At 47.0% G+C, this 476,037-nt stretch overlaps 2 protein-coding genes and 1 long non-coding RNA gene across 10 annotated transcripts in view; 2 read left to right on the top strand and 1 right to left on the bottom strand.

Moving 5' to 3' along the window:
• The window catches only part of SLC25A10 (solute carrier family 25 member 10), a 54,599-nt gene extending 21,710 nt beyond the window's left edge, over nt 1–32,889 (top strand). For both annotated transcript variants that reach the window (XM_068264231.1, XM_068264230.1), the window contains exons 2-11: nt 4,166–4,285; nt 10,291–10,405; nt 16,095–16,143; nt 18,215–18,256; nt 20,762–20,805; nt 20,893–20,963; nt 24,595–24,687; nt 29,638–29,715; nt 29,801–29,857; nt 32,298–32,889. In XM_068264231.1, coding sequence (XP_068120332.1) covers nt 4,166–4,285; nt 10,291–10,405; nt 16,095–16,143; nt 18,215–18,256; nt 20,762–20,805; nt 20,893–20,963; nt 24,595–24,687; nt 29,638–29,715; nt 29,801–29,857; nt 32,298–32,399 — 771 coding nt within the window. In that variant the 3' untranslated portion in view covers nt 32,400–32,889. The remainder of the gene's footprint in view (nt 1–4,165; nt 4,286–10,290; nt 10,406–16,094; nt 16,144–18,214; nt 18,257–20,761; nt 20,806–20,892; nt 20,964–24,594; nt 24,688–29,637; nt 29,716–29,800; nt 29,858–32,297) is intronic.
• Nucleotides 32,890–65,316: 32,427 nt separating this feature from the next.
• Nucleotides 65,317–262,376, top strand: GCGR (glucagon receptor). Of its 6 annotated transcripts, XM_068263210.1 has the most exons (15): nt 65,363–65,404; nt 144,666–144,778; nt 193,158–193,297; nt 198,097–198,193; nt 200,804–200,911; nt 209,121–209,254; nt 216,513–216,619; nt 219,290–219,443; nt 222,043–222,196; nt 224,414–224,474; nt 231,025–231,094; nt 233,259–233,347; nt 240,772–240,910; nt 248,483–248,524; nt 261,151–262,376. In XM_068263210.1, the coding sequence occupies exons 3-15, from the start codon at nt 193,241–193,243 to the stop codon at nt 261,430–261,432; spliced, it is 1,494 nt and encodes a 497-aa protein (XP_068119311.1). In that variant the 5' UTR covers nt 65,363–65,404; nt 144,666–144,778; nt 193,158–193,240; the 3' UTR covers nt 261,433–262,376. The 6 variants fall into 6 exon arrangements, with proteins under 6 accessions (XP_068119312.1, XP_068119311.1, XP_068119314.1 ...); XM_068263211.1 differs by lacking the exon at nt 144,666–144,778 and having other exon boundaries at nt 65,317–65,404; XM_068263213.1 differs by lacking the exons at nt 65,363–65,404; nt 144,666–144,778 and adding an exon at nt 105,690–105,884 and having other exon boundaries at nt 209,121–209,242.
• On the bottom strand, nt 235,668–367,191 carry LOC137541745 (uncharacterized). 2 transcript variants are annotated; one of them, XR_011025260.1, is made up of 5 exons: nt 367,097–367,191; nt 362,870–363,016; nt 249,761–249,849; nt 240,718–240,993; nt 235,668–235,690 (listed from the first exon to the last, which is right to left on the bottom strand). It is a non-coding gene; the product is annotated as an uncharacterized lncRNA (long non-coding RNA). The 2 variants fall into 2 exon arrangements; XR_011025259.1 differs by lacking the exon at nt 235,668–235,690 and having other exon boundaries at nt 239,909–240,993.
• Nucleotides 367,192–476,037: the final 108,846 nt, after the last annotated feature.

Raw genomic sequence — 476,037 nt, 5'->3', positions numbered from 1 at the left:
GGTGTGTGTGTGTGTGTGTGTGTGTGTGTGTAGCCCTAGTAGTGTGTGTGTGTGTGTGTGTGTGTGTGTAGCCCTAGTAGTGTGTGTGTGTGTGTGTGTAGCCCTAGTAGTGTGTGTGTGTGTGGCCCTAGTAGTGTGTGTGTGTGTGTGTGTGTGTGTGTGTGTGTGTGTGTGCGCGCAGCCCTCGTAGTGTGTGTGTGCAGCCCTAGTAGTGTGTGTGTGTGTGTGTGTGTGTGTGTGTGTGTGTGTGTGTGTAGCCCTAGTAGTGTGTGTGTGTGTGTGTGTGTGTGTGTGTGTGTGTGTAGCCCTAGTAGTGTGTGTGTGTGTGTGTGCAGCCCTAGTAGTGTGTGTGTGTGTGTGTGTGTGTGTGTGTGTGCAGCCCTTGTAGTGTGTGTGTGTGTGTGTGTGTGTGTGTAGCCCTAGTAGTGTGTGTGTGTGCAGCCCTGGTAGTGTGTGTGTGTGTGTGTGTGTAGCCCTAGTAGTGTGTGTGTGTGTGTGTGTGTGTAGCCCTAGTAGTGTGTGTGTGTGTGTGTGTAGCCCTAGTAGTGTGTGTGTGTGTGTGTGTGTGTGTGTGTGTGTGTGCAGCCCCAGTAGTGTGTGTTGGTGTGTGTGTGCGCAGCCCTAGGTGTGTGTGTGTGTGTGCAGCCCTAGTAGTGTGTGTGTGTGTGTGTGTGTGTGCGCAGCCCTAGTAGTGTGTGTGTGTGTGTGTGCGCAGCCCTAGTAGTGTGTGTGTGTGTGTGTGTGCGCAGCCCTAGTAGTGTGTGTGTGTGTGCAGCCCTAGTAGTGTGTGTGTGCTCAGCCCTGTGTGTGTCTGCTGCTGTTCTGAGCTTCTCTGTGTACTTTTCCTGCTCAGGGTCAAAAAGCACCTGACGTGACTGTTCCCCTGGGGGAGGAGCTGATGTTTATATTCCCGGCCTATAATTGGTGCAGATTTTAGCTTTGTAGTGAAAAGCTGTGTAATCGGAGCTAACAGGTGGCACGTGGTGGGCACTGGGGCAAATGGCTGTCCTGAGATTGTCATGACATGTGAATGGACCTGTCAGGCGGACTGATGGGAGAGAACAGTACGTACAGTATTTCTGGGACAAGACCGCGTGCTATAGTAGTTTAGGCCGTTCCGCTGTCATAAGGCTGAAGACAAATACATTTTATACAGGTCTGTGGGGCCTGTTTGGAAAGGGGGCTGAATGGTTGAATGATGGCTATAAAATTCATTATGCAAGCAGGTTACGTTGATTGTCAAAGCGCCGTTTCAACCAATTTTAGAGACTTGAGGTGCGTACACACATCCAATTTTGAATGTCCAATTTAGCACCTGCATGTATTATGGGAGCTCAGCTACACATTCTGTTCATAAGCTGAATACTTGACTAACAACGCAGGAAGACGGATTACAGCGATGTTCCCCGATCCATCTTCCTGCCGGTGGGTATAAGGGACAGCACGTGACTGGCGCAAACGAGAGTTTAAACGACCGCGGTACCTCTGCACGGGAGTCATCTGAGATCTTAAAGATCCAATCCACCATGATGGTCATTGTTGCCAAAAAGTTTGTGCAATCGTGTGCCTTTACCCATGTCACAAGATTGTGCAAACAATTGCTTGTTGCTTGAAAAAAATAACTCAGTGGGTACGTATTCAAAATCTGTTAGCCCTCTTTAGTCAATCAAGATTGGATGTGTATACTAGGCATTCCATTTTCCACAATCGATGCATCCTTGAATCCTGTGTGAAAGGACCTCCTGTCGTGAAAATCTTAAAATGTAAAACACATGTAAACCTACACAAATAAGTATGTTTCTTCCAGAGTAAAATGAGCCATAAATTACTTTTCTCCTATGTTGCTGTCACTTACAGTGGGTAGTAGAAATCTGACATTACCGACATATTTTGGACTAGCCCATCTTTTCTTGGGGGTTCTCAGGGTTTTCTTTATTTTTAAAAGCCCTTAGTGAATGGCAGTTGCTCCGTTCAACCACCATAAAAGTGTACAATGAGCAGGGAGACTGGCCAGCATCTTTATGTAAATCTTTTTCAGGGAATGTCTTTATAAAAAATTTAAGGCCATGCTGAGAATCTCCCATGGAGAGATGGACTAACCCAAAACCTGTCGGTTATGTCATATTTGTACTACTTACTGTAAGTGACAGCGACATAGGAGAAAAGTCATTTATAGCTCATTTTACTCTGGGAGAAATGTACTTCTTATTTGTATGTATTTTAAGATTTTCGTGACAGTTCCTCTTGAACATGTCCAAAGCGGTGACGCAATGCAAACCTATAACAGTGGACAACTTTTGCAGAGGCGCACGCAGGCGGGACAGTTCATCATAGTAATGCTGTTATGACCTGTCTGATGCAGCGGATATGTGTGAACGTTCCGTGGACAGCTTGTTTCTTCTCCCCTCTGGATTCAGCAGATAAGCAGGTCGGTTGTGAGTGACCATGTGACTCCCGAAATGGGAAGGACAAAGTATGCCAGCCTGCATTTCTCAGCATCCCTGCACTATAGAAGAAACAAACAATGTTCCTGTGTCCGGAGGTGGAGCTTGTAGTTCACAGGAAGCAGATGGGGAGCAAATGTAAAGGTTGCGCACACTCATCCAGAGAGGAGAACTTACCAACACAATCTGTACATAGCATGCAAAATCTGTCGGCTCTCCTACAACATGGAGGTCAAATTGGCCAATCCATATTGGGTGTGTGTATGCACTCTAAGATCTTAGAGTAAGCGAGGTTCGAAATGCAGTATGCTATTGGCCATATAGCTCTCCGCCTCCCCACCCAACCATCTGTGTGAAGTACATCGTTGTCCGCAGCAGCCACAGTTCATAGAATCTGACCGTGTAGCGCCCTCCCAGACACAATGCATTCTGGGAGCTATAGTACGTACGTCTCCTTGGCAGTAGTGCTCGCATGTACTACAGCTCCCGGCATGCATTGCGGTTGGGAGCGCTACACAGGCCTCTGGATAGACCTGCTGGAGCCCACTGTTCTAGCACTGGGCACCTCTGAACATTTTCAACAAGAGCTTGTCAGATATGTTCTTGCAGCCATATGGTGACTATTTTAAGGATACCCAAGGTGGCATGTAACATGAGATGGACATGGGTATGCCATTGCCAAACATACACATAACTATGCTGTCTTTTCTTTCTTTTTTTTCTCCCCCCCCCCCCCCCTTCCTCTGCCTGAAAGAGTTAAACATCAGGTATGCAAGTGGCAGTTCCTGTCTGAGTCAGGACTGGGTCAGACTACAGTGTGACCCTCACTGATGATAAATTACATTTATAAAACCCTTTCCTAGCAGAAAATGGCTTCTGAGAGCAGGAAAGAGATAAAAAGGGTCAATAGTTCATAGATTTTTAGCTCTGGCATACTTCAATGAATGTCATTGAGCAAAAACAATAAAACAGTATAAACTTAAAGTACAGTAGATTTAAATATAGAATAAAACTGTGGAATATCTTAAGTCATTTTTAGGAGGAGGCTAGAGACAATTGTTTGTTTCTTTAGTTTATTTTCTCCCCAGGGGTCCTTTAAGTATGTTCTACACATGGCCAGTAGAAGGAAACGGCTTGCGCACGCTTTTTCCCTTCCTAGTTCTGAGCATGTGCGGCCTGCGCTCGCACGTGTGCACTGCGGCCGCACACAGACGAGCGCAGCTACTAAAAATAAGAGGGTCAGCAACGGTGTGTTCAGGGTGGATCTGTGAAGACTCTGGAGAAGATGGAGGCGGGCTTCCTGTTGCTTAGGTAAGAATCTAACTTGTATCTACAGCAATCCTGTATCCCGGAGAAAAATGTTATAAGTTCAGTGGCAGAGTTGTAGCCGTGCCTGTGTGAATGGGGTGATATGCTGCATTGCAGACATTCCTCAGTACAGGGGCTGTGTGGCTGAACACTTGCTGTGTCATGCTGAGCAGACAATGAATGATGATGTAAATTTAGCAGTGTGAGATTGGGAAGAGTGGAGATTAAGCTGGCAGGAAAGCTGCTTTGCTCGGGGGTGATGGGAGGTTGCAGCGTGAAGGAGCAGCCTGAGATTAAACTCCGGAAGACTATACAGGTGACCTTTGCTATGTGCCTTGCTGAGAGCTTGTAAAGTAAACTCTCTCACTAGATATAGTGTGGAGTCACATGACTGCCTTTGTCCCTCTCTCCAGGTACATCTGCAGACTCAGCAGGAGGTGCAGAAGAGGATGACTGGAATGGCCCTGACTGTTATAAAGAACGACGGCTTCTTTGCGCTCTACAATGGCCTCAGTGCCTCCCTCTTCAGGCAGGTGAGATCCGTGTACGCAAGAATGAAAATGCACAAAGTCCTAAAGCAATTGTGGAAAAAACAAAAAGTAAATACACCTGAATGAACCTGAACCGAGTAAAAACATTTCAAATAAACACATGATGAACCTGCAAATGAATACGACATACTTACCTTGCCACCAGTTCCTCTCAGAAGCTCACCATTTTCTTCTTACCTCCAGTTCTGACAAGACTTTGTCAGAACTTAAATATGTCAGTTGCTGTCAGTTGTAACTGAATTGCAAAGTAATGTCAATGTTTCCCTATAGCTCCAGTGAGCGATATTACAGTTTCAGTGTGCTGTCCAGGAAGCTGTTATGGGGTAACGGCCATTTTTAAAATTGAAGACCGAGAAATCCATTGATCAGAGTGGACAAATGGGACGCAGGAGAGGAGAATGAGGTTGAGGAGTAGACTGCACGGGAGGTAAGTATGATCTGTGTATGTTTTTCTTTGACTTTTTTTTTATTTTCAGTTCAGATTTGCTTTAAAGGGGAACTGAAGGGAGAGGTATATGGAGGCTGTCATGTTTATTTCCTTTTAGACAATACCAGTTGCCTGGCAGCCCTGCTGATCCTCTGCCTCTAATACTATTAGCCATAGCCCCTGAACAAGCATGCAGCAGATCAGGTGTTTCAGTGGTTCAGACTTATAAGTCTGATCTGACAAGACTAGCTGCATGCTTGTTTCTGGTTTTAATCAGATACTACTGCAGAGAAATAGACCAGCAGGGCTGCCAGGCAACTGGTATTGATTAAAAGGAAATAAACATGACAGCCTCCATATACCTCTCTCTTCAGTTCCCCTTTAAGCTTTTTACCTACTTCAATAACCAGGAGATAGTTTGAAGTTTATACTTTAAGAAAACCTGTGAGATTTGCTTCATCTGCAGATTTATTTACTTTGAAAATTGCGCAAAAGGTGGATCAGCGCAACACCAGGCCGCCTCCGAATGGCCTCCAATCAGAGGTGCGCTGAGCCCCCCCAGAAACTACAAACGCACCTTGAACCCAAACAGAAGCTCTGCATATACACCAAAAGCATGGCTGTTAAGTGGGAGCAGCTGACCAAAAGCTTCTCCACTTAACAGCCATGCTTTTGGTGTATATGCAGAGCTTCTGTTTGGGTTCAAGGTGCGTTTGTAGTTTCTGGGGGGGCTCAGCGCACCTCTGATTGGAGGCCATTCGGAGGCGGCCTGGTGTTGCGCTGATCCACCTTTTGCGCAATTTTCGATTTTATTTGATTAGCCGCACCCAGGCTATGCATATACATAGGTTAGGATTTAGTTAGTGTTAGGCCCCGCCCATGGAGGATCGACTTCTTCGCAGTGGGAGGGACGAGTACTTAATAGGTTGCATGCAAGCTGTTACAGGAAACTAACATCCTCCTCTAGTGGTAGACAGGTCATGTGTATGCTCGGTGTGTATTCGACTCCACAAGTGGGGCTTGCACTCTTTTGCAGGTAGGCACTTGCCTGTTTTTAAGTAGCGCTGTTCATTTCCTTGCTATGTACAGATTTATTTACTTGTAATATGGGGAAAAGGACAGTACATGGCACCAAATGCAGCAGGGCAGACCAACCGGAGCCGGGAACAGGCGTGTGCTGATCCAATAGACTTGCACTGTAGAACGAAAAGAAAAGCAGCGCTACGCCTCCTTAACATACCCTTTATTTCCAGTTGAATGTACAGCAGGTACAGAGCAGTGGGGGGTATCAAGTGCATGACAGCTGTTTCGCTGGTTAAACCAGCTTCTTCAGAGGCAGAATATACAAGATTTAGATGTCTACATTGGGAGGGGTGTGCCTCGATCCTAAGGAGCTATTCATGACCTCATATGTCAGGCTGTGCACTTGCACGGTCCCAATTGGGCTCCAGCAAAAGTAGCTGAGCCCGATGGGGTCCATGCTACGGCGCAGGCACAGATGGAAAGCTCCCCTGCAGTAGCCCAGACACACTTGAGCCTGGCTTTTCTTGAAGAAAGCCAAGCAGAACTAGATGTTTTTCAAGGGTCCCATCGCTGGAGCAGGCTTGCGGAGGATGACTGGGGATGATTATTAGGATCCTGAGGCTTACCCTTTCCAAGGTACGTACCTCGCTATGGGCACTACGCTCAGGTTAGCGATGCAGAGCGATGGAGCACAGCAGGCGTTTTTACTCACCTCCCGTGGGATCCCGTTACTGGAGGGGTATGGGCCGGTTCACACGGACGCTTGGCGGCGTCTACCGCCAAGCGTTCGGGACCCTTTGGCTAAACTCTCCCATTCAAGTGAATGGGAGCGTTTAGCATTGCATGGTTACCGTCGATTGCATAAACGCGGCGTTCCGATCCCGATTTAACGCGTCGTTTCGGCCGTCCCTAGACGCCGCATGCGACGTCCAGGGACGGTTAGCCGTCGCGGCTTCATGTCCCCTGCGGGGACGACAAACGCCGTTCGCAACGATCTCCGTACTGCCGCCACCGAACGGGATGTCACAGGGCGACGCGACTTCATGGCCGCCCAACGCAGCCTGCCGTCTGTGTGAACCGGCCCTATAGCAAGCAGGACGGGGGTCGCAGCGGTCAGCGGGGAGGGTGGAAGTCGTTCCCCGCCCCCCACCACCACCACCACCTGTGTCCGTCGTTCCGTGCTACCCCCACCCCCTCAAGCTAGTTTCCGCAAAAGTAACTAAAATGCTTGTGTTTGCCATCTTTCTACTTTCGCTTGCCGTGTCACTGCCTGCAATGCCGCCCTCTATACTTCGGAGGGCGGCATTGCAGGCAGTGATGCGGCGAGCGGAAGTAGGGAGAAGGTAAGCTCGCCGCCGCACACAAGCCTCTTAATTCCTTTTGCCCAAACTAGCTGGAGAGAGGGGGACACACACGTCCCCGCTGACAGCTGCCACCCCGTCCTGCCTGCTATACCCCTCCACCATGGCCGCCCCCTCTCCCCCCACAGGCTGTGACACAGAAACGGATCCGTTTCTGTTTCCAAATTTGCCTGTGTAGAGGGGGATCAGTTTTCCCATTGCCTGCCACTACCCCTGCCTGTATCAGGGCCCAGATACGTTGCGTGAAAACGCCGCAGATCCGGACCTTCCGTTCAGGTTTTAAAAAACGGGTCCACGCAAACGCAGAAGGATCCTTTGTTTTTCTTTTTTTTTTTTTTTGTGAAGATTGCTGCTATTTTTAACATTGCTATCCGTGGCTCCGGTTTTGATCAGGTTTTAAAAATGGAGCCACGAATACGTTTCTGGACCTAGTGTGGACCAGGCTTTACAGTTCTTCTTGATTACTCTGGAATTGCACTTTAAAGCACCCCTGTTACCTGCGGCAGAGCTGCTTGTGGTAAGCATGGAGGTACACTCATGCTGGATCGTGCTGTGTGTATTTCCCGGCTGGGTCTCCTTGAACCCCTTTTGCCATTCCCGGTTTTGATTGCCACAATCCACTCTTGTTGCCAGTAAATGTTTATAGGTGAATAATACCCCCGTTCTTCCTCATTGTTTGTTATTTCTGTCAGCGCACATGGTGTGAATGCAGTTAGGACACACAGGTTAAGTAAGTCTCATTATTTGTCATTGTGTAAGAGCTAATGGACAGGTTTCCCCCACGTGCTCCGCTGAGCCGGTACAGCGACTCTCTCTGTTCCCGTGGCTGGGAAGACCTGTGTTCTGGTAAATGTGCAGGAAGTGAAAGTATCAATAGTGATTATAGCGGGTGATGTGACTGCAGCCATTGTCCTGGAGCCAGCAGCGTGCAGCCCGGGGCAAACTGAGCTCTTTACAAAAGTGTTTGATGATAAAACAGGGAGTGTTTAATGATTATGAGTATGATTTTAGTAAACATTGAGAGTTCGCTTTGAAGAGGGAAACCTCTAGATCCTGCAGAGGCTTCAACTGTCCCCCTCCGGACCACCGCTACTGCCTGGGACCCTCTAAATCAGGGTGTCAGACTCAAATACACAGTGGGCCAAAATTGAAAACTAGGGCCTAGTTGTGGGCCTAGCCTGTAGAGTTCCCTGTAGTCTAGTTGCTCCCCTATACAGTTCCCTGGTGTCTAATGTCCCTCCCTCCTTGATAGTTTCCTGGTGTCTAGTGGTCTCCCTTCCTCTCCCATACAGTTACCTGGACTGTAGTGGCCGCCCTTCCTCTCCCATACAGTTTCCTGGTGTCTAGCGAGCTTTACCATGTGGCTTCATAGTTTGTATGCTTAGCGATGTGGGCTTAGGCTACATACACACTTGAGATAAAAGTCTTTGGAAAAGGCAAGATCACAGACCAAATTTACCCCATTCCATGTAGTTTAACAGACTTTCATCTGCATATCTGACAATCTGCAGATCTGAAGATCCATCCTGGTGAATCTGATCTGCAGATGAATGTCTGTTAAACAAGGTGTGTATGAGGATCTGCAGATATAATAGACGATGAATGCATTTTGCAGGAACAGATCTTTTGCAGATACTGATCTGTTGAATGTGTACAGCATCTGTGTGTGCAGCACCTTGCAAAGATTTCTGTCTGATGTGGAGTTCAGCTCCATAGAATAGACTGTGTAGGTATGGCTCTCATACTACATGGAAGGGGGTAAAATTGGTCTGTGATCTTGCCTTTTCCAAAGACTTTTTTTTTTTTTTTTTTTTTAATCTCAAGTGTGTATGTAGCCTTAGTGTTCAGGTGCTCGCGAGCCTAATATAGACATGTTGTCATCAAGCAGGCAGACAAATGACAGCGCTCAAGGCTGCACCTGAAATGAAAACCAACAGAGGCAAGCAGAGAGCCCCTCTGGGGCTAAATCCATGCATTGAATGCAAAACAGATGCAATTATGTACTAATTCTAATCTAATCTAAAAGATTTTTACTACATATTGAAGCAATGAATGCAGCTAGCCACAGGTATACTTGCGTTCGATTTGTACAGTGGGAGACATGGCGGTGCTTTCATACAGAGGCTGTACCCAAATGATTTATCTCCATGAATGTGCAGAGCTCCAGAAACTGGACAACTTTACACAACTAGCACTCAAACTGGTATAACAAAGGAGGATGTTAGCTTCAGTAAATAATTTGTGCACAGATTATTCCCTGTTGGACTTCCCCACGCGATGACGGACTTAATATAGACATGTATGCTCTAGAAGTTTGTGTCTGGGGAAAAACAAACACAGAGACAGCCAGAGCCCTCATGGTGCAGTGAGTCACAATAGGAAAAAGAAAGCAAAAAATGAAATGTGTACTCACAAAGGAAGGTTGCAGAAGGGCAACCAACCGCTGTAGGCAGGTGGAGAACTTTAAACCCGACTCCACTTGGGTGTCAAAGCAAGCTGTTGGTGTCAAGGCAAGCTGGGTGTGGTCGGGCTCTTGATGGAAAAAGGAACTGGATAGGCTTAGAGGTGGCTAGGCCACATAAGACCCAGGCAGTGTACCCCTCCAAGGGAGGGTGAACGGCACAAGGGGAGAAGTGGCACCCAGGGATTGATAAAACAGTTAAAATCCGTTAAAAAGAGAAATAATTGAGGTAATTTCCCTGAAATGAAGACAAATAATACGATTAATGGCTTTTAATGTGCACTGGCGATGCGTTTCGTGGGACTGCGCTTACTTCCTCAGGCCAAATAAGTGCCCTGGCAGTGCTTAACTGCATCTAAACTTTTTAACTGGTTTTAACTTGGTGTTATTATACCCTGGGCACCTCTTTTCCCCTTGTGTAGACTAAATGGATCGCTTTTCAGTTTTGATTTAAACTCCTCCAGCGTTGGGTGTCTTGGGTGTGGCGAGGTGTTCCAAAGGGTAGGGGCAGCATGACAGAAGGCTCTGATGCTACATGCAGCTAATCCTGGTCAATGGCAGCAGACAGCTCCCTGCACATTGCTTTGATTGCTAAATAAATAAACTTGGAATCAGCACTTTTGTAGTGGGAATAGATGTGATAAGATGATTATTCATATTTTTGCACACCTTGGACTTCTCTAGCAGGCTGAATAGTGTGTTTGAATCTCCATAGATCACATACTCCATGACACGCTTCGCCATCTATGAGACTGTACGAGACAAACTGGCCCAGGACAGCAAGGCCCCGCTCCCGTTCTACCAGAAGGTTCTACTTGGCGCATTTGGCGGTGAGTACAAACCAGAGGAGTCCTCATTGTAAGGATGTAAAAGAAGACCTGTAGTGCAAATACCGTAATGAAATTGTTTTTTTTTTTTAATTATACAGTATTCATTCATAAATTATTTAGTCAGTATTTCCCCGTTGTAAAATCTTTCCTCAACCTGACTTACATTCTGAAAAGGTGGTGACCTCTTTAGTCCTGTCAGGTGCAGCTCAGCAGAATGTTTTTGTTTTTTTCTGAGAATTACAAAGCCAGTAGAAAATATAGTTGGGTTTCCCAGAATCCTCTGGTTTCTTAGAATTTGCATGCCACCCAAAATCATTTGCATCCCATTTAACATCTCTACTTAAAGGGGGCCGTCAGCCTAAACCTACTGTTCAGTTACATTTATGTTAATTAAAATACAGTAGGTAATATAATCTCTTACCCACCCTGTTTTAAAAGAACAGGCAAATGTTTGTGATTTCATGGGGGCAGCCATCTTTTTGGTTGAAAGGAGGTGACAGGGAGCATGATACACAGTTCCAACTGTCCTGTGTCCTGAGCACCCCTCCCAGCTCCGTGCACTAGGCTTCAAATCTCAAATTAAAAAAAAAAAAAAAAAGTTTGCTGTCAGTATAGGGTCAGAGTAAATTGTTGTTTTCATTCATTTTCCTGATCCTCGTTGACAGTTGAGTTGCGAGATATTAAGTACTGTTTCTGATCATTTCTTTGACCTAAAGTGTATTGAGGATTTTATTCTGCTGCTATTACCTGTACGGTACAGACAGTATTACTATAGTAGACCTATAATGGTTCTTTTTAGGAATAGATCTTCGGAGAATCTCATTAGCTTGGCTCACATGTGATCTGTGCTCCTCTGATGTCTGCGTGTTTCTCGCCAGTGCTGTGAGCTTGCATCTTCCTTACAGCCGGGATAAGGATTTGGCAATCGGCCTCTTAAGTCTTTCCAGCCAGATTAGATGACTGCAGATTAAGTACATGACTAATGCACAGGACAAGTGATAGGATTACAGACTAGATCCTCTCTGCTAATCCGTCTCTCTGCAGATCTCGGGCTGCCCAGACGCCGGGGAGAGACTCTGCTGGTTTGATGTCACGCCTGAGACGCTGAGCTGTAATGAAAGTGTGACAGTAAGCGGAACAGAGACTGCAGGGAGTCAGTGTGAACCTGATGCGCAACATTCAACACAGAACACTAAATACAGGGGGAATCAACGGTGATGAGCACCGTGCAACCTCAATTCTGGCACCCCTGAGGGTCTGCCACACTTTTTTTTTTTTTTAAAAGGTTTTCACTTGGGGCTCGTTTCCACTAAGAGATTAATTTATACCATTTCCACTATTGTGGTCCTGCTGAGTGTATGGGCGCAATTATTGTGGTGCGTTTGTATCGGGAAGGGGGGGGGGGATTGTGGGAAAAATCGCATCATGGCATGATTGCTCTGTGATCTTCTTTTGAGCCTATACTCTGTGTAGGAGGCCAATCGAATGACAATGCAGCAGGCTCTGCGATTTGTGCCCGGGGGAAATCATTTTGCCAACACAGCGCACAAAGTGTACCTAGCGTCTTGCTATCCCATCGTGATTGGATCGCAAAATGCACTCGGTGGTAGGGTGGGTAAATAAGATGCAAATAATTTCGAGTTGATGCAGAGTTATGCAAATTTATGCACCTTAACTACTTGAGGGCCACAGTGTTAACCTCCCTAGCGTTCTGATTATGCGCATGGTTTTTTAAACTTTTTTTTTTTTTTTAATCATGTAGCTAGCCTAGTGCTAGCTACATGATCCCCCCCCCTCCCCTCCCCCCAGCCAAATCTCACCCACCCTTCCGATCGCCGCCGGCGATCATGGCCGTCAGGAAATCCCCGTTCTGAACGGGATTTTCTGCAGGGCTTCCCCCGTCGCCATGGCGACGAACGGAATGACCTCATCGATGTCATAGGGAGTCCCGATCCACCCCTCAGCGCTGCCTGGCACTGATTGGCTACTACGCGGCGGCGAGTGGCGGCGACCGGAGCAAACACGCAGCTAGCAAAGTGCTAGCTGCGTGTTTGAAAAAAAATAATTATCAAAATCGGCCCAGTAGGGCCTGAGCGGTGCCCTCTAGATTCTCTCATCCAGAACGCTAGGGAGGTTAACCCCCCCCCCCCCCCCCCCCCCCTAAAGACCAGGTTCTTTTTTTACTTCATTGGCCACTGCAGCTTTAAAGAGACACTGAAGCGAAAAAAAAATTGTGATATTATGATTTGTATGTGTAGTACAGCTAAGAAATAAAACATTAAGATCAGATACATCAGTCTAATTGTTTCCAGTACAGGAAGAGTTAAACTCCAGTTGTTATCTCTATGCAGAAAAGCCATTAGGCTCTACAACTTTCAAAGTCCTGGAGAGGGCTGTTATCTGACTTTTATTATCTCAGCTGTAAGTAAACAAATGTCTTTTTCTCTGCCAGAGGAGAGGTCATTAGTTCATAGACTGCTCTGAAAGACTCATTTTGAATGCAGAGTGTTGTGTAATCTGCACATATTATAGAATGATGCAATGTTATAAAACACACTATATACCTGAAAATAAAAATATGAGAATATTTTCTTTGCTGCTAATCTTCTAGTAATTATTCATAGTACACAACCAATTCATTATATTATTATTTTTTTTCGCTTCAGTGTCTCTTTAAGGCCAAGCTGCAGGGCTGCACAACACAGCACACGAGTTATACCCCCCAGATCGCGCCACAGTTTTTTGTTTTTTTTTTAAATGCCTTTTTTACTTTCTATTCCCTGATCTCTCCCCCTCCCTCCCCCCGCCCAGCCAATCAGGGTGATCAGCTGTCATAGGCTTCAGCCTATGACAGCCGATCACTGCCTAGCCTATGGAGGGGACAGCCGTGTCACACAGCTGTCCCTAGTACAGCGCTGCTGCAGATCGCAGTGCTGTACATGTAATGATCGCAGTGCTGTACATGTAAATAGACGGCGATCACGCCGTCTAACAGTCTCCCGAGCTGAAGGCGGACTCCAATTGGCGTGGAGCGGTCGTAGAGTAGTTAAAATGGACCAATCAAATTTTTACCTCATTTTTGAGCTGCATACATGTTGGAGTTGAAAGTTATTTCAGATGTGCCTACATGGATTGAACTTTGTATGCTATACACAGTGAATCTAGTTGATCAGCTGGGGCCTTGTGCAAAGCCTGTTTTTCATAAATGACTTTTTACAACCACACACATCTGCATATGAGTAAATAACACAGCAAAGACAATGGCCTCAGACTCTGACCCCAGCCCCCGCAAATGGCCATTGAGGAGAAAGCTGAGAGGAAACTGAGTTATCTGGTTTGTCAACACAAGAGTTTCTGGGAAGGACCTGGCCTCTTTCAACTGAAACCAAATCATCTCTACAACCAGGTTTGAGGAGCTGCTTAATCTGGAATGGCGAAGGGCTGTGCTAACTGCAAGTGGACAACTGCTACAACAACCCCAACAGGTTCCTATCCTCCCCCAGCTGCTAAGGGCAGGAACTATTGAGGTATAACACAGAGGAGGGGTCTCTATACCTGGGGTAGCCAGATATAAGACAATGCTTGGGAAGCTCTGACTCTCTTGGAAGGCGGACATGGACTGTGGGACAGAAAGGGGCTCAGCTAATGAAAGTGTGTGACTGTGCATAGGGTATATAGAGCCATTATGTGAGGCACATACTTTGTATGATCTAACTTGTACATATGTATATTTGTAAATAAACCCATTTTATTTAACCCCTTTGAAACGTCCTCAAGTGTCTGGTCATTAACATAGAAATAAGTTAACATAAGCTAGAGCACATTCTACAATACATTTGCATAATGCTGCATCAGCTCAAAATTATTTGCATCTCACTGACCATCTCTATTCAGTAGAAAATAGCCCTATGGGCTGCTTTGCAATTTGAAATGCATCCACGCTGTGATTAGATCACAAAACTTCGAACAATTCATTCCACGACCTTCCCCACAAAAGGGGTCTAGCGCGCGCGTGGGTGGTGGTGGTGGGGGGGGGGGAGGGGGTGTTAGGGATGTAAGTGGAAACCTACACAATACAAAGTTTCACCACACAGACATCACTCCTTCTTGTCTGCCTCAGCACCATTTCAGAAGAATGCCTCAGGCGATCACGCCAAACCTGTTGAATCTCGCAAAGGGGCGGGGTCACTCCCTGTGACGTTGGGGAAGTCATTTCTCTGGCATCTGGTTCATTTATCAGCAGCTAGAGGCTTTGATAAGTTAAACGACGGAGAGGGATATGGAGGCTGCCATATTTATTTCCTTTTAAACAATACTAGTTGCCTGGCTGTCCTGCTGATCGCTCTGGCATACAGTAATGTTTAAATCACCCGCCTTAAACAAGCATGCTGCTACTCCATACAGACTTCAGTCAAGAGCACCCCATCTGCAGGCTTGTTCAGGGTCTATTGGGGAACGTATTAGACAGGATCAGCAGGGCTGCCAGGCAATCTGTATTTTATAAAAGGAAATAAATATGGCAGCCTCCATGTGTCTCTCACCTCAGCTGCCCTACCCGGGTGAGCTGAGATTTGCTTGTCAGCAGGAGGTGAAGCAGCCGGGGAGATTCTCAGACCTTGGGGCAGGTAAAACCAGTAATGCCGTGTAATTGTATTGCCTGTAATTAGAATGGAGCGGTTTGTCTCCTTTCTCATTGAATGATCTACAGAAGTGCTGTTATGACAGGCGTGTCAGTGTCTTGTCCAGTGATTGGCTGCAGGGTGTTAGTCCAGCTGGTCACGGCTGTTGGTCAGACGTCACACATGGTCGCTCTCTAAAGTCAGCCCGGCATTAAAGGGAACCAGAGACTAAGCACCCTCATGTATTTTACCATATATATCAGTGGGAACATTAGAGAAAACACCTACCTTGCTTTCTGTTTCATTCTGCACTGCACAGCTTGCTTCTAATCAGCCCTGATAAATTTCCCGACTGAGCATTCAGTCTGGCTTGCTCAGGAATATTTATAGCTCAGTCCATGTTCTCTCATGTCTTTTCAAGTCCAAGCCTGCCCCCTGCTGGCTCTGCTCAGGAATCATTATAGCCGAGTTATTATAGCAAAGCCAGACTGAATGCTCAGTCCAGGATTTTATCAGGTGTGATAAACAAGCTGTGCAGTGCAGAATGAAACAGAAAGCAGGGTAGGTGTTTTCTCTGTTTACCACTGATCTATATGGTAAAATACATGAGGGTGCTTCGTCTCTGGTTGACTTTAAAGAGGAACTCCAGTGACCATGTAATAATAAAAAAAAGTGCTTAATTATTACAAGAATTATTATACCATAAATGATTTAGTCAGTGTTTGCCCATTGTAAAAGCTTTTCTCTCCCTGATTTACATTCTGACATTTATCACATGGTGACATTTTTACTGCTGGCAGGTTATGTCACTGGCAGGAGATGCTGCTTGCTTTTTTTGGCAGTTGGAACCAGCTGCAAACTGCTGTTATTTCCCACGATGCAATGAGGTTCCCAGACTGGAAACTGCCAGGACCATGGTCCTGACATCACACTGTGGGAGGGGTTTCACCACAATATCAGCAATACAGCGCCCCCTGATGATCCGTTTGTGAAAAGTAAAATATTTCTCATGTGAAAGGGGGTATCGGCTACTGATTGGGATGAAGTGCAGTTCTTTTTTTGTCTTTCAGGGTTTACAGGGGGCTTTGTGGGGACCCCGGCAGACATGGTTAATGTCAGGTGAGTGATATTTTCTGCTTTCAGCAGTATTACAGGATAGCTTACAGCTACATACACATGTGACCATCTTTATTGGCCAACCTAATCTCAGGTGGTTCGGTCATAATTGACTGGCAGAGATCGATGCTGCAATATGTGACCGGCTGAAACGATCAATTCGGCGTGCTGGAAATATCTGTCGGTTGGGTGCACGATGATGGCATTCAAAATTGACGATCAACCAACCCTGGCCAGTCTTCCTCCCCAATGGCGCCATAGCCCACCCACCCATCTGACACACTACTCTGGCTGCTTTCAATTGGAGCAGAGGCAGTGTTTCCAGCATGCCAAGCTTTTCTCACATCTCCCCCCCCCCAAAATACAGATGACTGGATTGCCCCTAAAAATGGTCTGAGACTTTGATGGACATATGACTATGGTGGGATTAGATTGAGTTCCTTTGAAGACCGTCATTGACATGACTATGTACTCTGTACAGTGCTGCAGAAGATGTCACTGCTATATAAATACATAATAATAGTATGGTAGGACGTGAAGGTGGCCACTAAGGATCCAAATTCTAGTGAAAAATCGTTTAAACAATCAAAATTCTAATCAGAATCTTTTATTTCGCCAAGCACGACTGGGCCATGCCCGGAATTGGGTTTGGCAAGTACATGGCTAGTGTGAGAACGAGCAGGACATACGATACATACATGTAAGCAGACAGGCAATATAAAGGATACAGTTACAGCATTGGACACATTTGAACACGTATATATGAAGTGTGCACCCGTGCGGTCAGGCTGGGTGCTACCAGACACCACTTGTCGTGGTTGGATGAGGAGGGATCTAAGAGTTCAGATAGTTTGCAAATGAAGGGGAAGAAACTGGTCCTGGAGCTCTGGAGCACAGTCTAGATTTGAAGATTTGGTCAAGAGGGGGAGAGGTTTCCCGATGATTCTCTTCGCTGATGACCCTCTGCAGTTTGTGTCTGTCGCTGGCGGAGGAGCCAGCATACCAGACCAGGATGGAGGAGCAGAGGACAGATTCAATTGTGGCAGTGTAGAAGCTTGTCAGAATCTCGCGGGCCATACCGAATTTTAGTTGGCGTAGGATAAATAGCCTCTGCTGGGCTTTTTTCTGGGTTGAGGTAGTGTTGGCTTTCCAAGTCAGGTCCTTAGAGATTGTCGTGCCAAGGAGGCGTGCACAGGGGCCGTTCTCCACTACCGTGCCGTCAATGCTGATCGGGGGTGGAGTGGTAGCGCATTTCCTAAAATCGACAATCCTCTCAACTGTTTATGTAGTGTTGAGGACCAGCCTGTTCTCCCTACACCAGTGGCAAATTCTGTCAATCTGGTGGCGATACTCCTGCTCATCATTCCCAGAGATGAGGCCAACGATGGAGGTGTCGTCAGCGAACTTGAGGACTTTGACGGAGTCCGCAGTGGACCTGCAATTGTTAGTGTATAGGGAGAATAGGAACAGCGACAGTGCGTTTGGAAGTGAAATTGTTCACTACACCATCAACGAACCAATCTTTGCTTCCTATCTATCACAACCAATAAGAAAATCCAAATTTCGGTTTGACAAAAAAAATCGAATTTTAGTAATTGTGCCCATCTACGGAGATTTTCAACCAATCTGATCAGATTTCTGATCACTCAAACGATTTTGCTAGAAATTGAATCGGTATTGGCCACCTCTAGACTATGGCTATGGTAGGGATTAGATTGTGAGCTCCTCTGAGGACAGTCAGTGACATGACTATGTACTCTGTAAAGTGCTGCAGAAGATGTCAGTGCTATATAAATACATAAGGGGTCTTTATCACGGTCTCTGTGGACTCTAGAAGTAAAGAGGAGGATCCATATCCCCATCCTGGCAGAGGAGGTACTGTTAGATATTTAAAAATTGCTTTTGCTACGACCTATTTTATGGATCGTATTGTTCAGCATTTGATAACTTTTATATTTTATGTAAATGGTTTAAATTACAAATGTTGTTCCTGCTGGATGCCCAATCCAGTTCAGGATTACTGTGATACTTTTACGTTATATCTCTGTTCTGATGCTTGTTTTTTTTCTTCCAGGATGCAAAATGACGTGAAGCTCCCTCCGCAAATGAGGCGCAAGTAAGTGCGCGACTTTCCTTCTAAAGGACAGAAGTGTTGTGTTTGTGCGCATCTTACACCGGATGAGAGCTGGTTGGCCAGTAAGATGCAGATAATTACTACTTTTGAATGTAAATGGGCCAATGCCAAGCTGTGTGAGATTTGCATGCAAGCCGGAATTCTTTGCACGTTATTGAGCATCTCTACAGGAAACTGCTCCTGTGTGCAAAAGAGGTGAAGCCGGAAAGTGAGATGTGATGAGTGCATGTCCATGTTACAGGTCCAGCACTCTTATTCTACATTACAAATGTCTGAGCAGTGGCGTACCTAGGGCATTTGTCACCCGGCGCTCGGTATGAAGACCAGAAAAAGCAAAGGAGCAAGTGTGGCATGCTAAGCGCTCCACGGCGGGTAATGCCAGGTATTGCCCACAGTGTAGGTAGTATAGTTACCCTAGTATAGGTAGCATAGTTTCCTCCCCTGTAAAGTTGGCCCCCTGTATAGGTAGCTAGTATACTGTAGTTTCCCCCAGTATAGGTAGTAAAGTTTCCCCAGTATAGCTAGCATAGTTGCCCACAGTGCAGGTAGTATAGTTGCTCACAGATGTCTATAGGAGTTGATGGGGAATAATTGTGTAAATAGATACAAAAAAGAGGTCGCATGCCGTTAATCAACATTTTTAGAACTTTTTCATTTTTATTTTTACTTTCTAAAAATGAGATGCAGACAACATATAATGAATAAAAAGGAACCGTATACCAGGTTCCAACAATCTAATACGTATAATGACCATAGATTAGTAGTACATTTCTTTGTTACCAGCCAATGTTGGTTGGATGATCATAATATAGCATATATCTGGATGAATTACAGGCAATACACAATACACCATATATCCTCACCAGATCATATGTATAACAATAGACATAAACAGGATCTCACGGCCAAGCACTTGGCTCGACACGTTTCGTGAAGGTAGCTTCACTTCCTCCGGAGCTGTTCAGCTCTTGATACTTGAATTATCATTTTTCTTCTTCTACGTACTGTTCTTTTCTGTTATCACATGATTGCTGTCAGAACTTGCCTCGTTCAATTTGGCAACTAGTTTGTCCTTCAGAGAGAGGTGGAGGTAGGGGGTCAGCAGATTAAGGGAAACATATGATGGTTTGAAAGTGTGTCTGTGTTGGGGGAAGGGGTGTGTGATATCTGGAAGAGGGTTTATTTTAAAGTATGTTTTAGAAGTCGGGAAGGGGGGTTAATTTTAATTGGGAAGGTAAAAGTGGGTCTAAACTCTTGCACAGCAGATAAGAAAACATTTGTTCTTTACAGCTTTACCGTGCAGTGTTTAATGCCTGGAATTCCAGGGAGCAGAGAAAGTGTTAACCTCCAGTGTTTTAGCATAGAACCTTGGCACAGTTAAGATGCAGCTGACAGCCCTGATTTACACTTCCTGATTACTTGCAGATAAAGGGGAATAAGCCAGGCTTTTCTCCGTAAGCACACAGTGTCAATTTCTCAGCAACTACATGTTTTTTTTTTAACTTAAAAGGTAGCTATGCTTTTTAAAGCAGAGAGGAAGTTCTGAGTTTAGGTCCACATTAAGGTTTGACGATGGGAGGGAATTGATTCTAACTCCTGGTACATATTAGATTAAACTTGGCCAAGGCGGCAAATAACCACCGCTTCTGCCAGGTATCCAGCTTGCGTACAGCAGCCCCCAACACCCTCTTTGGCGGCTCGGCCAGTGATCAGCCTAGTTGATTGATTTGGCAGAGAGCAATGTTCTGCCCACTCAGCTCCCTTGTGTACCGCATAGCAACAGAATGCGTTGCTTGCCTGCAGGCTAGCAATGCATCTGTACAAGCTTGGCCCTGCAGTGTAACCTGAGGGATAGAGTCCTGATCCCTGCCGGGCGACATGCGGGAAGGTTAAGGTTTGACGTCGGGAAGGAATTAATTTTAAAGCAGACCTCAGAACTTCCTCTCTGCTCTGATAAGCGACACCAACATAAACTCTAAAGAAAAACATTTGTTACTGCTTACAGAACTCCTGCAATAAATCTGCAGTGTCTACTTCCTGCTTTTGTGGAAGCAGACAAAGCTTTAACTTCCTGGGTTTACATATTAGCTGCGTCTGACAAGGACTGCTGAATTCCTTAGCTGACACAGCTGAAAGATCAAATTGCAACCTGTGATTAGTCACAGATGAGGGGGAATTGCACTACACTCTCTAAATACATACAGGGTGCATTTCTCTGTTCTTCTGTCCTGTGCAAGAGTTCAGGTCCACTTGGTGGGGTGGGAATTATTGGTGTCAGTAAGAGTAGTTTTGTATGAATGATTGGCTAGTACTAGCTGAATGGAGGTGAAATAATTAAAACCAATAAAAATGAGCAGCGGAGATCCCCCAGTGGATTTCAACTTTAGAATATTCCTATGTGTGTTATGGTGTAAGTAGCTCCAGGATTTGCCATGATGCTAACTCCGCCTCTAATGCCCATTCTCCTCCCTCTGTGTCGCCCTCCAGCTATGCCCACGCGTTGGACGGCATGGTCAGGGTCATGAGAGAAGGTAAGATCGTTGTGACTACGGTGAGACTTGGATGATCGCCCCCCTGTGGATGTGAAAGGAACTAAATCCTTTGTTCATTCCTTGTAGAGGGCTTTCGAAAGCTTTTCGCTGGGGGAACCATGGCGTCCAGCAGGGGCGCGCTGGTGACCGTGGGCCAGGTGAGACCATTACATTACGTGGGCCGGGCACAGGGTGGGAGGAGGCAGAGAGAAGGTGAAGGAGGAGATAGAATGGTAGAAGGAAGAGGAGGAAGTAAAGAAAGCTGGGCGGGCACAATGGGGGGGGGGGGGGGGAAAGGGAACCGGAAGATGGGGCTAGAACATATGATGAGGGCCTAGAGCATGGTAAAGGATGGGGGACGTTTAAAGGGAACCTAAGCTGAGAAGGATATGGATTTTTCCTTTTAAAATAATACCAGTTGCCTGACTCTCCTGCTGATCCTGTGTCTCTAATACTTTCAGCCACAGCCCCTCAACAAGCATGCAGATCATGTGATCTGACTGAAGTCAGACTGGATTAGCTGCATGCTTGTTTCAGGTGTGTGATTCAACCACTACAGCAGCCAAAGAGATCAGCAGGACTGCCAGGCAACTGGTATTGTTTAAAAGGAAACATCCATATCCCTCTCAGTTTAGGTTCCCTTTAAGAGGAGGGAACATAGTGGTAGGACATTTGTAGCCTAGAGAGGAGGGAGGACAGGTCGGGGCCAGGCAGTAAACAGCGGGAGATGAGACAAAGAAGGTGGGGAGCAGAATGAAGGGGGTCCACAGTGGAAAAATGGGCCAGGAAGATAAAGCCTTAGAGTAGCTGAAAGTGAAACGGCGCCAGGAAATCTGGCGCACCATGTGCCGCCATAGGCTGAAATGTAAATTACGGCTATAGCGGCGCTCAGACGGTAAGTCGGGCGCTATCAAAAGACTGACCCCAAATTACTTTTAAAACTCTGTCATTCAGCCGCCAGAAGTAGCTGGCAGCTGAATTACATCTTCCCCGAGTTTTTCAGCTTCTCCCTGTGCTCAAATGTCCCGGCGGCGGTTTTGCATGTTCAAGTGCTGAGAAGGGGCATGGAGGATAAAGCCATAGAGCAGCAGGAAGTGCTGAGAAGGGGCATGGAGGATAAAGCCATAGAGCAGCAGGAAGTGCTGAGAAGGGGCATGGAGGATAGAGCCATAGAGCAGCAGGAAGTGCTGAGAAGGGGCATGGAGGATAAAGCCATAGAGCAGCAGGAAGTGCTGAGAAGGGGCATGGAAGATAAAGCCATAGAGCAGCAGGAAGTGCTGAGAAGGGGCATGGAGGATAGAGCCATAGAGCAGCAGGAAGTGCTGAGAAGGGGCATGGAGGATAAAGCCATAGAGCTGCAGGAAGTGCTGAGAAGGGGCATGGAGGATAAAGCCATAGAGCAGCAGGAAGTGCTGAGAAGGGGCATGGAGGATAAAGGCATAGAGCAGCAGGAAGTGATGAGAAGGAGCATGGAGGATAAAGGCATAGAGCAGCAGGAAGTGCTGAGAAGGGGCATGGAGGATAAAGCCATAGAGCAGCAGGAAGTGCCGAGAAGGGGCATGGAGGATAAAGCCACAGAGCAGCAGGAAGTGCCGAGAAGGAGCATGGAGGATAAAGCCATAGAGCAGCAGGAAGTGCCGAGAAGGGGCATGGAGGATAAAGGCATAGAGCAGCAGGAAGTGCTGAGAAGGGGCATGGAGGATAAAGGCATAGAGCAGCAGGAAGTGCTGAGAAGGGGCATGGAGGATAGAGCCATAGAGCAGCAGGAAGTGCGGAGAAGGGGCATGGAGGATAAAGCCATAGAGCAGCAGGAAGTGCCGAGAAGGGGCATGGAGGATAAAGCCACAGAGCAGCAGGAAGTGCCGAGAAGGAGCATGGAGGATAAAGCCATAGAGCAGCAGGAAGTGCCGAGAAGGGGCATGGAGGATCAAGCCATAGAGCAGCAGGAAGTGCCGAGAAGGGGCATGGAGGATCAAGCCATAGAGCAGCAGGAAGTGCTGAGAAGGGGCATGGAGGATAAAGGCATAGAGCAGCAGGAAGTGCTGAGAAGGGGCATGGAGGATAAAGCCATAGAGCAGCAGGAAGTGCTGAGAAGGGGCATGGAGGATAAAGCCATAGAGCAGCAGGAAGTGCGGAGAAGGGGCATGGAGGATAAAGCCATAGAGCAGCAGGAAGTGCCGAGAAGGGGCATGGAGGATAAAGCCACAGAGCAGCAGGAAGTGCCGAGAAGGAGCATGGAGGATAAAGCCATAGAGCAGCAGGAAGTGCCGAGAAGGGGCATGGAGGATCAAGCCATAGAGCAGCAGGAAGTGCTGAGAAGGGGCATGGAGGATAAAGCCATAGAGCAGCAGGAAGTGCTGAGAAGGGGCATGGAGGATAAAGCCATAGAGCAGCAGGAAGTGCTGAGAAGGGTCATGGAGGATAAAGGCATAGAGCAGCAGGAAGTGCGGAGAAGGGTCATGGAGGATAAAGGCATAGAGCAGCAGGAAGTGCTGAGAAGGGGCATAGAGGATAAAGCCATAGAGCAGCAGGAAGTGCTGAGAAGGGGCATGGAGGATAAAGCCATAGAGCAGCAGGAAGTGCTGAGAAGGGTCATGGAGGATAAAGGCATAGAGCAGCAGGAAGTGCGGAGAAGGGTCATGGAGGATAAAGGCATAGAGCAGCAGGAAGTGCTGAGAAGGGGCATAGAGGATAAAGCCATAGAGCAGCAGGAAGTGCTGAGAAGGGGCATGGAGGATAAAGCCATAGAGCAGCAGGAAGTGCTGAGAAGGGGCATGGAGGATAAAGGCATAGAGCAGCAGGAAGTGCCGAGAAGGGGCATGGAGGATAAAGCCATAGAGCAGCAGGAAGTGCTGAGAAGGGGCATGGAGGATAAAGCCATAGAGCAGCAGGAAGTGCTGAGAAGGGGCATGGAGGATAAAGGCATAGAGCAGCAGGAAGTGCCGAGAAGGGGCATGGAGGATAAAGCCATAGAGCAGCAGGAAGTGCCGAGAAGGGGCATGGAGGATAAAGCCATAGAGCAGCAGGAAGTGCTGAGAAGGAGCATGGAGGATAAAGCCATAGAGCAGCAGGAAGTGCTGAGAAGGGGCATGGAGGATAAAGCCATAGAGCAGCAGGAAGTGCTGAGAAGGGGCATGGAGGATAAAGGCATAGAGCAGCAGGAAGTGCCGAGAAGGGGCATGGAGGATAAAGGCATAGAGCAGCAGGAAGTGCCGAGAAGGGGCATGGAGGATAAAGCCATAGAGCAGCAGGAAGTGCCGAGAAGGGGCATGGAGGATAAAGGCATAGAGCAGCAGGAAGTGCTGAGAAGGGGCATGGAGGATAAAGCCATAGAGCAGCAGGAAGTGCTGAGAAGGGGCATGGAGGATAAAGCCATAGAGCAGCAGGAAGTGCCGAGAAGGGGCATGGAGGATAAAGCCATAGAGCAGCAGGAAGTGCTGAGAAGGGTCATGGAGGATAAAGCCATAGAGCAGCAGGAAGTGCCGAGAAGGGGCATGGAGGATAAAGGCATAGAGCAGCAGGAAGTGCCGAGAAGGGGCATGGGAGGCCAATAAACAGTAGGGAACTGTGTAAGAGAGGGAGGTAACCACTAGACATTGAAGTTGGCCCATGACTTGGTCCCAGTTTTCAATGTCAGCCCACTGTAGCTCACCGCTTACTTAGATGTTTGAGGGTTTCATAAGGCTATCGATGACAGAAATAAGCCATGATATTGTACAAGCGTGTACCGTGTAAAACACTCTGATTAACCTGTGGCATGTGGTGATTGTTCCGTGTTCTCTCCTGCAGCTGGCATGCTACGATCAGGCCAAACAGCTGGTGCTGGGCACCGGTATCCTGTCCGATAACATTTTCACCCATTTCCTGGCCAGCTCCATTGCGGTAAGTTTGATGGTAATATCGGTTTTATATGTGGGTAACAGATCCGTCCCAATCTAAAGGGCGACTCTGCCTTCCTCACTTACCCAGTGTGACTAATCAGTGACAAATCACTAGTTGTAATTTGATCTTTCCCCTGTCACCTGACTGTCATGGCAGATAAGCTCATTTGAAAGCACAGGCTGTCTGCTTCCATGAGGGGAGGAAGTAGACACATTTCAGATTTATTGTAGGATTAGTATCCGCTGTAACAAATGTTTTTTCTTTAAAGGTTATGCTGTTGCGTTTTTTTTTTTTTTTTAGAGCAGAGAGGAAGTTCTGAGTTTAGGTCCACTCTAATAAAGTTTTCTGCTATACAGCTGCAGTTCTTCACCTTGTGGGATTAGTGATTGGTGTTCTGCAGGGATTGGGGGGGGGGGGGGGGGGATCTCTAAATGACTTCTTGGGGCAGCTGTACACACTCCAGATACTTGGCTTAGATGGCCCAAGATTGTTTCCAAAAATGTATCCAATTGTCCCCAAAAGCCTGGCCGAGACGCACTTCGTAGCACATGCCAGACACGCCCCTCCCGTTCCTTGGGACCGCTCTAAGTAGTACTACTGTGCAGATTGCTCCCAGGGATGGGAGAGCGGCAGGGGAGTGCGCCGGACCGTGCATGCGCGACTCTGCCAGGCTTTCAGGGACAATTGCCACCCAGGGAGACGGCAAGGAATGAGCAGCCGAAACGCGACTTAAAGCAGTAGGATCAGCCATACTATGCCAGCGAAAAAAACACCTATATAAGTAGATAAATACTTGATCTACTTACATAACACGTATTATACTGTTCACGTTTTGATTTCAGTGAATGTTATATAGTAAATTACGAGAATTCTGTTCCCGGTGGGGGCCATGTTTTTTGCCCACAGTTAAGGCTAACTCGTGATGTCATTTCTGCCCTTTACTTTTTTTCTTGTCTCCTCCAATCGCTGAGTTGCCTCAGCCTTGCTTGTAAACACAAGTGAGTAGGGGATTAGGTTTCAGATAAGCAGCAGGCAGGGAAATAAAGGAAAGAGGAGGAATACATTATAGATAAAAAGAACCCCCAGCAAGCAATTATTTGGCACCGACTACTAAAGGGCCAGTGCTCCTTAAGTATGTGATAACTCCAAATCATAACAGCAGAAAAAGTTTTTTGAATGCAGGATTATAATCTTTATCACTTAATACACTCAAACCAGTTGCTGTTGAAATTTGATTTTTATGGTGACGATACCGCTTTAAGGAAGTTCAGGTAAGTATGGAACCTGAAACACTTCTTGTCTCAGATTCACTTAAAGTGGGTCAGAGATAAACTTTTAATCATTGCATAATTGTATTCCTTTCATATAGTTTATAGGGCATTCCTCAAGCCAAAAACTTTTTTTGTTTTTAATAATTTCCCGTAAATGAAACAAGCCTCGCCCACAGCTTTTTCAGATTGCCTTGGCAGTGTAGCAAGGGTTTATGGGAGCTCAGTCTGGGCAGGAGGAGGAGGTTACCAGCCCGAGATTTCAGAGGCAGAGGGGAGGAGGAGAGGGGACTGAATTTGTCATAGGCTGAGGATTGGAGATGCTATCAGCTTGCCTGTGTGTAATGTGACAAACAAAACATGACTGCTGTCATTGTATCACAGGAATAAATAATCATAAACTGTTGAAGCTGTTTGCAGCTAGATTTGCTGTGTAAACTATCTAAACTTTAGATAGGATATATAGACAAGTTACTTGTTATAGTTTTTCATCTCGGATCCGCTTTAAAGGGAAGATCCGCACTACACATAAAAAAAAAACAAAAAAAAAAAACACCTGCACTCACCCGGGGCTTCTTCCAGCTCCTGGCAGTCGATCGGTGCCCTCGTAGCAGCTCCTCTCCCTCCCGGCGTCCAGCGGTGAAAAAGCCGACCTCGCCAGGTTGGCTTCCGGGTCTGCGTCATGTGCGGTCCACGGCGCGGGTCACGTGGTGTACGTGATGTCATCGGGTCTCTACTGCGCGTGACCCCCTGCTGTGGAGCGCACAGAAGCCGACCTGGAAGCCGGCTTCTTCACCGCTGGACGCCGGGAGGGAGAGGTGCTGCTACGAGGGCACCGATCGACTGCCAGGAGCTGGAAGAAGCCCCGGGTGAGTGCAGGTGGTTTTTTTTTTTTTTTTTTTTGGTTTTTTTGTGTTTTTATGTGCAGCGTGAACCTTCCCTTTAAAGGATACTGCACCCGAAAGGCTGCAGAGAGATAAAACCTGCATTGTGTAGGTAAAGAAAAGGACATACTCACCGCTCCCCGCCGTCAGGTCCCGCTCGTCAGCCACAGCTCCCGGTACTGGCCGACTCACCTGACCCCTGACCCGGCCATACTGCGCCGCACATGCGCAGTATGTCCTGTAATCTTCGCTTCTGGCGTCGCATCATGACGCCAGAATTACGGACACTCCCCCGCCTCCTGCGTGTGCACTCTCTAGCGGCTCCACTATGAAGCTAGCATGTAGCATGAAACAGGACAGCCTTGAAATACAGAGACTGTTTGCATTCTATTCCACAGTGCCACCCAGTGGATAAAAGGAATAATGTTGCTGGATGTAAAGAGAAGCTCTGACTTTAGTAACAAATACCATTTGTAAAGCGCTTTTCTCCTGTACGACTCAAAGCGCATAACCATGGCTCAGACCAGTAACTGGTACCAGCACTTTTCTTCATGCAGTGGAAGCCGACTTCTAAGTCTAGGTCCACTGCGCCCTGGCCTCGCGTATCCTCATAAGCGTTCTCGTAGCCAGGAGCGTCCTGCGCAGTACGAGAAAATCTCTACTGCGCAGTATATGAATGAGGACACGCGTTGCCAGGGCCGTGCAGTGCGCTCAAGTGCGTGAAGTGAGCCACGGCGGGGGGGAACGGAGGATAGTTTGGAAACTTCGTTGGCAGAGCTCGGCTGCAGGGAGCTGGCAGAAGCCCTAGGTAAGTGAAATTAATTTCTTTAGGTGATTCCAGTTCAAATGGCAAGCGAAACGGGTGGATTTTGAATCTGGATTTGAATACCTCCAGGGATTGGGCGGTCTTTACTGGGTAAGGTGGGGAATTCCAAAGGGTAGGGGCAGCATGACAGAAAGCTCCGACTCCCGGTTTTGAGGCGCACTCTAGGAGTGGCCAAGTTTATGAATCATGCTGAGGTTGTGAGAGGTGTGGTGCAGTTTCAGCAGGTCCTTGCTGAAAGATAGAAGTTCTGACTTCAGATTATACAACATCTGGTGCTTGTTTTGAAATGGTGGTACTCAGGAGGCTGAGGGGGACATTTTTTTTTTTTTCCGGGTTAGAGAGCTTTACGTGTCTGTAGACATCTGAATGCACCATAAAGGCTGCATACTTATGCATACTTATGTATTATTCTTCTCAGCACTGCTACTTTCTCTTCACACTGCTTTGTCCCCCCCCCCCCCCCCCCAAGCCCCTGTAATGTGCTCATGACCTATCCACTATACCAGGGGTGTGGCAATCTATTACGTAAGGGGCCGAAATCTAACACCTAGTCTAAGTAGTGTGTGTGTGTATGGTGTGTGTGTTTTTTTTGTTTTTTTTTTAATCAGGATTTAAAATTCATTGGACAGTCTCAAACTAAAGGTTCGTACACACGCTTGATAGGCTTTAACGCTATCAAGTGTGTGTACGAGCCTTTAGTGGTGTAACTTTAGTGACCGTGTGAGGGGCCAGCTCCTCCCCCTTCCACAAAGTAGAGCCGTTTATTATTTACCTGCCCCAGTGCTGCTTCAGGTCTCCTCTGACCTTCCCGACAGCCACACGCTCTGTGCTGCAGACCTCAGTCTCCTGAGCCATGTCACATGATCTGGAAAAGGAGGTATGCAGCATAGGGCATATGACAGAAGAGAGACAACACATCTCTGGAGCGGGTAAATATTCCACTGCTCTGCTGTGCTACTCTCTGTGCTGGAGATGGTGTTGGGTGGAAGGTGTGTGTGTCTTTTACAAGCCACATGGGGTGGTGAGGTCTGGAATCCAGATAGAGGCACCATGGAGGGGGTTCCATGGGTTATTGCTGCACCAGGCTCAGACTGAGTGTTTTAATCTAAAACACTGTCACCGGTGTGCTCCTCCTGATGGGAAGGCTGTGTGCTGTCTTTACTGCTTACACTGATGCACATTCGAAGCTCTGGAGGGACACACAAAATGACAAGGAGGGTCGCATTCAGCCCGCGGGCCTTGTGTTTGACACCTGTGGGCTATACTCTCTGCATGGCTATGCACAGAAGAGGGCGTGGCTAGTCACAGCGGGGTCGTTTTTGGGAGGAGGTGATCAGTGGCCTACTGCTTGTGCAGGCACAGAAGAGGGCAGGGCTGGTCACAGAGGGGGCGGTACTTGGAGGTGGTGTTCAGTGGGCTATTGCTTGTACAGGCACAGAAGAGGGCGGGCTGGTCACAGAGGGGGCTGTACTGGGAGGAGGTCATCAGTGGCCTACTGCTTGTGCAGGCACAGGGGGGCCATACTGGTAGAGGTGAGCAGTGGGCTACTGCTTGTGCAGGCACAGAAGAGGGTGGGCTGGTCAGAGGGGGCTGTACTGGGAGGAGGTGATCAGTGGATCACTGCTTGTGCAGGCACAGGAGAGGGTGGGGCTAGTCACAGGGGGGGTGTACTGGGAGGAGGTGATCAGTGGGCTACTGCTTGTGCACGCACAGGAGAAGGCGGGCTAGTCACAGAAGGCTGTAGGTGTTCAGTGGCGGCAGGAGCGAGGGTTATGCCCATTAGTGCCACTGCATTTCATCCATCCATCCCCCCCCAAAGAAATTGTTGTTTGGTTAAAAAAACCCTTTAATAGCTGGTCTAAAATAAAGGAGAAAGATAGTTTTAAGAAATTTTTTTTTTTTTTTGCTCATTATTGTGAAGCTTCCAGGAAGGTGAACAATGTGTTGTAACGGCGGTCTCCATATTCCACAGGGTGGGTGCGCTACATTCCTGTGTCAGCCGCTGGATGTCCTGAAGACACGCCTCATGAATTCCAAGGGGGAGTATCGGGTAGGTGCTGCACTGCTTCCTGCGCTCTGGCTGTATCTGTGCTGTTACTGCTTCCTAACCTGTCCTGCTTGTCTCCGCCCCACAGGGAGTCGCTCACTGCGCCATGGAAACGGCCAAACTGGGACCACTCGCCTTCTACAAGGTGAATGCGGGATGGGGGGGCTCGGGAGTACTTGTAGCTGGGGCATTAGACTGTAAGCTCTATAGAATAATATGTAATGTATTAGAAAGCATTATGCTTTATAGATAGATCCCGGCAGATGACCTGTAAGCTTTTGAATTCCTGTTTGAAGCGTATGATTTCTGAATGCTGGCCACAGGAAGTGTGTGCGGTCTCTATAGCTGCCTTCTTCCTTTCAGGCGATAAAGACCTGAACTTGAAAATTCAGGGTTTCTGTTTTCTTTTTGTACAAATTTTATGCAGCAGGCGACCATTCCAAATCACTACTGTCAAGGCAAAAGCAGGTCACATCAATTTTACACAGTTACAAACTTAAAGGACACCTGAAGTGAGAGGAATGTTGGGGATGACAATTGTATTTCCTCTAAACCAGCCTTTCTCAACCTTTTTTACCCAGGAGGAACCCTGCAAATATTTTTTTGGGATCTCAAGGAACCCCTGCAAGTAATTTTGCAGGTGGCATGGTCTTTAAAGGATACCCGATGTGACATGATGAGATAGACATGTATATGTACAGTGCCTAGCACACAAATAACTATGCTGTGTTCCTTTTTTTCTTTCTCTGCCTGAAAGAGTTAAATATCAGGTATGTTAGTGGCTGACTCAGTCCTGACTCAGACAGGAAGTGACTCCAGTGTGACCCTCACTGATAAGAAATTCCAACTATAAAACACTCTCCTAGCAGATAATGGCTTGTGCAAGCAAGAAAGAGATAAAAAGGGAAATTTCTGATCAGTGAGGGTCACACTGTAGTCACTTCCTGTCTGAGTCTGGACTGAGTCAGCCACTTACATACCTGATATTTAACTCTTTCAGGCAGATAAAGAAAAAATGAAACAGCATAGTTATTTGTGTGCTAGGCACTGTACATACACATGTCTATCTCATCATGTCACATACATGTCACTTCAGGTATCCTTTAAAAACTGGTGTGGCTGTTTGTTACTTCCCCCTATTACCCCCATTATAATGTCTCCTTATTCTTGTGATTTTTTTTTTTGATTTTTTTTTTTTATGTGCTTATTATTATGAATTTAATGTCTTTTACCCTTACCCCCTATTTCAGTGTGCTCTTTCCACTGACCCCCACAATGGGGGGGGGGGGGGACATACCAAGGAACCCTGGTTAAGAAAGCTTGCTCTAAACCATGCACATTGCCTGGCTATCCTGCTGATCCTCTGCCTCTAAGGCTGCATTTCCACTTGTGCGGTGGGAATCACTGCGGTAAAAATTTGCATGCGGATGCGAATTTCGCATGCGGTTCTATGTGAATTTTCATGCGGATTCACATGAATGACGATGTATACGAATTTAACCATGGCTGTGCCGGTGTGATTTTCCATTGTTTCTATGCGAATTCGCATGAACATTTGCATACCCAAACCGCATGCGAATTCTGATGGCTCTGCCATGCAAATTTTTTCTGCACAGAAAAACGCAAAGGAATCCTGACAAGTGGAAACAGTCCCATTCACTTGTATTGCTATGCGAAAAACGCATGCGAATTCACGATAGTGGAAATGGGCCCTCATACTTTTACCCATAGACAAGCATGCAGATCAGAGGTTTCTGATTGAAGTCTGGCTGGATTAGCTGCATGCTTGTTTCATGTCAGTGATTAAGACTCTACTGCAGCCAAATAGATCAGCAGGACAGACAGGCAACTTGTACTGTTTAAAAGAAAATAAATTTGGCAGCCTCCATATGTATCTCTCTTCAGGTGTGCTTTTTTTTTAAATAAGACCTCGATTGTCTTCAAATTTTGACACTCCTATCTGCAAGTTTCTGTTAGAAACGTGGAGGAATTGCTGTGCATGTGCTTTATAATGTATTTATGTAGGTCTGACCTCTTCTGCAGCACTTGACAGAGAACATAGTCATGTCACTGACTGTCCTCAGAGGAGCTCACAATCTAATCCTACCATAGTTTAATGTCCTACCATACTACTATTTATTTATAGATTGGGCAGCACGGTGGCGTAGTGGTTGGCACTCTCGCCTTGCAGCGCTGGGTCCCCGGTTTGAATCCCAGCCAGGTCAACATCTGCAAGGAGTTTGTATGTTCTCCCTGTGTCTGTGTGGGTTTCCTCCGGGCACTCCGGTTTCCTTCCACATCCCAAAAACATACAGATAAGTTAATTGGCTTCCCCCTAAATTGACCCTACACTATGATACATAGACATAAGACTATGGTAGGGATTAGATTGTGAGCCCCTCTGAGGGACAGTTAAGTGAGAAGACCATATACTCTGTACAGCGCTGTGGAAGATGTTGGCGCTATATAAATACAAAATAATTGATAGCACTGACCTCTTCATGTCACTGACTGTCCTCAGAGGAGCTTGCGGTCAGTGATGCTCAGATGATGTCTCCTCACTCTGTGCTTCTCTCTTATCTCAGGGTTTGGTTCCGGCTGGCATCAGGCTTGTTCCGCACACAGTACTGACCTTCGTGTTCCTGGAGCAGCTAAGGAAGTATTTTGGGATCCGGGTCCCGGCTTAATGCTGGCCTAGGGGAGGTGGGTGATGCCCTCTTCTCTGACGTGCGATTGGAGAAGACACGAGGACTGCCAGTCTATGAACTGTCACGGCTGATTTGTGGGAAGTCTGGGATGTCCATCTTGGGACGGATCTCCTCTGAAGCGGAGTGAACTGGTGGCATCCTATCAGTGCAAAGCAGAGACTTTATCCGGCCAATCAGATCTAAACTTACCCATGTGACCTTTTTAGACAACATTTCTTAGAACTGTATAGCTGTGACCTTCGGTGTGTAACTCCTAGGACAGGTCGCGTCTTCTAAAACAAATGTGGTCCTATTTAGATCTCTGCTGCGGATTGAACTACAAGTACCAGCATGCATCCCCGCTACAACAAGCAGTAGTCCGGAGCATTACTTGTTGCCTGAGCCCGTCCTTATAGATTAGTGCTTCAAAGTGACCTCTTAAAGAGAACCCGAGGTGGGTTTGAAGAATATTATCTGCATACAGAGGCTGGGTTTGCCTATACAGCCCAGCCTCTGTTGCTATCCCAAACCCCCCTAAGGTCCCCCTGCACTCTGCAATCCCTCATAAATCACAGCCATGCTGCTGACAAACAGCTTGTCAGAGCTGACTGTGTTTATCTCTATAGTGTCAGTCTGCTGCTCTCCCCGCCTCCTGCAGAACTCCAGTCCCCGCCTGCATCCCTTCCCTCCCTGCTGATTGGAGGGAAGGGACGGGGCAGGGACCGGAGCTATGCAGGAGGCGGGGGAGCAGCTGAGACTGACACTACAGATGTAAACACAGCCTCACAGCACGGCTGTGATTTATGAGGGATTGCAGAGTGCAAGGGGATCTTAGTGGGGTTTGGGATAGCAACAGAGGCTGGGCTGCATAGGCAGATCCAGCCTCTGTATTCAAATCATATTCTTTAAACACACCTCGGGTTCTCTTTAAAGGGTTAGTCCGCCCAGAACTGATATTTTGCACACAGGTGGATTTGCACACGAAATACACACTGGCTCTAGATCTATCTCGGTGCTGCACGTGATCAGATTTCACCCTCTTCCTGTCCAGATAAATAGATTTTAATAAATTATATATTTAAAAATGAAAAAATTAGGATAGACTGTGACCATTTCCCCCATAAGTAGGCGGAGTTCAGAACTCATGTCATGAATACAGATGGTCAGAGATACAAATCATTCTAAGTTGATGTAAATGTATGCAGCTCAGAAATGGAAAACTTTATTGGTCAGTTTCTAAGCTGCATAGAATTTGCATATTCACAAAATGGGAGGAGGCACCCCAATTTTTGTGTACAGTTCGCCCCCTATCCCCCCCCCCATGAGTGTCCCTTGAGCTAATTACCCAGTATTCCTTTTTCTGGAGTGCCCCTCAACCTATCCTGAAGAGTATACCCAATTCGTCTGGAGATGTAATTCTCCATCTGCCTAATACTGTGGTTGCCAAATAGAAACCCAGGTTTGTAAGTAGTATTTTTTTTCACACATTATTTCACTGCCTGGAAATACTACGTTATCTGACGCTACTGGGGTTTCCTCTTTCCTCTCCCGGTTCCTGATGTTTGTCAACTGGAGGACACGCCTCTTTAGAATGTGCATATTAGTACCTGATTGGCTCTTGTGCTGATCTCTCCCTCTTCTCCATTTGGGCATTTATTTTGCCAGTGTCTGTTCTCTGTATCCGCCCGTAATTGGAATATCTGCGTTCGTATGGACTGACCCCTCATAGACCTTCTTTGTCGAACAAAGTTTTATTCTATGTGCCATGAACTGTTAGCCCCGAACAATGTGTTTATTAATGTCTGTCTGTAGGGTGCGCCGAGTCCCCCCGGGCCTGCTGACCAGGACCCGAGCGCACGCGGCGTGCCAGTTTTTAATGGTCTGTAATTATTTTGTATTTTATTTTGTAATTAATTGGAATCACGGATGTTTTAATATATGTATCAGTTGTGATGAGCTTTCTAGTGATGATCGCCTCCACTGTAACAAATGAAAAAAATGATCGGAAATAACGACTTGGGAGAATTGCACCTGTGGACTTGTGAGATAATAAAATGATGTAATATTACCACTAGAGGGCCTGTGTGTGACTCTGTGAAGGTTGTCTGGGGTGAATCGAGCCCAGCTTATGTGTAGTAAAGTGGACCTGAACTCTCGCATAGGACAGAAGGAAGACCTAGAGAAATGCACCCTGTATGTATTTAGAGAGTTTAGCCTGACTAATTCCCCCTCATTGACTAATCACCAGTGTAATTTGATCTCTGTTGTAAGCTGGCTGCCTTGGCAGAGCACCTAATTTGTAAACACTGGATGTTAACACTATGGCTGCTTCCATGAAAGCAGGAAGTGGACACACTGCAGATTTATTGCAAGATTTGTATTAGCCGTAACAAAAGATGTTTTTTCTTTAAAGGTTATTATGCTGTTGCTTCTCTTTTAGCGCAGAGAGAAAGTTCTGAGTTCAGGTCCGCTCTAAATACTACCTCCAGAACGGGCTCTGTCTCAATGCTGCAGGATTTGGTGGGGTCGGTATGTAAGTCAGAGCAAGTAAGTAACTCTGAGGGGATGCTCCTCCCCCCTCGGCAACACAGTCAAGGCCATGTTTCGGAAGTCTGACAAAGCTGTTGGGAAGCTTCCACCTGAGTTGCTGTGCCCCGCCCCCAGCTGCGACAGCGCTGATTGGGGGTGGCCAGAGCCTAGGCGGCGCTTTGATAAAAACCTGATCAGGGTGCAATTCCGGGGAGGGTGGAACGATCACCTGTCTGTATGAATTTAAAGGATACCCGAAGTGACGTGACATGATGAGATAGACATGTGTATGTACAGTGCCTAGTGCACAAATGGCTGTGCTGTGTTCCTTTTTATCTTTCTCTGCCTGAAAGAGTTAAATATCAGGTATGTAAGTGGCTGACTCAGACAGGAAGTGACTACAGTGTGACCCTCACTGATAAGAAATTCCAACTATAAAACTCTTTCCTAGCAGAAAATGGCTTTTGAGAGCAAGAAAGAGATAAAAAGGGGAATTTCTTATCAGTGAGGATCACACTGTAGTCACTTCCTGTCTGAGTCAGGACTGAGTCAGCCACTTACATACCTGATATTTAACTCTTTCAGACAGAGAAAGGAAAAAAGGAACACAGCATAGTTATTTGTGTGCTAGGCACTGTACATACACCTGTCTATCTCATCATGTCACATGTCACCTCGGGTATCCTTTAAGCTGTAATGGTTCACAACCTGACCTGCGCGAGTGCAGTGCTCACAATCTCTCTCCTGTAGCCGAGAGAGGAACCCTGAATGGCTTGGCATATTAAAGGGAATCAGAGACGAAGCACCCTCATGTATTTTACCATATATATCAGTGGGAACATTAGCGAAAACACCTACCCTGCTCTTTCATTCTTTACTGCTCAGTCTGCTTGTTATGAGCTCTGATAAAATCCCTGACTGAGCATTCAGTCTGGCTTTGACCTGTAATGATTATAGCTAAGTCAGCCTTCTGTGATGTCTTTTCAAGCCCAAGCCTGCCTTTTTTTATTTGACTGCCTCATGTATCCTTATAGACAGGTCTACTCTGCAGCGCTGCTGTACTGCTCCGAAAGCTTACCCACTGAGCTAATCACGGGATACTGCGTATGCCTGACCCGAGCTGTGCACCTCATCGATCGTGCCCCAGCCACTGGAACGCAATCGAGGAGGCATGTGACCCAGGCCACGCATACGCTGCAGCCAGCAATCTTATGGAAGAGACACAGTGGAGCGGACTGGGAGTGATACGGAGGCTGCCATATTTGTTTCCTTTTAAACAATACCAGTTGCCTGGCAGCCCTGCTAATCTATTCGGTTGTATGCGGCTAATATTAACAGATCTGACAATATGGGAAACATCTGATCTGCTGCATGCTTGTTCAGGGTCTATGGCTAAACGTATTAGAGGCAGAGGATCAGCAGGTGTGCCAGGCAACTGGTATTGCTTAAAAGCAAATACCTTATACATTCGCATATAAGCCTAATTTTTCAGTACACAAAAAATGTGCTGAAAAGTTACCCCCTCGACTTATATGCGAGTCAGTGGAGCAGAACAGATGGTGGAACATTTTTTGTTACTGGCAGAGAAGTGTAAGGATTGTGCACTAGTGGTCTTGCTCTTGCCAGCCGGCTCCCTGCTATGTCAGTGGCCCTCCCATCCTCTGCAACCTGGTGTGCAGAGTGCGCTGCTAAAGACTACCTTTGTCCCTTGGATTTTGGAGCGGAGCGTGCAAGCAACGTGTGTGCGGAGACACAGCTGTATCATCCTTGGGGCACATCTGGCTATGGGGATTGGGGCTGATTTGTACTGGGGGCACATCTGACTACTGCGGAGAGGGCTTATATGTGAGTCAATCACTTTTTCTTGGTTTCTGAGGGAAAAGTGGGTACCTAGGCTTATATGCAGGTTGGTGAGTATGCGAGTATATACGGTAAATATGGCAGCCTCCATAGAACGCTCAGCTCGGGTTCACTTTTTAAGGTAAAAATAAAAAAAACCTTGTAACCTCTGTCTCAGGTTTAAACAAAAAAGCAAACACTGTTTTCTAAATACTTATGATTTCCCACTGGAGGTCCTCTGAGACCACGGAAAGATGCATTTGTGAGTCAGGGCCCGTTTCCACGTGTGCGGCGTTATTTCGACTGGAAAATCGCGGCAACGAATCCGCATGCGGTTTCGTTGCCGTTTCTATGCGGATTTTCACGCGGAATCGTTCGCGGTTTGCACAACGCTATTTTAACCATGTCAATGCCAGCAAGCATTGACATGGGTTTTTACGTGGAAACGCAGAGAAAACCACAAGACTAAAATGCTTGTGGTTTTCCCATTTAATTACATTACTGACGAATCGTGTGCGGCGTGTGAATTGTGATGGGTCTGCCGTGCAGATTTTTTTCTGCACGACAAACGGCACAGAATCCCGTACAAGTGGAAACTGGCCCATCCACTTGTGTTGTCTATGCGAATCTGCATGCAGGAAACGCATGCAGATTCGCTCTAGTGGAAATGGGCCCTCAGGTGTTTTGTGTGCCCTGTATTCTGGCCGCTGTTTGGTATACTCCCGCTGTGCAGGGTTAGCAGGCCAAGGACACAGCAGCAGACACACTGCAGGTGAAAGTGTGGAATGTCACATACGTCTGTCATGTGACAGCCAGACCAGCCTGTAGTGTGTGTGTGTGTTTGTTTTTACTACTGATTAACATTTTGCAAACTTTCTATTTTTGCTGTCAGTTGCAAGTATATTTTCACTCTTAAATGGGCAACCTGTATTATAACTGTATTCTTAAAGTGACACTAAAGTGGAAAAAAAACTCCTTCTAATAAATTAGGATAATGAATAGAACACTTAGTAGCAAAAAACTCATTTTTATTTTCGGCTATATAGCTTTTTTTTTTTTTTTTTTCTTCCCTTCCACATTTCAGCATTCTCTAATATTTGCAGTTTACAAACTACGAACTGCATTTTAAACTATGAAGCAGAGCTAATGACGTTTTGAACTTCCCTGGAGTAAAACCTTATCTGAAGTTGTCTTTTGTGTTTCTTTGCGTAAGTGCTTCAGAAAATAGCACTGCTCTCTGACGTTATTAGGCCTGGTGCACACCAGAGGAGTTTTTCTGAGCGTTTTGAGTTTTTTAAATCTGCTGCTAATGTTATCCTATGTGTCTGTGCACACTGGAGCAATGAGGTTTTGTAAAAAAAAAAAACCATAGCATTACATTGGGAAGAGGTTTTGAAACCTCTAAAAGCTCTTCCCAATGTAATGTTATGGGGTTTTTTTACCGCAAGAGGAAGGAAGGCAGCACCGGAAAGCCACAAAGAGAGTGTGCCCGTACCCAGACCTCAGTGCCCCCTGAGGTCCCACAGATCCATAAAACGAGAAGGGTCGGCACCACTCAAAAGTAATTATCGCTCTTTATTCAAAGTGCATACACGGCAGCAGGACAGACCGCTGTTTCGGGACAATGCCCTTCATCAACTGCATCAGCCATAAAATAAGTGACACTTACACACCCTTAAATAACCCAGGGGCGGACCTGATGGGAGACTCTTACATAATATGTAAATTCGATATCAAGCAAACAAATGAAAAATAAAGCAAAGCATCTGATTAGACTCACCACATGTTGAAAAGTAGCCTCACACGGAAGACGCCATGCATCCATAGATCGGGCACGCCCCGCGGGCATGTCTCTAAGCACCTCATCCAATTGCAAGCGAGCGGCGCACACTGCGTAAGCAAAAACAAGGTTAAGCGTAACAGGCTAAATATGGCGTCCCAATGTAGAATGGGCACAGCCAATCACCCGCTCGAGGGGCGGAGACCCAGCGCTATGCGCAGAAGGTAAACATATCCGCCTCCCTGTGCTGTCATCCTAAACTCCTAAGCCAATAGCGGGCCATGCCGGCCGCAATGACGTGCAACCACATAGTCAATCGCTCGTGGGGCGGAAGTTCGACGCTAAGCGCCGAAGGTAAACATATCCGCCCCCTAATGCTGTCATCTTCGGTCATTAAACCAATAGACAGCCACGCCGGCCACAGTGTCATGCAACAATCTGCAAACACCATGCACATATACGGAAAAGCTTGCGTGCCACCGTGTGAAGCGCAGCATCGCGCCCAGTAAACACTAGGAGCGAGGCTGCGATGAGGAACAATGCTTAATGAGAAAACATTATATGTAAATAAAATTACACAGAAGAATATATAAAATGGCTAAAGAATCTCTCTCAGATCAGCCCCCAGGGTACACCAAAAGCATATAAAATTAAATTAAAGAGACATTATGCAAAACATATATAAACCTAAAGTTTAAATTTTAAATATTAATAAAATGGATTTACTCCAAACCTCTATGGCAAAACATGATTAAATGCAAAATGTGAGATCATACTCCTTATTCAGCCCCCCTGCACCTAAAGTACCCAATCTTCTGATCCAATAAGCTTCTTTTCTGAGTAGTTCCCGATCCCTGCTACCCCCCCTCCAATTGTGGGGCACCCCATCTATTGCAGTAATTCTAAGCTGTGATATGGAGTGTCGGATCAAATGAAAATGCTCAGCCACAGAAAATGTGCACTCAGGATTACGGATGTTCGATTTATGTGAGGAAAAGCGGTCTTTCAACCGCTGTGTGGTCTTGCCAATATAGGCAAGTCCACAAGGACATTTCAGCATGTAGACCACATAAGTGGAATCACAGCTGAAACCATCACGAATCTTAAATGGAACACCTGATGAAGGATGATAAAAGGTGTCACCCCTAATCACATGATGACACGTGACAGGAAAGGCACGGAAACATACCATGCCGCCTGTCATTAGTGGGTTGACATCTCTTTTTGTTCACCTTATCACGTACTGTGGGTGCCCTCTTAAATGACATGATAGGGGGGTATCTCAATTCAGGCACCATTGGAAGTCCATCCCTCAGAATATGCCAATGTTTTCGAATAGAATGTGAGATCAGGTCACTACATGCATTATAGGTGGAAACAGGGGCGGACCTAAGAGTCTCCCATCAGGTCCGCCCCTGGGTTATTTAAGGGTGTGTAAGTGTCACTTATTTTATGGCTGATGCAGTTGATGAAGGGCATTGTCCCGAAACAGCGGTCTGTCCTGCTGCCGTGTATGCACTTTGAATAAAGAGCGATAATTACTTTTGAGTGGTGCCGACCCTTCTCGTTTTATGGATCTGTGGGACCTCAGGGGGCACTGAGGTCTGGGTACGGGCACACTCTCTTTGTGGCTTTCCGGTGCTGCCTTCCTTCCTCTTGCTACACAACTGGTGCCTCAGAGGGATAGCACGGGCCTAAATCTCTTTAATAAATATGGCTACTCCAGACGTTTTTGGCTACAATGAGCAACAAGCAACTGAAATTCTGTCATTGCTGAAGAAAGATGTCACGTTCCTACAGACTCCAGATATTAAGAACTTACAACGGGAACTTGAGACTATCAGAAAGAGGAGAATCAATCTGGACCTGCATGCCCACACGTTGGGTGAATATTGCAGAACACGTAAGATTCCAAGGGCGATGAGATCGCCAGTGGCTCCAGTCATGTTCCCACGAGATGTTGAGTTCACGGGGGTCTGGGAACGGATTTGGAACAAAGCATCCTTCGATGCAATGCTACATACCATAGTCAGGATTCACCAAGAATTGGTTACCTTGGATACCAGAATAGATTCCTTGACTACTTGCATACGAGAGGCTCTTACTGCTGACCAGTTCACACTGTATACTGATGCACTCAATACTAGGATCAATGCATTTACAAAAGCTGTGGAGGTTGAAAAGAAGACCAAATATATGCGGGACTGTTCTGATTATAATACAGGCTATGTCTATGCATGGCAGAGACATCCAGGACCTCGTAGGCCTAGCCCCAAGGGGAAACCACCACGGGGCAAGAAACCACGCAATCCCACTCCCACTCCTACCCCGAATTCTGAGTCAGAAGTAGTATCTGATGCTTCTGTTGTCACATCTAGAGAGGGGTCCCCAAACGTAGACGGAAGCCGTGGGAACGGCGCCGGAGAGGGGGGCGTCGGTATAGACGCAGGCAGCAGACGAGGTCGTGCTATGAGCCCGAGGGTCTTACGACCGAGACCTCAGTAGAATCATTAGTAGTGAACATCAGTTCTCAGGCACTCTCCCAAGAAGAGATCAGGGTACTGGAACTTGGACTCTCATTTTGTCCTACTAATCCTCCTAATTTTTTCAATGTGGACCAGGAACTGTTTCGTTTTTTTCGTCTCATCAAGTTGAAACAATTTTTTTCTGCTTTACCCCATTTTCCTTCCTCGACCACTGTGAGTGATGGATGTTTTAGACTGCGGGATTATGGTTTACGTAACCGCAGTCAATTTGTTCCTCCTAGCCACCCAGTTATAGATGCCTTTATTACTAAGGTTCAGGATGATGTTAAGAACTTTGAAAGGGACTTTACTCGGGGCAAAATAGGTGTTAATTGCAATCTTACACCAAAAGAGCGGACTGCCTTGAGATCACTACAGGACAATCCCTCCATTGTAATCCGTCCAGCGGATAAGGGGGGAGCAGTGGTGGTGATGGATGTCACCATGTATGAGGAGGAGATATTTAGACAGTTGGCTGATGGGGAGGTGTATGAGTGCATTGGTTATGATCCTGTCCTTGTGATACGGGACAAAATAGATGGTTTAATAAATTCAGCATTACAAAAAGGTATCATAGATGTTGCTTTATCTAAATATTTACGAGAAGACCATCCAACCACTCCCACACTATACATCCTTCCAAAGATTCACAAGAGGCTGGACAGGCCTCCAGGCAGACCTATTGTTTCGGGAGTCGGTTCCATTTTTGTGCCGATTGCCCGGTTCCTGGATGGTCTGTTACAGCCTCTTGTCCAATCTACACCCTCTTACATACGAGACACTACTATGTTCCTTGACAAGCTACGGTCACTGACATTGACTCAAGATAGTCTACTGTTGGTCACTTTGGATGTGGAGAGCCTCTACACCTCCATTCCTCATGATGGAGGTGTAGAGGCAGTTGATTGGTTTGTTATGACCAGACTTGATGTGTCTAACGAGCAGAGACGGTTCGTTGTACACTTATTGGAGATTGTTCTGCGATATAATTACTTTTCTTTTGCAGGGAAGTTTTATGTACAGAAACGTGGGACTGCTATGGGGTCGAATGTGGCCCCCTCCTATGCTAATCTATATATGGCTCTTTATGAGGAGGCATTTGTGTACAATCATACACTTTTCCACCAGCATGCTCTGTGTTGGTGGAGGTACATTGATGATGTCTTTTGCATTTGGAGGGGGTCGCACTCGGCCCTACTTGAGTTCGTGTCCCAGTTACAAGATTTGTGTCCCTATATTAGATTAACGGTACATAGTGATTGCAAGAGTGTCCCCTTTTTGGACACCTTGGTTATTCTGGAGGATGGCAGCATTAAAACTGATTTGTATGTTAAAGATACGGATCGTAATTCGGTCCTTCATTATAACAGCTTCCATCCCAGAAGTACCAAGGATGCTATACCTGTAGGCCAACTCTCTAGAGTGTGCTCGGTGGTTAGTGACAGTCAGATTAGGGAGGAGCGCTGCAGTCAGATGAGAAATAAATTCAGGGCACGTGGTTATCCAGAAGGATCTTTTGAGAGGAGGAGGGGAGCTAGAGTACGAAGAGGTTCACCTAGGATTCCTTTTGTTTCCACCTATAATGCATGTAGTGACCTGATCTCACATTCTATTCGAAAACATTGGCATATTCTGAGGGATGGACTTCCAATGGTGCCTGAATTGAGATACCCCCCTATCATGTCATTTAAGAGGGCACCCACAGTACGTGATAAGGTGAACAAAAAGAGATGTCAACCCACTAATGACAGGCGGCATGGTATGTTTCCGTGCCTTTCCTGTCACATGTGTCATCATGTGATTAGGGGTGACACCTTTTATCATCCTTCATCAGGTGTTCCATTTAAGATTCGTGATGGTTTCAGCTGTGATTCCACTTATGTGGTCTACATGCTGAAATGTCCTTGTGGACTTGCCTATATTGGCAAGACCACACAGCGGTTGAAAGACCGCTTTTCCTCACATAAATCGAACATCCGTAATCCTGAGTGCACATTTTCTGTGGCTGAGCATTTTCATTTGTTCCGACACTCCATATCACAGCTTAGAATTACTGCAATAGATGGGGTGCCCCACAATTGGAGGGGGGGTAGCAGGGATCGGGAACTACTCAGAAAAGAAGCTTATTGGATCAGAAGATTGGGTACTTTAGGTGCAGGGGGGCTGAATAAGGAGTATGATCTCACATTTTGCATTTAATCATGTTTTGCCATAGAGGTTTGGAGTAAATCCATTTTATTAATATTTAAAATTTAAACTTTAGGTTTATATATGTTTTGCATAATGTCTTTTTAATTTAATTTTATATGCTTTTGGTGTACCCTGGGGGCTGATCTGAGAGAGATTCTTTAGCCATTTTATATATTCTTCTGTGTAATTTTATTTACATATAATGTTTTCTCATTAAGCATTGTTCCTCATCACAGCCTCGCTCCTAGTGTTTACTGGGCGCGATGCTGCGCTTCACACGTTGGCACGCAAGCTTTTCCGTATATGTGCATGGTGTTTGCAGATTGTTGCATGACACTGTGGCCGGCGTGGCTGTCTATTGGTTTAATGACCGAAGATGACAGCATTAGGGGGCGGATATGTTTACCTTCGGCGCTTAGCGTCGAACTTCCGCCCCACGAGCGATTGACTATGTGGTTGCACGTCATTGCGGCCGGCATGGCCCGCTATTGGCTTAGGAGTTTAGGATGACAGCACAGGGAGGCGGATATGTTTACCTTCTGCGCATAGCGCTGGGTCTCCGCCCCTCGAGCGGGTGATTGGCTGTGCCCATTCTACATTGGGACGCCATATTTAGCCTGTTACGCTTAACCTTGTTTTTGCTTACGCAGTGTGCGCCGCTCGCTTGCAATTGGATGAGGTGCTTAGAGACATGCCCGCGGGGCGTGCCCGATCTATGGATGCATGGCGTCTTCCGTGTGAGGCTACTTTTCAACATGTGGTGAGTCTAATCAGATGCTTTGCTTTATTTTTCATTTGTTTGCTTGATATCGAATTTACATATTATGTAAGAGTCTCCCATCAGGTCCGCCCCTGGGTTATTTAAGGGTGTGTAAGTGTCACTTATTTTATGGCTGATGCAGTTGATGAAGGGCATTGTCCCGAAACAGCGGTCTGTCCTGCTGCCGTGTATGCACTTTGAATAAAGAGCGATAATTACTTTTGAGTGGTGCCGACCCTTCTCGTTTTATGGGTTTTTTTTACAAAACCTCATTGCTCCAGTGTGCACAGACACATAGGAGAACATTAGCAGCAGATTTAAAAACTCCTCTGGTGTGCACCAGGCCTTAGTCAGAGATTTTGCATAGATAACAAGTGAAGTTTCTTAGAGACAAACTGAAGCGAAAAAAAATATGATATAGTGAATTGGTTGTGTACTATGAATAATTACTAGAAGATTAGCAGCAAAGAAAATATTCTCATATTTTTATTTTCAGGTATAGGATATTCTCAAAAAATTAGCATATTGTGATAAAGTTCATTATTTTCTGTAATGTACTGATAAACATCAGACTTTCATATAGTTTAGATTCAAATACACACAACTGAAGTAGTTCAAGCCTTTTATTGTTTTAATATTGATGATTTTGGCATACAGCTCATGAAAACCCAAAATTCCGATCTCAAAAAATTAGCATATTTCATCCGACCAATAAAAGAAAAGTGTTTTTAAAACAAAAAAAAGTCATCCTTCAAATAATTATGTTCAGTTATGCACTCAATACTTGGTCGGGAATCCTTTTTCAGAAATGACTGCTTCAATGCGGCGTGGCATGGAGGCAATCAGCCTGTGGCACTGCTCAGGTGTTATGGAGGCCCAGGATGCTTCAATGGCGGCCTTAAGCTCATCCAGTGTTGGGTCTTGCGTCTCTCAACTTTCTCTTCACAATATCCCACAGATTCTCTATGGGGTTCAGGTCAGGAGAGTTGGCAGGCCAATTGAGCACAGTAATACCATGGTCAGTAAACCATTTACCAGTGGTTTTGGCACTGTGAGCAGGTGCCAGGTCATGCTGAAAAATGAAATCTTCATCTCCATAAAGCTTTTCAGCAGATAGAAGCATGAAGTGCTCCAAAATCTCCTGATAGCTAGCTGCATTGACCCTGCCCTAGATAAAACACAGTGGACCAACACCAGCAGCTGACATGGCACCCCAGACCATCACTGACTGTGGGTACTTGACACTGCACTTCAGGCAATTTGGCATTTCCTTCTCCCCAGTCTTCCTCCAGACTCTGGCACCTTGATTTCCGAATGACATGTAAAAGTTGCTTTCATCCGAAAAAAGTACTTTGGACCACTGAGCAACAGTCCAGTGCTGCTTCTCTGTAGCCCAGGTCAGGCGCTTCTGCCGCTGTTTCTGGTTCAAAAGTGGGTTCATGCTTCCATCTGCTGAAAAGCTTTATGGAGATGATTTAATTTTTCAGCACGACCTGGCACCTGCTCACAGTGCCAAAACCACTGGTAAATGGTTTACTGACCATGGTATTACTGTGCTCAATTGGCCTGCCAACTCTCCTGACCTGAACCCCATAGAGAATCTGTGGGATATTGTGAAGAGAAAGTTGAGAGACGCAAGACCCAACACTCTGGATGAGCTTAAGGCCGCTATCGAAGCATCCTGGGCCTCCATAACACCTGAGCAGTGCCACAGGCTGATTGCCTCCATGCCACGCCACATTGAAGCAGTCATTTCTGCAAAAGGATTCCCGACCAAGTATTGAGTGCATAACTGAACATAATTATTTGAAGGTTGACTCTTTTTGTTTTAAAAACACTTTTCTTTTATTAGTCAGATGAAATATGCTAACTTTTTAAGATAGGACATTTGGGTTTTCATGAGCTGTATGCCAAAATCATCAACATTAAAACAATAAAAGGCTTGAACTACTTCAGTTGTGTGTATTTGAATCTAAACTATATGAAAGTCTAATGTTTATCAGTACATTACAGAAAATAATGAACTTTATCACAATATGCAAATTTTTTGAGAAGATCCTGTATAGTGTTTTTTCTAACATTGCATCATTCTCTAATATGTGCAGATTACACAACACTCTGCATTCAAAATGATTCTTTCAGAGCAGTCTGTGAACTAATGACCTCTCCTCTGCCAGAGGAAAAGTAAATAGTTAACTAACAGTTGAGATAATAAAAGTCAGAAAACAGCCCTCTCCACGACTTTGAAAGTCGTAGAGATAATGGCTTTTTTGTAGAGATAACTGGAGTTTCTTAACTCTTCCTGTACTGGAAACAATTAGACTGATGTATCTGATCTTAATGTTTTATTTCTTAGCTGTACTACACATACAAATCATAATCTCATAGTTTTTTTTTTTCGCTTCAGTGTCTCTTTAACTCTTTCTGTATGGAAACAATGCGACTCATGTGCTACTAATGGTTTATTTCTTAGCTGTACCACAGATACAATTCATTATATTATAAGTTTATTTTCACTTCAGATTCCCTTTAACCAGTACATCGGAATCATATGTCTATCTCTTCATGGGACAACACTGAAGATATGACCGTTTTATTCTGATCTCACGTGCACACGCGCAGGACACGTGCACGAGTGGCAGCAGCGCTGTTTGACTTATAAAAACGTCCTGGAGCCGTTAAGAGGCTCTAGCTGGACGGTTTAATACGCTTGCTTGTCATTAAGTGGTTAAATACCTGTCCATAAACCTTCTGGTGGTCTGCGTCTAGCTGATGTAACTCAATGCTTTACCTCTACTTGTTTTACCTCATGACTCTGCTCTCCTTCTCGTTTATCCCATGTATTAGCTCTCCTTACAGTTAAAGAGGAACTCCAGCCTACACAAGCATACTGTTAAAGAGAATCTGTATTGTTAAAATTGCACAAAAGTAAACATACCAGTGCGTTAGGGGACATCTTCTATTACCCTCTGTCACAATTTCGCCGCTCCACGCCGCATTAAAAGTGGTTAAAAACAGTTTTTAAAAGTTTGTTTATAAACAAACAAAATGGCCACCAAAACAGGAAGTAGGTTGATGTACAGTATGTCCACACATAGAAAATACATACATACACAAGCAGGCTGTATACAGCCTTCCTTTTGAATCTCAAGAGATCATTTGTGTGTTTCTTTCCCCCTGCAGCTATCTTCCACTGAAGTGTCAGGCTGTTTCTTCCTGCAGAGTGCAGACAGCTCTGCCCGTATGTAATTCCTCAGTATGTGAAAGCCCAGCCAGCTCAGAGGAGGATTCATTCAGCTTGTAAAAGATAAGAGAGAAGAGAGAAGCTTCCCTAATCTAAAAAATACACAGGCAGTGTGCAGAGAGGGGCCTGGAGGGGGGATATGCATCACAGAACCACAACACTGAAGAACTTGGCAGCCTTCCAGACACAGGCTGACAAGTCTGACAAGAGAGAGAGAAGTTGATTTATTACAGACGCTTAGATAAAACACACAAAAAGAGATCGAGAGCCCGATATGGTGTAGTATGTCAGGAAATTAGGAGAAAAAGGTAATCGATAATGAATATACTCACAAAATTGGGTTACCGCACAGGCAACCACTGAAACGGCAGGTGGGGAGAATTATAACCTGGCCCCACTCAGGTATTAAAATGTCGCTCTCTGTAGACAGGGAAAAAAGATGGGGATACACCCCTCCACCCAGGGTGGACTCAATCAATGTAATCGTCAAACAGCAGAGGCGCCAAAAAGTGTAAAAGAATTCCTTTTAAAAGCGTTTAAAAGAAGGGAGGGATATGGGTGGATTCACCTCCCTTAAGTACAGACCAGCCAATGAGCCGTAAACAGACAACAGTATAATTTATTGGGGATTCTCCAGGCAATGCAACGTGTTTCACGGGCAAAGCTCCCGCTTCATCAGGCAATCAAAATGGAGAAAAACTGGGGAAAAGACAAGGGGACAAAACAAACAGTGGGACTAAACCAGAGGACACTCCACAGCATAGACATAATACATGTTATATAATTTAAATATTGGACATAATTAAATGCTTTTTGCTGTATCGATCATAAAAACAATAAATAGATAAATTGGTAAAGTGCAAATGCATCCATATATATACTAATAAAATAATGAGCAATAATAATAACCTTGATACAATCCAAATAGTATGCAGGGAAAGGAGAGGGGATCTGACATAATTGAAAGTTTTTGCTGCATGAAACATGAAAATGCAGTGCATTGATATGTCACTGTATACAATAATAACAATAGAGGAAAGCTGTGCAGTATACAAGAGGAAAGAGGAATTAGGAATTCTGACCTATAACCAATATTTATATGCCTGTATGCTAAAGTAAACTTGTGTGTCAATAAACAGCTTTACAAATGTCAGTATGACGTAAGAAATAGGAGCAGTGTAACTCACCATTAGCAGGTTATGTCCAGGTTTGAGCGCCTCTATGGAGGTCTGCTCTGAGCGGCGTCTAATTTAAATGCTATACTTGGCGCCAAGCGGGGGGGATAGGCGGATGTGCGTACCGGATACGTCATACTCAGATGACTTCCGGCAGCACTATATGTCAAATAGCCACTCGGAGCCGTGCAGTGTAGGCTCCTGTCAGATCTGGCTATCGCGGAAGCGGATGCGTCAATGACGTCGCATCCGCCCTGAAGATGCCCATAGTAGTCCTAGGAGTCCGGGCAGAAGCGGCCATGACGTCGCCTCCATTCAGTATGGGGATGCGCGCATGCGTAATGTACGGCTAAGTAGGAGGCGTCCTGTTATAGGAGACTGGGATGCGTTGTCAGTGTGACAAGCATCCACCTGGGAATATGTAAAAATATGAACTAGTGATTGATTATAATAAAGGGTAGAAAGACATTTATTACTAATAAAGATGGTAACTGTTTTGTATTGTAATGCTGCCACCCAGTGGTAATTTATTGAAAAGACGGGGAACTATTTCAAAGATAAACCAGATTATGTCTTTTGTCTTGTTATGATTTGTGAATTATATTACTTCACTGTGTATGAAGTCCTGCTAAATGGTAACGATATTGTGTCAACTATTGGAACATTATGTGCATATTACACTGAGGGCAATTATACTAATGAGATAGATCAGATAAAACATAAGTATAAGATAAATACGGTTATGTAAACTATTGGAATCTAATCCTAGGGATAGACACATAGGGATAGAAAAAATAATAAATAAGATAATTAAAATGATTAAAAGAGAGCGAAAACATGCAAGGTTAAAATAGTTTTTCCAATACTTCATTGAGGCCGTCAAGGACCAGGGTCCTCAAGATCTGAATCCAGAACATTTCTTTTTGCCTTAACACCTCAACAATATTTGGTGCTTGTGTGGATTCTATAAGAGTTATAGTGAGGAATTGTGGATCACCGCCATGGTGGGTACTGAAATGTCTCGAAACACTGTGCATGGGAAATAGTTTCAAAATGTTTCTCTTGTGTTGGCCTACTCGTTCTCGAACTAGTTGAGTGGTACGGCCCACATATTGAAGTTTACACGGACATGACATAAGGTATATCACATTTCTCGAAGTGCATGAGATGTTCTGTTTAATGATGTATTCCTGATTGGTGCTATTTGATCGGAATTTTTCGGTAGTATTAATAAATTGGCAAGCTGTACAGCGAGTGTGTTTACAGGGGGCCGAGCCCGGGTTTGTATGCTGATTAGTCCTAGTTGTAGGATTATAGTTGGTTCTAAATCTACTGGGTGCCAGTATGCTACGCAAATTAGGGGCTCTTCTGAAGGTGAGTAGAGGATTTTTGGGTAATGATGGTTTAAGAAACGGGTCTTGTGTCAGAATTTCCCACCTATTTTGTAAAATTGAACGTATCTGTTTATTTTGGTTACTGTAGTGGGTTCTATGTTCTATGTTCTATGTTCTCTATCCCTTTTTGTGTACTATTTCCTTGTGGGTAATTGGAGGCACACTGTTTCTTCAGTCATGATTTTTATGTATGGATTAACTTTTTAACTTGTATACTGATTTTTGATATATTGAACTACTTCTGTATGTATCTATGTATATGCATATTTGTACATGTCTCCTTTAAGGTGAAGGCTGGTTGAGGTATGGGGTGGAGCTTGATCTTCTCCCACCTACATAAGGCCTTCCCCTTGCAGGTTCACTTTTAACTATGACTAAGGGCAGATTGTAAGCCCGACACGCGTCAGTTGAACCCTGTGGCTTTTATTGCTTTGCAACATGGAATTTTTTTGAATAAAGAATACAGCAACTTTTCTACCAGCATTTGGTTTGCGGATCCTTTTGTGCATATTCACGGACTGGTCTGGCTCCTTCGATCCTGCACCTGCTGGTCAGTTTTCAGGGGGTAGAGCGTTCTGAACTTTCACACTGAGTATGAGACACAGTTCTAACTGTCCTGTGTCCTGAGCACCTCTCCCAGTTGCTAGGCAACGTGAACAACAACATAGGGAATCCTATCATGCTCTGCACAGCATCAGGGAAAAAAAGCCTGGGCTTTCTTTCTTTGATGGTTGGAGCTTAGCTAAAAATGCAGCTAAAAATGATGCTTTGGTAAGAAAAACAAAGTTCTGATGCTGTGAAACTGTTAAAGAGAAACTCCAACCTAGAATTGAACTTTATCCCAATCAGTAGCTGATATACCCCCTTTTACATGAGAAATATAATGCTTTTCACAAACAGACCATCAGGGGGCGCTGTATGACTGATTTTGTGCTGAAACCCCTCCCACAAGAAGCTCTGAGTACCGCGGTACTCTGGGCAAACTGCCACAATGTAACAATGTTCACAGACAGGTATTCGCTGTTTACAGCTGTCTCTAACAGCCAAAACAGCTAGGAGCAGCTACATAACCTGCCCACAGTAAAAATGTCACCATGTAATAAATGTCAGAATGTAAATCGGGGAGAGGAAAGATTTTATAATGAGCAAACACTGACTAAATCATTTATACATTATGGTAAAAAATGAAGCACTTTTTTTACTACATTATTTTCACTGGAGTTCCTCTTTAAAGAAACACCAAGCCTTTTCAGTTCTGCTGAGTAGATTTTTAGTCCAGAGGTTCACTTTAAGGTGGAAAGTAAGTAAGCTTTTTGTCTCAACCCCAATGTCTGAAAGTGTTTCAAAGATCAACATCTGCTTCCTCATGAGCACACCTGGGGACTCCAGCATAGTAAGTATAACGGCCTGTAATCAAATAAAGCCCCAAAACATAGGTAGGGTTTTTATAAACTCCAGTATCTGTAATACTAATAATGGGCACAGACGATCCACAGACCAGAAAGCAAAGTCCACTATAGGGATAGTGAAGTGTTTGTTCTCTATCAGATCTGAAGCAGCTGGAATTGCAGTCATGTTCCTATTAAATGAGGGCATTCTCTATAAGGGTGGGTACAGATATCCAATCTTGATTGGCCAATTTTACCACGTCTGTGTATTACCGCATGAGAGCTTACCTACACAATCTGTTCAAAGTGTTCAGAATCTGTTTGCCCTCATACTATGTTGAAGTGGTAAATTGGCCAATCAAAATTTGATCTGTGTATCAGGCTTAATGTGAACCCCACAGACTAAAAATCTACTCGGCAGCACTGAAAAGGCTTGGTGTTCTTTAACAGTTTCACAGCATCAGAGCTTTGTTTTTCTTACCCAAGTCTCATTTTTAGCTGCACAGAAGAAAACTGCCCGGCAGAGCAGGGACAAGGTCCTCCAGCACCCAAGGCTGAGACACCAAAGTGCGCCCCTCCATCCCTCCCACCCCAGCCATCACACACTGATTGCTATTAGACTTAAGAGGCGCCACAGGGCCCACAACCTCCCCAACACCTTAATATCTAGTTATCTGGCTTGCAGTCACTGCTATGTATCCCCTTTTTCTTATCTCTTTCTTCTTCAAACACAATTAGGAATGACAGCTGAATGAATTCTGCGCCCCCTCCTACACTGCGCCCTGAGGCTGGAGCCTCTCCAGCCTATGCCTCGGCCCGGCCCTGCTGCCCGGGCATTTTTCCCCTGATGCTGTGCAAAGCATGATGGGATTTCTGGTATTGTTCTGCTGTTTTGGTGCAATTTTTTTTTTTTTTTTTTTTTTTTAGATTTGAAGCCTAGCGCACGGAGCTGGGAGGAGTGATCAGGACACAGGACAGTTGGAACTGTCTCATGCTCCCTGTCACCTCCTTTCAACCAAAGAGATGGCTGTTCCCATGAAATCACAAACATCTGCCTGTTCTTGTAAAACAGGGTGGGGTAAGATTATATTACCTATCTATTCTAATTAACATAACTAATTTAACTTAATGGCAGTATGTTTGTTAAGGCTGAAGTGTTCCCCTTTAAGTAACAATACAAGGTACCCTGGTAGCTGGATAATACAGGTGCTTATAGAGACACACAGATGGATTATGAAATATACAAGTGACCAGAGGTTCACAATCCACAAGGGTGCATGGACTATTAAACCAGATCCTCTGCGCTGTAACCAGTTTTATAATCTGAGTTTCTCACACTCAGAACCAAGTTTCCTGCACCCAGCCAGTACTCAAGACAAACAGCAGTGGCCGCCACCACAGAAACCAAGATGGGATCAGATCATATAGCCCAAGCTTCATAACCTTTTTTTTAAAAAAAATGTTTAAAAACCGTTCAGGAATACAGCACAGTTACAGTGTGGGTCCCTACACGCAGGACCCTATTGCATAATTGTGTGTAAATGGCAGGCACATACAGTGCTCACTGCAATATATAGCAGTACTTACTGAGTCATAATCAGGGGTCTCCGCTGGCCCGGATTTGCCGCACAGGAGCCTATAGGCACAAATGTCCTGGAACCCTAGACTCCGCCCTCCATGAACTTCCACATCCCCACAGAACCGCACTGCAAGTGTGCTGGCTGTCGCTGTCACTTCTCCCTTACACCCTTGTAGCTACCTACATCAGGCAAGGGAAGTATCTATGAAATGGCCTCCGGGAGAATTGGGCGCAGGATACAGCCGGTATATGGCTTATCCTGCTGCTGCACAAGTCCCGACGGCGCTAATTACTATTCCCCCTCCAGGTCCCTGTGGATGGTGGGGAATGATGTCATTCAGCTTCCAGCTATTGCTGAAGGTCAAATTACAGTGTTTTAAAAGTAACTTCAGCTCTGTTTTTTCACTGCGTCAAAGTTACTCACTGAGCGCCGTTATAGCTGCAATGCCAATTACGGCCTATGGTGGCGCTGGCTGCGCCCAAATCTCTGTTTTAACATCGCTCGGCTAAAGGTGCCCCTTTATATTAGGTAGCCAGAGGTACCCTCAATGTTAAGTAGCTAGAGGTGCCACCAAGTATTTTTTTTGCAAAATGGTTTTGATATGGGCCCAAGTAAAAGTTCCTAAGTTAGAGGAACTTCAGCCTAAACAAACACTGTCATTAAGTTACATTAGTTATGTTAATTAAAATAGTTGAGTAATATAATCTTTTACCCACCCTGTTTTAAAAGAACCGGCAAATGTTTGTGATTTCATGGGGGCAGCCATCTTTTTGGTTGAAAGGAGGTGACAGGAACATGAAACAGTTCCAACTGTCCTGTGTCCTGATCACCCCTCCCAGCTGCGTGCGCTAGGCTTCAAATCCAAATTAAAAAAAAAAATTGCACCAAAACAGCAGACGGAGAAAAATAACATCAGAAATCCCATCATGCTTTGCACAGCATCGGGAAAAATGCCCAGGCAGTTTTCTTCTGTGCAGCTAAAAATGAGGCTTGGGTAAGAAAAACTAAGTTCTGATGCTGTGAAACTGTTAAAGAAACACCAAGCCTTTTCAGTGCTGCTGAGTCGATTTTTATTCTGGAGGTTCACTTTAGCTAGAGGAACCTCAGTATTAAGTAGCTAAAGGTGACCCTGACTGGGGGGAGATCTCATCAGTGGAATGCTGAGCCCTTTCGGGAGGAGCTTAGAATTTACACTCTCATCAGGACTCTGCGCAGGGAAGCAAGCACTCAGGGAGGGGGGGGGGGGGGGGGTAAGCCGCCTTTCCATCATCAGGCGGCTGTGGACACGAGCCTACAGTGCCTTATAGTAAATCTTGCCCTGGATCTCCGTCACTAGATGCTCCCCCCATTTTATCTTATGTATGGCTGAAATTGTATTCTATGTATTGCTGCAGGAAACATGGTTCTGTGTGTGGGAAACTCAGATTAGAAGACTGGTTACAGCTCTTTGGTTGAATAATACAAGGTACCCTGTTAGCAGGAAGTAACTATTGAGGGAGCAGTCCCTGCAGGTGCAGGAGGGCCCAGGACTGTGGGGGACCTCAGCTTCTTACCTTCCCTCCTCCTAGTACAGGAGCCGCCTCTCCAGAAAAGGTGTTGTGGTAACATGGGAGGAGTTATGGTGGCTGCATTTGTTACCTAAAGCTACGTAAATATGCTAGATTAAACTTTCCTGTCATTGCACAAACACTGAGTAAGCAGACATAATAATGCAAAAAGTATGCCTAATATAGACACTAATGTGTTAATGAAAGGGAGGGCAGGTCCTCGACCTGGTAAGTGACTCTCAAAAATCGGAAAGAAAAAAGGGGCACCTCCCTAAATACAATAATATATTAAGTATGAAGAAACTGGTGCATGAGGCCAGAAGTAAATACAAAAACTCACTTTATTGAAGCCAATGTGAAAACAATAAAATCAATTAAAACCAAGGCAATACCATGCACAGCCCAGAATCCCTAATATGATACAATAATTGCCATAAGCCCATCAATTAGACTAATATGTAGCACAATACAGTAAACGCAACTGACAAATGTAGATTGCGTATAACTACTGAGGAGCAATGATGTATATTATAACGGCATCCAAAATCAGTAATGAAGTAGTCAAAAGCTGATGTTGCAGCATCACAGCTCCTCAGCAGTAAAGGCTGTCTAACTAAACGTGCAGCAGTTCCAATATAAAGAAATCTCCTGGACTATGCATCCATGATAAGTGCAAAAGGTAACTAAATTGGAAAACAAAAATAAGACCTCATAGAGGATAAAAGTGGTTTGATACAAACAAGGTGAAACAATGTATATCTATATACATATACATATATGCATAAGTATAAACAGGTGCTGTGAGAATCAGCCAATGTGGTAAAGTGAGGTGATAAGCAGAGTTGGGCCGAACCTCCGATTTTAGGTTCGCGAACCGGGTTCGCGAACTTCCGCGGAAGGTTCGGTTCGCGTTAAAGTTCGCGAACCGCAATAGACTTCAATGGGGATGCGAACTTTGAAAAAAAAAATAATTATGCTGGCCACAAAAGTGATGGAAAAGATGTTTCAAGGGGTCTAACACCTGGAGGGGGGCATGACGGAGTGGGCTATACGCCAAAAGTCCCCAGGAAAAATCTGGATTTGACACAAAGCAGCGTTTTAAGGACAGAAATCATATTGAATGCTAAATGACAGGCCTGCTTTAAAACATCTTGCATGTGTATACATCAATCAGGTAGTGTAATTAAGGTACTGCTTCACACTGACACACCAAACTGTTCACTGAACAGAACAGGTATGCAGTGGCGGGTCCACTGAACAGAACAGGTATGCAGTGGTGGGTTCACAGAACAGGCATGCAGTGGTGGGTTCACAGAACAGGTATGCAGTGGCAGGATCACTGAACAGGTATGCAGTGGTGGGTGGGTTCACAGAACAGGTATGCAGTGGTGGGTTCACAGAACAGGTATGCAGTGGCAGGATCACTGAACAGGTATGCAGTGGTGGGTGGGTTCACAGAACAGGAATGCAGTGGCAGGATCACTGAACAGGTATGCAGTGGTGGGTGGGCTCACAGAACAGGTATGCAGTGGCAGGATCACTGAACAGGTATGCAGCCAGGAAAAGCTAAGCCTAACTAATCTTTCCCTATGAGAGACAGACAGCAGCTCGCCCTACTCTCTCTAATGCAGGCACACGAGTGGCCGTAATGGCCGCCGCTGCCTGCCTTATATAAGGGGGGTGGGGCTCCAGGGGCTAGTGTAGCCTAATTGGCTACACTGGGCCTGCTGACTGTGATGTAGAGGGTCAAAGTTGACCCTCATAGTGCATTGTGGGGCGAACCGAACTTCCGGAAACGTTCGCCTGCGGGAGGCGAACGCGAACCACCGAAGTTCGCCGGGAACCGTTCGCCGGCGAACCGTTCGGCCCAACTCTAGTGATGAGGAGAGGCATAGAGCGGGAGAAAAGTGATAGGGCTTACCTAATAGAGAGTGTATCAAGGGCTGGGGGAGGTTGCTAGGGCGCTCCTGCGCCCATCCGACTAGTTCCGCCGAAGCTGCTGGGGGACAGTGATCAGTGTACATTGGCGCTCTTTAAATAAGTCCGAGGACGTGGCCGCGTCATTGGCTTGACCTCGCGTGCCGTCTGATGTCGGCACGCCGGGGTCAGCCATGCGTATACGTAATTACGTACGTGTATATATGTATAAACTTTCCTGTGGCGGTCAATAAAGACCTACTGGGCTGGGAATGTGCATCCAACGTGTGTGCAGCGGCAAACCCAACGTCTCCTAAAGATCAAGCATGCCGCGGATCCTAAGCCATCCCTGATGACTGGAGATAATTGTCCCCACTCACCCCTCCTACAGGAAACTGCTCTGTCACTCATCCCTCCGCCCCCACTCTGTAGCAACAGATGCATCACTAGCCTGCAGGCTAGTGACATGTCTGTATAGTATTAGGCCCCTGAACCGTCACCCAAAGTATTGAGTCCAGATGACCACCGGGCAAAAAAATCCTTTGTGTGTATGTAGCTCAATTCCCAGTAGCGACTTACAAACACGCCTTGGAATTGAGATTTTGTAATGTGATTTTTCAGCGATTGCAATTTGCAATTTAATTCAGGGAGTGAGAATCCCATCATGGTCGATCCAAAAAGCTGCATGCAGCACGTTTGTGTTTTCATACAGATTGCAATGTTACAGAAAATGCTCCCACAGGGTTACACTGTGGAGAACAGATGAGCTGATGGCTGCACCTGTTACATGGTAGGATAGCAATGGCAGCACTTGTTATATGGGGGGAACTGATGACTGCACTTGTTATATGGGGGGGGGGGGGGGGGGGGGGGAAGAGAACTCATGGCTACACTTGTTATTTGGTGTGAATTGATGGTTTCACTAATTATAGGGGGTACTGATGGCTGCTCTTGTTATGTTGAGGGAACTGATGGCTGCACTTGTTATATGGGGGGATCTGATGGCTGTACTAGTTATTTGGGGTGAACTGATGGCTGCCCTTGTCATATGGTGGGAACTGATGGCTGTACTAGTTATTTGGAGTACTGATGCTTTCTTTGCTTCTGTCTTCACAAGGTAAACATCACTGTTGCAAATTAAAGATGCAGAAGAGTCTCAATCTTCCAATTGTAATATTAAATACTTAACGCAGGAAGAAGTGAAAGCAAGACTAAATAAATTAAAAATAGACAAGGCACCTGGCCCGGATGGCATGCATCCTCGCTGGGCGTACTGCACATGCACCAACTGAACCCAACTATGCAAATTTTACGGGGCTTTTACCAGGACCTGGAGAGGGCAGAGGAAGGTGTTGTGGGAGTGATCGATGCGGAGGGGGCTGGAGGAAGCCCCAGGTATGTATAAATCTTTTGTATTTATTCGTCTCTGGTACACTTCAAGGACTGGTTCAACATCTCTTCCCTAGACCATGATAGTATAAGGAACCTGCCTGTTGCTGACGGTGTTTCCGCCGAGACCCGGGCGGAATCCGTTGCTTCTGGGTCTCGGAGCTTGTTCCCCCGCTGATGACGCTGCTGCTGAAACGCAGGCCGCACATTCTGATAGGTGGAGGGCGCGTTCTCAGTACGCGTCCGCAGATGTAAACAATACTCAGCTGACGCTACAGCTGACACCTAGGTAGGTGTACCACTGTGTGATTGGATGTGCGGATTGTGGCCGGCCACTGATAGGATGAAAGTTGTATGTAAGCCTGCAGAGTGCTCCCAGTCATCGCCCGTGATAAGCATAGCTGTGGCTAGTTGCTGGATGCACACTCACATTGTTTATACCGGATCTCGACCCTTGGCTTATATTTGACCATTCTTGTCTTGCGGTTATTAACCTTTGCTTTTATTCCTGGATACTCTTGCCTGCTGCCTGGACTGACCTCTGCCTGTTAACTGGGTACCCTTGCCTGCTGCCTGGATTGACCTCTGCCTGTTAACTGGACACTCTTGTCTGCCATCTGGACTGACCTCTACCTGTTAACTGGATACTCTTGCATGCTACCTGGGCCGACCATTGCTTCTTACTGGATACTCTAGTATACTTGAACTAATCCTTGCCTGTTGCTTGAATAACCTTGCATGTGAACCTTGCATGAACTCTCTCATTACCTGGATCATTCACTGCCTGTTGAATAACCTTTGCATGTGGACCTTGGATGAACTCTCTCATTTATACCTGGATCCTTCACTGCCTGTTCCTGATACATCTGCCGTTACTGGCAATCGACGCTGAGGACCTCATCCTCCTGTATCAAGGTAATAGCCCTGTGTGATACTTATAACTATTGAACTGTGTTACTAGCCTCATTGGGGTTCTGGCGGGTTATTGTCCTCTCTACTTCAGTCTGTATGCCTTGCACGTTAAGACCTGGAGATAACCGTAGTCAGGAGACAAATAACGCATCTTGTGCACGCGGGGGCTTATAGGTGTAGACCGTGGGCTGGGCTCAGAGCCGTGGCAATAGATTGGGGCATAGAGACTGATTGGGGACATAACCTGTCAGGCCTTACAGACAGTGGTGTAGTTTAGGAGCTGTGGGCCCCGATGCAAGTTTTACATTGGGGCTCCCCAAGCACTCTATACATAACAATTAATATGGCGCACCAAAACCTGCCAATGGCAACTACAGTGTCAGAGATGCAAGAAGGGGATGGGGAACAGTTCATGATTACCACTAATCAAAGCATCTACAGAAGTGATTTTTATGAGCACAGGACCAATAGAGAGCTAATACTGAAGTTCAGGGAGGGCCCGACGGGGCCCCTTTGGCCCAAGGGCCCTGATGCGGTTGCAACCTCTGCAACCCCTATTGCTATGCCCCTGCTTACAGATAGTGACATTAGATGGCGAGCGACCTCCTTTAACCTCCTTAGCGGTAACCCCGTGTGTGACACGGGGTAAGCTGCCGGAGGGTGCCGCTCAGGCCCTGCTGGGCCGATTTAAATAATTTTTTTTTGCTGGACGCAGCTAGCACTTTGCTAGCTGCGCCAGCACCCCGATTGCTGCCGCCGCGCGCCCGATCGCCGCTATCCGGTGCGGCGCGCGGCCCCCCCCCCCCCCCAGACCCCGTGCGCTGCCTGGCCAATCAGTGCCAGGCAGCGCCGAGGGTTGGATCCGGAGTCCCAATGACGTCCCGACGTCGCTGACGTCATCCCGCCCCGTCGCCATGGCGACGGGGGAAGCCCTCCAGGAAATCCCGTTCTTTGAACGGGATTTCCTGATCGGAGATCGCCGAAGGCGATCGAAGCGGGCGGGGGGATGCCGCTGAGCAGCGGCTATCATGTAGCGAGCCCTGGGCTCGCTACATGATTTAAAAAAAAAAAAAAAAAAAAAAAACAAAACTGCTGCGCTGCCCCCTGGCGGTATTTTTCATACCGCCAAGGGGGTTAAGGGACAGTGACTGTTTTGACCTGTGCAATATATTCTCAATGAAGTGTGACGTGAGCACTATGAATGTTGGAGGAGTTCAGTGAAGTGCACCATATAGCCAGCAGAGGTCGCTGTGTACTCACCTTTGATTTTTCTGTCTGAGTTCCTATCACGTTTCCAGCAATTTGCAGAGACCTTTCTATAGGTGGGGGATTCCCTTTTCAGCAGAAAAGTGCCCTAATTTCCGTAGAAATCAAAGTTTCCAGATTGCTATATTAAAGTGTCAATCAGCTCACCTAATAAAGGTACAGTTAGTCCCCCTACTTAACAAATTACTCGAGTTATGAGTTTCAAGGATTCAGACACACACACTCTTCTAGGGATGGTCGCAAATGTCACTTTCCAATTCCGCAGAAATTCCGATTACCGCCATTGGCAAATACCGATTTCACGGATTTCCGAACAGTTTCCGAGTTCGAAATTTCCGATTTCCGACTTGTGTTTTTTGAGTCATTTTTGCATTCTCTGATTGGCCAAATACTTTCGAGTTGTTTCTGCATTCTGCGATTGGTCCATTGATTTTGAGTTCTGAGATTGGGCTAAAATGACCAAATTGCAGCAATGCAGTATTTCTGCAGAAATCCGATTTTCGAGTTCCAATCGCAAATTCGGATTCCCGATCGGAACTCGGAAATTTCAATTCCACGAAGTCTGAATGAGCATCGCTATCGGCTTCCCCCTCTGGCTCCGTCGGGAAATAGCTGCGCGAGATTGTGTCCGCTCTACTGTGCAGGTACAAGGCTGTGCCGGCGCACCCGAGCAAGCTCAGCTATTTTTGCCTGAGCATGAAGCGCCTTGTGCGCATGCCGACAATGAGATCTTTCGGGGTCCCAGCTCTGGATCCCCCTCTACTGCTTCCCCCTCCCCCAGGGTCACTATTTTTTCTTACAGGTACACTTTACATGTTACAGTATTGTATAAACTGTTATAAGTAGTTCAAAACACTTAAAAAGCTTCTTGCAAAAACAACCCAAAAACAAGAACAGTTTATACTACATGTCCAAATTGAAAGTTGTCTGAAAGTAATAATTCATCCACATTTCACCATGTTTAAAACAGGAATCAACTTAGGCCTGTTTCACATCTAACAACGCGCGCAGGAGCTGTTCTCCTGCACGCGTTTTACTAGCCTGCGGCTGTCGTCAGGAACCTGCGGTGCAACGCTGAGTAGCGGTCGATAGTATCAATTAACCCGACGGGGAAACGCCGATTCCCAACGATAAAATGCACCCGGGTGCGTCGTACCGCAACGCATCGAAACGCAGCGTCGGGTGTGAAAGGTAAAATGAAAGTCTATGGACTTTCCTTTTACCTTGGTTAACGCAAAGTATAGACTTTGCGTTAAAACGCTGAAAAAGGGCTCTGGTGTGAAAGAGTCCTTACAAACAAGTTCAACTTACAAGCAATCTCCCGGAATGAAACCTGTTAGGGGGCCGCAAGTATGAAGCTAAAGGTGCTTCAGAGACTAGTCAAATGTTTTTTTTTTTTTCTTTTATTACACTAAGGTAAAGATAATTTAACAGGTAGAGAGCTGTTGTCCTGTAAAGTCTAGGGAATGGAGGGACACCCTGGCAGCGATCTTGCTGCCGAGATTTAGTTGGACTTTAAAAAAAAAAAACTCAGTTTCGCTTTAAAGTAGATATTTAAAGGAAAGGTAGATAGGGAAGCCTCTAGTGAATCAGGAAAAAAGGGCTGCCATAGGTGCCTATTATGAAAGCCACGATTTGTGGCAAAGAAAGGAAATTTGGGCGGATACCTTCTTTTTATAATGGGGGCAGGTCTTAGGGTTAGGCAACGGTAGAAGGAGGTCTTAGGGATAGGCAGCGGTAGAGGGAAGTCTTAGGGTTAGGCATTGGCAGAGGGAGGTCTTGGGTTAGGCATCCATAGAGGGAGGTCTTGGGTTAGGCATTGGTAGAAGAAGGTCTTATGGATAGGCACTGGTAGAGGGAGGTCTTAGGGTTAGGCATTGGTAGAGGAGGGTCTTAGGGTAAGGCATCGGTAGAGGGCGGTCTTGGGTTAGGCATCGGTAGAGGGAGGTCTTAGGGTTAGGAATCGGTAGAGGGAGGTGTTAGGATTAGGCATCGATAGAGGGAGGTGTTAGGATTAGGCATCGATAGAGGGAGGTGTTAGGATTAGGCATCGATAGAGGGAGGTGTTAGGATTAGGCATCGGTAGAGGGAGGTCTTAGGGTTAGGCATCGATAGAGGGAGATCTTAGGGTTAGGCATCAATAGAGGGAGGTCTTAGGGTTAGGCATCGGTGGAAGGAAGGAGGTCTTAGGGTTAGGCATTGGTAGAGGGAGGTCTTAGGGTTAGTATAAATAGTGTCTTAACGAGCTCCACCCCTAGTATACCTTACTCACAGTACCGTGGGTATGCTGCAAATTCAAATGTCACACCAACATATAAATTATAAAAACCAAAAATTTGCGCTGCCTCACAGTCCACTAATAACAAGGGATAACCCAAAGGACAGTTCTTGGCCTCGTAGCCACCACCGGCGTAGTTGCTCGTCTTCAGTTAGCCTCAGACAGAAGAAAGACAAGAAATTTTTTTTATCGCATAGCCTATCAGTTCAGACTTGATCCCTCCACCAGCTAGGACCAGCTAGGACCAGACAGCAATCAGCGCATATAGGTAACCACCAAGTCCTGAAACGAGGAGAAGCCAGGACTTGGTGGTTACCTATATGCGCTGATTGCTGTCTGTGAGGTCTGGGCAGCTATAGCCAAAGGTGAGGGCAATCCCTACGGGTGGTGGAACACAGGAAGAAGGTGTTACCCTCTAAATATCACACGGGTCCTAGCTGGTGGAGGATCAAGTCTGAACTGATAGGCTATGCGATGAAATTTTTTTCTTGTCTTTCTTCTGTCTAAGGCTAACTGAAGACGAGCAACTACGCCGGTGGTGGCTACGAGGCCAAGAACTGTCCTTTGGGTTATCCCTTGTTATTAGTGGACTGTGAGGCAGCGCAAATTTTTGGTTTTTATAGGTCTTAGGGTTAGGCATTGGTAGAGAGAGGTCTTAGGGTTAGGCATCGGTGGAAGGAGGTCTTAGGGTTAGGCATTGGTAGAGGGAGGTCTTGGGGATAGGCATCGGTGGAAGGAGGTCTTGGGGTTAGGCATTGGTAGAGGGAGGTCTTGGGGTTAGGCATCAGTAGAGGCGGGTCTTAGGGTTAGGCATTGGTAGAGAGAGGTCTTAGGGTTAGGCATCGGTGGAAGGAGGTCTTAGGGTTAGGCATTGGTAGAGGGAGGTCTTGGGGTTAGGCATCGGTGGAAGGAGGTCTTGGGGTTAGGCATTGGTAGAGGGAGGTCTTGGGGTTAGGCATCAGTAGAGGGAGGACTTAGGGATAGGCATCTGTAGAGGGAGTGTACTGTGTGAGGGCTAGCTTATACGCAGTAAAATATCAGTAAATACTACAGATATTTTACTATTGGAATTCAGTACGGTAGTAGATTCTCTGTAATTTTACTGATATTATTCTAGCAGCAATCCCCCCCCCCCCCCCCCCCGGCCCTTTTTCCAGATGCCCTTTTTACATGTATACAGCTTCTAGATCCTCCAGAGGCTTCTTGAGCCCACCGTTGGTCGCAGGGACCCTCTACTTCTTTGCGCCTGCACTCCCGATCTATGAACGCAGTCACGCTGCGCAGATGCACTGACAGCCTGCACCTGAACAGTAGCATATAGGCCAATGTGTATAAGTAGCTCTGTGCTACTGCAGGCACAGGCTATCAATGCACCTGTGCAGTTAGGCCACACAAACCTATTTGAATAGGTTCAGAGGGTCCCAGTGCTGGAGGGGGATGGGGAAGGCTCTGGATTCATCTTTTTTGATTTTTTTTTTCCTTCAGGTACTACTGTTCCTGTGCTTCCACCTATGAACTTATTAACGTAATATTGGCACCATGATTCTTGTTTTCTTGGGCTGTGGGACAGCTGATTGTTGTGTGTGTAAACAGTATTTGATATGATGGTTGTGCTTTACATACACTGATCGGTGGTACCAGTGACAGGAGTCACCTTGCACGTACACTGGAAAGAATTTGCATGCAATGCTGAGTCAAGCTGGTGACAGGAACTAAGTGGAATACCAGCTAGGGGCAGATCAAAGTACAACGGGGTTCAGAGATAGTTTTAAAGAGAACATGAGCCAAAGCACGGGTTCAGAAACATACTTACCTAAGGAGAGGGAACCCTCTGGACCCTCCTGCTGATCGGAGCAGCGCTCCTGTTCTGCCACTTGCAGCCGCGCTGCAACCGCGCCTGCACAGCCTTAGCCGTAGTCACGCAGGCGCAGTGCAGCCACACTCGTGCTTGAAGAGGAGCGTGGCCCAGATAAGATTACCAACAAGCCCTTGTCAGTAATCTTTAGAGCAGTGGTCCTCAAATTAAGGCCCGTGGGCCGAATGTGGCCCCCTGAGGCTTTTTTACCGGCCCCCCACACACAAAATATATTACAGATGTGGTCAGCTACATCTTTAAATATTGGTGGTCTGCATATAGAATAAAGCCAGAAAGTAGTAATTCGCTGGTTTCCAATCAAATACCCCATCAGGTGACACTGCTGTCCACTGCAGGTTGTTACCTGGGTATGCTTCACTGTCTGGCCCGCAAAGACTTCTACATCATTTTATGTATACTCCGGCCCCCCAGCAGTCTGATGTATGTTGACCCGGCCCTCAACCCAAAACGTTTAGGGACCCCTGCTTTAGAGGGTCCATACTTGCTGAAAATACCTGAGGACAGAGAGGGAAGCTTCAATCGGATCCAAAGGCTAGGGATGGGCTTCCGAGTAGCTATGACTTCGTTCATTTTTTGCGCGTTTACATTTTTTCCCCTCCCGACGCTTTTGTAATCGCTTCCGTTTTTACACTTCCTGACATCAGTCAGTCAGGAAGTGAACTCTTTGACCCAGAAAAGAATAAATACAATGTATGTATTCTTAAAACCGCAAACGCCACATAAAGCGGTTAGCGCTCTTCCTATACCTTCCATTAGAGCAAAATCGCCCCAAAAATGGTACAAGCACCGCTTTGCGGAGAGCAAAGCAGACGAAATGCGCAGATATGAACCTTTTCATAGAGAATCATTGCACAAGAGTTTTGTAGGCGATTTTGAAAATCACATGCGCTTGAAAACAAGCCCAAAAACGCCCCTAGATGCGAATGAGCCCTCACACTGGATCTCATTTCTGTGACTTGAAGATCTAAACTTTGATGAAATTTTTGCCCCTCAAAGTGTATAAAAAATTTAGACTGGACCCCAATGTAGGATGAATGTATACAGAGCTCTGCCCACAGAGCCTAGTGCCCCTTCATTCAATCCACACAAGTAGTTGTACACAACAATGATGTCATCTCCTGTCCACCAGAAGGCAGCTACCGTAGTGGGTTGAGGGGGCGTGGCTTCTGAAAGCATGGGGTGTGATTTCTGAAAGCATGGGGTGTGATTTCTGAAAGCATGGGGTGTGTCATTCTCAGTCTACTGTATGTGGCTGTAATGCTGGAAGCCCTGCCCTGATGCCCCACCTTCTCTCTTCCTCTACATTGACATACCTCAGCTAAACCGGAAATGACATCACTGTTGCTGACAACTACCAGCGTGGCTTGGAGATGTGCTAGGCCGCAGTTGCATTTATCTCTGTACCTGGCTTCCTAGGTAGGGTTTCCATAGCTACACACTGTCCCTTTTTTTGGATTAACATCCTATTCTCCTGATTGGTACTACAGATGTCCCTCTTTTAGAATTTATGCAGAGATCTGGGAAACAAAATGTGCTGTTTAACTAATGTAAGCAGGAAAACCTCATGTCCAAAATCTGACCACCTTCATTTATTAAGTTTTAAAATGCTTTATGTCTATCTTGTATTGTTTTTTTTGCAGATGCAGATTGTCCTGTTATAACATTCCTAAAGCATACCTGAAATGAGAGGGGTACGGAGGCTGACATTTATTTCCTAAACAATGCACATTGCCTGGCTGTTCTGCTGAGCCTCTGCCTCTAATACGTGTAGCCATGCCCTGAACAAGCATGCAGCAGATCAGGTGTTTCTGACTGAAGTGTGACTGGATTATCTGCGTGTTTCTTTCAGGTGTGTGATTCAGACACCAAGATCAGCAGGACTGCTGGGCAACTGGTATTGTTTAAAAGGAAATAAATATGACAGCCTCTGTATCCCTCTTGCATCAGGTGTCTTTCAGGGCTGGAACCCACAGGAGCGCTTTTGGCAGCACTGCGATACGCTAGCAGTTTGCCAAAACGCTGGGCTAATGTTAATGGATGGGGCAACTTCCACAGGAGCGTTTGCGTTTCTCAGAAACGCAAACGCAGGACATGCAGCATTTTGGGAGCGTTAGCGCTTCAATGTAAAGTATTGAACCGCTAGCGGAAACGCTCAGCAAAACCTAAACTGAGCGGTTTTGCTAGCGTTTTGCGGTTCAGCACACTGTAACAAAATGAAAAATAATTCACAGGACCAATCAGGATAAAAACGCAAAACGCTAGGCACCCGCTGGGGAAAAAAATACAATGTTGCAAAACACGACCAAAAACGCGCATGAATCCGCTTGCAAACCGCTCAGACAAAACGCTAGCGGTTGCGTTTTGCGTTTGCGGTTTTCAGTGGGTTCCAGGCCTCAAAGTGCATACACACCTTTAACTGATGTCGTCCGTCAGGGATAATGGTGACATTAGTGGGCGGGGCTGTATGATGTGAAGTCAGCTGTACAGGGGCTGAGGGACCACAGAGCGGCACGTGTGTGATGTCATGTGGTGGGCGGGGGAACGATGTGCACAATGAAGTTAGAAGTCGCTCGGCCAAGCTGGGGCTACTGTACACATGCCTATCGGTCGTTCTAGTGCTTTCCTATGGGACACGCACATGCTTTACAAATTTTCGTTTGCGATTCCCGCAGGTGACCGCACATTGTGTGCGACTCCCGTAGACTCAGACCAGCTGTCTGCAGCTCATCTTGGGTGACGCACGCGTTGATACACACATTATTAGTGAAAAATAGTCCACGGAAAACTGGCCATTTTCCACGGACGCAAGTGTGGGGTCTTCCCAAACAAACACAATCTTAACTTCCTTTTATTTATTTATTGGTGTTAGTTCATTGTTATGGCCTAAAGTGAAATCGAGGTGAGAGGTATATGAAGGCTGCCATATTTATTTCCTTTTAACCTCCTTGCCGGTTATCCCGAACTCAGTTCGGGGTAACCTGTGCAGGAGGATTTCTCAGGCCCCGCTGGGCCGATTTGCATAATTTTTTTTTTTGTTACAAGCAGCTAGCACTTTGCTAGCTGCTTGTAACTTCCGATCGCCGCCGATCCGCTGCGCCGAGTCGCTCCCCCCCGCCCCAGACCCCTGCGCTGCCTGGCCAATCAGTGCCAGGCAGCGTTGAGGGGCGGATCGGGACTCCCTATGACGTCCCGACGTCATCCCGCCCCGTCGCTATGCCGACCGGGGAAGCCCTGCAGGAAATCCCGTTCTGAGCGGGATTTCCTGCTTACTCTGATCGCCGAAGGCGATCGGAGTGGGCGAGGGGATGCCGCCGCTCAGCGGTTATCATGTAGCGAGCCCTAGGCTCGCTACATGATTTAAAAAAAAAATAAAATAAAACTCCTGCGCTGCCTCCTTGCCGGAGGAATTGAACCGGCAAGGAGGTTAAGCAATACCAGTTACCTGGTTATCTTGCTTATCCTCTGCCTAACACTTTCAGCCATAGACCCTGAACAAGCATGCAGCAGATCAGGTGTCTCTGAAATTATTGTCAGATCTGACTAGATTAGCTACATGCTTGTTCCTGGTGTGATTCAGCCACTACTGCAGCCAAATAGATGAACAGGACAGCCAGGCAACTGGTATTGTTTAACAAGAAAATAAATATGGCAGCCTCCATATTCCTCTCACCTTGGGTTCACTTTAAGCTGACCATACGCTTAGACTGCCACCAAATTGATTCCTCTCTGACTGTAATCAATCTCTACCACACACAGCAAATCGATTTTTAATAGATTTCAGCAGGAAATCATTGAAATGCAGCATTGCATTGTTGCATGTAGTGTAATGCCTTTGGCTTATTGATCTATTGCTGCTCCTACTATTCCCCTCAATCGATGTAGATTTCAAAATTTCAATGAATCTGAGCTTTTTGTAGAATTGACACCCAACAGATGAATGGGTACTGTGTGTGTGTGTGTGTGTGTGTGTGTGTGTGTGTGTAGGTAGGTGTGTGGTGTGTGTGTAGGTAGGTGTGTGGTGTGTGTGTATGTGTCACCCAGAGCCGCAGGCTGGAATTTGCTGCGGGGGAGCCAAGTCTTGAGTGCCCTGGCATGGGTAGAAGGGAAAGAGATGCTGCCAGCCTAAATATTTACCCTTGTTTACATTAACAAACAATCACTCCTGGGCTGGATTTGACAGCAGCAAGAAGAATGTCTTAGGAAAGAGCAGCTAAATCATTGCAGCGATCTGTACTGTACATCCCGAGCCAAGGTGACTCGCGCCAACAGCCTCGCGTTCCAGCTCTGCCTGTATAGAACCAGCCCGGGACAGCAGGCCGTCTGCCCTACCTCCCCGCCTAGCATTCTATACAACATGACCGCTTAGCAGAGCTAGGATCAGATGTGTAGCGTCCATGTACAGCAGCCCCCTCTTCCATGTGTGACATCCATATACAGCAGCCCCTCCCATTCCATGTGCAGCCTCCTCTTCCATGTGTATCATCCATATACAGCAGCCCCTTCCATTCCATGTGCAGTCCCCTCTTCCATGTGTATCATCCATGTACAGCAGCCCCTCCCGTTCCATGTGCAGTCCCCTCTTCCATGTGTATCATCCATGTACAGCAGCCCCTCCCGTTCCATGTGCAGTCCCCTCTTCCATGTGTAACATCCATGTACAGCAGCCCCCTCTTCCATGTGTAACATCCTTGTACAGCAGCAGCCCCCTCCAATTCCATGTGCAGTCCCCTCTTCCATGTGTATCATCCATGTACAGCAGCCCCTCCCGTTCCATGTGCAGTCCCCTCTTCCATGTGTATCATCCATGTGCAGCAGCCCCCTCTTCCATGTGTAACATCCTTGTACAGCGGCCCCCTCCAATTCCATGTGCAGTCCCCTCTTCCATGCGTAACATCCATGTACAGCAGCCCCCTCTTCCATGTGTAACATCTTTGTACAGCAGCCCACTCCAATTCCATGTGCAGCCCCCTCTTCCATGTGTAACATCCATGTACAGCAGCAGCCCCCTCCAATTCCATGTGCAGCCCCCTCTTCCATGTGTAACATCCATGTACAGCAGCCCCCTCTTCCATGTGTAACATCCTTGTACAGCAGCCCCCTCCTATTCCATGTGCAGCCCCCTCTTCCATGTGTAACATCCATGTACAGCAGCCCCCTCTTCCATGTGTAACATCCTTGTACAGCGGCCCCCTCCAATTCCATGTGCAGCCCCCTCTTCCATGCGTAACATCCATGTACAGCAGCCCCCTCTTCCATGTGTAACATCTTTGTACAGCAGCCCACTCCAATTCCATGTGCAGCCCCCTCTTCCATGTGTAACATCCATGTACTGCAGCCCCTTCCATGTGCAGCCCCCTCTTCCATGTGTAACATCCATGTGCAGCCCCCTCTTCGATGTGTAACATCCATGGGAAGGTAGGAGTGCTGCCGGCATGCCGGGAAGGTAAGATGTACGATAGAAGAGGGGGCTGCACATGGAATGGGAGATTCCATGTGCAGCCCCCTCTTCCATGTGTAACATCCATGGGCAGGTAGGAGTGCTGCCGGCATGCCGGGAAGGTAAGATGTACGATGCTTCCCCCACATGGCACTGTGTTTAGCTGATGTACAACTCCCGGGATGACTCTCGCTCACCACAGTGTAAATATTTCTCGGACTTTCATTTCTTTCCTCTCGGTTTTGTTATGACTTTACATTTTGGACGACCGTTCATCTCCCGTGTGAGAGAAAAAACTGTCACAGTATAAACACAACCAAAGCCGACACAAAAATGTAAAGCGAATCTCGGCCGTCCCGACAGATTCTTTGTGAAATTATCTATTTTTCAGAGGGTCAGGGAGAAGCTAATGATTCTGGATTTATGCTAATGTAATGCAAATGTAGGCAGCTTGGATATAGACTATTAAAATACATTAGCATATTTCTGAACTTGTCCAGCCGGTTCTGTGTTGCAGACAAGACAGTCCAGGCACCCTGTCTCTGTGACCTCCCTTTCCTTCCCTCTGCAGCTGAGCGACACAGCTGGGGCAAGGCCCCTCCCCTAACCTGCTTATTGGACAGCACACTGGAGAGTTATTTGCATTCTGTCCTTTCTATAAAGAAGCTCACTAGGTTTGATCAATGAGATGCAAATATTTCTGAGTTCATGCAAATATATGCAGCTTGGAAACGAACCAATCCATTTAAACCTGGATGGGACTTGATTTGTCCATTTTCAAGCTGCATATATTTGCATACAAATTTGCATAAATCTGCACACACTCAGAAATATTTGCATCTTATTGATCATCCCTAAGGCCTCTTTTCCACGAACTGTTAGGCAGTGAAATGCCTCTCAAACTCTCACAACTGCTCACTGCTGCCTGGTAACTGCTTGTTCCTGCATGATAACTGCTCACTGCTGCCTGGTAACTGCTTGTTCCTGCATGATAACTGCTCACTGCTGCCTGGTAACTGCTTGTTCCTGCATGATAACTGCTCACTGCTGCCTGGTAACTGCTTGCTGAGCACACAGCTCAACAGTTCGTGGAAAAGAGGCCTAAAGCTTATAGTTTTAGCCTGACCACACTAAAGGCTGTTTTCAACTAAGAAGCATTTCTTCTATTTTCCACTACAGTGATTCTGCTGAGAAAAACAAAAATTTGCTTTCGTAAAACAGAAAGAATTTGCTATAATTCAGGTTGGAGTGAGCTCGAGATGTCTCCCAGAGCATCACTGCTGAATATATGCGAATTAACCATTGTACCCTTAGAAGCTAAACACACCTCCAGAACCGCTGGAATTGAGTGATTCTGCTGCAAACCGTCCGGTATACGACACGACTGCGGTGCACTTGCGATTTTCAATGAAATAAAAAAAACGGGAGGGAAAATATTTTGGACTGGCGAAAAAGAAACAAGTTGCATAGCCATGCCATGTTGTTTTCCTGGCCAATGGCACAAAACATCCAGCGGGCAGGACGAAAGGCTTTGCCTTTAATAAGTCGTATGGATGACAGAATCACAGATCCGGGCACCAGACCAAATCCAATTCAGTCAGCCACTTACATACCTGATATTTAACTCTTTCAGGTAGAGAAAGAAAAAAAGGAACACAGCCTAGTTATTTGTGTGCTAGGCACTGTACATACACATGTCTATCTCATCATGTCACATGTCACCTTGAAACTGGGCCCTTGCTATAACCAGAAAGTGCCGATGAAAATAATCGGCTCTTTACTTCTAAAGGAAACATGAATTAAAGTTCATCTGTACTGCTGGGTATTCAGTCTGCTGTCGGTGCACTCTTATAACCTCACACCGTTTGGTGTAAGATGTGTTTTCAGACAAAACAAGCATTTGTGTGATATGCTGGTAAAACAAATAATCCAAAGTGCACATAAACAACCCACTCCTCCGAGCGAAAGTGATAGAAGATGATTCTGTATCTCCTTTTATCTGACCGGTGCACACTTACAATTACGGTCGCCTGCAGGATCAGGACTTGATCTTTTGGGCGATATTTCTGGGCCACTTGCTGTGCATTCTGTTGCTATGGAGGGGTGAGGGGGGATGATGTGCAATGCTAGACAGAACAGTTTCGGGGGGGGGGAGAGAGAGGGAGAGGAGTACCGAGCACTTCAACATCAGTCAGACGCTGTCCAAAAAATCTTGGAGTGATTTGATGTAAACAACAGTAGAAGATTGAAATGCCAAACAATCGTTCACCGATTGGATCGTTCTGTGATGCAGCTTGTAGGGGGAATTGCCATAGACTTAGGTGACACATTATTTAAGATTTGTTCATAGCACTGTACACACTGCTGAAGATGAACAATTATCTGCCAAAGTGATCTGTCATGTTAACCGTTCAAAATGCCCCAGCATCGCCTCAAATCCATCGTTTGTTGTTCATTAAAGACAACGTTAGTGCTTTTCATTTTTCAAGGAGATGTGAATTATAAGTCATTCATTAGTTTCCACCGATATATCGCCTCCCCACAGGGGCGGCTCCAGGAAATTGTTTTAGTGGGTGCTATGCAGGTGCTGGATCTTTTCTAGGGGTAGCTGTCGGGGGCGTGGCCAACACGGGCGTGTCTATGCACTGGAAAGTGGGCGTGTGTAGGTAATAAAGTTGCTCCAGTGTAGGTAGTATCGTTACCCAGTATAGGTAGTATAGTTCCCCTGTATATGTAGTATAGTTGCCCCAGTATAGGTAGTATAGTTGCCCCAGTATAGGTAGTATAGTTCCCCAGTATAGGTAGTATAGTTCCCCAGTATAGGCAGTATAGTTCCTCAGTATAGGTAGTATAGTAAGTTCCTCAGTATAGGTAGTATAGCTGCCTCAGTATAGGTAGTATAGTTGCCCCAGTATAGGTAGTATAGTTGCCCCAGTATAGGTAGTATAGTTGCCCCAGTATAGGTAGTATAGTTGCCCCTGTATAGGTAGTATAGTTGCCCCTGTATAGGTAGTATAGTTGCCCCTGTATAGGTAGTATAGTTGCCCCAGTATAGGCATTGTAGTTGCCCCAGTATAGGCATTGTAGTTGCCCCAGTATAGGCATTGTAGTTGCCCCAGTATAGGCATTGTAGTTGCCCCAGTATAGGCATTGTAGTTGCCCCAGTATAGGCATTGTAGTTGCCCCAGTATAGGCATTGTAGTTGCCCCAGTATAGGCATTATAGTTGCCCCAGTATAGGCAGTATAGCTGCCCCAGTATAGGCAGTATAGTTGCCCCAGTATAGGCAGCATAGCTGCCCCAGTATAGGCAGCATAGCTGCCCCAGTATAGGCAGCATAGCTGCCCCAGTATAGGCAGCATAACTGCCCCAGTATAGGTAGCATAGCTGCCCCAGTATAGGTAGCATAGCTGCCCCAGTATAGGTAGCATAGCTGCCCCAGTATAGGTAGCATAGCTGCCCCAGTATAGGTAGTATAGCTGCCCCAGTATAGGTAGTATAGCTGCCCCAGTATAGGTAGTATAGCTGCCCCAGTATAGGTAGTATAGCTGCCCCAGTATAGGTAGTATAGCTGCCCCAGTATAGGTAGTATAGCTGCCCCAGTATAGGTAGTATAGTGCCCCAGTATAGGTAATATAGCTGCCCCAGTATAGGTAATATAGCTGCCCCAGTATAGGTAATATAGCTGCCCCAGTATAGGTAGTATAGCTGCCCCAGTATAGGTAGTATAGCTGCCCCAGTATAGGTAGTATAGCTGCCCCAGTATAGGTAGTATAGCTGCCCCAGTATAGGTAGTATAGCTGCCCCAGTATAGGTAGTATAGCTGCCCCAGTATAGGTAGTATAGCTGCCCCAGTATAGGTAGTATAGCTGCCCCAGTATAGGTAGTATAGCTGCCCCAGTATAGGTAGTATAGCTGCCCCAGTATAGGTAGTATAGCGCCCCAGTATAGGTAGTATAGCGCCCCAGTATAGGTAATATAGCTGCCCAGTATAGGTAATATAGCTGCCCCAGTATATGTAGTATAGTTGCCCCAGTATAGGTAGTATAGTTGCCCCAGTATAAGTAGTATAGTTGCCCCAGTATAGGTAAAATAGCTACCCCAGTATAGGTAGTATAGTTCCCCAGTATAGGTAGTATAGCTGCCCCAGTATAGGTAGTATAGTTCTCCAGTATAAGTAGTATAGTTGCCCCAGTATAGATAAAATAGCTACCCCAGTATAGGTTGTACAGCTGCCCCAGTATAGGTTGTACAGCTGCCCCAGTATAGGTAGTATAGTTGCCCCAGTATAGGTAGTATAGCTGCACCCGTAAAGGTAGTATAGCTGCCCCAGTATAGGCAGTATAGTTGCCCCAGTATAGGCAGTATAGTTGCCCCAGTATAGGTAGTATAGTTGCCCCAGTATAGGTAGTATAGTTCTCCAGTATAGGTAGTATAGTTGCCCCAGTATAGGTAGTATAGCTATATCTGATTGCCATCTGGAGTTGGGAAGGGATTTTTTTATTTTGGGGGCTTATTGGACCATGTCTTGTAGGGGCTTTTCACTTTCCTCTGGATGTGAGGGTGCAGGCATAGCTCCCAACTGTCCCTCTTTGGGAACCCAATACCTCTGTCGCACTTTCTCCCTCATTTGTCCCTCTTTCGGGGCTGATTTACAGATCTGTGTAAATATAGGTATTTTATCTACTGAAAAATGTGTTTGAGTCTAAACTTCATTCCCGTCCTTTTAATTGAAATATTATTTCCAAATGTTAATATAAAGGAAAATGAACCAGGATAGAAAGAACCAGTGTTGTTTGAATTATAAAACATATTGTTATTCTGAAATCTTTATGGTATGTGTGACTAGGGGGCATGGCAGGGCGTGACTAGGGGTGTGGCTTAAGTGTCCCTCTTTCTTATTTCAGAAAGTTGGGAGGTATGGTGCAGGCAAGTATTGTACTTTATTTTCTGGTTGAACTCGATGGACATACCGTATGACTTTTATGTAACTATATTATAAATAAACACATGTCACTATTTCCTAAATTTGCAATAGTCAGGTTGCTGTGCGAGTGTCCTCTCTCCTCTAGCCTTTGCTGCTTATTATTATTATTATTATTGATTTATATCGTGTCCACATCCTCCTTGGTGCGATACAATAAACTATCTTACAAACAAGCTACTCGGTACAAACAAGGACAGTGTTGATAAGACAGTTGCACAGCAGCACACCTTGTACTCAGTGTACACAGATAGGAGAATCAGCAAATACAGCAATACCAGGGTGATGTCAGAGGGGAGCCCTGCCAGCCAACTCTCACTGCCTCTTATTATTGGCTGTGCCTTTAATAAGTCATATGGATGACCGAATCACAGATCCAGGCACCAGTCCAAATCCAATTCAGAAATCACCTTTTTTTCATCATCGGCACACCACCTATGCGGACCAAGCGCAGATGGCCTGACAAGCCTTTTCATGGGTCTTCGCGCTTCATCAGAGGCCACAGATAAAGACGTCTGTGGCCTCTGAAGAAGGAGGACCTGTGAAACAGCTGTCAGGCCAGCCACGGATAAAGACTTTATCTGTAGCTTCTGAAGAAGCAGGAGGACCTGTGAAACAGCTGTCAGGCCAGCCACGGATAAAGACTTTATCTGTAGCCTCTGACGAAGTGGTGGGACCTGAAAAATGTCTATCAGATTGTCTACACTTTGTGAGTCTGTATCCGTGGTGTGCTGAGGATGAAATAAAAAGGGGATTTCTGAATTGGATTTGATCCGCTGCCCGGATCTGTGGTTTACCGGCAGGCACGGCCATTCACCTGGATTCCCTCAGCCTCTGACCATTCAAAGCATTTCGTGCCAACCAAGCTGTCACCTCTAACTACAATCAAGCCTTTAATAATAATAATTCCTGTATTTGTATAGTACTTTTTACACTCAGTAGTACTGTTAAGGAGTCTTGCCCAAGAACTCCTTGCGGAATAAGTGCTGGCTTACTGATTAGGAAGAGCCGAGATTTGAACCCTGGTCTCCTCTCCTGGTCAGACAACTACATAATGACAGCTTTGGAAACCTAACTCTCCTCCAACCTAACTTCCAAGAGCTGCCATGACAGCATGCACGTGCAAAGGAATGGGGAATAATTCTGCAGCACCAGGTGCCAAAAAAGAAACTCCATTGTTATTTTGCACACCCCGGAGTGCCTCCTTAACACTCACTTTACAAATGGCACTGAAAGCTATATAACTAATAAAACAAGGAGTACCAGTCTTCCCTACCCCCCAGAAAAAGGTGACATGGGGTCCAAAGCAAGTTCCTAGCTATAGTCTTTTTGGTAAGTTGCGGTGTGAGTGGTCAGAGACTGGGGCATCTGGGCCTCTTGATGCCCGTTAGGTCTCAGGCAGCTGCCTAGGTTGCCTTGTGGATCTCTGCTCCCGCCTGCCTTGCAGGATTATGTGATGTGCTATAATACAGGAGCTCTGTGACAGGAATCTGTCACTCTCCACAGAGCCAGCGGCAGGGCAGCCAGTAGATCCGGCCAAAGGGCAGCACGGGCGGACTTTGAAGCCACTGAAAAAAATACTTCACCCGGGTGAAAGTGTTGTCTGTAGCTGCCGGTGTCATTCCACAGCTGTTGTGATCACTGGGGTTAGAGGCTAGAAGAGAAACAAAATCCATTATTACAGCATGAGCTCACCTTATGTCTCCTTCACACCTACCCCACAACAAGCATTCGTAATTCTGACGTCACCTCTTAAAGTATATCTTGTAGGTGACATACTTGGACTTTGCAAAGGCCTTTGACACTGTTCCCAGCAAAAGTGGTGCAAAAGTTGAGGATGCAAGGACTGGGGAAGAGTCTGTGTGCATGGATAGGGAACTGGCTAATGGACAGAAAACAAAGAGTTGTGGTCAATGGATCATACTCAAAATGGGAGACTGTTAGCAGTGGGGTCCCACATAGGTCTGTTCTGGGTCCAGTGCTCTTCAATTTATTTATTAAAGACCTAGTAGATGCAGTAGTGAGCAATGTTGCTATTTTTGCAGAGGATAAAAAATTGTGCAGAATCATCAACTCTCAGGAAGATAGTGTCATATTGCAACAGGATCTGAATAGGATGGCTATATGGGCACATACATGGCAGATTAAATTCAATGTTGAAAAATGTAAAGTCATGCATTTTGGTCGTACCAATGGTCTAGCACCATACAAAATAAATGGGATACAGTTGGGGACATCAAACTTGGAGAAGGACTTAGGAGTACTTATCGACAACAAGCTAAATAATTGCACTCAATGCCAAGCTGTGCAGCTAAAGCGAACAAAATGTTGGGATGCATTAAAAAGGAAATAAAAACTCAAGATGCTAGCATAATATTGCCCCTGTTTAACTCTCTAGTAAGGCCACATCTGGAATATGGAATTCAGTTCTGGGCACCACATTACAGGAAAGATATTGCAGTTTTAGAGCAGGTGCAGAGACGAGCAACAAAATTGATACGTGGGATGGAAGGTCTCACTTACCAAGAAAGGTTAGATAAACTGGGTTTATTTAGTTTAGAGAAAAGACGCCTTAGGCCTGGTGCACACCGAGCGGTTTTTGTAGCGTTTTCCAAACCGCTTCCGCCTGTGAAAACGCTTTGCTAATGTATTTAAATGGGATGGTGCACACCAGCGGTTTGAGGTTTTTAGCAAACCGCAAAAGTGGGTCCTGCAGCATTTTTGCGGTTTGCAGAAGCGTTTCTGCCTCAATGTAAAGTATAGGAAAAGCTCAAACCGCTTAGGAAAACGCTACATTAGAGCCGTTTTCCAGGCGTTTTTGTTACAGAAGCTGTTCAGTAACAGCTTTCACTGTAACAATATGTGTAATCTGCTACACAAAAACGCTCCAAAAACGCTAGGCAAGTTTAGAAAACCTCTCATGCCTAGAATCGCTCTGAAATCTGCTCCAAAACCCTCTAGCGTTTTGAGCATCTGCTAGCGGTTTTGGTGTGCACTGGGCCTCAGAGGAGATCTAATTAACATGTATAAATAAATCAGAGGGCAATATAAAAGCTTGGCGGATGAGCTTTTTGTCCCTAGGCCTTCTCAAAGGACTAGAGGACATGATCTGCGCATGGAGGAAGTTTTAGCCATTTATTTAGGAAAGGGTTCTTTACAGTAAGAGTGATTAAGATGTAGAATGCATTGCCACAGGAAGTAGTTATGGCAAACTCTCTACCTGCATTTAAAGGGGGCTTAGATGCTTTCCTTGCGATGAAAGACATCCATGGCTACAATTACTAGGTAATGCCTAATGATGTTGATCCAGGGATTTTATCTGATTGCCATCTGGAGTCGGGAAGGAATTTTTTCCCTTTTGGGGCTAATTGGACTATGCCTTGTAAGAGTTTTTCGCCTTCCTCTGGATCAACAGGGATATGTGAAGGAGCAGGCTGGTGTTGTACTTTGTTCTCTGGATGAACTCGATGGACGTATGTCTTTTTTCAACCCAAATAACTATGTAACTATGTAAAGAGGCCCTGTGGTGACAGAGTGGAATGCAGGAAATGATTCAGGATACTAGGGCAGTGAAAGTCTATGGGACCAGAAGTCATATAAGTCTATTGCAAAGCAGCTCCTTTATAACGGTTTTCACGTTGGCGTTGCAGCACGCAGGCACGTAAGCGTATTTGTTCAATACACTTCTGCGCAATTCATATTGCCATCGGAAATGAGCGCTAGAGAGCCTCACTTCCTGTTTTGGCTTTCAGCCAGATGGGGGATTACCGCATATTAACATGGAAATCCCCGAAAGCTATTTTTAGCGTTGCGATGCGATCATTGCACCGCTACTACTGATTTTACAGTGTGAAACCAGCCTCAAAAACTCTTCCTATAGCTATACTGTATATTGGTGTGTAACCCCCCCCCCCCCCCCCCCCAGTAATGTCACAGCCTGGGCCACACATGTCAAACTCCGGACCACGGGCCAAATCTGTCCCTCAGAGCCATTAAATTTGGCCCTCAAGTGGTTTCCCCGCTGTTCAATATGTTTGGCCCACTCTAGATCACCAGGGAAGTTATATTGGAACAGGGGCGTAGCAATAGGGGCTGTGACCGCATCGGGACCCTTGGGCCAGAGGGGCCCCAAAGGGCCCTCCCTCAACTGCAGTATTAGCTCTCTATTGGTCCTGTGCTCATAATAATCACTTTTACAGATGCTTTGAATACTAGTAATCATTAACAAGCTGCTCCCCATCCCCTTCTTGTACCTCTGACACTGCAGTTGCCATTGGCAGGTTCTGGTGCACCGTATCAGTTGTTATGTACAGAGTGCTTGGGGGGCCCCAATGTGAAACTTGCAGCGGGGCCCACAGCTCCTTAGCTACACCACTGGATGTGAAGCCCTAGAACACCAGGGAAGCCATATGGGGGAGGTAGGGGGAAAGCACTAAACACTAGAGAACTGTGTAGGGGAGGGTGGGGGCCTCTAGACACCAGGGAACTGTGTAGGGGATGGAGGACTACAAGAAACCAGGGAACTGTATAGGGGTTGGAGGGGATTCCCCCCCCCCCTTTTTCTCTCTGTTGGTGTGGTCTGATCAGCATTTTTTATTTTTTTCTAAAAACCTCCTTCCCACCAGCCAGCCAGTCACAACCATCGGCTGTCATAGGGTTCAGCCTATGAGAGCCGATTGCTCTCCTATGTCCCGGGGGGACAGCCGTGTCACACAGCTGTCCCCAGTACAGCGCTGCCTTAAATCGTAGCGCTGTACAGCCTAATTACACGGCGGTTTCGCCGTCTAACAGTCTCCCAGCGGCGATGCGTGCGATCTTCTACTAGCCTCATAGAAGGCTGTTCATGCCAATTGGCGTGGAACGGTCGGCTAGAAGTGAAAGATGTTGCCACCAGTTATACATTTCAGAATGTAAATCAGATTGTGGAAAGATTTTACAGTGGGCAAACACTGACTAAATAATGTATTATTATTTGTTGTATTTATAAAGCGCCAACATATTACGCAGCGCTGGACATTAGGTTACAGACAATATTTAGGGGTGACAAACAGCAATATGACAATACAGGAATACAAGAAAACCAGATCACACAGCACAGTATGAATACAAGGTAATGCTTAGTCAGTCACTGGATGGGAGCATGGAGTTAGGCAAGTTAGGTTCACTCAAATGCATAGCATGGGTGCACAGTAATGGGGGAGCATGATCAGGTAGGACACAAAAGGAGTGAGGACCCTGCCCAAAGGCTTACAATCTAGAGGGAGAGGTAGGGACACGAGAGGTAGGGGACCAGAGTTCAGCTGTGGGTTTAGAGCAATTGTGAGGGGTGGTAGGCAAGAGTGAAAAGGTGAGTTTTGAGGGCCTTCTTGAAGGTGTTGAAGGAGGGGGCTGCCCTAATGGGTGGAGGTAGGGAGTTCCATAGTGTCGGAGCGGCTCTTGAGAAGTCTTGGAGGCGTGCATGGGACTGGGTGATGCGGGGGACGGTCAGGCGAAGTTCATTGGAGGAGCGGAGTGAGCGGCTTGGTGTGTATCTCTGAGTAAGATCAGAAATGTAGGTTGGACAGGTTTTGTGGATGGATTTGTAGGTCAGACACAATATCTTGAATCTGATTCTGGACTGGATAGGAAGCCAGTGGAGGGATTCACGGAGGGGAGCCGCCCTGGTGGAGCGATGGGAGGAGTGGATAATTCTGGCAGCCGCATTCATGATGGACTGCAGTGGGGCTATTCGGGTCTTAGGGAGTCCAGACAGAAGGGCATTGCAGTAGTCGAGGTGGGAAATTATGAGGGCATGGATGAGGAGTTTGGTGGTGGCAGGGGTCAGGAAAGGGCGAATCTTACAGATGTTACGAAGGTGGAAGTTGCAGGACTTTGTGAGGTTTTGGATGTGGGGAGTGAAGGAGAGTGCGGAGTCCAGGGTGACACCCAGACAGCGGGCTTGAGAGGTAGGGTGAATAGTAGTGTGGTTAACAGTGACCTGCACATCTGGGAGGTCCAGGGATGACCGGGGTGGGAAGATCATAAATTCCGTTTTGTCTAGATTTAGTTTTAGGAACCTAGCGGACATCCAGGAGGAGATGGCAGATAGGCAGGAGGAGACCTTGTCCATGGTAGTGGTGGATATGTCAGGGGTGTGGAGATAGATTTGGGTGTCATCTGCATACAGATGATAGTTAAAACCCATGGAGGAGATAACCTTGCCAATGGAGGATGTGTATAGGGAGAACAGTAGGGGGCCAAGGACCAAGCCTTGGGGGACTCCCACTGAGAGGTGGTTGGGGGTGGACGAGGACTCATTGAAGGAGGTCGTGAAGGAGCGGTTGGAGAGGTAGGATGAAAGCCAGGTCAGGGCGAGATCGTGAATGCCCATGGATTGGAGGGACTGGAGGAGTAGGGGATGATCTACTGTATCAAAAGCTGCTGAAAGGTCAAGGAGGAGGAGAATGGTGTATTTACCTTCAGCTTTAGCTAAGGCAAGGTCATTGACCACTTTGGTGAGAGCCGTTTCGGTTGAGTGGGCAGGCCGAAATCCAGATTGCAGTGGGTCTAGTAGTGAGTTGGCATTGAGGTACTGGGTCAGGCGTTTGTGAACCAGACGCTCAAGGAGTTTTGAGGCGAAGGGGAGGAGGGAGATCGGGCGGTAGTTGGAGGGTAGCGAAGGGTCGAGGGAGGGTTTCTTGATCAGAGGCAGTACAGTGGCCTGCTTGAAGTCTGAGGGGAAGGTGCCTGTGGATAGGGAGAGGTTAAACATGGTAGTGAAGACTGGGGCCAGATCCGTGAAGTGAGGCTGAAGTAGATCAGAAGGGATAGGGTCAAGGGGGGAGGTAGTGGTATGGAAAGTCTGCAGTAGGTGGTTGACCTCCTCAGTGGTAGTAGGAGTGAAGGAGGTGAGGGGAGGATAGGGTGGAGAAGGAGTAGGTTGTGAGCAGGTGGGAGGTGAAGATTGAAGATTGGATATTTCCTGACGGATGGAGACTATTTTGTTGGTGAAGTGGGTGGCTAAATCTGTGGCAGAGAGGGAGGAAACAGAAGGTGGGGGGGTGGGTTTAAGCAGGGAGTTGAAGGTGCTAAAAAGACGCCGGGGATTGGAAGCTTGTGCTCCGATGAGCTTGGTAAAGTATTCCTGCTTCGCATGAGCAAGGGCAGTGTGGAACTGCTGCAGGTTAGTCTTGTACTGTAGGAAATCCTGGTTTAGTCGAGTTTTCCGCCATTTTCTTTCAGTGGCGCGTGTTTCCCTCTGGAGGTTGCGAGTATGGGTAGTGCGCCAGGGCTGCGGGTTAGGGGGTCGGTTGCGGCGGAATATTGGTGGAGCAGCTTTCTCTAGGGCTGATGAGAGAATTGTATAAAGTAATATTGTAATAAAAATCATAATACAAAATATTCATTTGTTAATGAATAAAATTTGTATTCATTACATCATTTTCACTACAGCACCCCCCACTTCACATGTTTGGGGGGGGGATGTGGAAGGAAACTGTAGAGCCGGAGGAAACCCACGTAGACACAGGGAGAACATACAAACTCGTTGTAGATGTTGACCTGGCTGGGAATTGAACCGGGGACCCAGCGCTGGAAGAATAGAGTGCTACGCAATTCGCTTGACTTGCACCAGTTGATGGCAGCGTATCTGAATACCTATTTTTCCGCTCATCTCCCAGCTGTTACAGGCCGGCAGTTGATCGCGTAGATACAGCCAGATGCCAGCACTGTGTCTGAAAGCAGCAGCAGAAGTACACAACTCTTCCATGCGCAGAAAAATAAAGATCTTTTGTAGGGAAGAGGGTTTTTCCCATCCTTCCCATTGGCCGCTGCCACCTTCATTACCAGTCCATCCTTGTGTTGTCTAAATGTTTATGCATTTGTAGAAGCGTAACAGAGACGGTGGGATCTGAAATTCAGCTCACAGGAAGCACACTAAAGTGAGAAGAATATAAAGGCTGCCATATTTATTTCCTTTTAAGCAATACTAGTTGCCTGGCAGTGCTGCTGATCTATTTGGCTGCACTAGTGTCTGAATCACAGAAACAACAATGCAGATAATCTTGTCAGATCCTATCTAATAATATACAAGTGTCCTTGCGTCCTGTCCCTGTGTTTTTGTCCTACTGCACATGTCCTGCACTGGCACAGCCGTTCGGACATGACGCGGGACAGGCTGAGTGGGCGTGTGTGCGCGTGCCTGCGGCAGTCAGGTGCCCGGCCGGGTGGTGCGTGCGCGTGGTGGCGCCGACAGACCTAGAGCCCGTTTTTAAATGGGCTTAGGTCACTAGTCTGATAATGATTCAGAATCGCATTAGCAGCTTGGAAGATTCCGCTGTGACAGCCAGAGATCTCTCCCTGGGGAGCACTGCCAGCGGGCCGAACATCAGAGCACCAGCTTGCTGTATTTGCACAGGCGGCACAATGCGTTCATCTGTGGTTGCCTGGACATAGTAACGTCCGAGCCAGAGCCCCTCCCATACCACATACAGCTGCACGAGGCATCCCAAACTCCAGAGGCCTCCTGCAGTCCCAACCCTCCCATAATGCTCAGAATCCTGTGCAGCCAGTCTGTGAAAACACTGTACACCGTGCTGTCTTAAAGGGAAAGGTGAGAGGGGTATGGAGGCTGCCATGTTTATTTCCTTGGGAACGATGCCAGTTGCCTTGCAGCCCTGCTGATCTTCCTGCATACATGGGGCCTGATTCACAAAGCGGTGCTAACAGTTAGCACCCTGGTGAAAAGCCCTTTATCATGCCTAAACTCAGTTTAGGCATGATAAGTTTAGGTGTGATAAGTTTAGGTGTGATAACTTTAGGCATGATAAGTTTAGGTGTGATAAGTTTAGGCATGATAAGTTTAAGCGCCAACTGCGTTAGCACCGCAGTGCACAGCTGATCAAAAGTTTTGCGCTAGCAAAGACTGGTGCACTTCGTATAAAGTTTAATGGCGCTGCTTTGCGTGCGGGACTTTACAAGCGATCTAAACTTATCTAAACTTAGCATGCCTAAACTTATCACACCTAAACTTATCATGCCTAAACTTATCACGCCTAAACTGGCTTTTCACCAGCGTGGTGCAATGGTTATCATGCCTAAAGTCTCTAACTGGGTTAGCACCGCTTTGTGAATCGAGCCCATGGTGTCTGAGTCTAAACCCTGGAACAAACATATGGCTAATCCAGTAAAACTTGACTTAGCTGAGTCAGATTACCTGATGTGCTGCATGCTTGTTCAGGGTCTATGGCTAAAAGTATTAGACAAGGATGAGGGCAACTGCCAGGCAATAGAGATGGCCCGAACCTCCAATTTTTGGTTCGCGCATCGCGAACGCGAACTTCCGCGAAAGTTCGAATCGCGCAAACTTTCACGAACCGCAATAGACTTCAATGGGGAGGCGAACTTTGAAAACTAGAAACCCTTATGCTGGCCACAAAAGTGATGGAAAAGATGTTTCAAGGGGTCTAACATCCTGAGTTATTGCATGGATGAATGGGATAGATGCCAAAAGTCCTGGGGAAAAATCGGGATTTGACGCAAAGCAGCGATTTAAGGGCAGAAATCACATTGCACGCTAAATTGGAGGCCTAAAGTGCTTTAAAACATTTTGCATGTGTATACATCAATCAGGGAGTGTAATTAGAGTTCTGCTTCACACTGACACACCAAACTCACTGTGTAACGCACCGCAAACAGCTGTTTGTGTTGTGACGGCCGTGCTGGACTGGTGTGCACCATGGCGAGAGTGCAGGCGATAGCGGTTTTCAAGCCCATATGGTCGCCGGGTTGTGGTCAGGGCCAGAGCTACCATAGGAAAAAATGGGCAATTGCCCCAGAGCCTGTAGGGGCCCCCAAGGTGTCCCTCCCCATCTTAACTGTTGCTCCCCAGGGACTCTGCAGAGTCTGTTAAGTTGGGAGGTGATTGGGGGAGGGTCAGCAGCCAGCTCAGGGGCCCAGGAGGGAAATTTGGCTGCAACAAAGGGCCTCTAATGACGCTTTTTGGTCGGGGGTGTCTGTTGGGGGCCCCCCAGGCTAATTTTGCCCTAGGGCCCAATTGTTACTTGAACCGGCCCTGTCTGTGGTAGCTCAATGATAGAACAACAGTGACTGTCAGGTAGGTATATGCAGTAATGGGTATTATAATGTGCCCCTGTCACACACAGACAGGTACCGAACAGGCACAGTGACCGTGCGTGCGCTCACATAGGTAGGTGGGTGCACAGTGAACAACAGGTAGGTATATGCAGTGATGGGTATTACAATGTGCACCTGTCTCACACACAGGTAGTCACTGAATGTGCTGGGCCTGGCTGGCAGTGGCACACACAGTAGGAATTACCAAGGCTGTCTATGCAACACAAGTGTCTGTTTGTGGGACACACACAAAAAAAATTGGATCACAAGAACAAGATTAGCTCTCAAAAGAGCTGTTGAGGGGTGCTTTTTTTTAGCAATAAGACTCAGCAAGGAGCAAGCTAACAAGCCTACAAGAGCCTAAGTAAGCTTTCCCTATGAGAGTCTGCAGCAGCTTTCCCTTCTCTAATTACTGCAGGCACACGAGTGAGTCCAATGCCTGACGCTTCCTGCCTTTTATAAGGGGGGGGGGGGGCTCCAGGAGGGAGTGTAGCCTGATTGGCTACAATGTGCCTGCTGACTGTGATGTAGAGGGTCAAAGTTGACCCTAATGATGTAGTATAGGAGGCGAATCGAACCGCCATAAAGTTTGCGTTCGTGGGTGAACGTGAACCACCGAAATTCGTGAACCATTCGCCAGCGAACCGTTTGGGCCATCTCTACCAGGCAACTGGAGACTGGGCAATTGTACAAGAGATCGTGAGACGGTGTATTGGTATACACTACATGCTTATTACTACTAAGGGTCCCTGTCAAAAGGACCCCTAAAGTAAGATATTGTATATGTGTTACCGTTTGGAGTTTTATTAAAATATATTGCTTTTAAGGACAGTGATTGACCTGTTGATGGTTTTATCTTTGGTGATGGTCACTGTCTGAGATTATACACTGTGGTGTGACTACAGATATCAGTGTGATCGCCTAGCGCTGTGGATATACATTTGGAGCTTGTGATACCTATTGTGGATATGGTCATCCTGAGCAGCTGGTGAAAGACATATAGAGGAGTTTCGAGTTGGAGTGTATTTCATCATTAACGAGACTGAATGCTCAGTTGGGGATTTTATCAGGGCTGATAACAAGCAGGCTGAGCAGTGAAGAAGGAAACAGAGAGCAGGGTAGGTGTTTTCTCTAATGTTCCCACTGATATATATGGTAAAATACATGAGGGTGATTCATCTCTGGTCACTTTAATAGAGCCCAAGGTGGCTTACAATTCAAAATTTACATACTTGCCTAAGAAGAGGGAAGCCTTTGACTCCGCCTCCAGACCACCACCACTGCTGCTGCCCGAGACAGGCTTTCCTTTTCTTAGGTAAGTATCTCATTTTTTTTCTTTAAGCTTGCCTCGGGTACACTTTATTAAAGGGGAACTGAAGAGAGAGGTATATGGAGGCTGTCATGTTTGTTTCCTTTTAATCAATACCAGTTGCCTGGCAGCCCTGCTGGTCTATTTCTCTGCAGTAGTATCTGATTAAAACCAGAAACAAGCATGCAGCTAGTCTTGTCAGATCAGACTTATAAGTCTGAACCACTGAAACACCTGATCTGCTGCATGCTTGTTCAGGGGCTATGGCTAATAGTATTAGAGGCAGAGGATCAGCAGGGCTGCCAGGCAACTGGTATTGTCTAAAAGGAAATAAACATGATAGCCTCCATATACCTCTCTCTTCAGTTCCCCTTTAATGCACAGCGGGGATAAAAAGGCACCCAGAGGTATATGAAATGAGATTAAAAACAACTAAAAGTAGAAAAAAACTTCCTATAGAAATGACATTTATTATGCACTGGCAACGCATTTCGTGTGTCTGAGCCCACTTCCTCAGGCCAAATGATAGTGCCAAATACTAAAAATAGCCGAGCAGGGAGCTGATGCGGGTGTGTTATTTATAATGATCCCTGTGGTCAATGGCTCCAGAGACTACTGATCCAGACACTGACTTCCCAGCAGATGCAACTTCCTCCCCTGTACTGAATGCTACTCTGATCATACCAGACCCTCCGATCTCAGCAGCCACCCAGCACCAGTGAAAGAGGAGGAGAGTGGCTCCATCAAGCTCCGCCCACAGGAAGTCACTTCCTGAAAAGCAGGAGCCACTCACCAGTGTCGGCCAGTGTGGCTGCTGAGATCGGACAATCTGATATGGTCAGAGCAGCATTCAGTACAGGGGAGGAAGTTGCATCTGCTGGGTGGTCAGTGTCTGGTTCTGTAGTCTCTAGAGCTGGGGAATGTGGGGACCATTATGGAGGACAGTCAGAGACGGGGGTGTCACTTCATGCTGGAACAACACACACATGCATTAGTCTCTGCGCAGACCAAGGAGCAACTAAAGAGTTTGAAGCCCATTAGGAAGGCCACTCAGTGCAGCCACTCAGGGTTGACAGTGACTATAATCTTTCAGGTGCTGTGCAGGTGGTTCAGTGCCACCCCCTACATGTTGTCGCTTTAAATCACGTGATTCAGGCTGGTTCACGGTAGGGAAGGCCCTAGCGGCAGTAGTGTCTGAATCACACACCTGAAACAAGCATGTGGCTAATCCAGTCAGATGTGCTTGGCATGCTTGTTCAGGGTCTATGGATAAAAGTATTAAAGATCAGAGGGAAAGCCAGGCGACATGCATTGTTTAGAAGAAAATATATATGGCAGCCGCCATATCCCTCTTCCGTTGTGTTTTAAATGCCTCGGAAATATACCTGCTCATCTCTTACTTAAGGGAAGACAAGTTCTACGTACCTGGGGCTTCCTCCAGCCCCTGGCAGCTGATATGTCCATCGCCACAGCTCCTGTGTCCCAGGGTCCCCTCCGTTGCAGATGCTGACCTCTCCAGCCCATGGCCGCGCTGCTCTTGATCGCACTCACGTGGTCTGGAGCGTTCTGCGCAGGCACTCCAGACCGGGTGAGTGCGATCACGAGCGACGCGGCCGCAGAAGATGCCGGCCTGGCGAAGTCAGCATCTGCATCGTAGGGGACCCGGGGACACCGAAGCTGCGGCGAGGGACATATCGGCTGCCAGGGGCTGGAGTAAGTGCCCCTGACTGAAGGGAGATCTGGTCAGTGGAATGCCGAGACACCGGTGAGTAACCTCTCATTTACACTCTGCTTAGGAATCTGTATAGGAGGGAGGAAGGCACTAGGGGAGGAGAGTGAGCTGCCTTTCTATCATGAGGCGCCTGTAGGCACTTGCTTACAGTGCCTTATGGTAAATCCGCCACTGGTCACAGCAGATATGCAATATTTTTAATTTGCAAATATGAACGTTTTCCTACAAAGCTTTTCATACATAATTAACGTGACCTAATGTTTCTTTCGAAAGCAAGCATGTAAAATAAAAAACCCCAAACAATAAAGCCAGTCTGAACTGGGTTTATAGACAAATACGGTGATTAACGAGCGCACTCGCTCACCCTAGATCAGCCCCCATCGCCACAGCTGAAATATTACGATTACTTTCTACTACAACCTCTGACTTTATTTAGTTAAGGATAAAACACATTATTTTTCTTAAGGGACAGATCGGGGCTAACCACGGCGAATCGATCTCCGGAGTTCAACCTCATATATATCTATCCCGTTGTTTGTTTTGTGTGACTTTCCGACACGCCTCCTCATTATAGCTGTACTGATATTGTTTAATTGGGTTTTTATTTTCTATGTTTTATATCTGATAGACTTGTTAAAATCACACTTATCACTCCCCCATGCCCCCCCCCCCCCCCCCTCATATATATACATAAAATGCTGACAATTATTTCTTAGTTTTCTTATACATATACAAACAAAAGCTTTGGCAATAGTTTCCTAACAGGGTTACTGGTTGCCCAGGGCTACCACTACATTCACAAGCGCCAGCGGTGGACGCGGCTGTTACTAGACTGGTAGCCACAACTTTAAAGGACCACTATTGCGAAAAATGTAAAATACATAAATCTAACTGCATACAATTTGCATTAGGCCCCTTTCTTTGCGTTACTTTGTTTTACTGCAGGATAACGTAATGGCAATGCAAGGCTAAGGGGTCTAGCACACTTACCGCTTCGCTTTGCGCCGCAAGTGCCCAATTCGCCATCAGCCTCCGCAAAGGCCATAGCGTGTTACTGCCAGACTTTTGTGGCAGCGGAAGTAATGCAAGTCATTGGTAAAATGGTAGTAAAGATGATCGGTCAACACACCAGCTTCTCAGTGAGCGTAGTTTATTTCCAAATCACATGTCAAGATAAAGTTTTGTCTGCACTGTTCTGAAGAAGGGGACCCTGAGTGGCCCCAAAACAATTGTTAACCATAGTGTTGACATGTGATTTGGAAATAAACTACGCTCACTGAGAAGCTGGTGTGCTGACCGATCATCTTTACTACTTGGATTATGCTGGGGTGTTGCTTAGCACCCAAGGTCATGCACCTGGAGTACTACAAGGACAAGTGTGCCGCTCTGTACCTCTCTACTTAATTGGTAAAATGGTGGCGGCACTGTGGCATGCATGCGCGGCAATAGGACGGGAATCCCCGAGAATACCAGGGATGTACTTCCTGTCCAGCAGGAAGTAAATCAGTGGGCAAGGGGCGTGTGGGGGGCGGTGCTATGCGTATGGCCATGTTGCGCACTCTGCCACAGGGTCATATGCTTGTGATTGTGACGCTCTTTTTTTGATAAAATCATTTGGTTGCAAAGAAAAATGTTTGATTTTATTTTTTTGGATTGAAGAATGTTATATAATTTCTCTCACTTTTTTTTTTTTTTTTTTCAATCGGCTGTGGTGGAAAATTCTGATCAGTTTTTCAGACAATTCAATGGTGTAAGAATAAAAGTCTTGCTATAGACCCAAGTAGGGGTGCTCGGAATTGCAATTTCCCGTTCCGCGGTAATTCCGCATACCTCCTCCTCCTCCTCCATCCATCCATCCATCCACTTATATCATCCGGTAGGGAATTGCAGATTTTCAAAACAGCTTATATACCATAGCTGGGATTCAAACCCAGGACTCAGTGTGTAGTAGGTATCTGTCTTACCCTCTAGACCATGAAGCACACTACATGCTAAAGCTGGCCTAGCATAAGCCATACTACCATTATGATCAATTCGATAGAAAAAGTAGCATGATTAAGGATTTGTACTTTTTGAAAAGCATGCTTATACCATAGCTGGGATTTGAACCCAGGACTCAGTGTGTAGTAGGTATCTGTCTTACCCTCTAGACCATGAACCACACTACATGCTAAAGCTGGCTGGTGTGGTTCTGGAAAATTCGGCTGGAATTATAAAATTTCCGCGGAATTCCGTTTGAGAGGTATAGGAATTCCGTTCTGACTATCGGAATTAATGCAAAATTAATAATTCCGCGGAATTTTCCGAGCATCCCTAGACCCAAGCAATTTTTTCAGAGTTTTCAATCATTTCTGTCATAATTGGTGAAAAATGGAACACAGATGTGTGATACATTAGACAGATTTTTCTATAGTTGCAGTCAATCGGAAAAATGGATTGTAATTTTTGAATACAAAAAACAACAACTCTGTACTGTGTGTGGCCACCTTAAAGTGTAACTGTCGGGCATAAAATCAAAAAAACAATTCTTTGTTTATCTGGTAAAGGATTATATGGATGCTAATCGGGCAATCCAAAAGTTAAAATCACTATTAATTTTCTTGTTGATAAATGATCATTCCCCAGTTTACCTGACTCTTATTTGGTACACACAAAGGAAGTTGCAGGGCATGCTGGGTTATCCTTTCTTGCTTCTCTACTTCCCCTCAGACTTGCCTAATGCAGCCTGATTGGTTGAAGCCTCATTCCCTCCTGTTTTCCCCTCCCACACCTCTGTTCCTCTCTGATTGGCCAATATTTCTCATGCTGAGACTAAGAGAGTAAGGGAGGAAATGACACCAGGACTGGCTTCAAAATAACCACACTTAAAATGGGAAATGCTAAGAAGGATTTTCTCCTTTTTTTTTTTTCTGCAGAAACATCACTAAAATCAAAACGTGGCCAGTGCAATACATCTGTTATGTAAGTAGAGCAAGTATTCAGTTACTTATATATGTGTTTTTTTTCTCTGAGATTGTATTGTATGGCTGACAGCTCCTCTTTAAAGGCATTATCAAGCAATCTAACATACCCCCGATTTACTTACCCGGGGCTTCCTCCAGCCCTTTGCAGCTGACATGAGGAAGCCCCAGGCAAGTATATCATGGGGAGGCGATTTGCTTGATGCTTACTTTTAAAGGTGTACATACACCTGTCACCAGATCCACCATCAGATAGATGCCTCTCTGATTATATCTGACCATAGAGAGATCTATTGCCTGCCCACACACTGCAGACAGATTTTCAGCATGAAATCTATTGAAAATTGTCCTGGTGTTCTGGTGAGTGTGTGGCGGAAATCAATGTAAAACTAATTTATGGTCGATTGGAAAAGAAAATGTAAGTCGCTCCGAAAGAAAGTTGGATTTTACGATCGTATCTTAAAGAGAACCCGAGGTGGGTTTGAAGAATATTATCTGCATACAGAGGCTGGATCTGCCTACACAGCCCAGCCTCTGTTGCTATCCCAAACCCCCCTAAGGTCCCCCTGCACTCTGCAATCCCTCATAAATCACAGCCACGCTGCTGACAAACAGCTTGTCAGAGCTGGCTGTGTTTATCTCTATAGTGTCAGTCTGCTGCTCTCCCCGCCTCCTGCAGAACTCCAGTCCCCGCCTGCATCCCTTCCCTCCCTGCTGATTGGAGGGAAGGGACGCGGCAGGGACCGGAGCTATGCAGAAGGCGGGGGAGCAGCTGAGACTGACACTACAGATGTAAACACAGTCTCACAGCACGGCTGTGATTTATGAGGGATTGCAGAGTGCAGGGGGACCTTAGTGGGGTTTGGGATAGCAACAGAGGCTGGGCTGTATAGGCAGATCCAGCCTCTGTATGCAGATAACATTCTTTAAACACACCTCGGGTTCTCTTTAAGAGAGAAAATGCCCTAAACTACATGTTTATCTGAAACTCTGTAATTACCTTCTGATTACTTTAGATCGTAAAAATTGCAAGGAAAGATCACATCTGGTTAAAAAATTATACCGTTAATGGGCAGCTTTAGACAGACAAATAGGTAGGCAGGGCTAGGTGGTATACTAAAATATCTGTGGTCATGGACATGGTCATTGGGCTGATATTAATTCTGGGTCCAGGTGTTATGCAAATTGTTGCAGTATGGAAACAGACCAATCAAATGCAATCGTTCCTGTATTTGTTTGGACCATTTCCAAGCTCCTGCCTCTGATTGGTCTGATTCCAAACTGCATACATTTCTCAATGACCGTGGCAAGTGGACACCTCTTGTAATGTGACGTAGGCTTGGTGCGACCCTCCGACAGGTTCCCTTTAAATGAGCGTCACCCTAATCTCGGTGCTGCGCCATGTAAGATGTATTTAAGGGGAGCAGCCATTGTTTTGCAATTAGTCATGTCACATATCGGAATCTCGTGTGCGTCAGGAATGAGCCGGCCGTGTGGCAGATAATCTGTGAAGTTTGTTAAAGAACGAGTCAGCCCAACTTTTTTGGGTCACCTTTTTTCAAGTTTCAATTTTTGATTGAAATCCTGGTGAAAATCCAAGTACATTGCTAAAAATAGAAATATTGAGATCAAAGGCAGCTGGAGACCCCGGGGGAACTGCCGGGGGAGGGGGAGGATTATGTTGGGCTGGGAGAGGGAAAAGAGGGGGTAAGCTAGATTTTGGAGTGGCGAAGCGTGATTTCCTGGCAAAAGCTGACAATTAGGGATGGCAATGCGTAGGTGGCAACGTCCAATGCAAAACGACCATTTATTCTAGTCTCACTCCAGCAAAATCCAGCTTAGATGGTTGTACAGTTACCAACGGCGGCATGTGCTTATGTCACTGCGCCTTTAACATTTGACCCAGTGTGACCACGCGTCCGTAGAGACGCAAAACGGCCATCGCCGGTCATCCTAATGCTCCACCACCCAGCTTCGCAAACGTACACTGACACAAGCACATGCCGCTATTGGTAACTGTACAAATGTCTCGTTATTAAGCTGGATTTTGCTGGAGAAATTACAATAAATTGTTTTGCATGGATTGTGCCCACGTTCTGCTTCTGTGTATCCAAACCTCCCAACATTTTGAGATGAGAGAGAGGGACACTTAAGCCACGCCCCTGCCACACCCCTGATCACGCCCCCATCACACCCCTAGTCACGCATACCATAAAGATTTCATAAATATGTTGTTTTATAATTCAAACCACACTGGTCCTTTCTATCCTGGTTCATTTTCCTTCATAGTAACATTTTAAAATTAGTAATATATATATTTGAAGCATGGGAATAAAGTTTAGAGTCAATCAACCACATTATTTAGTAGATAAATATATATCTTTACATAGAAAGAGGGACAAAGTCCTGAAAGAGGGACAAATGAGGAGGAAAGAGGCACAGAGGGACAGGGCTCCCAAAGAGGGACTGTCCCTCCGAAAGAGGGACAGTTGGGAGCTACTGTATCGCATGTTATGCCTTCCTTCTGCCCACATGAGGGTGTTTAGGGTGTTGGGGAGGCACCCAAAGGATGTGGATGGAGTGGGATTGTTACTCCTTTAGTAGAGCTGTGTGGGGCAACATACAGGCGTCAACGCCCCACACAGCTCTACTAAAGGTGTTTTTGTTGCATTGACCTGAGGAAGCAGGATAGTAACCGTGAAACCCATTATCAACAACCGATTTTATGAACATTAAGGTTCCATGTTTTATATGTTTTTGTTGTAACAATCCCACTCCAACCGCATCCTTTAGGCGCCCCCCGAACAGCCTAAACACCCCCTTGTTTTGGAGATCTCTTCAGAAGTGGGAATCTGCACTGGCCGCTCCCTCACCTCGGGCTCTCCTCTCTGCGCTCCCCTCACACATTTATTATCAGTGGCAACAGGTGGGCAGCAGCAACACATATCTCCATCGCGGAGGACTCCGATCTCTCAGTGCTTCATGCTACTTCCTGTTTAAACAGGAAGTAGCGTCAGAGATCGGAGACCTCCGCGATGGAAGTATGTGTTGCTGCTGCCCGCCTGTTGCCACTGATAATAAATGTGTGAGGGGAGCGCAGAGAGGAGAGCCCGAGGTGAGATGGGGAGGGGGGGGGGACTGTCCCCCCTCCCCGCCGATGTGCGGCCATGCTTTCCTCTTGTGCTGCGACCCCTCCAGCCCCACAATACGCACCGGGGAATTTTTGCAGGGGGGCCTGATGATTTCTAGTTACACCCCTGTTTGGGTCCAATCACTTTAACTTTAAAGGACGTGATCCCCGCACTTTGATTGGCCCAATGGGCAGCCTGTAATTAGAGGGAGAGGATCATCAGGACTGCCAGGCAATTAATAATGCTTAAAAGGAAATAAAAATGGCAGCCTCCATATAACTTTCACTTTAGTTGTCATTTAACTCAAAAAGTTGGGAGGTATGTTTATAGTATTATGTGTGACAGATTGTGGAATAGGGCATGTGTAATTGGGAATGTGGTTTGGGTGTGTGTACCTGGAGGTGTGGCTAGGGAGTGTCTGGGGTTGTGGTTGAGGTAGGTAGAGGTGTGTGTGTGTGTGTACCTGAGGGAATGGTAAGGGGGTCTGAGGGTGTGGTTGGGGTGTGTGTGTGTTGTACCTGAGGGGGGTGGTTGCGGTTTGGTGTGTGTGTGTGTGTGTGTGTGTGTGTGTGTGTGTGTACCTGAGGGTATGGTAAGGGGGTCTGAGGGTGTGGTTGGGGTGTGTGTGTGTGTTGTACCTGAGGGGGGTGGTTGCGGTTTGGTGTGTGTGTGTGTACCTGAGGGAATGGTAAGGGGGTCTGAGGGTGTGGTTGGGGTGTGTGTGTTGTACCTGAGGGGGGTGGTTGCAGTTTGGTGTGTGTGTGTACCTGAGGGAATGGTAAGGGGGTCTGAGGGTGTGGTTGGGGTGTGTGTGTTGTACCTGAGGGGGGTGGTTGCGGTGTGTGTGTGTGTGTGTGTGTGTGTGTGTGTGTGTGTGTGTGTGTACCTGAGGGAATGGTAAGGGGGTGGTTGGAGATCATCTGAGGATGTGTGTAGCTGAGGGAGTGGTTGAGGATGTAGAAGGAGAGGGTAGCTGAGAGGTGTGGCTAGAAGAATGTCAGAGGCATCTTTTCCCCCAAAGTGTTTGCACTGCTAAGCTCCATACACACACTCTATCACCGTCATCATAAAACGAGTGATCCTGGATGGTTCTCAATGAGCAAATGAAGTTGGGGCACATTTGAATTTAATAATGGCACAAGGACAGCCTGTGAAAATGAGGACCCAGGAGTGAGCAGCTAGCCACAGGTAGTGTGGCACACAGTCTCGGACTGGGAGGTGGGAAAACTGAGGAAATCCACCTGCTGGCCAAGCAGCAGGAACCCTGTGTGATCACTACCAATAGAAACCTGCAGCAAGTCCTCACTGTGAGCAGCTACACCTGATTACTACTGGTTGGCCAGCAAGTGGGATTCCCTCAGCTTTCCCACCTCCCAGCCTAACACTGGTGGCACGCTACCTGTGGCTAGTTTGCGTGTCTTCGTGTACGGAGCGGTGGAAGATCCACAGTCACATAGCTTTGTTTACTGGCGAGCAATACGCTCAGGGTTAGTGGTATAATCGATTTCCAATCCAAGTGCAAGCAATCACTTGTCGGATTATTTTACTGTTGTCTTGTGTATCGCCAGCGGTCATGATTGACGCTCTGCAGACCTGTGGCGGCCAGAGAAGGATTTGCATTGGTCAGCATCCAATTAGATAATGATTGTTAGAAGAGGAACTTACTGTGGAGCGGGAAACGTGGCCATGCTATCTGGGCATGCTTAGCTGTTACATTAACATACACATGAAAGGTGTCATTATTCCACGGCCCCTCCTACACTTTGCATAAATTGTCATGTCAGAAAGTGGAGGCTCTGCCTTAAAGGGGAAATACTGTTTTTGGAGAGAAAAATGCATTCCAAGACTTCTCTAGAAGGCTTGTTTATAAAGAGGGTTTTTTTTTTTGCCAGAAAATGCTGCTATTTTCTCTGATAAAATGTCAGTTTGCAGATACCTTAATTTTTAAAAGTGAAAAATTGCATCTTTCTCTAAAAGTCAAATCCATCCCCCCAACTAACCTAATGCAGCACCCTTTTGGGGAAGCAGCAGATTTGGGCGCATGAGACAAGTGGACAAAAAGGGCGCCCCATTCACTCCCATTATAAATATTGTTTAATGGGCGCCGAACAGGGAAAAAAAGGCGCTGGAGATTATTAACGTTTTAACAAACGGCGCCCGGAGATTTTTAAGGATTTATAACTATGTTTGTGATGATTTAACTTTACAAAATGAGCCCGTGACGAATAACGTTTATAAAGATACTAAATCACTATTTCTAAAACATTATTATCCACCCCAAAAAATTATTTACATTTTTTTATTTACATTTTTTATTTATTAATGTCTGTAAAACATTATTATCCATAGGGGGTCTTAGGTTTAGGCACCACCAGGGGGGTCTTAGGTTTAGGCACCAACAGGGGGGTCTTAGGTTTAGGCACCAACAGGGGGGTTTTAGGTTTAGGCACCAACTAGGGGGTCTTAGGTTTAGGCACCAACTGGGGGGTCTTAGGTTTAGGCACCAACTGGGGGGTCTTAGGTTTAGGCACCAACTGGGGGGTCTTAGGTTTAGGCACCAACTGGGGGGTCTTAGGTTTAGGCACCAACAGGGGGGTCTTAGGTTTAGGCACCAACAGGGGGGTCTTAGGTTTAGGCACCAACTGGGGGGTCTTAGGTTTAGGCACCAACTGGGGGGTCTTAGGTTTAGGCACCAACAGGGGGGTCTTAGGTTTAGGCACCAACTGGGGGGTCTTAGGTTTAGGCACCAACAGGGGGGTTTTAGGTTTAGGCACCAACTGGGGGGTCTTAGGTTTAGGCACCAACTGGGGGGTCTTAGGTTTAGGCACCAACTGGGGGGGTCTTAGGTTTAGGCACCAACAGGGGGGTCTTAGGTTTAGGCACCAACAGGGGGGTCTTAGGTTTAGGCACCAACAGGGGGGTCTTAGGTTTAGGCACCAATAGGGGGGTCTTAGGTTTAGGCACCAATAGGGGGTCTTAGGTTTAGGCACCAATAGGGGATCTTAGGTTTAGGCACCAACAGGGGGTCTAGGGGTTAGGGATAGGTACAGGGAGGGTTTTTAACAAACGTAAATATAAGTTTCAGTTTACAAACAGGGAAGATTAACGTTTTAAGAATTGCCGATCTCATACACATTATTTAGTGATTTATAAATTCTTAAAACACTATTTGTAAACGAAATTCTACACAATATTTCTATAAACGATAATACTGTTTATCGTTTACACCACGCGCCCTTTTTTCCCGTCGCCCTTTTTTGATGTACGCCCCTTTTGGGCCCAACTAATGCAGAACCCTTTTGGGCCCAACCCTCTTCCATACTCAGCTTCAAGGCTTTACATCTTTGCAGTCACGTGACTCACCCAATGGTCCATAAAGTCAAAGCACCTCTTAGCTGTTGATCGACTGTCCCAACTCCACCCCACCACAAGCTCCCACCTAGCTCTCCATTGCGGGTCACATCCCCACAACCAAGCACCCTTGTCACTCAATATGCTGGGAGGAGGTTCTTGCAGCAGCCACACCTCCAACCAGTGATGAAGGGAGGGGGTGAGGGGTGGGAGTACTATGCTTTCCCCATCCCCCGCAGGATGTTACTGCAGGAGGCTGCTGCTGCCTGTGACACTATGGCCTACCTCCAGAAACTGATGGGGACCAGGCCAAAAAAAAAACCACTTCACTGTAACATCATTGCTAGAACTTAGGGGGTCCCAGGAAGTAGGGAGTATAAGAGGGGCTTTATGAGGTACCTTTACATTTGTTAAATCGTGGGAGGGAGGAGTCCAAATTTGGAGATATGCTTTAAAGGATCACTTTAAAAATCTAAACAACATAATTCTTAGATTTAAACTGTACTATAATTTACCTTTTTCCTATGTTGCTGTCACTTAAAGTGGACCCAAATTAAAAATACACAATTTCAGAAATAAAATCTATATTCTAACTTATAATAATAAATAGCAGCCTTTTTTCAGCTGCATGATGACAAATATAAAATATTTTACATTTATTGGAGGAACCCCTCCCTTCCTTTCAAATTGCCGGGACAGAATCCGGCAAACTAGTGGAGTAGGTGGTGTCTGGCAAGGGAGGAATTGCTAATGGCTGCCCCCTGTATAACCCTAGTTATGAAAAGAGAAGGGTGAAAAGCATGCACTGAAATGCTCATAGGCTTGAAGGAGTGTTTATTTACAGTATCTTTGTATGTGTCAGAGTGGTGCAACTAAATATTTTTAATTAAAAAAAATGTTTGGTTTAGGTCCGCTTTAAGGCTCGTACACACGCTTGATTCGCTGGAACGACGGGTCCGTCAGACCCTCCCGCTGGGCGGACGTTCCAGCGACAGTCCAGAGTGTGTACAGTCTCTCTGCAGACTGATAAGGCTGTTTCTGAGCTGGTCAGAAACAGCCTTGTCAGTCTGCAGACAGACTGTACACAAGCTCTACTATCGCTGGAACGCCCACCCAGCGGGTGGGCTGGGTGGGCATCCATGCCCGACTGAGCTAGAGAGCACAGCTCTCATTTATTGTTTTCTATATGATTGTTAATTTATAAGATATGCACCTTGCACCCTAGCACTTAGAACTTTATTCCCTGACGACGGCTCCAAATGGGGAGCTGAAACATGTCGGATTGGTGGTGGGTGGTTTCTTTATAGCACTTTAGCAATCTTAGTGAGGAATAGGTTGATCAGATGTATGTTTACAAATGATTAATATCTGATCATTGATTTTGTAACCTACCTCAGACAGGTCAATTAGGCATATGAATTCATTTTAATTATATTAATAAAAGTTATATTTTATAATGTACACACCCCAGATAGGAATTATTCTTGTGTTTTCTTGACACATTTTGGCAAGTTACAGGAAAAAAAAAAGTTTTAAAAATACATTTTATCACTTTTTGCACAGAAATCCTGGGAAAATTGACCGCCAGGGAGGTTTAAAGCTCTTGAGCAATGATTTTCAATGTGAGTGTTCTTTCTTTCCAATCGCAAACGCGGGTCCTGCATTTTCACAGCGTTTGCGTTTCAATGCAAGGTAGGGCCGGTTCACACTTGTTTTAAAAATGTATCTATGGCCCCATTTTGGGGCTCGGATCAAAACCAGAGCCACGGATAACAATGTTAAAAATAGAGGCCGTCTTCACTCTGTTCAAAAACAGATCCGCGGGCAATCCAGAGGATCCGTGCTGAAAAACTGAACGCAGGGTCTGGATTTGCAGGATTTTCACGGACTGTGATCGTTCCTGAATACACGGAGGGGTAGTGGAGGGCAGTGCAAGAACAGATCTCCCTCTACACAGGCTATTCTTGCACACAGAAACAGAGGGAGATCCGCATTGCCTACTGCCAGCTCTTCCCCTTCACATCACCCCAATAGGTGTCCCCAGGTAGCCTGAGGGGGTAGCAGCCAGGAAGGGGGGCAGTGGGTACAGCGGCGGGGAGGGGGGTCGCCCCCCCCCTCCCTCACCTGGGTCCCCCCATCCCCGCTTCCCCCTCCAGCTATGTGGGGCAAAAATAAAAAGCGAGCAGAGAAGTAATTACCTTTCTTCCTCTGCTCGCCGCATGACTTCTGGCCACTAGAGGGCGGCATTGCAGGAAGTTACGGTGAGCAGAGGAAGTAAGGTGCTTCCACACCCACTTGCTTATTCTTTTGCCGCATATAGCTAGAGGCCACTGTGCACGCTACCGCCTCAGCCATCTGTTTTTTTGGAGAAAAAGAAACGCAAACGGATCAAAAAGTTTGCTGCAAAAGGGCAACACGGATCTGTTTGCATTACGGTTTCTGAAAACGGGAGCCCGGTCCGCAGATTGCGTTCTGCAACCGGGTCTAGTGTGGACCTACCCGTATAGGAAGATCGCTAAGCACTTTAAAAAGTGCTTGGATAAGCAATTTTGTGAACGCTTTTCATCAAAAAGTACATAAAAGAGATTCAGTTCCAGGTCAAAGAGTTCACTTCCTGATTGTCTGATGAAAAAAAAGCGCTAATCGACAAACAAAAGCACTTTGTAATATCGCAAAGCACTCAAAAAACGCCAGCAAAAGCGCTCAGTACTTGCGATTTATAATGTAAACAAACCCTTAGAAAGTGATAAATATACCTGGTTGCCTTCCTATAGCCTCTTTCCCATGGTGGTCCTTGAGGCCACCAACAGTGCATGTTTTGTGGAAATCCACAGAGGTAGTTAATCAGCTCTGCTGAGACACTAATTACCTCACCTGTGCATGTTTGTGGTTTCCTACAAAACATGTACCATCCAGAGGCTCCTAGCTTAAAATTAATGAACCTTAAGGGCCCAGTCACACTTGAAAGAGCAAAACGCCAGCGATTTTTGCCAGCGTTTTGCGGTGTTGATTTTTCCGAGATTTCACTTGGAAAAATCACTGGACAGTGCAGCGATTTTTCTGCATTCGCGTTTAGCACTTCTATAGCACTGAACCGCGATCGCCAGGAAATCAACTGAAAAGGGTGTAGGCGACGCGTTTGCGTTTCACGATTTTAGGCAATTTGCGGCGATTAGCTCAAATTGCCCAAGTGAGAGCGGGCCCATAGGGTTTTATTACACTAGTGCTTTCAAAAGCGCTAGCGTTTGAGCGTTTTGCCAAAATGCTCAAGTGTGAATGGGCCCTAAGGCCTTGTTCGCATCTGGGAGCTGCAGTTTTTTTTAACCACTTGAAGGGGAACTGAAGAGAGAGGTATACAGAGGCTGCCATGTTTGTTTCCTTTTTAAGCAATACCAGTTGCCTGGCTGCCCTGCTAATCCTCTGCCTCTAATACTATTAGCCATAGCCCCTGAACAAGCATGCAGCAGATCAGGTGTTTCAGACTTTAAAGTCAGATCTGACAAGATTAGCTGCATGCTTGTTTCTCGTGTTATTCAGACACTACTGCAGAGAAATAGACCAGCAGGGCTGCCAGGCAACTGGTATTGATTAAAAGGAAATAAATATGGCAGCCTCCGTATACCTCTTACTTCAGTTCCCCTTTAAGCCCAAAGGGTTGTTTATTTTTTGCATCTGAGCAACTTTCACCTCCCATTCATTCCCCAATAACTTTATCACTACTTATCACAATGAATTGGTCTATAGCTTGTTTTTTCCGCCACCAATTAGGCTTTCTTTGGGTGATAAATTTTGCTGAGAATTAATTTATTCTCAGGCTACTTACACACCAGTACGTTGCGTTTAGGGGACGTTATAGGGCACATAACGTGCCCCTAACGCAACGCCTGGTGGTGTTGGAGCAGGACGCTACCAAGAGCCGTGTTACAAGCAGCTCTTGGTGCGCCTGCTCTGTCGGAGGCGCTGCGGAGACCACATGAGCGGAGCTCTCCGCATCACGTGGTCCCGCCAGCCAATCAGCGGCCACTCCAAAGGGTAAACACTGCAAGTGCAGTGAATGCCAAGTAGCCATGTGCCTGGCTACGTAGCGGCCTCTCCCCACCTCCTCTCCGACCCTAAAATAAAAAAAAACACCCGTACTGAGCATGTGCAAACAGTCTAACGCGGCTTAGCCGCGTATAAAGTACTGCATGCAGTACGTTGTCTTGACGTGAAGCGTTACTGTGTAACGCAACGTGGGCACTGTGAACAGCCCATTGATTTTTCATTGCTGTACGGTGGGGGTGCGTTACAGGCTGCTCTAACGTGCGCCTGTAACATCCCACTGTGAAAGCAGCCTAAATCCTTTTTTAACAGGAATATTAAGAAAGAAATGGAAAAAAATCATTATTTCTCGGCTTTTGGTCATTATAGTTTAAAATGAAAACATGCTACCATAATTAAAAGCCATGTAGTTTATTTGCCCATTTGTCCCGCTTATTACACCATTTAAATTATGTCCCAATGTATGGTGCCGATATTTTATTTGGAAATAAAGGTGCATTTTTTCAATTTGCATCCATCACTATTTACAAGCCCATAATAAAAAAAAATATATTAATATACTCCTTTGACATGCATATTTAAAAAGTTCAGACCCTTAGGTAACTATTTATGGTTCGTTTTTTTTTTTTTTTTTTTACTATAATTTTTTTTTTTTTTAATTAAAATTGATATTTGGGTATTTTTTGATGGGGAGGTAAACAGCTAATTTTAAATGTTAAAGATGTATTTATTTAATAAAAAGTGGATGTGGGTGTAGTTTTACTATTTGGCCACAAGATGGCCACAGTCAAAAAGTCCTGGGAGCGATCAATCTCGCTCCCAGGAAGAAGAATGAAGACGGGGAACTTTTTGAACTCAGAAACACCGCAGCGACTGATGAGAAGCTGTCGGCTGTTCTGCGGGGGGCTTCGATCAATTAAAGGGATTTATAATCACTTTCAGTGATCACTGGGCTAACGGCCGGTGGCGGGAGCACGCACGGGAGGCCCCGCGGGAATCGTCCAGTTGGGCTTAAGTGGTTAAAGCGCTTTTCTAATCGCTTTTTTTCACTACCTGACGCAAGTCAGGCAGTGAACTCTTTGATCCGGAAAAGAATAAATAAAATGTATTTATTCTTAAAAAACGCAAACGCTGCACAAAGCGATTTTGTGAGCATTTTGAGGTTTTCCTATACCTCCCATTGTAGCAAAATTTCCTCACAAGTGGTCCAGGCAGCGCTTTGCTGAGTGGATCGTAAACGAACCGCTCAGATGTGAACTCTCTCATAGGGAATCATTGCACAAGCGTTTTTAGAGCGATTTTTAAAATCCCCTGCGCTTGAAAAAAAGGCCGCTAGTGTGCCCTAAATGGGACCTGAAATTATAAAGAAAATATACATACCTGGGGCTTCCTCCAGCCCCCTCTGGCCTGATCGCTCTGATCTGCCTTTCCGTTTGCCCACTATTGTCCCCGGAAACTCCTCCGGACCGGGGCCAACTGCGCAGTAGTATTGTGCGGGTGCAGAATGCTCCCGGCGAGGGGAGCGCGCGTGGCCGGACTGCGCATGCGCCGACTGGAGGATTTTCCAAGGTCAGCATTAGCAAGAGCTTTTAAAATCACAAAGCACTTAGAAAAGCTCTTGTAGTGGGAACCAGCCCTAACCATAGTAAAAAGAATAGATTTCACTACCAGCCCCTGAAGCCCGCCCTGTGCCCGCGCCGCCACAGAGCGATCCTCAGGTCCCCTGCAGCGTCCCTCTGTCACTTGGAAGAATCTCCCGCCGCAGGAGGCTTCAGAAGTCGGCTCCTGAAGATGGTGGCTCTGTACTGCGCATGCATGAGTGCCAGAGAGAGAGAGTGAGAGTGTGCTCGCACGTGTGCAGTGAGAAGCTGCCCCTCTTCACAAGCACTCGGGCTCCTGAAGCCTCCTGCGGTGGCAGAGAGCAGTTTTCAACCAATCGGTCGACTACTGCTACCGGGGTGGCCAGTGCTGGAACGCAGGCACCGTGAGAGGAGCGGGAAGGCTCTATGGGAACCAGAGCCTCCCGCCTGCTTAGGTGAGTATCTGGCTTTATTTTAGTTGAGCTTAACGTTTGCATTGTGGACCAGTTTCCACTAGGAGCCGTGGCCTAGGAATTTCGGCTACAGGTCCAGATAGACACCGCAGTGTGATCTGGATGGCAAGTCAGTGTTTCCCAGCCCCACTGCATGCGGGGGAAACACTGCGAATCTGTATACAGTGAAAACGGGCCCACTACATAGCCAATGTCAAGTGCAAATAAAAAAAACCCAAAACCGATATTCACCTAAGGAGAGGCACTGGGCCTCCCTGCTCCTCTCACGGTCCCCTCGTTTCAGTGATGTCACCCCAATTTAATCCCGCACTGCAGGAGGCTTCGGAAGTTGTCCTGAAGACAGGAGGCTCTGTACTTGCATGAGAACGCGCTCGTGCAGGCGCAGTACGGAGCCACCCGTCTTCAGGAGCACGTCCAAAGCGATCAGTCGAATACTACTAACGGGGAGCCAGCGCTGAGAGAGCCTTCCCTATCCATAGGTAAGTATTTTTTTTTTTTTTTTTTTTTTTAATATTTGCACTTTATATTTGCACTTTAAAGGAAACCTGTAAACAGAATTTAAAAAAAAGGAGTTTAAAGGGAACCTAAACTGAGAGGGATATGGATGTTTCCTTTTAAACAATACCAGTTGCATGGCAGCCCTGCTGATCTCTTTGGCTGCATTAGTGGCTGAATCACACACCTGAAACAAGCATGCAGCTAATTAAGTCTGACTTCAGTCAGAGCACCTGATCTGCATGCTTGTTCAGGGGCTGTGGCTAAAAGTAAATAGAGGCACAGGATCAGTAGGACAGCCAGGCAACTGGTATTATTTTAAAAGGAAAAAGCCACATCCTTCTCAGTTTAGGTTTTCTTTAACATACCTGGGGCTTCTCCCAGCCCCTTGCAGCCATCCTGTCCTGCGCCGGTACTCAAAGATCTTCCGGTCCCTCGCCGCGGCTCAGTTGGCTGCCATTGTGCCTGCATACCCCTGGCTGGGCACGTCCTTGCTCACATCGCCAGGAGGGTCCTGCGCAGGGGGCTAGGAGAAGCCCCAGATAAGCTAAACTCTTTGTTTTGTTTTTTGTTTTGTTTTTCACCCAGATTACAGGTTTACTTGAAAAAAGTGAGTGGACCTGAACTCAGAACTTCCTCTCTGCTCTAAAAGATACACAACAGCATAATAACCAAACGAAAAACATTTCTTTGTTCCAGCTGATATAAATCAATTACCAAATTAAATCTGCACTGTTTCATGGAAACAGACATACTGTTAACATCCTGTGCTTTCAAATGGGCTTATCTGCCATCTCTGCCGTGGCAGTCATGTGACACAGGGGAGGATCAAATTACAACTAGTGGTTAGGGGACTTAAAGAGAAACTCCAACCAAGAATTTAACTTTATCCCAATCAGTAGCTGATACCCCCTTTTACATGAGAAATCTATTGCTTTTCACAAACAGACCATCAGGGGGCGCTGTATGACTGATATTGTGGTGAAACCCCTCCCACAAGAAGCTGAGGACCGCGGTACTTTTGACAGTTTGACACAATGGGCTCTATTCTCAAAGAGCCAAAAGTACCGCAAAATTTTAGCGCTAAATTCCCGCCAGCGGTAAACTCCGCATTTTTTCAGCATTCACTAACATTTTCCGCATGTTTTCCGCATGCGGGAAAAAAGATGCGGAAACAGGCATTATTCATGCGGGAATCATGCGGTAAAAAGGTCGCATGAAAAAGTGTTTAAAAAAAAAAAGTTAAAGTCCACCAAGCACAGCCCTTAAGCCTCCACACTTCATTAAAGTCAATGGGATGCGGAATATATCACCTACTACTTGTAGGTGATAAAAATTCGGTAATTAACGAAGAAATGATGCGCCTGAACATCTTTGAGAATTGATCTTTTATTGCGGAAAATACCGACTTTTGTGGAAATTTTACCGCATGAATCCCGCACTTTTATCACACTTTTTCCGCATGCGGAAAAAACATGCGGAACATTTTGAGAATCCCAACTTGCCGGTATTTTGGGTGCAAACTTCCCGCATGTACTTTACCGCATGCGGGAAGTCTTTGAGAATAGAGCCCAATGTAACAAGGTTCACAGACAGGAAATAGCTGTTTACAGCTGTCTCTAATAGCCAAAACAGCTAGGAGCAGCTACATAACCTGCCCACAGTAACAATGTCACCATGTAATACATGTGAGAATGTAAATCGGGGAGAGGAAAGATTTTACAATGAGCAAACACTGACTAAATCATTTATACATAATTATTGTAAAAATGAAGCACTTTCTTTATTACTCTATTTTCACTGGAGTTCCTCTTTAAACAGGCTAAACTATCTAAATACATACAGGTTGCATTTCTCTATGTTTTCCTTGTGTCCTGTGCAAGAGTTCAGGTCCACTTGAAAAGAATGAGTTGTCAGTACTGTTATACACCTGCAGCTGTGCCTCCCCTATTAGTAATACTGCTGTGATCAGTGCTGTTTAGGACCCAGCACAACAGTCCTCTGGGCACGCCCACAGGCTGATTGACAGGTGCTGGCCCCGCCCCCAGGGCTGCCTGCTTGCAGGAGCTGTCAAGTTGCAGAGTTGTGCAGAGCGCTGGCTGCTGGACACACTGCCTGACTGATCTGGCTGTACTCAGAGAGGGGGGACGCTACTGCTGCTCCCAGGACAAGCACATGGACTGCATCAGGGGGACAGGGCTTCTTGCAGCTGCTATGGATGCTGATGGGTGAAGGAAGACTTGTGTGTTTCTGCAACTTCTCCTAACTACTCCTAGTTCTCCTACAACTTGGTGAGTGATGATCAGTGTATCTGCTTGTGCTGGGAGTTCTGTATCTGCTGCTAGACTGCCTTTGCCTGCTGTGGGTGGGCATACTCTGTCAGATAAACGATTACTATCTCCCTGGTCAGGATTGTTCCTCTCGATTAAGGTGGCCATACTCTCGTTAAATTAGCAGCAGATAGATCAGCAGATAGATTTTTGATCCATCTGATGCGTTTAGGTACATTTTTTTACTAGGAACAGCTTTCCAATAGATTTCTGTATGAAATCTATTGAAAATCGATCTGATGGCTTTTTTTGCCATCAGATTTCCATTAGGTCCAATGGAAAATAGGCAATCTCAGCAGATCTTCCTAAATTTTCCAACATGTCAGATCGATTGAAATCGGCCGCAAATCGATCGATAGGTCAATCGATTTGCAATCGATCGGCCACTAATCTGCTGAGTGTATGGGCCCCTTTACTGGATGGCATCACTTGTTTTTGATTGATGGAGAAATCTGAATCCGTATCAGTGGGAGCATTGCCATTGCTTTGTACAAGACTATCCTAATTATCATTAGTATTTACATAGCACTGACATCTTCTGCAGCGCTGTACAGAGTACACAGTCATGTCACTAACTGCCCCTCAGAGGGGCTCACAATCTAATCCCTACCATAGTCCTATGTCTATGTATGTATCGTGTAGTGTATGTGTCATAATCTAGGACCAATTTAGGGGAGCCAATTAACTGTTTTTGGGATGTGAGAGGAAACCGCAGTGCCCGGAGGAAACCCACACAGACACGAAGAGACCATACAAACTGTATGCAGATAGTGGCTGGGACCCAAACCGGGAACCCAGCGCTGCAAGGCGAGAGTCCCAATCACTAAAACACCGTGCTGTCCACAGACTCTTGACCACCTGATTGGTGTTTGAACAATCATTATCGAAACTGATCAATCTGCCCTAGACTTTAATAGATTTTTTTTAATTCATTTTTTTTATTTTTGTTTTTTAATCAGATCAGAAGCCTCATCTATTCAAATATCTTAAGGCTAATACACACCATGCAATTATCCCATTCCCATCAGATTGACCGATTGGTAATTCTCAGCATTTCTGATCGAGAAAAGGATTGGTTTTGAGGGCAATACTGCATAAATCGATCTCCTTCTTGATCAAAAAGCAGATTGTCTTGAAATTGTCGATCAACCAGTTGATCTTATGGGAAAATAGCTTGGTATGTACCCACCTTAAAGGGAAGGTCCAAGCAAAAAAAAAAATGAGTTTCACTTACCTGGGGCTTCTACCAGCCCCAGGTAGCCATCCTGTGCCCTCGTAGTCACTCACTGCTGCTCCAGTCCCCCGCTGGCAGCTTTCTGACCTCGGAGGTCAGGGCCGAATTGCGTACATTTTTACACATTCCCGCTCGTGCAGGAACATTAACGCATACATTTTTACGCGTTAGTGGTGAAACGCGTAAATTTTTGTTCCTGCACTAGCTGGAATGCGTAAAAATGTACGCAATGTGGCCCTGACCTCCGAGGTCAGAAAGCTCCCAGCGGGGGACTGGAGCAGCAGTGAGTGACTAGGAGGGCACAGGATGGCTACATGGGGCTGGTAGAAGCCCCAGGTAAGTAAAACTCATTTTTTTTTTTTTGCTTGAACCTTCCCTTTAATAGTCTGTGGCCACCTTTTTAATCTTAAGGAGCCCACTATCGAGCCGCTCTTGATTGTACAATCTTGCCAAGTGCATGTAGTAGAAGAGTAAACTGAATGAATACTTCAGGCATCTGTCATATTATATAGGAGAGAATTGTACAATCAAGATTGTATCATTAGTGGACTCCTTTACTCAGCGTCTAGTTTTGACAGTCCCTGTATCCTTTTTCTTTTTTTTCTCCATGTCGAACTGTAAATCTGTCTCAGTCTATGGTCTGGTACACACGATGCAATTTTCCATCAGATTAACAGTCGAATCTGTTATTTTTGACTGGTCCTAATTGACTTCCGATCCATCTTCTAATCGCTTCTGTGCAAAATCGTTCATAAAATGATCGGAAATCAGATAGGACCAGTTGGAAATAATTGATTCGACTGCCAATTTGATGGAAAATTGCATTTTGTGTACCAGGCGTAAGTAGTCTACTATTGATACAATCTTGATTGTACAATCTTACCACTGCTATGTAAAGCACCCTCTACACCATTCAATTCCAGACGCGATCGATCAAATTCAATTGGATCAAATTCGATTAGATCGATTAAATCCGACATATCCGATCGGGATTCGATCGATCGTGTGATCGATTTTGGCTAGTTTTCAATGAAAACCGACTGAATCCCGATCGAACATGTCAGATTTAATCGATCTAATCGTATTCGATCCAATCAAATTTGATCGATCGCGCCTGGAATTGAATGGTGTAGAGGGGGCGTTATACAACTACCTAAAGTATCCATTTTATAGTATATACATTCAGTCTTCTTATCTACTACATAGATTTGTTAAGATTGAACAATCAAGATAGTATCATTAGTGGGCCCGCTTACAATACTATTGTAAAGGGGCCCATACACCTAACGATTTTCCCGCCAATATACGGCCGATTCGATCACAGTGATCGAATCGGCTGTGAAATCGCCGCGCACACCGCTGACAGAACGATCGATTTCCGTCCGAAATCCATCGTTCCCGTCGATTCCCGTCAATCCGACCGTGCGGAAGATTTTTCTCGATCGCTGGCGGGTCGGGAGTGCGTCGATAGCGGCGTTCAAATGACCGACGCAATACAGCGGGTATACATTACCTGTTCCGGCCGGCGCGAGTCCCCGCTGTCTTCTTTTCGCACTGGCTTCCGGACCGGCTGCTGCTACACAGAACTTCCTGTCCCGGCAGGAAGTTTAAACAGTAGAGTGCCCTCTACTGTTTAAACTTCCCCTGGACAGGAAGTTCAGTAGCTGCAGGAATGGTCTGGAGCCCGGAGCGGAGAAGAAGACAGCGGAGACCAGGGGACTCGCGCCGGCCGGAACAGGTAATGTATGCGGGGGGGGGCGAAAATCGATTCACAATCTGTTTGCAGTAAAGGCAGCCATACGATCCCTCTCTGATCAGATTCGATCAGGGAGGGATCTATCTGTTGGTCGAGTCTGATGGCAAATCGACCAGTGTATGGCCAAGTTTACTGTTGTTCATTTATATAGCACTGAAGCACTTTTATGTTATGTCCAGTTGCTGAGTCATATCACAGCTTGACCTGTTTTTTAAAGGGAATTTATCTACTTTAGGAAACCCAGCAGGAAACGTCATAGGCAAATTCAGCTAATGTGATTGGGTGGGCGGCACCCTCTGGAACTGCTTGGTTTCACATAGGTTGTAGTAAACCACGCCCTCACTATTCAGCCAATCACTGTAAGAGGGTGGTGTTGTGATTGGAGAACTGTTCCTATGATATTTCCTTCTAGGTCCCCTAATGCCGGGAAAACAGTTTGTTTCTGAGCCATTTACAAATAGATGGCTCAATAGATAATTTCCAACATGTCAGGTCTCCCGCTTGATTGTCTCGGCGCTCGATTTGTGATAGAAGTGAATGGAAAAAGATGAATTGACTGCAGAATCGAGCGGCAAAAACAAGCCGTGTATGCCCAGCATAAAGTAGACTAGCGCTGTAGAGTTTTTTTTTTTTTTTTTTTTTTTTTTTTCCCTCCCCATTATATTGGACGCCTCCTCTATTAAAACATCTAAAGGTTGGGCAGCACGGTGGCGTTAGTGGATAGCACTCTCGCCTTGCAGCGCTGGGTCCCCAGTTGGAATCCCAGCCAGGGCACTATCTGCATGGAGTTAGTATGTTCTTCCCGTGTAGGCATGGGCTTCCTCCGGGCACTCCAGATTCCTCCCACATCCCAAAAACAGAAAAGTTAATTGGCTTCCCCCAAAATTGGCCCTGGACTACGATGCACATATGACTATGGTAAGATTAGATTGTGAGCTCCTCTGAGGAACAGTCAGTGACCTGACTTTGTGCTCTGTACAGTGCTGCGGTAAATGTGCACGCTATATAAATAAATAATAATATATGGCAGCCTTTCTCAACCTTTTTACCCTGGAGGAACCCTGCAAATAACTTTTGGGTCTCAAGGAACCCCTGCAAACAGTTTTTTAATCTCGAGGATCCCCTGCATTTATGTTTCTGGAGGCATGGTCTTTGAAAGTAGGTGAGGCTGTAAATTTTACGAACTCCTATTACACTGCCGCTCATTCTACTGTGCTCATGATTATTCTGATCCCCAATTTAGTGCTTCTTTTTACAGTACCCCCTATTATAATGTGCTCTATTATACTTCCCCCACGATGGCGGAAAATGCCAGGGAACCCCTGCAGAGTCCTCAAGGAACCCTGGGGTTCCAGGGAACAGTGGTTGAGAAAGCCTGATATATGGAGTTTTCCATAGTTTGGAATAGCAGTTGGCCCAGAATTAACCACCCTGGCGTTCTGATTAAATCGCCAGGGTGGCTGCGGGAGGGTTTTTTTTAAATAAAAAAAAAACTATTTCATGCAGCCAACTGAAAGTTGGCTGCATGAAAGCCCACTAGAGGGCGCTCCGGAGGCGATCTTCCGATCGCCTCCGGCGCCCAGAATAAACAAGGAAGGCCGCAATGAGCGGCCTTCCTTGTTTTGCTTATATCGTCGCCATAGCGACGAGCGGAGTGACGTCATCGACGTCAGCCGACGTCCTGACGTCAGCCGCCTCCGATCCAGCCCTTAGCGCTGGCCGGAACTTTTTGTTCCGGCTACGCTGGGCTCAGGCGGCTGGGGGGACCCTCTTTCGCCGCTGCTCGCGGCGGATCGCCGCAGAGCGGCGGCAATCAGGCAGCACACGCGGCTGGCAAAGTGCCGGCTGCGTGTGCTGCTTTTTATTTGATGTAAATCGGCCCAGCAGGGCCTGAGCGGCAGCCTCCGGCGGTGTTGGACGAGCTGAGCTCGTCCAGACCGCTCAGGTGGTTAAAATAAGTTTGCTGGACTGATACTTAGGAGTTTGTTGGAAAAACGATTAAACAGTCGGATAGCTTGACCGACAGATCTGTGGCCCTTCAGGAACAATAGACTCTGCCTAAATTGCTTATCTCTGTACAGCACAGCAAGTGGTGCAGAATCACCTCCTAGAAGTAAACTGAAACTCTGGCCTCAACTGAAACCTTTTAAGGCACAAAAATAAAATAATTTCAATGATGTTTTAAAGCAGCTCTTGAATACTGTGGATAACTGTAGGGATACTTTATGCTTTGTGTATGGACTGTTTGGGCCGGTGCACAGAGTTGGGTTACATGGGTGTCTCACCATCTGTCAGTTGGGGAGTGACATCCATGTGGTGGCTGTGCACAGAAGACGGCCATGTTTGGTGGGTTCTGTGTCACAGAAAGTTGGATGGAACCTCTGGTGGATGATTACGGTTTGCACAGGTGTTGCTGTGCTGTAAATAAGCGACACATGAGAGACTCGCGTCTGCCACCAACAAACACCTCTAGTGGTCTGCGGACGCCAGGCCAACACACTGGAGCAGCTGACAGGCGGTAAATCCACTGCCGCAGGCCAGCTGTGAGCTAGCCCTTCCCTGACTTCTTGTGCACCACATAGATTCATACTACATTTTTGAGTAGTTAAAAACAGCAGGTCTTTGAACTACTGTATTTATTGATGCCCAAGATTACTATTAGGGATGTTCAGCCAAACTCATTCTGGAAGTGTCCTAAGCTCCATCTAGGTCTCCACATTCGTGTCTTTCCCCTACTCATTGTTTGTCTGGTCCTAGTCGTAGAATCACTGTACATGAAGATTTATCACTCTCAGGTGATGACTGGAAGGGAATTGTTGAGACCAGAGATTAGTCTGCGGTGAGCCTGGAGTTGCGTTGCTGGGAGAGAGGACTCCAGTATCAGAGTATGTGGTCATAATGACCACCATTCTTCATAACAGGCTCTTTATTTCTGGTCTGACCACATGGAAAACCATAGTTTGTGAATGAAAATGCACTTTATGAAATACTACTTGCCTAGTTGTGGTGATTCTCTGTCCCTTATATATTCTGAGTCACTGACAGAGAACCATTCTGTACATCAGGTGATCTGAATCCATGCTTGTTCCAGGTGGGGCTCTGCTGGCTGCCTGCTTGTTCCAGGTGGGGCTCTGCTGGCTGCCTGCTTGTTCCAGGTGGGGCTCTGCTGGCTGCCTGCTTGTTCCAGGTGGGGCTCTGCTGGCTGCCTGCTTGTTCCAGGTGTGGCTCTGCTGCCGGCCTGCTTGTTCCAGGTGGGGCTCTGCTGGCTGCCTGCTTGTTCCAGGTGTGGCTCTGCTGGCTGCCTGCTTGTTCCAGGTGGGGCTCTGCTGGCTGCCTGCTTGTTCCAGGTGTGGCTCTGCTGCCGGCCTGCTTGTTCCAGGTGGGGCTCTGCTGGCTGCCTGCTTGTTCCAGGTGTGGCTCTGCTGGCTGCCTGCTTGTTCCAGGTGGGGCTCTGCTGCCGGCCTGCTTGTTCCAGGTGGGGCTCTGCTGGCTGCCTGCTTGTTCCAGGTGTGGCTCTGCCGCCGGCCTGCTTGTTCCAGGTGGGGCTCTGCTGCCGGCCTGCTTGTTCCAGGTGGGGCTCTGCCGCCGGCCTGCTTGTTCCAGGTGGGGCTCTGCTGCCGGCCTGCTTGTTCCAGGTGGGGCTCTGCTGCCGGCCTGCTTGTTCCAGGTGGGGCTCTGCTGCCGGCCTGCTTGTTCCAGGTGGGGCTCTGCTGGCTGCCTGCTTGTTCCAGGTGTGGCTCTGCTGGCTGCCTGCTTGTTCCAGGTGGGGCTCTGCTGCCGGCCTGCTTGTTCCAGGTGGGGCTCTGCTGCCGGCCTGCTTGTTCCAGGTGAGGCTCTGCTGCCGGCCTGCTTGTTCCAGGTGGGGCTCTGCCGCCGGCCTGCTTGTTCCAGGTGGGGCTCTGCTGGCTGCCTGCTTGTTCCAGGTGGGGCTCTGCCGCCGGCCTGCTTGTTCCAGGTGGGGCTCTGCTGCCGGCCTGCTTGTTCCAGGTGGGGCTCTGCTGGCTGCCTGCTTGTTCCAGGTGGGGCTCTGCTGGCTGCCTGCTTGTTCCAGGTGTGGCTCTGCTGGCTGCCTGCTTGTTCCAGGTGGGGCTCTGCTGGCTGCCTGCTTGTTCCAGGTGTGGCTCTGCTGGCTGCCTGCTTGTTCCAGGTGGGGCTCTGCTGCCGGCCTGCTTGTTCCAGGTGGGGCTCTGCTGGCTGCCTGCTTGTTCCAGGTGTGGCTCTGCTGGCTGCCTGCTTGTTCCAGGTGTGGCTCTGCTGGCTGCCTGCTTGTTCCAGGTGGGGCTCTGCCGCCGGCCTGCTTGTTCCAGGTGGGGCTCTGCTGCCGGCCTGCTTGTTCCAGGTGGGGCTCTGCTGCCGGCCTGCTTGTTCCAGGTGGGGCTCTGCTGGCTGCCTGCTTGTTCCAGGTGGGGCTCTGCTGGCTGCCTGCTTGTTCCAGGTGGGGCTCTGCTGGCTGCCTGCTTGTTCCAGGTGGGGCTCTGCTGGCTGCCTGCTTGTTCCAGGTGGGGCTCTGCTGGCTGCCTGCTTGTTCCAGGTGTGGCTCTGCTGGCTGCCTGCTTGTTCCAGGTGGGGCTCTGCTGGCTGCCTGCTTGTTCCAGGTGGGGCTCTGCTGCCGGCCTGCTTGTTCCAGGTGGGGCTCTGCTGCCGGCCTGCTTGTTCCAGGTGGGGCTCTGCTGGCTGCCTGCTTGTTCCAGGTGTGGCTCTGCTGGCTGCCTGCTTGTTCCAGGTGGGGCTCTGCTGGCTGCCTGCTTGTTCCAGGTGTGGCTCTGCTGGCTGCCTGCTTGTTCCAGGTGTGGCTCTGCTGGCTGCCTGCTTGTTCCAGGTGGGGCTCTGCTGCCGGCCTGCTTGTTCCAGGTGGGGCTCTGCTGGCTGCCTGCTTGTTCCAGGTGTGGCTCTGCTGGCTGCCTGCTTGTTCCAGGTGGGGCTCTGCCGCCGGCCTGCTTGTTCCAGGTGGGGCTCTGCTGCCGGCCTGCTTGTTCCAGGTGGGGCTCTGCTGCCGGCCTGCTTGTTCCAGGTGGGGCTCTGCTGCCGGCCTGCTTGTTCCAGGTGGGGCTCTGCTGGCTGCCTGCTTGTTCCAGGTGGGGCTCTGCTGGCTGCCTGCTTGTTCCAGGTGGGGCTCTGCTGGCTGCCTGCTTGTTCCAGGTGGGGCTCTGCTGCCGGCCTGCTTGTTCCAGGTGGGGCTCTGCTGGCTGCCTGCTTGTTCCAGGTGGGGCTCTGCTGGCTGCCTGCTTGTTCCAGGTGTGGCTCTGCTGGCTGCCTGCTTGTTCCAGGTGGGGCTCTGCTGGCTGCCTGCTTGTTCCAGGTGGGGCTCTGCTGCCGGCCTGCTTGTTCCAGGTGGGGCTCTGCTGGCTGCCTGCTTGTTCCAGGTGGGGCTCTGCTGGCTGCCTGCTTGTTCCAGGTGTGGCTCTGCTGGCTGCCTGCTTGTTCCAGGTGGGGCTCTGCTGGCTGCCTGCTTGTTCCAGGTGTGGCTCTGCTGGCTGCCTGCTTGTTCCAGGTGGGGCTCTGCTGCCGGCCTGCTTGTTCCAGGTGGGGCTCTGCTGGCTGCCTGCTTGTTCCAGGTGTGGCTCTGCTGGCTGCCTGCTTGTTCCAGGTGGGGCTCTGCCGCCGGCCTGCTTGTTCCAGGTGGGGCTCTGCCGCCGGCCTGCTTGTTCCAGGTGGGGCTCTGCCGCCGGCCTGCTTGTTCCAGGTGGGGCTCTGCCGCCGGCCTGCTTGTTCCAGGTGGGGCTCTGCCGCCGGCCTGCTTGTTCCAGGTGGGGCTCTGCCGCCGGCCTGCTTGTTCCAGGTGGGGCTCTGCTGCCGGCCTGCTTGTTCCAGGTGGGGCTCTGCTGGCTGCCTGCTTGTTCCAGGTGGGGCTCTGCCGCCGGCCTGCTTGTTCCAGGTGGGGCTCTGCTGCCGGCCTGCTTGTTCCAGGTGGGGCTCTGCTGGCTGCCTGCTTGTTCCAGGTGGGGCTCTGCTGCCGGCCTGCTTGTTCCAGGTGGGGCTCTGCTGCCGGCCTGCTTGTTCCAGGTGGGGCTCTGCTGGCTGCCTGCTTGTTCCAGGTGGGGCTCTGCTGCCGGCCTGCTTGTTCCAGGTGGGGCTCTGCTGCCGGCCTGCTTGTTCCAGGTGGGGCTCTGCCGCCGGCCTGCTTGTTCCAGGTGGGGCTCTGCCGCCGGCCTGCTTGTTCCAGGTGGGGCTCTGCCGCCGGCCTGCTTGTTCCAGGTGGGGCTCTGCCGCCGGCCTGCTTGTTCCAGGTGGGGCTCTGCCGCCGGCCTGCTTGTTCCAGGTGGGGCTCTGCCGCCGGCCTGCTTGTTCCATGTTCATGAACTATTCTTTATCTTTATATTCACACTCATTGGCTTGTTTCCAGGCAAGACTGTCAGAAGGGAGAATGGAAGGCTGGGCCCAAATAGGAACAAGCCAGGTCTTCAAAATAAGTAACAAGGACTCCTGCCCTAGGCAGCTAATTGCTCATGCAAGAAGTTGGAGGTCCTGGGCAGTCTGTATACTCTGACATTTGACTTAAGTATTATTTCCTAGCTACTACAGCAGCAGTGTCCTGAGAAATGCCTGTATGGAATTATAGGAAGCGTTTGATTGCTGTAGTAGCTAATCAAGGCTTTTCTATTGATTATTGAGAAGGGTATGAAGAATTTTGGACTGGACACTGTTTGCTCAAATGTAAATAGAAGCTCAAATGTTTTTTCCACAATAATGCCTCTTGTACATCATTTTATTATCCTTTGGGAGACACCTATGTCATTTCCCATCAAAAAATTACTTGCTGGTTGAATAAAAGTAACTTTTTAGTTAGAATTTGCCAGGAGTATATGAAGAATTATGGGCAGCACTGTACGCTGGTGGACAATATGGAGTTACATAGCGATCCAGCCAGATGCTTTCTGTGATACACAGATGACAATGCCGATGCAGAACATTGAATCTGTTTTGAAGCTGTTTAGATCAGAGGGCTCAGCCTGTGTTTGAGGTTGCTCGAGATGTTGTGCTGAGTTAAAGGGGAACTTCAGCCTAAACAAACATACTATCATCAAGTTACATTAGTTATGTTAATTAGAATAGATAGGTAATATAATCTCTTACCCACCCCGTTTTAAAAGAACAGGCAAATGTTTGTGATTCATGGGGGCTGCCATCTTTGTCATGGGGGCAGCCATCTTTTTGGGTGAAAGGAGGTGACAAGGAGCAGGAGACACAGTTCCAACTGTCCTGTGTCCTGATTACCCCTCCCAGCTGCACACGCTAGGCTTCAAATGTCAAATTCAAAATGTAAAAAAAAAAATTGCACCAAAACAGCTGAACGAGAACAACAAAATCAGAAATCCCATCATGCTTTGCACAGCATCAGGGGAAAAAAGCCCGGGCAGTTTTCTTCTGTGCAGCTAAAAATGAGGCTTGTATAAGAGAAACAAAGTTCTGATGCTGTGAAACTGTTAAAGAAACACCAAGCCTTTTCAGTGCTGCTGAGTAGATTTTTAGTCCGGAGGTTCACTTTAACAGAGATCACAATCGGTGATCGCTATTTCTCAGCTGATTTCTGATCAGCCAGCTATTGATTGGTTGATGGATTTGGTGGCCATTGCTTGATTTTATTGTCACCGGCAGTTACTCCTATCAGGTGCTGCCTATTGTTCTTTTTAAAATAGGTTTTCAGCAGTAACCTTGTACATGGCTACAGTTTATTATTATTACTACTATTTTGTTTTTTTGTTTGTTTAGTACTGACATCTTCTGCAGCACTCTGCCGGCATCCATCTGAAAATGGCGCCTGTGAATAATTGCGCACAGTGTTGCCGCTAATCCGTTTGACGCTTATCGCTATTTAAGTTTAAAGCCTTATTATTGTTTAGCGTTAAAGCCTTATCGTTATTTAGCGTTAACACACAGTACCCTCTCTGCACCTATCCCTAACCCCTAAACCACCCCGGTGGTGCCTAGCCCTAACCACCCCCCTGGTGGTGTATATTGTACTGTAACTATACCTAACCCTACTCACACAGAAACCCTCCCTGTACCTAACCCTAACCACCCCCTTGGTGGTGCCTAACCCTATGACCCCCCCCTCCCCAGTGGTGCCTAACCCCAGGGCCGGGCCGGGGCATAGGCTGGAGAGGCTCCAGCCTCAGGGCGCAGTGTAGAAGGGGGCGCACAATTCATTCAGCTGTCATTCCTAATTGTGTTTGAAGCAGAAAGAAATAAGAAAAGGAGATACATGGAAGTGACTACAAGCCAGATAACTAGAGATCAAGGTGTTGGGGGCCCTGGGGCGCCTCCTAAAGGTTTGGTGTCTCAGCCTTGGGTGGTGGAGGACCTTGTCCCAGCTCTGCCTAACCTTGACAGTGTTACATTAAATCCATTCACCGTTTTGCAGTTAAATAACGTCTGCAGTTTGGCTTATGTAGGGCGCTATTGATAAATAACGTTAGTGTGTGCTACTATTGATAAATAACGTTAGTGTGTGCCACTATTGATAAATAACGTTAGTGTGTGCCGTTTTTCTTCTTTTTTCCCTGTGCGCCATTATTATGCAGTACTAACGATAAATGGCGATAAGCGTATCTTTTTAATGCGGCACCATTTTTATGCATAGGCACTGTGCGCCATTATTCACTGATCCCCTCTGCCGAGTTCATAGTCACAATCTAATCCCTACCATAGTCTTAAGCCCCATCTACACGATACGATTCTTTGTACGATTCGATTACGATTCTATTGACGATCTGATTAAATCCGACATGTCCGATCGGGATTCAATTCGACTTGCCATTGTTTTGCAATGGCAAATCGAATTGAATTGAATCCGGATCAGACATGTCGGATTTAATCAGATTGTAAATAGAATTGTAATCGAATCGTACAAAGAATTGTATCGTGTAGATTGGGCTTAAGTCTAATGTCCTACCATATAATTTTATTTTGTATGTATATAGCGATGACCTCTTCTGCAGCACTTTACAGAGTACATAGTATATGTTGGAGCTTTATAAATACAACAAATAAAAGTGATCCTTAACCACCTTACGACCGCCTAACGCCGATCGGTAGCCGCAAGGTGGCTCCCCTAGGACCGCGTAACGCCAATTAGCGTCAAGTCCTGGGGGAGGAGATTTCAGGGATTGCGTGCTGATGCGCGTAGGCAGTAGGCAACTTTATATAATGGCAAAGTCTGTGCCAACATAAGGTAACTAGCACCAAGCTACTTATATGATATATCCTGGAGCTGGCATCTCAGGGTCTGTAGAAGCCCACAAGTAAGTTGTCCTCTTCTTTGGTATTCTATCAGAGTTCTTCACTTTTTTTTTTTTTTAAAAGCTACTTCCACCTAAAAATGTAATGTCAGCTTTGTGTGGCTCCTGGCATATTGTCACACATTGGCGTCTTGTGTCTTCCCAAACAGCTATAGTGGTGTCATCTCCCCACCACAATTCCCAGTACTACTCCATTGTGGCGTCCATTATACAGACCAAACATGGTGTCACTCCTCCCCGACAGATTGTCTGCTCTATAGAAAACCTAAAAGCATAGAATTAGCAGCCCAACTCCTCAATTATTTATGAGAAATCCAGTGTGAGGGGATGCCAATACAAGGAAGCTGTGCATTATTATTCAATGGGTGATGCATTCTGCTGAGATTTTGGGTGGATACGACCCCAAATATTTTTGTGTGTGAAAAAGTGCATACATAGGTAATCCCCAGCTTACGAACCACCCGCCAATACGAACGTCAGGTGGTCCTGATGACGATGTTACTTTTGCAACACAAGCGTCAGGGATGCAAGCTGTGCCACAGGTCATCGCTGGATGTGAGTAAAGGACACTGGGGCACGGAAGGAGGCACAAGAGGGACTGGAAGGAGGGACAGCTGGAGGCACAGGAGAAGGGGGCGGCTGTGGGCACAAGAGAAGGGGGCGGCTGTGGGCACAAGAGAAGGGGGCGGCTGTGGGCACGGGAGAAGGGGGCGGCTGTGGGCACGGGAGAAGGGGGCGGCTGTGGGCACGGGAGAAGGGGGCGGCTGTGGGCACGGGAGAAGGGGGCGGCTGTGGGCACGGGAGAAGGGGGCGGCTGTGGGCACGGGAGAAGGGGGCGGCTGTGGGCACGGGAGAAGGGGGCGGCTGTGGGCACGGGAGAAGGGGGCGGCTGGGGGCACGGGAGAAGGGGGCGGCTGGGGGCAAGGGAGAAGGGGGCGGCTGGGGGCAAGGGAGAAGGGGATGGCTGAGGGCACAGGAGAGGTGGCGGCTTGAGGCACGGGAGGGGGGGCGGCTTGAGGCACAGGAGGGGGGCGGCTTGAGGCACGGGTGGGGGGGGGGCGGCTGGAGGGACAAGGGAGGTGACGGCTGGAGGCAGGCACAAGAGAGGGTGGGACGGCTGTAGGCACAGGGGAGGGGGTGGGACGGCTGTAGGCACAGGGGAGGGGGTGGGACGGCTGTAGGCACAGGGGAGGGGGTGGGACGGCTGTAGGCACAGGGGAGGGGGTGGGACGGCTGTAGGCACAGGAGAGGGGGTGGGACGGCTGTAGGCACAGGAGAGGGGGTGTGACGGCTGTAGGGGGTGGGACGGCTGTAGGCACAGGAGAGGGGGTGGGACGGCTGTAGGCACAGGAGAGGGGGTGGGACGGCTGTGGCACAGGTGGGTTATGCCTGGTTCACACTGACAGACAAAACGCTGCATTTAACGCACCGCAAAGAGCTTTAGTGATATCATCAGATGAATCAATCAATCATTGTATTTACTAGTTGATACCTCCAGGACATAAATGTTAGTCCTCTCGGCGGCATTCTTTGTGTAGTGGCTGCCATGCTTGTACTCATGTTCGTGGGAGTGCAGGCGATCGCGGTTCTCCAGCCTCTATGGTTGGGCTGAGATAGTTCAATGCCAATTAAGTGACCAAAAAACACTGATTTTGCACTGAGGCCTTATACAGGGCCTCGCCGCAGCTCCGGTGTCCCATCAGTTGCTGATGCCGACCTCGCCAGGACAGAATCTTCTGCGCGAGCGCGCCGCTCGTGCTTCAGGGGGGTTCCAGGACTCCAGAGCTGCGGCAAGGGACACATAGGCTGCCAGGGGCTGGAGGAAGCCCCAGGTGAGTAGATCTGTTTTTGGGGGGGGGGGGGGGGGGAGCTTGCACCTTCCCTTAAGGTATTATCTGTTTATGCATCAAGAGGCTAACACAAGGAATCCAGCCCAGGAGATATGAGTGCAGCCGGCGCCACTATAGGCCGTAACAGGAATTACAGCTATAGAAGAGCACAGTGAGTAACTTCGGCGCCGTCAGAAGACTGAGCTGAAGTTACTATTAATACATTGTAATTTGGCCGCCAGCAATAGCTGGAAGCCGAATTACATCCCCACTATCCATGTGGACCTGGAGGGGGAATAATAATGAACACCGCCGGGAACTTGTGCGGTAAGCTGTCTATCGGCTGTATCCTGCGCCCAATCCTCCTGTTGGCGATATCTCTGGTACGCTCGAGGAAGGGGCAAGTACAGGGAGAAATACTAAAATCACATTGAGAAACGCTGGCTTAGGTTATGTGAGATTATAAATAAAAACAGCCTTATATTTTTTTTATTGCTACCAACAATTTCTATGGCACTGTACGAGTAAATCTTTTACCAACCATTTCATGGACAGACTAGCTATGTGGATAAACCATTGTATAGCACAACATATGCACAGGCCTCCTACACACCCTGGGTGGTTTGTGATTGAGGGCCGCTTCTGCTGAGAATCTAGCATGTATTGGACGTCTCACGACACCCAAAGGCCAAGGGCATTGTTCCCCTCTCTACTGTCGTCCTTGCTCGGTGTAAGGCTAGTGATGCGTCTGTACAGCACTCGGCCCAATTACTGTCAGGCGACAGCCTTCGTGCCTGTGTGGGCATCTTATGTGCAGATGGAACAGTCAATAAACACAGCAATACAAATGCATAGTAGGAGAAAGATCCCTGCCCATATCAACTTATAATCTAAAGCCGTATACACGCACTAGATGAAACTCAACCAAGCAGGGCCAGATTTGTACATTTTACTGCCCAGGGCCTGTTGTCAACAACCCCACCGCTCATTCCTGTGCTTCCCTTGTCCTGTGCTTGGCTCCTCCTTTTCTCTCCATCCTGTGCTTGTCTCCCCCCCCCCCCCCCCCATTTTCCGCATCCTGTGCGGTTCTATTCCCCCCCCCCCCAATCCTGTAACGTCCTTCACTGCCTCAGACCGGGTCTGTGACCGCTGCTATTTACATGTCTGGCAGTTTAACTGCCTGAGTGTGTCAGTGACTGGCCGCCCCTTGCTTCTTGGTGCCCTAGGCCATGGCCTATGCGGCCGTGCCTCAAATCCGGCCATGCAACCAAGGCGTCAGCTAATGACTGCCTCTGCTGAGAGTCTAGCGTGAGTACAGCAGCCCCCTATTCCCTCCGTCCTCTGGGCTAGCGCTCAGCCTGGCAGATAGATTTGGCCAATTGATGCCTGTGAGCATTGTTCTTCCCACTCACCTGTTTCCCGCCTGATGTCACTCCCGCACTGCTCCTTAGGTTCTCCCCTCCCCCCCGCCCCCACATAGCGCCAGAATGTGCTGCTAGCCTGCAGGTTAATTGCGCCTGTGTCACGTCGCTTTATGGCAGTCCAACTTCATGGGCAGGAGATTTTTCAGCTGGAAGGGACAGATCATCAATGTCCTGGCTTTGGGGAGGGCGGAGCCAAGCGCAAACAAAAGGTGGGCCTGCCAGAGGAGGGAGCTTGACGCAAAAAATAGTCCGGGCTAGTGGGAGCGGCCCGGGGCCCATCTCTGGCCCGTGGGCCGCCAGTTGGACATCCCTGCTCTAGGGATTTGGTCCCCATACCATGCAGAGCTAATGGGCATTTTTGGATCTCTTGATTTGGATACTATTCTCCGCACCACACTGTTCTGCTACTGAACTGGAATGGCATTGGAACACGCTGTACTTGCTCTTACGACCTCTTCTTCATCGGTCATTAACTCGAAGGGAAAACCGCCACCCATCCTGTGAGAGCAACAGCGGCTTGTGCGACACACACCTGCTGACTGACTGTCCCATGCCTGCCCAGCACACAGCGGTTCATCCTGAGGCATTTGGGAAGCGGTCATGTCCCTGTTACCCATCGCCTGTACAGTAAGCTGGGCCTGAGAGGCGGGGCAGTGATAGAGCCCTGTCTGGACAGACATTGCTGTGTAGCTTTATTAGGTGCATTGTTACTGCGCTGCTGTGTACACAAGTAGCCGAGCTTCCCACAGACCTGTGTCCCCCTGGGAACCAAGGATTAGGAGTCATGCATGAGGGCAGCTACTGTGCACAGCCGGTCACTGAGTGACGAGCGAGAGGTGCCACAAGTTAAACTGTAATTTTTAGCTCTCGTTCCATGTTGGAGCCTGTGTTTTCGCTCTTGCTGGGATGCTGGCAGCGTGCATCAGTCAGTGTGACAAGAGTGCAATGTCCTAGCGTGGGAATTTAGTTAAAGGACCACTATCATGAAAATTGTAAAATTTAAAAGGCATGTAAACACATTCAAATAAGAAGTACAATTCTTCCAGAGTAAAATGAACCATACATTACTTTTCTCCTATGTTGCTGTCATTTACAGCAGGTAGTAGAAATCTGACAGAACCGACTGGTTTTGGAGTAGCCCATCATGGGGGGTTCTCAGGGTTTTCTTCATTTTCAAAAGCACTTAGTGAATGGCAGTTGCTCCGTCCAACTGCCAAAAAAGTGTGCAGGGAAGCTGGCCAGCATCTTTGTAAAAAATCATTTTCAGGGAGTGTCTTTATAAAGAAGAAAAGCCTTGCTGAGAATCCCCCATGAGGAGATGGGCTAGCCCAAGACCTGTCAGTAATGTCAAATTTCTACCTACTGTAAGTGACAGCAACATAGGAGAAAAGTCATATATGGCTCATTTTACTCTGAAAGAAAGGTACTTCTTATCTGTATGTGTTTACACGTTTTTTTAAATTTTATTATTTTCGTGATCATGGTCCTTTTAAAGCAGATTGGCACTTAGAACTTCCTCTCTGCTCTAAAAGAGAAGGAACAGCATAATGATCTTTTAAAGAAAAACATTTCTTTGTTACAGCTGAAATCATGCAATTAATCTGCAGTTTGTCTACTTCCTGCTTTCATGGAAGCAGATATAGGGTTAATATCCTGTGTTTAAAAATTAGCTGCTCTGCTGTGGCAGAAGAGATTCCTGAGCTGAGAGATCAAATTACAACTTGTGATTAGACACAGATGAGGGGGGATTAAACAGGCTAAACTTTATAAATACATACAGGGTGCATTTCTGCTTTCCTTCTGTCATATGCAAGAGTTCAGGTCCACGTTAAAAAGGAACTGTAGTGAAAATAATGTAATGAATCATATTTTTTTTTTTTTACTTTGTCCATTTTTTGGGGGGAAAATGTGTTCATGTTTGCCCATTGTAAAATCTTTACACACCATGATTTACTTCCTGATATTTATCACAGTTGGCGACATCTTTAGTACTGGCAGGTGATCTCTGCGGAATGTTCGTTTAGTGAGAGTTCTAAAGCCTGTAGAAGACATCTCTGGTCTCCCAGAATGCTCTGAGGTGCATAATAAACAGCCTAGGCTAAGCCTCACTGGGAGGATGGGTTTATATATCCATATACAGCAATAAATGGATATAGGAAGTTTTTTTGTTTAGTTTTTTAGTTTTTTCCTAAATCTTAAATCCATTGATCGCCCCCATAAATGAGATTAAAAACCATAACCAATCTCATTCTTCCATGTAGAATCCTCCGAGCGGATCCACAATCCATGATATGATCGATTGGTGTCGATCGGCAGCACCACCACCCTCTCGTTTCAACCATCAGATTAAGTCTATTGTGTATTGAAATCGTACAGTTAAGGTGCACCTTTAGTGCCACTTGACACTGAGTTGATATCTGCAAAAAAATCTGATGGTAACTTGATTGGAACAATACCACTGGTACCCTTTAATTTTTTTGTTGTTGTCACCTAATGGTATTTACTCAGCAATTATTGACCCAATTCTGAACTACATACAGCCAAGTAGTTCAGCGCCTGTCTGCTGAAAGCTAGTGCAATTTAAATGCAACTGTGCCTGTCAGTGCCATGACTGTGAGTGCTTGACGTACGGTGGCGTTACCAAACAGCACGCGGCTACGACATCTTCATGGGGGGGGGGCCACCAATACAGCGCTGGTACAGAGGGCTAGCAAGCACCCGGCCGGTGCAGGAAAGCAGCTGACGGGTGGTGAATTCACTGCCTGTCAGCTGCCCATTTAAAAGAGGCCTTGGGGCTGGTTCACACGGGTGATTGCAGGTTGTTCTCCGACGGCTGCGGCGCTCGTTGGTCAAGCGTTGCCCATTCAAGTAAATGGCAGCCCATGTTCCATACTTTTACTGACGTTTGCACAAATGGCACGTTCCAATCAAGATTTTTTTTTCCCCCCTGTCATTTCAGCCGACCTTGGAAGCACCATACAGCTTCTAGGGTCGCTAACTGGCGCGTCACCATGTTCCCCTGTGGGGGTGAAAATCGCTTATCGCCACAGAAAGCCGTCAAATTTTTCTTTACATGCTTGCAGAAAAGCATTTGACTGAGACGGCATGTGAGCCAGCCCTTAAAGAGGAACTCCAGTGAAAATGTAATAAAGTGCTTCATTTTTACAATAACTATGTATAAATGATTTAGTCAGTGTTTGCACATTGTAAAAGCTTTCCTTTCCCTGATTTACATTCTGACATTTACCACATGGTGACATTTTTACTGCTGGCAGGTGATGTCACTGGAAGTAGCTGCTGCTTGCATTTTTGGCAGTTGGAAACAGCTGTAAACTGCTATTTCCCACAATGATAACGAGGTTCACAGACAGGAAACTGCCAGGACCATAGTCCTCAGTTTCCTGTGGGAGGGGTTTCACCACAATACATACAGCGCCCCCTGATGGTCTGTTTGTGAAAAGGAATAGATTTCTCATGTAAAAGGGGGTATCAGCTACTGATTGGGATGAAGTTCAATTCTTGGTTATGCTTTCTCTTTAAAGGACAACTAAAATGAGAGGGATATGAAGGCTGCCATATTTTTTTCCCTTTTAAACAATACCAGTTGCCTGGCAGTCCTGCTGATCCTCTGCCTCTAACGCTTTTAGCCATAGACCCTGATCAGGTGCTCTGACTGGATTAGCTGCATGCTTGTTTCAGGTGTGTGATTCAGACACTACTGCAGCCAAAGAGATCAGCAGTGCTGCCAGGCAACTGGTATTGCATAAAAGGAAATAAATATGGAAGCCTTGTTTTGGGTTCCCTTTAGGATCAATCCAACATTAGATTTACATTCCTTTCAGTATTTTTTTGGAATTGAAGTCTCACCCATGAAAGCCTCCCCTGGATTGTAGTTTCCTTCCACAGAGGGTGACTCGTGTGATGCCAGCACTGCCAGCGATCGCGGTCATGCTTCCAGCTCTGAGTCTCCGGAAGTCAGGACGCCTGTTTTCGCCGCAGGCACTTGTTTGGACTTTGTTAATTTATAATGCGACTTGTTAGGAGCGTTTCCTGGGTTGTGCAATGAGTTGCAAGGTTACTAATCACCTAACAAGTGCAATAAGCAGTGCTGGGACATGCTGGGAGGCAGCAGGTGTGCAGCGGTACGGGACATGCTGTTATCCACACCTATGTATAGTAATCCTGAGAGATATGCAGCAAGTGTGTCATAGCACGAGTGTGGCAAAGCTTATTACACCAGAACTCCAGCAGCTGAACTGTAAAGTGTATGTGTACAGTATATCATTTATAAGAAAGTCTGATATAGTTAAACTTTGTGTATAGTAAACTGAATGTCCAGGTCCCGGCCAGGGGCATAACTAGAAATCCCTGGGACTCCCTGCAAAACTTTGGATGTTGCCCCCCCCTAACCCCTACCCCAGGTATAGGTGCCTGCCCCAATATAGCCAGGCATGGGTGCCCCCAGTAGAGCTAGGTATGGGTGCCCCCAGTAGAGCTAGGTATGGGTGCCCCCAGTAAAGCTAGGTATGGGTGCCCCCAGTAGAGCTAGGTATGGGTGCCCCCAGTAGAGCCAGGTATGGGTTCCCCCAGTAGAGCCAGGTATGGGTTCCCCCAGTAGAGCCAGGTATGGGTTCCCCCAGTAGAGCCAGGTATGGGTTCCCCCAGTAGAGCCAGGTATGGGTTCCCCCAGTAGAGCCAGGTATGGGTTCCCCCAGTAGAGCCAGGTATGGGTTCCCCCAGTAGAGCCAGGTATGGGTTCCCCCAGTAGAGCCAGGTATGGGTGCCCCCAGTAGAGCCAGGTATGGGTGCCCCCAGTAGAGCCAGGTATGGGTTCCCCCAGTAGAGCCAGGTATGGGTGCCCCCAGTAGAGCCAGGTATGGGTTCCCCCAGTAGAGCCAGGTATGGGTGCCCCCAGTAGAGCCATGTATGGGTGCCCCCAGTAGAGCCAGGTATTGGTGCCCCCAGTAGAGCCAGGTATTGGTGCCCCCAGTAGAGCCAGGTATGGGTGCCCCCAGTAGAGCCAGGTATGGGTGCCCCCAGTAGAGCCAGGTATGGGTGCCCCCAGTAGAGCCAGGTATGGGTGCCCCCAGTAGAGCCAGGTATGGGTGCCCCCAGTAGAGCCAGGTATGGGTGCCCCCAGTAGAGCCAGGTATGGGTGCCCCCAGTAGAGCCAGGTATGGGTGCCCCCAGTAGAGCCAGGTATGGGTGCCCCCAGTAGAGGCAGGTATGGGTTCCCCCAGTAGAGGCAGGTATGGGTTCCCCCAGTAGAGGCAGGTATGGGTTCCCCCAGTAGAGGCAGGTATGGGTTCCCCCAGTAGAGGCAGGTATGGGTTCCCCCAGTAGAGGCAGGTATGGGTTCCCCCAGTAGAGGCAGGTATGGGTTCCCCCAGTAGAGGCAGGTATGGGTTCCCCCAGTAGAGCCAGGTATGGGTGCCCCCAGTAGAGCCAGGTATGGGTTCCCCCAGTAGAGCCAGGTATGGGTGCCCGCAGTAGAGCCAGGTATGGGTTCCCCCAGTAGAGCCAGGTATGGTTTCCCCCAGTAGAGCCAGGTATGGGTTCCCCCAGTAGAGCCAGGTATGGGTTCCCCCAGTAGAGCCAGGTATGGGTTCCCCCAGTAGAGCCAGGTATGGGTGCCCCCAGTAGAGCCAGGTATGGGTTCCCCCAGTAGAGCCAGGTATGGGTTCCCCCAGTAGAGCCAGGTATGGGTTCCCCCAGTAGAGCCGGGTATGGGTGCCCCCAGTAGAGCCGGGTATGGGTGCCCCCAGTAGAGCCGGGTATGGGTTCCCCCAGTAGAGCCGGGTATGGGTTCCCCCAGTAGAGCCGGGTATGGGTTCCCCCAGTAGAGCCGGGTATGGGTTCCCCCAGTAGAGCCGGGTATGGGTTCCCCCAGTAGAGCCGGGTATGGGTGCCCCCAGTAGAGCCGGGTATGGGTGCCCCCAGTAGAGCCGGGTATGGGTGCCCCCAGTAGAGCCGGGTATGGGTGCCCCCAGTAGAGCCGGGTATGGGTGCCCCCAGTAGAGCCGGGTATGGGTGCCCCCAGTAGAGCCGGGTATGGGTTCCCCCAGTAGAGCCGGGTATGGGTTCCCCCAGTATAGCCGGGTATGGGTGCCCCCAGTAGAGCCAGGTATGGGTACCCCCAGTAGAGCCAGGTATGGGTTCCCCCAGTAGAGCCGGGTATGGGTTCCCCCAGTAGAGCCGGGTATGGGTGCCCCCAGTAGAGCCAGGTATGGGTTCCCCCAGTAGAGCCGGGTATGGGTTCCCCCAGTAGAGCCGGGTATGGGTGCCCCCAGTAGAGCCGGGTATGGGTGCCCCCAGTAGAGCCGGGTATGGGTTCCCCCAGTAGAGCCGGGTATGGGTTCCCCCAGTATAGCCGGGTATGGGTGCCCCCAGTAGAGCCAGGTATGGGTACCCCCAGTAGAGCCAGGTATGGGTTCCCCCAGTAGAGCCGGGTATGGGTTCCCCCAGTAGAGCCGGGTATGGGTGCCCCCAGTAGAGCCGGGTATGGGTTCCCCCAGTAGAGCCGGGTATGGGTGCCCCCAGTAGAGCCGGGTATGGGTGCCCCCAGTAGAGCCGGGTATGGGTGCCCCCAGTAGAGCCGGGTATGGGTTCCCCCAGTAGAGCCGGGTATGGGTTCCCCCAGTATAGCCGGGTATGGGTGCCCCCAGTAGAGCCAGGTATGGGTACCCCCAGTAGAGCCAGGTATGGGTTCCCCCAGTAGAGGCAGGTATGGGTTCCCCCAGTAGAGCCGGGTATGGGTTCCCCCAGTAGAGCCGGGTATGGGTTCCCCCAGTAGAGCCGGGTATGGGTTCCCCCAGTAGAGCCGGGTATGGGTGCCCCCAGTAGAGCCGGGTATGGGTGCCCCCAGTAGAGCCGGGTATGGGTGCCCCCAGTAGAGCCGGGTATGGGTGCCCCCAGTAGAGCCGGGTATGGGTTCCCCCAGTAGAGCCGGGTATGGGTTCCCCCAGTATAGCCGGGTATGGGTGCCCCCAGTAGAGCCAGGTATGGGTACCCCCAGTAGAGCCAGGTATGGGTTCCCCCAGTAGAGGCAGGTATGGGTTCCCCCAGTAGAGGCAGGTATGGGTTCCCCCAGTAGAGGCAGGTATGGGTTCCCCCAGTAGAGCCGGGTATGGGTGCCCCCAGTAGAGCCAGGTATGGGTGCCCCCAGTAGAGCCAGGTATGGGTGCCCCCAGTAGAGCCAGGTATGGGTTCCCCCAGTAGAGCCAGGTATGGGTACCCCCAGTAGAGCCAGGTATGGGTGCCCCCAGTAGAGCCAGGTATGGGTTCCCCCAGTAGAGCCAGGTATGGGTTCCCCCAGTAGAGCCAGGTATGGGTAACCCCAGTAGAGCTAGGTATGGGTTCCCCCAGTAGAGCCAGGTATGGGTTCCCCCAGTAGAGCCAGGTATGGGTTCCCCCAGAGTGGTGCCCGGTCGTTGCCCCCCCCCATCCCTTGCTCCCCACGGCCGCATCCCTTGCAGCCCCTATTGCTACACCACTCCTCCCGGCCAAGCCCCATGAAAAGTATATTGGAGCAACACCTGGTATAGTAAACGCTGATACATGAAGAGGGACCTTTTAAGACACGCCCTTGCCACACCTCTAGCCACGCCCCCCACCTCACCCCCCATCACGCATACCACAAAGCATTCATAAGCAGAAGATGATCCACACTGGTCCTTTTATCGCCATTAGTTTTTATTCTTATTACATTTTTAAAAAAGAACCATATCAAATTTACAGGATGAAGAAAAAGTTTAGAATCATTTAAAAGGAGCCCAGGGTGAGAGGGATATGGGGGCTGCCATATTTATTTCCTTCTAAACAATGCCAGTTGCCTGGCAGCCCTCCTGATCCTGTGTCTCTAATACTTTTAGCCATAGACCCTGAACAAGCATGCAGCAGATCAGGTACCGACTCAGCTGACCCAGGTTTTCCTGGATTAGCCATATGCTTGTTGCAGGGTTTTGAGTCACACATTTATTTATTAATGACCTAGTGGATGCAGTAGTGAGCAGAGCAATGTTGCTATTTTTGCAGATGATACAAAATTGTGCAGAATCATCAACTCTCAGGAAGATAGTGTCATATTGCAACAGGATCTGGATAGGATGGCTATATGGGCACATACATGGCAGATGAAATTCAATGTTGACAAATGTAAAGTCATGCATTTTGGACGTACTAATGGTCTAGCACCATACAAAATAAATGGGATACAGTTGGGGACATCAAACTTGGAGAAGGACTTAGGAGTACTCATTGACAACAAGTTAAATAATTGTACTCAATGCCAAGCCGCTGTAGCTAAAGCTAACAAAATTTTGGGATGCATTAAAAGGGAAATAAAAACTCGAGATGCTAGCATAATATTGCCCCTGTTCAACTCTCTAGTAAGGCCACATCTGGAATATGGAATTCAGTTCTGGGCACCACATTACAGGAAAGATATTGCAGTTTTAGAGCAGGTGCAGAGACGAGCAACAAAATTGATACGTGGGATGGAAGGTCTCACTTATCAAGAAAGGTTAGATAAACTGGGTTTATTTAGTCTAGAGAAAAGACGCCTTAGAGGGGATCTAATTAACATGTATAAATACATCAGAGGGCAATATAATACCTTGGCGGATGAGCTTTTTGTCCCTAGGCCTTCTCAAAGGACTAGAGGACATGATCTGCGCATGGAGGAAAAACGTTTTAGCCATTTATTTAGGAAAGGGTTCTTTACAGTTAGAGTGATTAAGATGTGGAATGCATTGCCACAGGAAGTCGTTATGGCAAACTCTATACCTGCATTTAAAGGGGGCTTAGATGCTTTCCTTGCGCTGAAAGACATCCATGGCTACATTTACTAGATAATGCCTAATGATGTTGATTCAGGGATTTTATCTGATTGCCATCTGGAGTCGGGAAGGAATTTTTCCCTTTTGGTGCTAATTGGACCATGCCTTGTAAGGGTTTTTTCTCCTTCCTCTGGATCAACAGGGGTATGTGAGGGAGCAGGCTGGTGTTGTACTTTATACTGGTTGAACTCGATGGACGTATGTCTTTTTTCAACCAAAATAACTATGTAACTATGTAACTAGTTATGCCAAAAGATTAACAGGGCTGCCAGGCAACTGGCATTGTTTACAAGGAAATAAATATGGCAGCCTCCATGTCCCTCTCACCTCGGGTTCCCTTTTTAAACCATTTTTTTTTTTTTGGTTCCCAAAGAGGGACTGTCCCTCCGAGAAAGCGACAGCTATGCTGGTGTAATAGAATTTCTGTTATAATGAACTTGTATTTTGGCACCTTTGGTATTCTGTATCCGGCTATAGTGGAAGTGTGGGCTGTTGCCTGCGTAATATGCCAGTTGGAGGCTCATCTGGGTGTGCAGGCAACCAATTGCAGCCATGGCCGGTTCTAGCCAAACTGGGGCCCTGGGGCAAAAATAATACGTAGTCCCCGACACCAATACCCACTACTACAACCCCCCCGCCCCCTGCAGCTGCCCCCACGTGCTGCCCCCCCATTGTAATAAAGGCAGATTGAGAGGGGGGGCAGGGCGAGGGGGGAGATTTGCTGGTGGCAGACATAGGGGAGTGCGCAGGGGTATCTGGCCAGCCCAGCAGCCATATGATTTGAGGCAAATGGGGACACTTGGGGGCCCCTATGGATGCGGGGCCCTGGGACAATTGTCCCCTTTGCCTCTAGCGAAGCGCCGGCCCTGATTGCAGTCTGTTTGCTATCTGCACCGTTACTCTAGGCACTGGCCGATGCATGGGCTAAAATCTGCAAGAAGACCTGTAGGCTTCCTCCTATAAGCTGCTGCTTGATTACTGAGGGAAGTGCCTGTCATCTGTGACGTGCTTGTGCATGGCTGCAATGCTACAGTATCATCCAGGCTGCACAGAATTGTGCACAAAGGAGCACACTATCAGTACTGTACCTGCATTCCTCCTCAGACAGGACAGCAGTGCCACCTCCTCCCTTCTGCTGTGCAAGTCAAATAACCCACTGCTGCTCTCCTGCCTCTCCCCTCCTCACCCGCCATCAGACTCCTCACACAGCACAAGCAGCTGCTTTTCCACAATAATGGCCTCTTCACCTCGCTCTCGTCACTTCCCCTCCTACTCTGACTGCATGCGGTTAGTGTAAACACTCAGTACAAAAATTCTGCCCCTGTAATCTCTGCACCTGATGCAAATGTTTCACCTTGCTTCATGAGAGAACCGGCCCTGGGCATGGTCCCTTTTAACTTTACTAGAAATACTACTGTCTTATAAAAAGCATATTGTAAACCTAACGCACGGCCATACGCCTTGCCAAATGTGTAACGATTGGTGTCAGCAACACAGATTTTCTGATTATTGGTGATTTGCAGTATCACCAACAATACAGATGCTATACCTGATTATGTGGTGATCTGCAGAATCACCAATAATACTAGTATAGCTAGACACAGGACACCCAATGTGATATTGTGTTTGGTGCAACAGTATTTAGAGAAGATATCTCCCGAGAAGCGGGCGATACAGACACTACTGCAGCCAAGGATTCCCTGAGGAGCAGGGAATCAGACTGCACTGCAGCCAGTAGTCCCCTGGGAGGCAGGTTCCCACTGACTGTGCTGCAAGATGATATCCTGAGGTGGAGGTAATAGACTGTACTGCAGCCAAGAATTCCCTGAGGAGCAGGGAATTCGGATAGTACTGCAGCCAGTGGACACCTGAGGAGCAGGAACCACTGGCTGAGCTGCAGGAGAGAGAACTGGTGGAATGAGTGATTATGATAGAACTGCAGCCGAGAATTCCCTGAGGAGCAGGAAATCAGATGGTACTGCAGCCAGTGGACACCTGAGGAGCAGGGACCACTGACTGGACTGCAAGAGTGATAACTGGTGTAATGATAGATATGATCGGACTGCAGCCAGGGACTCCCTGAGGAGCAGGGAATCAGACTGTACTGCAGCCAGTGGACTCCTAAGAGGTAGGAACCACTGGCTGAGCTGCAAGCTGATCTCCTGAGGAGCAGGTGACCATAAGCCTCTGCTTGCAGCTGAAGAACACCTGAAGAGCAAGTGTAACGGATAGTACAGTGAGGCTGATCACCCAAGGGTTGGGTGACAGCCAGAAAGGTCAGAGAAGCAAAGTCGGCAACACACGGACAGATAAAGTACAGAGACGGAAGACTGATTCGGTATCCGGGTACAGGCAATGTCGGCAACAGGTTATCAGATAGGCTGAGGTACCGAATCAGCAAGCAGGAGAGAGGTCAGGAAAGCCAGAGATCATAACAGGTAATAATAACCATAACAATCCTAATCTAGGTGTGAAGTCCTTGGTTTCAACACCTGGGAACTAGTCTAACACATAAACAGTAATTCTTTAAAGGCTATCAACGGAATCTGACTAAGTGTGAATTCCCAGCTCGGGCTGGTTCTAACACACTGTAAGATCTGACTGGGGTCTGAGCGCTCACACGTAAGCATTCGCAACAGCAGACAACCTGCAACTGACAGGCAAGTCCTATATATACCCAGAGCGCTCCACAGCGCCGCCCCAGTCACTCAGCCAATCTGGAGCATAGCTGGAGTCAGCTGATCGGCATGATCAGCTGACTCCCCTTCTGCTAGCATAAAAGGTCCTGTCGCCTGTCGCGTGCGCAGCTCTCAATCTGTGTGCACTAGAAGGACCAGGCGAACCAGCAGCATGTTGCTGCGCGGCAGAAGCCGCTGGCTGGAACGCGGTGATAGCCGCCATGCCGCTTGCCCACGCGGCGGCATCGCCGCTATTCATTACAAAATGTGAACGAGGCCTAAAACATCCTGGTGATGATCCAGGCCAGGTGACATGAGCCCCAGAGTGCTTTGCTCGGGTATCTAGAAGGGGAAATACTGGATGGGTCTCTGTAAATAGTTAATTTTGAAGTCATTAAATGCTTCCTTTTTGTAATGGGTGAAAAACATCCTCACAGAGTGCAGTTTCCTACCTCAGCATTGCACACTACCCGTTTCCACGCCTCAGTCTCTCTATAGAGGAAGCCAGCACTGTGCAGGCCTACAGCAGAAATAAAATACTTGTGCAGGAACATCAGTACAAATTATATCTGTGCAAATTATGGGCTCCCCTCCTTTTCATTCCCCCACCACTCCCAAGCCCATACACACTGCATCTGCCTACCCCTCTAACCCTGCACCTAACCTGTGCCCACCTACCCTATCACTACTGTCACTGGGCATCTGCCTACCCCTCTAACCCTGCACCTAACCTGTGCCCCCTACCCTATCACTACTGTCACTGGGCATCTGCCTAACCCTCTAACCCCTGCACCTAACCTGTGCCCCCTACCCTATCACTACTGTCACTGAGCATCTGCCTAACCCTCTAACCCCTGCACCTAACCTGTGCCCCCTACCCTATCACTACTGTCACTGGGCATCTGCCTAACCCTCTAACCCTGCACCTAACCTGTGCCCCCTACCCTATCTCTACTGTCACTGAGCATCTGCCTAACCCTGCACCTAACCTGTGCCCACCTACCCTATCACTACTGTCACTGAGCATCTGCCTAACCCTCTAACCCTGCACCTAACCTGTGCCCCCTACCCTATCACTACTGTCACTGGGCATCTGCCTAACCCTCTAACCCTGCACCTAACCTGTGCCCCCTACCCTATCTCTACTGTCACTGAGCATCTGCCTACCCCTCTAACCCTGCACCTAACCTGTGCCCCCTACCCTATCTCTACTGTCACTGAGCATCTGCCTAACCCTGCACCTAACCTGTGCCCACCTACCCTATCACTACTGTCACTGAGCATCTGCCTAACCCTCTAACCCTGCACCTAACCTGTGCCCCCTACCCTATCACTACTGTCACTGGGCATCTGCCTAACCCTCTAACCCTGCACCTAACCTGTGCCCCCTACCCTATCTCTACTGTCACTGAGCATCTGCCTACCCCTCTAACCCTGCACCTAACCTGTGCCCCCTACCCTATCTCTACTGTCACTGAGCATCTGCCTAACCCTGCACCTAACCTGTGCCCACCTACCCTATCACTACTGTCACTGGGCATCTGCCTAACCCTCTAACCCTGCACCTAACCTGTGCCCCCTACCCTATCACTACTGTCACTGAGCATCTGCCTACCCCTCTAACCCTGCACCTAACCTGTGCCCCCTACCCTATCTCTACTGTCACTGAGCATCTGCCTAACCCTGCACCTAACCTGTGCCCACCTACCCTATCACTACTGTCACTGAGCATCTGCCTAACCCTCTAACCCTGCACCTAACCTGTGCCCCCTACCCTATCACTACTGTCACTGGGCATCTGCCTAACCCTCTAACCCTGCACCTAACCTGTGCCCACCTACCCTATCACTACTGTTACTGAGCATCTGTCTAACCCTGCACCTAACCTGTGCCCACCTACCCTATCACTACTGTCACTGGGCATCTGCCTACCCCTCTAACCCTACACCTAACCTGTGCCCCCTACCCTATCTCTACTGTCACTGAGCATCTGCCTAACCCTGCACCTAACCTGTGCCCACCTACCCTATCACTACTGTCACTGAGCATCTGCCTAACCCTCTAACCCTGCACCTAACCTGTGCCCCCTACCCTATCACTACTGTCACTGGGCATCTGCCTAACCCTCTAACCCTGCACCTAACCTGTGCCCACCTACCCTATCACTACTGTTACTGAGCATCTGTCTAACCCTGCACCTAACCTGTGCCCACCTACCCTATCACTACTGTCACTGAGCATCTGCCTACCCCTCTAACCCTGCACCTAACCTGTGCCCCCCTACCCTATCACTACTGTCACTGGGCATCTGCCTACCCCTCTAACCCTGCACCTAACCTGTGCCCACCTACCCTATCACTACTGTCACTGAGCATCTGCCTAACCCTGCACCTAACCTGTGCCCACCTACCCTATCACTACTGTCACTGAGCATCTGCCTACCCCTCTAACCCTGCACCTAACCTGTGCCCCCTACCCTATCACTGTCACTGGGCATCTGCCTAACCCTCTAACCCTGCACCTAACCTGTGCCCCCCTACCCTATCACTACTGTCACTGAGCATCTGCCTAACCCTGCACCTAACCTGTGCCCACCTACCCTATCACTACTGTCACTGAGCATCTGCCTACCCCTCTAACCTTGCACCTAACCTGTGCCCCCTACCCTATCACTACTGTCACTGGGCATCTGCCTACCCCTCTAACCCTGCACCTAACCTGTGCCCACCTACCTTATCACTACTGTCACTGGGCATCTGCCTAACCCTCTAACCCTGCACCTAACCTGTGCCCCCCTACCCGATCACTACTGTCATTGAGCATCTGCCTAACCCTCTACCCCTGCACCTAACCTGTGCCCCCTACCCTATCACTACTGTCACTCGGCATCTGCCTAACCCTCTAACCCTGCACCTAACCTGTGCCCCCCTACCCTATCACTACTGTCACTGGGCATCTGCCTAACCCTCTAACCCTGCACCTAACCTGTGCCCCCCTACCCTATCACTACTGTCACTGGGCATCTGCCTAACCCTCTAACCCTGCACCTAACCTGTGCCCCCTACCCTATCACTACTGTCACTGGGCATCTGCCTAACCCTCTAACCCCTGCACCTAACCTGTGCCCCCTACCCTATCACTACTGTCACTGAGCATCTGCCTACCCCTCTAACCCTGCACCTAACCTGTGCCCCCCTACCCTATCACTACTGTCACTGGGCATCTGCCTAACCCTCTAACCCCTGCACCTAACCTGTGCCCCCTACCCTATCACTACTGTCACTGAGCATCTGCCTACCCCTCTAACCCTGCACCTAACCTGTGCCCCCCTACCCTATCACTACTGTCACTGGGCATCTGCCTAACCCTCTAACCCTGCACCTAACCTGTGCCCCCTACCCTATCACTACTGTCACTGGGCATCTGCCTAACCCTCTAACCCCTGCACCTAACCTGTGCCCCCTACCCTATCACTACTGTCACTGGGCATCTGCCTACCCCTCTAACCCTGCACCTAACCTGTGCCCCCCTACCCTATCACTACTGTTACTGGGCATTTGCCTAACCCTCTAACCTTGCACCTAACCTCTGCCCACCTACCCTATCACTACTGTCACTGAGCATCTGCCTAACCCTGCACCTAACCTGTGCCCACCTACCCTATCACTACTGTCACTGAGCATCTGCCTACCCCTCTAACCCTGCACCTAACCTGTGCCCCCTACCCTATCACTACTGTCACTGGGCATCTGCCTAACCCTCTAACCCTGCACCTAACCTGTGCCCCCCTACCCTATCACTACTGTCACTGAGCATCTGCCTAACCCTGCACCTAACCTGTGCCCACCTACCCTATCACTACTGTCACTGAGCATCTGCCTACCCCTCTAACCTTGCACCTAACCTGTGCCCCCTACCCTATCACTACTGTCACTGGGCATCTGCCTACCCCTCTAACCCTGCACCTAACCTGTGCCCACCTACCTTATCACTACTGTCACTGGGCATCTGCCTAACCCTCTAACCCTGCACCTAACCTGTGCCCCCCTACCCGATCACTACTGTCATTGAGCATCTGCCTAACCCTCTACCCCTGCACCTAACCTGTGCCCCCTACCCTATCACTACTGTCACTCGGCATCTGCCTAACCCTCTAACCCTGCACCTAACCTGTGCCCCCCTACCCTATCACTACTGTCACTGGGCATCTGCCTAACCCTCTAACCCTGCACCTAACCTGTGCCCCCCTACCCTATCACTACTGTCACTGGGCATCTGCCTAACCCTCTAACCCTGCACCTAACCTGTGCCCCCTACCCTATCACTACTGTCACTGGGCATCTGCCTAACCCTCTAACCCCTGCACCTAACCTGTGCCCCCTACCCTATCACTACTGTCACTGAGCATCTGCCTACCCCTCTAACCCTGCACCTAACCTGTGCCCCCCTACCCTATCACTACTGTCACTGGGCATCTGCCTAACCCTCTAACCCCTGCACCTAACCTGTGCCCCCTACCCTATCACTACTGTCACTGAGCATCTGCCTACCCCTCTAACCCTGCACCTAACCTGTGCCCCCCTACCCTATCACTACTGTCACTGGGCATCTGCCTAACCCTCTAACCCTGCACCTAACCTGTGCCCCCTACCCTATCACTACTGTCACTGGGCATCTGCCTAACCCTCTAACCCCTGCACCTAACCTGTGCCCCCTACCCTATCACTACTGTCACTGGGCATCTGCCTACCCCTCTAACCCTGCACCTAACCTGTGCCCCCCTACCCTATCACTACTGTTACTGGGCATTTGCCTAACCCTCTAACCTTGCACCTAACCTCTGCCCACCTACCCTATCACTACTGTCACTGAGCATCTGCCTAACCCTGCACCTAACCTGTGCCCACCTACCCTATCACTACTGTCACTGAGCATCTGCCTACCCCTCTAACCCTGCACCTAACCTGTGCCCCCTACCCTATCACTACTGTCACTGGGCATCTGCCTAACCCTCTAACCCTGCACCTAACCTGTGCCCCCCTACCCTATCACTACTGTCACTGAGCATCTGCCTAACCCTGCACCTAACCTGTGCCCACCTACCCTATCACTACTGTCACTGAGCATCTGCCTACCCCTCTAACCTTGCACCTAACCTGTGCCCCCTACCCTATCACTACTGTCACTGGGCATCTGCCTACCCCTCTAACCCTGCACCTAACCTGTGCCCACCTACCTTATCACTACTGTCACTGGGCATCTGCCTAACCCTCTAACCCTGCACCTAACCTGTGCCCCCCTACCCGATCACTACTGTCATTGAGCATCTGCCTAACCCTCTACCCCTGCACCTAACCTGTGCCCCCTACCCTATCACTACTGTCACTCGGCATCTGCCTAACCCTCTAACCCTGCACCTAACCTGTGCCCCCCTACCCTATCACTACTGTCACTGGGCATCTGCCTAACCCTCTAACCCTGCACCTAACCTGTGCCCCCCTACCCTATCACTACTGTCACTGGGCATCTGCCTAACCCTCTAACCCTGCACCTAACCTGTGCCCCCTACCCTATCACTACTGTCACTGGGCATCTCCCTAACCCTCTAACCCCTGCACCTAACCTGTGCCCCCTACCCTATCACTACTGTCACTGAGCATCTGCCTACCCCTCTAACCCTGCACCTAACCTGTGCCCCCCTACCCTATCACTACTGTCACTGGGCATCTGCCTAACCCTCTAACCCCTGCACCTAACCTGTGCCCCCTACCCTATCACTACTGTCACTGAGCATCTGCCTACCCCTCTAACCCTGCACCTAACCTGTGCCCCCCTACCCTATCACTACTGTCACTGGGCATCTGCCTAACCCTCTAACCCTGCACCTAACCTGTGCCCCCTACCCTATCACTACTGTCACTGGGCATCTGCCTAACCCTCTAACCCCTGCACCTAACCTGTGCCCCCTACCCTATCACTACTGTCACTGGGCATCTGCCTACCCCTCTAACCCTGCACCTAACCTGTGCCCCCCTACCCTATCACTACTGTTACTGGGCATTTGCCTAACCCTCTAACCTTGCACCTAACCTCTGCCCACCTACCCTATCACTACTGTCACTGAGCATCTGCCTAACCCTGCACCTAACCTGTGCCCACCTACCCTATCACTACTGTCACTGAGCATCTGCCTACCCCTCTAACCCTGCACCTAACCTGTGCCCCCTACCCTATCACTGTCACTGGGCATCTGCCTAACCCTCTAACCCTGCACCTAACCTGTGCCCCCCTACCCTATCACTACTGTCACTGAGCATCTGCCTAACCCTGCACCTAACCTGTGCCCACCTACCCTATCACTACTGTCACTGAGCATCTGCCTACCCCTCTAACCTTGCACCTAACCTGTGCCCCCTACCCTATCACTACTGTCACTGGGCATCTGCCTACCCCTCTAACCCTGCACCTAACCTGTGCCCACCTACCTTATCACTACTGTCACTGGGCATCTGCCTAACCCTCTAACCCTGCACCTAACCTGTGCCCCCCTACCCGATCACTACTGTCATTGAGCATCTGCCTAACCCTCTACCCCTGCACCTAACCTGTGCCCCCTACCCTATCACTACTGTCACTCGGCATCTGCCTAACCCTCTAACCCTGCACCTAACCTGTGCCCCCCTACCCTATCACTACTGTCACTGGGCATCTGCCTAACCCTCTAACCCTGCACCTAACCTGTGCCCCCCTACCCTATCACTACTGTCACTGGGCATCTGCCTAACCCTCTAACCCTGCACCTAACCTGTGCCCCCTACCCTATCACTACTGTCACTGGGCATCTGCCTAACCCTCTAACCCCTGCACCTAACCTGTGCCCCCTACCCTATCACTACTGTCACTGAGCATCTGCCTACCCCTCTAACCCTGCACCTAACCTGTGCCCCCCTACCCTATCACTACTGTCACTGGGCATCTGCCTAACCCTCTAACCCCTGCACCTAACCTGTGCCCCCTACCCTATCACTACTGTCACTGAGCATCTGCCTACCCCTCTAACCCTGCACCTAACCTGTGCCCCCCTACCCTATCACTACTGTCACTGGGCATCTGCCTAACCCTCTAACCCTGCACCTAACCTGTGCCCCCTACCCTATCACTACTGTCACTGGGCATCTGCCTAACCCTCTAACCCCTGCACCTAACCTGTGCCCCCTACCCTATCACTACTGTCACTGGGCATCTGCCTACCCCTCTAACCCTGCACCTAACCTGTGCCCCCCTACCCTATCACTACTGTTACTGGGCATTTGCCTAACCCTCTAACCTTGCACCTAACCTCTGCCCACCTACCCTATCACTACTGTCACTGAGCATCTGCCTACCCCTCTAACCCTGCACCTAACCTGTGCCCCCCTACCCTATCACTACTGTCACTGGGCATCTGCCTAACCCTCTAACCCTGCACCTAACCTGTGCCCCCTACCCTATCACTACTGTCACTGGGCATCTGCCTAACCCTCTAACCTTGAACCTAACCTGTGCCCCCTACCCTATCACTACTGTCACTGAGCGTCTGCCTACCCCTCTAACCCTACACCTAACCTGTGCCCCCTACCCTATCACTGTCACTGAGCGTCTGCCTATTTGCCTAACCCCCTCTAACCCTGCACCTAACCTGTGCCCCCTGCCCTATCACTACTGTCACTGAGCGTCTGCCTAACCCTCTAACCCTGCACCTAACCTGTGCCCCCCTACCCTATCACTACTGTCACTGAGCGTCTGCCTAACCCTCTAACCCTGCACCTAACCTGTGCCCCCTACCCTATCACTGTCACTAAGCGTCTGCCTAACCCTCTAACCCTACACCTAACCTGTGCCCCCCCCCTACCCTATCACTACTGTCACTGAGCATCTGCCTAACCCTCTACCCCTGCACCTAACCTCTGCCCCCTGCCCTATCACTACTGTCACTGAGCGTCTGCCTAACCCTACACCTAACCTGTGCCCCCTACCCTATCACTACTGTCACTGAGCATCTACCTAACCTGTGCCCCCCTACCCTATCACTACTGTCACTGAGCATCTGCCTAACCCTCTAACCCTGCACCTAACCTCTGCCCCCTACCCTATCACTGCTGTCACTGAGCGTCTGCCTAACCCTCTACCCCTGCACCTAACCTGTGTCTCCCTACCCTATCACTACTGTCTTGCGTGCATTTTTTTAAAAAGCTCTCAGAAAGCTCTGATGCCCCAAAAGCGCACAGAAAAGCACATAGTGTGTCTGAGCCCCAAAGGATTACTTTAAACCTTTTGTTTTATATAATCTATGGATTTTAATCTATACTCCAGGCAACCTATCTATTTATCCAATTTAAAGTCCCTACCCATATTTGTAGATACTTTGGAAAGCTTTCCAAATCATTATTCGACTATCTTGATCTCCTAATGGGATACTAACCAATAAACTGAAGGTGCGTACACATGCCTGATCTCTTCAAACGACTGGTCGACTCGTCAGACCCGCTCCGTGTGTACAGTCTGTCAGCAGGCTGAGAAGGCTGATTTTGACTGATCCGCTCGGCTTGCCAACAAACTGTATACACCGGCAAACTGTCGGCAGAACGGCTGCCCCGCGGGCGGGTCTGACGACCCGTCGTTTGAAGAAATCAGGCGTGTGTACGCACCTTAACAGACCACAGTGCTTGCTCTCAGAATGATACATTGCTTAAAGGGAACCAGAGAGGAAGCTGAATAAAAAATAGGAAACTGTTTTATTCATACCTGGGGCTTCCTCCAGCCCCATAAACCTGGATCGCTTCCACGGCGCCATCCACCGCTGTCTCTATCGCCGGTACCGGGTCCCGTCACTTCCGGCGGACGCGGCCAATTGTCCGCAAAACGGGCTCCCTCCATACCTTTACGCTTGCGGCTGCGCAGTATGCAGCCGCACGCGTAAGTATATGGAGGGAGCCCCTGTGATGCGGACACTTGGATACAGGCAGCGGAAGACGGCGGCGTGAGAACGATCCGTGCGTATGGGACTGGAGGAAGCCCCAGGTATGTATAAAAGCTTTCCCCCAACGTCTCTGGTTCCCTTTAAAAATATAAATAATTATGTTTGCTTGTTAGGAATATTTATTAGATAATTAGGCTTTGTTATTCAAGGTTATACACCGTACATGGCAGAACAATTACAGCTTTTATGGCCATGGATGTCTTTGGGACGGTTGCTTGTTACAACATGCAACACAGAACATGCCTTTTATGATGTTATTTTGCATTTCAAAACTGTCCCTGTTTTTTATTAATCGAGATGTGTGGTACTTGGCCCGCCAGCAACCATTTTAGTATCCTAAACCATTATTTTGCCTCGTATCCATCCGCTTGTGATTGGCCACTCCAGCAGGTGGTGAACTGTGCAGCAAACTATTTACATGCTCCGCCCTTGCCTTACCTCTGTCACCACCCTGTGCCACCACCTTCAGTCACATATAGCCTAGCCTTTTCTCCTTCCTACTTATGGAGTCACATGGTCACTCCTGACCAACCTGCCCACCCCAGGGGCGCCTAGTCCACCAGGCCGACGGACCAAGCAGTCACCTGTGGTGCCGTGCGGGAGGGGGCCGCTGCCATGGAGGGACCATGCCCACCCTCCAGACAGATTGTGGGACCCCCTTGGTGAACTGGCTTGCCATGTCTAATAGACGCTGCCTTAGTTCACTCCCCGTAGTCCACAGCTCACCTCAGCCTGCAGAGTCTTCCGGCAGGCAGAGCAGGGCTACGGGCAGGGCCGGCGCTGCCATAGAGGCAAAGGAGGCAGCTGCCCCAGGGCCCCAGAGCTTGTAGGGGCCCCCAGTGGCTACAAGAGGAAAAAAAAATTTCAAATCGACCTTATAGTTCCTGAGAAAATAGATTTTAAAGTTTCAAAGGAAAAAAAAAATACACAATTAAAAACCTACTTTAATGGTTAATAGCAAATCCACTTTAAATTCTAGAAACCCTAAATTTGCAGGATATGTTAAGGAGATCATTGGAAATAAGAGGAAAAAACAATTTTTCAAAAATACCTTATAGTTTTTGAGAATATCGATTATAAAGTTTTGAAGGAAAAAAGTATACTTTTAAATGCGGTAAATGTCACTTTTAGTACCTAACAATAGTGTAATTTTACATGCATCAAAAGAAAGAGCAATACATTTCCTGACGGGGTTTCCAGGGGTCCATACGCAGCCCCAGCGCTTTGGCCAGGGATCGCTATACAGCCGCAATATGGCTGTATGAAGATCCCTGGCATTTTTTTCCTATTTTCCCAATTTTTTTTTTTTTATGTTTAGAGTGTGGGAATTTTTTTTTTTTTTTTTTAATTATGTGGGGTCCTCCCTCCTGAAACTTTTTAACCCCTTGTCCCCCATGCAGGCTGGGGTAGCCAGAATGTGAAGCTCTGACCGATTGGGGCTTCAAACCCTGACTATACCAGCTGCGACAAAGGTCCCTTAATGCCAATTTTTGCTCCGGGGTATCTGTTGGGGGTGGAGGGGGGGCCCAGGTTTATTTTGCCCTGGGGCCCCATTGTTGCTTAAACCGGCCCTGGCTACGGGAAGATGGCATCCGAAGCCCTGCACTGGAGACTATTTGTCTCTCCAATACAAGGCTTTCAGGCACCATCTTCCCATAGCCCTCCTCTCTGCCTGTCAGCGCGAGACTTTTGCAGTGGGTGGCTGCAGGAGATCATCGTGGAGCTGCGTGACGGGAGAGGAGTACCTTTTTTGCACATTGACTTTACCCACGTTACGATTATTTTCTGGTGAAATGCTGCCCACGTTACGATTATTTTCTAGTGAAACATTGCCACGTTACCATTATTTTCTAGTGAAAACTTGCCGCGTTACCATTATTTTCTAGTGAAACCTTGCCGCGTTACCATTATTTTCTGGTGAAACATTGCCGCATTACGATTATTTTCTGATGAAACATTGCCGCATTACGATTGTTTTCTAGTGAAACCTTGCCGCATTACCATTATTTTCTAGTGAAACCTTGCCACATTACCGCGTTACGATTATTTTCTGGTGAAACATTGCCGCATTACGATTATTTTCTAGTGAAACATTGCCGCATTACGATTATTTTCTGGTGAAACATTGCCGCATTACGATTATTTTCTAGCAATCATTGCCGCATTACGATTATTTTCTGGTGAATCATTGCCCTATTACGATTATTTTCTGGTGAAACATTTCTGCATTATGATTTTTTTTTTTGGGGGGGGGGCAGGGGCGTAGGGTTGCAGAGGTAGCGACCGCATCGGGGCCCTTGGGCCAGAGGGGCCCCGAAGGGCCCTCCCTCAAACACAGCATTAGCTCTCTATTGGTCCTGTACTGATAATAATCACTTCTATAGATACTTTGAATAGTGGTAATCCTTAACAAGCTGTTCCCCATCCTCTTCTTGCACCTCTGACACTGTAGTTGCCATTGGCAGGTTTTGGTGCGCCGGATCAATTGTTAGGTATAGAGTGCTTGGGGGGCCCCATTGTAAAACTTGCATCGGGGCCCACTGCTCCTTAGCTACGCCACTGGGGGGGGTTAAACATTTCTGCATTAAGATTATTTTCTGGTGATACATTGGCACATTACGGTTATTTTCTAGTAAAACATTGCTGCATTACGGTTATTTTCTAGTGAAAGATTGCTGTGTTATGATTTTCTAATAAAACATTCCGGCATTACTGTTATTTTCTAGTGAAACATTGCCGCATTACGATTAGAGGCGCCCCTGTGCCCACCAAACAAATACAGGCTGGGCAGGAAGCGAGCTGAACCATAGTAGCAAGCGCATTTCCCCCACCAAAAAAGGTATTGTGTTCACCACTTTGCTTCTATACGCTGCTGATATTCACTTACCATTGTGGTTTGAAGTTCACATGTACATATTTTCTGCACATCAAGCACTTTGGAGGGAGGAATATAAACGACTTGTCATCAGTTTTTATTTTTTAGAAATAAGCAGTATTGCGCAGCAGAAGTGTTTCGATGGCATAAGCACAGCTCCCAACTGTGTGGTTGGGGTGTGGTTAGAGGTGTATCAGGGGCGTGTCTTACAATGTCCCTCTTTCTACTCTCAAAACGTTGGGAGGTATGCCTAAGTGCCGTCCTTTGTCATCGGTTGATGATTCGGTCCATGTATGTAGACTTGTCATCAAAAAAGTAGATGGTTTCAGGCAGGAAATAAAACTCTGAAATTGTTACCTACAGCATTTTTCTGTCAATTTCCGCAGCACAAATCAAGTTTTACAATGGATTGGTAAAAACATTAAACAGACTCTGTAATTAAAAAAAACCCTCTGCCGGATACTTACCTAGGGAGGGGGAACCCTGCCGGATACTTACCTAGGGAGGGGGGACCCTGCCGGACACTTACGGAGGGGGAAGCCTCAGGGTCCCCCAACAAGCTTGACAAGCCCCTGCGCAGTAGAGCGGATATGATCGGGTTCGGCTGTACTCCGATACTGCTAGTGCACCTGCGCGGGATCGCGGTAGGTAAATATTTACCTCTGTACATGGCGAGGAAAGGAACAGCGCTACTTTAAAAACAGATTGCATCCTTATGACTACCTGCTTGAGAGTGCAAGCACCACTAGTGTGATAAAATACACACCCAGCATTCAAATAAAATGCACCTGTCTACCATTGGAGGATGTTGGTTTCCATAATAGCTTGCATGCAACTTATTAAGTACCCGTCCCTCCCACTGCGAAGAAGTCGTCCCCCATGGGAGGGGCCCTAACACTAACTAATTCTAAATTATGCAAATGCATAGCCTGGGTGCGCTACCAAGTAAAAATTCAAAATTGCGCAAAGGTGGATCAGCGCATCACCAGGCCGCCCCAAGAAACTACAAACGCACCTTGAAACCAAACAGAGGCTCTGCATAAACATCAATAAGCAATGCTATTAAATGGGAGCAGTTGACCAAAGTTACTTACATTTGTACATGGCGAGGAAAGGAACAGCGCTACTTAAAAACAGATTGCATCCTTATAACTACCTGCTTGAGAGTACAAGCCCCACTAGGTGCGTTTGTAGTTTCTTGGGGGCTCAGCGCACCTCTGATTGGTGGCCATTCGGAGGCGGCCTGGTGATCCAGAGGCTTCCCCCTCCGGAGGTGAGGTTTTTTTTTTTAAATTACAGATATTCTTTAAAGAGGCCCCGTAGTGACCAATGGTACAATGCAGTAACTTATTCAGGATGCCCTCTTTTACTGCAATTCTCCTGGTTCAGCATCAGAAACACTGAAAGGGAGTCGTTCTCCCAAAATCTCCTATAGGAACTGTTTGCGTACATTTTACCAATCTCGCTATTGAAGGAAGAATGACTAGTGCTAGGTACACACGACAAGATTTTCTGGCAGGCTTCCTGCCAGATTGATTTTCCACCATGTCCAATCTGATTTCCGTTTGATTTCAGGAAAATCGGATCGGACATGCTGGAAATAATTGATCTGGCAGGAAATCTCATCATGTGTACCAGGCATAAAGTTTATAAAACTAAAGACGGCCAAACCATACAATCTTTTTCTTTTTTGGTTTTGTTTTCAATTCGTGAATAAGCCATTTTTTTTTAATTCTAACTTTGAATGCATGTTTCTAGTATGTTGATCACATCATCTAAAAGTTTACCCCTTTGTGAAAAAAATAAAAATAAAACGATCTGTAACATTGCTTGGGTCTATAAATAAAGAAATTTGCAATTTATCCCACTCTAGTAGTTTTTCTGAAAAACTGGCTGATTGAAAAATATAGAAAAATAATTCATCCACATTTCTCATTCTTCCAACCACAGTTCCTGATCGGAAAAAAAGGCTATTTTCTTTTTTTTATATAATACTGACTTGTTTTTCTTTGTTTGTTTTTTTATACCAAAAGGGAAAATCAAAAGGTTTTTTTTTTTTTTTTTTTCTGTAAGTGAAGTGTGTGTGTGTCTGTCTGTCTCTGTCTGTCTGTGTGTCTGTCTGTGTGTCTGTCTGTGTGTCTGTCTGTGTGTCTGTCTGTGTGTCTGTCTGTGTGTGTGTCTGTGTCTGTGTGTCTGTGTCTGTCTGTCTGTGTCTGTCTGTCTGTGTCTGTCTGTCTGTGTCTGTCTGTCTGTGTCTGTCTGTGTGTGTCTGTCTGTGTGTGTCTGTCTGTGTCTGTCTGTCTGTGTCTGTCTGTCTGTCTGTGTCTGTCTGTCTGTGTCTGTCTGTCTGTGTGTGTCTCTGTGTCTGTCTGTGTGTGTCTCTGTGTCTGTCTGTGTGTGTCTCTGTGTCTGTGTGTCTCTGTGTCTGTGTGTCTGTCTGTGTGTGTCTCTGTGTCTGTGTGTCTGTCTGTGTGTGTCTCTGTGTCTGTGTGTCTGTCTGTGTGTGTCTCTGTGTCTGTGTGTCTGTCTGTCTGTGTCTGTGTGTCTGTCTGTGTGTCTGTCTGTGTGTCTGTCTGTGTGTCTGTGTGTGTTGGCAGGGCCGGTTCTAGACCTTTTGCCGCCTGAGGCAAACTTAAAGGGGAACTGAAGTAAGAGGTATACGGAGGCTGCCATATTTATTTCCTTTTAATCAATACCAGTTGCCTGGCAGCCCTGCTGGTCTATTTCTCTGCAGTAGTATCTGAAAAACACCAGAAACAAGCATGCAGCTAGTCTTGTCAGATCTGACTTTAAAGTCTGAAACACCTGATATGCTGCATGCTTGTTCAGGGGCTATAGCTAATAGTATTAGAGGAAGAGGATCAGCAGGGCTGCCAGGCAACTGGTATTGCTTAAAAGGAAATAAACATGGCAGCCTCCATATACCTCTCTCTTCAGCTCCCCTTTAAAAAAAGATACCGCCTGCCTCGCTCCCCCCCTCCCCTATACGTAGTATAATTGCTCCCAGTATAGGTAGCCGGGGGGCAGTGGGCACAGCAGTGGGGCATCCTCCCTCACCTGGTTCCCCCGGTCTGCGCTCTCCCTCCAGCTATTAGCAGGGAGAAGCGATGACTCACCTCCTTGACGAACGTTGGTAAGTCAGCATTGCAGGAAGTGACGAGTGTTGGAACGTCAAGGAGGGGAGTCATCGCTTTCCCGCCCACTGCCGAGGGCAGACCCGGGAAACTGAGCTGGCTCAGGGTCCCTGGGGAGGGGGGGGGGGGTGTTGCTGGAAGGAGGGCCCCTAAGTTAATTTTGCCCCAGGACCCCGTTGTAGCTAGAACCAGCCCTGTTTCAGAGGGACAACCCCAAAGCTGGAGAAGGTATCATCTGTGCCGGTTCTGTTGGTGGCAGTGACTACCAGGGTCGGATTTGTACTCTTTACCGCCCAAGGCCACTGTCACCAGCCGCCCCTCTAGTTAGCCAGATGACTCCTCCCCCCTTCCCTCTAGTATCAGTAGCCTGACGACTCCCTTAATCCCTCCTTTTTCAGTTTCGGTAGCCAGCTCACCTTTACACTGCTGCAGCCATCAGTGTCACTCATTTCTCCGCTCGTCTCCAGTGCAGAAGCTTCCTCTTCCTTTCCGTCTCCAATGCTGTCCAAGTCCATAGCCCCCGGCCACAATGCAAACGTGCACAGAGAGCAAGGTGGCTGCTGCACAGACTGCTAGCAGCAGAGCAGCGCGGTCAGGCGCTGGACTGATCTCCCTGCATGGCAGCATTTGCAAGCTTGCAAATGCTGCACCAGTTTAGCCTGCTGCTTTGGTGCCCTTGCAGCTCCCTAGGCCATGGCCTAGGGGGCCTTGGCCTAAATCCGGCCCTGGTGACTACTGAAAATGATTTGAGTCCGGCATAACAGATTTGTAAATAAAACAATACCTCAAAGTGTTTGGATCATAAAGTGAACGTTTCAAAGTAACACATTGTCAAGCAAAATGGAACACCTGTATATTCACCAGCAGTGACCGAGCTATGGGCCCCAGTGCAAGCACTCTATATATTGAACAATCCATACGGCGCACCAAAACCTGCCAATGGCAACTACAGCGTAAGAGGTGCAAGAAGGGGATGGGGAGCAGTTTGTTAATAATTACCACTATTAACAGCATCTATAGAAGTGATTATTACTGCCACAGGACCAATAGAGAGCTAATGCTGTGGTTGATGTAGGCCCCTCTGCCCCAAGGGCCCCAGTGTGGTCGCAACCTCTGCATCCTCTATTGCTGTGCCGCTGCTTCAAAGTCAGTTTCTCCTGTACATTGTCTGCCATTGCAACAAGCTGCATGGTAAGGCAGGGAGGACACTTGTTTTGTATTGTGCACGTTTTGCCTCTGTGTACCAGAATCCACGCTCCTCCGCACTCATTAAAGTTAATAGCTCACAAGGCTGGATTTATACTGTTTCTGCCCGCAGGCCAGCTTTCTTGTTGCTCCATATCCATGTGCAACAGCCTCCTCCTCTTCCCCCTCCCCCCACTCCATGTGCAGCCCTCTCTGTGTCACATTCATGTACAGCAGCCCCTCACATTCCATGTGCAGCCCTCTCTTCCATATGCATCAACCATGTACAGCAGCCACTCCCATTCCATGTGCAGCCCCCTCTTCCATGTGTAACATCCATGTACAGCAGCCCCCTCCCATTCCATGTGCAGCCCCCTCTTCCATGTGTAACATCCATGTACAGCAGCCCCCTCCCATTCCATGTGCAGCCCCCTCTTCCATGTATAACATCCATGTACAGCAGCCACTCCCATTCCATGTGCAGCCCCCTCTTCCATGTGTAACATCCATGTACAGCAGCCCCCTCCCATTCCATGTGCAGTCCCCTCTTCCATGTGTATCATCCATGTACAGCAGCCCCTCTCTTTCATGTTCAGCTTTAGACGGGTGACAATATTTAGATACTATAATTTTTTGGGTGGGCATGATGATTTTTGCTGGTGGGGCCCATTTAGGTGATCAAAATCGATGCTTGTATGGCAAGCTTTAGATTTTTCTTGCCTAACTAATTAAGGCTAACTAGTTCAGTAGTGATCGGAACCAAACGTCACAAACAGAACTCAGAGGCTCTCGAGCAGATCAGATTGTCCAAATGATGGTGCTATGAAGGAGGCAAGCTGCTCCTGTATGGACAGATCAGACAAATCAATCCAGCCCTCAGCCTATGATTGACGACTTTACAAGCAAGAGGGGGAAGAGGCAGGAGGGAGAGACACGCCGTGTAATTCCTTCTTTTAGTAGCTAAGCATTCCTGCAGACTATAGCTTGTATTTTATACTGGGAATACACAGTTCATTTTTGAGCCAGATAGATGGCTCAATAGATAATTTCTGACATGTGCGGTCTCCCGCTCGATCGTTTCGGCGCTCGATTTGTGATAGAAGTGAATGAAAAAAGATAAGAAAAAGGAGCGGAAAATAAGAGAGTAGACTGCAGAATCGAGCGGCAGAAATGAACCGTGTATGCCCAGCATTAGACAGGAAGTTTTGAAAAAAATTGGGTAATTTAAAAGAAAAACTTTAAGCCTGTAAGCTGTAAGCCTGCAAATATAAATGTCATCCAGGTACATTTAATTAAAATGGATCTTGCAAGGATTGTGAGGTATTTATGGCAAATAGATAAGACTCTTGGTTTACTCAACGCTTACATAGAGATTACATGGAGATTTTTTTCACAAACCCTATCCTGTTCAGTGTATGCTCCTGGACCCTGGAAAGCAGGTTGGGGTACTCAGGGGCAAAGTGATTCCGGTGGGGGGTGGGATGGCAGTGCCCCAGTATAGTATCGCCACTGCTTGCCAGGCCCCTCAGCAAAATCCTGCCAGCAAGGTTCCCCCATCCCCAGCATAGGTATTATATTTATTTATTGTGTTTATAAAGCAGCAACATATTACGCAGCGCTGGACATTAGTTTAGGTTACAGACAATATTTAGGGGTTACATACAGCAATATGACAATACAGGAATACTTGCAAACCAGATCACACAGCACAATATGAGTACAAGGTAATGCTTAGTCACGGGATGGGAGCATGGTGATTAGGCAAGTAGAGTTCACCAAGATACTTAGGATGGGTATACGGGGATAAAGGTTCGTGAACAGGTAGGAGACATGAGGAGGACCCTGCCTGAAGGCTTACAATCTACAGGGAAAGGTAGGGGAGCAGAGTTCAGCTGCAGGTTTAGAGCACTAGTGAGGGGTTGTAGGCCAGAGTAAAAAAGTGAGTTTTGAGGGCCTTCTTGAAGACTTTGAAGGAGGGGGAAACCCTAATGGGGGGAGGTAGGGAGTTCCATAGTGTTGGAGCAGCTCTTGAGAAGTCCTGGAGGTGTGCATGGGACTGGGTCGGTCAGGCAAAGCTTATTGAAGGAGTGGAGTGAGCAGCTAGGTGTGTACCTCTGAGTAAGATTGGAAATGTAGGTATTGGGCAGCTTCCCCCATATCTGACAGAGCAGTTGCACTGTAGAGGGATACATTGCCTGCTACTGTTGGTGGGACAGGTCTTCCTCAACCCCTCTCCAGCGCAGCTCTGCAGCATGCAGCCTATAACCTTGTGGCTCCCGTCTCTGCATGTCATGTGATGGGCATGGGGAGCCGCAAGATGATGGGTAGTACAGTGGCTACACTGATTGGAGGAGTGAGAAGGACCTGTCCCCCTCCCTCCGGAAACAGGTAACGTATGACACTCCACCCCTTCATCACGTAAGCACTGATGTGGGGTCGCAGAGGTTATTGTTACAGCCCTGTTTAGCTCACTTGAGCAGCATATTTCCTCTTACATATGTTCCTCCTCATTTACAGCTTTCCTTTTCTATTTGCAGGCTTTTTCCCCCATAAGAAACAACCCCTTCACCATGTCCATGTAGTTTATTCTTTCTTTGCAATCTCTCCATATCGCGGACAAAGTACATGGGCACAAAGACCAAACTTCCACTTCACATACAAAGACTGCCTGACACGTGTTTCGTGATCAAAAGCCGCTTCCTCAGAGGCACATCGTTTACAAACTCAGCGGCGATGTCTGCACACACGTGAGTTGCAAGAGTCTCTTGCAACTCACATGTGTGTGCAGACATCGCCGCTGAGTGCAGTCTCCTTTTGAAACTCCAGATCATGGTGTTACCTTTCGCTAATCTACGGGAAAGATACATGTTTGTAAACAATGTACCTCTGAGGAAGCAGCTTTTGATCACGAAACATGTGTCGTGCAGTCTTTGTATGTGAAGTGGAAGTTTGGTCTTTGTGCCCATGTACTTTGTCCGTGATTTGGAGAGATTGCAAAGAAAGAATAAACTAAAAGAACTTTGGTTCAAAAAAACCTCCCACTGTTTTGTTTGTTTGATATTGTTACAGTTTGAGAGGGGTGAACTACACTACTAACTTTTTATCCTGTTTATGATAGATTTACAGTGGTCAGTAAATCGGTGATTAATAATGCTGCTAATGATACAGGTCACAGGTAGCCTGAGGAAATGTACACTGTCACATGACCGTACTGTATGAATACCAGCGCTGTTCCCCCGCACATACGAGGGGGGGGGGGGGGAGCTTGCCTTGTCATAGATTATACAAGCTTACAGCAATTAGTAAAATTTTGTCTTTTTTCCTTAAAAACATACTTTTAAAGTCCAGCTCTACGAAAAGAGCTAGCTTTACAATCTGATATATTTTTATTATTTTATTCAAGAAATGCCGGCATTATGTTGCACTGCACTAAAATCATGGACTGCAGATGACAAACTGCATACCTATCAAGTAAAAAATGAAGACGAAGAGGACCTATCCTGCTGTGTGGGTGGGAGGGATGGGCGCATGTAAAACTGATATGAGGAAGAAGGGGTGTTGCCTGAGGCCTGGTTTCCACTATCGTGCTGAATGCTTCCACAAGGCAATCCTAGGCAGTTTACATAGAGAAGAGAGTGTAGGCAGCGCTTCCAAATACAGAAGGCTGCACCTGAATTGATTTAGCTGCAAAGAAGTGCAGAGCTCCAATGGACTATATTACACAACATGCATTCAAACAGGTACAGCAATGGAGGGCGTTCGCTTCAGCAATAATGTGTGCACAAATCATTTCCTACTTCCCCACGGCGTTGACGTGCCCCCTCGGGGAAGACCTAACCACTAACCTAACATTAAAAGCATAATTTACCTGGTGTGGCTTATCATACAATGGTATACACATCTCTTCAAGACAGACAAACCAAAATGACAGCACTCACAGGCTGCAACTGGCTTATAAACAGGGCCGAATTTGTACTTTTTACCGCCCAAGGCCGCTATCACGAGCTGCCCCAGACAAACCGCAAACTCCCCCTCCACCCACATACACACACTTTGATTGGTCCCAGTAGTCAATGTATTTAAATATGCCTATTAATGATGCAATTTTACTAAATGATCAACCTTCTGATTGGATTGGACAGTGTTCATGGTGCCAATCAACTACAAACAACCAATTTGTCAATTGTTTTATGAATCTTTTTTGAGGATCGATTACATCTGAAATGATCAGAATGGTTATCATTTTTATTCCATTTATTGGCCAAATCTATGCTTTCCGCTCTGAAAGGTTGGAGATGGGTGGAGGGCGGAGTTGGACTTGAGCAGCGGCCGACAGTGATGATGAGTGGCAGGTTAGGTCACCGACAACAAGCGGCACTCGTTTGCTGATCCTGAGTCCCCTGTCTGACATTTGTCACACTGCTGCAGTTAACATGTTTGGCAGCTTGACTGCATAAGTGTCCTAGCTCGCTGACCACCCCTTGCTTCCTGGTGCCCTAGGCCATGGCCTATGTGGCCTTGCCTGAAATCCGGCCATGCTTATAAACCATCAGGGGCATGTACAGACCCCCAGGGGCTAAATACACGCCTTGAATCCAAATCAGATGCAAATAAGATGCAAAATTATGCAAATTAAGTGCAAATGTATGTGCTAGTCCCTAATCTAAAATTTGAATGCAGATTGGATGCAGGCTACCACCAATTGCATTCAAATTTTAGATTAGGGACTAGCGCATACATTTGCACTTAATTTGCATAATTTTGCATCTGATTTGGATTCAAGGCGTGTATTTAGCCCCTGGGGGTCTGTACACGCCCCTGATGGTTTATAAGCCAGTTGCAGCCTGTGAGCGCAATCCTAGGCAGTTGCCTAGGGCCTGGAGAGAGTCTAGGGGCCTGGTGGATACTGGCCCCCACCAAATCTTACTAAAAAGCCAGGTGACCATCAGTGCTGGGCAAGAACAGCCATCTTGTCTTGGGCCGTGCTTCATCGTAATCCTTTTCTGAGATTCTCTTTGATGCCGTTGCGATCAAGTTAATTTAATGAATGGCATTGCACCAGGAATGCACAGAAATGCACGCAGCCATGGAAACGCCGTCTCTGCAGATCGCGTGCGTTTCCGAAATTTGCGGAACTGTAGTGAATATAATGTAATAAAATTGCTTTTTTTATATTCACTTTCCTCACCCTGATTTACATTCTGGAATGTATCACTAGTGGTGACCTCTTTAGTCCTGTCAGGTGCAGCCCTGCGGAATTTCCTAAAAATTCTGAAGCCAGTGAAAATAATAATAATTATTATTATTATTTAGTATTTATATAGCGCCGACATCTTACGCAGCGCTGTACAATATATCTATATCTATATCTATATCTTGTCTTGTCACTAACTGTCCCTCAAAAGAGCTCACAATCTAATCCCTACTATTATCATATGTCTATGTATGTATTATGTAGTGTAAGTACTGTAGTCTAGGGCCAATTTAGGGGTGAGCCAATTAACTTATCTGTACGGTTTTGGGATGTGGGAGGAAACCGGAGTACCCGGAGGAAACCCACGCAGACACTGGGAGAACATACAAACTCCTTGCAGATGGTGCCCTGGCTGGGATTTGAACCGGGGACCCAGTGCTGCAAGGCGAGAGCGCTAACCACTACGCCACCGTAGTGGGAGGAGAATTCCGTGTAGCTAAGCAGCCTAGGCTGAGCATTACTGGAAGGGTGGGGCTACATACCAAAATACAGCAATCTATAGCTATAGGGAGTGTTTCTGATGCTGAAACCAGGAAAATGACCGTAAAAGTGGGTATCCTGAATAATTCACTGCATTTTACTATAGTCACTACAGGGCCTCTTTAAAGCAAACCTGAACTCTGACCTTCCTCTCTGCTCTAAAAGACAGCAGCATAATAACTTTTAAAGAAAAACATTTCTTTGTTACAGCCGATACACTGCAGATTTATTGCAGGATTTGTCTACTTCCTGCTTTAATGGAAGGAGGCATAGGGTTAACATCCTGTGTTTTCAAACTAGCTGCCCTGCCAGAGGAGATTCCTGAGCTGACACAGCTGAGAGATCAAATTACAGGTGCTGATTAGTCACAGATGAGGGGGAATTAGACAGGCTAAACTCTTTAAATACATACAGGGGACATTTCTCTATGCTTTCCTTCTGTTCTGTTGAAGAGTTCAGGCCCACTTTAATGTTTTCTTCAGTCCTTTGTGTGTGTGCATTATGTAGCGCTGTGTGTGGGTGTGCATGCGCTGTGCCTTTCCTGCAGTGCGCACCTCACGTAACCTACATGTGTGTCTGTGGCTTTGCAGACGATCTCTGGTGCGCTGACCTTTCATAAACTGCTGCACAGATGTGACGGGGCCTTGATAGGTCATCAGTTCTGTGCATCTGCGGAGTTTGTGGGCTTCCTGAGTGACTTTATCTGTGTCACACGCTGGAGACAGACTCTAATTCTCATTAAACGTAAAGAGGAACTCCAGTGAAAATAATGTAATAGACAAAGTGCTTCATTTTTACAATAATGATGTATAAATGATTTAGTTAGTGTTTGCCCATTGTAAAATCTTTCCTCTCCCTGATTTACATTCTGACATTTACCACATGGTGACATTTTTACTGCTGGCAGGTGATGTCCATGGAAGGAGATGCTGCTCTTTAGGCATTTGGAAACAGCAGTTATTTCCCACAATGCAACAGGGCTCCCACAGTATAATGTCAGTACCTAGGTGCTGACATCACACTGTGGGAGGGGTTTCACCACAATATCAGCCATACAGAGCCCCCTGAAGATCAGTTTGTGAAAAGGAATAGATTTCTCACAGGAAAGGGGGTATCAGCTACTGATTGGGATGAAGTTCAATACTTGGTCACGGTTACTCTTTCAAGGGTGACCGCGCTCCAGCGCAGACTTCTCTGTAACGCGGTGGCGTCGCCACAAGAATACATCCGAGGACTGAAGGAAGGTAAATATTTTCTTTTTCAGTCTTCAGTTTCTATGCTGGAGATCTTCTTGGAAGCCATGACAACACTATATGGCTGGCAGTAATAGACTAACCAGATTTTTCATCTCTGAGGGCCCATTTCCACTATCGCGAATTCGCATGCGTTTTTCGCATGCAAATTCGCATAGCAATACAAGTGAATGGGACTGTTTCCACCTGTCAGAATTCCTTTGCATTTTTCTGTGCAGGAAAAATTCGCATGGCAGAGCCATCAGAATTCGCATAATGCTATGCGAATCGCATACAATGTATTTAATAGGAAATTCGCATGCGGTTTGGGTATGTGAATTTTCATGCGAATTCGCATAAAAACAATGGAAAATCACACCAGCACTGCCATGGTTAAACTCACATACATCGTCATCCATGCGAATTCGCATGAAACTTCGCATAGACCCGCATGCGAAACTTGCATCCGCATGAAAATTTTTCCCGCGACGATACCCACCGCACAAGTGGAAATGCAGCCTAAAACTCTGCACAAAGCAGGAAGTAAAATTCCCTCTGCACCACACAGTCTCTAGGTTTACTGTAGGCAGCATATTTTGTGCATGCCCAAAATGCTTGTGAAACTAAAAGAAAGAAAAAAGAAAAGAAAAAAAAGTTGTGTGGAAAAACAGCTGGCTGTAGACTGAAATGTTAAGGTATTTTTTTTAACCACTTCAGCCTAAATGTACGAATATATTTGTCCAGTGTAGTTGAGGAGACTGCACCACCAGTTTGTTACTAAATGAGGCATATGTGGTATCCTTTTAACCGTGAAGAGTTGTAGAATAAATTTTGGTGTGTCTTAAAGCTTTGGCGCACTTCACATAAAAAAATGGGTAGGGCAAACGCAATCCAATTTTAATTAGTAATTTTCAAAACTATGATCAAACTTGGCAAAGTCTTAGCAAAACTACGAGACATGTGGTAACATTTTAACCCTGATAGGTTGTAGAATATAGTTTAGAAGGTTTTAGGGGTGAGGCCAATGTCTTGTGTATTCTTTTTAGTCACAAACTGAATCAAAAGCAATACAATTTTTGCATATTCTGTAATAAAATAAGACATGTAAAATGAAAACAAAGTGACAGAATATAAGCGAAAATACATCTATTGTTACCTTCGGATCTTTGCTTTTTAAATATGTATGTCATTATGGTATATTACTATTATTTTTGCAAATAAGGTCTCATAATCATCAATGAGAAAGCAGAAAACAGAAAAAAAAAGACACCTTTATGTCCAAGTACAATATTGTCACCATACATTGTGCTAGGAACATAATCTAAATGTTGTAATAACCAGGATGGATGAGCAAATACAATGTGTGGGTTTAACTTATACTTCGCACTGCTTATTGTAAAGCTATACCGGATGTAAATGGAGAAATAGTGTGGGTTTTTTTTCTATTTTTTTTACCTTCATTTCCCTTTAAAATGCATAGATGGTAAGGTAATTACTAAACAAAAAAAACAAAAACAAAAATATATATATATATATATATATATATATATATATATATATATATATATATTCTTTATGAAATTTTGGTGTGATTAGTAGTAATAAAATTGACGAATGAATGCGAGTGCTGATATGTGAAAATTGCTCTCGTCCTGAAGTAGTTAATCACCATGATTATAAAATGGTTTGTTTGCGTAGCATGGATGTAATTTATGCAGGCTTTATGCAAATGTATGTGGCTTTGAATCGCTAGTTTCTGTATTTGATTTGACTATTCCATAAAATTTGGATCAACTTGAATTTTGGATCAAATTGCATAAAATTTGGATCAACTTGAATTTTTTATTCTCTTATTGACCCTAGTTGTTGTTTCACATGATTTTTGTCGCTGTTGACGCTGGCTGCACTAACGTGAGGCTTGTTAACCAACCCTACTAGGAGTTTGTGCTTCTTTAAGGACCATAGACTTTTATCAAACCCGAGCTTTGATCACTGTGCTTGGCTCACGTTGATTACCTGGACACGGGGTAAGCCGCTGCGGAGGATTGCTCAGGCCCCGCTGGGCCGATTTGCATATTTTTTTTTTTTTATACACGGAGCTAGCACTGTGCCCCTCCCCGAGACCCCGTGCTCTGCCTGGCCAATCAGTGCCAGGCAGCGATGAAGGGTGGATCGGGACTCCCTCTGACGTCGATTACGTCATCGCGCCCGTCGCCATGGTGACGGTGGAAGCCCTCATGGAAATCCCGTTCAGAACGGGATTTCCTGATGGGCCTTGTCGCCGGGGGCGATCGGAGTGGGTGGGGGGGGATGTCGCTGGTCAGCGGTTATCATGTAGCTAGCGTTATGCTAGCTACATGATTTAAAAAAAAAAAGATGATTAAAAAACAGTGCTGCGCTGCCTCCCTGGCGAATTTAATTGACCACCAGGGAGGTTTAGGGGTCAGGAGCCAATAACAGCAGAACAAGTGAGCTGCAGTGTCACAGTATGCACACAAACGGCACATGTACAGATAAATTGAAATCTACTCGCCGCTTAAAGGATACCAGAGCCCAATGTTCTATGATTAAAAAATGTTGCGCAGGTGGGAGGGTGTCATACTATACTCACCGCTCCGTCTGTTCCAAGCTATGTGGCTTTATTCCCCCATGTCAACCCCCCCCCTAACAGCTCCCGACCAGAGCGTCCAGTATGGATGTGCATGTGCAGTATTTCCTTTCTTCTGCCCTGTGAACGCGCTCCTCCGTCTTCCCTACAGCAGAGGGCTGTGGAGCACACAAGCCAGGACGGGAGCGAGTGGGCGGGACTAGGAAAGACTGAGGAGTACATTCATAGGTCAGAAAAAAGTAAATACTGCGCATGTGTGGCGCAATATTTCCATACTGGACGCTCTGGTCGGGAGCCGCAAGGGGGGGGGGGGGGGTTGAAACGGGGAACGGAGCCACGCAGGATGAAACAGAGGGAGCGGTAAGTGAACTATGACACCGTCCCCACCTGCACAACATGTTTTTCAATCATAGAACGTTGGGCTCTAGTATCCTTTAAAGTGAACCTGGGGCTTCCTCCAGCCCCCTTCAGGCTCATCGCTCCTTCCCCGTCCCCCGCCGCTTCCTGGATCATCTGTAATCGGCCCTGAAAAGTCCTCCTGCCAGGGCCAGTCGGCGCAAGTGCAGCCTGGCCATGTTTGCTTCCCCTTCAGTAGTACTACGCAGGCGCAGAATGCTCCCAGCAACAGGAGCACAATGGGGGTGGAGCATAGTATGCCCCAGACAGGAGGACTTTCCGGAGCCAATTGCAGAAGAGCCAGGAATCGGAGGAGGTGGAGGAAGTCCCGGGTATGTGTCTTTTTTTTTTTTTTTTTTTTTTTTTTTTTTTTTTCCTGCCCCCCCCCCCCCCCCCCTTCCTCTCAGGTTTACTTTTAAGGACAACTGTGGTGAAAAGAATATAGAGACGGCCATATTTATTTCCTGTTAAACAATACCAGTTGCCTGGCAGCCATGCTGATCTATTTGGCTGCAGTAGGGTCTGAATGACACCAGTAACAAGCATGCAGCTAATCTTGTCAGATCTGACAAAGAGGTTACCTCCCATATTTCATATACTGTAATGATAGACCGATTGGTCAGTACTTTGGCGATTTTGTTTCAGAACTAACAATAATGTCAGAAACACCTGATCTGCCGCATGCTTGTTCAGGGTCTGTGGCTAAAAGTGTAATGCTGGGAATACACGGCTCGATTCTGAACCATCTAGATGGCTCGATAGATAATTTCCGACACGTCCGATCGCCCGCCTGATCGTTTCGCCGCTCCATTCTGCATTGGGGACAATAGAAAAAGATAAAAGGGCAGAAGATTAGAGAATCGCCTGCAGAATCGAGCGGTAAACACGATCGGGCGCAGAATCGACCTGTGTATTCTCAGCATTAGAGGCAGAGGATCAGCAGGGCTGCCAGGCAACCGGTATTCAATAAAAGGAAATAAATATGGCAGCCTCGATCTGTCTCTTGTTACAGTTGTCCTTTAAGAAGACATAAATCAATCGTAGATTTCACTGTAGCGGTCCGGCACAGGTTAAAGGGGCACTACAGCGAAAAACTGTAAAATGTTAAATATGTGCAAACATGTACAAATTAGTACGTTTTTTCCAGAGTAAAATGAGCCATAAATTACTTCTCTCCTATGTTGCTGTCACTTTCAGTAGGTAGTAGAAATCTGACAGAAGTGACAGGTTTTGGACTAGTCCATCTCTTCAGGGCCCATTTCCACTATCGCGAATTCGCATGCGTTTTTCGCATGCAAATTCGCATAGCAATACAAGTGGATGGGACTGTTTCCACTTGTCAGGATTCCTTTGCGTTTTTCTGTGCAGAAAAAATTCGCATTGCAGAGCCATCAGAATTCGCATACCGCATACCGCTATGCGAATCGCATACAATGTATTTAATAGGAAATTCGCATGAGGTTTGGGTATGCGAATTTTCATGCGAATTCGCATGGAAACAATGGAAAAGCACACCAGCATTGCCATGGTTAAATTCACATACATCGTCATCCATGCCAAGTCGCATGAAAATTCGCATGGATATGCATGCGAAATTCGCATCCGCATGCGAATTTTTACCGCGGCGATTCGCACCGCACAAGTGGAAATGCAGCCTCATAGGAGATTCTCAGCAAGGCTTTTATTCTTTATAAAGATATTCCCTAAAAAGGATAAAACAATGATGCTGGCCATCTCCCCAGCTTTCTACAGTTTTTTGGCAGTTGGACAGAGCAACTGCCATTCACTTAGGCCTAGTGCACACCAGAGCGGTTCTGCTGCGGTTTGCGATCCGCTTGCGGCTGCGGATCCGCTAGGGTAATGAATCTCAATGGGCTGGTGCACACCAGAGCGGGAGGCGTTTTGCAGAAACGCATACTCCCGGGCTGCTGCAGATTTTGGATTGCGGATGCATTTCTGCTTCAATGTTAAGTATAGGAAAACAGCAAACCGCTCTGAAAAACGCCAGTTCAGAGCGGTTTTGCAGGCGTTTTTTGTTACAGTAGCTGTTCAGTAACCGCTTTACTATAACAATACATGAAATCTACTACACCAAAAACGCTTCACAAAACCGCAAAATGCTAGCTGAAACGCTACAGAAAAAGAAGAAAATGCGTTTCAAAATCTGCTAGCGTTTTGCGGATCTGCTAGCGGTTTTTGGTGTGCACCGGGCCTACGTGCTTTTGAAAATAAATAAATCCCTGAGAATCCCCTATAAAGAGATGGACTAGTCCAAAACCTGTCGCTTCTGTCAGATTTCTACTACCTACTGTAAGTGACAGCAACATAGGAGAAAAGTAATCTTAGTGCTCATTTTACTCTGGAAAAAAATGTACTTATTTGTATATGTTTGCACATATGTAAAATGTTAGTTTTTCGCTGTAGTGCCCCTTTAAAGAAAACCTGAACTGAAAATTTAAAAGTCAAAATAAACATACACAAGTCATACTTACCTCCCGTGTAGTCTACTCCTCAATCTCTTTTTCCTCTCCTGCGTCCTGTTTGTCCGCTGTGATCAATGGAATTCTCCGTCCTCCATTTTGAAAATGGCCATTACCCCATAACAGCTTCCTGGAAAGCACACAGTTAAACTGTAACATCGCCCACTTGAGCCATAGGGAAACATGGACACATCAGTTCTCCTCTCAGCTGTAACTGACAGCAACTGACATATAACTGACAGCAACTGATATATTTCAGTTCTGACAAAATATTGTCAGAACTGGAAGGTATCATTGTCAGAGGAAAATGGTGAGCTTCTGAGAGGAACTGATGGCAAGGTGACTATGTAATGTTCATTTGAAGTTACCTCATGTGTTTATTTTAAATAATTGTACTCAGTACAGGTTCCCTTTAAGGTGCATGCACAACTTCAGTTTTGATTGGCTATTTATCACTTCTATGAGAGCTTACTGGCACAATCGGTTCATAGTATTAAAAATGTGGTGTCCCACATACTACATGGGAGGGGTAAAATTGTCCAGTCTTCTTACTTTCTGCGCCTGTTATGTTTTTCCTCTGAAGAAGTAGGTTGTTGTTGAGGAAACGCATTGATGTTTTTATGGTCTGGCTTTTATAATATGAAGCTACATTTTCTCGGTTTCCTCCTCCTATTCTGATGATTATAAATGATGCATGCTTGCTGTTGATGCATAGTGTACAGTTTTATGATATTTCTGACTATGATGTTGTGTGGTTATTCTAGTTCTTTGAACTTCCTTATCTGTTCATTGACATTGATCATAATCTGTGTTCATGCAACTTACACGGATGTGGCTTGCAAATGTTACTGAGATCTTATGTCCGCATTTGTAGGGTGCATCATGCGTCACTAATCCCCCTAAACTGGCCCTAGACTATGAGGGATTAGATTGTGAGCTCCTCTGAGGACAGTCAGTGACATGACTATATACTCTGTAAAGTGCTGCAGGAGATGTCGCTGCCATATAAATACATAATAATAATATGGTAAGGCCCCGTTCACACTTGCGGTTGTCTGCCAAACGGACCGGATGACCTAACCGGATCCGGACCGGATCCGAATCGGATCCGTACGGTTCTGATCCGGATCCGATCCGGATCCGGTCAGGTTGCATCAGGTGTTCATCAGGATGCGATCCGGATCCGTTTGGCAAAAGTTACGTAAAAAACAAAAAAAATGTTGGGGTCTGGGAGGTCAGCAGAAGGGGGACCTGTGGAATCAGGCCCTCCGCTGTTTAGCACTCACCTCCACCTCCAACATGCTGCCAACATCTCCAGCTCGTGCTGCTCCACTCCAAAATGCTTGCCCATGTGTCCCCGATCCAATATCGCCGCAACAATCCTCATAGGAAGTGGGGTAGAACATCCAGATTTTTAGCCAGTGTGTTGTGCGCTATCCGGTTCTCATTGATTTGTATTGGCCGGATGGTGCAGTCCGGCTCCGCCCCGGATACGGCTGCCGGAGGAGCCGGACCAAAAAATAGCGCATGTTGGAACGGACGCCGGAGTCCGGATCCGGTCCGGCTCCGGTCCGGACGAAACGGACGCATGTGAACGGTGGCATAGACTTACATTGCTATGCCGTGCGTCCGTTTCGTCCGTTCCGCATGCGGTGCGGCTCCGGCACGGCGATTCCGGATAGCCACCGCTAATGTGAACCGGGCCTAAGACCTTATACTATGACTATGGTAGGATTAGATTGTGAGCTCCTCTGAGGACAGTCAGTGACATGACTATGTACTTTGTAATGTGCTGCAGAAGAGGTCAGTGCTATATAAATACATAATAATATGGGAGGACATTAGGCTGACTATGGTAGGATTAGATTGTGAGCTCCTGAGTGAGTGACCTGACTATGTACTCTGTAAAGTGTTGCATAAAATGTCAGCGCTATATAAACCTTAACTAAAGATACTCTGATAAATTAAATATTTTGCTTATTTTCTACAACACTTGTTTTTTTTATATATTTAACCACCCTGACGTTTTGATATTTGCAATGCTTGGCCGCGGGTGGGGTTTTTTTAACCTTTTTTTTTTATTTTTTTTTTTAAATAATGTAGCTATCCTAGCGCTAGCTACATGATTCCCCCCTCCCTGCGGTGTCCCTCCCACCCCTCCGATCGCTGCCGGCGATCATACCCAACAGGAAATCCCTCTTTAAACGGGATTTCCTGTTAAGGCTTCCCTCGTCTCCATGACGACGATCGGGATGACGTCGGGGAGTCCTGATCGACCCCATAGCCTGGCGGTGATTGTCCAGGCTGCGCTGAGGGTCTGGGGGGGGCCTCTTTTGCGGTGGATCGGCGGCAAACGAATGAAACACGCAGCTAGTAAAGTGCTAGCTGCGTGTTTGTAAAAAAAATTATAAAAAAGACCCACCAGGGGCTGAGCAATCCACCGCGGCGGTCATGGACGAGCTGAGCTCGTCCAAACCGCTCAGGTGGTTAATGCAATTTGCTTTCTGCTATATTTTGGTCTCCGATCCACGTCTGTGTAATACCGGCCAGTCCGGTGGACGATTTGTGAAGCCTCACAAGGAGATGGCGTCCTGATCCAGCGGACCAAAGATTCACTCCTTGATCAGCAATTTATTTAAAAAGAAAATCTGATCAAGAATCAATCACATTGCGTCCTCTTTCCTCCTCATCCTTTCCCTTCTAATGAGTTCTACTGTCTGTCTTCAGTCCTCTGCTCTTCTCCGGCTCACTTCAGACAGAACTGAAAACATAGAGCAGGTGTCTTATCTCTGCAAGCATAGAGCGGACAGCATGACTCATCAGACTGGAGGGGGAGTTACCAGATAGGCTTGGCAGAGCTGCAGTCAATGCTATGGTCTAATTCCTACCTAGTTTTCAGCTAATTAGAACAGGAAGAGTGGAAACTCTTAGGCCTTGTCTCCATCTGTGCATTATTGATCGCACTTTTAGCAACGCACAATGACATGATGGACAAGGACCTTAGCATGGGCGTAGCAATCACCACTGCGACCCCCGCCATTCGCAGGGGGGGCCCCGGAGGCTTTGGGTGCCCCTCTTCCTCCCTCTCCCCAACCCCACCAGTGCAGCCAATTAGCTAAAAACTCCCGCTCACTCACAAAAACTGTTGCTGCCACCTTCGCTACCATGCAGAGTAGCCAGTAGCTTCCAGATGCTGCTTTACAGCAGAACACTCTCTACTGCCATTCGCTGGCTCCCAATCATGTGACCATCATTGGGTTCGAGGACCAAGGGGTCCAAACCCAGGAGCACACCAGGGGCAAACCCAGGATTTTCAAAGGGGGTGGGGGGGGGGGGGTCGGGGTACTCCTGAAAGGTCTCCCTCAGCCACGCACAATACAGTATAATAATATGGTAGGACATCATGTTTGGTACACACAATGCAATTTCCCATCAGACTGACAGGATCTGACAATTATTTCCTAAATGTCTGATCTGCTCCCGATCAACAACCGTATCGATCAGGAGCAGTTTTGATACAGATGAGGACAGCCGACATTGAAAATGAAGGGGAAAATGAAGCATTCACACAGCAGGGCACAGGACTGTGGCTCATACCTGACTCTAAGTTCCCCAGAGCTACTCCGTGCTCTGTACTCAGGCTGCTGCCCCAGGCTCTGTGCACACGCTGCTGCTCCATGCTCTGTACACACGCTGCTGCCCCGTGCTCTGTACACAGGCTGCTGCCCCGTGCTCTGTACACAGGCTGCTGCTCCGTGCTCTGTACACAGGCTGCTGCTCCGTGCTCTGTACACAGGCTGCTGCTCCGTGCTCTGTACACACACTACTGCTCCATGCTCTGTACACAGGCTGCTGCGCCGTGCTCTGTACACAGGCTGCTGCCCCGTGCTCTGTACACAGGCTGCTGCCCCGTGCTCTGTACACAGGCTGCTGCTCCGTGCTCTGTACACAGGCTGCTGCCCCGTGCTCTGTACACACGCTGCTGCTCCGTGCTCTGTACACACGCTGCTGCTCCGTGCTCTGTACACAGGCTGCTGCCCCGTGCTCTGTACACACACTGCTGCTCCTTGCTCTGTACACAGGCTGCTGCTCCGTGCTCTGTACACAGGCTGCTGCTCCGTGCTCTGTACACAGGCTGCTGCCCCGTGCTCTGTACACACACTGCTGCTCCTTGCTCTGTACACAGGCTGCTGCTCCGTGCTCTGTACACAGGCTGCTGCTCCATGCTCTGTACACAGGCTGCTGCTCCGTGCTCTGTACACAGGCTGCTGCTCCGTGCTCTGTACACAGGCTGCTGCTCCGCGCTCTGGGCACACGCTGCTGCCCCGTGCTCTGTACACAGGCTGCCGCTCCGTGCTCTGTACACAGGCTGCTGCTCCGTGCTCTGTACACAGGCTGCTGCTCTGTGCTCTGTACACAGGCTGCTGCTCCGCGCTCTTGGCACACGCTGCTGCTCCTTGCTCTGTACACAGGCTGCTGCTCCGTGCTCTGTACACACGCTGCTGCTCCGTGCTCTGTACACACGCTGCTGCTCCGTGCTCTGTACACACGCTGCTGCTCCGTGCTCTGTGCACAGGCTGCTGCTCCGTGCTCTGTGCACAGGCTGCTGCCCCGTGCTCTGTGCACAGGCTGCTGCCCCGTGCTCTGTGCACAGGCTGCTGCTCCGTGCTCTGTGCACAGGCTGCTGCCCCGTGCTCTGTGCACAGGCTGCTGCTCCGAGCTCTGTGCACAGGCTGCTGCTCCGCGCTCTGTGCACAGGCTGCTGCTCCGCGCTCTGTACACACGCTGCTGCTCCATGCTCTGTACACACGCTGCTGCTTCATCCAAAGGGGGCGGGGCTGTGAGCTGCAGGATGCCTGCAGATATTTTGGTGTCTCAGCTTGTGCCTGTCCCCAGACACTGCACCGGCCCTGGGCTGAGGGGGGATTCTGGGCAGCTATAATCTCCCCCCCCCCCCCCCCCCCTCCCTGTCAGTTTGCCTATGCATGCAGTTCCAAAGTGGGGATGAGGCCTTATGGAGTGAAAGCATCCATACACTGAGACATTCCTCGGCAAATTTGATCACACATATCAAATATGCTGAAGATTGTTGCCCCAACATGCTGCCCGATCGTAATTTTGATTGATCTCCAGCAGAAATTGTCCAACATTACTGATCGGAAAGGATAGTTCTTTGCTGGATGATCGAGGGTGTGGTGGATGTCGATCAGAGGGCTCTATCCTTAGGGGAGTCCGAAAATAGTCTGCTGGTGTATGTCAGGCTGTAGAAATAGATTTTTTTTTTGGGGGGGGGGGGGGGATCTAGCTGTGGATTCAGACACTTTAGGGTTCCCGGTCAGTATTTTAAGTTACAGATTGCCCAGCAAGCTCCTGGTGAACCAGAACTCCCAGCAAGCTCCTGGTGAACCAGAACTCCAAGGAGTGTGTAAGGGGCTACAAAGGACCAAGAAGCCCTCTTATTAAAATGTTAAGCAAAACAAAAGTTTGCCTTCTTAAAACAGAAGTTATTTGTGATTATTCAGATTGGTGTAAGCATATGATGTCTCCCACAATGCACCACTGCCGAATACGCAAATCATCCTTTGTTGTCCCTGAAAGCTAAACACCTCTCCAGAACCGCTGGAAAGCAATGATGTGTCAGCTTTTTAACCCCCTTGCCGTTCCAATTATTGCGGCAAGGGGGCAGCGCAGCACTTTTTTTTTATTTTTTAAAAATCGTGTAGCTAGCCTAGCGCTGAGCAGCGGCATCCCCCCACCCACTCCGATCGCCTCCGGCGATCTGCGCTAGCAGGAAGTCCTGTTCAGAACGGGATTTCCTGTATGGCTTCCCACCTCGCCATGGCGACAATCGCGATGACGTCACCGACGTCGGGACGTCAGAGGGAGTCCCGATCCACCCCTCAGCGCTGCATGGCACTGATTGGCCAGGCTGTGCAAGGGGTCTGGAGGAGAGGGAGGCGGCGCGACGGGTAGCGGCGAATCGGCGGTGAGCTGCGGCGATCGAGTTATGCACGTAGCAAAGTGCTAGCTGCGTGCAATAAAAAAAAATTGTGAACATCGGCCCAGCGGAGCCTGAGCAATACTCCTGCGCGGGTTACCCCGAGATCAGCTCGGGATAACCGGCAAGGAGGTTAATTGTACAGAGCCGTGCACTGATGAGGACCAACAAGTCTGAAACAGTCTGTATGCAAGCTGACACATCATTGCATTACAGAGATTGTGGAGGTGTGTTCATCTTTCAGGGACAAAAAAAGGGAGGATTTGTATATTCAGCAGTGAGGTATTGTGGGAAACCTCAGTCTTCACTCCAGCCTGAATAATCGCAAATACCTTCTGTTTAAAGATTGCACACTTTTGTTTGGTAAGTATTTTGTGTACTGCTAACGGCCTTAGTAAGCCAGGCCCATTGCCTTCTGTTTGCTAACCAGAAATAACAAGAACTCGTTCCTCCAGCTTATATCGGTTACCGGTTGTCAGTGGTGGCCGTCCGCCTGGTTCTGGCGAAAACCGTTTCTTTAGGAAATAAATTCCCAGATGTAACTTTTAGCCTGGCAGCCGAGCCTGTTGTTCTTCCCTGTCAATATGTTTTGCTTGGCATTACTTCTACCCTCAGAAGCTGGCACGGTGCGCCACTTTCCTTGCCAGCCAGTCTGGTCCCTTCCTTTATTCTTTCTGTGCCTCGGAAGTCGGTCCCCCATCCCAGCTTCCATATTAAAAGGCTTTCAGCTGCTTTTTTGCGGATGCCAGAATGCATTTAGTCAGCCATGTTTGAATTGCTAAGTTGACCTTAGTGGCTGTGCATGTTTATTGGCCGTTAAGAGTTCTGTGACCTCTGACCTTCTTGCCATTGTTACTGTTCTAGTGAGGATCCCGCGTTTCCTCCGGTCAGCCATACGAGGGGCAGGTAGGGGACAGGGGCTCTGCTTAGGGGGAAAGGCCTCTGTTGGCTGGATGGTAGGAAGCTGCTGTCACTTCCTTCCATAATCCCCTCACATCGTGCTCTGAACTCGGATCCAGGCTCGCACTGTTGCTCTACAGGTGTCCCGGCCTCATGTTTTGGTTTCGGGAACTCTAGTTGGGCCAAGGTCGGGGGGTCGCGACAAGCGCTGAAAACTCGCTAGCAATTATTTAGCAATTAGGAGCATTTCCTGAGCGCTCCCGGGTAGATGTCGGCTCACGCCTTGACCTTAATGTGAGCGCTAAAGGCTGGCAGTCTGGCGCACTCCCTCTGTGCTGTGAGCCTTGTATCTGGGGACAGTTGTGCCTGTGGTGAAATCTGGCTCGAGCCGGCCCAGGAATGCTACCCCCGAGGGCGCATTAGAATTTATATTACGTATGTCTGCATTCAGCCAACATGGCAAATCGTCTTTCTAGCCGGATTAGGTGGAGAAATGTGAAAGAGTTTAATCTGCCTAATGAAAAAGGCTTTTGTTGTGGTCAAAAACAAGGCTCGGAAGCTGGTACAGCCGTACTGCAGACAAATCTGATTATTGTGCGTGTTTTTTTTTTTTTTTTTTGTTTTGTTTTCACTCACGTACCTACGTTTTTTTATTACTCCTACCTACGGCTCTGGCTTCTGCCTTTGGCTCTGGCTTCTGCCTTTGGCTCTGGCTTCTGCCTTTGGCTCTGGCTATTGCCTGCGGCTCTGGCTCCTATCTACGGCTCTGGCACCTGCTTGCAGCTCTTGCTCCTGCCTACAGCTCTGGCTCCTACTTGCAGCTCTGGCTCCTGCCTACGGCTCTGGCTCCTACTTGCAGCTCTGGCTCCTACCTACGGCTCTGGCTCCTACTTGCAGCTCTGGCTCCTACCTACGGCTCTGGCTCCTACTTGCAGCTCTGGCTCCTGCCTACGGCTCTTGCTCCTACTTGCAGCTCTGGCTCCTGCCTGTGGCTCTGGCTCCTGCCTACAGCTCTGGCTCCTGCCTGTGGCTCTGGCTCCTGCCTACACCTCTCGCGCTTGCCTACAGCTTGCACCCACCTACAGGTTTCACACCTGCCTATGGCTTTCACACATACAGGACACACAAGGCTGGTGCAACCACAGCTGGTGATGAGCTAATTGTTCCACCAGAATCTGCATCACAGCTGCTGCTCTCGGTATTCTTGTTATCAATGCTTCTATCAGATGTCAGTCTTTAGCAATCGTCTTCCTTTCTTGTAATCAGATGTAATGTTAAACTTCCTGCGTTAAACTTTGCACATTTTGTTCACACCGGTGTGCGCCACAATCTTACCACTGTGTCCTGCAGAAGCCATTGGTTGGGATTTGGAGTCTGTTTCATCCTTCTATCATAATGTTTTTGTGTGAGGTGTGTGTGTGTGTGTGTGTGTGTAGCGGTGTGTGTATCTGGGTAGGGGTGTATCTGGGGGTGGGGTTGTGTGTGTATATGGGGGGGTGTATCTGGGTGTGTGTGTATCTATCCAGGTGTGTGTATCTGGGGGTGTGTGTCTCGTGTGAGGTGTGTGTGTATCTGGGGGTGTGTCTCATGTGAGGTGTGTGTGTTGTGTGTGTGTGTGTGTATCTGGGGGTGTGTGTCTCGTGTGAGGTGTGTGTGTTGTGTGTATCTGGGGGTGTGTGTGTATCTGGGTGTGTGTGTGTGTGTGTGTATCTGTGGGTGTGTGTTTGTGTATCTAGGGGTTTGTGTGTGTGTGTGTGTAGTGTAGTGGTGTGTGTGTGTGTGTGTGTGTGTGTGTGTGTGTGTGTGTGTGTGTGTATCTGGGTGTGTGTGGGTGTGTGTGTGTATCTGGGTGTGTGTGTGTGTGTATCTGTGTGTGTGTATCTGTGGGTGTGTGTGTGTATCTGTGGGTGTGTGTGTGTATCTGTGGGTGTGTGTGTGTATCTGTGGGTGTGTGTGTGTATCTGTGGGTGTGTGTGTGTATCTGTGGGTGTGTGTATTTGTGGGTGTGTGTGTGTATCTGTGGGTTTGTGTGTGTATCTGTGGGTTTGTGTGTGTATCTGTGGGTGTGTGTTTGTGTATCTAGGTGTGTGCATCTGGGGGTGTGTGTATCTAGGGGTGTGTGTCTATCCAGGTGTGTGTATCTGGGGGTGTGTGTGTCTATCCAGGTGTGTGTATCTGGGTGTGTGTGTGTCTATCCAGGTGTGTGTATCTGGGGGTGTGTGTGTCTATCCAGGTGTGTGTATCTGGGGGTGTGTGTGTGTCTATCCAGGTGTGTGTATCTATCCAGGTGTGTGTGTCTATCCAGGTGTGTGTATCTATCCAGGTGTGTGTATCTGGGGCCGTGTGTGTGTCTATCCAGGTGTGTGTATCTGGGGCCGTGTGTGTCTATCCAGGTGTGTGTATCTGGGTGTGTGGGTGTGTGTGTGTGTGTGTATCTGGGTCTGTGTGTGTGTGTGTATCTGGGTCTGTGTGTGTGTGTGTGTATCTGGGTGTGTGTGTGTATCTGGGTGTGTGTGTGTATCTGGGTGTTTGTGTGTGTGTCTCTGGGTGTGTGCGTCTGGGTGTGTGTTTGTGTATCTGGGGATGTGTGTATCTATGTGTAGGGGTGTGTGTGTGTGTGTATGGGGGGAGGGGGGGAGGTGTGAGTGTGAGAGAGTGCGTGTGTACTGTAAATATGTGCAGTCCAGGTCTGCACTATAATACTTGGAAGCAATAAAGTGAAGCAAGTAAAGGTGCTAAAGAAACAGGAAAGGGTTTTTTCGTTTGTTTTTATACTAGCTGGACCTGCGATGATCTGAATAGCCCAGAACAGGTAGATATTCTTATAACAGCCTGTAGGTAGTGCTGTATCCAAGTGGAAGACTGATATAACTTCTAATCAGCAGGATCATCCACAAGGCAACCTAGGCAGGTGCTTGGGGCCTAATTGGTGTCAAGAGGCCCGGCTGCCACCTTCTCTGACCCTCTTTCACCTCAAATTACCGAAAGGACCGCAATGGGAAAGTCCAAGCTTCCGCTGTTGGTGGAAAAAATCTGACTCTTGCCTCTTTAGATCAAGGTGTTGGCCCCATCCTCCGCTGCTGCATGAACATAAATATTTTATGGGCACATTAGGGCTATTGCTAGGGGGGGCATTGCCAGATGTAGTCCAGCACGACGTCGCCCTGTGTGGGTCAAAGTCCCTCCAGCACCGCGCAGTAGCGTGTAATAATGAAATTATGCTACCTTGTTCAGGGGATACAGTGATCAAGCTGGTACTGGCCCCATCACTCCCCCTGAAGCCAGGCAGCCCCCTAGCTCTAGAGCCTACATGTCAAATTCGGTCACGGGGGCCAAATCTGGCCCTCAGCCATTACATTTGGCCCTCAAGTGGTTTCCCACTTTGCATTATGTGTGGCCCACTTTAGACCACAAGGGAAGCTATATTGGAGGTGAAGCCCTAGATCACCAGGGAAGCCATATAGGGAGGTAGGGGGCAAGCGCTAAACACTACGGAACTGTATAGGGGAAGGAGGGGGCCACTAGACACCAGGGAATTGTATAGGGGAGGGAGGGGGCCTCTAGACTCCAGGGAACTGTATAGGGGAGGGAGGGGGCCCATTAGACACCTGGGAATTTAGGAACGACGGTGGCCAGTACACATTGAGGTTGGCCGGCGAGTGGCGACTAGGTCCCAGTGTACAATTCCGGGCCACTTTTGTATTTGAGTTTGACCTGCTCTACGGTCCTGGCCAAAAGTTTTGAGACTGTCAAAAATATTAGTTTTCACAAAGTTTGCTGCTAAACTGCTTTTAGATCTTTGTTTCAGTTGTTTGTGATGTACTGAAATCTAATTATAAGCACTTCATACGTTTCAAAGGCTTTTATTGACATGAGATTTATTAAGCGTCAGTATTTGCAGTGTTGGCCCTTCTTTTTCAGGACCTCGACTAGGCATGCTCTCGATCAACTTCTGGGTCAAATCTTGACTGATAGCAACCCATTCTTTCATAATCACTTCTTTGAGTTTCTCAGAATTAGTTGTTTTTTGTTTGTCCACCCGCCTCTTGAGGAATGACCACAAGTTCTCAATGGGATTAAGATCTGGGGAGTTTCCAGGACATGGACCCAAAATTTCAATGTTTTGGTCCCCGAGCCACTTAGATATCACTTTTGCCTTATGACACGGTGCTCCATCGTGCTGGAAAATGCATTGCTCTTCACCAAACTGTTGTTGGATTGTTGGAAAAAATTGCTGTTGGAGGGTGTTTTTTGGCAAAATTGTATTTGAATGAGAAGCAACCCCACACATGAATGGTGTCAGGATGCTTTATTGTTGGCATGACACAGGACTGATGGTAACGCTCACCTTTTTCTTCTCCTGACAAGCCTTTTTCCAGATGCCCCAAACAATCGGAAAGGGGCTTCATTGGAGAATATGACTTTGCACCAGTCCTCAGCAGTCCAGTCACCATACTTTCTGCAGAAGATGAATCTGTCTCTGTTTTTTTGGGAGAGAAGTGGCTTCTTTGCTGCCATTCTTGACACCAGGTCATCTTCCAAAAGTCTTTGCCTCGCTGTGCGTGCCGATGTGCTCACACCTGCCTACTGCCATTCCTGAGCAACCTCTGCACTGGTTGCACTCCTATCCTGCAGCTGAATCCTCTTTAGGAGACGATCAAAGCGCTTCCTGGACTTTCTTGGACGTCCTGAAGCCTTCTTAACAAGAACTGAACCTCTTTCCTTGAAGTTCTTGATGATCCTATAAATTGCTGATTTAGGTGCAATCCGAGTAGCCACAATATCCTTGCCTGTGAAGCCGTTTTTATGCAACGCAATGATGGCTGCATGCATTTCTTTGCTGGTCACCATGGTTAACAATGGAAGATCAATGATTTCAAGCATCATCCTCCTTTTAACATGTCAAGTCTGCCATTCTAACCCAATCAGCCTAAAGGCTCATACACACATCAGACCATAGTCTTTTGAAAATGAAAGATCACAGACCAAGTTTACCCCCTTCCATGTAGTATGAGAGCCATACTCTACACAGTCTATTCTATGGAGCTGCACTCCCCATCAGACAGAAATCTTTGCAAGATGCTGCACACACAGGTGCTGTACACATTCAAAAGATCAGTATCTGCAAAAGATCCGTTCCTGCAAAAGATCCGTTCCTGCAAAATGCATTCATAGTCTATGATATCTGCAGATCATCATACACACCTTCTTTAACAGACATTCATCTGCAGATCAGATTCACCAGGATGGATTTTCAGATCTGCAGATGATTGTCTGATCTGCAGATGAATGTCAGGTAAACAAGGTGTGTATGGGGATCTGCAGATCTCATAGACTATGAATGCATTTTGCAGGAACGGATCTTTGGCAGGAACAGATCTTTTGCAGATACTGATCTTTTGTGTCTGTACAGCATCTGTGTGTGCAGCATCTTGCAAAGATTTTTTTCTGATGGGGAGTTCAGCTCCATAGAAAAGACTGTGTAGGTATGGCTCTCATACTACATGGAAGGGGGTAAAATTGGTCTGTGATCTTTCATTTTCAAAAGACTATGGTCTGATGTGTGTATGTGGCCTAATGATCTCCAGCATTGTGCTCATCAACATTCTCACCTGAGTTAAGACGATTACTGAAATGATCTCAGCAGGTCCTTTAATGACAGCAATGAAATGCAGTGGAAAGGTTTTATTGGGATTCAATTAATTTTCATGGCAAAGAAGGACTATGCAATTCATCTGAACACTCTTCTTAACGTTCTGGAGTATATGCATATTGCTATTCTCAAAACTTAAGCACCAACTTTTCTAATTTCCAATATTTTTGACAGTCTCAAAACTTTTGGCCAGGACTGTAGAGTGAGGCAGTAGTGACCCTACGGATACCTGCAGTTGCTTCATTTTCATGGCCACCCTCGCAACTCTCCTCCACACCCGCACACAAGGAAAAGTGCGGGGAGGGGGGATGGGGATTCGTGGGTGATTGCAAAATGGACTGGAAATGGTTAACCTCCCAATAACTGCTCATTGCCTATACCTATCCTATCCGCCTTCTGCCTCATCTCCTGCACTCCAAGATAGAACAATCTTCACAGAGCTCTGTGCAGCCAAGGTCGGTGAGTAGCGAGGCTCTCAGGGTGAAATAAAAGTAAACCTGTTAACCCTCACAGGCCTTTTGCTTGTAGAAGTTATAGTGGTGTGGCTGATGTTAAAGGACAGCTGTAATTAGAGAGATATGGAGGGTTCCATATTTATTCCCTTTTAAGCAATATCCGTTGCCTGGCTGTCCTGCTGATCCTCTGCCATAGCCCCTGAACAAGCATGCAGCAGATCAGGTGTTTCTGACATTATTGTCCCATCTGACAAGATTAGCTGCATGCTTGTTTCTGGTGTGATTCAGACACTACAGCAGCTAAATAGATCAGCAGGGCTGCCAGGCAACTGGTATTGTTTAAAAAGAAATAAATATGGCAGCCTCCATATCCCTCTCACTTCAGTTGGGAGGTGAGGAGGTGATATGCAGTTCATCGGCTGACACCCAACACAGTTGTGCAGTGCATTATGGGAGTGGACTGCTTTTTCTACCAGGTTCTCAATTTTGTGGTTGTCCACAAAAAATCGCCCACTTAAAATCCTGCATACAAAGTCCATTTAAAATTTTTTTTTTTTTTACAAAAATTGTAAAAAGGTTCACTTGTTCCATGTTGACTGTTACAACCACGGGAACTGCGTAAACAGTACACACACTTTTTTTTTTTTCTCTGAATTTGGTTTAGTAGTTCTCAGAAAACACCCAGTCCTATTTCTAGTAACAGCTTTTGCTGCTGAGTCTCCAGAATTACACATTATTAAGGCCTTAGTTCACCCGCCTGGATGGTTCAGTGTGAGAAAGGTGAACCAGGGACTGAGTCGTTACGCAAACCCTTTTCATATCTGACTTCCAGAGTATCGCAAAATGTGGTGTTGCCAGGAAGAGTGGGAGGAGTTTCCTTCCTAGCACAGAGCACATGACCTGATCCCGCCCAATCGGTGAGCAGCATTGGGTTCTCTGGGTGGTGGTGTAGTAGCCTCTTTTCATAACTATTTAAAAAGTTAAGTCCCTAAGGTAACTATTTATGTATTTTTTTTAATTGTAAATTTTTTAATTATTTTTTTTTTAATTACAAAAAAAAAAATGGGGAGTGTGGGAGGTAAGGAGTTAATTTTTTGTGTACAAGTAATGTATTTGTATGTGAAAAATGCTTTAGGGTGTAGTTTTACTATTTGGCCAGAAGATGGCAACAGTAACTTTTTGTTTAACCTCCTTGGCGGTTAATTTTTTTTTGCAAATGAGCAAAAAAATTTTTTTTAATTTTTTTTTTGTTTCATGTAAAGCTACCAGAGTGGTAGCTACATGAAACACCACTAGAGGGCGCATGTGGCCCTCTAGTGCGATCGTCGCCGGCATCAATAGCAAACAGGGGAGCGCGTATATAACGCGTTCCCCTGTTTGGCTTCTCCTGTCGCCATGGCGACGATCGGCATGTCGTCATGGACGTCAGCCGACGTCCTGACGTCATGCGCACTCGATCCAGCCCATAGCGCTGCCCGGAACTCATTGGTCCGGGGAGGGCTCTGGCCGCTGCGTGCGGGCGATCGCCGTAGAGCGGCGGCGATCGAGCTGTGCGCGCGGCTAGCAAAGTGCTGGCTGCGCGCACAGCACTTTGAATGGGGCGAATCGCCCCAGCAGGCCCTGAGAAATCCTCCTGCGCGGCATAGCCCGAGCTCAGCTCGGGCTTACCGCCAGGGAGGTTAACCACCCTGGCGTTCTATTAAGATCGCCAGGGCGGCTGCGGGAGGGTTTTTTTTAAATTAAAAAAAACTATTTCATGCAGCCAACTGAAAGTTGGCTGCATGAAAGCCCACTAGATGGCGCTCCGGAGGCGTTCTTCTGATCGCCTCCGGCGGCCAAAAGTAACACGGAAGGCCGCAATGAGCGGCCTTCCGTGTTTTGCTTACTTCGTCGCCATGGCGACGAGCGGAGTGACGTCATGGACGTCAGCCGACGTGCTGACGTCAGCCGCCTCTGATCCAGCCCTTAGCACTGGCCGGAACTATTTGTTCCGGCTGCGCAGGGCTCAGGCGGCTGGGGGACTCTCTTTCGCCGCTGCTTGCGGCGGATCGCCGCAGAGCGGCGGCGATTAGGCAGCACACGCGGCTGGCAAAGTGCCGGCTGCGTGTGCTGCTCTTTATTTCATCCAAATCGGCCCAGCAGGGCCTGAGCGGCAGGCTCCGGCGGTAATGGACGAGCTGAGCTCGTCCATACCGCTAAGGTGGTTAATGCGACCTCCAAGCGTCCTTCCGGATCTATATTTTTTTTTCCACAATGATCGCGCTGCTCAGCGGAGAGCAGCGGATCATTGCGGGGCTTAGATCAACGAACGGGAATGGATTTTCCAGTTCATTGATCTCCGGGCGAGCGGCCGGCGGCATGTTTACGAGCGGGAGTGCGCGCTAGAGCGAGCGGGAGCGCGGGCAGCGGCGGGAGCGCGGAAAGTACGGATTTCTCCGTCCCTGGGGGTGATGGGATGGAAAAAGGGATGGAGAAATTCGTACGGGCGGGGGTAAAGTGGTTAATGTGTACATACGGCTGCTTCTACATTGGTAAAACATATCGTGAATTTAAGGAGCAGATAAAAGAACATACTGCAGACATCACGGGGTGCAACTTTAAATCCCCTATATCTCGGCATGTAAACTTAAAACATAAAGGTAATGAGGACTATGTCCGGTTTGTGGGTTTGGACAGAGTCCACGCCCACGTGAGAGGAGGCGATATTGATAGACAGTTGCTCCAGATGGAGCGAAGATGGATTTTTGAATTAAGCCTCTCAGGGAAAGGGTCTCAATGATGCAGTGCATTATGGAGCCTTTTTACCTCCGTATTGAACAAAAACACATTTTAGTGAAGCTTGTAAGAGCCTGAGTGTATGCTTCACTTCCCCTCGCCAAACCTCCTTTTCACCCTCCGCTTCGCTTGTTTGGAGCCTTGTCTCTTACTTACAATAAGCATGCCATAGGGAGGTCCTCTAGACTTCCTCCTTTTTTCATTGGATGTGCAGTGGATTTCATTTTGAAGTACCACTTTTATCATTATTTACTGCTGGTGATTTGCCCGCTGCCTGTGCGCATGCGCGTCTGCATTAGTGTATGTGTGGTGATTATACCCGCAGGTGTGGTTATATTTTGTTTTGTTTACATTTCATATCATGTTTTTTGTTTTCCTTTTTGTTCCTTTTTTCCTCCCCCTTTTTGTTTACTGTATGTTATGTTCCCCCCTCCTCTCCGTCACTTAGATGCCAGTGGGTGTGCCATTCCTTCTGGCAACCACAGGTGTCTAGCTTGCTTGTCAAGGACTCCGCCCTGTGGGCGGGTCTTACTGGGACGCGCAGAGATGGCTGGGTCTCCCAGTCAAATCGCCGTATGGAGCGCACTTCCTTGCGCTCCATGGTGATACGCATGGTGCTTCCTTTCCCCGTCCATCGCTTTGGCGGTGGGCGGGCTATGTGGACGTCGGGCTTTGTGATTGGTTGAGCTGGCGCTGGACGGGGAAGATAAGGGGGAAGCCTATATATGTGTTCATAATGGCGGCCCTAGTGTTTCTACATAGGGAACCTCCACATTGGCTATCATTCATGAACAGGCTGTCGGTAAACAGAATCAGTGCGGGAAAACACCGCTGGCGAATTTTTAGACTTCTGGGTGGGCATTCATGAAGATGTATCCATGTGCGGAAGCAGTGCGGAGATTCCCCGAACTAAGCTGGCGGTAGGCAGGCGGTAGGCTTGCGGAGACACGGAAGCTGCCGAGTTGATACATTTCTCCGTGTTCCGCTCTGCTGCAGCTGCCTGGGAGGTCTGTGTGTCTCCATTCACTTACATTGGTATCGCCACATCAGAGGGAGCGGTACTTCCCGACCTCACACCGCTTGCGGTGATCTTCATGAATTAACATTTTGCTACATTTGTACCGATAATCACCGCACAAGGCGGTGATTTATCACTCTGCTCGGTAGTGTCATTTTTCCATGCGGAAAGAGGCTTTATGAATGCTGACTTTGCCGAGTGGTCGGTAAAGTCAGCTGTTTTAAGCATTTCCGCATGCGGAAATGCTTTATGAATGATAGCCATTGTGCTTTCCATCTGAAGAGGCTGATATGGTGATTCAGCGAAACAGGTCATGGGAATAAGTGCTTGTGAATCACCCATTTCAACAAATCACCCCCTATCTGGATCAGGGCCGGTTCAAGTAACAATTGGGCCCTAGGGCAAGATTAGCCTGGGGGCCCCCAACACCCCTGACCAAAAAGAGTCATTAGAGGTCCTTTGTTACAGCCAAATCTCCCTCCTGGGCCCCTGAGCTGGCTGCTGACCCTCCTCCAATCACCTCCCAACTTAACAGACTCTGCAAAGTCCCTTGAGAGCAACAGTTAAGATGGGGGAGGGACACCTTTGGGCCCCTACAGGCTGTGGGACCCTGGGGCAATTGCCCATTTTTTCCTATGGTAGCTCCGGCCCTGATCTGGATTATCCTTCACACGAACGGGACTGGGAACTATGAATGGTCCACAGTAGTTTGTGAACTTCTGATGTGGAGCTATGAACTGTTATAAGCATTTAATGGTGGCTCAATTATGAGACTTCTGTCTGCTGGAAGACATTTACCTATAAAGCATGTTTTTGGACTGCGAGTGGGTCCTTTGGACATGGTATACTGCTTTGCTTCATCAATCATGGCAACTTGCATGCATGCTCTGTGATGCATAGGAGCTCTGGCTATCTGCATGCATACTCTTTTCTGATGTACATCTGCGATTGAGATTGTGATGCATACGAGTGGAGGATCTTTAACTCGCCTGCTAACCTGGAAGCTTCATATTCAGCATTAACCAGCTTGCTTTGCCTATATATGCATGCTTCCGTTGCTGTATGCTTACTCTGGAAACCATCCATCATTGCCTTGCCTGCACCAGTGATTTTTTTTTTTTTTTGCCTTATTTTCAGGACCTATTCAGTGCACTTTAATACCAGTAGGATAGCAGGAGAAAAAACAGAGAGATCCGGGAGCCCAATCTGGTGCAATATGGTTGGTTACTAGATCGGAGTGTAGCAATAAACTATAAATTGTACTCACAAAACTGGGTTGCAATAAAGACAACCACTCATGTCCACTTGTACCGTCCCCACTCGGCCTTTGGGTCCTTAGAAGGTCGCTGCTCCAAAAAAGTGATTTGTAGGTCAAGAGATGTTGGCCAAATCTCCCCTACTAGCAAGAGGGGTTTGGAAGAACAAAGAGAAATCGAGATCCCAATATGGTGTAGTATTGTTAAGTTGGTTGTGGTTTAAAGCAAAATATTTAGAAATACTCACAAATCTGGGTTACCCATAGGCAACCACTTCAAGTGCAGGTGGGGAGTATTAGAACCTGACCCCACTCAGGTTATTAAGATGTCGCTCTCGGTAGATAGGAAACGGGGTAGCACCCCTCCACCGAGGGTGGAATCAAGATTTCAGCAAAGCTTGGTGTACAGAAGCGCCAGAGTAGAATAAAAATGTTTAAAAGCCGTCTAAAAGAGGGGGATGTTCAGGTGGACTTACCTCCCTTGAAAATATAGAACTCAATTGAGTCACAATATATCAAAACAAAAAACATTTTATTTAACTCTACTTAGTGCAACGCGTTTCGCAGGTGTGGTCCCGCTTCATCAGGCAAACAGGAGTATAACTCAATGGGTCTAAATGCAGAAGTGAGCGCTCACTTCTGCATCTAGACCTGCGAAACGCGTTGCACTAAGTGGAGATAAATAAAATAACGTTTTTTGTATTGATATATTGTGACTCAATTGAGTTCTATATTTTCGAGGGAGGTAAGTCCACCTGAACATCCCCCTCTTTTAGACGGCTTTTAAACATTTTTATTCTACCATAGCAAGAGGGGGGTTGACTATTTAGGAACAAGTAGGAGGTGCCCGGGAAAGGATGTAAAAGTGTAATTTCAAAACTCTATATGGCAGTATCCAACTATATTATAGAAATAGGTTGTCCTACCTTATAGGGGTCCCCTTAGGGATAGAGACAAGTGGAAGTTCAAGTAACAATGATTTATTTAAATGGTGCACTAGACAACGCATTTCACGGTCACAGCCGCTTCCTCAGGTCAATAACAGTGCCTGTTTAACATGAGGTCCGAGCGAATTTACACTTGTACATCCTTTCCCGGGCGCCTCCTACTTGTTCCTAAATACTTTAATGCCAGGAATTTTGCCAGGACGGAGGACTGCAGCCTCCCTAGGGTGGAATAGATAGATGGGGCAATTCATTTTTAATTGAACCAGAATTAATTTTTGTATATATGGGTTTTTTGTGTGATGTTGTTTAGATTAATAAGTTTGATATAATAGTTTTTTTGCATGCACCCAAGAGCCAATTTCTCTTCTGTTTATGTTTATTTTTCAAAATCGTTGGCATGGTGCATGCATGAAACAGTATTTATATGTAGGAGTACATTTATTATGGAAATTTTATAATATTGGCTATTCTTACTGCGTGGTTTTCCTTTTTCTAGTCAGGGCCGGTTCAAGTAACAATTGGGCCCTAGGGCAAAATTAGCCTGGGGGCCCCCCAACAGACACGCCCCCGACCAAAAAGCACCATTAGGGCCCTTTTCCACTAGCAATCGCAATCACAAATCACAAACGCCAGTGATTGCGATTGCGATTTTTCATTAATTCTGTTATGCGATTGCGATTTGCGATTTTCATTTGCATGTATTATCATTGTAAAAATCGCTCCAGCAAGCGATTGCGATTTGCGATTAGCGATTTCCAAATCGAATCACTGTAGTGGAAAATACTTCTCATGCTTTCTATGATAAAGTAACAACCCTAGCGATTTAAAAATCACTAGCGATTTGCGATTTTGCGATTCAGCAATCACAATCGCTCTAGTGGAAAAGGGCCCTAAGAGGCCCTTTGTTGCAGCCAAATTTCCCTCCTGGGCCCCTGAGCTGGCTGCTGACCCTCCCCCAATCACCTCCCAACTTAACAGACTCTGCAGAGTCCCTGGGGAGCAACAGTTAAGATTGGGAGGGACACCTTGGGGGCCCCTACAGGCTCTGGGGCCCTTGCCTATTTTTTCCTATGGTAGCTCCGGCCCTGTTTCTAGTGGTAATATATAGAACCTTAACCACTTCAGCCTTCAGTCATTTTCACTTTATGCATCCGAGCAATGTTCACCTCCCATTCATTAGCCTATAACTTTATCACTACTTATCACAATGAACTGATCTATTTCTTGTTTTTTCCGCCACCAATTAGGCTTTCTTTGGGGGGTACATTTTGCTAAGAGCCACTTTACTGTAAATGCATTTTAACAGAAAGAATAAGAAAAAAACTGAAAAAATTCATTATTTGTCAGTTCTCGGCCATTATAGTTTTAAAATAATACATGCCTCCATAATTAAAACCCACGTATTGTATTTGCCGAATAGTCCCGGGTATTACACCTTTTAAATTATGTCCCTATCACAATGTATGGCGACAATATTTTATTTGGAAATAAAAGTGCATTTTTCAGCTTTGCATCCAACACTATTTACAAGCTTTTAATAATAAAAAAAATAGAAATATTTCATCTTTACATTGATATTTAAAAAGTTTAGAACCTTAGATAAATAGTTACCTTTTTTTTTTTTATTGTAATGTGTTTTTTTTTTTTTATTATTAAACATTTTATTTGGGTATTTTTGGGAGAGTGGGATGTAAATAGTAATTTTTTTAATGTGAATGTGTTTATTTATTTATTTATTTTTTTACATGTAGATGTAGTTTTCCTTTTTTGCCACAAGATGGCAACCTTGAGTTTGTTTACATGACGTCTCTCTAAGTACAACATGTATGCTTAGAGGGAAGTAGGGGGACGTAAGAGGCAGAAAAAGCAAGGCATAATTTCCCGATTAATTGATTCCTGGGCTAATGATCCCCGGCCGGGAGAGCGCACACGCTATTGAGAAAAAATAGATGGAATTTTCGTTATATATTCACCCTTTGGCTGTGGAGGAAAATCACGATGAAAAAAGAATGAATAGTGTATGGTGGTTTGTTTTGATTTTTAAAACCAATCGACAAAATTGATTGATTTAATAAAAAAAAAAAGTGTGGACCTTTACTTGGGGTTTGTAGTTACTGTATTTTTTGGATTATAAGGCTCACTTTTTCTCCCCTAGAAGTGGCGGGAAAAAGTCACTGCGTCTTATAATCCAAATGCAGGGAGTTCCTGACTGCGTTCTGCGTCTTATGGTCAGGAGCGTCTTATAGTCCGAAAAATACGATAGGTCTTTAGGGGTTCTGCAATGATGTTATCATGGATGGCTTTAGGTAAATGGGGAAAATGAATTTGGGTATCTTACATTTTCATACTGTACTGACTGTAAACTTGTGACCAGCCCCCGACTGGTGGGGGCCCCTAAGGATCTTGGGGGGCTTAGGCAATTGCCCAGTTTGACTCTATGGAAGCACCAGTCCTGAATGTTATGTCTACGTTATCACTTGGATCAATGAAATGCCAGGATTTTTAGATCAGGTTTCCTTTCATTTAGAAATGTATGTTTGAGAGTTTTTTTGGGGGTGTTTTTTTTTTTTTTTGTTTTTTTTTAAGTAAGGTTTGCTCCTCAGCATTGGTTTAAAGAGAAACTTCAGCCTAAACAAACATACTGTCATTTAAGTTACATTAACCACTTGAGGACCTCAGTGTTAAACCCTCCTATCCTAAAGACCAGGCCATTTTGCATTAAATTGGCCGCTGCAGCTTTAAGGCCAAGCTGCAGGGCCACTCGACACAGCACACAAGTGATCCCCCCCCCCCCTTTTCTCCCCACCAACAGCTCTCTGTTGGTGGGGTCTGATCGCCCCCCCAGTTTGTTTGTGTGTTTTTTAATAAACATAAGTGCTTTTTTTAACCCCTCTCCCTCTACCCCCCCCACCCCCCCCGCCAGCCAATCCCCGTGATCATCAACCGATCACCTCTGTGTCTGCAGATCGCAGCGCTGTACATGTATTTAGACGGCGGCAATTTCTGCTATTTATCCCAGAGTTCATGGACTTTATGCCATTGCATTAGCTCCAGTACCTTTAGGGTGAAAATTTCCCGTTATGATCATAGTACAGCCTTAGTGTCCGACAGTCTTGCATATGATGTCATACAAAAAGGGAGCCTCCCCTCCTTTGATGTTTTAAGGTTTTATTTGTGTGGGCGGGGGGTTATTTGCCATATTTATATCCGAGTGCCTATTTAAATATTATTGAATAAATAAAATTGATCCTTTTTGTACCAATTAATACTCGTTTACAAAGTTATTGGTTGGAATCTATTGTGCGCCCAACTTTTTATAAATCCCGAGCGGCAATAGCTGCTTGGAGACATCTCCGCCCACCAAGCAGGAGATGCGCGCGATTTCCTACAAAACAGAGCCCCAGGACTTTAGGCGTTAGGCGGTCCTGGGGCCGTGGCCACGCCCATCGGCGTGACGCGGTCGGCTAGGAGTTAAAATAGACAGGTAATATAATCTCTTACCCACCCTGTTTTAAAAGAACAGCCAAATGTTTGTGATTTCATTATTATTATTATTTAGTATTTATATAGTGCCGACATATTACGCAGCGCTGTGCAGTATATATATATATATATATATATATATATATATATATATATATATATATATATATATATATATATATATATATATATATATAGTTAGTCTTGTCACTAACTGTCCCTCAAAGGAGCTCACAATCTAATCCCTACCATTGCCATATGTCTATATTATATAGTGTAAGTACTGTAGTCTAGGGCCAATTTTTAGGGGAAAGCCAATTAACTTATCCGTATGTTTTTGGAATGTGGGAGGAAACCGGAGTGCCCGGAGGAAACCCACACAGACACTGAGAGAACATACAAACTCTTTGCAGATAGTGCCCTGGCTGGGATTTGAACCAGGGACCCAGCGCTGCAAGGCGAGAGCGCTAACCACTACGCCACCGTGCTGCCCATGCTCATGGGGGCAGCCATCTTTTTTGGTTGAAAGGAGGTGACAGGGAGCATGAGACACCGTTCCAACTGTCCTGTGTGCTGCTCACCCCTCCCATTTGCTAGGCAACGAAAACCACATCATCAGAAATCCCATCATGCTTTGCGTGGCATCAGGGGAAAAATGCCCGGGCAGTTTTCTTTGATGGAGCAGAGCTTAGCTTCTGTGCAGCTAAAAAATGATGCTTTGGTAAGAAAAACAAAGCTCTGATGCTGTGAAACTGTTAAAGCAGGGATGCCCAACTCCAGTCCTGGAGGGCCAGATCCATGCCAGTGTTTAGGATGGACAGACGGCACGTTTTTTAACCTGATGGACCCCACCTTTCCTGATTCAGTTCCATCAATAAAACTGAGCTGTGCCAAAAATGTGTGAGGCTCTCGGCCCTTGAGGACTGGAGCTGGGCATCCCTGTGTTAAAGAAACACCAAGCCTTTTCAGTGTTGCGGAGTACATTTTTAGTCTGGAGGTTCACTTTAAACAGAGTGAGTGGCAGTTCTGACAAATCCGTTCAATGCGTTTCACCAGGATTGTTATATCTGTATTGCATGGAGTTTCTATTATAGAATGAGACTACACAGAAATGTTTCGTCATTATCCCTTCTAAGGGCTGGTGCACACCAAAACCCGCTAGCAGATCCGCAAAACGCTAGCAGATTTTTAAACGCTTTTTTTAATTTTTATGAGGCGTTTTGCTAGCGTTTTGCGGATTGCTGCTGCGGTTTTCAGTATAGTAGATTTCATATATTGTTACAGTAAAGCTGTTACTGAACAGCTTCTGTAACAAAAACGCCTGCAAAACCGCTCTGAAGTGCCGTTTTTCAGAGCGGTTTGCGTTTTTCCTATACTTAACATTGAGGCAGAAACGCATCCGCAATCCAAAAAATGCCTCACCCAGGCATTTTTCGTTTCTGCAAAACGCCTGCCGCTCTGGTGTGCACCACCCCATTGAGATACATTGACCAAGCAGATCCGCAGCCGCAAGCGGATCTAAAAACGCCCAAAAAGCCGCTCGGTGTGCACCAGCCCTAAGGGCTCGTTTCCACTGTTGCGGTGCGGAATCGCCTGGATTCCACCCCATGCGTTTTTTGCGCAAATTCGCATAGGTGAGGGTATATGCGATTTTAACCATGTCACTGCCTGTGTTAATTTACATCGGTACCTATGCGAATTCGCGGCAAATAACGCATGGGGAAAACGCATGCGATTTCCCTATTAAATACATTGCATGCGATTCGCATGCATTCCACTCTCAGGCGAATTCGTTGGCTCTTTTGTGCGTTTTTTCACCGCTCAAAAAAACGCACATCACCAACGCAACAGTGGAAACAAGCCCATCCACTTGCATACCATGTGCGAATCCGCATGCGTTGGACGCATGCGGATTCGTGATAGTGGAAACGAGCCCTCATACCCAATTGGATTTAGGAGCATGGCTGAATTTGAGGCAGGGCCCCATAGGCCATGGCCTAGGGCACCAGGAAGTAAGGGGCGCCAAGTGTGCTGGCAGTTAAATTGCCAGGCATGCAAACCACAGCGGTCACAAACCCAGTCTATGGGGGTCCTGCTTCCACAGGGCAGAGCAATTGAGCACAGGAAGCATAGGATGGAAAGGGGGGGGGGGGGCTCAAAACCAGGGGAGACACAGTAGAAGAATTTAGAACTGAACAATCTGCGCGCAAACTGTGTTTGGAAGATAACATCCTCCATTTGGTGTATCTGTTTTGAATGCAAGTTGTGTAATCTGCCCATGCTTCGGGTTCTGCACATCTATGTAGCTCCTTATTGTACAAAAATGTAAGGCCTCTTTTCCACGGACAGTTGAACTGTGTGCTCAGCAAGCAGTTGCCAGGCAAGTGAGCAGTTGCCAGGCAGCAGCGAGCAGTTGTGAGAGTTTGAGAGGCAGGGCCGGGCCGAGGCAGAGGCTGGAGAGGCTCCAGCCTCAGGGCACAGTGTAGGAGGGGGCGCACAATTCATTCAGCTGTCATTCCTAATTGTGTATGAAGCAGAAAGAAATAAGAAAAGGGGATACATAGCAGTGACTGCAAGCCAGATAACTAGATATTAAGGTGTTGGGGAGGTTGTGGGCCCTGTGGCTCTTAGTCTAATAGCAATCAGCGTGTGACGGCTGGGGTGGGAGGGATGGAGGGGCGCACTTTGGTGTCTCAGCCTTGGGTGCTGGAGGACCTTGTCCCTGCTCTGTTGAGAGGCATTTCACTGCCTATCTACAGTCCATGGAAAGAGGCCTAAGTCTACTTGTGGCTAGCTGCATTCATGTGTATCAGTTTGCATTCCGTTTATTTAGATTAGGGTTTAGTACATAGTTTGCATCTGATTTGTATTAAAGGTGTGTATTTGTCCCTAGGGGGCGCTGCACACCTCTGTTGGTTTCATTTCAGTTACAGCCTGATTAGGAGCGCTGCCAATTTTTTGATGGTCATCAGTAATACTCGGCTGTCTGCGGCATTTGAAGTAAGCTCGGTCAGTACTAAGGGGCCCAAAGTGTGCCAAGAAATCGTCACCATTACTCTGCCAGCCATCTGTTGACACAAGGCAGGTTGGATCCACACTTTTATGTTTGTGCCAAATTCTAAACCTGGTCTCTAAATGTTGCAGCTGAAACAGTCCCGTCAGTCCAGACATTTTTCCAGTCTCCTGTTGTTCAGTTTGGGTAAGCCTGTGCAAACTGTATCCTCCGTTTCCTGATCTTAGCTGAAAGGAGTGGCACTCAGTATGGTCTTCTGCTGCTGTAGCCCATCTGCTCCCAGGCTCGCTGTGTTCAGAGATGGTATTCTGCATACCCTGGATGTAACGAGTGGTTATGTGACCTACTGTTGCTTTTCAATGTTCTCAAACTAGTCTGCTTATTCTCCTTTGTCCACACAGCTGCCACTCACTTGATGTTTCCTCTTTTTCGGTTCCTTCTCTAGAAACCTTAGAGATGGTTGTAAGTGAAAATATCAGTAGCAGTTTCTGAAATACTCAGACTAGCCTTTCTGGCACCATCAACTATGCCCAGTTCCAAGTTACCAGTAGCGTAGCTAAGGTGCTTTGGGTCCTAGTGTGAGTTTTACATTGGGGCCCTCAAGCGGTCTATACAGGACAATTGATCTGGAGCACCAAAACCTGCCAAGGACAGCTGCAGTGAGAGGTTTAGGCTGGGGAGGAGAATGGTCTATTAAAGGTTACAACTAATCAAAGCACATATAGAGGTGATCATTAGCACTAATAAAGAGCTAATAAAGCAGTTGAAGGCCCGTACTAGCTCCCTACAGCAAATCTTGCAGCATGGGGCACAATTTACACTAGGAGGGAAAGCGCCAGAGGCAACAAGGCGGCCTCATTAGGCCGATTCCCGGAAGATTTAATGCTGAAATTGATCAGGAATTGGCCTGTGCTGTATGAGCAGCCGACAGATCTCTCGAATTAGATTCTATCAGAAAGATCTGTCTCTTGGTCGATCTGCCCATACAACGTTTGATATATGGGCACCTTAAAGAGAATCTGTACTCTAAAATTCTTACAATAAAAAGCATACCATTCTTTTCCTTATGTTCTCCTGGGCCCCTCTGTGCTGTTTCTGCCACTCCCTGCTGCAATCCTGGTTTGTAATGAACAGTTTTAGGCAGTGTTTACAAACAAAAGACTGGCTTCTAACCAGAGTATCATAGGCTGAGAACTAGCTTACTGTGTGACTCATGCAGAGCTTGGAGGGGGTGTGTAAAGCTTCTGCCAATGACAAGCAGTGCTGCACATTCCACACATTCCAGCCTCAGGCTGACAGACACGACAGAGGAAAGGCGATAAGATTTATTACAGAGACAGTGCAAGTAGGAAAGGCTTCAGTAAGACAGATCACATTAGAACAGTAATAGGAACTTATAGGACAGAAGAAATAAGGCTCAACATTTTGTTACAAAGTCTCTTTAAGGCCTCTTTCACAGTGGGACGTTAAAGTCGCACGTTATAAAAAATTATAACGCAGACTAACGCACAGCAATACAAAGTCTGTGCGACATTCACAGTGCTCACGTTGCGTTGTGTGTAACGTGTAGCAATATTTAGAGAGTGCTGCATGCTGTGTGTTTAGCAATACATTTACTGCGTTATGTGTGTTGCACATGCTCAGTAATATTTTTTTTTAATGTAACGCATGCGCCGTTTTCGTTCCCTTCAGTATGCAACGAAAACGGCGCACCAAGAGACACATAAAACAGTGCAAAATAACGTCCAATTTCATGACCTACATGCACTGCATTAGGTGCACATTGTGCGACTTTAACGTCGCATCAAACGCAACGTCCCACTGTGAAAGAGGCCTAAATGTACTGAGTAGCTGCCATGCTATTGGCTGATTAGCTGTTTGTGTTGACAAGCCATTGAACAGTTGTTACCCGATAAATCAGAACATTTAATTGGGGAATGGCAGGCATAGGAGTGGAGAGCGATATAACACAGTATATAAAGGATGCTGCTTTGTGGAGGAGACTGCAGGTCGGCCACGTCATACTGCTGGCACGCACACCGGCTAACACTGTTTATTCTGCCTGGAATAAAATGAAAACCTTTGAACTGTGGTGCTTAAGCAAAACAAAACAAAAAGTGAATTTTATAGAAGAGACCCAAGAGGAGAGTGCAGCTGTATGGGGTAAGTTTCCACAACGACTCATCAGACTCTCCTGTAAATCAACAAGGATTATTTGCCATATTTATAGCTTATTGTTTCCAGAGCCCTTGTTACCTGTTTGCGCACCTGTCCATGTTTCAGTGGAACTTTTGTGCACTCTGGAGCACTTCTCCAGGACTGTATTGTCCGTGTGTGTTCTGCCATTCATCACGGACGTTTTATAATGGTTATGCATTGATAGAACACTGCAACATCTTCTACAGCACTTAAAGAGGAACTTTAGCTTAACGGGGGAAAAAATGAATCAATACATTGCAAAGTGAGAAGTTAAAGAGAAGAGCGATCAAGAAATGATTGATATTCGCCATGTAATTTGTTCATGTTGTTTGATCCACAATGAGCCTGCATGTTATCATCTTTACTGCTGGCAGACATGAAAAAACAAAACAAAAACCAGAACACACCAACTGCTATTATCTATAACCTCACTCCCCTAACCATGCTATAGGCTAAAAGGTGGTTGTTGTGGTTTTTTGTTTTGTTTTTATAGATATGCACAGAGGGAGATACTGGTTGCTTGACAGTTGGAAAAAGCCATTATTTCCCACAATGCAACGAGGTTTACAGATGGGAGACTATCAGGACCTAGGTCCTGACATCACACTGTGGGAGGGTTTCACCACAATATCAGCCATACAGACCCCACTGATGATCTACTAGAGAAAAGTTAAATATTTCTCATGAGAAAGGGGGTATCGGCTACTGAATGAGATGAAATTCAATCCTGGGTTACATATGAGTATGTTGAAAAAGGGCACTGTGGTAATTTGGGTGCTGGGTTCAGCCGCTAGTAGACTATTGTAAAATTACTGATACTGTATTCTACTATTGGGTAATGGTAGTAGAATATTAGAAATTTTAACTGATATTCTACTATCCTCTACCTTCCCCTCACACTAACCCATCCTCTACCTACTCCTACTCTTAATACTAACCTACTGACTGCCGATATCACCGCTAGTATCTACTCCGCCTTCTGCCACCTTTATTGGCCGAGACACAAGCGAAGGACTCTGTCCAATTAATATTGGAGCCTATGTGGTGCCTGTTTTACCAGACGGCTGTTGTATCTCAAATTACCAGCTACTGTACGTCACGTATTGCTTGTAGTCTGTTGCCTCTATCATTCTAGTCTAAAGACCACCAAACAACTTCACTACCCTGGTGATTTTTACAGTTTAGCTTAGCTGTAATTACTTTGGCAATAACTTTATCAATAATTATAACAACTAATTGATCTATATATTGTTGTTGTTTTTTTCAGGACAAATTAGGCTTTTTGTGGCTATTTATTAGTAATGACCTTATTCTCTATGCATTTAAAAGGGAAAAAAGTGAAAAAAATACACAATTTATCCACATTCATACTTTATAGCTTTAATGTAAACAGTTCTATTGTACATTAAACCCACACATTGTATTTGTCTATCCCTCCTGTTTATTTAAACAGTTCATTTGTTTTGATAATGTACTGTATTAGATGTAACAGTAATGTATACAATGTGCTACTGTCTGCTCCTGGAATGTGTATTTTACACTTGTTTACTAATTAACTCTGCCATTGAATTCCCGGGGAGGAGGAGAGGGGTTTTCTGTCAATACTTTACAACTCTGTTGTGATGTTATCAGGTCAGAGATTAATAAACAGTGTTATCTAAGCTTCTGTGGGAAGGAGAGTTCAGAAACTTATTTTCATGTCATAGGGACAGCAAGTGGTTAAGACCTGTACCCACTACGCAATTTTACAGACAACCGTTTTTTGTTTTTTTCTGAGCGATCATTTATGCAATCTTGCGATGTAGGTACAAGCCACGATCACGTGAATAACTACCATTGCGGCGGATCGGATCTTTAAGACATCCTGTTCATGCCCGTCGTGTAACATCGCGTACACCCACCGGCAGGAAGATGAATCGGACAACGCTCGTCAGGTGGGGTGGGGGGGGGGGAGGGGGGCGCGGTCGTCGCTGGATCCATCTTCCTGAGTTGCTAGGGTAAGTATTCAGATTTAGGGTAGCGATACGCTGTACGATTGTGTTTTTTTTTGCGCAATAAGACAAGAAGTCTCATCGATTGTAAACTGAAGGGAATTTTAAACGCTTGCAATTGATCATTTCTTTTGATTGATGTTGAGGGCTTAAATTGATCAAAAGATTGTTGGGTAATATTGATTATAAGAAAATAAATCAATGAGGTGGCGGTCCATACAGTTCTTACATTATCGATACAAGATGGTTCTCTTCACAATCGTTTACACTGAAATGATCAATTATGTATGTTTTCTTCCATTTCTATATCGATTGTGTCCACATTGAGCGTGCCAAACCCTTTCTGCAATTTTGATTAGACAGTTAAAGCAATGCTCTTCATCTAATCGATCGTATTATCTTTCAAAATGTGTTTGTACTTTGACATTACATAATTGATGCAAGGTCATAGGATCGATCATAATATCGATCTTATGATGATTCTTATTGTATAATTGTAGAATGGATGCCTAGCTTTAGGGTGCATACACATGAAAATTTGATGACAATCCCTGACCAATTTTACCACCTATCATGTAGTGTGAAGACTTTGAATACTACGAACAGATTGTGTCAGTAAGCTCTCATACTACATGGAAGTGGTAAAATTGGCCAATCAAAACTGGACTTGTGTACCAGGAAAAACGATATCTGACAACCATAGTTGACGTGGGTGGTGCCATGCACTGCTCTGTGTTTTTATCACGTCAGCAGACATCTGATGACTGATGCTAGCTCTGCGCTGCTCGATGCCCAGATCATCGGAACCCGTTCCAAGTGTAAGCCAAGCACAAGAGGAGCCAATACCTTCCAGTATGTTTATGGGATGTTGGAAGAAGCTCAGAGACCATCCCGGCCAACACAGGAAGAGCGTGCAGGCCCCGTGCACAGAACATTCTGGGCCTGAGACTCTGAAACTGCCAGGCCAGAGTGCTAACCAGTCTCCAAGGCCTGCCCTTCAACTTTCTATAACTGGCCCCTTCCTAGAGCCCTAGTCACAAAATTCCACTATGTCATATTGATGGTATCAGTGTAGTGTATTGGCCCTATCCATGGCAAGAAGTCTGCAGCTGTTCTGCTCCCTTTTTTACAAAGGACAGTAAGGCCTCCTGCTCAGCCCAATGTGCATGAATTGTTAGATGTCTTTTAACTGTTATCCCTACCATAGTCCTAGCTTAATGTCCTACCATATTATTACTATTATGCATTTTATTATGTATATAGCACTGACATCTTCTGCAGCACTTTACAGAGTACATAGTCATGTCACTGACTGTGCACAGAGGAGCTCACACTCTAATCCTACCATAGTCATAGTCTAATATCCTGCCATATTATTATTATGTATTTATATAGCACTGACATCTTCTGCAGCACTGTACAGAGTACATAGTCATGTCACTGACTGTCCTCAGAGAAACTAACAGTGTAATCCTACCATAGTCATTGTCTAATGTCCTACTTTATTAATATTATTTATGTATTTGTATAGCACTGACATCTTTCTAAAGCACATTACAGAGTACATAGTCATGTCACTGACTGTCCTCAGAGGAGCTCAGTCTATTCCCTACCATAGTCCTAGTCCTACCATGGCACTTTAGGCTTATGAACACAGAGTATTCAGAATTCTGGTGAATGTCACAGATTTGTCCAGCATTGTGGGGATTTTGCACAATGCTTCCATTTCCACCTGTGGACCTTTGCGCTGCTATTCTTCAGCACATGGCTGTTTCTAGCATACTCCTGTGTCAACATAAACTTGAGGAGAGGATGAGAAAGTGTTTTGTTGTTTGTACAGAAGTGTTCTGAATGTGCAGAGGTGACATTTGTGTCTTGTGTCTCCAGCTGCTGCGATCGGGTCCTGCAATCCAGAAACCGTCACAGAAGAGACCGCAGAGTCCTCCAGATGAGGTTGTCGGAGCTCAGCGATGCCCCAGCCTGCCCTCCTCCTCCGTGCCCTGCTTCTGCTCTTTCTACTGTGCCAGGTATCTGCAAAAAGGGTTTCATTTTGTTTAAACTCAGAACATTCTCTGTGTCCTAGAAGATGAGCAACAGCATAATAATTTTTTAAAGAAAAACATTTTTGTTACAGCTGATACAAATCCTGCAATAAATCTGCAGCGTGTCTACTTCCTGCTTTCATGGAAGCAGGCATAGGGTTAACATCCTGCATTTACAAATTAGCAGCTCTGCCATGGCAGCCAGCTGACACAGCTGAGAGATCATATTACAGTTGTGATTAGTCACAGATGAGGGGGTATTAGACAGGCTAAACACTCTAAATACATACAGGGTGCATTTCTCTGCTTTCCTTCTGTCTTGTGCAGGAGATCAGGTCCACTTTAAAACAAAAGGTATTTACAATAATTCAGCTGTAATGCCTGCTACACACCATGCAATTTCTCATCAGATGTATTTATTATTTATATAGCGCTGACATATTACGCAGCGCTGTACAGAGTATATTGTCTTGTCACTAACTGTCCCTCTGAGGAGCTCACAATCTAGTCCCTCCCATTGTCATATGTCTATGTATGTATCGTGTAGTGTATGTATCGTAGTCTAGGTCCAATTTTAGGGGGAAGCCAATTAACTTATCTGTATGTTTTTGGGATGTGCGAAGAAACCGGAGTGCCCGGAGGAAACCCACGCAGACACGGGGAGAACATACAAACTCCTTGCAGATAGTGCCCTGGCTGGGATTCAAACTGGGGACCCAGCGCTGCAAGGCAAGATCGCTAACCACTACACCACCGTGCTGCCCGCAGGTGGAATTAATAATTTCCATCAGGTCTGATCTGATTTCCAATCATTTTTTTCGAAATCGATCAGAAAAACTTTCGTAAATCAGATCGACCTGTCGGAAATTATCGATTTGATTTGGAATCTGACAGGAAATTGCATGGTGTGTACCAGCCGAAATCATTCTAAATCATTACAAGAGATGGGTGCATAAGACACGGGGAGTACAACAGAGGTGTGATATTTTATTACAAATGGTTCCGGAATGTTAGCAGGCCCCTGGCGCTGGGCCCGTTGATAACCTTTGCTCACTGACCCCCAGTCTCTCCCAGCCTTTCATTTATAAGACTAGAGGGAAGAATCTGCGCTCAGCAATGTGGACAGTCCATGCATGCTCACACGTCTGTCCCCCGGGTGTCCCCCGTTGATGGATTTGCCGGTTCTGTGTCCGGCGTAGTTTGGACGTCGTCCAGCCCTGCATAAGAGGGAATGACCACGAGAGCAGGTCACATCCTTTCACGCGGTCACATGTATTATCTAGAGAGGCAAATAAGCGTGACAGTTCACACACTGCAAGAATCGCTCGAACCAAGCAGGGATTACGTTACCATGGAAGCCTAGATTTATTATATCCTTCTGCTTTTCCTTGTTTGTTATCCGCTGTGTTTATTATTTGTGGACCGTCGTGTTCTTTGGTAGCTCTGTGCAGAGGGCAATACAGAGCGGGTAACATATATAGGAGAAACAAAGAGTTTACCGTCTAATAGACTTGTACACATACAGTCGTTTATGCATAGAAATGATTTATATCAAATGTTATGTTAGTAGTCTGTGGGATTTTCCTAGAATCCCATATTCTTATTTTTGTTTATTTAGTTAGCATTTAAAGGGAAGGTTCAAGCAAAATAAAAAAATGAGTTTCACTTACCTGGGGCTTCTACCAGCCCCCTGCAGCCATCCTGCGCCCTCGTAGCCACTCACTGCTGCTCCAGTCCCCCGCCGCCAGCTAGTTCTGCTTCTACCAGCCCCCTGCAGCCATCCTGCGCCTTCGTAGCCACTCACTGCTGCTCCAGTCCCCCGCCGCCAGCTAGTTCTGCTTCTACCAGCCCCCTGCAGCCATCCTGCGCCCTCGTAGCCACTCACTGCTGCTCCAGTCCCCCGCCGCCAGCTAGTTCTGCTTCTACCAGCCCCATGCAGCCATCCTGTGCCCTCGTAGTCACTCACTGCTGCTCCAGTCCCCCGCCGCCAGCTAGTTCTGCTTCTACCAGCCCCCTGCAGCCATCCTGCGCCTTCGTAGCCACTCACTGCTGCTCCAGTCCCCCGCCGCCAGCTAGTTCTGCTTCTACCAGCCCCCTGCAGCCATCCTGCGCCCTCGTAGCCACTCACTGCTGCTCCAGTCCCCCGCCGCCAGCTAGTTCTGCTTCTACCAGCCCCCTGCAGCCATCCTGCGCCCTCGTAGCCACTCACTGCTGCTCCAGTCCCCCGCCGCCAGCTAGTTCTGCTTCTACCAGCCCCATGCAGCCATCCTGTGCCCTCGTAGTCACTCACTGCTGCTCCAGTCCCCCGCCGCCAGCTAGTTCTGCTTCTACCAGCCCCCTGCAGCCATCCTGCGCCTTCGTAGCCACTCACTGCTGCTCCAGTCCACCGCTGGCAGCTTGCCGACCTCGGAGGTCAGGGTCGCATTGCGTACATTTTTACGCATTCCACTTTGTGCAGGAACATTAACACATACATTTTTACGCGTTACTGGTTCAATGCGTAAAAATGTACGCATTAACCACTAACGCGTAAAATGTATGTGTTAATGTTTCTGCACAAAGTGGAATGCGTAAAAATGTACGCAATGCAGCCCGCCGTCCTCCGAGGTCGACAAGCTGCCAGCGGGGGACTGGAGCAGTAGTGAGTGACTACGAGGGCGCAGGATGGCTGCAGGGGGCTGGTAGAAGCCCCAGGTAAGTGAAACCCATTTTTTTATTTTGCTTGAACCTTCCCTTTAAAGGGAACCTGAATAATATTTATTACCTTGAAAACAATACCAGTTGCCTGGCAGTCCTGCTGATCATTCTGGCATCAGTAGAGTCTGAATCGCACACGTAAAACAAGCATGCGGATAATCAGTCAGACTTCAGTCAGAAACCTCTGATCTGCATGCTTGTTCAGGGTTTATGGATGAAAGTATTAGAGACACAGGATCAGCAGGGCAGCCGGGGAATCTGCATTGTTTAAAGGGAAATAAATATGTAAGCTTCCATATCCCTCTGACTTAAAGTAAACCTACACTGGCCTCAATTCACGGAGCATTATCAAACGTTTATCAAACACTTTATCAAACGTTTGATAATTTACCTCATGGGTAAAATCTCATTTTGAATTCACTAAGGTGTTATAGATTTGTTGAACTTTTTATCGGTAAAACATTTGATAAATATATAACACCTTAGTGAATTTAAAATGAGATTTTACCCATGAGGTAAATTATCAAACGTTTGATAAAGTGTTTGATAAACGTTTGATAATGCTCCGTGAATTGAGGCCACTGTCGTAAATAAAGAGATTCACTTACTAGGGGCTTCTACCAGCCCCCCGCAGCCATCCTGGGCCCGCGCCGGTCCTCATCGATCCTCCATTCCCCCGCAGCCATCCTGAGCCCGCGCCGGTCCTCATCGATCCTCCATTCCCTCGCAGCCATCCTGCGCCCGCGCCGGTCCTCATCGATCCTCCATTCCCCCGCAGCCATCTTGCGCCCGCGCTGGTCCTCATCGATCCTCCATTCCCCTGCAGCCATCCTGCGCCCGCGCCGGTCCTCATCGATCCCCCTTTCCCCCGCCGCCCCCGCAGCCATCCTGCGCCCGCGCCGGTCCTCATCGATCCTCCGTTCCCCCACCGCCGCTTAGTTTTTATTTGCGCCTGCACGGCCCTGGTCAGATGCATCCCTCATATTTGTTCCCATCCGCAAGAGCGTTGTGCACATGCGGAGTAAGAGAAAAGTTCACTTTAAGGTTCCCTTTAAAATTAAAGTGTGCAGATTACTGTCATTGTGATCAGAGCGGAAGTGATGTATGGGAAGCATTGTGACGTAGTGGATATCGCTCACTCTTTGCATCGCTGTGTCTCATTTTTAACCCAGGCCAGGACACTGTAGGGTTAGATTGTGAGCTCCTCTGAGGACAGTCAGTGACATGACTGTATTCTGTAAAGTGCTGCAGAAGATGTCAGTGCTATATAAATACATAATAATATGGTAGGACATTACACTATGACTGTTAGTATCATATTGTGAGCTCCTCTGAGGACAGTCAGTGACATGACTATGTACTCTGTAAAGTGCTGCAGAAGATGTCGGAACTATAGAAATACATACTAATAATATGGTAGGACATTAGACTGTGACTATGGTAGGATTAGATTGTGAGCTCCTCTGAGGACAGTCAGTGACATTACTGTGTGCTCTGTAAAGTGCTGCAGAAGATGTCAGTGCTATATACATACATAGTAATAATATGGTAGGACATTAGACTATGGCTGTGGTAGGGATTGTGAGTGTGAGGATATTCAGAGACATGACTATGTACTCTGTAAAGAGTGTAAAGTGCTTTTAATACTTTTAAAACATTTTAGGAGCAATGGATAGAGCTGAATACTCGTTTTAAAAAGGTATAATTGTATTTTCTTTTTAAATAAGCTCCTGAGTTCTTTTACATTACTTAATTTGATAATAGGAATCTATTTATAAAGCACCAGCGTATTTGGCCGTGATGCAAGGATAGTTTGCACTGAACATATGCAGACTGATTATTATGTGCCCTCATCTCCCCCCAGTGCTGTACAGAGTCAGATCAGCCCTGAGCGGTGGAACTGGCATTTGACAGTTAATCTGTGACCTGTTTTGTTCAGTGAGAACATCTGGACCATCAGGCTGTTGCTCAGGAAGTAATGGTCATTACCTACAATGATTAGCCTCAGGTTAACATCACTTCTCTGTATGTCTGTGATCTGCTGCTCGGGTCTTTTTCTGTATTTTAATTTTTATCTCTGTGATCAGACCGCCTCTGCCCAGATCATGGACTACCTGATTGACAGATGGAGGAACTACGAGGTGGAATGCCTGGAGAAGATGAAGATTGCGCCCCCTCCTGCAGGTAATGACAGCTTTACATATGACCTTAAAGGGAATCATACCTGTTGGCAGTTTTAGGTTGATCAAAGGTGTGGGGGAATTGATTTGCAGTGGATTACCTGCTGGAATCTGTTGAAAATCTTAGTGCTGTGTGCAGTAGGAATCAATTCTGATCAGAGAGAGGAATCGATTGTTTTGTCATATTGAGTGGCAAAACAGTTGTTGTCATTTACTGCAGACAGTTAACGCTTTAAACCTATATACAGTATTCCATTATTAGATACAAAATAAGACTATGGGGTTCTAGGAAAATCTGATTTAGGATAAGGACGATACATGAAACTGTTTTACGTCATTAATTTTTCACTTCTGGTGTGCTTTAACATCTTACAAAGGTGAATGAGAGAATGTATGTCTCTGTTGTCACATATGTCAGTACAGGGAGAGCTCTGTTTAGACCAGGCAGGATGTTTAAAAATGGAATTCAAAGGAAACTAGACGAGGCCGGTATAAAAGATTTCTACACACCTGAGGCTTCCTCCAGCCCCCTCTGCACGGATCGCTCCCACTCCTCCGTCCTTAGCCTTCTCTATTGCTGGTATCAGGTCCCGTATCTTTGGCAAGTCTGCGCAAGTGCAGTGCGCTCTCTCCATCTCTATCCAGCGGAAAACAATACTACTCAGGCGCAGAACATCCAGCTGCCAGAAGGAGCGCACTGCACTTGCGCAGACTGGCTGAAGTTACGGGACCCGATACCAGCAATAGAGAAGGCTGAGGACGGCGGCGTGGGAGCGATCCGTGCGCATGGGGCTGGAGGAAGCCCCAGGTATGTATAAAACTTTTATACCGGCCTCGTCTCTGGTACACTTTAAATTGTATATGAAATGGTTTTAAAATATTAAAAATAAACATACCTCCAGGTAGTTATAGTAACAGGCTTCCAAAATGACTTTTTGTGTTTCTCATTTTCCACATTGGCCTCCATCCCATTTTGAAAGGAGAAAGTTAGGTCTTGCCCCGGAAACTGAACACTGCTCCTCCCATCCCTGCACACGTTCCTCAAGTGAGAGTGGGGGGGTGGAGCCACTGTCATTAACTGGGCGGGGACGGGAGGTCCTGCCTTGTCAGATTGGCAGTCTCAAATCATGCTATTATCCAATGAGAGAGTCCCCAGACTGCCTGTAGTGCTCCCTGCAGGACCTCAGAAGATGACTGGGCGCAGGAACACCTAGAGGGACGCTGGGCAGGAAGCAGGAAATTTGGGCGCTTGCTATCGGCAGAAGTTTGGGCGCCATCATAGTTGCCCAATGAAATAGTGATATTAAGGTTAAATTTGGGCGCCTGATTACAGTATCGTAACTAGAAATCACTAAGCCCCCCAGCGAAAGTTTGGATGGGGCCCCTCCCACCAAACTAAACCCCACTCTCTCTTGCTTTCTGCACAGGTAAACAGAGAACGAATGTTATTCAATTGGCTATTGCACACTTGAATGTGTTTTCCCCATGCAGATAAAAACAGCAGTGAAGCACTGGGAGTATTTTCTCTATCAATTACATTAGCTTCCGTAATAAAACATGCATGTTTTCACACATACAGACACATGTGATATACAGAAAACCTACAGACGAGTGTGCTCCCAGCCTCAGCTTATTACACTCAGTCTGTCCATCTATGATGGAGCAGAACTGGCTCTGCAGACTCCTCCAGCATCACCAAAGCACTTGGGGAGCGGTAGAAAGGCTGAGGGTGGAGCAGCGGTGTACACAAGAACCTGCTGCACACTGAACAGGGACTGTCTAGAAAACTTTGTATGATTCTTTATCAGTGGCTAAGCAGATGCATTCTTTAGAATAATTGTGTAGAGAGCAGAAAGCTTTTTCTCTCCGTGTCCTTAGTTGTCAGTCTCTCAGGACAGGGAAAAGAAACTTCTCCCCCCCCCATGGGGCCCCCTGTGGCTTCTGGGCCCCCCTGTGGCTGCATCCCTTGCAGGGTCTATTGTTACGCCCCTAGCCTGATAAACAGCTGGAGCTGGGCCAGCATCCAATGCTTAGCGGGTTTCACTGGCGCCCACATTATCACTCAATGCTGCGATTTCAGTGGTTAGGGCTAGGCATCAGGAAGGGTGATCAGGGGGGGGGGGGGTGATAAGGGTTAGGCGCCAGGAAGGGTATTTGAGGGGCGGGGTGGTGGTGGTTAGGCTTCATGAAGAGTGTTTGTGTGAAGCGGGGGTTGGGATTCGGGGTTTGGCGTCAGTGTGTTAGGGGGTTGGGTGGTTAGGGTTGGCCGTTGAGGGGAGGGTTCTGTGTGAGAGTAGTGTTAGATTTAGTTGTAGTAAAATGTTGGTATTTAATACTGATATTTTAATAGTAGAAGAGGATCGGTACATTTATTAATATTCTGTCTGCCTCCCTGGGTGCCCAAATTCCCAGGTGCCCTCTTATTACGTATGCCGCTGGGCATGCCTTCCGTCCTTAGCTGTAGAGCTGTACTCTGTTATGCCCTCAGTTTTTTGTTTTATATTTCACCTATCAGCTTTTAGAGTTTAGTCGTTTTAGGCTGGTGATGCCAACATCAGTCTTGTGCTGTTTGATGGACGTTCTCACACTTTTCTTCATTGCCTTCTGTTGGCAGGGCTGGTGTGTAACAGAACGTTTGATAAATTCTCCTGCTGGCCGGACGCTCAGCCCAATACGACAGTCAATGTCTCCTGCCCGTCATATCTGCCCTGGCACAATAAAGGTAAGCCATCTGTTCAGTGCTGAAGACACATTGTAATCAGGAGAGTATGGAATATTCTATGTACTCTCTGTTCATTGCTTGCGCCATCTTCAGCACCTGCTGCTGCCTGTGAGATCACATTTCTTCCCGCCACAGACCGATCCACAGAAGGTCATGACCCTCTTCTACCTCTTCCAACAAAGTAAGCGAGGCTGACCACATTCAGCTATGCACTGGAGGTTTCCAAGTGCTTTAGCAGTGAGGTGTTCCTGGTAGTCGGCAGTTGGTTCAAGGAACAACGGCTTGGGAAGTGGTGACAACAAGGTCATGGGCATGACATCTGAAAAAGGAGTTGGGTTATTTGGGTGCTGGGTAATGCCAATAGGACAGTATCGGTATTGTTATTGATATCCCATTGACTTTCCTAACATGTACAGTCCTGTCCAAAAGTTTTGAGACTGTCAAAAGTATTGGAAATTAGAAAAGTTGGTGCTTTAGTTTTTATAATCGCAATTTGCATATTTGATTGTTCCATGTGGAACGCAGCGTGACCAAGCGTCCTGTCGGCCGTCGCCGACCTTTTCACACCCTGGGCACCCACCAGATCACCGCCACCTCAATCAGTATGTATGACATATATCTACTTGTACACTGATGTTCACCCTATTGCATGGATTTGATCTGGATGATTAAAAGGCAAGATTTGTTTAGAGGACATTGGTGCACGCCTCTGCTTCTTTATGTATGTGATTGGGTTAGAATGGCAGACTTGACATGTAAAAAGGAGGGTGATGCTTGAAATCATTGATCTTTCATTGTTAACCATGGTGACCACCAAAGAAATGCATGCAGCCATCATTGTGTTGCATAAAACTGGCTTCACAGGCAAGGATATTGTGGCTACTAAGATTGCACCTAAATCAGCAATTTATAGGATCATCAAGAACTTCAAGGAAAGCGGTTCAATTGTTAAGAAGGCTTCAGGGCATCCAAGAAAGTCCAGCAAGCGCCAGGATCAAGGGGGCGTAGCAATGGGGATAGCAGCCATAGCGTTGCTATGGGGCCCTGCGGCAGCCCTACATCACAGGGGGCCCGCAGCTGAGAGAACTTTTTTTTCGTTTATTTATTTTTTTATGCTGCTGGCCGGGCCCCCCTCCCTCACCTCAATGGCCCACCCCCTTCCTCACCTGGGTTCCCCCCTCCTTTTATCAGCGGTGGGAGGTGCGGCATATACAGGAAGCTCCGGCGGGGTAATCAGCCTCTAGAGGTTCAGCTGCCTCCGGGCTACGCTGTCTCCTCTGTATTGCTGCTCGCACCGCTTCCTGGTTTATTGCGAGCAGCAATACAGAGGAGACACCATAGCCCGAGAGGCAGCTGAACCTCTAGCAGCTGATTACCCCGCCGGAGCTTCCTGTATATGCCGCCCTCTCGCCGCTGATGGAAGGAGGGGGGACCCCAGGTGAGGCAGGGGGGATAGGAGTCGGGCCCCTACCCTGCCACCCAACTACCTATCTGCCTACCCTACCACCCAGCTACCTATATGCCTACCCTGCCACCCAGCTGCCCACCTGGCTACCTATCTGCCTACCCTGCCACCCAGCTACCTACCTGCCCACCCAGCTACCTACCTTCCCACCCGGCTATCTAACTTCCCACCCGGCTACCTAACTGCCCACCCTTCTACCTAACTTCCCACCCAGCTACCTAACTGCCCACCTGCCTACCTATCTGCCTACCCTCCCACCCAGCTACCTAACTGCCTACCCAGTGCAGTGCCTGCACCGCAAATAGTGTGCCAGCCTGCCCAACCACCCTCCCTAAAGGTAATTAATGTTAGCCCACAATAGACCTAACTACATATACTGCTTTTTGTGGGGAAACAATCTGATTGCAATTTGTGGGGAAATTTGACGACAATCTGGTTGCATTTTGTTGGGAAATCTGCCACCAATCTGGTTGCATTTTGTTGGGAAATCTGCCGCCAATCTGGTTGCATATTGTGTGGAAATCTGCCGACAATCTGGTTGCATATTGTAGGGAAATTTGCCGACAATCTGGTTGCATTTTGTGGGGAAATTTGGCGACAATTTGCCTTAAGGAATACGGTTTGCAGCCTGTGAGTGATTTCTTTTCTTTTTTTCTTACCCCTGCTATTCTTTTAAGAGCTTTTTTTTCTCAGGCATCTTTTTGTGCTTAAATAGAATTCCCTTTTTGCACTGAAGCTGTCATGTGAATAATCTGCTTCTCCTGTTGTCTCATTCAGGTACCAGCTGACTAATGCCTGGTACATATCATGCAATTCCCCATCAGATAGACTGGTTGCATTGATTATTTCTGACAAGTCCGATCTGATTTCCGATCGCTTTTCTGATTGATTTTGTATAGAAGCGATCAGAAAAACGATCTGAAAAACAATTGAAAATCAGATTGGACCTGTTGGAATCAATCGATTCGATCTGTCTATCTGATAGGAAATTGTATGGTTGTGTACCTGGCATAAGAGATAATTGCCTCAATTCACTAAGATCATGCTGGAGATAAGGTAAGAGAAAACTTACCTCCACACAGTAAGAGAGTTATCTAATCTTTACATTCCATAAAGAGAACCCGAGGTGGGGATCTTAGAACGAAATCTATACACAGAGGCTGGGTCTGGCTATAGTGCCCAGCCTCTGTTGCTAGTTGAATCCCCCCTAAGTCCCCCCTGCGCTCTGCTCTCCCCCCATAAATTACAGCCGCGCTGGCGACACGCAGCGGGCTATGTTTATCTCCCTAGTGTCACTCACGCCGCTCCCCCCCCCCGCCTCCTGCAGAGCGCCGGTCCCCGCCCGCGTCCCTTCCCTCCAATCAGGGGGAGTGGCGTGAGGGACATTAGGGAGGTAAACATTGCCTGAGAGCGCGGCTGTAATTTATGGGGGAGAGCAGAGCGCAGGGGGCACTTAGGGGGGATTCAACTAGCAACAGAGGCTGGGCACTATAGCCAGACCCAGCCTCTGTGTATAGATTTCGTTCTAAGATCCCCACCTCGGGTTCTCTTTAAGTTACCTCCTCTGGAGTTATTTTAAGGATTGAAGAGTTAACTTTAGAGATCTTAACTTAAAGACAGGAGAGTTAACTTACGTTAGCCTGAGGTAAAATGTTTCCTGAATACTACATGCCTCGTCACCATGGTGACCACTCTAGAAACGTTATTAAAGACAGGAGATAAGCTTAGTGAATTGAGGCCATTGTTTGAACATTTTGAAAAGAAAGTAATTACAAATGTTAGTTGTATTTTGCCTAAAGCGCACCTGAAGTGAAAGGGATATAGAAACTGCCATATTTATTTCCTTTTAAACAATCCCAGTTGCCTGGCTGTCCTGCTGATCCTTTGCCTCTAAAGCTTTTAGCTGTAGCCCCTGAACAAGCATGTAGCAGATCAGATGTTTCTGACTGAAGTCTGACTGGATTAGCCGCATGCTTGTTTCAGGTGTGTGATCCAGACACTACTGCAGCCAATGAGATCAGCAGGACTGACAGACAACTGGTATCTCTTAAGAGGAAATACACGTGTCAGTCTTCATATCCCCTCACAGTTCAGGTGTCCTTTAACCACCCTGGCGTTCTATTAAATGCGCCAGGGTGGCTGCACAGCACTATTTAAATTTTTTTTTTTTTTTAAATCGTGTAGCTAGCCTAGCGCTAGCTACATGATGGCCGCTGTGCAGCGGCATCCCCCTACCCTCTTCGATCGCCTCCGGCAATCAGAGCAAGCAGGAACTCCTGTTCAGAATGGGATTTCCTGCTTGCCTTCCCCCATCACCATGGTGACAATCGGGATGATGTCATGGCGTCGGAGGGAGTCCTGATCCACCCCTTAGCGATGCCTGGCACTGATTGGCCAGGCTGCGCACGGGGTCTCGGGGGGTTAGGCCTGTTACGCGGTGGGTAGCGGCGTTCGGTACAAACACGCAGCTAGCAAAGTGCTAGCTGCGTGTTTGAAAAAAAAATTGTGCAAAGCCTGAGAAATCCAGCGCGGCGGTCATGGACGAGCTGAGCTCGTCCATACCGCTGAGCTGGTTAAACCAATGACGTGGTCGCTACCTTTTTTCACCTCTCTTAATGGTTCCTCGATTAAAAGGGACATCTTTGGGCTAGGAGCACCCTAGACAGAATCGCTAGCGTTGTGGAAAACTCATGTATTTTTGTCCATAATGAAAGTGTATGGGCCACAAAAACAAACAAACCAACAAACACATATCTGCATTTTACAATGTGCTTTTTCTAAACGCACAACTTGCTGTAAATGGGCTCTTTTCCACTGGCTGCAATCCGCTTTAAAGGGAACCTGAAGCGAGACATTTATGGAGGCTGCCATATTTTATTTCCTTTTAAATATTACAAGGTCCCCGGCAGCCCTGCAGGTCTATTTGGCTGCAGTAGTGTCTGAATCAGACACTGTGACACGGCTGTCCCCTCCATAGGCTGGGGAGTGACCGGCTGTCATAGGCTGAAGCGGATGACAGCTGATCATGCTGATTGGTTGGCGGGAGGAGGGAGGGAGCAGGGCAAAAAAAAAGCCACAAATTTATTTAAAAAATAAAGAGATAAATATTTATTTAAAAAAAACAACAAAGATCGGGGGGGGGGGCGCTATCAGACTCCACCTACAGAGAGAAAAGGGGGGGAATCACTTGTGTGCTGAGTTGTCTTGGCCTTAAAGCTGCAGTGGCCTATTCAGCAAAAAAAATGGCCTGGTCTTTAACAACAACAACAACAAATAACATTTGTAAAGCGCTTTTCTCCCGTGGGACTCAAAGCGCATAAGCATGGCTCCGACCATCGTGGTACAGGGGAAGAATTTTATAAATCTGGAAAAGCCAGGCTAAACAGGTGGCTTTTCAGTCTGGATTTGAATAGCTCCAGGGATGGTGCTGTCTTTACTGGGTGTGGTAGGGAGTTCCAAAGAGTAGGGGCAGCATGACAGAAGGCTCTGTCTCCAGATTTTTTGAGGTGCACTCTGGGAGTGACCAAGTTTATAGAACTTGCTGATCTGAGGTTGTGAGAGGTGTGGTGCAGCTTCAGCAAGTCCTTCATGTATCCAGGGCCCAGATTGTGCAGGGATTTGAATGTCAGCAGTCCAATCTTGAAGAGTATTCTCCATTCTACTGGTAGCCAGTGCAGTGAGCGAAGGATCGGTGTAATGTGACAGTGGCGAGGCTGGTTTGTTAGCAATCTGGCAGCAGCATTCTGCACTAATTGCAGGCGACGCAGGTCTTTTTTGGGGAGGCCAGCATAAAGGGCATTGCAGTAGTCCAGCCGTGATGTGATGAAGGCGTGGACTAGGGTTTGAAGATCCTCTGGGGGAATCAGATGTTTAATCTTTGCAATGTTCTTCAGATGAAAGAAGGAAGATTTAACTACAGATGAAATTTGGTTTCTGAAACTCAATTCCCCATCGATTAGTACGCCAAGGCTGCGCACAAGGTTGGAGCTGTTTATGTCTGAATTCCCAATCCTGATTGGTGTTGCTTTAGGATAGAGCTGTTTTGATGGCGAGCACTGGCTTTGGACAAACAGGACCTCAGTTTTGTCAGCATTCAGTTTTAACCAGTTATCATTCATCCATGCCTGAAGCTCAGCTAAGCAAGAGTTTATTTTTGGGGTAGGGTCTGTTCCACCAGGTTTGAAGGACAGGTATAGCTGTGTGTCATCGGCGTAGCAGTGGTACGTCAGGCCATGTCGTTGGATAAGTGTACCGAGTGGCAACATGTAGATTGCAAACAGCAGAGGGGATAGGATTGATCCTTGTGGCACTCCGAATTGTAGAGGTGCAGGTTTGGACATTATAGGTCCTAGGGATACTCTCTGTGTTCTGTCAGTCAGGAATGATCTGAACCACTGAAGGACTGATCCACTGATGCCACAGTACTCCTGCAGTCTGTTAAGCAGGATTTCATGGTCAACTGTATCAAAAGCAGCTGAGAGATCCAACAGGATTAGGATGGAGCATTCCCCTCTGTCCCTTGCCATGAGCAGATCGTTGCAGACTTGGATGAGGGCTGTTTCACAGCTGTGGTGTTTCTTAAAGCCAGATTGTAGAGGGTCCAGGATGTTGTTTACTGACAGCCTGGTTTCAAGTTGCAGATAGACAGCCTTTTCAATAACTTTACCTAAGAAGGGGAGGTTGGAGACAGGTCTGTAGCTGCTCATAGCATCTGGATCCATGGAAGGTTTTTTGAGAAGGGGCTTGATGATTCCTTCTTTTAGAGAGGTAGGAAACCTCCCTGCTTGCAGAGAGCAATTTACTATTTTGTGAAATGCTGGACCAAGCAGGTCAGGGCATTTCAGCATATGTTTAGTTGGCCCAGGGTCCAGGTCGCAGGTTGTCTGGCGGAGACGACAGAGGGTGTCTGAGATCTCTTCCTCGCTAATACTTTTGAAATCAGTCCAGGGTGTTAGGTTGTTTTTGCAGCTATTTCCATTAGTTGCATGAGTCTTGGGTGCTGTGGACTGAATGAGAGACCGAATAGAAGATACTTTGTCAGCAAAGTAGCAGGCAAATTTCTCACATAGCTCCTTTGAGGGAGTTATAGTGGGTTTTAGACAGGATGGATTACATAGTCTATCAACTGTGCGGAATAGTTGGGCTGGTCTGTTGGCGGCCTTTGCGATCTCCTGTGATAGGTAGGAGGATTTTTTCTTGGTGATCGCATTTTGGTAGCTTTCCCGGTGAGAGACAAGGGTGTGTTTATCTTTTGAATTCTGAGATTTTCGCCACTTCCTTTCTAGTCTGCGCACTTCTTTCTTTAGGTCCTTTAGTGAGCTGTCAAACCACCGTGCATGGTGAAGTGGTGTAGATCGTTTGATGCGAACTGGAGCGAGGGCGTCATAGGCAGATGACACTGCATGGTTGTAAATCAGGACCATGGAGTCTGGGTCTGCGCAATGATTGGTTAATGCGTCGAAGTTGAGGATATTCTGAACGTGCTGGGGTGAGACATCTTTCAGTGAACGGTATTTTATGAGTTCTTTCCCTCTGTGTTTTATCGCTGGTGCTGTCAGAGAGAAGTGGATGGTGTGGTGGTCTGACCATACCACTGGGTTTATATCCATGTGTGATATTAAAAGTCCGGAATGAAATATAAGATCCAGGGTGTGCCCTTTCGTATGGGTGGGGAGGTTGATAGCCTGAGAGAAACCCAGTTCATTCATTATGAGAAGTAGTTCACTTCCTAGCTGGGAGTCGTGATCATCCACCCATGCATTGAAGTCTCCCAGGATGATCCATCTAGGGTGTTCCACTGTTACGCAGGATAAGAGTTCAGATATTTCCTTAAGAAAGGCTGGACCATTTTTTGGGGGGCGGTATATGAGCAATATGTTGATGTTTACTTCTGCTGACAGTTGAGCTGCAATACATTCAAAGGTTTCAGTGGGGCCTATGGGCAGGGGCCTTATGTTCAAGGAGGATCTGAAGCATATGGCAACCCCCCCACCCTTGCCGACTTGTCTCTCACAGTGCAAGATTGAATAATTGGCCGGCACGGTTGCTTCAAGAGTTGGGCCTGCATGCTTCCCAAGCCAGGTCTCTGTCAAAAAGGTCAAATCAGAGAGCTCTATTAGGTCTTTAGGGAGGTTTAGCACTGTAGTAGTCCTCAAGTGGTTAAAAGGAAGTAAATATGGCAGCTTTCATATCCATCCCACTTCAGGTGTCCTTTAAACAGCGGATCACAGCCATTTTGCTGATCACAAGAATTTTCCACTAGCGTGCTCAATTTTTTTTTTTTTTTCCCCAAACGCAATCGCCAGCTTATGAGATTCTCGGCACGATCGCGTTTTGTTCGCGATGGTTGCACAGTGCAAACGCAGCAAGTGCATATTGAGGCTTGCATAGTCACAGTGCAGCATGATTGCACTAGCAATCTCGCTTAGTAGTGGAAAAGGGCCCTAATTCTTAAAAACGCATGTAATGTATTTCAATGGAGGCGCAAAGGACTGGATTTGTACATGCTTTTGATGTGGTGTTTTTTTTCCCCCCATAAAATATGATACTGTATTTTACTCCTGGAAACGACTGAAAGTGCAAAACACCAACCCACCAAAAATACATGAAAAAGGCAAAACGCATAGAAAAATGTACCCAGAAAAGTAGAAGCGCAAAATGCAGAGAATGCAGGCTGCCTAGCGAGCTCCCAGCCTGAGAAAGCGCTGTATCCTGGTGTGCAATAACAAGCTTGTCCCTTCTCAGTGCAGCATGGCCTCGTGTACAAGTACTGCGGCCCCGATGGGCAATGGGCGGTCACGGAGAACGGCCACCCCCTGCGAGACGCCCGGGAGTGCCAGCTGGACCCGGCAGAAATGGAAGATCAGGTAGCAAGAAATGTGTGTGTTTTTATAGAATTTATCTCGTTTTGTCTTATTTAATTGCACCATTTTTCGAGTCTTTAGCTGATGTCAGACTGAAAGGACCCCAGTAGAGCTGGCTGCTGCACTGCCTGAGCTCATTGCATTCTCACCCTGCTCATAGCCTTCCATATGTATCTGACAGGCGGGCACCAATGTGACAGTTATCAATGCAACAAGCTCAGGCAGCTGATTGGGACACCTCCCTACATGAGAGTGCCTCAACTTTCCACCTAGTTTCACTCTATTAAAGGGGAACTGAAGTAAGAGGTATATGGAGGCTGCCATATTTATTTCCTTTTAATCAATACCAGTTGCCTGGCAGCCCTGCTGGTCTATTTCTCTGCAGTAGTATCTGAATAACACCAGAAACAAGCATGCAGCTAGTCTAGTCAGATCTGCTGCATGCTTGTTCAGGGGCTATGGCTAATCGTATTAGAGGCAGAGGATCAGCAGGGCTGCCAGGCAACTGGTATTGATTAAAAGGAAATAAATATGGCAGCCTCCGTATACCTCTTACTTCAGTTCCCCTTTAAGAACAACCTGGGCAGTTGTGTAACTACAATGCATGGTCTGTAAAGTTTAAACTCTACCTTTTTGCAGGCCTGGAATCTGTGCTCTCTAGAGTTCAGATTGCCCAAAACTTCCCATCCTCGCCCAAGAGTCATTGGGTGCATAGAGCAGGAGCTCTTGTTGCTTATTTTTACCACCTTGTTTAATCTGATCGGCAGGAGGTTTTGACACGCCCAACTTAATCAACAGGAAGTGCATTTGCTTGGACCAGTTCTGAAACCGCATACAATTTGCATAAAATTTGCATGCAAAAGGATTAGCATCTCATCGACCATGTCTACTTTCTACTTCTCCCCAGCAGGCCATTTTGGTGCCCCAAGCCAAGCAATTTTTGTCCCTCTAAATGGATCACGGCTTAATTAGAAAATGAACAGCACCCGCCATATCATTATTATACTATTCAGGCCTGCTTTGTCGTGCCAATTAGTAGTGCCCATTTAGGCATTAACCCCTTGCGCTGCGGCGCTTTCTGATGAACTGCCGCACCCACCGGTCAGGCCGCTCTCTCATCGCCACAAGCCCCTCTCTCTGCTGTCGCTATGACAGCGGAGCTCTATACGCCAGTCAGGAGTAGATTTTATTGGCTCCTGAGCCTGTTCATCAATGTAAGCCAATGTGATTGGCTCACAGTGATCACAGGGTCAGAAGCCAATGAAAGCGGCTCCTGATCAGCTGACAGAGCTCTGCCGTCATAGCGACAGCAGGGCGAGTGAGCTGCAGCGAGAATCTACGTCCTGTCAGAGCCGCACAGCCACCAGCAGGACATAGATTTCAGCTAGTGCGGTCCGGAAAAGGTTAACCCCTTTCTAGACACAAACATAGGAGAGGGCAAAGCAACCTTCCCTTGACTTATTATCAAAAAATCGAATTATGGAGCTGAATAAATTCGCAACAAAATCTTTATTGACCAACAACCACTGGTTAAAAACAATTAAAACAAAGATGAGACTTGGCCTCTTAGGCTCCAACTATCCCTAATACCAATTATATAAATAAGCACTGTAAATATAATATGTGCCTCCTATTGGGCCAATCAATATGGTGTCACGCCATGAGTTTTTGCAGGCATGCAAACCAATGTGCACACGTGCAAGCTTGTAAGCTGTTGGTGTGGCACTGGTCCAATAGAGCAAATTAATTAAATCCATTAGTCAAATAGACCTGAATCTCAAACTGATAATGATTCTCATTGACTCAAATGAATCTGGTATTGCACCACAAGTATCGCAGACACACCTATCCATATGCATGTACGCCACATGGGAAATGGTGCAATACTTAGTCAATGGAACCAAAATGATATCAATTAGAGTTGAAATGCATCTACCCCTTGCATCATTCTAAATGTGTAAACAGCTCTGTGGTGCCCCTTCAGGCAGTAGTTACCCCAGGCATCTGCCTGGTATGCTTATGCCAAAAAACAGCCCCGGTCCACAGACGAGAGAAACCGCACAGATATGAAGCTGGCAGCGCCTCCCTCTGGCCTTGCCTAAACTGGTATCGGACCGGTGAAGAGAGGACCTTCCTGCCGCCATCTGGGCATCAAATCTTCAGAATACATAAGGGTTTCAGCTTGGCCATACTGAACGCCACATCCTATTCTATCTGTGACCGGAGGTGCGATTTACATGCCAGCCTCTAGGGCCTTTGTCCTATTGACTTTCAGGGCACTTGAGATAAGGCGACAGTTACTGTTTATATCCTCCATGTAATGCGGAAGAGATTTGTATAAGCATTACGTAGTCCTGGCGGGGCCAGTGACCTCATTCGCCCGTATGGGACTCTCGGAAGCAGTGATTCTGGTGCTGGACTGGCACGGCTCTGCCGCCATTGTATACTGATGAGGTGTCCGTCTCCTGCGAGTCATTGTTTTCCTGTCTGGCAGTTCCTGATGGGTGTTGGGGCCTCGTGCCAGTGACATTCCTCAGCCTTTTCCCACCCGCGGGTCACAGGTTGGGTCCTCGCTGTGCCAGAGATCTGCTTCCTGCTACTGTCGCTGCAGGAGAGTCTGTTATACACTGCGGAGTCCTGGGCGTCTGCTTCACTGATTACACATCACATACAGCTATCCCACTGCTGGCACATGTCACATTGTGACAGGTACTCTTATTTAATGACGAACTAAAGAGGAACTTTAAAGGGAACCTTAACTGGGAAGGATATGGATTTTACCTTTCAAAATAATACCAGTTGCCCGACTCCCCTGCTGATCCTGTGTCTCTAATACTTTTAGCCACAGCCCCTGAACAAGCATGCAGATCAGGTGCTCTGACTGAAGTCTGACTGGATTAGCTGCATGCTTGTTTCAGGTGTGTGATTCAGCCACTACTGCAGCCATATAGATCAGCAGGACTGCCAAGCAACTGGTATTGTTTAAAAGGAAACATCCATATCCCTCTCCATTTAGGTTCCCTTTAACCAAGGACTGAACTTCATTCCAATCAGTAGCTGATACCCCCTTTATCACGAGAAATCTTTACCTTTGATCAGGGGGTCTGTATGGCTGATCTTGTGGTGAAACCCCTCCCACAGTGTGATGTCATGACCATGGTCCTGACACTTTGCTTTCTGTAAACTATGGATAATCAAAGAAAAGCAAATACTTCTGAGTTTATGCAAATGTATGTACATTTTTATGGCAATATATGCAGCTGGAAATTGGACCAATTGAGTCCCACCCAGGTTTACATTGATTGGTCCAACTTCAAGCTGCATATATTTGCATAAACATTTACATAAATTTGCATTAACTCAGAAGTATTTGCATCTCTTAGATCATTCCTACTGTGAACCTTGTTGCATTGTGGGAAATAGCAGCTTTTTCCTGCTGCCAAGCAAGCAGTATCTCCCTCTGTGCATAGAACTCTCAGTAACCGAACATTCTGTACAGGTCACCTGGCAGAACTAAAGATGTCACCACCAATGATACATTTCAGAATGTAAATCAGGGAGAGGAAAGATTTTACAATGGGCAAACACTGACTAATCTATAAATCAATATTGTATACAGTAAGCAATTTTATTCAATGTTATTTTCACTACAGGTGTTCTTAAAGAGACACTGAAGCGAAAAAAAATATTATGATTTGCTATAGAAAAAAAAAAGTATCTTGGGATGTGTACGCCTTTCTAGTCACATCGGTTATTATAATTTATATCTGAATACGTTTTTTTTCCTTGCTTATAATGATCATTGGAGATTATAGAGCGGGCTATGATGCACTGTGAGGGCTGACACCGTTCTACCATAGCCAGCATTAAAGAGGAACTCTAGTGAAAACAATGTGGTAGTGTTTCATTTTACAATAATTATGTATAAATGATTTAGTCAGTGTTTGCCCATTGTAAAATCTTTCCTCTCCCTGATTTACATTCTGACATTCATGACATGGTGACATTTTTACTGCTGGCAGGTGATGTCACTGGAAGGAGATGCTTGTTTTTTTTTGGCATTTGGAAACAGCTGTTATTTCCCACAAAGCAACAAAACTCCCACAGTGATGTCAGTACCTCAGTGCTATGAGGCGCTGACATCACACTGTGGGAGGGCTTTCACTACAATATCAGCAAAACAGAGCCCCCTGGTGATCAGTTTGAGAAAAGGAATAGATTTCTCATGGGAAAGGGGGTATCAGCTACTGATTGGGATGAAGTTCAGTTCTTGGTTACGGTTTCTCTTTAACGTGAACCAGAGGTGACCATTGTGTACAAAAGTGCAGCCTTTCCCTAAGAAGAGGGAAGCCTCTGGAATCAGGGACATAATTACATGGAAGCAGCCGCTGCAACCTCTCTTCACTCCCTCAATATAGGGGTCCGTTCTTCACATCATATGTTTTGTGGCTACACTGGTTATAGGTTTGAAGGTTATGATTGTTTTATGTCCCTTGCAAGACGGGCCCCCAGGCTGTGAGGGTCACCACCAGGGGCAGACAAGGGAAAAGTGGGAAACCTTGTGGGGCCCTATTAAAGTTTGATGCACACACCCTTTTTGCAATACTATAAAAGTTTTTGCTGGGGGTCCCTGTGATTTGTAGTTATCCCCTGCTCTGGATTCTTTCAAGGTTTCCCACGCTATCTTTTGGTCCCCCAGGGCTGGATTTACAACTCAGAGGCCTGTAGGCACAGGCGTTCTGGTGCCCTAAACTCCACCCCTGAACATAGGCCACACCCCCAAGTAAAAATATTTTGAACTCTAATTCCTGCCTTATGTCACTAACTCGCCTTAGAATCTTACGCTCTAATCACTGTCTAATTTCATCCTTAGTGACATGAGACCAAGGATAAGGGTGTAAGTGCCTGAGCTCAGTTATATGAGGCACGGATTAGATTGTAAGCTCCTGAGGTCAGTGATCTGAGGAGGAGGGGCCGCCTCTCCCACATAAGGCGCCTGTAGGCCGTGCCTTATGAAAAATCCGGCCCTGGTCCCCCCATTGCCAAGCGTCGATCCCTGAAGATGACCAACAAGTGCTTGTCGGTAGGAAAATCAGACCGCACTCTTCTTCAGGTAAGAGAGAGTATGGCCGCATCTGCTCAGTAAGCCGGAGCCACTTGTGCAAGTGCGGCTCCATGCTACGGCACGGCTGTGCTCCTTCGGGTGCAGCATGGCCATGCTCATACCAGAAGAGGAGCGCAGGCCTGATGTTAAGGAGGGTCCCGGCAAGCGGCTGCAGGAGCGGGGAGGACTCGGGAAACCTCTATAGGATCCAGAGGCTTCATTCCTTTTAAGGTATGTATTGACTTTTTGACCTGAGCTTCGACTCTGGTTCACCAATTAGGGCTACAGTAGCTCTTATGTGAGCATGGGCCAGGCAGCCTAGGATTGCTCCCCATACATATCAGTCAGCATTGGGTGCCCATGACCATGTGACAGATTCACGGGTTAACGCATTGAGATGAATGCTGCCATTCATCTCTTCTCAGTGCAGGGCATCTTCAATCCCGGCGTTTAACAATGAGGATAAACGCCAGCAACCAGCCGTCTGAACCAGAACGTAAGCCTCGTACACCTGTACAAGAACTGTTGCCCATCAGGGTCATGACTTGATATCTCTTTTGCTATGGAGGAGGGAAGAGGTCAAGGCAAGTAGGCAAACAAATGCACTTGACCGAGATGATCCACCATGCAGATCGCTAAGACACACCGAAAGGTACACATGCTGTATACTCAGCATAGGTGGCCAAGAACCATCTAGCATGGTGTGGCTTTAAACCTCTTTTCATATGTACTAACCACTGCGTACACAGGGCCGGATTTGTACTCTTTACCACCCAAGGCCACTGTCACCAGCCGCCCCCCTTCAGTATACGCAGTGAGATGACCACTTCCTCCAGTATAGGTAGCCACATGACCCCTCCCCCTTCCCTCTGGTATAGGTAGCCTGATATCCCCTCCCACCAGTGTAGGTAGCCAGATGACCCCTCCTTCTGTTCAATCCAGTATAGGTAGCCAGATGACTCCCTTAATCCCTCCTTTTCCCACCAACACCCCCCTTTCAGTATAGGTATCCAGCATCCATCAGTGTCACTCATTTCTCCTCTCATCTCCAGTGCAGAAGCTTCCTCTTCCTTTCCGTCTCCAATGCTGCTCAAGTCCATAGCCATAGACAATGCAAACGTGCACAGAGAACAGTACTGCGGTCAGGCGCTCGCCTGATCTCCATGCATTGCAGCATTTACATGCTTGCAAATGCTGCACCAGTTTAGCCTGCTTTGGTGCCCTAGCTCCTGTGGTGCCCTAGGCCATGGCCTAGGTGGCCTTGCCCTAAATCCGGCCCTGTGCGTACTGGAACACCCCACCAGACCTGAAGTTTTGTAGATTTTGATAAGGGCCAAACCGTGGTGACTAGACACAGGATCAGAGTCCCCCCTACACTCATTTGTCCTGCCTCACTTTCCGTCTCCTCTTATTTCTTCTGTTAGCTGTCACTGTAAGAAGATAATTAAAGCGGTCTAGCTCACTTTTCGGTGGTTTTAATGTCGCCGCTGATCAGCGTATACCTGCCGACCAATATACAGCTAGGGAAGCGTATCCTTATCCATTAGTTGGAAATCAAGGATTGCTAATCCCAAATTTATTCTCAGACATCAATGGAAATCTAGGGAATGAAAAGGTTTAAAGAGGAACTCCAGTGAAAATAATGTAATGAAAAAAAGTGTGACATCTTTACTGCTGGCAACTGTTATTTCCCACAATGCAACAAGGCTTCCACAGTGTGATGTCAGCACCCTGGTCATGACATCACACTGTGGGAGGGGTTTTACCTCAATATCAGCCATACAGAGCCCCCGATGATCCGTTTGTGAAAAGGAAAAGATTTCTTATGGGAAAGGGGGTATCACCTACTGATTGGCATGAAGTTCAATCCTTGGTTACAGTTCCTCTTTAAAACAGCCTAAACATTGGTTGTAAAGTGTTGGCCTAATTACAACAAGATTACATTTGGCTTTTAAAAAAAAAATGTATTACATGCGACAAGGTGTTTCCTGAGCTTTCACCGACTTCCTTAAGTCAGTAAATAGTGAAGCTGAGTGAGAGCTCAACTATCTGCTTTCATGTTTTTTGACTGGTCACAGAACCATAAGCAACGATCTTAGAAGTTAATGATAAAAACTATAACGACGTGGATGAATTGCCCATACATGGTTATTCTTTTATGTTTTGTAGGAAAGATTTGCCAAGACCTATGAGAGCTTTAAGATCATGTACACCATTGGCTATTCCATGTCGGTCGGGACCCTGATATTGGCTCTCGCCATCCTAGTAGGATTCAGGTAGGAAAAGCCTGGTAAAACGGTCTTCATGTCCATATCCAATAGCCCGGGAGATCTTACTGGGTGTATCCATACTTTTTTCAGGGGATCGGAGGCAACGGATCTGGATCTCTGATTCAGTGGGGAAAAAATGGTTGGATTAGAATCCATGTCTGTTCTTTGTAATCTGATCACTGAATGGTTAGAGGTCTTGCCACCTCAAATATACCTATAACTACAATTATTAGGTTTACTAACAATATTAACAGAAAAGGAGGGACCTCTATTAAATATTATTGTGGTGAGCTGACATGGGAAGAAAAAACTGAAACGAATAATCCAAGAACAAAATAAATCCCACCCACAACAATTAAATTTCCAACACAACACGGGATGGTTGCAATCAAAGTTCTTTATTAAAAGTCATAATACATTCATGTAAATAATCCACATCAAACTCCATTAGTGTACAATGAAAGAAAAAAACATTTAAAACCAATTAAAAACCTTGTGCCCTTACTAGATCTCCTGCAAACTGGGTGGAGCCACCAAAGAATCTATCAGGCAGTGTATCTAAATAAATGTTTGCGTTGCAAAATGGATCATGTACCAAAAAGTGCACATTGTATGCAACTACAATTATAGATATTGTAAAGTGCCCAATGCTGAGGAATGCACAATCTTAATAAAAGAATACAGTATCTATGAAAAATGCACACTGGCAGGTGCTGGTGCAAAAAGCAACCACATAATTGCTGTGCAAATTGCAAGAGAGATGCTGCATGCAGACCTCGGTCAGAGTAAAGACCACTATGGTGAGGAGGGGAAGGGGACCTAATGCATGTTGCTGTCTACTGATGGCTTCATTGGAGGTATCTGTCTGCTGCTTCTGGCATTTAACCTGTTAACTCAATATGGAGGTATCAATGCATCCAGTTAGAGTTGTGCTATGGCAATCAGGATGTACAGGTGTGTCCTGTCAATCAGCAGCCCATGCCTGCCCGTGTACCCCAACTACTCGTTCACAGTTGGAATTGCTCTACAGGGATTGGTGAATAAGTACGTGTTCCTGAAGCCAATCCAAATGCCTGTGAATGAATGAACATGGCTCCAGTCAGGAGTCCTGTTCATTCATAAAACCTAAAAAAAAAACCCTTCCTGTGAAGGGTTAATTGTGTAGCGCGATCTAGTAGCCCCAAAAAATAAGATTGCATAAAAATGAAATCCCATGTAGTAAAAAAAATCCTTCTGTCCGATTAGCTACCAAGACTAAACACTTGTGTAAAGAAAAAAAAGTGACATAATTTAAAAATAAAAAAATACTTGGTTACTTTAGAAACTTTAATTTTTTTAATGTTTGTCATGAGGGTATAATACTGTTGTTTTTGCAAGTAGGGGCTTTTATATATTGATGGAGTACAAAAAACACAGACAACAACAGAAACCTCTTTAATTCCATATTATATATTTTCACCTTACATTGTACGAGAGACATACTGTAGTTTAAATGTTATGTTGTGTTATCCAGGACAAATGGACAAATACAATTGTGTGTAAAAAAAAAAAAAAAAAAAAAAAAAAAAAGCATAGAATATGAAGTAATTACTGCCTAATTTGTGTTTAAAAAAAGAAAAAGGTATAGTGAGAACACAAGGTTTTTATTTGGTTTTAATTATGTATTTTTCATTATTGTAAATTCATTGACTTTACTATGGCTTATATGAATTTATTATGACTTTTAATAAAGAGCATCGATTGGCTGTGCAACTATCTCCCTTTATTGTGGGGATTTATTTGGTCTTGAATTACTAAATTGGGTTGGCAATGGCATGAGTCCATGCAGGACACACACTCACTCACTTGTTTTAGCCAACTTTTTGTAAGAAGTAGAGTGACCACTTCCACTCCTAGCCTGGACATCCCGAGTGGGATCTGGTTCGTTGTCTCCACCTGCTTCAAGTGGTTGGTTGCCGCCGCAACCTACCTTTGTGAGAAACTGCTTTTCTTATTCAGTAATCAACATACTACGCAATCGGGGCTCCCGTTCTTGTTTCCAGGGCCGGAGCTACCATAGGAAAAAATAGGCAGTTGCCCCAGAGCCTGTAGGGGCCCCCAAGTTGTCCCTCCCCCATCTGAACTGTTGCTCCCCAGGGACACTGCAGAGTCTGTTAAGTTGGGGGATGATTGGGGGAGGGTCAGCAGCCAGCTCAGGGGCCCAGGAGGGAGATTTGGCTGCAACATATGGCCTCTGATGACGCTTTTTGGTCAGGGTGGTGTCTGTTGGGGGGCCCCCAGGCTATTCTTGCCCCTAGGGCCCCATTGTTACTTGAACCGGCGCTGCTCGTTTCCTGTGTCTTTTTTTCCTTTTTGTTTCGTGGCAATTAACCACTTCATCAGAGGCTATTTGCGGTGGGCAATTTACAAAGGAGATTTTGACCTCTGATGAAGCAGTTAATCACCACTGTTTGTACCTACCCCCCCCACTGCCTGCCTACCCATGTCTGTCGAGCGCCTTTTTAACCCGTGATGGTCAAATAAAGCTTGGACATTTATTTATTTTTAACCCTATGTGCCCGGCATCTCGCCCCCTTTCTGCTAACCATTTGGCAATTGGATCATACAAGCTGAAATTCGCATTTGTCTGTAAATCTCCCTCCCTGACTGTTGGTGCTATTCTGGTGTGTGTTACAGCAAACTTCATTGTATGCGGAATTACATCCACATTAACCTCTTCACGTCCTTCATCCTAAGAGGCGTGTCCGTGCTGGTGATCGACGCCATGCTGAAGACCCGCTACAACGAGAAGATCGATGAAGAATATCCGGATGTCTGGAACAGCAGCGTGGTGAGGAGGTCATGGCAGTGTTTCCAGTGATTCAACCTAAAAGTGGCCACACACCATACAATTTTTATTCAGGCGGTCCGATTGATTTTTTTTTTGTTTATTCTGATGGGTTAAAACTTTACAATCAGTCCTACGCCATTCAATTTTCTCAAATTGATCAGGATTTTCCACCACTCCCAATTGAACAGGAAATTTCGATGACATTTCTCGTTTCAAATACAAAACAAAAAACCTTTTATTTTTTTGTACAACTGATCGTTTTTATCCAGAACGGGAACATCAAATCTTCTTTTTTTTTTTTTTATTATTTATTTATTTATTGTATTGTGTGTGGCCACCTCAACAGAGATCCTGTTATATCTGATGTCTAGATTTTCTAAGGTACAGTGGGTAAATGTTACCACAGTAGGTTTACTGCTATTTGTGTCCCAAATGGGGGGGGGGGCGGGGGGCGCTAACAGATTTGCTGACAGCAAGATGAGAAAAACCTGATAAACTCTGCCAAAGATTGTTCCCCCGACATACTGCCTGATCATAATTTGGATCCATTTCTAGCAGAAATTGATTGACCTTACTGATAAGACAGGATAGGGTTTTTTGTTTGTTTTTTGCTGGTCCATCTGGAGCGTGGCAGGGGTGTGGCTAAGTCTATGCGGAGTAACTAGCGTCAGTGACTCCTCCCCTCTGCAAGCGTTGCCCTCGTCGAGGCACCATAACCATATTGAAGCGCTCCCATTCACTGATCACCAGTCAGTGCGCTCCCTCTTCCTCTCCCGGTGCCTGTAGTGACGCCCCGTGAACCGGCGGTGTATGTGAGTGCGTACATGCCACCGTCGGTTCACTACGCCCATTGGAAGATAATGGCAGCACATGCTAACTTTTTCCCCTGCAGCCTAATCTTAACCTAACTCTATAATTAAGGCCAACCTCCACCAAATGTCTGATCTCTATGTATGTGTGGCTCATGGTAAAGTGTACCTGTACGGAAAAAAGTGCCCATATGGGGATAGTCGCCTGGGGAGGGGTAAACCTTCTGAATCCTGGAGAGGCTTACCCTGTGCTCCTCCGCAGGCACATTCCAGCGCTTTCCTGAAAAGCTGCATGTGTACTAGCATGGACCCGCTCTGCTTTTTCTGCCAGAGCCTGAATGGGTCTTTGCTGCTACACAAGGGCTTCGGGGTTCTCATCCCTGGATCAGCCTGGCCGAGGAGAATGGGGGAAGCCTCTTCTGGATCCAGAGGCTTCCCCCTCCGGAGGTAAGTATCCAAAATACGTTGCAGAAGACTTCCCAGGCTTGCCTTGACCTTCCCTATCTAACAAACTTCATCTTACCCATAGCTCCCAACTTTACCTCTTTTGGACTGACTGTCCCTCTTTGGGAACCCAGTCCCTCTTTCCTTCTCATGTGTCTCTCTCTCAGGACTGATGTACTGATGACTGTGTAAATATAGGTATTTCTCTACTGAAAATGTGTTTAAATGTTTTTATTCCCATCCTTTTTAAATTGATCTATTTTTATTTTCAAGTACTAATCTGAAGGAAAATGAACCAGGATAGAAAGAATCAGTGTGGTTGAAATTATAAAACCTATTTTTCTTATGAAATCCTTATGGTATTCATGACTAGGGGATTGCTGGTTTTTTTATTAGGGGTGTGGCATGGGCGCATGGCTTAAAGAGACTGAAGTCTCTCAAAATACAGGTTTTTATTTTAAAAAATTTCTTTAATATCAATGCCCTAACTGATACGCTGCATCCCCGCGGCTGCACACTAAAACACCCTAAACTCCCCGGGACACATTGCGGGGAGCGCTTCCGTGAAGAGGCAGAGCTTTGGGCTGTAGCTGTGCCTCTACACGCGCCTATCAGAGCGTATCTCCGCCTCCGCCTGCCTCTCTGTCTTCTTTCACTGAGGGGGCGAGGTAGAGGCGGTGATCAGCGCAGATTGACGTGCATGGAGGCAGAGCTACAGCCCAAAGCTCTGCCTCCCCCGGGCAGCAAAATCTACTACCAAGAAAGTCATAGATTTTTGCTGAGGAGTTTGGAGTGATTTAGTTGGTGTTCAGCCGTGGGGATGCGGCGTTTCAGTTAGGGCACTGATGTTAGAGATTTTTTAAAATAAAAACCTGTATTTTGAGAGACATCAGAGTCTCTTTAAGTGTCCTAATTTCAAAAAGTTGGGAGGTATGTCTAACCAGAGTAGTAGCTAGAAAGCATTAAACCCCATACCAGTCCCTTGTCCTCCACGGTATAGGTAGTGAGATGGGGCAGTACATCTAAGCAGGAATAGAAGCTCACTGCCAGTGGCGTAGCTAGAGTTTATGGGGCCATAAGATGTAGGCACACTCGGGAAATGCCTCCTGCCCCTACCCTATGGATATGAGTTAATTAGGAAATGTAATTTCTCATGCTATCTACACTGCATATAGTGCATGGGCACTGAGACAAATTCATAGGGTGGAGGAGCACAAGATAGTTAATGAACACATCAAGTACCACCTGGTCCCCCTCTGCTCCAGGGCCCCATAGCTGCTGCTATGGCTATTGCTATGCTCTTTCTCACTGTCTTCTGATTGGTGTTTGGTATTGTCATCCCTCAGGCTGGATGCCGGGCGGCCTCAGTCCTCATGCAGTACGCCATCATCTCCAATTACTGCTGGCTGCTGGTGGAGGGGATCTACCTGCACAACCTGCTGGTGCTGGCCGTATTCTCCGAGCGGAGTTACTTTGCGCTCTACGTCTGCATCGGCTGGGGTGAGTATTAATCCTAACATTTGTATCAGGGCTGGTTTAAGCAACAATGGGGCCCCAGGGCAAAATAAACCTGGGGGCCCCCCAACCATCAGATACCCCGGAACAAAAATTGGCATTAAGGGAACTTTTTTGCAGCTGGTATAGTCAGGGTGTGAAGCCACAATCGGTCGGAGCTCCACATTCTGGCTATCCCAGCCTGCATGGGGGACAAGGGGTTAAAAAGTTTCAGGAGGGGGGACCCCACATTATTACCAAAAAAAAAAAAAAAATTCCAACACTCTTAACTAGATAAGGACTGCAGTGATTGAGATCTACGCCCTGTTTTGGTGGGCTCCTGGCTGGCAGGGCGTAGATCTCAATCACTGCCCGCAGCCGCTGTTTCCGTCGCTCCCTGCCGATCGCGCCGCTCAAACCCGATGATTCTCGCCGCATCTCACAGGCTCTGCCTGTCTCTATGACGGCAGAGTCATGTGAGCCGGTCAGGAGCCGATTTCATTGGCTCCTGGCCCTGTCTTTCAATGTAAGCAGTTCCCATTGGCTTACATTGAAAAACAGGTCAGAAGCCAATGAAAGCAGCTCCTGACCGGCTCACATGACTCTGCCGTCATAGAGACAGCAGAGTCTATGTCCTGGGGGTCTCGGCGAGCGGCGGTTGCGGCGGGTATGTGCTGCGATTCGTCTGGATTCTGTCGAGATTGGACCAGCGGTCTCTGGTCCTTAAGTGCCCAGAGACCGCTGGTCCTTAAATGGTTAAAATAAAAAATTGGGAAAATGGGAATCTTCATAAAGCCATATTGCGGCTGTATAACGATCCCTGGCCAAAGCGCTGCGGCTGCGTATAGACTCCCTGGAAACCCCGTCAGGAAATGTATTGCTCTTTCTTTTGATGCATGTAAAATTACACTACCGTTAGGTTTGCTACTAAAAGTGACATTTACCGCATTTTAAAGTATACTTTTTTCCTTCGAAACTTTAAAATCGATTTTTCTCAAAAACTATAAGGTCTTTTTGAAAAATTGTTTTTTCCTCTTATTCCCAATGATCTCCTTCCTGCAAATTTAGGATTTCTAGCATTTAAGGTGGATTTGCTATTAACTGTTAAAGTCGGCAGGTTTTTAAATGTGTATTTTTTTTTCCTTTGAAACTTTAAAATCAATTTTCTCAAAAGCTCTTTTTAAAAAGGTTTTTTTCCTCTTGTAGCCACTGGGGGCCCTACAGGCTCTGGGGCCCTGGGGCAATTGTCTCCTTTACAAATCAGGACCGGCGTTACCATAGAGGCATAGCGCTTTTCTCCCGTTGGACTCAGAGCTCAAGAGCTGCAGCCACTAGGGGCGCACTCAAGGGGCCACCCTGCAGTGTTAGGGAGTCTTGCCCAAGGACTCCTTACCAAATAGGTACTGACCCTAGCCAGGATGAGTAAAATCGGCACATCTATTTAAAGCCTCATCTACACGGTACAATTTTCCATCAAATCGACTGGGGATCTGAGAAGAAATTGCATCGTGTGTAGACGTCTAAATTGTTTCAAAACAATTTTGTGATATATTTTGCATTAAGTACCCAAAATCTAAAGCCACACGTTACTTTAGCTCTCCAGGGCCCCCTTGTTGCTTAAACAGGCCCTGATTATACCGAATGGAAATCGCATCCGTATTGGGGAGAATCTCATAGCAATGTAAGTGCCGTGCACTGCAACCGATAGCTGTGTTGCCTGCAGCACAAATGTGGGGAAGGGGCCTTAGAGCTTGTTCACATTATCAACGTTTGCTGATTTTTATTTTATTTTCTATGCGCTGGTGATTTTGCAAACCGCCCTGAAAGCGCTTGTGCAATGATCTCCTATCCGAGTGTTCACATGTAAGCGTTTCCATTTGTTACAAATCACAATCGTGCTGCATGTACCATTTTCTGAGCGTTGTTGCTCAGTGCAAGGTATAGGGAAATCACAAAGCGCTTGAAAAAACACTTTGTATAGAGATTTCCTGAGAGCTTTTGAAGAATACATACATTGTACTTATTATTTTCCGGTTCAAAGAGTTCACTTCCTGACTGACATCAGGAAGTGAAAATCACATTCGCTCAGCAAAAGCGCTTAGAAAAGCGCCTTGATAAAAGCTCATCAAAGTGCTCGGCGCTAGCGATTTGTAATGTGAACAAGGCCTTAGAGTACATGCAATGCAATATGTGATGATAGCTGTTTCTCGCTCTGTTTTTTAGGTGCCCCAGTTCTTTTCATCATCCCCTGGGTGGCCGTGAAATACACCTATGAAAATGTGCTGTAAGTATCTTTAAGGAGGTGAGATTGCTCAATGGCTTGTCCCTGTGGCTGGGGCAGCAGGGTGACATAGAGGATGGTACAGTCCAATCTGCATCACATTTACTGAGCCCTAGGGCTTGGGGATCCGAGAGGGGCCCGCTCCTGTGCTTGCATGCAGGGTAGTGGAGCGTCATACTTTACCTGCTTTCAGCAGCATGACAGGTCCTCCTCACTCCTCTCTTCAATGGTGCCACCTATCACCTTGCGGCTCCCAATGCACGTCACATGACCTGCAGAGACTGAAGCCACAAGGTGATGGGCAGCACGGTACAGAGCTGCACTGAATAGAGGAGTGAGGAGGACCTGTCATGCCACCGGAAGCTGGTACTCTGCTGCTGCTCTGCCTAAATGCGGAGCAGGGCCAGTTTAAGGGGACCCTAAGCTAACACCATCCAACCTTTGAACCCCCCCCCCCCCCCACGGTTCGTCCCCAGCCCAAACTCCCCACCCAGCAGCTCCATGAGGTGAGCGGTAGACAGAGAGGCGTACACTTTACCTGATTCCACACCGGCCCGGTTGCCGTGGTTTTCTCCGCCTCACCTTCCTTTCTTCCTGGTGGTCAAACGCATGCACCCTGGCAACAGCAGAGAGCCTCTTCCCTCCTCGCAGGCATGGACGTACTGACATGATGCCACATGCCTGCTATGATGGGGAGAACGCCACTGCAGCCGTCTGAAATTTGGCGTTTCACCACCAGGAAGAATGGAGGAAGGCAAGGTGGAGGAAACCATGGCAACCGGGCCGGTGTGGAATCAGGTAAAGTATATGCCTCCCTGCCACTTCAAGCCACGATACCTACAGCACCACAAATTTCAATTTTTAAAAAGGGGAACAGATGCTTGGGCGGTCCGTCTTTGCCTTAATGGAAGCGCCGACCCAGATGGGGAGGGGGGATTGTCACAGGCAGGGAAGCTACCTTATACTGTGGCTGGAGGGGGGGGGGGTTGCTGGGGGCCCCGACAAATTATAGTTATGCCTCTGCTAGCCATCTACTAATACCCCAGAGGCAGCGTTGCGTTTCCCCCTGTCCTCCAGGCGTGTGTGTCCTGCAATTCCACCATTAGCGGAGTGCCTCCAGCGGCCATACTGCTGACCTCGCTCTCCCTCTCCGTGCCTCGGCCTTTTATGGCTAAAAGTGGCCACACACCATACCATTTTTTTAAAAATCTGTTCAATTCAAGAATAGCAATCAATTTTTCTGATTGATTGTAACAATTTAAAAATCTGACTAATGTACCACACACCGATGTTCAATGTTTTCCCCAATCATGAATAAAAGAATTGAAAGCTCAGAAAAAAATTGATTGGAAATGTACCTCAAGTAATTGACAATCCATCACACACCATACAATTCTCGATAAAACTGGTCTGAAATTTCCAAGGTGTCCAATATCCAATAATCGGGGGAAAAAACGGGAAATTGGCTTGTAAAACAAAGAAAACCGATCGAAATTATTGAATTGGTGAAAAATTGGATCTTTTCCTTGTATGGTGTGTGGCCATCTTCAGACTTTAGCTGGTGTCAGCAGTAACCCAGCATAAGCTGAGCCCTGGTGAAGCTTGCGCAGCATAATTTGTGTGAAATGGCTGCTGTTTATCTAAGAGCTGTTATACATGATAAGACTCATTACCGCCTGTCACAGAGAGCGGCCAATTTCCTGGAACGCTGGGCCCGGGCCAGATGTCAGCAGAGCAGCTCTGAAATGTGCGGAAAGCCTGGTGGAGACGCGGATCTGCTGTTACCTGGCACTACCGCGCCACTCTGCGCCCAACGCCTTAAAGCTGCAGCTCTCTGGGAGTTTCATTAGGTTAACCTCTTGCCGACAACATCACGCTGATGGACGTGGCGGCAGCCCTAGGACCGATTGGCGTAAGGTCCTTGGGGCCTGTTTTGCAGGAGACCAAGCCCCCCCTCATCTGCGCTTGGTAGGCGGAGCTCAGCTCCTCAGCTCCTCCTTCAGCCGCTGGGAGACTGTTAGGCGGCGAAACCGCAAACCGCCGCCGTCTAATTAGCTTGTACGGCGCTACGATCCACGGCGTAGACACAACTGTCACCCTGGGAGACAATGCATTGATCGGCTGTCATAGGCTGAAGCCTATGACAGCTGATCACGCTGATTGGCTGGCTCTGGGACAGAGGGAGAGATGGGTGAAAAAAAAAAATTATTAAAAAATGACACATTTTATTCGAAAAATAAACATAAATATTGATATAAAAAAATAAACATTGGGGGAGCGATCAGACTCCACCAGCAGAAAGCTTTGTTGGTGGGGAGAAAAGGGGGAGGGGGCAAATCACTTGTGTGCCGTGTTGTACGGTCCTGCAGCTTGGCCTTAAAGCTGCAATGGCCCTTTTTAAGGAAAAAAGGCCTGGTCTTTAGGGGTTTAACACTGAGGTCCTCAAGTGGTTAAATTCATTCCACTTCAAAACGTCATGTGTTAAAAAAAAAAAAATGCAATATTTGCAAAAAGAGGAACTCTAACCTGGATTGACCTTCATCCCAATCAGTAGCCAATACCCCTTTCCCATGGGGGGGGGGGGGGGGGGTGTTTGGAGGGTTGATATTGTGGTGAAACCCCTCCCACAATGTGATGTCATGACCATTTCCTGACTGTGAACCTCATTGCATTGTGTGATAGGATGCTTGCGTGGCAGTTGGAAAAAGCTGTTATCTCACTTTGTGCATATGTATTTATTATACTACTGGGTACTTATCCGTTAGCCGGGCGCATCCTCTAGGTGGCGACAAAACTCCACCAGAGTTACATCTTTCCCTACTATCCATGTCGGCCTGGAGGGGGAATAGTAATTAGCGCCACCTGCCGGATGCGCCCGGCTAACGGATAAGTACCTACTACTGTATATATAGTGTATATATACAGCCCCAGGACCGCTCCATGCCAATTGGCGTGAAGTCCTGAGGCGGGGTTATGCAGTAGATCGCACGCGCCCATGCTCGCACATCTCCGATTGAATGACAGAGCTCCGCCATCAGTCTCCCAGCAGCGATCGCCACTAGGAGACTGTTATGCTGCATACACACTTGAGATAAAAGTCTTTGGAAAAGGCAAGATCACAGACCAATTATACCCCATTCCATGTAGTATGAGAGCCATACTCTACACAGTCTATTCTATGGAGCTGCACTCCCCATCAGATAAAATCTTTGCAGGATGCTGCACACAAAGATGCCTGTACACATTCAAAAGATCAGTATCTGCAAAAGATCTGTTCCTGCAATAGATCCATTCCTGCAAAATGCATTCATAGTCTATGAGATCTGCAGATCTCATACACACCTTGTTTAACAGGCAATCATCTGCAGATCAGATCCACCAGGATGCATTTTCAGATCTGCAGATGATTGCCAGATATGCAGATGAAGTCTGGTAAACAAGGTGTGTATGAGGGTCTGCAGATATCATAGACTATGAATGCATTTTGCAGGAATGGATCTATTGCAGGAAGAGATCTTTTGCAGATAATGATCTTTTGAATGTGTACAGCCAGAGCCAGGACAAGGTCCTCCAGCACCCAAGGCTAAGACACCAAAGTGCGCCCCTCCATCCCTGCCACCCCAGCCATCACACACTGATTGCTATTAGACTAAGGGGTGCCCCAGGGCCCCCAACCTCCCCAACACCTTAACCTGCTGAGCGGTCTGGACGAGCTCAGCTCGTCCAACACCGCCAGAGGCTGCCGCTCAGGCCCTGCTGGGCCGATTTTCGTGAAATAAAAAGCAGCACACGCAGCCGGCACTTTGCCAGCCGCGTGTGCTGCCTGAGCGAAAGAGGGTCCCCCCAGCCGCCTGAGCCCAGCGTAGCCGGAACAAAAAGTTCCGGCCAGCGCTAAGGGCTGGATCGGAGGCGGCTGACGTCAGGACGTCGGCTGACGTCGATGACGTCACTCCGCTCGTCGCTATGGCGACGATGTAAGCAAAACAAGGAAGGCCGCTCATTGCGGCCTTCCTTGTTTATTCTGGGCGCCGGAGGCGATCGGAAGAACGCCTCCGGAGTGCCCTCTAGTGGGCTTTCATGCAGCCAACTTTCAGTTGGCTGCATGAAATATTTTTTTTTTTATTTAAAAAAAACCCTCCCGCAGCCACCCTGGCGATTTAATCAGAACGCCAGGGTGGTTAATCTCTAGTTATCTGGCTTGCAGTCACTGTCATGTATCCCATTTTCTTATTTCTTTCTGCTTCAAACACAATTAGGAATGACAGCTCAATGAATTCTGCGCCCCCTCCTACACTGCGCCCTGAGGCTGGAGCCTCTCCAGCCTATGCCTCGGCCCGGCCCTGTGTACAGCATCTTTGTGTGCAGCATCTTGCAAAGATTTTGTCTGATGGGGAGTTCAGCTCCATAGAATAGACTGTGTAGGTATGGCTCTCATACTACATGGAAGGGGGTAAAATTGGTCTGTGATCTTGCCTTTTCCAAAGACTTTTATCACACAAGTGTATATGCAGCATTAGATGGCGAAACCAACATCTATTTACTCTGTACAGCACTGCGATCTACAGCAGCGCTTTACTGGGGACAGCCTTGTGACGTGGCTGTCCCCCTGGGCGGCAGAGAATTTATTGTAAAAATAAACAAATGTTTCTTAAAAATAAACATTGGGGGAGGGATCGCAGCCCACCAACAGAAATCTCTGGTGGTGTGGAGAAAAGGGTGGGGGTGGGGGCTGGGGGGAAATCACTTGCGTGCTGAGTTATGTGCCCTGCAGTGAGCCCTTAAAGCTGCAGTGGCCAAATTTGTAAAAAATGGCCTGGTCACTAGGTGGGTTTAAGCCCGTGGTCCTTAAGTGGTTAAGGCCTGATACACAACATGCAATTTTCACTTCATATCTCACTTCCACTCGAGAAGGGGGTATTGGCTACAGATTGGGATGAAGTTAAGTCTGGGTTTAAGTTCCTCTTTAGAATATTGGCAATATTCTATATACTAGCGGCGTCACCCCACACCCAAAAGACCTGACGCCCTTTTCTGACATGCGCATTTTTACCTGTATACAGCTATCCTATTCCGTGAAGGTATAAAACGCATCCAGCAATAGTTGAATGCTTATTTGAAATCACACATTTCACAGAGATTAAAAAACACGAGGGAAGGGGGATCCTTCTTTTGTGAGTTCAAAATTAGACATGGTTAATGACATGCAAATACGGCCGGCTTGCTTGCTAATTTTACTCAGCCAAACAAATCACTTCCTGCAATTTTTGACTGAGACAAATTGCAAGCTGCATACAAATTGCCTTTAAACCGGGATTGTCACCATAAAAATCTTATTTCAACAGCTGGTCTGAGTGTATTAAGTAAAAAAGATGCTAATCCTGCATTCAAAAATTTCAAAACTTTTTCTGCTGTTATGGTTTGGAGTTATCACTTACCTTAGGAGCACTGGCCCTTTAATTGCCATTGCCAAACGGTTGCATGCTGGGGGGGTCTTTTTATCTATAATATATTCCTCCTCTTCCCTTTATTTCCCCCTACTCCTAATGACATAAGAAGGTGTCTATACTTCCTAGTATAGACTTCAGTGGGAGTGTCTGAAGACTCTGGGAGGAGGGCAGGTAACAAATACACAATTAGCAAGAGGAGAAAAAAAGAGTGATTGAGGAAATGTCAGGATTAGCTTCATTCAAAGGTAACCAAGAATAGGATTCTCTGCTTTTCCTTTATAAAATTTACAGGAATCATAACGTGGACAGTGCAATATCTGTTATGCAAGTAGAAGTAGTATTTATCTACTTATGTGTGTTTTTTTATTTCTAGGTTAGCATGGGTGTCACTTGTTCTTTAAACTACCATGTGAGCTGGAGTAGTCAGCATCTCGCAGATCAGGGGCATAAGAAAAGCCCCTGCAACCCCCACCATCCCAGGAGGGCCTGGGTGCTATTGGGGCCCGCTCTTGTCTGCAAATGCAGAACAGTGGAGTGTTATACATTACTGGGGGAACAGATCTTTCTCACTCCACTTCTGCATAGCCGCGAGCCTGGCAGCCAATCATCACGTGACTCACAATGAGCCAGAGCCGCATGGTGATTGGCTGCACAGCGTGAAGCTACATACACTGAAGAGGGGAGTAAAGAGGACCTGTCCTGCTGCCGGAAGCAGGCAATGTATAACACTCTGCTGCTACCTTTGCTCTGCATTTGCTGATATAAGCGGGCCCCCTAAAAGGACGGAGTTGAAATGGGGCCCTAGGCAAGATAGCAGTTTTTGCCCCCCACTTATGGTCATCTGGCTTTTTTTGTAAGATTTGATGGGGCTAGCATCCACCAGGCAGGCCCCTAGACTCTCTCCAGGCCCTGGGCACCTGCCCAGGTTTGCCTTGTGGATGATGGGGGCTCGGCAGAGTGTAGAAACACCCCTGTCATAGAGCATCTGTAACCATGACATAAATGAGAAGATCCATGCACCTTTACTGGTAGAACAGGAGTTCCTCTGAGCTGTTACTGCCGCCTATATTACACATTTCTGACAGTGGTTTTGTCTCCACCCCCAGGTGCTGGACTATAAACAACAACATGGCCTTCTGGTGGATCCTGCGCTCGCCAGTGTTCCTCGCAATACTGGTAAGTATCACATTCACATTATAGCAGACTTCAAGTGAGAGGGATATGGGGGCTGCCATATGTTTTTCCTTTTAAACAATGCAGATTGCCTGGTTGTCCTGCTGATCCTCTGTCCCTTAGGCTACGTTTCCACTGTAGCGTGACATTTTCACCTGCAAAAAAATCCTATAAGAATTTGCATGTAAACTTTTACGCTTTTTTTTATGCGAATTTTCGCACTATAGAAAGAATTAGATTGCAAGCGCCTCCTACACAGGAGCCCCCCAGGTTAGTGACGGGAGCCCCGAGTTTAGGTAGTGACAAGGGCCCCCCAGTTTAGGTAGTGACAGGAGCCCCCCAGTGTATGTAGTGAGTTGCCTTCCGGTTCAGGTAGTGACAGGGACCCCCCAGTGTATGTAGTGACAAGGGCCCTCCAGTTTAGGTAGTGACAGGAGCCCCCCCCCCAGTTTAGGTAGTGACAGGAGCCCCCCCAGTTTATGTAGTGACAGGTGCCCCCCTCACCTTAGTGAGAACAGCAGCCAGAGCCTAGAGTCAGACCTCAGAATCAGCCGGCGACCAGTCAGCCAGTGTGAGCTGACGCATGGTACTCTGTGAACACCACTCTGCATATGCGGAAATGATGTCACTTCCCCATATCAGTGTGGTGTCCGCGAGGTCCTAGCGCCCGCACCCACTGGTTGGAGGTCTGACGCTGGGCTGCCTGCTGTCACTAGGCAGCGGGGGGCGTCTGGGGGGAGCTGGTAGCCAGGGGGGTCAGGTGCCCCAATTTGCCCAATGTGTGGACGCTAATGATGGGGGCCCCCTCAAGCTCTCTATACATAATTGATACGGGGCACCAAAAATTGCCAAGGACAACCACTGTGTCAGGGGTGCAAGAAGGGGACGGGGAACAGTTTATTAGTGATTACTAGTATTCAAAGCATCTATAGAAGTGATCATTACCAGCACAGGGCCAATCGAGAACTAATACTGGGGTTGAAGGAGGGCCCCTCTGGCCCAAGGGCCCCTCTGCATCCCCTATTGCTACCCCACTGCCTACAGGGAATGTTAGATGCTTACAGGGGAGGGGGTCTGCCATTCGGTGGTAGTGCTGGGTTAGGCCTTTATAGCAGAGAGTTCTAGTAAGAATGAGATACCGGCAATTCAAATGACTGCCGTGGTGGTGCTGCAATACGTACTTGCAAATACCCGGGACCAGGGATGGCCAATGAGAGGCAAAGAATTTCAAGTCGATGCAACATTATGCAAATTTTGCATGACCATTTATGCAGCTTGAAAATGAACCAATCAAATCTTGCAGAGGTAAAATTGGATTGGTCCATTTCCAAGCTGCAAAAATGTGCATACAAAATGTGCATAGTGAAATATAAATAATTTCGAGTTGATGGAGTACTGACCATCCCTACCCGGGACTAATCCGTTGGTCAGTAGTTGCTCTAACAATTTTTGCTAGGTCTGATGTAGCGAGGCTGTGTTTTATATTCACAAGAGGGCAAGCTGAAATTGTTTGCCATTAACCCTTTCATCGTACAGAGCAGTATTGAAGTTGTGGATATTTTTCCGCCAAAAAAAAATAGAATTTCTCTTTAAAGTAATCTAGAATAAGTTATTGCTGACTCCTCTTTCAGAATGTTATTTTCCTGCTCACTGAGCTGATCTACAGACCCATAACCAGTAGGCAGGAAAAACCTCAAATCCCTCTCACTAGAGGGTCACTTTAAAGGAAAACTGAAATGAGAGGGATATGGAGGCTGCCATATTTATTTCATTTTAAGCAATATCAGTTGCCTGGTAGCCCTGTAGATCTATTTGGCTGCTGGCTGCAGTAGTGTCTGAATCACACCAGGAACAAGCATGCAGATAATATCAGATCTGACAATGTTAGAAGCACCTGATCTGCGGCATGCTTGTTCAGGGTCTATGGCTAAAATTATTAGAGGCAGCGGATCAGCAGGGCTGCCAGGTAACTGGTATTGCTTTAAAGGAAATATGGCAGCCTCCATATCTCTCTCCCTTCAGATGCCCTTTAAGTACATGAATGCTGACATATGGCATACATTGGGAAAACTGTCTCTATTCTAAGTTTTAGTAAAATAGGTAACATATGAGATTCATTATGCTTTCCTTCAAAAAACAAAACAAAACTATTTTTTTTCTCTTTTAGATCAACTTTTTAATATTCATGAGGATTATTCAAATCCTGCTGTCGAAGATGCGAGCTCATCAGATGAGGTACACAGACTATAAACTCAGGTGAGAGATCTATAATGCCAACTAAGATGCCAGCATTGCTTTTCATTTTTTTTTGTTATGATGTGTACATATATCCTCTTGATTTGGCAATCACTGGCCAATTTACCAGTTCCATGTAGTGAGAGGGCCATCAGACTTTAAATGCTATGAATAGATTGCGTAGTTAAGCCAGGGGCGCCTCTAGGCATAGGCAGTACAGGCCATTGCCTGGAGTGCCATTGGTCCTGGGGGTGCCATGTTGCTGGATTAAGCCCTGCCCCCAAATTAAGCCCCACCCTGTGGGTGGTCTATTACGTACTTTTACTGCATCTACTTAGCGCAAGTTGCAGGCAGCTGCCACCTGTGCCTTATGCATCCTTCTTTCCCATTTGTGCTTTCTTCTGTCCCTTGTGCCATGTATGACCCTCCATTTGTCCTTCTGTCTCCATGTTCCTCCTTCTGTCCCCCTGTGCCTCCTTATGTCTCCCTGTGCCTCCTTATGTCCCCATGTACTACCTCTGCCCCCTGTTCCTCCTTCAGTCCCACTCTGCCTCCTTCTGTCCTCCTGTACCTCCTTCTGTCTCCCTTTGTGCCTCCTTCTGTCCCCATGTGCCACCTCTGTCCTATGCCCCCCTGTGCCTCCTTCAGTGCCCCTTTGTGCCTTCTTCTGTCTCCCTGTGGCTCTTTCTGTCCCCCTCTGCCTCTTTCTGTCCCCCTCTGCCTCCTTCTGTCTCCCTGTGCCTCCTTACATCCCCTTTGTGCCTCCTACTGTCTCCCTGTGCTTCTTTCTGCCCCCCCCCCCCTTGTGCTTTTTTTTCTGTCCCCCATTGTACCTCCTTCTGTCCCCTCTGTGCCTCCTCTCTTCCTGTGCCTCCTTTTGTCCCCATTGTGCCTCCTTTTGTCCCCATTGTGCCTCCTTTTGTCCCCATTGTGCCTCCTTTTGTCCCCATTGTGCCTCCTTTTGTCCCCATTGTGCCTCCTTTTGTCCCCATTGTGCCTCCTTTTGTCTCCATTGTGCCTCCTTCAGTCCTCTTTTATGCCTCCTTCTGGCCCGAATGCCTTCTTCTGTCCCCCTGTACCTCCCGCTGCCGCTCTGTGTACCTCCTTCTGTTTCTGGTGAAACGCTGCCGTATTACAATTATTTTCTGGTGAAACATTGATGCATTAAGGTTATTTCCTGGTGAAACGCCGCCATGTTATGATTTTCATGGGCGGGGCGGGTTGCCATAGGTTTTCTCACCTGGAGTGACAAAATAGCTAGAGGCGCCCCTGAGTTAAGCTCTCATACTGCAGCAGTAGATTACTCTCTTATCAGCCAGTGAGGGATTTATCTGATAGTAGAATCTGCTGACCATCTGCCAGTGTTTACCCTTGCTGTGCACCCGGCATGGAACTTGTCACTAACTGCGTCCTGTACTGACCTTTACCCCTGCTATGTGCCTGGCAGTAATCTTACCCCTACTTTATACCTACCTACTATCTTCACCCCTACTTTATGGCTAAGGGCAGGTTCACACTGGGCACTTTGGTAGCGCTTTGCTGATCGTCGGTGATCAGCAAAAAGCTGTTTTTTCACTGTACAGGGAAGCGATTTAGGAGTGATTGCGTTTTATGATTCTATAACATTGAAATGCAATCGCTCCAAAAATGCTGCATGCACCATCAGCAAATCGCTAAACACTGGCGATCGCTACAGTGTGAACACTACCACTGACTTGCATTAGCAGCAGTATTTTGCTGATCGCCAGTGATCAGCAAATCGCTGAAAAATCGCCCAGTGTGAACTAGCCCTAAGGTCGGTTCTACATGTATTTTTTTTTGCTAAAAATGACAATCCTATGAGCCTGGGTCACATGCATAGTGCCTCCCCCCGCAGTGACGTGCTCCCCCCCCCCCCCCCGCAGTGACGTGCTCCCTGCTCCCCCCCCCCCCCCGCAGTGACGTGCTCCCTGCTCCCCCCCCCGCAGTGACGTGCTCCCTGCTCCCCCCCCCCCCCACAGTGACGTGCTCCCTGCTTCCCCCCCCCCCCACAGTGACGTGCTCCCTGCTCCCCCCCCCCCCCCCGCAGTGACGTGCTCCCTCCCCCGCAGTGACGGGCCCTCCAGCTGTTAAGGAACTACAAGTCCCACAATGCATTGCAGGAGTCTGGCAGCCACAGTCATGATTCATAAAGGCAAATGCATTTGTGGGAATTGTAGTTCCTTAACAGCTGGAGAGCCAATTTTGCAGATTACTGTCCATACAAATACCACCTCCACAATGACTATACTATGGCAGGCTGGATGGCTGTACATAGAAGCCAAAGTCACCCCAGTAATGCACCACTCCACACACAAGCATATCTGTCAAATACTTTATTGTAATCTGTAAATACAAAAGGAAATAAAGGCATTTAAAACAAAATAAAACCTTCATTTACCCAACATTCCACATCAGTATATTGATAACAGAACAATACAGCAATAATATGAATTTAACAGACCATGAAAGATGTGGACTGTGCTTAATAAACGCCACTTAAGGTGCGTACACGCGCACTACGGCCGCCAACGACGGGTCAGTCAGACCCTCCCACTGGGCGGACTTTCAGGCGACAGTAGCGCGTGTGTACGCACTGTCGGCAGACTGATAAGGCTGTTCCTGAACGATCCGCTCAGCTGGATGGTCTGACGGACCAGTCATTGGCGGCCGTAGTGCACCTTTATAGGCTGACCACTGAGTCCAAGGAGGTACAACCTGGGCTCAATATACAACTACATAGATAAACTTGACTTAACCTGGCCACGGCAGCCGGATTTAAAACTGCTTCGGCTGAGAATCTAGTAATCGAGAATCTAGTAAGCTGCCCCTAAATGCATTGTTCCTCCTGCTCACAGCTGGCCCATTGTGCATCATCCTTCCACCCCCCCCCCCCAATTCCAGCAGACACATTGCTAGTCTGCAGACTGGTGACATGTCTATACAGCACCAGCTCCCAAACTGTCACCCAAGGGATCCATCCTGATCTGTGCGGTGTGATAGTCCTCCTACATATGTACAAGGCTTTAAAGGGACTCAGAGGAGTGCCCAACTTTTAAAGAATACACTTACCTGGGGCTTCTTTCAGCTCAGGGTAGGCGACGAGGTCCCGCGGCGTCTTCCTGGCTCGTCTCCTTCAGCCTCTGCCGACTAGTGATGGGTCGTTCACGAACGAGCCGGCTCTAAGAGCCGGCTCTTTGAAGTGAATCAGAGGAGCCGATGCTCACTCTGAGAAGAGCCGATGCCTCAGCTGCCCCTTTTAGCTCTGCTTTGCTCCGTAATAAAGGGCGCTGAGGGCCCTTTCACACCAGAGGGATTTTTCGACGTTTTAACGCCACGGCTGAAGTTGGCGTTTTGCTAGGTAAAAGAAAGTCCATAGACTTTCATTTTACCTTTCACATCTAACTCGGCGTTTTGGAGCGTTGCGTTTCAACGCTCCCAGGAGCTTTTTCAGGGCTGTTTACAGCCGAAGTTGGCTGTTGGCGTTTCAATGATAGTCAATGGAAAACGCCAACTTCAGCGTTTTCAAAGCCTTTTCAAAGCGTTTTGCAGCTATCTTGTTCACTTATTTTTATAGAAGAAAAAAAAAAAAGGACGTTTTCATATGGGCTGTAAAACTCTTTCAAAAGGCTTTGAAAACGCTATGTATTGGCGTTAAGCAAAAGGCTGACTTTCAGCTTTTTCTACCGCAGCCTCTAGTGTGAAAGAGCCCTTAGGCATTCTAGGAGACGTAGTCCTCCTCTTGCAGCTTGTAGGAGTGCATGGGGTGGAGCAGAGCAGTAGCAGGAGGGATTGCCTCAGTCAGAGTAGTCTGGAGTTGGCATGGAGACGGGGGCGGGGCTTTTAATCCGATGCTGAGTGGTGTCTAGTGATATTTAATTAAGAGCCGATTCAGAGCCGTAAGAGCCGGCTCTTTAATGGGAGCTGATTCAGAAGAGCCGATTCTCTGAGAAGAGCCGGAATTCCCATCACTACTGCCGACCCCCATTATCGGCGACACCCGGCTCTTCCTGATTAATGACGCAATGCGTCATCACGCCGGCCAGCGTGACAGGTCTGCGCATGCGTGGAAAACCCGCGCATGCGCAGACCTGTCACGCCGGCCGCCATGATGATGCATTGCGTCAATCAGGAAGAGCTGGCCGACACCAGGCCCGGATGTCGCCGGGTGACTTTTAAATTTGGGCACTCCTCAGAGTCCATTTAAAGAGGCCCTGTAGGGACATATAGTAGAATGCATTAACTGTTATGGTCATTTTCCTGGTTTCAGCTTTAGATACAGTTCATACATCTATTAATTGCTGTATATTGGTATGTAGCAACGCCCCACAGTAATGTTTAGCCTAGGCCAGTTAGCTATGCGGAATCCCGCCTTCCACCCCTACAAACGTACGTTCCGCAGAGATCACCTGACAGGACTAAAGATAGGAACACCTTTTGTTAAATTTCAGAATATCAATCCTGGAGAGGAAAGATTTTACAATGGGCAATCGCTAATTAAATTCTTTATAAATGAATACCGTAAAAAAAAGAAGCACATTCTGTTCATTAAAGGAAATCTGAACTGAAAATAAACTTATGAGATAATGATTTGTATGTGTAGTACTGCTAAGAAAAAACATTAGCAGCAGAGATTTTAATTGTTTCCAGTACAGGAAGAGTTCAGAAACTCCAGTTGTTATCTATGCAAAAGGTCTTCATTGAGCTCCAGGCAGGACTTTCAAAGTCGTGGAGAGCTCTGTCTTCTGAAGCTTATTATTATTTCAACTGTCTGCCACTGTATTTAGTTTTTTTTTTCTGCAGAGAGGGGTTCAAAAGGTCATTAGCCTGCTCTGTGAAATCATTTAGAATGCTGAGTAGTGTATAAACTGCAAATATTAGAGAATGATGCAATGTTATAAAAAAACACTATATAACTGAAAATAAAAATGAGACTAATTTCTTTGCTACTAATGTTCTATTTTCACTCCAGTTTCTCTTTCAGCCCTGTGAACAGTGAGGCTGGTTTGACACTGCGGATTGGCGGTAGCGGTGCGGCCCAGGCGCCACACCACACTGCCAAAAACAGGCCTACAGGGATTCCTATGTTAGTACGGGATAATCCCCATCTGGCAGCAGGCCAAGCAGGAAGTGACGCTCACTTCCTGTTGACGAATTGATGACGTGCATGCACGACACTTACAACTGCGTCGGTTTGTTTAAAAATATCTGCAATGCCATAGACTTGCATGACTATCGGTCCGCCACAGGAGCCGCACGCTAAAGTAGGCATGTACTCGAGTTGGGGTACTTACGGTGCAGCACACCACACCGCAGGCGATGTGAACCCCATAGACTTTGATTGCCTTAGCGGTAGGCTGTGGTAAAATGGCGTAGGGCACTGCGCCAGTGTGAAAGGGCCCTTAGGCATTGCGGTCACCCGAAACAAATCGGGACTCGGTCCCTCGTGTGACAGTGAATTAGCCAATGCTGTACAGATGTCACTAACCTCTAGGCTAGTGATGTGGGTGTTGCTGTAGACAACAAGACATAGGGACAACAAGAGGAGCACGATGAAGCAGCTTAAAGCAGGCGGGATGAGTGGGGAAAACATCATATTTGTTGATCACTCAGGCATCCGGTATTGCTAAATATCCAGAATGGCAGCTCTTTAGCAGATATTGGCCGCTGTATACTCTGGATTCACTCAAGATTATCCACCGAGGTGGTCTTTGTCAGTCAACATGGCCAAGTTCACTGCAGTGTGTGTATGTAGCTTTATCCTAGCGTCCAATGCTAAGTCAGACGTCCTGGGATTAAAGGGAACCTGAAGTGAGAGGGGATATGGAGGCTGCCATATTTATTTCCTTTTCAACAATACCAGTTGCCTGGCAGTCCTGCTGATCTCCTGCAGAAGTTTCTGAATCACAGACCTGAAATAACCATGCAGCACTTGATCTGCATGCTTGTTCCGGGTCTATGGCTAAGAGTTGGCTAGAGGCAGAGGAACAGCAGGTCAGCCAGGCAACTGGTATTGTTTAAAGTCAATTGGAAGCGGAAAAAAAAATTCTTTAAAGTGAACCAGAGATGAAGCACCTCATGTATATTACCATATATATCAGTGGGAACATTAGAGAAAACATCTACCCTGCTCTCTGTTTCATCCTTCACTACTGAGCATGCCTGTTATCAGCCCTGATAAAATCCCTGACTGAGCATTCAGCCTGGCTTTGCTCAGGAATCATTATAGCTGAGTCTGTCTTCTCTGATGTCTTTTCAAGCCCAAGCCTGCCCCCTTCTGGTTCTGCTATAATGACTCAGCTATAATGATTCCTGAGCAAAGCCAGACTGAATTATCAGTCATTATAGCAGAACCAGAAGGGGGCAGGCTTGGGCTTGAAAAGACATCAGAGAAGACAGACTCAGCTATAATGATTCCTGAGCAAAGCCAGGCTGAATGCTCAGTCAGGGATTTTATCAGGGCTGATAACAGGCATGCTAAGTAGTGAAGGATGAAACAGAGAGCAGGGTAGGTGTTTTCTCTAATGTTCCCACTGATATATGTGGTAAAATACATGAGGGTGCTTCATCTCTGGTTCACTTTCAGGAGAGGGAGGCTCTGGGCATGCGTGCCTCTTCCCCTCACTCCTATAGAGTCTTCCTGCTCCTCTCATGGTCCTGTGTTGCAGTGCTGTCACCCCCGATAACAGTATTCAACTGATTGGTAGAATACTATACTGCTCTGTCACCGCGGGAGGCTTCGGAAGTCTTCAGGAGCCCAAGTGCTCCCGGAGATGGCCGGGTCCGTATTACGCCTGCGCTAGTGCGCCCTCTTGCGCGGCCACGCATGCACAGTACAGAGCCGTCCGCGGCGGGGGATTCAGACAAGAGCCAGTGCTGGAAAGAGCGGACCGTGAGAGCAGAGGGAAGGCTCTATAGGACCTCAAGCCTTCCCTCTCCTTAGGTGAGTATCTGTGTTGTTGTTTTTCCCGCTTCCCATTAGCTTTAAAGAGAACCTAAACTGAGAGGGATATGGATGTTTCCTTTTGAACAATACCAGTTGCCCAACAGTCCTGATGATCTCTTGGCTGCTGTAGTGGCTGAATCACACACCTGAAACAAGCATGCAGCTAATCCAGTCTGACTTCAGTCAGAGCATCTGGTCTGTATGCTTGTTGAGGGGCTGTGACTAAAAGCATTAGAGACATTAGGATCAGCAGGGGAGTCAGGCAACTGGTATTATTTTAAAGGAAAAAATCCACATTCTTCTCAATTTAGGTTCCCTTTCAAATTAAATATAGTCAGCCTCCATATCCCTCTCACTTCAGGTTCTCTTTAAAAGCCAATTTGGGCATTTCATTTCTTTTTTAAAAATGCATGTCATCAGACCTGACCTCTCCTGGCTCCAGGCGGTTCAGCTTCACCTGTGCACTGTTGTCACCCTCCAGGCTGGCGAGATCCACGCTGACCCTCATCCCCCTGCTGGGAATACACGAAGTCGTGTTCGCGCTGATCACAGACGAGGCCGCGCAGGGAACGCTGCGATTGGTCAAACTCTTCTTTGATCTCTTCTTCAGCTCATTCCAGGTGAGTAGCGGTGTGACGGCGTCCCGGTGTTTCCGGCAAGATTGGTTTTCCTCTTCCCCTCAGCGTAAGCTAATAAGATCAAACTGCAAATGAAATAAAAAAACAAAAACAAATATAAATGCGGTCTTAGGTCACTCTGAATAGCAGTCACATGTTGTGAGGGGAATAATACAGTGAGATCATTGCTTTATCTATTATTTCTAAGCCTGTCCAGTGTGTATCTGTATGCACTTCCGCCTTCCTGCCCCACCCCGCTGTGATTGGCTGCGCCATCCAAACTTTTGTTTTGGACCATAGCAGTATAGGATGCACCGAAGACCCCACTTCAAATTTTCAAACTATTACCACTCGTCCAGCTCTCAAGCTAAAATTGCCAAACTTTAGTGACAGTCATGGGCTCATCCTGAAAAATTTGGTCATGTTTTGAGATTCAAAAAAAGTCGGTGGAGCCAAAAACAGCCAATCAGATTTTACCCATTGACTTCATTGGGAAAATGTTACCCATTGACTTCATTGGGAAAATGTTACCCATTGACTTCATTGGGAAAATGTTACCCATTGACTTCATTGGGAAAATGTAAAATGGTCTTTCTCACAGTATATTGGATTATTTTCAGAAAAAGTAGGTCACAGCCAATCCATATTTCAGCCATTAATTTAAAATGGAAAAATTTAAAGCGGACCTGAACTTAGAACTTCCTCTATGCTGTAAAAGATAAGGAACAGCATGCTAACTTGCAGTGTGTCTACTCCCTGCTTTCATGGAAGCAGACATAGAGTTAACATCCTGTGTTTGTTAGGATCTACACCATTCTGCCGTTCGATCGATTTGATTCATTTTTCCACTCAATTCTCATCTTTTCTTATCAATTTCCATTCACATCTATGAGCAATCGAGCAGTAAAACGATCAAAAGTAATATCGGACATGTCGGATTAGTCAGAGCGTTTAGCCTGTATTATTCCACCTCATTTCTAAGTATGTACAGGGTGCATTTATCTGTGTTATCCTTCTGTCCTGTGCAAGTTCAGGTCCATGAGATGCAAGTAACTCCCACACGCATACAAATTGTATGCAGCTTGCACGTAGGACAATCCGAATTGGGTAATCTGAGTTTAACCTGTCTAATTCCCCCTCTTCTGTGACTAATCACCACTGTAATTTGATCCTTTGGCTTTGTCAGCTCAGGAGTCTCCTCTGCCTCAGCAGAGCTGATCATTTATAAGCACAGGATGTTAATGCTGTCTACTTCCTGCTTTCATGGAAGCAGACATACACTGTAGATTTGTTGCAGGATTTGTATCAGCTGCAACAAAGAAATGTTTTTTTCTCTAAAAGTTATGCTGTTGCTTATCTTTTAGAGCAGAGAGGAAGTTCTGAGTTCAGGTCCGCTTTAAAAGGTAATAAATGTCAAGCTCCATATCCCGCTCAGTTCAGGTTCCCTTTAACTCCTCCCCCTTTCCCTAGTGAGCCTGTCCTCCTGACTTGTTCCATGAATGCATTCCACGGGCCATGCATATTACAGCAGATGTCATTGAAGAGATCTATGGAACCCAATATGGGCACATTCTGGGCAATTTAAAGAGAAACTCAGACCAAGAATTGAACTTTATCCCAGTCAGTAGCTGATACCCCCTTTTACATGAGAAATCTATTCCTTTTCACAAACAGACCATCAGGGGGCGCTGTATGGCTGATATTGTGGTGAAACCCCTCCCACAAGAAACTCTGAGGACCGGAGGACTCCTGGCAGTTTCCTGTCTGTGAACCCTGTTGCATTGTGGGAAATAGCTTTTTACAGCTGTTCCCAACTGTCAAAACAGCAAGCAGCAGCTACATCACCGGCCAGCAATAAAAATGTCACCATGTAATAAATGTCAGAATATAAATCAGGGATTTAAAAGATTTTACAATGAGCAAACACTGACTAAATCATTTATACATAATTATTGTAAAAATGGAGTACTTTTTTTTTATTACATTATTTTCCCCGGAGTTTCTCTTTAAGCCCCATCTACACCATACAATTTTTTATTCTATTCATTGATTCGATTAATCCGACATGTCCGATCAGGATTCGATTTAATTTGCTATTGCAGAACAATGGCAAATTGAGTCGAATCGAATCCCGATCGGACATGTCTGATTGAATCGAATTGGACAAAAAATGGTATGGTGTAGATGGGGCTTAAGATTCATAGGTCACATAATGCAGTTTGGGAAGAGTCCGCTTGTATTGCTGACATGCGGTGACTCATTGCCAATAGCTGGGACAGCGCATCTCATGGTGTCCGCTCTCCATAATGCGCTCGCAGTATCGTCCACGCTATTGTATGGTCTGCTGACCAGTGCTTAGCTGACAGTCCTACCCGCTCTGAGGAGCCATAGATATACATCATGCTGCCTGCGGAGATGGGCGGGGGAGGAATCTGCATTCAGTATCAGCAGATAATCAGTTTAGACTCATCCAGTCCCATCAGCTCTGCTTTATCTTATTTTCATATCTATTCCTGGTGACCTCATCCAATGACTCATGCTGTGATGTGATTGGCTGATGGAATGTATAGGGAGGGGGGTGGGTGATGGGCTCTGAATTCTGTCCTCACTCACTGAAATCTAAAACTTTTAGCAAACAATCTGGATCTCCGCAGTGGACCGAGCGTAGGCTGCCCCTGCGTTCACAGCAGTGTTCTCCCCAGAAATGTTTTCCAGCCCGGTGGCATGACATAGTAGCCGGGTGGGGCGAGATGAGAATGCAGGGCCAGTGCTTCTGTGAGCAACTCTGCTTACAGCATGAGCCGATGACAGCCGGGTGGTCACCAAAACTAGCCGGGTGGAGCACTCAGCTAAAAGAGCCTGGGGAGAACATTGCACAGGATCTGTTTAGGATCAACGAATGGGCGACAAATGTTTGCAACTTTCACCTGGATAATATCAAATCATAGTGAGGATTTCTGAAAAGTGAGGCATGTTCTTGCCAACTAAAGTTTGTCAGCCTCCATATTCCTCTCAGTTCAAATGTCCAAAACAAACAAACTGTATTCTTTTGAAACAATGCACATTGCCTGGCTGTCCTGCTGATTCTCTGCCTCTAATACCATTAGCCATAGCCCCTGAACAAGCATGCAGATCAGATGTTTCTGAATAAAGTCTGACTGAAGTAGCTATAGGTGTGATTCAGACACTACTGCAGCCAAAGATCAAAAGGACTGCCAGGGAACTGGTATTGTTTAAAAGCAAATAGGACAGCCTCCATCTCGCTCTCAGTTCAGGTGTGCTTTAAATCTAGGGCAGTCGGCATTTACTTAAAGAGTAACTCTAACCAAGAATATAACTTTATCCCAGTCAGTAGCGGATACCCGCTTTTACATTAGAAATCTATTCCTTTTTTACAAACAGACCATCAGGGGGCGCTGTATGACTGATATTGTGGTGAAACCCCCCGACAAGTAACCCCTCCCACAAGAAAAGTACGTACTCATGGCAGTTTCCTGTCTGTGAACCATGCTGCATTGTGGGAAATGGCTGTTTACAGCTGTTTCCAACTGCCAAAAACCATGCAGCGGCTACATCACTTGCCAGCAGTAAAATGTTCACTGGAGTTCCTCTTTAAAATTGAACGTGGGTCTATTCACAGCACAGCCACTCATTCACCAGGCTATCGGCAATCTACGCTGCGGTATCAGGTGAAGGTTGGGAAACTGACCACATGCCAAGCGGACAAAGTTCACAGATTGTCTCAATTCCCACCCCGGCTGCGGGAAAACAAATAGAATTTAGATTTTTTTTTTCTTTGTCTCCCCTTTACTCTATTTGTGACTGAAGATGCATGTTGGATTAATGTGGCTTTGTAAAATGTATACGTTATAGACTTATAGATATATAGTATAGATATACTGGTCACTGTATTTATTTTATTTGTTAAACAATGCAGATTGCCTGGCTGTCCTGCTGATCCTCGAACAAGCATGCAGCAGATCAGGTGTGTCTGACAAAAATGTGACAAGATTAGCTGTGCATGCATACTGACCAGAAACACCAGCAGCACAGCCAGGCAACTGGTATTGTTTAAAGGGAACCAGAGACGCCAGTGTGAAAAAAAGAAATAAGATTTCATACATACCTGGGGCTTCTTCCAGCCCCATAAGCCTGCATCGCTCCCACGCCGCCGCCGTCCTCCTCTGCCTGGATCGCCGGTACCGGGTCCCGTCACTTCCGGCAGACGCGGACAATTATCTGCATGCACAGGGGCTCCCTCCATACCCGTACGCTTGCGGCTGCGCACTATGCAGCCACACGCGTAAGGGTATGCGGGAGCCCCTGTGATGCGGACGATTGGCCGCGTGCTGCCGCCAACTGGCCGAAACTACGGGACCCGGGACCGCCGGATACAGGAAGCTGAAGACGGCGGCGTGGGAGTGATCTGTGTGTATGGAGCTGGAGGAAGCCCCAGGTATGTATAAATTCTTTTTTTCTGGGGCCTCTGGTTCCCTTTAAAAGACACCCGAGGCGAAAATAAACTAATGAAATAAACTATTGTATCCATTTTCCATCTCCTAAAAAAGACTTTTTATTTTTTAGATATTAGTTTTATTTTACATTTAAATCTACTTTACGTTTTAACTGTTTTATTGTTTTTGCTCAATGACACATTCATAAATTTTAGCTCTGACATACTGGTACTTTATTGAACTATTGATCCTTTTAATCTCTTTCCTGCTCTCAGAAGCCATTTTCTGCTAGGAAATTGTTTTATAGTTGGAATTTCTTATCAGTGAGGGTCACACTGTAGTCACTTCCTGTCTGAGTCAGGACTGAGTCAGCCACTTACATACCTGATATTTAACTCTTTCAGGCAGAGAAAGAAACAAAGCCTAGTTATTTGTGTGCTAGGCACTGTACATACACATGTCTATCTCATCAAGTCACATGTATTTTTTAAAAGCAAATAAATATGCCAGCCTAATATACCGGTATATCGCTTACCTTGGGCTGAAGACAGACCTACAAATGTTACTGTTTGTAATATTGGATGATTTTGTTTTTCACCGGATTCTGTTTCTATTTTTGTAAATCCAATAGACGGAGAGCACACCAGCCTTCTCATGAGCATAATAACGGTTTAATTCCTTCAAAGTATGTGTCAAAATGCCATCAGTTGACAATTGTTTCGGGGCCACAAATGGTCCCCTTCTTCAGAACGGTGCAAACATATCATCATATAGTCATAGGTCTGCACTGTTCTGAAGAAGGGGACCATGTGTGACCCCAAAACAGGAATGAAACAGTTATGCTCATGAGAAGCCTGGTGTGCTCTCCATCCATTGGATTTACTGATTGTGTATGTGGGGTGTCTGCTTTGCACCTAAGGTTATGCAGCCATAAAATACGGTAAGGTGTGCCACTGCAAATCTATTTCACTGTTTCTATTTTGAGCTGGTACTGCATTTATATTTAAAGTATGGTTCTTGAATGTAAATGTATACTGCATTCTAGATTTTAGCTTTTGTTTTAAAATACAGGCATGACAAGCCCATTGTCCGTATTACAAAAATGATTTGTCGTCCATCTGTACCAGTGATGGCTAACCTTGGCACTCCAGCTGTGGTGGAACTACAAGTCCCATGAGGCATTGCAATACTCTGACAGCTCTAAGCATAACTCGGGGATGCAGAGGCATGATGGGATTTGTAGTTTTGTCACAGCTGGAGTGCCAAGGTTAGCCATCACTGATTTATACTGTGTGTTTGCTTATGTGCCGATAGCATCTGTCCCCTTTTGACCACTTATCCCTGCTCAGCTTGCAGCCAGGGAGAAGTACTGACAAGAGCAGTGTGAATGTTTTGCAAGCATGCTTTTGAAACCGAGATCAGCACACACTGCAGCTAGTTTACTATCAGTACAGGCACAGAATGTGTTCTGATCTCTCTGCTGCCTCCAGTATGTACAGTATAAGCTGTCACTCTCTGCCTGTACTGATCGTAAACTGCTACGTCCAGTATAAGCTGTTACTGCAGCTAGACGTCAGTAAACTAGCTGCAATGTGTACTATCAGTACAGGAACAGAGTAACAGCTTATACTGTACATACTGTGGCTAACATGCCTGTACCTTAAAGTGGTTAATATCTATAATGCAACGAAACACCTTTCAGTTTGAAGGGGAAATCCACTTAAAAAAATGCAATGCACTCAGTTTGGCGCTCTGCATTACATGGCTGCAGGGGGCTGGTGGAAGCCCGGGGTAAGTGAAACTTTTTTTATTTTATTAAGTCCCTTCAAGTTTAAGTCCCTCACTCCTGCCGCCCATTAGAGGGGAGATGAATGAATGGGAACACAGTTACCATTCATTAATCTAAGTCCCCATGTGAATGATCACTGGCATCAATGAGATGCTGCAATCATTTCTAACTTTCGACAGATCACGGTCACATATTACTTCCTGTTTATGTACTTAAAGGGAACCAGAGACGAAGCACCCTCATGTATTTTACCATATACATCAGTGGGAACATTAGAGAACACACCTACCCTGCTCTGTTTCATCCTTCACTGCTCAGCCTGCTTGTTATCAGCCCTGATAAAGTCCCCAACTGAGCATTCAGTCTGGCTTTGTTCAGGAATATTTATAGCTCAGTCTGTTTTCTTTCATGTCTTTTCAAGTCCAAGCCTGCCCCCTGCTGGCTCTGCTCAGGAATCATTACAGCCGAATCATAGCAAAGCCAGACTGAATTATCAGTCGGGGATTTTATCAGGGCTGATAAGAAACAAGCTGTGCAGTGCAGAATGAAACAGAAAGCATGGTAGGTGTTTTCTCTAATGTTCCCACTAATCTACATGAGGGTGCTTCGTCTCTGGTTCACTTTAAAGTACGCTAATGGGAAATAATGCGCGTGGACATCTTGTGGCCAATTAGTAAAATGACACCTACTGTACATACAATAATTTGAATAAAGATGCACACCATTAAATGATGGCCTTGTAGTTAGTGATGGACGTCAAACTGAAAAAATGCACCTTTATTTACAAATAAAATATGGGCGCCATACATTGTACTAGGAATATCATTTGAATGTTGCAATAACCGGGACAAATGGGCAAATAAAATACGTGGGTATTTTATCCACAGTAGTACATTTTATTTTAAAACTATAATGGCCGAAAACAGAGAAATAATGCATTTTGTCAATTTGTTTTTCTTATTCATTGTTAAAAATGCATTCAGACTAAAATAATTGGCAGCAAAAAGTACCACCTAAAGAAAGCCTAATTGGTGGCGAAAAAAACAAGCTACAGATCATTTTGTTTTGATAAGTAGTGATAAAGTTATTGGGGAATGAAAGGGAGGAGAGCTGAAATGTGAAAATTCCTCTTGTCCAGAAGGTGAAAACAACCTGTGGGCTGAAAAGGGTAAAAAAAAAAAAAGTCCATTTCAAATTACAAAAAGGCTCCTTCAGCAGCGATTTTGCTAATAACAATTCTTGTTCATTGAAAGCAGAGTTGCACTTTGCATGTATTCCTTCCTCAATGCCTCTTTGTGTGCACTGATTGCTGACTCTGCCTGTTCTCTGCAGGGTATGCTGGTGGCCGTACTCTACTGTTTTGTCAACAAGGAGGTAAGTCACCGAGCCATCTTATTGTCCATTGTATAGAGACGTCACGCTAAACTGTTTAAATAGGCTAAAATAAGCATTGCCACAAAGCGCAGAGCAATACCCATATAGAAAGCACAGAGAAATTGTTTTGTCAACAATATTATGCTGCGGAGGAACAGTTGGCCCTTTTATAGGACTGTAACAATAACGAGGACAACACTGAGAGCCAGTAGACAAAGTAATGATGTATGAAATGATACCTCTAAGCAGGGCCAGCGCTTCCATAGGAGGCAAACTAGGCAATCGCCAAGGCAGTATGGGCCCCCAGGTATCCCTCCCATTTAAAGTGTACTTGAAGGCAAATTTGGAGAAAAAGTTAGATACTTCAGTAGAGTAAATTACGTTAGTCTGCTTTAGGACACACAGCAGGAAACCTCATAGGAGACAGTTCTCCAATCACAGATCCCTCTAACAGCACAAAGCGTTGTGATTGGCCAAATAGTGTGGGCGTAGTTTATTGTAACCTATCTGAAACCTAGCAGTTTAACAGGGTGACGCCCACCCAATCACATAGCTAAATGTCCCTATGGGGTTTCCTGCTGGGTCCCCGAAAGTAGACTAGTGCCAAGTGAAGGGGGTCCACCTCCCTAGAGCTCGTCATTCCAGTGCTGGGACCCTCTGAACCTATGAGATAAGGACTGTTTTACTAGGTTTGGGGAGGCGCCTGGACTTGTATACTAGTGGGACTAAGTGTAGTTACAATACAGTAATATAGGAAGAGGTATCTTACCTCCAATGAAGACTCGGTTGGAATTAAAGAGTCTTTATTATAAAACGGTTATACTGTAGACAACGCGTTTCACGGGTCTCAGCCCGCTTCCTCAGGTCAATACAAACATAACCTTATAAAAGAGTCATGTGGGGGCTGGGCCCTCACGAGTGAGTCTTCATTGGAGGTAAGATACCGCTTGCTATATTACTGTACAGTAACTACACTTAGTCCCATTAGTATATAAGACCGGGCGCCTCCCCAAACCTAGTAAACAATTGTTACCCACACCCCCAAAAGGGGTGCTAGCACTTTCCACTTAGTTCACCAGTGGAAAGGCCCACAGGAGGAGAGCGACCACCCTGTTCCAGAAGGTTCTGGGATACCGAGCAGGAACGGTTATTTTTCGCATGCCCATACCGTGGTTGCATGACTGCAACCCATGCTTGTGAGTATAAATTACCCACAATCCCCCACCGATTACCTACCTTACGTTACTGCACTATTGGGCTCCCGGTCTCCACCTCTTTACAGGCCTAAGGATCTCCACTCCCATTGTGAAGGGACCTCCAGAGATCTGTACCAAAACAATGAGATAAGGGATTGTTAAATAACTTTACGTGACCATGCTCCCGACAAGATGGCCTGTGCAGTAGCATGGCTCTGCTTATGCGTGGCTGTTTGCTCCGTGGCACTGCACAGCGCGGACGCACTTGTTCCGACGGGGGCTCAAGGAGGGTTTTTGTTTTTCAAGTCACAGGTGTCTTTAAAAAAAATATTATAAATAAATATGGATACTAGAAATCCAGTTTCCCATATTTATCATCATTTGAGTTTAGAAGATCTAAAGAAAAACTAACTGTATTAAGGTGACCCCTATACCATATAAATACTTGACTAGAGACGAATTTGAAATATCACTGTTAAAGTGCCCTTGCATACATTTTTTTTTTTTAAATCCTCTCTCCACTGCATTTCATCCACTCTATCATGCCCGGGCCTAGTCAGAGGCGGGACCTGTACCCTCCTCCCCCATCTGTGATCCTTTTTTTTTCTAGTCTAAATAGGACCACTTTTCTAGGATGCCTTGATACAGAGATCAGGGCCACTTGGGCCTAGCACCCATCCAATCCACACTAGTTGTTTTTGACAATAGTGATGTAATTTCTTGCCCATAGCCTATAGCCTATAACTGTCCCTCTCTTGGAACTAAATCTTTGTCTAATGCCAAATGTCTTTTTATTATTTAATATTTATATATCACTGGCACCTTCTGCAGCATATTACAGAGTACATAATCATGTCACTGACTGTCCTCAGAGGAGCTCACAATCTAATCCTACCATAGTCTAAATTTCCTACCATATTATAATATATTTATTATATAGCACTGACCTCTTCTGCAGCACTGTACAGAGTACATAGTCATGTCTGACTTGCCTCAGAGGAGCTCACAATCTAATCCTACCATAGTCTAATTTCCTACCATATTATAATATATTTATTATATAGCACTGACCTCTTCTGCAGCACTGTACAGAGTACATAGTCATGTCTGACTTGCCTCAGAGGAGCTCACAATCTAATCCTGTCTAATGTCCTACCATATTATAATTATGTATTTATATAGCACTGACATCTTCTGCAGCACTGTACAGAGTCATGTCACTGACTGTCATCAAAGGAGCTCACAATCTAATCCTACTATAGTCATCCTAGTCATAGTCCGTACCAAGCTACATACGATTTGCATTCAATTTGCACACAAGATTAAATTATTTGCGTCACCTCACTAGTTGCGGTTGCTATGGGCAATGAGGCCTGTATGAAGCTGTGTCTTCCTTCAGGCGATCACCTCACTAGTTACAGTTGCTATGGGCAATGAGGCCTGTATGAACAGTATCATCCCTCAGGCGATCACCTCACTAGTTGCAGTTGCTATGGGCAATGAGACCTGTATGAGACTGTGTCATCTCTCAGGCGATCACCTCATAGCTCCCCGCTGTCCTCCGTGCCTCGCCTCACGCACTCTGCTTGGTTCAGCGCCTTCTTCCCACCCTAATGCTCCTTCCATATCATCACATAGCTGCGCAGTCTCTGCCCTTCAACCTCCACAAAGCTTCCATTACCATTTGGCTGCGGATCCTTGTTTACAGATGGACGCTGATTAATATGGCTGGCTGTAAATATCAGGCGCAGATGTTCCGAGCAGGAAGTGGATTCAGAGGAACAAGTGGCGGATGGTGAATGTCGCCTGTGACAGTTTACATTAAAGGGCCACTGTCGCAAAAAACCTCATTTAAAATACATACATAGAAAATAGACATTTGTCTCAGGCAAAAAGTAATTTATAATACATTTTACTCTGTTGTCACTTGAGGTACCCCATACATGTAGTGGTTTTGGCAGCCGATCGACCGAGACTGATCTCTCCCTGATCTGTTGGTCGCCATAAACTGCAGGCCAATTCCCGATCGACTTTTAGCAATAAAGAGAGCCCGAGATGGGCTAAGAAAAAAAAAAAGTAGGCTACCTGATCCGCAGGGCTGAGCAGATCAGGTAGCTGCAAAAACTGCCGCTCCCCGTCACTCCTGTGGGCCGCAATGGCCCACTTTCACTTGCATGACCTCTGGGTCACGACGCTGCACTGAGAGGCTGTGTTGTCTCTCATAGCGTGCAGGGAGGCGGGGGAGCAGCAGGAGGCGTGGCCAGGGGAGAGCTGCCCAATGGCAGCTCAAGAAACCCTGCAGGAACGCCCCTGGCAGGAGTTTTGAACAGGGAATCCCTCTCCGCTGTGTTTACCTCCGAGTTAGCGACAAATATTGTTGCTAATCTCATGGGGGGGGGGGGGGAGAACGGGAGGCAGAGAGCGGCGGTTGGGGGACACAGAGACATGTCATTAGACAGCGAACATGTCTCTGTGTCCCATCTGCCCTCCGAAGATCCACCTTGGAGTCTCTTTGGCTTGTGGGAATCTGACTTGTCACGCCACCCCCGGCCGCTGTCCCCATGCTTGCAGTTCTCCTATACCTGTGTTGCTGCTGTCCTCATGTATGCCACATGCTATATGCCAGTAGTCACGTGGGGACAAATTGTGGAAAATACGGCAGGCAGTAGCGGAAGGCATGACGGGTAAAGTATAACTGCGCAGGAGGAATTGGCTGGGGGGGCAGCGGCCGTGAATTTGTCACATTAGTCCATGATCATCGCACGCCGTTACTACCACACACCCAATCGAGCATGTCGGCGCGAGATCTTCCAGCATGCCGTATTGATACACGTGTCAGCCCAAAATTGGTTGCATCCTCGATTGGGCATGCTCCTGGTGACACCAATTTTTATCTGATTTAATTATAATTATCGGATGGTCGGTCGGCCACCAAGCCAAGTTATCTATGGGCACCTTTACAGTAGGCAGTGAAAATCTGACAAGTTTTGGACTAGCCCATCTCCTTGTGGGAGATTCTCAGTATTTTCTTTCGTTAATAAAACAAAACAAAAAAAAAAAAGCAATTCCCGGAAAGGATGTATATAAACATGCTGGCCAGCCTTCCTACTTGTTTGCACTTTATATTGGTAGCTGGACTGAGCAACTGAAATTCAGTAAGCACTTTAGAAAACAATGAGAATCCCCCGTGAGGAGAAAAAAAATAGGCCAGTGATCTGCAAACGTGGCTCTCCAGCTGTTAAAGGCAAATGCATTGTGGGATTTGTAGTTGAGTCATGACTGTGGCCGTCAGACTCCTACAATGCATTGTGGGACTTGTAGTTCCTTAACGGCTGGAGAGCCAAGTTTGCAGTTCACTGAACTAGGCCAAAACCTGTCAGATTGCTAAAACCTACTTTAAAGAGACTGTAGAAAAAAAAACCTCTGTGGGATACTTGCCTCCAGAGGGCCTCTGTATCTTAATGAGGCTTCCCCCATCCAGGAATCCAGCGCTGGCAGGCCCCAAAATCACAGCCGGCAAAGGAAAGGTCAGCTGTGGCACAGGTGCAGTAACGCCTGCAATATTCACCTTCAGGGCCGGTTCAAGTAACAATCGGGCCCTACGGCAAAATTAGCCTGGGGGCCCCCCAGCAGACACCCCCGACCAAAAAGCATCATTAGAGGCCCTTTGTTGCTGCCAAATTTACCTCCTGGGCCCCTGAGCTGGCTACTGACCCTCCTCCAATCACCTCCCAACTTAACAGACTCTGCAGAGTCCCTGGGGAGCAACAGTTAAGATGGGGGAGGGACACCTTGGGGGCCCCTACAGGCTCTGGGGCCCTGGTGCAATTGCCTATTTTTTCCTATGGTAGCTCCGGCCCTGTTCACCTTCCCCCGCTTCGGCACAGTAGCGGCTCTCCGCTTTGGGCTCTGGCGGAAATAGCTGAGCCTGATCAGGCCTGTTCTCCCGCGCAGGCGCAAGACGCCTGCGCAGTAGAGCGAACCCGATTGGGCTTGGCTATTTCCAATTAAGCCTAAGAGGAGAAACGCTACTGCACCTGCGCTGGACCGCTGTAGGTAAATATTTTACCTTGCCGACGTTCAGGGGCTGCCAGCGCTCGATCGCCAAAGCCGAGGAGGATGGGGGAAGCCTTGTTAGGATCCAGAGGCTTTCTCCCCAAAAGTGAAGGGAGGGGGGGGGTGAAGAGTAACTGCATTTTATATTCTAAATGCAGGGAATTCCAGACTTGTGAGCGCTGCCAATACCAACCTCCAACCTGCCGCAATGTCAGGGACTCCCTGCACTGTGCCCATGCAGAGGAGGGACACAGGGGGACAAACGGACAACATAGGAACACAAAGGGGCATAGAGGAGAACACAAGGGAGACAGGAGAGGTACAAGGGGGCATAATCCACAAGATGCCCCCTTCACCATGGATGCACCAGGCTTAGTATATTTTTTTCCCCTGGTTTATGTCCTCTAAATCTAGGTGCGTCTTATGGTCCGGAGCGTCTTATAGTCCAGAAAATGCAGTACTCTGTACTGCACTGTGGATCATGTCTGCACTATAGAACTACTAAATAATAAAAATACGGCATTAGTCAAGGGGATTTAGTTCCAAGAGAGGGACAGTTCTAGGCTATGCGCAAGAAAATGGCATAACTATTGTCAAAAACAACCAGTATGTGGCTTGTATGTGCGTTTGGCCCCAGTTGGCAAATCTCTGTATCCAGGCATCCTAGTAAAGTGGTCTTATTTAGACTTTTGATGGCAAATTGATAACTATGCATACATACAAGTACAGTTATCCTATAAAACTACAGGCTCATTTCACATACAAGTACAGTTATCCTATAAAACTACAGGCTCATTTCACATACAAGTACAGTTATCCTATAAAACTACAGGCTCATTTCACAAAGAATGTAAGCTATTTTGAAATCCGTATTAGACAATGGCCAGATCATTTCAGCTCTGATAAGAATCCCCAACTGAGTATTTAGTCTGGCTTTGCCCCATAATGATTATAGCTGAGTCAGTCTTCTGTGATGTCTTTTCAAGCCCAAGCCTGCCCCCTTGTAGCTCTGCTTTCCTGCTACGAGGATACATAGCAGGAAAACAGAGCCACAGGGGGCAGACTTGGGCTTAAAGGGACATCACAGAAGACTGACTCAGCTATAATCATTATGGGGCAAAGCCAGACCGAATGCTCAGTTGTGGATTCTTAGCAGAGCTGATAAAAAGAAGACTTAGCAGTGAAGAATGAAGCAGAGAGCAGGGTAGGTGTTTACTGTCATGTTCCCATTGATATATATGATAAAATACATAAGGGTGCTTCATCTCTGGTTCTCTGGACCTGGAGAATGGGGGTTGGGAGGAGAGGAGGTGAACCACAAAAAGATAAACTGTCCACCTCCACCCCGTCGCCATTAATGCTACAATCTGTCAGTCTGAAGGCTGTGCCCTAGGGGTATGCCCGATTTGTCAGGACCCATGAAGCGTCCCTGCGGTCCCCGTCCCCCCCCCCCCCCCCCCCAGCAGAGGAGGGGGAGGACAGGCTGTAGGAGGCAGCAGACATGGAATAACATTTTGGGGGATAGGAAGCAGGACAGATGAGCTGGAAGAGGAAGGCACAGATTCAGCAGATGAGGGAAATAGTTGTTGGAATGCATTAAGCATGTCTAGCATGAGTAATTCATAATGAGATAAAAACATCCTGAGTCCAAATACTCCTCTTCCCAGCCGCCCGGAGTAACGGAGAGCTGAGGGTCAAACACTGAGAATTCCACCGAAACGGCATAAAAATGTCCTGGGGGATAAATACTTCATGATGATGCTAGCTAACTTTAAGGTGCCCATTAACGGTACAATTTTTTCTTCAGATTAGATCTTTGACGCGATTTAAACAATCCTAACTAATCAGAAGGCAATTATTGATTGTTCCCATTAACATAACAAATTTAAGAAGGTTTTGCATTCCAATTCGATCATAAAATCCAACTTTCAGATATTTACTATTACTTTTATAGTCCACTAAAGAATTTTCACATTGATTTAAGCCACACACTCAGGGCCGAGGCATAGGCTGGAGAGGCTCCAGCCTCAGGGCGCAGTGTAGGAGGGGGGTGCACAATTCATTCAGCTGTCATTCCTAATTGTGTATGAAGCAGAAATAAATAAGAAAAGGGGATACATGGCAGTGACTGCAAGCCAGATAACTAGATATTAAGGTGTTGGGGAGGTTGTGGGCCCTGTGGCCCTCTTAGCAGGGCCGGGCCGAGGCATAGGCTGGAGAGGCTCCAGCCTCAGGGCGCAGTGTAGGAGGGGGCGCAGAATTCATTCAGCTGTAATTCCTAATTGTGTTTGAAGCAGAAAGAAATAAGAAAAGGGGATACATGGCAGTGACTGCAAGCCATATAACTAGAGATTAAGGTGCTGGGGAGGTTGGGGGCCCTGGGGCACCTATTAGTCTAATAGCAATCAGTGTGTGTTGGCTGGGGTGGGAGAGATGGGGGGGCGCACTTTGGTGTCTCAGCCTTGGGTGCTGAAGGATCTTGTCCCGGCTCTGCCTCTTAGTCTAATAGCAATCAGTGTGTGACAGCTGGGGTGGGAGGGATGGAGGGGCGCACTTTGGTGTCTCAGCCTTGGGTGCTGAAGGACCTTGTCCCTGCTCTGCACACACTGCACAGTTTTCTATACAATTAGATCACAAACATTGAATCGAAAGAACAAATTTAAAGGAAAAATTGTACCGTTAATAAGCAGCTCCAAAGTGGACCAATCAAATGGTGTTGCCCATTATATTGTATAAATGGGCTTTGGATTAAAATTTCTACTCCAAAGGTTGATTTACGCAGCTGCCGGACAAATGTTTGTCTGCTACTGGGTCAGAAAAGCGTTTTCATTGTGTTTGAGCTCCCAGGGGGATAGATGGGCTGTAACTGCCAAAGCCACAGACTGCAGAAGCTACATGTAGCCACTCGACTGTAAATTGTGTGAGATGGACAATCCTATTCATCTCCATGATGTTGCATTTGTGATAAATTGGATCCTGATTGGCTGGGGACAGACCTGTCTAAACCAGCGCTAAATCATTTGCATCTCAATGACCTACCCTAGTTATCGCCTATAGAAGTTTTAAAACTCCCTCTCTGGCCACTCCCCTGCATGACTGAGTCATCCAATTTTATGCTAATTTATATATATAAAAAAAATAATCTACAGCTTGGAAATTGACCAATGAAATGCAGTAGTTGCTACAGCATTTGATTGGACCATTTCCAAGCTACACAAATTACAACTGCTTCGAATTCTTAGCCTTTCATTCACCATCCCATTTCCTCACTGTGGCTAAAGCTGAACACTCGCCCGACACAGGAAGACAGATCCCAGCGACGTCCCCCGACGACACACATTCCCCGGTCCATCACCCTGGTGGCAGGTACGCACAACGGCACACGGCAAGCGTGAACAGGAAGTCACGTGATCTACGTTGTAGAGTCATCTAATCTTACAGCAGTGACAATCGTTATCGCATCGCCAAACGTCATTCACGTAATCTCGTGACTGTACCGATGTTGCAAGATTGCAGAAACAATTGCTCATTGCTTAAAAAAACAAAAACAACCGCTGTGGTGGGTACGAGCCTTAATTCCCAACTATTAGCCTGGTGCACACATCCAACTTTGATTGGACGATGTACCATTTCCATGTAGTATGAGAGCTTACCTACACAATCTGCTCATAGCATTCACAAACTATTGGCCCTCATACTACATGGTAAAATTGTCCAATCAAAATTGGATGTGTGTACCAGGCTTTATAATGCTTAAAGAAAGACTGAAGCCCATTGAAATAATACTTTTTACCTGCTACTTATTTTTACCTAATGTTAGCAGTGCTGAAACGCCACATTCCCGCGGCAGAACAAGGGTTTTATACCCCCCAAATCCCCAGGGCAAAAATTGGGAAGCGCTTCCTGGTAGAGGCAGAGCTTTGAGCTGTAGCTTTGCCTCTATTGGAGTCAATCTCCATGCGGATCTCCGCCTGTCCCCACCCCTCTGTCTTCTTTCACTGAGAGGGACGGGGAGAGGCGGAGCTTGACTCCAGCAGAGGCAGAGCTACAGCGCAAAGCTCTGCCTCCCACGGGCAGCAAAATCCACAACCTGGAAAGTCATGGAATTTTGCCCTGAGGAGTTGGGGCAGTGTTGCCAACAGCCCGTAAATTTACTGGCATAAAGTAAATTGTTAGAAATTTAGCTGCCCGTGAATGCCGTAAGGAATTCAGCAGAGTCCGTAAAGGCAGCCAGTCGGCCGCCCTGTAAGCAGGAGGGGAGCAGAGAAGAGGGAGAGCTGTGGGCACAGTGAGGACGTCGCCCCCCCCCCCCTTCCCTCACCTTGGGGCTCTCCCTCCCTCGCTCTCTCCTCCAGAACTAAGACTTGTGTGGCGGCTGGCAGCGGGCGGAACTTACCTCCATCTCGTTCCAAACGCAGGAAGTTCTGGTGCCACTGCTCTGGACCACACTAGCGGCAAATCCATTAGACCATCCAGCGCCTGCAACGAGATGGAGGTAAGTTCTGCCAGCCACCGCACAACACTTAGTGCTGGAGGGGAGAGCCCCAACATGAGGGAAGGAGAGGGGAGATGGCCCCCTTCCCCACAGCTCTCCCTCTTCTCTGCGCTGCTCCCTTCCTGCTGGGGGCACACCTGGCTACCTATACCCCTGCCTACATATACTGGGGACCTATACCCCCGACTACATATACTGGGGACCTATACCCCCGACTACATATACTGGGGACCTATACCCCCGACTACATATACTGGGGACCTATACCCCCGACTACATATACTGGGGACCTATACCCCCGACTACATATACTGGGGACCTATACCCCTGGCTACTTGTTCTGGGGACATCTCTACCCCTGGCTACCTGTTCTGGGGAAACCTATAGACCTAGGAATACCTATTTTTGGGGAACTGCTGCTGTCTTAAGTGTATTTTGGGGAACTGCTGCCAGATTATGTGTATGTTGGGGGAATCTCTGCCAGATTATGTGTATGTTGGGGGAATCTCTGCCAGATTACGTGGATTTTTGGTGAAATGCTATAAGATTACATGTATTGTGGGGGAAGGGGGGAAACACTATGGCAGAGCTCAAACTTCCCCAGCAGACCTTTTACAGACTAAAATCATGTATATTTGGCCCCACCCATGACCACGCCCACATTCTGTTTCGTGACCACGCCCATTTTTGTCAGTAAAAACAATCTTTTGTCAGTAATTTTTTTGGCATTTGTCAGTAAAAAATAACGTGAAAGGTTGGCAACACTGGGAATCCGGCGTTTCAGCAACGTTAACATTGCTTAACATAAATAGCAGGTAAAAATAAGTCAGACAGACGACAGCGCTCAAGGTTGCACCTGGAATGTAGACCAACAGAGGCAAAGCAGAGCCCCTCTCGGACTAAATGCATGCCTTGAATACAAATCAGATGCAAATGATGTGCTAATTCTAATCTAAAAATTTGGAAGTGAATGTGAAGCAGTGAATGCAGCTAGCCATTAGTATACTTGCGTTCAATATGCACAGTGGGAGACATGGCAGCGCTTTCAAACAAAACTTATCCTCTATAATAAAACTCTGTCTCTGCGTCCCATGTCCCTGTGTGTCCCATGCACTCTACGCATGTGCAGGGATGCAGAGACACAGAGAGAGTGACGCACGACAAGCGATGACGAGCCGGCGGGGGTGGGCGGGCAGGCATGTCGTGCGCGCGGCAGGTGCGGGCGCATGTGCAGTGACAGACTTAGCACGTTTTTAAACAGGCTTAGGTCCACTAGTACCTGAATGATTTATATGCATTGATGTGCAGAGCTCCAATAACTGGACTAAATTACACAAATAGCACTCACTACAGGCAAAGGGGGGTGTTGGCTTCAGTGATAATGTGTGCACACATTATTACCTAATAGACTTCCCCACGGCGGTGACGTACCCCCATTTTATGAAATGTGTATACCATTTGATAAGCAGCATGAGGAATATTATGTTTTTATCGTTAGATTAGTGTTAGGAATTCCCCGCGGGGGTACTTCACGGCTGTGGGGAAGTCTATTAGGTAATAATTTGTGCACACATTATCACTGAAGCTAACACCCCCCCCCCCCCCCCTTTGCCTGTAGTGAGTGCTAGTTGTGTAATTTAGTCTAGTTATTGGAGCTCTGCACATCAATGCAAATAAATCATTCAGGTATAAGTTTTGTTTGAAAAGCGCTGCCATGTCTCCCACTGTGCAGGTAAAATAAGTAATCTGCCCTTCATCTTTAATGGATGAAGGGCAGATTTTTGAAGGCTTGTGAGAGGAAAACAGGAGCAGTTGTGCAAAGTAACAAATCAGAATCCTCGATCAGAGACTCTGTTTCAGTCTTGTCCCTCCCCTCCCGTTAGTTTTAAGAAAATTGTCCTAAAGACAAAACTGAGACACTGAAGCGAAAAACAATTTATGATGTATTGAATTGGTTGTGTAGTATGGATAATTACTAGAGTATTAGAAGCAAAAAAAAATTATCTTTTTCAGTTATATAGTTTTTTTTTATAACATTGCATCATTCTCTAATATTTGCAGTTTACACACTACTCTGCATTCTAAATGATTTTACAGAGCAGGCTAGTGAACTATTCACCTGTCCTCTGCAGAAGAAAAAAAACAAATACAATGACTGACAGTTGAGATAACAAGCTTCAGAAGACAGAGCTCTCTGCAAGCTCAATGGCTCTTTTGCATAGATAACAACTGGAGTTTATCAACTCTTCCTGTACTGGAAATAATATTAGACTTATGTCTCTGCTCCTAATGTTTTGTTTCTTAGCTGTACTACACATGCAAAGCATCATATAAAAAAAAAATTCCGCTTCAGTGTCTCTTAAAGCCTTGTAACTGACGGCTAGCGATGGTAAACTGAATGCAAATAATGCAGAGCCGATGCGCCTTATGAGATTTTATGCTAATTTCATGCAAATACATCTAGTCTGTAATTAGACTAATCAAAATCATCAGCTGCTGCATTTTGATTGGTTGAATTCCAAGCTGCATAAACCTTCACAAAATTAACTAAAAGTTTGCATCTTTCGCATAGGTCAATGAGATGCCATTAGGTGTAAATTACAACTGTTATATCCAACTTAATGTCCAGTCCAGTAACTTTGTGGAATTCTTTAAACCAGAGAGCATGCTTTAAATCTTCTCCACTTAGGGGTGAATTAAACCTCCCAGGTGTCTGTTGCTCATCCTCACTTCCTGTCCCGTGGACCCCCAAGGTTATGTGAAATTATATGGGAGTCCAAGGAACAGGAAGTGAGGGGTAAATGTACTCATTGCGTGTACAGACAGCAGAAGTTTTAACTCTTCCCCAATTTAACAGTATCTGTTCACCTTCACCCTAGGTCCAGTCCGAACTGCTGAAAAAATGGAAGCGATGGAAACTGGGGAAGGACATTGAAGAAGAGTACAAGCACACGTACAGCCAGCCCCCCCGGGCCGGGATCGGCAGCATCTGCGAGAAGCACAAACTGGTGGACAGTTGTAACAACGGGGCCAGCAAGTCCCTACATAGCGAGGGTCTCTGGTACCACGAGAAGACTGGCAGCACCACTGAACACATCACTCTGAGCGAGCGGCAACACAGCTTCGAGTTCCCAGACACCAGTTCCGAACATGTCTTCTAAGCCTCACCGGTAGCCTTATTGACCTGTAGACCAAGGCCTGGCAGTTCTGGGAATTTATCACTCTGTGGACAACAAATCTCACAGCAACAAAACTCATACCCCACAGTCACCTAACAGTGCCACGTCTGGATACAGAACATTCATGGGCCCGTAAGCTTGCCGGCGTTTCACGACGTATATAATTGTTTTATTAGTCCTGCTGGTCTCAACAAGACAGTAAAATAAGGCCCCTCGACACCCTACAAAATGTGATTTAAAGGGACCTTCCTAATCTAAGCTTGTGCTGAAACTTACAGTTTATAAAGCACAGGTCTACCCTGGGGACAAACATTACCTCTGCTCTTGGAGCTAACCTGCGGCATGCTGGGATACAGGTCTACCCTGGGGACAATGTTACTTCTGCTCTTGAAGCTAACCTGCGGGATGCTGGGATACAGGTCTACCCTGGGGACAATGTTACCGCTGCTCTTGGAGCTAACCTGTGGCATGCTGGGATCCCTGAAGAGAACTTTGGAACGTTCATACAGGAATATTGTATCAAGAGATTTGATGTTCCAGAATTGACTGATTGACAGTATTAAATGGATGAACCAATATTCAGGACAAAAAAAAACTTCTACAACTGTGATGCTAACGGCACACAGAGACGATGGAATGTACCTAAACTCATGTGGCTGTTAACGTTTTTAAGACTGAGGTGGCTTGTCACCATACACAGTGACTGGCTCACTGCTCGTGTTGGGTCACCAGACAGGAACAATTATAGCAGCCTGCAGATACTACCAAGCTGTTACCAGAAAGGATCTCCTGCCCCACCCACCTACTCTCTATTGTCTAAACACACAAAGATTTTTACTTGCAGTGCCAGCTACTGGCGAATTGTGGTAATGTGACATGACCAGAATATTATGCACATAAATAGCACTGACATTTCCACTGAATAACTTTTGTCACTAATTCACTTCTCAAAGGAGCTCACAATCAAATCTGAACCGAAGTCCTAGTTCTAAAGCCTCGTACTCCCATAGGAGGCATGTCATTTGGCAGGGATCTGGGCATTGTAAGGCTCCCTACCAGCGCTTGGCTGAATTGATCCACTGGGCTTATCTCTGCCTTCAAGGGTGGGCTGTAAACACGCTAGATAGTGATGGTCACGTCTAGGAGAACTCAGAGAAGAATGTGATCAGAGCTTTGATCAGCTGATAGGTTTGCAAATCACATGTTTTTGCACGAGTTCTCCTAGACGTCACCGACACTAGATTCTTGGCAGAGATAATCGTAATTTGCCACATTGGTTGAGTATCATTTAGTTTGTGTATACGCATCCAATTTTCCCACTTCCATGTAGTATGAGAGTTTGCCTACACAATCTGCTCATAGTATTTAAAGTCTGTTAGCCCAATTACCACATGGTAAAATTAGCCAATAAACGCACCCTAAGGCCATTTTTGTTTAAAGGGAAGGTTTAGGGACTAACAAAAAAAAAGAAATAAAAATCCATATCCACTTACCTGGTGCTTCCTCCACCCCGTGGAAGGCAGGAGGTGCCCTCAGCGCCGCTCCGCAGGCTCCCGGTGGTCTCCAGTGGCCGACCCGACCTGGCCAGGCTGGTCTTCTTCTGCGCTACAGAACTACTGAGCCTGCGCAGTACAGCCCGGAGGACGTCCGATGCGGCGTGAAACGCACAATGGAGCGCAGAAGAAGCCCGGCCTGGCCGCCGGCCAGGTCGGGTCGGCTACCGGGAGCCTGCGGAGCAGCGCCGAGGGCACCTCCTGCCTGCCATGGGCTGAAGGAAGCCCTAGGTAAGTGGATATGGATTCTTATTTTTTTTTTTTTTTTTTTTGTTAGTCCCTGAACATTCCCTTTAAGTGTGTGTTCTTGGGATGTGGGCGGAAACGAGAGTGCCTAAAAGTACCCTAAGGAAACCTGTACAAAAACCATGTAGATAGCGCCTTCCAAGACTTGAACCTTGGCACCCCCCTCCCAACCTTGAAACTGCAAGTTTTAAAGAGACACTGAAGCGGAAAAAAAAATATGATATAGTGAATTGGTTGTGTACTATGAATAATTACTAGAAGATTAGCAGCAAAGAAAATATTCTCATACTTTTATTTTCAGGTATATAGTGTTTTTTCTAACATTGCATCATTCTATATTATGTGCAGATTACACAACACTCAGCATTCAAAATTAGTCTTTCAGAGCAGTCTGAAGTAATGACCTCTCTTCTAGCAGAGGAAAAGTAAACAGTTCACTTACAGTTGAGATAATAAAAGTCAGATAACAGCCCTCTCCACGACTAACTTAGTCGGAGAGCTTAATGGCTTGTTTGCATAGAGATAACAACTGGAGTTTCTGAACTCTTCCTGTACTGGAAACAATTAGACTGATGTATCTGATCTTAATGTTTTATTTCTTAAGGTGGCCATACACTGGTCGATGTGCCATTAGATCGACCAGCTGACAGATCCCTATCTGATCGAATCTGATCAGAGAGGGATCGTATGGCTGCCTTTACTGCAAACAGATTGTGAATCGATTTCAGCCTGAAACCGATCACAATCTGTTCAGCTGCTCCTGCCGCCTGTCCCCCCCCCCCCCCGTATACATTACCTGAGGCTGGCTCCCGGGCGTCTTCTCCGCACTGCACCGCACCGCTGTTCTTGCTCCATCCCGGCGCTTCCTGTGTTACTCCGTGACCAGGAAGTTCAAATAGAGCGCCCTCTATTTCAACTTCCTGGTCACCGGAGTGACACAGGAAGTATAAGCGTACACTGGGACATGCGGAAATGCGGTGCAGCGAGGAGAAGAGGACCCCGGAGCCAGCTTCAGGTAATTTATACATGCTCGGATCGGGCCCGAATCGTACGCCGCAAGCGACGCGCTCCTACCGCCGGGCGATCGAGGGTAATTTCCCGCACGGCGCGATCGACGGTCCGATCCGATTTCGGGAGGGAATCGGATCGGCGGGTGCGTTTAGCGCAAGCGATTGGCAGCAGATCCGATCCCAGGATCGGATCTGCTGTCGAAACGGCCGTGAATCGAGCCAGTGTATGGCCTGCTTTAGCTGTGCTACACATACAAATCATAATATCATCATTTTTTTTTCGCTTCAGTGTCTCTTTAAAAGGAAGAACTGTAAATGTTTTGTCGATTAGGGATGGTCAATGAGATGCAAATAGTTTTGCGTTTATGCAGGATTATGCGAATGTTGCATGCAAATTCATGCAGCTTGAAAATAGACCAGTGGTCATTTACCTCAGCAGAATTTGATTGGTTTATATTTTCGAGCTGCATAAATGTGCATAATGCTGCATCACCTCAAAATTATTTGCATCTCACTGCCCATCCCTTGTGCCTATACTGACCGCAAACTAGTCAACCTCTTCTACTCACAGTATATAGGATTGCTCTGTGCCTTTACTGTTAAAGTGGATCCGAGAAAAAACTTTTACTCATTGCATAATTGTGTTTCTTACATATAGTTTATAGGGCATTCCTCATCCTCAAGCCAAATCCTTTTGTTTTAATACTCTAATTCCCTATAAACTAAACAAGCCTCGCCCACAGCTTCTCCAGTGCCTTGGCACTTTGAGTAGCAAGGGCTTATGGGAGCTCAGTCTGGGTAGGAGGAGGAGGAGGTTACTAGCTAGAGATTTCAGAGGCAGAGGGGAGGAGAGGGGAATTAAGTTTTCACAGGCTGAGGGCTGGAGATGCAGATGAGCTTGCCTGTGTTTAATGATTACAAACAGAATATGGCTGCTCTCCTTGTATCAAAGGAAGAAATAATCATATTCTGTTGAAGCTGTATGCAGCCAGATTTGCTGTGTAAACTATCTAAACTTTAGATACGATATATAGACAAGTTACTTGTTATCGTTAGTTTTTTCATCTCGGATCCGCTTTAATAAGCCAGCTGCAGCAAATGTGGATGAAGGTTTTTAAAATCGGCAAGCACATTTTTTTGAAACTTTTTCTAAAGCATTTCTCCCTGCTCCCTTTTTGTGGATTATCTTCCTGCACACCCGTTCCTCCCAGCTCATATTTACTAGCAATAGATGAGTACGGACTATTGATGAGTCATTTCTTACTGTAAACAGTGTGTGTGTGTGTGTGTGTGTGTGGGGGGGGGGGGGGGGGTGTAACAGTGGTATTGTTCCGATGGCTGATGCGGTACACTTGCATTGCTAGCGATACCTCTCCTATGTCGGGACAGACGCTGCTGCTGCACTGCATGTAACCTTATGTGCTGTGACTCAGAAGAGAATCTGTGTGCATTAGAGAGAAGTAACGGGATTAGATCTTATTAGGGTTTGGGAGTTCAGTAAACAGAGCAGCTGATGCGAGTCATTCATTAAACACAGAAGATGGTTAATGAACCTGAGAGCTCAGACCATCCATCTATAATATACAGTATATATCCTAGAGCCTCCCCAGGGAACCAGACGGAAAATACTCATGTTGCTGGAAACTGTATTAATCCAGCTATCTAGGTATATTTACCTTCAGTAGCCAATCAGAGATCAGCTTTTCCTGGCTGGGGTTTAGTAGCGTGTTATTGGATAAAGCACTGAGCAGTTAGAGGAACCCTAACCAAGGACTGAACGTCATCCCAATCAGTAGCTGATACCCCCTTTCCCATGAGAAATATTTTCCTTTTCTCGAATAGATCATCAGGGGAGTCTGTATGGCTGATAGTGGTGAAACCCCTCCCACAGTGTGATGTCATGACCATGGTCCTGCAGGGACGGATCTAAGGGGGGGGGGGGTTGGGGGCAAGCGGGTATCTTGCCCCAGGCGCAGTTTGTTGAATTCTTAAAAAGGCGGCAAAATGAATGGCAGTTTAGGCGCCAAAACCTGACCTTTAGGTGCCAAAACCTGACTTTTAGGTGCCAAAACCTGACCTTGCCCCAGGCGCAACTTGGTCTTGATCCATCCCTGTGGTCCTGACAGTTTCCATTCTGTGAACCTTGTTGCATTGTGAGAAATAACAGCAGTTTCCACCTGCCAAGCAACCAGTATCTCCCTCTTTGCATAGCACTCTCAGTAACAAACATTCCTTACAGATCACCTGGCAGAACTAAAGAGGTCACCACCTGTGATACATTTCAGAATGTAAATCGGGGAGAGGAAAGATTTTACAATGGGAAAACACTGACTAAATCATCTATAAATGTAAAAAATAAGCAATTATATTCATTCTATTATTTTCACTAGAGTTCTTCCTTAAAGGATACCCGAAGTGACATGATAGACATGTGTATGTACAGTGCCTAGCACACTAATAACTATGCAGTTTTCCTTTTTTCCTTTCTCTGCCTCAGAGTTAAATGACAGGTATGTAATTGGCTGACTCAGACAGGAAGTGACTACAGTGTGACCCTCACTGATAAGAAATTCCACTTTATCTCTTTCTTGCTCTCAGAAGCCATTTTCTGCTAGGAAAGTGCTTTATAGTTGGAGTTTCTTATCAGTGAGGGTCACACTGTAGTCACTTCCTGTCTGAGTCAGGACTGAGTCATCCACTTACATACCTGATATTTAACTCTTTCAGGCAGAGAAAGAAAAAAGGGAACAGAGCATAGTTATTTGTGTGCTAGGCACTGTACATACACATGTCTATCTCATCATGCCACATGTCACTTCGGGTATCCTTTAAATCACTCAGACGGGGAAGCACACTTATTTGAACAAATTAAGTCTATGGGCGGCACAAAAATCGCTTTAGGCCGGGAACCCACTACAAAACGCTATCGCTAATCGCAATCGCTAGCATTTTGTATGAACGGTTTGCAATCGATTTCATGAGTTTTCAGGAGCGATTTTAAAAAGTGTAAGCATTTTGCCAGCAGTTGTGTAGCGATTAGCGATTTATCGTTTTAAATTCTGATTGGTCCTTTCAATTAATTGTAATTTTCTTACAGTGTGCAGTAACTTTAAAACGCTAGCAAAATCACTCCGTGCAGGTTTTGATGAGCAATTACGCCAGCGTTTATATACTTTACATTGCAGAAACGCTAACCGCTAACACTAAATGTGAAAAACGCTGCATGTCCTGCGATTTGCCAAACTCAATCTTGCCGGTGGAATTTGGCCCATCCATTAACATTGGCTGTTTAGTGAAATCGCTAGCGGTTTGAATTGCTCCCTAAACGCTCAGTAAAATTGCTCTAGTGGGTTTGAGCCCTCCTTATGCGTTTTCAAACGCAACAAGTGCCGTCTTCCTGCATACTGCATGCAACTCCTATGCAATGCTTTCCAATGGGATTCACATGCGGTTTTGTAACCAAAAAAACAAAAAAACGCTATATTTTTACTACTGTTGAAAAGGGTGATTATTAAAAAGGCAAATACATGAAAAACGCAAACTAGAGAAAATCACGGAAACTGACATGGCAGGAAACACATGAGGCTTAATGCACAAAAGCGCGGTAATATTGCCTTGCACAGACATCGCACAGCAATATTACTGTTAGTACTGGCGAGACTGTTGCTATGGAAACACATTACTAATGAGTGATACCATTAGTAGCATGCATTATCTTAGCAACGGTCATGCTATACGAGTACCCCGGGTTGCGCTAATAGCGTAATTCGCGGTACACAGACCTGGTAGTAATGCCTGGTACACACAATGCAATTTTCCGTCCGACTGACTGTTGAATCTATTAATTCCGACAGGTCTGATCTACAATCGTTTTTATGATCAGTTTTGTGTAGAAGTGATCGGATAATCGATCAGAGAAATGATCGGAAATCTAATGGATGAATCGATTATTTCCGACAAGTCCGATCTATTTGACGGGAAATTGCACCGTTTGTACCAGGTATAATATTGCAGTGTGTTGTCTGTGCACAGTAATATTACCATGGTTACCTGCATCAGGCTCATTGGTTCCTACACTCACAAGTGTGCTCCCAGCCTCAGAGTTTCACAAGTCTATTGCTGATTCCCCTCCCTCACTTAAAGAGGAACTCCAGTGAAAATAATATAATTTTAAAAAAAATGCCCGTTGTAAAATCTTTCCTCTCCCTGATTTACATTCTGACATTTATTCACATGGCGACATTTTTACTGCTGGCAGGTGATGTCACTGGAAGGAGACGCGGCTTGCTTTTTGGCAGTTGGAAACAGCTGTAAACAGCTATTTCCCACAATGCATTGAGGTTCACAGACCGGAAACTGCCAGGACCATGGTCCTCACAGTTTCCTGTGGGAGGCGTTTCACCACAATATCAGCCATACAGCGCCCCCTGATGATCAGTTTGAGAAAAGGAAAAGATTTATCATGGGAAAGGGGGTATCCGCTACTGGATGAAGTTCAATTCTTGGTCACGGTTTCTCTTTAAAGGACAACCGAGATGACATGATGAGCTAGACATGTGTACAGTATGTACAGCGCCAAGCACACAACTAGGCTGGTTTCTTTTTTTCTTCTTTTTCTTCCTCTGCCTGAAAGAGTTAATCAGGTATGCAAGTGACAGTTTCTGTCCAGGTCGGACTACAGTATAGCGCAGGCATGGGCAAACTTGGCCCTCCAGGTGTTGAGGAACTACAAGTCCCACAATGCATTGCAGGAGTCTGACGGCCACAGTCATGACTCATAAAGGCAAATGCATTGTGGGACTTGTAGTTCCTTAACAGCTGGAGGGCCAAGTTTGCCCATTCCTGGTATAGCGTAACCCTCACTAATAAGGAATTACAGCCATAAAACACTTTCCTATCAGTAAATGGCTTCTGAGAGCAGAAAAGAGGTAAAAAGGGACACATTTGAGCTCCGGCATACGCATGCGTCATTGAGCAGAGACTATGAAACAGTAAAACAGAAAAACAAGATGTAAATTAAAAAATAAAACTGTGTGAAATCTAAAAAGATAATTTTTAGGGGAAGGCGGATAGATACAATTGTATATGCATCAGGTAATTTTCACCTCGGATGTCCTTTAAGCGCAACACATGGCACTTGCGTTTCCATGCGATTTTCTCTGTCAGCAACCCTGCTTTGCAATTTCGCTGTGAATCATAAAACATGGATGGGGCATCAGATTATGCAGTTGATGCACATCTGATGTCTCTGCAGATTGCGTCGCATCGCGTTCCCAACATACATTTCCACTAGAAACGTGAATTGCATGTGAATTTTCAGATGCAAAAATCGCATACATGTGATTTATACATGCAAACTCGCACATTTTTTAGGGTGTGATTTTTACAAAGAAGAAGGTAGTACACGTGATTTTCCTGCTTACAACATCCGAAAAATAGCAACATGATTGCCAGGTTTTTTCTGCATGTGATTTTCGCATCTAGTGGAAACCGACCCAGAGCAATTTATTGCTGTGCCAATTTGTCTGCTGAAAAAACGTGCAAATTTGCAACTAGTGCGGTCACATTGAATGGATGTGAAACGCAAATCACTCTGAACTACACTATGCAGAGAGTATGCACATGGGTAGGACCTCTGTAGCGGAAACATGTAAAAGAAAGAGGCATGGGGACATTTTGGCACCCAATTTCAGCAAGTAGAATATTGGTAAATTTACAGATAATCTACATTTTGAAAGTGTAAATGATGATAGTAATAACACAGATACTTTACTACATCTAAACTTAACTCTGTTCTCACACTGAACCCTCCCACTACTGATGCCCCCTCCCCCCCCCCCGATAGCTAACCTTAACCATGCCCCTAAGGCTACCCTTAACCACCCCCCCCCCCCCAACTTCATGGCATTGGCTAGCCTTAACCCCCACCCAATGGCATTGTCTAACCTTAATCCCCTACCCCATGGCTAACCCTAAAGGGACTCCGATCACCTCTCATGAGTATGCCTTTAAAGAGACTCCGACCAGTACTTAAAGATGCATACCTTTCTGTAGCCTGTGCTCTCCTCTTTCATTTGATGCCTGAATCACCGTTCTACACCAAATAGTTTTCGTGCAATTTGAATTTAAAAATTGCAGCTGCCATCTTTAGCTATGTTATAACTTCAGGTCACCCCTGTCTTCTCTGTTAGAGAAGTGCATCACTGACTGAAGCAGGAAGAGGAAGTGACACGCATGGCCATTGCAAGAGGCTCCTCCAGAGGGGTCATAGCACAACTTTGTTGGAAGTCGTCTGGCTTAAAGCATGACCATCAGAGGTGCTCGGAGTCCCTTTAACTACCACCTTCCCACAATTTCACTGCCGCAAAAAAAAAAAAAAAACCTGCAAATATGATAGTTATCACAACTGCACAAACCGCCACAAAATTGGCTTGAGGCCTTCGGAATAAGGTGTACCCAAGGGGAGACAAATAAAGGTTATTCAATGATGTCCCCAGACACTGCATGGCCCTTATTGTGCTCCGCAAGATGACAGCTACCCCTTATAAATTTTATGCAAGTGCATGCAGCTGCTTCATTAGATTGGTCCATTTTCAACTACATGAATTTTGCATTTACTTGGAATTATTAGCATCTTATTGACCATCCCTAGTCTTTTTTTTGTTTATTTTCTTTTTGTTTAACAGCTACACCCAGGGGAAGTATAATTGTTAGTGTCAGGAGGAAGTCCTCAAGTGCCAGGAGAAACTTCCTGCTCTACCCGTGATTAAGCCTCCCTATTGGTCAGTGATGCCACCTATCACACTAAAGGACCAACAGGGACGTTCAGATAACTTTACTGTAAGAGCCACTTAAAGAGGCTCTGCAGTGTGAAAAAATACCTGTTTTTCAGCAGTAACAGCAAACCTGATTCGCTGCATCCACGCGGCAGTACAAGGTCTTTATTGCCCCAAATCTCGGGGCAAAATTCTACAACTTTCAAAGATTTTGCTGCCCGGGGGAGGCAGAGCTTAGCTCTGTAGCTCTGCCTCCAGTCCATTCAATCTCCACTAATTGCCGCCTCTCCCCGCCCCTCTGTCTTCTTTCAAAGAGAGGGGCGGGGAGAGGCGGCAATCTGTGGGGATTGAATGGACTGGAGGCAGAGCTACAGCACAAAGCTCTGCCTCCTCTAGGAAGTAACAGAGGATTGTGCCTGGGGGATTTTGGGGGGGGGGGGGGACGGAGATAAAGACCTTGTACGGCCGCGGGGATGCCTCAAATCATCTTTGCTATTACTCCTGAACAGGATTCTGAAATAAAAACGGGTATTTTTTCCCACTTCAGACTCTCTTTAAATCTTCCCCAGTCTCTGGAAAATATTTATTATATAGCATTGCTGTTTGGGTTTAAAGAGAACCCGAGGTGGGTTTGAAGAATATTATCTGCATACAGAGGCTGGATCTGCCTATACAGCCCAGCCTCTGTTGCTATCCCAAACTCCCCTAAGGTCCCCCTGCACTCTGCAATCCCTCATAAATCACAGCCACGCTGCTGAGAAACAGCTTGTCAGAGCTGGCTGTGTTTATCTCTATAGTGTCAGTCTGCTGCTCTCCCCGCCTCCTGCAGAACTCCAGTCCCCGCCTCCATCCCTTCCCTCCCTGCTGATTGGAGGGAAGGGACGGGGGCAGGGACCGGAGCTATGCAGGAGGCGGGGGAGCAGCTGAGACTGACACTACAGATGTAAACACAGCCTCACAGCATGGCTGTGATTTATGAGGGATTGCAGAGTGCAGGGGGACCTTAGTGGGGTTTGGGATAGCAACAGAGGCTGGGCTGTATAGGCAGATCCAGCCTCTGTATGCAGATAACATTATTTAAACACACCTCGGGTTCTCTAAGTCTGGGAATTTTTTTTCCCTTTGCCCCTTATACTTTCCTAGTGGTCTGGGTAGTCTGTAGTAATGATGGCCAAGTAGATGCAAATAACTTTGAGTTGATGCAAATTTGTATGCAAATTTATGCAGCTTGAAAATTAACCAATTAATTTTACCTCAGCAGGATTTGATTTTCAAGCTGCATAGATTTGCATAAATTTGCATCAACAAGTTATTTGCATATACTTGACCATCACTATTTTGTAGTATTGGTCCAAGCCCCTACCCCATAGAGCCATATCAAGACATACCATGCACTGAAGAGGACCAACAGTCTGAGGCCTCATTCACACCTAAAATTGCAAATGCAAGAGCTTTGCGTTTTTGTGAGCTTTTTTTTCCCCCTCCTGGCGCTCCACTGCGTGCTGCTTTTCTAAGTGCTTTGCCAAAGCGGTTTTGTAATTCACTCCCTGACGCAAGTCAGGAAATTAACTCTTTGACCCGGAAAATAATAAAAACAAAGTACTTATTTTTAAAAAACGCAATTGCCGCATAAAGCAGTTTTGTGAGCGTTTACTATAATGAAAGGTATAGGAAGAGCGATAAACACGTCCCCAAAAATGGTACAGGCAGCGCTTTGCTGAACGCACAGCGCACGAACCGCGCTGCTATGAACCTTCTCATAGAGATTCCTTGCATAAGCGTTTTGTGGGCAATTTTAAAAAATCACCTGCGCTTGAGAAAAGGCTGAAACCGCCCATAGTGTGAACAAGCCCAGAAACAGGCTGTCTGCAGGTGGGGTTAATGTGGCTCTGTAAAATTTAAAAGCCATAGCCTCACCAAACAGCAGTTCTGGATGTGCAACCTTGTGTTCAGGGGCATAAAGAGATGCATCATGGGAACCACCACAGTTGCTCACTTTAACCACTTCAGCTTTCAGTCGTGTTTCACTTTATGCATCTGAGCAATTTTCACCTCCCATTCATTTGCCTATAACTTTATCACTACTTATCATAATGAACTGATCTATATCTTGTTTTTTCCGCCACCAATTAGGCTTTCTTTGAGGGGTACATTTTGCTAAGAGCTGTAAATGCATTTTAACAGGAAGAATAAGAAAAATGGAAAAAAAAAATCATTATTTCTCAGTTTTCGCCCATTATAGTTTTAAAATAATACATGCCTCCATAATTAAAACCCACGTATTGTATTTGCCTAATAGTCCCCCGAGTATTACACCGTTTAAATTATGTCCCTATCACAATGTATGGCGACAATATTTTATTTGGAAATAAAAGTGCATTTTTTTCTGTATTGCATCCATCACTATTTACAAGCTTCTAATTAAAAAAAAAATTGAAATATTTCATCTTTACATAGATATTTAAAAAGATTAGACCCTTAGGTAAAAATTCCTGAGAGAAGCTGTCGCTTTTTCTGCCGGGGAAAGGGATCAATGATCGGGTACCATGTCCCGATTCATTGATCCCCGTGCTAATGAACCGCGGTGCGGGAGCACGTGTGCAAGCGCGCAATCTGCTGTGGGAGCGCACATGGGGCCCTTTGGACGTATACGTCCAAAAGGCCTAACTGGTTAAGTGTGCCTGAGACCAGTGTTTTTGCATCATTTATACTTACCTGGCCTTCCTCCAGCCCTATGAGCACCATGGGCACCATCGCCGTCCTCCCCATCCCCTCCATTCTCCAGTTCTGAGCACTGTTAGTTGGGTCAGTCATGCTCTTCTGCACATGCCTGGCCACCCACAACCCCATAGCAGTATGTTCTTCACCTGCACAATATTACTGCGCAGGCGCAGAATGCTCTTGGCCACATGAGCGAAACGGGTGTGCGCATGGCCAGGCCACGCATGCGCAACTGGGCAATTCTGAAAAAGCTCAGAACGGGAGAACGAAGTGGCTGGGGAGTACAGCGGTGGAGGCCACAGTCCTCATAGGGCTGGAGGATGGCCCAGGTAAGTATAAACCATACAAGTACACTGGTGTCAGGTTTCCTTTGAAGCTGAATAATTGCAAATAACTTCTGTTTTAAGAAGGAAGAATATTCAGTGTTGCTTTTTAGTAGGAGGGCTTTTTGTTCTCCTTTAGGCTGGGTCAACACTACATGCGGTTGCAGAACGCAATCCGCGGTCTGGGATCCAGTTTTCAAAAACCGGAACGTACATGGCAAAAAGAAAAGTATCTGTGCTTCATTTTTGCAGCACGTTCCCAGTCAGTTTAAAACATTCAGTGGCCGCGCCGCCATGCTGGAGAGGGTAGCAGGTCAGACCCCCCCTCCCTCACCTGGGTGCCCTCTTCTGTGCTCCCCCTCCAGCTACTTTTGTTAAAATAATTGCATGCGGGGAACTCAGGGTGCGTTTCCACTAACGCGAATTCGCATGCGTTCCCCGCATGCAAATTCGCATAACCAATAAAAGTGAATGAGCCTGTGTCCACTTGTCAGGAAAACGGAGCGTTTTCTTGTGCAGGAAAAATCTGCACAGCAGAGCCATCCGAATTCGGACACCGCACACACGCATGCGATTCGCATACAATGTATTTAATAGGGAATTCGCATGGTGTTTTTTCATGCGAATTTTCATACGAATTCGCATACGATTTCGCTTGGAATCAATGAAAAAGCACACAGGCACTGACATGGTTAAATTCGCACACAGCGTCATCCATGCAAAATTGTATGCGAATTTGCGGTAAAATTTGCATACAACCGCATGCGATTTCGCTCCTGCATGCGAATTCGTCCGCGGAGAATCCGCAGCGATTTCCCACCGCACTAGTGGAAACGCACCCTCACTCACTTCCTTGAGCTCCACCGCTCGCCACGTCACTTCCTGCAATGCCGCCCTCTGTACTTCAGAGGGCAGCATTGCAAGAAGTGACACGGCGAGCGGTGAAACAAGAAGGTAAGTGAGTTCCACGCTCGCCGCAGGCAATTATTTTAACAAAAGTAGCTGGAGGGGGAGCACAGGAGAGGGCACCCAGGTGAGGGAGGGGGGGTCCGACCTGCTATCCTCCCCACCGCTGCGCCCGCAGGCCCTCTTCTGGCTGCTACCTCCTCCAGCATGGCAATCTGGATCTCCCTCCGTTTCTGGTATACAAAGTAGCCTGTGTAGAGGGAGATCTGTTTTCCTATTGCCTTGCCCAACCTCTCCATACATCCGGGGTCCGTGAAGTCCCGACAAATCCGGACCCTGCGTTCAGCTTTTCATAGCGGTTCCTGTGGATCGCCAGCGGATCCGTGTTTGAAGTGGGTGAAGAGGGCAGATATTTTTAACATTGATATCCGTGGCTCCGGTTTTGGGCCGGGCCCCAAAGCGGAGCCACGGATATGTTTTTCAAACAAATGTGAACCAAGGCCCGTATTTCCTAGTGGTTCTGGGTCACCCTGAGCTGTTTGGGCACCCTGAAAATGTGGCCATTCAGTTTTCCCTGTATGGGAACTTGCATTATGCTGTTTGTGGTCATCGCCTTTGTTTATAGCGTGCAGGTTTAGGTTCAGGGTCACGTTAATGTTCTGCCTGTGCACTGCGCACACCCCTGTCTGCTTTCTCTCCGCACAGCCCACTCACATGGTCGGAGATAGGCTCTGCTATTTCCATCAGTCCTCAGCTCCCAGCACTGGATTCACTCATAGATCAGCCAGCCTCCTCTCTCAGCCCCCCTTCTCTCCTGCTTCTGTGCTGCCTCCTGAGTCCAGTCCCCACCGCAGAACCTCCCCACACGACCTTCAACCCTTTTTGTTTTTTAGCTGGTAAGGTCCCAGACTGCCTGGTGCAGGATTAACCCTTTCCCTGGCCACAAGCTGAGCATTATTAAGCCCAAGTTCCCCTCCCCACACATTTCCCACCTGTAAAGGCCTGTACACACTACACGATTTCAAAAATGACTTTTTTGAGCGCTGAGTGATTGTTTCCACAGTCTCATAACTTGAAGACAGGTGCGAACGATGTTTGGTGTCCCGCGGTCATAACAATCATCGCGTCGGTTCTTTAGGCTCCGACGACTCTGCGCAAAGTACTGTGATCACTGTACTTCCCAGTTCGCTCCCGTCGTGTGCCGTCATGTGAACCCACCCAGGCCCGGATTCACCTCAGAGGAGCCTATAGGCACAGATGTCCTGGCACCTTAGGCTTTGCTCCTCTAGGAATCTACAAACCCCAGATGAAACTGCACCACAAGCTCCTTTACTTCCCTTGCCCATCCTAGGTAGCTACAAGTGCCCCTTAGTATCAGGCGTACCCTCAACGTTGAGTAGCTAGAGTTGCCCCCAAGTATTACGTAGATAAAGGAACCTCAGTATGCAGTAACTAGAGGTGCCCCTGACTGAAGGGAGATCTGCTCACCCTGCTCTTGGCATTCAACTGATGAATCTCTTAACCATCTCATCGGGCCTCTGCGTAGGGAAGGAGGGAGGCGCTCGGGGAAGGGAGTGGGTCGCCTTTCCATCCTCAGGCGCCTGTAGGCATGTGCCGACAGTGCCTTATGGTAAATCCAACCCTGAAAAAACGGCCCTCACATGGTTGACTGATTGTTTCGATTAGATGTAATACTGCACTGCGGTGTACTGTTTTCTTTGTATTTAAAGGGCACCCAAGGTGAAAATACACTAATGAAATAAACAATGGTATATATCCTCCTCCTAAAAAATGACTTTCTTATCAGACAGTGAGGGGCACACTGTATTCTGACCAGTCCTGACTCAGACAGGAACTGTCCCTTACATACCTGATGTTTAACTCTTTCAGGCAGAGAAAGAAAAAAAGGAACACCGCAGTTATTTGTATGCTTGGCACTGTACATACACGTCTATCTCATGTCACCTCTAGTGTCCTTTGAAGGTGTAGGTCCTTTGCAAGAAAGGTCATATGGTGCCCATACATGGTACAAGATTTTTCTTTTTTTTTTATTAGATAATGTCTTTCAATTATTCCGTTAGATCAAAAAAACGCATTGTTGTTTTCGAGGTACAATACACAAACTTTCCATTTATCAGAAGATCTGGAAAAAAATGATTGAATATAAAGATTTTTCCAACATGTTCCGTCAGATTTTTATAGGAAAAAAAAATTACGGAGAATGGTTTGTTGTTCTTGATCAAAGAAAAAAAAATGTTCAACTTTCATTCGATTCGATAGTTTTGTTCGAATAAATGGGAAAAATTGAACATTTTTATTATGGGCACCATTTGACAGAGAGCCCTTCAGGAACGAATGGACTATTGAGGACTACTACAAGGAAAGATTTAATTAGTAGGCTTTACAACTTTTTGCCCGATCCAATCTAGTTATTGATCGGAAATCTGATTTGAAGTGACCGTTGCATGGTGTGTAGATTTGCAGTGCCCCAGCTAATCCCCCCCCCCCTTCCTACTCTATAGGAATGAGCACTCATCTCAGCCTAGCATGCAATGTCTGTCATGTATGCAGCATAACACCTACTGCACGCTGTCATAAATTTGCTCAATACTGTAAAAAATTGCCGTCTCTTAGATATCGATTGTTTACCCCTGTGCACCACTAGATATTTCAGGAAAAACCTGGTCAAATTTTTGAAATCTATGAAATACACCTCCCAGTCAGTGTTCAATTGACAAAGCAACCAAAGGGCCTTCGCTTTTAATAAACTCACACAAACTTTAAAATGTCATGAAAACGTCTATTAAACAAAAAAAACGCAGTTTATGGCCTAGCATTGGCTAGAAGAGGTTTTCTTTAAGGGGGTGTAAGCTGCCAATAATGGCTACCTGTCTGGTTCACCCATTATTCAACCCACACGATATCTGTACATATGTAAATATTGCGCATAGAATGTGATGTTTTATATGTGTCAACATAACTCAGCACCACTTGGTCAATAAATATTTGTCCATGTACAACCAACGCTGTGTTGTGTGTCCTTTACTTATGTCTGAAGGTTTTACTGAGTACAGTCAGCAATCAAGTCTACTAATCACCAGCTGTCACTACTCGTCACCAGCTGTTACTACTCGTCACCACCTGTCACTACACATCACCACCTGTCACTGCACATCACTATGGTCACTGCTCATCACAACCTGTCACTGCTCATCACCACCTGTAACTACTCATCACCACCTGTAACTACACATCACCAACTGTCACTACTCATCACCAGCTGTCACTACACATCACCAGCTGTCACTACTCCTCACCAGCTTTCACTACTCATCACCAGCTGTCACTACTCATCACCAGCTGTCACTACTCATCACCAGCTGTCACTACTCATCACCAGCTGTCACTACTCATCACCACCTGTCACTACTCATCACCACCTGTCACTACTCATCACCACCTGTCACTACTCATCACCACCTGTCACTACTCATCACCACCTGTCACTACTCATCACCAGCTGTCACTACACATCACCAGTTGTCACTACTCATCACCAGCTTTCACTACACATCACCACCCGTCACTACACATCACCACCCGTCACTGCTCATCACCACCCGTCACTGCTCATCACCACCCGTCACTGCTCATCACCACCCGTCACTGCTCATCACCACCCGTCACTGCTCATCACCACCCGTCACTGCTCCTCACCACCCGTCACTGCTCCTCACCACCCGTCACTGCTCCTCAGCACCCGTCACTGCTCCTCACCACCCGTCACTGCTCCTCACCACCCGTCACTGCTCCTCACCACCCGTCACTGCTCCTCACCACCCGTCACTGCTCCTCACCACCCGTCACTACTCCTCACCACCCGTCACTACTCCTCACCACCCGTCACTACTCCTCACCACCCGTCACTACTCCTCACCACCCGTCACTACTCCTCACCACCCGTCACTACACATCACCAGTTTTCACTACTCATCTCCACTTGTCACTACTCATCACCACCTGTCACTACTCATCACCAGCTTTCACTACTCATCACCACCCATCACTACCCGTCACTACCTGTCACTGCTCATCACCCATTCACTACACATCACCACCTGTCACTGCTCATCCCCAGCTGTCACTGCTCATGACCACCTGTCACCACACATCACTATGGTCACTACACATCACCACCTGTCACTACACAAGCACCTGTCACTGCTCATCACCAGCTGTAACTACTCATTACCAGCTGTCACTACTCATCACCAGCTGTCACTACTCATCACCAGCTGTCACTACTCATCACCAGCTGTCACTACACATCACCACCTGTCACCACACATCACTATGGTCACTGCTCATCACCACCTGTCACTGAACATCACCACCTGTCACTGCACATCACCACCTGTCACTGCTCATCACCACCTGTCACTGCTCATCACCACCTGTAACTACTCATCACCACCTGTAACTACTCATCACCACCTGTCACTACACATCACCAGCTGTCACTGCACATCACCTGTCACTACACATCACCAGCTGTCACTACACATCACCACCTGTCACTACTCATCACCAGCTGTCACTACACATCACCAGCTGTCACTACACATCACCACCCGTCACTGCTCATCACCACCCGTCACTGCTCATCACCACCCGTCACTGCTCATCACCACCCGTCACTGCTCCTCACCACCCGTCACTGCTCCTCACCACCCGTCACTGCTCCTCACCACCCGTCACTACACATCACCAGTTTTCACTACTCATCTCCACTTGTCACTACTCATCACCAGCTTTCACTACTCATCACCACCCATCACTACCCGTCACTACCTGTCACTACACATCACCACCTGTCACTGCTCATCCCCAGCTGTCACTGCTCATGACCACCTGTCACCACACATCACTATGGTCACTACACATCACCACCTGTCACTACACAAGCACCTGTCACTGCTCATCACCAGCTGTCACTGCTCATCACCAGCTGTCACTACTCATCACCAGCTGTCACTACTCATCACCAGCTGTCACTACTCATCACCAGCTGTCACTACTCATCACCAGCTGTCACTACACATCACCACCTGTCACTACACATCACCACCTGTCACCACACATCACTATGGTCACTGCTCATCACCACCTGTCACTGAACATCACCACCTGTCACTGCACATCACCACCTGTCACTACACATCACTATGATCACTGGACATCACCACCTGTCACTGAACATCACCACCTGTCACTGAACATCACCACCTGTCACTGAACATCACCAGCTGTCACTGCTCGTCACCACCAGTCACTACTCATCACCACCCGTCACTGCTCGTCACCACCCGTCACTGCTCGTCACTACTCATCACCACCCGTAACTACTAGTCACCACCTGTCACTGCTCATCACCCGTCACTACCCATCACCACCTGTCACTGCTCATGACCACCTGTCACCACACATCACCACCTGTCACTACACATCACTAGTGGTCACTGCTCGTCACCACCTGTCACTGCTCGTCACCACCTGTCACTGCTCGTCACCACCTGTCACTGCTCGTCACCACCTGTCACTACGGTCACTGCTCGTCACCAGCTGTCACTGCTCGTCATCAGCTGTCACTGCACATCACCAACTGTCACTACACATCACTATGGTCACTGCTCATCACCTCCTGTCACTGCTCATCACCTGCTGTCACTGCTCATCACCAGCTGTCACTGCTCATCACCAGCTGTCACTACACATCACCAGCTGTCACTACACATCACCAGCTGTCACTACACATCACCAGCTGTCACTACACATCCAGGCGGGGTTTTTTATGAACCCAAAAGTTCTCTTTTATTCTTCAATTTTTCTCTTCAGAACGTAGGTGATACGTGCAGATACAACATCAGACCTTCACATACAATTGCCTGACACGTGTTTCGCAGCCATAAGCCGCTTCCTCAGAGGCACATTGCAAAAACACATCCAAAGTCTAGGATATCAAACACACCAGATCGATCTGAAGATGAGTGCAGAAAAATATCCTCCAAAGCGTCTCCCCAAATGAGCAGATCGTGGAGATCTCCACGATCTGCTCATTTGGGGAGACGCTTTGGAGGATATTTTTCTGCACTCATCTTCAGATCGATCTGGTGTGTTTGATATCCTAGACTTTGGATGTGTTTTTGCAATGTGCCTCTGAGGAAGCGGCTTATGGCTGCGAAACACGTGTCAGGCAATTGTATGTGAAGGTCTGATGTTGTATCTGCACGTATCACCTACATTCTGAAGAGAAAAATTGAAGAATAAAAGAGAACTTTTGGGTTCATAAAAAACCCCGCCTGCGTGTGTACATTGTACTGTTGAACATAATTAATAGGGGTGGAACCACATTACTTCTTTTTATTTGTCAGTGTCACTACACATCACCAGCTGTCACTACACATCACTAGCTGTCACTACTAGTCACCAGCTGTCACTACTCGTCACCAGCTTTCACTACACATCACCACCTGTCACTACTCCTCACCACCTGTCACTACACCTCACCACCTGTCACTACACATCACTATGATCACTGGACATCACCAGCTGTCACTGCTCATTAGAGATGTAGCGAACGGTGTCGCCGGCGAATGGTTCCAGGCGAACGTTGGGGGTTCGCGAACTTTTTCAGAAGTTCGATTGGCCCCATAATGCACTATGAGGGTCAACTTTGACCCTCTGCATCACAGTCAGCAGGCACATTGTAGCCATTCAGGCTAAACTAAGCCCTGGAGCCCCACCCCCCCCCCCCCCCCTTCTATAAGGCAGGCTCGCTGGCCATGACACTCACTCGTGTGCCTGCTGCAAATAGACAGACTAGGGAGAGCTGCTGCAAATTTTTTCTCCTAGGGAAAGATTAGTTAGGCTTTTGGCTTGCTCCTGGCTGATTGTTATTGCTAAAATAGCCCCCCTCAACAGCTCTTTTGAGAGCTAATGTTTTCCTGATGTGTTTGTTTTTTTGTGTGTTGCTCACTGACATTATACAGCCCTATCTGTTGCAGCTGGACCTTGGTAATTGTTATTACTGAGCCAGCCAGGCCCTGCCTAACTATCTATACTGGGACACCTACCTATGCCTACCTAACTACTGGGGCACCTACTTACCTGTACGGGGACACCTACCTACCGATACTAGGGGACCTACCTATGCCTACCTACCTATAGTGGGTCTCCTACCTATGCCTAGCTAACTACTGGGACACCTATCTATGCCTACCTACCTATAGTGGGTCTCCTACCTATGCCTAGCCAACTACTGAGGCACCTACCTATGCCTACCTACCTATACTGGGACTCCTACCTATGCCTACCTACCTATACTGGGTCTCCTACCTTTACCTAGCTAACTACTGAGGCACCTACCTATACTAGGTCTCCTACCTATGCCTAGCTAACTACTGAGGCACCTACCTACCTATACTGGGTCTCCTACCTTTGCCTAGCTAACTACTGAGGCACCTACTTACTTATACTGGGTCTCCTACCTTTACCTAGCTAACTACTGAGACACCTACCTACCTATAGTGGGTCTCCTACCTATGCCTAGCTAACTACTGAGGCACCTACCTATGCCTACCTACATACAAGAAGATAATAAGGTCGTTGCTTCATTGACAGACCAAATTTGATCAGCTGGACAGTCACTGTTATATCATTGAGCTACCACAGCCCGGCGACCATATGGGCTGGAAAACTGCCACGGCCTGCACTCTGGCCATGTTGCGCATCAGTCCAGCACGGCCGTCACTACGCAAACAGCTGTTTGCGGTGCGTTACACAGTGAGTTTGGTGTGTCAGTGTGAAGCAGAACTCTAATTACACTCCCTGATTGATGTATACACATGCAAGATGTTTTAAAGCACTTTAGGCCTGCAATTTAGCATTCAATGTGATTTCTGCCCTTAAAACGCTGCTTTGCGTCAAATCCAGATTTTTCCCCGGGACTTTGGGCATGTATCCCACTCCGCCATGCCCCCCTCCAGGTGTTAGACCCCTTGAAACATCTTTTCCTTCACTTTTGTGGCCAGCATAATTTTTTCTATTTTTCAAAGTTCGCGTCCCCATTGAAGTCTATTGCGGTTCGCAAACTTTTCCGCGAACCGAACCTTCCGCGAAGGTTCGCGAATCGGGTTCGCAAACCGAAAATCGAAGGTTCGCGACATCTCTACTGCTCATCACCACCCGTCACTGCTCATCACCACCAGTCACTAATCGTCACCACCCGTCATCACCTGTCACTGCTCATCACCACCCGTCACCCCACATCACCACCTGTCACTACTCATCACCAGTTTTTAGTACACATCACCAGCTGTCACTACACATCACCACCTGTCACTACTCATCACCACCTGTCACTGCTCATCACCAGCTGTCACTGCTCATCACCAGCTGTCACTGCTCATCACCAGCTGTCACTGCTACTGCTCATCACCAGCTGTCACTGCTCATCACCAGCTGTCACTACTCATCACCAGCTGTTACTACTCATGACCAGTTTTTAGTACACATCACCAGCTGTCACTACACATCACCACCTGTCACTACTCATCACCACCTGTCACTACTCATCACCACCTGTCACTACTCATCACCACCTGTCACTACTCATCACCACCTGTCACTACTCATCACCACCTGTCACTACTCATCACCACCTGTCACTACTCATCACCACCTGTCACTACTCATCACCACCTGTCACTACTCATCACCACCTGCCACTGCTCATCACCACCTGTCACTACTCATCACCACCTGCCACTGCTCATCACCACCTGTCACTGTTCATCACCACCTGTCACTGCTCATCACCACCTGCTACCGCTCATCACCAGCTGTCACTGCTCATCACCAGCTGTCACTACTCATCACCAGCTGTCACTACTCATCACCACCTGTCACTACAAATCACCACCTGTCACTACAAATCACCAGCTGTCACTACAAATCACCAGCTGTCACTGCTCGTCACCAGCTGTCACTGCTCGTCACCAGCTGTCACTACACATCACCAGCTGTCACTACACATCACCAGCTGTCACTACACATCACCACCTGTCACTACACATCACCACCTGTCACCACACATCACCACCTGTCACCGCACATCACCACCTGTCACCGCACATCACCACCTGTCACCGCACATCACCACCTGTCACCGCACATCACCACCTGTCACCGCACATCACCACCTGTCACTACTCATCACCACCTGCCACTACTCATCACCAGCTTTCACTACTCATCACCAGCTTTCACTACACATCACCACCTGTCACTACTCATCACCAGCTTTCACTACTCATCACCAGCTTTCACTACTCATCACCAGCTTTCACTACACATCACCACCTGTCACTACTCATCACCAGCTGTCACTGAGTCGTCACCAGCTGTCACTGCTCGTCACCAGCTGTCACTGCTCGTCACCACCCGTCACTACTCATCACCACCCGTCACTACTCATCACCACCCGTCACTGCTCATCACCAGCTGTCACTACACATCACCACCTGTCACTGCTCATCACCAGCTGTCATTACACATTACCACCTGTCACTACACATCACCACCTGTCACTACACATCACCACCTGTCACCACACATCACCACCTGTCACCGCACATCACCACCTGTCACCGCACATCACCACCTGTCACCGCACATCACCACCTGTCACCGCACATCACCACCTGTCACCGCACATCACCACCTGTCACTACTCATCACCACCTGCCACTACTCATCACCAGCTTTCACTACTCATCACCAGCTTTCACTACACATCACCACCTGTCACTACTCATCACCAGCTTTCACTACTCATCACCAGCTTTCACTACACATCACCACCTGTCACTACTCATCACCAGCTTTCACTACTCATCACCAGCTTTCACTACACATCACCACCTGTCACTACTCATCACCACCTGCCACTACTCATCACCAGCTTTCACTACTCATCACCAGCTTTCACTACACATCACCACCTGTCACTACTCATCACCAGCTTTCACTACTCATCACCAGCTTTCACTACACATCACCACCTGTCACTACTCATCACCAGCTGTCACTGAGTCGTCACCAGCTGTCACTGCTCGTCACCAGCTGTCACTGCTCGTCACCACCCGTCACTACTCATCACCACCCGTCACTACTCATCACCACCCGTCACTACTCATCACCACCCGTCACTGCTCATCACCAGCTGTCACTACACATCACCACCTGTCACTGCTCATCACCAGCTGTCATTACACATTACCACCTGTCACTACACATTACCACCTGTCACTACACATTACCACCTGTCACTACACATTACCACCTGTCACTACACATCACTATGGTCACTGCTCATCACCAGCTGTCACTACACATCACCAGCTGTCACTACACATCACCACCTGTCACTGCTCATCACCAGCTGTCATTACACATTACCACCTGTCACTACACATTACCACCTGTCACTACACATTACCACCTGTCACTACACATTACCACCTGTCACTACACATTACCACCTGTCACTACACATCACTATGGTCACTGATCATCACCAGCTGTCACTACACATCACCAGCTGTCACTGCTCATCACCAGCTGTCACTGCTCATCACCAGCTGTCACTGCTCATCACCAGCTGTCACTGCTCATCACCTCCTGTCACTGCACATCACCACCTGTCACTACACATCACTATGGTCACTGCTCATCACCAGCTGTCACTACACATCACCAGCTGTCACTGCACATCACCAGCTGTCACTGCACATCACCATCTGTCACTACACATCACCAGCTTTCACTACTCATCACCACCTGTCACTGCTCGCCACCACCTGTCACTACTCATCACCATCTGTCACTGCTCATCACCACCTGTCACTACACATCACTATGGTCACTGCTCATCACCAGCTGTCACTACACATCACCAGCTGTCACTACACATCACCACCTGTCACTACACATCACCAGTTTTTACTACACATCAGCAGCTTTCACTACTCATTGCCAGCTGTCACTACACATCACCAGCTGTCACTACACATCACCAGCTGTCACTACACATCACCAGCTGTCACTACACATCACCAGCTGTCACTACACATCACCAGCTGTCACTACACATCACCAGCTGTCACTACACATCACCACCAGTCACTACACATCACCACCAGTCACTACACATCACCACCAGTCACTACACATCACCACCAGTCACTGCACATCACCAGCTGTCACTGCACATCACCACCTGTCACTGCACATCACCACCTGTCACTGCACATCACCACCTGTCACTGCACATCACCACCTGTCACTGCACATCACCACCTGTCACTGCTCGCCACCAGCTGTCACTACACATCACCACCTGTCACTGCACATCACTAGCTGTCACCACCTGTCACTGCACATCACCACCTGTCACTACTCATCACCACCTGTCACTGCACATCACCACCTGTCACTGCACATCACCACCTGTCACTGCACATCACCACCTGTCACTACACATCACTATGGTCACTGCTCATCACCAGCTGTCACTACACATCACCAGCTGTCACTACACATCACCAGCTGTCACTACACATCACCACCTGTCACTACACATCACTATGGTCACTACACATCACTATGGTCACTACACATCACCAGTTTTTACTACACATCAGCAGCTTTCACTACTCATTGCCAGCTGTCACTACACATCACCAGCTGTCACTACACATCACCAGCTGTCACTACTCATCACCACCAGTCACTACACATCACCACCAGTCACTACACATCACCACCAGTCACTACACATCACCACCAGTCACTACACATCACCACCAGTCACTACACATCACCACCAGTCACTACACATCACCACCAGTCACTACACATCACCACCAGTCACTACACATCACCACCAGTCACTACACATCACCACCAGTCACTACACATCACCACCAGTCACTACACATCACCACCAGTCACTGCACATCACCACCAGTCACTGCACATCACCAGCTGTCACTGCACATCACCAGCTGTCACCGCACATCACCAGCTGTCACCGCACATCACTATGGTCACTGCTCATCACCACCTGTCACTGCACATCACCACCTGTCATTACACATCACCACCTGTCATTACACATCACCACCTGTCACTACTCATCACCACCTGTCACTACTCATCACCACCTGTCATTACACATCACCACCTGTCACTACTCATCACCAGCTGTCACTGCTCGTCACCAGCTGTCACTGCTCATCACCACCCGTCACTACTCATCACTAGAGATGTCGCGAACCTCCGATTTTCGGTTCGCGAACCGGGTTCGCGAACTTCCGCAGAAGGTTCGGTTCGCGGAAAAATTCGCGAACCGCAATAGACTTCAATGGGGAGGCGAACTTTGAAAAATAGACAAAATTATGCTGGCCACAAAAGTGATGGAAAAGATGTTTCAAGGGGTCTAACACCTGGAGGGGGGCATGGCGGAGTGGGATACATGACAAAAGTCCCGGTGAAAAATCTGGATGTGACGCAAAGCAGCGTTTTAAGGGCAGAAATCACATTGAATGCTAAATTGGAGGCATAAAGTGCTTTACAACATCTTGCATGTGTATACATCAAACAGGGAGTGTAATTAGAGTACTGCTTCACACTGACACACCAAACTCACTGTGTAACGCACCGCAAACAGCTGTTTGTGTAGTGACGACCATGCTGGACTACTGCGCAACATGGCGTGATTGCTCTTCCTCACTCAGTGATGTCAGGTAATGTGTGACTTCCTTCTCAACTTTCCATGGCATTGTTAAAAAGCTTACGTTTTGTTTTTAATTTACATTTTCTACTTGCTGTGTACTTGTTCAGTACCGCTACAATGAGAATCCTGTGGAGGCGGGCAAGTCTGCCATTGTGACCCCGGGTAATGGCAGGGGAATGAGAGGTTTGAATCCGGTGTGGAGCCTGAGCAACGGCTACCACTACACATCCAAGGAGGGCAGCGGGCAGGCATGCACGCCCGCCCGCCCCGAGGTAGTGACCAAAAATAACAATACAGGAGGAGGACTTTCGAGGCCCTGCTGTGTATTTGAAATGAATGTACTTTAAATCCTTTAACGAGAACCAGTTATGGCGGGCAAAGATGACACCACATTCCTTTCACGAGAATCATATGGAGGCGGGCAAGTCTGTCATTTGTGACCCCGGGTAATGGCCGGGGAATGAGGGATGGAATCCGGTGTGGAGCCTGAGAAACGGCTACCACCACACATCCAAGGAGGGCAGCAGGTAGGCATGCACGCCCGCCCCGAGGTAGTGACCAAAAATAACAATACAGGAGGCGGACTTTCGAGGCCCTGCTGTGTATTTGAAATGAATGTACTTTAAATCCTTTAACGAGAACCAGTTATGGCGGGCAAAGATGACACCACATTCCTTTCACGAGAATCATATGGAGGCGGGCAAGTCTGTCATTTGTGACCCCGGGTAATGGCCGGGAAATGAGAGATGGAATCCGGTGTGGAGCCTGAGAAACGGCTACCACTACACATCCAAGGAGGGCAGCAGGTAGGCATGCACGCCCGCCCCGAGGTAGTGATCAAAAATAACAATACAGGAGGCGGACTTTCGAGGCCCTGCTGTGTATTTGAAATGAATTAACTTTAAATCCTTTAACGGGAATCCGTTATGGAGGGCAAGTCTGCCATTGTCACCGCGGGGAATGAAGGTTGGATTGCGGCCCGAAGTGGGAGCCTGCTGAGACCCATGCTGTAGCTGCCCTGACCGTGCTTTGCAGACCAGGCATCTGTGGTCAGATGGACCCTTGAGCCAGCGGAAGACAAACCAAGTCGAAAGCATTTGCCAAGAATGTTTTACGGAGGGCAAGTTTTTTTGCCCTTTTTTTAAATTTTTTGAAAATGATAGATGGTTGTATTTTTAAATTGTTTGAAAGTTTAGATGGTTGTATTTTTAAATTGTTTGAAAGTTTAGATGGTTGTATTTTTAAATTGTTTAAAAGTGTATCCATTCTTCCTCCCCCCCAGCCACGAACAATACCATGGGAACGTGGAGCAGCAGAAGCCCCCTGTGACGGCTGCCACGGTTGTTCTCCGCTGCTTGTCTTTTGAGGGGTGCTTCTTTTCCTCAGGTGTTCTTGCCATAGCTGTTTGTGCCTTCTCTCCAGGTGCCTTCGTAAAGCACTTGTCCCTACGTGACAGTTGGCCTTTCCACGGCTCAATTTTTGCTGGCAGAGACAACAGATGGCTTTGCTCCGATCTGAGACACACACGTGAAAAAATTTCCAAACCGCTGAGCCCCCCTGGGCTGATGGCGCTACGGTGGCATCAGCAGCTGACGTTGAAGGGCATGTTGGCTGTCTGGCCATAGCTGGCGATACATGGCGCCGGACACTGCCCCCAGCTGATTCTGAGGACGAGCTCCCTCTTGTATTGCGTTCCGGAGTTGGAGCCTGATCAACGTCTACCACCACACATCCAGGCAAGGAGGGAAGCAGGCAGGCATGCACGCCCGCCCCGAGGTAGTGACCAAAAATAACAATACAGGACTCAGGAGGACCTTTTGCGGCCCTATTTGAAATGAACTAACTTTAAATCCTTTAACGGGAATCCGTTATGGAGGGCAAGTCTGCCATTGTCACTGCGGGGAATGAAGGTTGGATTCCGGCCAGAAGTGGGAGCCTGCTGAGACCCATGCTGTAGCTGCCCTGACCGTGCTTTGCCGACCAGGCATCTGTGGTAAGATGGACCCTTGAGCCAGCGGAAGACAAACCAAGTCGAAAGCATTTGCCAGGAATGTTTTACGGAGGGCAAGTTTTTTTGCCGTTTTTTTAAATTTTTTGAAAATGATAGATGGTTGTATTTTTAAATTGTTTGAAAGTGTATCCATTCAAGTGCAAGTTATGCACTGACTGCCAGGTATAATGTGCAGTCACAGATGCAGTGAAAGGTATGCAGTGACTGCAAACAGCCGTTTGTGTAGTGACGGCCGTGCTGGACTGGTGCGCACCGTGACGAGAGTGCAGGTGATGGTGGCTTTTCAGCCCATATGCTTGCCCGGCTGATGTAGCTGAATGACAGAACAGTGACTTTCCAGCTGATCAAATTTGGTCTGACCACAATGAAGCAACGACCTTAATATCTTTTGTGTGCCACCCCCACCCGAGACACTCAAATAGCCGGCGGTCATTGCTTCATTGTGATGCGCAAGCCCCTTCACCGCGGCAAGGTAATGATCACGAAGGGGGATGGGCACATGTACACGCACCAGAAAAATTAGTGTAGCGGCCGCTGCTAGCAGCGGCCTTAAAAATTCAGGAATCCGCCTAGAGTCCTGGACCCTGTTGGTAGTGGCGGAGAAGGCAGTCAAGCGGCCTGCAGGCAGAGATGCTGTGTGTGGGGAGTGGACTGACTTAGTCTTCGGTCGTGCAGTAGCCCTCCGTGATCCATTCCTCATTCATTTTGATAAAGGTCAGGTACTGAACACTGTCGTGACTTAGGCGACTTCTCTTCTCAGTAACTATGCCTCCAGCTGCACTGAAGGTCCTTTCTGACAGGACGCTTGCGGCAGGGCAAGAGAGGAGTTGTATGGCAAATTGGGAAAGCTCTGGCCACAGGTCAAGCCTGCGCAACCAGTAGTCCAAGGGTTCATCGTCGCTTTTCGCAGAGTCTACATCCACACTCAAGGCCAGGTAGTCGGCTACCTGCCGGTCCAGGCGTTGGTGGAGGGTGGATCCGGAAGGACTATGGCGAGGAGTTGGACTAAAGAACGTCCGCATGTCCGACATCACCCTGAGATCGCTGGAGCGTCCTGTTCTTGCCTGCGTGGACTTGGGAGGAGGAGGGTTACTGCCAGTGGTACCTTGATTGCGTTGTGCAGCCACATCACCCTTAAACGCATTGTAAAGCATCATCGACAGCTTGTTCTGCAAGTGCTGCATCCTTTCCGCCTTTTGTTGAGTTGGTAAGAGGTCCGCCACTTTGTGCCTGTACCGAGGGTCTAGTAGCGTGGCCACCCAGTACAGGTCATTCGTCTTGAGTTTTTTGATACGGGGGTCCCTCAACAGGCTGGACAACATGAAAGAGGACATCTGCACAAAGCTGGATGCAGAGGTACTCTCCATCTCCTCATGCTCTTCCTCAGTGACGGGACGCAACTCCTCTTCCTCCCCCCAGCCACGAACAATACCACGGGAACGTAGAGCAGCAGAAGCCCCCTGTGATGGCTGCCGCGGTTGTTCTCCTTCCGCCGCCTCTTCCTCCTCCACAGAAACACCTTCCTCATCATCACCATCAGAGTCTGACTCCTCTCCTTCCCCACACGACTCCTCTTCTTCCTCCTCCTCCCCCCTCTGTGCTGCCGCCGGTGTTGTGGAAACATCGGGTTCGTGTGTAAATGGCTCCAATGAATCCTGCTGCCCTAACTCTTCTTGTTCACGCTCCTCCACAGCTGTATCCACCACTCTACGCACGGCACGCTCCAGGAAGTAGGCGTAGGGGATCAAGTCGCTGATGGTGCCCTCATCGCGACTCACCAGTTTGGTCACCTCCTCAAAGGGCTCCATGACCCTGCATGCATTTCGCATCAGTGTCCAGTTGTTGGGCCACAACATCCCCATCCTCCCAGATTGTGTCCTTGTACTGTAATGATACAGGTAGTGGGTGACGGCTTTCTCCTGGTCTAGCAGGCGAGAGAACATCAGCAGGGTGGAATTCCAGCGAGTCGGGCTATCGCAAATCAGGCGTCTCACCGGCAAGTTGTTTCTACGCTGAATCTCTGCAAAGCGTGCCATGGCCTTGTAAGAGCGCCTGAAATGCCCACACAACTTCCTGGCCTGCTTCAGGACGTCCTCTAAGCCTGGGTACTTGGACACAAATCTTTGCACGACCAGATTAAGCACATGTGCCATGCAGGGTATGTGTGTCAGCTTTCCCAAATTCAACGCAGCAATGAGATTGCTGCTGTTGTCACACACCACGTTGCCGATCTCAAGCTTGTGCGGGGTCAGCCATTGCTCCACCTGTTTGTTAAGAGCAGCCAGGAGAGCTGCTCCAGTGTGACTCTCCGCTTTCAGGCAAGACATGTCTAACACTGCATGACACCGTTGCACCTGGCATGCAGCATAGGCCCTGGGGTGCTGGGGCTGTGTAGCTGGGGAGGAGATGGCGGCACCAGCCAAGGAGGAGGAGGATGACGACAGCGAAGCGGTATAGCAGGTGGAGAGGAGGTGGCTGGAGGCCTGCCTGCAAGCCGTGGAGGTGTGACAAGTCGGTCCTCTGCGCAGCCACGTACTCCCTGCTTGCTGCCATCGGTCACCAGGTTGACCCAATGGGCTGTGTATGTAATGTAGTGGCCCTGCCCGTGCTTGGCAGACCAGGCATCCGTGGTCAGGTGGACCCTTGACCCAACGCTGTGTGCCAGAGATGACACCACTTGCCTCTCAACTGCACGGTACAGTTTGGGTATGGCCTTTTGAGAAAAATAATTGCGGCCTGGTATCTTCCACTGCGGTGTACCAATGGCCACAAACTTACGGAAAGCCTCCGACTCCACCAGCTTGTATGGTAATAGCTGGCGAGCTAATAGTTCCGCCACGCCAGCTGTCAGACGCCAGGCAAGAGGGTGACTGGCAGACATTTGCTTCTTCCGCTCAAATACTTCCTTCACGGACAGCTGGGTACTGCTGTGGGCAGAGGAGAAGGAACCGCTCAAGAGAAGAGGCGGTGTGGAGGAGGGTGGCTGTGAAGGTGCAAGGGAGAAAGTGGATGAAGACGATGCACCTGAAGGAGGAAGAGGAGAAGGAGTTTGGCTTGTCTTTTGAGGAGTGCTGCTTTTACTCAGGTGTTCTTGCCATAGCTGTTTGTGCCTTCTCTCCAGGTGCCTTCGTAAGGCACTTGTCCCTACGTGAGAGTTGGCCTTTCCACGGCTCAATTTTTGCTGGCAGAGACAACAGATGGCTTTGCTCCGATCTGAGACACACACGTGAAAAAATTTCCAAACCGCTGAGCCCCCCTGGGGTGATGGCGCTACGGTGGCATCAGCAGCAGCTGACGTTGAAGGGCATGTGTGCTCCCTGGCCATAGCTGGCGATACATGGCACCGGACACTGCCCCCAGCTGTTTCTGAGGACGAGCTCCCTCTGCTTCTATCATGGAGTCGTCTCCTCCTACTCCTCTCTGACTCCTCCTCTGAATTGTCCCCCTGGTCATCTCCTCTACCGGGAACATATGTGCTATCCATATAATCGTCATCATAATCCTCCTGGCCAGCTGCGCTTTCCTCAGACACCTCCTCAAGTGCACCAACTTCAGGTGGTCCACCATCATCCCCATCCACACACGTTACGTCCATACTATCGCCACCTAACAGACGTATGAGGTGGTGTACCTGCGCCTTCTTGTTGTTGTTGCAGTAGTGGCTGGGAATCAGTGATTTCACCACCACCACCAAATAACTCCTGCGAAGTGTCAAATGCAGCGGATGTGGTGCTTGTTGTAGCGCTGGTGGCTGCGGGAGATGAGGTGTTCTGTGTTAAATACTCAATCACCTCCTCACGATTTTGGGAAGTGATGGCACGTGCCTTCTTCTGAGCACTGTATTTTGGGGCAGGTCCGCATGAAATCACAGCAACACCACCTCGCACAGCCACAGACCTGCCGGTGCCTGGTGGCCTTCCTCTGGGTCTGCCTCTACCTCTTCCTCTACCTGGTTTGTCCATTTTGTCCATCTCGGGGGTATGCTAGCTATATGCAGTGAGGTGGGTTCTCACTCAACACAACAGGTAGTTAGATGCAGTGAGCTGGGTTCACTCAACAGTAAAGGTACTTAAGATGCAGTGAGGTGGGTTCTCACTCAACACAACAGGTAGTTAGATGCAGTGAGGTGGCCAGGTGGGTTCTCACTCAACACAACAGGTAGTTAGATGCAGTGAGCTGGGTTCACTCAACAGTAAAGGTACTTAAGATGCAGTGAGGTGGGTTCTCACTCAACACAACAGGTAGTTAGATGCAGTGAGGTGGCCAGGTGGGTTCACACAACACAACAGGTAGTTAGATGCAGTGAGCTGGGTTCACTCAACACCACGCTAGGTATATGCAGTGATGATGTGGGTTAAGTAAACACAACAGGTACTGGGTAGTTAGATGCAGTGAGCTGGGTTCACTGAACAGTATACAGTAAAGGTACTTAAGATGCAGTGAGGTGGGTTCTCACTCAACACAACAGGAAGTTAGACTTAGATGCAGTGAGCTGGGTTCACTCAACACAACGCTAGGTATATGCAGTGATGAGGTGGGTTAAGTAAACACAACAGGTACTGGGGTATATGCAGTACTGGGTAGTACAATGTGCAGCTCCCTGTCACACACACAGGCAGTCAGTCACTGAATGTGCTGGGCTGCTGGCAGTGGCACACACACTATCAATTAGCAAGGCTGTGCATGCAACAAAAGTGTCAGAAAAAAAAATGTACAGGTTGAGCTCTGAAAAGAGCTGTTGCTGGGTGCTTTAAAAGCAATATTAATCAGTCAGGAACAAGCAAAGCAGCCTAGAACCTAACTAATCTGTCCCTAAGAGAAAAAGTCTGCAGCAGCTGTCCCTTTCCTCTCTCTAGCAGGCACACGAGTGACTGTAATGGCCGCCGGAGGCTGCCTTATATAAGGGGGGGTGGGGCTCCAGGGCTTACTGTAGCCTGAATGGCTACAATGTGCCTGCTGACTGTGATGCAGAGGGTCAAAGTTGACCCTCATAGTGCATTATGGGGCGAATCGAACTTCCGGAAAAGTTCGCCTGGCGCAGGCGAACGCGAACCCCCAATGTTCGCCTGGAACCGGTCGCCGGCGAACCGTTCGGTACACCTCTACTCATCACCACCCGTCACTGCTCATCACCACCCGTCACTGCTCATCACCAGCTGTCACTACACATCACCACCTGTCACTGCTCATCACCTGTCACTGCACATCACCACCTGTCACTGCACATCACCACCCGTCACTGCACATCACCACCCGTCACTGCACATCACCACCCGTCACTGCACCGTCACCAGCTGTCACTGCGCCGTCACCAGCTGTCACTGCGCCGTCACCAGCTGTCACTGCTCGTCACCAGCTGTCACTGCTCGTCACCAGCTGTCACTGCTCGTCACCAGATGTCACTACACATCACCACCTGTCACTACACATCACTAGCTGTCACCACCCGTCACTACTCATCACCACCTGTCACTACACATCACCACCTGTCACTGCTACTGCTCATCACCAGCTGTCACTACTCATCACCAGCTTTCACTACTCATCACCACCTGTCACTGCACATCACCACCTGTCACTGCACATCACTAGCTGTCACTGCACATCACTAGCTGTCACCACCTGTCACTGCACATCACCACCTGTCACTGCTCGCCACCAGCTGTCACTACTCATCACCACCTGTCACTACTCATCACCACCTTTCACTACACATCACCAGCTGTCACTACACATCACCACCTGTCACTACTCATCACCACCTGTCACTACTCATCACCACCTGTCACTACACATCACCACCTGTCACTGCACATCACTAGCTGTCACTGCACATCACCACCCGTCACTGCACCGTCACCAGCTGTCACTGCGCCGTCACCAGCTGTCACTGCGCCGTCACCAGCTGTCACTGCTCGTCACCACCTGTCACTACTCATCACCACCTGTCACTACTCATCACCACCTGTCACTACTCATCACCACCTGTCACTGCTCGCCACCAGCTGTCACTACACATCACCACCTGTCACTGCACATCACTAGCTGTCACCACCTGTCACTGCACATCACCACCTGTCACTGCACATCACCACCTGTCACTACTCATCACCACCTGTCACTACACATCACCACCTGTCACTACACATCACCAGCTGTCACTACACATCACCACCTGTCACTGCACATCACTAGCTGTCACTACTCATCACCACCTGTCACTGCTCGCCACCAGCTGTCACTACACATCACCACCTGTCACTGCACATCACCACCTGTCACTGCACATCACCACCTGTCACTGCACATCACCACCTGTCACTGCTCGCCGCCAGCTGTCACTACACATCACCACCTGTCACTACACATCACCACCTGTCACTGCTCGCCACCAGCTGTCACTACACATCACCACCTGTCACTGCACATCACCACCTGTCACTGCACATCACCACCTGTCACTGCTCGCCACCAGCTGTCACTACATATCACCACCTGTCACTACTCATCACTAATGGTCACTGCACATCACTAGCTGTCACCACCTGTCACTGCACATCGCTAGTGGTCACTGCGCATCACTAGCTGTCACTACTTGTCACCACGACCATTCAGCAGAGCATCGGATCACTGCATCTTCCAGCTCCTGATTCTGTGAATCAAGAGGAAGGAATTGTTCCTTACTAAATGCATTTTGGGTCATTTTATGTTGGCTATTTGTAATCTCCTTTGCCTCTATGAAAAAAAGTATTGTCTTACAATTTTTGCCTACTTATTTTATACCGGAAATTAGAACGTCCTCTCTTCTCTTAAAGATAAGCAACAGCAGAATATCCTTTAAAGAAAATAAATTTCTTGTTACAGCTTACAGAACTCCTGCAGTATATCTGCAATGTGTCTACTTCCTGCTTTCATAGAAGCGGAGAAAGGGTTAACCTCCTCTGTTTACATATGCGCTGTGTCTGCAGAGGACTGTATTTCTGTGCTGACACAGATGAGAGCTCAAATGACATTATTTACAGATAAGGGGGAATTAGGCTTAAAAACACACAGGGGGCCTATATGCAATTCACTTTTTCACTTAAGTTTTCTCTTAGGTGATATTTTCCCAACTTATAAATAAACTGCTTTTTACATTATCAGCAAGCAAGAAAATATTCAAAACTATTTTGGTAGTATTTTTTCAACTAATTTTTGGTACATTTTCCATCTCAAAGTGCTAAAAAGTTAATTTTTCATCTTTTATTTAAAATATCTCCTAGGAGAAAACTCAGGAGGAAAAGTGAATTGCATATGGGCCTGGGTGCATTTCTTTCTCTATTCGATGTAGGTGGAACTCCGCTCACAAGCTCCGTCCGCCGACAGTGCAGGAAAACGGGCTGCTCAGACCTTAAGTCCAGTGCTGTAGAAAGTGAGTTCCGCACAGTGTCGGTAGAATCGAAATGGCTTTAATGAATCAAACACATATAAAAGCTAAAATCCATCACCACATGCTGACATATTTCGGACGTTACACGCCCTTAATCATAGCATAGGTGCAAGTGAACAAGGGTGGCCCATATAAAGGGGCCCATACACCTAACGATTTTCCCGCCGAAATACGGCCGTTTCGATCACAGTGATCGAAACGGCCGTGAAATCGCCGTGCACACCGCTGACAGAAGGATGGATTTCCGTCCGAAATCCATCGTTCCCGTCGATCCATCCGTGCGAAAGATTTTTCTCGATCGCCACCGAGTCGGGAGTGCGTCGATAGCGGCGTTCGAATGCCCGACGCAATACAGTGGAGATACATTACCTGCTCCGCCGGCGCGAGTCCCCGCTGTCACCTCCTGGCTGGCATCTTTTCCGCATCACGGCATAACTTCCTGTGTCACTGCAATGACAACAGAAGTACAAATAGAGGGCGCTCTATCACTGGAGTGACAGAAAGTTATACGCGGATGCCGGATGTGTGATGCGGAAGGTGATGGGAGAAGATGCCAGCCGGGAGCCGATGCGGAGAAGATGCCGGGACTAGGCGGAGAAGAAGACAACGGGGACCAGGGGATTCACGCCGGGTAACAGGTGATGTATGCGGGGGGGGGGGGGGGGGGGGCGGCAGCAGCAGCTCCACAGATTGTGATCGGTTTCAGGCTGAAATCGATTCAATATCCGTTTGCAGTAAGGTGGCCATACGATCCCTCTCTGATCAGATTCGATCAGGGAGGGATCTATCTTTTGGTCGAATCTGATGGCAAATCGACCAGTGTATGGCTACCTTAAGGAGTGGCGCCACACCCAGTAACACATGCTCAAGGCCCCACCCCCACAAAGAGGTGTGTACATAAAAAACTGAGCAACACCCCAATCAGTGTAATCAAGCATAAAAACATAATACAAAAGTAGAAATATAAATACATATGATTAAACACGTTACAAAGTTACGGAGCAATGAATGTAACAATCATCATGAAGTTATAAAGTAATATATACAATTGTGTGAAACAAAACAAAACAGAGACAGTACACCTATTAGGTGACTGAATTAAGGTCCCATCTAGCGTTAAGGCCTCTTGGTGAGCGTGTCCCCAACTGGAATTTCCAATACGCCTCCTGAGTAAGGAGACGTTTGTAAACGTCCCCTCCTCTCGTGGGTCTCTGGACACGCTCAATGCCCTGAAATAAGGAGGAGGACATGTCGCCTGAGTGGACCAATCTAAAATGCTTGGCCACATTAGACACCTCCATAGTTAACCACCCAGCTCCCCTGTAGTGCTCGCCTATCCGTTGTCTGAGGTGTCGCGTAGTACACCCCACATATTGTACCTGACATGAAGAACATGAAATAAAGGTAAACAACAGACTTGGGCTTCAATTCATCAAGCATTACCGCATTCGGTAATGCTGAAAACAGCTGAGTTAACGGAGCACTTAAGAAAATGTTAATTCATCAAAGCTGTTACCGAATGAGAAGCTGAAATCACAGAGCAATGAGATAAATTACCGACTTGTGCTCAACACATGTCAGTAAATGTTAATTCATCAAGGTTACCACATTCGCTAGCACATTCGGTGTTTATCTCCAGCTCTCCCCTGTCGTTACAGGCTTCCAAAGCCTTCTGTGTGAATGTTTTCATGATTAACAGGAGCAGGCAGCCAATAGAAACAGCCCCTGTTCTCCTGCAAGTGCTGCTGATAGGTGCTGATAGGTCACACTGGCTTCTCCACACAAGCTTCCAGACCCCCCAGGCAGTGAGCAGAGATAACGGGACAAAAGATATCCCCAGATGTCCTTAGGTGGTTTAACCCTTTGAGTCCCTGTTTGAATATACAAAGATGCAAGTGGTGAAATCACCAAGCATGGCATTTGTAATGTCTCCAGGAAGTTTATCTACGTTGTGGCAAAGAAGTAAAATGTTAAGAAACACTGATGGACAGATTCAGAGCAGCAGAGGCAGTATAAGTAACAGTAAATATAACACACGTTTACATGTAAAGGGATGTCTGGATGCCTTCTATTGTTATCAGCTTGTAACAACACAGAGACATTCCAAGCTGCTCTGCACCACTCTGCCGTTATCTAACAGCCTTTGATGAAGTTGAACTGAAGCCGTAGTACTTCGGTAACTTAACGAACCTCTACCACACATGGGAAAATATTGATGAATTAGCACAGTGAAGTGTAAAATACCGAATGCGGTATTTTAAGGACTGGGATTTTGTTATCGAACACCCTTTGATGAATTGAAGCCTTGGTGTCACAGTTTATATATTGTTTCATAGGAAAAGTCTTCCCATTAGAAAAAGAAATAACAGAGCGAGTGGATTTATGAACAACACAATAAATACAGGTGGAAAAATTGAGCCAAGGGTGGTTAACCAATACGGCCGTTGAGTACTGGTGGAGAACAAACGGGGGGGACAAAATGCTCCCTAATGTAGGGGCCTTTTTACTAGCAAATCTAACTCCTTGTTTAAAGGAATACTGTAGGGGTCGGGGGAAAAGGAGTTGAACTTACCTGGGGCTTCTAATGGTCCCCCGCAGGCATCCTGTGCCCGCGCAGCCGCTCACCGATGCTCTGGCCCAGCCTCCGGTTCACTTCTGGAATTTCAGACTTTTAAGTCTGAAAACCACTGCGCCTAGGTTTCCATGTCCTCAATCCCGCTGATGTCACCAGGAACCTACTGCGCAGACACAGACCATAGTGGGCCTGCGCAGTATGCTCCTGGTGACATCAGCGGGATTGAGAACACGGCAACGCAGGCGCAGTGGGTTTCAAACTTTAAAGTCTGAAATTCCAGAAGTGAACCAGAGGCGGGGCCGGAGCATCGGTGAGTGGCTGCGCGGGCACAGGATGTCTGCGGGGGACCATTAGAAGCCCCGGGTAAGTTCAACTCATTTTCCCCCCAACCCCCTACAGTGTCCCTTTAAGAATCGCATTAAGAGTATCATCTGCCTGTAACACTGGCAGACATCTCCTCACAATCTGTATAACCTGTCTGTACTCCTGACTGTAGGTAGTCACAAAAACTGTATCACTATTGGACCGTGACAGTGCCCCACGAGAACCCGGATTTAGGAGTTCCTCCCTGGTCCTCATAAGGGCCTGCCTCCTCTTTCTCTATTCCTTGTGTCCTGTGCAAAGAGTTCAGGTCCACTTTGAAGAACATGTATAGTATAGGACAATACGTCTTTCCTTCAAGTGCTAAGTCTTGTTTTGCTTTGTTTCAAATACTTATTTCACTCAAATGGCAAAACAATTTATAACTTCTTTAATGTGCTTTTTTTTCTGGATTTTGGTTTGATTCTCTGTCACTTTTCATTAAAGGACAACTGAAGTGAGAGGTATATGGAGGCTGTAATATTTATTTCCTTTTAAGAAGTACCAGTTGCCTGGCTCTCCTGCTGATCCTCTGCCTCTAATACATTTAGCCATAGACCCTGAACAAGCATGCAGCAGATTGGGCGTTTCTGATGGGATCAGTGAATAATGGCGCACAGCGCCTATGCATAAAAATGGCGCCGCATTAAAAAGATACGCTTATCGCTATTTATCGTTAGTACTGCATAATAATGGCGCACAGGGAAAAAAGAAGAAAAACGGCACACACTAACGTTATTTATCAATAGCGCCCTACATAAACCAAACTGCAGACGTTATTTAACTTCAAAACGGTGAATGGATTTAATGCAACACTGTCAAGGTTAGGGTTAGGCACCACCAGGGAGGTCTTAGGGTTAGGAACCACCAGGGGGGGTCTTAGTGTTAGGCACCACCAGGGGGGGTCTTAGGGTTAGGCACCACCAGGGGGTCTTAGGGTTAGGCACAACCAGGGGGTGGTTAGGGTTAGGCACCACCAGGGGGTGGTTAGGGTTAGGCACCACCAGGGGGGGTCTTAGGGTTAAGCACCACTGGGGGGGTCTTAGGGTTAAGCACCACTGGGGGGGGGGTCTTAGGGTTAGGCACCACCAAGGGGGTCTTAGGCTTAGGCACCACCAGGGGGTCTAGGGGATAGGGATAGGTACAGGGAGGGTTTCTGTGTGAGTAGGGTTAGGTATAGTTACAGTACAATATACACCACCAGGGGGTCTTAGGGTTAGGAACCACCAGGGGGGTGGTTAGGGTTAGGCACCACCGGGGGGGTTTAGGGGTTAGGGATATGTACAGAGAGGGTTCTGTGTGTTAATGCTAAATAACAATAAGGCTTTAACGTTAAATAGCGATAAGCGGCAAACAGATTAGCGGCAACACTGTGCGCCATTATTCACAGGCGCCATTTTCAGATGGAAGCGTTTCTGATATTCTTGTGAAAGGAGGGATATGTATTCCAGACTCACTCAATGAGGCCACCTTCTACAAGCACTTACTGACACAAGAACAGCCCTCTGATAACATTTTCCAGTCGCTTTATGGAAACATCAGGCTGCAGGGAAAGATGTAAACGTGAAATTGATCGCGGTTGGAGGAGGCGGCTGATCTTGAAGCGTGCGAAGATGCCAGAAGCATCCGCGGATTCTAGAAGGAAGCGCAGATAAGTGATTTACTGCTGACAGGAATAGCTCTTCACATTCCACGCCAGGAAAATACCGAACGTTATCAGGAGGCGATTAGCCGCGATCATTTCATCTTTCAAAAATTCTTAAAGTACCCCTTTCCTCCATATAAGATCGAAGTTTTCAAATAAGATAACAGACCAGATACACACAAGTCCATTTCTGTTTAGGAGGACCTGCACTATTGTTAATTTGAGAAGCGGTTTACTTTTTGTGGCCACTTCCTGGTTGCATAAAACCCATCGGGATGAATTTAAAGTAAATGTGTGGCAGATCCATGCATGTGAATCCATTGTCATATACTGTACTAAAGCCTTAATGCTTAAAGGAAACCAGAGACGAACAATAGTCAACGTTTTATACATAGCTGGGGCTTCTTCCAGCCCCATCTGCACTATGGAGGAAGCCTCCACGCTGCCGTCCCCAGCCTTCTCCAGCTCCTGTACCGGGTCCCATAACTTTGGCCAGTCTGAGGAGGTGCAGTACTATTCTCTGCCGGAGAGAGAAGGATGGAGTGTACTGCACATGCTCAGCTTGCCCACGACTGGCTGACGTTATGGTATCCGGTACTGGCGATACAGAAGACTGAGGACGGCGGCGTGGCAGTGATCCGTGCGGATGGGGCTGGAGGAAGCCCCAGGTATGTATAACACTTTGACTATTGCTCAGTGGCGTCGCTAGGGGGTCTGATCCGGGGCACCGCCCTCCAACCTGTTGCCATGGTGCCTCGTCACCGTTTCTAGCCCCGGCTGAATAGAGCAATCACCCGGGGCACCAGACTGAGCAGCAGGAGGGGGGCGCTGGGGGAGCGAGCATAGTGTAGTTTTTAACTCACCTTCCAATCCCTGCAGGCAGCCTCCATCTCCTTCCTACTTCCCCCGGCGTTCATCACCTTTTACAGTGCCCCCTGTGATGATGTGACCGCATGTCATCACAGGGGCACTGTTACCAATGCGACGGACCCCAGGGGAGGAAGTAGGAAGGAGATGTAGGCTGCCTGCGGGGATCGGGAGGTGAGTTTTTAACTAGACTATGCCCACTCCCCCCGCCGCTCCGCCCAGCACCCCCCTCCTGTCGCTCAGTCTGGCAACTACTCGGAGCACCTTCCTATCTAACCTATACTGGGGAACCTACCTATCTAACCTATACTGGGGAACCTACCAATCTAACCTACACTGGAGACAGCTACCTATCTAACCTACACTGGAGGCACCTACCTATCTACATCAAAGCAAAGCCTCCAGGCCCCAGCCCAGCAAAGCGTACAGCCAAGAAAACCCTAGTAAAGCCCCCAGACCAACAAAGCCCCACAAAATGCCCCCAGCCCAGCAAAGCCCCCAGCAAGTCACTAAGTAAAGCCAGGCCGGCCAGCATCACCGCCAGCCAGGCTTGCACAGCATTACCACCAGCAATGCAGCACAGCATCACCACCAGCCAGGCCAGACCAGCACAGCATAGCATAGCATAGCCACCAGCAAGGCAGCCCCCGCATAACCGCCAGTAGAGGACAAGACAGAAGCCAGGTGAAGGGTAGTTATGGCCCAAAAGGTTTGCATGCAAACGTATTTGCGCGAACACCGGTGGTGTTGCGAACTTTATGCAAGTTCAACCCGCCCCCTATACTACATCATCGGGCTAAAGGTTGACCCTCAACATCACAGTCAGCAGACACATGGCAGCCAATCAGGCTGCACTCCCTCCTGGAGCCCCCCCCCCCCCCCCCCCCCTTTATAAAAGGCAGCAGCGTCTGTCATTTTCTCACTCAGTCTGCTGCTGAATCAGTGAGAGTAGGGAGAGAGGTTGCTGCAGAGATACGGAATGCTTAGTTAGGCTCTTGTTAGGCTTGTTAGCTTGCTCCTTGCTGATACTTATTGCTAAAAAGCACCCCAAAACAGCTCTTTTGAGAGCTAATGTTCTTGTGATGTGTTTTATTTTTTTGTGTGTGTGTGTGTGGCCCACTGACACTTGCATATACAGCCCTGTCTGTCGCAGTTGGCCCTTGCTAATTGCTGTACTGTGCCAGGCCCAGCACATTCAGTGCCTACATTTTCACTGCACCTGTGTGTGACAGCTGCACATTTGTAATACCAGTCCATGCATACCTGTATTGATACCAGTCACTGCATACATGTCCACTGTACCTGTGTGTGTGAAAGCTGCACATTTGTAATACTAGTCCATGCATACCTGTTCACTGCACCTGTGTGAAAGCACACAGTTTTTTATAGTGTGTGTGTGTGTGTGCGTGCGTGCGTGCGTGCGTGCGTGCGTACCTGTTCACTTGTATTACCATTCCGTGCGTACCTGTTCACTGCACCTGTGTGTGTGTGACAGCTGCACATTATATTGATACCAGTCACTGCATACCTTTCACTGCATCTGTGTGACTGCACATTGTTATACCAGCAGTCAGTGCATTCATGCACCTTTGTGACTGCACATGGTTATACCAGCAGTCACTGAATACCTTTCACTGTATCTGTCACTGCACATTGTATTATACCTGGGAGTCAGTGCATACCTTTCACTTGAATGGATGGCGACTTGCCCTCCACAACAGATTCTCATTAAAGAGAATAAATCTCGCTTCAGAGCTCATAGTTAGCAGGGGCATGTGTGCCCCTGCTAAAAACGCCACTATCGCGTGGCTAAACGGGGGTCCCTTCACCCCCAAACCCACCCCCGCAAACCTTGGTCATCTTGGTCCCAGATTTTGTCTTCCTGGAGGCAGGGCTAACGGCTGCAGCCCTGCCTCCAATCGCGTCTATCAGCGGCGCATCGCCGCCTCTCCCCCGCCCCTCTCAGTGAAGGAAGACTGAGAGGGGCGGGGGAGAGGCAGAGATACGCGCTGACAGACGAGTGTGGGGCAGCCCTGCCCCAATGCGGAAGCACTCCCCGGCTGTACGGAGGGGATTTGGGGGTGAAGGGACCCCCGTTAAGCCGCGGGATAGCGGCGTTTTAGCAGGGGCACACATGCTCCTGCTATCTATGAGGTCTGAAGCGAGATTTATTCTCGCTTCAGACTCTCTTTAAATGCAAGTGGTGTCATCTCTGGCACACAGCGTTGGGCCAAGGGTCCATCTGACCACAGATGCCTGGTCTGCAAAGCATGGTCAGGGCATGTACATTACTTATACAGCACATTTGGGTCCTTCCTTGGATGTGTGGTGGTAGCCGTTTCTCAGGCTCCCACTCCAGACCGGAATCAAACCCCGATTCCCCGGCCATTACCCGTGGTCACCATGGTGCAGAAAGTACCAAAGAGAGTTGACCACACAGTTGAATGAATGGCAGAACAGATTACCGTTCTCATTATACAGGGCCTCGAAAGAGTCCTATATTGTTATTTTTTGTCACTACCTCCCCGAGTCGGGACTTGCGTGCCATGCCTGCTGCCTTCCTTGGATGTGTGGTGGTAGCCGTTTCTCAGGCTCCCACTCCGGACCGGAATTGAACCCTGATTCCCCGGCCATACCCTTTCTTTAACAATGGTAGAAAAAGAACCATTGACAGTCTGAGCAGCGATGAACCCCTGGACTACTGGGTGTGCAGGCTTGACCTGGGGCCAGAGCTGTCACAATTTGCCATCCAACTTCTGCCTTGCCCTGCCTCAAGCATCCTTGAAAGGACCTTTGGAGGCATTGTAAGTGAGAAGAGAAGTCGCCTAGGTCAAAAAAAGTGTTCAGTACCTCACCTTTATTAAAATGAATGAGGCATGGATCCCGGAGAGCTACTGCCTGCCTGAAGACTAAGTCAGTCCCCACACACAGCATCTCTGCCTGCACGCCGTGTGACTGCCTGCCCGAAGACTAAGTCGGTACCCACACAGCATCTCTGCCTGCAGGTGGCTTGACTGCCTTCTCCGCCACCACCAACAGGGTCCAGGACTCCAGGTGGATTCATGAACAAAAAGAATAATAATTTTTCTGGTGCGTGTACATGCCTGCCTAATTTTTCTGGATGCACTGGGGCTGCCTGCAACAACAAAACAAAAGGCATGTACAGTACATGTGTCAATTCCCCTTCATGATCGTTACCTTGCCGCGCTGAAGGGGCTTGCGTATCACAATGAAGCAATGACCGTCGGCTATATGAGTGTGTTGGGGGGGGGGGGGGGTGGCACACCAAAGATAAGGTCGTTGCTTCATTGTGGACAGACCAAATTCGATCAGCTGGACATCTACAGTGGTGTGAAAAACTATTTGCCCCCTTCCTGATTTCTTATTCTTTTGCATGTTTGTCACACTTAAATGTTTCTGCTCATCAAAAACCGTTAACTATTAGTCAAAGATAACATAATTGAACACAAAATGCAGTTTTAAATGATAGTTTTTATTATTTAGTGAGAAAAATAACTCAAAACCTACATGGCCCTGTGTGAAAAAGAAATTGCCCCCTGAACCTAATAACTGGTTGGGCCACCCTTAGCAGCAATAACTGCAATCAAGCGTTTGCGATAACTTGCAACGAGTCTTTTACAGCACTCGAGGAATTTTGTCCCACTCATCTTTGCAGAATTGTTGTAATTCAGCTTTATTTAAGGGGTTCTCTAGCATGAACCGCATTTTTAAGGTCATGCCACAACATCTTAATAGGATTCAGGTCAGGGCTTTGACTAGGCCACTCCAAAGTCTTCATTTTGTTTTTCTTCAGCCATTCAGAGGTGGATTTGCTGGTGTGTATTTTGGGTCATTGTCCTGCTGCAGCACCCAAGATCGCTTCAGCTTGAGTTGACAAACAGATGGCCGGACATTCTCCTTCAGGATTTTTTGGTAGACAGTAGAATTAATGGTTCCAGGCATCTATCACAGAAAGCCTTCCAGGTCCTGAAGCAGCAAAACAACCCCAGACCATCATACTACCACCACCATATTTTACTTTTGGTATGATGTTCTTTTGCTGAAATGCTGTGTTACTTCTACGCCAGATGTAACGGGACACGCACCTTCCAAAAAGTTCAACTTTTGTCTGGTCGGTCCACAAGGTATTTTCCCAAAAGTCTTGCCAATCATTGAGATTTTTTTTTTAGCAAAATTGAGACGAGCCGTAATGTTCTTTTTGCTTAAACGTGGTTTGCGCCTTGGATATCTGCCATGCAGACCGTTTTTGCCCAGTCTCTTTCTTAGGATGGAGTCGTGAACACTGACCATAATTGAGGAAAGTGAGGCCTGCAGTTCTTTAGATGTTTTCCTGGGGTCTTTTGTGGTCTCTCGGATGAGTTTTTTCTGCGCTCTTGGGGTGATTTTGGTCGGCCGGCCACTTCTGGGAAGGTTCATCACTGTTCCATGTTTTTGCCATTTGTGGATAATGGCTCTCACTGTGGTTCGCTGGAGTCCCAAAGCTTTAGAAATGGCTTTATAACCTTTACCAGACTGATAGATCTCAATTACAGTACTTTGTTCTCATTTGTTCCTGAATTTGGATCTTGGCATGATGTCTAGCTTTTGAGGTGCTTTTGGTCTACTTCTCTGTGTCAGATAGCTCCTATTTAAGTGATTTCTTGATTGAAACAGGTGTGGCAGTAATCAGGCCTGGGGGTGACTACAGAAATTGGACTCAGGTGAGATAAACCACAGTTGAGTTATTTTTTAACAAGGGGGGCAATCACTTTTTCACACAGGGCCATGTAGATTTGGAGTTTTTTTTCTCACTAAATAATAAAAACCATCATTTAAAACTACATTTTATGATCAATTAGGTTATCTTTGACTAATAGTTAACGGTTTTTGATGAGCAGAATGTGTGACAAACATGCAAAAGAATAAGAAATCAGGAAGGGGGCAAATAGTTTTTCACACCACTGTATCATTGAGCTACCTCAGCCCAGCGAACATATGGCCTTGAAAACCGCCATCGCCTGCACTCTCGCCATGGTGCGCACCAGTCCAGCATGGCCATTACTACATAAACAGCTGTTTGCGTTGTATTACACAGTGAGTTTAGTGTGTCAGTGTGACAGGTGCGGAGCTGGGGGGGGGGGGGGGGGTGTCGGGGTAGGACAGGTGCCCCCGGGCGCTAGGTCCCCGAGGGCGCCCAGCTGAGCTGCAGGTTTTTTTGGTTTTTTTTTGGGAGGGGAGCAGCGCATAGAAGAGGGAGAGCTGTGAGCAGCGGTGGAGAAGGGGTCCAGCGCCAGAAGTTCGGGTCCTGCAGCCGCTGCTCTGGTCTGGACTAGACCAGAGAGTAGCGGCAGATCCATCCGGCGCTGTGACGAGACGCAGGTAAGTCCCGCCCGCCGCTGCCAGCCACCCGGACATTAGTTGTGGAGGGGACAGCGAGGGAGGGAGAGCCCCCTAAAGTGAGAGAAGGAGGGGGGAGATGGCCCCCCTTCTCCACCGCTGCTCACAGCTCTCCCTCCACTGCGCTGCTCCCTTCATGCTGGGGGACACCTGACCACCTGATTCTGGGGACATATACCCCCTGCCTACATATACTGGGCACATATATACCCCCTGCCTACATATACTGGGCACATATACCCCCTGACTACATATACTGGGCGCATATATATCCCCTGACTACATATACTGGGCGCATATATACCCCCTGACTACATATACTGGGCACATATACCCCTCGCTACATATACTGGGGACATATACCCCTCACTACATATACTGGGGACATATACCCCCTGCCTACATATACTGGGGACATATACCCCCTGACTACATATACTGGGCGCATATATACCTCGCTACATATACTGGGGACATATACCCCTCACTACATATACTGGGGACATATACCCCCTGCCTACATATACTGGGGACATATACCCCCTGACTACATATACTGGGCGCATATATACCCCCTGACTACATATACTGGGCGCATATACCCCCTGACTACATATACTGGGGACATATACCCCTGGCTACATATACTGGGGACATATACCCCCTGACTAAATATACCTCTGGCTACATATACTGGGCACATATACCCCCTGACTACATATACTGGGGACATATACCCCTGACTACATATACTGGGGACATATACCCCTGGCTACATATACTGGGGACATATACCCCTGGCTACATATACTGGGGACATATACCCCCTGACTAAATATACCTCTGGCTACATATACTGGGCACATATACCCCTGGCTACATATACTGGGCACATATACCCTTGGCTACATATACTGGGCACATATATCCCTGACTATATATACTGGGGACATATACCCCCTGCCTACATATACTGGGCACATATACCCCCTGACTACACATACTGGACACATATACACCTGGCTACATATACTGGGCACATATACTCCTGGCTACCTGTTCTGTGGACATCTCTACCCCTGGCTACCTGTTCTGTGGACATCTCTACCCCTGGCTACCTGTTCTGTGGACATCTCTACCCCTGGCTACCTGTTCTGTGGACATCTCTACCCCTGGCTACCTGTTCTGTGGACATCTCTACCCCTGGCTACCTGTTCTGGGGACATCTATACCGCTGGCCACCTATTCTGGGGACATCTATACTGCTGGCCACCTATTCTAGGGACACCTATAGACCTGGGGCTACCTATTTTTGGGGAACCACTACTGTCAGACTGAGTGTATTTTGGGGAACTGCTGCCAGGTGAGAGGTGTCTACCATATTAAGGGGGCATTCTGCCTATTTATGTGAAATGCTGTCTATTTATGTGCCTCATGACTGCTGAATTTGTCGTGTTGGGGGCCTCATGGTTACTGAATTTGTCTTGTTGGGGACCTCATGATTTATTGGGGGCCTCAAGATCGCTGAATTTGTCTTGTTGGGGGCCTCAAGATCGCTGAATTTGTCTTGTTGGGAGCCTCATGATTTGTTGGGGGCCTCAAGATCGCTGAATTTGTCTTGTTGGAGGCCTCATGAAGCTGAATTCGTCTTGTTGGGGGCCTCATGATTGCTAAATTTGTCTTGTTGGGGGCCTCATGATTGCTGAGTTGGTCATGTTGGGGGCCTCATGATTGCTGAATTTGTCTTGATGGGGGGGGGGGGGGCTCATGATTGCCGAATTTGTCTTGGAACATGCTGGAAGGTACATACTGAGGGAGGTGGGTGAGCGTGAGCCTGCTAACTTCCTGTACATTTGGCTCCACCCATAACCACGCCCACATTCATTATATGGCCGCGCCCCTTTTGTGGCGCGGCAGCCTTCACCTTAGGTGGCGCATTACTAGTCTTTGTCCCCGGGCGCTGAAAGCCCTAGCTACGCCTCTGCAGTGTGAAGCAGTACACTAATTACACTACTTGATTGATGTATACACATGCAAGATGTTTTAAAGCACTTTATGCCTCCAATTTAGCATTGCAATGTGATTTCTGCCCTTAAAACGCTGCTGTGTGTCAAATCCCTAATTTTCCCCGGGACTTTTGGCATGTATCCCACTCCACCATGCCCCCCTCCAGGTGTTAGACCCCTTGAAACATCTTTTACATCACTTTTGTGGCCAGAATTAATGTTTGAAGTTTTGAAAGTTCGCCTCCCCATTGAAGTCTATTGCGGTTCGCAAAGTTCGCACGAACCTGAACTTTTGCGGAAGTTTGCGGTCGAGGTTCGCGAACCGAAAATCGGAGGTTCGAGCCATCTCTAGTGAGGGGCTTATTTATGTGAAATACTGCCTATTGAACATATTTAAGTTACACCACTGCTATGTTCATGTACATTTGGCCCCACCTATGACCACGCCCACTTTCCACGGCATGACCACGACCATTTTTTGCAGCGGCACGCGATCATTCCCTCTTGGTGCCCAGAGGTGCCCCGGATCTCCCAGGAACCTACAAACGCCCCTGCTATTGTTTGTCTCTGGTACACTAGATGATTTTTCTTGCCATGAAAAAAATCACTTCTTTTGTCAGGGCCAGCGCTACCATAGGTGTAAAGAGGGGCCCCAAGTGTCTGCCACCACACCACTAAATTATCTCCCCTCTTCTACTTTTGAATTGTTTAATAAAATTTATATTTTATAGTAGTCTCCTCCAGGTTAGGATAAGTGTTTTTAATTGTAAGGGGAGGCGGGGTAAAGGCATACATCCAAAAAGGCGCATGGAAATTTGGGTGCCCAGTAATGCAGATAGAAAATACCAGTATTTAACCACTTTACCACCACAGGTGCATATATCTACGCTCCTTTTAACACCCTTTCCCCACCAGGAGCGTAGATATACGCCGCTGTCCGCGTTCCCGCTCGCTTGCTCATGCGCTCGCTCCCGCACTCGTGCACGCCGCCGACTGCTCGCCCGGAGATCAATGAATGGGAAAAACCGTTCCCGTTCGTTGATTTCAGCCCCCCAGCAATAATCGGCTGCTTCTATGAGAAGCAGAGCGATCATTGTGAAAAAAAAAGAACAAAAAAAGTTTCCCAGCCTCACTGAACTTCCTGTAAGCGCAATTCCGACGCTTACAGGTTGCATGAACAAAAAAATGACTGTGGCCATCTTGTGGACAAATAGTAAAACTACATTCAAAACATTTTTCATATGCAAATACATACTTTTACACTATAAATTAACTCATTACCTCCCACACTCCCCAATTTATTAATTTTTGTAATAAAAAGAAAAAAAAATTACAAAAAAAACAAAATTGTTATTTTAGGGACTGAACTCTTTAAATATTTATGTCAAGAGGGTATAACACTGTTACTTTATAAACTATGGGCTTGTAATTAGGGATGGACGCAAAACTGAAAAAAATGCACCTTTATTTCCAAATAAAATATTGGCGCCAAACATTGTGATAGGGACATTTAAACGGTGTAATAACCGGGACAAATGGGCAAATACATTTCATGGATTTTAATTACAGTAGCATGCATTATTTAAAAACTATAATGGCCGAACACTGAAAAATAATGATTTTTTTCCCACATTTTTTCCTATTTTCCCATTAAAACACATTTAGAATAAAATAATTATTGGCATAATGTCCCACCTAAAGAAAGCCTAATTGGTGGCGAAAAAACAAGATATAGTTCATTTCATTGCGATAATTAATAATAAAGTTATAGCCGAATGAATAGAAGGAGCGCTGAAAGGTGAAAATTGCTCTGGTGCTCCAGGGGTAAAACCCCTCAGTTGTTAAGTGATTAATACCAATATTTTACTATTAAATACAAATATTTCACTATGGCTAAACGTAACCCTACTCTCACACAGAGCCCTCCCCCTGATGCGTAACAGCCCACACACACACACACACACACACACACACACACACACACACACACACACACACACACACACACACACACACACTACACACCCACCCACACCCACACACAATCGCCATAAACTCCTATAGAAATATCGGCAGTGAGCTGTTATTCGGGCGCCCAAATTACAGCTCAATGCCTATATGTCTATAAGCGCTTATGGCGGCGCCAACAACTTCTGGTGCTTGCGGGTGCCCAAATTGCCTGCTTTGGGGATAAAGGGGCGCAGCTTCATACAGTACTAGTAACGTGGGCTGGGGAGACATCTGAGCCCGGGAATTTCTAGTTAGGCCCCTAAAGGGGAATTCAGCAAATGGATTTCTCTATCTTATTTATGGTTTCCTTTACACTCTTCCAGTGTGTTCCTTGTTGCCTCATTGTAGGCAATCGCTGCTATACTGTACAGCAGACAATGGAGGGCGTTAATGATTCAGCCTGAGACATCATATGTTATTGATCATCTATACATGCCAGGCTTGCCGCTCTGACACCACTACACATACACAAAGGCAGAAATCGATTGGTGAGGACACGCCGCGAGTAGTCTCCTATCATACAGGTGCATGACGTCAATGCCAGTGACTGGATAACCAGAAGGTATGCCGCTCTGAGGGTCAGAGGAGGGCATTTAAAGCACAACTCCGCTTCCATGAGCGTGTAAGAGGCCTACACAGATTGGGAGATTAGCCTGACTGCTGGAAAAGTGTTGTGGTTTCTGCAGAAATAACACTTTACAGATCGTCATATATATAATAAACTGGCGTTCCAAAAAGTGGACACTGATCAGCCAGACCATCAGTTTATAGATCACAAAACCGGCATTTACTACTTCGATTGGGCTGAACGCTATAGACTACAGCCGTGATAAGGCCCGGATTTACATCACAGGACCCTATAGGCACAAATGTCCTGGCCCCTTAGACTCCGCTTTCCATGGACCTACAAACCCCCACCGAACTGCACTGCAAGTGTGCTGGCTGGCCCAGCTGTCACTTCTCCCTTATTTCCCTTGCCTGTCATACAGGTGCCTCTTAGTATTAGGTAGCCAGAGGTACTCTCAGTATTAAGCATCTAGAGGTGGCCCTGACTGAAGGGAGATCTCATCGGTGGAATGCCTCAAGCCATGTGAGTAACCTCTCATTTACCCTCTGCTCAGGACTCTGTATAGGGAAGGAGGGAGGGCCTCGGGGAGGGAAGGTAGCCGCCTTTCAATCATCAGGCGCCTGTAGGCACGGGCCTACAGTGCCTTATGGCTGTGATTTAGCATAGAGTCCTCAGCTTTCAACAGAGACCTCTCTCCATCGCTAGGGGCAGCTGTACCAGGGCGGTTCTAGGTACAATGGGGCACCAGGGCAAAATTAACCTTGGGGCCCCCTGATACCCCCCTAGTATAGTAGTCAGATGTGCCCCCTTCCCACAGCGTTATGAAGGCAGGTGTGATAGGCAGACACTTACCTCCTCTGAGATCCAGGTGCTGGAAGTCCCATTTGTATTCTCTGTGCTGTTGTTGCTCTGCACTTCCTGCTCCTCACAACAGGCAATAGAGCCCTAAAAAGAAGACGGATGGACCTGCAACGCCTGGAACTTGGAGGAGGTGAGTGTGTGCCTGTCACTCCTGCCTCCGTAAGCCTGAGGGAGGGGGGTTATTAAGGGACTGGTGGGTTGGCAGACACTTGGGGGACTCTATGGATGCTGGGGCCCAGGGTGAGTTGCCCCTTTGCCCATATTGTAGCATCGGCCCTGACCTGTACCCTGTGAAGTCCTCTCGTGCACAAGACATTAGTACATGAGATGGGGTACATGTGCCCCCGGCAGCAATAGAGAGAAGATAGAGGCGGTACATTGCGGATAGGTGTGCTGGTTCAACACTCCCAGCGGGGGGGGGGGGGGGCAGCTCTGCTGCTACTTGATTTGAGAGAATGGGCATTTTATGACCATTCTCCACTCATTGCAAAACGGACAGTGAGTGGCTCCTATTATATACACAGGAATCGTTTACACTTGTCACGCATGGGCGTAACAATAGGGCCTGCCTGCTCCCGCTTTGGGGGGCTGGAGGGGACGCAGCATGAAGTGAAAGCCATGGCCACACTCGGCGTGGAGAGGGGGACGGTCCCCCCCCCCCTCACCTCGGGCTTTCCTCTCTGCACTCCCTTCCAGCTTAAATTTGTGTCTGGGCAGCGGCGGGCAGATACATACAGTACCTTCCTTGGGCTCCACCGTGGATACTCCTCGCTCTAGTGTCTGACGCTACTTCCTGTTTATACAGGAAGTTGCGTCAGACGCTAGAAAGAGGAACATTCCCGGTGGAGCGCACGGAAGGTATGTATCTGCCCGCCGCTGCCCAGACACAAATTTAAGCTGGAAGGGAGTGCAGAGAGGAAAGCCCGAGGTGAGGGGGGGGGGGGGGGGACCGTCCCTCTCTCCCCGAGTGTGGCCATGGCTTTCACTTCATGCTGCGTCCCCTCCAGCCCCCCAAAACGGCCCTGAGCGGGCTCTGGGGGGGCATCGGAATCTCTGCAGGGGGCCCCGGCTCCTAGTTACGCCCTTGCTGCCATGAATCTGTGAGATCAGTTGCTATAAGCGGGCCTGGTACTGGCAGACTAGCAGCGGGGGGAAACATTTTGGCGAACACCTGGATGTTCGGGTTCGCGAACGTTCGCCGAACATGGCTGCGATGTTCGGGTGTTCGCGCCGAACTCCGAACTTAATGGAGGTCAATTGGGACCCGAACTTTCGTGCTTTGTAAAGCTTCCTTACATGCTACATACCCCAAATTTGCAGGGTATGTGCACCTTGGGAGTGGGTACAAGAGGAAAAAAAATATTTGAAAAAGAGCTTATAGTTTTTGAGAAAATTGCTTGTAAAGTTTCAAAGGAAAAACTGTCTTTTAAATGCGGAAAATGTCATGTTTCTTTGCACAGGTAACATGCTTTTTGTCGCCATGCAGTCATAAATGTAATACAGAGAAGAGGTTCCAGGAAAAGGGACCGGTAACGCTAACCCAGCACCAGCAGCAGCACACGTGATGGAACAGGAGGAGGGCGGCGCAGGAGGAGAAGGCCACGCTTTGAGACACAACCCAGGCCTTGCAATGAGGACAAGAAGCGTGCGGATAGCATGCATTTTGCCGCCATGCAGTCATAAATGTAATAAAGATAAGAGGTTCCATAAACAGGGACCGGCAATGCTAACCCAGCAGCAGCAGCACACATGATGGAACAGGAGGAGGTGCAGGAGGAGAAGGCCACGCTTTGAGACACAACCCAGGCCTTGCATGAGGACAAGAAGCGTGCGGATATCATGCTTTTTACCGCCATGCAGTCATAAATGTAATAAAGATAAGAGGTTCCATAAACAGGGACCGAAAACGCTAACCCAGCAGCAGCAGCACACGTGATGGAACAGGAGGAGGCGCAGGAGGAGAAGGCCACGCTTTGAGACACAACAACCCAGGCCTTGCATGAGGACAAGAAGCGTGCGGATAGCATGCATTTTGCCGCCATGCAGTCATAAATGTAATAAAGATAAGAGTTTCCATAAACAGGGACCGGAAACGCTAACCCAGCAGCAGCAGCACACGTGATGGAACAGGAGCAGGCACAGGAGGAGAAGGCCACGCTTTTTGAGACACAACAACCCAGGCCTTGCATGAGGACAAAAAGCGTGCGGATATAGCAATGCTTTTTGCCGCCATGCAGTCATAAATGTAATACAGATGAGAGGTTCCGTAACAAGGGACCGGCAACGCTAACCCATCACAGATGTTCATTGTTCATGTTACTTGGTTGGGGTCCTGGAGTGTTGCGTAGTCGTTTCCAATCCAGGATTGATTCATTTTAATTTGAGTCAGACGGTCTGCATTTTCTGTGGAGAGGCGGATACGCCGATCTGTGATGATGCCTCCGGCAGCACTGAAACAGCGTTCCGACATAACGCTGGCTGCCGGGCAAGCCAGCACCTCTATTGCGTACATTGCCAGTTCGTGCCAGGTGTCTAGCTTTGATACCCAATAGTTGAAGGGTGCAGATGGATTGTTCAACACAGCTATGCCATCTGACATGTAGTCCTTGACCATCTTCTCCAGGCGATCGGTGTTGGAGGTGGATCTGCACGCTTGCTGTTCTGTGTGCTGCTGCATGGGTGTCAGAAAATTTTCCCACTCCAAGGACACTGCCGATACCATTCCCTTTTGGGCACTAGCTGCGGCTTGTGTTGTTTGCTGCCCTCCTGGTCGTCCTGGGTTTGCGGAAGTCAGTCTGTCGGCGTACAACTGGCTAGAGGAGGGGGAGGATGTCAATCTCCTCTTTAAAGTCTCCACAAGGGCCTGCTGGTATTCTTCCATTTTGACCTGTCTGACTCTTTCTTCAAGCAGTTTTGGAACATTGTGTTTGTACCGTGGATCCAGAAGGGTATAAACCCAGTAATTGGTGTTGTCCAGAATGCGCACAATGCGTGGGTCGCGTTCAATGCAGTCCTAGGCCGAAGAGGTCATAGCCTAGGGTCACAAAAACCTGTTTATTTGGGCTATTTCAATGGTAGTGATGGTGACGTACATAAATCTCATCGATGGCCGTTAGCAACGTCTGAATTTCACGAAATGTCTCATGCAGGTAGAAGACATATTGTTAGACTTGGATTCCAAAGATGGGGTCCCTACATCTCTGCAAACCAGAGTTACAGGGGTCCAAAATTGGTAAAATCCCCCATAGACTTTCATTGCCTCCCTATTTCACTTTCCAAAATCTCACATCTTTTCAAAGGGCAATGGCTCAGCAGTACCAAATTTTCTAGCATTGTAGGGACCCTTAGGGGGAACATGACTGGTGAGTTTCGGGCCCCTAGGCCAAAAAGAGGTCATAGCCTAGGGTCACAAAAACCTGTTTATTTGGGCTATTTCAATGGTAGTGATGGTGACGTACATAAATCTCAGCCATGGCCGTTAGCAACGTCTGAATTTCACGAAATGTCTCATGCAGGTAGAAGACATATTGTTAGACTTGGATTCCAAAGATGGGGTCCCTACATCTCTGCAAACCAGAGTTACAGGGCTCCAAAATTGGTAAAATCCCCCATAGACTTTCATTGCCTCCCTATTTCACTTTCCAAAATCTCACATCTTTTCAAAGGGCAATGGCTCAGCAGTACCAAATTTTCTAGCATTGTAGGGACCCTTAGGGGGATCATGACTGGTGAGTTTTGCCACTGCTGAGCCATTGCCCTTTGAAATGGTGTGAGATTTTGGAACGGTAAATAGTAGGCCCAATGAAAGCCTATGGGGGATTTTACCAATTTTGGAGCCCTGTAACTCTGGTTTGCAGAGATGTAGGGACCCCATCTTTGGAATCCAAGTCTAACAATATGTCTTCTACCTGCATAAGACATTTCGTGAAATTCAGACGTTGCTAACGGCCATGGCTGAGATTTATGTACGTCACCATCACTACCATTGAAATAGCCCAAATAAACAGGTTTTTATACTTTTCCCCCTGCTCAGGCGGGTCTTGCACACCTTGCAACTCGCCATGGTACCATCCTCAGTGCAGTCTTCAAAGAAAGCCCAGACTTTGAAGCACCTGCCTTGCTGGCGATTTCTGTTTGCGCCTCTTTTGCGTCTCAAAGGAACTTCCACGCTTGTGGTGCCTGAAATTTCGCGCCGCCTACCTTGTGGCACAAGGCGAACTCGTGCAGCAGTGGGTTCTTCAACAGACTCATCTGTGCTGCTACGACGGCGATGTTGTCATTCACATACAAAATCTGGGTCTATGTCCACATTGTCCATACCCTCCTCTTCCATCTCCTCAAACTCGTCATATGTCATTGTGGGGGGCCGCCGCCGTGGAGTAGAGCTCCCCAGAACAACCTCTGCGCAGCTCACTCCAACGTTGTCTTCCAGATCTTCTCGGCCGACCTCCTGCAATTGCAACCCCTCCTGCCCAACTTGCTCTGGGATTTGGGTTTCAAAGTCCTCGGACTCGCCTTGTATTTCAGTGCGCGGTGCATTTCCCACAGTTAATGGTTGTGAATCCGGGCACAACATTTCTGGCTGTTCCTCCATTGACCTTTCAAAGGTGGAAGTTTGTTGGGCTGGGAATAGCTCCTGCGAATACCCCATTGTGTCCTGAGGTAATTCTTCGGCCTGGTTATCTGGCAGTTGTGTGCGTGGTGTCGCTGCCGGTTGTGTCAGCTTTGTGCCCACTGGCTCCTTGTAACTGGCTGAGGACTCGGACCTCGTGCGTGATGTGCTGGTGCTGCTTAACCCACTGCAGGACGCTTGAGAGGTCATCCAAGTAATTATCTGGTCCTGTTCTTTTGGATTTGTGAGGGTTGTTGTCCTGGACAACATGGGCGGTATTGAGTGGGTTTTCTTGGGTGCTCCCCTGTGGCCTGTACGTGAACCGTCAGGGGAAACACCTCTTCCCTTGCCCCTCCCTCTTTCACCGGATTTCTTCCTCATTTCACTTATCCTTAAAGTACACGCTGACTGGCAGCAGTACAGTGGCAGTACAGAAATGCTATACAGTGGTGGGTTGGCGGTGTACCACTATTGCCAGCAGCGACACAGAGCACAATGCTATACAGTGCTGGGTGAGCGGTGTACCACTATTGTCAGCAGCGACACAGAGCACAATGCTATGCAGTGGCGGGTGAGCGGTGTACTACTGTTCCCAGCAGACACAGAGTGGCAGTAAACACAATGCTATATAGTGCTGGGTGAGCGGTGTACACAGAGTGGCAGTAAACACAATGCTATATAGTGTGGCTGAGCGAGCGGTGTACTACTGTTCCCAGCAGCGACACAGAGCACAATGCTATACAGTGCTGGGTAAGCGGTGTACCACTATTGTTAGCAGCGACACAGAGCACAATGCTATGCAGTGGCGGGTGAGCGGTGTACTACTGTTCCCAGCAGACACAGAGTGGCAGTAAACACAATGCTATATAGTGCTGGGTGAGCGGTGTACACAGAGTGGCAGTAAACACAATGCTATATAGTGTGGCTGAGCGAGCGGTGTACTACTGTTCCCAGCAGCGACACAGAGCACAATGCTATACAGTGCTGGGTAAGCGGTGTACCACTATTGTCAGCAGCGACACAGAGCACAATGCTATGCAGTGGCGGGTGAGCGGTGTACTACTGTTCCCAGCAGACACAGAGTGGCAGTAAACACAATGCTATATAGTGCTGGGTGAGCGGTGTACACAGAGTGGCAGTAAACACAATGCTATATAGTGTGGCTGAGCGAGCGGTGTACTACTGTTCCCAGCAGCGACACAGAGCACAATGCTATACAGTGCTGGGTGAGCGGTGTACCACTATTGTCAGCAGCGACACAGAGCACAATGCTATGCAGTGGCGGGTGCGCGGTGTACTACTGTTCCCAGCAGACACAGAGTGGCAGTAAACACAATGCTATATAGTGCTGGGTGAGCGGTGTACACAAAGTGGCAGTAAACACAATGCTATATAGTGTGGCTGAGCGAGCGGTGTACCACTGTTCCCAGCAGACACAGAGTGGCAGTAAACACAATGCTATATAGTGTGGCTGAGCGAGCGGTGTATTACTGTTCCCAGCAGACACAGAGTGGCAGTAAACACAATGCTATATAGTGTGGCTGAGCGAGCGGTGTACTACTGTTCCCAGCAGACACAGAGTGGCAGTAAACACAATGCTATATAGTGCTGGGTGAGCGGTGTACACAGAGTGGCAGTAAACACAATGCTATATAGTGTGGCTGAGCGAGCGGTGTACTACTGTTCCCAGCAGTGACACAGAGCACAATGCTATACAGTGCTGGGTGAGCGGTGTACCACTATTGTCAGCAGCGACACAGAGCACAATGCTATGCAGTGGCGGGTGAGCGGTGTACTACTGTTCCCAGCAGACACAGAGTGGCAGTAAACACAATGCTATATAGTGCTGGGTGAGCGGTGTACACAGAGTGGCAGTAAACACAATGCTATATAGTGTGGCTGAGCGAGCGGTGTACTACTATTCCCAGCAGCGACACAGAGCACAATGCTATACAGTGCTGGGTGAGCGGTGTACCACTATTGTCAGCAGCGACACAGAGCACAATGCTATACAGTGCTGGGTGAGCGGTGTACCACTATTGTCAGCAGCGACACAGAGCACAATGCTATGCAGTGGCGGGTGAGCGGTGTACTACTGTTCCCAGCAGACACAGAGTGGCAGTAAACACAATGCTATATAGTGCTGGGTGAGCGGTGTACACAGAGTGGCAGTAAACACAATGCTATATAGTGTGGCTGAGCGAGCGGTGTACTACTGTTCCCAGCAGCGACACAGAGCACAATGCTATACAGTGCTGGGTAAGCGGTGTACCACTATTGTTAGCAGCGACACAGAGCACAATGCTATGCAGTGGCGGGTGAGCGGTGTACTACTGTTCCCAGCAGACACAGAGTGGCAGTAAACACAATGCTATATAGTGCTGGGTGAGCGGTGTACACAGAGTGGCAGTAAACACAATGCTATATAGTGTGGCTGAGCGAGCGGTGTACTACTGTTCCCAGCAGCGACACAGAGCACAATGCTATACAGTGCTGGGTAAGCGGTGTACCACTATTGTTAGCAGCGACACAGAGCACAATGCTATGCAGTGGCGGGTGAGCGGTGTACTACTGTTCCCAGCAGACACAGAGTGGCAGTAAACACAATGCTATATAGTGCTGGGTGAGCGGTGTACACAGAGTGGCAGTAAACACAATGCTATATAGTGTGGCTGAGCGAGCGGTGTACTACTGTTCCCAGCAGCGACACAGAGCACAATGCTATACAGTGCTGGGTGAGCGGTGTACCACTATTGTCAGCAGCGACACAGAGCACAATGCTATGCAGTGGCGGGTGCGCGGTGTACTACTGTTCCCAGCAGACACAGAGTGGCAGTAAACACAATGCTATATAGTGCTGGGTGAGCGGTGTACACAAAGTGGCAGTAAACACAATGCTATATAGTGTGGCTGAGCGAGCGGTGTACCACTGTTCCCAGCAGACACAGAGTGGCAGTAAACACAATGCTATATAGTGTGGCTGAGCGAGCGGTGTATTACTGTTCCCAGCAGACACAGAGTGGCAGTAAACACAATGCTATATAGTGTGGCTGAGCGAGCGGTGTACTACTGTTCCCAGCAGACACAGAGTGGCAGTAAACACAATGCTATATAGTGTGGCTGAACGAGCGGTGTACTACTGTTCCCAGCAGACACAGAGTGGCAGTAAACACAATGCTATATAGTGCTGGGTGAGCGGTGTACACAGAGTGGCAGTAAACACAATGCTATATAGTGTGGCTGAGCGAGCGGTGTACTACTGTTCCCAGCAGTGACACAGAGCACAATGCTATACAGTGCTGGGTGAGCGGTGTACCACTATTGTCAGCAGCGACACAGAGCACAATGCTATGCAGTGGCGGGTGAGTGGTGTACTACTGTTCCCAGCAGACACAGAGTGGCAGTAAACACAATGCTATATAGTGCTGGGTGAGCGGTGTACACAAAGTGGCAGTAAACACAATGCTATATAGTGTGGCTGAGCGAGTGGTGTACCACTGTTCCCAGCAGACACAGAGTGGCAGTAAACACAATGCTATATAGTGTGGCTGAGCGAGCGGTGTATTAATGTTCCCAGCAGACACAGAGTGGCAGTAAACACAATGCTATATAGTGCTGGGTGAGCGGTGTACACAGAGTGGCAGTAAACACAATGCTATATAGTGTGGCTGAGCGAGCGGTGTACTACTGTTCCCAGCAGCGACACAGAGCACAATGCTATACAGTGCTGGGTGAGCGGTGTACCACTATTGTCAGCAGCGACACAGAGCACAATGCTATGCAGTGGCGGGTGAGCGGTGTACTACTGTTCCCAGCAGACACAGAGTGGCAGTAAACACAATGCTATATAGTGCTGGGTGAGCGGTGTACACAGAGTGGCAGTAAACACAATGCTATATAGTGTGGCTGAGCGAGCGGTGTACTACTATTCCCAGCAGCGACACAGAGCACAATGCTATACAGTGCTGGGTGAGCGGTGTACCACTATTGTCAGCAGCGACACAGAGCACAATGCTATGCAGTGGCGGGTGAGTGGTGTACTACTGTTCCCAGCAGACACAGAGTGGCAGTAAACACAATGCTATATAGTGCTGGGTGAGCGGTGTACACAGAGTGGCAGTAAACACAATGCTATATAGTGTGGCTGAGCGAGCGGTGTACTACTGTTCCCAGCAGCGACACAGAGCACAATGCTATACAGTGCTGGGTAAGCGGTGTACCACTATTGTTAGCAGCGACACAGAGCACAATGCTATGCAGTGGCGGGTGAGCGGTGTACTACTGTTCCCAGCAGACACAGAGTGGCAGTAAACACAATGCTATATAGTGCTGGGTGAGCGGTGTACACAGAGTGGCAGTAAACACAATGCTATATAGTGTGGCTGAGCGAGCGGTGTACTACTGTTCCCAGCAGCGACACAGAGCACAATGCTATACAGTGCTGGGTAAGCGGTGTACCACTATTGTCAGCAGCGACACAGAGCACAATGCTATGCAGTGGCGGGTGAGCGGTGTACTACTGTTCCCAGCAGACACAGAGTGGCAGTAAACACAATGCTATATAGTGCTGGGTGAGCGGTGTACACAGAGTGGCAGTAAACACAATGCTATATAGTGTGGCTGAGCGAGCGGTGTACTACTGTTCCCAGCAGCGACACAGAGCACAATGCTATACAGTGCTGGGTGAGCGGTGTACCACTATTGTCAGCAGCGACACAGAGCACAATGCTATGCAGTGGCGGGTGCGCGGTGTACTACTGTTCCCAGCAGACACAGAGTGGCAGTAAACACAATGCTATATAGTGCTGGGTGAGCGGTGTACACAAAGTGGCAGTAAACACAATGCTATATAGTGTGGCTGAGCGAGCGGTGTACCACTGTTCCCAGCAGACACAGAGTGGCAGTAAACACAATGCTATATAGTGTGGCTGAGCGAGCAGTGTATTACTGTTCCCAGCAGACACAGAGTGGCAGTAAACACAATGCTATATAGTGCTGGGTGAGCGGTGTACACAGAGCGGCAGTAAACACAATGCTATATAGTGTGGCTGAGCGAGCGGTGTACTACTGTTCCCAGCAGCGACACAGAGCACAATGCTATACAGTGCTGGGTGAGCGGTGTACCACTATTGTCAGCAGCGACACAGAGCACAATGCTATGCAGTGGCGGGTGAGCGGTGTACTACTGTTCCCAGCAGACACAGAGTGGCAGTAAACACAATGCTATATAGTGCTGGGTGAGCGGTGTACACAGAGTGGCAGTAAACACAATGCTATATAGTGTGGCTGAGCGAGCGGTGTACTACTGTTCCGAGCAGCGACACAGAGCACAATGCTATACAGTGCTGGGTGAGCGGTGTACCACTATTGTCAGCAGCGACACAGAGCACAATGCTATGCAGTGGCGGGTGAGCGGTGTACTACTGTTCCCAGCAGACACAGAGTGGCAGTAAACACAATGCTATATAGTGCTGGGTGAGCGGTGTACACAGAGTGGCAGTAAACACAATGCTATATAGTGTGGCTGAGCGAGCGGTGTACTACTGTTCCCAGCAGCGACACAGAGCACAATGCTATACAGTGCTGGGTGAGCGGTGTACCACTATTGTCAGCAGCAACACAGAGCACAATGCTATGCAGTGGCGGGTGAGCAGTGTACTACTGTTCCCAGCAGACACAGAGTGGCAGTAAACACAATGCTATATAGTGCTGGGTGAGCGGTGTACACAGAGTGGCAGTAAACACAATGCTATATAGTGTGGCTGAGCGAGCGGTGTACCACTGTTCCCAGCAGACACAGAGTGGCAGTAAACACAATGCTATATAGTGTGGCTGAGCGAGCGGTGTATTACTGTTCCCAGCAGACACAGAGTGGCAGTAAACACAATGCTATATAGTGTGGCTGAGCGAGCGGTGTACTACTGTTCCCAGCAGACACAGAGTGGCAGTAAACACAATGCTATATATAGTGCTGGGTGAGCGGTGTACACAGAGTGGCAGTAAACACAATGCTATATAGTGTGGGTGAGTGGTGTACTACTATTCCCAGCAGCGACACAGAGCACAATGCTATACAGGGTGAGCGGTGTACTACTGTTCCCAGCAGACACAGAGTGGCAGTAAACACAATGCTATATAGTGTGGCTGAGCGAGCGGTGTACTACTGTTCCCAGCAGCGACACAGAGCACAATGCTATACAGTGGTTTTGAGTGGTGTACACAGAGTGGCAGTAAACACAATGCTATATAGTGTGGGTGAGTGGTGTACTACTATTCCCAGCAGCGACACAGAGCACAATGCTATACAGGGTGAGCGGTGTACTACTGTTCCCAGCAGACACAGAGTGGCAGTAAACACAATGCTATATAGTGTGGCTGAGCGAGCGGTGTACTACTGTTCCCAGCAGCGACACAGAACACAATGCTATACAGTGGTTTTGAGTGGTGTACACAGAGTGGCAGTAAACAATGCTATATATAGTGTGGCTGAGCGAGCGGTGTACTACTGTTCCCAGCAGCGACACAATGACTGGGGGGGGACCCTGGCTAGTCCGGCTGGAGAGAGAACTACCCTGCCTGCCTACCCAAAGCTAAACCCACAGACAAATGGCGGAGAAATGACGTGGTTCGGGTATTTATTTACCCGAACCACGTGACGCGTTCGGCCAATCAGAGCGCGTTCGGGTCCGAACCACGTGACCTGTTCGGCCAATCACAGCGCTAGCCGAACGTTCGGGGAACGTTCGGCCATGCGCTCTTAGTGCGGCCATGTGGCCGAATGGTTTGGCCGAACACCATCAGGTGTTCGGCCGAACTCGAACATCACCCGAACAGGGTGATGTTCTGCAGAACCCGAACAGTGGCGAACACTGTTCGCCCAACACTAGCTGTGGCGTAACATCAATTCATGGCGCCCCCCCAATGTTCACACCCCTTCCCTTGGTGCCCTTCATGGCCTGGGGGTCCATCTCACAAGGGTCATAAAACTAGTGTGGCCATCATGATCGTCACACCCATAACAAGTGTAGCCACAAAACAGCTGATCTGAAGCATAGTCCCCTGTATCAGAGGAAGGGGAGGTTATTAGTTGGGGCCCCCCTGCAGCTCTGGGCCCCTCTGTGATCACAGGGACTGCTCCCCTCTAGTTACGCCCCAGGACTCTGTTTTGGAGACAGCGGTGGGGTCAATAAGCAGCTCCAAAGTTCAGCGATTATGTAGCTATAGAACACATTGCAGCACCCAAACTCGGCAGGTTCTCTTCTCCCTGAAGGCCGTCTCCACAGAGATGGAGGACACCCGGCTCTGGCGGCCCTGACAACATCTGGCGGACGTGTTAATTAGCGTACGCTATAACCTGGCGGCCACAAACACCTTCGCTGCTAAATGACAATTACCCCGATCGTTAGACTGAAGAGGAGACGTAATTGCTGCGGTAATTGGTTGCCAAGAGAATTAATGAGCTTTCAGCAGCCGCGTGTGTGTGCGTAACGCTGTGCGCTGCTGATGTCAGCCTGTCACTGCCAGCCTCCGGCTTTATCCAGGGATTAGAGGAATGTCCAGGTGCTGATGGGTTCCCGATAGGGGGAACATGATATTGGGCATGTCTTAAGCTACCTCCACCAATTCAAACATAATGTATAACTTAACTAAAAATAAAGCACAGTGGCTGCTTCTTTGGAAAATTTTAGCCAAAGCAGCCATTTTATTAAAATTGAAATGTAACAAAACTTTATAAAAAATTTGTAAACCTAAACTGGTCAAAACCAAAAGTGCAAAAATTAAATGAGGTAAAGGAGGTAAAAGGGTCCGGAGGTTAAATTAAGACCATATTTGGCAAACAGCCTTGATAACCGGCCGCCAGACGCGGACACCGTCTCGGGGATAACTGTTTGCCCTCCATTATCATACTTGAAGATGAGAAGTTATATTAGGTGTCCGCCCCACGGCGAAAACCTCCTTCAAAAACAAAAAACCTGCCCCGCTGGCTGCAATGACAACCAACTCCAATACACACCTCACAAACATTAGTGCGGGTGGGTGGGTCTCTGAACTTTCTTCCCAACAGCCACTCTGTCCCTGTCTCCTCCCTCACTACCACACTTCCTGGCCCTGCCTACTAGCCTGCTAGCCCGGGGAAAAAAGGAGGAAGGGGGGGGGGGGGGCGGTGGGCCAAAAACGTAACCCCTGCTGTCAGCTCGCTGCCAGAGCCCTATCATGGTGGCTTGCCTCGCTGCGCTGCCAGTGCAGGCACTGCATGTCCACCTGGGAATACAGATAGAACGTGTGAGATGTGCTATGGAAGGTCACTCACATCGCACGCCGCACAGACCGCGATATGGCGAGATTAGGGCAGGGAACACACTTGACTGTTTTCGTGCGCGGTTTCTGCACAGAAAAACTGAGAACTCACGTTAATCAATGTGCTAGTTCACACTTAAAATGTTGTTCACACGCAGAAAAAAAAACCCTGACATTCTGCATCACGATTCTGCACATTTTGTCAGTTTTCTCTATCAATTACATCATACCTTCCAACTTTTTGAGATGAGAAAGAGGGACACTTAAGCCACACCCCCAACACAACCCTGATCACGCCCTCACCACACCTCTAGTCACGCATACCAAAGATTGCATAAGAAAAATGGGTTGTTTTATAATTCAAACCACACCGGTCCTTTCTATCCTGGTTTATTTTCCTTCATAGGAACATTTTTAAATTAGTAATTTATCAATATAAAGGATGGGAATAAAGTTTAGAGTCAATCAAACACATTTTTTAGTAGAGAAATACACATATTTACATATAAAGAGGGACAAAGTCCTGAAAGATGGACAAATGAGGAGGAAAGAGGGACAGGGCTCCCAAAGAGGGACTGTCCCTCCAAAAGAGGCACAGTTGGGAGCTGTGATTACATCAGCTGCTGAAAACTGAAAGACAAGTGACTGACTAAAGACTCTGACTCCTATGCAGGGGCGTAGCAATAGGGGGTGCAGAGGTAGCGACCGCATCGGGGCCCTCCCTTAACTACAGAATTAGCTCTCTATTGGTCCTATGCGCATAATAATGACTTCTGTAGATACTTTGAATAGTGGTAATCATTAACAAACTGTTCCCCATCCCCTTCTTGCACCTCTGACACTGTAGTTGCCATTGGCAGGTTCTGGAGCGCCGTATCAATTGTTATGTATAGAGTGCATGGGGGGCCCCATTGTAAAACTTGCATCGGGGCCCACAGCTCCTTAGCTACGCCACTGCTCCTATGATGAGTAATTTAAAAGGGAGCCTGGAGCTAAATAAAACAAATACTTTCATTCTTTTGGCACCTCTGTTTGCTTTATACAATATTTGAGTCCACCCTGGTGGAGGGGTGTGTTACCCCCTTTCTTCTGATCTAGAGAGAACGACTTCTTAATCCTGAGTGGGGAAAGGTCTAATCCCCCCACCTGCATCTACAGTGGTTGTTCGCGCCTTAGCGGTTGTAACCCTGGTTTGTGAGTAGGCATTGCCACTGGAAGTGGTTATGGCAAACTCTATACCTGCATGTAAAGCGGGCTTAGATGCTTATCTTGCGATGAAAGACATCCATGGCTACAATTACTAGGTTATGCTAGTGTTGGGCGAACAGTGTTCGCCACTGTTCGGGTTCTGCAGAACATCACCCTGTTCGGGTGATGTTCGCGTTCGGCCGAACACCTGATGGTGTTCGGCCTTTTAAGTTCGGGTTCGCCCCGAACTTCTAATGGCCGCCGAACAGGGCCGAACAGGGCCCCTGTTCGGCCGAACAGGGCCCTGTTCGGCCGAATACGGCCCCCCTATGGGGTCGCAGGCATAAGGGGGGAGCATGCCCCGATCGCGGGGGGGGGGGTCGGAAATTCCCCCCACCCCCTCCGCTAGCGCTCCCCCCTCTGCCCGCTTCCCCATAACAAAGTTTCAAGAAGTACCTGCTGTGTCCGGTGGTAGTGTGGGTGGCTGGCAGTGGGCGGCACTATGCAGTGACTGAATGAGGAGGAGGAGTCCGGAGAGTGACGCGTGAACCGCCCGCTGCCCGGCCTCCCTCAACGCGTCACTCTCCGGACTCCTCCTCCTCATTCAGTCACTGCATAGTGCCGCCCACTGCCAGCCACCCACACTACCACCGGACACAGCAGGTACTTCTTGAAACTTTGTTATGGGGAAGCGGGCAGAGGGGGGAGCGCTAGCAGAGGGGGTGGGGGGAATTTCCGACCCCCCCCGCGATCGGGGCATGCTCCCCCCTTATGCCTGCGACCCCATAGGGCCCCCAAAAGCTGGATGTTCGGAAAGTTCGGGGTTCGGCCCGAACATGCCGAACATCTCGGCCATGTTCGGCGAACTTTCCCGAACCCGAACATCCAGGTGTTCGCCCATCACTAGGTTATGCCTAATGATGTTATCCAGGGATTTTATCTGATTGCCATCTGGCGTCGGGAAGGAATTTTTTTCCCTTTTGGGGCTAATTGGACCATGCCTTGTAAGGGTTCTTATGGCCCATACTCACGGGCTACAATTGTCACCGGAACACGCGGCGCACGCGTGTTGCGGCGACAGGTCGCCCGTGAGTATGAGGCGTTGCACGGGCGTGCACCCCGAACCGTCGCTCGTCGCTGATGTCGCCAGGCAATTGGAGCAGTCAATCGCCTGGCGACAGTTGCCACCGCAACTCCGCCGCAACTGTCGCTAGTCCGCGTGAGTATGCGGACTAGCATCAGCAAGAAGCAGGGAAAACCTTGCACTTCCGGCGGGGGGAGGATCAACAGCGACAGCTTCCGCCGCATCAGTTGCCAAGTCCCTCCGCCGTGTGTATGCGGAGCTGGCGACGAGCTGTCGCCGGCCTGTCGCGCACACGCTCCCATGTGCTAGCGACAGGCCAGAAATGTTGCCCGTGAGTATGGGGCATTAGCCTTTCTCTGGATCAACAGGGATATGTGAGGGAGAAGGCTGGTGTTGTACTTTGTACTGGTTGAACTCGATGGACGTATGTCTTTTTTCAACTCAAATAACTATGTAACTGTACTTACTCTACACTACTCATTTAAATACCAGTACTTACTACACTAAAGTGGGCTCTCAGTGTCCCCTTCTTTGTATCATCTGCATGCTTGTTCAGGGTCTATGGCTAAAAGTATTAGATGCAGAAGATCAGCCAGACTGCCAGGCAACTTGTATTGTTTGAAAGGAACTAACTATTGGCAGCCTCCATATCCCTCTCAGGTCAGTTTAAAGTGAACCTCCAGACTAAAAATCTACTCAGCAGCACTGAAAAGGCCTGGTGTTTCTTTAACAGTTTCACAGCATCAGAACTTTGTTTTTCTTACCCAAGCCTCATTTTTAGCTGCACAGAAGAAAACTGCCCGGGCATTTTTCCCCTGATGCTGTGCAAAGCATGATGGGATTTCTGATGTTGTTCTCCTTTTGCTGTTTTGGCACCATTTTTTTTTTTTTAACATTTTGAATTTGAGATTTGAAGCCTAGCGTACGCAGCTGGGAGGGGTGATCAGGACACAGGACAGTTGGAACTGTGTCTCATACTCCCACCTTCTTTCAACCAAAAAGATGGCTGCCCCCATGAAATCACATCAACACTTATCGAATTGGTTAACGACAGTTCGGTAAAATACCGAATTCGTTAAGTTGATTTCAGGATTCATCAAATTTATCTACAGCTGTTAGCGAGCATTCGGTAATCATTCGTTAGTGATGCGTTAAAACGAAAGAAAGTGCAATTCATGAAAAAGAAAGTGGGTGTGGTTTAGCGTTGCATTTAGGATTAGTTATCTTCTTCACTGCTCTGTCATTCCTGTCAGATCATTGCTGACAGAGAAGATGGAGCCATTTGAAGTGGTTATGTATCAGCTGAGAGTGGTTCAAAGGCGCAGAAGGGCAAGAATAAGGTCTAGAACCATATCAATTTGCAAGAGAATGTATTTATTTGTTATAACAGGACATCTGCATTTCTCTTGAATCATCTTGTTAGAGAACACAGGCAGTGCCAGGGATAACTAATTTGCTAGCTGCACTATATTTTTTTTTAGAAAATGCTCCCATCAAGCCGCAGCTGGCCAAATTGTGGGATTGTCCCAAGCCACTTCCAGAATCCTGGTCCAGGTGTTAAGCCCTATTCAGAATGTTGCTACGTGGTGTTCAAAGGACTGCCTTTTACCCACAATTCCATGGGAATCTTATGGCCTTGTGTTAAATTACCGCTGTACAATGGAAATATAGACACGTTACCGAATGGTTACCGAATTGTTATCGATATTTTATCGAATTCACACCGAATGCTGAAAAACCTTGATGAATACAACTAGAAAATCGATAAACTTCGAATTCGGTAATTTAACAAACTGGAAACAGTTATCTCAAAGACAATGATGAATCGAGGCCTAAATTACCTATCTATTCTAATTAACAGAACTAATGTAACTTAATGACAATGTGTTAATTTAGGCTGAAGTTCCCCTTTAAAGTGTAGCCGAAGCTCAGGTCAAAATCACATACCGTACTTCCCTAACAAGAGGGGGGCCTCTGGATCCTATAGACACTTCCCACAGCATCCCCTCCCCCCAAAGTTTTCTAACAAGGGCTTGTTGAAAATCTTATCAGGGTTTGGCTCCTCCTCCGGCACAAGTACAGCTTCACCTGCACAATATGCTGGAGCCGCTACTTTGCAGGCACCGTCGCCCTCATGTCAGAGGAGGAGCACAGCCGACGTTAAGGAGGGTCCCAGGCAGCAGCGGAGGACCAGCGGGGGCACAGTGGGGAGCCTCTACCGGGTCAAAAGGCTTCCCTCTCCTAAGGCAAATATGTGATTTTTCACCCAAGCTTCATCTCAGGTTTGTTTTAACCACTTCACCACTAAGTGGTTTTTACCTTTACGGACCAGAGCAATGTTAACCTGCCAGCGCTCCTACCTTTCATTCGCGGATAACGTTATCACTATTTATCACACCAAAATGATCTATACCGTTTTTTTTTCCGCCACAAATTAGGCTTTTTGGGGGTGATATTTGTTTTCAATAACTACCGTATTTTTCGGACTATAAGACGCACTTTTTCTCCCCCAAAAGTGGGGAGAAAAAGTCCCTGCGTCTTATAGTCCGAATGTATCAAAAAAAGTAGCACACAAATTGAAAAAAAAATAAAACCGTTTTACTATTTAGGGTCTCTGTATGTGCGGTGCAGTCAATCACCTTTCCTCCTCCTCGCTCTGCTGCTAGCCTCATTCGGTACCCGCCACTGCAGCCATACATCTTTGGGTCAGGATTTAAATTCGGCAGCTATTCAGCCCGGCTCAACGTTGCCGATCTGCCTCTGTGCCTGCCCTCAATGCTGCCGCCTATTAGTTGCCTCCATGCCCGCCGCCATCATCCTCCTCCTCCATGCCGGCTCTCTGCGCCGCCGCCATCATCCTCCTCCATGCAGGCTCTCTGCGCCGCCGCCATCATCCTCCTCCATGCCGGATCTCTGCGCCGCTGCCATCATCCTCCTCCATGCCGGCTCTCTGCACCGCCGTCATCATCCTCCTCCATGCCCGCTCTACCGTGCCGCCGTAAAAATCCGCCTCTGGCTAGCTCTCCAATGTGCCTCCATGTCTGTTTTCCAAGCTCCAGCACGGCGGTGGCAGCGTGGCATTAGACGGGAGATCGTAGCGGTAGTTATGACTACCGATTCCTCAGTACTTCCTTGTACTTCCGTCCCACGCACGAGCGTCACACGTCATGAGGGGGCACTAGTAAACAAGGAAGTACTGAGGCATCGGTAGTCATAACTACTGAAACGATCTCCCGTCTAATGCCATGCTGCCACCGCCGTGTAGGAACTTGGAAAACAGACATGGAGGCACATTGGAGAGCTAGCCAGAGCCGGATTATTGCTGTGGCACGGAGAGCGGGCATGGAGGAGGATGAACAACTATGACTGATGCTGCAATTTGCCCTGTATCGCTCTTCTGCCTCCCCCCGCCACAATACATGAAGACAGCCGCTGCAGCCCCCGCTGAGATCGCACCTCAAAGGAATGCCAGGATTGTGCTACTGCTCCCCCACCGGGGGATCATCACAGCTGACATCAAAGGAAAGGAGTGCGCAGAGGGACAACTGGATAGGTGAGATCACAAGTTGTAGTGTTTAGTTTCTGTAGCTGGTGGGGAGGCAGGGGATATTTTAATGTAGTGTATTGTTACTGGTGGGGCAGCAGGGGTGGGTTAGTGTAGTGTAGTAACTGTAGTGGTAATTGGGGATTAGTGTAATGTAATGTAGTGTAGTGTAAGGTTACTGGTGGGGCATCAGGCTTTAGTGTAGGGTACTTCTACTGGTGGGGGCAGCAGGGGTTAGTGTAGCTGGGCACTGGAGCTTAGTTATTGTAGCTGGCGGGGAGAGCTTGGGGGGAAAAAGGTCTACAAGATGCCCCTGCACCATGGATGCACCCAGGTTTAGTATATTTTTTTTTCCTGGCTTTTGTCCTCTAAACCTGGGTGCGTCTTATGGTCCGGAGCGTCTTATAGTCCGAAAAATACGGTACTTTACTTTCTATTCATTTTAAAGGGAAAACCAGGTAAAAAAAATAACGTTTCTTTCCAGTTCCACAGCTTTTAAAATGAACAATGCTACTGTAAATAAAATCCACACATTTTATGTGCCCATTTGTCACAGTTATTATGTTTAAATTATGTCTTTAGTATAATGTATGGAGACAGTATATCATTTTGAAATAAAGCTGTATTTGTTTTGTAGGGTTTTTTTTTTTTGTACCTGATCAATAATTACAAGCCCTTATTTGCAAAAACTAACAGTAATACTGTATACTCATGACATTACTAGGACATCCCTAAACATAACTATGTATTTTATTTTATTTTTAAATGCGGTCAATTTTTTTGTTTGTTTTTGTTTTGTAACTATGTTTTATTTTGGTAACTATGGGGGGCAGGGGAGGAGGAGGAGGGTTTAATTTTATTTTATTTAATTTATTTAATTTATATAGCGTAAAATGTGTATTTTTAATGTACACAGGCAGTGTTACAGGAAAGCTCATTGGCTTCTCATAGAAGCCATGATTATTCCCTTACAGGCACTTTGGTGAACGGGAACATGTGTTCCCTGAGCAATCACAGACGTGTCTTAGCGGGAGCACGCGTGCGCGGCAACAGCGCCGAGCAATGTATTAAAACATCTGTTTGCTGTTAACAGGGGCAAACAGGACATTTTAACATGTATGGTAGTCCTAAAGTGGTTAAAGTTCCTAACAGTTTTTCACTTTAGCTGTGTTGCTATTGATACAGTAGTAACTTTGTTACTTATACCATCTTAGTGATATATGTTTTGCTTTTTTTCAATACAATCTAGGCTTTCTCTTTACACATGACAAGCCCACAGTTATAAAATACATAAAAATGTATTATTTGGATCTTCCCAGTTAAATGATTCCACATATGACTTCTTTCATTACTAGCTAGGCATGTGGCAGACCACTATTCCCAGCCTGCACATCTGTAGTGATCATCGCCAGGCTCAGCAGAGCAATACATCTGGAGAGCATTGGGGCCCCAAACTGTCACCCTAGCAATCACATCTGGTCACTACAAACAGGTATAGGTATTACTGGGGATAACATAGGCTCAGTAGGGGTTAAAACGTAATGGCCTCCATTCTGATAGGGTTATCAAAAATTACCTCATGTGAGTTAATTTACCTTGTGAGGTAATGACATTTAGCAATTCTGGTAGGTTTTAGTCATGTTTTACCTCATGAGGTAAATTATGAGGCTATTCATGAGGTAATTTGCAGTCATTTTTTTCGGAAAATAGCTATTCTCATGCAAATTAGGGTGCATGTTAGCACATCATTTACCGATCAGTTTAAGACCAGCCTGTACCTGGCGGTAAAGTCAATTTGTATGCATTTTGCAGTTTTTAGTGTTGTTCCTATTCAGGCTGTGTAATAGAAAAGAATAGTAGAAATACAAGTCCAAATATTTACTGGATTTTTTTTTTTATAAGGGGTGCTTATAAATATACTTTTCATAGGTTGCTATAGTATCAAATACACAGGGCCGGGCCAAGGCAGAGGCTGGAGAGGCTCCAGCCTCAGGGCGCAGTGTAGGAGGGGGCGCACAATTCATTCAGCTGTCATTCCCAATTGTGTTTGAAGCAGAAAGAAATAACAATAACAATAATATTTATATAGCGCTTTTCTCCCTGGGGACTCAAAGCGCTGTGACCCTGCATTATGCAGTCTCAAAGGCTAGGGAAAAGAGGTGAGTTTTTAGCCTTTTTTTAAAGCTGTCCAGAGAAGGAGCCTCTCGTACTGATTGTGGAAGTGAGTTCCATAGAGTAGGGGCTGCATAGGAAAAGGCCCGAGCACCAAATGTTAAGTGTATCCTGGGAATAACCAGCTTCATCTTGTTGGCAGAGCGGAGGGTGCGTGGAGGGGCATAAAGAAATAAGAAAAGGGGATACATGACACTGAATGCAAGCCAGATAACTAGAGATTAAGGTGTTGGGGAGGTTGGGGGCCTTGGGGCACCCATTAGTCTAATAGCAATCAGTGTGTGATAGCTGGGGTGGGAGGGGTGGGGGGGCGCACTTTGGTGTCTCAGCCTTGGGTGCTGAAGAACCTTGTCCCGCCTCTGCAAATACACCTTACCACCTAAAAAAAAAAAAAAAAATCATCCTAACTTATGGAAGACAATTAAAGACTACTATTCATTATTTACTGCATGCTTACCGCTGAAATACCTCATGATTTACCTCATGTTTGTAAATGGAGAGAAATCTTTCAGATTTGCAAAAGAAAAAAAAACACACGAGGTATTTTACCTACAAAAAATATTTACCTCACATAGCTACCAGAATTGAGGCCAAATGTGAAAAAAAAAAACACACTTTATTTTTTATTGTGACCAACTTTTTTAATTTTTAGTATAGCAGCAACCATTCCCTTTTAAACAGGAGTCTGCATGTGCAGGAGTAGGTGCATGCATGGCAGCTTTCAGTCTCCATACAGATAGTGTCCCAGCCAGGATACAAACATGTGGAGAGCTTTTAGACAATGCATTTAGTGTAATGGCCAGGATACAATGCATAGTACATATAGACTCCATGCAGATAGTGTCCTGGACAGGATACAAATATGTGGAGAACATACAGACTCCATGCAGATAGTGTCCTGGACAGGATACAAATATGTGGAGAACATACAGACTCCATGCAGATAGTGTCCCAGCCAGGATACATACATGGGAAAGTACATACATCCTCCATGCAGATAGTGTTCCAAGCCAAGATACAAACATGGGGAGTACATACATCCTCCATGCAGATAGTGTCCCGGCCAGGATACAAACATGAATAGAACATACCGACTCCATGCAGCTAGTGTCCTGGCCACAATACAAACATGGGGAGTACATACATCCTCCATGCTGATAGAGTCATAGGCAGGACACAAATGTGTGGAGAACATATAGACTCCATGCAGATCGTGTCCCAACCAGGATACAAGCAGGGGAGAACATACAGACTCCATGCAGATAGTATCCCAGCCCGGATACAAGCATGGGAGGACATACAGACTCCATGCAGATAGTGTCCCAGCCAGGATACAAGCATGGGAGAACATACAGACTCCATGCAGATAGTGTCCCAGGTACAATATTTTCCAATGCCCTATTATTTTATGCGTTTCCATTATCCTGTGCTGTGTTGTGTTGTCACCAGAAATGAGGGAAAAATCAGGGACCTAATATCACAAAATGATATAATCATTTCCCAGGAAAGGAGCGGTGAGCGAGGATTACATCTGCGTGCGTCAGGCAGTTTTGTGTTTGTGCGGCAGCAATTACATCCTCTCGGCGAGCCGGTGACCCTGGGTGTCCCTCTCATGCATTCACAGGCTTTATACTATCTACTGGACTAAACATCCTTCACACACTTTTCATAAAAAAAATCTATATAATGGCACAAACCATTTCACAATGTAACAGGTCATATTTCCAGGACATTCTGACATCATGTCTAGAACTTCATATTTGTCTGTCTTACAACTAATAAAAACTAACACTCAGTTTTAAAGGACACCTAAAGTGAGAGGCATAAGGAGGCTGCCATATTTATTTCCTTTTAAACAATCCCAGTTACCTGGCTGTCCTGCTGACCCTCTGTGTGCATGCAGATCGAGAGGTTTGCCTAGATTTGTCTCATGCCCTTTTAATCCATACCAGTTGACCGGCAGTCCTGATGATGTTTCTGGTATCAGTAGTGTCCTAATCACACCCCCGAAACAGGCTAATCCATATACTGGAGTTTGTAGCAGAGGCCCCAAAACAGGATATGATTTGTTAAAAACAGGTGGAAGTGGTGGACTTACTTGATTTCCGATCATTTTTCTATCGATTTGCATAGAAGTGATCAGGAAAAAATGATGGCAAATCCGATCGGATCTGTTGGAAATCATCTATCGACCCATCTATCTGATGGGTATTTGCATGGTGTGTACCAGGCATTATTAAAATCGCGTTTCACAGGTTTGATCCCGCTTCATCAGGCAATATTGGAGCATAAAACTAGAACAGGTGTGTAGGAAGCCAAGCGCCTCTTCATGCGGCTAATACATTCAGACTTTAGTCAGTAACACCTGATCCCCATGCTTGTTCAGGATCTATGGCTACATGTATTGGAGGTAGGGGATCAGCAGGACAGACAGGCAAAAAGAAAATAAATATAGCAGCCTCCCTATCTCTCACTTTAGGTGTCCTTTAACTTTGTTCTCTATCCCCACCCCCTTTTCTTCCTCCCGCCTATCAGCTGAAGAATTGGCAATACAATATACTCCACTGATAAAATCCTAAGTGACCTTTTCCTGCAGTCGTCTAATTCTCTCCGCACCCGTCTGCCTACTTATTCTCTAAAGCTTTGTTCACATCTGAAATTGCAAATGCAAGCATTTTGCGATTTTGTGCACGATTATTTTTAGCCCCTTCCGGGCCTTGAATTTTTTTTAAAGCGCTTTTGCAAAGCAATTTTTTTATTCACTCCCTGAAAAAGAATACAATGTATTTATTCTTAAAGTCGGGAACGCAATCGACAGACAAAGCGATTTTGTGAGCGTTTGGCTTTCTTCCTATACCTTCCATTAGACCAAAATCGCCCCCAAAAATGGTACAGGCACTACTATGCGGAGCGCAAAGCGGACAAAACGCGCTGATATGAAATTTCTCATAGAGATTCATAGCACAATCGTTTGAGGTGATTTTAAAAAATGCCTGCACTTGAAAAAATGGTTGAAAACGCCCTAGATGTGAACGAGCCCTAACTGCCTCTCTCAGCAATCTCTTTTCTCTCTAATCTACCAGTCCTATTTAACCAATCCATTTTCACTGGCATTTTCCGGTCCTCATTCAAAAAGTTTGTCATTACACCAACACTTAAAAAGTCATTGTTAAATCCCAAAGCTCTGCTCAGCTACCGCCCAGTGTCACTTCTCCCCTTCGCATCCAAATGACTAAAATGCCATTGCTACCATCCATGCTGAATTAAGTCATTTCTTATCTTCCAAACTCCCAATTGATCAACTCCAGTCTTGCTTCTGCTCCAACCACTCCACAGAAATGGCCCTAACCAAAATAGCCAATGACTAGAGATGGCCCGAACAGTTCGCCGGCGAACTTCGATGGTTCGCGATCGCGGAGAACAGCGAACTTTTTCGGAAGTTCGGGCCCCCCAATACTACATCATTAGGGTCAACTTTGACCCTCTACATCACAGTCAGCAGGCACATTGTAGCCAATCAGGCTACACACCCTACTGGAGCCCCCCCGCCCCCTTATAAAAGGCAGGCAGCGTCAGGCATTGGTCTCACTCGTGTGCCTGCAGTAATTAGAGAAGGGAGAGCTGCTGCAGAGAGCGCTATAGGGAAAGCTTAGTTAGGCTCTTGTAGGCTTCTTAGCTTGCTCCTTGCTGATTCTTATTGCTAAAAAAGCACCCCTCAACAGCTCTTTTGAGCGCTAATCTTCTTGAGATCTATGTTGTTTTTGTTTTTTTGTGGCCCACTTGCATTATATACAGCTCTGTCAGTCAGTCGCAGCTGGCCTTTGGCCCCTTGGTAGTAATTCCTACTGTGCCACTGCCAGGCCCAGCACATTCAGTGACTACCTGTGTGTGTGACAGGCAGCTGCACATTTGTAACCCCAATCACTGCACCTGTTCACTGTTCAGTGCACCTACCTACCTACCTACGTGAGTGCACGCATTGTTAATACCACCAGTCATTACACCTGTTCACGGTACCTGTGTGTGACAGCTGCACATTTGTAATACCAATCACTGCACCTGTTCACTGTTCAGTGCACCTACCTACCTACGTGAGCGCACGCATTGTTAATACCACCAGTAATTGCACCTGTTCACAGTACCTGTGTGTGACAGCTGCACATTTGTAATACCAATCACTGCACTGCACCTGTTCACTGTTCAGTGCACCTACTGTACCAGGAAGTAGAAAGGCAAGTGGTGTCATCTCTGGCACACAGCGTTGCGTCAAGGGTCCATCTGACCACGGGTGCCTGGTCTGCCAAGCACGGTCAGGGCAGGTACATTACCCATTGGGTCAACCTGGTGACCGATGGCAAGCAGGGAGTACATGGCTGTGCAGCGGACAAACTTGTGACACCTCCACGGCTTGCAGGCAGGCCTGCTGCCACCTCCTCTCCTTCTCCTCCTACTCCTGCTACATCCTCTTCGCTGTCGTCCTCGGCTGAGTGGCAGCGCAACCAGTGGTGTAGCTAAGGAGCTGTGGGCCCTGGAGCGAGTTTCACATGGGGCCCCCCAAGCACTCTATACATAATTGATACGGTGCACCAAAGGCAACCACAGTGTCGGAGGTGCAAGAAGGGAATGGGGAACAGTTTGTTAATGATAAACACTATTCAAAACATCTATAGAAGTGATTATTACCAGCACAGGACCAATAGAGAGCTAATACTGCTAGTGAGGGAGGATCCTACGGGGCCCCTCTGACCCAAGGGCCCCTGATGCGGTTGCTACCTCTGCAACCCCTATTGTTCACCACTGAGCGCAACTCTACTGGTGCTGCGATCTCCTCTCCAGCTACACAGCCCCAGCTCCCCAGGGCCTATGCTGCATGCCAGGTACGACGGTGTAATGCCATCTTAGACATGTCTTGCCTCAAAGCAGAGAGTCACACTGGAGCAGCTCTCCTGGCTGCTCGGAACAAACAGGGGGATCAGTGGCTGACCCCGCAACAACTGGAGATTGGCAACGTGGTGTGCGACAATGGCAGCAATCTCATTTAGGCTTTGAATTTGGGAAAGTTGACACATGTACCCTGCATGGCACATGTGCTGACTCTAATAATTCAGAGATTTGTGTCTAAGTACCCAGGCTTAGAGGACGTCCTGAAGCAGTCCAGGAAGGTGTGTGGGCATTTCAGGCGGTCTTACACGGCCATGGCACGCTTTGACGATATTCAGCGGAGAAACAACTTGCCGGTGAGACGCTTGATTTGTGAAAGCCCGACTTGCTGGAATTCGACCCTCCTGATGTTCGACTTCCTGCTACAACAGGAGAAAGCCATCACCCAGTATCTCTACAACTACAGTCAAAGGACACAGTCTGGGGAAATGGGGATGTTCTGGCCGAAGTACTGGACACTCATGTGAAATGCCTGCAGGCTCATGCAGCTGTTTAAGTAGGTGAGAAACATGGTGAGTGGCAGTGAAGGCGCCATTAGCGACTTGATCCCGTATGCCTTCTTCCTGGAGCGTGCCGTGCGTAGAGTGGTAGATCAAGCTGTGGAGGAGCGTGAACGAGAACAGTTACAGGAGGAAGAGTTGTGGGATCAATTCTCAGCAGAACCAGATGTTTCCTCAACACCTGCGGCAGCACAGAGGGAGGAGGAGGAAGAGCCATGTGGGGAAGAGGAGTCAGATGATGAGGAAGGTGTTTTTTTTTTTTTTGAGGAGGAGGAGGAGGCAGCAGAAGAAAAACCGCAGCATGCGTCGCAGGGGGCTTGCGCTGCTCAATGCTCCCGTGGTATTGTTCATGGCTGGGGGAGTAGGAGAACTTACCTGACATCACTGAGGTAGAGCAAGAGGAGGTGGATAGTACGTCTGGATCCAACTTTGTGCAGATGGCATCTTTCATGCTTTCCAGCCTGTTGAGGGACCCCCATATAAAAAAAACTCAAGGTGAATGAGCTGTACAGGGTGGCCACGCTACTAGACCCTCGGTACAGGCACAAAGTGGCGGACCTGTTACCAACTCAACAGAAGGCCGAAAGGATGCTGCACATGCAGAACAAGCTGGCAACTATGCTTTACAGTTTATTTAAGGGTGATGTCACAGCACAACGGAATAAAGGTACCACTGCCAGTAATCCTCCTCCTCCCATGTCCACGCAGGCAAGGACAGGACGCTCTAGCGATTCATGGTGATGTCGGACATGCGGACATTCTTTAGTCCAACGCCTCACCTTAGCGCTTTCGGATCTACCCTCCGCCAACGCCTCAACCGGCAGGTAGCCGACTTCCTGGCCTTAAGTGTGGATGTAGACACTGTGAGCAGCGATGAACCCTTGGACTACTGGGTGCGCAGGATTGTCACTGAGAAGAGAAGTCACCTAGGTCACAAAAGTGTTCAGTACCTCACCTTTATCAAAATGAATGAGGCATGGATCCCGGAGGGTTACTGCCCACCCGAAGACTAAGTCAGTCCCCACACACAGCATCTCTGTCTGCACGCCGTGTGACTGGCTGCCTGCCCCAAGACTAAGTCGGTCCTAACATAGCATCTCTGCCTGCAGGCCGCTTGACTGCCACCACCAACAGGGTCCACCAGGACACCAGGCGGATTCCTGAATTTTTAAGGCCGCTGCTAGCAGCGGCCGTTATAATAATTTTTCTGGGGCGTGTACATGCCTGCCTAATTTTTCTGGCTGCACTGCAGCTGCAACAACAAAACAAAAAGCGAGTACATGTGTCAATTCCCCTTAGTGATCGTTACCTTGCCGCAGTGAAGGGGCTTGCGTATCACAATGAAGCAATCACCGACGGCTATATGAGTGTGTTGGGGTTGGGACCAAATTCGATCAGCTGGACACTCAGTCACTGTTGTTCTGTCATTGAGCTACCTCAGCCCGGCGACAATATGGGCTTGAAAACCGCCTGCACTCTGGCCATGGTACGCACCAGTCCAGCACGGCCGTCACTTCACAAACAGCTATATGCAGTGTGTTACACAGCGAGTTTGGTCTGTCACTGTGAAGCAGAACTCTAATTACACTCCCTGATTGATGTATACGCATGCAAGAGGTTTCAACCCTCCTGGCGGTCTATTAAAAACCGCCAGGGGGCAGCGCAGCCATTTTTTGATTTATTTTTTTTTAAATCATGTAGCGAGCCTAGGGCTCGCTACATGATAGCCGCTGTGCAGCGGCATCCCCCTACCCTCTTCGATCGCCTCCGGCGATCAGGAAATCCCGTTCAAAGAACGGGATTTCCTGGAGGGCTTCCCCCGTCGCCATGGCGGGATGACGTTGGCGACGGGGCGGGATGACGTCACCGACGTCATGGACGTCGTGACGTCTAAGGGAGTCCCGATCCACTCCTCAGCGCTGCCTGGCGCTGATAGGCCAGGCAGCGCAGGGGTCTAGGGGGGGGGGGGCTCTGCAGCGACGCAGATAGCGGCGAATCGGCGCGGGGCGAGGTGATCGGTGTGCTCACGCAGCTAGCAAAGTGCTAGCTGCGTGCAGCAAAAAAAAAATTGTGCAAATCGGCCCAGAAGGGCCTGAGAAAACCTCCTGCGTGGCTTACCCCGGGGTTACCGCCAGGAAGGTTAAAGCACTTTAGTCCTGCAATTTAGCATTCAATGTGATTTTTCCCCTAAACCGCTGCTTTGCGTCAAATCTTGATTTTTCCCCGGGACTTTTGGCGTCTATCTCACTCATCCATGCCCCCCTCCAGGTGTTAGACCCCTTGAAACATCTTTTCCATCACTTTTGTGGCCAGCATAAATGTTTCTAGTTTTCAAAGTTCGCCTCCCCATTGAAGTCTATTGCGGTTCGCGGAAGTTCGCAAACGCTTGCGGAAGTTTGCGTTCGCGTTCCGCAAACCAAAAATTGGAGGTTCGTGCCATCTCTACCAATGACCTAACAGCTAAATGCAAACACAGGCGCCTGGTGCACCAGGCCGATTAGATGGTCGCCTGGAGCGCTGTGCAGGAGGGCCGTGACCACCCCCCAACCAGATTGTGTGACCTCCCCAGTGGTGAACTGGCTTGCGGCGTCTATGCAGCTCACCTCAACCTGAGGTAGTTTACGGCAGGCACAACAGGGCTACAGGAAGATGGTGTCCAAGCCCTGCTCTGTCTGTGTGAGGGCGGAAGTTTCACAGCCGCTGGCTGCAGAAAGATAAATTGGGAGAGCTGCACGTCAGGAGAGGAGTCTTCTGCAGGTGAGTGAATTTTTTTTTTTTTTTTAACAGGTGCAGAATGCAGATTATTTTCTGGTGAAACGCTCCCCACATTACAATTATTTTCTAGTAAAACATTGCCGCATTACGATCATTTTCTGTACATATTGTGTCTCCCCAGGACCTACTCTGTCCCCCTGTGTCCTCCTCTATGCCCCTGTGTCTCCCTTGTGTCCTCTCTGTTTGTCCCCCTATGTCCTCCTCTGCATGGGCACAGTACAGGGAGTCCCCAACATTGCGGTGGGTTGAAGGTTGGTATTGGCAGGCGTTCACAAGTCAGGAACTCCCTGCATTTGGACTATAAGACCCAGTGACACCTCCCCCCCCACACACACACACTTTTGGGGGAGAAAAAGGGTAACAGTAAAAAAGGGCGCAGGAGGCTAGTGGACAAACATTATTTTAAATGTTATCCCTTACTGTTTGTAAAACATTATTATTCACAAAATAAAGCGATCAGTACGTAACGTAAATTGTAATATATTTTATCCCTTACTGTTTTTAAAACATTCTACACACAATACAGTGATCACTAAGGAGGGTCTTAGGTTTAGGGACCATCAGGGGGGTCTTAGGTTTAGGCACCAACAGGGGGGTCTTAGGTTTAGGCACCAACAGGGGGGTCTTAGGTTTAGGCACCAACAGGGGGGTCTTAGGTTTAGGCACCAACAGGGGGGTCTTAGGTTTAGGCACCAACAGGGGGGTCTTAGGTTTAGGCACCAACAGGGGGGTCTTAGGTTTAGGCACCAACAGGGGGGTCTTAGGTTTAGGCACCAACAGGGGGGTCTTAGGTTTAGGCACCAACAGGGGGGTCTTAGGTTTAGGCACCAACAGGGGGGTCTTAGGTTTAGGCACCAACAGGGGGGTCTTAGGTTTAGGCACCAACAGGGGGGTCTTAGGTTTAGGCACCAACAGGGGGGTCTTAGGTTTAGGCACCAACAGGGGGGTCTTAGGTTTAGGCACCAACAGGGGGGTCTTAGGTTTAGGCACCAACAGGGGGGGTCTTAGGTTTAGGCACCAACAGGGGGGGTCTTAGGTTTAGGCACCAACAGGGGGGTCTTAGGTTTAGGCACCAACAGGGGGGTCTAGGGGTTAGGGGTAGGTACAGGGAGGGTTACTTAGGCACCAACAGGGGGGGTCTTAGGTTTAGGCATCAACAGGGGGATCTAGGGGTTAGGTACAGGGAGGGTTACTTAGTAATTTTTTTTTAAACGTTATTATACGTTTCACTATTTAAACGGAAGATTAACGTTTTTACAATTGCCGATTTAATGCACATTATTTAATGATTTATAACTTTATAAAACATTAATTTTAAACGAAATACAGTACAATACATTTTTAAACGTTATCCATGCTTATCGTTTAAAACCCCGCACCCTTTTTTCCCAGCGCCCCTTTTTAACGTACGCTTAGCAAAAAGTGAGTCTTATAGTCCAAAAAATACAGTATGTGCGAAAAGAGGCACTACCCTGATAAACACACACAGAACTGCAAAGCAGCAGCTACCGTAATAATGCTCAGTTGTAGTAAAAATACAAAAAACTACAGTGCTCAACTCCATGTCAAGTAAAAGGAATATTATACCCCACTTTAAAAGCATGAAACGGAGGGGCCCCGCAACCAAACGGCTAAGCCCTACAATGGAGACCGGTCTCACTCACAGGCAGCACACAGCCAGATCACACAGCACAAGCTGGCAATGCATACAATGCAGTGAGGCCAGCGCTAAGCAGATTGCAGATGCCAGTAAACTGTATGCGGCACGGATAACATACTGATCTCACCGCTCTTCAACAACCGCAGTAGAAGTAGTAGGCCGGCCGGTTCCACCTCCTCCCTGCCTACATGTTTCAACCAATCACCTGGTGTTTGTCAAGGGGCAACAGGAAGTAGGAATAATAGTGTTTCCTCTAAACACAAAAGAATGCCTAAGTAAAGGTGTTCATCATTGTTAAACAAAAAGTGTAATAAATAAAAAGAAAAACACCATTTCTCACTCCAGGATTATACCGTGTTTTCAAGTGCTGTAATGACCAGATTATAAACAAAGAAATCAATATTTGGATATTAATCCCTGTACATATATTCATTATGATTGGATTACAGTTATATGATGGAGGGGGAGGTTTCTGACATTTACTGAATTCTAGAGTTCTCCTTTAACGGTTTCTTGAAATGCAGCCCTGCGTCAATAAAATAAATGAGAATAAAGGGGGCAGAGAGGCCCCCCGGGTCTCCCGTCATCTCAGGATCAGAGGCTTTGCAGCGCTTGGTTTCCTGGCAATCGTCCCCAATTCTAAGCAAGTTCTGACACAAGCGGAAGGCCGGCCAAGCCTTTCATCTGCGGTCCTGACCGGCAATTAGCCCCCATTCCGTGCAGCGAGCGCAGTGCCAGTCTCCTAATGAGAGGAAAGGCGCGGAATGCGGCAGCACATCGCCCAGGCCTCTGTATAATTACTGCACAGGAGTACAATCAGAGGATACAGCAGCTCAGCGCAGTGCAGGAGCGAGGCAGCAGGGCGGATCCTGACCGAAGAATTCCTCGCATTACTGTCACTTCCAAGGGAGGCCATACTGACTTTCTGAACGACTTTACCGATCACATCTACAAATCTCTATAATGAGCCCCACAACCCATTATATAGTTAAAAACCAGATAAGGGCTGGGGCCAGCGGGGTAACAAAAGGGGAGCAGCGCATGCGATCGCAGGGGGGCCTAGAGCTGCAGGGGGGCCACAACTACTACACTTCCCTTCCTCCGATACAGGGGGGTACCCTTCAGATCAGGCGTTTTTGTGGCTACACTTGTTATGAGTGTGATCATGATGACCACAATTGTTTTATGACCCTTGTGAGTTGGGCCCCCAAGCCATGAAGGGCACCAAGGAGAGGCATCGGAATGAGTATGAACACTGGGGGTGGGTCATCAAAGTTCTAGAAAAATCTAGAGCCCACTACAAATCATTCACTAGAAGACATTCAACTGAGCATATGTATAATCCATACGTAATTGTGCATAACTTTAGGCCAACTTTAGCAGTCAACAGCATATCCACATACATGCTATCTTCACCAAAATTGCTACATATGTTGAGGAGAATAGTGAGAATAAGTACAAAAAAAACGTTTGTAGTGTTTGATAAAAACGCAGATGAATGCGTTCTCGTGCGTCCTCAGTATGGAGCGGCCCATTGTCAGAAATTCATATTAACCACTTGCCGACCGCCCCCAGCCGATGGGCGGCGGCAAAGACTGGGCCCAAACGACCGCAATACGCCCATCGGCGGGGGCGGCTGCGGGAGTGGCTATGCGGCGATCGCGTAATTCGTGACGCGATCAGCCGCCGTGGACTGGCTCCGCCCACCGCTCGTAGTAACCCGCCGGCCGTTCGGAAGCGCCGGCGGGTTACTAGCACCCGGATCGCTGCATGTACATAGTATAATAGGCTTTGTAATGTATACAAAGCCTATTATACTGGCTGCCTCCTGCCCTGGTGGTCCCAGTGTCCGAGGGACCACCAGGGCAGGCTGCAGCCACCCTAGTCTGCACCAAAGCACACTGATTTCCCCCCCCTGCCCCCTGATCGCCCACAGCACCCCTCAGACCCCCCCCCCCCCCCTGCCCACCCCCCCAGACCACTGTTTGCACCCAGTCACCCCCCTAATCACCCATCAATCACTCCCTGTCACTATCTGTCAACGCTATTTTTTTTTATCCCCCCCCCCTGCCCACTGCCCCCTCCTGATCACCCCCCACCCCTTAGATTCTCCCCAGACCCCCCCCCCCCCCCGTGTACTGTATGCATCTATCCCCCCTGATCACCTGTCAATCACCCGTCAATCACCCGTCAATCACCCCCTGTCACTGCTACCCATCAATCAGCCCCTAACCTGCCCCTTGCGGGCAATCTGATCACCCACCCACACCAATAGATCGCCCGCAGATCCGACATCAGATCACCTCCCAAGTGCAGTGTTTACATCTCTTCTCTCCTCTAAACACCCACTAATTACCCATCAATCACCCCCTATCACCACCTGTCACTGTTACCCATCAGATTAGACCCTAATCTGCCCCTTGCGGGCACCCAATCACCCACCCACACCTCAGAACGTCCTCAGACCCCAGCCCTGATCACCTCGCTAGTGCATTGCTTGCATCTATTTCCCCCCTCTAATCACACCTTGAGACACCCATCAATCACCTCCTGTCACCCCCTAGCACACCTACCCATCAGATCAGGCCCTAATTTGCCCCGTGTGGGCTCCTGATCACTCGGCCAAACTCTCAGATCCCCCTCAGACCCCCTTCCGATCACCTCCCCAGTGCATTGATTGCATCTATTTTCCCCTCTAACCGCCCCCTGAGACACCCATCAATCACCTCCTGTCACCCCCCTAGCACTCCTATCCATCAGATCAGGCCCAAAACATCCTGTCATCTAAGAGGCCACCCTGCTTATGACCGGTTCCACAAAATTTGCCCCCTCATAGACCACCTGTCATCAAAATTTGCAGATGCTTATACCCCTGATCAGTCATTTTGAGAAATTTGGTTTCCAGACTACTCACAGTTTTGGGCCCGTAAAATGCCAGGGCAGTATAGGAACCCCACAAGTGACCCCATTTTAGAAAGAAGACACCCCAAGGTATTCTGTTAGGTGTATGATGAGTTCATAGAAGATTTTATTTTTTGTCAAAAGTTAGCGGAAATTGGATTTTTATTGTTTTTTTCACAAAGTGTCATTTTTCACTAACTTGTGACAAAAAATAAAATCTTCTATGAACTCACCATACCCCTAACAGAATAACTTGGGGTGTCTTCTTTCTAAAATGGGGTCACTTGTGGGGTTCCTATACTGCCCTGGCATTTTAGGGGCCCTAAACCGTGAGGAGTAGTCTAGAAAACAAATGCCTCAAAATGACCTGTGAATAGGACGTTGGGCCCCTTAGCGCACCTAGGCTGCAAAAAAGTGTCACACATGTGGTATCGCCATACTCAGGAGAAGTAGTATAATGTGTTTTGTGGTGTATTTTTACACATACCCATGCTGGGTGGGAGAAATCTCTCTGTAAATGGACAATTGTGTGTAAAAAAAATCAAAAATGTGTCATTTACAGAGATATTTCTCCCACCCAGCATGGTTATATGTAAAAATACACCACAAAACACATTATACTACTTCTTCTGAGTACGGCGATACCACATGTGTGACACTTTTTTGCAGCCTAACTGTGCTAAGGGGCCCAAAGTCCAATGAGTACCTTTAGGATTTCACAGGTCATTTTGAGACATTTGGGTTCAAGACTACTCCCAACGGTTTAGGGCCCCTAAAATGCCAGGGCAGTATAGGAACCCCACAAGTGACCCCATTTTAGAAAGAAGACACCCCAAGGTATTCTGTGAGGTGTATGATGAGTTCATAGAAGATTTTATTTTTTGTCACAAGTTAGCGGAAATTGATATGTATTGTTTTTTTTTCACAAAGTGTCATTTTCCGCTAACTTGTGACAAAAAAAAAAATCTTCTATGAACTCACCATACTCCTAACAGAATACCTTGGGGTGTCTTCTTTCTAAAATGGGGTCACTTGTGGGGTTCCTATACTGCCCTGGCATTTTAGGGGCCCTAAACCGTGAGCAGTAGTCTAGAATCCAAATGCCTCAAAATGACCTGTGAATAGGATGTTAGGCCCCTTAGCGCACCTAGGTTGCAAAAAAGTGTCACACGTGGTATCGCCGTACTCAGAAGAAGTAGTATATTGTGTTTTGGGGTGTATTTTTACACATACCCATGCTGGGTGGGAGAAATATCTCTGTAAAAGGACAATTGTGTGTAAAAAAAATCAAACAATTGTCATTTACAGAGATATTTCTCCCACCCAGCATGGGTATGTGTAAAAATACACCCCAAAACACATTATACTACTTCTCCTGAGTACGGCGGTACCACATGTGTGGCACTTTTTTGCACCCTAAGTGCGCTAAGAGGCCCAAAGTCCAATGAGTACCTTTAGGATTTCACAGGTCATTTTGCGACATTTGGTTTCAAGACTACTCCTCACGGTTTAGGGCCCCTAAAATGCCAGGGCAGTATAGGAACCCCACAAATGACCCCATTTTAGAAAGAAGACACCCCAAGGTATTCCGTTAGGAGTATGGTGAGTTCATAAAAGATTTTATTTTTTGTCACAAGTTAGCGGAAATTGATATGTATTGTTTTTTTTTCACAAAGTGTCATTTTCCGCTAACTTGTGACAAAAAAAAAAAATCTTCTATGAACTCACCATACTCCTAACAGAATACCTTGGGGTGTCTTCTTTCTAAAATGGGGTCACTTGTGGGGTTCCTATACTGCCCTGGCATTTTAGGGGCCCTAAACCGTGAGCAGTAGTCTAGAATCCAAATGCCTCAAAATGACCTGTGAATAGGATGTTAGGCCCCTTAGCGCACCTAGGTTGCAAAAAAGTGTCACACATGTGGTATCGCCGTACTCAGAAGAAGTAGTATATTGTGTTTTGGGGTGTATTTTTACACATACCCATGCTGGGTGGGAGAAATATCTCTGTAAAAGGACAATTGTGTGTAAAAAAAATCAAACAATTGTCATTTACAGAGATATTTCTCCCACCCAGCATGGGTATGTGTAAAAATACACCCCAAAACACATTATACTACTTCTCCTGAGTACGGCGGTACCACATGTGTGGCACTTTTTTGCACCCTAAGTGCGCTAAGAGGCCCAAAGTCCAATGAGTACCTTTAGGATTTCACAGGTCATTTTGCGACATTTGGTTTCAAGACTACTCCTCACGGTTTAGGGCCCCTAAAATGCCAGGGCAGTATAGGAACCCCACAAATGACCCCATTTTAGAAAGAAGACACCCCAAGGTATTCCGTTAGGAGTATGGTGAGTTCATAAAAGATTTTATTTTTTGTCACAAGTTAGCGGAAAATGACACTTTGTGAAAAAAAACAATACATATCAATTTCCGCTAACTTGTGACAAAAAAAAAAAATCTTCTATGAACTCACCATCCTCCTAACGGAATACCTTGGGGTGTCTTCTTTCTAAAATGGGGTAATTTGTGGGGTTCCTATACTGTCCTGGCATTTTAGGGGCCCCAAAGCGTGAGGAGTAGTCTTGAAACCAAATGTCGCAAAATGACCTGTGAAATCCTAAAGGTACTCATTGGACTTTGGGCCTCTTAGCGCACTTAGGGTGCAAAAAAAGTGCCACACATGTGGTATCGCCGTACTCAGGAGAAGTAGTATAATGTGTTTTGGGGTGTATTTTTCCACATACCCATGCTGAGTGGGAGAAATATCTCTATAAATAGACAATTGTGTGTAAAAAAAATAAAACAATTGTCATTTACGGAGATATTTCTCCCACCCAGCATGGGTATGTGTAAAAATACACCCCAAAACACATTATACTACTTCTCCTGAGTACGGCAATACCACATGTGTGGCACTTTTTTGCAGCCTAACTGCGCTAAGGGGCCAAAAGTCCAATGAGCATCTTTAGGCTTTACAGGGGTGCTTACAATTAGGCACCCTCCAAAATGCCAGGACAGTGAACACACCCCACAAATGACCCCATTTTGGAAAGTAGACACTTCAAGGTATTCAGAGAGGAGCATAGTGAGTCCGTGGCAGATTTCATTTTTTTTGTCGCAAGTTAGAAGAAATGGAAACTTTTTTTTTTTTCTTTTTTTTGTCAGAAAGTGTCATTTTCCTCTAACTTGTGACAAAAAATAAAATCTTCTATGAACTCACCATGCCTCTCACTGAATACTTTGGGATGTCTTCTTTCCAAAATGGGGTCATTTGGGGGGGTATTTGTACTATCCTGGAATTTTAGCCCCTCATGAAACCTGACAGGTGCGCAGAAAAGTCAGAGATGCTTGAAAATGGGAAAATTCACTTTTGGCACCATAGTTTGTAAACGCTATAACTTTTACCCAATCCAATAAATATACACTGAATGGTTTTTTTTTATCAAAGACATGTAGCAGAATAACTTTCGCGCTCAAATGTATAGGAAATTTTACTTTATTTGAAAAATGTCAGCACAGCAAGTTAAAAAAGTCATTTTTTTGCCAAAATGCATGTCTTTTTTGATGAATATAATAAAAACTAAAACTCGCAGCAGCAATCAAATAGCAGCAAAAGAAAGCTGTATTAGTGACAAGAAAAGGAGGTAAAATTCATTTAGGTGGTAGGTTGTATGACCGAGCAATAAACCGTGAAAGCTGCAGTGGTCTGAATGGAGAAAAAGGCTCTGGTCCTTAAGGGGCGAAAAGACTGTGGTCCTCAAGTGGTTAATGCAGACAAATTATCCCCATCTTGCGGGATACAAGATACATAATACAAGATACATAATTAGTGACAAAATACAAAGAATGATACAAAAGCAAATTATAGAATTGGTAATAACAGTGATAAAATTAACATGATGAATAAAATGTATAATGGTTACCAAAACACAAAAGGGGGAGAGAGCCCTGCCCTTGCGGGCTTACAATCTAAAGGGAATGGGGGGAAACAAGAGGAGGGGTAGTATGCAACAAATAGAGGCAGTGTGTTTTAGGATACCTAGTAGTGCAATTTGGTCTTAGGACAAAGGGAAGTGGCCTAAGGTAGCGCATATGCTTGTCGGAACAAGTGTGTTTTTAGAGAGCGTTTAAAGGCAACAAAGGTTGGCGAGTGACGGATGTGTTGTGGGAGAGCATTCCAGAGGAGGGGTGAAGCGCGTGCGAAGTCTTGTAAACGTGAATGTGAGGAGGTGATTCTAGAGGAGGACAACAGAAGATTGTGTGCAGATCTGAGATTGCGATTGGGTTTGTATCTGGAGATTAGTGAGGATATGTACCGGGGAGAGAGATTGTGGAGAGCTTTGTAGGTTAGGGTTAGGAGTTTGAACTGGATCCTCTCATTAATTTGCAGCCAGTGAAGAGCTTGACAAAGAGGGTCGGCAGAGGAAGATCGAGAAGAAAGATGAATGAGACGAGCAGCTGAGTTCAGTACCGACTGGAGCGGGTCCAGTCTGTTAGAAGGTAGTCCACAGAGTAGTATGTATAGTAGTAGTAGTATAGTAGTAGTATAGTAGTAGTATAGAGATCATGTATAGTGATCATAGAGTTATTAATTAATGAGTTGATCAATGATAGACATATAATAAGGTAAACACGTTTGCTTTCTATATATTTTAGCATGTATTAAAGCACATGGCTGTTTGTTATGAATACCAAACCAAAACTTTAAGCCATGTGATCAAGACAGTACAACCTGTGACCACCGGGGGCGTTCAGAAATCCCCGTTAATTAATGATGTAGCAGAGGACATCCCATATTTTTAGAACATAAGATAAGTTGAGAACATACGCATTTATTTTGGCGTCCATCAGATCCACAAAGATGTCAAAGAACACCACTTGGGTCAAATCGTCTAATTAAAATGTTATTGATGTAATTTTGATTAGAAAAGACGTAGATTACTTACGTTAATAAGCCAAGTAGCGTCATATATGTACCCACCTGCTCAGATAACCTGATAGTTTAAAATGTCATAAAATGTCAGAATGTACCAGTTAAAAAAAAGTTAAAAGTTTTGTGCATCACCATAAAATCCCCTAACCGACGCCATCTTAGAAACTTTACAATAAAAAGCCCTGGCAGGCTGGTATATTGGATCATTGAGCCTGAAACTCTACGGAGATCGACTGAGGCCTAGAGACCTACCTACCTTCCACTGTGATTCTAGAACCCAAGAGAGGTAATATGCATTATTCTTGGAGAATTTATAGACAATAGCTTATATAAACGTTAAAGACTTGTCATTTCAAACTTCAGCAATTTTTTACGTTTTTTAGATAACTTTTTTATGCTACACTTCATATACAATCAGTAAGCATTACTATACAAATGCAATTGCAAGCTTAGGGACAACGACCTAGCTTTGATTGATTAAGATAAATCTACTTAAAGAGACTCTGAAGCGAGAATAAATCTTGCTTCAGAGCTCATAGTTAGCAGGGGCACGTGTTCCCCCTGCTAAACCGCCGCATACGCGCCGCTAAACGGGGGTCCCTTCCAGGGCCGGCCCTAGACTTTTTGCCGCCTGAGGCAAATTTTTAAAAAATTGTCACCGCCGCCCCTCCCCCCCCCCTCGGGGGGGGGGGGGGGGGCGCTCTGGGGGGCCGCCGAGCTGGAGGGGTAGCTGGCAGGACGGGGGTATTGGGCCAGCTGCGGGGAGGGGGGTCGGACCCCCCCTCCCTCGCCTGGGTCCCCCGTCCTCCGCTCCCCTCCAGCCTAAATAGAAGCAGCCGTATGTGTAAGAGGCACGGGCGGGGAGGACACTCACCTCTTCCCAGCGTGCGTTCCACTGACGTCACTTCCAGCGTCCTGCAGGAAGTGATGTCAGTGGAGCGCACGCTGGAGCGAGGAGGAGGTGAGTGTCTCCCCGCCCGTGCCTCTTACACATACGGCTGCTTCTATTTAGGCTGGAGGGGAGCGGAGGACGGGGGACCCAGGCGAGGGAGGGGGGGGTCCGACCCCCCTCCCCGCCGCTGGCCCAATACCCCCGTCCTGCCAGCTACCCCTCCAGCTCGGCGGGCCGGCTCCCTGCACCCACGGACGGGCGGGTGCCGCCCCTGGAAATTTGCCGCCTGAGGCAAAAGTTTCACCCCGCCTCATGAGCGGGCCGGCCCTGGTCCCTTCACCCCCAAACCCCCCACTGCGACACTTGGTCGCTCCTGAAGGAAGGGCTAACGGCTGCAGCCCTGCCTCCATTTGCATCTATCAGCCGCGCATCGCCGCCTCTCCCCCGCCCCTCTCAGTGAAGGAAGACTGAGAGGGGCGGGAGAGAGGCGGAGATACGCGCTGACAGACGCGCTGACAGATGCGCGTGGGGCAGGGCTGCGGCGGTTAGCCCTGCCCCAACCAGGAAGCGCTCCCCCGCTGCACGGAGGGGGATTTGGGGGTCAAGGGACCCCCGTTAAGCCACGGGATAGCGGCGGTTTAGCACACGTGCCCCTGCTATATATGAGGTCTGAAGCGAGATTTATTCTCGCTTCAGACTCTCTTTAAAGTTCTTTTTACAAGAACAGAACTTTATATATCATTTTTTTAAAGGATAAAGCTCTATTTGTGTGTACCATACACTGTACAATTTCGAGATGACAATTATCGATGGAAGTTAAAATCTACAGAAGAAGAATTGCTATATTGATATGATATGGACTTGTTTTACTAAAGAAACTTTAAAAATGAATATTAAATGATGGACAACAACTGGAGAGATGCATATTCCTGTATATATGCTTTATTTTTTATATCAATATAATTTTATAAAATTTAACAGCTGAGCGTTGTGTATTTTTTCCAGAGGTAAACCTGTTAACCTATAAATATTCTGTTTATAGTGAGTTACGCACCCACTACTGACTAATCTTGATTATGACGACTTTTTAGGCTTGCCTTTTAAGTAGTTTATAATCATTTAAAGGATACCCGAAGTGACATGTGACATGATGAGATAGACATGTGTATGTACAGAGCCTAGCACACAAATAACTAGGCTGCGTTCCATTTTTTTCTTTATCTGCCTGAAAGAGTTAAATATCAGGTATCTAAGTGGATGACTCAGTCCTGACTCAGACAGGAAGTGACTACAGTGTGACCCTCACGGATAAGAAATTCCAACTATAAAACACTTTCCTACCAGAAAATGGTTTCTGAGAGCAAGAAAGAGGTAAAAATGGGAATTTCTTATCAGTGAGGGTCACACTGTAGTCACTTCCTGTCTGAGTCAGGACTGAGTCAGCCACTTACATACCTGATATTTAACTCTTTCAGGCAGAAAAAGAAAAAAAAGGAACACAGCATAGTTATTTGTGTGCTAGGCACTGTACATACACATGTCTATCTCATCATGTCACATGTCACCTCGGGTGTCCTTCAAGGCAGATATCGCTAAGATCTTCGGGAGCACTTGGGCTCCCAGACACTGCTGAAGCCTCCTGCAGCGTCAAAAGTGAGAAGTCTGTAACCCATCGGTTGGCGACTGCGAATGGGAGAGCCAGCGCTGGAACGCGGGACTGTGAGGACAACAGGAAGGCTCTATAGGACCCAGAGCCTTCCCTTTCTTAGATAAGTATCTATCTTTTTTATTATTATTATGACTAGTAGACCTAAGCCTGTTTAAAAACGTGCTCTAGGTCTGTGTTGAAACCCCGCCTCCCTCTCCTTCCTTTCATCCTCCCCCGCGACCGCCGCTAAGTCACCGCACCCCCCCCCCCCCGCACGCACGCACGCCCGCCCCTTCCTCCCTCAGCTCTGCTCAGTCTCTGCGTCCCTCCCTGGATATGCGCAGTAGCACAAAACACTGGACACACACACACAGGAAGTGCAGGGATGGGACGCAGAAACAAAGGGGTTTTATAGAGGATTATTATTTTTATTACACTTCAGTCTCCCTTTACCATCCACAAAGACATGTATGCGAGCTTTGCTATTAACTGCTAAGCCAGCATGAAAATGATGCAGAAGTTATGTGAAATTGCAAAATTATGGTACCTAATTACGTTTACAAATAAAATGAATTATGATTTTTCCTGAAATTTTACATTACTATTTTGCAATTACAAAGCAAAATTATGATTATGTGAACCTTGTGCTCATCACTACAAACTATTTGTGTAGCGATTTGCTATTTCCATTAGCGCAAGGCTTTATGGGTACAGCTAGTGGTTTTGGGTGATAACACTGCCACATGGCTATGTACAGCAGTCCTATGCTATGTAGGTACAGTTTGATTACATTACGTATTGTAATCGTTCCTGTATTGGTTGGCTTAGGGACCTTTAACAAGTTTTTAAACAATAATAAGGCATACTGCTTTAGAGGTGGACAAGCCCGTGACTGTGGTGGTACGGTACATGGCCTTCACTTATGCCTCTAGGCCCCGCATATGATGCGCGACCTAGTGGACAGTGCCGTGCGCAGCAGGCTATGGGGGGGGGGGGGGGGGGGGGGAGGGGGGCTGCTGCATAGCTAGCATAGTTGCCCCAGTGTAGGAGGGAGTTTAGTTGCCTCAGTATAGCTAGTATAGTGCCCCAGTATAGCCAGTATTGTGCCCCAGTATAGCCAGAATAGTGCCCCAGTATAGCCAGAATAGTGCCCCAGTATAGCCAGAATAGTGCCCCAGTATAGCCAGAATAGTGCCCCAGTATAGCTAGTATAGTGCCCCAGTATAGCCAGTATAGTGCCCCAGTATAGCCAGTATAGTGCCCCAGTATAGCCAGTATAGTGCCCCAGTATAGTGCCCCAGTATAGCTAGTATAGTGCCCCAGAATAGTGCCTCAGTATAGCCAGTGTAGCGCCCCAATATAGCTAGTATAGTGCCCCAGTATGGGTAGGTGGTGCCCCCCGCCCGTCCCCGCCGCTGTTATTACCTTAACAGCTGCCGCTCTCCACTCTCCAGCACATGTGTTTATTCAAGGCAAGCAGCGTATCTCCCGGCTGCTCTGTGTGACGCGCAGGAAGCAGGGCAACGGCTTCCTGTAGCGGCGATATGTATCGCCGTTACTATGGTAACCGAGCCCTGATTCCTGCGCGTCACGCAGTGCAGCCGGGAGATACGCTGCTTGCCTTGAATAAACACATGCGCTGGAAAGGGGAGAGCGGCCGCTGCTAAGGTAATAACAGCGGCGCCGCGGGGACGTGCGGGAGGGGGGGGGGGAAGAGGACGGCACACCAGGCAACATGCCGCGGCACACCGGTTGAAAAACACTGGTCTATGATATCTGCAGATCATCATACACACCTTATTTAACAGACAGTCATCTGCAGATCAGAGCCACCAGGATGGATTTTCAGATCTGCAGATGATTGCCAGATATGCAGATGAAGTCTGTTAAACCAAGTGTGTATGAGGATCTGCAGATCTCATAGACTATGAATGCATTTTGCAGGAATGGATTTTTGTCAGGAACAGATCTTTTGCAGATACTGATCTTTTGTGTCTGTACAGCATCTGTGTGTGCAGCATCTTGCAAAGATTTTATCTGATGGGGAGTTCAGCTCCATAGAATAGACTGTGTAGGTATGGCTCTCATACTACATGGAATGGGGTAAAATTGGTCTGTGATCTTTCATTTTCCAAAGACTTTTATCTCAAGTGTGCATGAAGCATAAGTGACGTGATTAGGGATTAGATTGTAAACTTCTTGGCAGGCAGCACATTTGGTTAGTGACAGACAGCCATACCATGGTCAATTATGCCACCAGATCGACCAGGAGATAGATCCCTCTGTGATCGAATCTGATCAAGGAGGGATCTATTGGCTGCCTACATTGCAAACAGATTCTGAATCAATTTCACTATGAAACCAATTCACAATCTGTGGAGCTGCCACTGCCGCCTCCTGCATACATTACCTGATCCAGCCGGCGCAAGTCCCCCGGTCTCCGCTGTCTCTACTCCGCTCTGGGCTCCGGCTTCACTTTACTTCCTGTCGGTGGAAATTTAAACAGTAGAGTGCGCTCTACTGTTTAAACTTCCCCTGACAGGAAGTAAGTGAAGCCAGCTGGAGCCCAGCGCGGAGTAGGGACAGCGTGGACACGCGCCGGTGAAACAGGTAATGTATTGCTGCTAGCGTCGGGACAATCGAGCGCCGATATCGACGCATTCTCGACCCGCCAGCAATCAAGCGAAATTTTCTGTGCGGACAGATCGACGGGATCGATTTTCGGGTGAAAATCGGTCGATCGGTCAGCGTTTGCGCATCGATTTCACAGCAGATTCGATCGTACTTCATTTAACACCGGAATCCACCACGTCCTGCATCGAGATGAATGGAAAAGTTCAGATCAATGTGTTTACCGTCTACTGACGCAGGGCTGTTTTCAGGCAAAGGCATTCCATACTCTTGCCTGGAGTGCCATTGGTCCTAGGGGGCACCACTCCCTCTGGATTAAGCCACTCCCCCAAATTAAGCCCCGCCCCCACATGTGTACTATCACCTGCTTCTGCTGAGTGTGTGCAGCAGCAGGAAGTACGGTGTCCTGTGGAGCAGCAGCATCGGAGGACCCTGGAGAGCAGACATCACAAGGTCCGGATTAGTGTAAGTTGCAGGCAGTCACCACTAGTTAGCGCTTGCGCAAGCACGGCTGTCTATCAAATGTTCAAAGACTCTAGCTTCTAGCGTTGTCTGCCACTCCGTATCCCCAAAAAGGAATGACTGGAGTCCAGGGCCGTAACTACATACCACGGGGCCCCCCAGGAAAGCTTTGAAGGGGCCCCTCAATGTTTACACGGTTTTCCTAGCCTACTCCTGGTGACTCTCCCAGCCAGTGGCCTGAATACAATGCAACGGGCTACACAGGGACACTTTGATGCCCCCCCCCCAATGGTCACACCCCTTCCCTTGCCTCCCCTTGGTGCCTTTCACAGCTTTGGGGCCCATCTCACAAGGGTCAGTGTAGGTCATCACACCCAGAACAAGTGTAGCCACAAAACACCTGATCTGAAGTATAGTCCCAGTATCAGAGGAAGGGAAGGTTAGTAGTTGGGGGCCGCCCACAGCTCTAGGCCTCCTGCAATCGCATGGGCCGCTCCCCTGAACTTAGGGGCGGAGTTACCATAAGGCACTGTAGGCACATGCCTAAGGCGGCTCTCTCCCCTCCCCGAGTGCCTCCCTCCCTCCTTCCCTATGCAGAGTCCTGATGAGAGTGTAAATGAGAGGTTACTCACCGATGTCTCGGCATTCCACTGACGAGATCTTCCTTCAGTCGGGGGCACCACTAGCTACCTAATACTGAGGGTACCTCCCTAACTAATGCTAAGGGACACTTGTACAAATTCTCCCATCAGTCGGGGGCACCTCTAGCTACTTAATATTGAGGGTACCTCTGGCTACCAAATACTAAGGTGCACCTCTAGCTACCTGTGATGGGCAAGGGAAGAAAGGTAAACGTGACAACTGGGCCAACCAGCACACTTATGGTGAGGTTTGAAGGTTCATGGAGGGCGGAGTCTGGGGTGCCAGGACATCTGTGCCTATAGGCTCCTGTGATGTAAATCCGGGCCTGCCTGTACTTACACCCCTGCTGGAGCCGGTAGCTCCCTCAGTAGCAGGAAAGGGCTTAGCTAAACGAGACGCCAGCAGGTGGGCGTGTGAACTGGCCCTTGGTTCAGCGTGTGTACAAGGCTCCAGATGTAACGTTTATAGCACAGATCAGATTAACACGCTGTAGATCAGCTTACAGCAGCAACGGAGTATTATTCATTCCATTTACAGATGCGGTGAGATCGGAAGACCACCATGAAGGCCCCGATATATATCTTATGAAATTCGCCTTCTCTGGGCGTTCAAAGACACGACGTCAGAGATTGAAATCTGCAGAAGATAGAACCCAACCAGCCAAGTTTGATGTAGCGTGGATCGAGGGGGGAGGCCCTAGAGCTGCGCAGCCGCACTAACGCGTATGCGGACTGCGCAGCCGCGGCCGGCTCCGGCGGACATCTTAGGAGAGGAAGGGGAGCCCGACCCCGTCCGTGGGGTCGGGAGCGGCACGGGGGGCGATCAGACTGCGGGGACCCGGCGGAACTGCACGGAGGGCGCAGACGGCGTCCTCCGTGCATTTAAAACTGAATAAGGTACTTATCTTTTTTTAGCTGTTTGGGCTCGTAAGTCCTTTAAGAAGCCATTTTCTGCTAAGAAAAGTGTTTTATAGTTGGAATTTCTTATCAGTGAGGGTCACACTGTAGTCACTTCCTGTCTGAGTCAGGACTGAGTCAGCCACTTACATACCTGATATTTAACTCTTTCAGGCAGAGAAAGAAAAAAAGGAACACAGCATAGTTATTTGTGTGCTAGGCACTGTACAGACACATGTCTATCTCATGTCACATGTCACATCGGGTATCCTTTAAGAGCACATAATGGCAAGGCTGAAGTGATGACACTGAAAAGGAACATTGGTAAAAATAAAAAGTAAAATCCCGATGAGGGGAAAAGCACGTCTTCTGCCGGTAACAGGCCAATCCCCACTGGCTCCGCTCCCGCCGCCTCTATCGCTTCCATCTTAAAACATCATTTTTTATGCAGACTTTTATTTATAACATGGAGGCAGCTCATCCGATGACAAATGAGCATAAAGCGATAATGTACATTGTGCAGAGCAGAGAGCAAATCAATTGCTGAGAACTCTGTTCACACGAGAGCCCCGCTGCAAGGCGCTGTACAGCGCTCCAAGTGCTCCTCCGCCTCGCAGTGTATAGATGGCTTACATCAGACAGAAGAATGCCAGTCCCTTCACCTCCTGCGTCAGGGGAAGTGTTCAGAAGAATCCCTGAGCAATGCTACAAAGATCTCTGCCTGTAGATGGTATTATTAAAGGACACACCGGCGTAACAATAGGGGATGCAACCCCTGGCCCCGTGGGGGGGGCCCGGGGCCCTCCTAGGGCCCGCTCAGGGACTTTTGGGGGGGCAGGAGGGGTCGCAACATAAGAGGAGAGCGTGGCCGCATATGGGTGGAGAGGGGGGACATTCCCCCCCTCCCTCACCTTGGGCTCTCCTCTCAGCGCTACCCCTCCTGCAATCTTTAGTGACAGCGGGTGGGCGGCGGTCACATCCCTCCTTCTCCCCGGAGGTCTCCGATGTCTAAGAGCTTCATGCTACTTCCTGTTTACACAGTGACATGAAGCACTTACTGATCAGAACTTCCGGCGCGATGGAGGTATGTGACCTGCCGCCGCCCGCCCACTGTCACTAAAGATTGCAGGAGGGGGAACGCTGAGAGGAGAGCTCGAGGTGAAGGAGGGGGGGGGGGGGAAATGTTGTGACCCCTCCTGCCCCCCAAAAGTCCCTGAGCGGGCCCTAGGGAGGGGGGGCCATTTTTTTTTGCAGGGGAGCCCGGGGATTTCTAGTTACGCCCCTGAAAGGACACCTGAAGTGAGAGGGATACGGAGGCCGCCATATTTCTTTATAAAGAGACTGTAACGAAAATAAAACGCTCTTGGGGATACTCCCCTCGGAAAGGGGGAAGCCTCAGGATCCCAATGAGGCTTCCCTATCCTCTGTAACTTGGAGGAATCCAATGCTGGCTCCCCCCTAAACCTCCTCGACAAGCGGCGCAATATTTATCTACTGCAATCCTGCGCAGGTGCAATAGCGGCTCTTCGTTCAGGTTAAGGCGGAAATAGCCAGGCTCGATCGTATCTGCTCTACTGCGCAGGTGCAAACGGGGGCGGGCCCTAGACTTTTTGGTGCCTGAGGCAAACTTAAAAAAAAAAATCGCCGCCCCCCCCTCTCCTCCTCAAGCCGTGGGTGGGGGGCCGCCAAGCTGGAGGGGGTATTGGACAAAGGGGCGGGGAGGGGTGGGGGGGTTCAGACCCCCCCCTCCCTCGCCGGGGTCCCCCAATCTGCGCTCCCCCTCCAGCTTTAAAAAGTTAAGTAGCAGCCGCTACTAGTAAAAGGCAACAGGCGGGCCGGGGATGACTCACCTCTTCCGCGTTCCAGCGTGTGCTCCACTGTCATCACTTCCTGCAATGCCATCCACTTACAATACAGTGGGCAGCGTTGCAGGAAGTGACGAAAGTGGAATGCACGCTGGAACGCGGAAGAGGTGAGTCAATCTTACTTCAGGTGTCCTTTTACCACTCTGCGACCCTCTAATGCCGATCGGTGGCCGCAGAGTGGTACCCCCAGCAATAAAAGGAGGCAAGATTAATTTGTGTGGCCATGCAGCACACTGTTAAAGCTGCAGTGTGCTGAACTGTAATAAAAATGGCCTGGTCACTATGGGGGTGTAAGCCTGTGGTCCTCAAGAGGTTAAGACTGGGAGACCAACTGCAGCACGATATTTGTACGTAAAGTCATTACAGAAAGTACACTTTACTTGCGTTTCCTGTTTACCTGAGCCGTGTAATAAAAATACAATTTAAAAAAAAGTCCAATCCATAGTGGCCTCCCTCACAACTTAGAGGGCTGAGGATCTACTGCTAGTAGCTTGGCGCTCGATACCACAGGATACCTTCAGCATACCTACCTTTTTATATAAGAAAGAGGGACACTGTAGGGGGGGGTCGGGGGAAAATGAGCTGAACTTACCCGGGGCTTCTAATGGTCCCCCACAGACATCCTGTGCCCGCGCAGCCACTCACCGATGCTCCGGCCCCGCCTCCAGGTCACTTCTGGAATTTCTGACTTTAAAGTCAGAAAACCACTGCGCCTGCGTTGCCGTGTCCTCGCTCCAGCTGATGTCACCAGGAGTGTACTGCGCAGACACAGACCATACTGGGCCTGCGCTGTGCGCTCTTGATGACATCAGCGGGATCGAGGACACGGCAACGCAGGCGTAGTGGTTTTCTGACTTTAAAGTCAGAAATTCCAGAAGTGAACCAGAGGCGGGGCCGGAGCATCGGTGATGTGGCTGCGCGGGCACAGGATGTCTGCGGGGGACCATTAGAAGCCCCGGGTAAGTTCAGCTCATTTTCCCCGGCCCCCCCTACAGTATCCGTTTAAGCCATGCCCCTGCCACACCCCTAACCACGCCCCCTGCCACACCCCTTGTCACATACCATAACATTTTCAGAAGAAAAATAATGTTTTATAATTCAAACACTGGTTCTTTCTAGCCTGGTTTATTTTCTTTCATATAAACATTTGAAAAGAAGACGTATCAATTTAAAGGAAGAGAATAAAGTTTAGAGTCAATTAAATGCATTGTTCAATAGAAAAATACATATATTTACATACATCCTGTACATTTGTCCTGAAAGAGAGACAGAGGGATTGGAAGCTAAGGCTTTGATGGGTTGGAGCCGTTTTGGTGGAGCAGGAAATAGTCAGCCATTTTGTTTACATTCAAGAATGTGAAAATAGATACGTATTATTTTTGTGCCAAATATTTTGTCGCAGGTTTATTTTTTAGGTCTTTAACCCCTCTCCCATACTTCTCCCCACCCCTAAATGAGTGAAGCCTAACTCTTAAATTGCAAATAATTGTTAATAAAATTAACTGTACCTTATCGCCTAACCTTCAGACCTAAAAAACTCCCACTTGTGCCAAAGGCCAAACATAACATATACAAATGCTAGACCAAACTCGCAATCATAATTAAAATCACACCTTACACCAGAATGGAGCCAATATCAGCATGAAACGTACCCGCGTCTTGTTGCTCTGTGTGACCATTCAGGTGTATAGCTGAATGAATCTGATCTAGGGGATGCCTGTCTGAGTGTGCAGACATTGCTCCTCCCTCCTAGGCAGTCCTTTTCTCTGTGTCCATCCCACAGTCCTGTGCAGGGCTACCTGAAAAAAACAGCAAACAAGATAATAAGACCAGCTTGAGGCTCAACTGTTATACAGGAAGTAAGCCTTAAGTGTTTGTATCTTAATACTGAATGGAGAGTTACTTTGTTTGATATACCCGCATATCAAACGTATATACTCACATATAAGCCGACCCGCATATAAGCCGAGGTACCCACTTTTCCCTCAGAAACTAGGATAAAGTGATTGACTCGTGTATAAGCCCCCTGCCCAGTTTTGCCCCCTCTATAGTAGCCAGATGTGCCCCAAGGATGATACAGCTGTGTCTCAGGGCCCCACTAGATGATGTCATAGATATGAGACAGACTTCTTAAACTATAGAAAATCGTTCAGCTGATCAGTTTATTTTCATTTCAGGCGTGCTTTAAAGAGAGTCTGAAGCCTTTTAAAAATCCTCTTCTTATTAGACATTTATGTAAAGCAGTATCAGTCTAGCTAAAACGCTGCATTCCCGCCGCAGAACAAGGTAATTAAACCCCCCAAATGCCAGGGCAAAATTCAAGGAGCGCTTCCGTGTAGAGCCAGAGCTGTGCGCTGTAGCTCTGCCTCTACTTGCGTCAATCCCCGCCTCTCTCCGCCCCTCTCAATCTTCTTTCACTGATGGGGGCGGGGAGAGGCGGAGATCCGCGCAGAGATTGATGCAAGCAGAGGCAGAGCTACTGCACAAAGCTCTGCCTCACCCGGGCAGCAAAATCCACGTCCTGGAAAGTCATGGAATTTTGCCCTGGGAATTTGGGGGGGGTTTAATTACCTCGCTCTGCCACTGAAATGTGGCGGTTTAGCTAGGCTGATATTGCTAAAGATAAATGTCTAATAAAAAGACGATTTTTAAAAGGCTTTAGACTCTCTTTCAGGAGGAACTTTACTAAATGTAATCTAGATTAACATTGCTTATAGATTTTACAATATTCATTTAGTCAGAGTTTGCTCACTGTAAAATCTTTCCTCACCCTGATTTACATTCTTAAAATGTATCACAGATGGCAGCATTTACCTCCGGCAAGATGCCACACTGCGGAATGTAAGTTGTGTGTTTCAAAGTGAGCAGAAACAACAGCTGTCTCCCAGAGTGCTCTGGTAGGAGAAGACTGCACAACTAAACAGCCTAGGCTAAACATCACTGGGAGGGCAGAGTTGCATACCAATATAAAGGAACATATTGATATAGAAAAGGTTACTGATGCTAAAACCAGGATAATTACCGTAAAATTGGATATCCTGAATAATGTAGTGTATTATACTATGTGTAGGGCTGGATTTAGGCCATGGCCTAGGGCACCAAAGCAGCAGGCTAAACTGGTGCAGCAAATGCTGCAATGCAGGAAGATCAGACAAGCACCTGACTGCGGCACTCTGCTGCCAGCTGCAGCAGCCACCTTGCTCTCTGTGCACGCTTGTATTGTGGCTGGTGGCTATGGACTTGGACAGCATTGGAGACAGAAAGGAAGAGGAAGCTTCTGCACTGGAGACGAGCGGAGAAATGAGTGACACTGATGGCTGCTGCGGTGTGAAGGCGAGCTGATTACCTATACTGAAAGGAAGGATTAAGGAATAATCTGGCTACCTATACTGGAGGGAAGGGGGAGGAGTCAACTGGCTACCAATACTGGGGGAGGGGTCATCTGGCTACCTGTACTGGAGGGAAAGGGGGAGGAGACATCTGGCTACCTTTACTGGGTGGGTCATCAGGCTACCTGTACTAGAGGGAAGGGGGTCATCTGGCTACCTATACTGGAGGGAAAGGGGGAGGCGTCATATGGCTACCTTTACTGGGTAGGTCATAGGGCTACCTGTACTAGAGGGAAGGGGGAGAGGTCATCTGGCTACCTATACTGGGGGGGGGGGGGGGAGGGGTCATCTGGCTACCTATACTAGAGGGAAGGGTGGGAGGGGACATCCGGCTACCTATACTGGAGGGAAGGGGGGGAGGGTTCATCACGCTACCTTTACTGAAGGGGGCGGCTAATGACAGTGGCCTTGGGCGGTAAAGAGTACAAAGCTGGCCCTGACTATATGTCGTTACAGTGCCTCTTTATATTTTACTAAAGGAGGACAGATCAGCCTAGAATTTGGCCACAGTATAACGCCGGAATACAGTAATACATCTGCTGACACGTCTATATATCAAGTAAAGGAATCTCACGAGCCTGAATACATGAAATATATCCTGCCATAGATTAACACTTAGCATGCCTCCAATAGGTCTATAAATAGCCTTATCTCCTGGCCCCGGAATGTTCCCTGGCTGAACCCTGCATATTCTAGGCAATCACGCAGCTCTAGAGTCCACGGCGCTGCTACTCTTCCCATTCGCCAGAAGTTTGACATCCACGCAAAGCAGCGACCGCAGGAGATAAAACAGCGTATGGAGATTCTAGACATTGCGGCTGGAGACAGCAGAGCTCTGCTACTAATTGCTGCATCTGCCAGGAAGAGACTGATCAGCTGACAGCTCACACGCGTTTGGAAAATGTTCGCAGATCTCTTGGGGCGAAAGCAGAGATTAAATGTATAGATTACAGAATTAACCATGTCTAGTACTCCAAATATGTTTTTAAAGAGGATTTGTTTTTTTTTTAAATCAGTAAAATATTCAGTACGAAAAATGAAAAACTTGCTGGGTGTTTGGAGCGCCACCTGCTGGTGTAACACCTCTGTAATGCTCGAACTGTAAAGAACTCTTACGGAGACCAATCAAGTTCTTTTTAAAAAAAAAAAATATTTGTATTAAATCGTATGGATAAAAAAAAAACGTTCAGTGACACAACACATTCAGGAACTTCTTCTTAGGAGAATGAGTATAGGAAGGCCTCTTGTATACGTCTGCCTGCTAGGATCAGGGCTAGTTCAGGAAACATGTATGTGATACAGTTTATTAGCAATAACTTTCCTCACACACACTGTGTTCTGCCACCTCTTCACCACTGTCTTTTTAAAGGCCTTACGAGGCGAAATTAAGGAAAAAAAAGTGAATCACCTGCCTCATCTTCTAATTGCCTTTTAAGTGCTACGTAGCGTAGATCGGGGGGGGGGGGGGTTGGCCCTAGAGCTGCGCAGCCACACTCGCGGCTATGCGGACTGCGCAGCCACGGCCAGAGCAAGCGGCCATTTTACGAGAGGCAGGAGAGCCCGACCCGGGCTGTGGGGTCGGCAGCCGGCCCGGGGGGCTAATGAGCGGGGGGACCCGGCGGATCGGCACGGAGGGCACGGACGGCATCCTCCATGCCTTAAAAGATGAGGCAGGTGATTAACTTTTTTTTCTTAATTTCGCCTCGTAAGTCCTTTAAGGTTTCTTCACTGCTGTCTCCTCTGTAGCTTGTCTGCCAGACCTTGGGCTCGATTCACAAAGCGGTGCTAACCCAGTTAGAGACTTTAGGCGTGATAACCATTGCACCACGCTGGTGAAAAGCCAGTTTAGGGGTGATAAGTTTAGGGGTGAGAAGTTTAGGGGTGATACGTTTAGATAAGTGTAGATAGCGTGCAAAATCCCGCACGCATAGCAGCGCCATTAAACTCTATGCGAAGTGCACCAGACTTTGCTAGCGCAAAACTTTTGATCAGCTGTGCACTGCAGTGCTAATCCAGTTGGTGCTTAAACTTATCATGCCTAAACTTATCACGCCTAAACTTATCACACCTAAACTTATCATGCCTAAACTGAGTTTAGGCGTGATAAAGGGCTTTTCACTAGCGTGCTAACTGTTAGTACCGCTTTGTGAATCAGGCCTCTTGTCTTTAATCCTGTCACTTGTTTCTCTGTCTCACTCTTGTATGCAGTGCTGTGCTGCTGTCTCTGTAATTTTCTGTTATCTCCCTCTGTTACTTCTGGCTTATCTCTCCAGTATCGCTGCTCTTTATTGGCCTGTACTGTGAGTGGTCTCTCTCTCTCTCTCTCTCTCTCTCTCCTCTCCTGTATGTCTGCAGATGCCTTCTCTTCCTTGCTTTAGCTGTAAGTTGTCCTCTCTTATCTGTAGCTGTGCTCCCTTGTCTGTGGCTGTGCTCTCTTATCTGTGGCTGTGCTCCCTTATCTGTAGCTCTGTCTTGCTCAGTCCCTCTCACCAATTGCTGCTCTTTTTGTGCCTCTCCTCCATATCATCACACATCAAGCTCATTTCTTGCTGCATCATCAACTCAGTCCCAACAGCTTCCTAGCCTCCTCCATCTCACTAGCCTTCAACTGCCAAAACCCAACTGCCATTCCCCCCTGCACATGTCCAGCTTCTCTCGCTTGTTTCCTGCTCGTGGGCTCCCCCTTGTGGCACCTGCAGGCTCCCTTTACAGCAGCACTTCACACAAAAAGTAGTTGCATATTTAACCCTTGGTGGGAGTGTCCATTGCAGTGACACACATGCACATTGTTACACATTCACCCCTTTTTTTCAAATTGTAGTCCCTACAATTTTTCTTTTAACCAAATCGCGATGTCAACATATAATCTGGACTGTTCAGGAAGCGGTGAACGTTGAATATTGTTCCATTTTGACTCGTGGTCTATTTCTGTTTGTGGAGAACACCTTTGTACTTTCTTCTCTGAATTTTCAAACTCTTTTTCTTGGGCTACCTTGACGCTTGTAAGTTGAAGGTTTTCTGATGATCGCTGAGTCCTTTTATAACGCTTGAGCCGTTGAGGTTGGGGCATAGGTTGCCAATATGATTTCAATTCCTTTCTTTGAGATGTTTCTGTACTTTGTTGTATCATTTCATCTCCTACTGAGAAGTCAATGGGCTTTACTTTTTGACTAGGTCCCAGTATTTCATTACATATCTGCAGGGCCGGATTTAGGCCAAGGCCACCTAGGCCATGGCCTAGGGCACCACAGGAGCAAGGGCACCAAAGCAGCAGGCTAAATTTATGCAGCATTTGCAAGCTTGCAAATGCTGCAATGCAGGGAGATCAGGCAAGTGCTTGACCAGGGTACTCTGCTGCCAGCGGCCTTGTGCAGCGGCCATCTTACTCTCTGTACACGTTTGCATTGTGGCGGGCGGCTATGGACCTGGGCGACATTGGAGACAGGGGAAGGAGCGGAGAAATGAGTGACACTGATGGCTGCTGTGGTGTAAAGGCAAGCTGGCTACCTATACTGAAAGGGGGGGGGGAGGAGGGATTAAGGGAGTCATCTGGCTATTTATACTGGGGAGAAAGGGGGAGGGGTCATCTGGTTACCTAAACTGGAGGGGTGGCCATCAAGTTACCTATACAAGAGGGAAGGGGGAGGGGTCATCTGGATACCTATACTGAAGAGGGGCGGCTAGTGACAGTGGCCTAGGGCGGTAAAAAGTACAAATCCGGCCCTGCATATCTGATTACTTCAACATTCTTCTGCCTTCTGATGGCCTGAATCTTCTGCTGCTCTACCCTGAGCAAGAATAATAGGTTCACCTGGAGTCTCATCATTTTTCTTCATTAGTTCCAGCTTCCAGCAAGCTTCCAGTATCACTTGTTCTTACTGGTTGAGGAACAGCTGAATCCGGATCGTATCTCTGTCTAAATTCTTCATATAAAGTAGGATGAGAGGGTATTTTGCATGGAAGCAGGAAATTTGGGCGCATGAGGCAGGTGGACAAAAAGGGCGCCGCCATTCACTCCCATAATAAATATCGTTTAATCGAAAAAAGGGCGCCGGAGAAAAATAACGTTTTACAAGCGGCGCCCGGAGACTTAATGTTTTATAACTGCTTCTCATGTTTACACATTATTTAATGATTTATAATTTTTTAAACATTATTTTTAAACGAAAAACAGTACAGTACTTTAAAACATTTTTAAACAAAAAAACGTACAATTATTTTTAAAACGTTATTAATGCTTATCACAGGGGAGTCTTAGGTTTAGGCACCACCAGGGGGGTCTAGGGGTTAGGCACCACCAGGAGGGTCTTAGGTTTAGGCACCAACAGGGGGGTCTTAGGTTTAGGCACCAACAGGGGGGTCTAGGGGTTTAGGCACCACCAAGGGGGTCTTAGGTTTAGGCACCAACAGGGGGGTCTAGGGGTTAGGCACCACCAGGAGGGTCTTAGGTTTAGGCACCACCAGAGGGTTCTTAGGTTTAGGCACCAACAGGGGGGTCTAGGGGTTAGGCACCACCAGGGGGGTCTTAGGTTTAGGCACCACCAGGGGGGTCTTAGGTTTAGGCACCAACAGGGGGGTCTAGGGGTTAGGGGTAGGTACAGGGAGGGTTACTTAGGCACCAACAGGGGGGGTCTTAGGTTTAGGCACCAACAGGGGGGTCTAGGGGTTAGGGATAGGTACAGGGAGGGTTAGGTATAGCTTTAGTAACATTCTTATTAATGTTTTATAAAACGTTATTATAAATTTCACTTTTTAAACAGGGAAGATTAACGTTTTTACAATTGCCGATTTCATACACATTATTTAATGATTTATAACTTTATAAAACATTTTTAAACGAAATATAGCAGAATTTTTTTTTAAACGTTATTCATGCTTATCGTTTAAAACCCTGCGCCCTTTTTTCCCGGCGCCCTTTTTTAACGTACGCATTTTGCATGGCCTAGTTTCTGGCTGTACAAGAACCTTTTCAAGTGATAATCACCATAGTTTCCCTGAGACTTATATGGTATTCAACATCTTGCATACTTGCTACCATGAACTGGAGTTCCACCAGGGCCAGTTAAATTAGCAGCTTCTGTACCTTTCCTTCCTTCCACGATGTCAAATTCAACCGATTCTCCATCTCTTAGACTGCAAAGATAATGCCTAGGGTTGTTCTTCCTAACGGCAGACCAGTGCACAAACACATCTTCTTTGGTGTCATTCCGATTTATAAATCCATAGCCATTTCGCACATGAAACCATTTCACAGTTCCTAGAACTTTGGTTGCAATGACCTTATTTTTCCTCTTTAAATGCATCTTCCTTCCATTTCTCTGAGGCTTTCTTGTCTTGTCCTGCCATGCGGGCCACCACTGCAGGATCCTTTAATTTTCTCTGAAAGCTTCTTGCACAGTCTCTAGCAATATGGCCACTATGGTGACAGATCCAACATCCAGATTCCTCTGTTACTACCGTATGTCTATACCTTGGATTTTCTATTCTGAATCCATTTTTCTGCAGGTTTAGTTTCATTTTGGTCAACTCTTCACTTAGTTCTTTAAATGTTTTTATTTCTCTCAATCCCCCCTCAGTATTATTGGTTTCAACTTCAACTGCTGAATGCTGATTGGCTTCTTCCTCCTTACTGAGCTTGATAGCGAAGCTTTGAAGTTTCCGGAAATTCAAACCTGGATAATATTCCGCTTTCTGCTTTAAGGATCTTTTGAAAAAGTTTCTCCTTAGAGTGGGTCCACACTAGACACAGATGCAGGACGGACACTGCAGTCCGGATCCGGGGAAGATTAGGGTAAGTACCAACCGTACTGCAAACTGATGAAAGTGCATCAGTTTTGCATCAGTTTCCGTTCAGGTTTTTCCCTGACAGAAAACGTCTCTATCATTAGGAAGGAGTGGGAGGATTTTTTGGGCCAATCATAAAGCTCAGGCTATCCGTTTTCACATCAGTTTTTTGCCTGTGGAGCTGGAGATGCGTTTTCTCATTACTTTCACTACCCCTGCGTGTATCCGTGGTCCTGATCCGTTGCGTGAAAATGCAGCAGATCCGGACCTTCCGTTCAGGTTTTGAAAACGGATCCCCACAAACGCAGACGGATCCGTTTTTTACTTGGGTGAGGCTGGCTGCTATTATCAACATTAGTATCCGGGACTCCGTTTTTCATCAGGTTTGAAAAACGCAGCCACGGATACGTTTCCGGACCTAGTGTGGACTGGTTCTTAATCCCAATAGAAACTGATCTCTCAGCCACACAGCAGAATCTATGGTAGTTTATCCTCTTTCATTTTCCTCTTTTATCTGTAGTCCACTCATTTCTTGTAAGGCATTGGTGAACTGAGGAATGTTTTCGTTATCCTTTTGAATTCTGTCCACAAATCTCTTTTTCCACAAATGCAGGTCTGTAGGATCTCCATATAGGTCTTCCAATACCTCGATTATTTGTTTCAATGTGAACCCCAGTCACCTAATGACCAACTGTAGCAGGTTTGAGGCTTGTGCCATTAACCTCCTGAGCGGTATGGACGAGCTCAGCTCGTCCATCACCGCCGGAGGCTGCCGCTCAGGCCCTGCTGGGCCGATTTTTATCAAATAAAGTGCAGCACACGCAGCCGGCACTTTGCCAGCCGCATGTGCTGCCTGATCGCCGCCGCTCTGCGGCGATTCGCCGCGAGCAGCGGCGAAAGAGGGCCCCCCTAGCCGCCTGAGCCCTGCGCAGCCGGAACAAAAAGTTCCGGCCAGCGCTAAGGGCTGGATCGGAGGCGGCTGACGTCAGGACGTCGGCTGACGTCCATGACGTCACTCCGCTCGTCGCCATGGCGACGATCTAAGCAAAACAAGGAAGGCCGCTCATTGCGGCCTTCCTTGTTTATTATGGGCGCCGGAGGCGATCGGAAGAACGCCTCCGGAGCGCCCTCTAGTGGGCTTTCATGCAGCCAACTTTCAGTTGGCTGCATGAAATAGTTTTTTTTAATTAAAAAAAAACCCTCCCGCAGCCTCCCTGGCGATCTCAATAGAACGCCAGGGAGGTTAACAGTGCAAGAATAGCAGCATTTCAATATTCCTTTTGAAAATCAATAGGGGAATTTTGATTGGCTTCCACCCACTTTTCTGAATATTAATCCCAGTCACCAACTGTGCAAAGTTTGAGAACCCTGCCACTAAAGGACCACTGCGCTGCGCAGCTGCACTGACGGCTATGCGGACTGCGCAGCCGCGGCCAGCTCATGCGGTCATGTGTAGTTCCTCTGTTGTGTATATGTGAATTATCATGTGATGTAATGGGTGGGGTATAAAGGTGTCACTGGTGATGGGTGTGGCACACCTGAGGAAGGGCTACGCCCGAAACGTTGTGTGCCTCTGTTGCTCTGATTTTTCAATACAGTGATTGAACAAGCCTTCTGAGTGCGGTCTCTGTTTGTGTTTCTCTGCCATTGCTCTACACAGGAGTGGTGTACCTGTGAGAGACCAGCACCGGCATTCAGTTCCAGGAGCCCTGGACTGACACACGGGTGTGGAGGTGTGAATTTTCTACTACATGCGGTCATGTTAGTGGAGGCAGGAGAGCCCGACCCGGGCCGTGGGGTCGGGAGCGGCCCGGGGGGCTATTGAGCGGCGGGGACCCGGCGGAATGGCGCAGGCGGTGTCCTCCGTGCCTTAAAATCTGATGCAGGTATTTAATTATTTTTTTTTGAGAGTTGGCCTCGGAAGTCCTTTAAGTGTCCCTCTTTCTCATCTCAAAAAGTTGGGAGGTATGAGCAAAGTATACTGCACAGGCATTGTGCGTGAGGTGTGCGTGTGGTGTGTGGTATGGTGTGTGTGTGTGTGTGTGTGGTGGGAGGTGTGTGCGGTGGGGGGGGTGTGCGTGGGGGTGTGTGCGGTGGGAGGGGGGTGTGGTGTGCGGTATGTGCGGTGAGGTGTGTGGGGTGCGGTGTGAGGTGTGCGCGTGCGTGTGTCAGGAACACTACGGATCTGCTGTGTCTGTGTATTGTCTGCATGGGAAACTCAATGCACACAAACTGCATTGTGAGGATTAATGACGATCATCATTTAGAGATATGAACAGAAACACTGCTAATTTTCAAAATAAGTGGATGTGAACTTTAGCAATGGTTTGTACAACCCTTGCCCTGGTGATGTAACAAGATGTAAGCCTATTTCTTAGAAATTCTGCATTATATCACTGGCTGCTGATCACTCCAGTAAACACACAGACATTCTGCTGTAACTACAGGTCAAAGTCAAATAGACCAACACATTCACTCTCAGGGAACAAATATAGATTCAGCGCTGCAGCATCTGATCGGTCCATTTCCAAACGAATTTGTATAAAATCAATATTTGCATATTAAATCTCCCTACAGCATTTCAATGGGATTTAGTCCCAGGCTTGGACATCGCCATTCCAAAATCTTCTGGGTTGTTTTGGGCTACTTGGAGTTTTTGGAATATTTAGGGTCTTAGGGTGCATACACACATCAGACTATAGTCTTTGGAAAATGAAAGATCACAGATCAATTTTACCCCCTTCCATGTAGTATGAGAGCCATACCTACACAGTCTATTCTATGGAGCTGAACTCCCCATCAGACAGAAATCTTTGCAAGATGCTGCACACACAGATGCTGTACACATTCAAAAGATCAGTATCTGCAAAAGATCTGTTCCTACAAAATGCATTCATAGTCTATGATATCTGCAGATCATCATACACACCTTGTTTAACAGACATTCATCTGCAGATCAGATCCACCAGGATCGATCTTCAGAGGATTGTCTGATCTGCAGATGAATGTCTGTTAAACTAGGTGTGTATGATGATCTGCAGATCTCATAGACTATGAATGCATTTTGCAGGAACGGATCTTTTGCAGGAACAGATCTTTTGCAGATACTGATCTGTTGAATGTGTACAGCATCTTTGTGTGCAGCATCTTGCAAAGATTTATCTGATTGGGAGTTCAGCTCCATAGAATAGACTGTGTAGGTATGGCTCTCATACTACATGGAAGGGGGTAAAATTGGTCTAAGATCTTTCATTTTCCAAAGACTATGGTCTGATGTGTGTATGCACCCTAAAGACCCTAAATATTCGAAAAACTCCAAGTAGCCCAAAAAAACCCAGAACATTTTGGAATGGCTATGTCTAAGCCTGGGACTAAATCCCAGGCTTGGACATGGCCATTCTCTACACAGTCTATTCTATGGAGCTGAACTCCTCATCAGATTTAGTGCTATTGCAGCAAGGAAGGCCGCAATAGCAGTATATGGGGTGCTATTGTGGCTGGGAACGCGAAGAATCACTCGTGTTACCAGCCTGTCGGCCAGTGATGGCAAAACCGGAAGTAGCCGCCAGCGGGTACAGGAGCATCGGAGGGACACGGCGAGGGAACCTATCAGCTGCAGGGGGCTGAGGGAAGCCCTAGGTGAGTGAAACTCATTTTTTTTTGTTGACTTAAGTGTCACTTTAAAGAGGAACTCTAAGCCCTAGAAAAAACCCAGCTTCACATCTCTGACCCTAACAAGTTGGCAGCATGGCCCTTGAACACACACAAAGCCCTAGGCATCTGCTTAGGATGTCATGCAAATGATCTGGCTCTGTGTGTGTCAAAACTAGGGATAATCAATGAGATGCAAATTCTTCTGCATTTTCTGCAAATGTATGCAGTTTGAAAATGGACCAATACATTTAAACTCAGGTTTAAGGTCTCTTTTCCACAGACTGTTGAGCTGTGTGCTTAGCAAGCCGTTACCAGGCAGCAGTGAGCAGTTGTGAGAGTTTGAGAGGCATTTTACTGCCTATCAACAGTCTGGTGAAAAGAGGCCTAAATTGATTAGTCCTTTTTCAAACTGCATACATTTGCATAAAAGTTTGCATAATTTCAGAAGTATTTGCATCTCTTTGATCAGAACCCGAAAAAAGATGTGCATTGGTGACAGGTGATGTCACAGACAGGTGAGGTCTATGGGAATGACAGAGTAATGCTTATTGCTTGGCCATTACAGAAAACAGAAACAGTTTTTCCTAGCTATGTCAATAAGAAAATAAGAGCTGGCAAAGCCAGTAAAGATGCCACAATATCTCCATTTCCCTTTCTGAACATGTGGGTAGTGGGTACAGGCCTTCATTTTCCATCTCGCCCGGATTTCCTCTCTCGGTATTATAGGACGCTGCCTGGCAGCGAATATCTTTCACCCGCAGACAGATCGCCCTCGTTACCGCCGGCCGCCCATCTACACATGGAGGGATAGGATAATAAAACCCAATCCATTCTATAACGGCCAGCAGCGCCATCCCTCCAAGTGCCACTTATGGTATAACGGAGTGCCTACGTCAAGGGTTAATAGCTCTATACATTACATAAAGAGCTGTTAAACCAGCCAGAAGCCAAACGACTCATTAGAGAAAATCTCATTTCGTTTTATTGGTTGGCGGGCGGAGGGGGGAGGGAGCACCATGATAAAGACGGGAGAAGTTCAGGGTAGGAAAAAAAGTTAAGAAGCACAGACTTTCACTTGCGCATGAAGACGTCATTAGCACGGCCGGCGGGGTGCGTCTGCCAGGGGCCGTACGGGAGCGGTTGTTACAGCACAGTAAACATGCCTGGCTCTAGCGAGACACATCGTGTGACAGATGCTCGAATCTGGTTTTGCTTTCTCCTAAATGCTTATGAAACTTTACGCAGAAATGCGCATTTAACCACTTGAGGACTACAGTACTAACCACCCCCCCCCCCCCCCCCCCCCCCAAGACAAGGCCATTTTTTGTTAATTGGGCAACCGCAGCTTTAAGGCCAAGCTACAGGGCCGCACAACACAGCACAACAAGTGATCCTCCCCTTTTCTCCCCACCGATAGAGGTCTCTGGTGGGGTCAGATCGCCCCTCCCCCCCCCCCCCCCCCCCCGGATGTTTGTTTATTCATTCATTCATTCATGTTTGTGTATTTTTTAATACATTTCTTTGGTTTTTTATTATATATATTTCCCCTACCTCCCCCCGCCAGCCAATCAGCGTGATCGGCTGTCATAGGCTTCAGCCTTGCACACAACTGGAGGGGATAAGCTCAGACTAAACAGAGGAGGGGAACAGTTAGGCCTCTTTTCCACGAACTGTTGAGCGGTGTGTTTGGCAAGCAGTTGCCAGGCAGCGGTGAGCAGTTGCGTACGTACAAAAAGGGCGCCTGGACAAAAAGGGCGCGGGGTGTAAACTCTAAATAATAATTAATCATTAATAGGGTTTATAAATATAGTGTGCTATATTTCGTTTACAAATAATGTTTAACAAAATTATAAATCATTAAATAATGTTTATGAAATCGGAAATTGTGAAAACGTTAATCTTCCCTGTTTCAAAAGTTAAACTTATAATTACGTTTATAAAAAAAACCAATAATATATGTTTAATTGTTATAATTGTATATTATTGTGAATAACCGTCATTTATGGTTTGTTCTTATAATAAAATCTGAAAATATTGTTTATAAAGATGATATAAATATAACTACGTTCGTAATAAGTGTTGTAATACATTAGTAATTATTACTAAAATTTTACTAAAACTATACCTAAGCCTACTCTTACACAGAACCCTACCTGTACCTATCCCTAACCCCTAGACTCCCCTGTTGGTGCCTAAACCTAAGACCCCCCTGTTGGTGCCTAAACCTAAGACCCCTGTGTTGGTGCCTAAACCTAAGACCCCCCTGTTGGTGCCTAAACCTAAGACCCCCCTGTTGGTGCCTAAACCTAAGACCCCCCTGTTGGTGCCTAAACCTAAGACCTCCCTGTTGGTGCCTAAACCTAAGACCCCCCTGTTGGTGCCTAAACCTAAGACCCACCCCCCCTGTTGGTGCCTAAGTAACCCTCCCTGTACCTACCCCTAACCCCTAGACCCCCCTCTTGGTGCCTAAACCTAAGACCCCCTGTTGGTGCCTAAACCTAAGACCCCCCTGTTAATGCCTAAACCTAAGACCCCCCTGTTGGTGCCTAAACCTAAGACCCCCCTGTTGGTGCCTAAACCTAAGACCCCCCCTGTTGTTGCCTAAGTACCCCTCCCTGTACCTACCCCTAACCCCTAGACCCCCCTATTGGTGCCTAAACCTAAGACCCCCCTGTTGGTGCCTAAACCTAAGACCCCCCTTTATTATGTGGATAATAATGTTTTACTAATTGTGGATTCAAAAAATATTTTGCAATTTACGATACGTACTGATCGCTTTATTTTGTGAATAATAATGTTTTACAAACAGTAAGGGATAAAACTTTAAATAATGTTTTAATTATTTAAATAAGATAAATATGTTTAGTATTTTCATAAACGTTATTCGGCACGGGTGCATTTTATAAACGTAAATCACCACAAGTTCAGTTATAAATCATTAAACATCGCCGGGCGCCGTTTGTAAACTTTATTTAGCTCCTGGCGCCGTTTATAAACTTTATTTAGCTCCGGCGCCCTTTTTTCCTACTCGGCGCCCATTAAACGCTATTTATTATGGGAGTGAATGGCGGCGCCCTTTTTGTCCACTAGCGGCATGCGCCCTTTTTTCCCAGCTCCTGAGCAGTTACCAGGCAGCAACAGTTACCAGGCAGCAGTAAGCAGTTGTGAGAGTTTGAGAGGCATTTCACTGCCTATCAACAGTTCGTGGAAAAGAGGCCTTAGTTAATGATTACCACTATTCAAGTGATCTCTACCAGCATAGCTCCATTGAGGAGCTAATATTGAAGTTGGAGGGTCAGGGTCCCTAGTGGGCCCCTCTGGTCAGAGAGCCCTGCTGCGGTCTCAACCTCTGCATCCCCTATTGCAACACCAATTGTCCTTACAGGGTCCCTAAAGACCATGCCCCCATGGGTGTGACTGTTGCAACGGCCCCAGGACCGCCTATCGCCAATTGGAGTCAAGTCCTGGGGACGGCTACTGCAGGAGATCGCACGCAAGCTGCACTCGCAACTCCTGCTTGGGAGGCAGAGCTCCGCCCGGCCTTCAGTCTCCGAGCGGCAATCACTGCTCCTTGGGCCATCTGTCAACTGTGAATTCTAGGAAAGCCGTCGGCCCTGACGGCATGTCACCAGCCTGCCTGAAAATCAGTTCATGGCAGCTCACTCCCATCCATCCAGTGTTGCCAACCTTTCACATTATTTTTTTACTGACAAAGACATAAAAAATTTACTGACAAAGGATATTTTTTAGACAAAAACCCCTGTGCCGAAAAAATGGGCGTGATCACGCAAACAGAATGTGGGCGTGGTCATGGGTGGGGCCAAAATACATGACCTTAGCAGTGGTGTAAAAGGTCTGCTGGGGAAGTTTGAACTCTGTCGTATTGTTTCCCTCAAAAATAGATGTAATATGACAGCATTTCACCAAAAATACACGTAATCTGGCAGAGGTTCCTCTAAAATACAAATATGGCAGTGGTTCCCCCACAATAGACAATCTGGCAGCAGCGGTTCCCCAAACATAAAACATAATCTGGAAGCAGTTCCCCAAAATACATGTAATCTGGCAGCGAATCACCCAAAATACACATAATCTGGCAGCAGCAGTTCCCCCAACATACAGAATCTGGCAGCAGTCCCCCCAAAATAGGTGTCAGGCAAAGGGGGGGGGGGGGGGGGGGGGAGCTTCAGTGATGTGTGCACAGATTATTGCAGCCTTGAGCGCTGTCATTTATCTGTCTGTCTGTTTGATGAAATGTGTATACACATAATCTGGCAGCTGTTCCCCAAAATAGGTGCCCCCAGTATAGGTAACCAGGTCTATAGGTGCCCCCAGTATAGGTAGCCAGGTCTATAGGTGTCCCCAGTGGAAGTAACCAGGTCTATAGGTGTTCTTAGTATAGGTAGCCAGGTTTATAGGTGTCCCCATTATAAGTAGCCAGGTCTATAATTGCCCCCAGAATAGGTAGCCAGGCCTATAGGTCCCGCTGGGCCGCTGCAACTGGACTCTAACCTGGTGCCCCAGATCTCACAGGATCCTATGTCTCTGCTTCCAAGGAGTAAACTTCTTTTAACCACTTTACCCCCGCCCGTACGGATTTCTCCGTCCCTTTTTCCATCCTTTAACCCCCAGGGACAGAGAAATCCGTACTTTCCGCGCTCCCGCCGCTGCCCGCGCTCCCGCTCGTAAACACGCCGCCCGACGCTAGTAAACACGCCGCCGCCCCTTCGCCCAGAGATCAATGAACGGGAAAATCCATTCCCGTTCGTTGATCTAAGCCCCACAATGATCCGCTGCTCTCCGATGGGCAGCGCGATCATTGTGAGAAAAACACTCACAGCCTCCTTGTACTTCCTGCGAGCGTCCGGAAGGACACTCGCAGGTCGCAATACACAAAAAGTTACTGTTGTCATCTTGTGGCCAAATAGTAAAACTACACCCTAAGCATTTTTTACATAGAAATAAATTAGTGTTACACAAAAAATTAACTCATTACCTCCCACACTTCTTTTTTTGTAATTAAAAAAAATTCCAAAATTTACAATAAAAAAAAAATACATAAATAGTTACCTTAGGGACTGAACTTTTTAAATATTTATGTCAAGAGGGTATAACACTGTTACTTTATAAACTATGGGCTTGTAATTAGGGATGGACGCAAAACTGAAAAAAATGCACCTTTATTTCCAAATAAAATATTGGCGCCAAACATTGTGATAGGGACATAATTTAAACGGTTTTATAACCGGGACAAATGGGCAAATACAATTCATGGGTTTTAATTACAGTAGCATGCATTCTTTAAAAACTATAATGGCCGAAAACTGGAAAATAATTAATTTTTTTCCCACATTTTTCCTATTTTCCCATTAAAACACATTTAGAATAAAATAATTGTTGGCATAATGTCCCACCTAAAGAAAGCCTAATTTGTGGCAGAAAAAACAAGATATAGTTCATTTCATTGTGATAAGTAATGATAAAGTTATAGACGAATGAATGGAAGGAGCGCTGAAAGGTGAAAATTGCTCTGGTGCTCAGGGGGTAAAACCCCTCAGTGGTGAAGTGGTTAATGCCATGGCTGCACTCTCCCTCTGCAGTGATCTCTGAGCCCGAGGTCACAAAGTCTGACACGGCTTCCATTTCTTCTGCCTCTATATTCCAGGAGGGGATGGGTTCCTCCGTAATCGTAGGTTCTGTTTTTTTGTTTATTAATGTTGTGCCTTAGGGCCCTTTTACACTTACAGCGAAACCGTAACCAAGAATTGAACTTCATCCTAATCAGTAAAAAAGCAAGCAGCCTCTCCTTTTTTACAATGGGCAAACACTGACGAAGGGCTCTTTTCCACTATGAAATGCGATCGCGATTGCGATCGCAATCGCGTTTCAATTTCCACCATGCGATTGCGATTGAGCTACTATACTCATTATAGTACAGCTCAATCGCATACAAAACGCGGCAGGACGACGATTGCGCTTCGACCAAAATCGCATCGCAATCGGATTGCACTAATGGAAATTGCTGCTGCAGTTTCCATTAGTTTAATGTACCTTGCGATTTGCGATCAGAAGCAAATCGCAAATCGCAGGCTAGTGGAAAAAGGCCCTAAGGCCTCTTGCACACTGCACGCGATTCCGATTCAGATTCCGCTTTTTAATCAGTTTTTACATCCGATTCAGATTCTGATTTGCAGTTTGATCCCTGCACACTGCAAATCAGAATCTGAATCGGATGTAAAAACTGATTAAAAAGCGGAATCTGAATCGGAATCGCGTGCAGTGTGCAAGAGGCCTAAATCATTTACACGTAATTATTGTAAAAATGAAGCACTTCTTTATTACATTATTTTCACTGGAGTTCCTCTTTAATGCATTGTTGCATGCTTTTTTTTTTTTTGCAGATGCCAAAAGCTTTTTACAATTCACTAGAATGGAAAGTTAAAACTGCATTAACCACTTCACCACTGAGGGGTTTTACCCCCTGACCACCAGAGCAATTTTCACCTTTCAGCGCTCCTTCCATTCATTCGTCTATAACTTTATCATTACTTATCGCAATGAAATGAACTATATCTTGTTTTTTCCGCCACCAATTAGGCTTTCTTTAGATGGGACATTATGCCAAGAATTATTTTTTTCTAAATGTGTTTTAATGGGAAAATAGGAAAAATGTGGGGGAAAAAAAATTATTTTTCAGTTTTCGGCCATTATAGTTTTTAAATAATGCATGCTACTGTAATTAAAACCCATGAAATTTATGTGCCCTTTTGTCCCGGTTATAAAACCGTTTGAATTATGCCCCTATCACAATGTTTGGCGACAATATTTCATTTGGAAATAAAGGTGCATTTTTTTCAGTTTTGCGTCCATCCCTAATTACAAGCCCATAGTTTATAAAGTAACAGTGTTATACCCTCTTGACTTAAATATTTAAAAAGTTCAGTCCCTAAGGTAACTAATTATGTATTTTTTTTAATTGTAAATTTTTGAATTTTTTTTTAATTACAAAAAAAAAAAATGGGGAGTGTGGGAGGTAATGAGTTAATTTTTTGTGTAAAAGTCATTTATTTGTATGTGAAAAATGTGTAGGGTGTAGTTTACTATTTGGCCACAAGATGGCCACAGTAACTTTTTGCTTTATTGCGACCTCCAAGCCTCCTTCCGGAAGCTTGGAGGAAGAATAAGGAGGCTGGACACGTGAGGTTCTTCTCACAATGATCGCGCTGCCCATAGGAGAGCAGCGGGTCATTGTGGGGCTTAGATCAACGAACGGGAATGGATTTTCCCGTTCATTGATCTCCGGGCGGCGGCGTGTTTACTAGCGGCGGGCGGCGTGTTTATGAGCGGGAGCGCGGGCAGCGTCGGGAACGCGGAAAGTACGTGTTTCTCCGTCCCTGGTTGTCAAAGGATGGAAAAAGGGGCGGAGAAATACGTACGCGCGGGGGTAAAGTGGTTAAAACACAATGCAACAAAGCACATTAAAACTACGGTAAGGCGGCTTCCACACTAGGACGTTACAGGCGCACGTTAGTGCAGCCTGTAACGCTCCCCCAACGCACAGCAATGTAACACAAGTGGGCTGTTCACACTGCCCACGTTGTGTTACATGTAACGCTGCACGTTCTTAAGATGATGCAGCATGCTACGGCATTAGAGCGGCTTAAGCCACGTTAGACTGTTTGCACATGCGCAGTCATGTTAGGGAGGAGGGGAGAGCGGCCAGGCACATGGCTAATTAATATTCACTGCACGTTATGACGTGCAGTGTTTACTTCCTGGAGCGGCTGCTCTGTGCGGTGATTGGCCGGCGGGACCACGTGATGCCGCATGCGTCCAAGAGTACGCATCACGGCATCACGGACGCCAGAGTGAGCTGCACAACGCGGCTCACTCTGACGTCCACATAGAAGAGCACCAGGCGTTGCGTTAGGTGCACGTTATGCGACCTTAACGCAGCACCTAACGCAACGTCTTGGTGTGCAAGTAGCCTTAGTCTAAAAGAGCCCTTAGGCCAACTTTCTATGTACCTTGATGTTCAAAATGCATATATACAAAAGTGTAAGACATTTGTAGCAATTTCCATTCTATGGTGGCCATACATGGTACAATAAAAACGTTCGATTATCCTGTTTATTCGATCTAAATGATCGAATCTAATTGAAGTTGAAAATTTTTTTTTTTCAATCAAGAAATTCGAACTATTATCCAGTTTTTTCGAGAAAAAACAGATAGGACATGCTGCAAAAAATCCTTATATTCGATGTAACGGAATAATCAAACTAAATTATATTATCGAAAAAAATGAAAAATTGTACGATGTATGGGCACCTTTAGGAAGATTGTTGTGTAAGTTATGGCCTGTGTAGGGGAGGAATAGACCGCCCAGCACTATGTTATAAGCCCCCCTCGGTCAGCACACATCTGGTTAAAGTAAGGAGTGTTGTGCGTTGCTGCAGAAGTTTACTGTGTTATAAATATTTAGATACAGAGTACCCTTAGTTGTTAGAAGAATAAGATTTGACGCCATATAGACTATTTCTGTGCATTGCAGACTTAAGCTCATCAGCGACAAATTAGTTCCTTGCAGGATATGAGAGTGTGGGAAACAAACATTGAAGTCCAGTTCCAAACAAGATCGCTAGAGATGGTCTGATCCTAAAGCCTCTAGGTAACGCCCCTGGCGGCAGGGCCAGATTTAGGCCATGGCCTAGGGCACCACAGGAGGAAGGGCACCAAAGCAGCAGGCTAAAATGGTGCAGCATTTGCAAGCTTGCAAATACTGCAATGCAGGGAGATCAGGCGAGCGCCTGACCACGGTACTCTGCTGCTAGCCGCCTGTGCAGCAGCCACCTTGCTCTCTGTGCACGTTTTCATTGTGGCCGGCGGCTATGGACTGGGGCAGCATTTGAGCCGGAAAGGAAGAGGAAGCTTCTGCACTGGAAAGGGTCATCTCACTACCTATACTGGGGTAGGGGCCATCAGGCTACCTATACTAGAGGGAAAGGGGGGGGGGGGGGGTCATCTCACTACCTATACTAGAGTGGAGGGGTCATCTTGCTACCTATACTGAAGGGGGGCGGCTGGTGACAGTGGCCTTGGATGGTAAAGAGTACAAGTCGCAGCTGAACACTAACTAAATGCCCCCAAACTCCCCGCAGGACACTGCGGGGAGCACTTCCGTGAGAGGCAGAGCTTTCAGCTGCAGCTCTGCCTCTCCACAGGTCTATCAGCACGGATCGCCACCTCCGCCCGCCCCTTTCAGTCTTCCTTCACTGAGAGGGGCGGGGGAGAGGCGGAGATATGCACTGATTGACGCGTGTGAGGCAGGGCTGCATCTCTGCCTCCTCCAGCAGCAACATCCATGACCAAGAAAGTTGTGAATTTTGCGGGGGAGAGATGGGGGGGGGGGGGGGGATTTAGTTAGATTTCAGCCGCGCGATGCGGCGTTTTAGTTAGGGCAATAATGTTACAGCGGCTTTTACAATAAAAAGCTGATTTTTAGGAGACTTCAGTTTTTCAAACTATACCCAGCCTCTGACTCGCAGCCTCCATTCTCCATCTGACCTGTTGGCCTGAAGTCAGATCTCGCAGTACCAACGCCCGGATCCAGTCCAGCGAGATCTAAGCCTAGAGAGGTCATGCCACACGTAGAGCACAGCTAACAATGTTCAGGAGGCTAGGATAACCCGATCGTTTACTCTGCACAGCCAGAGACAAATAATTGGGTACCATAGAGGGAACCTAATCCAACAGTCACTGACTGGTTTTAGATTACAGTATATTCCAGGTAAAGATCAGCTCAGGCCCACACAGAAACCGGTAACAGTAAAAAAAAGGGCGCAGGCGTTTAATGGGCGCCCGATAGGAAAAAAGGGCGCCGGAGAAAAATAACGTTTTAAAAGCGGCGCCCGGAGACTTAATGTTTTATTACTGCTTCTCATGATTACACATTATTTAATGATTTATACATTTTTTTAATATTATTTTTAAACGAAAAACAGTACAATATTTTTTTCAAACATTATTTTTAAACGAAAAACAGTACAATTTTTTTTTTTTTTTTTACATTATTTTTAAACGAAAAAAACGCACAATATGTTTTTGAAACGTTATTAATGCTTATCACAGGGGGGTCTTAGGTTTAGGCACCAACAGGAGGGTCTTAGGTTTAGGCACCAACAGGGGGTCTTAGGTTTAGGCACCAACAGGGGGGTCTTAGGTTTAGGCACCAACAGGGGGGTCTTAGGTTTAGGCATCAACAGGGGGGTCTAGGGGTTAGGGGTAGGTACAGGGAGGGTTACTTAGTAATTTTTTTTTTTAAAACGTTATTATACGTTTCACTATTTAAACGAAAGATTAACGTTTTTACAATTGCCGATTTAATGCACATTATTTAATGATTTATAACTTTATAAAACATTAATTTTAAACGAAATACAGTACAATACATTTTTAAACGTTATCCATGCTTATCGTTTAAAACCCTGCGCCCTTTTTTCCCAGCGCCCCTTTTTAACGTACGCACAGAAACCTCTCTAGATAGTATCTAAAGGCAGAGGTGAACCAACAATCAAAAAGCCAAAAAGTAAACCAGGCAAATTTTACCTGTGGTCAGGTTGATGGATGATTAGAAAAAGTGTGTAGTGGACAGAATATGTAGCTTGGAGGGCACGGCGCAGAGTTTTAGGGGCGCTCAGCCAGTGCCAGATTAACCACAGAGGCCCCGGAAACAGAGAATCAATGCCGTGCGTATCAGCGGGTCGTTCATAAGTTGGGCGTTCGAAAGTCGGGGACTACCTGTATTTACAAAATGTATCCATGTTATGTAGGCATTACTTTATGTTTCAAAGGAGAGGAGAGGTCTTCATCCAATGTTCAGCGCTGCGTAATATGTTGGCGCTTTATAAATACAATAAATAAATAAAAATAAATAATAAATAAATGTTTAGCCAATAAAACATATTAGAACGTTTTGTATACTGACCGATGGAGATGAGATTTCAGAGGTGACAGATCCTCTTTGGAGCTGCGTCACTGTGGTGCGTGAAGGGTTAAAGGCACATGCGTCAGTGGACAGCAGCGAGCGGGTCTCCTTGGTACCGCAGGGCTGAAGTGAACCGTAATCTTATTAATTCAGAGAATGTCTCATAGACCTGAAAATAAGCTTAGAGCATTAAACCGGTTTCCTTGGCGCTTATTCAATTAAGAGGACAATTGTCCCAACATCCCTGTAACAGGACAATCCCTGCAGGCGAGGTACAGCGAGGCACAGCCAGCGTCTTGGGAGGCAGGAGATCCGGCTGGTCGAGAGCGTATGTAAGAAGATCTAGGAAGACAACCAGTAATGGGAACATATCCTAAAGGCCGCCTCTGCCCACCCCTGGAAGTACTGGACTGAACCAGGAAAAAAGGGCGCAGGAGCCCTTTCAGGCGCTGAAAGTTATCTTCCTTGCCGCCAATTGCGGCTTTTATAATGGCATAGAAGGAAAAAATGTCAACGTCTGGAGGTTCCCGATTAGAGGCAAACAAGCTACATTTTGGTGCCCGATAGACTCGATGCGTGCCGGGGGCTTGTGGATATGCAAGTTGTAGAGTGGAGGGGAGGGGGGGGGGTATAAGTAGGAAACCATAGCTGAGTACTAATACAAGTTTTATACATATCTGGGGCTTCCTCCAGCCCCATCCACACAGATCGCTATCACACCGCCGTCCTCAGCCTTCTCTGTCTTCTGTACCGGGTTCCGTAACTTAAGCCAGTCACGGCCAGTCTGCGCAAGAGATGTGCACCCTCTACGCATCTCTCTGGCGGCTGCTGGAGAGATATGTAAAGAGTGCACTTCTCTTGCACAGACTGGCCAAAGTTACAGGACCCGGTACAGAAGATGGAGAAGACCGAGGACGGCGTTGTAGGAGCGATCCGTATGGATGGGGCTGGAGGAAGCCCCAGGTATGTATAAATCTTTTAATACTATTCAGCTCTGGTACACTTTAAGGTTTAGGTGGAGGGGGGGGGGGGGGGGTTAGGGACCACCAGGGGGTTGGAGTTTAGGCATTGGTAGAGGGAGGGTTCTGTTTGAACGTAGGGTTGGGTTTAGCCATAGTAAGAATTACCGGACCGGTATTTTACTACTGGAATCCATCAGTAGAACATCATAAATTAAAGCGGAACAGTAAATAGATTAAAAACAAACTGTTTCACTTACTTGGGGTTTCTGCAAGCCCCCAGCAGCCGTCCTGTCCCACGCCGGTCCTCCGCGAGCCTCCAGTCTCCCGCCGCCGCTCTGTTCCATTCCTCGACTTATAAGTCAAGGCCAGCGCAGCACTGCCAAGTGTATCCTTTCTACAATTGCGCTATTGCAGACTGGAGTACGAAGAAAGGATACGTGTGGTCAGAGCCGCGCAGTGGCCTGGGGGCGAAACCAAAAGTAGCTGGCGGTGGGAGAACAGAGGTTCATGGAGGACTGGTACTGGACAGGACGGCTGCTGGGGGCTTGCAGAAGCCCCAGGTAAGTGAGACAGTTTGTTTTTAATCTATTTATAGTTCCGCTTTAAAGGGAAGGTTCAGGGACTGTTTAAAAAAAAAAAAATCCGCATCCACTTACCTGGGGCTTCCTCCAGCCCGTGGCAGGCAGGAGGTGCCCTCGGCGCCGCTCTGCAGGCTGCCTGTGGTCTCCGGTGGCCGACCCGACCTGGCCAGGCTCCTTCCGCGTTCCAAAATGCGCCTCACGGCGGCGCGCTGACGTCATCGGACGTCCTCCGGGCTTTACTGCGCAGGCTCAGTAGTAGATGGAGGCCATTGATCCACCTTTTGCGCAATTTTCAATTTTATTTGATTAGCCGCACCCAGGCTATGCATATACATAGGTTAGGATTTAGTTAGTGTTAGGCCCCTCCCATGGAGGATTGACTTCTTCGCAGTGGGAGGGACGAGTACTTAATAGGTTGCATGCAAGCTGTTAATGGAAACCAACATCCTCTAGTGGTAGACAGGTCATGTGTATGCTCGGTGTGTATTCGACCCCACAAGTGGGGCTTGCACTCTTTTGCAGGTAGGCACTAGTCTGTTTTCAATGTGTATATATATCCACCGAGGAGACAAACCCTCTGGTGATCAGTCTAATGTGCATATGCAAAAGATATTAGTTGGTTCAATCGATCTCCCAATTGGAAAATAATGTAATGACACAAAAGTGTTTGATGTATTTTACACTAACAGCCTGTCTTGTTCTATATGTGCCGTACTTAAAGAAAACCTGAACTGAAAATTAAAAGTCAAAATAAGCATACACCAGTCATACTTACCTTCCATGTAGTCTACTCCTCAGTGTCTTTCTCCTGTCCCGCATCCTGTTTGTTCACTGTGATCAAGGTAATTTTCCGTCCTCCATTTTGAAAATGGCCATTACCCATAACAGCTTTCTGGTTAGCACACAGTTCAACCGTAACATGGCCACTTGAGCCATAGGGAAACATGGACATTACCTGGCACATCTGTTTTCCTCTCAGCTATAACTGACAGCAACTGATATTTTATTACTGACAGCAACTGATATGTTTCAGAGCTGACAAAATATTGTCAGAACTGGTCTGGAAGGGATTATTGTCAGAAGAAAATGGTGAGCTCCTGAGAGGAACTGATGGCAAAGTAACTATGTAATGTTCATTTGAAGTTACCTCATGTGTTTATTTTAAATACTTTTACTCAGTACAGGTTCTCTTTAAAGAGGAACTCCAGTGAACATTTTACTGTTGGCAGGTGATGTAGCTGTTACAGGGTTTTTGGCATTTGTAAACAGCTGTAAACAGCTATTTCCCACAAACGTTCGAACTTTTCTTGTGGGAGGGGTTACTTGTGGGAGGAGTTTCACCACAATATCAGTCATACAGCGCCCCCTGATGGTCTGTTTGTGAAAAGGGGGGGCATCAGCTACTGATTAGGATAAAGTTCAATTTTTGGTCTGAGTTTCTCTTTTAAATGATACACATGTATTTTTTACTTTTAACCAATAAAAGTTACGTTTAAAGAGAACCTGAACTGAAAATAAAAAGTCAAAATAACCATACGCAGGTCATACTTACCTCCTGTATAGTCTACTCCTCAGTCCCTTTCTCCTCCCCTGCGTCTGATTTGTCCTCTGTGATCAATGGAATTCTCTGTCCTCCATTTTTAAAATGGCCATTACCCCATAACAGCTTCCTGGTCAGCACACTGTTAAACTGTAATATCCCCCACTTGAGCCATAGAGAAACATGGACATTACCTTGCACATTAAGTTGTAACTGACAGCTGCTGCTATATAACTGACAGCAATATTTCAGTTCTGACAAAATATTATCAGAACTGGAAGGGATCACTGTAAGAAGAAAATGGTGAGCTTCTGAGAGGAACTGATGGCGAGGTTAGTATGTAATATTCATTTGCAGCTACGTCATGTGTTTATTTTAAATCATTTTACTCGCTTCAGGTTCCCTTTAATGCGATAGGGGCCTATCCCGCTAGGGAATACGTATTTGACTCCTTTTCCCCGAGTGTTCAATTTTGTATGTAAGAAATGAGGGCGCTCGATAAATAGCGAGCGCTAGGACCGTGAAAACAAAACTTTTCGTTTACAGAATAAGGCTTGTGACAAATATCATTTACAAATTCAATTTGACTTTTGGTTTAACTCATTTTATAGTTTTTTAAAATAAGTTTTCAGTATAATGCGTAAAATTTCGTTTTTAAGCTCATTGTACTACAAATAGTAGCACATGCACATCTGGCTACCCATACTGCCATCGTCTGCAGCATTTGTACATTTGGCTCCGCCCATGATCACGCCCACAATCCATTTTAGCCAGAGTTTGTCCCAGAACGCTGAAAACCCCAACTACGCCTCTGGCTTTATGGGCTGCTCTGCTCACTCAGATTGGCAAATCAGCCAGTTGTCTAGAGAGGAAGTTCAAAACTTGTACAACTGACAACTTTTGAAATACATTTTTTTTTAATCTGAATTACAAGTAGTGCTTGAGTGCCTCGTTCCAAGAGTCCTCTTCCGAACAATTCTTGCTAATGACAAGGTAAAGCCGTCCATTAGAGACAAGCACCCCTTGTATAGGCAGAGCGCGCTCGGCTAGTCTGGTTTGTAATACAAGGACAGAGAGGAAAATTACTGCCGGGTGTTTGGACCCCATTTACCTCGCTGGAGAGCTCTCAGATGGCTGCTGTCTGTAATTAGCGCAGGAGCAGGCGCTCGCTGGGCAGGTAAATATAATTACTCATTATTATCTTGTCCGGATCGTCAGGGTAACGGGGAACGCAGGATTACGCTTGTGCTCGCTGGAAGGGCTGATCAAATAACAAGCACACAGCAAGACCATCGTCACCTGCTTACAGAGGACCTGTCACCTACTCACATTCTCCAATCACTTAAATTATCCACTGCAAACTCACTAGAACAGGGAAGCTTTACCTGTCTGGAAGTGCATTCTGCGCTGTTGTCTAAAGATATATGTGTGTGTCCCCTACTTACAAATGACTTCAGTTACAACATTTCAGAAAAATAAAAACAAAGTTGACAGCTGCAGTGCGAGAGATGTATATATAAGCAGGGGAGGAGACAGCTGCAGCATCAGAGAAGTATACGTAGGGGAGGGGACAGCGGCAGCATCAGAGAGGTACAAGCAGGGGAGGGGACAGCGGTAGCATCAGAGAGGTATAAGCAGGGGAGGGGACAGCCGCAGCATCAGAGAGGTATAAGCAGGGGAGGGGACAGCCGCAGCATCAGAGAGGTATAAGCAGGGGAGGGGACAGCCGCAGCATCAGAGAGGTACAAGCAGGGGAGGGGACAGCGGTAGCATCAGAGAGGTATAAGTAGGGGAGGGGACAGCCGCAGCATCAGAGAGGTACAAGCAGGGGAGGGGACAGCGGTAGCATCAGAGAGGTATAAGTAGGGGAGGGGACAGCCGCAGCATCAGAGAGGTACAAGCAGGGGAGGGGACAGCGGTAGCATCAGAGAGGTATAAGCAGGGGAGGGGACAGCCGCAGCATCAGAGAGGTATAAATAAAGGGAGGGGAAAGCCGCAGCATCAGAGGTATAAGCAGGGGAGGGGACAGCCGCAGCCTCAGAGAGGTATAAGCAGGGGAGGGGACAGCCGCAGCCTCAGAGAGGTATAAGCAGGGGAGGGGACAGCCGGAGCCTCAGAGAGGTATAAGCAGGGGAGGGGACAGCCGGAGAATCAGAGAGGTATAAGCAGGGGAGGGGACAGCCGGAGCATCAGAGAGCTATAAGCAGGGGAGGGGACAGCCGGAGCATCAGAGAGCTATAAGCAGGGGAGGGGACAGCCGCAGCATCAGAGAGCTATAAGCAGGGGAGGGGACAGCCGCAGCATCAGAGAGCTATAAGCAGGGGAGGGGACAGCCGCAGCATCAGAGAGCTATAAGCAGGGGAGGGGACAGCCGCAGCATCAGAGAGCTATAAGCAGGGGAGGGGACAGCCGCAGCATCAGAGAGCTATAAGCAGGGGAGGGGACAGCCGCAGCATCAGAGAGCTATAAGCAGGGGAGGGGACAGCCGCAGCATCAGAGAGCTATAAGCAGGGGAGGGGACAGCCGCAGCATCAGAGAGCTATAAGCAGGGGAGGGGACAGCCGCAGCATCAGAGAGCTATAAGCAGGGGAGGGGACAGCCGCAGCCTCAGAGAGCTATAAGCAGGGGAGGGGACAGCCGCAGCCTCAGAGAGCTATAAGCAGGGGAGGGGACAGCCGCAGCCTCAGAGAGCTATAAGCAGGGGAGGGGACAGCCGCAGCCTCAGAGAGCTATAAGCAGGGGAGGGGACAGCCGCAGCCTCAGAGAGCTATAAGCAGGGGAGGGGACAGCCGCAGCCTCAGAGAGGTATAAGCAGGGGAGGGGACAGCCGCAGCCTCAGAGAGGTATAAGCAGGGGAGGGGACAGCCGCAGCCTCAGAGAGCTATAAGCAGGGGAGGGGACAGCCGCAGCCTCAGAGAGCTATAAGCAGGGGAGGGGACAGCCGCAGCCTCAGAGAGCTATAAGCAGGGGAGGGGACAGCCGCAGCCTCAGAGAGCTATAAGCAGGGGAGGGGACAGCCGCAGCATCAGAGAGCTATAAGCAGGGGAGGGGACAGCCGCAGCATCAGAGAGCTATAAGCAGGGGAGGGGACAGCCGCAGCATCAGAGAGCTATAAGCAGGGGAGGAGACAGCCGCAGCATCAGAGAGCTATAAGCAGGGGAGGGGACAGCCGCAGCATCAGAGAGCTATAAGCAGGGGAGGGGACAGCCGCAGCATCAGAGAGCTATAAGCAGGGGAGGGGACAGCCGCAGCATCAGAGAGCTATAAGCAGGGGAGGGGACAGCCGCAGCATCAGAGAGCTATAAGCAGGGGAGGGGACAGCCGCAGCATCAGAGAGCTATAAGCAGGGGAGGGGACAGCCGCAGCATCAGAGAGCTATAAGCAGGGGAGGGGACAGCCGCAGCATCAGAGAGCTATAAGCAGGGGAGGGGACAGCCGCAGCATCAGAGAGCTATAAGCAGGGGAGGGGACAGCCGCAGCATCAGAGAGCTATAAGCAGGGGAGGGGACAGCCGCAGCATCAGAGAGCTATAAGCAGGGGAGGGGACAGCCGCAGCATCAGAGAGCTATAAGCAGGGGAGGGGACAGCCGCAGCATCAGAGAGCTATAAGCAGGGGAGGGGACAGCCGCAGCATCAGAGAGCTATAAGCAGGGGAGGGGACAGCCGCAGCATCAGAGAGCTATAAGCAGGGGAGGGGACAGCCGCAGCATCAGAGAGCTATAAGCAGGGGAGGGGACAGCCGCAGCATCAGAGAGCTATAAGCAGGGGAGGGGACAGCCGCAGCATCAGAGAGGTATAAGCAGGTGAGGGGACAGCCGCAGCATCAGAGAGGTATAAGCAGGGGGAGGGGACAGCCGCAGCATCAGAGAGGTATAAGCAGGGGATGGGACAGCCGCAGCATCAGAGAGGTATAAGCAGGGGAGGGGACAGCCGCAGCATCAGAGAGCTATAAGCAGGGGAGGGGACAGCCGCAGCATCAGAGAGCTATAAGCAGGGGAGGGGACAGCCGCAGAATCAGAGAGGTATAAGCAGGGGAGGGGACAGCCGCAGCATCAGAGAGGTATAAGCAGGGGATGGGACAGCCGCAGCATCAGAGAGGTATAAGCAGGGGAGGGGACAGCCGCAGCATCAAAGAGGTATAAGCAGGGGAGGGGACAGCCGCTGCATCAGAGAGGTATAAGCAGGGGAGAGGACAGCCGCAGCATCAGAGAGGTATAAGCAGGTGAGGGAACAGAGGCAGCATCAGAGAGGTATATGTAGGGAAGGGGACAGCCGCAGCATCAGAGAAGTATAAATATTGGAGGGGACAGCCGCAGCATCAGAGAGGTATAAATATGGGAGGGGACAGCGGCAGCATCAGAGAGGTACAAGTAGGAGAGGGGACAGCCGCAGCATCAGAGAGCTATAAGTAGGGGAGGGGACAGCCGCAGCATCAGAGAGCTATAAGCAGGGGAGGGGACAGCCGCAGCATCAGAGAGGTATAAATATGGGAGGGGGCAGCGTCAGAGAGGTACAAGTAGGAGAGGGGACAGCCGCAGCATCAGAGAGCTATAAGTAGGGGAGGGGACAGCATCTGAGAGGTACAAATAGGAGAGGGGACAGTTGCAGCACCAGAGAGGTATACGTAGGGGAGGGGACAGCCACAGCATCAGAGAAGTGTAAGCAAGGGAGAGGACAGCTGCAGCATCAGAGACGTATAAGTAGGGGAGGGGACAGCATCAGAGAGGTATAAGCAGGGGAGGGGACAGCATCAGAGAGGTATAAGCAGGGGAGGGGACAGCCGCAGCATCAGAGAGCTATAAGTATGGGAGGGGACAGCCGCAGCATCAGAGTGGTACAAGTAGGAGAGGGGAACAGCTGCAGCACCAGAGAGGTATACGTAGGGGAGGGGACAGCCGCAACATCAGAGAGGTGTAAATAGGGGAGGGGACAGCCGCAGCATCAGAGAAGTGTAAGCAAGGGAGAGGACAGCTGCAGCATCAGAGGGACGTTTATTATTATTGATATCCACCATTGCAAACAAATATAGAGGTGATCACTACCAACGTAGCACCACTGAAGAGCTAATACAGCAGTTGAAAGAGGACCCCTCTGGTCCAAGGGCCCTGGTGCCATCTCTTTAGGGGCCCATACACTGGTCGATTTCAGCCATCGACCGATTGATTCTATAGAATCGATCGATCAGAAATTGATTCTATCAAATTCCTCATTCGATTGATTTGTGGCCGATTTCGATCGATTTGATCTGACAGGATGGAAAATCTAGGTCGATCTGCTGCTGGCAGCAAATTGATGGCCTATAAGCTGGCCATACACTGGCCCGATTTGCGCCCGTTTCGACAGCAGATTCGATCACTGGGATCGAATCTGCTGCCAATCGTTCACGCTACACGCCGAATTTCGATCCATTCATCCGATCCCGTCAATTGCGCCGTGCGGAAGATAACCGTCGATCGCCCGCGGGTAAAGAGCGCATCGCTAGCGGCGTTCGAGCGACCGACGCAATAGAGCCCGCATACATTACCTGCTCCGCCGGCGCGACTGCCCCCCGGTCACCGCTGCTCTGTCTGCGCTCTGGTCTCCAGGTCCGGCATGCATCACTTCTTCTAGTCCGGCAGGAAGTTTAAACAGTAGAGCGCCCTCTACTGTTTAAACTTCCTGCCGGGCTAGAAGAAGTGAGGCATGCCGGACCTGGAGACCAGAGCGCAGACAGAGCAGCGGTGACCAGGGGACTGGAGTCGCGCCGGCGGAGCAGGTAATGTATGCGGGCGGGGGGAGCGGCGGCAGCACCACCACAACAGATTGTGAACGGTTTCAGGCTGAAATCGGTTCACAATCTGTTTGCTGTAAAGGTAGCCATACGATCCCTCTCTGATCAGATTCGATCAGATAGGGATCTGTCTGTTGGTCGAATCTGATGGCAAATCGACCAGTGTATGGCCACCTATAGAGTTGCATTGGATCTAATAACCCAATAATGCATTTAGATCGATTTCCAATAGATTTCATTCTGAGATCTATTGGAAATCTGATCCTAGTGTGTGGCACACATCAGATAGATTTCTGTCAGATTGGACCAGACAGGCATCTGACAGAAATCTATCTGATGGTCGAATCTGCTGCAAATCTATAAGTGTATATCCACCTTTACTCTGCATCTCCTATTCCTTACCCACTGAAAGGGACACTTTAGGCAAACAGCCAAGAGAAAGAATACTGGAGACAGAACAAAGGGAATGGCATTCTAATGTCCACAATCCACTTACAGATCCCACAATGCCATTTAACTAAAAATGGCTCTTTAATTTACAAGCGTAATTATTGGTCTGCTGCACAAAGAGACAAAGAGCTTAGAGGAGCCCTGTGTGCGGGGAATAGAGAGGAAACATGATGCATCTATCTGCCCGCTCAGTAACATACAATTGTTTCCAGGCTCCAACAGCATACACTGTACAGGATCGGGTCTGTCTCCATATCAGCCAGAGTCTATGTAGGCATTAACCATTTCAGCCCGCTGGTATTTTTCACCTTAAAGGGACACTTAAGTCAAACAAAAAAAATGAGTTTTACTCACCTAGGGCTTCCAATAGCCCCCTGCAGCTGTCCGGTGCCCTCGCCGTCTCCCTCCGATCCTCCTGGCCCCGCCGGCAGCCACTTCCTGTTTCGGTGACAGGAGCTGACAGGCTGGGGACGCGAGGGATTCTTCGCGTTCCCAGACACATTAGCACCCTCTATGCTGCTATATGGTATATGATATATGCTATAGCAGTATAGATGGCGCTATTGTGGCCAGGAACGCGAAGAATCACTCGCGTCCCCAGCCTGTCAGCTCCTGTCACCGAAACAGGAAGTGGCTGCCGATGGGGCCAGGAGGGAGACGGCGAGGGCACCGGACAGCTGCAGGGGGCTATTGGAAGCCCCAGGTGAGTAAAACTCATTTTTTTTTTGACTTACGTGTCCCTTTAAGCATCAGAGCAATTTTCATCTCCCATTCATTTGCTAATAACTTTATCACTAATTATCACAATGAATTGATCTATATCTTGTTTTTTCTGCCAATTAGGCTTTCTTTGGGTAGTACATTTTGCTAAGAATTATTTTTTTGTAAATGCATTTCCACAGGAATATTAAGGAAAAAAATTCATTATTTCACAGTATTCGGCCATTATAGCTTTACAATAATACATACTACCATAATTAAAACCTATGTATTTTATTTGTCCCGGTTATTAAACCATATGAATTATGTCCCTATCACAATGTATGGTGCCAATATTTTATTTGGAATTAAAAGGTGCATTTTTTAAGTTTTGCGTCCATTACTATTTACAAGCTTAGAATTTCCGTAATATACCCTCTTCACATGCATATTAAAAAAAGTTCAGACCCTTAGGTGACCATTTATGTTTTGTTTTATTGTAATTTTTTTTTTTTTTTCATTAAAAATTTAATTTGGGTAATTTTTGGTGTGGAGGTAACAGTTAATTTTAAATGTAATGTGTGTTTATTTCATTAAAAAATAAATAAAAAAAGGGTATGTATATGTAGTTTTACTATTTGGCCACAAGATGCGTACAGTTTTTTGTTTTTTTAAATCTGAAAGACGGAGGCTTCTGACAAGAAGCCGTTGTTCTTTCTACCGGGGACTTATATCAATGAATGGGAACATGGGGGCAACATGGGGGCAACATGGGCACGCGCGCAGCAGTGCAACAGTCCAGGCAGCTTAAATGTTTAAGGAGACTCCGTAACAAAAATTGCATCCTGTTTTTTATCATCCTACAAGTTCCAAAAGCTATTCTAATGTGTTCTGGCTTACTGCAGCACGTTCTACTATCACCATCTCTGTAATAAATCAACTTATCTCTCTCTTGTCAGACTTGTCAGCCTGTGTCTGGAAGGCTGCCAAGTTCTTCAGTGTTGTGGTTCTGTGATGCATCTCCCCCCTCCAGGCCACTCTCTGCACACTGCCTGTGTATTATTTAGATTAGGGCAGCTTCTCTCTTCTCTTTTACAAGCTGGATAAATCCTCCTCTGAGCTGGCTGGGCTTTCAAATACTGATGAATTACATACAGGCAGAGCTGTCTGCACTCTGCAGGAAGAAACAGCCTGACACTTCTGTGGAAGATAGCTGCAGGGGGAAAGAAACACACAAATGATCTCTTGAGATTCAAAAGGAAGGCTGTATACAGCCTGCTTGTGTATGAATGTATTTTCTATGTGTGGACATACTGTACATCAACCTACTTCCTGTTTTGGTGGCCATTTTGTTTGTTTATAAACAAACTTTTTAAAACTGTTTTTAACCACTTTTAAAGGGAAGGTCCAAGCAAAATAAAAAATGAGTTTCACTTACCTGGCCCTTCTCCCAGCCCCATGCAGCCATCCTGTGCCCTCGTAGTCACTCACTACTGCTCCAGTCCCCCGCTGGCAGCTTCCTGACCTCGGAGGTCGGCGGGCTGCATTGCGTACGTTTTTACGCATTCCCGCTAGTGCAACAACATTAACACATACGTTTTTACGCGTTACTGGTTCAATGCGTAAATTTTTACGCAATGAACCAGTAATGCGTAAAAACGTATGTGTTAATGTTCCTGCACTAGTGGGAATGCGTAAAAACGTACGCAATGCGGACCGCCGACCTCCGAGGTCGCCAAGCTGCCAGCGGGGGACTGGAGCAGCAGTGAGTGACTACGAGGGCACAGGATGGCTGCATGGGGCTGGTAGAAGGCCCAGGTAAGTGAAACTCATTTTTTATTTTGCTTGGACCTTCCCTTTAATGCGGCGGGGAGCGGCGAAATTGTGTCAGAGGGTAATAGGAGATGTCCCCTAACGCACTGGTATGTTTACTTTTGTGCGATTTTAACAATACAGATTCTCTTTAAGTAAACCAAGGGTCTTATCTATTTGCCATAAATACCTCACAATCCTTGCAAGACTCCTTGAAATTAATTCCTATAAGTGCTGAACTAGTCAGCCTTAATTTTATCACCTGAATTAGGCAAAAAAAAATCTCAGGCTGGGTGCACACATCAGCGCGTGAAAGGTCGCATTTTCTGTCATGTGCATTTTTGCGTTTGTAGTGCGTTTCTTCCACACATGTGCTTGTGTTTTGCATGCGTTTTAACGTGTTTGCGTTTCGCATATGCGTTTTGTATGCGTTTTTCTATTATGTTTTATGCAAATCACTAGGAAGACCACAGGAAGTGGAAATACATCGGAAAACATTTTTTTTTTAAATAAAAAGCATATAAAAAACGCATGAAAAATGCATACAAAACGCATTACATTGCGTCACCATTGACTTTCATTATGTGTGTTTTTGATGCGTTTTTGAAAAAAATTGAAACAAAAACGTTTTTGAAAATGCATATTATAAAATGCATACGCTTTTCTTGATGCAACCCATTGACTACCATTGCATGCGTAAACGCTGCGTTTTCCGCAACGCTAGCGTTTCTGCTAAGTGTGTTCCTAGCATCAAGATTGCCTTACAATCATCGTTTTTGATCACACAAACGGGCCCAACCAGCCATCATGACCCCTTTGTGCCCCTCCCAAAAATCTGAAGCTGGAGCCGCAACTGCACACTACCGATCATTTACGAAACGCCATTATTATTTATTGGACTTATATAGCATATATAAATAATAAATAGCCCCCCACAGAGCACACAAAAAAATCCATATTCCTCAAAGTCCCTTTTACACTTGCTGAATTTCGATCCGATTTACAGATTGCAAGGGCACCGCCAACAATACAACATTTTTTTACTGATTAAGGCCTCTTTTTCCACGGACTGTTGAACTGTGTGCTCAGCAAGCAGCTACCAGGCAGCAACAAGCAGTTTACCAGGCAGCAACAAGCAGTTTACCAGGCAGCAACAAGCAGTTTACCAGGCAGCAACAAGCAGTTTACCAGGCAGCAACAAGCAGTTTACCAGGCAGCAACGAGCAGTTTACCAGGCAGCAACGAGCAGTTGTGAGCAGGGATGCTCAAAAAACCGTATTCGGATTTCATCCTGCTAATTAAATCACCTGTGAGGGAAAGGGGGGGGGGGGGGTTAATCTTACCCATCAGACGTCTTTGATCCATCCCTCGGCACCTCCCACGCATCGTTCCAAGCTGCGGTCACGTGATTACAAACACTTCCGGGTTGAAGGAGGAAGTGTTTGTAATCACGTGACCGCGGCTTGGAACGCATCGTGGGTGTTAAGTGGCCGTCTCGCTGCGGCCAAATGTATTGTAAACAGTGAGTTAATGGAATTAAAATGAAGCCGGCTGCAATGTAACAGATGAAGCCGCCGGCTTCGCTCTCGCTCTCCTCCCCTCCCCTTGCCCTCTCTCTTCTATACAATACTGGCAGCCAGGCCCGGCCCTAGACTTATTGCCGCCTGAGGCAAACTTTGAAGAAATCGCCGCACCCCTCCCCCCCAAGCCACTGTACAATAGCGGCAGCAACATAACTTTTTAAAGCTGGAGGGGAGCAGAGGACGGGGGACCCAGGTGAGGGAGGGGGGTCAGACCCCACACCCGCCGCTAGGCCCAATACCCCCTTCCTGCCCGCTATCCTCTCCAGCTCGGGCGGCCCCCCACACCCACGGACGGGCATAAGGGGATAAGCACCTTTTTTTTTTTCCTTTTTTTGTCGACTAACTTTAGATTTTCTTTAAGCAGCTGCCTCGAATAAGTATATTTCAAAGTGTACAAATCTTAATGCCCAGTGTGATAAGGGCCCATTCACACTACAGCGTTTTGCCGGCGATTTCGGCAAAACGCTCAAGTGCTTGCGCTTTTTAAAGCGCTTCTGCAATAATAACCTATGGCCCCGTTCTCACTAGGGCGATTTGGGTTAATTCAAATCGCCCCAAAAAAAATGTGTCCTGCACCATTTTTCAGGCCGGTTTAGTGCTATAGAAGCGCTAATCGCGGTCGCGGAAAATCGCCCCAAGTGTGAATTGCGATTTTTTTTTTTTTTGGTGTTAATCGCCAAAAATTGCCAGAGCAAAACGCTAGCAAAAGCGCTAGCGGTTTGCATTTAGTAAGTGTGAATGGGGCCTAAATGTTTGATAAAAGTGCAATAAAACAGGTGATAAAACAGTCAGTAATATGTACGGAAATAAAGCTTTTTTTGACCACTGTAGGGCAGACCATATTCTTGTCACCCATTACACAGAGACGACGCAGGAAAGCCTGTCACATTTACAGTGGAACCTCAACTCTTGCGCAGGACAGAAGGGAAACCTATAGAAATGTACCCCGTATGTATATAATTTAGCCTGTCTAATTTCCCCTCATCTGTGAATAATTACAACTGTAATTTAAGCTTTCAGCTGTGCCAGCTGGCTGCCTCAGCAGAGCAGCTAATGTGTAAACACAGGATGTTAACCCTATGTCTGCTTCCATGAAAGCAGGAAGTACATACACTGGAGATTTTTTGTTAGATTTGTATCCGCTGTAACAAAGAAAGGTTTTTCTTTACAACGGTAATTATGCTGTTGCTTATCTTTTAGAGCAGAGATGAATTTCCTCCTCGGCATCTATAAAATCATCTAAAAGACTGTAGGAGGTGTGAAAGTGCGCCTTGAGATTAGACACACTCGTCTTTTCTGCCTTCTCTGTAACATTGACATAAACTCCAGCAAAGAAAGCTCAAAAGGCTCCATCCTATAGGCCTCCTTTCCATGAACTGTTAGGCAGTGAAATGCCTCTCAAACTCTCTCAACTGCTCGCTGCTGCCTGGTAACTGCTCGCTGCTGCCTGGTAACTGCTCGCTGCTGCCTGGTAACTGCTCGCTGCTGCCTGGTAACTGCTCGCTGCTGCCTGGTAACTGCTCGCTGCTGCCTGGTAACTGCTCGCTGAGCACACAGCTCAACAGTTCGTGGAAAGGAGGCCTAATGCTGGGTACACACGTTGAGATTTCCCGCTCGATTCGCGGGATCGAACGGATCGATTCGATTATTTCAAACATGCTCGATTGGATTTCGATCATTTTTTTTATGTTAAGTATGCAAAATTGACGGCAGAAACTACCGAAATCCAATCAAGCATGTTTGAATACCGCAAAAGTCGGTATTTTCCGCAAAAAAATCCAAATTTTCAAAAAAATTAAGGCGCATTATTTCTGCGTTAAGTACCGATTTTTTTTATCACCTGACGATTTTCCAATCAATTTTCTTATGAATTTCCATTCACTTCTATGCGAAAATGATCAGAAAAAAACGATCGAACATGTCAGAAATTATTTATTGAATCAACTATCTACTGAAAAAAAAAAAAACCGGTACTTATCCGTTAGCCGGGCGCATCCAGCAGGTGGCACTAAATACTATTCCCCCTCCAGGCCGACATGGATAGTAGGGAAAGCAGTAACTCTGGTGATTTGTCGCCACCTAGAGGATGCGCCCGGCTAACGGATAAGTACCAAAAAAACTTATGGTGTATTCCCAGCATTAGGCCTCTTTTCCATGGGAAGTTGGACTGTGTGCTCAGCAAGCAGTTGCCAGGCAGCAGCGAGCAGTTGCCAGGCAGCAGCGAGCAGTTAGGGCCCGTTCACATCTTGCGGGAGTGATTTTCCCGCGATTAACGCGGAAAAAAAATCACTGGACACTGCGGCGGTTTTGGAGCGATAATCGCAAACTGCCAGCAAACCGCTGCATGTAACTCGTTTGCTGTTAACGCTAACCGCAAACGCGGCAGTGAGTACACTGCCATGTGTTACATGTTGTAGTGGTTTGCCTAGAGCGGGAATCGCATGATTCCCGCTCAAGTGAGAACAGGCCCTTATGAGAAACTGAGAGGCATTTCCCCTCTCAAACTCAACTGCTCCCTGCTGCCTGGTAACTGCTTGCTGAGCACACAGCTCAACAGTCCATGGAAAAGAGGCCTTAATGTGTTCCTATGCAGAACAGGTAAGTGAACAGAACAGGTAAGTGCACTCCCAGCCTTCACAATGATAAGGAACTATTACTTACCTGCATTTCCAGGTGCTTTAGACGTGATTATTTCCCTCTGAATACAGCATCTGCCTCTCCTCAAGGCTTTTCCTGCTGACTGTGGGGCTGATTACCTCACCTGTGCTGGTCAGTGGTCACATGCCTCATTATTGATCAGGTGTACAGACAGGCAGGGGTGGGGAGACTCTGGGAAATAGTGCTCACTCATGATACAATCTTGATTGTACAATCTTACCACTTCTATGTAGTAGAAGTGTAAACTGAGTGAATATACTACGAGTCGGTACATCAGATAGTCCCTTATATTACACAGAAGTGGTAAGATTGTACAATCAATATTGCATTGTTAATGGGCACCATTTTGAGCAATGTGCAAAGTTTAACAGGTACCAATATTACTGGAAGAGATGTTGGGTGTGGTTAAACCAGAATTTGCTTATTCTTCATATTTTGTCAGCAATATGAATGGTGAGGGCCTGAGCCCCTAGCGAACGCATCCGATCGCTACAGGCAGCTGTCATTAAGCAGTCATTAAGCAATTTCGGCAAACCGCTCAAACGCTAGCGCTTTTCAAAAGTGCTAGTGTAATGAAACCCAATGGGCCCGTTCTTGGGTGATTTGCGCAAATTGCCCCAAACCGCGAAACGCAAACGTGTCACCTGCACCATTTTCAGGCGATTTCCCGGCGATCGCGTTTCAGTGCTATAGAAGCACTAAATGCGATCGCAGCAAAATCACCACAGTGTTCAGCGGCGTTTTGCGCTTTGTAAGTGTGAATGGGGCCTCAAAGTTTATAAATAAGCCTTGTTCACATTATAAATCGCCAGCGCTGGGCGATTTATTGAGCTTTTTTTCAAAGCGCTTTTCCCTGCGCTTTGAGCTTAGAAAAGTGTTTTTGCTGAGCGATTGAGATTTTTAGCTTCCTGACGCTAGTGAACTCTTTGACCCGGAAACTAATAAATACAATGTATTTATTCTTAAACGCACTCGGGAAATCACTATACAAAGCACTTTTTCAAGCGTTTTGCACTTTTCCTTTACCTTTCATTATAGCAAAAGCGCTCAGAAAATGGTACATGTAGGGCGTTTGCGATTTGCTGAAAATGGAAACGCTTACATGTGAACACTCTCATAGGAAATCATTGCACAAGCGCTTTAAGGCCTCTTGCACACTGCACGCGATTCCGATTCAGATTCCGCTTTTTAATCAGTTTTTACATCCGATTCAGATTCTGATTTGCAGTTTGCTCCCTGCACACTGCAAATCGGAATCTGAATCGGATGTAAAAACTGATTAAAAAGCGGAATCTGAATCGGAATCGCGTGCAGTGTGCAAGAGGCCTTAGGGGGATTTCTAAAATCGCCAGAACAAAATCTGAAAACGCTCATAGGCTATCATTCATGAACAGGCTGTCGGGAAAGGGGAACCCGTGCGGGAGAATACCGCCGTCGGTAGTTTAGCCTTCTGGGTGTTCATTCATAAACATTGTGCCTGGTGCTATAGCAGGGCGGAGGTTTTCTGGAGAATGGTGTCGGCAGGCGGGCGGTAGGCATGCGGAAACAGAAAAGCTGGCCAAGTCCCTCCATGCGGTGCTCTCTCTGCTGATGTGTGGGAGGTCCGTCCCACTCACTTACATGTACTCCGCAAGCTTCCCGCTACATCCAGGGGATCGGTAATCCCCTTCCGCATACCGCTATGCGGAAATGTTTATGAATAAACATTTTGCTACTTTTTCTGGATAACTGCGTATCCACACTGCACAAGGCGGTACGTTGTCACTCTGCACGGGAATGTCAGCTCCGCATACGGAAAGAGGCTTTATGAATATAACACTTGCTCAGTGCTCGGTAAAGTCAGCGGTATTACGCATTTCCGCATGCGGGAATGCTTTATGAATGATAGCCATAGTGTGAACAATCCCTTATAGGTATTGCAAGGGTTAATCATGGATTAATAGGATAGGCGGGGTTAAAAAATGATCTGGGGATTTTAAAAAAAAAACACTTTATTTTATTGGGACCGTGTCACTTTAAAAAAAAAATTCAACTTTTAAAAGGCCTCTTTTCCTCGGACTGTTAGGCAATGAAATGCCTCTCAAAATCACAACTGCTCACTGCTGCCTGGTAACTGCTTGCTGAGCACACAGTTCAACTGTCCATGGAAAAGAGGCTTAGTTTCTAGGCAGCAGCAAGCAGTTGTGAGAGTTTGGCCTCTTCCACGGACAGTTGAACTGTGTGCTCAGCAAGCAGTTACCAGGCAGCAGTGAGCAGTTGTGAGAGTTTGAGAGGCATTTCACTGCCTATCAACTGTCTGTGGAAAAGAGGCCTAAGGGCTTAGCAAGCAGTTACCAGGCAGCAGCAAGCAGTTGTGAGAGGTCGATGGGCATTTCACTGCCTATCAACTGCCCGTGTGTAAGGGCCCTAAGTGTAACCCTGGCCTTAAAGGGAACCTAAACTGAGAGGGATGTGGATGTTTCCTTTTAAACAATACCAGTTGCCTGACAGCCCTGCTGAGCTCTTTAGCTGCAGTAGTGGCTGAATCACACACCTGAAACAACCCCGCAGCTAATCCAGTCTGACTTCAGTCTGAGCACCTGATCTGCATGCTTGTTCAGGGGCTGTGGCTGAAAGCATTAGGCCTCTTTTCCACGGACTGTTTCTAGGCAGTGAAATGCCTCTCAAACTCTCACAACTGCTCACTGCTGCCTTCTAACTGCTTGCTGCTGCCTGGTAACTGCTCACTGCTGCCTGGTAACTGCTCACTGCTGCCTGGCAACTGCTTGCTGACCACACAGCTCAACAGTTTGTGGAAAAGAGGCCTTAGAGACACAGGATCAGCAGGAGAATCAGGCAACTGGTATTATTTTTAAAAAGGAAAAATCCATATCCTTCTCAGTTTAGGTTCCCTTTAAAGGATACCACAACTGAAATGTGACATAATGAGATAGACATGTGTATGTACAGTGCCTAGCAAACAGATAACTATGCTGTGTTCCTTTTTTCTTTCTCTGCCTGAAAGAGTTAAATATCAGGTATGTAAGTGGCTGACTCAGTCCTGACTCAGACAGGAAGTGACTACAGTGTGACCCTCACTGATAAGAAATTCCAACTATAAAACACTTTCCTAGCAGAAAATGGCTTCTGAGAGCAAGAAAGAGGTAAAAAAGGGGAATTTCTTATCAGTGAGGGTCACACTGTAGTCACTTCCTGTCTGAGTCAGGACTGAGTCAGACACTTACATACCTGATATTTAACGCTTTCAGGCAGAGAAAGAAAAAAAGGAACACAGCATAGTTATCTGTGTGCTAGGCACTGTACATACACATGTCTATCTCATTATGTCACATTTCAGTTGTGGTATCCTTTAAGCTTACATGCAAACTAGAATCATTAATCTCTTATTAAAGTGAACCCGAGGTGAGAGGGATATGGAGGCTACAAATCTAAATTTGTTTCCTTTTAGGCCTCTTTTCCACGAACTGTTGAGCTGTGTGCTCAGCAAGCAGTTACCAGGCAGAAGTAAGCAGTTACCAGGCAGCAACAAGCAGTTACCAGGCAGCAGCAAGCAGTTACCAGGCAGCAGCAAGCAGTTACCAGGCAGAAGTAAGCAGTTACCAGGCAGAAGTAAGCAGTTACCAGGCAGCAACAAGCAGTTACCAGGAAGCAGCAAGCAGTTACCAGGCAGCAACAAGCAGTTACCAAGCAGCAGCGAGCAGTTGTGAGAGTTTAAGAGGCATTTCACTGCCTGTAAACAGTTCGTGGAAAAGAGGCCTTAAACAATACTAGTTGCTTGGTAGCCCTGTTATATATTTGGCTGCAGTAGTGTCTGAATAACACCAGAAACGCATGCAGATCTGACAATAGTGTTAGAAACATCTGCTGTATACTTGTTCAGAGGATATGGCTAAAAGTATTAAGAGGCAGAGGATCAGCATGATTCGATTATGCCAGCGTTTATATACTTCACATTGCAGAAACGCTAACGCTAATGCCCAAAAATGCTGCATGTTCTGCGTTTGCCATTTTGGTAATCGCAATCGCTCCAGTGGAATTTGGCTCATTCATTAACATTAGCTGAGGAACGTTTACGGAAATCGCTAGCGTTTTGAATGGCTCCTTAAACGCTCAAATCTCTCAAGTAGGTTTCAGCCCTCAAATATGTCAACCTCCATCTAAGGCCCCTTTTCCACGGGCAGTTGATAGGCAGTGAAATGCCTCTCACAACTGCTCACTGCTGCCTGGTAACTGCTCACTACTGCCTAGCAACTGCTTGCTGAGCACACAGTTCAACTGCCCGTAGAAAAGAGGACTCAAACTGATTATTGACAGGGGCGTTTCTAGGTTCCTGGGAGATCCGGGTCACCCCTGGGCACCAAGAGGCAGCGTGCCGCGGCAAAAAATGGGTATGATCATGCCACGGGAAAGTGGGCGTGATCATAGGTGGGGCCAAATGTACATGAACATAGCAGTGGTGTCAGGGGCGTAACTAGAAATCACTGGGCCCCCCTGCGAATATTTGGATGGGGCCCCCCCCATAGGTGCCAAATAATCGTAATGGGGCAGCGTTTCACTGTAAATTAATTGTAAAGTGGGCAGCATTTTACCAGACAATCGTAATGTGGGCCAGAAAATCGTAATGTGGGCAGAGTTCACCAGAAAATCGTAATGTGGGCCTTTAGAAAATCATAATGTGGGCAGAGTTCACCAGAAAATCGTAATGTGGGCACCAGTCACCAGAAAATAGTAACGTGAGCAGCAGTCACCAGAAAATTGTAACGTGGGCAGCATTTACCAGACAATCGTAATGTGGGCAGCGTTCACCAGAATATCGTAATGTGGGACAGAAAATCGTAATGTGGGCAGAGTTCACCAGAAAATTGTAACATGGACAGCATTCACCAGACAATCGTAACTTGGGCAGTGTTCACCAGAAAATCGTAATGTGGGCCAGAAAATCGTAATGTGGGCAGCGTTCACCAGAAAATCGTAACGTGGACAGCATTCACCAGACAATCGTAACGTGGGCAGTGTTCACCAGAAAATCGTAATGTGGGCCAGAAAATCGCAATGTGGGCAGCAGTCACCAGAAAATCGCCATCTGGGCAGCAGTCACCAGAAAATTGCAATGTGGGCATCAGTCACCAGAAAATCCTAATGTGGGCAGCAGTCACCAGAATATCGTAATGTGGGCAGCAGTCACCAGAAAATCCTAATGTGGGCAGCAGTCAGTCACCAGAATGTCGTAATGTGGGCAGCAGACACCAGAAAATCCTAATGTGGGCAGCAGTCACCAGAAAATCGCAATGTGGGCAGCAGTCACCAGAAAATCGCAATGTGGGCAGCAGTCACCAGAAAATCGCAATGTGGGCAGCAGTCACCAGAAAATCGCAATGTGGGCAGCAGTCACCAGAAAATCCTAATGTGGGCAGCATACACCAGAAAATCGTAATGTGGGCAGCAGACACCAGAAAATCGCAATGTGGGCAGCAGACACCTGAAAATCGCAATGTGGGCAGCAGACACCTGAAAATCGTAATGTGGGCAGCAGACACCTGAAAATCGTAATGAGGGCAGCAGACACCTGAAAATCGTAATGAGGGCAGCAGACACCTGAAAATCGTAATGAGGGCAGCAGACACCTGAAAATCGTAATGTGGGCAGCAGACACCTGAAAATCGTAATGTGGGCAGCAGACACCAGAAAATCATAATGAGGGCAGCAGACACCAGAAAATCGTAATGAGGGCAGCAGACACCAGAAAATCGTAATGTGGGCAGCAGACACCTGAAAATCACAATGTGGGCAGCAGACACCTGAAAATCGTAATGAGGGCAGCAGACACCTGAAAATCGTAATGTGGGCAGCAGACACCTGAAAATCGTAATGTGGGCAGCAGACACCTGAAAATCGTAATGTGGGCAGCAGACACCTGAAAATCGTAATGAGGGCAGCAGACACCTGAAAATCGTAATGAGGGCAGCAGACACCAGAAAATCGTAATGTGGGCAGCAGACACCTGAAAATCACAATGTGGGCAGCAGACACCTGAAAATCGTAATAAGGGCAGCAGACACCTGAAAATCGTAATGAGGGCAGCAGACACCTGAAAATCGTAATGTGGGCAGCAGACACCTGAAAATCGTAATGTGGGCAGCAGACACCTGAAAATCGTAATGAGGGCAGCAGACACCTGAAAATCGTAATGTGGGCAGCAGACACCAGAAAATCGTAATGTGGGCAGCAGACACCTGAAAATCACAATGTGGGCAGCAGACACCTGAAAATCGTAATGAGGGCAGCAGACACCTGAAAATCGTAATGAGGGCAGCAGACACCTGAAAATCGTAATGTGGGCAGCAGACACCTGAAAATCGTAATGTGGGCAGCAGACACCTGAAAATCGTAATGAGGGCAGCAGACACCTGAAAATCGTAATGAGGGCAGCAGACACCAGAAAATCGTAATGTGGGCAGCAGACACCTGAAAATCACAATGTGGGCAGCAGACACCTGAAAATCGTAATGAGGGCAGCAGACACCTGAAAATCGTAATGAGGGCAGCAGACACCTGAAAATCGTAATGTGGGCAGCAGACACCTGAAAATCGTAATGTGGGCAGCAGACACCTGAAAATCGTAATGAGGGCAGCAGACACCTGAAAATCGTAATGTGGGCAGCAGACACCAGAAAATCGTAATGTGGGCAGCAGACACCTGAAAATCACAATGTGGGCAGCAGACACCTGAAAATCGTAATGAGGGCAGCAGACACCTGAAAATCGTAATGAGGGCAGCAGACACCTGAAAATCGTAATGTGGGCAGCAGACACCTGAAAATCGTAATGTGGGCAGCAGACACCTGAAAATCGTAATGAGGGCAGCAGACACCTGAAAATCGTAATGAGGGCAGCAGACACCAGAAAATCGTAATGTGGGCAGCAGACACCTGAAAATCACAATGTGGGCAGCAGACACCTGAAAATCGTAATGTGGGCAGCAGACACCTGAAAATCACAATGTGGGCAGCAGACACCTGAAAATCGTAATGAGGGCAGCAGACACCTGAAAATCGTAATGAGGGCAGCAGACACCTGAAAATCGTAATGTGGGCAGCAGACACCTGAAAATCGTAATGTGGGCAGCAGACACCTGAAAATCGTAATGAGGGCAGCAGACACCAGAAAATCGTAATGAGGGCAGCAGACACCTGAAAATCGTAATGTGGGCAGCAGACACCTGAAAATCGTAATGAGGGCAGCAGTAATGTGGGGCTGTGGTGGGCAGCGAGCGGCGGGCAGATACATACCTGCTTCCGTGCGTTCCATTGGAGACTTCTCCCTCTAGCGGCTGACGTCACTTCCGGAAGTGACGTCAGCCGCTAGAGGGAGAAGTCTCCGATGGAACGCACGGAAGCAGGTATGTATCTGCCCGCCGCTCGCTGCCCACCACAGCCCCACAGACACTTACGAGCTGGAGGGGAGCACAGAGGGGAGAGCCCCGAGGTGAGGGAGAGGGGGGAACTACCCCTCTCCCCGCCGACTGTGGGCAAGGCTTTCCCCTCATGCTGCCACCCCTCCAGCACCCACAAAACGGCCCCAAGCGGGCTCCAGGGGGGGGCCGGGCCCCCCCGCGGGCGCAGGGGCTGCAGGGCCTATTCCTACGCCCCTGAGTGGTGTAACTTAAATATATTCGATAGGCAGTATTTCACATAAATAAGCCCCTCATCTGGCTTCTGTCTTGTTTTCGGTTGGCTGGCCTGTGTGCTGTACTCGGCTGGCAGTTATGCTGGGCTTGCTGGTGGTGATGCTGTGCCGGTCTGGCTTTTCTGGGTGCTGGGCCTGGGGCCTTGCTGGGTGATTTGCTGGGCAATTTGCTGCGGGCTTCACTGGGGTGAGGGCATTTTTGGACACTTTGCTGGGCTGCGGGCTTTACTAGGCTTTGCTTGGCTGTACGCTTTGCTGGGCTGGGGCCCAGAGGCTTTGCTTTGCTGGGGACTGTGCTGGGCTGGGGCCCTGGGGCTTTGCTTTTCTGGGCTGGGGGCTTTGCTTTGCTGGACTGAGGCCCAGGGGCTTTGCATTGCTGGGGGTTTGCTAGGCTGGGCTGGGGGCTTTGCATTGCTTGTCTGGGGCCCAGGGACTTTACTAGACCTGGGAGCTTTGCTTCAGCATAGGTAGCTAAGTATAGATGCCTTCAGGATAGGTACCTAGGTATAGATGCCTCCAGTATAGATAGCTAGGTGTAGGGGTCTTCAGTATAGGTAGGTAGGTAGGTATAAGGGCATTCAGTATAGGTTGGTAGGTAGGTAGGTAGGTAGGTATAAGGGCCTTTTAGTTCATTATAGGTGGGTAGGTTTATTATAGGTAGTAGGTATAGGAGCCTTCAGTATAGGTAGGTATGGGGCCTTCAGTATAGGTAGGTAGGTATGGGGTCCTCAGTATAGGTAGGTAGGTATGGGGTCCTCAGTATAGGTAGGTAGGTATGGGGTCCTCAGTATAGGTAGGTAGGTAGGTATAGGGCTTTCAGTATAGGTAGGTAATGGGGCTTTCAGTATATGTAGGTAATGGGGCTTTCAGTATAGGTAGGTAGGTATGGGGCTTTCAGTATAGGTAGGTATGGGGTCCTCAGTATAGGTAGGTAATGGGGCTTTCAGTATATGTAGGTAGGTATGGGGTCCTCAGTATAGGTAGGTAATGGCGCTTTCAGTATAGGTAGGTAGGTATGGGGCTTTCAGTATAGGTAGGTAGGTATGGGGTCCTCAGTATAGGTAGGTATGGGGCTTTCAGTATAGGTAGGTAGGTATGGGGTCCTCAGTATAGGTAGGTAATGGGGCTTTCAGTATATGTAGGTAGGTATGGGGCTTTCAGTATAGGTAGGTAGGTATGGGGTCCTCACTACAGGTAGGTAGGTATGGGGTCTTCAGTATAGGTAGGTAGGTATGGGGTCTTCAGTATAGGTAGGTAGGTATGGGGTCTTCAGTATAGGTAGGTAGGTATGGGGTCTTCAGTATAGGTAGGTAGGTATGGGGTCTTCAGTATAGGTAGGTAGGTATGAGGTCCTCAGTATAGGTAGGTAGGTATGAGGTCCTCAGTATAGGTAGGTAGGTATGGGCCCTTCAGTATAGGTAGGTAGGTATGGGCCCTTCAGTATAGGTAGGTAGGTATGGGCCCTTCAGTATAGGTAGGTAGGTATGCGGCCTTCAGTATAGGTAAGTAGGTATGTGGTCCTCAGTATAGGAGACCACAGCCGCAGACCTCTATCTTCCTCCTGCTGTTTCCCCGATGCTGGGTTGCTGCTAATGACGCGATCAGCTTCATTAGCAGAAGCCGGTCACTAGGGGGACGAGAGAGGTTTGGGGCTGAGATCTCCAGGCTCCACGCTGGAATCCAGGCATAGGTAAGAAGGCGTTGTTTGTAGTAGATGGGTGGGGATGTGCGGGGGAGGGGGCAGGTGAGAGGGAGTGAAGGGCGGGCGGAGACGCCGCGATCTGAGGTCTGAGGAGGGGAGCCAGAGAGAACGGGGCACGGGGGCCATAATAGATCCGGGGCACCATGGCAACAGGTTCGTGGGCGGCCTAGCGACGCCACTGATTATTGATAAGGTTAGCAGTGAACTGTGCAGCCCGAGGCTGGGTTCACATATGACATAGCCTGAAAGGCTGCGTTTTATGTCATGTTTTATGTTAATATTGTGTGCGTTTTTTCGCGCTTTTTTGGTGCGTTTTGCAATGCATTTTTCTTGCATTGTGCGTGTGTGTCTTCCTAGTGATTTATGCAAATCACTAGGAAGACATCACGAAGCGGAAATACAGCATTAAAAAAAAATGTATTTTGGGGAAAAAACGCATATAAAAACCATTGCGTTCCCATTGACTTCCATTATGTCAGTTTTTGATGCGTCTATGACACAGGCGTGGAACTCCAGGCCTGAAGGGCCAGATCCATGCCAATCTATAAGGATGGACTGAGAAAGACAGGAACGTGTTCTACCTGATAGACCACACCTATCCTGATTCCGACCAATCAATTAATTTGTGCTGTGTAAAAAATGTGTGAGGCCCTCGAAGGACCAGTTTGACATCCCTGGCCTATGAATATTATACAACAAAACCACCATTTTTAAAAACGCAGGTTTGAAAACGCATTTGCGTTTTTTACATGCGTATTCCCCTTCGGTCCATTGACTTCCAGTAGCGGTAAAAAATGCAGCGTTTTCCGCAATGCTAGCGTTTCTGTTATGTGTGCACCCAGTCAGAAAAATGTGCAAACTATTTCCATGCTCCTCCCTTTTCCCCACCCCCTTCTCCACCTTTTGCCTCTACATTTAAAGAGAAACTCCATGACCAAGAATTGAACTTTATCCCAATCGGTAGCTGATACCCATTTTACATGAGAAATCCTATTCCTTTTCACAAATAGACCATCAGGGGGCGCTGTATGGCTGATATTTTAGTGAAACCCCTCCCACAAGAAGCTCTGAGTATGTACTCTTGGCAGTTTCCTGTCTATGAACCTTGCTGCATTGTGGGAAATAGCTGTTTACAGCTGTTTCCAACTGCCAAAAAAGCATGCAGCAGCTACATCCCCTGCCAACAGTAAAAATGTCACCATGTAATAAATGTCAGAATGTAAATTAGGGATTTAAAAGATTTTACAATGGGCAAACACTGACTAAATCATTTATACATAATTATTGTGAAAATGAAGCACTTTTTTTATTACATTATTTTCACTGGAGTTCCTCTTTAAAGTTGCCCATTAACGGTACAATTTTTCCTTCAGCTCCGCCCACCAGCTAAGTCTACAGAGGGCATACCCTTCTTACATTCACTTTATTATAGTGATTGCTGTTATAATTTGCCTTGTTCAGTTCTCGATTTACTTGGACTGCAAAGTAAGCCAGGCAACTACAGGTTGACCGTAGGATTAAAAAGCTAATTCCTTAAATGAAAAAAGGAGATACTGCCGCGTTTATGAACATCCTTATCGCTTCCTTGATAAATAAAGTGCCTCAATAAAGTCAACACATCATTAACTTCCCAAATCTGCAGCAGTAAAATATTAATGACCTTACAATCCTGACAGACAGACCGTGCCACTGTTCTCTGGAGCAGACCGCTGCCCCCTGTGGCGGTAGACTGTAAGTGCGGCAGGGAACAGGCGGACGGAATATGAGCAATGGGGCACGAGTACATAGAGCAGTGATAGCTAACTTTGGCACTCGAGCTGTGGTGGAACTACAAGTTCCATGAGGCATTGCAATACACTGACAGCTCTAAGTATAACTCGGGGAGGCAGAGGCATGATGGGATTTGTAGTTTTGTCACATCTGGAGTGCCAAGGTTAGCCATCACTGACATAGCGCTTGTTTAAAAGACATTCATAGAGCTACTAGTGATCATTAACCGCTGCAGTTTCCACTTGTGTTTACTTAATGGTCACAGCAGAATTTATCTTTCTTTGTCTTCAGTAAAACATTCTGCAGAAACTTAAAGAGAATCTGTATTGTTAAAATCGCACAAAAGTAAACATACCAGTGCGTTAGGGGACATCTCCTATTACCCTCTGTCACAATTTCGCCGCTCCTCGCCGCATTAAAAGTGGTTAAAAACAGTTTTAAAAAGTTTGTTTATAAACAAACAAAATGGCCACCAAAACAGGAAGTAGGTTGATGTACAGTATGTCCACACATAGAAAATACATCCATACACAAGCAGGCTGTATACACCCTTCCTTTTAAATCTCAAGAGATCATTTGTGTGTTTCTTTCCCCCTGCAGCTATCTTCCACTGAAGTGTCAGGCTGTTTCTTCCTGCAGAGTGCAGACAGCTCTGCCTGTATGTAATTCCTCAGTATGTGAAAGCCCAGCCAGCTCAGAGGAGGATTTATCCAGCTTGTAAAAGATAAAAGAGAAGAGAGAAGGTGTCCTAATCTAAATAATACGCACGCAGTGTGCAGAGAGGGGCCTGGAGGGGGGAGATGCATCACAGAACCACAACACTGAAGAACTTGGCAGCCTTCCAGACATAGGCTGACAAGTCTGACAAGAGAGAGATAAGTTGATTTATTACAGAGATGGTGATAGTAGAACGCGCTGCAGTAAGCCAGAACACATTAGAATAGCTTTTGGAACTTGTAGGATGATAAAAAACAGGATGCAATTTTTGTTACGGAGTCTCTTTAAGTTTGAAAATTAAACAGCTCTCCAGCTTACGTATGTTTTATCTCATCCTTAGAGGGCCACTGCCGCTCTCCGCTGACCCCCCTCCAACCCCCAACCACATCCTAAAGAGGAACTGTTAGGCCCCGCTCACATCTGAGCGGGAATCGCACGATTCACGCTCACTGCAAACCGCTAGCGGTTTATTTTTTAACGTCTAGCCCATGTATTCCTAAGCCGGTGTTCTCAAATTCGTTACCTGCAGTGTTTTAGCGGCGATTCTGGAGCGATCGCGATTAGCATGTTTAGAACCTCTAATGACAATCGCTCCCAAAACGCTACTTTGTCCAGTGATTTTTCCTCGATAATCATGGAAAAATCACGCCCGCAAAATGCTAGCGGCAATCGCTAGCGTTTTCGCGATTTTAGATGTAAATGGGGCCTAACCCAGGATTGAACTTCTTCCCAATCAGTAGCGGATACCCCCTTTCCCATGAGAAACCTTTACCTTCTCTCCGATAGTATGGCTGATATTGCGGTGAAACCCCTCCCATAGGGTGATGTCATGACCTAGGTCCTGACAGTTTCCTGTCTGTGAACTTTGTTGCATTGTGGGAAATAACAGCTGTTTCCAACTCCCAAGCAACCAGTATCTCCCTCTGTGCATATGAATAGCTATAAAATAAAATAAAAATTGACCTTTTAGCAATGTTAGGGGGTGGGGTTATAGATGATAGCAGTTGGTGCTGTCTAGTTTTTGCATGTCTGCCAGCAGTAAAGATGATAACCTGCAGGCTGATTGTGGATCAAACAATATGGACAATTTACATGGCGAATATCAATCATTTTGTGATCTCTTATTTTTGAACTTCTTATTTTGCAATGTATCGATTTATTTTTTTTCCCCTTTTCACTGAAGTTCCTTCCAGGACTGCGCTAAAAAGAAACTGTAGTAAAAATTATGTAATTAATAATAAAATGGCTTATTTTTGTTTTACAATATTCATTTATAAATGATTAAATCAGTGTTTGCAAATTGTAATATATTTCTTCTCCCTGAATTATATTCTGAAATATCACATCTGCAACATCTTTAGTCCTGTCAGTTGATCTCTGCAGAATGTTCATTTACTGAGAGTTCTGTGCACAGATGGAGATACTGCTTGCTTGGCAGTTGGAAAAATCTGTTATTTCCCACAATGCAACAAGTGTCACAGACAGAAAACCGCCATGACCCTGACATCACACTGTGGGAGGGGTTTCACCACAATATCAGCCACACAGACCCCGGATGATCTATTCAAGAAAAGGTAAAGAGTTCTCATAGGAAAGAGGGTATCGGTTTTGAAATTTGCGTCACAAAAGCATCGCTTTAATGAAAACATCCCCATGCGATCTCCGTGAGTTAAAGCATGAGCTAGCGTTTTGCGATCTGCAAGTGACGGGATTGCAAAACATTGCTAGCGGTAAACAGACCTCAGCCCCGCCCAGTGCCCCCCCCCCCCCCCCGGAACATGTTTAGATTGCCACTGCCTTACACTATGCTGGTTGGTGAACAGCACACTGCCTGAGCAGTTTATCTGCTGATACTCCAAGTTACCACTTTCTGATCAGATGCTCTATCACTCCACCTATCTCACACAGAGATCACAAAGTGACCATCAGCTGGATGCTACTTTGGGAAACGTCTGTAATCCGTTTCACTGGCAGCACACCTAAACAAAAAGCCTTTCATTTTTCCGATATCTGAAAGTATTCACGGTTGGGCATGATGTGTGATGTGGAGGTGTGTGCATGAATGCCAAGGTCACATGACTCTAGCACTGTTGGTACAGAGTTTACCATCTGTCTCTGATTACATTAGCCTCATATCAGGCACAGCCCATCGCTCTCCTCCCAGGCAGACACTCTGCATCCATTCACTAATGCCCACACTGCCTGACAGCATCTCTTGGCACTCCGCTGCAGGCCAGATAGTATCTCTCCCTCTTTATCTGGCAAGCCTCCCGCACCTACTATCATCAGCACACACCCTGCTGCACAGGCGTATGCCAAATGGACAAGCACCAGATGTCTTGTGATAGAGTGGAACGGAAGGTGGTAAAAGTGTCCATACACCTGTCGTTATGCCACCAGATCACAATCAGCTAGACCTCTCTCTAATCAAAACTGATCATCATCCAGCACTGCTGTAACCACCACCATGCAGAGATGGATTAAGATGTAATGAGGTGCTAGACATTAGAAAAGGTAGTAGATTTGGGGTCCTTTAGTAAGCTGAAGTGGAGAGAGGTCAAGGAAGGCGGCAGTTGGGACCTTTGACACCCACTAGGCCCCAAGCACCTGCCTAGGCTGCCTGGTGGATGATCCTGCTCTGCTCTAGCTATGCCACTGATGCTTGTTCAGGGTCTATGGCTAAAAATATTATAGGCAGAGGATCAGCAGGACAGCCGCGTCCAGTGAAAAATGGCGCCAGTTAAATAATGGCGCCCCCTTCTATTTATCGTTTTAATGGCGCCGACCTAGTGAACGTAATTTATCATTTTAAAACCTACTTTTTTTGTCCTGCCTGAACGATATTTATCGTTTTAAGCCCTGCTTTGCTGCCTTTTAGAAAATGTCTGCCCCCTCAAAAGATAGAAGCACCAAATTTGCAGGGAATGTTAAGAAGAACAGTGGGAACAAGAGGAAAAACATTTTTTTCAAAAAGACCTTATACTTTTTGAGAAAATCGATTTTAAATTTCAAAGAAAAAAAATGATACATTTAAATGCCGCTGGTCAGCGTGTGGGAAATATTTCGCAGCAGTTAATAGGAAAGGCCCCTTACATCCTAGCAACACCAAATCTGCAGGGTATGTTAAAAAGATAGTGGGAAACAATACTTTAAAAAAAACTAAAACTTAAAAAACTTTTTTTATTTTTGGGACATGTTCTGAGTGTGGGAAATCTGAAAAAAAAATGGCATGGGGTCCCCCCTCCAAAGCCTCTGTAACCCCTTGTCCCCCATGCAGGCTGGGATAGCCAGAATGCGGAGCCCCGGCCGACTGCGGCTTCGCACCCTGAGCTATACCAGCCCGCATGGTCCATGGTATGGGGGGGCTGCGGGGGGGGGGGGGGGGAGAGGGGCGGCCAAGCCTCCCCCTCCCCCCCCCTTCTCCCGGAGCCCTTGTCCAATCCATGGACAAGGGGCTCTTCCTCTGGTGCCCCAGGAGGAGGTGGGGGAGACGACTCCCTGGGGGGTTCATGGCGGCATCTGGGAGTCCACTTTAAGAAGATGAGCCGGTTAGTATAGCTTAGAATGCGTCCTGTGTGGATGCGTAGCTGCCGGCTCCCGGCTCTCCTCCCCACCTGCCTGCACCTGTCACCCTCACCTAGGATGGCACCCATGGGTGCTGCTAGGTGCCAGGCTAGGTGAGGTGACAGGTGAGGAGGCGGGGAGGACAGCGGGAGCTGGCAGCTATGCGTCCCACAGGACGCATTCTCTGCTATGTGGCTGGTGGCGGAGATCTTCAATCAACTTAATTGAAGGTCGCAAGATTGGAGGATACTGTATATATTGGATCGTTTACCGAGGATAATGGCATGGGAAATTTTTTTTAAAGGTACAGGTAAGTATTTTTGGTTAATTAAGAATATTAAAATACTTTTCTCGTGGTTGCGTTTTTATTTCATTTAAGCCTTTGTGGAAATGGGTAAAGGGTACTGTACCCCTATACTCATTTCTCCTGGGAGGGGGGTGGGCATCTGGGGTCCCCTTCTTAAAGGGGACTCCCAGATGCCGCCATGAACCTCCCCAGGGAGTCGTCTACCCCACCTCCTCCTGGGGCACCAGAGGTGGGGAAGAGCCCCTTGTCCATGGATTGGACAAGGGCTCCGGGGGGGAGGGGGAGGCTTGGCTGCCCCTCCCCCCATACCATGGACCATGCGGGCTGGTATAGCTCAGGGTGCAAAGCCCCAGACGGCCAGGGCTCTGCATTCTGGCTATCCCAGCCTGCATGGGGGACAAGGGGTTACAGAGGCTCAGGAGGGGGACCCCACACCATTTTTTTTTTCAGATTTCCCACACTCAGAACATTCACCAAAAATAAATTTTTTATTTTTATTTTTTTTTGATATTGTTACCTACTATCTTTTTTAACATATCCTGCAAATTTGGTGTTGCTAGGATGTAAGGGGCCTTTGCTACTAACTGGTGGGAAATATTTCCCACACGCTGACCAGCGGCATTTAAATGTATCATTTTTTTTATTTGAAATTTAAAATCGATTTTCTCAAAAAGTATAAGGTCTTTTTGAAATTTTTTTTTCCTCTTGTTCCCACTCTTCTTCACATTCTCTGCAAATTTGGTGTTTCTATCTTTTAAGGGGGCTGCGCTATTAACCGCTAAAGTTGGCGGGCGTTTAATTTTCCCAAGGTCAGAAGGAGAATTTTAAAATCGATTTTCTCAAATAGCGTAAGGTCTTTTTGAAAATTTTTTTGATGTTTCTATCTTGTAAGGGGGCTGCGCTATTAAACGTTAAAGTCGGCAGGCAAACATTTTCTAAATGGCAGCAAAGCAGGGTTTAAAATAACTATCGTTCAGGCAGGACAAAAAAAGCAGGTTTTAAAACGATAAATATCGTTTTGACGGTCAGTGCCATTTTTTAACTTTATAAAACGATAAATACCGTTTAATAATGGTTTTCAATGAGCCGCCGTTTTTATAGCGCCTGCGCCTGGCACCATTTTTCACTGCCCCGGGACAGCCAGGCAGTCTGTATTGTTTAAAAGGAAATATATACAGGTTAAACTTGAAATATTTGAATATCGTGCAAAAGTCTATTTATTTCAGTTATTCAACTTAAAGGGGTTCTGTGGTTATTTTTAAAAACAAACACTGACACTTACCTGGGGCTTCTACCGGCGCCTGCAGCTGTCCTGTCCCACACCGTCCTCTACGACCTTCGGGTCCCCGCCGCCGGTTACCGTCCAATTATTCGTCTAACTAGACTAATGCAAGTTGCGTCTGCGCGTCCGCGTGCATCCTGGCTCCCGCTCGCGGCTCTGGGAGCTTCCTGCGCAGGTGCAGTACGCAATTCTCTTGAGTGTCAGTTTTTGTTTTTAAAAATAACCACAGAACCCTTTTAAAGAGAACCCGAGGTGGGTTTGAAGAATATTATCTGCATACAGAGGCTGGATCTGCCTATACAGCCCAGCCTCTGTTGCTATCCCAAACCCCCCTAAGGTCCCCCTGCACTCTGCAATCCCTCATAAATCACAGCCACGCTGCTGACAAACAGCTTGTCAGAGCTGGCTGTGTTTATCTCTATAGTGTCAGTCTGCTGCTCTCCCCGCCTCCTGCAGAACTCCGGTCCCCGCCTGCATCCCTTCCCTCCCTGCTGATTGGAGGGACGGGACGGGGGCAGGGACCGGAGCTATGCAGGAGGCGGGGAAGCAGCTGAGACTGACACTACAGATGTAAACACAGCCTCACAGCACAGCTGTGATTTATGAGGGATTGCAGAGTGCAGGGGGACCTTAGTGGGGTTTGGGATAGCAACAGAGGCTGGGCTGTATAGGCAGATCCAGCCTCTGTATGCAAATAACATTCTTTAAACACACCTCGGGTTCTCTTTAAAAGGTGAAACTAATATATGAAATAGGACATCTTTGCAGGTGATTTAGCTGATTAGAGTCCGACACTCGACCTAGTAGATGCAGTAGTGAGCAATGTGGCTATTTTTGCAGATGATACAAAATTGTGCAGAATCATCAACTCTCAGGAAGATAGTGTCATATTGCAACAGGATCTGGATAGGATGGCTATATGGGCACATACATGGCAGATGAAATTCAATGTTGAAAAATGTAAAGTCATGTATTTTTGGTCCAGCTCTAGCACCATACCAAATAAACGGGACACAGATGGGGACAGCAAACTTGGAGAAGGACTTAGCAGTACTCATCGACAACAAGTTAAATAATCGTACTCGATGCCAAGCCGCTGCAGCTAAAGCTAATATTATTTTGGGATGCATTAAAAGGGAAATAAAAACTCGAGATGCTAGCATAATATTGCCCCTGTTTAACTCTCTAGTCAGGGCCAGATTTACCATAAGGCACTGTAGGCACATGCCTACAGGCGCCTGATAATGAAAAGGCGGCTCACTTCCCTCCCCAAGCACCTCCCTCCCTCCTTTCCTAAGTCCTGATGAGAGCGTAAATGAGAGGTTACTCCCCCGGCTCTTGGCATTCCACTGACAAAATCTCCCTTCAGTCAGGGGTACCTCTAGCTACTTAAAGGAGTTATCAGAAAAAATAATAATAAAACAAGCGCTACTTACCCCGGACTTCCTCCAGCCCCAACCTCCCAGCATGTCCCTCGCCGCAGCTCTGCACACAGCCATTCGCCGCAGCTCTATCCCGGTCCCCGGCGATGACGTCAGGCCGACCTCCAGGTGTCAATCACCGCCACATTGGAGCGGACTGCGCAGGCGCAGATCTACTGGAGGTCGGCCTGACGTCATCGCCGGGGACCGGGATAGAGCTGCGGCGAATGGCTGCGGGCAGAGCTGCGGCGAGGGACATGCTGGGAGGTTGGGGCTGGAGGAAGCCCGGGGTAAGTAGCGCTTGTTTTATTATTATTTTTTCTGATAACTCCTTTAATATTAAGATTCCTCTAGCTACCTAATACTTGGGGGCACCTCTAGCTACTTAATTTTGATGGTACTTCTGGCTACCCAATCCTAAGGTGCACCTGTAGCTACCTACACTGGACAAGGGAAGTAAGGGAGGAGCTACAGCTGGACCAGCCAGCACACCTGCAGTGCGGTTCAGTGGGGATTGTAGGTTCATGGAGGGCGGAGTCTAGGGTGCCAGAACATCTGTGCCTATAGGCTCCTGTGATGTAAATCCGGACCTGTCTCTAGTAAGGCCACATCTGGAATATGGAATTCAGTTCTGGGCACCACATTACAGGAAAGATATATTGCAGTCTTAGAGCAGGTGCAGAGACGAGCTACAAAATTGATACGTGGGATGGAAGGTCTCGCTTACCAAGAAAAGTTAGATAAACTGGGTTTATTTAGTCTAGAGAAAAGACGCCTTAGTGGGCATCTAATTAACATGCACAAATACATCAGAGGGCAATATAATAGCTTGGCGGATGAGCTTTTTGTCTCTAGGCCTTCTCAAAGGACTAGAGGACATGATCTGCGCATGGAGGAAAAACGTTTTAGCCATTTATTTAGGAAAGGGTTCTTTACAGTAAGAGTGATTAACCTCCCTGCCGTTCTAAAAATGTGCTGCGCACGGTAGGGAGGGTGTTTTTTTGCATATTTTTTTTGTTTAGCATGTAGCTAGCCTAGCGCTAGCTACATGCTTCCCCCCTCCCTGCGGCTTCCCCCCGTATGCGCCGATCGCCGCCGGCGCATATGCCTACCCGGAAATCCCGTTCTGAACGGGATTTCCATGAGGGCTTCCCCCATCGCCATGGTGACGGGCGCGATGACGTCACCGACGACGTGACGTCAGAGGGAGTCCCGATCCACCCCTCAGCGCTGCCTGGCACTGATTGGCCAGGCAGCGCACTGGTCTCGGGGGGGGGGGGGGGGCAGCCTCTGATGCGGCGGGTAGTGGCGAATCGGCGCGGAGCGGCGGCGATCGTAAGTGACACGCAGCTAGCACAGTGCTAGCTGCGTGTATAAAAAAAAAATATGCAAATCGGCCCAGCAGGCCCTGAGGAATCCGCCGCGGCAGGTTACCCTCGGGATAACCGGCAAGGAGGTTAAGATGTACAATGCATTGCCACAGGAAGTAGTTATGGCAAATTCTATATCTGCATTTAAAGGGGGCTTAGATGCTTTCCTTGCGTTGAAAGACATCCATGGCTACAATTACTAGGTAATGCCCAGTGATATTGATCCAGGGATTTTATCTGATTGCCACCTGGAATAGGGAAGGAATTTTTCCCTTTTGGGGCTAATTGGACCATGCCTTGTAAGGGTTTTTTCGCCTTCCTCTGGAGCAACAGGGGTATGTGGGGGACGGGCTGGTGTTGTACTTTGTTCTCTGGTTGAACTCGATGGACGTATGTCTTTTTTCAACCCAAATAACTATGTAACTACCGTATGTAACTTTGAGCCTAGAACATTTTCACAATATTATAATGAAGGAAAAAGTTTGCGCTTGTGTGGATGAATGTGTTGCTGCTAGAGGTGGGGTCGGCTCAGACCCAATGATGAAGGAGAAAATGTGTATAGTACCTCAGCGCAAAAAGGGGTGTGGAACTTGCCCCGGGCTATGCAAGCCCACTCGAGATGTAAGCAGATGACAGTACAGTACCTTAATAGAGGTTACATCTAGCTGCCCAAATACTTGCTGTAATCCCGATCTCTGTATTTCAAGTAATCCCGATATCACAGCGGCGGGGGATAAGAGCTAGCTCGCTCTACCACTTCCTGTTTCCGGTCCGTCAAGCCCTACTGCCAGTAGGGTGCGTGCTGCACTGCAATGTAGTTCCGTGCGCCAATAAAATCACACCGGACAGCCTAAAAAAGAGATAGGCAACATATAGTGCAGAGAGTAGCGAAATGAGTGGCCACCGCTTAGGAATCACTTACTAGAAGCAGAGCTTGTTTATTGCACGTAATAAAACACGTAGACTCCTCTCCCGACTCGAGTTTCGGCTGTATGCCTTCCTCAGGGGGTGGAGCTACGTGGACAAAGTAGGTGTATATATGACACAGCAAAGTAACTCCCCGTAATCCAGTTAACCCTCGGCGGGGAGAAAACCGAGTGCTGAACAACATCAAATACAAATTTATGCATATTATACATTTCTCACAGAGCAATTTCTAAGCAGCAGTGCAATTTATCCAATAAAGATCACAATGCACTTTCTTGTAAAGGCACAACATAATGGAACATTGTCACTAGTAAAAATTGATAAGCTGCAGCAAATGCAATTCTATGCAATTTATACATTTCTCACCAAACAATTTCTCTACAACAGTGCAGTTTCCAATAAAGATCACAATACGCTTTCTTATAGGAGCACAACATGATAAAACGTTGTCACTAGTAAAAATTGATAAAAATAATAAAAATCTGCAAAATTGATAAGCATCAGCAAATAAACAAAAACATATAAAAATTATAAAAATATACAACGTAGACACTTCTTGAGATAGGAGGCAAATATATTCTGCTAGTGACCAATAGCCCCTCAATGTTAGCAGTCTGGGGAGAGGATTTTGCAAAGTAGTTCACTCGTCCTTGATAAAGCCGTTAAAGGACAATAATTGGCTCCAATCAAATGTAGTAAAATAAAAATACTTGGAAGGGAAAAACCCTAAAACTTTATCATTAATACATTAAATTTAAAAGCAACTTAGTTTTTAATAAGCACCAGCAAAAAGATAAGCACCAGCAAATAAAATGAAAACAATTTTTCATTCAATTCTCCAGAAATGAAGTGCAAATTTAATCAATTGATGGCCATTATTCCTTTGATATCAACATTGCAAAGAGATATCATCGGATATGGTTTATTCATCCCTAATAAAGCAGTTTAAATCGATGTTGGCATTTAGGCCCTGTGGTGACAATGTCTGTAATTGAAATATCCATCTGGTTTCTAATTGGGACAGTGTCTTTATAACTGAACCCCCTCGCCAGTGGGGTTTTATAGTGTCAATACCAATGCATCTCACACCAGTGGGGTCGCTCAGATGGAATTTACGGAAATGATCAGGTCCGCTATGCGCTTTTTTGTCAGGTTTGGTGATATTATATATATGTTCTGAGCAACGTTTCTTCATTTTCCTTCCCGTTCGTCCCACATACTGCAGGCCACAAGGGCACTGCAGTAGGTAGACAACATTCAGTGTGTTACACGTGATAAATTGTTCGATATTGAAGGTTCTACCATTTGATGTGGATATGAAAGAAGTGACCCTTCTTTTGTCACCAAACTCACAAATTCTACAAACATTAGGCTTCTTACAAGGGTAGAAGCCCTTCAGTGATGGAAACATTGGTGGTCTCTCAGTCTTAATGCAGTTTTTCACTAATTTTGTGCCCAAATTCCGTGGTCTTCTATAGACTATTCTCGGTTTTTCCGGTAACATTGGTCCAATCACAGGGTCCTCTTTCACAATTGCCCAGTTGTCCTTCAGAATTTTCCCCACCTTTCTATGATCCCTTGAATACGTGGTAATGAATGCGCAATCCACTTCCCCGTTTTGTTTTTGTTCTCTGACCTTCTTCTGCATCCTCACTTCCCTTCCTTCCTTGAATACTTTCATTCTTTCACCGTGGATGAGGTCCCTATCGTACCCCTTTTCCAAAAAACGTTCTTCCAAAATACCCGATTGCGTCCAGTAGTCAACGTCCTTTGAACAATTTCTCCGCACTCTGCAGAATTGGCCTCTTGGCACATTACGTAACCACGGCTCATGGTGACAACTATTCGAATCTATATAAGAGTTCCTGTCACTTTCTTTGAAGAAACATTTAGTTAGTAATTCGCCATTTTCAATAAAGATATTCAAATCTAGAAAGTTGACAGATGTCTTACTGTACTCCACGGTGAATTGCAGGTTTCACTCATTTTCATTTATGAAGGATATGAATGACAGAAGTGATTTTTCGTCTCCTTTCCACACAAACAAGCAATCATCAATAAAACGTCTCCAAAAACATAAAGGTATCTGAAAAAAACTGGTGAGGAAAGATTCTTCCCATGCAGCCATGTAGAGGTTGGCGATGCTGGGTGCATGCTTAGCTCCCATGGCCACACCCCTCTGTTGCACATAATAACTTTGATCGAACCAAAAGTAATTGCAACTGGTGGAAAAATTAAAAAGTTCACACAAATATTCTAATTGTGTATTGGGTAGATCTTTTATTGCAAGGAGGGAGGATTTGATAACTTCACTAGCTCTTGGGATAGGGATTGATGTGTATAGGGATTTAACGTCCGCTGTACAGATGTAACAATCGTCCCAGGTCCAACCTTCAGCACTGGTGAGTGTCTGTAGGCTGAGTAATACATCCAGAGTGTCCTTTAGAAAGGATGGAGTCTGTTGGACTAATGGTTGTAGGAAGTGTTCAATGTATTCCCCCACCCGGGAGGTGATGGAATGAATGCCTGAAACTATCGGTCTCCCGGGTGGGGCCACTGGGTCTTTGTGTACCTTTGGAAGAACATAAATCACTGGTTTTCTAGGATGCACAATGTTCAGGTAATCATATTCAGATTTGTTTAAAATCCCACTTTCAAGGCCTTTGTTTAACAGGCCTTCCAGTCTATTTTTAAATTCTTTTGTAGGGTCATAATTGAGCTTCAAATATGTATCTGTGTCCTCTAACTGGCTATAGATCTCTTTTAAATATAAGTCAGCTTCCCAGGCAACAATTCCGCCTCCTTTATCTGCAGGTTTTAACACCCACGAGCTCTCCTTTTCCATTTGTTTTAATACTTTGCGTTCTGCTATACTAAAATTAGACTGGGCTTGATGGGTGGGCTTCGTTTTGACTTCTTGTAGTTGCTCACACATCGATTTTTTGAAGACTTCAATATATCTATTGTTAGGCAAATTTGGGTTGAAAGTGGAAGGTTTTTTCAAGTTTGTGTGATGGTAAATGTCACTTTGTAAACTTTCGTTTTTTAGAGAGGCTGTATTCTGTATAAAGTTTTTCTTAATGTTCAATTTCCTAACGAATTTATGAATATCGATATAGGTGTTAAATTTGTCCAGACCTGTATCGGGGATGAACTTGAGACCTTTGTCTAAAATGCCTTTTGCTGGTGCAGACAGTTCAGTGGTGCCTATTTCATAAATCCCCTGATTTGGCCTGATTACTTCGCTCTCTTTTGGCCTGGCGTGTAATCTTCTTCCTCCTCGCTTTCCTCTTCTTCTCTGTGTCTTTTTTTGTCTATCCATACCTGTTCCCCATATTGGTCGGTCTCCCTCTCGATTGGTCGCGGGTCCCGGGTTGGGGGCGTTTCTATTTTCCCGTCCTGTCGATAATGGGGTTTTGGTTTGTAAAAGCGGGGATTGGGGTTTTGGAAGCCCATGTGGGGTTTCCTCCGAGGTGGTCTTTGTGGTCTCCATTCCCGAAAACCCGAGGGTGATTGGTGGTTTAATGTCTCATATCGATTGTAAAGGGGCACTGGTTTTGCCTCATATCGATTATAGACGGGTGCTGGTTTTGGGTATCTGGGATATCTGGGGTCCCTTCCTTTTGGTGTTTCTTGATAAATGGGATTGGGGGGTCGGTGCGGTTTGGGGAGTTGGGCCGGTGGTGCTGGTTTGACCGGTACCTTTGGCTGGGTTTTCTTTTTTTGCCATTTGTACATGTTATTGTTCTTACAGTCAAATTTATCTCTCTGATACTTTTTTTGTTTCCTATTTTTAACAATGATCTCATTCTGAATTACAGCATGTTTGCAATTTTTTGATAAAGCCACATACTCGTCCATTTCTTTAAATGGTACCAGTTGGTCTTTCATGGTATCTATATTGCTGCTAATACCCTTCAGTTTTGCCGAGCGTCTCGAGATGATAATCTCCATGGCTCCTATGGCGCAATTTTCTAGGAAGGTGAGCCACTCCGTGTCTTCACCCTCCTTTCTGATGTCTTCATGGAGTTGGAGATTCCATCTAAGGGTGGGGGGAATAATCCTCTCACTCTTATATTGTTCCAACATTCCAACATCCCATTTAAGGGAGTTTTCTTTTACTAACAATTTTTCTAATTGTGCAAATGTGCTCTCTAAATCATTACTCGCTAATGTGGGTGAATCTACAACCTCCACAATATCAATCACATGATTGCTCCGGAACTCAAATATATCCATCAACATGCTGCAAACTCTGGAGCCAGCCAGGGGATAAAAAAGGAAAAAGTTTGCGCTTGTGTGGATGAATGTGTTGCTGCTAGAGGTGGGGTCGGCTCAGACCCAATGATGAAGGAGAAAATGGACCAATGTTACCGAAAAACCGAGAATAGTCTATAGAAGACCACGGAATTTGGGCACAAAATTAGTGAAAAACTGCATTAAGACTGAGAGACCACCAATGTTTCCATCACTGAAGGGCTTCTACCCTTGTAAGAAGCCTAATGTTTGTAGAATTTGTGAGTTTGGTGACAAAAGAAGGGTCACTTCTTTCATATCCACATCAAATGGTAGAACCTTCAATATCGAACAATTTATCACGTGTAACACACTGAATGTTGTCTACCTACTGCAGTGCCCTTGTGGCCTGCAGTATGTGGGACGAACGGGAAGGAAAATGAAGAAACGTTGCTCAGAACATATATATAATATCACCAAACCTGACAAAAAAGCGCATAGCGGACCTGATCATTTCCGTAAATTCCATCTGAGCGACCCCACTGGTGTGAGATGCATTGGTATTGACACTATAAAACCCCACTGGCGAGGGGGTTCAGTTATAAAGACACTGTCCCAATTAGAAACCAGATGGATATTTCAATTACAGACATTGTCACCACAGGGCCTAAATGCCAACATCGATTTAAACTGCTTTATTAGGGATGAATAAACCATATCCGATGATATCTCTTTGCAATGTTGATATCAAAGGAATAATGGCCATCAATTGATTAAATTTGCACTTCATTTCTGGAGAATTGAATGAAAAATTGTTTTCATTTTATTTGCTGGTGCTTATCTTTTTGCTGGTGCTTATTAAAAACTAAGTTGCTTTTAAATTTAATGTATTAATGATAAAGTTTTAGGGTTTTTCCCTTCCAAGTATTTTTATTTTACTACATTTGATTGGAGCCAATTATTGTCCTTTAACGGCTTTATCAAGGACGAGTGAACTACTTTGCAAAATCCTCTCCCCAGACTGCTAACATTGAGGGGCTATTGGTCACTAGCAGAATATATTTGCCTCCTATCTCAAGAAGTGTCTACGTTGTATATTTTTATAATTTTTATATGTTTTTGTTTATTTGCTGATGCTTATCAATTTTGCAGATTTTTATTATTTTTATCAATTTTTACTAGTGACAACGTTTTATCATGTTGTGCTCCTATAAGAAAGCGTATTGTGATCTTTATTGGAAACTGCACTGTTGTAGAGAAATTGTTTGGTGAGAAATGTATAAATTGCATAGAATTGCATTTGCTGCAGCTTATCAATTTTTACTAGTGACAATGTTCCATTATGTTGTGCCTTTACAAGAAAGTGCATTGTGATCTTTATTGGATAAATTGCACTGCTGCTTAGAAATTGCTCTGTGAGAAATGTATAATATGCATAAATTTGTATTTGATGTTGTTCAGCACTCGGTTTTCTCCCCGCCGAGGGTTAACTGGATTACGGGGAGTTACTTTGCTGTGTCATATATACACCTACTTTGTCCACGTAGCTCCACCCCCTGAGGAAGGCATACAGCCGAAACTCGAGTCGGGAGAGGAGTCTACGTGTTTTATTACGTGCAATAAACAAGCTCTGCTTCTAGTAAGTGATTCCTAAGCGGTGGCCACTCATTTCGCTACTCTCTGCACTATATGTTGCCTATCTCTTTTTTAGGCTGTCCGGTGTGATTTTATTGGCGCACGGAACTACATTGCAGTGCAGCACGCACCCTACTGGCAGTAGGGCTTGACGGACCGGAAACAGGAAGTGGTAGAGCGAGCTAGCTCTTATCCCCCGCCGCTGTGATATCGGGATTACTTGAAATACAGAGATCGGGATTACAGCAAGTATTTGGGCAGCTAGATGTAACCTCTATTAAGGTACTGTACTGTCATCTGCTTACAATATTATAATGGTCTGAGATTTTGCATTTGGAGTTCTCATAAGCTGTAAACCATAATCATCAAAATTATAAAAAAAAAACCAAGGCTTGAAATACCGTATCTTGCTTTACATGTCATGAGCCTATTTCATATATTAGTTTTACCTTTTAAATTGAATGACTCAAATAAATGGACTTTTGCACAATATTCTCATTTTTCGCGTTTTACCTTTGTTAGCCTCCATATTCCCCTCATCTCAAGTGTGCTTTAAACCTCGCTACAGTATTGCTATTTTCCACGTGGGATTCACATTTAAAGGATTACTGTCATGAGAGCGATATGGAGGCTGCCATATGTATTTCCTTTTAATGTGGAAAGGAAAGGAAAAACCGCTCACCCCAAATAGAGCAGTGCCAGACCAGGATGGCTGGTCCCATATAAAGTTTGAAAACGAAGTAGGTCCGCACGATGCTCCTAAGATCCTTAATCTTTATTTATGGACATATCCAAAAGGTCAACACATAACACCAACTGACATGTTTCGGACCTGCTGGTCCTTATTCATAGCTAGAGTGCAAATGGTACAAAGGCCTCCTATATACCCTCCTCCAGTGGAGTGGGTGGCTCCCGGGACCAAGCCCAGGGAAACACCCCTATCCCCACACACAGGAAGGGATATGTACAATGTGAGGTACAAAAACTCAGGAATACTAAAATAAGCGTAACCACTAAATCCATGGCTAGAAATAGGATTAAGACAGGAGGCCTACAGACATAACGTACAAAATTCCAGTCTAATCCAACATCAAAATGTACGTTAGAAAAGTGATACAATAAAACCTATAAAAATATAGAAGTTGTAAATTGTACAGTTAAAATCATCAAGAAAGCAGCGTGTACAAAGAAAGCAAGCAAAATCTAAGTTAGGAGCGCCAGATCCCAGCTGGAATTTAGGCCCTTAGGGAGTCTCGTACCCAATCTGAAAATCCATAGAGCCTCCCGGCTCTTGAGCCGTTTGGCTGTATCCCCCCCTCTCTGTGCAGGCGAAACCTTCTCTAAGGCATGGAAAGAGAAAGAGGACATGTCACCTTGATGAACCTGGCGAAAGTGTTTCGCCACATTAGATACATTGGCACTAAGCCAGGCCGGACCGCAGTAATGTTCTCCTATTCTAGCGCGTAGCGGTCTTGTGGTGCATCCCACATACTGTAGGGCACAAGCCCCACAAGTAATGAGATACACCACATTCGTCGTGCCGCAGTTAATAAATTGCCTAATGGGGAAACTGCGTCCATTTGAAGTCGATGTAGCAACCCGAGTGCGGGTGTGAACCCTGCAATAGTGACACGTTCTCACTCCGCATCTGTAAGATCCCGACAAATGTAACCAGGTAGAAGACCTGGTACGGGACTCATACAGACTTGTCAAACTTATTTCCTTTTAAACAATAGTAGTTGCCTGGCAGCCCTGCTGATCCTCTGCCTCTAATACTATTAGCCATAGCCCCTGAACAAGCATGCAGCAGATCAGGTGTTTCTGACATTATTGCCAGATCTGACAAGATTAGCTGCATGCTTGTTTCTGGTGTTATTCAAATACTCCTGCAGCCAAATTAATCAGCAGGATAGTCGGGCAACTGACATTGCTTAAAGAGAACCTGAACTGAAAATAAAAAGTCAAAATAACTATACACAGGTCATACTTACCTTCCCTGTAGTCTACTCCTCAATCTCTTTCTCCTCTCCTGCGTCCCTTTTGTCCACTGTGATCAATGGAATTCTCCATCCTCCATTTTGAAAATGGCCACTACCCCATAACAGCTTCCTGGTCAGCTCACTGCTAAACTGTAATATCACCCACTTGAGCCAATGGGAAACATGGACATTACCTTGCACATTCAGTTGTAACTGAGGCCTGAAACACACCAGAGGAGTTTTTCTGAGCGTTTTGAGTTTTTAAATCTGCTGCCAAGGTTATCCTATGTGTCTGTGCACACTGGAGCGATGAGGTTTTGTAAAAAACCCCATAGCATTACATTGGGAAGAGGTTTTGAAACCTCTAAAAGCTCTTCCCAATGTAATGCTATGGGGTTTTTTACAAAACCTCATTGCTCCAGTGTGCACAGACACATAGGATAACATTAGCAGCAGATTTAAAAACTCAAAACGCTCAGAAAAACTCCTCTGGTGTGTTTCAGGCCTGACAGCTGCTGATATATAACTGACAGCAACAGGTATATTTCAGTTCTGACAAAATCTTATCAGAACTGGAAGGGATCACTGTGAGGGCTCGTTTCCACCATAGCGAATCCGCATGCGGCGACGAGATGCGGATTCGCTTGTTACACTGAAGTGGCCGGGGCTGTTTCCACATGTGCGGCGTGCGGGAGCGATTTGGCGGCGGGCCAAATCTGCACGACGGGACCCACAGAATTCGCCTGCGTCGGGAATCCGTGCGAATCGCCGCTAATGTATTTAATAGTAAAAACGCATGCGTTTGTTACATGCGTTTTTACCCGCGATTTTGCGTGCGATTTCGCACCCTTTTCAATGTTATTTTGCCCTGGCAGTGTCATGGTTAATTTCGCATGGCACCCTGCCATGCGAAATCGCACGCGAAATCGCGGGTAAAAACGCATGCGGAAACGCATCCGCATGCGTTTTTACAAGCGTGCGTTTTTACAAGCGTCGGAATGCCGGCGAAATCGCGTCGCAACAGTGGAAACGGGCCCTAAGAAGAAAATGGTGAGCTTCTGAGAGGAACTGACGGTGAGGTTATTATGTAATATTCATTTGCAGCTACGTCATGTGTTTATTTTAAATAATTTTACTCGCTTCAGGTTCCCCTTAAAAGGAAATAAACATGGCAGCCTGCATATTCTTCTCACTTCAGTTGACCTTCAATATAAGCCAACTGTAATGCAGAAAACCCCATTTGTTTTACAAAAATCACAACCGATTTTGAAGTTAATTAAATACAGTCTCATGTTCTAAATTAAAGGACAACTGAAGTGAGAGGGATATGAAGGCTGGCATAGTTATTTACTTTTAAAGCGGACCCAAACCAAACATTTTTTTATTAAGAATATTTAGTTGCACCACTCTGACACATACAAAGATAAATAAACACTCCTTCAAGCCTATGAGCATTTCAGTGCATGCTTTTCACCCTTCTCTTTTCATAACTAGGGTTATACAGGCGGCAGCCATTAGCAATTCCTCCTTTGCCGGACACCACTTACTCCACCAGTCTGCCGGATTCTGTCCCAGGAATATGAAAGGAAGGTCATCATGAAGGGTTCCTCCAATAAATGTAAAATATTATATATTTTGTCATCATGCAGCTGAAAAAAGGCTGCTATTTATTATTATAATTTAGAAAATAGATTTTATTTCTAAAATCTTGTATTTTTAATTTGGGTCCACTTTAAGCAATGCCAGTTGCTTGGCTGTCCTGTTGATCCCCTGCCTATAACACTTTTAGCCATAGACCCTGAACAAGCATGCAGCACGTCAGATGTTTCTCACATGACTGTCAGATCTGACAAGATTAGCTGCATGCTTGTTTCTGGTGTGATTCAGACACTACTGCAGCCAAATAGACCAGCAGGACTGCCAGGCAACTGGTATTGTTTAAAAGGAAATAAATATGGCAGGCTCCATATACCTCTCACTACCAGGGCCGGATTTGTACTTTTTACCGCCCAAGGCCAATGTCACCAGCCGCCCCCTTTCAGTATAGGTAGCGAGATAACCCTTCCCTCCAGAATCGGTAGCCAGATGACCCCACCCCTCTTTCCCTCTAGTATAGGTAGCCTGATGACCCCTTCTCCTCCCCCTCCAGTATAGATAGCCAGATTACTCCCTGAATCCCTTCCTTTCCCACTCCCCCCTTTCAGTACAGCTTGCCTCCGCACCGCAGCAGCCATCAGTGTCACTCACTTCTCTGCTTATCTTCAGTGTAGAAGCTTCCTCTCCAAAGCTGTCAAAGTCCGTAGCTGCCCGCCACAATGCCAACGTGCACAGAGAGCATGGCGGCCGCTGCACAGATAGCTGGCAGCAGAGTACTCGTGGTCAGGCACTCACCTGATCTCCCTGCATTGCAGCATTTGCAAGCTTGCAAATGCTGCATCAGGTTAGTCTGCTGCTTTGGTGCCTTTGCTCCTGTGGTGCCCTAGGCCATGGCCTAGGTGGCCTAGGCCTAAATCCGGCCCTGCTCACTACAGTTAACCTTTAACTCCTTTGGCATGCGCGGAAAAATAGCAATTAGCCGTGTTGCGTCACTGGGCATGCGCGGACATCAAACAACCGTATAGTAACTCCTAGATATGCAATGTACATATTTGTGGAACAGCGTTTTGATAATATGAAGATCCGGGATCTTCATGAAGTAAACAGCGGCCTGCGTGATTAATAGAGCGTTGTGTGGGCTGTAAGCACGCAGAGATCCCGGCGGGACGTTAATGGGTATTGATGGTTAAATAAGACGTGTTACACAAGTGTTGGCATGGAACAGGCCTGTATGATCGATAAAGTTCAAGTTTAAATACACAGAGGCAGTCAAGAGGTTTTCCATGAGGAGCGAGTGATCTCTACTGCCCCCCGCTGGTGCTCCGGCCAGCGTGACCGCTCTCATGAGTTCAATTCACACCTCTGCACTCAAAAACTGCTTCCCAACCAGGTGACCATTACAGCCTAGCGTGCGGCAAAGAAGCAATTATCACCCGCGGGATTGTCCGGAAGTCCTAGGGGAGATCGGAGCTCTCTCCCAAGCCAGTGACAATGGAAAATGGGCAAATCATGAGACTAGCGGCTGATAAGTCAGAAAATAAGGATGGCTACATTTGCAGCAATTTTTTTTGTTGCAGGTGAAAAGTTATAAGAGTTAAAATGAACTTTATATCACCACTTTCTCTACGGGAAAAATACGCTTCTTTTTAAGATGACGTAACCCTTTTAGTCTCCACTTCTCTTCCTATAATAAACAGATCAGTAAATTGTTTAGCTTACTGATGATGATTATTATGTATTTATATAGCACTGACATCTTCTGCAGCACTTTACAGAGTACATAGTCATGTCACTGACTGTCCTCAGAGAAGCTCACACTCTAATCCTACCATAGTCATAGTCTAATGTCCTACCATATTATTATTATGTATTTATATAGCACTGACATCTTCTGCAGCACTGTAGAGAGTACATAGTCATGTCACTGACTGTCCTCAGAGGAGCTCACAATCTAACCCTACCATAGTCATAGTCTAATGTCCTACCATATTATTATTATGTATTTATATAGCACTAACATCTTCTGCAGCACTTTACAGAGTACATAGTCATGTCACTGACTGTCCTCAGAGAAGCTCACACTCTAATCCTACCATAGTTATAGTCTAATGTCCTAACATATTATTATTATGTATTTATATAGTGCTGACATCTTCTGCAGCACTTTACAGAGTACATAGTCATGTCACTAACTGTCCTCAGAGGGGCTCACAATCTAATCCTACCATAGTCATAGTCTAATGTCCTACCATATTATTATTATGTATTTATATAGCTCTGACATCTTCTGCAGCACTTTACAGAGTACATAGTCATGTCACTAACTGTCCTCAGAGGAGCTGACAATATAATCCTACCATAGTCATAGTCTAATGTCCTACCATAGTATCATTATGTATTTATATAGCACTGACATCTTCTGCAGCACTGTACAGAGTACATAGTCATGTCACTGACTGTCCTCAGAGGAGCTCACAATCTATTCCTACTATAGTCATAGTCTAATGTCCTACCATATTATTATTATTATGTATTTATATAGCACTGACATCTCCTGCAGCACTGTACAGAGTACATAGTCATGTCACTGACTGTCCTCAGAGCAGCTCACATTCTAAGTCTACCATAGTCATAGTGTAATGTCACTTCCAAGGCCAGAGGAGGAAAGTGGGTAGGAGGAAGGAGTTAGCGAAGGTGCTGAGGGGACAAAAGGCTCAGAGGAGAGGACATCTCTTATTATCAGGGCCGGGCCGAGGCGTAGGCTGGAGAGGCTCCAGCCTCAGGGCGCAGTATAGGAGGGGGTGCAGAATTCATTCAGCTGTCATTCCTAATTGTGTTTGAAGCAGAAATAAATAAGAAAAGGGGATACATGGCAGTGACTGCAAGCCAGATAACTAGATATTAAGGTGTTGGGGAGGTTGTGGGCCCTGTGGCGCCTCTTAGTCTAATAGCAATCAGTGTGTGACGGCTGGGGTGGCAGGGATGGAGGAGGGGCCTCTTAGTGTAATAGTAATCAGTGTGTGACGGCTGGGGTGGGAGGGATGAGGGAGGGGCCTCTTAGTCTAATAGCAATCAGTGTGTGACGGCTGGGGTGGGAGGGATGGGGAGGGGCCTCTTAGTCTAATAGCAGTCAGTGTGTGACGGCTGGGGTGGCAGGGATGGAGGGGCGCACTTTGGTGTCTCAGCCTTGGGTGCTGGAGGACCTTGTCCCGGCTCTGCTTATTATCATTTAGAAATTGGGCAATGTAATGCCTCAATCAACTCCAGTTCGCTCAGGGATGGCCAGACCTCTGTTCTCAGCCACTTCTGTACTATCAGTAGGTATTTACAGCTATGCCAAGTGCTACCCCTATACCCTCAGCTGACTATATCACATGTCAGACACCCAGCTTCATTGGTATCGGTTCCTGTTGTAGCCACACCTACACAAAGTACTACTTCCATACCACCAGGTGGCGTCATCATGCCTCCAACATCTGCAACTTCTGAGGGACTACATTACTTTTATAATCCCTCCAGAGCAGGCCAGCCGCCAGGGCACCTATGCCAGTAACTATCACCCTCCATCTGCCGACAAAGCATAAACACTGGCCTTGTACATGTATGCCAACAACGTACCGCCTGCAACCATAGCCTGGATCTTCTGTCTCCGCCCATCACAGGAGCCTCTGAATAAAAAAAGAAAGAAAAAAGAAACACCTGTTTTGTTGTGGAATTTATTGATAGGACATGGGATTCATGAACTGATAGAGCTGTCCCATTCTTTTTACTGGCTAATAGGGACGAATGCTTGAAATAAATCCTCCTGGTGACGTAGTGGAGTATGCAGACCACTTGCTACTGCTATGGGTCAAACCCCCCAAAACAAAATCATCACGGGGGCCCTATAGAACCCAAAATCTCACCGCTGTAACCTCCCCTCCCCCTTCCCAGCCTAATTGCAGAGTAGCGCAGGGAGTGGTGTAATATATGCCTGCTTCCAGCGCTGTGGGCCACCTCCATGTGTCACAGCCCCACACTCTCTGCTGACATCTTCTGGCTCCTGATCATGTGACTCGCATCGGTCATGTGATCAGCAGCCAGAGGATGGCAGCAGAGAGTGTGCGGATGTGATGCATGGAGGAGACCTACAGTGCAGGAAGCAGTTAAAGAGGAACTTTAACCCTGTACTGATCTTCAGCCCAATCAGTAGCTGATCCCCCCTTTCCCTTGAGAAACCTTTACCTTTTCTGCAATAAATCATCAGGGGCTCTGTGTGGCTGATATTGTGGTGAAACCCCACCCACAGTGTGATGTCATGACCATGGTCCTGACAGTTTGCTGTCTGTGAACCTTGTTGCATTGTGGGAAATTAACTGCTTTTTTTTTTGCAATTGCAAGCAGTATCTCCCTCGGTGCATAGACCTCTCAGTAACAAACATTCCGTACAGATCACCTGGCAGGATTAAATATGTCACCGCCAGTGATACAATTCAGAATGTAGATTGGAGAGAGGAAAGATTTTACAAATGGGCAAACACTGACTAAATAATCTATAAATGAATATTGTAAACAATAAGCAATTAGCAAGCAAGTATTCATTATGTTATTTTTACTACAGTTCCTCTTTAAATAACCCACCGCTCCCTTCGCTACTTTGCATGCGGGTGGGGACTGTCCCTCCAAAAGAGGGACTGTTGGGAGCTATGAAAAAACATCCTGGAATTTTAGTAGCTGATAGTGAATTGATACTCTTTGCTTCACAAATGACATGCAAACATTATTTTATGTCTATAGCAGCCATAGTAATTCAGAGCTTGCTTGTTTGTATGCACAAAAGGCGCCCAAGTCCCATAGACATTAGACAATCATGGCTTGCGTGTATGCGGAAACTAACAGCACCCTCGTCTTACAATAACCCTCGGCTTTTATGGACAGACACGCAGACATTATTCTAACCTGACCGACATACAAACATTGCGCTACAGCTGGTGAGCGACTCTCTCTGACTTTCTTCGCAGTCATCAAAGTTTATTGGCCTTTTTGTAACTGTGGACTTTTACGATATAATAATGCTTATTGGGTCTTGTGCAACAGCTAAGAATAAATGAAAAAAAGACAATTAAATCTCCTCGTTCTGCTTCAAAGACAAAATGGGTTACACCGCTGGTATTGGTCAAGGAGCAATTCTGGTCTGCTTTAATCTATTTCTTATATTTCATTTTGTTTTTATGATTATTATTTTGAGAATAGGGAAACAGGACCTGAGGCTGCTAAGCAGTAGTACTAATCACCTCATCACTCGGCAGCACAGAAGGCGATAGAACAGAAACCTGGCGGCCATCTTGCTTTCTGGAAATTGTAGAAATAATCTTACCCAGATAGTGTTCCTGAGTGGCATTTGGCAGCTGCTGCAAACAATCAAGGGTTATCGCTGCCTCTGCAGATGCTGGCATACACTCTAAGGTCAGAAACTGGGGCCAGCGAACATGAAAGTACTTCTGGTGTGTTATTCAGACACTACTGCAGCCAAATAGATCAGCAGGGTTTCCTGGTTTTGTTTAAAAGGAAATAAATATAGCAGCCTCCACATACCTCTTGCTACAGTTGACCTTTAACCTCCTTGCCGGTTATCCCTAGCTAGCTGCGTCCATTTACCGATCGCCGCTGTTCGCCGCTAACCGTCGCGTCGCGCCGCCCCCCCCCCCCTCCAGACCCCTTGCGCAGCCTGGCCAATCAAGCCAGGCAGCGCTGAGGGGTGGATCGGGATTCTCTATGACGTCCCGACGTCGATGACGTCGGTGACGTCATCCTGCCCCGTCGCCATGGCGACCGAGGAAGCCCAGCAGGAAATCCCGTTCTCAACGGGATTTCCTGCTTACTCTGATCGCCGAAGGCGATCGGAGTGGGTGGGGGGATGCTGCCGCTTAGCGGCTATCATGTAGCGAGCCCTGGGCCCTGATTTGAAAAAATAAAAAAAAAAATGTGCTGCGCTGCCTCCTTGCCGGAGGAATTAGACCGGCAAGGAGGTTAAACGATCCCCAAGGTGACATGTGACATGATGAGATAGACTTGTGTCTGTACAGTGCCTAGCACACAAATAACTAGGCTGTGTTCCTTTTTTTCTTTCTCTGTCAGAAAGAGTTAAATATCAGGTATGTAAGTGGCTGACTCAGACAGGAAGTGACTACAGTGTGACCCTCACTGATAAGAAATTCCCCTTGTTAGCTCTTTCTTACTCTCAGAAGCCATTTTCTGCTAGGAAAGTGTTTTATAGACTTTCATTGCCCTGTGGTGGGTTGCGGTAAAATTACCGCACCACCCAAGTGTGAAAGGGCCCTAAAGTGAGAGGGATATGGAGGTTGACATATGCATTTTCCTTTTAAACAATACCAGTTGCCTGGCTGTACTGCGGATCTCCTTGGCTGCAGTAGTATCAGAATCACACACCTGAAACAAGGATGCAGCTAATCCTCACACTTATCCGTTCTAAATGCTTGTTCATGCTCTATGGTTAAGAGTAATAAATGGGTTCTCCGGTGTCTTTTAAAAAGCTTGAACTGACACTTACCTGGGGCTTCTATCAGCCCCCTGCAGCTGTCATGTCCCCCCCGTCCTCCTCCGATCACCCGTTCCTCAGACGAATAATTACACCGGTGCTGGAGGCGGGGAATGGGTGTGCGGAGGAGGACGGCGCGGGACATGACAGCTGCAGGGGGCCGATAGAAGCCCCAGGTAAGTGTCAGTTGTAGCTTTTTAAAAGAGAACCCCTTTAAGGCTCATACACACGTCCAACAAAGCGCACGACCAACATGACCACATGACCAACTGCACAAGAACCTGTTGACACGACCTGTATGTCCACATGGCCAAAACAACTAAGGCCCTGTTCAGACTGTCAGCGTTTGTAGAACGCGTATAAATTCAAAGAAACGCAAGTTGAAAAACGCATGCGTTTTTCTTGCGTTCGATTGCATTTTCTATTGCGTTTTGCATACACACGTGACCCGGGAAACAGAAAAGAATTATGGGAACCGCAGAAGGAAACGCAATAGTACGCGTTTTTGATACGCGTCTATAGACTTTCATTGCGTCCGTTTCTGTGCGTGACGCACAGAACTGCGTGCAGCAATGCGGATGAGAAACGTATGCGTCTCATACGCATACATGTGAACGAGGCCTTTAGAAAACATTAGTAGCCTATGCGTAAAATCTTTCTGTATGTGTTCTGTAAAAACGGCTAGGAACGCACATAGTGTGAACAGGGCCTAAAGGACCAACTCATTTACATACTGCGCTTGCAAGCGGAAACAACCGATTGCACAATATTACCGCATTTAAAACCAGCATAAGTGGTTCAAACGATTTGTACACATGTGGCCAACTGTACCATATCAGCAGTCGTGTGATTTGATGCGCCAATTGGATCAGGCAAACCCCCACCTGTTATCAGTCATGCCAACTATCATCCAGCAGACCAAGTTTGGACTATAGTTGGGTGGAATAGTTGCACGTCTTTACGAGTCCTTAATATTTTTGCGCAATTTTTTTTAGCTCCCCCCGGCGCTTACCTGCGTGCTGTGATTATTTATATAAAACGCTTTTCTAAGCGCTTTTGCAGAGCGATTCTGTTTTTTTCACTTCCTGACGTCACTCAGGAAATGAACTCTTTGACCCAGAAATGGATAAATACAATGTATTTATTCATGAAAGCGCTGGGGAAATTGCTATACAAAGCGTTTTTTCAAGCGCTTTGCGATTTCCCTATACCTTCCAATGAGGCAAATCGCCCCAAAAATGGTACAGGCAGCGCTTTGGTGATCCGGATTGTTCCGCTAAGATGTGAACACTCTCATAGGGAATCATTGCACAAGTGCTTTTAGGGCGATTTTGCAAATCGCCGGCTCTTCCGCCCTGGGTGTGATCAAGCCCTTAGTGAATGGCAGTTCACTGCCAACTGCCAAAAAAAGTGTACAGTGAGCAGGGAGGCTGATCAGCATCTTTGTAGGAACCCTTTTCAGGGAATGTCTTTATACAGAATAAAAGCCATGCTGAGAATCCCCCATGAAGAGATGGACTAGTCCAAAACCTGTCAGTTCTGTCAGATTTCTACTACCTACTGTAAGTGACAGCAACATAGGAGAAGAGTAGCTTATGGCTCATTTTACTCTGGAAGAAACGTACTTCTTCTTTGTATGTTTACATGTATTTTAAATTTTAGAATTTTTCGTCATAGTGTCCCTTAGCAATACCAGTTGCCTGGCAGCCCTGCTGATCCTCTGCCTCTAATACTTTTAGCAGTAGACCCTGAACAAGCATACAGCAGATCAGGTGTTGACATTTTTGTTAGATCTGACAAGATCAGCTGCATGCTTGTTTCTGGTGTGTGTTCAGACATTACTGCAGCCAAAGAGATCAGCAGGGCTGCCAGGCAACTAATATTGTTTAAGGCCTGGAACCCACTGAAATCCGCAAACGCTAAACGCAACCGCTAGCGTTTTGTATGAACGGTTTGCAAGCGGATTCATGCTCGTTTTAGGGAGCGTATTTAAAAAGTGTATTTTATGTGTCAGCGGTTGTGTAGCGTTTACCGATTCGTGTTTTAATCCTGATTGGTCCTCTCAATTAATTTTAATTTTGTTACAGTGTGCTGTAACTTCAAAACGCTAGCAAAACCGCTCCGTTTAGGTTTTGATAAGCGATTACGCTAGCATTTGTATACTTAACATTTAAGCGCTAACGCTCCCAAAATGCTGCATGTTCTGCGTTTTTGAGAAACGCAAACGCTCCTGTGGAAGTTGCCCCATCCATTAACATTAGCTGAGCGTTTTGGCAAAACACTAGCGTATCGCAGCGGGTTCCAGGCCTAAGGCTGCTTTCACATTAAGACGTTACAGGCGCAGGTTAGAGCAGTCTGTGTAACGCAGCCCAACTCACAGTAATGAAAAATCAATGCCATGGGCTGTTCACAGTACCCACGTTGTGTTACATTGTAACGCTGCACGTTATTTGAAAGTGCAGCATGCTGTGCGTTATACATGGTTTTAGCCGCGTTAGACTGTTTGCACATGCTCAGTAATGTGTGTTTTTTTTATTTTTTCGTGCAGGAGAGGAGGAGGGGAGAGTCCGCTATTGTGCATTAATATGCACTGCACTGCAGTGTTTACTTCCTGGAGTGGCCGCTTATTGGCTGGCGGGACCACGTGATGCGGAGTGTTCCGATCACGTGGTCTCCACAGTCTTTTGCCGCATGCGCTGTTTTCACCGATAGTATGCGTCAAAAAGTACGCATCGCAGACGCATCAAGAGACACATAACGCGCCTCTATATAACGTCCAACTTCAAAGCTCACAAGCGTTGCATTAGGGGCACATTATGTAACCATAACATCGCATCTAACGCAACGTCTTAGTGGGAAAGAGCCCTAAAATTAAATAAATATGGCAGCCTCCATATCACTCTCACTTCAGGTGTCAGCACATCAGCCTTCCTCTGATCTTCCTCAGCAGAGCTGTGTCTTGGTTGCTATCAGCTGCGGATCAATGTTTCCACGTTTTCCTACATAAGACCGTCATAAATAACAGCTATAAAGTGGATTATATACACCAAGCAGCTCAGGTTTAGCTGCCATCCTGTATACAAATAACCAGATTATCTCCAATCCTAATTTTCTCCTCCCGCCATCTGCACAGGATCGTGATGTACTGTTACAGCGCTGAGAAGATGCGCTCTGGGCGACTGGAACGGGCTACGAGTATTGCAGCTGACAAAAATAACATTGTCCAAAATGATTTCGCACTCTAAGCCTATTACCACCCAGAGCCACATCTCAATCCGTCCGGCGGGGTGAACTGGAACTTTGTTCAAATAAGCGTAAGCTCATTACCCAGGGAGGAAATCTCAACTTTAGTCTAGAAAAGAAACTCTTCTCTTTGGGATTTAGGGTGACGAGGGCGGGTTAAATCTCTTCGGACGCCATCTCCGCACGCTTTGGGCAGTCAAAGCGCTGAGATTCTAAAGAACGCGCTTATTTGTTACGTCTTGATAAGATTCGATGAATGGAAAAGATTATTGCTGATATTACTGCCACTGTTTACTAATACAGAGGCAGTCTGTTATGTTATACATTAGTGGGATAACGTTAAACCGCATGCGTCCGTCGGTGACACGGGGTCAAAGCTTAGATAACGCGGGTGTGGAACGACACGTAGATCATAAGGGTGGGACAACGCAACCCAGATATAATAGCTATAATCTGGACCAGGCTTTCTAAGGGTCCTTTTACCCTGGGTGCAATGTGGCAAAATGGCTACCGCATCTCTGCACCATTAGGGCTGGGAAACAGTAGAAATCGCAAAACGCTATCGCAATTGATTAGAATAAAGTGGCCGTAAGCTAGCCATCTATAGGTTGATAGCATACAAGCAGCAGCAGCACGGTGGCGTAGTGGTTAGCGCTCTCGCCTAACAGCGCTAGGTCCCCGGTTTGAATACCAGCCAGGTCAACATCTGTAAGGAGTTTGTACGTTCTCCCCATGTCTGTGTGGGCTTCCTCTGGGCACTCCGGTTTCCTCCCACATCCCGAAAACATACAGATAGGTTAATTGGCTTCCTCCTAAATTGGCCCCAGACTATGATACAAGCTCTACTATGGTAGGGACTAGATTGTGAACCCATCTGAGAGACCTTTAGTGAATAGTGACAAGACAATATACTCTGTACAGCGCTGTGTAATATGTTGGTGCTATATAAATACTTAAATAAATAAAATACAGACACACCTAGACGATCTAGCTCTAAAATCAATAATTCATTGTTTTAATTGGAAAAAAAATCAGATTGCCCGCCATGTTGCCAACACTTCACCGAAACACAAACGTAGCGCATGCTGCATTTGTCGCTGGGAGTGGCAGAAGACCGCATTCCAAACACAACTGTCTCGCGATTTTCCTATTCAAATTGTTTCCTCTTTGCGTTGTCAGAAAACTACAGGTGCAATTACGCTGTGAAACCCAACTGTGATGATTTGCTCAGCTGCCTGTGCAGGCAGCCAGCCTTTTGACCATTGTGTAGGTTTGCATGTTGCAGGACTCTGGAAAGAAGAGCTTCTGTCAGTTTTGCAGCTTGTGCTTGCAGAGGAATTTGCATACGTTGTCATGCAAATTGCCTGGCCACATTCATTGGAGGCGTGTACTATAAGTACTATGTCTTTCCCACAATGCTTCGCTGTTCATAAGGATTTAGTCCTATGTAACACTCCTGGTGGGGTGTCAGCCTTGCTCTCTGTTTGAACATCAGCTTAGAGTAATTCCTAAATCTGCGCTAGGCAGATTTCCCTAGTGCTGTTAGGATTGTATTATCTGTATTGCCTGTTCTGTCTTGTCTTGCCTGTTTGCCATTGTCCTGTCCCTATGGTGGTTGACAGGAAATGGTTCTGATCTCTGTTCTTGGAGTATAGCTGGTGCAGCAGTTGCTACCAGCTATCTCCTCTGTTCTGTCTCCTGGGATCGCGCTAGCTACTTTTTGCTAGCGCTGGGGATCCTTCTGTTCTGTCTCCTGGGATCGCACTAGCTACTTTTTGCTAGCGCTGGGGATCCTTCTGTTCTGTCTTCTGGGATCGCGCTAGCCACTTTTCGCTAGCGCTGGGGATCCTTCTGTTCTGCTACTCTGTACTTGGATCGCGCTAGCCACTTTTCGCTAGTGCTGTGGATCCTATCTCTCGCTTGTCCCTGTTTTCGTGTGTCTGTCTTGTCTGCTACGCTTGCTGGAGGCTCGCTGAGGTAACCGTTAAGCAAGCGCTCGCGTCCTCTGTTTCATGTTTGTCTGTAAATGGTTAGTTAGGCGTGCTTGTCTCTATTGTGCTTATCACGTGGAGACCGCGCATAACCGCGTGCACTGTTACGGAAAACAACAAATGCTAGCTAACCGCGAACACCGCACTCATTCGCATCTCCTCATTGTATTATTTGCTGTGCCTTTGTTAACCTCGTATTCTGTTCTGATCTGCCTTGTGTCTCGTCTGGCGATCGCACCTCTCGCAATCGCGTTCCTATTTCATATCTGCTGTTGTGTGTATGCGGCTGCGGGGTGGCGACTGGATTGGCGCACACACATACAACCTGTCCCTTTGCTCATTCTCATTCGCAATCGCCTCTTGCGATTGCGTTCTGCGTTTCGTACAATTCCTGTCTGGCATTTGTGGAGGTACAGAGGAATGGTTCCTCTGCACTCCCCAGCGCCATCTGCCGACAGGAATTTTCCCTCTACAGGTGCGTTGCACCTTTTGCTGGGTTCCTGCAAATTATACGCTTGTGGAGGATTTCCGCCGTGTCAGCGCACGCGTTGTGCGCTGATCACGGAGAAAGTTCCACAATCGTTACACCAACACATCGGACAAAAAAAATCAGTCCGCAAAGCACAGAAAACCGTGTGTGTTCCCTAGACCCCCTGCCGCGGCCTCCGCTTGTCCTCCGCTGACACCAGGGTTCCTCCGTTCTCCATACACGCGCACACCACGTAGTTGCCTAGTAAGGGTGCGCATTCCTAGGCAACCACGTGGTGTGTGTATGGAGAACGGAGGAAGCCCGGAGCCAGCGGAGGACAAGCGGAGGCCGCAGACAGGTAATGCATCACTTGCACTGGGCACCGGGGGGACATTTAACATTAGGGGATAGCGATGGGTCGGTGGATGTGGGCGTGAAATTGATTGGGAATCGGCCTGTGGTGTATGGGCAGCCAATAGATCTCTCTCTAATCAGATTCAATTAGAGAGAGAATTGTCTCTTGGTTGAATCTGCCCATCGCTAGATGTATGGGTGGATCGCTAGTCGGGGGTAGCCGGTCGGGGGTCTCTGTACACACGCCTGACTATTAGCTGAGGCAGTCGTTATTGGCCGCTTCGGCCGACTTTTGTCAGGTGTGTGTATGAAGCTTTAAACTGAGATGAGGATATACATATTAACCACCCTGGCGTTCTATTAACCACTTCACCACTGAGGGGTTTTACCCCCTGACCACCAGAGCAATTTTCACCTTTCAGCGCTCCTTCCATTCATTCGTCTATAAATTTATCATTACTTATCACAATTAAACGATCTATATCTTGTTTTTTCCACCACCAATTAGGCTTTCTTTAGGTGGGACATTATGCCAAGAATTATTTTATTCTAAATGTGTTTTAATGGGAAAATAGGAAAAATGTGGGAAAAAAATTAATTTTTTTTCAGTTTTCGGCCATTATAGTTTTTAAATAATGCATGCTACTGTAATTAAAACCCATGAAATGTATTTGCCCTTTTGTCCCTGTTATAAAACCATTTAAATTATGTCCCTATCACAATGTTTGGTGCCAATATTTTATTTGGAAATAAAGGTGCATTTTTTTCAGTTTTGCGTCCATCCCTAATTATAAGCCCATAGTTTATAAAGTAACAGTTTTGTACCCTCCTGACATAAATATTTAAAAAGTTCAGTCCCTAAGGTAACTATTTATGTATTTTTTTTTATTGTACATTTTTTTAATTTTTTTTTATTACAAAAAAAAAAATAATTGGGAGTGTGGGAGGTAATGAGTAAATTTTTTGTGTAAAAGTAATTTATTTGTATGTGAAAAATGTGTAGGGTGTAGTTTTACTATTTGGCCACAAGATGGCCACAGTAACTTTTTGCTTTAATGCGACCTCCAAGCGTCCTTCCGGAAGCTTGGAGGAAGTACTTGGAGGCTGGGTAAGTTTGTATCGTTTCACAATGATCGCGCTGCTCATCGGAGAGCAGCGGATCATTGCGGGGCTAAGATCAATGAACGGGAATGGATTTTCCTGTTCATTGATCTCCGGGCGGGCGGCAGCGTGTTTACTAGCGGCGGGCGGCGTGTTTACGAGCGCGGGCAGCGGCGGGAGTGCGCAAAGTACGGATTTCTCCGTCCCTGGGGGTTAAAGGATGGAAAAAGGGACGGAGAAATCCGTACGAGCGGGGGTAAAGTGGTTAAGATCGCCAGGGCGGCTGCGGGAGGTTTTTTTTTAAATAAAAAAAAAAAACTATTACATGCAGCCAACTGAAAGTTGGCTGCATGAAAGCCCACTAGAGGGCGCTCCTGAAGCGTAATTCCGATCGCCTCCGGCGATCAGAATTGACCAGGAAGGCTGCAATGAGCAGCCTTCCTTGTTTTGCTTGCCTTGTCGCCATGGCGACGAGCGGAGTCCTGACGTCAGCCGCCTCCGATCCAGCCCTTAGCGCTGGCAGGAACTATTCCGGCTGCGCTGGGCTCCGGCGGCTGGGGGGACTCTCTTTCGCCACTGCACGCGGCGGATCGCCGCGCTGCGGCGGCGATCAGGGAGCACACGCGGCTGGCAAAGTGCCGGCTGCGTGTGCTGCTTTTTATTTGAAGAAAATCGTCCCAGCAGGGCCTGAGCGGCAGCCTCCGGCGGTAATGGACGAGCTGAGCTCGTCCATACTGCCAGGATGGTTAATAGGGGTTAGATTGTGAGTTCCTCTGAGGACAGTCAGTGACATGACTATGTACTCTGTAATGTGCTACAGAAGCTGTCAGTGCTATATAAATACATAATAATAATAATATGGTAGGACATTAGACTATGACTATGGTAGGATTAGGTTGCGAGTTCCTCTGAGGACAGTCAGTGACATGACTATGTACTCTGTACAGTGCTGCAGAAGATGTCAGTGCTATATAAATACATAATAATAATAATAATATGGTAGGACATAAGACTATGACTATGGTAGGATTAGAGTGTGAGCTCCTCTGAGGACAGTCAGTGACATGACTATGTACTCTGTAAAGTGCTGCAGAAGATGCCAGTGCTATATAAATACATTATAATAATATGGTAGGACATTAGACTATGACTATGGTAGGATTAGAGTGTGAGCACCTATGAGGACAGTCAGTGACATGGCTATGTACTCTGTAATGTGCTACAGAAGATGCCAGTGCTATATAAATACATTATAATAATATGGTAGGACATTAGACTGTGGTAGGATTAGGTTGCGAGTTCCTCTGAGGACTGTCAGTGACATGACTATGTACTCTGTAATGTGCTGCAGAAGATGTTAGTGCTATATAAATACATAATAATATGGTAGGACATTAGACTATGACTATGGTAGGATTAGATAGTGAGTTCCTCTGAGGACAGTCAGTGACATGGCTATGTACTCTGTAATGTGCTGCAGAAGATGTCAGTGCTATATAAATACATTATAATAATATGGTGGGACATTAGACTATGGTAGGATTAGATAGTGAGTTCCTCTGATGACAGTCAGTGGCATGACTATGTACTCTGTAATGTGCTGCAGAAGATTGTCCGTGCTATAGAAATACATAATAATATGGTAGGACATTAGACTATGACTATGGTAGGATTAGATAGTGAGTTCCTCTGAGGACAGTCAGTGACATGGCTATGTACTCTGTAATGTGCTGCAGAAGATGTCAGTGCTATATAAATACATAATAATAATATGGTAGGACATTACACTATGACTATGGTAGGATTAGAGTGTGAGCTCCTCTGAGGACAGTCAGTGACATGACTATGTACTCTGTAATGTGCTGCAGAAGATGTCAGTGCTATATAAATACATTATAATAATATGGTGGGACATTAGACTATGACTATGGCAGGATTAGATAGTGAGTTCCTCTGAGGACAGTCAGTGACATGACTATGTACTCTGTAAAGTAGCAAAAGAAGGAAATGGTCAGCACTTCTCAGTCTTTGTCTTTTGTACTCTGTAAAGTGCTGCAGAAGGTGTAATAAATACATAATGATAATCTGGTAGGACATTAGGCTATGACTATGAGCTCCTCTGAGGACAGTCAGTACTGTCAGTGACATGACTATGTACTCTGTAAAGTACTGGAGAAAATATCAGTGCTATGATATCACTTTAAACTTCTAGGTAAAATTGCCAAATATACCAGGGACATCTGTCTGTAGAGTAGGGTTTTTGGGGGGCAATGCCAGCTAATGCTGGGGGGCCTGCCAGGTTCTCGCTATGCCCCTGGTTCTGAGTGAGGTTGCTCTTCCGATGCAGCCCCACTGTGCCATTCTCTCCACTGGTTACCCATTACCCAGAGGATCCAGTTCAAACTCCTGAGTCTAACATACAAAGCCCTCCACGGGTTGTCTCCTCCATACATCTCCTCATTAATCTCTAGATATTGTCCCTCCCGCAACCTTCGCTCCTCCCAAGAAATTCTCCTGGCCTCTAAGCTGATCACCTCCTCTCATGCTCGCATTCAGGACTTTACACGAGCATCACCCCTTATCTGGAACTCTCTTCCACAGCCTGTACGTCATGCTCCAAACCTGGACATCTTCAAACGCACTCTTAAAACACACCTTTTCAGACAAGCTTATAACATTCTATAGCCCTTATTTACTTCTCTGTCACAATGTAATCAGAGGCAAAGAATCACTGCCTCATCCATCCTCCACCCCCTTACCTAGTGTGTCCCCCACTACCCATTAGATTGTAAGCTCGCAAGGGCAGGGTCATCCTCCTAATGTTTACTGTTCTTGTAACAATATTTGTGCTGCTTGGAACTCTGCTGTACATTTGTTAGTTGTATGTATGTTCCCCTTGTCGTCTTATTGTGCTTTGTAAAGCGCTGCTGAATATGTTGGCGCTATATAAATAAATAATAATAATAATTGACTGAGATTGTAAATCATGCTGTTATTTTTCCGTTATAAAAGGTGGCTGGCAGGGGTCTAGTCCTGGGAAAAGAAGTGAGTGGACTCACCCGGAGAACCTCTGCGGTGCCAAAAAATGGGCGTGGTCAAGCACACCGTGGGCGTGGTCATGGGTGGGGCCAAATATACATGACCTTAGCAGTGATGTAAAAGGTCTGCCAAGGAAGTTTGAGCTCTGCCGTAGTGTATCCCCCAAAAATTGATGTAATCTGTAAGCATTTCACCAAAAAGACACATAATCTGGTAGAAGTTCCTCCAAAATACAGATAATATGGAAGTGGTTCCTCCAAAATAGACAATGTGGCAGCAGCAGTTCCCCCAACATACACATAATCTGGAAGCAGTTCCCCAAAATACGCGAAACCTGACAGCGGATAACCCAAAATACACGTAACACCCAAAGGACATAATCTGGCAGTAGTGGTCCCCCAAACATACACAATCTGGCAGCAGTTCCCCAAAATACACGTAATCTGGCAGCAGCCGTTCCCCTAACATACACATAATCTGGCAGCTGTTCCCCAAAATACACAACAGCGGTTCCACAAAAATGCAGATAATCTGACAGCAGTTCCCCTAAAATAGGTACCCCCAGCATAGGTAGCCAGGTCTATAGGTGTCCCCAGTATAAGTAGCCATGAGTATAGTAGTCCCAGTATATGTAGCCAGAGGTATAGTTGCCTAGTATATGTAGCCAGGGGTATATGTCCCCAGTATATGTAGGCAGGGGTATATGTGCCCAGTATATGTAGGCAGGGGTATATGTCCCCAGTATATGTAGGCAGGGGTATATGTCCCCAGTATATGTAGGCAGGGGTATATGTCCCCAGTATATGTAGGCAGGGGTATATGTCCCCAGTATATGTAGGCAGGTGTATATGTCCCCAGTATATGTAGGCAGGTGTATATGTCCCCAGTATATGTAGGCAGGGGTATATATGCCCAGTATATGTAGGCAGGTGTATATGTCCCCAGTATATGTAGGCAGGTGTATATGTCCCCAGTATATGTAGGCAGGGGTATATGTCCCCAGTATATGTAGGCAGGGGTATGTCCCCAGTATATGTAGGCAGGTGTATATGTCCCCAGTATATGTAGGCAGGGGTATATGTCCCCAGTATATGTAGGCAGGGGTATATGTCCCCAGTATATGTAGGCAGGGGTATATGTCCCCAGTATATGTAGGCAGGTGTATATGTCCCCAGTATATGTAGGCAGGTGTATATGTCCAGAGTATATGTAGGCAGGTGTATATGTCCCCAGTATATGTAGGCAGGTGTATATGTCCCCAGTATATGTAGGCAGGTGTATATGTCCCCAGTATATGTAGGCAGGGCAGGGGTATGTCCCCAGTATATGTAGGCAGGGGTATGTCCCCAGTATATGTAGGCAGGTGTATATGTCCCCAGTATATGTAGGCAGGGGTATATGTCCCCAGTATATGTAGGCAGGGGTATATGTCCCCAGTATATGTAGGCAGGGGTATATGTCCCCAGTATATGTAGGCAGGTGTATATGTCCCCAGTATATGTAGGCAGGTGTATATGTCCCCAGTATATGTAGGCAGGTGTATATGTCCCCAGTATATGTAGGCAGGTGTATATGTCCCCAGTATATGTAGGCAGGGGTATATGTCCCCAGTATATGTAGGCAGGGGTATATGTCCCCAGTATATGTAGGCAGGGGTATATGTCCCCAGTATATGTAGGCAGGGGTATATGTCCCCAGTATATGTAGGCAGGGGTATATGTGCCCAGTATATGTAGGCAGGGGTATATGTGCCCAGTATATGTAGGCAGGGGTATATGTCCCCAGTATATGTAGGCAGGGGTATATGTCCCCAGTATATGTAGGCAGGTGTATATGTGCCCAGGTAGCCAGGTGTGCCCCCAGCCCCCCACCCGGAGGGGGCAGAGCAGGGAAGGCGAGCTATGGGGACAGCGGGGATGGGCGGACATCTCCCCCCCCCTCCATCCCTCACCTTTGTGATCCCCTTCCTGCCTCTCCCCTCCAGCGTTTTTAAGTGTCGGCCCGGCGACCAGACTAGCCGCACACAGAGCGGAGCGTCCCATGCGACTGGAACGCAGGAAGTCTCCGCCCACTTTCGCCGCCGGCCCGACACTTAAAAACGCTGGAGGGGAGAGGCAGGAAGGGGAGCACAAAGGTGAGGGATGGGGGGGGAGATATCCGCCCATCCCCGCTGTCCCCATAGCTCGCCTTCCCTGCTCTGCCCCCCTCCACACAAGCCACAGTGAACGGCGTTCACTTTGAAGAAAAAGTGGGTGGACGCCGTTCACCCGCGTTCACGCAGGACTCGACCCCTGGGGGCTTGTAAAAGATTTATCTTTTGATGGCATGTTATCATATTATGAGCCACAATAAAACATTTGTCAAAACAAAACAAATGGAAACTTCAGATCTCGACTCGATTGGTGCTGTGATTGGGTGTCCACACACCACAGAAACCAGCCATGTTTTCGGGCCATAAACTCTCCAGATTCGTGTAGTAACTCGGTTATGACAATCAATTAAAGGGCAATCAGATGCTTTCAGCCTTGGGAAAAAACTATACTTATCTGGCCAGCTGGTGACCAATGTCCACAGGTACACCACTCCTGTAGCCAACACACAATAAGCAAAGAAGGACACGGCACTCAGAGGCTGTGAGCAGCAATAAGCTGTATTGGAGCAGCAAGGTAACACACACAATGTTTCGGGCGGAGGCGGAGCCCTTCCTCACCTGATGAAGGGCTCCGCCAGAACGTTGTGTGTGTTACCTTGTTACTCCAATGCAGCGTATTGCTGCTCACAGCCTCTGAGTGCCGTGTCCTTCTCTGCTTATTGTGTTATGACAATTAATTAGGAGTCCTGAACCTGGGACATCACTGAGTGAATTGTAAGACTCTTTACTAAACATTTGAAATGAGCTATCAATAGAGCCAGATTAGCGGCGTACGTACAAAAAGGGCGCCCGGACAAAAAGGGCGCGGGGAGTAAACGCTAAATAATAATTAATCATTAATAGGGTTTATAAAGATAGTGTGCTATATTTCGTTTACAAATAATGTTTAACAAAATTATAAATCATTAAATAATGTTTATGAAATCGGAAATTGTGAAAACGTTAATCTTCCCTGTTTCAAAAGTTAAACTTATAATTACGTTTATTAAAAAAACAATAATATATGTTTAATTGTTATAATTGTATATTATTGTGAATAACCTTCATTTATGGTTTGTTCTTATAATAAAATCTGAAAATATTCTTTATAACGATGATATAAATATAACTACGTTCGTAATAAGTGTTGTAAAACATTAGTAATTATTACTAAAATTTTACTAAAACTATACCTAAGCCTACTCTTACACAGAACTCTCCCTGTACCTATCCCTAACACCTAGACCCCCTGGTGGTGCCTAAACCTAAGACCCCCCTGTTGGTGCCTAAACCTAAGACCCCCCTGGTGGTGCCTAAACCTAAGACCCCCCTGGTGGTGCCTAAACCTAAGACCCCCCTGTTGGTGCCTAAACCTAAGACCCCCTGGTGGAGCCTAAACCTAAGACCCCCCTTTATTATGTGGATAATAATGTTTTACTAATTGTGGATGCAAAAAATATTTTGCAATTTACGTTACGTACTGATCGCTTTATTTTGTGAATAATAATGTTTTACAAACAGTAAGGGATAAAACTTTAAATAATGTTTTAATTATTTAAATAAGATAAATATGTTTAGTATTTTCATAAACGTTATTCGGCACGGTGCATTTTATAAACGTAAATCACCACAAGCTCAGTTATAAATCATTAAACATCTCCGGGCGCCGTTTGTAAACTTTATTTAGCTCCGGGCGCCGTTTGTAAACTTTATTTAGCTCCGACGCCCTTTTTTCCTGCTCGGCGCCCATTAAACGTTATTTATTATGGGAGTGAATGGTGGCGCCCTTTTTGTCCACTAGCTGCCTGCGCCCTTTTTTCCCAGCTCCGATTAGCGTTCCTAGGAAGGCCAGTGTGATGTTCTGGGACTCGTAGTAATGAGTAATCAATTCCTTAGAACAATCCATCCGTCAGTATCCCTTTTGGCTAATAGGCGATTTCCTCTTCACTAATGACAGCAGTAATGATCTGAAGATGGCCACAGGGAAGCGCACCGTATGGGGTTACAGAGGTAGCAGAGCGCTATATTCACAGTCCCCGGGGATGACAAACTATCAGTGGTGTCCAGGGCCAGATCTCTGGGAAGGCCGCAAAGGCCTGGCTGAGGAGCGCAGCTGGCTGAGGGGTGGATGGACATGGAAGAGGTTGCAAATAAGTAGCAACACATATAAATAGGGAGCTGCAGCCCAAGGGATTTGTATGTAATTAAAGGGGGTTGCTGTACATTAATGTTAGACATGGAAGAGGGACAAGGAGAGGATCCCTGCAAATCCTGGCTCTTTCCTGCTCAGTGCTGAGGATCTCTGCCAGTCCTGGCTCCTGCCTGCTCAGTTCTGAGGATCCCTGTCAGTCTTGGCTCCTGCCTGCTCAGTTCTGAGGATCCCTGTCAGTCCTGGCTCCTGCCTGCTTAGTGCTGAGGATCCCTGTCAGTCCTGGCTCCTGTCTGCTCAGTGCTGAGGATCATTGTCAATCCTGGCACCTGCCTGCTTAGTGCTGAGGATCCCTGTCAGTCCTGGCACCTGCCTGCTTAGTGCTGAGGATCCCTGTCAGTCCTGGCACCTGCCTGCTTAGTGCTGAGGATCCCTGTCAGTCCTGGCTCCTGCCTGCTTAGTGCTGAGGATCCCTGTCAGTCCTGGCTCCTGCCTGCTCAGTGCTGAGGATCATTGTCAATCCTGGCACCTGCCTGCTTAGTGCTGAGGATCCCTGTCAGTCCTGGCACCTGCCTGCTTAGTGCTGAGGATCCCTGTCAGTCCTGGCACCTGCCTGCTTAGTGCTGAGGATCCCTGTCAGTCCTGGCTCCTGCCTGCTTAGTGCTGAGGATCCCTGTCAGTCCTGGCACCTGCCTGCTTAGTGCTGAGGATCCCTTTCAGTCCTGGCTCCTGCCTGCTTAGTGCTGAGGATCCCTGTCAGTCCTGGCTCCTGCCTGCTCATTTCTGAGGATCCCTGTCAGTCCTGGCTCCTGCCTGCTCAGTGCTGAGGATCCCTGTCAGTCCTGGCTCCTGCCTGCTCATTTCTGAGGATCCCTGTCAGTCCTGGCTCCTGCCTGCTTAGTGCTGAGGATCCCTGTCAGTCCTGGCTCCTGCCTGCTGAGTGCTGAGGATCCCTGTCAGTCCTGGCTCCTGTCTGCTCAGTGCTGAGGATCATTGTCAATCCTGGCACCTGCCTGCTTAGTGCTGAGGATCCCTGTCAATCCTGGCACCTGCCTGCTTAGTGCTGAGGATCCCTGTCAGTCCTGGCTCCTGCCTGCTTAGTGCTGAGGATCCCTGTCAGTCCTGGCTCCTGCCTGCTTAGTGCTGAGGATCCCTGTCAGTCCTGGCTCCTGTCTGCTCAGTGCTGAGGATCATTGTCAATCCTGGCACCTGCCTGCTTAGTGCTGAGGATCCCTGTCAGTCCTGGCACCTGCCTGCTTAGTGCTGAGGATCCCTGTCAGTCCTGGCTCCTGTCTGCTCAGTGCTGAGGATCATTGTCAATCCTGGCACCTGCCTGCTTAGTGCTGAGGATCCCTGTCAGTCCTGGCACCTGCCTGCTTAGTGCTGAGGATCCCTGTCAGTCCTGGCTCATGCCTGCTTAGTGCTGAGGATCCCTGTCAGTCCTGGCACCTGCCTGCTTAGTGCTGAGGATCCCTGTCAGTCCTGGCTCCTGCCTGCGTAGTGCTGAGGATCCCTGTCAGTCCTGGCTCCTGCCTGCTTAGTGCTGAGGATCCCTGTCAGTCCTGGCTCCTGCCTGCTTAGTGCTGAGGATCCCTGTCAGTCCTGGCACCTGCCTGCTTAGTGCTGAGGATCCCTGTCAGTCCTGGCACCTGCCTGCTTAGTGCTGAGGATCCCTGTCAGTCCTGGCACCTGCCTGCTTAGTGCTGAGGATCCCTGTCAGTCCTGGCACCTGCCTGCTTAGTGCTGAGGATCCCTGTCAGTCCTGGCACCTGCCTGCTTAGTGCTGAGGATCCCTGTCAGTCTTGGCTCCTGTCTGCTCAGTGCTGAGGATCATTGTCAGTCCTGGCTCCTGCCTGCTCAGTGCTGAGGATCATTGTCAGTCCTGGCTCCTGCCTGCTCATTTCTGACTATCCCTGTCAGTCCTGGCTCCTGCCTGCTCAGTGCTGAGGATCCCTGTCAGTCCTGGCACCTGCCTGCTTAGTGCTGAGGATCTCTGTCAGTCCTGGCTCCTGCCTGCTCAGTTCTGAGGATCCCTGTCAGTCCTGGCTCCTGCCTGCTCAGTGCTGAGGATCATTGTCAGTCCTGGCTCCTGCCTGCTCATTTCTGACTATCCCTGTCAGTCCTGGCTCCTGCCTGCTCAGTGCTGAGGATCATTGTCAGTCCTGGCTCCTGCCTGCTCATTTCTGAGGATTCCTGTCAGTCCTGGCTCCTGCCTGCTCAGTGCTGAGGATCATTGTCAGTCCTGGCTCCTGCCTGCTCATTTCTGAGGATTCCTGTCAGTCCTGGCTCCTGCCTGCTCAGTGCTGAGGATCATTGTCAGTCCTGGCTCCTGCCTGCTGATTTCTGAGGATCCCTGCTGCCGGTTTTAACTCCTGCCTGGTCAGTTCTGTGAATCCCTGCCAGTCCTGGCTCCTGTCTACCCAGTTATGGGAGCTACACCAGTCCTGGCTCCTGCCTGCTCAGGTCTAAAGAATCCTTGCCAGTCCTGGCTCCTGCCTGCTTAGTTCTGGGAACCTCACCTGTCCTGGCTCCTTCCTGCTCAGTTCTGGAGCCCTACCAGTCCTGGCTCCTGCCTGCTCAGTTCTGGGAGCTGCACCAGTCCTGGCTCCTGCCTGATCAATCCTGGGAGACCTAACAGTACTGGCTCCTGCCTGCTCAGTTCTAAGGATTCTGTCAATCCTGGCTCCTCCTGCCTGCTCAGTTCCTGCCTGCTATGTACTGAGAATCTGACCAATCCTAGTCCCTATTCAATCACAGTTGATAAATGATGACCCTATCTCCGCCTCCTTCCAGGAAACTTTTTCACCTGGCTGCCAGTGCTTTACCCCCTTTGGTTCAGCACTCCACAAACCAAGATGCAATCAAGAAATAGACGAGGGAAGCACTCTTGCTTGGCAATATACAGTATCTTATATAGTACACAACAATACACACGTTTTCCAGCTCCTCGCTCTTCCACAGGTGTACTCCTAGTCCCTGCCTGCTCAGCTCTGAGGACCTCTGCCAGTCCAGGTGCCTGTCCTGTAGCTCCCAACTGTCGCTCTATCGGAGGGACAGTCCCTCTTTGGGAGCCCTGTCCCGCTGTCCCTCTTTCCTCATTTGTCCCTCTTTCAGGACTTTGTCCCTCTTTCTATGTAAATATATCTAGTTCTCTACTAAAAAATGTGTTTGATTGACTCTAAACTTTATTCCCATCCTTTAAATTGATATAATACTAATTGTAAAATGTTAATATGAAGGAAAATGAACAAGGATAGAAAGGACCAGTGTGGTTTCAATTATAAAACATTTTTCTTATGAACTCTTTATGGTATGCGTGACTAGGGGTGTGACCCGGGGGGGGGGGGTGATCAGGGGTGTGGCAGGGGCGTGGCTTGAGTGTCCCTCTTTCTCATCTCAAAAAGTTGGGAGATATGCTGTCCGCTCTCTTCCTGCCACTTGTAGCTCCTATAATCAGGGCCGGATTTCTGCAGAGGCCCCAAAGGCCACGGCCTAGGGCGGAAAAAAATCAGAAGGATAAAAGGGCGGCAGGACCAGAGAGAGATAAGAGGCTGCATGTCAAAATAAATCATTTCTCCTGCTCCGAAGCCGCCCCGGCTTTGCTGCACACACAGTCAGAATTCCAGAGCTCCGTGTATTTTACTTACTTGGTGGTGTGCGATGAGACAGTGCTATCTCCTCAACATACAAGCTTCCGTTTATTGCCAGGGGTGAGAGAAACATGGATCACAATGTAGACACAATTTCTGATACAGTAAGGTAACAGAATTATTTCCACTTTACAACTCAAGCTGGGCTAAACAATGTATTGCTGGTCAGACTCTGTTAATGACTTGAGCCATTCCTTCTCCTCTCTCCCCCTGGATTGTAAATCTTAAACAGATATGTAAGGTTTTTTTTTCCTTAGAGAGTCTTATGGCAGCCCCTTCTAAGCTAAATCTTAACCCCTTGCTGGCTCATTTTAAAGGCAGCAATAGTCTTGTATGAGATAGACAACTTCTCTATAATTATAATTGGAAATGTACTGTTGTACACTTTGTATTGTTACATTCTGTTTTGTATACCAAAAGTAATAACATACACTAAAAATTAAAAAAAATATTTATTTGTACCGTGTTGGCAAACAGTAAAAAAAACAACTGTGATAGAATCAGTACAATAAATACTATAAAATAAATGTAACAGACCTGTGATTACAGAAGAGCAGAGAGGGAGATGAATGCTGCTCTGCTACTTCATGCCTGGTACACACTATGCAATTTGCCATCAGATAGATGGGTTCGAATTGATTATTTCTGACAGGTCTAATCTGATTTCTGATCATTTTTCTAATCGACTTTGTATAAGTGATCGGAAAAACGATTCAACCCATCTATCTGGTGCTTACCAGGCATTAGAGACTCACTGCTCTGACAGGAAAAACAATCACTCATCATTTTTCAGAGAGAAAACATTCATAGGTATACACGAGTCACTAAAACAGGCATTTCCTCCTGCAAACAAGTGATCGTTAAGGCTCATACACACATCAGACCATAGTCTTTGGAAAATGAAAGATCACAGACCAATCTTACCACCCTTCATGTAGTATGAGAGCCATACCTTTACAGTCTTTTCTATGGAGCTGAACTCCACATCAGACAGAAATCTTTGCAAGATGCTGCACACAAAGATGCTGTAGACATTCAAAAGATCAGTATCTGCAAAAGATCTGTTCCTGCCAAAAATCCGTTCCTGCAAAATGCATTCATAGTCTATGATATCTGCAGATCCTCATACACACCTTGTTTAACAAACATTAATCTGCAGATCAGATCCACCAGGATGGCTCTTCAGATCTGCAGATGATTGTCTGATCTGCAGATGAATGTTTGTTAAACAAGGTGTGTATGATGATCTGCAGATCTCATAGACTATCATTGCAATTTGCAGGAACGGATCTTTTGCAGTAACAGATCATTTGCAGATACTAATCTTTTGTGTCTGTACAGCATCTGTGTGTGCAGCATCTTGCAAAGATTTTTTTCTGATGGAGAGTTCAGCTCCATAGAAAAGACTAAAGGTGCGTACACACATGCGACTATAGTCGTTTGAAACGATCGTTCCCCAATCGTTTGAAAAAAAGCAACCAACGACCATTAAAGAGGAACTGTAACGACAAAACGGCCCCTGGGGGGTACTCACCTCGGGTGGGGGAAGCCTCAGGATCCTAATGAGGCTTCCCACGCCGTCCTCCATCCGTCAGGGGTCTCCCTGCAGCCCTCCGTGCAGCGGTGACGTCAATATTTACCTTCCTGGCTCCTGCGCAGGCGCTCTGATGCCTCTCGGCGCCGAAGTAGGCGGAAATACCCGATCGCGGTCGGGTCTGCTCTACTGCGCAGGCGCAAGTTTCCGGCGCCTGCGCAGTAGAGCGGACCCGACGGAGATCGGGTATTTCCGTCTATTTCCGTGCCGAAAGTCGCCACAGCGCCCCCGCTGGAGCCAGCAAAGGTAAATATTGAACTGACAGTCGGCACAGTCGCCGGCTGTTCGGAGGGCTGCGGCGAGACCCCCGTGGGACAGAGGACGGCGTGGGAAGCCTCATTAGGATCCGGAGGCTTCCCCCACCCGAGGTGAGTACCCCCCAGGGGAGGTTTTTGTTGTTACAGAGTCTCTTTAAGTCTAACGACGGACGAGCTAGATCGTTCAAAACGAATGATCTAGCTTAGCGGATTTTTCCCAATGACAATCGTTTGCAAAAGTAGTACATCGTTGGAAACGGTCGTTCGTACTAGGCTTGAAATGCGCATTTAACTATTTCTCCATGGAACTTTTCATTTTTATGCGCAGGCGCAATTGTTACTTTTACGTGATGTAACGTTCCTTCTAACGATCTGATCGTTACACACCTTTTAAAACTTCACTTAGGTCGTTCTTTCATCAATTAAAAGTTCGTTCGTCGTTGACAACGAGCGATCGTTGTCGCATGTGTGTCCGTAGCTTGAGGTATGGCTCTCATACTACATGGAAGTGGGTAAAATTGGTCTTTGATCTTTCATTTTCAAAAGACTATGGTCTGATGTGTGTATGTGGCCAAAGACTATGGTCTGATGTGTGTATGAGCCTTTAGTCAGGATGTTGGACAGAATGATATTGAGTGAAGGTGCATACACACATCAGACCATAGTCTTTGAAAAATGAAAGATCACAGACCAATTTTACCCCCTTCCATGTAGTATGAGAGCCATACTCTACACAGTCTGTTCTATTGAGCTGAACTCCCCATCAGATAGAAATCTTTGCAAGATGCTGCACACAAAGATGCTGTACACTTTCAAAAGATCTGTTCCTGCAAAAGATCTGTTCCTGCAAAAGATCTGTTCCTGCAAAAGATCCGTTCCTGCAAAATGCATTCATAGTCTATGATATCTGCAGATCCTCATACACACCTTGTTTAACAGACATTCATCTGCAGATCAGACAATCATCTGCAGATCTGAAGATCCATCCTGTTGGATCTGATCTGCAGATGAATGTTTGTTAAACAAGGTGTGTATGAGGATCTGCAGATATCATAGACTATGAATGCATTTTGCAGGAACGGATCTTTTGCAGGAACGGATCTTTTGCAGGAACGGATCTTTTGCAGGAACAGATCTTTTGCAGATACTGATCTTTTGAATGTGTACAGCATCTTTGTGTGCAGCATCTTGCAAAGATTTCTATCTAATGGGGAGTTCAGCTCAATAGAATAGACTTTGTAGGTATGGCCCTCATACTACATGAAAGGGGATAAAATTGGTCTGTGATCTTTCATTTTCCAAAAACTATGGTCTGATGTGTGTATGCACCGTGAGTGTGTGTGTGTGGGGGGGGCGGTTGGTGGTACCGGGCCTAGGGCACTGGGAAGTCCAAATCCTGCCCTGCCTATATTAAGATACTTTACGGAGGACGCTCTCTCTCTCTCTCTCGCTGAATCCATGCTGGAAGCCGGAGCTGATCGGGAGGAGGATCTGTGCAACTTGCCAGGATGGATTCTAGTTACAGCTGCAAATCTTGATTAAACTGCATTAGATGTCCATAAAGAGGTCATCATGGTCCTCTCTCCCATCTCCTAATTGTGTTTTGTGGTAAATAAATACAATTGCTCCCTGCGGACACATTCAGCTCAGGTCATTAGAGGCGGGAGCTGCTGCCTGCCGTCAGGACATGAATCATACGGGACATGTGACACTCTATACCCTCCATAACAGGGGGAGGCCGGGGACCGGACGTCTTCCATGCCGGATCATTAGAGGTAAGATGTTACTGGAAAGCAACTTAAAGCCGGTGGAAAACAACTAAGTACACAGAGGGAATCCAAACCTGAAGAACCTCAACTGCACAAATTCATACCTCCCAACTTTTTTGAGATAAGAAAGAGGGACACTTTAAGACGCCCCTACCACACCCCTCGCCATGCATAGCACAATTCAGAACCAAAATACGCCGTTTTATCATTCAGACCACACTATCATCATTAGTTTTTCTACATTTTAACATTTTCATTGGCAAACCATTTTTCTTGGGGGCGATCCAAAAACGCCCTAGTGGGTCTTAGCGCTCAATTTTCATGCCCACGGGAGTTATTTGCACCTTATTGGCCATCTCTACTGGCCAGCATAAACCTCAGTACTCATTGGTCGAGCAATGGTTCAGCCCAGGAGGATACTTTGGATGAGGCCCTCGAAACTGTCATGAATGCTGATGGTTGCACACAGTGGTGCTCGGATACCCCCAAGCACAAATTTGACTCCGCCCACTTACAAATTGACTCGTGATCACGAGTAGAAAGGGATATCCAACTCGAGTGCGGTGTTGAGTCGAATAACCGCATGCAATCACAAAAATCCGCTGACTTTAACGGTTAATAGCAAAGCCCCCTTATATGCTAGATGCACCAAGTTTGCCAGATATGTTAAGAAGAACAGTGGGGGAAAGAGGAATTTTTTTTTTCAAAAAGACCTTATAGTTTTTGAGAAAATGTTAAAGTTTCAAAAGAAAAAATTATACATTTAAATGCGGTAAATACATTAACTGTCATTTACCACATTTAAATGTATACTTTTTTCTTTTGTAACTTTAAAGTGGATCCGAGATAAACTTTTACTCATTGCATAATTGTGTTCCTTTCATATAGTTTATAGGGCATTCCTCAAGCCAAATACTTTTTTTGTTTTGTTTTAATACTCTAATTCCCTATAAACTAAACAAGCCACACCCACAGGTTTTCAGAGTGCCAAGGCACTTTCAGACAGTAGCAAGGGCTCATGGGAGATCAGTCTGGGCAGGAGGAGAAGGAGGTATTACTAGCCAGAGATTTCAGAGGCAGAGGGGAGGAGGAGGGGGGATTCGTTTTCTTTGCTCAAGATGCAGATAAGCCTGCCTCTGTGTAATGTTTACAGACAACATGGTTGCTGTCATTGTATCACAGGAATAAATAATCATAAACCGTTGAAGCTGTTTGCAGCTAGATTTGCTGTGTAATCTATCTAAACCTTAGATAAGATATATAGACAAGTTACTTGTTATAGTTAGTTTTTCATCTTGGATCCGCTTTAAAATCATTTTCTCAAAAACTAAGGTCTTTTTGAAAAAGATCTTATTCCCACTCTTGTTCCCACTTTTCTTCTTCTTAACATATTTGGCAGATTTGGTGTTTCTGGCATGTAAGGGGGCTTCACTATTACCCGCTAAAATCAGCTGGTTTTTAATCACAAATACCAACTAGTGATCACGAATAACTAGTGCGTAACGAGTGTAATCATGAGTGCATTCCTGATCGGCATTCGTGATCGAGAGCCAATCACGACTTGGTGATGAGCATCCCTGGTTGCACACATTGCAGATCACATGTGCTGCTTTATTGAATAGGACAACAAGGTGACTGAGTGGTTAGTTAGCAGGGTCTCCCATGGGGTCCAATGTTCTAATCCCGGCTGGACCTGTATCTGCGTGAAACGTCTGTGGTCACCGTGTGTTTGGCTTGTGTGTCCTCTCACCGCATTAAAGGGGCACTATGACAACAAATTGTAAAATTGAAAATATGTGCAAACATAAACAAACAAGAAGTACGGTTTTTCCAGAGTAAATTGAGCCATACATTACTTTTCTCCTATGTTGCTGTCACTTACAGTAGGCAGTAGAAATCTGACAGAAGCAACAGATTTTGGACTAGTCCATCTCTTCATGGGGGGATTTTCAGGGATTTATTTATTTTCAAAAGCATTTAGTGAATGGCAGTTGCTCCGTCCAACTGCCAAAAACTGTGTAGCGAGCAGGGAAGCCGGACAGCATCATTATTTAAATCCTTTTTAGGGAATATCTTTATAAAGAATAAAAGCCTTGCTGAGAATCCCCTATGAAGAGATGGACTAGCCCAAAGCCTGTCACTTCTGTCAGATTTCTACTACTTACTGTAAGTGACAGCAACATAGGAGAAAAGTAAATTATGGGTCATTTTACTCTGGAAAAAACGTACTTCTTATTTGTTTATGTTTTCCCATATTTTAAATTTAATTTTCTTTGCCATAGTGCCCCTTTAAAATACAGTGGAGTTAAATTGCTTCACCCCAAAAAAAATTGTCCTAAAGGTGGCCATCCACATCTATTTTCTTGCATGATTCCAGTGCTGCTTGCACATTTTCACCAAAGTCATTATCGCATCAAAAATGCTATGTTGAAATTTTTCACAAAAACACATAACATCATTATCTTTACTATGAAAATGCAGAAAACCGATATTTTTACCATGACAGTTTTTACTGTAAAAAGGTGATAAATCGAGAATAACGCAAAAACAACAACTTATTTTCGATGGCATTTTCACAAAAAAAAAACGAATTTAATTTTATTTTCATGAAAATGAATGCAAAAATAATATTGGCATTTTCACTCATCACTGCTTGATATCCGGCATATTCAATCACCCCGACAGAATCTGCCAGAAATCGAATGCCCCCAACATGTCCAATTAATTGCATTTCATCGACTTTGACCTAATATCCAAAAGAAAAAGTTTCATGCAGTGCTATATAATAATAATGATACAGCAGCACCATCTAGTGGACACTTTACTGAAGTTCATTTATATATGTCATTTTGGCTCCTAAGCAGTATAAATCGGAGGGAGAGCTGTTAGGAGGAGGGTGGGGGGCTTGAAGGGCCAATTCTAGACTTTCTTCTGCCTGAAGCAAACTTGTGAGGATGTGCCCCCCACCCCCTCCCAATTTGGAATGGTCGCACAGCACACAAAAATTCCCCCTTTCATTATAGGTAGGCAGGTATAAGTGCCCCTTGTATAGGGTAGCCAGGTATAGTTGCCCCCAGTATAGGTAGCCAGTATAGGTGGCTAGCATAGTTACCCCAGTATTGGTAGTATAGTTGGCGCAGTATTGTTAGCTAGTATAGTTACCCCCAGTATAGGTAGTATAGTTTCCCCACTATATGGGTAACTAGTATAGTTTCCCCAGTATAGGTAGTATAGTTGCCCCAGTATAGGTAGCCAGTATAGTTTTCCCAGTATGGGTAGCCAGTATAGTTACCCCCAGTATAGGTAGTATAGTTTTCTCAGTATGGGTAGCAAGTATAGTTGCCAGTACCGATTGTGGAATTATCTCCGTGGTCAGCGCACAAGATGTGCGCTGACACTGCGGAAATCCTCCACAAGCGTCTGAATAACAGAACCAAGCTTCGGTGCAATGCACCTGTAGAAGGGATTTCCCTCGGGCAGATGGAGCTGTGGAGTGCAGAGGAATAAACCCTCTGCACTGCCACAGATGCCAGATAGGAATTGTACGAGGGGAAGCAATACAGGGCAAGATAGCCCCTAATGAGAGAGAGTGAGCACAGAGACAGAACGAATGTATGTCCACCAATCTATTCGCCACCCGGCGACAGCGAATACACACCAGCGAAGACCAAGTGGGAAAGCAATCGCAGGAATGGTGATTGCTAATATTGACACAAGACTGAGTAAAGACAGAGCATAGGTATAGTAAGAAAGACACAGCGCACCATAATCATAACGCCAAGGAAAATAACAAACGCACTAGCTAGACGCGGTCGCCGCACAAGAAGCGCAACAGCGACAAAACACGTTAATGGCGCGGTTTCCGCACGAGAAGCGCAACAGAGACAAAACGTGCCAACCCTGACTAACAAAAGAACACAGAAAACACAAACAACCAAATAACAGAAACGCTTGCTAATCGGTTGCCTTACCTTAGGCAACAGCAAGCGTTTGCTCCAGACAAACAGACAACAGGAACAAGTCAGATAGGATCCCCTGCTCTTCCGCAAGAGCGAGTGCGATCCGTACAACAAGACAGACAGGAGTAGCCAGTAGCTACCGCAGCTCTGGCTACACTCCTAGACAGAATACAAAGAGATCCACCGCCTCTAACGCTAGGGCGAATGCAATCCAAACAGACAGAGCGATTTTCTGTCAGCCGCCGCTGGCGACAGAACAATCGCAACAGAAAAACAGAACTAGGCAATACAGATAATAAACAACCTGACTATGCTAGAAGGAATGCTAGTGCACTCCCAAGGAACTACTCTAAGATAGCAATATTAGCAAACAATAAGCAGAGGGGCTGAGACTCCAGGCAAGTTAGCAGGAACAAACCTTCATGACCAGCAGGGAATTCTGGGAGGAAATGGTATTTATACTACAAGCCATCAAAGGAAGCAGCTAAGCAATTTGCATGACAAGTGGATGCAAATTCCTCACCAGAACAGCAACTCTGCAACTTTTCCTTTTCCAGGGACTTAAAGCACTCAGACCTAAAAAATGGTCAAAAAGCTGTCTGCCTGTGCAGACAGCAGAGCAGATCATTACATTGCCCCAGTATAGGTAGCCAGTATAGTTTCCACAGTATGGGTAGCCAGTTTAGTTGTCCCAGTATAGGTAGTATACGGTAGTAGCCCCCAGTGCCTTCTCCCCCCCTCCCTCCCCACGGCCGCCACTTGTGTTACCTTCTGAGCTGGCGGCCACTTCCTCCATGATAGTCCCCGGCCGACCCCCTCTCCTTCCGTCATAGACATCTGTCACTCCCTGGTCACAGCGATATACATCACCGCTACAGGGAGCCGCTGTGCTGCTTCCTTCCTCTTCCCAGCAGCCGCGGCCCGCGGGTCGCTCTGCTTTTGACAGAGGTCTATGATGGAGGAGAGTGAGCCGCCAAGGTCTATCATAAAGGAAGCGGCCGCCAGTTTAGAAGGTAACACGAGCGGTGGCCGTGGGGAGGGACGGGCGGAAGGCCACTCCAGGGCCCATGTCGCCTGATGAACCTGCTTCACCTGGCGTCATGAACCAACCGCCCGTGAGGGCCAGTTTTAGTTACAATTGGGCCCCGGGCAAAATTAACACAGGGCCCCCTCCAACAAAAATCTGCTTCCCCACACACACATACAAGCTGCATTAGGGGCCTTTTTTTCTGGCACATTCCCCCTTCCAGTCCTGAGCCTGCTGCCTGTGCTTTCGAGGAACCACTGGTAATACCCAAGGCACTAGGCTAATGAAAGCCTACAGCTGTGATTCTGCTAATGTTTTTAAGAGCTGTAAAGCTTGATACACAAGCGGAGAGGCGGCCATTCAAGGCCTGCTTGAATGTGCACAGGAGTCCCCCCGAGGTCACATGATCAACGTCGCAACACCCTGACTGACCCACGAGCCCATTGTTCCCCTCCTCACCCCTCCTGCCAGAAGCAGCTCCATCCTGCACTGCGTCGTCATCCCTCCTCTCCCTCCATAGAGAACAGAACGTGTTGCTAGGCTGTAGCATCGCACTGTGTCTTTACGGCACTCCCCCTTCTCCCTCCATAGCAACAGAACGCATAGCTAAGCTGAAGCATCACTCAGTGTCTATGCAGCACTCCCTCCTCTCTCTCAGTAGCAACAGAACCTGTTGCTAGGCTATAGTCTCGCATTGTGTCTGTATGGCTCTCCCTCCATAGCAACAGAATGTGTCGCTAGGCTGTAGCACCTTACAGCCCAGCTCTACAAAGACCACAGAATCTATGTCGGGAGAATTCCACATCACTAATCAGCTTAGACTGTGGCATCACTGGGAGGGCGGGGTTCTGTAACAATATACAGCAATATATACTGTAGATATAAGAAGTATTTCTGGGGCTGAAACCAGGAAAATGAAGTGGGTGTCCTGAAAAATGTACTGCATTCTACTATATGTCGCTACAGGGCCTCTTTAAGTCTCTGTGCTTGTGCTTCCAGCTATAGCAATAAACAAAGTCTATTTTTATGCCCCTTCCTGCCTGACATCATTTCAGTATCCTGCACTATTCCATACTGGCGATCTCTGGCAGAGCGGGTAACTGTGCCAAGGGGCGGTTGCTTTATACTCCTGCCAGACAACCAGCACAAGCTGATCTGGCTGGAGTGTTGAGCAACCGTCCAGCAGGGGATTTGTACATTCTGGAGGAGGCGCTCGCACTATTTTCTCGCACTTAGGTTGGAACAGGCACGTCAGGGTAGACTCAATACTGGCAGCAGGAACACCCCGTGGGACCTGTTGTTAAAGAAAATCTGTAATGAAAATACGTCCCCTGGGGGGTACTCACCTCGGGTGGGGGAAGCCTTCGGATCCTATTGAGGCTTCCCCCGTCCTCCTCGCTCCCACGGCGGCAGAGAAAATCCTCCCGGAGCGGCGGCGATGTAAATATTTACCTCCGTGGCTCCAGCACAGGCGCAGTATCCGCTCTTCCCACGGAGATAGGCGGAAATAGTCGATCTCCGTCGGGCCGATCTACTGCGCAGGCACAAGTCTCCTGCGCCTGCGCAGTAGAGCGGACCCGACGGAGATCGGCTATTTCCGCCTATCTCCGTCAGAAGAGCCGCAACAGTGCCCCCGCTGGAGCCTGGAAAGGTAAATATTACACAGGCTGTCGGATTTGTTGCGCCGGCTTTGAAGGGTTGCAGCGAGACTGCCGTGGGACCGAGGAGGACAGGGGAAGCCTCATTAGGATCCAGAGGCTTCCCCCTACTGAGGTGAGTACCCCCCAGGGGACGTATTTCTCGTTACAGTGTCTCTTTAAAGGGAACCAACCTGAAAGTGTACCTGAGATGTAATTACTGGGAACATTTTATACTTGCCCGGGGCTCCCTCACCGTCCTCATGTCGTGCGCTTCTGCCCATGTGCATGCCCTTACCGCATTCACATGCCCGGGAGCGCTCTGAGTCTGTGCGTTACTACTGCGCAGGGCGCTCCCAGCTGCAGGAGCACAACATGCGGTGCACTCACAACCAGCCAGATTACCGGGGGCCATATCAAGTGAACGGAGTGCCCGGCAAGGGAGCCCACGCACCTCATGGGGCTGGAGGAAGACCCAGGTAAGTATAAATGCCCCAGTATTTACATCTCAGGTTTCCTTGAAGTGAGAGGAATGTGGAGGCTGCCATTTTCATTCTCTAAGGGCCTGAGCCCACTGACGCAGTTGTGTCCACTTTTCAGTGACACATCAATGTTACAGGTGCTGAAAAGTGGACAGAAGTGGACACAACTGCGTCAGTGGGCTCAGGCCCTTGTAAATAATGCCGGTTGCCTGGCCTCTGTCCTGATGCTCCGCCTCTAATACTATAAGTCACTGATCCAGAATGAGCTGCAGATCAGATGCTGTGACTGCACTGGCTGCCGCATGCTTGTTGCAGGTGTGCGACTCAAACACAACTAAACCCAAGAGTTCATCAGGCCAGCCAGGCAGCCGGCATTGTTCATAAGGGAATGAAGATGGGCAGCTTTTGCATTCCTCTCACTCTAGGCTCCCTTTAACTCCTTCAGTTGGACTGTGGGAACCTTGTTATATTTTGGAAAATAACAGCTGTTTAGAACTGCCAAAAAAGCAAGCAGCCTCTCCTTCCGTTGACATAACCTGCCAGCAGTAAAAATGTCACCATGTGATAAATGTCAGAATGTAAATCAGGGAGAGGAAAGATTTTAGAATGGGCAAACAATGACTAAATCATTTATACATAATTATTGTAAAAATTAAGCATTTTTTTTACATTAGCTTCACTGGAGTTCCTCTTTAAAGGGAACCTGAAGTGAGTAAAATTATTTAAAATAAACACATGCTGTAGCTGCAAATAAATATAACGTACTAATGTCACCACCAGTTCCTCTCAAAAGCTCAACATTTTCTTCTTACAGTGATCCCTTCCAGTTCTGACAAGATTTTGTCAGAACTGAAATATACCAGTTGTTATATATCAGCAGCTGTCAGTTACAATTGAATGTGCAAGGTAATGTTCATGTTTCCCTATGGCTCAAGTGGGCGATATTACATTTGCTGACCAGGAAGCTGTTATGGGGTAATGGCCATTTTCAAAATGGAGGACGGAGAATTCCATTGATCACAGTGGACAAACAGGATGCAGGAGAGGAGAAAGAGATTGAGGAATAGACTACATGGAAGGTTAGTATAACCTGTTTATGTTTATTTTGACTTTTCATTTTCAGTTCAGGTTCTCTTTAGGTCATGTGAACAGATCTTACAAATCAGTCATGATAACATAATGAAGCTATTCTCTTTACTAATCTACAAGTTTACCGGTATGTATTTTCAGCTGTGCTTGGCATTCAGCTTTAAGGGCCCTTTCACACTTGCCTTTGCAAAATGCCGGCGATTTTTGCTGGCGTTTTTCAGGAGTGATATTTCCGCGGCGATTTTTGCGTGATCACGTTTAGCGCTTCTATAGCACTGAAACGCGATCGCCGTGAAATCGCTTGAAAATGGTGCAGGTGACGCGTTTTGAGTTTTTGGCCGATTTGCGGCGATTACCGCAAATCGCCCATGTAAGAACGGGCTTATAGACTTTTAAAAAGCGCTAGCGTTTGAGCGTTTTGCCAAAACGGCAAAACGTCTAGTGTGAATGGGCCCTAAAGGAACCTGAGCACCGCATTTACAAAATATATAAAAGGAACCCTAAGGAAGGTTCTGCAATGAAAATAATGTAATGAATAAAATTGCTTATTAAAGTGGACCAGAACTCTTGCACAGGACAAAAGAACATAGAGAAATGCATCCTGTATGTATTTAGAGAGTTTAGCCTGTTTAATTCCCCCTCATATGTGTCTAATCACCAGTTGTAATTTGATCTCCCCCATGTCACATGACTGCCACAGCAGAGCAGCTAATTTGAAAGCACAGGATGTTAACGATATGTCTGCTTCCATGAAAGCAGGAAGTAGACACACTGCAGATGTATTGCAGGATTTGTATCAGCTGTAACAAAGAAATGTTTTTCTTTAAGGCCTGTCCGTGTCCGTCCGCGTTTTTTTTTTTTAATGAGGCATCTTTTTTTTCCGATTCCCAGCGCTTGGGTGGCCGATTCGTTTTTGCGCTTATCGGTTTTCTAAGCCTTCTTTCCGAACGGTTTTGTAATTCACTCCCTGACGCAAGTGTGGAAGTGAACTCTTTGACAATGCATTTATTCTTGAAAACCCCGAATGCAATCGCCTTAATGCGTGTTTTTGTACGCTTTTCCTATACCTTCCATTGAGGCGTAATCACCCCGAAAATGGAACATGCACCCCTTTCCTAGCCGCACCGCGAACGACCCGCGCTAATATGAACCTTTTCATAGAAATTCATTGGCATTCATTTGAAAAACCGCAGACAGGCAAAAAAAAAAAAAAAAAGCCAAAAACGCCTGTAGTGTGAACCAGCCCTAAAGGTCATTACCAGTATGCTGTTGCTGATCTTTTAGAACAGAGAGGAAGTTCTGAGTTCAGGTTCCGCTTTAATTTCAAAATATTAATTTATAGATTATTTAGTCAGTGTTTGCCCATTGATAGGCCTAGTGCACACCAGAGCGGTTCTGCTGCGGTTTGCGATCCGCTAGGGTAATGTATTTCAATGGGCTGGTGCACACCAGAGCGGGAGGCGTTTTGCAGAAACGCATACTCCCGGGCTGCTGCAGATTTTGGATTGCCTGCTGCGTAGTGCGCGCATTGTGCGTCAATTGCAGACATGTGGTTGCAAAAATACTGCTGAGTGAACAGTCATTTTTTTCTTCTTAATTTGCAGGTCCTCTGCTTCCAAACAACGTATGAGTCTGGGGTTGTGAAGTCTTATTTGTTTAATTTGGTGTAGTGGTTAGCACTCTCACGTTGCAGCGCTGGTTTGAATGCCAGTCAGGGCACCATCTGCAAAGAGTTTGTATGTTCTTCCTGTGTCTGTGTGGGTTTCCTCCAGGCTCTCCAGATTCCTCTTATGTCCCAAAAACATACAAATAAGTTAATTGGCTTCCCCCTAAGTTGGCCCTAGACTTCGATACATACACTACATGATATAGACATATGACTATGGTAGGGATTAGATTGTGAGCTCCTCTGAGGGACAGTTACTGACAAGACAATATACTCTGTACAGCGCTGCGGAAGGTGTCAGCATTATATAAATACTAAAAATAATATCAATTTGCGTTTTACTCATGCGAGTGAAAATTAACACATATCCTTTGCAGCCAATAAACACTTAGGCCCGGTGCACACCAAATACGCTAGCAGATCCGCAAAATGCTAGCAGATTTTGAAACGCTTTTTCTTCTTTTTCTGTAGCATTTCAGCTAGCGTTTTGCGGTTTTGTGTTGCGGTTTTGGTGTAGTAGATTTCATGTATTGTTACAGTAAAGCTGTTACTGAACAGCTACTGTAACAAAAACCGCCTGGCAAACCGCTCTGAACTGGCGTTTTTCAGAGCGGTTTGCGTATTTCCTATACTTAACATTGAGGCAGAAATGCAAAACGCCTCCCGCTCTGGTGTGAACCACCCCATTGAGATAAATTGACCAAGCGTATCTGCACGCTAAAAAACCCGCTCAGTGTGCACCAGCCCTAAGGCCTTGTTCACAGCGCTATCGCAAGTGCTGAGCAGTTTATAGAGTGATTTTGTCAGTGTTTTTCCCAGGAATTTTCGCTTAGAAAAGTGGGTACTTATCCGTTAGCCGGGCGCATCCGGCAGGTGGCGACAAAACTCCATGCAGACAAAACTGAAGTCCTTCTGATTGGAGGGCAGAGCATGATAACAAAACAACTTAACTTGCAGTCTTCACCACTGGGAATAGGAGGCACGGATCTGCGCAGCTCTGATCATGTGCGTAGCCTAGGAGTTCTAATTGATGGGATTTAAACTTCAAAACTCAAATCTCTGCTGTGGTGAAATCATCCTATTTTCACCTGAAGAACATTGCAAAAATCAAGCACCTCATACCCCCAGAAGATCTGCCAACCTTAGTCCACGCCTTCATCACATCCCGACTGGACTACTGCAATGCTCTCTACACTGGTCTTCCAAAAAAGGCCTTGTACCGTCTACAGCTGATACAGAATACTGCTGCCAGACTGCTAACCAACCAACCCCGTCACTGCCACATAACGCCAGTCCTGCACTCCCTTCACTGGCTACCTATAGAATGGAGGGTCCTATTCAAGATCGGCCTACTGACATTTAAATCCCTGAATAATCTAGGCCCTGGATACATGAAAGATATGTTGCAGCTACGTAGCAATCCCCGCATTCTCAGATCAACAGGTTCTAATAATCTAGTCATACCCAGAGTCCACCTGGAAACGTTTGGTCCCAGAGCCTTCTGTCATGCTGCCCCTACGTTTTGGAACTCCTTACCACAACAGATCAGGACAGCTCCATCCCTGGACGTGTTTAAATCCAGACTGAAAACCCACCTGTTAAGTTTGGCATTTGCAGAAATATAACTTTTGTTGTGTGAATACTTCATCCTACTAATTACTGAATCTGAGAGAGCCTAAGCGCTTTGAGTCCTATGGGAGAAAAGCGCTATAGAAATGTTATTGTATTGTATTGTATTGTATCCACCAGAGTTACATCTTTCCCTACTATCCATGTCGGCCTGGAGGGTGAATAGTAATTAGCGCCACCTGCCGGATGCGCCCGGCTAACGGATAAGTACCGAAAAGTGATTTACTAAGCGCTATTGTGGGGCGATGTTTTTTTCCCCACTTTCCTTAGTCAGGAAGTGAACTCTTTGACCCAGAAATGAATAAATACTTTATTGTATTTATTCATTTAAGCGCTCGGGAAATCGCATTTCAATTTCCCTATACTTTCTATTGAATCGCAAACGATCAGAAAATGGTGCAGGAGCCGCGTTTGCGATTTGATAGGAAGCTCATCGCTCATGTGAGAACACTCGCAGCAATATTGCACTAACGCTTTTAAGGCGGTTTTTAAAATCGCCAGCGCTAAAAAAACAAAACAAAAAAAAAACGAAATCGCTCTTATGCTAGGTACACACCATACAATTTTGTGTTAGATGGTTCGATAGATAATTTCCGACATGTCCGATCTTATTTTCAATTTTTTTTTTTTTTTTATCGGAAAGCGTTCAGACCGAAAAAATGCATTGTGTGTACCCAGCATTAGTGTGAACAACCCTAAAGGTGCGTACACACATGCGACTATAGTCGTTTGAAACGATCGTTCCCCGATCGTTTAAAAAAAAGCAACCAACGATCATTAAGTCTAACGACGGACGAGCTAGATCGTTAAAAACAAACGATCTAGCTTGGCGGATTTTTACCAACGACGATCGTTTGCAAAAATAGTACATCGTTGGGAACGGTCGTTCGTACTAGGCTTCACATGCGCATTTCGCCATTTCTCCATGAAACTTCTCATTTTTATGCGCAGGCGCAATAGTTGCTTTATGTGATGTAACGTTCGTTCTAACGATCAGATCGTTACACACATTTAAAAACTAACTTTGCTTAGGTCGTTCTTTCATCAAGTTCGTTCGTCGTTCTCAACAAACGATCGTTGTCGCATGTGTGTACGTAGCATAAAAGGCAGCCAATCACTGTGGAACTGATCCAGCAAGCAGTCTACCTATTCCCAGATCGGAATCAGGGACCTGAAGTCCAGTCTTCATCCTGAAACAACATCCAGGAGCAATATGATCAACAATCAATTAGAATAGAAGTCCTGATAATACTCTTCTGCACATCATGAGAAGCAATGATGGGATTTTGTTTTTTATCACCACCTTCATGCAGACCTTCAATCATTTTGCTTACTTGCCTTTGTCGGCAATTAACGTGGACCTGAACTCTTGCACAGGACACAAGTAAAACAGAAATGCACCGTGTGTTTTTAGAGAGAAGAGCTTGTTTCAGGCCTCTTTCACAGTGGGACGTTAAAGTCGCACGTTATAAAAAATTATAACGCAGACTAACGCACAGCAATACCAAGTCTGTGCGACATTCACAGTGCACACGTTGCGTTGTGTGTAACGTGTAGCAATATTTAGAGAGTGCTGCATGCTGTGCGTTTAGAAATAAATTTGCTGCGTTATGTGTGTTGCACATGCTCAGTAATGTTTTAGTGTTTTTTTTAAATGTAACGCATGTGCAGTTTTCGTTCGATCAGTATGCGACAAACGGCGCACCAAGAGACACATAACCTACATGCGCTGCATTAGGGGCTCGTTCTGCGACTTTAATGTCGCATCAAACGCAACGTCCCACTGTGAAAGAGACCTAAAGGATACCCGAAGTGACATGATGATAGACATGGGTATGCATGGGTCGCACACATATAACTGCTGTGTTCCTTTTTTTCTTTCTGTCTGAAAGAGTTAAATGTCAGGTATGTAAGCGGCTAACTCAGTCCTGACTCAGACAGGAAGTGACTACAGTGTGACACTGTACATACACATGTCTATCTCATCATGTCACATCGGATATCCTTTAATTCCCCTCATCTTCAAGTAATCACAAGTGTAATGTGATCTCTCAGCTCTGTCAGCACAGAAATTTGGCAGTCCTTGGCAGACACAGGAGGTTAACCCTTTGTCTGCTTCCATGAAAGCAGGAAGTAGACCTACTGCAGGAGTTCTGTAAGCTGTAACAAAGCAATGTTTTTCTTTAAAGGTTATTTTGCTGTTGCTTACCTTTTTGAGCAGTGAGGAAGTTCTGAGTTCAGGCCCGCTTTAACGAGGGTATTTTTTTTAAGGGAACTTGAAGTGAGAGAGATTTGGAGGCCGATTCATTTTAAACTATACAAATTGCCTGGCAGTCCTGCTGAACCTCTGCCTCTTACTTCTAACTATAGGCCCTGAACAAGCATGCAGCAGATCAGATGTTTTTAACTTGAAGTGTGATTGGATTAGCCCCATGCTTGTTACAGGTATGCGAGTCAGACACCACTGCAGCCAAAGTGGTCAGCAGGACTGCCAGGCAACTCCATATACCTCTTGCTTCAGGTTCCCCCTATAAAGAGAGCCCGAGGTGGGCTCAAAAAATGAAAACAAAAAAACTAGGCTACTTGATGCGCAGGGCTGAGCAGATCAGGTAGCTGCAAAAACCGCCACTCCCCGCTGCTCCCGCGGGCTGCAATGTCCCATAGCGTGCAGGGAGGCGGGGGAACAGCAGGAGGCGTGGCCAGGGGAGAGAGCTGCCCAATGGCAGCTCAGGAAACCCTGCAGGAATGCCCCAGGAATTCCTCTCCCCTCTGTTTACCTCTGAGTTGGCAACAAATCTTGTCGCTAAACTCGGGAGGGCAGAGAGTGGCGTTTGGGGGACATAGAGACAGGTCATTAGGCAGAGAACATGCCTCTGTGTCCCATCTGCCCCCTGAAAATCCACCGCTGGTTCTCTTTAAGTAAATGATGACTTCTATAAAGATAAAAATGTAGTTCTACCTATTTAAAAGGACCACTATCGCGAAAAAGTAGGCAGTTAAAATGTGACAGATGACAGGTTTTGGGCCAGTCCATCTTTTTAAAGAGAATCTGTATTGTTAAAATCGCACAAAAGTAAACATACCAGTGCGTTAGGGGACATCTCCTATTACCCTCTGTCACAATTTCGCCGCTCCTCGCCGCATTAAAAGTGGTTAAAAACAGTTTTAAAAAGTTTGTTTATAAACAAACAAAATGGCCACCAAAACAGGAAGTAGGTTGATGTACAGTATGTCTACACATAGAAAATACATCCATACACAAGCAGGCTGTATACAGCCTTCCTTTTGAATCTCAAGAGATCATTTGTGTGTTTCTTTCCCCCTGCAGCTCTCTTCCACTGAAGTGTCAGGTGGTTTCTTCCTGCAGAGTGCAGACAGCTCTGCCTGTATGTAATTCCTCAGTATGTGAAAGCCCAGCCAGCTCAGAGGAGGATTTATCCAGCTTGTAAAAGATAAGAGAGAAGAGAGAAGCTGCCCTAATCTAAATAATACACAGGCAGTGTGCAGAGAGTGGCCTGGAGGGGGGAGATGCATCACAGAACCACAACACTGAAGAACTTGGCAGCCTTCCAGACACAGGCTGACAAGTCTGACAAGAGAGAGATAAGTTAATTTATTACAGAGATGGTGATAGTAGAACGTGCTGCAGTAAGCCAGAACACATTAGAATAGCTTTTGGAACTTGTAGGATGATAAAAAAACAGGATGCAATTTTTGTTACAGAGTCTCTTTAATGCTGGGTACACACGATGAGATTTCCCGTTCGATTCCCGGATCGATTCGATTAAATCAAACATGTTCGATTGGATTTCGATCGTTTTTTACGTCGATTTTGCATACCTATCATGAAAAAATCGATCGAAATCCAATCGAACATGTTTGATTTAATCGAATCGATCCGGGAATCGAACGGGAAATCTCATCGTGTGTACCCAGCATTAGGGGGATTCTCAGGGCTTTCTTTGTTTTCAACAGCATTTCCTGAACAACAGTTGCAAAATCTAACTGACATAATAGTGTGCAAGTGTTTAGGGAGGCCGGCTGGTATCTTGCTATTTTGGCAGTTAAACTGTTGTTCAGGAAATGCTGCTGAAAACAAAGCAAACCCTTGAAATACCCTATGAGGAGATGGATTGTCCCAAAACCTGTCGGTTCTGTCAGATTTTAAATGCCTACTTTTTTTCGCGATAGTGGTCCTTTAAAATCAATCCACCCCATGAGTGACACTTTGGCCTCTATTCATAAAGCATTCCCGCATGCGGTAATGCTCAAAACAGCTGACTTTCCCCACCATTCAGCAAAGTCTCAATTTTTATAAAAGCTGTTTCCGCATTTTAAGCTACAATTCCCCAGCAGAGCGATACATTTCCGCCTTGTGCTGTGATTTTTTTAGATTTATCTGGAAAAAGGTAACAAAATGTCAATTCATAAATATTAGAAGAAGCGGTATGCGAGCGGGAAATACCGCTTCCTCAGAAGTAGCGATAAGCGTGCGGAGACCATATAACTGAATGGGACAGACCTCCCAAGCAGCAGCAGAGAGAGCAGCGCACGGAGGGACTCTGCCAGCTTCTGTGTTTCTGCAAGGCTACCGACAGCCTACAGCGGGAAATACCGCTTCCTCAGAAGTAGCGATAAGCGTGCGGAGACCATATAACTGAATGGGACAGACCTCCCAAGCAGCAGCAGAGAGAGCAGCGCACGGAGGGACTCTGCCAGCTTCTGTGTTTCTGCAAGGCTACCGACAGCCTACAGCGGGAAATACCGCTTCCTCAGAAGTAGCGATAAGCGTGCGGAGACCATATAACTGAATGGGACAGACCTCCCAAGCAGCAGCAGAGAGAGCAGCGCACGGAGGGACTCTGCCAGCTTCTGTGTTTCCGCAAGGCTACCGACAGCCTACAGCGGGAAATACCGCTTCCTCGGAAGTAGCGATAAGCGTGCGGAGACCATATAACTGAATGGGACAGACCTCCCAAGCAGCAGCA

This window comes from Hyperolius riggenbachi, chromosome 12, assembly GCF_040937935.1.
Source record: "Hyperolius riggenbachi isolate aHypRig1 chromosome 12, aHypRig1.pri, whole genome shotgun sequence".
Taxonomy (NCBI): Eukaryota; Metazoa; Chordata; class Amphibia; order Anura; family Hyperoliidae; genus Hyperolius; species Hyperolius riggenbachi.
Note: the sequence above shows the minus strand (reverse complement) of the source record. Positions and strands in the feature narration are given on the sequence as shown.

Coding starts and splice junctions, on each gene's coding strand:
- GCGR (XM_068263211.1), top strand. CDS start 193,241: ATGCCCCAGCCTGCCCTCCTCCTCCGTGCCCTGCTTCTGCTCTTTCTA. Junction 240,911..248,482: donor TCTTCTTCAGCTCATTCCAG/GTGAGTAGCGGT, acceptor TGTTCTCTGCAG/GGTATGCTGGTGGCCGTACT. Junction 248,525..261,150: donor ACTGTTTTGTCAACAAGGAG/GTAAGTCACCGA, acceptor CCTTCACCCTAG/GTCCAGTCCGAACTGCTGAA.